Genomic DNA, 576,716 nt, shown 5'->3' on the forward strand with positions numbered 1-576,716 from the left:
AGTTAACACATCACCTATTTCAGCCTCTACAAAACCTGAAGAATCTAACCTTTCAAAAGGAGTTTTCTTGCCTCATCAACAGCTGCCACTTCTGCAGCAGCATCAGTGAGGTGCAGGTTCTGGTCTCAGAACAGTACTTAGGAAGATGATCTCCACATTCCAAGATGCCTGCTTGCATCTGGTGTGACTCATGCACACAGCAGGAGGTCCTTAAAGGACCAAGGACGATATGAAGCAAGCCTATCTGGGGAGGAGGACCTTTTGGGTAGACACAGAAGTTTATTAATAGAATTGCATTGTATGTTTTCTCACAGATATATCAGTGCTGGAGCTGCTAAGGAGATTAATAAAGGATAGCAGCCTCTCAGGTTCCAACCTGCCTCTCATAATTATTAAATCTACCTAGGAAGCAAGTGAAAAAAATGTTGAAAATCCTACTCAAGCCAACTATATATGTCATCTGGAGCTAGGGAAATTTTCTGTGTTGCCTTGACCTTGCTGGCCCTCTTTGAAATAAAAACAAACCCCAGTGAAATTTCATAAAGATTTTTATGAAAAGCTATAAACATAAGTGCCCGTGTACCATACAAACTGAAAAAAAAAGTGGTACCTCTGGCCTTGCAGGATTTTGAGAATGTATTTAGACTTAAGTATGATGATATTTGTCTCAACGGATTTCTACAGAGCTATCCTGAACATTAGGAACAGAAGTATGAATGGCTCAGTTGTGGACAGATCCAAAGAGAGTACATCCTCACCCCCAATTTTCTTTCAGGTCCAATCACAGTTTCAATATCTCCACCCTGAACACCAAATCTTGTGTATCCTCCCCATAAAGGGCTGGAGGCAGGGCTTCTTTCCCTGTTTAGGTGGGTGCACCCAGCAAGGACCCAGCACTGCAAGGGTTAAAAAGTGGACTTTTCCACCCAGAAGGCTGAACTGAGTCCTTTGAAGCCATTAGTCCATTGTATAAATCCCTCCTAGTTTTGAGGATTACAGAATAAATACATTGTAATGGCTCCATAGGAACCTGGCCCATGGGGTCACCCTGACTTTAGTTTGTGCATTATGTCCCAAGTGACAAAAATCGAAGCACATTAAATGCTTCATGAATGTGAAATGTCCAGAGTTTTAATCTCAGGAGCTTTGCAGCCTTGCAGTTTGTCTTGGATGCACCTAAATCCACACTGCAGACTGATTAGAGAGGAGCCGGCTTCAGCTGACACACTCACACCAGGCAAATTCAGATAGTTTCAGATTTAGAGCAATAATTGCTTGGTGTGTGTTGGGGTGAGACTTATCTAGTTTTATGCATTACAGCAGAGTGCATCCAATAAAGACATACACAATTTATGCAGAAAAAATTTTCTTCTATTAAAAGATACTCTTTAAAAAAGTAGGTTGGCCTAAAAAAATACTTAGAGACACTTCATAGCTGAATGACACCAAATAACTACACAATTTTACTCCACTTGCCTCCAGATGAGAAAGATATTAATTTACAAGCAAGAAGAATAACTTATAAACTAATCTGACTCTTGTCAAGACCCTCACTGACAAATCATCTTAAAACAATTCTCCATTATTGGGTAAAAAAAAAAAAAAAAAAAAAAAGAGAAAGGATATCCTTTCACTTTCCACCCATTAATATAGGCAGTGGAATTCAGTACAATTTCTGTAGCCTCTCTTACCCTCAGCTCTGCCTTGTTCTATCTTTTTCCTTTTTTTTTTTCTTTTTTTCTTGTCTTTTTTTTTTTTTTTTTTTTTTTTTTTTTTTTGTAAGCTAACACAGGTTTGTGTCAACTTCAAATTGCCTTTGATAGGTAAATTCTGGCTGATTTATCTACTGCTCAGCATACTCTGTCTTATTGTACGTTTCACTAAATATTTTGGTCAAGTTGTTTTTGGTTATTTCATTTATTTTTTTATCAAGAAAATTTCCATTCCTGGCAGAGCCAGGAGCACTTACTGAAGAATGAAGGAGAAAAGGAATATAAGAAAATTGAAATTATGCCATTTAACATTTAAAATAGTTAATAGCAACTGAAAAATACTGACACTTTCACAGACACACAAACATATGCTACAGTATTTGGCTGTTTGCTTTAGGGGTTGTGTTGCATTTACTTATCTTTTTAATAGAAGTATTCACAAAATTACTGTGATTTTAAAATTATTTTTCTTTTGTTTTATTTATCCTCTTGAGAATTATATGCTGCACTCTGTCTCATAAATATAAGCCTTTGACATTTTGGAAGAAACAAGCATATATTCTGTTAAATTACATTTGAAAAAAACACTTTAAAAGTTAAATTTCCCTTTTCATTGTGATATCAGGGCTCTTCTTTTCTCCTCCTGAACTCACTTTTACTTTAGTAAAAGTCTGTAGTTGTAAAGGCACTTTCTGAATTTATTCTCTGTGGATTTCCTGAAAAAACCCCATGTTTCTTCCCAAAGCTTTGCAAAATCAGATGGAAGTGGATATGTTCAGCCAGTAGCGCAGCCTTATCCCAGTGGAGATGGGAATGTGCTGAAGCCTCTCTCATCACCAGAAGGATTCCCCTCCTTGCCCTGATGGGTTTCAGTCCATCTAATTTCTTTCAAAGATCCCATGAAATAGCAACCCTGCTCAAAAATAGGAGAGAATCTTGTCGGGGTCCCCATTGCTTGCACGCTTGGTGGCACTGACACGATGCCCGTGGGGCTGGGGCTGTACGAACAGGCAATGGCAGCACCTCTTGCAGGGGCTGGGGAGAGGCTCTGCAGGCTGTTACCAGGTCTCAGGGTAACAGGTAAGGTCTCTCCTCTTGTGAAGCAATGGAGAAAAACCCAAGCAAGAGCCCAGGGCTGGAAGCAGTGCAGCCACATTAGTGAGTCGCCCACCTGAGCGCTTGGGCTTGGCTGTGCTGCTTTCTGGACCTCTGCTAGCACCTGCACATGGCAGCTCTCTGAGTTAAGTGCCACGTACTGCCACAGCTGTCCTGCAACTCAGCTGTGCTTTGTCACCTGGAGCATTTCTCTTCAGCTGCTCCTGAAGCTGGTGCAAGGACCTGGGCTCCCAGAGGCACTTTGAGCTTTGTGTAAGCATGGGTAGGTGCAGAGGGCTGCTCCTGTGCTGAGCAATGAGTACCCACCACAGAGCTCCTGAGCTCCTATGGCTGTGGGAATGAGTCAAGCAAAGGCCTCTCACACTGCAGGGATTTAATTTCAATCCAGCTCTCTGTTTCCCCTCTCCTTGCTATGGACAAGTCCATGTTTATTGAGGGACTCCATTAGTCTTCCCCTATGACTCCACCTTGCTGCAAAATGATTTTTTTTTTCCTCCAGGGCTATAGCAGCAGCTGGCACACAATTTCCTTCTGAGGTGTAGCCAAATAAGGGCCTTTTGGAGGGGAAACTGTTTCATCTCTCTTCTCCATATGTTCCTTTCAATTGAGGGGCTTAATACACTCATTTTCACAGTAGCTATCTAAGTGTTTTTCCTTTTTTGTGTCTATTACTGAAATGAATAAATGCACACAAGGCAATGAGGCACATGTGTCAGGTCAGTGTACTAGGGCTTTCTTTCAGGAATAATTTTCCAGGAGACCTGGAGAGAGATGGGGCTCACCAGGGTTGGCCAGAAGTTGATCTGTTTTTCTGGGGCACAGGGACATTAGTCACATTTACATGAAACACGACAACAGTCTTCCTCCCACAATGTATGAGTACTTTTCCCAAATGGATGCAACATCCCTGGTCAAGAGGACAGCACTTGCTGTAGTAAAACTACTTCTTTTGGGCTATGATTTTTTACCAAGATGGCCCTACAGCAAAGCAGAGATAGATAGCATGGCAATCACTAAACTTGCAAACAGATACATAACTGGATAATGCTGTAAATTTCAGGGCAGGAACAAACAATAATAAGTGAAGCCTGAAAATGGGTACAGCTGTGCTCTCAAAGCCCTCCTGTTGTAGCCTGGCCTAGGAGACCTATTACAGCTGAACATGTTTCATTCAGTATAACTGGATGCACACAAAGGGACATAATCTGTTTAAAATATACATCACTGCATTCAAATTGCTATGTACCCGTACATAAAGCACAAAAACACAGAAGCAAGTTGAGGAAATAAGAAATCTGAAAGAAGAGGTGGAGAAGCTGACAGAGGATATCAAAATGTCACCTGCCAACAGTACAGCACCCCAATAACAGTGAACAGTTTGGGGGAATGTGGAGTCAATCAACCCAGGAAAGCCATCTTCTACTAAGGAATGTGACAAAATGGAACACTGAGACTCTTTGCCTGGGAATTTGGGAAGGCAAGATGCCAGGGAGCATCAGACCTCAGAAAAAGAAAAAGCTGACAACCAAGCACCAGAGCTAAGGAAGCCTGGGGTGCAAGAGTTGTCATATGAGAGATTCCCTGGTGAACAGCTCATTCCCTTTTCCCTCTGTAACATCAGTAACACAGTCTCTCTCCTTCAGTTGAACACCTATTTACACAACACCTGTAGAAGCACCTGATCTTGGAGACACCCACTGTTTTGTCAAATTTGGCTGCAATCATTAAGTGGGTTCAAAATTTAGACAGATGGATAGCAGTGACATTATTTTCTAAGAAATTAGGACAGATAAGTGTAATGAATTAAGAAAGGGCAGTGAAATAAAGAACAAGTAGCAAGGACACTTGAGTTTTATGTGAAGTACATAAATTATTGAAGGAACTTGACATGGAAACAAGAACAGATTTCAGAAGGTAAATCTTTGCAGTGATACAGTGATATTTCACCTGGAGGGAATGTAGAAGCTGAGGGGGCCAAAGAGAAGAATTAAGCTATCTATATGAAGAATTGCACGACTCAGACTGCCACTGCCCCTGGTGATGTGATCAAAATTAGCAGAGTTAGTTTTTACTTCAGGGAAGCAGGAAGGAAGTGCTCACTAATCTGGCCAAAACTGCTGCAGCCTGTTCTGGCAAGACATGAAGGTGCTCAATGCCAAATGCCAGGTGTCCTGCTTTTCCTCTGCAGAACAGGGAATCACTAGATCTTTATTTATGGGCAGTACAAACAGATCAGTCAAAACAGCCCAAACAGGGGAAAAGCCCCAATTCAAGCCCTGCAGAATTTATCGCCTAGAGAGGGTACACATGAACGCACTTGAAAATATCTGAGGCATGCCAAGATGCATTTCTTACACCATTCAGAACTGACTTCACTGCTCAATTTGCACTCCCTGCAGCATGACTTGTGAAGAGAAAACAAATGGCATACCAGACCACACAGAGAAGCAATATGGTTACCAGCAAAACATTTATTAGCTTAGGGAAAGAAACACAAAGGCTTCTTTTCAGAATTTCACCCTCTCCTTGCTATCCTCTCCTCTCATACATCATTTTCCTTGCCTGGACTGTTATTTTACAGCTATCTGCTGCATAAAGTTGTAGTTTATTTAAAACAGCATTTCCTAGTTAAATTCCACTCCCATTTTTTAAAAGCAACTATCCTAATTCTCAAAAGCAGGACAATAAATGCATCTCCAGAACAGGCTCTAACAATACCACAGGTTTTGAATTTATCTTCATCAGCAGAGGTCACCTCATCACTCAGAAGAACTGCATCCAAGCAAAGACAAGAGGATGGTAAATAGAGCCACCCACACTAAGGAACAACAAATTCAGCTTTCTTTGCAGTGTTATTACATATTTACCCCTCATAGTTCATTTATAGTCCTGCTGGCTGGACTTTTAATATTTCTCACTCTGAAGGTTCTCCAGACTTTCTTTTTGCTTTCTATTCAAACCTACCTGTTCCCTCTGTACCCTGTGTTGTCTTGTTTCATCCCATCCACCTCAGTCTCTCTCTCTCTTCCCCCCTCTCTCCAGCTTCAGCAGTTCTTTCTGTTTTTCTGGCACAACATCACAGGGTGGAAGCTGAATAATAAACATGCGTAACACACTAAACCACTACTTAATCAGCATACATGCTGTCAGTACATACACTGACTTCCCAGCTATTTCCAGAGATCCCTAAAGAGCTAAGGAGGTTTGTGCTATTAATATACTCTGGAAAGAGGGAAAATTCCCACCAGAGGCCTTAAACAACTCTGCAGTGCTGCAGCTGACCATCAGCCCTTTCCAGCTTCCACAGCAGGGCTTGTGTAGTTTTGCAGCTTGTCCAGGTGTTACATCCAAGAGGAAGGTGTCAACCTCCGCTCTCTTTGCATGAGAGCAGACTGGAAGGAGCCTTCAGAAACAGCAAGAGGAATGCCAAGGAGAGAGAAGAATAACCAAGGAGACAACGTGCTGCATTGGCTCCTCCGTTTCTCTGGCAGGACTCCCTGGCTTTGCTCAGAATATGACTGACTTTGTTGCTTTCAACATTTTCTTCCATTTCGAAATATTTTACTCATTAGCAATCCGCCTTATGCTCAGAACAGGAGACAGCAATCAAGTTCTCCTTTTCCTAGCTGCTAAATGCCTCAGTGCCGGCTCTTGAAATGCTGCCCTTTCCACCATATTTATCTTCCCAGGATTTTTGCTCATCTTGTTTCATCCTCCCTGTCTGGTGAATCTCACCTGCCCTCAGATGTTTGCATACTGTTTTCTAGGCTGATGATTCATACATGTAGTCTTTTGCTGCTTTTGTACATTCCCATTCCCAGCCCTGCCTCTGTATCACCCATCTTCCCATCAGTTTCCATTTTCCTTCTTCACTCAACCCTTCCTGCTCCAGCTTCCTCCAAATAAACCTTTGACTCACTCCTCTCTTTTTCTCCTCAAAGTCTGCCCCTATTCCAAATCCTGATGCTTCTTCAGTCTCAACATCATCTAAAAGCCATCCTTTGAGTTTCATACTCACAAATATGTCTCTCGTTTAGGCTTTCATTTTTTTCTAACTTGCTCCTGAAGCACCATTGTGGCTCTTTCACTGGTACCACCATATTTCAATCCTGATTAGAGACAGCTTCCACAACTGTTTGATTTGATCCTGTTAAAATTCCCTTCACCTCACTGCTCACTCGTGTAACTAACATAACATAACATAACATAACATAACATAACATAACATAACATAACATAACATAACATAACATAACATAACATAATATAACATAACATAATATAACATAACATAACCATCTAATTTTGAAATCCACAGCCTTCTGGTTCAGATTCTTGTTGGTCATACCTCCTGCACACCCCTTCTCCACCAGCTACTTGAAAGGCAATCACTGCAGTGCACTCTGTAAGGCCTCCTAAAATGAGAACTCTCTATGCATAAGTTTTTCCTGAGACTCTGTCTCTGTTGTGCTGCAGCAATTGATTTGGCCTGTGTGAGCTGTCCCTAGCAAGCCCTTCCTTAGCTCCCTCCTGGCATCTCCCATCTCATTGTCTTGGTCCAGCTTGTGGCTGCACCTAGTGTTGTAATGACCATGAACACATTAACACCACCAGCACCTCTAGACAGACACTGCAGTAAGGATGCACTGCCTGCCAAAACAAAGCCCACAGAAGTCAGGGGCACCTTCCCAAACCTACCACAGGCCAAACAGAAAAGTAATTTCTTACCACATTGAAGATCTCCAAGAAAAACTACTCTATGGACATGACTAAAGACAGGAGAATCCCTTTAGATGAGGACTAGCTGCCAGCCCAAGGGAGACAATCACTGTGCAGCAAGAGCATCACACTGTGCCAGCTGTCATGCTAAAAAGCCAGCCTTCCTTTTCCTCTTCCAGGCAGTCTGATGGAAGACACAGAAAAGATGTGGAAGAGGTGCACCTTAGAAGTGATGTTGGCTGGATGTAACTGTGGCAACTGAACTGCATGGCAATCCAAGGACACACAACAAAAAGTCAGGATCTGCCAATCATTTATTGAGTTTTCCAGTAAAAAAAGGCAAAGGCCCCCCCCCTTCCTCCCTGCACCACTATCTCATGTGAGTGCTCTTGTAAAACAAATCACACAGAAAAACAGGATTTGTAGGATCAGGCTGGCTTTTTTCCAAAACACATACTCAGTGCAGAAAGCTGCATGAAAAAGAATAGGTACTGAGAGGAACGTGATAGATTACCACCCTGAAAACTCAACAACAGTGCTATTTAATGGGGAAAACCCCTTATTGAGCTACTTAGGGTAATTTATTATTATTATTATTTTATAGGGATAATAAATATATAAATGTATCCCACTACAACTCAAATAAAACCAGGAGCTCCAACCCAAGTGAAGCTATCAACAAAAAAACATCACAGTATCTCATATAGCGACATCTCGTTACAAGTATCAGAAAAATCCCACATTATTGACTAATCATTTCTGAAATGCAGTTTCAAAACAGAAAACAGCATTTTTGCTCTACTGGAATACAAAATAAATCTGCTTGAACTTCTCTTTTGACATATTTTTAAAAATAGGTAACAGAAAAAAATTAAGGGGCCTTCACATTTCATTAAAGAAAACACTTAGGCTGAGAGTTTGCCTTTTAACAGCCAGGTTTCAGTGGAGCAGTAGTTTTTATAGACAGTATCAAACCCACTATAAACACAATGCTATCAAAGGAAGCAATAATAGATGTTGTCTTACAGTTGTGTGAACACTATCATTTTGGGGGTGGCACTAAAGCCCCGAGACCCAGACAAAGACCTGAAAAGCATTTTAATCAGTGAACTGCTGATGGATAAGCCCTCTCTTCTCTCTTGGCACAGCAATCAACACATTGCCTCTCATCTCCACTCTGAGTTTGATTCTCTGTGTGGGAGCAGGATGGCATCCAAGCTCTCTCCGACAGCAGCACTGTGCCTCCAGGACTTGCCTCCCCACTAGCTCAGTGTCTTTACCCATCTCCACAGCCTGGCTTTTTTCCAGTGCCCCACAGAGCCACCCCACTCCACACTGCTGCTCTGATGGCTCTCACAGATATGCCAGTAAGTTGGTTGTTTAATTCTCACCCTCTCTCTCTCACAAGGAGGGCAATTAGATTAGTTTACTGCAGGCAAAATCAATAGCAAGCATCTGGGGGGCACACTGGCCATTGCTAATTAGAGCTTTTAGACATTATTTGAATAAAATGTATGAGGTTGATCAACCAAGGTGGAAAAAAATCCATAATATTCCAAGTCTGCCCTTGGTTTCTCAACCCCACTCACTTTGGAATTAGAAATGGTATTAAATTCCTGAGGTAAGGTAAGGTTTTCTAGACTGGGATAGATGCAGGAAGGGGTGGTGTTATTTATTCACAGGGAGATGGTTTTTTCTGGTTGTATCAGGGATACAACACTGGCTTCTAGACATTTAACTCAGCTTACAAAATATTCATAAGTTTTTTTGCATTAATCTGATAAAAACCAGAGCCATGTATTTTGAGTCTACTTAGTCTTAATGAATTATTTTAGTTACAGGCATCTATTTTTAAAAGACATAGTTAAAAATTGCAGAATTATATATTCAATGAAGCTGCTATAATTCCATGAAAACATCTTACCAAATTAGCCATTTATTATATCCATTTAAATAGTTGCTTTTTAAAAAAAATCTGCTACTACATTTAGCATGCAAATGCCTGTTATGATGCCTACTCCATGCAGTAATGAATTACTTTCATATCTTCAGATTAGGTTGCAATTAGATAATGTGTTCAAATGTGAACAATACATTTTCAGGGTAGCTTTCTTTGAGTACTCATCCACAGAATATTGTGCTTGATAGGAGTTTCCTCTGTAGACTACAGGAATTCTCATTTCAGGAAAGGATTATTTCTCCATGCAATGAAATATCGTTTTCTCAATATAGTGTTCCTAAGTACAGTAGGAAGATGAGCATAACATCTTAAATATGAACAGGAGATGAGCATGTCATCTATAATACACTTGAAAAATGTCTTGCTGAATCTCAGAATAATCAGAAACTTATAAAGACAGAAGATTGGTCTTATTTTAGATGTCTAAATAAATAAATGTTAAAAATAAATGCAATTATATCTTCTAAGTAGAATTATAGGAAGAGCAAGCATGCAAACACACACAAAAAATGAAGGTTTTTACTGTAGAGGTAGAAGAAGGATTTATGTATTCGTTTTATCTTGGTGGGGGAAATATAAAACAACAAAACAACACCCTTTGCTGGACCCAGCTACTCCATTCAGAGATTGTGCAGTTCAGCACAATCAGTCTAAATTAGCCAAACACCTCAATTTTTTTTTTCTTAAACTATCTGGATCCAAGCACATCCATACAATATTTGATCTGTAGTTTAGTTAATTTTTAAGTACAATTTCCAATTCTTGAGTTAATCACCCATGAGGAAAGAGTAGAGGGAGAGGAGAGAGACTGGAGTCCCACCTGAGTCTCCTTGCCCAGTGGATTGAGTTCCAAGCCCAGGGACTGTTCCCCCCGTTTGGATTAGGATTCAGCAGCAACACATTTGTGAATGTACCTTAAATTTTGCTGTAAAACAGCAGAGACTAAACCCTGTCACGTTGTCACCTTTGTGAATATTGGAGAAGAAAAGATTTGAGTGATATGAAGAAACCTTAAAGGACCCCAAGCTAACACTACTATTTATAGCTTGAGTGTGAAAAAGCAATCAGGCAGGCAACAAATCCCCCAATTCACAACAATTCTTTGCAGTTTTGGGTAGGCAGAAGCGGATGCCTGCTAGTGTGTGGGATGCCTGTCACTGTTAGCTTAAAAAATATACTGAAAACAGGTTTTGTTTGAACTGAAGGTGGTTTTCCAGATCAGCCTCTGAGATTATATTGGAGGCATGGAGCAGTCCTCTCTCTCTCACAGGTACCACATTGTGCTGGCCAGGGGGATGCACTAACACCTCTGCACTGACAACAACTGTGTAGGGGCCTTTCACAGGCCAAGGGATGGATTAGGAATTTGGTACCAGCTACAGGAAAGCTCGTGACAGAAAAGAGTAAGGCCATTAGCATTACACCACTACTAATGGCATCAGAAACATAATTTTATTTTTAAAATACATTTCCATAAGAAAGCAATAACTCTAGCAATGTGCTGTCTGCATATTCCATTTTTGTTTCATATTAGCTCCCTGAAATGGTACAGTAGAGTAGTATGATTATTACTATATTTATGCCCTTTTCTTTGGCTGCATTATACCTAACAGCAGAGCTCTTGGAGAAATTTATTTCCAAAAAACTGAAGTACTCGACTGTGTGCCAGTGAAAGGGGTGGAGACAACCAAATCTTAAAAATCAGAAAACATTACATGTCTATAATAGTCACATAGGGTTTACTCCCTACTGTAGCATCTTCAGGATTTACCACTATATACATAATAAAAATCACTTTATGAGAGGACCTTCCTTGTCTTTTGGTAGCTGGACGCACACAATTAAGAGCAAAGACTCTGTATGTAATAACCAAATGAAGCTTTCCATCTTCTATCTAAACCGTTCACTTGTAGGAGGCCACAGTGTCAGGAGCTTCTATATAACACTTGGGATCTTGCTTGAAATTTGGAAAATCTGAACTCCAGGGAATTAAATCTTTTACCTTCAACTCAGTGGAACTCTCTTCATGAAATTCAGTCATCTCTCAAAACACGGGGACAGCAATACACAGAAAAACTCACTCATTTTGTAATCACTGACAATTCAACAGCTAGGTTTGAATAAAACTACATAGAATTTTTCTAATTCAGTACAGGTATTAAATGCATTTATCTGACAACATTAGGATATGTATGATAACATAAATCAAAACCCAGAGAAATTGCAATAACTTCTTCCTTTTTCTTATAAGTCATAGCAAATATTTTAAAGGACAGCAAACAAAAAAAACCCCATTTCAGAGTTTCACTTTGGTGGAAAATATCCAGAAACAGCTTCCCCATCCTGTAAGATTTTTCACATTGTCAAAACATTTTCTGAGATAGGACATTCTGAGCTCTGTTTGATTCAGACAAGAATGGAAATTGGGCTAATTTAGAAGGGTTGCAGTAGTAGCTGTTACACAATTCACATCCAATTGCAAAACTACAGTGATACCAGTTCAAAAATTACAACCACACTGTTCTTCCTTAAAAAACCCAAAGCACTCTATTGTCTCTTTCATCCAAAACACTTCAGATGACAAACAGGCACTTTCTGATGAAAAGCAATGTGCTAAATATTGTTAGTTATGTTCTCCATAGGTTTACTATCCATCTTTCCTGAGGTTTTGCAGAGATAGAGCACTACCTCTGAAATAAAACTACTGAAAAATCAAACCCAGACACATTTACCATCCTCTTTTTGTCCTTCCTTCTCGTCTCTGGTGACCTTAGCTTCTCATTTTAGACAGAGATATGCCATGAAAGTCATGTGTAAGCTGAGAGCAGGTGTCTATCCCTGGCAGCAGGTCTGAAGGTGTTTCCCTAAAGATGACCCATATTTGTCTGTGGCAGGTGAAGCCTCTCAGGATATAATGTGCACTAGATGAAGTGTAATATTTTCAAACGAGCACCCTGCAATGGGGCTTAAATGTCTACCAAATATTAACAAGAGCAGACTCAATAGAAACACTGAGTTTTATAAGGTTATAATTTTTCTCTTCTCACTAACCTCTGCCACAGGCTATAAATTACTTCTTCCCTCTGGTTTTCCCTTAGGAAACAGCCACCTCTTTTTTCACCACTGCTTTCTTTACTGGCATCCCCTCTGCTCCACAGGTGCCAACCACATTTTCTCTCAGACATTTTAGATGATTAACATTTCCAGTTAATCTCAAAGCGACTGCTCTCAACCTGGATTTCTGTTTGATGTCTGCTGCTTCTCTGATTTAGACCTGATTAAGAGTTTCCATGTGCCAGAGAGCTGCTGCTTTCTCCTGAGAGGACCGAGCTGCCCTGAGGAAAGGTCCCAGACTTGCTCCCGTGCTAAACATCCAGCATCAGCCCAAGATGGAGCTCAGGTGCAAAGGATTAACGTGTCCCCTAAACCCTGCCACGTGAAACGGCCTTTCACAAGATCTTAGGTAGCACAGAGGCTTTGCTGTGGCTTAATTGCTTGCTGGCTAACTGCAAGCAGCTCGCTGGCCGGCCACCACACCGCTGCTGAAGGGAGCAGAAAGAGCGCGCTCCTCGGCATGGCTCAGATCGCGCACTTCAGTCAGTTCCCACCAGCCCTTTGTGCCTCATATGTCTGACATGTGGATGAAGCCTTCCCTATTGTGCCTTCTCTTTTCTGGGAGAACAAAGGGGAGCTGACAATGAAGTGGCTGCCAGCCCATTGCCACAGTCCATATATCCACGCAGCTGTCATTACATAGTCAAAGCAGACGTGCTAGCAGGAGAGAACAAGCGGCCTACGTGAGGCACAAGTGGGTTTAGCTAAAAAAGATACACTATCATCTACAATGCACATACTGCTATTAATATGCTATTAAAGGGAAGGAGGAAAAATCCCAACATGTGTCTCCATGACCTTGGAAAACTTTGGTAGAAAAGTGCAGTTAAAGAGCAGGCTTGGAGGGATTCTCCTTCGTGTGCTCTGCCTCCAGCTATCCTGAGTGGGCACCTAGCCCCTGCCCTAAAAATAAGTGAAAGCAATTGTGTCATTACTTAGGTATGCCTAACACCAGTTTTCCATTGAGGAATGCATCAGTTTGCTAAGGTAGCCAGGACTCCTCCTGTTGAGCGCTGACATGTCACATCAGTGGATTTCTTGTTTACAGAACTGGCAGATTGTTAATGTGAAGGCAATTTCCTGCATTACAACAAAATCCCATGATATATTTCAGTTGTTGAAAACCTGGAATGAAGCAACAGTTCTGTGATATGGAAATGCCACTGAGAGCTAAGTGGTAACTGGAACTAAATTTTGTGAAGTAACTAAGCAAAAAAAGAAGGGGGGGCGGGGGGGGGAAAGCAGCTCTCTGTGTGAAATAAGGTCCCCTCTTGAACTACTCCTCACTTCCATCCCAGATGGTGAAGAGTATACAAGCCATGGGTTTGTTGTTCCTGGTTAAAGTAGAGAATGGAAATTCACAGGACAGCTGTTCAGAGTCTACCAGGTTAGGGTGAAACCTCAGAGAAACCTCTTGAGAAATTGCTTATATGGCCTTTCAATGCACATAGTTTGTACTGTATATAGATGCCGAAAAAATAGGGAGGAATGTGGATTCTAAGTGGTGCTGAGGTCACCTGGCACTTCTGATGGTGCTGTACAGCCACTTTCCCACCTTGGGGAAGTCATCTCAGCACTGAGTGCCAGCTTCCATTTGTAAGATGAGAATAGTGATATTTCTCTTTAGATTGGATATCATCTCTTTGGAATGCCTTAACATTTACACAGAGGCTCTAACACCCTAGGCCCCCAGGGAACTGCCTGGAGCCTGGCCAAAACTAACCCAATCACTCTCCAGCCTCACAGACATTGCACTGGAGGCCAGGGGGTGGCTGGAATTGTGCATGCTGGACTGCCTGGTCAGTGCTGTTCTCTGACCCACACAGCCACCTTGCAACCCTGGTTGGTTCAAGCAAGCCAAGCTGCTTGGCAGCACCAGGTCCCCATCCCTCCAGGTGCTTTCCAAATGCTTCACTGCCAGAAACAACAAAAGTTGTTTTGCAAGCTCAGAAAGGGAAACAAATACACTTCATTAAAATAGTGCTCAAACTGATCCTGAAAATTTCTGTATCTGGATGGGCCTTGGCACTGACATAGAAAGAAGTAGAGCAGGACACTAGGATCCTTCTAGAGTTCATGCTGCCTGGTGTGAGCCACTGAGTCTGACTTTGCATCATGCTCCCACTCGAGAACACAGGATCAAAAAAGATAAAGATACTCATGAACTGGACACTCACCTTGTCCAGCCCATTGCTCTGGTCATGCCTCCTTTTCCCCACAAAGCTTACTGTGCCCTCTGTGTCTGAGTGGCTTCACAGAGGTAACTCAGAGTCTCTTCCCAATAGTGCCTCAAGGCATCTTAGCTCCTTCCTCCCCATCCATGCTATCCTATCTGTAACAAAGCTAAGGGCCTGGGTTTATCACAGCACAGGGACGTTTACCTGTAACTGCTTCATCAGCTTCCCTGTGTGTGCTTCCTTGTTCAAGCATCTGCTCAGGGCAGTGGTAACAATGCCAGGCAACTCCACTATCCCTCTGCTGATCTCAGGGGCCTTCAATTGCCATGACCTTCCCTGCCATTTCAAAGTTAATGCCCCATGATCCCTTTGATATTTTGGGTTGCTTCATCCCCATTCCCTGTGCCTCCAAGTATGAGCCTACTGTTGCACCCTCACCTAGTCAGGGTGAAAGAACTTCCTGCTTAAGCCTCCTGCATTTCAGGCAGCTCCTCTGCAACAGAGCTGTCTTACTTCTGCTTCTGCCACAGCAAAAAACATGTGCTTTCCTGCTTGTTTCTATCAATTCTTGATATGATTTTATTCTATTTCATTTTTCCCCTAATTACTCTTTGCTTATAATACTTCACCTGAAAATTGGTAAGTCAACGTGCATTGTGAGAAAGAATATAATCTTGCAAATAATCAAGCTACTTCTTTGACAATGGAAAGCCCCCTTTAGGTGCTTTTTAGAAAGGGTTTTTCCAAGTTCTCAAAGCAGGTATGAAGTCACTCCCACATCCCTAGGAGGAGGATTTTAAATTGTCCTGAGGAGATTAGCATCTCAGCTCATGTTTCAGACTTCTTACCAGGTTAAGTCCATCCTCAAATGTGAGCTTCATTTTCCACACTAAACCCCTTTCTTCGCCCTTCCTCCCCAAGCCCCTGCCACCCAATTTTTTTGTTCAGGATGATCCCCAATGATATAATATCTTTGTGGTTTCAGTAAACCCAAGAAAAAGCTTTCTTTTCTTATTCCCATCTACTTAAGATACACTGAAATAGAAAATGCTTTGTGCAAGAATGTCACACTGCCCTCCTCCAACCTCAGCAAAACACACCAACACTGAGGTGATTTTCTTACAATTCTCATCTCTTTCTACAGAGATTTGCTAGCAAAACAAGGGCTGCTTCAGCAGCCTGGAATGGGGGACTTCGTAGGTTTTGTTTGAAGTATGAATACCAAAGTGTGATTTTTTTTTCCTAACAGTTGCTCAGTAATGTGAATTGAGGATACAAGTACCTATTTGAGGATGAAGCATGGTGAGAGTGAGTCATTTAGCAGATTGGACTTCCACAGGGGTCAGCACACCAAGACAAAACCCTGAAAAACCCAGACCAGTTTTCAAGAACGTTTCACAGTCTACTGAAAAAGGACACATTGGTTGGAGCCATGCAAATCTATACCAGTGTCAGGAATGCTCCTGAGAAGTCTCTCTGGGAGACAGACAGAGCCATTACTGGTGCTGGCAATCACACGTGTACAATAATGTTGTAACACAGCACCCATCTGTGTTTCCACACCCATCCGAGCCAGGCTGGGGATTTACCACCCCAGGACAGAGATGCCACTCCTCTGTGCCCCAGCTCCTCTCATCAGCTCTAGCCCCAGCAGACCTGTGTGTGTGGAGCTCGCTGGCCCTGCTGTGGATCACCTTGTTCAGGTGGATCAGCTCACAGAGGTGCCTCTGCAAGGTCAGAGAGGGGCCGTGCTGCCAGGATGTGCAAGTGGAGGGGTGCTGGTATTTTATTTACCTATTTCCAGCATCCAGCCTCTGGGCATTACATTTGAGGGCTTCACTCTCTCTCTTACACTGGAAGAGAGGCAAATTTTCAGCCATGTGCTGTGGGAGACAGGGTTTGGCTTTACCTGTAGTTTTTCCCAGAGATGGAGCAAAGGGAGAAGGAATGGAGGGATGCATTAATAAAGAAGAAAACTTTTGAAAGCTTTTTACAATCTCTGGGAAGAGGCCTTGCCTCTACCTAGATTTATTGGTTTTGAATTTGGGGTTGTTGCTGCTGTCATGTTTGGTTTTATTTGCTAGAGCAACACTTTAAAAGCCCTGAGTCGTACAGATTCAGCAGAGGTCAAACAAATTGTTTGCATTTTTGCTATAAAAGGGGCGTGAGGGAGAGTGAGACAGATGGTAAATTGGCTGCTAGGAAGCAGAGCTTGAACTTTTTCAATCATGTCTCCCTCTTAACTCACAGCTGGCAAAACTCTCAGTTCTATGGCAGGTCTTTCACTGGGCAGATCAAATCCAGCAGCACAGAAAACAAAACTCACCAGGAGCCACATAGGGTGAGAAATTATTTCCTAATAAAACTACAAAGCCCAGAACAATAACTGGGCAACACTGACATGTATTGTTGGCCTTTATCACAATCTCTTTATAAGCCTGGGTTAAGAACAGAGATGCAGTTGTCCTTTGATGTCCTCGTTCAAAGGACTTTACACCCCCTTCCACCAGTGATAAGCCGGGGAAGGGGGAGAGGAGAGGCTGAAACACAACAGAAAAGGCTTGGCAAATAAATAATTTGTTATACTTCTGTATTTCTGGAGACACTGCCATAAAAGATACAGTCACAGAAATCGGATGCCACTCAAGCAGAGCTGCTTATGCCTGCAGTAGCTGCTTCAGAGCCAAGAGCTTCTTGAAACTCACTTGCAGTTCAACAAGGAAAATGGAGAGATAAACTTAGCATTGCTTGTGGGCATCAGGGTTAGCTCCACTCAGAGCCTCCCTAGAACTGACTTTTCTCTTGTGTTGCACCAGCACACAGCTGGGGCTCCCCAAATCCTTGCTGGTGATTCCTTGGCTCCTGATGCCCAGCCTTTTCACAGTGAGCTGTGGGAGAGCTCACCTGTCCACAAACACAGCACCAGCACTCTCACACCACTAAACACTTGCCAGACATGGAGCAGAAGCAGCTTAGGGACAGCTCCTGAGATAATCTCTAGTTTTTCTCCACAGTGACTCCAAACTTCTGGGGGTTGTATGAACAGGAAGAGCACAGAAAACTGTCCCCACCAGGTTCACCGTGGGACACTGCTTATCATCATGCTTTCTTCTTGCTCTGCACCCCTGTTATGAGGCAGCAACTTCTGGCAGAGATGCTAGATGAGAAAATGTTCTAAACAGTTAAATCTACCAAAGATACTCAGTCAGAGCCCTAAATTCCATTTTCAGAAGCAATGTAAACACTTAGCAGCCAAGAACCATATTTTCTTGAAAATTCTGCTTCACATCATCACTGCAAAAACCTAGCAATTGCAATATTACACACCCAAAGTAACTCCTAATTTGGAGTTTGCTGCTGCTACTGCAGAATTGAGAGAAATTTCAGCTTGGCTCCTGCTCTTGTTCACACCACACTAACTCCATACAATAGGGCATTCAGCTGCATTTATATCATAGGGACTTTTTTAGGTAACAAATTAGCTGCCACACTCTGAAGAATCAAATAATCAGTCTGATCCCAGGTATTACCACTGTCATTTTATTCCAGACACAAAGAGAGCATACAACTTGGCAAAGGTCAGACGTGAAGTATGTGCCAGACCTAAAAATTGAATCCATATGTCCCAAGCTCTAACCCTTCAGAGCGAGCCCACCTCTCCTCAGGGAGGATGTTGGCCACAAAGATGTGGTCACAGTGTGTGAAGATGCTTCACATTTATTATCACGTCATGGTTGAAACCTGGTTTTGAAAACTGTTCGTAAATAAGGTCAAGTTTCCCAACAACACAGGCCAACCAAACAGATGTCACAGTTGCTTAAGTGTTTTCAGCATGTCTAGACACCACGTGGTGATTAACACCAGCGGACCATGCTTCCATATGTGCTAGGAAGAGCAGAGCCCAAGATGTGATAGATGCACAGTGGAAGAATTCTGGAAAATGCACATGAAGTTAGAGAGAGAACCAAGGGCTTTCTCATATCCTGCAAATAACTGTCTGAGCCTCAGCAGCACCCAATTAAGAAAACAATTAAGACTGAGATAGTCACCAACCACAACTCCTTTGTCAGAGTCATTGTGAGGTGCTGCCAAAGCATTAGCCTCCCTTGATTTCAAGCACAGCCTGGCAAATGGCAAAAAGACGATTCCCAAGAGTGGCCACAGCAAGCGCTCCAGCTTCTGCAGGCTTTGGAGCACAATAGTTTGGAAATTGCGTTAAAGCCAAGAATGAGGGCTGTGAGCTAAAGCAGTAAAATGTTATACTTCCTAAACAACAGGCAGGAAGGGGAAACTGGATCCTGGAGGAGCTGTCAGAGGCAAAGAACGCGCTATCTAGTACTCGTGCTGCAGCAAGCCCTTCTGAGACCCTGCTGGGAGCAGCGTGGTTCCCCTGAACGCCTGGTACTTCATGCCAGCACTGACAGATATGGCATCAGTGCTGCTTATCCCACGCTCTCCTGCTCCAAGCAGCATCCTGCTCTTGGAAGTCAGTCTCCCTCTTCAGTCAGCCATGAGTCTCACATGGTCAGACATGCACTGCAGATAGTGTTAGCTTTATGATTAGAGCTGTCTGCTGCGAGACACATTTTAAAATTCATGACCTTTCCCATCAGGGTTCAAAACCGAACTGGCCTGAAGATGAAAGACTGGCTTAGACTCCTGCTGTAAGCCGCTTCCCTTCTTTCCTCCCCCCAGTATTTCTCCTTCAGCATTTACTTCCAATTATTTTACAGACTGTCTTCCACTAACTGTGGGTTTAAAAATTGCTAATGAACTGAGATAAATTAAAGTTCATCAGTATCTGAACCAAGCATGTGTTTCAACTTTACAGTCATGCCTGACTATCAAAGGTATCTTCTTTTGTCAGGTAGAAGATGCTCTAGGAAGGCTGCAGCTGGCCAAAAGAGATAGAGCCGAGTTTTGAAGGGAGAAAAAACAAGGAGGAGAATGCTTATGTTGCCTGTGAAAGAGGTATTTGCAGAGGGATTGGCCATAATACCAGCAAGATGAAGAAGCGGGTGGAGGAGGGGAAGAAGAGAGGAGGAAATGCAAAACCAACCACAGCACACGCATTGGCACTTGCAGAGTCCTGGAGACTTTGCCAATGGAAATTAGAGAGGAATGTGTTTGCTCCTTACCACAATTAGAAGCAACTAAACTGAAAAAAAAATACTCCTCTCAGTGGGATTGTTGTCATGAATTGTATTTTACCACTCTAACACACTCCCACTGCTGGCTTTTTCTCAAGGAAAATCCATGAGAATAAGAATGCATTTTCATAATTTACACTCTGAAAACCAGGATGTTTCTGCCAGTTCCCAGCAACTGCATGAATCGTGTTTCCTAGTCAGGCTGGCCAGAAAGCAACAATTCATTTCGCGAGGCACTTGGGGACTGAAAACAAGGCCTTCCGAACACAAGGAGGGGATTCTCACTAAATCTAAACCACGTGGGACCACTCATCGCCAAGCACCCAGCAGGGACATGGCTGCACACGCCTGCCAGCCTTTGCAGAGCCCGCCAGGGCACAGGGTTCAGCAGAGAGGACACCCTGAGCTGTGGGAAGCTGCACACCCCCTGGGCAGCCCTGCTGTTTGCATATTGCTCCTCTCCTTCATGGTCACCTCAGCCCTGGAAAAAGTCCCCAGCCACTGCTGGGATGCCACTTGCCAGCTACCAGCATGTGCCTTCCCAGTGTCGCTGCTCCTCTCCCTTCCCCTCTCAGCATTTGCAGGCAGTGCCACACAATAGTCTGGACCCACCCAGGCACAGCTCCTCCAGCTGACCCCTTCCTGGCCAAAGAACATGTCCATGCCTGTCACCTCTTCCTGGGACTACAGTCACTGCAGCAGGGCAGGGGCAGTCACAGACGTGGTGCCCCCAGGGCCCCTGAAGTAGCCACCATTGAGATGATACAGTGTAGAGCCATGCACAGCCCACACTACCAGCAGACGAAGGGTGAAACTGCAGCAATTAGCATTTCCATTGGATTTACCCATTGCATGAAAGCCACTACTCATGGACTTATCATCAACTTCACCCTCTCCTTTATTGAGGATGAAACAAGTCTGTACAGGCAGCCTCCATTATCCTTCTTAAAGGTAGCAGTGGCAAACAACCCATGGGTGTGTCTACACAGCCAGCAAGATGTTGGCCACCTGAGCTCTCCATCAGTGCTGTGTGGGGGAGAGCAGAGAAATGCCTCCACACTGGCACTGGACCCATGGACATTAGAAAAGCCATTGAGCTGCTAAGTAACGTGGTGGGAAACCATCCCCATGAGAGCCCAGGGAGCCAAAAAGTGCCTGGTGCCTGACTTGCATGCTGCTCAGTTGCTCTGGATGCAACAAAGCCTCACATGTGTCTCTTGGCCTTGGTCACTGGTATTTGCAGATCCTGACAGCCTTGGAGGATAACCAATATTTTTCAGCCCTGGGACTAATAGTTCTTCTTCCCTCTCATCCTTTAAAGCCCAGCCTTCATAATTTGTACTGGTTTCCAGCCCTCCAGAGTTGCCAACAGGACGTGGCTGGAGGATGAGAAGTGCAGGGCTTTTGTACAACACTGAGGAGAGCAAGTCTTTAAGCACAGCTCATCTAGTGAAAGTGAACAGACATCACTAGTCCCTTTTCCCCCCAGGAAAGGGCAAGTTCTGCTAGTGGGTGCCAAAGGTGGCACTACTAACACATAACCTCAAAAAAGACACAACTCAAAAAAGCAGAGGCTATTTGCAAAGACCTGTCTCTCTTCACTCCAGAACAACAAGGAAAGGCTGGCAGCATTGAAAATCATTGTGCAGATGCTGCACAACGAGAGATTGATTCATGTCAAGCCAGGCCATGTGGAAGCCACTTCTTTATCTCAGCTGAGCAAGAGTCCCCTTGCCATTCCTTTGCATAATGCAGAATGAACACATGGACAGGGGCAGTGACTGATGCCACAACATGCAAGAAGCTTACTCTCCTGGGAAACATGGAAGGTAAGGGGTGTAGATTCACTTTGCTGAGTAGAAGTTCAAATTTATCACTCTTCATGTCTTGCCAGGGGTCTATGTTTGATTGATGAACACCCATCCCCAGGGATGGGCAGAGGATGGAGATTAAGGTCTCCCTTTGTGTGCACTTCTGTGTGCCTTTTTCTTTCAATGAACAATGATTGGAGTTAATAACAGTGCCTGGTTTTGCTGTCTCAAGCTTCCCACAAGGTAGTTAGAGGTGGTATAGAGAAAGACCTAAACTTCCCAGGGTAAGGAGGATCAGGATGGATCACAGACTGAGGGAACAGTGCACAGAGCTGTGTATCAAGAGAAGAAAAGTAGAAACTGTGATATAAGCCACTGCCAGCCTATTTGACCCTGGGATCCACACATCTGCAAAAGCCAGGGCAAAGCTGAGACATGACAAATGACAGATTAAGGGGCACACTGTGTCTGGTTGCTTGTGCTCCTTAAAACTGGCAATAAAGCCTCTCAATCCCCAAATAAGATGCAACTGAAATAGTCAGGGATAGCTTGCATTGATATATGACCCTGACCCTTCAATGTGTGATGGGTAGCAAAGAAACACCCACAAACCAGGCTCTTTCAGTTCCCAAGGCTTCTTTTCAAGTGTCTGTTAAAAGGAGGCAAAAAGAGTCTGGATCCCAGGAACAGTGGGAATTCTCCTCTGTTCCTCAGAGCCTCTTGCAGTCCTTGAAGGTTGTTATAAAAGAAAAAAAAAAAAAAAAGAAGAAAAAAGGAAAAAAAATCAGCCCTTAGAAGAAGGGAATATCCAATTTCTGTTTTGTAAGACACATCCTCTAAAACAGCACAATGTTCCCATTTTGAGAAACATCCAGTTTCTGGCACTGCTGCAGCCCAGCATTGTCCATTATTATTTTTGGCTTTCCTACTGGTCTACCACAGGGTATGTGTCACTACAGACACCTGTTTTTTCTATGCAGTGCTGTCTGGCAGAGGACAACCTGCTTGGTTTTCCAGCCAGTGCTATTTTAAAAGTACTCCTCACCTGAGTAAGCACAGGATCTATTCAAATGATGCTGCTGCAAACAATACCTAGAAAAAGATGTTTTCCTGTGCTCTTCAAGAATGGCTTTGAATTGAAACTTTATCATTTCCCTAGTTTGGCCTGGGATAATTGAGTTGTTTGTATCAACATAGCTGACATCAAAAAAATGAAGTTCTTGAGAGAGTGACTTCTCAGAAAGGGGATTTTCCTTCAGGATCCAACTAAAGAGATGATAAATATAGGCAGAGCCCAACCTGAACTAGAAAAGTCCAAGCCCAGAAGACTTCTAAGAGAATGGCAAATGTCATCATCTCACATCTACTGATGAGGAAGGATGCAAACATCTGACATCCATGAACTTGGAGCACAAAACTCAGAAAAGCAACAAGAAAGGATCAAAAATACAAGGGTTGGACTATGTGAAATTCAACAAGGCATGCCAATCAGCCAGTGGGGAATACAATACCAAAACTCTATTGTGACTACAACTGATATTCAGCTACCCTCAGAACACTTTTAAAACAAATTTGACACGATATCACCAAGATACCTGACTCATATTGCTGAAGTGTTTCTAGTGTGACCCTAGGTATCTTACTAGGGGTTTTATCCTAGCAGGAAATGTACATGTTATTCTCCTGATTAGGATTCTGGCTTTTGATATTGGATACACAGGCTTGCAATCCTGTCTTGAATTGAATAGAGGGCATACCCTCATACATGATGACATACCCTCATTCAGTATTGATTTAGAAGTGAGATACTAGAAATACACTAGTTAAAAAATAAAAGTAAAAAAAAAAAACTAAAATTGTTCAAACACTAACTTGGACAGGCAAAATGACTGGCTTGTATTAGTGAACACAAAAAGTTTACACCAAAATCACTATTTGCATCCATTTCCATCTAGGTTGGGAGCGGTTATACGAATCTGAAGATTTTTCCAATGCAAATAAAAAACTTTCTATGAGTTAATCTCCCATGTCCTTAACCCACTTGCTTTCATGCTGTTATACTAGCAGATAATTCTCTTTTAAAAGGGAAAAAAAATCAAGTCACTAAATGGAGAACAAAGATGACACTGTATAGAGCTTTGAAAATAACCTAAAGAAATTCTGGAAGAGAATTCTATTGTCTGTTAAACTCCAAAGGGCAGTTTGAAAGTTCAACAAAGAAATTCATATCACTCTCTCACAGAATTTAGAGCAATTTTTGTAGCCGCTATCTAATTACCATACATCCCCACTGGTTTCTTCTTCATTATATTCAATAAACAATTTTCAGATGGGTTACCAGTATTTCATTGCCCTTTCATAAAATGACAAATTGATTGTAAATTACATCTGGTTCCCCATCATGGATATTTGATTTACTAGCATTCACAGTACAGAGGAAACATTACCAAGGAAACTGTTGAATTTGGTCTGAAAGATATCAAATGAGGCACAAAATATGGAAGCTCTGAGAAGAAAAACCTGTGATAGCTCTGTGCATGCCAAAACACACTGACCTGACAGCCACAGGACAAATTCCTTCTTCTCCCATGAAGATGGGATGCACCAGGTGCCTTGTGTGTCTTGTTCCCTGTCACTTGAAACAACTACTGCAGGTGCAGCTCTCTGATGCTCTTTGGTTAGGAGTCTTTGACCTAAACCCAATCTTATTTGCTGGTGAGGCAAATCAAGGTGAGCATTTACATCAAATAGCAAAACCCACTATTTCACCCACTTCTTGTACAAAACAAGGATTTGGACATAAATTTACTCGAAAAGGTAGGAAAAAACATTAAACATTTGTTGCATCAGACACATAACCTCTGCACACATGCATTTTTCAGGTCTGTGTTTCTTCTTTTAATGGAAACCTTTAAATTTTCTTTACAAACACACTGCTCATCTGTCTCCTCACCAGAGACAGAATTTGGGGAAATCTCAAACACCAGCAGCATTCTCTTTCCAGACAGAATATCACTGGTGGCCTTTCCTGTGTTTGTAAGATTTCTCCCAGCATGTGCATTGATCACTCACAAGGACTCATTTCGGCTCCTCTGTAACCAAGAGCCAGATGCACTCTGTGCTAAGTAAGAAAAAATGAGTGGCAGAGAAGAGATTGTCTTTAGTGTAATCTGCTGTGTTTGCCATCACTCAAGCTTGTCAGGTCTTTTTTCTGCTCTGCCCTTGCCTCCTCTTCCACCTTTGAGTCTATTAACACCTCTAAGGGGAAGAAAAATGTCCAACTGTTCTCTCAAATTGGAAGACACTTGACAAATACCTTCTACCAGCAATATTATGCCACATTCACGACCTTCTCAGAAACCAAATGTGTCAAATTCTGCTTGTTTAAAAAATCCTGCCCTCTCCTAATTTTATTAGCTAAATGTTGGCTCCCAAAGGACTTAATGAAGACCAGGCTATCAGGGTTCCTGAGAGTGGCAATCAGGATTGGGGCACAGGAGCACTTGTTTAAAATTGTACAGGATCAGCCTTGTTCATACTTAAGAGTTTTACAATTACAGCAAAGTGAAAATGCAGTGTGCATTAGCAAAAAGGTGCTCCAGTTGCTGCAAGTTTCCTGCACAGAATAAACTACCCTAGCTAGAGGCAATCTGTACCACTACAACCATTTCCATTTTAGAGCCTTTCACATTTGTCATTGAGGCAGGGATGCTGCTCTCTGCTCTGCACTGCTACCCAGTAAGTGGCTGGGAGCATATGATGAGTGTGGAGCAAGTCCAAGGCAGGCAGAGAGAGCTGGGATGGCCAGGGATATGGGGTGATGCCCAGTGCCATTGAGCCAGCCTGCTGATGCCAGAGAGAGCAGAGCCCAGAATTCCTGAGCATCAGTTTGGAGGCACAGTTGGGAAATTTTTGCTCTCAGGACCAGATGGAGAGCCTGCAGTGCATCAATAGGATAGCAAAGGGAAAGGACTGGGAGAACAGGAAGGAAGAAACCTCATTCCTCAATACACATGGCCAAAGCATGCATGGCACCCTGTCTCTGGGCCCTGCATGGCTGGTACAGGTGGGTGTGGTGCCTCACACCCAGCTGTGCTCACCAGGGAGCCTGTGGTGCATGGGGGCAGCTGGGCACAAGCTCTGCTCAAACCAGCACTGTGCTTCTCCCTGCTGAACACAACTGCTCTGCCCAAGCTGCATATTTCTGCTCCATTTCCTAAGTTTTAGCTTATGCCTGGCAGATGAAACAGCATCCATCAATCAAACCCAGCAAGGCTGTTATCTGCGAGAGCAATAAGTCTCTCTCCATAGTCTCTCCTCCAACTGCCTTCTCAGCCAAACCAGCTAAGCCAAACCATCCTGGAGCTCTCAGGAGAGGCCCATATGCCCAGCATCTGGAGAAGGCATGCAGAGAGCACAGCCTGTGCCTTGCCAGGGCCATGGTAGCTGCTGGAGGTTTTCTTCTCCAGCACAGTCTGATCTGGATCCTAATGCAAGCCATCAAAACAAGCAGACGGCAGACACCTCTGGGCTCCTGCAGGAGCTCCCAGAAATCCTAGGACAACGTGACAAATGCTGTCTGGAGAAGCGTCTCGTCTCACTCTTTCCATACAAAGGATCCCCAAGTGATGCATATCCTGAGATGACAGATAACATTGACTGTTGGAAACTCTCCTGAATGTTGCACTACTGGGATCTTAATATTATCCATACCGTCTTGTATAATATACTTAACTGCATCCAAGAAAAAAAAGGAATACTTAGGGAATCTTGCTACTAAAACCTGTCAGAAAAATCATTAAGAGCAGTAAATTATGATAATGAGAGATAATTTTAAAAATGAAGGCCTGAAAATGTCTGCATTTTCATGTTATGTTGGAAAAAGTAACTGAAAATGAAAAATAAAATGTTCATAAACTTAACTTGCAGAAATGAAAGGCCAAACAGAGATTAAATAATAACAATAATATACAGGGAAAAAAACATATATGGACACAACAATTTTAGGAGTCACACCTCCTATGGATAGAGTTAGCAAGATGCTTAGGTGAAGCAAGCAATTGCCTGCAAAATGACTCCTAGTGTTGCCCATCCTTCCTGGCCTGTGTCAGCACCCCAGAGCCAGGGAGGCACGGCAGCCCCCAGCCCGTGCAGCTGCCTCACAGCCCCCTGCCCACGGCAGAGAGTCCAGGGAGCCCCCACTGCAGGCTCCATCCCTGTCCTGGCTGTGCCACCTTCCCCTGACTCCTCCAGGAGCTCCCTAGCCAGGCCCCACTCCAGCTCCCATACCTCACTCTACATGGAAATATTCAATGTTGTCTTCACAGCTGAGGAGTTTCAGCAATTAACCATTGCTATTTCAGAAATAACATTTGCAGTGTCGGCAGGCCAAAGTAAACCATACCTTCCAAACTGATTTACTGTCTTTAATTTTTTCTGGAGGAAAAGGGCAAAGCCGTGCCAATAGTGCATTACTCAGTGCTGAAACTGCTGGTCTGGTCACCATGAGTCTTGTGCTCTTCCATGGATTTGTTACCTTCTAACTTTGACCCCCTGGAAGCCTATTTAATTTCTACAGTTTAACAAACTAAATTTCTACAGTTTAACAAACTCACCTTTAAAACAGAAACTAGACTATTCAATAAAAGGGCTTTCCTTTGTGGAGATGAAGGCACGGATTAAGTTACTACAATTATATAAAATTAATTTTTCACTTCAAAATGAAGGGGGCACTAACTTAGACAGCTTACACAAAGGACTATGAATAAATACACGCACTTAAAAACTCCCTGTAAGAGGCAATTCAGACTTGAGTTGGAAAGAAAACGACAGTAAGATCAACATAAAAGGGATTAGGAGAAGTTTCAAGAAGAGGTTTGAAAAAGAAGTGTGATTGGCATGCTGAAGGTGGGCAGATTTTCCAGGCACAGAAAACAGCATGGGGAAGACTTCCAGCGCCAAAGGAAACAAGATGAACGGTCTACCAAGCAAAGAAAAGTAAAAATGGGAGCTATGTTTCCAGCAAGATTGATGTCACTGTTGCTCCCACAAAATATGTGCAAGTATTTTGCAACATCTGTTCTCAGAATGTCACATTTCAGCAAGAATGGGCACTGCCCGCATGTGTAAGAACCTAAGTGTGCATATTTATATTTTGCATGGATTCCTTGTGTTGGTGCAACTAGAAACTGATGTTTGAAAATTTGGCCCCAAATAGCTTCACTGGAAGCAGAATGCAGACAGATTTCTATGAATCTCAATGTGTTTTATTTTTATGGCACTATCTTTGCTGAATCCAGCAGAAATACCATTACCATGATAAGGTCTGTCAAGTGGCATGCCTAACCAACCAACATAAAAAGCAGGGAATCTTTATTTTATATTGCAGCTAATCCCTATATTAGCAGACTGTAATACCTATGGTGTTGAATGTCAGTATCTTAATCAGATGTGGTAGCAGGACTACCTTTTCTTGAAGTTGCCATTGCACCAAATGGGAGTGCTGGCTGGTCAGAAGGGTGGGACAAGAAACCACACAGGGAAAGGAGAAAAGAAGTAGGTAAACAGTGTAAACAACAAGGAGCTCATGGGTCATAGAGAAGCCTGAACAGTATCAGAAAAAATGGACTGAACTGGGATTTTGTCGGGCAGAGTGAGAGATCCTTATTTGCACGAACAGCTACTGTGCTCTCTCCATAGGATTTCTGCCTCAGCTGGCTGGGAGGCACTGAGCATGAATTAAAGATCCTCGCATTGCTCCTGTCTTGCCCATTGCAAAAGGTGGTGCTGAGACTGAAGAATACAGTAGGAGAAAGTAGAGCAGACAAGTACTGACCTGGGGAGATACATCTGGCTGTTGTGGGACTGAGTGAGTCTCTTTAGACCAAAGAGCTTGTAGGACTTAACCAGTGCAGAGCTCACACAGTACTACCTCTGAACTTGGCAGAGCCATTCACTGGGCAGCAGCAGCCAAAATGGAATTCAGTGGGCTGTATAAAATGCAGACATAGAAGTAAGGTGATAAACAGAATGTCATCTGGAAAAAAAATTATTAGGTGTCTAAACCCTGCATTCTCTTTGACCTTGATCCTTCACTCTTTGCTGTTGCTCACAACTACAGTGTGAAAGCAATGTTCTTCCATCTTATGGTTCTACTATGAAAATAAACCCATTAATGTTTTTTAAGCATTCAGGATACTGTCAGGCTGAATGACAGCAAAAAACCCTCCGAGGAAATTAATAACTCTGTCTTCAGTGCAGTATCTGAATAGGATGTTGGAATTAAGGGATCAGCTACTCCCTCCCCTGCTAAAAATGATGACCAAAAACTACTGAATAGCTGCTTAGTGAATGAGCACTGTCAATCCCACAGCCTGGAGGAAGCACTGTCCTGTGAAGTTCATCTGTAATTGTGTCCTTTAAGCCTGTACCTTAATGCACCTCCACAGGGCAGCCAAGTTGCACTGGCAGCTCCTCTCTGACTGAGGTCCCAGCAGGGACTGGCAGGGAGTGGGGTGAAGGTCCATGTGCCCCCAGCAGTGGGTGACCACCTAAGAAAAAAAATGTTCCCATCTCCAACTCTTTCATTCTCTAGGCTGACTTCCTACGTAAAGTATCCTTACATGTTTACAGCCTTACATTTACAAAGCAAGACAGCAGTGACACAAAACACAAGGAACAAGATACAGCAATGGAGAGGGAAGGGGCTGAGTGGCAACAGGTAACTCACCTGGCCAGTGGGGAACCCCCCAGGCAGTAAAGCCAAGGGCAGGAAGCCCAAGGCACAGATGGGGAATCTCAGAGGGGCACGGGGAAGGGGATCTGAAGCAAAGGCCAGGACAGGCTGGGTGGGCCAGTGCTGGGGGAAGGAGATGGCAGAAGGGGTAGCCAACAGCAGCCAAAGGAAGCTGCATACCATGGGAACAAGGTATGCAATTCAATCACATCTGAAAAAAAAAAAAAAAAATCTCTCAAAAGCCTAAAAGCTGTGATAGGCAGTGAGAGCAAGACCTCTCCTGGACAGATTTTTAAAATTACTTCCATTAATGTCTGAACCATAAAACGCTACTGATTGATGCAAAAACCCTGCAAGGGAAGTCTGTGAGGACAAATCCAGGTGAGAAGAAGCTAGCAATCTGGCAGAGGTTGTCACAAAGCTAAATCTTTTCCTGGCTTTCCTGGGAGCCTCGAGCTTCTCTCCAAAGCAACACATATTTCCCCTGCCTTGTCCTGCAGGCGACAGTGCAGGGAGCCCCACCTTGCACTTGGGGCAGGATGCCCAGACAAGGCTGTCCACAGAAGAGGTCAAACATCAGAAATTAACACCAGTCATAAATAAACCACCACAAGCTGAACTGAAGGAAGCAGCGACCCTGAGCCCAAAAGCAGAAAGCCATTGTTGTTTCAAGGGCTGGGTTTTTTTTCCTATTGTGAGCATGGTAAATTTTTATAAACAGATCTCCCTTTCAAAAATGCCAGCCCTCTCCTAGCCCTGCACTTTGAGGTGATTGTTGCTATTTGTGAATGACTTGGGAATTAATTAATGTAAAGCCAACTGGCTTATAAATGGTTGGCATTGTGAACAGCCCCAGAATCATGGGGAGTGCAGTTTATGTGGTCAGAGCCACATTCAGTGCTGTATGTCAAGGGAGAAGATTTATTATCACAGTAGGTCCATTTTCCAAAAGTTTGCAAGGGCTGTTTCATAATGAAGGGGCACTGTTCACAGCAGAGTCAGCACCTATTTTTTTCTGGGGTGTATTATAAATCCCAGCTAGGAAAAGAAGGTGGGGGAGGGTTATTTAGCACGGAGGGCATGAAATCCTAGCATAGATAATATATTTACTATAAAAAGAAAGATAGAAAAGAAAAATGGAGAAAAAACATCCTTTTAAAAATTCAAAAGAATACAATGTAGTAAATTTATTTCCAATCTGATGACAAGAGTTAAACTCCCACATGATAGCTAATTAAACTAAATGAGTCTACCAAGCTAAATTAAAGTGTATAAATATTTTTTGCCACTTGCCTCCCTCAGAAACTGCCTTGGATTTAAAAATATCACAGAAAAATAACAAACAGTTCATAATAATTTATTAATTAGAATAATTAGTAAATAACTTAACAATTAGAAGCAGAAGGAAAGAAAGGCATATAGAAAGCCAACTGAGTACTTTTAACTAAAAAGCAACCCTGAATAGACCAAGGTTGAATGAACAGTGACAGTACCCCCAGAAACCTCCAAGTGAAGGAGTGAGGTTGTGCCCAGGCCATATCCTGGGTGGTGGGCAGGGGCTGGAAGGGGCCAGAGGGGCTGTGGCCAGGCACGAGGCTGATGATGTGTGTTTGCTCTGGTGGAGAGGGAGAGCAGCAGGGTGAGCAGCGCTCTGGGAGGAGCCATTTGGCCCCTCTGTGTGTGTGCCAACGCTGCTGGAGCAGGCATGGCAGCAGGGATGGGAGTGCCCTTGCTGTGCCCATCTCCGACACTGATGGCAATGCAGCCTTGGGCACATTCCCCTCTCTGTGCCCAGGACAGAACCCTTCCTCCACCCTTCCCTGATGTCTTGAGTGATACACGGATCAAACAGCTCTTGATGAGCGTGTGTGCACAAGGGTATTTCTAATAAACATTCTGTGATTTGCCTGGCAAATATTACACCAAGAAAATATCTATAATTAATTATCCCAGCTAAACTGCATGTGCTATGATCTTCCCCACTTCACTATTGTTTTGCTTTCTTGAAAAGACAATAAGAAACTATGATGACAGCAATAAAAAAATTATGATGCTGCGTGTTCTCTTGCCTCTTACAGCAAAATTCCTAAAGCTTCCTAATAATCATCCTGTATTTCTACATAGCTGGGAAGAAAATGAAAGGTGAAGTGAAAGAAGCCAGAGAAGTCCCATGAGGGAAACTTGAAAATTCATGCTTTTACCAAACCACAAGTGAGGAACCAGATAGCGTAATGTATATAAATGAGAGCAGCAGCTCTATTTCATGCTAGTTAGACCATCAGATGTAGAGACCATCATTGCCAAGAACTCCCATGTAGTTAGTTTTAGAAAGAAATCTTATATGTGATGAAGTAATTTTCTGAAAAGATGTTTTTTGAATCACTTGTCTAGTGGGTTTCCATAGAAGCCATCCTGTTCTCAGAGCAGCTTAAAAGTCATGTTAAGATCCTGACACCATTCATGATTGCCAGAAAATTCAGAAATTGAAGATACTGCTCGCTCCCTTGGTCACACCATGTGCTCATACTTGTTTACATTCAAATACTATCTCTTTTTAAAAGGAGAATTCTGACAAAAGCTTTCCACCTCTCTCTGATAATGATAAGGAAATAGAGGGGAAAAGGAATAAACACTGTAGAGCTGAACAGCATGAAGGGCTTATCTCCTTCTTCAGACACTTTGAATTTTGTGAAATTTCCCTAACATTTCTAATGGGATTAAGTGCAGTACTTTAAAAAACAAACAAACAACCAACAGCAACAACAACCAAACAAACAAAAAACCCAAAAAATCCCACCAAGAAACCACACAAAGACTGCCCCCCCCCAAAATCAAAACTAACAAAATGCCGAAAGTCCCTGCCATACATATTTGCTTTCTTTGAGCTTTGTGTCCAGCTATAAAAGTGCACATACCATGTAGATTATTTTTACCAGTGAAGACCATGGGTGACCCTTCTCCCCATCAGTGCAGAAGAGAAATAAAGGAGACTGCAATGACAGCCTTCAAAAAACATCAGATCCTCTCCCACAACATCACCTCTCACTAGAGAGAGAAACAGAAATTTCAGTCAGCTTCAGTCTGCTCCTAAGGAGCAAGTTAGGAAGTTCAACCAGCTGCTCTTTTATTTTAAAAAAAAAAAAAAAAAAAAAAAAAAAAAAAAAAAAAAAAAGCAAGAAAGAGAGGTTTAACTGGAGTATTATCAGAGATTTAAAGTATTAAGAGCCTGTTCAGCTGTGCCTTTCCTAACAGGTGTCTCCAGCAGTGAAATGCAATTAATATGGAGAGGATTTCTGGGAACATGGGGATGTATAGGTCAGCCAAATAATCCCACATTAAAATTAGTGGGTTGTTTATAGCAAGTAGCACGAAAAATCATGATTAAAAAAAAAAACAACACTCAGGTAGCACTGGGCTTGCTGAAAGGTTTTATTAAAAAATTATTAAGCTTTTCACACCATAGTGGCACTGACACTTCTATAAAACCCTGGAAAGGTTCCAACAAAGCAAAAAATGCCCTGCGCCACAGCATTACATGCTAAAACCACTCTTTTCCTGCCTTATCCCTGCTCTCCATCACTTTCCTGAGCATCCTGGTCTTTACCCTCTCTCATTTTCTTTGATGTAGTTCTCAAGAGAAGAACATCTGATCCCAGTAATCTCAAAAGAGCAACAACAGTGGGAGGCCTATTAAATCTCATTTTCAGCTTGTTCTGAGAAATTGAGAGGAGGGAGAGGACAAACAAGAGAATCCCAAGCATGGCAGTTGCTGTAAATAAGAGAAAACAGAGGGCACATCAAAAAGAGAAGAGGTTGTTGAAGGATCAGTGGTCCCAAACTAGGGATTATTAAAGGGGGAAGAGAAAGAGACACCCCAGCTGGCTTTCCACAAGCAGCAAATGTTTGTGGTGAAGGAAGCATGAAATAAAACACCGGGCAAAGTCTGCACTAATACGACATGAGGATTGCAAGTGTGAATGCAAAGAGGCCTTTGAGGGCCATCATTACACATCCTGTGTGTTAACACTGAAGTTGGACTAAAGCAGGAATTGGAAACCTGAGCCCTTTCAATTATATTCGGCTCTGGAGGCTCAGAGACACACCTCCATCCCAAGGGCTTGGATCCCTTAGTTCTTAACAGAGAAGCTGCAGATTAAACACATTTCCACTTTGGATTCAAACACGGACAGAAACAAGGGAGTACCTTTGGCAAACTAGTTCTTTTTTAGAACATTTTTTGGGAAATAACCTTGCTGAGCTAACTAGGTACATGGGAGACAATGTATAAAATTCCTGGGGGTTGGAGAGGAGGCAGAAGTAAATCTATCCCTTTATAGTGCAGTACCAAATACCTATTTACTAAATATCACAAAACCAAGGCACTGCTACTGAATTCAGTAAATTCTGCTCTTGAAGTGATGATTCAGTGAAAAGGTTTTGTAGGTTAGAAGAGACAACACAGATTATTTCTGACCTTCAGAGTAAGTTTGGGGCTCTGATGACCTACACATTTGTGGATGAACAATCCCGGGAAGAACGTGACTCCATGGGCAGTCTTGGCTCGAGCTTGAAAAGCCACAAGCCTGGGATCCCATTAGCACTTCCTCTCCTCCCAGGCTGGGGAGGCAGCTGATGAGGCTCAGCAGCTTCTAGTAATTAAAGAAACAGGTGGAATAACATCACACTATCACCCAGGAACTTAGCACGCTTCTTTTTCTGTTGCCCTCATGCTTAGATGCTTTTCTTTTATTTCTCTCCTGTCCTCCCCCTGGCATCCATCATGAAAAATTAATTTCTCTTTACTGCAGTTCACAGGCAGGAGGCAAAGTTAAAAATAAACAACTTACATGCATTCATTTGTACCAGGGGAAAAAAAATCCAATAATTTCAGGCCTTAGTGCATCTGAAATTATGTAATCATGTCCACTAGTGGTGTGGAAACATTTTAGCTGACAAACAGGGGTGCAGAACAGGCATACCACTGGAAGCTAGAAATAGCAAGTGGCAGATACTCAAATAAAATAACCATAGTGAAATGTGCAAGATTAGAAGGGAAAAGGACACAAACCAGCTATGACTTGACCTTGGTTTCAGTTTACTCCAGATGAAATGACTGAGATACTTATAGCCCAAAGCCTCATCATTTAGTCAGGAATTGCCTGTGATGAAAGCAGTTGGAGGGAAACAGTTTTACACGCATTTGTCTGCTTTAATTTTTCTCCAGCTGCTGCCTTTCCAAATTTGATCTCCAGACAAAGAGCATTAAGACAGGTGATTTAATTGAAGCTAAACTGAAGATATTCTGGCAGCTAGCACACAAAAATTATATCCAGCTATTTTGAGTAGACTGCTCTGTGTCTGAGAACCAGGAAGGGAAGTGGTCCTTTGCTTAGGGGACACCTTGGATACTCTATATCAGCCAGAAACACCATGAGGACAACCCTACCTTGCCTGCTACTCACCACAAAACCCTGTCCCATGCCCACCTTGCAGATGTGGGGCCCCCAGGAAGTTCCCAAATGGCAGGATGCAGTGTCACAATCTGTCACGATCTGTTATGTCTGTCTCAAGTAGAGATGCTGGAAACAAGACGGTCCTGCACCCCCTTCTCCCTATTCTCTTCACCTGGTTTGCTTCTCTCCCCATCACCTTCTCCTCATCACAGCTCTGTAGCAACACCCTGCAGACACTGTGTCAGGGAGCCCAGGGCATGGAAAACTGACCCTACAAGGACAGAATAAGTGACTTGGCCAACACAGCCCCCTAAACAAAGGGCACAGCAGGAGGGGTGCATAGTGATGGGGGTGGGAGGGGACAGAATCCCCCTCAGATTAAGGTATCTGCACTGTTAACTGGAGCCCTTAGCTTTCCATAGGAAATGTCCTATGTTCAAAATGCAGTCATCGTGGTTAGTGCAGAGGCCAGAGCAGGAATATGAACACTTCTTTCATCTGTAAGTGTTTTCACCTTCATCTTTTTTGTATAAATAAGCACTGAAACTGATCCAGAGAGCAGACAGCTCCCTGATCTGAGAGCAAAGCCTAGTCAGACTGAGAGCTGCCAGGCTGGTGATTCCCACTCAAGCGAACCAACACTGTTAAATACCCACACCATGGCACAAACAGCCACAGAGGCACTGGGCAGGAGGCAAGGGTCAGCCTCCATCACTGTCATAAACCCAGCATAAGCTCACTTTTCTCTCCCTATTCTTCCTGCCCCTCTGTACCATCCCCTACTCTGCAGCAAAAGTGCTTCCACACTTCAGGGCATTTGGATATAAGCAAAGCCATGCTCGCTGGCAAGCAAACTTTTCCTGTAGAGAGTCCCTTGGCTCTAGCAACAGCACATTTCTGTTTTGCTGAAAGGTACAAGCCTTGCTGTTTATCCCACACTTGGTGGGAGCATGTTTGCATTCTTAAGAGCAGTGGTGCAAGTCACTTTTCCTGGGTATTACCATAAAAAGCTAGGTTCCCCCCAATTGCTTTTCTGTGCTTCACAAGATTGCCACTTTGGGTTTTGTACTGGGGCAGCAGGGGTGAGATTAGCTTCCCAAAGAGAATTAAATCCATAAAAGAGGTAGAGGAGAGCCTGCTGATGCTATTCAGGGGCAGTGGGAAGATACACTCTTCTGCAGATGGAGCTTCAGAGCACGGCCCCCCTAACCTTTATTATTATTCTTTGACTGCCAGGGAATTTAATTGATCAAAGCAACCCAATTCTTGGCACAAGTGCTTGAAGCTGCAAATCTGTTCAGGCCTTGAGCTTACAGCCAGAAACCCCCTAAAGTCACTAGCTGGTTTTGCACTCAGCTTCTACAGGGAGCATGTCCCAGCACTGCAGTAAAGAGGTAGTGATGGAAAACACTGAGAAAGAAGGAGGGGAAAGGGCTGATCAGAGAAGCTCATAAGGATTTGATCTCAAGTGGGCCTGCTAGGCTCAGAAAGACTGGACAATTGGGATTTTCTCGGCCCTGCAAAGCTGGAAGCCAGAGGTGGCATGGAGCACTACTGTTTCCTCAGCAGCACCTCCAGCCTGGCACCATCATTTTGTCACATTTGTTCTAAGCACACAGTGGGATGAGTCCACATCTGGAATCCAAGGTCAGAACCACAAACACAGAGAGGATGGCTCCTTCAGCCCTTCATCTGCTTTGAAGACACTTCTCACAAACAACTCAAAACCTTGGGAACAGGCACAAAACAAATAAATTGTGAGGAAAAAAATTCCCATCTGGAGGGACACCCAGGACACAGGTCTGTGCAGCAGCATTGCCAGGCAGGAAAGCAGATCCCAGGCAGTGCAGCCACTGCAAGGGTTTGATGTGGAGCACAAAACAGCTCTTGTTGCCAGTGAGGGCAGACGGCAGCAGCAGCCACTGGTGGCTGGGGCGCTGCCACCAACCCGCGCTTGTTTCTGTTTCTGTGTCCCCAGCGCCCACAGCCCTGCCAGGATATCCTGACTGGGCTGCTTTGATTGCTGCTTGGCTGTTGCTGGTATCTATAAAAACCACCCAAATTACAGCTCCCTTTAAAACACCAAGCTAGTTACTAAAACAGCCTGAGATCAAGAGCATGGACCTGGCACTGACCTAGAAGTGACTGGCAGGGGCAGGCCTTTAAAATTATCTACCTAAATATGGATTTCTAAGAGAGAAACCAGAAATTAAAAGAGTATAAACTGTTGTCATAAATATTTGAGTGAGAAGCAGCCTGGAGCATGTCTTTTGGTCTGTTAGCTGTAAAGATGCCTTTTACATTACCAAAACATCCTCTGTCACTCTTTCCCTGCCCGTTCCTGTGGCTTTTTCCAGCCTGACCCTATCTAGAGTCGATGGCATCAGAAAGGACGCTGCCTGTGTTTTATGCACTTCCTAACCTGCAAGAAAAACAAATGTAAATCACACCTCACATTTGCAGACTGCGAAGAAAATGTTAGATTTAAGGCTCTGGTATGTACAACAGCAGAATCAGAAAGTATAGTCAGAGTGATTGGATACCAGACAAATTATTTCATATTTCTTTTAAGGTCTGCTAGGGAAAGAGAAAGGCTTGAATATGAAATAGCATTTCCCCTTGCCTCACTTAGTATTGTTTTGCATTAAAAAGGGAAAAGCTGCATGGTACAAAGCATGCAGCAAGCTGTGAGAGTGGAGCGTGCGTGTTACAGCAACGCACTCAGCATCAGCGCTTGTTTATTAAAATTCTGATACGAGGTGAAACTCAATTTAGTTGATGTCAGCAAGCCTCCTAATGAGGCCTCTTTTTATTTTTTTAATACTTTTATTATGAAAGGGCAGCTTTGTGCCTCCTCTAATCAGCTTGACAAAGGACATATAAAAATGCAAAGAGACATAAATATTACTGTAATTACCAGTGAGAAACACCACGGAAAAATGCAGGAAGTAGCTGCAGATCTATCTGCAGATGTAATGGGTGAATATTGTGGGTTACTTGTTCTGCTCTGGAAAAAAAAAGGCATTTTGTAAACCGTAAGCCACTTTGATCAAAATCTAAAACCAGCCCCAAATCTACAGCTTTTTCCCCAGACTCAGACGTATTCAGAAAGTACCTCTGACTAAGCATGATCTACTTTCCTGTTCACTAGTTTTGCAAACACTGATGTGTCTCAGTTTACGAGCTTTCTGCTGGGCCCACATAGGGGCTTTCTCCTGATGTAGCAGATGAGTAAAACTGCCCTTTGGTCCCAAGCCCAGAGCTCAAACTGTCAACTCTACAAAGAGCTTAGAGGTGGCAGCAGCAACATCAAAGGTAGATGCAAGGGAAGGTATAGCCACAAACCTAGGGGTTGTTATGCAAATTAAATGATGCAATGTAAGGGTATGTTAATGCCTGCATTAAGCCTCTGAACATGCCCAGTGTGAACTGTTTCCAGAAGCCTAAGCAGATTCATTCTCAGCTGGAGGCTTGTATAATTAATAAAGGCACCGTGCCTTCTCTCCTGACCCAAGTGGCTAGGTACCAAACCATTTATAGCTTTATATGTTAACACCAACATCCAAAAACGTATTGGCAGCTTGTGCAGATCCTGGCACATTAGTGTGATGTGTTCCCAGCGTGAAACACTACTTAATAAGCGGGTCACTGCATTCTGCATTAGCTTCAGTTTCTGAGTGGGCTCAACGTATAGCCCCATGTAGAGTGTATTATGGCAACGACATCTCAAAGGGACAAAGGCATGGATAACTGCAGCAAAGTCCATTTGAAAAAGGAAAAGTAACCCTCTTCTCGCTGGGGATACAGGCATTTTGAAAATGGCACTGTTGCTGTTCAGGCATTCTGGAGCATTCTTCAATCTGAAGAATTTCACACATGTTAGAGGGAAAGGTGGCTGGTCTTTCAGGTACCAGAACCCATATGGATTCAACCCACTGCTGCCATGGCCCCACCAGCAACAGTCCCAGTTTTACCCACACAAACCAGCAGCCCTGCTCATCCTTGGTGCCAGCCCCAAAATAAGCTAGCCCACGGGCTGCTCCTGCACTGGGATAGAGGATTTGTAAGAGGAGAGAAGTGATTTACAACCCTACTAGCCCTTCTTCCAACTAGAGATTGCTTGCTCGACAAGCAAAACTTTGTCTTGGATGAGTGTCCACAGTTGAGTGCAGAGTCAGCCCAGTTTTTTGTGAAGATGATCCAGCAGGAGCCAAGCTGACTTTGCAGTATGATGCATCAGAAAGCTCAAAGAATTAATTACTCAGCTGATTCTGTGCAGAAACCACTGCAGAATGTGTACAATGTCAAATGCTCGTATTTATGCAGTAACACATGGGCAAATGGAAATGGTACCTACCAGCACAGCCCAGTGTGCTTGAGCTCCCTGGGACAGATAAAGTCATAAAGTAAAGAAATGATCTATTGCACATGTAGTGCATTAGAGCTCTTCATTAACAGAGGGACTAATCAATTTATGGAACTCATGAATCAGTAAAGCTATTACTTATAATGATTATTGGCAAATTAACATATCACAGTGTACTGACCCCGATTCATCTCCAGTGTACATCTACCCATCCAGAGGCAGTGAAGGGCCCAGTGCTGGTCTCTGCCTTCCCACTGTGCTCAGCCTGACTGGGTCCACTCAGCTCAGGGGATAAAATACCACTGCAGAGTCAGCCAAGGTTTCCACTGTGGTGCTGTACTGATGACAGCAAAGTTAAAAAAAAAAAAAAGTTAAACATATGGAAGAGTACAAGCCTTAGCCTCTGGGCACGAGTTCAAAATCCGCTCAAGGGTTACATACTAGAAGACCCAGTGGTGGGGTTCAACTCATGACAGAGAAAGAGGTCCCCTGCCAAATTCTGAGGCTGATCTCATTGCCCACTTAATGCTTGCTCCTGTTTTGGAGGTAATATAATCCAACATGTTATTTTGAATTCAGATTTTGCCCAACAGGGTTCCTAGTGAGGAAGATTTGTTTACAAAAAAATTGCAGGGCCAGGCTGCCTGAACCCCAATAGTCCAGCAGCCCTATAGAGAAAATCAACCAGAGTGGGACACATGGAAAACCTCAATGCAAGATGAAAGAAAAGGAGACAGGGAAAAGGGGAAAAATGGCATTATTCAACCTACACTCAGCCACAGAGCTCAGTAGGCTACACGTATGAAATGAACCTTTATTAGCAATCCTGTGGCTTTAAACCAGAGGAGACATGGGCTTTGAAATCCTACAGACAGACGATCACTCCCTATTTAATTCTACTAGGGTTTTTCACAGAAGCTTTTTACAGTCTAAACTGACATTCTTCTCTCTATTCATTACTGCATTCCTGGCCTAAAAACTGTATGACAAGGGAAAGGAAGTGGAAAATTAGGTTACAGTGCAAACAAACATACTGAAAACATTGCACATTTGAAAATAAATTAAGTTTAACTATACTTCCCAAAGGTTAACTTCATAGGTTTTATTATTAGAAAATATCAAAACACTGTTCATTTACTGCAGGGCTCTTCTGCCTGCTGCTTTGTTTCTGGGTCATGCAAGTGTCACAAAGGGTCAGCTCCACATTACTTACAAGCCACGCTTGCTTAACAAAGTAATCCACAATCTTTCCAACACTCATCCACTATTAAGCGCTCGTGCACAGGGTATCGTGGACATCAACAAAGCACTCACAGGTTCACCAAGAGAAGGAAGCTCCTACCAGCTGAATCATTGGCTTCCTGAACATACCCACAAAGGGCAGGACAATAGCCCTCTTTAAATCAGCATTTCTGTGCTGAAGTCAAAGGAAGCATGCTGCTCTAGGCCAGTGAAAAGCCCATCCTTGACATCAGTCATATTGCTGTTTGCTGAATTAAGGTTTAATCTGAGATTATGGTTGTCTTTGTTAATTCATTGGAGTCTATTTTTATTCTCAGAACTATAACCTCACCAATACAAAGAATGACCAAAAGGACATGATATTAGTTCAGGGCTCTGTACGCTTTTCTGATCTACAGAGGTAAGTTTGGGGTTTTGGCTATGCCCAGTGCACCCTCAAGCTCTGCTCTGATGCCACAGCACTGTGCAGTTGTAGCCATTCCCCCTTGCTCTGCTTCAGTTTTCATGGGAAGGGAGTGCAGGAGCCAGCAACACTTGCATGATCCAGCCAGATCCCCACTTGGGAAGGTCAGGAGATGACAAACGTATCTCCACAGGTCATTTTAGAGTCTTTGTGTCTCTACTTCCTACACATTAAAATTGCACATAAATACTTGAGACTCTGTGTGCCTTAATGTGATGGGGGAAAGCCCATGTTAGCAGTCTGGTTTGAGGCAATGCATCAGACAAGATGACATAATTGGGAAAAAAAGACCAGTGTTTAGAGCTATGCTGAGTCTTAATGGGTTTCATCTTTGTGTGTGAGTTAATTGTCAGTCCCCTGTCCTGCTGCCATCACTCCACAGCTTCCTCCTGCTGAAAGCTGTCCAGTCCCTTGACTAGCATGACAAACATGCACATCTTAATCATCACCATTTTAAATGGACTCTCCAGAGTAAAGGACAGCAGCACAGCTGCAATATTCATTTTTCTACAATGAAAGTGCCCTAAGGAAAAACAGAGGTGGGGATGGGGAAGGGACACTTTCCTTCTTCTGAGCACTCAGTTTAATTACATTTGTAATGGTGAATTTGTGATATCTTGTGCAGAATTAATACTCTATGTGAGTCATCACATTTGATATGACACTAAAAAGAAAGAGTGGCTTACAGTTCAGCAGAGCTGGAGAACTGGATGACCAAGTTTTTGTTCTGTCAAGCAGTAACTTTTCATCACCTTGAGGGAATTATTAAACTTGCCAACCCTTTTGCTCCTCTTATTGGTAAGACTTTCCTGGAGAACAGGAAAGGAGGAGGGGAAGAGGCACTAAAACATACTTTCTAAAGACTTGAAGACATTTGTCCATTTTATGACTCCTATTTGTTCTTGCTCTCTCTGTTCTTCCCATTGTGCTTCTCCCCATTTAGATCCTGTTAACATCACTCCTTTGTTATCATCCTAAATTAGCTGTAATGAAGTCCTTTGAGTTACATGTACACGCCTTATTTCTTCAGTTTTTGCTTCTCTGAACTGTCCCTATTCACTTCACACTAGAGCCTCCCTTGTCCCAGTCCACAGCATGCTTTCTAATCTGCTTTTCATTTGCTTCTTTTCACCTTTAGTTACCCACTGGCCACTGACTCTTGCTGAAAACTGATAGGCATGTACATGGATAAAGCTGAGCAGTTAGAGCAGGAGCCATCTGAAATTTCAGTGCCCTAAAACACAAGGACAAAGAGAGGAATCAAAAGGAGATAGCACAAAAAAGCCCTGAAGGGGCACTTGTAATTTCTGGCACGTGCAAACAAGTCTAAGGGATGTTTGTAGCCAAAAAATCACTGGACTGCAGATGATGTAGCTGTACCACAGCAGCCTGTCTGGCCACCTGACCATCACCCTACTAGACTGGAAGCTGTCTTTATGTAGCATCATTCATAATCGTGGTATTTCACAGCACTTTACAGAATAATGAGTTGGCATACTACAGCTATTATGCACTTAGCAGTAGTGCACAGACAACCTTGCACATCTAGAATCAATTTTATTGAAAAGCTGATGGGCAGGGCAGGCAGGTTATTCTCTGCCTTTTTGTTATGAGAAGTGCCACGGATCTTGAGCTTGCCTCTTGCAAGGCACTATAAAAACTGGCTTTTTATATATATGTTGAGGGGTTTTTTCAAAGGAAAAAAGAAAAGGTGCATTTTTACTGAGTGACAGATCCTTAAAGTGGGTTACAAGGACTCTATATCCTAAGAACTGCCTCCTAGTCCCTATTAGGATGATAGGAATATTTTCATGATTAGCTACTCTGTCAAACAACATGATTTTCATCATCCTGAATCTACTTGAGAATTTTCTTCAAAAAGACACAAAGACAAAAAGTTAAATGATTCAAGTGGAAGATGAAGATGGCACTGCCCCAGAATGGCAAGTCCCAGAGGCAATAGCAGTTCCCTACACAGTCTATGATTTGTCTCACCCTGTTAGCCACCTTGATGAATATTTACATATTCTTTTATGCTTGAATGCACAATTGCACCCACAGGTAATGGCACTCTGTGTGGCAAATACTATGAGCTTGTGACACTGGACTCATGCCCCCTTCTCCACACTATGCTCAGTGTAGGAGCAAATCATACTACACCATTCAAGATCCCTTTGGAAAGTGGATTAGCAGTAAATCTCTCTCTTTTTCCCTTCCTCTCCCAAGTACCTGACACACTGTCTTTGAGGATGGGCACAAATTCTTCTCCTGGAATTGGTCTCAGCATCACACAGTTCCACTGTCTAAGAAATTAGATGAATCACGAGCAACTACACCTTCCTGGTCACTGCCTTGTCCTGGTAAATCGGTGCAGGACCCAAGCAGCTGAAACATTTGTTCTGCAAATGAAAACAGAAAACAAATGAAAACAGAAAACACAACTTTCAGCATAGGCTCATATTAGGACTCAAAACATTTCTTTTTTTTTTCTTTTTTTTTTAACTGAAGTTCTTAAATGTGTTTTTTCTTGCTTAAATGCAAAAAGAGATCAGTACTAGCAGCATGCTACTTTTGAATTTCTTTTTTTTCCCCCCAAAATGTAGGCTGCATTCAGAATTTTTCTTATCACACTGTTCCACAGTGGCTTTGTAATTCTCCTTGGTGTTTCCCAGGAGAGCCATAAATACCTTGCAAGACCCCAGCAATGTTTGTAACAGTGATTACTGGGAGGGGACCACAACTGCTAACATTAGATATCCTTTAATTTAAAAACAATAGACACAAGAAAGGCGACATGGCCCAGCAAAGGGGAGTTTGAGGGACTTACTCCTGTGTCTGTCCCTCTTCCTCTTGCACTTTGTTTAGCTCATCCATTTAAATGTTGACCTCAGCAGAGCAGTTGTCCTCTCTCTGTCTGTGGAGAACACGTGGGGGCCCTTCTACAGAACATCAGAAGCCTTTAGCCTGGTACAGTTGTACAGCCAGATTAATGACAAATTTCCAGCCACACCAACAACATCCACTTTTAAAGGATGCATATTTCTTCCTATCTATCTTGGATTTCATGTAACAAAGGTAACTCTCCAGCTTACATGTTTGCAATGAAACTTTCCAAACCAATAAAGCCAAGGAAGATGTTGTGACAAGTTACCTGCAAACCTGGAAGATAATAGTTCTCAGAGGTCAAACTACTCCATTTACCCAAAAGATGCATTAACTCTTACATCTGCTGAGAATATCAATGTCACTATTCAATATGTGACACATTCTCTTTGCAGAAATACAAAGACAATCCGTTTATCCATTAGTGCAAGGTGTCACATCAATTACTGGGATAGATGCATCAGGGAAACTCAATTGCTCTCATAGATTTTTCCAAGTGTTAGAGTTGCATTTCCCTTAACCCCAAAGGAAGGAAGAGCATCCTTTTCTCATTATTTTAAAATCTCCTATGCTGCACAAATCACAGTCAACTTCCACAACTCCATGTGTGCAAAATCCCTCAGTATACCATGTCCTTAAGGTAGCTGCAATCCTCAATGCCCAGTTTCAACACTACAGGTGTGAAGTCTTTCCACCAGCCACCATGGACAGACATTTTCATGGAGGTGACAGCAGCACTCTCCAAATCTGTGCTGTTCCCACAGGTCTGCAGTCATTGCAAAAGCTGATCTCTGTTCAGGTCAGGTATTTTCCCAGTTCATGCACAGAACTACCAGCCCAAGTGAGAAGTGGATACACAGAACAGTCAAATGGTTTGGAGGGACACTGCAGCTGTATTAGGTGTTTCTAACCCTGTCAGACCTGCTTTATGGTTTGGGAGTCATACTGAAACACCCCCAAGGGCCGAGGACTTTAACCAAACTTGCACTCCCTTACTGCTTCTTATGCAGTATCCTGGATCCATTAAAAACCATTCTTTATTAGCCTTTGGAGTCACAGATGATGGAATGCTGCAAACAAGGCTAACGTTGCTTTTCCAGGATTGGCAGGTGTCAGAAACACTTGAAATCTGGTGAGAAACTTCCATCTCATGACATTTCTTCAAACTTGGGAGCTCTACATAACTTGTTCAACTTCTTCTAGCACAGCTCAGCTTTCAGGCCCTGACCTCGTCTAGAAAAAGGTACCACAAAGGCAAATATGAGACATAAAATTTGAGAAGCAGCCAAAATTTTTCAGAGTACGGAAATACTTTGCTCCTTCTGAGTTTGCAGCTCAGGCCTGTGCTTTGCTCTATTTAATGCAGTTCACTAAATAAGGGAGGTTATATTTTACAGAAATACTGCAAAAGGACAGAAGGCAAGCTGGACTTGCCAATCCTTTCCATCTCATGTCCTCACAGGAGGACTACTCTCTGGAGAGCTTATTCCTGTTTCAAAGGACAAGCTGTGATTCCTGAGCTGATTTCAATCTGTATCATTTCGGTCCCAAGAGTGTTGGCACAGTTAACAAAAACACTCCCAGCAGAAAGCAGCTCTGTTGCTAGCACAGCACCGTGTGCATGTGAGGCATGCACATGCACATTAGTCACAGTGCCACACTGCACCCCGGGCCCTTGCGTGCTTTGCTGGTACCAGGCACTCTCCTTTAAATTTTTGATGCCACTAAAGTGATCTGAGTGATGCTGTTTCAGCTCACTTGTGAGCTCCTCTGCTCGAGGAACAGCTCCTGCAAGGTTCCCCACCCCATACACCCCCAGCCTTCTTTTTGAGCATTAGGAGGGGTGGAAAACACATCAGAGACACTGGGATGATGTCGTGCCTCTCATCCCACGGTCCAGTGACTCAAGCAATCTCCCAGGAGGCAGGAAACCCACTCACCTCCAGTTCCCTCCTCTGCCTCAGAGCCTGGACCACCTTAGATGATCCCATCCCAGAGTACGCAGTGGGTATTTGAGGATGCAGATCTGGTGTGAACCACTCAAATCAGTCCCTGTGTTTGGCAAGGCAGCTGAACAAGGAGCTGCCATACAAGGTTCTGCAGAGCCCTGGTGTTTGTACGTCACCTCGTCAAACACATTCTCCTAACTCTGAACTTAATTTTACCACCCGTTTATTAATTACTGACTTCCTAATCAAGCACCAGCAAACAAGGCATTAAATAAACTGAGCAGCAGTAGCAAGGCATTTGATAAACTAGAAATAACACATCAAAGGCTGCAGTCTCATGGTAATACAAGTTCTAGTTAAAGGCCTCCCCATGCATATATGCCTTGATCTGTTAAGGTTATTAAAACGGCAAGCACAGCTGTATTTTTATTAAAATAATTAGCTCCTTCAGTCTGTTTTGAGTGATGTTCCTCATTTTAGATTCAATTTAAGCTCCATCCTATCCAAAGCAGCATATGATTGCAAATTATCTCTATCACAAATGAAAGTTACAGTGGTATTTAAAACCTAATTATTAACTCAATATTGTAATGGCTTGAGCCTGTAAAGCGCAGAGTTCTTAAAGGCCCCTGTAATTCACAGGCATCAAGGTGTCACACAGCCTCCTACAGAAATCCACAGCCATGTCCCATTGCAGAAATTTCCCAGAAAGACCCCGTTTGAAAGCATTTGACACTTCCTACAGACAGCAGGCAGCCATCTAGCTCAAGTTTGTGAACTTCTCTGCAGCAGGGTTAGTTTAAGTAATAATAATATTTATATTCTAAAGAACACTGTTTAAATACACCTCCCACACAATGAGATTTACTATTTTTAGATGGAAGATGCCTGCACATCAGAAAAATAGGAAAGATCAGAGCAGGGAGTTTGAAGACAAACCTCCAGTTTTATGATTTTACTGGGGCTCCAGAATGGAATGTTTGACTACTATTATTTTTTAGCCACATCTATTTCCTAGTCATCTTTTACACAGAAGTCAGTAGAAATACTGAAACTCCAAGGGAACTTCATGAGGTCTGCCACAAGCACTCACTGCTGTTGGGCCTGGACTAAACTCCCTAAATGCCACATACTGAAAATTACCCCATCTGTAATATACATAAAACTCTACCTGGGGGAAAGGGACCAAACTTAAGTTCCTCCCTGCCATGGAGCCTGAAGGGCAATGCTGCATCCTGCTCCAGCAGCATGAGTGTGTTGCTTCACCCTTGGCTCATCACTCAGCCCCATGCAGGGCTAGCAGGGCCTGGAGCATCACTATTTGGGAGCAGCCCTGGGCCTTTTCCAGCTCTGCCATCCCATCTTTGGGGCAGACATTCCCTCTTCTCCAGGTAACTACTGAAGCCATGGCCTTGCACAGCAGTGGGAGGCCGTGGTGCCTCAGGTCAGATGGAGGAGCAGACCTGTGAGTGTTTTGTGCAGGAGGGCTTGTGGTGCTGCCCTGCACAGGCACTGGCCACAGGTACCTTCCCATGCCAGACCCATCCTCCCTGTGCTGGGAAATGCCATTTCTCACTGGCAGCACTGTGCTTTGCTTCAGGGACTGGGCTTCATGCTGGGAGGGAGAGAGAGAGCACTTTGGAAGTCCTACTAAGCCTACTTTCTGAATCTGGGACAAGCCATTAATTATTTTACAATAATAATGCCTGAGAGTCAAAGATGACCAAAAAACCTGCTGAAATCAGAGGGTTTTATCACAGCAGCAAAATGGAGGGGCATTTAGGATATAATTGCAGTTAGATGCTCTTTGCTGCTCTTTTCCTTAATAGAGTTTTTTCCTGGCTTGTAGGTCACTGACCTTCCCTCATTCTTTGCAGGGACATATGGCCATCACTCTTATGCCTGTAATAAAACTCTGCACACAGGGCCTTAGACAAAAACAAACTTTCCACCTTGAGCACAGCAAGTAATTACTGCTGTTTGAGCACTTTTCACAATTGGCAATTTTTGCACTTTGGCAATTTTACTCTCCAAGTCCAGAAGAAACTCATATCTTGGCCTGGATAATATATTGAGAAAGGCAAGGTGATTATAAAAATTGCTAAAACTGAAAAAGTGGCAGATAATGGCATCAAAATGAAGGCACAAATTTCCTGCTGGTAGGACTTACAGAAAAGAAAATAGGCTTTGCAATGAATGCAAGCAATGAGAGAGACAAAGGCACAAGGAAAGTGTTCTTAAAAAATCCAAACTGGACTTCCAGAATTTCTGAGATACTGTTTATATTTACATGCTCATCTAAATTCACCTCCAAAGTGCTCTATACTGTAAGCAGCCTGCCAAGAAATAATAAAAGAATATGTATATTTTTCTCTATTTACTTTTTTCTGCCAATATTTCACATAAACAGACCATAGAAGGGGGGACAGGGGGAAACACACACATGCACAAATAAAGTACTTGAATACTGAGCAATCCTTTAAGGTTTTTGGCTTCGAGATTTTTTGTAGCTGCCAAAAAAAAAAAAAAAAAAGGCAAAATGTTTTCACTCAAGCAACCAAGCAGCACTTAAATCCTATTTAAACTCCAGTGATGGACTGCCAATAAATGCTCTGTGCAATACCAAAAGATAGAAGACACACATAGACCCTTTTTTTTATCCCACTAATTGGTGGCTTTACCCTACTAGTTAGTGTTTTCTCTTACCTGCTTATTTCCAAGAGTTTCCTATGCACCAAGAGAGGTTATATTGTTCCTTCACATGCTAACTGTGCTCAACTTTTACAGTTGAAACCATGAAAACATGAACTAGCATTCAACTGCTTCCCTATAAGTAATCCCAAGTGAGGCTGCAATGGAACTGATTTATTCCAGTCCCTTTTATGCCATTTCCCTGCAGACAGGCTGCACACAGCCGTGCTGAGAACTCCCATTTTCCTTTGCACAACAGGTCATCAAAACAGCTTCTCTGTTTGTCAGTGGGCACCACACATGTATCATTTGCAATGGACTGGACTGTCAAATAAGGGAAAATGCTGAAAAGATCAGTTTTCCCTCTATAATACAGCCCTGTCATACAAAACGATTGCTGTGATTATCCTAGAGGCTTGGGACCACAACACATAGGTTCTCCTCTGTATTTTACCACTTGGATCTTCTTGTGGTTATTATTTCCATATCTCAACAAATGTAAATCCCCAGGAATGAAAAACACTAAGGGACTCATCCCTCTTGAGTTCATGAATGTTTCAGAAATAAAAAGACAACCCTGGTGTACAACTTCATCAGAAAAAAAACATCTTTCCTTTTGAAGGTTTCTGCATATAACATGTTGGCAGAAGTACGTTGAGGTAGGCAGGAAACATCACTTCTGTGATGTGAAACTTCAAAACAGAGAAATATATTCTATTTTTTGAAGTCCTGCTTTGTGTGTGTGTGTATTTCCTCCCTCCTCCCCACTAAGTTGTTGCAGTTCAGTGCTGTCAGCTTTGTTTCATTCATGGGTCCTGGCCCAGCTCTAGAGAACAGGGCTCTTTCTGATAATGCTGGATACTTTTTAAGGAGACATTAAAGAGCTCCATCAGAAACATAGTGGTCTAAAAGCTTGCCAAAAATCTGACTTTATAAGCTCTATTAGTGGTCAGCCTCACCAGCAGAGTCCGTAAGCATTGCCAAACTGCTCTGGCTGCAGTTTGACATGCTGTGCTGGCTGCAGCTGATGCAGGCTAAAAAGTGAGTCGTGATTACCCCCCTCCCCCCAGGTTCTCCCTGAGCTTGTCACTGTCTTCCTATCAGAATTTATCCTGACTCATATCTGCCAGAACAGCTTCACAGGCAATCACCCTCTCAGCCAGCTGTGTTGGGAAATACCATGGTTAGAAATGCTCCAGCTGACCAAGGTCATAGGCCAGGAGTGGGGCAAGGGCAGCTATGAAGCTGGCAGGCTGATGAGGCTGCAATCTGGGGGATCAGGTGGGATTTGGGGACAGCAAGAAGCTCACCAGTGTCCTGTTTCAGGAAGACCTTAAAGAAGAGGGCTCTCCCCTTGGAGCTTTCCAGCAGCTCCATCCAACTGAACAAGTCTTCGACCTCTGCAAGGGACCCTGCTCTGCTATTTCCAGCACAATGGCCAAAAATACACAGCCAAAAAGCTTCCATCACAAAGGCAAAACCTCATGTTATGTCCAGGCAATTCTGGACATCAGGAAGCTTACATAAGTTTCTATTAATAGCAGTAACAGATAATCTAAAAGGAATGAAAGGCAGCTAATACTAAACTTGGTGCATGGGTCAGTCTGTAGACAAAACATGTTGTTTGCTTTGTGGTAACTGTTCTAGCATAAACACAAGATATTTAAAGAACAAACCTTAACTATCAGTGCATTTGGATGGGATTTTTTTCCCTTTACCCCTCTAAACATGTAGAGCTTCTTCATAAATTTCAGTTCTGTTGCTTCCCAAGAAATACAGTATGAGAGGAGAGGCTGTATATCACCCCACTAGCATGGCCCCAGGCCCTGAGGCACACAGTGCAGACCCCACACCTCTATTTTAACTACAGGATGCACTAAGAGTGACCAAATCTGTCCAAAGGCCCCAAGGATATGTATCTACCACTGAGAGATGCCTTCCATTCCCTTCTCCCTGTATGGATAGTTTTACAGAATTGGGTCTCAGTCTTAATGGTGACAGTGTTTTAATGGAAAAATATTGCCTGGACTGGCCATTTATCTCAACTACTAGATCCTTATCAAGTAAAAAAAAAAAAAAATAAAAAAAAAAAAAAGCCAACAAATAAAAATCCCCCAGCCTACCACAAAACACAAGGAAAACCCTACATCTAGAGCAAGTTTCCCCCAGGACATCTTCTGCTGCCTTCCTCAACACTGAAAAACTGAAACAGATTAAAAATCCAGCAATCTTTTGCCACTATGGCAAGGGGGCTGATGCCTGTCATTGCAGAAAAAGGCAAAGAGATTATATAGCAAATAAAGATGACTGCTGCAAGAAGAAACTCTTCCCCTGAAACTCTTCCTCTCTGGGACCTCACCTGGCAGTGAGGCATAACCTGTTTCCATAGGAGTTGTCACTGCAGAGCAACAACAGGAGGTATCACTGGGACTGTACCCAGGGGTACAGCACCCTACCAGCCAACTTACTCTTCCAGGACCAGCAGCCTCCCTGCTGCCCAGTTTTGAATGGACCACCTCTCCCCAGGAGGGAGATCAGCCAGCTATTAGCCATCCCAGTTCTTCCCCACCAGAACAAGGATAACACTTTCCTGGCACACAGGAGAAAGGAGGAAGCCATGAGATTTAAGGAGGTTAAACCATGGCAGTGCTGAGCCTTGTGGTGCCAGAAATCCCACAGGTTTGTGGTTCTGGTGCTAGTGATGGTATGGCATGTATCAGCACATCCAGCTGCATCTGGGACTCAGTCAAAAACCAAACCTCCGTGAGCTGTGAACTGCTGTCCTCATCTTAAGATGATTCACTCAGATTCTAGAACTTTAAATGTCACTATTGTTAACTCACAGCTCAGCAGAAAACGCAAGAAAGGCTGGGAAGGGATGGATTAAGAATGTCTGCATGATTAGCATGAGTCACAGCTCATTTTAGCACCACCAGCAAACAGGCCACTCAGCCAGCACTTCATTGCCTTCAAGAATCTGAACCCCAAGGCAGACAGTCTAAACTCATCCACAAAGGGCCTAGGCTTCAAAGCAAAGCCAAACCAAAGGAGACAAGCAGAGCTCATGGGTGTATTCCAAGCCCACAGAAGGAGAGCTCAAAGTGCCTGAAAACACTTGCACAAGACAATTTATCGTAAGAGAAACATATGCAGCCATCTTCATGGAGGTTTAAGGAGCCCTTGCTCACAAAAGGCTTCATTTCTGCTCCCCTCCAAGTCAGATACTTTTTACAGTCCTGTTTTTGCTGAGCTGATTTCTGACTGGGTCATTGCCAGGGTAGTTACTGCAGTGTATGCCCAACCCCAGTCGTCCTTGAATCGAATTTGCATTTTACATCAAAAAGAAGGTACAAGCTCAACACTCTCAATACTGAATGGAAGCTGAGTTTGCTAAGCTGAGAGGGTGCCAAGCATGCATGGTTTTGCTGGGGAGCAGGCAACACAATGCCTGTTACTTTCTGTTGAGTGTGGGTGAAAATGCAGGGTGGAATCTCTGTCAAGTACAATAGAAACTGAGATTTTGTGGCAATGAACAAGGAAGTTATTGCTGTAGGCCAAAGAGCAAAAATTCATACCAGGCAATGGATGCAGAACAGAGCAAAGTGCATGGTCTGGAGAATATGAACAGAAGAAAATAATTTATGTTAACTGCTGGGCATGTCTTAGAGACAGGAGCACGTGGACAGGAAAAGCCCTTCATTCTTTTTCAATTCTAGGACTGCTGCAACAACAATACAATTTTGCTTAACACTGTAGATATATCACCAGAGGGGCCAAGAACTTGGAAATCTTAGAAGCATCACAGTCATTCTCACATTTTGAAAGTCTTACTATGACCATAGGAGACTGTCAGTAAATAAATTTGGGACTAGGCATGTCAAGGATGGAAGAAAATGGGGCAAGATACAAATTAATGCATTTACCTCTGATTTTGCATCCAAGTTATCAAGGCTTCCAAAGTGAAAGGAACCAGATTTTCAACATCCTCACTGTCTCTTTGTTCAGAAAATGTCACAGCACTGTTGTTGGAAGCACAGTGCTCATGAAGGCATTGTATTTATAGACTATTTTCACAGGTCCAGAGGCAAATCAGTCTCATGTCCTTCCCAATGCTTCATTATCATTTGCTTTGTTTGTCTTTTATTCCAACTCCAGCTTCACAGCTAGAACATCTAGATAGACCATTCCACCTGCCCTGCAATGGTGTGCAGCATTCCTGAAATGCAACACAACAACGGGACTGAGTCTGCAGGTCCATGGAGACCTGGATCAGTCCAAGACAAGCTTGTGCCATGCTGGTGCTCATCCCACTCCTGCATTCCCCCATTCTCCTTCACCAGAGCTGAGGTTATCCACTTCAGTACCAACCTCGCCACCCACAGCAGCAAACTCTGCTCCCTCTGCAACTACAAAGCAACAGAGTGGATGTTAAGGTAGAAGTTAGCTGGTCAATACTTCAGTTATGGTCCCAGAAGGAGGTGGTTCTGGAGTAGAGTCAACAATATGAGTAACTCCAGAAAGATACTTCCTAATGAAAAATAAATCTCATGCAATAAATTAATAAATAAATCAAAGCATCCACTCAGAAATAGATTCCTCCAAAGCCTTTATCCCTCACTGAAGAATATTTCCCTCTGCTTTTTGATATGCTGGGAAGAAGGAAAATGGAGAAAAACATTTCAAATATGTTTCCTGTACAAAGTAATGTAAGCAAGGTTGATATCTCTTGCAGATGTGCAAGTTATGTTTGGATACAGATTCCAGTGCCTCACAGCTTTCGGTCATACACACATTGACAAAGCCAGAGTCAAAATAGCTCATTTCTGTTTCCCACAGCTCCCATGTCATTCACCCTAACACAGATGATCAGCATTTCTCTGATTCCCAGCCATCAGCAACACTCACAGAGCTGAATACTCAGTGTAAACAACACAACTTGAGAACAGAGGATTGCCCAAAATCCTGCATGAAGTTTGGGAGCTGTGCAGTCTCCATGTATACCTGTCATCAATTTCTTTATCTTTAGGACAGCATAAACAATCACCAAAAAGTTGCAGTTACCACTCTCTGCAAAGAGCTGTCTTTTTTTCTGCTATGCAGAGCATCAACATGAGAGAGCAAGCTCTTGAGCAGGTGCAGACCAATGTCTCTTGGAAAGAAGATACCACCATCCCCCAGCATGTGTAAAGTTTGTGCACACAATAAGGAGCTGCTGTGCATTGGTAGGGGGTGGGGAAAGGCAGGAGGACATTTATTCCACGTTGTTAAGTCCTATAAAGGCATTGGGTAGGTTTACCAGCAATGGATGGATTTGGGGTAAGGAGCATCAGGATAGGAGGATTTAGAGTCCCTTATTTTCAGTGTCCTTCCCCCTTTTTATGGTGCCCTTTTCTTTTTTTCTACAAGTAAATTAAAAATGTTGCTGCAGTATTGCTGACCTCTTTCACACAGGGCATCAAATCTCCAAAGAATCCCTTGAAGCCCAGTCCTTTCCCAGTGCTGTATCCTATTAGTGCACTGACCCTTTGTGCATCCAGCAGAGCTGCTAACCAAAAATGCCTTTGGAATCTGAAAGCTGTGGCACAAAGGCAGTCCTTAGGTTTGAATAGGGCAGAGTGGGGGATTTATTCCTCCTTGGAGTGAGCTCTTCATGGTATGGGGGTTACAGCAGAGCAGGCAAGGAGAGAGTGAGGGCTCTTCATCAGACATAATTCTCTTATTTAAAAGGGAACAAATTGGAGTCCATAGCAAGGATTTCCTAAAACAGAGCTCTTACCAGCCAATTTTAGTTGCATAAGCAACCTCAGTTGTAGCCAACTCCCCAGCCTAAGTCACCATGGGGAAAAAACTTACGAAAGAAAAAAAATCTGGGTTTGAATATGGATCAGAAGAACAGCAGTCCAGTTGTGTGCCACAGAAGGGCATCCCATTCAGAATTCTATAAAGGAGTACTTGGGAAACAAAGCGTCTTTCAGGTACCAGAGCTATGAAAGCTTTTCTGAAACATTCCTTGAACTTAAAAGATGGAAGCAAAGTGCCTAGGAGCTCTATCAAGCTAACTTTTAAATAACTTGGTGTGAATTGGTATAAAAATCAGCTCTTTCCTTCATGTCTCTAAAAGTTTTGAAATGAAGGAGGTATCTACATGCAGAGTGCAAATAGATGTGCTAGATTATCTGGTACAATCTCAAAACATAGTAACTTCTCTCATGAGCATAGCTGACTCTCAGGAAGAAAAGTCCAGGATGAAACAGCATCCCTCAGTAATGAATTTGCCCTTACACCCCATCACAAGTCAAAGGCCCTAAGTGGAATTATTTCCACTGTTACAGGGGGAGACTGATAAGACAGAGGCACTGAACACACTCCCACATCCCGAATGCTTGTTTTTCTTTCCCTTCACCCATCCAACCAATGAATTCTTTATGCTACAGCTTTTTTCCTCGCAAGGAAATTTGGGATTGCCATACTGTCACAAAAAAGGGATCACAAGAACATAGCTGTATTTAGCATTTCACTTGAAAGTTTTTGTATCTATAGTTTTGCCACAATTATGTTTCCCCTTTGATCTCCACCAACAATACTTTGGTCACAGATCATTTGAGACTTTTAATTTCTCTCATCCTTCAATTCAGATATTTAAAGTAGGAAATAAAGACTTAAAGATTGGATGAATACACAGATTGCAATACTTTCCATGATCTGCCTTTTCAATTGTTCTGACATTACTTCAACAGGTAAGTTGGGAAACTCTGCCAAATCTTCAGCCATATTACCAGGAGGCTTACAATGATACATCTGGAGTCAGAATAGAAGCCTGGTTTTCTTCCTTTCTCCACCCAAACACTTATTTATGTACTTGACTAACCTACCCAGTTGATTGACTGTTCATGATTAAGAAAACAGAGATTTCAGTGTCTGCTCCCTTCCCTTGGTGAAGTTCAGAGGAACCCTGGCTCACTAAATTCCTGGATCACTTTAGGATAAATATGAAGCACTTCAGGTACAGAGGCTTTGAATTTTCTCTCAAATATTTTTAAATACTGAAAAAAAAAAGGGGGAAAAAGGGATTCTTTAATATTTAATCAATTTCATCTTCAAAATAAAAGTTAAATATGAATGTTTGTGGATATTTGCAGCTATTTGCTCCAATGAGTGCAGGGAAAATGAAACAAAAATATAGTCTGTTGTACCTATGTGATCTAAAAAATTTACTTGTCATTGGAAAGTTAACTGCTTTAAGTGGAGACAAGAAAGATATAGATAAAATAATAAAGTGAAAATAATTGATACTTTCCCTCCCAAGTATTCCTAGTATCACCAGAAAGAGTAAACTTTAAAAAACTGACAGAAGGAGAATTAGACATGCCACTACTATTGCAAGCTTAATATCTTCACAGATCAATGCAAAAATCTTTCCTCACTGCTTACTTGTCTTTCTCAGCAGCAGAAATTCTGCCTTTACAGGAAAGGCCTGTCTTATCCACAGCTCTGTGCTCATGTAAACCTTCTCTTACACAGAAGGGCTGTGCTCCCTTAACTACTCTGGAGTGTTTCAAAAAACAAAGCGCTTGGACAGCAATTGGAATTGATGCATTTTCAGTCTCCCTTTCTTTTGGGCTTCTATTGCCTACATTAGTCAGCCATGCACATGCAGCATGCAACATTCATATCATTAATAAAATAGCTTGCCCGCATCCTTGGAGGCAGGAAAACAAACCTGGAGCATTGATTTCAAGCTTCAGCAGGAACAGGTACCCAACATCGACTGCACAAAATGAAAGATGAAAGTCAAGGCCTTTGGCAACATGCACAAACAGCAGTGTCTCTAGCAGACAGCTCCCACCTGGTTATGCTGTTATCCCAGAACATCACATCTCTGCTCCAGAGTGACAGCTCTAGTTCAATAAACTCAGTTCCATATCCACAGCTGACTTTGCCTACAAGCACCAGCACTGGCCCATCCCTCCCTTCCAGCCTCCCCTACTGCTAGCATACCTTCAGCAGACAGCACAACTTCACAGCCACTCTGAGGGACCTAAAAAGCTGTAATCATATTTAGCTTGGAGCACAAAGTTAAGAACTACAGCTAACAAAATTGTCATGGAGATGTTTCACTCAGGGCCGATACAAGTGGAATGTAACAGTCAAAAGTAGTTTTTCTTCCATTCTGTCTTATTAGGCATTTAAATAGTTGATGACCTAAACAAAGCAGAGAGCAAGCCCATCTCAAACTTACCTGCTCCCTCTCTATAGCAGCTCCTCTACTGCAGTTAGGTACTTCCTTCATTGCAAGAAAACAGGGCATTTGTGCTATCTCAAGGTAAGCAGTGCACTCATAGTTAACCTGATCTGAACATGGAAAGCAAGGCTTTCACCAACATCCACACTGGCCCTAGCAGAGGACTCCCACTGACAGTATTTGTTACCCCAGAACCATAGGACACTCTTTGCTTTGTTTTTGTTTTCAGTGCAGTCACTTCATTTAGGTCAAATGCACTGACCTCAGGGTAAAACTAGAGAGTGTTGTTGTCCCCAGATCACAGGACAGGTCATATGTACCATTTACCTTGGGATTTAAAAAAAAAAAAAAAAAAAATATATATATATATATAAATATGTATATTTGTGTGTATATATATATATGTCCTATGTGTCTTGATAGGAGCAAAGAGCCTACCTCAGAGCACCCTCTCCTTTCTAGGCTATAGAAAAGTAAAGGAAGGGAAAAGGCACAAGCAGAAGCCATAAAAAGACTGCCAGTGGAGCACCTCAGTGATCAATGAAAATGAAAAGGATGAGGCAGTTTTCATCACTTTATGGCAGAGCTGGCTGCTGCAATCAGCAGAGCACTCTTTGGCCAGTGACTGTGAGAGACCTCATCTTTGAACCCCTTCCTGATAATTATCCCCTCAAACAGCTCACATCAAATGAGACTTACCAGGTGCTCCAGCTGCACTCAGTCACCATCTTGGTGTACACATCTTATGAGTCCTTCTGAGGACAAGCAGGCAGAAACCAAAAATAGCTTCCTCATCTTATTTACACAACAATCATGAACACTGTAATAAACAAATAAGCTCTGATGGAGCTGCTTTATAAAATTACTTCAAATTTAAATAAGTTATCTTCCACCAAGAAGGATAAGCAGAAGTGCTAGCACTATCTTGAAAACAACAACCAAAAGAAAATCATAACTGCTCAATTGTTTATTTCTAACATGTGTGTGAATACTGACGATAATCAGAAGCATGGAAAAATAATTTTTTCAAGCTTTCCCCCCCTTCAGTTCTTACTGAAAGTCTCAATCCAACATGTTTCCTTCTTTCCTTAGCTGGCAAAACACGTTATGTAGAACGTAAGTTCTATGGATATTAATAAAGCCTAGGCAAGCACTTGCTTTATCGTTTGATTGAAGTGTTACCCTCAAAGCAGAGTGCATAACCAAAACCAAAATTAAAAGTGCAAAGAAGGCAAACTGTAACAGAAGTGTGATCCTGAGAGTGAAGAAGTCACAGGAGCTAAGATCTGTGAGAGAGGCAGTGCATGCTGGAAAGCTTCAATTTGGTTCTTATGCTTGATGCAACTTTATCAAGTTTCCACTTCAAGAAATTGACAGGCTTTGTGACCAAGATCTTGGAAACAAGGGATAGAAGTTATGAGCCACCTGTCTGTTCTCATGGGCACCTTGAATTCAGATGACTGACTAGGCATGGCATAGATGACTGGCCTTACTTCGTTGGCTAAATCTCTTCTGATGTTGATGTGTTTGGTACCACGACTGTGGTGAGCAAGTTTCTGTAAAAGACAAGGACATTCTTGCAGCTGGGGAAACATCATGCTGCACAGACACAGTGGAAATATTCCACCAGCTTGGAAGGAGTATCAATACTTGATTGTTTGCCAAAACAATCATTAAAAGTCATTAAAGCCATATAACATCTGAAAGTAGCAGACAAACTTGTGGGAAGATACTAATTTCAATTGTAGGTGGCACTATGAATGCCCTGATAAGCCCAGATTTGAAGGACATCAACCTGTTTCCCCTCCATTATGTACTCTAAAAATGCAAGTGGAGTGGCAGGAGATTGTGGAGACTGTGTTTACAGCAGATTTGAGCTTTATGCCAGGGAGCAGACAAGGAGGACTTCTTTTGGTGCAGCTTGCATGGAAATCTTCTACAAGAATCAGGCCCTAACAGAGGACTCAGGTTCACAAATCACAGAACCATTCATTTCCACTTCAAGTATTTCCTAAAATCTGAAAGACTCAGAAACTGAGCATTGCATTTGCACATTTCTGTGCCAGCACAACACAACATATGCTTGACACATCTAGAAACATTATGGTGCTGCTTCCATTTCCTGCCAACCACTACAACCCTTTCTTTTCTTCACTGATTTTAGGTTTTGTGAATTGTTTCAGTGAAGGAAGAGGAGGAGTAGAAGAGCATTGCAGTACCTGGAAAAAGGAAGTGTTTAGAGGAAAGAGGCAAAGCACGTGTTCTCAGGATCAGTCAGAGGCAGAAAATACCAGAGAGCGTGACACAAACTGAGAAAAGATTTTGTACTTGCTTTTCATTTGTTCCCACAACAGATGGGTGCTGGCCTGACTCAAATTCTCCATGAAGTAGCAGTCACTGCATATGCTTCCAGCTCCGTGTCAGCCAGGCTGAAAGCAAACGCGCCACTAGCCAAGCACGAGCTGAAGAATCGGTGAGGTGGCTACAGCCACGGTGGTTGCTTATCCTCAGAGTCCCAAAAGGTCCTCTTCCACACTCTCAAAGGCTGAAATTGCTTTGGTTGTCTCTCCTACAAGAAGCACTGGGGTTTAGGTACGTAAAAGTGTTGATAAACACTTGGTATGCAGTTTTAGGAAGACCACAAATGAAGGATCCACCCTTCAGACGTGTTCAGATTTGGGAGACAGTCAAACATCTGAGATTTGATCCTTATCTAGACAATTTGAACCATCTGAGCACCACCCAAGTCTGCACAAATGGACTGAAACCTCTAGGGAAAGCTCTTTCTCATGAAATTTTGAGTATTTCCAAGCCTGGCTTGGCAAGAAATTAACATGAGAGCAGACTCCCCTGTGGTATTTTGGTATTTCTGATTTCAAACAGACAAAAAAGCAGAGGAAGAAAATTAATTTCGATTTATTTTCTGATGTTTTAGATATATAATTTAACTTTTTTTTTTTTTTCTGATGACAAACTCTCTAATACTTTTGAGCACAGACCACTGAATCTTGACCTGTGTGATGGCTCAGCTTTACTATCTGCATTAAAGCCTAACTTGAGGCATTGAGTTCTGGCTTGTTTTAAAAATAAGGGCATCACATCACAAAAAAAAATCTCTTCCCTTCTTACAGAGTTATCCCAGAACACTGGCAGACCACTGCTCAAGGGGAGGCAACACTAAAACTCTGCTATATTTTTACACCAAAAATATCCTTTTCCTTTTACCATATTGGCAAAACAGATCTAGCAAGGGTTGTTGGAAACCTGCATGTTCTCAAAGGCCAAAGAGGGACTGTCATACATAAATTGCTGAGCCAGATTAAGCAAAATAATAAAGAGCATATGAGGGAGTTAAAAAGCGTGCTATTTCTCCCCAAAATATAAAAAAGGTGCAAGCAACACCAGAGATTACCACACTCCTCTTGACTGGCTGTAAGAGCAAAGCCACATTTTGGAAAAGAATGAGGGAGGGTGTGTATTTATATCCAGCAGCTACAGGAACAGAAAAAGGGTATTTTACCCAAGTCTGATCCCTGAAGAGGCCCACAGTGGCAAAAATAGGATAATTGTAAAATAATAGCTCACGGTGTTCTCACACTTCTTTTTTCCAGGCTGCTAAAAGCAATTCACTCAATCAGCAGTTGGCTATCATCAAAATTCCCTCCTTCATCTCTGTATTCCACTTAGGGAGTAGCAAATATAGGGCATTCGGCTCATAACTTTTGTTTTTTTCAAGCAAGGAAATTCTTATAAAAATGAAATAAGCCTCTGGTTTAATGGCCATCAACTGAGCACAATAGCTATGCTGGGAACAAGAGATCTTGAAGAAATTCCCTCCATGACTATAGGGCTGATTCTCTCATATTAAATGATCATGGCATGATTCCAGATGCAGAAAAGGCAACTCCTTCAGGATGGTTTGTTCTTGATTTTAGCTGATCTTCCAAGACTACAGAGTATTCTGTGAGAAACCAAGCAGCAAAGGGGCTCCCAGGGTGCAAAGCCCCACTTCTCAGAACTTGGATCTGTACCCAGTCACGCAAACTAGTCGAATCCTAGACGAAGGCACATGGCAGTGCACCCACTGGTAATTTCCAGAAAGCCTTTACCAAGGATGTCCTGGGAAAGCAGTTATCTTCCATCTGCAGTTTCTTTTTTCAGCTGGTCTTCATAATTAGTTGGCTTTCCTGTACCCCTGTTGGTCACAGTCAGTATTCCTGCACAATCTATATGACTTCTTTAACCTGGCATGAGTCTGGACATTTTCTAATTTACCACAGACTCCTTGACAAAAGGTCATTCTTCCCAAAATATACTAGGGTGACCCAGCCTCAAAATAATTCAGGACCTAACCATCTCATTAAAAACAAACAACACTAGTTAAAAATAGAATGAAAAAGTAATTTTTTAAACACACCCAGAATGCACATCTGCTAAATTGAGGTTAGAGAGATTCAGTTTGGGCCTATAGAGCAAAAAAATTACAACGACCAGATCTAGTAGAGAAGTTGTCATCTCTTCAGACACCCTATCAATAGGCAGTTTCTCCTTTCTGAAGCTTTATTCTGTCTCACTGATATAACTGTATTGCTACTATGTTCTCCTGCAGTTTCCATGGATCAGATATTCCCCCCCTCCTCTCAAACCATTCCGTGACATTATTATGCACAATCAGTGTGTTTTGCTCCATCTCAAAGTCAGCTGAGGTCTTTGAGGATTAAGAAAAGGTGCAAGGTAAATGTTAGATATGTTATTATTACTTTAATTACATGTCCATCTGCTAACAGCTCCTCACTGAAAACATGAATTTAAAACAGGATCCTACCAACTTCCTGCTCCAAGCTGCTCATCACCTTCCCCATGTACGAGGAAATTAACTGAAGCCTGGGGAAATGGAAACAGAGGAGGAATCTTTGACCATGCAGCAAAAATTAATGCAGAGAAGAAAGGATTCTTTCCAGAAGTAGCACCCTGGTTTTCTGGATCCCACATATTTTATCTCTAAATGTACTCTCTCATTCTTCAAAAGCCCCAACAGCTGAAATGTGTCTGAAACAAAGAATTCCTAGAGCCAAGTCATTCTCCCCCCAACAGCTCCAAATACTGCCAGCACAACACACCAGAGCTGTCAACATTTTACCTTTCCTTCCTTCTTCACTTCATGACAGTCCACCAAAATAGAACTGTTTCTGAAAAGCCACTGGAAAAGACCATGCCAATGGAGCAAAAGCCCTGACTTGAGCACCAGCCAGCAGACTCAGAATTACCACCTGACCAAGCTGACGTGAATTTAATTTCAGCTAGTTAAGTTTACCCATAATTTGCAAACATTCTCAATTCATAAATCAGTAATGATTCAGAAGTGATTATTGCAACATTACATCATTTTCTAAGAACAGCATCACAATGCAGCTGCTTGCTACATCTGTGAGTATTTTACAGATACTATCCACAAGTCAAGGAAAATCTTTTCTGCCAGGACCCACCAATTATTAACATGCTGAGAGAATAAAGGTAAGCTAAACTGAGGACTGCTTTACCCTTTACCTCTTATGAGTTACATTTCTCTCTTTTACAGCCCTGAGTGAAAGGAGCCTGGCACACCCTTTGAAATAGTTCATTTGAATTTCCATCCCCAAATCTTTCCTTTCCAATTTGGCACTGTGGGAAGATTATCTGTAGAAGTGCAATGCAAGTTGCTGCAAATCAGGACTCAGGTGCTTGGCAGGTATCTGCATCCAAAGTTCAGATAACACCTGGCTGTATGGTCCTGCCTGTAGATAGAATGATGATTCCCTATCTATCATAGGTTTAAGAGGAGAAAAAATGCAGATGTCTAGATAAGAAGCAAACAGCAGATTTACAGATGCCACTGGGTCTTGAAACCTTGCAGGAGGCAGAGAAGCAGGCAAGTCTTGTAGTGTAGTGAGGAGGCAAACAGCTAATGTTGCTTGCAATATGTGCATTTCCTTGCTTTTGGAAAATTTGGTTTTCCTATCAAATTTCTTAGTAGCCTTTGCTGAATGAAACATACAAGGTTTTAAGGATCTTGCTCTAAACCATCATGTGATTTGTATGTCTTTTTGAGGTTTATCTATGTAATTCCCTTTGGCAATTTTTCTTTCAGAGGTTCTAATACTTCTGGAGACAGTATCAAAATTATGCCTGTACTTACAATTACGTACCAAGCTGGCATTACACAGCTGCAAGCATGTAGCCAAGAGTAGAATGGAAACTCCCTAAACCAAAGATGATTTTTTAAAAAGTAATTCCATTCAACCATACAAGATCTGGGACATTTCAGGTTGCCATTTTTCCACCTGGTCCTTCTGCTTTACATCTATTCCCTGTGGACTAACACTCATTGTCCACTGCTTGGTCCTTGTACCTCTGCCTCTTTATTTAAGCTGCCATTAACATCACAAAAGAGACTAGCTGGAAGTGACACACTGAGGAAAGCAAAGCCAGGACATGCCCCTTCTCTGCAGCCAAGTGCACCATGCTGCCAGTACATCTGGTCCCCACCAAGCCAATGAGTGTCAAGGTTATTTTGGGACCTGCACCTACATGAGATGGTGGCACAGAGTACCAGGAGTCTGAAATACAGGGAGGACCACGTAGCTGAAGTCTGGAACTCAGGGGCCAGCTACCAGCAGGACAGTGGAGAAAGAGAAGGCAGAAATGTAGTCAAGGACATGAGCCCCCATGAGGTTTTAGTCCCAGATACACTGAGGTTGGAAAAAGCAGGCACAAAAAAAACACCATAAGAACAATGGGAGGGGCGACACTATAAGGTCCTTCTGTCAATTTTGGCTGTGACTTAATTGAAGCAAAGCTTCCAACAAGAAAACATGATGTGCAGGACTTCAGGCTGTCAAGGACCAGCCATAGAGTGAGCCAGGGCTGCCAGGCTTTGTCCCTCTCCCCAGCAGAGAAATTGCAGGCACCTTGAAAGTTGCCCTTCCCTTGGGAGAACAAACAAAGCCTGCCACCAGGAGCTCATTTGACCCTCCATGAAGGGCCTGGAAAGGGGGAGAGGAGCATGTGATGCTGGGGATCAGCCAAGAGGCTTTGCATGAGGGGGGTACAAGGAGAGCTGGGTATGGAGCAGCCATCCCCCAGGCATGGAAGGACACCTAGGCTGAGCAGTAGATGGCTGCTGCCTTCTGGCAGGCAGAAGGCCTGCTTTAAAACACCCACACCTTTTCTTTGTCATTAATTTGCCATGGGAGTAGGGAAGGCTGTTGTCAGGTGCAGCTTTCAGGGATGAGCCCATCCCTGGTGGGCACTCAGGCTCTGACTGCACAGGGAATGACTCACACACTGCGGTGAGGAGGGGCTGCTGCCTGTGTCCCTGTGGCAGCAAGCACTGCTGGGTCCCAGGCACACACACCCTTCTGCAACACTCCCAATTCTCCACCTGAGCACAGAGGTGTTTAGCTACTCCCAAACTCATCCCCAGCCTCACAATACCTGCTATGTACAGTTTGAGATGTCTGCCAGCAGGGTCACCACCTAGCAAAACAAAATGGAACATGGCTTTGGAGGTGGGAAGGGAATTGCAGGGAGACGTGTCAGAATACCATATCTGACAAACAATACTTAACCAAACAGAAAAATAGGAATTCCAGGGGAAGTTTAGAGAGCCTATTAGGAATGATTTCTTCACCAACAGGGTTATCCAGCACTGAAACAGGTTGCCCAGAGTCCCTGGAGGTATTTAAAAGGTGTGTAAATGTGGTGGTTAGGGACATGGTTTAGTGGTGGACAGTGCTGGGTTAACATTAGGATTCAATGATCTTTGAGGTCTTTTCCAGTCAAATTGATTCTATGAGTTGCTGTAGCTAAAGCTGCAGGGGGATTTGCCCTCTTCCTCCTAGAAGTTTGCTCTGTCTCTTCCATGCCCAGAGAAGTGCCCATGGGCTCCAGAGTGCACTTGGATATCTGCACAGTGACATAACCTCCACCTGCAAGAACACAGCCCTCCTTTGATAGAAACCTTGCTCATTTATGGTCTAACATCCATCCCAGCAACAATGTTACAACTGGTATTATTTAATTCATGGTGAAATCAGTAGAGACTATGCTCAGGGAAACAAAGTAATGCAAATCCTGAAACATGAGTACCTTAAACTTTACTAAAGTTCAAGTCTCAGGCCCTTCTGTAAAACTTCACCAGCACATCAAGACACATGACTACCAAAAAAAGTAAAAAGAGAAGATACCTAAGGAATAAAAATTCTCCTTTAGGATCCATCATCAACAGCTTTTCACATCCCTCAAATTTCCCTTAGGGCTACAACCCCAGCCAAGACCCTCTCTGCTGTGGGTGGCTGGAGTGAACAGTGGAGGCAGCACCTGGCCAGGACCCAACCCTTGCACAAGACTTGGGGATGCTGGTCTCCAGCCACAGCCTGACTTCTCCAGGGAAAGCTCTTATTTTCCAGCAGGTGATATTTTAACAGCACATTGGAACTGTATGAAGAAAGCACATGTTCTGCATTGTTACTTACCCAGACACTGAAAGCACAGGTTCTCCCACACCTCCCAAAAATATGTCAATGACAAAATAGTCCTGTGAAACCAACAAAAACTAGCACTCTCCATGAAAAGATGAACTACTTTGAAAACTGTTTAAAACTTTAGTTTATATAATTACATTTTGTTATTGGAGCCATTCTATCTGTCAAGGGCTGATCAGATCATAGTACCCATCTGCTGCTGGATAGTCAGCAATTTATAGGTTACTGTTCACGGGCACATAAAAATAAATACTAATCAATTACTCAAATAAGCTCTGGATTCTATGTTTTTATAATTTAGATGCCAACCTAAATAAAACTTTGATCTAGTGTGAATTTACACCCAGTCTATTGTCTGAATGTTCTTTCCGTTCATCATCTGAGCAGAAGTATGGCTTTCTTTTTTTCTTTTTTTTTTTTTTTGAAGCATAGTCCAAAAACAAGTCACAGTTCTACCACCACATAAGAGTATATAAAAAAAATTAGTTTCCATTTGTTTTCACTGGAGAAAGCATCCTTTCTTATTTTTTGCCAGTCTTCACACTCAGATATCAAATGGCTTATATAAGCATTACAGCTGTTGATTGACTAAGAACTATGCACTAGTTTCCTAATATATCCTGGATTTTTTGACACTTCTCATTTTCACTCAGTTGTCTATCACTGACTTACTTTTGGGGCATGGAACACCTTTTAATATCCATTTAGAACCAAGACAAACAGAGGCTCAAGGGGGATGGATCCACAAGGCTCTACTGCAGTATGAACAGCTAACAGCATAAACCTCTCCCAGCTGGCATGTACAAAAAGTAGGTATGCCACACTAACAAGTATCAACTGGGGGTCTTCATCCAGAGAAGCATACCAACTATTTACTTATTTATTAAAAAAAATAAAAATTAAAAAAAAAGTGTTTTATCAAAAAGAGCTATTTATTAAAGAAACTCCAAATCTATGTTATCCAAGAAGTGTCTGAAGGAGAAACTTTGAGGAATGCTGCTTAATTCTCACAGAATAAGCCTGTAACAGAAGACCAGTTAAACCCTGGAAAGTCTCCTAATAAGGACAGGGGTACAGCAAAACCACTGCACTTGACATGACAGGAAACAAGCAGACAAAATTACTAAGACTGCTCCTGCACTCAGCCCTGATGAACTGTCACAGGGGAGGTCAGGTCACCCTGTAGCCAACAGCGTGCCAATAATTTCAATTCAATTCCGGTGGAAAAACTTAACATCCGGGCAAAAAAACCCAGTTTCCTTTAGCTATTGTTTCCTTTCCAAAGATCACTCCTTCAGCTAAAAGCACAGGGAAGAGGAAAGAAAGAAAGGGACTGTGTGAATAATGCTCCATGACTAATAGCCGTGGTCTGACCAGTCTGAAACAGCTTCAAGCACCCATGACCTTCCGGAGAGCCACAAGTTGGATGCCAACAAAAACGCACAACACAAACCCTCACACCCCCTTCCTTTTATCAAACGGGCGTCGGGGTGAATAAGCTGACAAAAACAACATGGAAGTAATCTGCTGAGTAATTCCTCTAATATTCCACCGTGGGCTGGCTCAGAGCTTGAGGCACACAGCTAGGAAGGCGCTGTGCTGACTGCATTTCAGATGACAAATTCTCATCAATCACACACAAATACTACGCATTGTTCCATGGCTTACACAAATGTTCTCCTGAAGCAGCACTCGAGTCATTAACAAATCGCTGAGCCCTCCCATGTATCTCATTACACAATTGCTCCAAGAGGATGTGAAAGCTCTCACCAAACTACTCCACGCATCCCACTCCCCGTTGTGATCCCATGGGACTTCACTCAGTGCACATTTGAAGGTCTTCAGGATAATTCTGCTTTCAGCTAAGTGTTGAGGAGCTGGTTTGTGTCTCCTCTGTTGAGCAACACAAATCCTCCCCTAGCTGCAGCATCATTAGATGAAGCTTGGCAAAAGCAGGTAATTGCAATAACAACATCCTACCCTTAACATAGTATTTTAGCACTTTTCATCAGCAGACTTTAAAGAAGGTCACCCAAACTATACAGAGGGGTGCAATATCTTCTGTGGCTCTTCCCTTGAGATTACCAGCCACATGGGAAGTCCTTCACATCTTTCATATTGCTGTTCCAGGGAGACATATTCCACTAAAGTGATACATTCCAGTCCTGTGTAAATGGAAATGTAGTCATTCCAGTAAATATGATTTTTCAGTGAACAATAGACAGAAATCCATCATAAAATTATAACTGAAAGGGAAAGACTTGAGTATTTTTCAACTTACAGAATATATAGCAGTCCTAGTTATTACTCCAAGACTTAGTTTATAATTTAAAGTTTCATCTGTTTTTATTCCAAAATCACTTTTAAGACATTGAGCTTGATCTATTAATACCTACATTAAATGATCAGAATTGCATAAAACACTGTCTTAATTCTTGAGTAGACAAGTACACAATTCTTGTACAAATACCGAATTTCACAGAGACATTTCTTGAAACAATAAATGTCAGAAAGCAATATGATGCATTGTATAACAATTGCATTTTAAACACACACTGCCAAATTCTCAAATAACTGCATGATTAGGAAAATAATGCACACCATTAACTGCAGCTAGTTATCAAATATAACTCAGTAAAGTTTCATAGAAAGTGCTCAAAACTCCCAAGTATATAATTTGCTAGCTGTAACAACCCATATTTGAATAGATTCCTAAGTATTATTTAACCAGCACTCAAGTTGAGGACATTATCTCTCTTAGGGGAAAAGCAGCTTGGGCTAAGGCAAGAACTGTGATGTGATATGATTGCCACTCAAACCTTTGGGGAAAGCCTGGCAGTGCATCCAAAGTTCACGCCTAGCACATGCTTACGTGAGTCAGAATCCTAAAATCTGGATGTAGCAACTGAAACGTAAGGGAAATTCAGATTTTGGGCCATCTCTATCTAGAGAGAAACTTGTTTATAATTGTGAGCATAACTCTTTACCCTAAAACCATGAGAAGGCACTATGTGAAATTCATGCAGCTACAGAACTGATTATAGAGCAGCAAAGCAGATCTTGGAGGTACAGCCTGAGCAGTGAATACCAGAAGCCAAGACCACTCCAGTCCTAGGGAAAGCTTGAGCAACAAGCATTCCCAAAATGACAGGATGGCAGCACAAACTGCAGGGACCCTCTCAATTGCAAACTCATGGACAGAAATAAGAAGCCATGGATGAGAACAAAAGAGGGGCAATGAAATGAATGTCTTAGGCACTGACAATTCTGAAGATGAGAGGTGACAGGGAAGATTTTGAAGAGAGAAGTAAACAGAGTGGAAGTCACAAACAGGAGAGCTGACAGCCAGAAACTGTTTGGATTTTAAATGAGCTCAGTGGACAGAGAAGGGGAAAGATCATTGAACTGTTACCCATGAATGACAAGGATGGAAGTGGAGCACTGTGAGAAAGAAGACATCCAGCATATTTGGCAGCAATAGCTTTAGGAGGGTCTTGAACGGGGATGCACTAGCAACTGATCCTGCTTAGTCTCTGACATGTATCAAAGAAGAGGAAGATGGGGATAAGTGGAAAATTGTCCATCCTAGCAGGAGAGATGGAGAAGAAAGAAGCACCAGAAAATTCAGCAAAGAAAAGAGAGGAAAGACCCTTGGGCATGTGCAGAATTGCTGATTAAGTGTTTACTGATGAGTGGTGAAAGAATCTCATCATGTCAGCTCAGCGAGCTGGGAAAAGCACCTCAAGACTGAAAAGGGGCAGAAGCAGTCCCTAGCACAAAGGCAGCAAAAATTTAAAAGGAGCTCAATGCATTCTTCAGACAGCAATTTTAGTACAGTATGGGGAAACTCACTGAGGGGGGATATTGCAGAGTCCATAGGGGATACATAACCAATTCCTTTTCTCCTGATCTGCAAAATATATGTTTACTTTCCCACCCAGCCCAAAGCACCTTTTAAACTAAGATTAGGCCTCTAAATGTTTTGGTAGGACATCAGGGATCTAAAGCATAAAAGAACCTAAGAATATTTGTGCAGTGTAGCTAAAAGGCTTTTTAACTCCACAGGAAATGTCTTGGCAAACATCAGCTAACAAAGGCTAGCAATGGCCAGAAGCACACACAGTGCTCCAGCTCACCCATTATGCAGTGTTTGCTGAAGTAAATTTTTACACACATATTTCTCAGATAACATTTGCCAACAGGTTTCACACTCCCTCTTTGTCCCCTTAGAGTAATTTCAAGGTGACCCCCAGGAGACAGATCTCAAACAGGAGTTTTGAGACTACTAGTCACAGTTTTCACTGTAGGTAGTCTAACACATTTTGCAGAGGAAGATCCAAGAGTCATCTCCTTCAGCTGCTACTAGGTCATTAGCTGCAACATGACCACATCAACCCTTTGGGGTTTTTGAAGTGCATAAAGACTGCCCTATTCTGGTGCTGCTGGGCCTGTTCTCATTCAGGAGAGGATGCTACTGCTACTGGGATTTGGTAATTCTGAACCTTGCTCACCTAGGGCAGGACAGGAGGTTTTAAGGACTCAGTGAGACAGGGCTGAAAGGAAGAAAAGAGCTCTGGTTTCTCTAACAAGAGTGCCTAGGTGTTAGCTGCTACCTATAAAACTTGGCTCATGTCAGTTCACTGGGAAGGTCCAATGGCATCAAACAAGATAAGGCATCTGTAACCACAGCCATACTAAAAGGTCTGTGCTGAGGCACCTGAACATGCCACAAGCTGCACTGACCTGCTGCAGGTAAGTTTTCTTCTGCTCTGACCGAGTCTGCCAACCTCTCATGGCATCCTGTGCTCACCACTGGGCAGGAGCCACCTCCACCACAAGCCAGCAGACCCCATTCCTGAGCACCCCAGAGGGCTGGACAGATACCAGCACAAGGTGCTCCATCCTCCTCCCCATCACAGGGGGGTCATGCTTTGCTGAGCTAGGGAGAGCAGACACCTTTTCCATATATAATGGAGCCTCTCAGCCTTATATGCTTTAGGGACCCTGTAAGAGGAGCACTGGAAAATGCAAGGTGGTATTGCATTGTATTAATGTCACTTAATGGTAACTGTCAATGAGCGTGATGGAATAAATATGGAAAAGGAAATTACTGTAATTGATTGACAGTCTGGAAGCTTCCACATATGATCTAATGAGAGAGTCCTGTGAGAAGCTGCTGCAGTAGAGGCTATTAATGCAAATCATATGCACCATGCCTGCTCTCTGAATTATGCAATGCCATGTGAATGTCTAATCCGTTTCACCAGGCTTGTCTCTATCCAGAAAGAATATTCTACTGACATGCTGATCAGTATATTAGGGAAGGTTAAGAAGTTCAGTGCCAGAGTGGGGCCATCACAGTGCTATTAATTTAGTTCAGAACAAAACAAACAGGTCTGTAAAGCCATCAAAATCACTGCATAGGTCTACAAGATAAGTTTGTCACGGCTGATGGGAATTTGCAGGAATTCCTTGTGATACATGGTAGGAATTAACAAATAGATAAGGAGAGTATCACTTTTCTAGGATAGAAAACTACTGTTGAGAACTCAAACTATTGTTGAGAGCTCAAGAATTGAAAACAAGGCAAAAGACTTAATATAACTTCATGATATTTTGCATTTGGATTTCCAGAAAGAACATTGTGGCAACAGAAACAGGTGGGAAATTTGGAAGAGGTAGTTGGCATATTCGTATTGCAGTAGAGCTATAGACACACAAGTTGGCATGCAAATGTGTTGGAAGATGGAGTCTGTCCCCAGGTTTCTGGGCTAATGCCATTGTATTTTCCCTCTAAAAAGTATACTTGGATCAAATGCCATTTAGATCAATTCTGGAAATTATTTTGATGGAGTAATCTTGGTCCCTGGGAACCACTTGTCCTTCGTGCAAAGCAATAACACAATTAGCACTACAGTGTCTATTAGAGGGAAGCGCAGGTCTGGACCACAAGAGACCTCACACAGTTTCAGATTAAACTCAGGAATGTGAAGAAAGATTGTATACAGCCTCCTATGCCTGTGCTGGCTGTCTTTCCTGCATTTCCACCAAAGTAAAAATCATTCAACTTTAACAACAAATTGAGAGAAGGCACTGTGATCTGTACAGATTCCTCACTACTTTCTAAAAATAGCCATTTTATAAGACTGCAATCTAAATAATAAAGCCAAAAAAATTAGCCCTGAGTCATTCACTCTAGCTAAAATGAACACTTAGAGCAACCGTTTTGCAACAATATTCTTTGCATCAAAAGTTCTAAAAAAGAGGTGGCGAACCCATGAATCCCATGACAAAAGTTAAAATAAAATAAAATAAAATAAAATAAAATAAATTAAGAACAGCTTTGTCTCAAGACAACCGCTGTTCTCTTATTATGCCGACAATATCTTGACCCTATGAGACTCCTTGACTATAATACCCACCTAACACTGACCAGGAGACAGGAGGGATTCATTTGGGACAACTGCAAGGACAAGGAGGGCCCAGGACAAAGCCAGGCTTTCCAGGTAAACCCGTGTTGGAAGCACTTGCCTCAACTCATGTAAGATTAAGAAGAGCCTGGTCACGAGAGGCCCCAAGTCACCTCTGAAGCTCTGACATGGAAAACAGGACAGACACCATGCAAGGGATCCTCAGGATCCTCTACACCTCTCCAGAGGTCCGTGCTGGATCACTGTTTTCCACCAGTCTGTCTGCAAAGCACAATAACAATAAACCTCCCTTTTTGTGTGAGTGCTAGGATTTCATAGAGTTATTACTTGTGCAGGGACATTACAAAACAGCCTCATTACTGTCTAGGTTTTATAGCATCTGGATATGCCTAGGGACAGATGCTGACAGCAGAGCCAAAGAGATCTTGAAAACAAGCACAAGGAGCAAGGCAGGGTTTCATATTTGGCAAGTCAGCAGCAGGGATCCTGCGTCACTGTAACATTCCATACTCTTGTAGGGGAAAGCTGCCCATGGCCCTCCTGGATCCAGGCATTGCTACTTTATTAGGGTTTGTGCAGTGCCACATGACAGCAAAGCCTCAGCCACATAAACTGTGCAAGGACAGCACAAGGAAAGAGAAATCTTGACCCCAAAGACCCAAATACCCCAATAACCCCACACTAGAGGACACTCCTTCTCTGAGCTGGGTGCAGAGATCAGCTCTGAGGATTTGCATTTGGGCACTGCTGTAGCAAGGAGATGAAAAGCTGCCTTCACCCCCACAGGGAGCCCATGGGCAAGGAATGTTTGGAGCCAAACACAGGCTCAGGGAGGCCCTGAGTGCCGGGATCCCTACCTGTGGCCTGGGACTCAGCAGCATCATGGGTGGCTTCGCACCCAGCCCTAATGACTGCAAGACCTGCCTTTGCAGGGGAATCTCAAATCTTCTCCCTTGGGATAAATGCATTTGGCAGCCAGTGGTTTAAAATCCCTTCACAGTGATTTCAGAGAAGAGATAAACTAAGTTTCTAGGCTCTCAAGAAATCACTGCAGTTTCCTGGCAGCTACACAACTCCCCAGGAGGATGCAGGCACTCTGGGACCTGCAGACCCCCAGCTGGGACAGGAGCATCTACACTGGCACAAAGCATTTCCCTGTTTTTCCCCTTTCCCTTACTGCCTCACCTCAGAGATTGCTTTGGTAAGGCAAAGATTAAGGACGTTTTGATCAGACTTGCCTTACTAACAGAAAGGATTAACTCTCCATGATATTTTGATGCTTTGAATTCACACCACAGAAATTTATTAATTTTTCCTGGGAGGTAGAATTTGTCTGGGAGGGATGCATGAGACAAGAGTGGGGAGAGGTTTTGCAGGAAACAGAAGGCTTCTCTAGTCTTGGAGGAGTTTTTTTTCCCACCCAGGGGCCAACACTCAGATTTTTGCAGAGATTGATGTTTTCAACCTGTAGAAACACTCTGGGGGAGAAATTGTACATGCGCATTTTCAGCATTCATGATTTCACTATTTTACTTGCAGAACAGTCTGATTCTCTCTGAGCTCATTCAATGCAAAAACTTTGCTTTCGGGCAGGATAGGCCAGAAAGGCAAAACCCGTGTCCAGATTTCAATTGCTCCCAAAAGTGCAAGCACACGAGGTCTCAGAGTGCTGTGCAGCAAGTAGCCAGCTGTGAATTAACACTTCTGACATTGCAGCATGCTAAGCTTCCACGGGAAAGCCAATCCTCTACCTTAAACCCCGTGGCACACCACTCCACAGAGCCTGGTAATGAAGGAGGACGGTATTAACATTCCAATCAAAACATCCAGGAGGAGGAAAAGGAGAACTGGTACTTCCAGTGTCAACTCCAATTAGGAGGAAATAGAAGCCACAGATGAGAAATAGGAAGCATCTGTATGTGAAAGCATATTTAGCTTTGAAGCTGGTGTGGGAATATTGGCTTAGTCCTTACTTTCCCCAAGTGTTATGTCATCTCATGTGTAATGTTGACACTTACAAGGATTACTTATTAAATAATTCCTTTACAAACAACAGGGAATAATTCTGGCCTTTGATATAGACAGATTATGATCTCAGATGCTACTATAAAGATCTTATATTCATTTTAACAGGCTAAGCACATTAGGAATCTGGGAAGAAAATACATGAATGTAAAATATGGAAAGCAAACCAAAGAACAGGAAAATCAGAAAAGCCATGCTGAGCCACAGGCTTTAGTACCTGAGAAAGGGAAATTATTAAGAGATTAAATCAGTCCACACCAGTCTTCAATTAAGTAAAAGTAGTGTTCTATGCCAATCTGGGAAAAAGATTTTTTTTTTTTTCTTTTATATTAAACAGTTCTCCATTTTGGGACTGCAAAGGAAAAGGCTTTAACAACAGCCTGCAGATGTCTAATTAACCTGACACTGCCCTTTGGTCAGGCACAGCCAGCTCCCAATTACCTGCAGGTGCTCTGCCCAGGTTGTGGATGAAGTCTGGCAGGATGCAGCCACTCCCAGCCCAGCTCTGCATGGGTGCAGTGCTCCACATAAACTGCTATCCTGCTCCTCCGAGTCCTGGAGCACTTCAGGCTGTTTCAAACAGCACAGAGCCAGAGTTAATAAGCTTTTTCGGGCCTGAGCTGGCTCTCTGAGGGGCTGGCCTGGATACTGCATAACCAGGAGCAGCAGAGGAGCCCAGCACATGGGCACCCATCACCTCCTCAGGCTCCCAAGCGCTGTGAGCATATCAGGGCTCCAGACCAGGGACTTCCCCGGGGCTATTTGTCCCAGGAGGGCTCATTAGGCAGGCAGAGGGATGGAGGAGCACAAGCCCACCAAGTCCTCACACCCCATTCAGGTTGCTGTGTCCATCCCTGGAAAATAAAGAGCTGGCCATTGTCTGTGCCCTGAGTGCTGCAGTCTGTGCTACGATCAACTGAGTGCCACAAGTCAGGTTGCCACTGAAAGAAAGTCTGAATTCTGTGCTCAAATCAGACCTGAAATGGAGCTGCATTTGCTGTGTCAGGAGAATTTGGACTCAGTATCACGGTCTTTCTCTGGAAATCTTTCTGCCTGGAGTCCCTAATCGGCAGAATCAAGGGATCAAACAATCCTCCCTGTTAGCAACACACCTTGGCTTCAGGGAAATTGTACACAGGGTCACCTTGGCACCAATCTTTTATTTTTTTCAAAAAAACAATAAACAAACAAAAACCACCCAAAAAAATAACCTAACCTTTCACTAGGACATTTTTTCAACCTGTCCTCATTTGAGGATCTGCTGTAACATGCGTGGAGGGGGAATGAACCCTTTAGAAAAAAGGTGAGATAAAAAGAAACAGCGCTAATTTAATTTGTTTTCTCAAACTGCAAATCCTTGTACGTGCTTGAAGCAAATGAGCCATTAAAGCTGTGAAAATGCATTCAGGCCCTTCAGTAGCACTTCCCTCGCAGGAATGAGAATAGGAAAGGCCCTTTTCAAACTGTCCCATTGTCCCAGCCAGCCCTAGGTGTTCAGCCCTGGAGCTCCAACTAGCAGCACAGTATGGGGTTACCCAGGGCAATGAACGACAAACAATTTAAAACTCTTCCATATATCTGAAAAACAAAGAGGCTTTTTATCTATGCTCTGAAAGGAGTAAAGGAGCAGAGCCTCCATCCCCAGAGCCCACTGCACTGGTGTGATCAGAGCAATCAGGCTGATGGCCTGACAGCAGACCTGCAGCAGGCAGCCCTGTTCTTACAGCAAGGAGTAATCACTCAAGAAATCCTTCCCAGTTGCCTGCTGCAAAAGGGAAGAACTTTCCCTCCAAGCCCCAGTATCCTTCCTGCTGGAAAAAGCAAGAGACATCAAGAGGCACAGGTCCCCCAAACCCTAAAGGTGACAGCAACATGACAAAGGCAGAACAGGGCCCGCTGTCGGCCTTTTCCTGGGCATTAAGGAGCAGCTCTTGCTCTATAATAAAAGAAATTAAGCCAGAAACACTTTTAAAAGCAGTGAGTAGAATAGCAAAGCAAGAAGAACTTTTTTCGAACCTAGAGAGTGGCACAGAGGAGAGAATAGAGACTGAAGTGACTGAAAGCCTGCAGAACATTTTATAAAACAGTTATTTTTCCCCCCAACAATGGTACTCTGTCCCTGACATGAATCAAAAATGTCACAAGGCAGTTTGGTGAGGCTGCATGTGAATGCTGGGTATTGAGCTGCAGCAGCTGCAGGCAGACTTTGTGGTTAACCCTGTGAGACTTTCACTGCTGCAGCTGGCTTCGATTCTGTGCCGCATCCAAGCGGCCGCTCCTTCCCGCCGCGCCGCTGCTGTTAAAAATAATCACAGCCTTATCAGTGCCTGCTTCATTCCACCACAGGCATCACAGGACCAGCTCAGTGGTGAAGATGTCAAATTAGGAGATAAATCTGTATATACATACTACACTGAGGCTTCTGTCTTTTAAAATCTTACATTCGGGCTGTTGGGTTTCTAAAAGATACAAAGCGTAAAGTGACCTGAACTCAGATCTGTGCTTCCTCAGGAAGCATCACAGTTCCAACTACAAAATCTTCAAGAGGAGAATAAATCATCTCTGCCTAAGGAACACCTCTTCTATGCCACTGGGAAGCCTTCTCTCTGACACCAGTAGTAAGAGATCTGTTGCCATTCCTTCACAATCCAAAGCGCTATCCACTTGCATTTTTATCCCCATGATATCCAGCTCTACAACAGGACTTTTCCTAAAACTTTGAGCATAAGTGATGAAAGCTCTCTGCTCCTGCAATGCCAACAGTAGAGACCGACAAGGCAAGGCACTAAAGACTGATAAGTGAAAAACAATTTTACTTCTCAAGTGTCATGAAAATTTCTGCAGTGTTTCAAGCTATTGTTAAAAGCCTAGATTTTTTTCAGCTCACCTTATATAAATTTCTCTTCCTTACAACATGCCTTCCCTGCAGACAAACAGTAAGGAAAACAGGGCTGATAGGAGAGGTGCCATATCCAAGAAACAGAAGCCTAATTTGCATTAAAAGTTTTAGTTCAAAAATAAATATTCTTTTAAAAAGTTACTGGTTAGCAATCTCTAACCAGCTTCAATCACCATATCTTTGCCAAGAAATCAGTTTGAATAGAGGTCTTGACTAGTATTTTGAAATACATTCAGAATTGCTCTAGTGACTCTGAAATAAGCCCCTCGTGGAAAAAAAACAAAATATAGTTTTAATTTGTTTTAAAGTGTAATCAAAACAACTCATCTGAGTGCAATAAGTTGCATGCACTTCTATGCACCAGTACAAGTCTTTGCATAGTGATTAGTTTCATTATAGTCATAGGCTATTGCAAAGGCAGTGTATTGGACCAGAAGACTCCTTCATTAAATTGCTGTGGGGAAAAAAAAAAAGAAAAAAACAAAAAACCAACAACCTGAAAATCTTGCATTTCATCATGGGTTTACATGTGCACAGAGATTTACTTACTGGGTCAACCTTTATGTGTCAGCATAAGCCCACAGCCAGGTTAACAAAGTGGAATATGTGCTCACCACCACACAAGTGTTTGAAAACAAAGGCTTTAAAATCCCCAACCTGGGATATTTACAGCAAGTTCTGCTGGGGTCCTACTTTCTGATTGTGTGAATTTTTCCTTACAGAGCAGGCTTGGCCTTTCATAGAAGAAAGGCTGCAGTCCTAATAAATACTTGTGGCTTTTTACCACTGTATGCTCCATAATCCTCTCCCAGCTCTACCAACCTGCTGACACCTCCACTCCCACTAAAACCCCTAAAGCCCCTGTTCCCTGCAATCCAGCCCTGCAGCAAGAGCTCTTTCCAGTACAATTATGCAACAGATATCTTTAAGAGCAAGGCACTAGAAGAGACAGATTAACTTAAAGCAGAAGGCCTCACAGACACAGCCTCCCAAAAAACAACAAGGCATGTGAACACGCATTAGTAACAGCAGTCATCCCCACTTTCTTCTCAGTTTCTAACAACAGAGGCAAGAAAAACAAAAAAGACAAATTCCAGTGCAATCAAGTTGCTTGTAAGCACACCCTGTGTGTGCAGGATGGCAAGGCAGGCAGGAGAGATCCTGCTTCCCTCCATCACCCACTGCTCCACCTGACAGTGTCTTAGCCTGGAGCATACCTAAGGGCTACAGCACAAACTGCTCACAAGGAAAACAGCAACATGAAACACTTCATTGCATCATTAGGTCACAATTTGTGCTAATCCCCCAAATTCTGTGGGCAAATGTAAGCACCTAGAAAATAACCTGCCTTTGAAGAGGAGAAGTTATGGCTGGATATATATCACCTGTCATTCTTTTCCTTTACTTCATCCTTACCCCATCTCTCAGCCCAATTTTCTTTACACTAGGAAAGAAAATTACAGCTCTCCTTCCCTAATGCTAATGCAAGGCCCCTGATAGCAAGCAGCATTGTTTTAATAAGCCATATCCATTTTTAATCACACCGTTGGAATATCAATTAAAAAAAAAAAAAAAGAGAGACAGAGAGAAGAAGAACAGGAGAAAAGGGGACTCAGGACTGCACAAAAGCAATCATAAGTGGAATGCAGTGCCATTGTAAACTGGGGGGATCTGCCCATGCCAAAAACAACCTGTGGTGTCCACCAGGAGGTCCCAGCCTGGAGTCAACAAATTTAATCAAGAAGAGAGGGATGGGAAAGAAGTTGCAGTGGCAGGATGAAGCTCCCCAGGAGCTCACTGTCTCCCCTAAACCCTCATCCCTCCATCTCCTGCCAGGCACTGGACTGTGCTGTCAGTTCAAGTTGTGAGCACTACCAGAGGATTTGTGGTGGATATAAGTAACTCCTTATTTTTCCCTTCCTGATTTTGGCTTGGTGAACAATGTTTCACCATCCAGCAGTGGGGTTTTGTGCTGCAGAGGCTCCTGCCTTTCACAGGAAAGGCAGAGTAGAGAGCCTGACCTTCTGCAGCCTGGAAACCTCCCACAGCATGGGCTGAAGAGGAGAAAGGGTGTTTGCCTTTTTACCCTGGCCAAAATCTGCTTTGATTAATAATTTCCAGCAGAATAAGCACTCCTCCATGACTCCACTGCCTGTCCCAGGGAACAGAGGTGACCAGCATCACCTCCCCAGCACGCTGGGTGCACTGCAGAAGCTAAGAAAACATCCTGAATTGCCCAATGGTTTTGTGGCTATTCTTGAAATTATCAGTGCACCCAGAAGTTATCAGGAAGCAAGGGAAGGATCCCAGGAGCTAAAAAGCAGTCGGGTAACACCTAAGCAGTATTGTTAAAATAAATTACCAGCATTCCCCTCAGTCTCTCCTTTCCATAGGCACTGACTTGGAGGCTTCTCCTTATATCTAAATTTTTTACTCTGATTTACCCTGTGAATCCAATGACTCATACAAGTCAAGGTTAAGAACTCACATGTCCACAAAAGTCAGCTGTGCAGCATCACTGGAGGAATTCAAGACAAGCATTATCTTTGCAGAAGTATGTGTGCTCTAGGTTCACACCCTCCTCAAGGACAAAAGGTGCATATCACATTAATAGACCATTAAATTACCTTAGTAGATGCAGAGAGACTTATATGTTCTGTACAAAATTCTACAATTTTGTTCTCACCATGACACTCACATTAGGGATATTTCAAAAATACTATTAAACAGAAACTTACAAATATTTAATGTAGGTACAACTATTTATCAAATTGCACAGTCTCTTTTTCTAAAATCAATTTTCTGCTGTAACATATCATTTTACTAGAGCCTAAGCCTCATAAAGCTCCTCACAAAAACTATCCAGGGTCAACTGGACGCTGCCCAAAATGAAAGCTACATATCAGTGAAGAGAGGGTTATCATGTGACAGAGATGTCCCAAATCTCTGAAGAGTTAAGATTCTGCGTTTTGAAAAATTGTTTTGACACACAAGATTTTAGTCACTGCAACATTTTAACCCTGTTTGACACTGTAGACGATGAACAATTCAGGTTTTTTTCAAATCTGGTCTGAAACTTCCCATATTTAGCACGCTCCGCACAAAAACAAGTTATTGGGCTCGGAAACAGTCTAGACCAATTACGTTCCAAAGGTTTCCTGCTACAAGCTACAGGAAAAATACATTAGCCAATCACATGTAAAGACTGTGTCTGAGAAGCCAGAAGTTCATCAACTTCAAGCTGGAAAATGGAAAAAAAAAAAGAAGAAAAAGTAAGTTGTTTAAACTCACATCATTTCGAAGTTCTGCTTAAGTTTCTTTATGGTAGGAGGAATTTCCCAAATCCATTGATGCAGCTCAGCAATATCTGCAGAGATACCAGTATGAGTAAAGATGCACCCTTGGACCTACTTCAGTTTTTTCCACACACTTTTCAAGGAAAAGTAGCACACATTCAGAGCTCAGCTAATAAGCAATGCTTCTCCTTGGCTATTAGTAAAACCACCAGACTGGGAAGTCTAAATGTGAATATCCATCAATGTATGCTCATTTTTTTGCCCTGAAGGTTCCAAGTGCCTGTCATCATAAAGTTATGGTTGGTAGCCAGGCCTCCTGGATGTCACTGCAAGATGGGTGAGGAGCAATTAAGAAAGGCCAGAAACCCATTGAAATAAAGTTTTGCTACTGAATCAAAGCAACAAAAGAAAAATTAACAAATCTCCATTTCAGTGGATTTGAGATTCCACCGGAAATATTTTCTTGAGACTTGCTGTATTATTTTTCTTTCACTTAAGTTTACCACATTCCAGAGAGAGTATGACCGAGAAAAATGCCTGCATACAATGAAAATCGACAAGGAAAACCTTCATTGCTTAAACGATGGCAAAAGGCACCCTTTGAAAGGCAGGACCTTGAGCACCAGAAAGGTCTTCTCCCATTCTCAGCTTCTTACAGCCCAGGGGTCTGGGTGCTCCTAAAGGACCATAGGTAGTCCTGGACACTCCCCCAGCTGAGAGACCTTAATCACAATATTTTTTAATTGGAATTACCTAGCAACTGAATGAGCAAGAAAGCCAGAGTGAAATCTCAGATCTCTTGCCACATCCTTCCTACCTCCTGCCCACTGCTGAGTGTTTGTTTCTCATTAGAACAATCATGTCCTGCCATCCATCCTCCAGCCTGCCCTGCCCTGACTGAAAGGCAGATGTGGGCAATGCCCAGCCTGAAATCCCACTGCTGCTCAGCCACAACCTTTCCCCAAAGACCACCGGGTTTATGGTGGTGCCCCAACCACCCAGTATCCCTCTCTAACAGCCACCACACATCCCACTCATTGTCCCACTGCCATTGTCCCGGTTCTCCTTCTGCAGAAAGCCACAACAGCACTTTTCATCCCTGAAATGCACCACACAAATGGGGAGCACAAGTCAAACAAAAGCTACAGCCGCTCTGTTTACTAGGGAGAAAGATCAATGGGCTTCAATGAAAGGACAGGAAGCTGATGTTCTCACTGTAACTTGTTGGTAAAACAGTGAATAGTGCTATCCAGGCTGACAAAGGCTCTTTTCTTCCTTCTCTTACTGTTTTTTTTTAAATGAAGAATCCAATGGAGAGTGTTATCATGTAGTTATCAACAGGCCATGAAATGGGGAACATCAGCAAGTGTATTCAACTCCTTTGTTTGCTCTTTGAGAGCGTTAAACAGAAGCCTCAAAGTGCACAGGGGGAAAAAAAATTAACGCACGATAGAAAAACACAAGAAAAATCCCACAAGCAAAAAAGACAAACTGCTAAGATTTTTGTAAATCCCACCAAACCACACCACAAATGGGAACACAGATCTGAGGCATTTGCAACCATATTTGCTCAGTATCTTTCCCGTGCTCAGGGTATATAGAGCATGCCAGTGGATTAGCAAGGAAGAGCACAGCTGACCTAAGGAAACAGCCAGCCTTTCCTTATACTCCTGCAAGGCCACTGCTGTGCCAAGCCAGCCCTTGGCGTCTATAGAAGCTCTACACCCGGTGCTCACATGATTAGGCTCTTCTTTCAGGTACATCTCCAGCACTCCTGAATGCTTGAAGCTTAGTCACCACCCACAACTCAGCATTTACTGGATACCACTAGATCCAAGGCTGTTCATAAGCAAGGAGTGTGTTGTCCTACTGCTAAGACTCCTCTCTTATCAAGGTTACTCCAGCACAGTGTAACAACATTCTGCAAGTATTCTTAAACCTCTGAAAGAAGGCCAAATATGTATGCAAATATAATTTCTCAGCACCTGAACTATGGGAATCTGTCATACAGCCTAGATGCATGCTGCCTGCTTGTGCATTAGAAACAATACACCTGAACACTTAGGTGCATCCCACACATTGTGTCCATGGCATGCTTCACATATGGGCATAAATCTGCAACGCTGGTGAACAGTTAAAATGCTATCCGTACAACTAAAGCCAAGTGTTTTGAGAGTATTTTTTGGTCTCCCAGGACTCCCTCACATTATCCTAAATATAAAATTTCAGACTCTAAATTCAAAGCGAAGCTTTGCACAGGGGAAATTGTGATTTTCCTTGAAGGCTCAAAGGAAAATTTAGGAGTATATGAAAGACATGAGGTTAGTTATTAGCAATGTTGTTCTTCAAAGGACTATAGAAACAGAGAGGACTGATGTCATGGGAAAGCCAAGTAATTTGAGAAAATGTTTTCAAAGGTTAACCTTTTCTTTTACTCCTTCTGAAGAACTGTAAAGAGACTATAAGATTTTCTTCCCACTTTTGTGCCAGAAGTATGATCCCTTAGACCTGATGCTTGCAGTGAACATGTTTCCCTACCTAAAGGTTCTTACTCCTATTTTATACATTGATAAAAGCTGTCCATCCAGCACCCTGAACACAGCAGCACAACAGCCAGAGCAGTCCTCCTCTGTCTATTGCAAAGCCCTCAAGAGCCTTCCCATTCACACTAGCCCTAAGGGGTCCTCAATAGTCAGGGCTGCTGGCAGACTCAGGACATGGTCACTCTCATTCACACATGGGAGCACTACTGGCTGTCCTGAAGTTGGATTGAACCAGAAGCATGTGGATCATGCCCTGTATGAAACATGAAAACCAGGTGGGACAAGCACTGGCCTGGCAAGCTCCCTCCACCAGGCTACCCTCTGATGCTGCTTGCAGCCCACTTGTCTTGCAGTAGACATGCACAGAGGAAGGGATGCAAAGGGAGGCTCCCATATTCATCTTTGTCCAGCTCTGCTTCCTGTGTCAGAACGAAATGGAGCCAAAAGGAAAGGGAAAACATGCTGCTCCCTCAGAATTTGCAGCATGTGTCCATGTAAATAGGTAGCCAGAACTTGGGCCTCATTCTATTCCTCCTTTTAATGAAAATTGACAGACAATTGGCTGTATTATAGTGATTTGCATCAGGGATAATGTGTAGCAGAAACTCACTCTAAATAAAATACAATTTTTTTTTTTTTTTTACATGATAAAGCATTGCTTCTGCTTGTCTTAAATTTGAAATTCTCTACATTCCTTAGTACCATCCCAGTTACACATCACTTCAATTTTTTTAACTACATAATGACACAAATCAAAATATTATCTTCCACATATCATTAAGATGCATTGTGTATCCATACAGAGATAGCATCAAAACCAGCTATCCCTTAGCATCTCTGAGCGTGAATGCTCCTTCCAGCATAGGAGTTTATTTGACAAGGTTTTCAGTAACAGTTATTACACTTTAAATGTATATCCTGCCTTAATCCAACAGAACTTTCAGCTTTCTATTGGAGGCATAATAGTTGAATTGATCTTTTATACAAGGGGACAAATTTAATTTTCCGGCTCCAATTTGGAAAAGAATGCCTATTCAAGACAGCACTTAAGCCTCACTGAAGTCAATAGGACCTAAACACATGTTTACAATTAACCATATGCTTAAGTGGTGGTCCGAACTGAGTGAATAAATGTGAAGTCAGTAGGTCTGCTTGCATAAGAAAGAATTACCAGTCTGCAAAAGAATTACAGAATTTGGCCATAAGAGGCTGGAGGATTAGTAACAAACGTGTCATTCCTGTAAGTAATTTACTTAAACCAAAGCCACGGCAGAGTATGCACTCAGATTAATTTGAGGGACAGACTTAAACATAATTATCAACCAGTGACAACTGTAAATTTGTAATAATATATGAGAATCACCAACTGATTTTCAAATGAAATCTACAAAACTGAACATCCTGCTTAGATTTAATGAGTTCCAGCCCATTCCAGAGCTAGGTTGTGACTTCACACAGAAAGTAAGTAGCAGTGCAGGCCAAAGTAGCAATTATGGCTCCAAAAAATGGAACCAAAAAGCATGTGTAAGAGCCTCCAAGCCCTTCCAAAATTATTTTTGCAGTAGCAGTTTATGAGAAAAATATGAGAATCCATCAAGATATCTTAAGGAGTTTAAGTTCCCAAGTCTCATTTACTGATAAGGGTCCTGTAGACTGTGAGTCATTTCTCTGGGTACTCTTAAGATACTTAACAGTAAGGATAAATCCCTTTATTGATCATATTTAAAGAAACATATTATGATTATTAGAAAAGCTTATCATGTACTTCACTTACTCTCTTTCTTCCCAGGCTTTCTCAGTATTTCTGACACATGAATAACTAGTGCATCCACATTCAATGAAGCTGGCACACTCCTACATAGGAGAGGAAAGGGAATCATCCCCAATGTCACTCCAGTCCTGTAAAATCAATCAGATTTTTAATAATTAAGAACACCTGGATCAAATAACCCTTATTGACAGGGGTTTTGTTTGTTTGTTTTTAAATCAGGGGTCCTATTGCACTTCTAATGCATTACAGTCATAACTGGCTACGGAATACAACCCTCCAAACTAGACTGCTACCCATTTTGCAGTACCAGCAGCTAAAACCCACAACAAGAACTCGAAGAGCACACAAATGAATGTAGCTCTCTGTGGCAGTGCAATGCTTCAGCAGCTCCAGCTCAGCTCATTCCAGGGCAGCTGCACCCCACTGCCCCCATGCCAGAAGCCCACAAGTCCCCACAGGACCCCAGGGCAGTGGTGACAGCCATTGTATCAGGGTATTTCCCTCCTTTTCATCCTCAGGAGCTGCAGAAACAACAGGCCAGGCATCTGTGCCAGCTTTCCCCTTTGTAACAGAGGACACTGGTCTGCTTGTGCTCACAGAGTTGTGTGTGATTACTCTAATGCTTTGCAGGTAATAACCCAGCCCTGGAAGTTACCAATTCATTCACTGCAGCTGCTCTACCCCCTTCTCTTGCCAGCTAAGTCTGGTAAATGGGTGGGTTCTTGGGCTAAGGAGTGCAGGACTCTGAGGTTTAGGAGGGATATATTATTTCCTCAATTTTTCCTCTACTCAGCTCAAGGTACAACTCTCCAGAGAGTCAACACATAAAAAATAAATATTCCTTCAGAAGCATTCCAAGTACCTATATGTATAAAGAACAGCATGCATGTGAGCAGGGATGACATTACTGCCACTGAAGTGATTCGCATGTTCCAGAGCTCTGGTTGGGCTGCTGCTGGTGCATTCAGCTTGTCCATGTGTCTCTGGCTTCCCTGGACAGCCTCCAGCATGGAGTCATTTCTCAGACCCTCTGGATCACACTGCTCTCTGCCTGCAGACCCTATCATGGAAAGGGGCCTGCCCAGCTGTCCTGGGCTCACAGGACAAGACCTCCAGTTACTAAAAAAGTTTTTTACTTCCAGAATTTCAGTCTTACATAGAGGAGGGATTACAGCTAGTCTCAGAAATACAAGAAAACTGAAGCAATTAATAGCCATGGCTTTCAGCAGATCAAGAAATTCACCTTCCTAACCTGCAACAATATACCATAACCTGTTTATGTGCTGCCATTCCTTCATGACACTGAGATACTTCTGAGGCATTGAAGACCTTTCTTCCACTACATAGGTCCAATTCTTCTGTTAAATCACTCAGCATTATGCCCACCTCTGCAAACACTACATTCCCTTTCTTGAAACAGCTCCTAAGGAGCCTTTTTAAAAAATTTCAGCTTCTGTTCCAGCTGACCCACATGAGCATCATTAATGGGTGATCAAAGTCTGAGGCACATCATCTGTTGTTTAATTACCAGCAGTCCAGTCTAGGAAAACAGGTCAGGACATCCCTTTGCCCCAGCATGCACTGCCCAATGTATGATCATGGAAATGTCATGACCTTCACTGTGGGCTTTGGGAAAGGTGCAGGAATTTCTGTGGCTGTTTGCTACAGAATTTAGATCAGCCCAGAGTCAAAAAGCAGAGAGAGGGCAAAGAAGGCATGTGCTTAACCCTGGCTTTGTAATCTGACATGGATATACCCAGTTCAGTATCAGGCTTCCCAGATAATTCTCCAATTTGCCCCACTGCATTCAGAATAAACCAGAAGTCTGCAAAGAAGGCTCTACACATACCCTCCCATTTTAGGGGCTCTTTGCTGTGATAGTAGTGCAGAGAGCAGTGTAAACCCCTCAGTTGGAGGGCTGATCCCCACAGTCTGCTGTGGTCAGTCTGCTCCCTGGGCATGGAGCAGGATATTTGCATGGAGCAAGGCTCTGCCCTCCCCAGCCCAACGTGCATGCTGCAGCAAGCGACAGGCAGCCACCACACAGGAGCACACACTCCAAAGCCTCTGGCTGGCTTTGGATACACCAGATGTAGCTGGTCAGCAGGCTGATCAGCAGCACTTGGCACATGGTCTCCCAAAGCTGGAGAGAAACCACAGAGCAATGCTGGGAATATATGAGTTGTCAGCACCGCAGCAGGAGAGACAGGGATGAATGGAGGCCTCCGAGCTGGTTAAGTCCATGTCTGCAAGCACTCCTGCCAGAGAACAGACCAATGTGGGCAAGGAGAATGGGGCATGAGGGGTTGGGCAGCTCAGCCAAGCACATGCAGTGAGTCAGTGGCACAGCTGGCCCAGGAATAACATGATGGAAGGCATATAAGTATCCTGGGTTCAAGGCCCCTTTCCTTGTCCCCACAAAAGACAGCCCCTGTGGCCATAGCATGCCTTTCCTCAGTTTGCTTTCTCTGATCCTCATTGTAATACAGGGCCTGGCTACCAAAATGCAATATCTCTGCTCAGCAGATCCCATGCCCTCGCTGCCTGCTGCCTCACAAAACTCCATGTGCCAGAACACCTTGATCCACATGTCCTGCTGCTGCAGAAGTTGCTGCTGTCAGTGCTGTCTGTCACTCAGCACAAGCAGCAAGTTCTGGTAGGCTTGTGGCAAGCAAGGGAAGGGAAAACAAAGCAGGCTGAAACATCAGAGCAAGCCCCTCTGGGAAGAAGACTCCTTTCATTGGGATGTGACATTTGGCACTGGCTGCAGCATGGTTAGGAAGTAGCAAAGACTGTGCCAGCATCAGAGGGACACTCATCACCCCAGAGTGGATCCTTGCAACTAATATTCTCATTATTCTTTCCTTTTTTTCCCCTTTTTCTTTTTTTTTGGCAGGGGAAGCAGATTTCATGACAGAAGGCAAAAAGTGAGCCAAGTCACTCCTGACATGACCTGACACCTCCTAGACCTCCCCTAAGACACCATCACATCTTCTGAACAGAAATGTAGCCCATGGACTGTCCCACTTTCTGCTCTTGTGTTATGTAACTTTTCTGGACCCAGAATCCATCTGTAGGTTCTCCTGCAGGTGCACTGTACCAAGCTGTTTTGTTTGGCATCAGTGAGGAGGGGCAGGCTTGGGAGCCAGGTTGTCTCCTTTGCCTCCCCTGCAGCATCATTCTGGATTAGTGAGTCCCTCTTCAGAAGATGGATGAAGCACTAACACACACTGGACAATATGGGAGATGCAGACCATCCATTAATGCTGGAACAGGGAAACTCCTTGTCAGGGGATGCTGTGGGCACCAGGAGTTGGTAGGGGTTCAAGAGGCAGCCTGGGAAATCCATAGCCAAGACATGCATGGCAAGCTAAGAGTTACAATTATGTTGGTCCTTGGTCAGGCAGTCCTTGAGTGACAAATTTCTGGCCACTGAACTAAAGCTGTGCACAAGTGACAGATCTGCTGGCCAAGTCCTCCAGCTGCATCCGTGTGAGCCGCGCAGAGACCGGACACTGAGCTAGGTGGACTGCCTCTCTCAGAGAGGAAGAAGGGACTGTGGCCAGCATTTTTCCAGCTTCTTCTTGTTCCAGACAGGTGTCTTATTCCCTGGGGGCCCTGGGAAGCAGGGGAACTTTGTAGTGCTGCCAGGGGCCCAGTCCTGCCAGCAGGAGACAGGGGAGAGCATGCCCTGCACACGTGCTCCTGCTGCTCTGTGCCCTGTCTCCCTGGGGCAGCCAGGGATGCAGCTCCTGGAGCCCCTGCCTGCTGGCAGCAGGATAATGGGGATGTGTGACACTAATGACTGGCTGGGGCCATTTATCAGAGCTCTTTTGAGGCAGCTCATGTCCTGCAAAGACAAAAGAGAGACTCAAGGCATTAGATCACCAAATTTAGGCCCTGGCCCAAATTTTGAAATAAAGTTTCATCCAAGTGAGAAAAGTAAGGGAATGACACAACTCTGTGCATGCACACATGTGTGTGATCCAGGCAACCCCCCTTTGCTTCAAACCACCACCTCTGCCCAGCAGGGTTAGGCACATTTGGGGTCTTCAAGATTTGCATCAGCCATTGGAGTGTTTTATGAAGCAATATCAGTCAAATTTAAGATGCAGCCATGAGCTAATGGCATGGTCCTTCACCTGTTGACTCAAGGGGCTGGCAGGCTGAGCAGAGAGGCCGGGAATGGAAAGGACCATGGAGAATTTACCTGCCAGGCAGCTTTCTTTACAGTCACTGCTGAGCACATTTAACACTGCAGCATTTGGCAAGAGCCCATGTGGCACATACAGGTTGTTAGAGACTATAGAGCAGTTTTCTGACCTGGTAGCAGGCACAGTGCCAATGCTTTTATTCAAATTTAGTTAGTTAGTTAGTTAGGTTACTTATTTACTTATGGCCTCAGCATAACCAGCAAAGGCTCCTGCTTTCCCTCCTGCCCCCAAGGGAAAAGACACAGAGGCAGTGAATTTCATTTATCAGTCAACTTGTGCTGAATAATCCCATATCCTCCCTGGTGGGGGAGCACGGGCAAAGACAGCACGAGATGAGTCAGGAAAGAGGTATATGGGTGGTGGAAATAGCCTGGAGAGCCTTTCACAGGTCAGGTTATTGTTCTGAGCCTGGACCTTATCAAGCATAGTCACCACACAGCACCTATTTCATGGTCGTGAGTTGGTTGTCAGGCTTTTTAGGTAATAGCTGTTTACACTATTAAAAATACCACTGCAACCCAGGCCATTTTAGCAGAAACACCAAGGATTTAATTGGAAAGGACATCATAAATTTTCTCCTTTTGTCAGCGTGGATGATCTGCCTCGACCAGGCCTAAGGCATATTGATGGAAAAGCTGCTGCCACCCTAGCCCACATCCAGCAAGTTGAGTCAGAGTGATGAAAGCAATGCATCAGTGATTAGTCTAAGGGAAGTATTTGCTTAAATGGTAAAGTATTCCTCAGAAAATTATTAGCTAACATCTGCTGAACTGCTGGCAGCTTGATTTATCTCCCTGTTTAGAAAACTGTATATTTAGAGGAAAAAATTAAATTAGAGCTGCTATGACAAAATACTGGAACTGAAGGCTTTGACCAGCAAATTCTTGCTAGTGTTTTTTTATAACTATGCTGGCCATTTTTTTGTGCAGCTCCTTTCCTACCAAACCTGGAAGACTACTCCTCAAAGGAGCCTTGCTCTGGTAACAGTGAGATTTAGAATGTTTTTTCACTACAGATTCAAGTGAAGTAAACTTCAGACTCACATCACCTCATCTTTTGCAGTGTCTTCTACTCAGATGTCTGTCTGGTCTTCCAGCTCTGGGGCAAGCCTTCACCTTTGGAAAAAAACCTGAAAACAGAGATTTGGAGAGTTAGTTTCAGAAGTTTTTCTAAAGTTTTTCTATAGTTTTTGTGTCCCCTTCTTTCTCATGTACCAGACAGGAACTTGCATGGCAAAATGCCTGTGATCAAGTCTCTGTACTAAGGAAGTGGCTAGGGTTTAATTTCAGATAGTAAAGTTTTCAATTAATAAATTTTTCATACTTTATTGCCATAACAAGGGAATCAGTGCTTGCTACAGTTTGACTTCAGCAGTTAAAATACAATCATAAATATCACATCTATAACAGACATTTTGCTCTACTAGAAGCTGTTCATCTTTACCCAGAATTTTAGAGAAAGTCATCCTGCAGTTTTGTTCCACTTAGCTATACTTTCAGTACTTTTTCCAATATAAATATATTACAATCACATATATATATTATAATGAAGCACATGTATCTAATCTGTCTATATCAGACCATGTATATATTTAGTACCTATATCCACATACTGTACATAAATATTGGTTTGTTTAGAAGTATAACATATAAATACACTACATTGTGTTGCTGTTTCAGTCATGAGTACACAGAACTGCAGCTGGAGAAATAAGGGCAAAAAAAGTCAATATTATGATGTGTCATCACTTTTTTTTTTTCCTGTTTATCCAATAACTCACAGTGTCTGAAAGGTTACAAGGCATCCTCAGCTGTTAGTGTGAATTCACAAAGTTCCTGCTGTACACATAGACTTCACTTACACTTGTTCTTGCCTTGAATTCTCAGAAATGTAGTGGTCAAGGATCTGAGCAAGATGGCTGGGAGTTTTCTCTCTACAGAAGTAGCCCATAGCACCCAGGACACTGCCTGGACACAGAGCTTGCCTTAGAAATCAGCAGAATCAATGCAAGACCAACATATCCTCACCTGGCACCCCACATCTTCTGCCAAGGCTTCACCAGCCACCTCAGCCCACAGCCCTGGCCACTTACCTCTTCCACCAGCACCCATCACCTCAGGACACTCCTGCTGCAAAGCACCTCCTGGGGCACCAGCCCTACCACAATCCCTCCTTTTCAAGCCAAAACTTGGGCAAGTACAGGGCATTTTTACCAGACATGGCATGAGCAAGGGTCACTCTGGGCATCAGGTACAGATCAGAGCCAGGGTAGAAATCTTCTCCCTCTGGTAAATTTGCACCCTTAGCCTAAAGGCACAGCCTGCATCCCATGTTTGTAATTGCTCTGCACACTGATGGTGGAAAAGAATGTCTGTGGATATTGCTTCTGACTTAGACAGATCACTCCAGCTACAGAGGCTGTTTCTGGGCTGCATTTGCCTGCGTGTGATGTGGAGAAGCTGAGCCTGGGTACGTGCTCTGTGTTCCCATGCTACAGGGACAAGCCCCAAAGTAATGCTTAGAGAGCATCTGTCCCCAACACTGGCTGGTTATTAACTCTCAGTTCAGTCTTAGTGGTATGTTCTACCTTGGGGCAATTAATGGGCACAACACACCCTAAGGGAAGAAAACAGCAAAGAACAGGCCTCAATCTTACTGCAAATTAAACCAAAGCCAAATGTTCCTGTGAAGGAGGAACATGTCCTTGTGGATGATACAACCATTGAGACAAGCACTCTTAGGAAGATGACAGCTTTGTGCCAATTCTATTTTTCTGGGTTCTTTTGGGTTTTTTTCCTTCAGTCATGTCTTGCCTTTCCAAATGCCGAGGAATGAGCAGAGCAGAACCCAGCAGCAATTAACACACAGCATGGAGCTCTGCTTTTGAGATGAAGGTGAGGATACGGGCTGGCTGTTATGCAGAGAGCACAGAGACAAAGCAAGAGTCACACTAATGAAGACAGGAAGGATGACGAACTCAGACTCAGGAAAGTGAATAAAAAGCATCAGGCTGAAACTCAGCAGCAATTTTATTCTTGTTTATTCTGAAACTGAAATTGGGATTATAAACATGTTTACAATGAATGACACCCGCCTTGCAGCCCAGCAGTGCTCATGGGGAGAACAGATAGCAGGGCAGGATTAGTCACCAGCAAAACAAAAAGCTGCAATGGATGGTAGAGCCCTCACAGACCCTGCTCAAAGCAAACCCCCTCGAGAAAGGGCAGAGACATCACCTCCCAGATTGAGAGCTCTCTCTGAGGCTTACCATCAATAAAATGTAAGAACAATAAAAATCAGGACATCAATCTGTGTGTTCAGCTTTTCATTCTGGCCAGCAATACCACAGGGCAGTGACCAGCAATCCCAGCCATAAAATATGAGCCGAGAGGGAACTTTTATCCTTTCTACTTTTTTCTCAGCTGAGACACCTACACGGAGAAATCACTTATCTCCCAAGCTCCCTCTGCTCCAGCAAGCAAGAGCTGGCAATTCTTCTGTAGGCACTAAGGTCCTGATCTTGCTCCCAGCAAAGTCAAAGGCAAAATTCTCATTGTATAAAGGATCACGATTAATTTCCTGCAAGCTCAGTGAAGTTGTTCGAGTCAGTTCCCAAAACAAGCCAATGAATTTTTAAAACCACGGTTGGGGGGGTCTACTGTATTACAACGTGACCCCAGAGAGGGTAGAAATTGCTGCGAGGTGAGTGCTCACAGCTATTGTTTTAGGCTGCTGACTCAGGCAGACAAGGCTGCTTTGTTTCGCATCTGAAAAGACTTTTTTATTTGTTTCAGGACCACACAGGCTAGAAATGGCTCGGAGTTGTTGGTTTGTGGGTGGAAGGAGGAGTGGGAGGTTTCCTCCATCAACACAAATTGTGAGGAAAATCAGAGTACATGAGAAGTAGCTTTCCAGAGCCTCAGTACTGTGGAAAGCCATCGGGGCTCTTGCCTGGGCTCCCCACAGGCACCAAGGCTGGAAACCAGGGCTCCAGGGTGGCAGGTGCAGCTGGCAAACTGTCCCTAGGGCCACTGGGCAGAAGGTGGGAACCAGATCAGAGGGCACTGCACGGGAAAATCCTGAGGACAGTCCAGCTTGAGAGGAAGCCGGGGCTGCAGTAGGCGTCGTGCAATTCCTCTGAGCCACTAATAAATGCCAAAGAGGAAGGGAGTTGAGCCAGGATGCTGATTAAGGGCCCCCCTGCTCCCTGGAGGGTGGAGGAGGGAGTCTAATGATGCACCCTTGGTCTGTGAAGTTCTAGAAAGCTGGCAGCTGGTGAGGTCAATGCCACAGTGTGCCACTCTGGAAAAAAACCCACTCCATGCTTTCTCCAGGTCCCTGTGGCACATGGACCACCAGCAATTCCTATCGAAGCAGGGGGTGGTCAGTTTACTGCAGGCACAACTGCAAATGCTGAGAGAACTGTTATCTGAGTCTGTTTGACCAGCCCTGAATTAGCCCCCTCTTAAAAACATGCAAAAATAAAATAAGCCTATCACTTTCCTATCAGCAATTTATGGAACATTAGAGTCTGCATTGGCAAAAGTCCCACTTTCCTGAGAGCAAGATCGGGCGCTCGCACAGCACTTTGTGTACAATCACTTTTAATTCGGCTCAGTTACCAGTGAACTATAATATCTGTGAGAATTTTTAAATTGATCATTTTGTCAGTTTTTCTCCTTACACTTGGTCTGCCTTAGACACTTGTCACCGATTTTATTTAATTAGCACCACAATTGTATTAACACTACTTTTTTTTTTTTTAAATTTAATTATGCTCCTGCAGTACCCCAGCTTGTTTTGTGCAATTAGCGCTCTACTTTCATACAAATTAATCTCCCTGGAGAACAGCATCGAAAATAGAGAAAAGAAGAGACCTCATTTAATGAAAATAACAACATCAACTGACTATATATGTATATAGCCCTCCTATGTTGCCAAACACACAATTTGAGATTTGTGCCTCCCATGCACATGAAATGATTCAAGCAGTTTCCACTGCAGTGAAGTGAGTAATTTAATTTTGTCAAGAGCTTTCTGTCCTGGTCCTAGCACAGAGAGTTAACTCTGTCTTCTGCTCTATCAGGCAATTTAATCTAAAGAGGACAAGAGGAAGACTAGTTCCTGTGTCTGGTAAACATTTGCTTTATCAGGGAATGTAAGAGTACCTCTAACAGCCCTTTCTCACTTTAACTGCAGCCACAGAGAATTTGAGCCGAATTCAGGATACTTAAAGCCACTGGCTGTTCAGTCTCTGTGATGGTCTTTCCATGCTGAGGTGTATTTAGTATTTTGACTGCCCTCCACATAAATAGACATGAACCCGAAACACTAATTTGTATTTCATCTTGCTTATACAGGGAACAGTGAAAGAGCTAATTCCTGAGAGTGAAAGAAGCCAAATAGACCAACTTCACTCATTATCCATCTTTGTGCCATGGAAGTGAGCAATAAAAGTGGCCCAGGAGGCAGTGTTTTGCCCAGCTATTTGCTTCAAGCCTTTTTACTGACTTTTATATTAATTTCCTATTCCCTGCACTTGAAAATGTTTCCTCAAACAGAAAAGCCCATGTGACAGAAGAGTACAGGGCCAAAGAGGTGTTCACGTACATATTAAGCCAAGTGGATGCGATGGGATGATTCAGCTGGAGTACCACAGATGAGGGACCAGCAGAGTATGTGGGGACAGTCTGCAACCCCAGTGTAAAAAAACAAATGGTAAGCATGATGGCATGGGGACCAGCACCCATTAGGAACAACTCAAAAGTTATTTCTTGAGACTATCAAAATCATGAGTAAAACCAAGACATGATGCATTTTTGCATGTTTTCACCAGCTGGGTTTCATAGGAGCTGATGATGCTTTTGCCACTGCCTTCAATGATGGAGAAGTGCAGCAAAACATTCCAGCCCCCTCAAACCTGGCAGAGTGGCAGAGTCGTGTCATCTTCAAGCATCCCTCTCAGAGGTACCTATTCCTGGAACTCCAGCTTATTGCACGATTAACTGAGGGCCCACAGAGCAATCCAAGCAGACTTGGCTGAAAGCTTTGAGGTGAAAAAGAGACGGAGGAATTTGTGCCTGAAGCATGTTCCCTCACACTCCTTTCAGCCCTGAAGCCATGGTGCTTTTCAGCCAGCCTTTCAGCAGGATGTGTTTGAGGAATCCCATATTGAGTAGTGGTAAGAGGCTTCTCCTCCAAATGTTATCTGAAGTCACAGAGGAGCTGGAAATAACTGCATAGAAGGGAGTTTGGGCAGCTCAGATATTATCCCAAATCCTTTTTGTCCTGTGGAATGGTACTACAAATTTTGCACAAAGATGTGTACACCATTTGATCAGAAAAACTACAAAAATACCCTTGCTATTATGTTTTTTTTTTTGCTTGCTCAAACTGTGATGGAGAACAGATACACTCAGGAAAAAAAAGGCACAAATGAAAAGCTGGTAAAAAAAAACGTGGGGATGAGTCAATCAGCTACACAGAACTGAGAAGAGATCAAAGACTGTATCAATGATTAACAGGAGTATATCAGGGGTTTTGGGTTTTCAAAGCTTACTCTCAGCCAACTTAAAGTGAAATGTGATGTGCTACAACCTTCTGTTGTGTTTTAGAGCAAAAGAAAGTCCTGCTTAACATACATCAGCAAACTACAGGCTCAGTATTTCTTTTCACATCTGCCCTCTTAAAACTCTACACTTTACTGGGTCAAACAGGCCATTTTGAGCATCTGATAAGCCTGCCCTAGCCAAATCAAATTAGCCATCAAAGAAATGAAAGCCTGGGACTTGCCTGGACATCTTCTGTGTTGTGAGATAGCTGGACATTAAAACAGTGCCAGAGTGACACTTGGCTTCATTCCATTGCCACTAGCCTGTTTTTCGTTGGTTTGACATTTTTCGGTTTTAGGTATGTAAGACAGAAGGAAATAGTTTACTTGGTGACAGAAGAGCTTAAAAAGGCCGGGAGACTTAGAGTCTTGACAAAAGCAACCAGAAATTCAGCAAGTGTCCCTCACCATCCCATGGTTCTCGCTGGAGGAGACAGAAGCTGTGAAGAGCTTAGAAAGAGCAAGCTTTGAGATGTACCAGCAGCACTGTTTATGTGTGGATGAGCTGTGGGCTCTCCAGCACAGTCCTTACATGGGAGTTGCCTTGTGCCTGTGGCAGAGACAGAGGAGCTGCTGGCTGCCCACCTTGGGCAGAGACCTGCACTTCTGAGCTGTTCCAATGGGCTGCAAAGCAGGACATGTCCTCACTGGGAAATCAGGAATGCTTGAAATCCACTTTTTCCTTAGTGTTCCTTACAGGCTGTGCTGCAATTTGAACTTAAATCAGTCTCCAGTCCTTCTGTCTCTGTGATGTCCATGATGTCTGACATTGGCAGCTTCTCCACCTGTTTTACAGCGCTCTCCCAGCCTGCAGCAGGTCTGCCAACACGTGTGTGTTAAAAAGGCTTGTGCAGGGTTCTTCTGCTCCTTGCCGAGGTACAAACAGAGACCCCATTTTGTGGGGTGAGTGTGAAACGATTGCCGTGTTTGCTGCCGCAGCAGTGCTGTCTTTCTAAACCTTGTTACCTGCTAGCTTTGAGTGGTCCGGCGAAGGGCAGAATGCCTGCGTGACACTGGCAGAGCCAGCATTCCCAGAAAAACCTGGCACCCTCCGAGGTTCCCTGGGGAATGACTCCCCACCTTCCCTACTTACACCCTCAGGGCAGAACTCGCAAGGATGACTGTGCCAGCGCTGCCCTCCCTCGGGATGCTTGGAGGAGAGGTGGGATTTCATCCCTTTCCTCCGCTTGCCAAACTGAGGAGGAGCACATTACCCCTGCATTCCAGGCAGCTTCCCACCCCTTCCTGAGGGCTCCACGAGCACAAAGGGCTCTGGCTAAGCGCCGCAGTTAAGCTGTAATTATTCCCAGGGGGCAATCCCTAAGGGTCTCATCTGTCCCGGCCATCTGCTTTGGTCACAGCCAGCAGTTGCTCTCAGCAGCAGAGGACTTCCAGCGCAGACACAGCCGTGCCCGGCACCATCCGCCCCTCGATGGCCCGTCCGGCCGGGACACGCTGTCGGGTTTGGAATGCCGGGCCGGGGATCCCGGGGTTTGGCAGGCGATGTCGCAGCCCCGGCTGGTGTCTGTGCTTCTCTTCACTCCTTCGGATCAGAGCTCTGTGGCCAGGAGGCTGCTGCCATCCTCGCAGGGATGCATTCCGCAGCTCGGGCACACGCCGGGCTGACACCTGCATTGACAGCGCTCAGCTCAGCGCATCAAAGCCCCGCCGCCCAAAAACCCCTCGGCAGCGCTGGATCGCTGCGGCAGCAGAACAAGCTACTTCGGAAATTAATGACACGCTCCTTCAGCTTTGTCCTTTCTATTTGTTAACCAGTTCCTTCTGCAAATAATAAATACGGAGGGGAAAAAAACCAAACCAAACCAAAACAAAACAAAAACAACAAACCAGCCCTATTCTCCAGAACACCACTGTGAGGAGACAGGATTAGAATGACATCAAGTGGCTTTCAGCGTGACTTTGTGGAGTGTCAGGGTAGACACTCACACTGCAACGCAATTATTCAGTCAATCCCACTCCCTGTGAAGTCAATGGATACAGTGCCAGGGACTTCAAAGGAGGAAGGATCATGCCCTCCTGTGCATTTTAGGGCTTTAACAGAGGTTGCTAAAAGCAGTTTTTAAACAAAGTAATCCCATTTACTTTTCAGAGAAGCATGTGGAAACACTAGACTTGCTAGCTGCTAAGGGAATTCAAGTTTTTTCCGCTTAATTGTGCTCCTAAGCAAAACGAGAAAGAAAACGAAGTTTTGTTTTTTTTTCTTTTAATCTTCTGCAAAATGAAAATTCAAAAAACCGCAAAGCTCATTTTGGATCAATGAAAACCTTGTTTTCCAGTAACATCAAAACATGCTTTTTTGGTTTGGATATCTGCTTCATGAGACATTATGCTTTGTCACAGAGCATGAAAAAAGGGAATTTCAGTGATATTTGAGTTAAATGGGACACCATAACAGTCCAGTCTGACAAGGTCTATAAGGGATGTCTGGACCACATTGAAAACTTTTCATTCTGACGTGATTTATTTGTAACTGAAATCCAGAATTAATTGCTTTTTCATTCCATGATAGAGAAAAACGTTAATCTTTTGAGTAATTCTAACCATCATCTACAAACTCACAACTTGCCTTAAGGGAATGTTTATAAAGAATTAATAAATTACCAACAGATACCACAGGCTTGCTACAGACATGAATATTAGATAATATAAGTGCTCATATGCACACAGGTGTTACAGAAATTGAGAGATTGACCTCCTGTCCTCTACAGTAATTGATTAACCATATACCAACCCATCTGTTTATCCTGTACTGACCATGGGTCCAGCTCACTCCATTGATATAACCTACCCCTCACATAAAGAATGGCCATTTATGTGAGAATTACTCTGCACTCAGCATGACATTTCAGATGTGAGGGCCAGCCTCCACAAAGGCTTTCCCAGGATCACGGAAAGGTTTGGACTGGAAGAGAGCTTAAAATTCATCTATTTCCAACACCCCATGGCCATGGGGAAATGCAGAGTGAAGTGCCCTGTGTGAGATGCTAAATACAGTACCAGGAGGTGTTTATACCCCTGCTCACATAGAGCTGGGCACGGTGCTGGAGGAGATGACAAACGCAAGAAGGATGGGAGCAGTGGAGAGATTTATGCACCATCAGGTCAGGAGGCTGGTAGTTCTCACATTGTCCAACTTAATGTACTGTTTAAAGGCCACTGCTTGAGCTTCATCTGTGAGATGCAAAGCTCTGATGAGAACCTGGGACACAGAAATTTATGTACTTCCAATACAAAGAGCCAGCTCCTCTCAATCCTCCTTTCAGATACTTCTCTCACAAAAATGGAAACAAAAGATGATTGCAAAGCATGGGAAGCTGTCAGGGCTCTGCTGTTCAGAACTGCCATTTCCTACCCAGCAAGAAAAAGAGCCAGAGGGGAGGGCGGCAGAGATAACACACAGCACAATTTACTGCCCCAAAACAACCTCCCGACTAAAGGCACGACTGTAATCATTGGTGTGAAAATACACTCCCTGCTAACACGTGAGTGTGATTTACAGCTGGTTTCATTCCCAGCAAAAGGGCTTTCGGCAGTCAGGACGGCTGAGCACACAGCTCTGGGCTGCAGAGCGTGGGGCTGTGTGCAGGGTAGAGGGGCATCTCACAGGGAGAGGGATGCTTTCTCCTGACACTGCCCAGCCACAGCATTTCAGCATGCATCCCATTAAAACACAAATACAATTGTTATAATGGCAATGATGGGCAGTGCACTGAAATAGTTTTAATTTTTGAGATATCCCAATGAGTGCTTCTGATTTACAGAAATCTGAAGAAGCTTCTTGTATTAGTTCTGTTTCTTCAGTTAAGCAAAATCAGCTTTAAATTACTCTTCCCCAAGAGAGGAAAATGGAAAGTATAGGTGGTATATATTAGAGAAGCTCAGATTTTACCAAAATCAGTTTAAATTAACACTTAAATTTTGCCACAATTATCTGCTAGCCGGTATTAAATGGGGCATATATCCATTTAAATTGAGTTCTCAGAGAGGCTTCCTTCAGTTATCACAGAACAAACCAGTCAAATAGACTGCCATCTGTTCTAACAATTGCTAATATTATTGTTACTTCCCAACAGAACAAGACATGCCAGGCTCAGAGTTCGATCTGCTGCTGAAGATGTGAGATGTCTAATGTCATCTTTCAAATTTAAATACCAAAGGCGTAAAGATTGGTGTCTTGAGAAGGGATTGTAACACATACAAAGCTTAAAAAAGAGTCCCTGGCCAGATCTAATTTTAGCTTTTCTAACCCAGTCTCTGGCTGCTTTGACAATTTCTCTGGAATTCCTTTGTGCTGATTTTCAGGCGCTCTTCTGCTCACCTGTGATCCCTCTCCAGGCTCTGTGCATCCATTGCTGGCACTAACATCAAACTGATAGAGATGGGATGGATTGAGGTTCCCCTGCCCCAAGAACTTTAAAGTCCTCCTCACAAGCTGTGGCCAAAGTGTGTGTGGCCCTTCCCTATCTGTCTGATAGGGACAGATGGCCCTATCAGCCCCCAGTAGCCCCATGGCCTAAGAGGCAAATTCCTGGCATGTTCCTGTAGCATTTGTTGATTCACCAGATTCAACTGGTCCTTTCAAACTCTTTCCCTTTGACTGGGAGGACCAATGAAAAAACTATCCATGCTTCAGAGTCCTTCATGTACTTCATGTACTTCAGAGTTCTTCATAGCATTTCATAGGCAGATATGCATGCATTATTGCAAAAGCAACATGGCTCAGGTCAGTAAAAATAAAGCCACTACTCATAGCTTCATCTAACAGAGTGAGGAAAATTTTGCACAAAATAAAACAGGAATTAAAGGGGGCAAGGTGGAGTTCCATATCTTAATTCTCAGTAGTCCGTACATAAGTCTCCATCCATTCCCTTACAAAGATCTGTTGTATCCAAGTCAGCCCCTACTCTATCTACTTGTCTAACTCTTATTTTCCTGCAGAATCATTTTCATTTTTTTACAAAAGGGGAAACTGAAATTGGCAAAGACAAAGAAAGGGGAAATTTGCCCTTTGCCTGCCCAAATTCCAAGGTTGCACTTCAAAGAACAGATGGCTTGCTTCCAGTCCTAGTGGACACAAACCTTATAAAAATTATCCACACAAGCTATTTCAGAATTTTAATGAGTGGCTACTACTGTTATCACTAGTATGGAAACTGTTTTACTGCCACAGGTAAGTAACAGCATTGGCCCTGAAGTGCAACATTAAGAAGCATCAAGCCAAATTTGCTAAGAGTGTGCAAAGAGCAGAGCCACAGCTCCATACCATACCAGATTCTGGTCTAGTGATCTCCATTCAGCTCGTTGCCTTTCTCTAGCTGTTTCCTGCACAAATATAGTCATGTGTCATTTACCCTGAAAGTACTTCTCTTCTATTGATCCATTTATCATTTGCTTTTCTTCATGAAAATATAAGATGATTGGGTAATTCACAAATACTATTAGAAGCAGGTAATCATATCGAATGAGTGAATTAATGGTTTATTTTATATTAATAAATAATCTACTTCTTCCTCATATATGTCACATGAAAAGCTTCAGAGATGCCCAGAGGGTCAAATTCCCTCACCAGTGGCAAAGATCACAAAGGAAACTACTTACATTTGAAGGTCTGGGACGTAGAGGAGGAAATGGTAAGGTTGGGTCACCATTCAGAGTCAGCTGTACTTAAAATGTGGGAGAGCTCAGGCAGATGAATGCCATGTTAGTTCTCCAGGCAGCTGGCAGGTGAGGGAGGAGTAGGACACCTGTATGGCATGACTGGGCTCCAGGAAGATGCTGGCACTTTCCTGTATCATTGGGAAACACCACAGAAATCAAAGACCCAAATACCAAAGTGAGCACATGCTGACTAGAGGTAAACTGTGGCCATCAGAGATGAATAGTTACATGGACATGCCTGTTTCAAATTAATGAGGGATCATTTAGCTTCTATAGTTTTTTAAAGAAAAGATTGCAGAAAATGATGGAATTGCCAAAAAAAAACCCCAAAAAAACAAAAAAAATCAAAGCAGTGTTTTGTCTTCTGAATGAGACCATGTACATCAGGCAGGAATAGACAGATTGCTGCTCATGAACAAGAAATGTCACTGGAGGTCTCAATGGACTCAAGAAAAAAGTGCTGACAAGAGCCCACTAGCATTTAAAATATGTGCTATTCAAGACACCCAGACTGTTCTTCTTTTGCAGAACATTTAGCTGTCCTAAGGAGCCTTCAAAGAAGAAAAAAGGGAAAAAATGGACAAAACCCCCCTGCTGCCATGGTTCCTTAAAAAACATCCCTTTCATGATGCCATGGTGGGCATGGCAGCTGTTGGACACCATCTTAACCACACTGATGTCCCAAGCAGCCAGGAAAACCAAATCCTCCTGGTGCTGCTCACAGGAGGAACAGGGCCTCTTCTTCCTGCTCACCAGCAAATTGATGCCTGCTGTTGGGAAGGCACTGGATGCTTACTAGAGGGTGAACCAGTCGTTTACTCAATCCCACTGTGGTGCACAGGAGAGCAGTGCTGGTGTGTTTATACAAAGGAAAGCTGCACTGCCTTGGATTGCTGCCGAAAATGAGGAAGATATTTCCACTCAAACTTTTAGACTAGCTTCCTTTTAATGTTTTAATTCTGTTTGATGACTTAGTCCAGCCTGCAATTTCATGTTCCTGGAGGTACTGTAAAAGTATAAAATAAAAAGACAGGCCCTATCTCAAGGAGTTTACAGTCTAAACACAAGTCAAAACGAGAACAGATGAACAGACTAAGTAGGGAGCACGGCTGAGATTAACCAGGGATAAGATACAATAGAGGAAGAAGTGGGGATAAAAGACTCAGCCCGATGAAACCCATACATAAGTTGGAGGAAGATAAGAAGGTCCTCCAAAGGACGTGCTGAAGGAGATTAAAGAGGTAGGAGGAGAGGCAGGAAATGATAGCACCATGGAAGCCAAAGTAGAAGAAGTTTTCCAGAGGGGCAGCACTGACTGTCTCGACTGGGGCACATTTTTCGGTGAAAGTTCAGGGGTATCTTTTGCTGCAAGCCATCAACTGGAAAGGGATTGTTGGTTTTGGAGTTTGGTTTTATTTTACTTTAACAGGGATAGTGCTTGAGAGATTCCCTAGAGCATACTCTCTTTATAATCCTTTTGGGATTAAATAACTCCAGACACATTTCCCTGAGGGCTGGATCCCCTTTCAGTTTGGCAGGCTGGATAGGCAGCTGCAACCTCTCCCTGCAGAGGGAGAGGATGTTAACTATCTCCCTGCCACAAGATTCCATGACATGCCTGACTTCCCTTAGCCTGGGATCAACCTGAATTTTACTTCTAGGCCAACTTTGTCATGCAGAACAGCAGAGGGGTGTGCCATCATCTGTGAGGACATAAGGATCCAGAGGACTTTGGAATATCCAAATAGGAAGCAGAAGAGAAAATGGCCAATGGAACCTGATTTTCAAATGCCAAGATGAATGCTGCAACCATGGCTGCTCCACAGAGAGTCAGGAAGGGAAAAAGAGGAAGCAAAATATGTGTGTAGATGAACATTTCTTTCTCTAATACATGTATATTCCGGACATTTAGACTGTACTAAACCTCTGGAAAAATGAGGCCTGTTTTCCTGGGATATGGAAGAAAAGAGAGAAGTCTTATTTCCTGCCCTGACAAGACAAAGCAATCATGAGAATTTGTATGGTAGAGTCATACCATCTAATCAGATATGGAAGTTTATTAATCTATCCCAAATTGAAGTGCTCTGTTTGGGATGCTCTGCTGCATGGCATGAGTACAGTCCATTCCCATGGATTTCACAATATATCTCATGATGAGTCAGTATGGAGGAAGTCCATTGAAAGCTGAACTTCCTCAGTTCAGAGATTATCAGATTTATTTCTGCATTAAAAAGGAAAGCTTTTACTTGCTTCAGTGAGAAGAAATGCAGTCTAACCCAAGTTAAAATCTCCTCTGTATTATTTTAATCTTTCTGTTAGCAGTCTCCTTTCAAGAATCTCCATTCTTACAACATGTCCACTTAGCCAGTTTCACTATAAAGTGTGTAGCTAACAATGAAGCTGTCCAATACCTGCTAGAAGGGAAACATGACAAACCAGCAGTGGTGATACATTTCATTTTGCAGGGATGCAATGGGTAGTGGAGCAAGAATCACCTACCAAGACAGCAAGGGAAAATTGGAAAATGAGCCTTGTGTTCCCTCAACATAGTACCTTGAGGGGGATAATTTATGCAAGTTACAGAACTCCCTTAGCAAGAATAAGTAAGCATTGGTAGGATCTGACCAGAGCCTGCTCTTTGTTGGTTTCATTTGGAGAGCTCTGTACTGGAAAATAGCAGAGCAGGAGGCATGTTTTTCTGGTTGAACTGGAATGTCCCCACATGGGGACTCACGTCTTTCTCCACGCTCAAGCCAAGCTCCCATGCAGGGCGTGTGGGAACTCAGCAGTCACTGCTTCCCCTTTACTGCCAAGATGGGGGGAACCATCTGCAAATTTACAAAAAGCTTAAATTAAGGAAACGAATGTTTCAGCAATACCAGCTTGAGGTGTCATGTGTGCATGGCCCAGCACATCAGTCATTTAACTGATGTTCCCCCTATGGAATTCATGGAAAGTCAGCATGAGCCTCACACATCTGAAGCCATTGGACTGTAGCTCCCTCCTGGTCCAGCCATGCTGCCCAAAAAGGCTAGGATTCCTCTCCAGGGGGTGGTTTTCACCAGCCCAGCTGATTCTGTCTGATGTGCATTTTGGGAGTCAGCACACTGAGCCAAGAGGGGGAGAAAGCACAGGCTGCCCAGGGTGGTGCAGGTGGGCAGTGCAGCCTCTGTGGGAACCCAAAGAGGACAGATGCCCACAGCTCAAGACATCTGGTTGGATGTGTCACAATGTGAGTGCTCACAGTGCAGCCTTACTGCAACAGGGTATGCTCAGCCCTGCTCCATGTTACTGAATCCCTGCAAATAGCATAGTCTTGATGGAAATGGCAGATATATCTGTTTATCCTCTGTGGGCACAGAGTAAATCTAATTAAACCTGGAGGCTTCCAAAGTGCCATTAGGGCAAATTGGTGAAACTTATTAAATTACACTCCCCCCATTTTCCTGTGGTTTTGGCCTCCCCATCTGAGGGACAGGATTTTAGAGCACACAAACTGATGGAAAGTTCCTCAATCTCCAAGGAAAGATGGGAGAACGAGTGGTCTGTTCACATTTTCCCATAAGTATCACAGTAGCAGTCTGTGAGGAAAGAGTTTATTTTAGGAAGAGCTATTTTGAAAACCAAAGTGTCACATCCTGGCTGGCTCTTCTCATGGTGTTACTATAATCATCCAGTTATGACAAGCTTAATGCAGAAAAAGCAATCTTTTTTTTTTTCTTTCTTTCTTTTTTTAGAGAGTAGAAACAATGTAGCTAGCATATTTTTGGACAAAGGCTGTCATTTTATTTCTTTTTTGGTACTCTACTTTTCCCTGTCATTTAAACCTATTTATAAAGCACCAGACACTAGATCTAGGAACTGTCTGTCCCTTTTGATGCAGAAGTCCATGCTGGCAGCTCTGCCTAGCCTTGCACACTTGAGAGGATTTTCTGAGTCTAACACAGCAAGCACTTTTCCGGCTGGCACGTGCTCTCCTGAATTCCTCTGCTTTCTCCCAGCTGTGGCTGGGGGTAGGAAACCACAGCTGATGAGAGGTCAACATCTCCACTCTACGAGTTAGCACTTTTCAATTTAGAATGGGTGCATCCAAAGACCAAAATCGCCCCACAGGTACCTGTCTCCCTCCCCAGGGCAGTGCATTAGGTGGGCAGATGTCTTGCTGTGGAGTCTGAGCTGGAGGAGCCGAGTTTCAGCTTGGCAGGACTTGGAGCTGGGATGTGACCAGGCTGGCCGGTCCTGCCAGTGCCACACACAGCAGCAGCCAGATCTTACACCTCCCTCCTCTGCTCTGCTCTAGCTGAAGGCCAGAGTAGCTCAGAGCAGGACTAAAAGACTGGGTGCTTTCATGAAATAAAATTATTTTTGCAGCTGGAGTTGAAGCACAGTGGCTCATTCTGACTTAAAACTGCATTTTCTATGGAGCAGACAGACAAACAAGGCAAAGTCAGACTGTGTCTCTTCTTGCACTTAAGTAGCCCCTGCTTTGAATTCAAAGGGCATAAGTAGGAAATTGATATAGTTTCTAATTTATTGGAGAGAAGATAACTCTCGGAAAACCAAGGAGACTGCTCTCAATTTATGGGAAGCGAGTGCTTTTAAACACTGAATGAGAGAATGTTGAAAGAGTCCTGCCTATAGAGCTTCATGCATTTAATATTCAGAAGACTCACAGGAGATGCTAAAGTGCCCTCAGCTCAGAAAATTAATAAAATATTATCTCATGAGTGAACTTCAAAAGCTTTGGCAGTTCCATTCATTCCACTTCAGATAAGCAGCCAAAATATTGCAATATCCTGCTAACCTGATGTGAAACATCCAGCTTTCCTTGGCCAGTAACATTAAGTTGGAAATGTGTGAACAATCTTTATTATTGAATATTTAGCCATTTCATCTGCTCTGTCATGTCTCCCTTTGCATGGATCCAGTAATTCCTATTTCTAAAGGTGGATCTAGGCCCAGATACTCAGCAGGGCTTTGATGAAACAGCAAGGGTCTGAAGACACAGGATTTAAAGATTGCTTTTGGCAAAACTTGCAGCTCAGTATTTAAGGGGTGGCTTATCCCAAGATCTCTCTCTCTCTTGGGTTAGAAGACCACATTTGGCTGGTGGACAAAATTACCAATTCTACAAAAGATGTGACAAGAGGAACACCATCTGAGCAGAGGACATTTTGGAGAGAGGCTACACTTTGGTGGCTTTGTGTTCTCGGGATCAGCTTGGACAGCCTTGAAGCTGGGCTCTCAAGTTATTTTATTCTCCCTTCACAGTTTTGGGTTGTTTTTTTCTTTTGCTTCCCTCAGACTCCTCTTGCCATAATAAATGATGAGTGATGCTAGAATGTAAGCTGTTGGTATAGGCTGAACCTTTTGGTTTTGAGTCATCAGGTGGCCTTGCCCTCAGGCCAATACATGCCAACAATACGGGTTCATGTCCCACAGCACTGAGGCCTGGTGCTTGCTGAAGATGCAGGTGGGGGGACTAACACTGAGATTCCAAATTCACCTGATGCCTGTGACAGTCAAACTAAAGTGTCTCCCAAGCAGCAGTGGGATGGCACATCTCAGCCCACATGAAGGATGTGCATCGAGAACAGTGTGGCCAGCAGGACCAGGGCAGTGATTGTCCCCCTGTACTCAGCCCTGGTGAGGCCACATCTGGAATCCTGTGTTCTGTTCGTGCCACTCACTGAGGTGCTGGAGTGTGGAGTTGGTGAAGGGTCAGGAGGACAAGACTGATGAAGAATGACTGAGGGAGCTGGAGGTGTTTAGCCTGGAGAAAAGGAAGCTCAGGGATGACTTTATCACTCTCTACACCTGCTTGAAAGGAGGGTGGGGGTCAGTCTTTTCTCCCAGGCAACCACTGACAGGAAAAGAGGACATGGCCTCTCACTGTGCCAGGGGAGGTTCAGGCTGGACATCAGGAGGACTTTCTTCATGGAAAGGGCTGCTAAACACTGGAAGGGACTGCCCAAGTAGGTGATGGTGTCACCATCTCTGGAGGTGTTCAAGAAACAACTGAAACTTAGTGCCATGGTCTTGTTGGCAAGGTGATGATCAAAGCTTGGTCTTGATGACCTCAGAGGTCTTTTCCAACATAAATGATTCTGCAGTCCTGTGATCACCACTGAATGACAGTGTTACAGCATACTTGCAGGCAGAGACAACCTGTGTTCCTCACCTCCTCTACACCCCAGATTCCACTTGCCAGCAAACATAAGGGATGGCTACCTCTCCCCAGTTTCTGCTGGAAAAGAATACAGTCTCTAGCACTGGTGAACACATTTACAGAAATTCCCCTGCTCATGACTGGATGCTGTTGGAAACAGAGAGAAATACATTTCTACACCCCCAGCTCAACAAGAGACAATAGCAGCTGAGGGCCAGCATAATCACAGGGCTGTTTGGTTATCCACATGGCATCAGTTGTCTCTGTCAGCCCAGATATTCACTTCACCCCAGCCCAGACTGACACTCTCATCAGTGTAGTCTACAGACAGAACAAAAATTAAATCCCTCCAGGATCTGACTCTCCTCTCATCTCTGCTGCCGGTCCCTCCACATGAGGAAGGGAGCCCAGGGGAAGCTTTATTAGTCTGTCGATGAACTAAAAATGATAGTGCTTGCAGGACTGTCAATCCAGCACAAGTAATGAGTTAAATATATATATATATATGTTTATATTTAATTGCCAATTCATCAGTAATTCCTGACAGATGGAATCCTTGCATTTCAGGTCAACTTGACATCACCAGCACTCAAAGGTCCAAGTGAGCATTGCCAAATTTAATGAGCTGCTGTAACAATGTCTCCACATTATTGGACTAATTACTAGCTTCTGAAAAGAAAAGAAAAGAGAAGAGGGGGAGGATGAAGAAGAAAATCCTCTAAACAGATGAAACTTTAATTAACAGCATTTTGAGACATTACTTATTATGGAGCAAATGGCACTTCAAAGTGAAAATAGCCTCTAGGTGGATGATAGATCTAATGAAAGGTACAGTAGTCAATTTAGTACTAACTTGCTTCATATATATGGCTTTAAGTCTTCAGAATAACCAGACTTCATGGCAGCAGCCAGTGCACACCACTCCTCATGATGCAAAGACTCCAAGTCTCTGTTTTCACCAACCATGGACCATCCAGACAGGTTTGGCATGAGGACAGCCTGCTGCAGGTAGATCCCATCTATCAAATCCAGCTGGAGCCACTTCAGCTGGTGGCCAGTGAGGTGCAGGGCTGGCAACTTGTGAGGCATGTCTTGAATTTCCACTGCAAGATTCTTACATAAAAAAAAAATATTGTTTAATTAAAAGTAGTGGCTACAGCCTTGGGCTTCCAGGTTGAATGTATATGTTTCATTGAAGCCAGTGCAAAAGTTTTATGTTAAATTTGGGAAATTAATAATAGAATTCAGCCTCAAATGAAGCAAATGCAAAACTAATTTCTTCAAATCAACTTTCAGCTCTCGCTCTCTCTCTCTTTCTCTCTCTCTCTCTCTCTGTCACACACACACACACACACACACACACATTCACTTATCTAAACAGACATGGAAAAAAACCTAAAAATCCCAGCCTTCAAACCAGTCAAAATATTTTTCCTGTGAACTGAGCAGGAAGAAAAGGAAGAGGTTTGTTGCTCTTTCTATTTTCAAATGCTGAGCATGGCTCAGATCTGCCGTGATGAGGGGCCATGTCAAATTGGCCAGATCAGGTAACAGCAGGCTGGAAAAACCTTCCCTTATTCCATAGAGACTTTCATGAATCTATTCATATCTTGCCCACTTCACTTGCCACAGTAACCACCTTTATAAACCCCGCTGATGGGAACTGCAACCACAGCAGCTCAGAGCGGGCTGTCACCTCCCTGCAATAAATCCCGACGATCCGGGAAGTGTAAATCACACCGTGTTGTGCTGGGAGAGCTCAGCTGATCCAACAAGATTTGCCTGCTTTTAGGTGCATTTCCCAGACAGGGACCTACAGAGTGGAATTCAGCGCTCGCTGCCATCCTGTGCGATCTTGCAGGATTCAGCCAGCCAACCGCAGGGGATGATAAAACTTGGCATTGTCTGGTTGTGCAGAATGCACGCCTGCTGCAAATTGAGCTTGAGTATTGCTGGGAGGCGGGGAAGGGGAAAAGGGGGGGAGGAGAGGCATCAGATTTGTTTAGGCATAAGGACATATCTCAATTTACTCCTTGGTTTTCTTCCCACTCTTACCCTGGTAGGGCCATTATTTCCCACTTCAGAATTAGCACGTTTGCCAGCAGAACATAAAGCAATGACTAAGGAGAGCTGCAGTCTCTGCCCTTGGAGCATTTTCTGCCCTTAGGAAGGGACCTTAGTTGAAGCCATTTGGAAATAAAACTGCCAGTGCTCTGCTGACAGCATGTGGAAACACGGGGGGCTCTGTGAACCCACATTTCCCAGGATGCTGCCAAGGCACAGGCTGGCAGGGTGAGTGAATTCCACATCCCCATTCCCAGACCCTGCTCTGCCGTGCTCTCCTGCTCACTTTCACTGTTGCTTCTGGTAGCACTGCTCTTATTGCCTTAGGGTAGCTCTAGTCATGCATCACAGCTTCTTACCTTGTTTTTTTTCCTTGCACAGAACTCTGTCCTTCCAAAACAGCATGTGTTATGTCCCAGCAAGCACCAAATCAGCAAAATTTCTTTGGTAAAGACCCAAGACCACACCTACAAACAGGCTAGTCAGAATCCAGAAATTTAATAGCCTAATGGAGAGCTCACTTTCACCTCTCCCACCTCCTCCCTCCAGCCAAAACCTTTTAGAAAAAGAAGCAACAGCTAAGAAAGAGGCTGGTGGCTAGGTTTAGCTGGAACAAGATTTGAGATTTTTGAGGGAAAACCCCTGGCTGTGAAGCACTTGGCTGATGCAATCAGAGGAAGAAATAGGTTTCTACCTATCAGAAGAGGGATCCTGACAGCAGTGGGTATGCAGCAGCTCAGCTACTGAGAGGAGGAGGATCACAGGACCCACACAGACAAGGTGTACAGTAGAGAATACACCACAGAGCCTGCCTTTGTTGCAGGGGGTGCCTTGTTGGTGGCTTCCATGCTGCTGAGCTGCACTTGACTCAGGGCACTGTGTCCCTCATGGTCATCCTCTGCCTCGGCTCCAGAATAGTTCTTGAGTAGGTCCTAGCCCTTAAGCTACGATTTTCCATGTAACAACATAATGATGACAGCCACCATTTAGCAATGTGAGACTTGACCCCAAGCTCACCCAAGCCTCTCACCCATGCCATGCCAGCCCCGATTTGGCATATGAGCCCACAGCTGGACTGGTGGCTTTTTTGGGTGTCCGTGACAGTACTCTTGTATACATGAGAGCTGGCTCCTCTTCCAGCCATGACAGTCTCTTCCAACACCCTCTACTCAATTTTGCCCATGACATTTAGGACATCCTGACTACCAGAATGGAAGCCAGTGGGGTCCAGGCAGCTGGCAGGTTTCCAGGCTTGTGGTTGCCATCCTTTGTTACTGGAAACACCCTAATTATTTGGTAATGCACTGCACCAATCTGACAACCATCTAACTTCAGATCTGGCTTTTTCAAGATGAAAAAAAAAAAAAACAAAACAAACCACGAATTGCAGACTGCAAACCCCTTTCCCAATACATCACTCCTTGCTGTGCTCACAGCAGAAGTCAGTGCATGAAGATTCTGCACAATCAGAGGGTTTGAGTGGAGAGCAGGGCATGGGGTATCTCCTACATCTGTTCAACCAGGCCAAGCAGTTGTATCTATACTGGTCACTATCTTTCCCTGGCCAAGAGGTGGTGGGAGATAGGTGGCTCTGGATGGGGAGATCTGTGGGGTGTTCTGGCAGTCCCTCAAAATACCCATGCAAAACTTTTACTACTGAGGCACCTTCTCTGCAAAAAGAGGAGGTCAAAACTCACCTGGGAGGAGCACTGAGCCAAGCAGGCAAATTATGTGTCTTAGCAGGTATGAGCAGAGGCACTGCCAAATAGCCAGGCAGACTTTAAGCTTTGGGATAATTAAAAGTCCTGTACTCTTACCCTAACTTTCAGCTTTCTTATACTTTTTTCTCCCCTGGCTACACTCAGATCCAACTTTTCATAGTGCAGAAAAACAGTATGTGAACAGCCTTCTCTTATTCTCACTCTTGATCCTTTAAAGCAAAAATAAAATTCAAATTACTCTCCCTCACCAAAGAGTGAATGAGAGGGATCTCCTATACAGAGTGCTTCTCCCAGTCCTCTGATATCTGAGGCACAGTCGTGCCACCAGGGTATGAGGTTTAGCAGCTGTTTGCAAAGTTTTTTCCCTGGACCATGGTTCATATTTCAAGCACCTCTCAGAGACCATGGGTCTGAAACATGGTTTTGAGTCTTGTCTAGTTAGCTTTTAAGTCTGACTTGCTATGAAGAAGGGTGACAGAAAAGATGGATCAAACAGATGACCTTGACAAAGGAGGTGCCTGCTCCTTGGTTTACTTCAAATCCTTGAAAGCCTGTTACTGAATGTAAAAAAATTTACTAAAACCCCCTAAAAACCCAGTAATAAAAAGCAGCTAATGTATCCAATTTTTCTGGCCAAAAATTAAGGCACTGGAAGGCAGGCTTTTTAATGGCTATCATTCCTCCTGTGTTATTTGAAGATCCCCTTGTAAACGGGAATCCTGGGTCTGTTTTGCCATCTGTTCCCTCCACTCCTGCCTAGGAATCCTGAAAGGGTATTTATTGTATATGCAGGTTCAGTGAGGCCCACTTACTATAAACAAATACTGCATGAAATATGGTGGGGCCAGCTTTTCTACAGTGCCTGTATTTATGAGGAAACAGTATAAAAACAAATATGTAATCTGGAAATAAACCTGTTAAATGAATAAAAAGTCCTATGGAGCAAAACATAATGATTAGCAGAGCCATTGAGGGAAAGACCCTGTTAAGGGAACACATCTGCTGTCATCCACTTTGCTTTTCCCCCCTGATAAAAATCCATTTAGAAGCAGCCATCAGAAAATCATGGGGGAAGGGACGGCAAGAAGGGGGAGATGATCCAACCTAAAAGCTACAAAGCCAACCATGGCACTTTTGCTGGTTCTTGAAATGCCTCTTGAGTCCTGCACCCTGCTGTCCACCAAATATAATCTATGTTATTTACAGCATGTACTTGGTACAGATTACAGTCACTCAGCTGAAGGGGGAGAAAAAGGGAACTAGAAGTAATAATAAAATGGAAAAAAAAAAAAAAAAAGAGCAGGAAAGCAATTGAAGGCCAGCACGGTGTGTTGAACAAAGATTCAAATAACTTGCAGTGCAACATGTTTGTGCATACATGCATAGAAAATCATATTTTGCTTTTGACCAATTGCACAGAGCAAAAATACAGGTTATGCAGAAGAGCAGCACAAAATAAACCTGCTATGGAAATGTAACTCAGTCATGACCTCTGATGCCAGCCTGTCCATGCAGCAGCGCTGACTCAGAGGCAGGAAGTGCTATTCTAGCTACCTGTTCCTACTCACTCCGTATTTACAGAGCTCAAGTAAAATCACAACCTGCTCCGCACCCACTTCACCCCACCCACGCAGCCAAAGCCAGCCACAGATTGGCACAGAGCTGCACTTGTTGTCACACTCCCTCCCCACGGTTTACATTTGCTCCAAGATGCTCTGGGTATTTCCCACCTCAGCTTCTGCTTTCCACTGTGGGTTGCGTCCCCATGGAACCAGTTGTTAGTACTCCAGTCTCTACCAACAAGGCAAACACAGCAGCACAAGCTGATGCAACTCTGGAAAGAGCTGTACCAAACGCTGATGCAACCCCCCCGAGAGCTGGGATTACTCCCCCGGAGTGCATGGGATGAGGATGCCCTGCTTGCTCTCCTCCTGACTCTGGCTTTCTGCTTTGCCTGCCAGCACAAAACCTGGTGTCACTCTGTAACTCACATCGTCCCATCCTGAGCCTTGGAAGGGCTCTGGCTGTGCCCCCTCTCCGAATGTCCCCAGGTGAAAGCGTTACTGACAATGTGCTTTCCCTTCGTCACGGTCAAACTGAAGTGCATTGCCTTGCTCCTGTTTTAGTATTGGGGTCGTTGTGCCTCTGGCCCATCAATCAAAGTAAAGCAATAAAACCTTCACCCTCGTAGCAAGGAAGACAACGCTCGAGCATTGACTGAAGAGACGAGTAGCAGATGATGGGCCTGTGGCTTCCCTTCCCCTTCCAAAGCACGCAGGAAGGTGTCACAGCATAATTTGAGTACTAATTGGCAAAACAGGCATAATAATTTGCTTGAACGTGCACTATGATGCTGATGTATTGTTTGCAAATTATTAACCAGCATTGACTTGCTGTCTTCAGTGTATGTGAGCTGTGCTAAAAGCTTAATGCATTTATATCACTACAGTTACTACTACTGCTCACTGACACACTTTAGTATTTTTATTGCTTTTTCATAGCTGACATGATTCTGATGGTATGTAATTAAATATTTTACAAAGATAGGGTCTGATCCAACAACCTTTATGCACATGAATAACCTCATTATATTCAGTGCCTCTACACATGTACCCAAAGCAGTCAAGGCTGGGTTCCCACTGCTACAAAAAATAATTTTTTCCCCTCCTGTATTCCTCTTCTAGGATTTTGATGGAATTTATAATGGGGGAAAAAAGAGCCTTAAAACTCCTTCACATTTATTTTGCACATTGAAACCTTCACCTAGGATTTGAAGAAACTACAAGAACATCATTGTGACAGTTATGCTCGCCAGGGATGGAAAGCAGTAAGAGTTTTTGTTTTGTCAGAGAGTGAAAGACATACTGCTTTTTTGCCAGCCTATATCTCAGTGTGGTTTCTTGAGACTGATTAAGAGTTTGAAGGGGAGGTTTTTTTCAAGAATTCATGACTCGCTGTAAAATGTAGTAGATTTCAGGCATGAGGGGGTTTGCCCAAATGGTTTTTTCTTTATATTACCTGGAAACATATCACAGTCATATGCTTCCTTCAAACCGATACACATGTAAAATGCTCATGCACCAGTATCTTACAGGCTGGGAATGTCCTGCTCCCCACTGACATATTTACATGTTCACAGAGACATTTTGCTTGGCTCCAGCAAGAAGCAAATCTGACCCCAAGCTAGACTGGGAGCTGAAGATCTTATTTCATCATAAAACCAGCTTTTCAAGTTTGGATTCAGGTCTTCAGCCCACAGGCAGACTTGTCCCACCTGCATTGTCATTCTGGCACCTGGTGCAACACATTGCTACTCACCAAGAATAGCCAAAAAAGTCAGGCAGGAGGAAAAAGGTGATGGTGGATCTTGAGATTTGAAGGTTTGGATTCATTTAAGAGAGACATAAATAAAATATTGCAACCATAACCAAAGCACAAGCAAAAAGAGAGTGCATCTTGGCCACTGTGAATCCCAGGTAAAACACAACCCTTACAAAATTTGGCACTTTGCAATACCTCTGCAGCTGAATGAAGGTATTTTTCTGGTTTTCCCACAGCAGGGGATGCAGGAAGGCTCTGAACTCAGCCAGCAAGATTCTCTGGTCATTTTATGCACACACCCTTACTTTACTACCTCATGAACCTCTGAAAAAGCCTCTCTCCCATCTTTGGGCAAAAAGGAAACTGAGTATAAGTTTCTGAAAACAAACAGGCCCTTTAAATTAAAGTCTACACCATTATTAGCCCTGTATGAAAGCCAATATCTTACACAGCTACACCTATATGTAACTATGCAATATATTGGCTCGTCACTTAGTCACCTCATCTGTGTCTGGGAATGATTAACCCCAACCACAGCCCAGCCCAGCCAGGACAGGGACAGCCAACCTGGCTTTTGGGGAGCTCTGCTGGATGAGCAACTTTGAGCATCACTGAATTGCAAGCCATGACAGGAGATGAAACCTTTCTGGAACACCAACTGCACGAGGCCTTTGGTGTCTGGACAGGAGAATACAGACCTTCACTGGTCCTGCTCCCACAGCAGGGGTCACACCACAGACGAATCCCATCACCAGCCCAACCTTAACTCCACTCATGACAACAATCACAAACGTGTTTTGAGACTCAGACTGAAAAGAAAAGAACAAAAAGCTGCTTATAAATGATCTGATGCAGCAGTTCCAGCCTGCCAGCTGTACAGTAAGGGAGCATTACCCTGCCCATCAGTTAAGCCCAGGAAGGGGATGCTCCTTGTGAAATTCATCACTCTAGAACAGTTGGGCTCTCTTCCTCCACCATCAGCTGTTTTTCCAGGATCTGTTTAGAAAAGCCAACTGTACCACTCCCAGCTTGCCCATCTCTATATTTTGGTCAGTGTGGGAAAACAAGGCTGTCAGACCTGCACCTCCTCTCCTCCCCTCCTTTCTGGATAGAGTGCAGGTTTGGGTTTCAAGTTTGCTTCTCTTGGACTGACATGCTCTGCCAAGCTGCCATGAGGGACAAAATCAAGGGAACTGAAATGGCAGGGAAAAGCTGATCCCACATGACACTTGGGGGAAAGGCAATACACATCAAGGCCTCTGAAAAACAGACTCCTTCCTGGCTTTCCAGCTACGTGCACATTTATGAGGTTTGAATGAAATTCAGCTGAAGCATGCAGGCCAACAACTGCTTGTCCAAAATGAACTCAATTGCTGGACTCTTGTCCATTTAACAGTCACCTGATCCCTTTCTGTGCTGGCTGCATAGTTTAAGTCCTGTCAGCATCTGAAATGCCTCAAGTAGCATTAACCCTTCTGATGGCATTGCAATGCTGAATGAAGTTTTCACAAAAACTTTTTGAAGAATGATAAAAACACACAGATCAAGACAAACCAGTGACCCCAGCACATGGATGGGTTCACAGCCCTTTGACTAGTCAGGAATGGCACTTAAGAGAAGCGGAAGAGGGCAGTTAATGAGACACAAGGTTTACTTGCCCATGTGCACCTATGAACATGAACATATGGATTTCTTTATGTTTTGACCTCTGAGAGAGGGCATCAGACTTGAAAGTTGCCACCTGGTTTCTGTGATTATTTCTTCATTTAGGGATTAAACAACATCCAAACCCCTGTGTGCATACTTTTCTGTTGCAATTAGGGAGCACAGACAGTTGCAAAGCAAGAAGAGGGGTGTGAGAAAGAGGATTTCTAGTGTGTGACCCAGGGGAAAAGAAATAAAGGGATGAGTTTGGGCCTGCCAAACAGCTGGTTAAACTTCAGAACTCAGTTTAAGACTGTTCTGAGTCTTGTCCACCCACAGCAGAAAAAGCACTTTCTCCTCTGCCTGCCTTTATTTTTGCACAGTTCCCCCAACACCACAGGGAAGCTGCTCCATGCAGCAAGATCAAGCCCTGTCTCCTCACCCGAGTGAGAAAACAACATGTTTATAAACACTGGCTTTGGAGAGAGGTACAGGCGCCTGGTCAGACAAGTGCTCGGACGCTTTTAAAGTGTTGCCACTCCTTTTCCTCAGCTGTGCTGGCTGCTCCCACCCCCGGGCTGTGCCCACTGCTCACCCATTGCGGGGCAGCTGCGGTGGGGCTGCTGAGCCCATCCTGGCCGGGCGCCAGCCACCGCTGCTTCACCTGGGCTGGGATCCTCAGGAGAGGCTGCAACACCCCTTAATCATACACCCTGTGATTCAACCCAGCTAGATACTTCACCCAGCTACAAGCAGGGGCAAGGGCTGTCCTGCAAGCAGCTCTGTCCTGCTGTCCAGCTGCCTGGCCATGTGCACGAAACCAAGGAAAGAACTGGGTCTTCATCTATGTTTAATTTGCTGCTGGTCATGGGATAAAATAGGATGGACCCTGTTCCTGTGCTGCAGACACCCTGCTTCACACCCTGGAAAAAGCGTATATCAAGATCTCAAGCACAAGTCCAGAGCTGTTTAGAAAATGAAAACCAAAGCTCCCTTGAACATCTTTGTTTATTCTTAACCACAATTTCATTTGCATTGATGTTTCCTGACCAATTCTCTCCTCAAAATAATTGATGGGGAAAAGATCAAGAGATGTAATTAAAAGAGAAACAAACAGAAAACAAAGGGAAGAGGGTAAATGGGCATGCGACTTCGGGTCAGGGAAGGAAGAGGAGCAGGTGGTAGAACTGATGAGGGAGATTTAATGAACTGCAATTGACTTCAAATAACAAAGGAGGAGGAACCTAATCCTACTGTTGGATCTGTATACATATGGACTTATAACAAATGGTAATCAATCCATCATCCTTAAATTAAAGATAAGGTGGGCAGGAAGGAAGGGATGGAATTTATTCTCTCCTTCCCATCCCTCCCCCCACCAAACTAAATCTGTTTGCATGTGTCCATGTCTTTGTTGTCAGAATTAGCATCTGTCATCACCTCATTCTCAAATAAAGCAGTCACCTTCCCATGCTCCACTGTGCCACTGTGGACAACCCTTTTAGAAGCTTCCCCAGGAATTCAGGCTCCTGGTGACCCTGATTCTGCAGTGTATTTCACTTGACACTGATCAAGGCTCAGCAGCCTCAGAAATACGCTTGTAGGACTCCGCGTGTAAACGCTCGCTGAGCTTTAATCAAATGCACATCACAGAGAGTCCTATGTGACAGAAAGCAGAACCACCAGCCCTCAGACTTGCCAAGAAGAGCCTCATCTGCAATACAAGCATTTTTCCTCTTTTGTATCATTTTGGGCCTCACTTTCTCATTCTAGGACAAGCTGCAGAAATGTTCTGGGGTTTATATGTTATCTCTTTGTTTCAAGCTAAAGGCAAGTTCACTAGGCTTTCTAAATATATACCCAGGTTTTATGAATCCTCATTAAGTTTTCTAGGATAAAGTTTCTATTTTAAGGTCTGGATGGTCCAAAGAGAGTTGCACAGTTGGACACCCCTTTCCCACACATTCAGGCAAGCATATCTGTACATGTGGGGTGTTTTTTTGCAGGATTTGCCCTGCATTTGGCCTGGTAGGAAGTTTCTCCCAAATAAAATACTTCAAACATGGTGTCTCTATGGTCAGCAACCAATGCTTATTTCTCCTTGAGCCATAGCCAGCAAATGCATGAGCAATTCATGAAGATCACCATTGTTACATGTCTAAAAGAGTGAAGGTTTATTATTTACAGGGTAATATCAGGAGCTAGGAAATATACTTTTCTGTTCTTGCCATAACCTTACTACACAATTTCCCAGCATGTTTCCTACTTCAGTATGTTCTAGTTATTCCAGAAGGACACTGCCAGTTTGGCTGAGAGGTGGCAGGGAGGAGGTGCTCAGACATACAGAGTGGGACCTATATGAAGCTGCAGTGTGGGACAAGGGCTGGATGCCCAGGAGGGTCTGGAGCTGGTAAAAGGAACATGTGAAGCACAAGGCATTTCCATCATCTCTACAATTTGAACAAAGCATTTGTGAACCAAAAAAATTCAATCACATCTCCAAGGAAAGGACAGGGCAGGTACAGATGGACAAGCACTCAATGTTGAGCCATGACACATCAAATCAGTCAAACACTCAGCAGAACAATACAGTTCTATCTGAACAATCTAGCTTTTGTGGGGTTGTCTATCATTGTTTTTGTTCTCTCAGACTTAGGGACAGGGAACACCAGTGACAGAGAGCCCCTGCCATCTTCACAGAATCAGCTGAGCTGGAAAGGACCTACAAGGATCATTGAGCTGAACTCCCAGCCCTGCACTGCACCATTCCCAAGAGTCACACCATGTGCCCAAGAATATTGTCCAAATGCTTCTTTAACTCTATCAGGCATCTTGTCTTTGTGTTGGGAATAACCTGAGCGTGTTTCTGCCAAGCAGCAGGATCATCTGCCATTTTGTTTTCATTTTGGCAGCCACAGGGGACTAAGTTGAACACCTTTTATGAGTAAACCACCTTCTCTTTTTGTGTACTTCTGTTGCTAATACTGTTGCCGTGCATTTCTTATTCTATTGCTGTTTGCTTTCAGTAAATTCTTACCTCAACCCATAGTCTGCCTTTTTCCCTCTCACCTAAGGGAGGTAGGAGGAAAGGGGCAGTAACTTCTTTGGGATTTAATTCCCAGCTGTTTTTTTTAAACCACCACACCTGTCCTAAATGACCCAGCACCTGGAGCATGGATTTGCACTGCAGGGGTGTGTTCACTGCTCTTCAGGAACCATGTGGGCTGATGGAGAGCTGGTATGGCACACCCCATGACTCCCTCCAGCAGAGCAGGGCTGCCATGCTGAGATTGCTGTGTTCTGATCTCATTTTACCTCCACCAAAGGGGATGGATCCCCTCAGCCTGCGGAAATGTGATCACAGAGCATCCCAAGAAATATCACTTACCACTTCCTAATGAAGACAGAGATTTTCCAACAAGAGCACAGCAAAGCATCACTCCCCTGCTTCCCCAGGAGCAAACACCAGGGTTCCTGGAGGATCCATCAGACACATGTCCCCACTTACATTAGTAAGTCACCACCTCACCACCCTCTGCTTTCTTCTGTTGACAACCACAATTTTACTCAGACTTTTTGCTAAAGGGCTTCTTCTCTTGCTTATTGTTCAATGGGAGCCTGAAGCAAAGTGTGTCAATGGCAAAGGAGGAGGGAGGAGGTCGAAGTGAAGCTTGGTTGTGCACAATTCCCCTCTCAGTCTGGCAGTTTTGGGATCTCTCTGGTCTTTTTTTCACCTACGAAAACCTGGCTGCTGGCCACAGCATAATATAGCAACGGGGGAAAGAGAGGAAGAAGGCTTAACTTTTATTTATTTTAGTGCAATCATTAGGATTATGTCAGGGGGAAAAAGCATTAATACATAATCTTTTCCCTGTGCTATACAACACTGGCTGCTTTTAATTTAGAATTAAATTGAAACACTCACTCAGAACAGCTTTGAACAGAAGCCAAGGCCTTCTCTTGCATTGTGTGAGCAGCTGGGTAGCCTTTCCACTCTCTTTTTTGGGTCCACGGTGCCCTTTTTTGAGACCTGTGCTGAGGGTTGGCCACTGAAGGTATTTGTCCCCCTTCCTCAAGTGCCAAAGGTCCCCCTGGCTTGGAGCTGGCACACCAGCCACAGGCAGAGGGGGATGCCCAAAGCTTGTGAGTGAAGCCCCCAGGAGACCAAACTTCAGCAAATAAAGCTGCACAGCTACAAGTATTTCACAAATTAAAGCAAGAAGGGACATATCAAAAAGCACATTTTTAAAAAATGCTAAATAGCAGTGAATTCTGTTTTTTTTTTCTCAACAGTACACATTGTTTGGTATGCTTTGTCACACATGATGGGGCAAGTTCACACAAGGAGGTTTGGAGGTATAAACAGGACAGACAAGGCTGGGTGGGGTAAAGCCAAATTTAGTTAAGTGAACTGGTCATCCTGTTTTGTTCATACAATAAGCCTGCTCCAGAGGGTTCTCACCAAGCTGATGAGAAATGTGCCCTGGTTCATTCCCTGTTCATTTTAATCTATATAAATACTAGGTTTTGTCAGGCTAAAGAATCCAGTGCAGACTCAAGCGCTTTCCTTAATTATTGGTATTCACAGAAAGAAAGAGTAAGTTTAAAGGAGGGGGAGGAAAGAGATTGCCACCCTTTCAGTGCTGCTGTGAAGGGAGCTCTGCTTATCACAACAGGTGCAAAGGCCACTCACAAAAACAGACGCAGTTCAACATTGAAAGGCTAAGAAATTACTTATTCTCTTTGTCAGCTGCTCATACAAGCAGGGTAAAGGCTACTTGGAAGGGAAAAAAAAGAGGGTAAAAAGAAGGGTTAATGTTTGTGAAAGAAAGAGAGAAAGTAAGAAAAAAGAAATGAACTACACGAGCCCACAGGTTTGCAGGGGACTCTGAAAGATATATTATTATTATATGACCTTAAGAAATACAGGTTTAAAAAAAAAAAAAAAAAGCAGAAACAAAACTACATCCCTTGATAGAGCAGGAATGAGCAGCACCAGCAGGCTGGGGACTAGGGGAACTTTTAAGAGTCTACCACTGCAGCTGAATGGGGAGGGGAACAATGCCGGCTGAAAGCACAGCATTCCTGCCTTGCACCCCCGCAGAAAGGGGCTGTGCAGGTCTTTCTGATGGCTCTCTCTAATTACACGTTCTTGTGTATGGCAATTCATGGCCAGTTCTCAGAACGTCCTCACTCCTTGTCAGAAGAGTGATTTGTGTACCACACCTAGAGAGTCAACACATTGGGGAAAAAAGTTATGTTAAAAAAACAGAAAGCTCCTCAGATGAGAAGCCCACAGTTTTCAGGGTTACTGTTATCCCTTGGGTTCTTAACTGGGTTTTATTTCTTCCATCCTTTTCTTTCAAAATAAGGCATCAGACACAAAGGAAACTAGAATTTCATTTTATAACACCCCTCCATTAATCCTTACATCTCCCTCAAGTGCTGCATAAATATCATCCTCCCTTCCCGGAGCTCACAGAGGTTGTTTAACACCTGGTGCATCTTATTTTCCAAGAATGATGGTTGTGTTTATTTTAACCTGGCCTGGGATGATGTGCAAACCAGCCAGGACTGTTAGATGCTGTGTTCCCAAAACCAGATGGTCAAACCTTCCTCTTTTAAGACAGCTGAGTCAAAACCATAAAAGAAAACACCAAAAATGAAAACAATCATCAACGACAACATCAAAAAGCACCCTGTGGTGGAGAATAAAATATTTCAATATTGGCACTGTGAGACAGAAAGACACTCAGAGGAAAGAGAGTGTTTGATTTCCAAACCCTGAAAGTTAAGCATGCAAAAGAGGCAACTCGCTTGTCAGGAAGTTTCCACCAGTGGAAGGTAACAGGAGGAATTCCCTAGCTTAAATATGACAGATGTTCATACCTCTGCTACCCAGAAGCAGTAAAAATCCCCTGTGGCTATTCTGACTGCCCTGCCAAATGAATAGCAAGTTGAGAGTACTAATAAAGCACAGCAATGTGAGCTCCAATGTGAGCTGCACCTGCAGCTTCTCTGGTACCCACTTCTGGCTTCACAGTTTACAGCCAAACACTAAGCACTTAGTTTTAGCACCATGAATAGTCTCTTGCCCTCCTCGTGGTTCTCTGCTCCTTCCCAGGCCTCTTTCATTCACAACTAGTCCTAATTTAGTCGGGCTGATGGCTCTACATCACTGAGGGGACATTGCTGATACACACTGCACCTTTTGCACAACCAACTTACCTATGGCAGGTCTGAGGCAATGCAGGGTTTCTGTTCATAAAGCTGCTCCAGTCTAACTCAGCTGAGAAATTCTACATTGAAGGTTAAATCAGTCCAACACTGGTTCCAAGCAATCTTGTTTATGTACAGCTGACAGGTTTGTTCTGGTTTAATAGGACCAGCTCCTCCCCTCCTTGACTGGGGGAAAAAAAAAAAAAACAACTTACATTTTCACACCACTGTAACTAAAATGAAAAATAGTTTAAAAAAAATCCACATCTGGATATGGGCAGAAAAAAACATGGTGACAAGATGCCACAAAACAGCTTGTGAAATTCACACAAAAAGGTGTAAACATAGAGCACACAGAATCATAGAATGCTAAGGAATTAGAATGGGTCTTAAAGATCATGTAGTCCCACCCCCTCTGCCATGAGCAGGGGCACCTCCCACTAGACCAGGTTACCCAAGGCTTATCCAGCCTGGTGCTGAATGCTGTCAGGATTGGGGCATCCACAATCTCCCTGGGCAACATGTTCTGGGTCTCAAAATCCTCACAGTAAAGAATTTCCTTCTAATGTCTAACCTAAATTTCCCCTCTTTCAATTTGTACCCATCAGTCCTTATCCTGTCACTACAGTTCCTGACAAAGTGTCCCTCTTCAGCTTCCCTGTAGACCCATTTCAAATACTGGAAGGTTGTTATGGAGTCTCCACAAAACCTTCTCCTCTCCAGGCTGCACAGCCCCAACATTCTCAGCATCTCTCTGTAGGGCCATGGCTGGCATGCAGGCTCTCATTGTGGTAGACAAGAGGTAGCTTTTCTTTCTTCCACTGTCTCTCACCTCTCCAGAGGAAAATAGACACACAAACCAATCATTGCTTGTTAACCACCCCAAGAAACAGAGAGCCGTGCAAAAATAAGAAATGCCTGTATGCTTTTCACCAACTACTTTTCCTTAAGTTTACTACTAATATTCTGCAAGAAGTATATGATCCTGACATGAAAAGACTTTGTGAACATTTCAAGAAAGACAGAAAGCCCATTTCAACCATTACAAGGAAAGGAGGGGTTTCAGCCTTTTTCACAGTTTCTCATGCAATTTTCTACAGTTCTTAAAGTCACAGTTAAAGTAAATGTGCTCTGTAAAATGATAGAATAATTTAGATTGGAAAAGACTTCTAAGATCAAATCCAACCATTAACGCAGAACTGCCAAGTCCACCATCAAACCAAGTCCTTAAGAACCACATCAACATGTCTTTTAAATTTCTCCAGGGATGGTGGCTCCATTACATCTCTGGGCATCATGTTGTTCCACTTCTGTATCTGGACTATTGCAAACTTAATCTAAATGTTGGACTGGGTTTAACAGAAATGATCACTTATAAAGTTGTTTGTATGTGAGCTAAAATCAGTTTTTGAACTAAGTTAAACTGCAAAGACTAAATGCACAGCCAAGGCCTCAATGTCTTATGGCACTAGGTTGTAAGAGACAAGTCACATCAAAGAGTTTTGTGTAAGGCTGTTAAGACTCACTGCTGCTCACAGCTATGGGGCACTACAGGCAGAAAACCTGAGTTCTTCACCTCTTTCTGCAAGTAAGCATTCACAGATGGCCACAGCAGAAATAATTTCATACCCTCATGATGTATCTCAAGACGCACTGTCATTTTAAAATAATTCCCCAGTGCACGTAAGGAAAATAACTCAACACAAAAATATTAGTCGACCATGCTGCTGAAGATGTAATGCCTGCTCTGGACTGGGGATGTTCTTGAGGTTAGCAAATTCCCCTGGACAACAGGACTATAAGGTTCTTGCCACCTCTAGACACTGATGCAATGTAGATGTTTGATGCCACGTGCCTGGTGCACACAGCACTCATTCATCAGTGTCCCATATGCTGAAAAATGTTTTCTGTGCTAATTCACAATGATGGCTGTTAATCCACCATCCCCTATAAACCTCAGCAAAATCCACTTAGCTTGGAGCCAGGCATATTTCAGAAAGTATTTGTCCTCTCTGCACTGAGATTGAGAGAGACATACAAGGGAAGGGGTGACAGAAATACTGAAAGTCTAGCAGGGTTTGGGTAAAACCTCAGAAATCCTGTAAGGATGTGAAAGAAGCCAAGCTTCTCAGACGAGCGACTGGTAATTAAAACCTTGATACAGCAAGTCATTTGAGTTTATTTAAATAGGTACTTAAAGATAAACGCAAAGCATTTTGCTCAAACATTTTGAGGAATATGATCCTTAAGGAAGATTAACAAGTCTTTAATAACACTTGTGTTATGAAATGTCATTATAATCAAGCAGTAAATCAATAGTACAGTAGCACATGCTGCAGATCACAAGGGCTGTGTTTTGCAGAACAAAAGAGAGGGCAACCTCTTCATCTTCTGTGACAGTGATACGTGTTATATATACCTACACCTTTCAAACAGTGACATTTTTGGTACCTCTAGTCACCCATGAGCCCATCTGTCTGTATGGGAAAGGGTAGCAATATTTTGCTTTGAATTACACAACCTTCCAAGCAGGTTAAATGCAGGACTCACCTCTGCTAAAGGCTACCTACACCAGTGCACTCTCTTGCTTCACATTTCAGCTCCCCTGGCCTCCTCCCTGTGCAGCAGCAGTGGTCAGACCTGGCTCAAGGCTGCTTGGAGTGCTTAGGGGGCAGATAAGTCACAGATGCTCCCCCAGCTCAGAGCTGCAAAGAGCCAGAGGGAGGATGCCCAGCCTGGGTCAGTGGAGGGGGGTGAGGGTAAGAATACAGGAGCAGAGATTTAGCCTAAACTAGAGCTGTCAGAGCTACATCCTGGTGAGTGAGATAATACATGCACTTCCCCTGGCTGTCCTAGACTGAATTAGCACATCTGGGGCCCACATTTACCGCTGCTTTGGAGCACCTCTGCCATTAACGCTAAAAACACATCCTGGAGGACATCAGGGCTTGAGATGAAGGAGGTGAGAGGGGAAATAAGACACCTTGCCTCCCCCTTCACCTTGTTCCTCCCTCCTCCCACATGGCTCTGAAACACTTTGCAGCTTGAATGCTGTCAATCCCGTATGGAAGAAATGTATTTATAGAAACCCCATTGCTGTGGCTCAATACTTTTATGGGACCAGATGTCGAAGGACATAACGTTGATAAAATAAAGCACAAGACCAAGAAAAAGGGTCAAAATTATCTGCTGCCAGCAGCAAGAATTAGTGCTTCTCCAACTTCCATGGAGCAGTGCCAGTTTACCTCAGTGAGAAGTGGAGTTGGCAAACAGGTACAGACATGAATAATTGGGCTGAGTAAGCTGTCTGACCAAGAACACATCTGCCCTTCACAGGAGAGATTTTCTAGAAAGGGCTAATGTCTTCGCCTTTGAAATACCACGTGGCAGCTGCAGATGACATCAGATTTTTCTGCCATACTATTTTATATCAGCATATACAAAGCATTCAGAGAAGACTAAGCACTGCTTGAGACTGTAATCAGAGCAATGGTCAACATTTACACAATAAATTACATGATTTAGAAATGTCTTGATCTTATGGTTGTGTTGAAAAATAGAGATGTCTTCAAAATATCAGGGCATATGCAGATGGAGCAAAAGCACCAAGGGCTCAGACACCTTTCTGGTAATCAACCCACAAGAAACACAAAGATCTTAGCTACACATGTGAAACCACATGCTTTCAACTAAAGCCAGCAGCTCAGGAAGGTGCCAGGGTATGTAACCAAAGGATCCATAGAGCTGTATTTTGGCACTGTGCAGCAAAGCTGAGGAGAACTAGGTTAATTAAAACCCATGTGTCATTTCCATTTCCTCTGCATGTCTACAAGACTGTTTATTCTCACCATCTGAAAGAGATTCTCACCATCTGAAAGAGATATTAATTGCTGCTCTTGGTTTGTGAGAATAAACACTACAAGAGATCAAGTTCCCTAGTGAAGCCTTCTCAGTTTTGCTTTTAAACCCCAATATAACAGCTTGAAAGGGCTGCTTTTATCTGCACAGCAAATGGTTTAGGATGCAAGCCTAGGGTGAAGTCCATTACCAGTTGTTCATCAAAATTTTGTTGACAAAGACCACATCAGCATTTGCTGCCCATTTTTATTAGTCACAGCTCAATGTACTAAGAAGATTTTGTCCATAGATTAGGTTTAGGATATTTGCTTCAAATAATCCCCTTTCTTCACTGCTTATGCCAGCACTGTAGTAGTTGAAGTGATCAGGAGCAGGTGGAATCCCAAAACAAGATCTTGCACACAACCTGGAGAGACACAGCATGGACAGAATGCATAAGTTAGCTCATCAGTATTTCAACACTGATGCAGCAACAACGCTGACAGGGAGCCTAGCAGACTGCACTGCTGCACAGCTCATGCTGCATTTGGGGATTGCTTATCTCCTGCCAGGATAACACCTTGTAGAAACAGAGCACACAGTTTGTGCTCAATGGCCATTTCTACCCCCATGCAAGAGATCACTGGGTGGTGCAGTCAGTGCCAGCCCAAAGCTGTTGTAGTACCCATGAGTGGTCAGCATCATTTCCATTGTGTCTGTAGGTGTTAATTTTTTAAATCCTGCATGCTTACACTTGTACAGCCTGACAGCATCTGTGTTGTGAATGTTTCCACTTTGCCAACATTGCTTCTTTCTGGGCCTTCAAAGCAACTACGACAAAAAACAATAAAGTGTTTCAAGTGGATGAGCAATGTCAGCCCTGGGAACGTGAGGCCAAATAAACTGGACAAAATACAAAACAAGGTGAAACTTTTCTAGATCAGATCCCCAATACAATGATGCTGAAGCTCATTAGAGTCTGGATGGAAATTGTAGGGCTAGGGTATGGAACAATACACCCACAGATTTTACTGATCCTGGCAGAGGGCTGATCTGCAGCCCTGTGATGTGCTACTGAAAAAAAATACAATAGGAAAAAGTAGTGTCCATGGCAAAGTGAGATGCTGTGGAGTAAAATACAATTATTGCAGGTTTTAACCAGCCCAAGGAAGTATTATGTGTGTGCTAATGAACCATCCAGCTGACAGCAGCAGAGAAACTATATACAACAGGCTAAAAAAGTTAGGTTACACTATTTTTTAGATCATTGTATTTTGCAGAGATTTAACAGGGAACACCCATATTACAGAACATGCAGCAGCAGGTGATGAAGGAGACTAGATAGCTCCTCAGCAGCAGAATGAAGGTTAGACAAAAGAAACTGGACTATGCTGCTCATGCAGGAAGATGAGGCAGCACCAGCAAGTGTGCATCTTCAATGGGTCTTTCAGCTCCTGGAAGAATTTTGGCAGGGCTGTAGATCAGGCTTATGTTATTTTCAAAAATGAAGCATCACTACCAAATAATTGGAAGAAGTACATGAAAAACAAACAAAATACATTTTTAAGATTTCACTGACACTTGCCTATGAATGTAAAAATTCAAAAGTCAGTCATGCAGTACCTGTTAGCCATTTGAGTTACATGTGGTGTGAATGAAATGGATTTCAACTAAGCATAAAGAAGAGGAATTACTCTGGTATACTTTTAGCCAAAATTTGTAGAAAAGTGACAGAGACTGTAAATAATGCATTTCTAAGAAGAGACAGCATGAGAATACTTCTCAGTTAATGGCATTTCTTTTGTCTCTCAATCAGTTATTCACCTGAACACTTTAGTTCTCAAGAGATCTAGAGTGATGCAAAAAACCTACCTCTCTTGCAGCATCTGTTTACAAAAGCTGTGCCTGCTGCAGAGGCATCACAACAAAACAAATTTGGCTTCAGTGTTAATTTGCTCATAATGTCACTTGAGACAAAAGCTAGTTAGACCTGGAGTAATAGATGGCAATCTCCATAAATGTGTCCAAACTAAATACTTCAGCAACACTGAAAGACTGTGAAAACTGATGATCTCCTCCCTTCCCATTTTTTGAGGTGTCTAGACTACATTCATTTTATGCACAGCCCAAATGTTAGACTGCTGCTTCACGAGTCATGCCCATTTTGTTCCATATATTTCCTTTCTCCTACTGCAAAAATACTAGGCTGACTTGATGAGGTGGGCAAACAGTACTTTGTACCCACCTCTGACCCACAAGAAATGAACAAGATTTTTGCCACTGACTTAGAAACAGTGGGAAGACACTCTTAGTGAGAAATAAAGACATACATTATATTTGGGCACCTGTACCTCTGTTACACTGGAAGCATAAATTGTTGCAAGTCTCCTGGGTCTATTTCTATTACAAACATATTATAAGCCAGCACTATGAAGTGCAAACAATGACAATTTAAAATCTCTAATAAATCCTTAGGCTTTTGAGTAAAAAAAGAGCACGTCAGTGATTTGCTAATTAATGCATGGACCCCCTTGTGAAATGCTAGGGTGTCTCCAGAAACTCATGTATACTTAAATTTTCCCAGAAAAGTTTTGTCTATATGACATGTTAAGAATATTTATCTCTACACCTTACAACAGTGCATCTGCCCTTATTGGCAGCACAGTAATCAAATACTAAATCCTGTCCATCACTTTCGAAATGTGACTCTAATACCAGCACGACAGCTCCAATGCACAGCCTTCCCTGGAGATACTCTAGCCCTTGTACAAATAGGTATTTTGAAAACCCACTTCACCTCAAGGCAAACTGGTGTTTATTTATTATTACCTTTAAAGTATTACAGATAGTCGTATTTTTTTCTTTTTTTTTTTTTCCTTTTTTAGCCATGACACCTTTGTCCCCTAGAAATGATCATGCTTAGAATTATCCCAGTCCACAGAGAGGGTAGTGGACACCTGGAATCCAAAAGAGACAGGACATTTCCAGACTCCCTTCCTCTAAAATTCCTTCTTGATGAGCACAGTTACTGCAAGGCATGCTGCAGCAAAACATATTTTCCCCCTTGACCAGTGAAACACCTGGGCTTGCCCCCAGGTGTCTGTAGACACCAGTCCTACACCCATCAGAGCAATATTGTATGCATGGCAAAACTCCAACAAAGAGCACCAGGAGTAAGGCTAAATATCAGTCAGGGAGGTGCAACACCAAATAAAAGGTGAGATCCAGTGGGAGGAGAAAGATTACAGCAGTGCAGGATCCTGGGGTGCTCCTGTTACACACACATCCTGAGAGCTCGTCTGTGCTTTTGGTTTTAATTAGCATTTGTTAACATATGGAGATATTTACCCAGAAGGAAGGTCGGTGGAGCAGTTAGCAGAAACAGCCTCTCTCCCTTTTCCCCATCCCCTTCCCACTGGGGCACAGGGGCCAGCACTCCAGCTGGTCTAAATCTGTGGTACTCTGCTGATTTACACCAGCTGAGCATCTGGCATCAAGACATTTCCGATGGTTTATAAAAAGAAGAGCAATGTGGTGTGCTACTTATAAATCTCTCTCCTGAGCCAAGGTTGTGGTCCTCACCTGTGTCCTGCTTGGCTGTGTTGCCCCATCCTATCACACCAACACAGCCAGGCCCACTGCTGGCCACTGTCACCTGGAAAAAAATTGACACAGGATCCTACCTCACATCAAACCTGTACAAAATGGAGGTGGGAGAGAAGAAGTAAAAAATCCCTGCTCCTTCCCCCAGCCACACGGGGAGGATTAGTTAGCCAGTGTTTATAAATTGCCCTGAAGGGGTCAAGTGCAGGAGTGATTTGTGTCAGCCTCCCAGGACTACATTTTAACAGCCTACCAAAGGTTACTTTTAATTTTTTTTAATAACTGAACAAATGGGACCAGGTGTCCAGCCTTCAGCTTGCAAGGGCAAGGCTTGGCCCGTGCTGCCACCCTGTATGATGCAGGAGGCATCCCTGGTTCTAGACAGGTCCTGGCAAGAGGCAGCACAGCCCCAGCAGAGAACACTCACTTCCAGCTTAGTCCCACTGTACCTCACCTCACCCTGTGCTTGCCCAGCTTCCTGGCCCCTTAACTTAATGCAGGGGGTTGTCTTTCCCCTTGAGCCTGGTGAGACTGGTGTGCACAGGGGAAGAAGTATTTGGGCTTGCCCTGTCCAGTCCTCACCACCTCCCATGGCTCAAGCCATGTTCCCACCACAGCCATTTCTGTTCCATTCATACCTGCAGTTCTTACCAGCATTTTCCCCAGGGGCAAGTGACAGGAAGGTGAGCCATCCTCTTAGCTTTCTTGCAGGCCACATTTGTGCCTTTGCACCAATTGTTGGTCCCAATCTTTGCCTTGTTTTATTGAAGAAAAAGTTATTCCCTTTATAGCAGCTAAGAAATGTTCTTCAAAATTGTTTAGCACTCAAATCTTCAGGCTAATTGGACTTCTAAACTGATTTGAACTCCTTTTCCTGTCTGTCCTTTATAAGGAAAATCTGAAATTTATACTATATATATTTCATTTATATTTAAAACTGCATTATTTCCAATATAGTTTCTGTGAGAAGGAAATTAAAAATAAAACATATATTTTTGCATTGTGGAAATATTTTGCTGATCTGTCTGTGCTCTTGTGACAAAAATGACTAAGCCAGGATAACATGAGATCACCCATCTGGCAGCAACTGATGCCTCTGGAGACAGAAGAAGAGGAATCATCTTAGGTGAGAGCAATGAAAGAACAACAATTTACTTGGCCACAGCAGAAATGGTCAATCTGGATGGTGCCACAACCAACCACGGGGCCAGGAGATAGCCCCTGTCAAAGTGGATGGCAGATCTTGCTGTGGGTAAGTCTGGGAAAGAACAAGAACCTAACCTGCAGCCAGCCCATTTTTCCAAGGCTGCAACTTTGTGCAGCTCTCCTGTGGACACAGAAAGCCAAGGTATCACCTTCCCTCTGGATCCCACGATACTGGGGCAGCTACGCTGCCGAAGGTGGCATCACAATGCTCACCCCATCACTTTATCAGACTTGCTTCCTCAGAGAGGCAGCAAGGTATTTGGCTTTAAAGCACATGGGGGTGCAGCCACTGCCCTGTTTTCTGATGTCCTTGGGGGTTTTGCTGCTGGCTTTAACAGCCAGGCAGTCGGGGGGGTCACTGTGTGGTGTGTAAGCAGCCCCTCCGGAATCACTGCCCTAGACTGCAATTAGTGCTGATTTATTCTGGGTGACTACAGTTCAACACAGACCAGTACTGGTCTGGCTGCCACAATTCATCCTTGAGATTTGCCAGTAAAGGCAGCAATTCTTTTGATCTTCCTAATAGAGAAAATTGGAGAGCATACAATCAGCCTCTCTTTCTTCCCCACTGCCATTTGGATATGACTGCAAGTAGTCTGAGGGGAAGTTCTGCTTGGAGCAGACTGCTCCTCCAGTCCTGTTGGCCACAAAAAGTAAGAGGATTTAAATGCTCCCAGCTCCACCCCTGAACATGTCAGACATGTAGGGAAAAATATCTTGAAATAAGAGCGAAGGAATTGCCTGAGGCAGAAAGAATGGAGTGATAGAGGAGCTCGTAGTATCATTTGACTGTAAAGCAACTTGTTTTACATAGATAGCACAGTTCAGTCTAGCAGGAATCAAGGCGTGACTGAAATTATTGTCTATGATCAAGCACAGAGCATGGTGAGCTAAGAGCCCAAATCTGTCTTTCCAGCTCCTTTCACTTGGAGCTGCTTGTTTGCTGCTCCTCGGGTGCAGATCAAGGGGGACATGGCTGGGCTGTACTGCACCAGCTCTGGACAAACACAGCAGCAAGTGCTCAGCAGGACACAAAGAATATTGTCTGCAGGAAAGGAAGGGCATCCAGGACATGTATCCTGTACAAAGAATCCACTGAGACAGTGGTCATTTGTTCAGGCTCTCCATTGTCCTTGTCCTTTGAGGTGTTTTCTGTGTGCCCCTAGGCTCTCATTCAATCTGCAGACAAGATGTGACCACACGACAATAGTCACTGTAATGACAGCTCTTCTGGACCAAGGGTGAGGGATCACAAGGTCCTCCTGAAGAGGGACAGGTGGAAAGAGAAGCCACCGTCCCAAGCAGGGGGCTGGGCAGCGAGGCTTGAACAGAAGCACAGCCACAGGAGCAGGGTGTGAGCTCCTGCAGCAAACTCGCAGCAAATCGGTTCTGTCCTCCCGCCCCCCAATATGGTCGTGATTATTGAAAAGCAGGGGAATAGCAGCCATGACATCTGTACAAACACACCACAGGAAACCAAATTGCAAAGACACCAGCAATCAAGACCAGACTCTTGGTTTGTTTGTTCAGATACCAACATCCACTAAGGACAGCCCCAGTCACGGCTGTAACTGGCACAGCAGCAAAGGCTCCCGGGGCACAGAGGGGAAGGTGAATAGGCCAAGGTGGGCAAAGAGCAAACCTGCTCTCTCTGGGGTTCTCTACCATTTCAAGAACAACTTGTGAACTGTTGTGGAGCAGGGCATAACTAAATTAGTCTGGGGAAGTGTCAGACAAACATGTCCTGGTCAGTGTCATCCACTGGCATTTTCACTTGACATTCATCCTGAAGTTCAAGCCAGGGAACTGCCAGAGAAACCATTCAGCTACAAGCTCTTCTTTCTCCTCCTGAAAACATCAGATAACCAAAAAAATCACTTGCAACCAGAGCTGGGTCAGCTGTTCCTTGTGAGTAATTCGAAGTCTAAGGCACATTTTTCCTACCAACAATGATAAAAAGTTGTTTTATTTGTTTGTCCATTTGCCTCGATGTTTAAACATTTATCCTATAGGGGATTTCTTCTCTGGAGGTTAAAATAATGAAAGAGACCAGAATTTTTTGAACAATTCACCTAATGTGGATCAAATGCTCTGCTCTTGAATCTTGGATGCCAGTTAAACATCATACCTACTATAAGACACCCAGTTATAATGCAAGCATTAGCATCTAGCACACATTTACTCAGGAAAAACAAGCCCATGCAAACTACAAATATCCTAACTTCAAAAAATCCAGGAGAGAGAGAGGGTCTCTTTTAAAAACCTCCAGGAGGAGACCTCCTTTAATGCTCTGAGTGCCTTGAAGTTGTTCACAAATTAACAAGCACAGAGTATGAATAAACTGAGTATCTTAAGAGATGCATGTAGTCTCACCCTCAGGGGAGAAGGGGGGAAGAACTCCGACTTTTGGCATTAGAGGAACATGCAAAAAAAAACCCAAAACAAATCCAAACAACAAGGCTGCAACACACTTTCCTTCAGGGGTCTTCCACTTTACCAGACATCCTAAAAATAAGGGGGAAATTCAGTTTTTTCTTTTTTCATCCACACAGAAGAAAATCCATCTCTTCTGTATATTGTATGTCTCTGTAATGCATAAAGCATTGGCACATACATGCATGAAATACATGATAAGATTAATAATAACAATAAGTATTTGTTGTTAGAATTTTGCATCAGGACCTCAAGTAAGTTAATCACTTCAGCAAATATTTAAGAACATCCTGGAAACAATGGGACTTGGGTACTTTGCCTTGCTGGGCCTTCAAGATGTAAATATGAGCTTTTATTTTATTAGCTTCCAAAACCAAAATAATGAGCAAACGCAAAATTCACCAGCTTTCACCAGAATCCACTATGCTAGAAACAGGGACACTCATTGAAATCAGCAACAGCTTAAAAGAAAGAAGAAAAGGTAGGCTTTTTACACAGCAGGTAATGAATTTTTGGAGTATGTCCCTGCTTTGTCTCCTTTCCTGCCTCTCACTGGGTAGAAGCAAGGCTGCTTATCTGTTAATCTTTCCCAAACTTCAGCTATCATTATTCCTTAAAGTAAAGAAACTTGCACAGCCAAGGAAGGAAATCTACCTTCTGCAGAGAGAAATGTGGAAAGCTGAGTCACTTCAAGAATTAAATAAAATAATGAAAATTAGATACAATAATATTTTTCTCCTGTTTTGGATGCAGGGGAAGGAACCTAAAAATAACAACAACAACAAACCCTAAAACCAGTTTGCTCTAGTTATGATAATCCAGGCATAACATTTATATGAGAACATAAAATACAGCACACAGCTGTAAGTAAAACAATATGTGTGTGCCTGAATAATGGGAAAATAGCTTGCCAATAAGGATATATTTTGAGCAAATGAAAGATGACCTGGAATTGACTCTAGAGTAACAACTTGATTACTTATAAAAATAGGAGGTAGGGGAAGAGAAAAAAGTAGAGGAAGCAGTGGTTGAGAAGAGCTTATGTTATGTGGTATTTGATGTATTTACTTTGAAAAGTTTCCTTTTGATGAATAATAAAAACAATGCTGTAACAGCCATCTTCATGCCAAAAAATAAGATTGGCTTGGGATTTTACAGCTAATGTGGCTCTACTCACCCAGATTCTTTATGTCAGAAGGCCACATTTAAGCTCAAATGGTGAAACTGAAGCAAAAGAGATTGAATAAGGAATCACTCTGGAGGTGAAGGGAGAGAAGAGCATGTGGCACAGCTCCTTCAGAGAGAGCTTACTAACTCTCCAGCCTGCAAATTGTTTCCATGCTGGTGTGCACAGCAACTCACTAGTGTGCTTTGGAAGAAACCCAACACACTTCCCAGCTAATGCATTTCCTTCTTTCAATATCCAAGGTGAGCTTAGTGTTCATAAAAGCAGAAGATTGCCCAGCTTGTTGGCTGAAGCAATCCATCACCACCCATGAGGCATTTACCCTCCAGGCTCTAGGTCCTGGCAGAGCTGACAAGTGTGTGGAAGGGGAAGAGTGGGGACAACACAACCCCACGCCAGGGTATTGCTGGGAAAGCTTGGTCTGTACACTTACAAAACGTGGGAGGAGTGTTGTGATGCAGGGCCCTGGAAAAAGCCATAGGTGAATGGTAGCACATTCCTCTGTATCTACCCAAGTGACAAGTGGCAAGACTCCCCCTACCTTGTGTGAGCTCCTCAGCCCTCATCCATAAGAGACTTCAGGGCTAAGGTTGTCTCTGTGTCTCCCTGGCTTCTTGTCTTTCTGTTGGTGCCAAATGCAATGGTAATTTCTGTAACAGAACTGGTATAAAGCAAGAGAAAGAAGTAGAATCATTGCACTTTACACTGGTTTTGAGCTTTTTTAGGGTCAAAAAACCCTCTTTGTTGGCTTCTTTCAACCTGTTCTTGCACATGATTTTACCCCTGTGAAATTAACACCAGTCTTATCCTTGTCCCTCTTCTCCTTTCCCATATGCGTGACCTTTTTCCTTTGCTGGTTCTCTCCACTTCTGGGTCTTTGCCCATCTTTTTTTTTTTCTCTCTCTCTGTCTTTCTGGGACATTTCCTAAAATTTAAATATCAGCCTAAAAGTCTTCCTCTTGAGTTGCTGAAGAAGACAGTATTGAGGTCAAATGTAACGTATTTCTCCCTAGCTCAAAAGCTGAGGGACTCTCTTGAAAAATGTCACTCACAATTGCTTTCATAGCAATGAGGGAGAAAACTACAGACCTTGTCCTCATTTCCAGCTAATCCATCTTACATGAAAGCTGCCTGTGACGCACAAATAAATATTTACTATATGAATTTGAGCAATGTTTCCTGCTTTGCAAAAACAAAGTTAGTGTTTGAGCTGGGCTTTCTGTCTGGTACAGCATCCTGATGGGTTTCTTCCTCACTTTCTCAGCAGCACCTGCTCACAGGAAACAGGAGGACCCAGATTTACACACTTAAAGCAGAATTTTGTTGCTTTACGTGAGTAATTCAACAAGGGTCAGGCGGTGAGAAGCAAAGAATAGAAAAGCAAGTATAGTGGCAACACAAAGAAGTGAACCAGATTAATTTTTCCCTTGGAAATACTAGAGAGAGGATTGCTTTCCTTAGAGAACATGTATTTGTTAACAGAGATGTTGCCATCCTTACTGGGATGACTAAAATGTGGAGTGCAACTACTTCATCTTTTATACAGCTCTGTATCCACAGAGGGGAAAGCTTTTAAAAAGCAATAAGCCAGCAGAAAGTCATAGTTATTAATCTGAGGTATTTTATCTCTTTTCTCAGGCTACATCTATTAGCTGTGTACCTGAGTCTTTAAACAAAAACCTTTATTGTGTCCTCTTCTTACTCACCCTTCCTTTATTCTTTTATTGGTTTAAGCTGTAACTTACCAGGTCAAGACAATCATTCCCATTTTTACTACAAGTCTCTATAAATAATAAGTCGTGCATATGTTAGGAATAAGAACAAGAAGTAATTTTTTGCCAAGGTCTATCTTTCCAAGCAAAGAGAAAGCAACCATCAGCTGTGTAGGTGTTTTTAATAAAGTGGGTATCATCTTGTGCACTGAGGAGAGAAAGGCCTCATCATAAAGGGAACAAATGGGAAGGAACCTGTTGGTACCTTGGCTTCAGAAAAGCCATATTTCAGGGTTTTTTTCAACAGAAATTACTGTGATGTGGGGAAAGGGCTCCAAGTTCCACTTGTTCTCAAATCACCAAAGATCCCTTATCATTCCCCTTGACACTAGGCTTTTTTTTGTTTTATAGGAGGATATGGGATTTTCTTTATAATTCATTCCAGAGATTTAACAGCACTCCAGGATAGTTGATGAGGAAAAAAACATGTAAAAGAAATACAGCTCACACTAAAACACAGATTTTCTTTCCAGTCCCTGCATGCACAGAGAAGAGCTGGGTACCCAGTAGCATTCACACAACCACTGTCCCTGGGGGCAGCGTGCATCAGTCTCCTTGGTGCAACCCACTCTCTTTGCTGCTGTCTTCTTCCCTTTTCCCACCAACAAGGTTGAAGAGGAACCGCCCAGTTTCATGCACTGCTCCAATCTTCAGGATCCCAGGGAGCACTCTTCCTTTCCTGGGTCAGAAACTGTTTAAGCCATCTACTCTAATGTGGTTTGCCATTGAGGCTGTGAGCTTTTCTCTTTATTCTGCCCATTAACCACCTTGCAGGGGATGAGAACCAATGGGAACTGCAAAGTTATGTCAAAGTAGATCTTTATCCCTCCAAATGTAAGTTTCTTTGGTCTCCTATCAGCTGCCATGGAATACACAGGTCAGAGAGTTTCTGTACAGAAACACCCAGCATGCCTCTCCAGCATTCCACCATTGTCTTTTTATTTTTAGTTTCTTTTTTTTGTTAAATTTTGCATCATTTTACAACACCTACATTGCTGCTACACTGTGGTAAGCTTTCAACTAGTAAGGAAGAAGCTTTTACAACTGCGTTTCTGAAAAGGCTCCAATTTATTTCTTATAAAGATCCTTGGGATAAAAAGCAGATTAACATTCAGAAATAAGTTAAATGAAAAATCAAGGCTGCTCAGAGGGAGATATTAAAGGCTGTTAGCACAAAAGGGTACTTTCTGGCAAACTTCTTGAAGCACAAAAAGAAAAGGGTCAAGAGTCATCTGCTTAAGTAATGATCTCCAAGGAAAAAATATTGGCTGGCCCATCCCATAACTACAATGGACTATTATATGTATGTTCTATAGGCTGAATGCATCAATTATATACATCATGTGGCTACTTGAACATGCTTAACTTGCTATTTCCTTTTTTCCAATGTGATAGAACATAAATTGATATAAAGGCATACATGAGAGTATATTCTACCTTCTCTGTTTTAAATTTTGAGAATCAGTGGTTTCACTATGAATAATTTAGAGAGAAAAACTTTCAGAACTGAGGGGGTGGTAGGACATGTCTGTGTCTCTGTCCACTAACCACACTTATGCAGGATGGGAAACAGCTTTGCCAATCAATAGAGCATCATAATTCGCCTCATAACAGGAAATGAGGACTCTGCAATAATGCAGTTTTAATTTTAATGCAATTTAAAAAAAAACAACACCCAGTACCAGATGCTCATCAGAAGACCATTAAATGTTATTACTATATGCTATTTCCCTTAGGAACTCTCATGGTTAAAAATCAACAATAAGAAGCAGCCTATATCCTTTTACAGTGAATGTCTTCAGCTGCAGTTCAGCTGAGACCTTTGACAGGTCACAAGGTTCATCAAAAGTTTTATATTTCTCAAAAGGTAAGATGAGATGAGGGTAATGGCTGTTTTTACAGACCTTCTCACCACAAAGCCACTTATGGTTCCCTTCCTTCAGCCTGATGAGAAGTGGCTCAAACACAGCTTTGTGTCCTCTCTGCTTTTTTCCCTGTTCCTTCCTAGGTACATGTGCTGCTTCATTTCTCACCAAGGACAAGCACTGGCCCATCCACATACAGGTGTCTTCCTACAGGAGAGCAACAGAGGAAAACTTCAGAGGATGGATGGATGGATGGATGGATGGATGGATGGATGGATGGATGGATGGATGGATGGATGGATGGATGGATGGATGGATGGATGGATGGATCTCCAAGCAGAGCTCCTGCACCAGCAACCTTACTTGGTTGACACCGCTCTCCTCCTTCCCCATTGGATGACAGCAGGAGCATTCCCTTCCACCACTCTACTCTCCTGGCATGGAGTCAGTGCTGGAAAACTGATTGAGTCAGTGCTCAAAAAATTTAATGCAACATATACTCCTAGAGTTTCACCCACTGGTAGTTTAATAGTTTTCTGGAGAAGGAACCAAGTAGATAATTTTGCCTGAGAAGCTGTTGCTGACTAAACCAATAGGAAAACTCATTGCTGGTTTCTCAGAGAGTGAAGTCAATGGTTTACAAAGAGTTAGGAACTTGAGAAATAAGGAAGGGTGGTCAGGCATAGAGCAGCCAAATCCTCAGAAAGTTCAGGTGACTTTTCCTGCTCTTCTGCAGCTGGACAGGACCCATCACTCAACTGCAGCAATCCCAGGGACTAACAGTGTTACATGAAAAAAGGACATAGGTACCTTTCCATGTCACAGGGATGTAAGGATGGATACACTAATGTTTGTGTGGAGTTCAAAACATAGTGATCCCCCCCCAAAAAAAAAGCCTTATACTGACATGAAATTATCAGCACATTTTTAGCTTCGCATACTCAACAAAAAGGCAATATGAAGGGCCAATACCTCAACTCTGAGTTTAGAGAGATCCTTAGTTCACAAATACGGATCTTCTCAAGCTTCTATAAGGTACTGGGGACTTAGACAGCAATCATGAAAGAAAAAAATCAAAACCAACCAACCAACCAAAAAAACCTCACAATTTCTCTTGCTCAGCATTCAAATAAACATGAAACTCATAGACCCAACAGTCAGCAGTAACTCTACTCCCATAATTCCTGATAAATGGAAGGGTAGTATACTGCAGGAAAAGGGAATGTTGAAACCTCTCAATATGCAGGGGGAAAAAAAAAGAGCCAGGATTCTTAGCAGAAAAGCACAGATACACAGACAAAGACTCTCTTCTTAGGAACTGGCAGCAACACAGTACAGCCAGCTCACAAACTGGACAGCTGAAATTGGTTTGTAGTGCTGAAGAAGCATCTGGCATTGCTTTTTATGAGGAGGCTGATGTTCAAGTAGTACCAGCTTCATTTTCACAGCAGACATCTTTAAGTAGTCAGGTAAGTAACCCCAGTGCTGCAGTGAGAATGCTGAGAATCTTCTAGGAAATTAGGCCAAATAGCTACAGCACCTCTGCACTAAGGAGTAATTGAACACTTTGATATGATAATTGATTATAGTGGATTGATTAAAGATGACAAGAAAGCATACACTCTCCAGATGACTTTCAAATTACAAAGCCACAAACTTCAAAGCTTATTTGGACTCACACAACAAAATAGATTTTGTTATTTACAATGTAAAAAAAAGTACCCTCTTAAATGAGGCAAGAATTTTAAATGAGTAAATGGTAAAATGGCACAACCTGAAATAAGGAAGTAATCAATGCTATCAAATGGCTTCAATCTGTCCTGAGGACTCTAATCATATCCAGATGATAGCATGGGACTGATTGGGTGTCTCTGGCAGCAATTCTTATCAAGGCCTGATTATAACAACGACAATAGGAAAAAGAAAAATTGGTTGTTAGAGGGTGGTTAAGAAGGCCTGAGGAAATGTGCAAACAGTTGCTTAGTTTGCTGTAAATCTATGTGGTCTGGTGGATGTAAGTAAAGGCAGCAACTACTGTTGGTCATTTCCAGCCATGCTGAGATGCTTTTCATAAATTCAGCTAAACACACACTGGAGAATAGTTTTACTTCACGGTAAAAGCAAACCAATTTGCAGCCACTTGCAATTTCTACAAACTAGCAAATCATCAGCAAAGCATCTTGACTCGCTTCCTGGATTTAAAAGCTTTTTCAAGCTCTCCTTAATTGCACATTATTTTAATTGCCATATTCTACCTCTAGAGCTGTAAGGGAATCGTGCAGTTGTTGCTATTGATTTATATTATTATTCCAGACAGGAATCAGAACCATGTTTTCCTTGTCATAATAAAAAACTTTACAAAGACATGACCCTGTACAGAGAGTTTTATTTAAATCTATATGACCAGAGGCAACAGGTGGCTACAAGAGAGCAACAGCAGAAAAATGTTACAGTGCTCAAAGGAAAGCAGTGGGCTCAGTTCAAAGTTAAGGCTTCAGTCCCACCACTGATGCACCACTACATTTCTGGGCTGAAACCTGATACCAGAGCGTGCAGCTCCAAAATTTGGAGACTACCCAGCATCTTCTGAAATTTCTTTAATGTTAATCAAATTTCCCTAGGCGGACCCTGCTTTGCTCAGTAGTTTCACATTGTGTCTGAATAAGCAATCCCTGCAACACGGCTTTGGTGCAACCAGGTGAAAACAGGTGTCTAGAGAGAAGCTGAGATTAATTTGTATTGAAAAATCAAAACAAAGCTCAAGATACACAAAGACATTCAATGCAAGTACAACTGAGAACCTGGAGTTATGCCAGTACCAAAACTGCACTTTTAATTTTTAAGGAAAAGTCACTTTCAGGGTGAAAGCAGAGGAGACCAGTCACAAACCATGGGATGCTGCTTAGCAAAGGTGCAAAACGACCACATAAGAACTGTGGGAGCAGATGACTGGATCCAACTCACCAAGCTGTCCTGTGGGAACCCAAGCACTCCTCTTTCCTCGGGGGAGAAAGTACAGATATTTTGCAACATGTTTACACCAACCGTGTGAGCTTTAATTTCTTCACTATGCATTCTGCTGCTTCTAAACCAGGTGATAGGTTAAAGGTTTGATTAGGGACAAAAGGTAAGACAAGAAGACAAAGAAAAAGGTGTTTAGGAAAGGGAAGGGTCACTCATCCCACTGATAACAAACAATATCTTGTCTCATGGGAGTGCACTACTGCTGGTCTATCACGTCCCCAGCTGGTTATATCTTTCTTTCAGAGGTTTGACCTGTGGAGTGCCATTCCTCAGACAAGGACACAGCGACCTTCACAATGTCTGATGAGTCAGAGGTGTGTGGCTGTGAGGAGAAGCTTGCTCAAGATTAAAGGAAAAACTGAAGCTCATAATCAAAAAAGACAATACAATTTTTAAATGCTTCCCACCATACGTGTGAGAAAAACACCAGGACTTTATATCTAAATTCACATTTCTGGCTTGATGGCTACAACTGCTGGAACTTACTTTATAAAATTACCTTGTGTGAATGTTATTGAAGAGAAGGAGAGTCAGTGTTGTCACTGCATCAGCACAGAGGCAGCCCTGGCAGCTGAAATAGCAGGCAATGGAACAGCCATGGGATGACAGAAGCTAACCACAGCAAGTGGCATTCTGCACAGGCCTCAGCTATCCACTGGCGTGCAGCAACAGGAGGGTGAATCCATACTGGAACAACATGCCCTCTTCAACCACAGAAGGAACACCACTTTGTGATGAAAAGCTACTTCTAGCTAATCCTTTCTCTCTTTATTCTTGTTTCAATCATACCTTGTGCAACCCAGACTGGAATATTAAGTCAGGAAAGATCTGCACAACAACAAAATACCTGTGAGGCAGCCAGGCTGCCCATCAGTCACTGCCATTTCCCAGTCACAAGAAAAGCATTGGTCTCATCCCTGACACAAGTACAGGATTTATATGGCATGGCTGTTGGCAGCTTTCAGGCTTATTGTAGCAATGAAAGGCATGAATCATGGAAAGGTTCCTACTTTGCTCACCAAGACCATAAAAGTCACATTGTAGGGAGGGAATCTCTCCCAGTGCCTTGGGACAGATTTCTAGTCCAGGTTAGTTACAAATATACCAGTGGCATCACCCAGGCTCACACTCCTCTCTGCCTCCCCATGTAAACTGACTGCCAGGTTCCCACTGATGCTGCTGTGCATCCTCCTCCCTAGGAGTCCTATCAGGACTGCAAAGGAATCTGCTTCCCCCTCTCAATCCTGCTTTTACAACCCCATCCCACTGTGGGAGGACCTATGAAGAAATAAATTAATGACCTGCCCACCCCATCCCCAGGTCCTGGTGAGCCAGTTTTGTTTTTGGGAGGAGAGGCAGAACTGCCTCCTCCTGTCCTGTGCTTCCCTGTGCTGAAAACCCACTTTGGTTATGAGGCTGTAAGGCTGTACTGATTTGCAGGCTGAAGGGGAATTAGTGCAGCTGGATTTGGAAGGACAAAGAAAACCAGAGTTGTACTATGATCGATGGACATTGATCTGATGCTAATTAGTAAAAAAAAAAAAAAAAAAATCTTTTAAAATATTGGAATTACAGATAATCACTTGATTATTCATTCTAGCTGGTTTCTTGATGCATTTGACTCTGACTACTAGCAAATATTTTTTTACCAAGCACAGTGAAAGGTAAGCAACTGAATCAAAATTGCCACCTCCTCCTACCTTTGTTCAGCTTAGCACTGCACTTTGCATGAGGAGATGCTTTGCATGAGAAGCTTTGCATGAGCTTTGGGATTTAGATCCCTAATGTCATCTCGTCTAATGTAAACATATAAAACCCTCTAATCTTTTCTTTAATAAAGCTTCTTACAGACGTCTCAGAACTCATTGTGTCTTGTGAAAGTGAGTCAGTTTCCTGTGTGAAACTAAATTTTAACAGGTCGCAGTGCCCTGTTTTCTATTCTCTGAAAGTTTTTGTATGAATGAGTCTTTAAAACACCTTCTTAACCTGGCCTCTGGTGTCCATTCTTAGGGCTCTTTCTCATCCATTTCCTTTGTACCAGCCCCAACCTTTACAATTCTCCATGGAAATGGACACTTCTTGGAAATTACATACCTCAGGGCAGTGTGACCAGTGGCATTCACAACCCTTTCAGGAGGTTGATGATTACTGTCTCAGTCACTGTCTCAGACAGGTATCAGGACCTGAATGATCTTGGTGTTTCTGTCTTCACAAAATCTTTTTTTTTTCCCCAGCTCTCTTAGCTCCCCACTGCCACACTCAAAGCCTCAGAATTCCAAGATGAAAAAATGAGATAAGGAAAAGGGGTGAAAGCAGCAACAAGGGTGCTACAGTAATTTGATCTCCCCCATTTTCCACACCCAACTCGGGTAAAAGAAGCTTTGCAAGCTCTGCACAATGTGTCTGCTCCAACTCTCAAAGGTCTGTAGGTTTTGAGCCCCTGAAGGAAAACAAGCTCTTATGATGGGCATTAATTGATTAGCTAGGTTTCACAAATTTCACTGAAAATTCTAAGTAGGAAGGGACCCACAAGGATCACAGAGTCCAACTCCTGTGTGAATGGTTCATAGAGAGGTGACAATGGTCACAGCACTGCAGCTGTAACAACCATCTGAATCAGACAAAGCAAATAGACTAAACTCCTCACAGGGTATAGAGTAGTTGGAAGGGGGTGTTCTGTGAAGTTGTAAACTCCAGAAAAAAGTGAAAGACAAAACTGAAAACAAACCTCAAAAATCTTTCCTTTGAGCCGGAGTTGAACCAGCGACCTAAGGATTACTTTTCAGAGACAGCCTACAGTCCTCCGCTCTACCAGCTGAGCTATCAAAGGAAGGTGCAGGAGTGCCAAGAATGAGTCAAGACTCCATCAACAATAGCCTTAGGCTTAATGGGCCTCCATATGTATCGCTTTTCACAACAGCAAAACATATCCAAAAAAAGGCACAAAGCTAATTCTCCTGCAAAATTGGATTTTGGTTACAAACCTGCCAGTTTTCTTTGCCAAATAGTTCACAGCTCTTATAAGACTGTTGGTGGTGGTAGCATTAAGGTTGGAGTTCTTCTCATGACCCATATGAAATCTGTCTATGGCTTGACAAAGAAATTTGCCCACTCTTTGGTGATCTTGCCACATTTCCTAAGTTGAACTAGGAATAGAGGGAGACCTCCCCTCCACACAATTCTCCACAACAGTTCTCCAGCCAAATCCAGTAATAAAACAGCGAACAAAACAGTTAACCCCTCCCCAGCAGCTTCCATAGTGAATGCAGAGGAACAGAAAAGAAGGAAAGAAAGGAATAACCACTGTGGTTTCAATTCAAATCCCACCAGCTCCCTCAGTGCATGTAAGACCCCTCAAACACAGATGAGGTTGCAATGTCTGGCATTGTAACCAGTGGCCTCCCCAGCCCCTGGGCCTGGAAGGCTGAACCCTTTGTGAATCATCTGAGTGCTGCAGCTCACAGCTGTGGCAACTGAAAGCAAACTACACTCTTCTTGAATTATAGTGATTCACCAGCATTTGTCTGTCTGAGCAGCAGGGTAGGGCCCAAAGCTGTGAGCAGGCACCCTGTTTGCCGAAACCATCCATCCGACTTGTGATGGGAGTGTGTGCAGCATGTTACCTCAGTGCCCTACAGCATATCCATCCTTAACCCATGCTCACCTCCTCCTCTTGTGACTCAACCCCAAACACGGGGCTGTTGCAGAAAGCATCTAGCTAGCAGGTTGGGGGAAGTGATTATTCCTGCATATTCAGTGCTCATGAGCTTGAATTGGGAATGCTGTGGCCCACCTTGGCTCAAGGCAAGCATGGACATCATGGAGCAAGGCCAGTGGAGGGCACTGAGATGGTGAGGGGGCTGAGCACAGGGTGAGGAGGGAAGGCAGAGCTGGGCCTGTTCAGCCTGCAGAAGAGATGGAGGAAGAGAGATCATCCTGCAGTCTGCAACCCCCAAGAGTTTGGGGAAGGCAAGGCCAGGCTCTGCTTGAGGTGCACAGGGAGAGGTGACAGGTACAACCTGCCAGAAAAATATCAGAGAAATCTTGTTGGAATATAAGGGAAGAAAAATACCGTGAAAGTAAAAAATTTTCACCATTGCAAAATGTGCCCAGAGGATGGAATTTTGCAAAGCTTGACTGACATAGCCTTGAGTAATGTGACCTAATTTTAAAGTCTACTCTGTCTGGAGCAAGAGGTTGGACCAGCAAATGAGAACACAACAGTGATGTCCATGTCAGAAGGGTGACTCCACAGAGCAGATGGACTCACAGCAAAACTATCACTGTGTACACCTCTGTTTGGAAAATACAGCTCTTTGTCTTAACAACCAAACTCGCACACACACTGTTTATTTTCATACTACCAGACATCTTAATGCTCCTTCACTAAAACCAACACATATCTCGAAATAAACTCAATAAGATGTCTTCCTGGTTTTGTTCCTGGGAATATAGGAATGTCAGGAAATATTTGACTTATCTACAAGGTACTGTTGCAGTTTCTCAGAGGCCTGATCCTGGGACCTGTGATGTGTCATGACAGTCACTTACCCACCAGCAACACATCAGCTGATGCTGTAAAGAAAAGCATATGGTTGAGAGAAAAAGAGATCTACTGTATGCCAGAAGGGGCAATATCTGCACTCTCTGGTCAGACGGCCTAGGCGGAAAGAGGACCTCTATGCAAGAACGTGGGGTTAATCTTGCACTGGAGAAAGAGTGGCACAACAGATAATAAGGACCCAAGTTCCTAAATCAGAGCAGATTGCTTAGCCCCAGGGATCTAATATTTTCCAGTTTGCATTTTCAAGGGGCACTTCAGGATCCTTTCAAGACAATTTAAGCCCATTGTCATGAGTCTGCCTTATCTGAGTTACCTCTCACAGACCCCTTAAGAATAATCCACTGGTTCTCACCTACACATTCAAGGACCTCAAAACTGAAATTAATGCTTTACCCAGTGTAAGTCTTAGGCACTGTCATCTAATCCAAGGTAACAAATACAGACATTTTAGGACTAGTATCGCCATCTCTTTGCTGCCAGAAGTTGTTAGTGAAGATAACCCTAAACAATTTGTAGTCTCCTGTAAGAAATCAGTAGTGGTTAAAGTCAAGATAAAAATTCAAATGGATCAGATAAAAAGTGGATGCTGTTACTATCTATGTATGAACAAATGGGATGCAGAAACCACAGTGTTGCCTTGACAATAAAAAGCACTGGAGATGTCTTTTCATGCAACTTGCTAGCAGTGATATATGGGTGATTTGTGAAAGATATTCTAAACTACAAATGTACCCTCCAGGGCAGCTTTTCAAAGTAGATATTCCTAGGAAAAATTAATTAATTTTTTCTTGATTTTTTTTAACTTGGTAAGCTTTGAATGCTTAACAGAATTAAAATTTGGCATGGAGTTCATGAAAGATCTCTGATTATTTCGATTCTTTTAGCTGATTAAATGAAGATACCAAGCTTTGAGAGCCATGTGACTGGAGCCCTGAGCTATATAAAGGGAACAGCTCACCTGTTTCATGTGGTGTAGAATAAGATGAAAGGAAAGGATGTAGCTTGAAAGCAGGATGGAGAACAGCCAGAGGTAAAGCTACTAATAGCTGGACTGTATAATTACACTTGCTAATGCTATGTGTTTTGTTAAAATCAGATTAGCATATGATGGTCTCCAGTGTTTTGTATACTTACAGACTGACTTTCTAAGGTGGCCTTAAATGGTTTAAAGGTTTTTGGGTTGGTTTTTTTCCCAGAGAAAAGATTTTTAAAATCTGATTTATTCTGAGGGACTTGCAGGAATTGTTTTGTCTTCTTTTGAGGTGGAAATACACACATGTCTGAATACGAGCATTAGACTGGACTCACAATAAATTTCTGAAATCTCCATGTTCCCTTTAGTTCTGTCTGGTGTGTGTAGCACCACCAGTTAGGGATGATATCAGGGATCTCAGTTTGGTAGCTTTGTGCTGTTACTCCTACAAGAAGGGAGGAGACTAAAGATGGCTACTCACAGCAACTTGAATTTAGAGTCTGAAGTATCAGGAAAACAACCATCTCCCTCTGCTAAAATTCAAGATAGAAATCTCTTTGGGCCAGGGACTACCTTGGTATTGAAAGGCTGAATAGCAGCTGGTACAACAGACCCCCAGCCCTGTCTGATGACCCCAGGCGCTGTTGTGATGTAAATAATATGTAGGACTGCTTGGGCCAGCTTCAGAGACAGCTCTAATAATGTCAGTGTGAATGAATGCCAAGGGGCAGGAAGGTGGGAATGAAGAAAGAAAAGAATTGGGAGAGTACATGAAGGTTTCATAAAAAGGAAGTTTGATTGCATCAACACAGTGTGGGCTTCAGAAACATGGAGTTTATAGAACATTACTTATAGCTACCAGTGTTTGTTGTGCTCAGAGAATCCTTTTAATACTTCTGACGCTGCTCTGTTATCAGTAAGACATCCAGAGGGAAGTATCCTTTGGGTATTAAACACCTGAGCTGCATATGCCGAATTTTGCTATGGAACAACCTTATAAGTCTGGGGTGTTTTTTAATAAAAATAAAATATTATCTTTACAGACAAACTTCTAATTCTGTTTTCTTCCTAGGTGCAAGACCAGACTAATGATGTGTAAGCTTTTCATTGATGATGATCATCCCAGAAAGTTTTGATACTTGGGTGGCAATAACCACAGCTGGGACACAACATTACACAGATTCAATGTCCTAGCTCCCAGGTGCTGCAAAGTGTAAGCCATCAGAGAGCCTGACCCCTATGCAGGTTAGCTAGATTCAGTACAACAAGTACCACCATGCACTTGTTTGTTTGTTTAAGCAGTTTTCCCCTCTGTGTGTCCTTACTGCTTTGCCATAACAGCTCTAAAGGCTGTGGCCTCGCTGGAAGCTTCAGTGGCAGCAAAATCCTGCATCACCTGAGGGAGGGCAGTAGTGCAGAGTACAAAAGTGGCACTATTTGGGGAGACCCCCCCACCTGCTGTGACTGCTTCCCTTCAGGTGGCAGTGCTTCCATCCAGCCACTTCCCTTGCCCTGCTCATCAGGCCTCTCAAAGTAGAAAAGCCCTAATGAAAATGAAACATGCCTGTCATATATAACGAGGAAAGGCTCAACTGCTGGCAAAAAAAAATTGTGTGAAATTACAGTATCAGTGTGAGAGGGAAAGATATGAGCCCTCAGTCCCCAGGAGAGAATTTGAAAGTGCATAATTTTCTCCATTCATAAGTGGCATTTAAGGGGCAGCTTTTGGAAGCTGAGAGGAAAACCCAGAAGAAAAAGAGCACTTACAAATGGAGTGAATATTTCTGTCCTAAATATTTGGGACCCTTTTTTGATACATAGTCTTGGTTTAGCACTGCGAGATGTGCATGCACAGCCCTAAGGAATTGGTGTAGCTCCTAAAGTTTTTCTACCCACACCTAATGTTTTATCTAGCCTTTCTGAAGACTCAATACCAAATACTTTAGGGGTTACTACGACAACAACAAACAAATAACAACAAAAAAAAGTACTAGGATATAACTCTCTGGCTGTTTTTTTTCTCCATGGAAGAATTCAGCAGTTCTGGGTAAGGAGACTTGCTTGTGTCAGGTCTAGCTGTGGTAGGGAATACTTGTCTCTCATACTCATAAGAATATAATTTATTTTTAAAGAGCACTTTAATATAGTATAACAATATTACTACACATCTTGCTTAAGCAAGGAATTTTTTGAATCTATATTCAGTGCCAGATAGAGTGACTATAAAATGAGTTACTGTACCTTACATTTCTGGCTTGGCTATAATGATAGGAAGTTAATTAGACAAGCTCTGACCATGTCTTCTTGATCCAAATCTACATTACTTGGACATATAAGAATTATATAAGAATTACCAGCTGCATGAGAGCTCATGTTTCTGGAGGGAGATGGAGTTAAAGGATGAAATAGCAGGTAAAGGAGTGGAGAATGATGGTCACTGTGGGGCCCAAACCAGTGAAGTAGCAGCATTTAAGTTCTCTTCCAGCTAGATTTTAACACCTCAAAGTGCAGCCAGAATATGTTAGATGCATGTCTGAGACATGAATGCTGGCTTAGACCACGTGTAAAACTAAGCTCTAAACACAGTTTGACTTTTCCAGGTTATTCTTCATTTCAGAGAACAGTGAATTGGAGCCAATTGCACACACTAATCCAGATAGAGCAGGCCATACATTTCATAACCCACGAGGTTACTGGCCTCATTGACCTGTCAAATTCTGCTGGGCCATAATAGACCCAGATTAATAGACCTACCAGGATTCAGCAGGCCAGGCAACAGCAATTTTAAACCTAGGCTTATCTCAGCCATTACAAGAAAAACCTTTGTCAGTGTTTTCTGGTGCCTCTTTTGCAAGCATCAGAGTTTAGGGGAAATTATTCTTGAGAACTACTGTAATCTTATTAAAAAAAAAAAAAGTCTGTTGTGTTCCCACTTCTTTGTTAAGAGTTGGGCTACAGACTATGCCCAGATAATATATGGTCCTCTTTTCCAGTATTCCTACCTTTACATAGTCAGAGCCAAGCATTTCAGATATCACTAGTATCAAAGAAGGAGTAGGGCAGTGTTAATATCAAATTTAGTTTCAGGTCAAATCATCCTTTCTGAAAGGGACGAGCAAATACCAAAAAGTAAGAACACCCAAAGTAATGGCTACATCCCTACAAGCTGTATAATCCTTCAATTTTCTTAGGTTAGGCTTGGATACAGCACTGAGAAAGGCACTGGGCCAAGGGATCTTATTGCCACTACTTGGTGTGTGTTATTTGTATTGCTCAGAAGTCTGGGACCCCAAATGGAGATTAGGGTCCCATTGCACTAGGGACATCATACACACAGTTCTCTGCCCCTGGGAGCTAATCTTTGACCATTTCTCTGCAGCATCTGGGGATGAAGCAGGACATAAAGGAGCATATTAGGGTGTACTGCATGGACTGTAGATAATCTTATTCCTGTCACCTGTGTCCTTTCTTACCCTACTGCCTCTCTTCTGTTTGTTAATCTATCTTACCATCTCAGTTTAAATTTAATTTGTGAGCTTCTTAGGCAAAACTCATTGTGTCTTTTCATTTGTTATGTTTATTGGGGGTTTTTCCCTTTTGCATGGTTTTGAGCCACAAAAAATAATATGCATTATTGAAAATCTGAAAGAAAAGTTCCTTCTCTCCCTACAAAAATAAATGGATATGATCTATTTAAATGTGCCTCTCTGAAGTGTTATGATTTTGTACCTCTACAGAGCCTAATGTACACCTGTGGATCAGTGAGCAACACAACCAGTATGGCAATATGGCAATACAAATAAAGAAATTTGGTCTACATATATATACACACACCAAGTACTTGTCCAGAGGATATGCAGACAAAGGAGCTATATCTGCAAAATAATCACTACTGGTTAAATACAAAAAAAAAAAAAAACCCTGTTGGTATACTACATTGTGATTGATAAATTTGATTTGCAGGGCCCCATAAAGATAAAGCAATGTGACAGAGTCAAGAGAATACAATCTCCAGAACCTGGAATGAAATGTGGACATTTTCCCACCTCTATGGTCATTCCTTCCAGTCCAGCCTCACACCTCTTCCCCTGCCTACAGTCACAGCAGCTTCAGCTGTACCAAGGGACTATTCCTTGGGAAAGGGAGGTGTTGGGGCATGGGCAGTTTCCAGCCTTTCCTGGGGAAGACACTGCCTGGACTAAGGCAATAGCTAGAGCAGCCAGTAGGTCCAACAGCCCTGCCACCATCCCTCTCTCCAGAATCTTACACAACTTATGCATGCCCTAGAAGAGGAAAAGTGAGAGGCATTTGCTGAAAACCTGTTTAAAAGGCTGTGCTGAAGAACTATAAACAACACAGTGTGATAGTTTACAGGGACAGAGTAAGGAAGAGGGTACAGAGAGTTTAATGGTGCAATTCACTCTTGCTTCCCCTCGGGGCCATGCGTATCCCACCCACCATCTCTCAATACACCAACTCTCTCCACAGTTCCATTGTCAAGGCTGAGAACTTTTTGGATTAGATGAGGAATTTCTAGTGGAAACCCTCTGGATGTGTGTGAGCCTGTGCAAAGCTGAACTGTGTTTAAAGAAAACAAATGGCTTCTCAGAGTACCTATGCAAGGTCCTGTTCTAAAAGGGGGCACAGGTAAACCTCATTTCTCCTGCCCCTGCAAACTTAAATGGGATCTTGGGTGGGGGAAGGTCCTGAAAGCAGAGAATCAGGGAAAACACATGACAGCTACAGTATGAATAAATTGGCAAGATATGCTGTAAATAGCTCTGATGCTGAACAAAAATAAAACAAACAAAAAAAAGGTATTGCAGCCATTTTAAGATTTCTGCTTCCTTCTTCACCCTTGCCACTAAGCAGGCTTCTTCAACATGTGACAAGAAGAATTCAGAGGGATGCTTGCCAAGTGTTTTCTGACCCAAATCCTAGAGGTATCCTCCATCTGCAGCAACAGACAGCTTGCTGTGGTCTGTCATTACCTTCTGTTTGGTTTTCAACACCAGCTACCCTAGTTAATGAAAGAAGATACAACCACCAAAGAAATTGAACAGACAAACTTCAGCAGCATTTCTGGGAAGCTTAGAGGAAGACTTCTCTAATCTTGAATAGGCCAGAATGCTGGGCAATAATGACTGAGGCAGGCATATGTATGCCCACTGCTAATAGCAAACTCATATATTAGGAAAACAGGCTATATAAACCGGGTGACCAGGATTTCAGGACAAGAAATGAAAGGCAGAGCTAACCATTCAGTTTCTGTCACAACATCACACCTACCTACTCGGCCTCTATCTGCAGGCAATAAATGTCATAGCTTGAAAGAGTCAGGCTGTCAGAAATATTTTTTTTCTGCAAGACTGAGACCCAGCTACACATCCATAAAGTTCTATGTAAATGTTTGCATGTGGCCCTTCACATCTAAGGTCTCTAGCAATGCATGGTATTTAGCAAAATGCCATTCCCCTAAAGGGCAGCATATTTTTATTCTTATAATTTTGCATGGAAATTAAAATGAACATATTTTAACATGGGAAAAGAAAACACTTTTACCTCCCAGCTAGGCACTGCTGCATCACTGTGCCGCTGCTGATGGTGGCCTGATATTTTTCTCTGCATATTCAGAAACAATTCAAATGTAACAAATGCCCATTTACCTACCACATAAATGGAGGTACTTAAAATGCTTGTCTTTGACAAACCATTCTCCCCTTCGAGGATCCATTAGGCCCAACATGAATGAAGCCTAAAAAGCTACTTACAGCTTTTGGAGAATTCTCTAGATTTCCAGCTTCACATTTCAGTTACAGCGATGTTTGCATTAAGATGCTTGTCTGAGTTCTGCCCTGCAGGATTCAGAAAAAGAAAAATGTTCCTTTTGTATTGAACACAACCAGTAGGTATTTAGCTATTTTTTGTGTATTATGACAGTACCATCTGGCATTCATCTGCCGGGTACCTCAGGAGAATGTCCCCTTCCTACTTGCCTGTATGATGCTGGCCAAAATGACAGAGTACACCAAAGGTTAACTTCCTGTAATGCGGTCTCTTGGCTTATCTTGAGTAAGACAGTAGCTCCTTTATATTCCTAACTTTGCATTTCACATTTCTCCTGCCCGCCTGGAAAACGGGGTCGTAGGAGATTCCTCTGGGTCAGACACCTCCTAATGTGAAGCCAGGGGTAATCCTGACAAACTTATAGCAACAATCTGTAAGGCCAGTTAGTACTGCACATGCAGAAGGAAATGTGAAATTGAAATGGAAAACAGCCCAGTTAGGTTTGCTCTGTTCCACTGAAAAGCTTTGTACAGTGGAAGCATAAACAAACCACTGCTCTTAGAAGTCATGGTTCACCTGCTGACTCAAACACTCATGTCTGTCAAGCAGCATGAGAGAGGCCAAGGGGACTATCTGTTTGGGTTTCTCTTTTGGTCTCAGCCTAATTTATCTTGTCAGTTCCAAGATCTCCATTCCTTTCTTGAAAGGACTATAAAGGAAGTTTGGCTTAGCTGTGCCCTCCAATTATTTGATTATTTTTAAGCAAACAAACAAGAACTTATCTTGGACCAGTTCAGATTGCCTAGTTCAACTCCTGAGTAACTCTTAAAGCTGTTTTCATCCTATCCCCTTCCTCAAACGGCAGTTCCTTCATCCCTTTGAGGATATATACTTTAATACTCCTAACCTGCTTTTTGCAAACAGCCTTTTCAAGAGAAACAAGCCAGTCTTGAGCAATTAAGACCTATAGATCTCCCTTCACTTCCTTCAAAGCCATTGTGGAGGTGCAGCTGAAACCCATTAAATTCAATTGAGCCCAAATGGCCCATAAGTCATATGGAAACTTCCTCTGGGCTTTTAACAAAGAGCCTTGCTTTAAATTCCAAATTACAAACAAATTCAGTGTGTTCAGCTTTCACATAAAACATAAAAATTAAAGAAAACATACAGAGGAAAAGTTGCATCAAATCAGGGAGCATTATAAGAAAGCACAAGCAGCTACTCTTGTTCTGAAGTTACATTCTTCAGTAAGAAATGTCATATTAATTCATGGCAGTATTTTCTTTAGTCTGGACTTAGAGCATGCTTTATTCAGTGTGTGACTAAGAAAAACTGGTGGAATTCCTGACCCTATTCTCCCCTCTGACTTTTCCTAACAATGGCTAATAATTATATATATTCAGATATATGCACATAATTTGATGCATATATATATATATATATGTATAATTATACTTTATTGCATATAGCTACCAGATTAATCTCAGGTTCCTCTATAATAAGTAGACAATAAACATTTATAGACTATATATACTAAACATTAAATATTGCTTTATTGCAGGTCAGTTTTTTATCAAGTTGACAAATTTATTAATGTGGCTTTATAATAGAACTCTCAATCTGTCTAAGATTAGGGATCAATATATGTACTGCAGGATCATAAGTCAGCTAAACACTGAAAAGATACAGGCAGATGCTGAACTTGAAAATTATACAGCAAAATTGTTCCATAATACATCTTTATTCAGACCCCCCATGGGACTGGCACACTGTAAAAGCCTTAAAAGAGCCTCTACTTGAGGGTTAATTTCACCCTAAGGGCTCTAGGAATAACTGGAGGCCCAGATCTTTATGACTTGGTATCAATTAATGGTTTTTACATTCTTTTTAACAAGAACTTGATGAAAAATATCCTGCTCTACCTATTCTATTTGGCACCCAAGTTGCAAGTCATTAGAAGTATCTGAATCAGTTTTAAAAGTGCTGTGGAGTGATATTTTCTGAAGGTAATGGCTCTGAGAACACAGACAGCACATGTGCTCCCGAGGCACAAGAGACTGAAATTGAAACAAAGGGCAGCAGTGGCTTTTGCTTTCACTAATAGGCAAGCACTGCTCCGAAATGTAAGGGCTGGGTGGTCCATCCCATACAGATGCAATGCCCTTGTCGTGGTGGGCAGTGCTGCCCACAGAGGGGCCCAGGGCAGCAGGGCAGTGCTGACTGACCATGGCAGGGGGCAGGGCACTGGCACATGGACTTTGCCTCCTCCCCATATCCTTGTGGCAAATCCTTTCAGACAGCTTTGCACAGACTCGCTGGCAAGGGCTCTTAAGACTATTACAATTAAACAGCCAGCTCTGTTTCTGCCATCCCTCCTGCCACCCCTCTCCTTCCCCCAGCCCCTTCTCCCTGCCTCCTCATGCTGCTCCCTCTCTGACAGCCAGCACTGCTTCAACTCACTGAATTTAGCAAAAGCAAACACTTCAACAGAGCCTCACACAATGAGCAAGAGGGGTGACAGTGCAAGGAAGATAGGACTGTGAAGCCAGGAGCAGAGAACGGAGGTGCAGGAATGAATTGTGGCAACAATCTGCTTCATGGACCCACATCTGAGAGGCATCAAGTTTGTTAAATTAACAAGAGAAAAGGATAGCTGAAATGTGTTAGCCTGCATCTAAGAAAAAAAAAAAAAAAAGAAAATAGGTCAGCATAGTATATTTTTAAATGCATAATGTACTATGTATAGTGTATTATATATATTTTATATATGTAGCAGCTTGATTCTTAACCCACTCCTTTCTCAACATCTCCCAAAATTTATTGGCACTTAAATCTCATGCCTGACACAGTGATAACAGCAACAGAAACTACAGAACTTCCAAGATGGCTACTGAGGTCTGGGAATATTAAACAGACAACTCATTTCACAACAATGAATTAAGAAACACTTATTAGGAAAGTTTTAGGGGTGGCAGAGAGCGGGAAGGAGAGGAATGACTGCAAACCTAGAAAGGAGAAATTATGCTGAAAAATGATACCTGTTTGAAAGAAGTATGTTCTCTGGTTTGTGGTTTTTTTCCCAATTGTCCTGAGCTGCATATTCCATAGGAACACTGTAATTCTGAGGAATTGTGGACAGAACATGTTGAATTTTGAGTAAGAGGGAGAAGGAGAGGGTATTCATTCTCTCTCTGCCGAGTCCCCACTGCCAAGCAATAGTAAATTAAGACTGCCTGAGAAACCAAGCGTGCTGAAATCTCTTCTGGTGGATAAAAATTATCTGAGGGCAAATTCATCCCCATAGCAATAATGGGCTTACCCTAAGCTTCACAACCCAGAAAATGGCAAGAATTTAAGTAATAATAAAATCCCCACCAAAAACACAAGCCAATATTCCAGCCATGTGGAAGGAAATAGTTCAGTATGATTCAACTGATGTTTGAGGGAAAAGATGGGAAATCTCAGGATGAGTCTGCGGCATTAAACACACCAACAACACCAAATGCAGAGATGCCTACAGATCCAACACATCCCCATCTCAAGCCCAGCTCTGACCCAATTTGTCTTGGGCTGGCCCAAATACAGAATAACACTGGCACCTGTCAGTCACCGTTAGGATACTTTTGTTTACAAGCTAACTCATTTTTCAAAACACTAATTGATTTTTTTCCCCTGAACAAAATGCACGACTTCTAATTTGAAAGGGGATTTTTGAATGGTTATGATTCACAGAGATTTATGGATGTTTCCCAGGGAGTTTCAAAAGCCTGGACTTTCTTCCCACAACTCCCAGGAAATGCAGTTAAAAGTCTCCCATAGGTTGTTAGTTCAGCGTGTTTGGACTGGTAGTGCAGGACAATCACCTGGCAGCCTCTATGCCAAGGAGCAATCACCTGGCAGCCTCCATCCCAACACCTGTGTGGGGCAGAACCCTTAGAGATGCTATCCAAGGTTGTGCTCAAAACTATCCCCCAGTGTGGCTGGGACCAGCATGAACTTGGACAACAGTCTCAGATGTCATCTCCATTTCTGCACGTTGCTAATTTATAGAGAAACAGGATAGGCCTGGAGGCCAGCAGAACAAACTGGGAAAGGGCACCGGGAATGCTTACTTAGGGAAATGAACCTTAGGAAATTTCTTAAGCCAAAAGCACTTTCAGGACACTATTCTTTTAAACCTAAGAACTATTTTGCATTAATCCTGATTCAGCCACCGAGATTTTCAGCTCCAACTGGTTCCAGTAAATAATGCACTGGAAAGCCCTGGGTGAGGCTTTCTCACCCATCTGCCTCACACAGGACTCACTTCCAAGAGATCTTTAAATGTCAGTCCTTAAGCAATGGGTTTCATACACCAGAGCCTGTTGCCTTGCACAATTTGAAGGGAGACTTTCCGTGTTTTGCTTTCCAGCTTTTCTACTCACCCTGAACATTGCCTTCAGTGATAAAGCTAAAAAACCCCACCCTCGCTTGTTATCCTGACAATATTTAATTCTGACAGCACATTCAGTATGCTTCATGAAATATGCAACCCTGTGACTAATGAGGTATTTGCACGTAAGGGCCATATACAGTAAATTGCAGGGCAATAAAAGTAAAGGCAAACCATGAACTGATCAGCCAGCTGTTAAAATGATGCAAAGTGTGCCTTATTAAATGTCTTATGCTATACTCAGATGCTGACTAGAACTCAGCCCTGGCTCCCTCAGTAAAGCTTCACCTTAAAAAAAACTATAGGTCTCCATTTCTGTTACCACACATTAGCTTTCTGCTTTTCAAATACTGATGGAAGTTCACCTCTCTGCTGACTCCTTCCTTTCGACTCATCACATAAAGGGAGCACTATTTTGATTTTATGTGTGAGATTGAGTCTGCTCCAGTGCTAAGCACCCTATCAGCATATGACCAACTAGCAAAGCTGACATTTTTGCCATGATTATCCACGAAAAGTGTTTCCTACCTCTGATTTACAAGAGCCCTATTCATGAGAAATGATTAATAGCTCACTAGTGCTGCCAAAAAGCACATAAATCTAGACATCCTCTCTGCTCCTGACATGCCACTCATCTTGTAGATATGTTCAGATCTCTCTCTTCCTCTCTCCCGCTTATCTATGTCTGATCCCCAATGGGCACACGCTCATGCTGATTAGGCAATACAGTTGCTGACTGGGACAATTTTAGGTTTATATTACTGATGGCACCCAATTAGAGGCTGCAGAAAGCAGTGTCCTTCCTGGCTTGTACTAGACAACCATGATTAAGTGTTAAATGCCTTCTAAATTAACAGGCACTATCACCCATGTGTCTGTTACAACTTATCAGGGTAAGAAACCAGCTCTACTGCCAAGTTTTCTCCATTTGCAGTTAAGTCTCTCAGGCTGTAGAGTAATAGAGCTGAGGAGAGGGCAAGCTGCACACAAGCATACACCTGACTCAGCTGATGCTTAACTTACTCAACAAGGTTTCACACACTTGGCATTAAACACACTTCTAAGTGCCCTATCAGATGTGATAGATTTAAACAAGCACTGTCTGAACCAGGGTCCATGGTATCATTCTCCATCCCCTCACCACCCCAACCCCAGCCTAATAAAAGCTATTTCACTGTTCTTGATTATCCTTCTTCTGAAGATCCTAGAGTGCTTTGCAATTACCAAAAAACTGATCCATTTATTCCATAATTTCAGCGAGGCTGCTAGCACAACAAGACACATACACACAACACACACAAAAAGTAGTTCATTGTGCCTAGTGTGTGAGGAGACTATCGAGGTTGCAGTGCTTTCCCTACATGTATCCACTATGACACAGGCCTTTAATTGTTCAATCATGTTCTCATTTATAAATAATACAGAATACAGCATGCCTTTTCCTCACTGACTTTGGTGCAGACAGGTTACAGCTTGCCACTGGGTTTTATTTCCATATTCACAATGTTAACTCTTGTTGCAATCCAGTGCATTTTTAATTTAAGATATTAGCATCACACTCAGAATCATGCACAGCTCCCACTGACATCTCTGGAAACCCCAGCTATTATCCCAGCTGTAATAATAATAAGAATAAAAATCAATGTTATGATTAATAAAATAATTATAAAAGAGCACTATTTTTCTAGGTGTGTTTGAATAAGATTACTGGCACCCATGCTCTGCTCAGTTTTTTCCTTTTTAACTTCCTCATGAGTAATTACTGGTCCAAGCTTACAAGCAGCTATTCTCTTTTGGGTGCACCCACCCTGAATTTTGCTGGATCACACATTTTCAAGATCGTGTTTGCAGTCATTGGGCTTTAGTACTGCACAAACTACTTATCAAGTAAATACCTGGAAAGAATTGCAGCAATGCAAAAGGGTGCCTTGTCTAGTTGGACAGTCTTTACAACTATAATTGCTGCTCCATTCTCCATATACCTGACCTCCATGATATCTGGTCCTTTTCCTAAGTTACAAATGCACTTTCATCAAAGCCTCTCAACTGCTTCTTTAAAGAGAGAAGAGAAGCCTCTGAAATTTTCATTCCTGTGCCAAGGATAATAAAATTATTTGTGTTGCTTCTCAGGCCATTGAATCTCAAATCTTTCAGAAGCAGAACATTTTGTCATTCAAAATTATTTGCCACGACCTGGTGACAGACCTGTATCCTGCCAGGCTGTTTGTTCAGCTCTAGCCATGGGCTACATCCCTGAGAAGGAAGCAGATGATGACATGAACAGGTGTTCATTGCAGCTGTATTTTGTGCAATTATGTTTGCAAAGTATATAACCACACAAAGTAAACAAAAAGAAAACAAACAACAGCAGCATTTTTTTGTTGCTCATCCTGCCCAAGCCTCCCTGGCCAGTGAGTCATAAGAGCCAAAGGGCCTTGACTCCTCCCTTGCTCCTAAGCCATGCTCACAGCTTCCTACCTGACTATTTTTCTGCTGGTTATGGAACAGGTCTCTCAGACCGAGTAGCTGAATTCTGCTCAGCTTTTGCTTTGCTTGATTATTGCCTTCCTACAAGTAGCTAAAGACATGTTTAGATATTCCTATCATTTAGCCTGAAGGAAAACTGTTTAGCACATTTAACATCTCTACCCAGAACCCAGACTTTCCATAGATGTAAGAACCATCTGATGGCAGCTACTAACACTTCCCTGTATGAAAAAATAATCTTCTAAAAGAACAGCTACATGCAAAGTAAATAAAGAATTCTTCTATACAACAACAAAACTTGCTGCCCCCAAGTGAAAAAGAAGATGTTTAAAACTGTAAGTTACAAAGAGTGAAGGGTATTTTTCATTCTTATTTCTGTGATGTGTGCAAAGCAGAGCAGTAAGGACAAAGTGTTAATATTATTATCTTCCAAAAAGCACAATTAAGGCAAATGGAAACTGTGATGAAGAGCCCATCTACTGGGTATTTTCCACCTCTCAGCTTTCCAGATAGCACAGAACCTTTGCTCTTTATATCTTTGCTGAAGAACCCAGAATTGAATACACACACAGACAGACTCATCCCAAAAGCTTTCCATGTGTATTTTTACCTTTCCATGTATTTTCTTGGCTATTTCACTGGGAGAACAGCACACCAACTTCTCTGAGGTAACACCCCTTGGTAGTGCACGTAGGAAACATTATCTGTTGGAGTTGGCTGCACTATCTAATTAGAGATCTCTTGACAGCTCATCTTCACTAAGTTTCATAATTATGTGAGCGAGCGTCAGCGATCCTCACTCAGCAGTTCCATGGGAGCTTTCTCAGTAGACACCATTTATCCTATTTCTTTTACTGTCATTCTTATTTCACCATTTGCAGTACTAAGAATAGTTTTCAGATACCCTTTTTCCACCAAAGATGTTGCTTGTTGCTTTGGAGATTCATACTGAAAGCAGAGCAGAGAGGAATAAATGACATTTGGGGTATTTCATTACAGCCCTAGCCTCAAAGGGAGAAGGAAAAAGAGAGAGATGTTTAAAATAACTTTTGTTCCTCTTGTTCACAAAAACATACTGACAAATTACATATTTGTATTCTGGCAGTAGACTACATATTTACAAGAGCTCTTCTGCCTGTCTCCTTTTGTATAATAAAAGGCTCTTACTCAAGATTCAGGTTATTTCAAGGATTGTTCAGTGAAGACTTATTCTATGGTTAACAAATGCACGATTTAACCAAGGAATGCCCAGGAGCAAGTGTAGGAATCAACACCCAACTTGACCTTATCCTCCTTTGGCAGGTGCTGTACTTTCACAGACACAAATACAGCTAGAACAACTTTCAGGAAAAGGGGGGAGAAAAAGGAGAAGGAAATTATTTTCATGGATCATTTACCCTAACTTTTCAAACTCATTTCCTATTTATTTATGAAAATAAGTATAACATAGCATTTAAATTCAAATTAGTGACATAAAGAACCATGACACTGAAGTTTCTTACAGCACTGTACATGTTCTGGATTCTGTTTTGGTGCTTCTTAAGTCAAAAGAGCAATCTGCCTAGCTGAAGTTCATGATATCATTTTGTGAGGAAAGAAATTAATGGATATCAGTACCCAGTAAGACTTGAAGTGTAGGAAGCAACTTTCTCTACTGCTCATTTTTCAAGAGCATGTGTTTAAACCTCAAACACTTAATGGGAGCAGTGAATACTCTCATCTGCTTGGCATAGTGAAATGATACCAAATAAATCGTGACATGTTTTGGGATAATTTTATCACTAAATATTATGCACACACAGTCTTGATCTTTACACAGTTTGATGAAAAAAAGCTCGAATGAGTAACATAAAAGAGGGTTTTTTTCCCTAAGCTAAGAGAATCTTGCATGACCTAAGCTCTATTTTCTTTACTTAAATAAAGAAACTGAAAATCCAAATCTTGATCTTTCTGAATAAATTAATGCTAATTAAATAAGGAAAGTAAAAGTTGGATGGTTCTAGCACCAGCAGAATCAAAGCACATCCCATTATTTAGCTAATACAAGCAATTTTGTTAAACAAACTATACCTTTGTTCTGTAAACATTAGAAGTTAGGCTTTGGACAGATGTTCCCTGCTGTATACAGGCATGCTAGGGAAAGGTTAGAGCCCCAGCTGTTGATCATCACTTCTTTGCAGAGGTTACTGCTCCCTCACATTTGTTGGCAGAGCTTGCTTACAGAAACACTCCCGGAGCCACTTGAAGTTAAAGTGAGTGGCACTGCTGTTTAGACAGTTTAAGCTAACTAGCAGGGCTGCTGAAAGAGTTCGTGCCTGACTGTACCTTTAAACTCCCAGCGTTCACAAGACTGCAAGTTCTCACAACTTCTAGTCGGGGCAGGAGCTTTTCTCACCTTTTTGTGTAGCACCAGAGATCAAATCCCCAGTGCCATGCTTGTATATTTAACCTTAAGTGCCTCCTAATTAAACACTGACAATTGTGTTAAATGTGCTAGCCAGCTACAGCCCTGTTTCTCCTCTATCCTTCTGCTCTGATTAGCTTTCAAATCACTTTTTGCAAGTCTGTGCTCTTCGAAACAACAGTCAGAATCCGTGTTATTTCACTGTGCAAGGGCATCCTGCAGACCTGTTTGACACATGTAAGGATACACCTTCTCAGGATACAGTGATGCAGTGACATTGGGATGCACCAGGCTATGGGCAGAACACGATATGTTAGACGTGCTAAGATGCTCTAGACAAACACCTCACCTTTCTCCACTGTTTTCTCACCTACAAAAGAGTGAAACTTTTGCTGTGTTGTTTGAAATATGAGTGAAAAATGCTATATGTTTGTGCATGATAACTGTTGTTAAGAATATAGATCCACTATTCCTTGGCTAGTTAAAAAAAAGAAAATGCATCATTCAAGAATTTCATCAACAGATAATTAATACTGGTATGCAAATAGTTATGATGTTAGTATAAAGCAAGGTTTATTTTCTCACTCTTTTAAAAGTAATATGTATCCATGAGTAAATCCAATATACCACTAATTAAGTCATGTATTGAATTTACAACTGGTTTTGAGGGATTTTTTCCAGTTTTTATTCCTGGTAGGATATTGATTAAGCTGCAGAAAGTATCATTCACAGCACACTATTTATGTGACGGTGTCCATATTCAAATGAAATTGCTATGTCTAACACCCTTTTCCAAGAAAAAAAATATTTTGCAGGCAAAATAGAAGTCATCCAAGGCTTTTAAAAAATAATTTTCTGATTCTTTCCTTCGATGTAGAATTACTTCATTTTCATGCATTTGTCTACCTCCTTTACTGCTTTAGTCACAGATAATACCAAGTAGCAAGTATGCCAATAACCATATTAAAAGAGCATTACAGATACAAAGTCAATCACTCAAAACTTACAACCTTACAAGATTTCCCAGACAATTGCATTTCAGGCCCCTTGATGTACACACTGCATGCAGGAACATGGATGACATGACTATTATTTCCCAAAACCATTTCCACATTCAGTGAACAGACTAGATGCTAATTATTACATATGGGATTGTTCAGGGTTTGTTCTTTTTTCATTCTTACTTTCTCCATGAAAGACCAGAAATACATATATTTACTGAGCTGAACACAAGGCTTGCTACAAAGGCAGACTTCTGAAAATCTGTTGACTTTTTTTGTCATGTCACTCTTGAGTGACTGGAGTGGTTTGCAAGCAAAAAGTCACTTATATATAATTCTGTGAATGGGATGAGCTCCCCTTCATTTTCACAGGTGAAAAGATCATACCATGACAACTTCAAAAATATATAGTTGTTAAGTAGTTTCCCTTAAATCTCTACAACTGAATAACTTTCCACCAGATCCCTTCTGTGTTTTAACAGTTCTCAAATTCTTCTAGGTGTGCTAGGACATTTGGAAAGCCAGGACCCTGACAACATTGGGACATATTGCTTCCACCTCCCAAATACTGAATTCTTTCTCCAAACCATTGGTTATCTTTTATTTTTAAGACAAGCAAAAAACCAACACATTTCTCTTACACTTGTTCTCAGGGAAAACAAACAAACAAACAAATAACAACAATACTTTTTTTTTAAGCTTTAGATGGTCCTCCAGATGCAGTCTCCAGTCTGTACATTTTCAGTCCAAATAATATACATTTGATAAATCTATAAGCAACTGAAAACAGGGTCTTGTGATGAAAAGTGTCAAGCAAGCTGAACTATATGTGGCATTCACAGCCTCACCTGTAATTGCTATCTCCTAAAATGAGCCTTTTGGTAATCCAGATCTGTGCATACCTACATAAAAGACTGAGGCTGTGCTAACAGGTCTCATTCATTCCTCTGATGATCTGAAACAAACAGGAATCAAATTATTTTTATCATGCAATCACTGTGCACAGCCTCAGCAGAGTACCTGAATACAGCACAGAGGCACAAAAGAGCATCTAAAGCACAAATGAGTATCTAAACTCCCTCCTTGACATTCCTGCATAGGAACCAGTAAGCTGTTGGTGAATTTATTACCACATAAGGAAGCCAGAAAGGAAAACTCCACTTGCAAATAAACCACTTCTAGCTAGCTTGGAAGAAATTAGTGACTTGACCCAGCCAGTTCTTACCCTAATGAGTCATGGCTGCATCTGTCCTGAGAGGGTCAGCAGTCATCACCCAACCTGTGTTCTCGTGGTCAACACTATTCCAGAAAGGAAAGACAAGAATTGAAAAGGCCTTGTCCCTAGTAAACTTGGCTCTGTGTCCTTGTAAAGAGCACCCTAAAATGGGACTGACATCTGCATTCCCCTTTGTCTTACTGTGCTAGTGTTTCTAGAGCCAGCTTTTCTCAAGCTCGGTTTTTATGTGTGTCTATGGACTACATGAGTAAATCATTGCTCTATCACAGCTCATTTCCTCAACATACTACAACGTATTGTAGTCCCATAAAGGGCTAAGAAATCCTTGATGATTTGAAACTCTGTAGTATTACTCCAGTTAGCAGAATCACTAAATAATAGTAAAATAAAATCTGTCATTAACTGAATAATTGTTTTATTTCCCCCGTGGAAGTCGAAGGAAGCATATAAACAGTTCAAGTCTTTTTATGGAAATGAAAACTAACACATTCAACTAACTAGGGGGTGGTTTCCCCCTTTTTTAAATCAGAAAAATATTTTTCAGCATGTATTTATGTTTTCAAGATTGTCTTGACATCTGTTCTTAAAAAGCACAATGAAAGGCTTTTAACTACAAACACTGATAAAATATGGTAATGCTCTGTTTTTCCCTGCTGCAGAACTGCCAAGTAATAAGGATTTGCATGACTAAGCTTCTATTATGCTGACATATGCAAAACTGAGGAACAATCATTCTTTCTGGTTTGACAACATTTAGAGGGAAACACTCCTTATACTCTCCTTTAGGACATGTTGGGCCCCAGACAAGATGAACAGCATTATTCAACCAAATCAATTTTTAAATGGATGCTTAAATGCTGAGTTCTCTTAAGCAGAGACACTTGGATGGCAACTTTATTATGTGAGCTAAAGGGCACTAGGGTTTGACTGACACTTGCAAACATACAGTATTTCATTTGACATGCCTCCACACATCTCTGCCACATCCAGAATCCAGAATCCAGAATCTGCTTCCTAGACCTTAAATAAATGTTCAGTTAAGCTTCCTGAAACACCTTTGCAAAACTCCTGAATCTGTGATCAATATATTGGAAAACAATATCCAGCTAAATAGGATAAAAATGTTAATAAACATTTCCAAACTTAGGTGCCTAAGGTTATTTTCACACCAGTAACTTCCATTGGCCAGCTTGTCTTTGGAAGCAGCATCTGCAGGTCCAATTGACTTGAAGTGACTGTCAGGTGCTCAGCTGTTCAGAAGAATAGGATTCATTGATCTAATTTGAAAATGTCGCCCTCTTTCAGAATTAAATTTCTCCCTATTTACTCGCTATCCTGAAATCAACTTAGATTTCAATAAATATCACCAAAAAAATGAAAATAAAATGTACTTCTGGGCAAATGTACTCAGGGGTAATGAGGGACCATTTATTTTCTAGACATCTAATCCTTACGGTAACTTTCAGCATACATCTCCTTGAATGGCAACAGACTCAGATGTGTGTATCTCCAACCTATCTAGAGCATCACCACATACAAATGAAGATATATCCTTACCATTTCTACTAAAAAAAAGATTATGTATTTCTGAAGATAAAACTCTCAGCTGCAAGATGTCCAAATGCTGACTAACAGAGTACAACTATTATGCCTTATTCTATTTATTATAATATATTATGCCTTATTATATTTATTATAATATATTTTTACTATAACTATCTCCCAGGCAGGGTGAATAGCCTCTGGAAGTCTGTGAGAAAGAAGCATTTCCATGCCCACATTTGTAAAGATGCAGAAAGAAAGCCAGGATTCAACACACATCAATCTCAGCCTCCTGCAAGGAATTCAATGGACTTTGAATGGTGAGTCAGCATTGGCCAGCAATTACAATTTTTAACAAACCAATGCTGAAAGTTGCTGGAATTGTGATTAAAGCAGGGAAGTGGGAAGAAGAGGTCACTATCAGCTCCTGAATGCAACATTATTGTCACTGCACCTTTGACATCTCATTGCTGCATTCTAGATAAGCTTTCATTAATGCTAACCACCAGCAGTCATCTTCAGCTTAGTTTTGTACATAATGAAGCTTAAATAATTGTGTTATCTGCCTCTTTCCATCTGTTTACCTCTTCCCACTCCCTCCCTCTCCCTCACAGAAAACTTTCTGAGCTGTTGGCCAATCCAAATCAGTGATTGCATTTTGTACTGATAGCACTGATACTGTCAGGGCAGAACAGGTGGAAATGCCCTGATGAAAAGACAGACTGTTTCCTAGTGACCTGTTGTTGGTCACCTGGGACAAAAGAAAGATGGAGATGATACAAGGAGCAGAAAACAAATTTAATAATTTGTAAGGAAGTAGGCCTAAGTGTCTTTCTTATGTAACTATATATGTACATACAAAATTAGGATACTTTTCTGCTTACTGTTTTTTCAGCAACTCAGCAAGTATTATCTTAGTGCCAAGAATAATAATTTCCATTCAAACTTATCAGTAGGCACAAGTGTCCTCAAGAAGATGTACATTTCCTCCCTTTTTCTTTTTTCCCTTCCAGAACCACTCTCCTCAAGCTGGGAGTCATTTTTTTTTTTTTTACTAGGATTTAAGCCGAGAAATGCCACTCTCACAATCACAGGAAAATCAGATAAATAAGTATGGAATTAGCCCCTGATTTAATTATTTGGAAATACTGTCCTCCTGATTAATGCCTCCTTTGGATTATCTGATGAATGCTGCAGTTAACTAACTTTCTTTTGATCCTCCTACTGGGAAATACAGAAAGGATGAGATGGCGGGGGTGGGTAATTATGCTCAAGAAGATGAGAGTATCTGATCCATACTAGGAATGCTAAACTCAAGTAGCTCCTTCTCCAGACTCCCACTACAATCTAGAGATGCCAGTGTGAAGCTGTTCAGCCAGTTTCAAATTGGTAGGTGTTCTCATGTTCTTGCGACACCTGGCATATGGTGAATGCACTGAGACTTGTAAAAAAAAAACAGTGATTCATTGTTAATCATTCAGAAAACAGCCAGAGATTCGTGGTAACCCTGTATTTCTGGAACAGCACAACTACACCCCAATTTTTTTTTCTGTTTTATGAGACAGAAACTGCAGGTGGGGTTGAGAACAGAATCTGAATCCTGATCTGTTTTGCAGAATTTCGGGGAGTGTATCATGTGTGGTGAGATGTGCAGATTCAAGGCGTGAGCTCACAGTTGGGAGATTGGTATGAATTGTGCATTTTCAGTGATGGGCTGAGCCTTGCACAAGCAGCTTCATTCATGGGTTGAGAAGGATCTCTTGTAATGGCTGAATTCTAATCTCCTAGTTTGACACAATTACTTTTCACAAAACATACACACTCCACTTGTGCCTACTCCAGGATAATAATGATTTGTCCTTGCGTAAGGAATATTTTAAGTAACTTTTTTATCAGAAACTTGCCATTTCCCTCTCCTGCTGTGATTTTTCATAGTTAAATCTCAGGGTCTGAATCCTCACTTTGATCTCCAACAGGAAGGCATGTTAATTACTTGTCTTGTTTAAAATCACTGCAGTGCTGCTCCAAGCTTAGCAGCAGAGATGTTCAGATTCAGCAGTGCCTGCTACTTCCTTCCTTCCTGTCTCATCACCTCTGCTTAGCACCAGAAGGGAGCCAAAGTGGAAGAAGTGGACATCACAAAAGGCACAGAAGGGACAGACACAGCACACAGAGGATAGGTGGATTGGTGAGGGGAGGGCAGCTGGCAGAGAACATGTAGAGGCCAGTATGAGGTGAAGAGCAAGGAAGTGAAAGCATGCATAGCTGTCTAGTGGGAGGCCAAACAAGAAAAAGGATGAGCCACAATGTCCATTCTTGGACCTCTGAAGTAGAGAATCTGCCCAGTGCTAAGCTGAGTAACACAGACCAGTCCTCCCGGCCCCAGGCAGCTCCCTCTGTCCTGCAAAAGCAGAACTTTTCAGCATCCAATTATCAGTGCAGCCAAGGAACAGCTGCCAGGCTGCCCTTGGGAGCAAGTGCAACAGCACCTGGGGCTCTCTTCATCAGGTGCTATCCCTGCAATGGGAAAAAAATAACTCCTAAGAGACTGCATGTCCACGTACAGCAGATAGGAAATGTACAGCTAAGCATTATAAAGCCTTGGATCAAGCTGGGTAAACCCTCGTGAATTCTGGGCAAGCTGTGGATTTGAAACCATACCTCACTGGGCCTGGGCTCAGTTCTGCTATAAATCAAAAATGGGGAAGCATCACCAATGGATAAACAACATCATAAATCCTGATGTTTGGCTCCTCTTTTCATTGCAGCACAATGCATGTGGTGTCTCAGTCACAGAATAAAAATTCACCCAAAAAGAAGAGTAATAATTTTTAAAATTGTATTCCTCTCTGTTCATCAGTTACATTAATAACACACTCAATATGCCAGCAGACAGAGCTTTCTTGAAGTAGACGAGCTCTAAGTCTTTTTTCAACAAATTAAAGCATGCCAATAAATTAAGGTGTCCTATTGGGGCCAGCTGTAAACTTCATCCAGGCCAGCAGAAGTTCTAGTAACCAGGAGTAAATTCAGCCTCCGTGTGAGGAGCACTGCCTGTGTCTTTTTGCACTTTGCTAACAATGCAAAGTATTGATGTTTTTATTTAAACATATTTTCCACAGAATATGGGAACCACTGGAAAATCAAGAGATAAATGATGTGATAGGGAAGAAGTTTACACTTAGATGAGTTAGTTACACTGCACCTCCAGATTCCCTGGAAAATGTAAAAAGCAGGCAAGTGAGTTACATGGGACAAGACAGCAAGGAGCACATAAGGCTGGGTTTGTTCAAAAGTGTTTCCACAAAAGAAACAGCTATATAGCTATCCAGTCCAACTTCACATCTGCTTCCAATTTCATAGTCTTCTGTGTCTTTGATGAAAACCCGATTTTTCCCAAAAGGAATCACAGCACAGTTGAGTAAAGAAAGGTCTATTGATAAATCTAATGCATCTTTTACAGAGTGTGATGCTTCAGGGGTTGGGGGGGGGGGGTGGGGGGGGGGGGAGAGAAGGGTTTTATCTCATAATGTTTTGCTGCACCTCTAAAGCTCCCTTTACATGTCACCACCTTCTAACCTAAGAGGATGCCTATTCCAAGTGAGACTGAACTACCTCCTTTTTTATCAGGGTCTCTCCCATCCTAGACACTCGCCTCCATCTAAGCAGACAGTCTGAAGTTTTTTTAGCTCACATTTTTAAGCAATGTGCAGCAGCACAGGTTCAAATCCATTTGATACCCACTCCAAAGAGAGCATAAAAAAAAAAAAAAGAATAGCACAACAATAAATAATGCTTCATTTACTTTGTTTCTTTCACAGAAGCCCAAGAAAATTCCTTATCCTACTAAGAGCAGTGCTCAGATAGTTCTTACAGTAATGCTAGCCCTAGCTATGAGCTAGTTCACATTCCAGCTACTTATACTAAACTCTTGGCCCTTTCAAAGTTAACAGAAATCAACAGGGACAAGACACACTGCTCATGTTTCAAGGCCCACAAAAACTTTGGGACCTTGTCTGTCATCAGCCCACTATTTTCTGCTCTGCAGCCTTGTTGCTAGAAACAGTCCCCAGGCTATGCAGGACACATAGCTTTTCAGGGGGACATGAAAGCTACTATAAATTGCTATCCGACACAATTGAGCCTGAAATCTGACTTGTATAAGGATGCAAAATTCCACTGAAGTCAGGGGGCCTGTGCTTATTAATGTCAAGGCTTCATTTCACCCATTAAAAGTGAACTGTCAACTAAGCTATGCTCTGTGAACCCTTGTGGGATTTCCTGCCTTCTTAAGTTACTCGTTTCCAGTTGCTCGGAGTCCTGTTAAATGTACAAATTTAAAATAAATGCATTTTTAGGGACACAGAATAGTCTCCCTGCATTACATGATGCTTCCAATGGAAGAAAAACCCCAAACACACGCAAACAAAAACCAAGAAAATATAATGTATTTAGTTTAAAAGCACACCTATCCTCCTAAAATGTGTGTGCAGGCAAGGTGGAGAGACATGACACAGAAAGGTCAGGTCAACTACAGGACAAAGGCCTTAGTGCTGATCTGCCTTTTTTGCAGAGTCAGTCTCAGGATTGTATCAGTTAACCTGATGATTAAGACAGACCCCAAAAAGCAACAAACAAACAAACAAACAAACAAACTCAAACAAAACCGCACCTCAACAACAAAAAAAAGCCCCAGAACTTTTTCCTTTCCTACAGCCCAGCCAAAGCCCTGAACGATGCAATAGGAGTGCTAATTTACTTAACATAGTTTCTTATTTCAGCACCTGTTTGGGGGCCTGTGAAGCTTTGGGACTGGCTAATCCAAAGAATGATCTTTAATCAGGCAGCAATATTAGGTGCTAATAGCTCTGATAAAGGGGCTGTTTAACCCAACTGTTAACACAAAGGCGTGCCTGCCACAACAACTATTTCAACAATGCATTTGCCAGTCATATTAATTAAAACTAATTCCTTGCAGGCCACAGAATGCATGGAGTAAACCCACAAAGAAAATGTCTAGATTCTACCATGACAAATAACATTAAAGAAAAAAAAAACAAAACAAAACAAAACAAAACAAAACAAAAAAAAAAAAAAGAAAAAAAGAAAATTATCTTAAGGCAATTAAATTTGTCTCAGAAAATATACTCTCTTGGAAATTCTCAAATTGTAAATTCGTAGCAAAGCTGAAAAGGCCTTCAATAGAGACTTCTGAATGTATAACTGTACATCTTTGGCTCTGTCCTGTGACTTCACAGAAGTCATTAAAAGCTTCTTGGAACTCAAATACAAAGCATTGAGCCTTGCTAAAGGTCCTGAGGAGACAGGCATTTAAGTGTCATTTAGACGACTGTCCAAGACTAGAGTGCTTTAAGTGAAGCAACAGAGTTATGTCTCCTAGAGAGGTTGGCAATATTTTATCATTTTCTATTTCTAGGGAGCTTAAATAAATTTTAAAAATACGTTTATCAGGCTATAAAAGGGTAAATTCTTAACCCTCTGCATACAAATTTCACACATAAAACTTGTAACTAGTTCATCTGGAAAATCTTAGTATTATATAAATGATGGCTTTTTCTTTAGAAGTGTTTAGTCTGCAGAAAAGTGTTTATCTCTCCAAAAGTCACAGAATACTAACAGGAATACGCAACTTAAGGGCTTCAGTATTCAAATTAATCCCCAAGGATATTTTTCTTAAGAGGCAAAATGCATCCAAATTAACTCCCCAACTCGTTTTCTTCTGCCCTCTGTGAATGGAGAGACAATCAGTAAGCAAAACGAGAAGCTGTTATCAATGTGATTGTACAGCCCCAAAGCTGCACTCAGCTGTGATAACATCTGCCAGGACCTGTAGGAGCCATAACCTGGGAGGACAGAAGAGTGTTACGAAAAACCAGGCTCCAGAAATCTGGGCAATGCTCAGGCACTCTTCTATTAAAATGGGAGTGGTGGACATAAGCATCCAATATTGATGTGTTAAAGTTTTCTTGATAGCAGAACAGTGACAAGTTTTGTGTACCTATCTCCGGGGCAAAGAAGATTAAAAACCATCTGGACATAATCCTGAGCAATCTGCTCTAGGTGACCCTGCTGGAACAGGTAGTTTAGACAAGATGATTATCAGAGACCACTTCCAGCATCAATCTTCCAATCATGGGGAAAAAAAAAAAAAAAAAAAAAAAAAAAAAGTCTATTAACACCTACTCAGCTTCCTCACTGAGAAGTCAACAGAGTGCATAGCTTTCTTTTTGAAGATGATGCTGCAGTGTTTCTGGAGCTCCATTCACTTTCAGCATTCAGTGAGGAATGTGAGAAAGCTTTCCTTTACAGGATTTTTGCAAACCTTTAGCATTATCTTCATGCAGTTTTGTTAAGTGAATTATTTATTAACTTGATACTCTCATTGATTCACATAAGGAACTCCCACAAAAGCAATCAATTGGGCTTCTCAATGCAAATCAATGGCAAGCATTTAAAGGGATATTCCTCCTTTGATGCACATAGGAAACTCCCATGAAACAATAATAGGAACTGTACAAAGGTTTCTCTCGCTAAAAATTGTGCGAGATAAAGACAACTTTTTACTATGTTTTGGTGTTGTTTTGAGATTTTGTTTTTAACCTGATTTACATTATGCATTACTGAAAGTTAGCCTGTACTCCATTCCATCTTTCTCACAGAATATAATCTGTTCTCTGACTGGCATTACCATGCTCTTCTACAGTTTCTTTGAAAGTACATTTATTCTGGAATAACCACTCACTTCATAAAACAGAGTATCTGTTACAGGATTTAAACATAATCTTTATTCTGAAATAAAACACCCATACAAGACTCTGTTTTTTAAAACAGTTTCTCCCATAATAGCTGTGTCAATTAGTTTCACCATTTAGATACGTTCTAAGCTTAGCTGGACAGAATTTTAAATTTGCATTAACAGAAAGCCAAGCTTTATTGTTTTATTAAGGTTTACAAGCCAATCACTTCCTGGTTCTTAGGAAATTTACAGCCCAATATTCAACGGACTGTAAATTGCTAAATAGACTTATGTCAGCCAGGTTGAGCTATTTTATTGTTTGTGAGGCAAATTCATTTTGTCCTGGAGTAGATTTTTCCCCAAGGAAAATGCATTAAAACTATTGGAACTGAGAATTAAACGAATCCTTGTATCTGTCAATAACGCTGTGCAAATGTTGATGCCTTATGGAATTACCTTGTGTTAGAAATGCCCTTGTCATACATTGAAAATAAATGGTATCTTAGAAACTTAAAAATATCCCAATTTTCCAGAGTATTTGATTCAAGAGATGCCAAATTACTTTGCACTTTTTCTTGATACCAACACAATGCTGGTGAATCATGGCTATAATCATCATGCGACCACAAACAATTATCTGTCCTTGATACAACATTTGAAATAGCAAAGGACAGACAGCTGCTAATCACCATGACAGAAGGTTTTAGACAAAGGACATTTCCTCGACAATTATTTGAACTATGGCACTTAAACTGGTGCCCATTTTCTTTGTCAGTTTATCTCGACTTGATCAACATTCCACATCCTGCCCAGATTCCGCATGGAGCCCAGCAATAGCTAGATTGAAAATCATTAAATGAAAATCCACTTAATTTAAGGCAACAAGAGTGGATTTGTGCGCAGGCTTTGCACCCAGTCATTTATTTTCTCCCTGCCTGTAAGGCTCTGCTGCTTAGGACAAGAATCTCTCAGGTATCTCCTCATTTTCCTCAACTGTTGTTAATGAATGAACTGCCATCCTCACACTGACACCGGCATCAATAAATCTGATCACAGATAATCTTTTTCAATAAATGTTTCCATTCCACCGCCCCCGCCAAAAAAGTGGTGCAACACTGAGGAGGGCCAAAGAGATGATGAGAGGGTTGGAACACTTCCTATGAGGAAAGGCTGAGAGAGTTGAGATTGTTCAGGCAGCAGAAGAAAAGGCTCCAGGAAGGCATTATTGTGGTCTTTCAGCATCTAAGGGAGCCCTATAGAAAAGAATGGGAAAAAAAATTTTACCACAGCCTGCTATAACATGTCAAGCTCAGGGTGATGTTCTTAAACAGAAAGATTTAAATTAGAAATAAGAAAGATTTTTTTTTTTGTTTTTAAACAATGTGCGTAGTAAAAACTACAAGGGGACAAGTTGCCCAGAGAAGGTGGTGGATGCCCCATCTCTGGAATATGGGAAGCCAGGCTGGATGGGGCACTGAGCAACCCGATCCAGTTGAAGAAGTCACTGCTTATTGCAGAGGGATTGGACTATATGACCCTCGAAGGCCCCTTGTAATCCAAATTATTTTGGCCAATGAAAATGCAGACACACACACATAGAATTGCTTAAGACAGCATTCATATTCTCTTGGGATCACCAGGGAATTGGCCCTCGCTTTAGACTGGCACAACCCCTTGCTGCTTCCCCTGTGGCACAGAACACTCTGCTGTCTAAGGCCACCTGGACAATTTTGCTGAACTTTTCCTAGTGAAGAAACTTATTCACCATGCTGACTTTCCTTGTTGATTTATGCTTATGCTATGTACTATTGATCCTAAGCTTTCTAAAGGATTCTCAGAAATTACTTTTGCCCACATAAAGTGTCAGAAGGCAGATTTTTTCTGTACCCTTCTGGAATAAACAGTGTACTTAAAATCGGCAACAGTTTGCAGAGACCAAACTGAAAGACTGACTCCGACTTTTTCTGTCAATATAAATATTTTCAGGGGATACCAACCATATCTCTCTGTTTTAATAGCATCTTAAAACATTGTGGTAGAGATAGAAATACTCCTCTTTAGCAACTGGAAATTACTTTATTTAGAAAGATCCGTATTTGCTGTTGTTTTACAGAGAAAAGTCAGTATTTCATGGCAGTGAGTGCTCATTTTAATGGATGTTCTCTTTCAGGAATTATTGACCTTTTAGAAGTTTCTATATGATGGCGAAGAAGACAGACTCAATGTGGGAAGATAGAAACACATTGGAGATTTCCTGCTTGTAACATGAGCCTCTGTACCACGATTTTTTTTTCAGATTACAAACTGAAAAAGCTATTAAGGGAAAAAAGAGCTTCTTTGGAAGTGAAAAAAAGTGATGTGAATTTCTCTTACTAAGATTCTCCACATGCTTGTGCGTACCACATTATGGCATTACACTCCAGAAACTAATTAGAGGCAAGGAAAAAAGTACACAAATTCCTACAAGCAGGTATATCCATGGAAGGAAGGAAAAGGAAGAAAACTTGACTGGTTAACTTAAAGTCTTGTTTCTGGATTCTGCAAGCAGGAGCACTGACAGAAATTTTCTAATAGAATGATTTCCCATGAAGACATTCTGGACAGAGACTAAGGGTGACAGGCTTCCTGGTTCTTCTGGCTTTACATTATCTTGCCAACTGGGAGACTGCAGGCTGCATTTCATGTATTAAAATTATGAGGCGTGCCAGGTGTGTAGATGGTTGCATCTTTAGCAGTTGCTGCGTTACATAATGTTACAATAAAGTTATTCCTGAGTGTGCTCTTCTCCAGCTCAAAGTGAAAACCTTTCCCAAAGTCAAGTTTTGTTTTTTTTCAGTCATTCCAGCATATGCTGATGCACAGTCTTCTCAAAAGAAAAGTTCCCTTGACTGCAACATTTGGAAATTCACACCAGTAATTTCACGCTGTGAAAGGAAACATTCCATTGTCTTTGTGACTTCCTGGGCTTTTATCTCTTTAGCTAAGGGAGTCCCAAAGGTTCAGGGGGAGACAAAGGCAAGGTGCTCATGGTCAAGCACTGCCATTGTGCTAACAACTCTAAGGTAACAAATGAACGCCTTATCTTAAGTCTTTGTTTCCTTGGCAGGACCGGCTGTATGGGTGGCTACTCTTCCAAGGAGGCCTCAATCAAGTTAAATCAACATATTCTTAGAATCAACATGCAAAATCTAGGGAAACACGAGGTGTTCTTAGATTATTCCCACACCTCAGTAGATGATTCTGCCTTTTGTAGTAAAAATCCCAGACTCCTACAGTGTAATTGGCAGAGGTGGTGCACTCATGATCTAAGCATTCCATGTACCTGGAACCCATCAGTGAAATAGCAAAGAAAAAACACAGCCTAAGACTGCTGAGGCAAACAAACTGGTTTGCAGTTTACTGCATGCCTTGGCTATAATTTCAATACTTTTGATTCCATCTGCCCCTTTGATTTCCAAGATGTGATTTTCTTATCTCTGTATACAAATGTGTGTGCAAATAGGTATTACAAATACATACAGGTTGTGGTGAAAGCTGTCATACTGCTTTTATAAGAGTATATTATGAAAGTCATTGTTTCATTTTTCACATCCTAGCAAAGAAAAAAAATATACATACATATATGGGTCAACATCTTAGCACAATTCTGCTGCTCTCTACCACTCCTTTGTTACTTGTTTCAATGAAAGATAAATGATTATATCCTTGTATGTATTTTGAAAAAAAAAAAATATAAATATTTAACAGAAAATTATACCTATAGTGATACTGCGTGGTAACTGGAAATTTTGATTCTGAAGTTCTCCAGTTATTTCATACTGCAAGATATCTCTGCCAAATGTGTACCCCAACTGTGGCAGTAATTCTGAAATTTTTGGTAAACTGTTGATGAGAGTCTATTTGCAGCCTAATTTTGTATTCCTGCTGATGACAGTATATTTTCCAAAATACACTGATAAATATTACAGCATTGTTTATTTTATCAGAATGTAAGTGCAACCGCAACATGCGGATAGTTCAGGGATAAATTGAGTAATCCCTAAAGAAGGCTGATTTCTGTTTTAGCACTTTGCTGAGATCTCGGTTTGTAAGTCTCTACAAGATCAGGGTCTTTGCCCTGCCTCTCCCTTTTCTTTTACGGTGTGACTGCCTTATACAAAGTGATATCCCTATGCCAGAAGGTAGCATGTTTACGTAGCAGATACCCAGACCTGACAAGTACTGTAGTGTATTTCTTCTGAAAATTGCCCAGGGTGGGGTTATTTCGCCTGCTTTGACAAATTCTAGGCGCACTAGCCGCATTATGCTGTCACATCTACCTTAGGTTCATCAGCATCTTATTACCGATGCTGTTGTTTTCAACTCTAAATACATTATGGAGAAAGCAAGGAAGCACACAAACAAACCTATCTTAGCAATCACTTTAAAAACAAAGCCTTAAACAATGACACTGCAATAGCCTAGAGTGGCTTTTTTTTTTTTTTTTTTTTTTTTTTTTTTTAATAGCTGCGTTCTAATTCTTCAGAGTACAGAAAGGGGAGCTTTGAAAAGGTGCTAATAGACCATGAATTTGCAGCAGTGTAGTTCACAGCTAACTAAGCACACTCCCACTTCAAGCTCCGGCTTGAGAAAAAATGAGGGCAGCACAGAAGTGAATTAAAAATCATGCTAGCAGTCCCAGCAACAACCAGGGCAGTAGCAGCTTATAAGATCAGCCTCGTTTGGCAGGGTGCCCGTCATACCATGACCTAAGAGGGCCAGGGCAGGAGGATATCTCATGCCTTGCAAAAAGAGGATGGGGTGGGCTGCCAGCGAGAGGGATGGGAGCAAAACAAACATCTTTTAAGCCTATGTTGAATTAACTTGTTTTACAGAACACTGACAGCAAACTCCTTGGTCCTTTCACTGTGTTTGGAGAGTTCTTCTATAATTTATTTTATACTGTAGACAAATATTCTCTCTGGATCAGCTGTCCTACTGGGAGAGATTACTACCGCACTGCCCCTCCTCCTGCCTGGGGGTGCTGTCCCCTCAAATCACCCAGAGATGCTCATGTGCCTCCTCCCAATGTAGCCGCGGCTCCATGGCAGTCTAATCCGATGTAAGCTGCGGCTGCCGCAGTCCCTCCTTCCCCAGCTGCTGCCCTTCCCTGTGCCAGCCAGGATGCTTGTCTGCTCTCACACTGAACCGGTTCAGAGAAGACAGAACTAACTTTAAAAAAACTTTAACACTGCCCTGTTAGCTCAGCTCCCTGTGGAGCCAAACGAGCACCAGCTCTGGTGCAAGACATGGCGTGGGGATACAGATGATTCCAAGCCGGGCAGCAGCTGCTCTCGTTTGGAGCAGCTTAGCCCATCTTGGAACCTCACTCCAGGAGGAGCCACCCAATGCCGGCTCTTTAAAGTGCTTGTGATGATCTTGTTCTTTCTGCCTAGCCCAAGCGTGTGAGTGGTCCTAAAATGAACTTCCTCATCAGATCAGAAGGGGTGGGCAGCCTCCCCTTGCTATTAGCAGCCCTTTCCTCAGACACACCTGCACATTGGGTTTTGTGGGATCCATGAAGCCCACAGGGAGTTCTTGCATTCCTGTGGCAGGTCAGGCCCTGATGAGCAGTCTGTGTTAAGCCAGGAGAAGCTCATGACAGGGTCAAAGCCAACCTCCCGAGATCCCTCCAGCCTGGGCAGCTGCAATGAACCACCAGGATCCACGCCTAATGTGACAGATGATTTCAACACAGACATGCCAAGGAAATATGGTAGAGACACATCAAAGTCTCTCTGGATTGGAAATTTATATAATTCCTTCCCTTTCTGCAGTTTACCCCTTTTTTATCAGATCCTGAGTAATAAGGCAGTAAGCAAAGTGGTTTCAAACTCCTGACTTTTTGCACACATAGTTACATCTGATGTGTGCATACTGGAAGGGGAGGAAGGTTCCTGTGGAGGAACATGCAATAGCAAACAACAAACACATAATTAAGACAGTTTTACTATCTCCAAAGGTCACTTGCTTCTTTACAGTAGTAGCTGTACAACAGTTTAGAGCCAAAAGCCTGGAGGGCAAAATCAAGGATACAAAAATTAGCCACTAGAGAGGGAGAATATCCCACAAGATATATTGTGTCTTTACTTGAAAGGTGAGTTTAATTGCCAACTCTTTCATGGTCTTCCCTTACCACGTTAGCTGGATGAATATTTAATTCTGCTGCACCCACATACATCTGTGAAGAATACATTCGGTAAAGTATCGTGGCGATAGACAGTAGGAACTGTAGATGCTCAGACAGCAGATGAGGACTATTCGAAGTCATCAAGTGAGAAAAAACCGCCTAAGTTCTAGAAATGAGAGAGGATGGACTAGGAAAGGACCATGAGCTTCTGAGGAAACAAAGGGAGGCACCAGTTAAGCTAGAAGAAAGCCCTGAAGCCACCTTTTGGGTGCCAGACTTGTTAGTGGGAAGCAGGTCTATACCTACAACTTCCCAGCCTGTGACATTTTACTTACAGGAGGGCATCTGAATGGCTGAGTGATGTAGCTTGGGAAAGGAGTAGGAGTAACATTGCTCAGATTTCAAATTGCATGATGTAGGAAAATATCTTAATGGTCTGAAACTACTGCAACACTCGAGGTGGGGGGGGGGGGGGTGGGAAGGGGACTGTAGTGAATAGAAAACATGCAAGGAAGGGAAAGAAGGTAAGTTCATAAGTTCAGTAAGACAAGAATTCTAACCTATACGGTTGCAGAACGGTTTACTGGTCTGAAGACACTAGATATAAAATCTACTTACTTTTTAGTAAGTAAAACTGTTCAGCTTATTGTCAAACACCCACTTGTTTATTGCCAATTGCTTGATTGTCAGATGCCAATTTACACCCTACATGTCTTTGGGCTGAGATCACTGCCCTGTTCCAGAGACAATCCTGTGGCCAGCAGAGAACTGTCCCTTAGGTGTTGTTAATTTGTAACACAATGGAGTTTTGCATGCTCTGTCTTAAGAGAAGGACTCCAAACTGTAGCAACACTCAGCCAAGAATGTTATCTGTGCCATCCCCCCCCCACCAAAAAAACCCCCATGGATGGAGTTCTGCTTTTTCACTGGTTCTCAGGAGCAATACAAAGATTTTCTCTGCCAGTTGCAGATGTGTTCTATTTTTTCTCCTACATCAAATTATGAATCACTCTAAACAATAAGGAAAGCCTGTTCATCCCAAGTGGGGAAGATCTCACTCACTATGTGATGATAAAGCATTTCACCCATTTGAGGAAAAAACAGAGAAAACACTACCCACAGAACTGCAACATCACATCATCTGCACTTTACTGAATGTTCACAAAACAGCACTGGAAGTCACTGAAGTGTCAGATAGTGATTTCATCATGTGTCAGGCCTCCCACTAATAAACGATTCATCTCTCTCCGTACTGACACCTCAAAGAATGGAGAAGAAAGAAATTAACAAACTTTTAACTGAGAAGAACTCTACTGATATCATACTTGCCAAGTAAACAGAGCCTTATGCACATACAAAGAATGTGTGCATCAATAGAGTTTAACCTCCCATTTATCTGAAGTGTACTTTTAAGTTTTAAAAGTGAATCTCTTACAGGAAAAAAAAAAAGATATCATGGAATTCCATGGGTATTATAACACATTATTGTTCAATTTACAAATATGAGATTTCACAGAGTACAATACCCAGCTTTGTGTACTGAAGCTGGATTTGGGAAGAAATATTTTCTGGTTTACATATAAGTGGTTAATGGTACACTGGTGACAATAAAACTGCCCCAACCTCTGAATTCTTTTACAGCTGTAAAAGAAGTAAAATTCCTCTTGAAGGTGATAAGGAACTTACATTTGACTCTAATAAAAATGGGACTGGAAGAAAATCTGTCATTTTAATAGGAATTTGCATAATAATTATTTGATGCTTCATAAAGCCAGAACATCTTCCATTGATGACATCAATGACAGTAGCTTTACTGGATGAGCAGGACTAACTGGAAAGCCAAACTTATGTCTCCCAGAAGATATGAACTTAAATACAGACCCAAAATGGGCAATGTATTTATCAAGATACTACCATTATTGCTTGGCTTGCTATGACACTGAAGTTTGGAAAGTCACACACTGAGTTCCCAGGCTTTTTTTTTTTTTCCATTTTAACAAAATGAAATAGATACACTCAAATTTCCACATTCTTTGTAAAAAATAAATAGTTTGGGGAAGAAAGCAATTCTAAAATATCATAGCTTGAAAAAAAATAAAAGCTGTAACATGAATTTAAACCTTAAGAAGCATTAAAGAATCCACATGGGAGAGAGACCTAACAAATGACCCCTCTGTAGGAAAAAAGAGACAATTGTAATTCACTATGAAACCATGAGGCATCAACATACAGAAAACCAGGCTTTGCTGGTTCTGCCACTAATGGAGCTCCTTTGACTGTAGGAGACTTTTTTTTCCTCATCAAAACAGCATCTATTATAAACAAAACACTTCAATCAGTAGACTCAAAGCTGAATAGCATACAGATACAGAATTTATCCCACTTGATTCCTCTCTCCTGGAGCGGGGAAAAGAATTAGACGAAGATGATAAAGTTTGGAATTGGACTTGGAGACCCATTCTCAGCAGAAATAATTAGGCTGGCAGGAAAACTGCTGGCGACAGAAAAAAGCCACAGAACACTAAGGTCTCACATCCTACCTAAGCAGGTATTTATTTCTTTGTCTCACTCTGAATGTATACACCAGAGTTAGCAATATGATGAATAGAGTTCTTAAAAGCAGTAATACATAAAAGCAAATTATTCTTTGCTGTTACCCCACCTCTGTTCTGGTAGAATTAATCTGGGCATTCAGGGTACAGATGATGTCCAGTTTCTCCATCAGTTTGATTTAGCATGACCTCTTCACTGTCAGCAGAGGAATGTAAAAGATGGAAATGAACATCTGTATGTAAGAAAATTTACATGGCTGTGGGGCAGGATGGCTGGATGATCAAAAAGCAAAGAAAATACTAAATACTTAAAACACTTCACCATGAAATCGTTTTCTTCCCTTTCCCCCACCCTCCCCCCATGTTAAATCAGGTAGAAAAGTGTGATAATATTAAGGCTTAATCCAATTTAAATAAATTATTTTCTTGTAAATGTTAAAACAATCATTACATGCATCATTTACCCCCTCTTCTGCCCATAGTCTTAAATTATGCTCCATTATATCCAGATGGAAAAAATATGCAGAAAATGTTTCTTAAATATCAGAAATTTTGTTGTTGATTATACTCTCAGAGGTAAAAGTCATTAAGGAGTTCTAGAAAAAAAAAAAAAAGTCTTAAAAAGCATGATGGGATTTTGTGTAGCAAACTTAATTAAGAAATTTCTTTGCTAGGTAACCAACAATATTTTATTACAAGCTTAAGGTATAAGATCATTATAGCTCTCTGTCGTGCTTGGCAGCAAAGAAAGAACACATGCAAAGAACAATCTTGTTCCTACAATTAATTACAAATGTACAAATGAGTGATATATCAGGCCCTGTCTACACTGCACAGTCGTGCATTTATAACCATTTCACCATACACAGTTATTAAATTCATGCTTTGCATCTACAGTAGCTAGATACCACATCACAGCCACGGGTAATTATGTTTATTCATGCACAGCTACCACCAGCCAGAACTGTATGTATGTGTCAGTCCATTTTAGCAAAATCTACATCAAATAACCAGTAGTGCAGGTCTCTTCAACTAGCATTTTTTCCTTTTGAAGCAGGCAGACTGGAAGCAAGATGGGAGAAGGCAAGGCAGAAAAGAATGGGTGGCAAAGAGCAGGTGGTGACATCCAGTAGGCTTCAGCCACGGACATTCTGGGTCACTTGGTGTGGTGACAATCAGCCAACTCAGAATCCCACAGCAACCCATCCTGTTTATCTCACAAATCCTTCCTGGCCCAAAAAAAGGCTCTGCCACGGAAGAGGTGAGAAATTCTCTCCCCACCGGCAACACAAAGGAGGAGACACCTGGGCACTGGGGAGCCCCTGGCTGCTGGTGGGGATCTCCAGCTGTGCCTGAGGATTGCCAGTGGAAGAGCCCTGCAGGAACAGGGCTCCTTCAGCACATTAACCTGCAGCACACAGCACAATGAGCAACGGGGCACTGATGAATTCTTCTCACTAGAGAAGTCCATCCTACATCCTCCCCTCTTAAAATTTCAGTTTATCCAGCTGAGCTACTGGATCACAGTGGGGTGCCAAGTCTGGGTGTCCAACAAGAGCAGAGTACAGACAGCTACAGAAGAAAGCAGTTCAGAGGGTGTCCATTTAAGGACTGAGCCAAGTCAAAACCAAGCAGAAATCCCTGCTGTGACTACGAGGACACAGCACCTACACACTGTAGACACTGACCTAACCACATTGCTCAAGGCTTTTAACACTGATCTCACAGGCAGGATTTAAAATTCACCACTCTTGCTATTCTCTTCCAAGGCCAGCAAAGGATATTTTGTTTTAACCTCGAACCTTCAGTTCCTGCTTCTCCCTAGGAACATTTGTTTCACTCGGGTGTCTAAAGTCAGTCCCAGCCAGAAAACTGAATAACACCAGTGTCACTGAGAAGTGTGTCAACAAACCCAAACCACTGCAGCTCTGAGCATGTTAACTCACCAGACAGATTACTAGTTTATAGAGAGAATTCCAGTCTTTGACTCACTGGTCCATAAGAGTGTTCCCACGCCATTCCTTCATCCAGACAATTCCCTCATCCTGAATGGTTTGCTAAGAAAGCTGAGATTATTTGTGCTATATTCCATACAATATACAAAGATACAATCATACAGTGATGAGATGCTCTAGTTCCAAAAGCCATAAATTCTAAGCAAGATTATCTTGGGTTTAAAATTAATCTTTCTGGGTTCAGAAGATGAGCCATCTCATGGCCCAGATGGGCAAGTTGACATATTACAGTTTATGTAACCATATGTAAGGCACACACTTACTAGAAAGGGCTGTTTCCCACACTTTTTGTGACAGCTGCAGGTGTCATATTCTCCTGTCAGCTGATGAGAGAATGGTATAGGAACTCAATATGACAAACATATTTTTAATTTACTGGCAGTTTCAAAACTTTTAATTAATGAATGCAACTGACTGGGTACATGCATGGTGCAAAGCTGGTAAACTGTGTTGGTACTAGAGGCAGACTTGGCTTTCTGCATGAATTCGCCTTCTCAGATAAATTTACCTTCCAAGGGTAAACAATCATAAATGAACATATCCAGACCCCTCTGCCTCATCAGAGAGACTGCCAGAGGCACTTGGACTGGCTTGTCCAAAGCTAGCTTTGGTACCCCTTCAATCTGCAGTACAGATCTAACCTCTGTTTATCAGAAATGCCACAGGTGGAGCAACTTCCACATCCCTGTCCCCCCTGTGGAGATGCAGGGAGTGATGACTACAGCAGATCCATCAGAGTTCAAGTGGAAGAGGGAAGAAAGAAGGTGCCAGAATGCTCCCCACAAAGGTCTGCAGAGCTGCCTGTGTGCTTCTGATCCTGGGGAAGCAATAACCTGATTGTGCTCTCTCCTGCTCTCTTGGCAATACACAGGCTTCAAAAAACATGTTTCTATTGTGACCAGATATTCACTTTAATAAACAAACTTTAATAAAACAAACAATTTAAAAGAAAGGCCAAATCCTCTCAGACAGCATTCCTCACAAGCCAATTATGGAGAACCACTCTCCTGGGCCAATGAGCAATCTCTTCCCAGGCCAGGCACTGAGCAGGAACAGAGCTGCTGCAGCTGCTAGGCAGGAAGGGCTGGGCCCACTGGGGCTTTGAAATAAAACAAACAGCTTGTTTGGCAGATAGCTATTTCTTCATGCACTGGTCAGCAGGAGGGATCGTGGAAACTGGCTGGCTGCTGGTGTGTTGCATCCACGTCAGTGAAGATGGCAAATCTTCAACTGTACCCAAATTTCTTAAAAATTAGTGATGTGACCGACACTTGGTTGGGCTATCCACTCTCTATTGTTGTTGTTGTTGTTGCTGGTATTTTAAACCTAAGTCAGCTTTTACCACGACTCACTTGTACACAATATCCTTAATCTACAAACACTCAAGGATGATAATTCAGCTTTATTACCCATATTCCCTGAGCCCACATTTCATAAAGTGTAAGCACACTCAAGAAAGAATGATTCCTAAAATAGCCAGGCATGTACATTTCTACCTTCCCCTCATGAAAGCAGTTCAAAAACATAGGTCCTTGTAACACTTAAAATTGCTAACCTGAGCCTCTTGATAACAGCAGGCGATATCTTAAGAAACAGCTGGGGTTTTATCTTAGCCTCTCACACCAAGTTACTACATACCATCAACCCTGCTTATTCAGGCACTGAACTGACAGAAGACATGGCATGAACCAAACAGAGCACAAATTCCATCTCACATCAGCAGAAGACTGAATCTGCACATCCAAGCCAGCACATATTACAAATTCAATAAAAACAGAGACCACCACTGGAGTTATTACTTTAACTGTCTATCACAAACAAGAAGTAAATATACCCCAGTTTTTGGGCAATAAAAGCTATTTCTAAGAACAAGTAAGCTGTTCTCATACTTTTTTTCCTACACTCTGCTCTTTGCTTAACGATTTCATGGTGTTGACTCTGTGCATTGCGGGGGTACCTCAAAAACTGGTCAAAAATCAAAAGCAATTGAGAGCACCCAGAACTTCATAGGATCAGGACTTTTCTGTACTGTTACTAAACACTGAATGGTCTGATATGGTCTGAATGGTCTGATAACCTTCCTTATGACTACAACAACTTGCTGCTTCTGCCTTTTCGGTAGGAGCCATCCCTGTGTGTGTTATTTGATTAGTTATAAACATGGCCTTTTATTAAAACCACAGCTTCCACCAGGCACAAAATAAATTCTACTTGGCTGTAATACAAATGATGTTTCAAACATCCAAAATTTACAGTCAGTTACAAGATGCAAAATGATGGCTAATTTTTGGCTAGTAAATTGGACGCCAGCAGCACAGACCTGGCCAGCACTGGAGCCATACTCAACTGGAGCCTGATTCACCACTTTTCCATGCAATTCATCAGCTGGAATCAGCTCTGGACAGCTGAGCTAGATGTTTTTCCCAATAGAAAAACTGAGTGTGTCCTGTGCTTGGGAGGACCATCAATACTGCCTATGAAAATGGGTTTCAGCATGCAACATCTCATCTCAGAGCCCTATGTATTCTCTCTCTCTTTGCAAATTAAGCCCTGGAAGACAGGCTCTGCCCAGGCAGCTGATGAGCAGACAGGAAAAGAAGCCATGCAAATAACAGATTTATGGAATGGTGCTGGCTGAACATGGAGTCGCTAGAGCCTCTGGTCCACCCTGGAGCACCAAAACCTGCGCTGCCTCTTCCCTTCCTCCCACAAAATCACCAGACTCCACAGCAAAACCAGCCTTTGCCCCTTTCCATCTTGTATTCCCTGCCCAGTTCCCCAGTCCTTCTCCCTTCTCACAGCCTAATTGCTTCTGCACTCATTCCAGTCCCACCCTCCACTTTCTTCTCTCCATCTTCCCCCATTCCCATGCCACTTCTCACCAGTGAAATACTGGCAAGGCAGTAATCTTTTCCTTCCCTGGTCCAGCACTGTCCCATATGTCTTTTGGCCACAGAGAGGATCTCCCCTTGCCTATCAACATTGTCCTCTGATCACAACTTTGAGACTTCTAGTCCCACAAGACTGATCTTCCCCATGGCTCAAAGTAAGCATCATACTCTTCACATGGCAGACTTTCAAATGAGCACAGAGAAGTAAGAAGAAAAGGAGGAAGAAGGATGGAGTGCTTCTCTCCATCCTCTTTTCCTTTCACTAAGACATTCCTGTTACCCTTCTTCCTTGTAAAACTCTTATCTCCATGTAAAAGCCTTATACTTCAATTTAATGAAATGGTTTAAATTACTAACTCAACCAGAACAGTTCACATTCATACAAGATTAGAGTTTATGCAGCAACTTATACTGCAACAAAATCAGAAGTTCATATCAATTTGACAATTTTTGTTCAAGTTTGAGTACTTTTGAGGATTTTGTTCAAACTTCTATGCCTCAGGGGTTACTGTCCCACAATCCTACATCTCAACAGATGCAGGGCAACTGAGCACACTGCAGTAAATGCTGAACAATGTGGCAAGGACAAGCAACCTTACATTGCTAGCTGTAAAAAGGAGTGAAATAAAATTCAAAGAAAAGAAAAGCTGACAAAGTACTAAAGTACTAAATTCAATAGAGAAAAGGCAGACAAAGAGCCAAACAAAGAGATTTGTGGTGCTTTTTCTGTGGTGTTTGCACTGCAAACATCATGACAGTCCACAAGTGATATGTTTCCATCAGTTCTATGCTCTAAAGGAATGTATTAATTCTATTTTACAGTCTGTAAGCTGAGGCAGTCAGAAATTAAGATCTGAAGAGTCTCAAAATACCTAAAATCCAGGTCTTGCTAGTATCAAGCACTGCATATTCTGTGTTCAAAGGATACAGCTTCCAGCAGCCTTTGGTGCAGATGCACATGTGTAGTCCTAAGAGAACCCATAAAATGAGGAACAATGCAAGAGCTACAATAGGAACACTTTACCAACCACAGACGTATTTATTTCCCCATCTCCTCTTCTACGTTTTCAAGTGGAAGAACAAAGTATCCTGCACACTGGGAGATTTGGATCAAAGAGCTATGACAGTCACAAGTCACAACTCATCACCCACCTGACAACTGTAGCTATTTATGTACAAATTGGTAGTGCTGACCTGGCCACTATTAAAAGATTGATGTAAATGGCTTACCCAGCATCACAATCCTTGGCAGAGGATCAACTTCTCCAAAGCAACATTCAGCTGCCTTAACAATGAGATTATGTCTTCCCTTCTTACACTCCCAGGAACACAGGAGGGTAAGAGTTCAACAGACAACACTCTCTCTCCTTCAGCTTGTATTCTAATTCATTCCCAGAGCAGACTCGCTTAATGTACCAAATAAAACCCAATCATCCTATGGAGGTGGGGGAAAGGTATGTAATCCATTCTGAGATTATTACAAAGCAGTATATGGATGTATGGATGGAATGAATACTGCCTAAGCATTTTCCCAATTCTGGCATTTTGTAACTTCTGAGTGCTTAACTTAGCCACTTTAATATCCTTTCACTCTGACCATCTGTGTAGTGTCTGCCTGCACGTGCATGTATGGCTGCTCTAAGGATCCTGGAAATGCCAGGCACCATGTCTCAATTACCCAGAGGACTTTAAATCACATGCATAAATCCACAGTGCACGAATCCACCCTCTGTGCATGTGATACAGAATCCACTACACATGTAGAGCTGAAGTGCATGCTGGAATCTGCCTGCTGGGAAACTCTTAGACCCAGATGCAGAGGCAACACTTGCATGTTCACCAGCTTTCTGTGTTGCATGGTCATTATGTTTGCATTTTATGCAAATATATAACAAACATGTACATTTATACATATACAATTAACAAGTAAAAAAGGTTGGGGGGAAGTGGCCAAACTGATTACCAGTAACTGCCTGCTCATATCTCTATTTCCCCATGGGAACAAATAAAAGGAAGTTCCACTTCCCTCTTCCCCAAGGGATTCATTCACAGCAGTAGCTGGTTTTCTCTTAAATAAGTATTGCAATACTATTTTTAATATTCTACTCCAATATTACTGTAATGTGTCACGGAATTTCAAAGACCGAAGCGAAACAATAAGGCAGAATGTGAATACAGGACAGATAGCATGTAAAGCAGGACAGAAAGGGGAGAGGAACCCCAAGTAGGGAATGTGGAAACCAAAACGTTGGGTCTAGGCATCAGCTCAAGTCAGTGGAAAGGGATCTATAGACAGATGCCTCTCTCTGATGGTCTCCACATCCTTTTTAGTAGCTAGAAGAAAGAGCTGTCTGCCTGTAGTAAAGTTCCACCTTCTCAAACACAAAACAAAATATGCTATACATAAATGCTGTCATTGCTTGCTGCACAAAAAGCTACTCTGTAGGAATGTGTATTGATTTGACCAAGCTGGGGGTTCACTTCTAAAGTCCCTTTACCTACTCCATGAGGTTTCCAAGAAGAGATTCAAACCTCAAGAAAACCCCCTGAGAATTCCCCACACACCTCTGCAGATGGCCAACCAGATTCTAGGGCTAGAAGGAAGTTCTATATCTAGCAGCACAAAACTACCATCCTTCTCAATGTACAAAACATTTTGCTTTTATCCACACAAGATATAAGGTCTCAGAATTCAAAGCTGCATCACTTTCAATTGTAGAAAACCTGTTCAAGACCAGAAAATTTAATATTGTGTTTTCTGAGGCCTAATTCAGGTAAATATAAGGCAGTTTGAAGAAAAGGTATCCAGAAGTTATTTTAATGAACTGGTAACCAGCCATCTGTCTACAAACAACCACAGCCTGCCCCCAATACAAGGCTTGTTTATGGCTGACCTTGTCTGGCATCATGCCCTTTGTTTGCCAACTGGTGAATTGCAGCTCACAAATTCACCCCATGTTCCTTCTGCCTTCCCTATGCTGCTTGTGCCTATTGTTTTATCTGTTTGACCAATGAGAAGAAAAAACAACCAAAAAACCTTTAAAATTAAATAACCTTTCTTTTTTTGTTTTGATCTGTTTTGGCCAGAACCCATAGTAGGACCTTCCACATTAGCTTACAAAAACTCTTGCCCCAGAATCCTGAGGACATCACAAACCAATCAGCACAAATATCTGCCTTCCTAGTCTGAAAGTGCCAAAAGCAGCAGCTCCTAATTAAAAAAAAAAAAAAAAGAAGTGCAGCCATAGGCAAGTCAGCTGTGATGAATGTTCTTTTCCTATAACTCAAAGGGATTTTATCTTCACTGAGATGTGAACTAGGTAAATATTATGAAAACTCCAGTGGCTGGAGAGGTATCACCAAGGTTCCTTCTGGATGAAGCTTCTTCTCACTTTTCACTGAATTGTGTGTTGGAAGGTTATGTTATATGCTAGAAAATGACCATGTTTCACCTCTTGCTCAGAGATAACTGCACATAGAATGCTTAGTATGTGCAAGTCCAAATGAACAGTGCACAAAATGTGCTATACTCATGCAAAAAAATAATCCACAGTATCCTCACCCCTCCAAAAAAGAAAAAAAAAATCCCAAGAAACCCATGCAAACCAAGAAATCCCCCTTTCCACCCAAATTAAAAAAATCCCAACAAACCCAAAGGAACAAAAAATCCCCAAAGTTTTTTTGCACTAAGAGTATTATAGTTAGACCACCGAGGTTATTGGAAAGGTTGACACTGGACAGTGACTAAAAACTAGTTGTAGAACACATAAATCCAGTTTGAGGGGCTCCTTTATAAATGTGTGCAATTCCTGTAAAAGGATTATTTACAATGAAGAAATGAATGAGAAGGAAACAAGAAAAAAAGGAAAAAGGTATTTCTATCATGATAACAGGAGTAATTTCTCAAACACCTTCAAGGAGAGTTGGAGTTGGAAGTGACTGTGATGAAAGCTGCAACTAGAAAAAAAAGCGTCATCAAATGTACTTGCAAACACTGACTTCAGTAGCAGTTAACCTATGATACTAAGTGCTATTGTACCAGCATTTAATTAATTTTGCAAACCAGCCCAGCTTCAGTATTTAAAAGGTCGGTCTCCAAAATGTACACAAGCTAGAACTGAAAGGCAAGACCCACGGCGGATACATGATACCCAGCATGTGCACAATACAATGCTCTGTGTAACAGAACACAAATGTAAATAGAGCCACGGATCTATGGGAAAGGTTTCTGCCACCCAGCCTCCAGAAGAAAATTCATTAGTTTGCACTGACAGTAAGCTCTTGTTCAACACATGGCACAAAAGCCAGTAGCAAACATAGCAACACCGAGACTTTTAAGACTGCTCAGGAAGCAATCTCTAAAGTAAGGGGCAGGGGAATAGGTGGGTTTGCTACCTTATGTCATTTGAGAAAAGCCAGGTAGGTTTTCTGTGAAAACCTTTTGCTCAGTTGTTGACTCAGAAATATATGAATGGCTATCTTTATCTCTTCTGGCTTTCCAAAACGTCTCCTGGAGAAGCACAGACTCATTGTTAGTAATTGAAGAAAAGTCACGACAAAAGCATTTTCTTCCAAGGATGTCCTAGACCTTCATGCTACATAAATAACTCAATAAAAACAAGTGATGGCAGAAAGTTAAAACAGTCCTATGAGAAATGTGCATATGTCCAATTTCAAGGAATGAAAATCTCACTTTAGACTTACTCTTAAGGAGTAATCTACACTTTTCTATGAAAGACCTACAGAAAAGGCTTCAAAAGACTAACCTGATCACAAGTAGTATTATCGTAAAAGATTTTATACTGGATGAGGCCAAGCACAGACCATATTGTACCCCAATTTTTATTAAACAAGATTAGGAAAAGAGTCCTGAAATAATTAACAATAAACATGAAGAAGTTAAGGGAAACATAGAAATTATGACATAACTTTATTTTTTCCATTCAGCATTTTAAACATGTTTTGCATTCTATTTCTAAGGTAAGGGGAAAACATGTTGGTCACTTATTTACATAAATGAGGAAGGATGGTCTGTCTCATGGTGAAGACTCAAGGCTAGGTACTAGTGAGTGAAGTTCTGTCAAGTTCTGTCCCCTGCTCTCCTGATTTTGAACACTGCAACTCAAGAGTCTTGCAAAAAAAACCCTTCATCCCTATGGGGCAGATGTAATACACTCCAGAAAGGAACTGCATGTGGAGTAAAGCCTGTGGTGTAACGCCTCTAAAGCATCACCCAAGTGTGGTCATTAGTGTAGAAGTGCATCAGCTCCTAGTTCCTGGTGAGTCCTACTGAAAAGCACAAACACACACTGGGTACGGTGATGCCTCACACCAAGGGAGATCACTAATGACACTCTTTCCTCCCTGTCCCTAGAGGAGATGTAATTATAGAATGTTAGGGGCTGGAAGAAACCTTAAAGATCACCTAGTTACAGCTCCCTGTATCCTGGGAAAGGACAACTCTCACGAGATCAGGATGCTCAAGGGCCTTATCCAACCTGTCTCTGAACAATATGGAGCCTCCACAGAATCCTTTCTTTTCCAGGCTGAACAGCCCCAAACGTTCCCAGCCTGTCTTTGTATGGAAGTGCTTTAGTCCCCTTATCGACTTTGTTCCAACACCTCAATCCACCATTATGGAACTCTTGGGCTTTGGCGCAAGACCGACTTTCCACTTCCGAAACAGTTTATTTATTTTTTTAATTACAGAAGAAATTTGGAATTATTCGAGCATTGGAACGCAATTTCGCACCGACGCCGGGTTTCCAGGAGCCGTGGCGGGGACGGGGCAGCAGGCGCTGGCCAGCCCCGGCACCAGCCCCGGGCGAGGACGGGCCGTAGCTCCCGGGAAGCCGCCGGGCTCCCGGCGGGATTGAAAAGCGCACACCCATCCGCACGGAGAGGTTATTCCCGGCAGCGGGACAGCCCCGGCGCGACCTCGGGACACCCTGGAGACACCGAGCGGGCCCAGCCCAGCCCGCAGCGTGTCCCGGGCTGACACCGCCTGCCTGCCCGCCCGCCCGCCCGGCAGTCTGTCCGTCCGTCTGTCTGTCCGTCCGGCAGACCCAGACCGCCGCCTCCCCGGCGGGCGCAGCCCACAGACACCAAGTTTTCCTGCCGCCACTTCCCAGCCCAGCCCAGACACATTAATCCCCGCGCTCTCCCTGCAGCCTCCTGCGGCGCCTGCCTGCCTCCCCGCTCCCCGCCAGCGATTCCCAATAAACTTCCCCCTCGCCCTTCTCCTCCTTCTCCTCCTCCCTCTCCGGCCGTACCTCTGCCCCCCCCCAGCCTCTACCACCGAGCGCCGCGCAGGGGGGGAAGCTGGGGGAGACAAGCGGGAGGGGGAAACCAACGTAGAGGGGGGTGGGTAGGTGGGGTGTTGGGGAAGGACGAGCGTGGCGAAGGGGGTTCCTTGCCCAGTAGCCAATCGGGGCCGGGCGCGCGGCGCACGCCGGGAGGTGTAGTTCTCCGCCCTTCGCCATTTTGTGGCGAGGGAACTACAACTTTTCTCACGAGCGAGGACAATTTTTGGGCCCTACGCGGCCAAACGTGACTTTCAGGTGCTGCCAGCGTGGCGGGCTCCCCGTGCGTGCCGAAGCCGGGGGAGGCGCGGCGGGCGCAAGGACGGAGCGGAAGGACAGCCCTTGGCCGGCGGGAGGAGAGAGGAGGCAGCAGCGGGGCGGGGAGGGGGGCAGGGCACGGCGACAGAGCGTGCTGCGCTCTTGAGGGACCGTCGTCAAACTCTCCGCTCGGGTTTCGGTGTAGGGCTCGTGGCGACCTTGGCTGCCGGGTGACCACGCATAAATGCCAAAAGAAGGGAGGTGGGAAGAGGGGTGGCGGGTGGGAGAGGGAAACGCGTGAAGCTGGACTCACATGGAGTGTTTAGCGAGGCCTGTTGCATGCGCTGAGCGCGGCGAGGGGCCGGACGCTGCGGCTGCCGCCGCGGTTGGGAATTAAAGGCGAGCCCTAGGCGGTGTATGCATGTATGTGTGTGTGCCGTGTGTCCGTGTGTGTATATATATACACACGCATACATATATACACGCATATATATATACATACACACGCGCGCGCGCGCACACACGCACGCAGACATATATATTAACAACAGAGGAGGAAAAGAAGGAAGGGGGGGATAAAAAAAAAAGAGCCAGGTCCATTTAAAGTTGCTGTCGGAGAGCTGTTCTCATTGGTTAGGGGGGAGCTGGAGGAGCGGAGACACACACGGTGCGTGCAGCCCTCGCTGCCGCCGCCGCCGCCGCTGCTGCCGCCGGAGCCGCCGCCGCTGCTGGAGTTGTCCCTGCCGCTTTCCCTGCTGCAGCGGCACAAACGTGACTTCCAACGTCCCGATTATTTATCTTCTCCTCCCGGCCCCTTTCCTCCTCCAAGATGTAACTACAGCTCTGACACTAAGGACCTGCAGATCGCTTAGGCGGCTCGAGAAAGAGAAAAGGGGATATCAAGGGCGTCGTTTTTTGTGTTTAGGGGGAAATTTTCCATTATAATGCTTCACTAAAGTGATTTTTTTTTTTTGCTTCCTTCGCATTCGTCTTTTTTTTTTTTTTTTTTTTTTTTTTTCTTCCGTCCCCCATTTCTCGGATTTATTGCTAGGAGAATCACATTGTGAGGAAAGAAACTCGGATTACAAGATACCACTACAAACAACCCCCTCCCCCTTGGATTTTTTCGGTATTTTTTTAATTTTTTTTTTAATTGTCTCGGCTTTAATTCATGAAGCAATTGTCCCCTTTTGCAATCAGAATTTGGATACCAGAATGAGCAAAGAAAGACCCAAGAGGAATATAATTCAAAAGAAATACGTAAGTGGTCATAACATATATCGTTTGACTTCCAGTTTTAGGAAATGGCAGTGAATGTCAAGTTTATAGCTAATCTTGCAGCTCTGAGGCTTTGGGAACAAATGTGATGCTGAATTTGATTTTTCTGTGGTGTGGTGGGGGAGTTTCAGAGGCCCCTTTTACCGGGGAAGCCTGCTATCCAGTTCGGTTATAAAACCAGATTTGTGTAGCGATTCCTCCAGTGAATAAATGTATTGACCTCAAATGACACAATCATAATCTAGTTTTAGATGAAACGCGAGGAGCTCGGGGGGCTGCCGCGATAATGTCAGCGAACTGCATTTTCAAGCGGTTTTCTTAATTCTGTGCTTTTGCATGCTAAAAGAGGTTTGTTGTTGTTTTTTTGGGTCGGTGTTTTTTAGTGGGGTTGGTTTTGTTTTTTACCTTTTTTTTTTTTTTTTAATGATCTACGTGTGTCTATCCCCGTCTGGTGAAGCGGCGGCGGTTGTTGGAAGCCCTTTAAGTTGCAGGCGAGTGTCTGGTTATGGCGAGCTGGTTTCTCGCAGTACCACATCCCCTCTCCTGTGTGCGATCCTCGGCTGCTCTGCCTTGCCGTAGACACCGGAGCAGCCGGGGATCGCCTTACGGCCAGCGCGTTCCTCGGGATTCACTGGAATAATGAGGAAAATGGCTCGGCGCTGTTTTAAAAATAATTCATTATGATGGCTCGAAAATTTGGGCTAATCCAGCGCAGCCTGGGCTGTATTTCTGCCTCGCTTTATTCAGCCGCTTAACCAATCCCTTGTAATTGTCTAATCCTTTAAACATATAAATGTGGATGGGTAGTTGGATTTTTGTTCGTGCTCCAGTTACGTTTTGATTGGCACAGGGCAGTTTTTCCTTACGTTTGGAAAAGCGGATGGGATTATCCATATATGCAGCAGAGCGAATAATGATTTTTATCTCCATGTTTAAAAAATATTTTGGGGGGCGGGTGTGGGGGGAGATATATAGAAATCCTCGCTTTTGGGGCGTGTTTGATGCGAGGCTTCAAAAGTTGTAGTTTATATCGCGTCTAGTCGTCTGCGCCGATCTCTTTCAGCGGAGGGGTGTCCCTTGGCAGGGAGGGTGACCTTCGGGACACTTCGCTTCGCTGTTCTATAGATTTGGTAAAAACTGCAGTTGACTCCAGCTGACTGCCGCTATCGATTGCCCGCCCCGCTGCAAGGCTGCCCGGGGGAGGTGGTGGAACGATATGTGTGGGGATTTGGGGATCTGGGGGGGTGATGGCCTCCGCGTTATTTCGGAGTTGTCCCCTTCCTCCTTTCCACCCCCTCCGCACCCCCCTAAATTTCCGAATTAAAATACATCCGCATTGCAGAGGCGAGGGGAGCCCGGGGCCGGCGAGTTTAAAGTATGGCATCGAAACGGGAACGGCGGGTGGAAAGTCTGGCGAAACACGCGAGGCGTCCACGTTTCCCAGGCAGTCAGACAAAAGCGGGGCGGGGGGGGAAGGAAACCGCGGTGTTAATAATTAAAAGGGAGGGGGGGGTGGCGAGAGGAAAAGGGGGAGAGATCACCCCAAAGCTCGGCTCCCCCCGGGCTCGCCGGGGTGAACAATGCGGCGCCGCTCCCGCACCGCCGGGCAGGGGCCGAGAGCGCGGCTCCCGGGGGAGGGAGGCAGGGACGAGGGCGGACAACGTGCACGGGTGCTTCCCCCGCTCACAACTTCGCGGCGGCGCTTTTATTAAACCCTTCTCCCTCCTCCCCACGCCCTCCCCGTTTTGGTTTTTTTTTTTAGTTTTTTTTTTTTTTGTTTTTTTTTGGTTTTTTTTTGTTTTTTCAGGGGGCGGCGGTGCCGGCGGGGCGCGCTGGCGGCGGCAGCGGCGGCAGCAACAGGTTGCCGGGGCTGTGACGGAGCCCGCGGGCCGCCGGCCACGCCGCCGCCCGGCCAGGTTCGCCCCGCTCCCCGTGACGTCACAAAGGGACGGGCCTGCGCGCCGCGGAACCTTGGGCGCCCCCCAGCACCGCGCCCCCCCGCCCCTCCGTGACGTCAGCGCTGAGGCGGGGCGGGGGCGGGAGGAGCCCCCGGGGCAGCGCTCGGCGGCGCCGCGGGGGAGGGCGGCGGGGACCGAGGGGGAGAGGGAGGGGGCGGCCCGAGCCAGGTGAGCAGGTGTGGGGCCGCCCCGCCGCCTTCGGACTGGGAGGAGAGCAGCGCTCACGTCGTGCTGTGGCGACACGCGTGGTGGCACGTCTCCTGCCCGTGACCTTCGGGCGCTACGGCAGCCCGGCGGAGCGCGCCGCCTCCTCCTCCTTCTCCTCCTTCTCCGCGCCCGCACCTGGAGCGCCGGTGCCGGTGTCGGGCCCCGCGGCCCGCGCCGGGTCCCTGGTGCCCCCGGGCCGGAGGTGATGCTGCGTTTGAGGGCGAGGGCAGAGCCGCCGCACGGGCACCAAGGGGGGCTGCTGGCCCCGCTCCTCTCGTGTCGCTGCGAGTTGTGGCAGAATGAGAATCACAGAACGTGTTGGGTTGGAAGGGGACCATGAAGATCACCTAGTTCCAACCCCCCTACTGTGGGCAGGGACACCCTCCGCTAGATCAGGTTGCTCAGTGCCCCATCCAAGCTCCGCTTAAACTGGCCTTGTATCAGGAGTGGAGCCTGTTCAGGCTGCTGCTGCTGCTTTTTCATTCTAGCATTTGAGAAATGAATTCTGAAAACAAGAGGTGGTGAGAACAATGGAGTAAAGCCTCCGTGTTGTGGGCTACTGTCACAGGGCCTGGCTCCCTGTTCCGTAAGTGCTCACAATTGAAAGTTCTCTTAAACTTAGGGAGCGTTATCTATTTCCATTGGTAACGCAGGAATGAGGAAATCCGTGTATGTATCTTTTTTTCCTGCAGTTTAAGAACGCTATCACTTAATTTTTAAAAGATCCATGGCTGACTCATGCAACTCTTTCTTCTCACTTTACCCTCCTCCTTCTCAAACATCTTTACATATCAAATATTGCCTTTTGGCTCCAGCCTCACAAAGCTGACAGCTTTGTAAAGCATCCACCAAGAAGCCAGACTGCATTCAGTATGCGCTTGGAATTAATAGTTCTTGACTCAAAAGCTTTGATGTCTTGAACGTAATTTCATAGGTGCATTTTTTTGGACTGTTTTTGTGACGCTCGAATAGCAAATCTGTTCTTGCTGGCTTAGGTCTCAAAGTATCAGACCTGGATTACCGCCTTAGAATACCTGCATGGTTCTGCCACAGTAGCAGATGGTGAAGTATAATTAAGGGGTAATGTCACTACTGTCACCTCGTGTGATTTGTTTCCTTGTCCTTGCAGAAGTAAAAGTGCTGTAGTCTGCCATGAGGTGACACGCTTCACCTACGGATGGCCTGGTAAGCCCCTCAGACAGAGGGCCAGCAAAGCCTGGCCAGGATTAGCATGCTGCAGGCATCAGCCTGCTGCAGCCTTTGAAGCAAAACTCTCTGGGTGTGCTTGGTGTGGGCTCAGGGAGTTTTGGGGGGATTGGTAACTGCACAGCACCACCACCTTCTTCTGCATCAGGGGCATTTGTGCAGGAGCCTGGCCCTGGGCACTCCAGGGCTTCAGTTGGAGCCTTTTGCCCTGCTTCCTCTCCTGTTGCAATTGCCATTTCTCTCCCCCACCCCCACAACTGATGACAGGCTCTAAGTTAGACCACTTCCTACAAGAAATTATGTAAATAGGCTACTGGCAATAGAAGTGGTAAATTGCATCTTATTTCACATCACCTTTTGGGGCTTTTTTTCTGTTTAGTCTCTTTCATATTTGCAGTTACAATTCCAGCAGCATATCTGCTCAAGTCTTTCTTTTCCCTGTATAAAAGCTTAAGGATTGTAGGTGCACTCGAGTGCTACTTTGGGGCTCCTCTTAACCTCCTTCTGGTCACTTGAGACTATAACATTATGTTGTAAGTGGCTATAGGATAGTACATAAGTAGAAACTAGTAATTAAAGTACTTTTTTTTTTTTTTTTCTTTAAATGAATATTTTGCTATCAACAGATGCTTTCCCCTGAGATACTAATGGACTCCTGCTTATTCTGCTGGTCTACAAGCCAGGAGCAGTAAGAAGCTGCCCAGAGTGAATTAGAATGAATCAAGGCCCTGTGAAGAGTTTCTAATGTTCATTAAGCACTTTCACCTTCTCTTGCTAGGCCTACTAAGCCAGCATTAAAAACATATTACCCCTTCCTTTTCTGTAGTAATAGCTAATGTTATGCATATGCTAAAGTGTGGTATAAACGTCAGCTGATTCTGTAAGGCAGTGGCATTCCCTCCATTTTATTGTTTGATAAAAGAGAAAGAAGTCTAAATTACTTGCCTGAAGCTACATGCTGTAACAGCGGCAGAGTTGGAACTAATCTGTATTTCTGCTGCCTTCTCCAATATTCTATCCTGTAGCTTACAGGCTATTGCTACAAGGCATAGCATCTGCATTATAAGGAACTGCTTCTATATGGTTCCAACTTTCTTCAGAATTTTCCCCCTCCCTAGTTATGGTTGGACTGTTAGATTAACGTTATATTTTCAACATAATGAAAGAGGCATTTCAGTAGGAATACTTTTTTTTTCTTTTTATGAAATGATCATACCCTGCAGCTGATAGAGACCAGTTGATACTGTGATGACTCAGCTGTGGGAGTATTGCATAAAAGTAGGTCAGTTTTTAAAACTCAACAGTCTGAAGCTAAAGAGAATCCACGTTAAAATTTATGTTTTGTTTATGCACATTACTATTATTTCCTGGTTTGAACGTAAGTGAAAGCTCTTGAGGAGGCGGGAAATGATTTTGGGGGTTGATTTGGGGTTTGGTTTTGTCCATTTTTATTGTATAGTGACTGAATTCAGTCAACTTGATGGAGGGGAAAGACCAGCTGCTTTCATTTCTAAAGTTTCCAGTTTGCAGCAGTCAAGTGAAAGGAAGGCTTTAAAGGCAATTTTAAAGTAGGGAAAGGAAAAGCAGAGACACGTTTATTATTTTTTATTGCAAGCACCCAGCTTTTGTGTGATCTAGCAGATGTGGAATTTGCAGAGGAATACAGGCTTCTTCGAAATCCAAATTTGCATTTAAAACATTCTGGTTTCTCCCCTTAGTCCTTTGCATGGCTTGCTTCCCAACTATAAATGTAAACCAAGTGTAAATGATGCATCGTTTGCCTTAGTGGGCAGACAGTCTGAAAACAATAGTGCTGATAGATTTGACTGCCTCTGTGTAAGATTAACGGGACATTAAAATTCAAGTCTATCAATGCAGATTTCAGTGTTCCCAAACTTGAACTTCCCCTAAGTGTTTCCTGGTGCCGATGGCCCTAAATATCCCTGCCACACAGGCCAAAACTTCAGCTGACAGTTTTTTAACCTGTTTGTTAGGACTTTAGAGAAAAGGGTAGAATGTACCTGGAGTTTAATGTCCAATTGAATGATGGGACATGGTGCACATAGACTTTTTATACTTAACCATCATATTTTACTTAAAGCATTTTTAAGTCATGTGAAGCCACCAGGAAACTTAAAATCTGCAAATCACTTGTAAAATTCGGGTCTAGTATGTGACGATTACTTGGCACTGAAATTCAGAATACAGGAAATAATATGATTGCCAAAATATATTTGGTATTCTCTTAGATCTATGATGGGTTGGTTGTTTTGCTGGCTTATTACTTCTGGGATTATTGGATGCAATCCTTCTTGCTTTTTAACAGGCGGGTTTTATTTGGGAGCTCATGATTTTCATTTGAAGGGGTGAGCTTATTTCAGTCAGTCACAGAAACGTTTCCTCAATGAAGCAGTAGGTAGAAGGTTTAAAACCATTTGCTGTTTCACTTGCTCAAGTTTCACACTTTCCCTTGTGTAATGACATCCTGTTCTGAAGTTGTTCCTTCAGTAATCTGACAGAGGCCTGGTATTTCCAGTGTGGGCTGTGGGAAAGGGATAAACCCTTTAATTATAGCAGTGAGGTCTCGTTTGCTAGCTCTCCTCCCCTCTGCATGTCCTGTCTTTTTGTCTGACTCTTCCCTGTGCAGATAAGGGATGTGAAGCTGTAAAGTGCTGCTGTTCAAGCTGCTCTGCAAGGGTGGCCATGGTGAGTGGCAGAGCTGAGCAGTGGCTGGGACCACTGCCATTCCGAACACCGTGTCTCCAAGGCTTGGGATCACGGCTCCTTGGTCTGTGAGCAGACGGATGCTGGGAGTGCACCCCATCTGCTCCCGTGCCAAGTGTATTGGCTTAATTTATGCTTCTGCAGGAAGCTGTTTGGAGTGACCAGCCTGGCTGAGCACGGAAGCAGGGGAGGAGGCCCAGGTGGAAATCATCGTTCCGCTGGTACACATCGGGAAGATGTAAAGCTGCTTCAGCATTTCTGCGGCAGATGTCTCATCCTGGACTGATGCGTCACAAACAATATCCCCTATTTTTATCTGAAGGACAAAAACCTCCTCTTACTGGGCATAAAAATGGGATTGGGTAATTAAAAATAGACACTGAAAACAAAATGAAAAAGCTAAACTAAGCTCTCTGTACTTTCTGCATCTAGGTCAGGCCTGTGGAGCTGGAGTGAATTCTGGTCAGGTTCACTTTAGTGCCTGTAGAGTCGCTACAGGCAGAATCGGACATTTTTGACACTGCTAAAATCATTTCAGCAGAAATGTGATGATGCCCCCAGAAGAGTTCATAATTGCATCACTTGAGGGGCATGATTTAATCCTTTCTAGATGTCTCTCCTGTAATCTGCTCTGTCTTTTCTGCCTGGCTTCTTGCCATCTTTTCTGCCAGGTTCTTACTTGATTTGCTCTGCAAAAAAGTCAGCCTTGGATCTGTGACTGAGAAGAAATGCAAATAATAGGAAGTTGAGAATCTGTGGCCTGCTGCTGTACTCCAGGAGGATTTGTGGTATTTGAGTCCCTTGTGCTCTGCTTTCAGTTCTTTAAGCTTGCCTTGCTGGTCTGACATCTTTTGAGTGACGTGATAGTTGCAGGAGATTAGCATATTTTGGCACACACATGTTATGATGACTGGCTAACGATATTTACAGCATTCAAAAATAAACCATGGGAGCTCATTCTGACATAATCTACTAATCTTAGTTTTGCACTTTGATACTGTGTTGTCTGAGCCAAGTTAGGATAAGTATATATATTGCAAGCAATTCATTTTTAGCTTTGCTTGCAGATGAGTGTTGAGGCATTGCATACTTTTCAATTAAAAATGATGGGAGTGAATTTGGAGAAATTATCAGTTCTTTCAACTATATGCTTATTCCATGCCTATTTTTGAAACAGTTTTTTGTGAGTGGGTAGAGATACATGCTCCACAATATTTCTGGGTTTGTTGTGTACTGGAATTTTGATGAGGTTATTTTTTTCCTACTCTGCCCTTTCCCACATTTGTATGTTATGGGAAGGACTTTTCTCTTTGAGGACTGTACATTATTCTTTTTCTGTATTAAAAAAAAAAATCTATTAATGCTTTGGGTGAACTTTAATCTTGAGTCTACCCTTGAGAGTAAGCTTCTGAGGTTCCAAGGTGGCAGGAATTCTGTTTACCCCAGACCTTGACAACTCAATTTAAGCAGCTAAATAACCATTTTCTAGACACATTTTTGAATGGCGTGCATGTTTAAGAATTGCAATGAGGAACTTGGTGATGTAAAGCCTGCGAACCAAATCAATGGCAATATACAAATATTTTTTCAGGTTCCTACTATTGAAGTGGACAGAAACCATGAGTCTTGGACAAGAGTCTGTTCAGTCTCTCACTCTTTGAGATGCTTATCGTTATTTTTATTACTTGTTATATTTAGCATATAGTTTCCTGTGCTGTTCTAAAACTGAAAGTCTTTATGTTCACAAAGTACATAGCCTAGAAACTGCATTTAGATTTTTAAGGTGCTGCAGGCTACCACCTGATGTTTATAGTTCTTTTTGATAAGGTACCCACTAGACAGACTGAGGGTGATTTAGAGGAGGGATATGTTTCCTTCTTTCTCACACTTTTTATTTTATGGGTATTATTGTCAGCCTCTTTGTCCTACAACACTGATGTACCAAAAAGAACTGTAAGCCAAATCTCTCAGCTGCAGCATGCATGTTAAAACCCCCAAAACACGAATTTGCCACCCTGCACATATGCCAGATGAATTAGCTTCTTAACTCGACTTGAACTGAAGAAACCCTGAAAATCCAAGCTACTTTTGTTTTGATTTGAGCACTAGAAAACTTGGTTCAGGCTTTTGAGTTCATAAAACTCAAAGCCAAGTGAAAAGAAGGCTTTCTGTTACTGTTTTTTAAGTTGACTGGTAGCTAAACTGGTGGTGTTTGTGATTCCTTTTTGGGCGGTGTTCCAGGTAACCAGCCTTAATGTGAGTGTATTTCACATATGGATGACCTAGATGGACACCTGAGATGTGGTTTTCTGATTGATAGTCACATTTTTTACCCCCTCTTGAAGTGTAGTGATAATGATGGTAATTCTCACGGCCTGTTGCCACCTTGCAGACTGGTAAAAGCTTTTCAAATTTAAGATTAAGGCACCAGTAGCAGAAAGACTGCCTTCTTGTTACAGTCTTGTTTGGGCATAGTAGAGCTTTTAGTAAATTATTGGAAGCAGTACTACTCCAACTAACTTGTGATTTACAGCCACAACTGAAAGGGACATTCTCTGGTCTCAGAAAGCCAATGTTAATTTATTTTGTTCTAGTTATCCAGCTTATAATGGGGACATAGTAATATCACTTGGTAAGACAATCAACTTCATGTTACTTAAAAGCTGGACTTAGAGCATGTTATAGTAACTGTAACTTGTGAATTATTTATAATTTGGAAGAAATAATTGTTATTCTAATGGCAAATAATTTTGAAGCAGTTTTTTTTCGCTCAAATCTGTAATTCCCTGAACCAGTAAAAACAACAAAATAAGAAGTAGCTGTCGAGCTGTTGTGTTCTACTTTCTTTTTCCTAATTTGTGGTTGAATGTCCTATGTATAGTTTATGCTTTTTGCCTTGAGTAACAGTGTTTTGAATGTGGAGATGAGTGAGGTGCCTAGTTAGTTCTGTGATTATTCTGAGCCTGCACTGCACTGGAAGAAGTGGTTCAGCCTTCCCTCCCTCTGGTTGCTTGTTCTCCTTCTCTTCTGAGGGCTGACGTGTGACAGGTGATGGGTAACTCCCACCTCAGATTGGGGACTTTGCAGGCAAAAATCAAACGGACAAAATGTGGTTGATTTTTAATGTGGATTCATTTAATATTGCAGTTTGTGATGTAGCTGGAAAAATACTTGGCTTGGGAAAGTGTTACAGGGACACCCAGTGCAGTGGCAAGGGAGGGGTAGGATTGCGTCTGTTAGCAATAGAGTTTAAATGGGCTGTGAAATTATGACTAAATAGGAGTCAAGATACATGTTTTATTTCATAGCAAGCAAAATTAGCTGTCCTTGGCTGTTTTAAGGGTTGTTCAGATTTAGATTCTGCTGTACTGCCTTAATGCTGGAAGCACTGTGAATATTAAATAACGTTGAAACGAAGTTAGGCCTCACAGGTGAAAATGAAGCTGAAGGTGTTTGTGCCCGTGGTGATGGCAGTGCCGTAATCATTTCCAAAGTGCTAAAATCGGTTCAAATAGAATTTAAAATGTACTACTGATACATGTTATGCTTGCTTAGGTAGGGTTTGAATAATTTTATACTTCAGCAAGAGAAATAAAAAGAGGAAGAAAAGAAACTTAAGATAGCTGTGCTACTGGAGGCTAAGTTCCACTGCTAAATGTGGTAGAAGAACTGCTACTCTTTTTTAGTTCAACAGCCACACATGCCCATCCCATATGCAAGAGCTCCACTGTGGAAGTGAAGTGAAGCCAGTGTACTGTTCTATTTTCTGCATCTTAGGGTAAGGACCTGCTTACATAAGGGAATTCATCCAGAAATTTCCCATGGCTTTATTTGTTTTATTTTGTACCACTGAACAATAAGTTGAGATAGCTTCTCATGTTAAAACTACTCATGTCTATTGAATGTGCATACTAACTGAAGTGCTGATGTATTTTTGCCCTGGGTTCCCAAGTAGTGTGAGAAGGCCAAACCATGTCAAATCAAAAAGCTACAAAAACCAAGGCTTCCTTTAATTATAGGAACAGCAGGATGTGGCATCACATGCTTTTTTCTCACCACTGAAGCCAGCAGTGGTGACCCTATGAATCATTCCTTCATGGTATGGTGCTTTGGCCATATCAATACAGCCGAAGAGCTGCATGTGAAATAGGGTCACTGAAATTACAAGACTTAAAGAGTAGTTATGCCCAGGCTCTTTTTTCTTCCACCTTCTCATCTTTAAATGGTCTGGTTTAATTGCAAGTCTGCAGGACTTTTTAGTGGCACAGTTGAGGGAGCAGTGAGGCACAAGGACCTCTTTGGCTTTGCTGAGGATTAAAAAGATGTGGAATTGGCACCCTCAGTTTGGATCCAGCAAGGCACTGAAGCACGTGCCTGTCTCATGTATGAATACTCTTACTGACGTCAGTTGAAGTACTTGGGAGCTTATGAGTTAAGCACATGCCCAAGTGCTTCTCAGGGCTTGAGATTTTGCCGTTCCTGTGTAAGAGTGTGTGCAAGTATTAGTAGGCAGGAATGTTAGTTTTCTAAAAGGGTGATAGCCATTTAATGGTTTTAAGGGCTTTACTAAATCTAATATTGCCTGCTTTTTTTTTTTTTTTCTGAAATGTTTCAGTTTTTTTTTTTTCTTTTAGCCTCTTATTATTTTATTTAAGGGTAATAACTTATTTTTCTTTTTTATTCTTTATTATGGTTTGTATGTGTGCATAGCACATTTTTACAGTTCATTCTCTCCTCTGTTCTTGTCTTCCATTGCTGTGCTTTTCTCTCTCATTTCTATGTATTTCTGACTGGTCTCTATCCTCTTTGTCCCTGTCTAAGGAAATTAGCTCTTACAAAGTTACTGCCATCTCTTTGCAAGAAAGCAAAATGAACTATTGTTGCAGTATTACTTTCTTTTCCTGAGGGCCAGAGAGGGAGATGAGGCAAGGTTCATGCAGCTCGTTTTGGGGGCCAGCTCCATAGTAAACACTTTGGAAAGGGAGGTGGGAATTGTACTGTTGATATTTGTCTCTCAAGCCTGTGTGTAAAATTTGAGTGTTGTTTATAGAAAATACTGGCTGTGTGTTTGTTTTGCAAGGCTCAACAAACTGTTAATGCACAAATACTGTGGAGCAAAGTAGAATGTGGCCCTGCTCATTTCTTTTTACAGTCCTCTTATGAACTTAGGAAATCAAATCCTGCTGATGTGGGCATTCAGGAAAAGCTAATTTCATATTTCATGTACATAAAAGGTTTTTATTTATAAGCCATTAATATTCATGCTCTTTCAGTCAAGGGCAGCATTTTGTGACACGACTGACCAATCATAAAAACTACCACATAGCTTCCATTATTAAAAGGGGCTTCATTTGAGTATGAACTTCCAAAATAGCTAATGATGGCTAGATTTTTTCCAGTCTGGGTGACAGACCAGATATAATTATTTCTGAGCCCTGTTGCTTTGGAGAGGGGGAATACAGTTTTCAGCAGAAATATGCTATGAAAAGTATGATCTCTTAAACCTTCTGGGTAATATAATTTCTTGATCTCATGCTTAGTATTTCACTATCATACTACTTGAGCTGGCTTCTGTGAAAGCTAGTTATCTATTGTGCAAAAGGAAAATGTGTTTATCATGTACGTAATTATGTATGTCCCCATACCCCCATCCTCCAAGCATATTTTTTTATATACTTGTTGATTCCTTTTGCTTTCTTGATGTAATTTTATGCCAGTTATCTTGCAGTCAAAGATGCAGTGATACTAATTCCCTGTAGGCATTTTGGAAATTACTGATTCTCTAATTTGGATGGAGGAAAGCAAAGGGGGAAACTTATTTCATTTTCTTTATGCTGTCTTTGCTCAGATTCTGCCAGTGGTGAGTCTGTCGTTTTTTCCCTCTGCAGACTGTGCATCTCCTAAGGTATTATAACCACTGCTGTCCTCATGCCTGATGACTCAGGCCGTTCCTGCAAGGCTCTGCCTCCTGGCCCAAGTGGGACCAGAAACAGCATTCCTGCACGCATGCCCATCTGTACGTGTCCTGCTTTCCTCTCTGCAGTAGCATAGATTTGACCACAGGGATTACTTGGCAAAGTGGTCAGAGATACTTTTTGCATTTTGGAACATTTTTTTCTGGGTATGCCTGTGTCTCTTACTTTTTCTCTCCTTTTTGTGTCGCTGTTCACCTTGCATAACCACAAGTAGATGGTACTGTCTGACTGAAGGACTGCTTGGTTATCAGCAGTATCAGAATTTGTCTCCTTCACTTGAGGCCATTTCAGAGGTGTTTCGAATCTTTGTCAGTTTATTGCTTGCACTCTACAAGCATGACTGCAGCTTCATCTGGGGCTTTGTTTGGAGCAGGAGTGTGTTCAGCTCTGGAGAGCTAACCTGCCCTCCAGCACAGTTTGTGAAACCAAGGTTAGCATAATGTGAGAAAAACGGCCAGGATATTTATCCGTGGTTGGAGTCCTGTTCATGTGGAAGATGGTTTGTCCTGAGTTCCTTGTTAGGTCCTGTCACTGTCTCTGTCTTTAATCATCTTGGTGGTATTTTTGCTGTTTTTACTTGTGTTCTCCCTCAGCATTGTTTAGTGGTCTTGTCTTCAGAAGGTCAGCTACAGCTGGTGTGATGGACTTGGTAGCGTAGGAGGGAAATGCTCTTCATCTTTTACTGTGGAAAAATATATATGAGCACACTCTGCAGTTGCCTTTGAAATAAGAGTTTGAAGGTGTTCTGAAATTGCTCCCAACCATCCTCTGTATAGGTGATTTATCACCATTCTTCTGTTCTCATGGAGCAGTAATTCGCATCTTGGCTGAAATGCTGTCTTTTCTACTTAAAAGACTTTTCATGGTGGTGTCTGCTTCCTCCGTAATTTTATGCTCTCCAAATGTCCAGGTATTTTTCCCAGTGAGAGAAGACCTAGTGTTTTAATCAAGAATCCATGTGTTAAAGATCTGAAACAACACAGTGTAGCACTTCAGCTTTAAAAGATCATTTCTCTGTGGAAGAATGCCATTAAGAGAGTTTCAGCTGGTTTCCAATTTTCCAATCTATTGACTTTCTCAAGTGATTAGATCATCTTCAATAAAAGCAAGGATCTGCAGGTGATCTGGGGGATTTAATACATAGTTTAATTTCAACATATGTGAATAATGTTAAGACTGTGCATAAACTAGTCTAGTTAAGGAGAACAAAATAATGTGATCTCTTGAGGCAATCCTTTGAAACAAGAAGTAATATCTTATAAATTTTTAAGTATGTAAGAAGGAAGATTGAATAGCCGTCATTATTTGAGACAAAGGCTGTATGAACAGCGCTAATACTAGCTGACTGATATACCAATCGGCTTAGAAAGTAGGACAACATCTAGTAAGGGAAATCTCGGTTATAGTGGACTTCTTATCATGGCTCCTAATCCTGTCATAGATAAGAGAATATAAAACTGTCAAAAATAGGGTTTTAAATTGCATCTCCCTAGTTGCTGTAACTTGCATGACATTTTTCCCCCTTTTTGTAAACTGGTTTAATTGTTTTCATGCAGGAAGTCCCTAGAGAGAAACCAAGAGAATGTTCACAATGACATGGCTTTAGGTTCTTTTAGGTGTTTGCTCAGGGTTACCCATCTCAAAACTTTGTCTTCTTACATTAATGTATTTCATATTTGGTTCATGCTACAGCATGAGAAAGTTCTCTGGAGCAAAGTTTAATGCTATAGAGCCTCATTTCATACATTTTTCCAGTGCCTGGCATGTCTAATGCCTGTTGAAGTAAACTTGCACAGTTATATTATTGGCACAGTTGGTAATCTCACAGCTCTTTCTGTAGAAGATTCATATGCCTGGCTCTTCTTGGACTAGGTTGTAGAGCTGGTTTATTGTCACTTCTGAAAAGTGGTTCTGCCCATGTTTTTTCAGTATAGTGAGTCTCCTTGTTATTGTCAGTTTTTGACTTTGTGGTGTGGAAGACCAATGCAAATATTACCAGGACTTAATAACAGCCTACCTTTGGATGAGTATTATTGTTGTGATGAAAATGATAGGAGGTTGGTTGCTCATTGATTTGTGCTTTTTGGCCATCTTCCAGGATGAAACTAACTTCATTACGCAAGAGTTTCAGAACACTGCAGAGTTGTTCATTTATTTCCTTTGACTGTTATCGAGCTGACAGCTTGCCTTTGGAGGGTCGTATGTTCAAAAGCTGCCAATTGGATCTTGCTTCATTTTGGCCAAATGTGTCACAGAGTCTGAAGTGCATTTCATCCCCAATATTCGGCCCCTCCCTCCCTTTCTTTTTAACCTACATAACTTTTCTACCTTTTGCTCTCTCTTCCTTTTTCCTTAGTTCCTCCTGCTGAAATAAAAAAGATCTGGAAACAGAGGCAATGCCACAAATAAAAGGAATTAGGTTTTTTGTTGTTGCTGCCTGTAATTTTGGTTTCTCTTAATAAGACTTTAGTTCCTCTGGTTAGATAGTTCTGCATTGTGGAGAAATGCATGCGTTTCAAAAATGGTAAATGGAAGATATTTTTCATCTTGCTATTTTTGCTAACCATACTCTTACCTCTAAGTTGGCTGCTTATTTCCAAATTGTTCCCTGTGACTTTGTTTTCCTCCTCCTGCTTCATCAGTGCACTCTTCTCTTTGCATAGCTTTCCTTGGTAAGCCTGTATGAAGTTGGCACTGGGGAGTCTATGCGCTCAGCTGAGTAATCCTCTAGGTGAAAGAGAAATGGGGGGTAAGACAAACCATGTGTAATATCTGCCTATGTACTACTTGAAATCAGGAAGTGTGTTTCTGTTGTAGGACCCAGAGAAATGGTTTCCACATACTGAGCAGTTGTGAGGACAGGCATAAAATTTTATGATGTCAGTAGGGTAGCACCTTGAATTCAGCATAGCTTTCTTTTTTAATGTCTCTGCACATACCTGAAAAATAAATGCTTTTGTGGTACACTCCTATCTTAATAGCTAAGTAAGATGAGTTGAATAGTCTATTTTATGAAGTAGGCAACTTTTATTTTGATATTTCTGGTCTCTTAAATACAGTGCTAAATGCAATGGAAGAACAGAGTTTCAATTTTGAACAAATATGTTCTGTTTGTGAAAAAAATTTCAGTTAATTGCTTTCAAATTTTTTTTCCTGAGTAATTCTTGGCTCTTTTTTTAAAGTGCATATTTATGTCCTTTTGAAGTGGAAAAATGCTACCTAAGTATTACTATGCAGTGTATTAAGCTGCTTGATTTAGTCCTGAAAAAAACTCTTAAGATTTCTGTTAGATGAAAGCATGCATATGTCCATTTCCTCTAAGATTTTGTCTCAAATTCCTTCTCCTTTCAAGGCTCATAATTTTGATAGTTATTTTAAATTCATACATATGTTTATGCATTTATTTTATAAAAATTTGTAGTATATTTTATAACTTTAATGTGGATTATTTCTTAATTTTGCCTTGTTTCCTGCTTAAGTGGTATTCTGTAATTACCTGATTCACTCTGGTTGTGTGTAAATGAAACTATGAAATTTGTTGTCAATTAGCAATCAATGTGGTATCCATATTTTTAAATGTTATAAATTGCCTATTAAAGCTAATTTTCCAGGGCATCTCTATCTCCGTTCTTTAATGTAATGCAGAATATTTTGCAATAATGCCTAGGTTAACAATGATAGTCTTGCTGTATTGTGCAAAAAAGGCTTCTGTGCAGACCCAGCTGGGTTTCAGGCTTAATTCATTGCTCTATGGTGGGATCACCACAGCTGCTGTGGGGCCTTTACAAATGCAAAAAAGCTGTCAGTGTTTGTTTCATCAGATGCATAAATGATGAGGCCAAGTTGAGGAATCCATTCCAGCGCGCGCGGTGTGCATGCTGGAAGCATTATTGTTTATAGAATTAGTGTCTTAATGCTTTAAAATACATGGTGCGTGTTTTACCTTAGAGCAAAATATTTTAGGAGTAAGGTGGGTTAAGGATCCTCTGCAATTTAGTCCCCACTTCTAACAGCCTTTGCTCTGACTTGTGTAAATGTGCATCTGAATTACTGCACTGTACCTGCTTTGGTCACAAGTAATTCAGTTCTCCTGTCTTGTGCATCTTTTTTGCTAGTACTTTGATTATCCTAAGGAGTCACAACTAAATAACTGCACAGCTTAAATGCAGATTTTTGTCCCCCCCAACCTTAGCTGTCAGCTGCAGGAGCTGTGCTGTCTCCTATGGTCACCAGAAGTCAGAATACTTCTTTTGGCTGTCAAGGCTGGAGCGAGGTTCCTTCCAGCCAATTAGCAAGTAACGATGATTGGTTTCAGAGAGGGCTGCTTAAGAATGCAAAGCATGCCTCTGTGCTGGGGCCGAGCACTCAGTTCCTCTACCAATTCTCCTTTCCTTTGCTTGCGGCTCCAGGAATGTAACATGAAGTAGGGCTTTTACTTACATGACGCCAGACTGGCTTTTGGGAAGCAAGGGTGACGTGGTTCGGGTCTTAAATTGTTTTTCTGTGGGAGCACTCATGTGATCTTTCAGTCTTTGTTGCAGTCTGTTGGCTGTGTGCGTGAGGTTTCATTAGGGCACGCCACCCTTCCCATATCGTGTAACTCCACCGATAATAGGCATTGCAGGAATTTTAACTAACGCGCCATTTAAGCTGTTGTCGCTATGATTTTATTAAATGTGCTTGCAGCGTGGAATTTTGCTAATGCTGTACAGTGATCTGTTATGCAAATTGAATGTAAGAATGGGCTAGTGGGGATTTGCTGTCTGTATGATGTAGACCTGTCTTGTGCATTTGGAAATGAAATGAGCTAAATAGTGTGGGTGCAGACTGCTGCTGAAATGTTCAGGCAGCCTTTGCTTTCCTGGTTGGAGGTGCGATATTGTCACATCACCCCAGAGGCCAGGTTTGGTTTGCAGGGAGGGGTGGTGCTGAAAATATGCTCGCTGCTGGTACGTGCTGGCCACATATGAATTGAACAACATGAGTGCAGGATACCTTAGGCACAGCTACAAATTAGATTATGAGATTTATTCTCGCTGGTCGACATGGCGAGTCAAAGCTGTGTTCTTGCTTAAGCTCTTCTGCCATAATGCAGTCAGATTCCTCTGCTGGAGCAAATGATCTTTAGTTCAGTGCATAACTGTTTGTTGGCTGAATTGTTGGCCTGTGGCTAAAGCAGCACTTCTCCAGGTGTGACGTGTGACAAGGCCACTCTTGAGTCCTGCCAGGTGAAGTGGGAAGGCAGGGAGTTCAGCTTCCTTTCCAGATTTGCTGCTTCACTGAGGCACGAGTTGCTGTAACCACAGCAGACGTGAGAGGAGTCGCCTCCTCCCCACGCTTGTTGCTGCTCTCGTGGCCTCTATTATCTCTCGGCTCAGGCTCAAAAGGCGACCAGCCTTCTCATGCTGTTCCAGGGAGCAGGCTGCTTGCAGCTTTCCCTCTGTCAGCACTTTGTGGCTAGAAAAGCAGCATTGCCGAAAGAAATCCCTACCTGGCAGCCGATGCCCTACGTCCCTCCCTTCCCTGCACCTCATTTACAGTCGCCATAAGCGCTGCCATTTCTTCCCTTGGAGTCTGTGTTTTATAATTTGCAGCTGGTTGAGGGGCTGGCAGCAGTGTGGGGGGTGCTGAGCTGGGGTGTAGCAGCAGGTGCTTAGGCAGGGCCTGGAGGAGCTGTGCCGGCAAGGCTGGCTCCATCCCTGTGCCCACAGATGAAGGGAAGAAAGGCAGTGGGCTTTGACTGCAGCTAAAGCTCCTCAGCGTAGTGCACTCCCTCAACAGTGGTGGAAGTGCACTGAATGTTTTTTAAGGAGGCTGTTTTAGGCAAAAGCAAAACTTCCTCGGAAAGGTCTGTCCTTTGTTTAATGTGTAGGCCCTAAGGCTGTGCTTGGCCGCACGGTGCAGTAGTTTGTCTGTGAAATGTGGATGGGAATACATCATGGGGCATTTGTGTTTTGGGGCATGGTGCATTTATGAGCCACCTTTGGTGATGCCTGCACAGGAAGGGCTGAGCTGGGAAGCTGCTGCTTTTACTGTGGTCACAGTGTGGTGGTTGGGCAGCTACTCTTATCCCCCAGCAGTGGAAGCATGCTTTTGAGAGAGACAGGGAGTCCTCTCAGGCAGAAAAGGGTGTTGCAGCACCAGGGGCTGAGGTTTGTACCTGTGATGTGGCTGCTCCCATGTCCCATCCCTGCACTGGGCAGACCAAAGTCAAGCAGGGTGTGAATTCTGTGCTGTGGGTGACCCTGGTCACAGGCCAGAATCTGTCCTGAGTGCTGCAAGTACTCCATGAGGAAACGGGAGTCCTGCAGATTTGTCTCCTAAGGTCTTTCCTCTGACTCTCTAGTGTTCTATAGGTCATGTGGCAGAAAGAAGGAAATTATTATTAAATTCAAAAGGGGGAAGGAGCAGGAAGGGAATGTGACTTTTTCCCCTTTTGCAGGGCAGGCTTGTTAGCGGCATGCACTGCTTGTTCCAGGAGCAGCTGCTGCTGTATCCCTGTCCACCACAGAATCCTCGTTTCAGCTCTGACTCCTGTTTGACCCTTGAGTTCAAGCTTTGAGATAGAGCTGCTTCATGGGAAAATTTTAAAAGTTAAACCAAATTCTGTACAGTATATATATTTTATTTTATTTTATTTTATTTTATTTTATTTTATTTTATTTTATTTTATTTTATTTTATTTTATTTTATTTTATTTTATTTTATTTTATTTTATTTTATTTTATTTTATTTTATTTTATTTTATTTTATTTTTTAAACAGGCATTGTCGTAGAACCAGGATTTAGGAAAATGCAAATTTTGAGCCAAATCATCTTTGTGGTTTCCTGTTGCACTTTGGGTTGCTGGTAACGTGCCAAGTCATGTTGGTAAAGAAAACACTTTAGTAGTTGCATAAAAACTTGGATACATTTAGCTGTCCTGAAAAACGCAGTAGTAATGTTTTAGGTGTAATAAGCATTTTTATTATTCTTATTAAGTTTGCTACCCCTACTCTTATGTGTTAAGCCACTAATGAGGAAGTAATGGAAACTGGGATTCCAGGTTTTTATTTTGACTCGTAAATGTGTTGGCTTTGGAAATAAGTCTTGCAGTGCTAATGGGAATGTTTGCTCTACCGGTGTCAGGAATGTATTTCATGATAGGAGACTGTGTTAAGCAATTGTCTCCTTGCTGGTGAATTGGCTCTTGATGGAGATTCAGAAGAGCTTATTTTAATTAGGCTTTGTTGGAAAACATGGCTCAATTTACTAACTGAGGTAGGTGCTACTTGCTCGTGGACTTTTCGCATAATGCAAAATTTCAGGATACTTGTTTTTTAGGCATGATTCTTCTACACTATTTGTATGAGAAAAAGACAATTGTTCAGTAAGAGCATCGTATTTTGTATTAGAAAATTAAAAAAAAACCCAAACAAACAAAACCTTAAGGAGCACAAGCAGTATTTCAGAACGTTCTCCTGAGAAGCAGGATTTTGGAGGAGGAATGTGGAGGTGGTGTGCTGTTAGTAACACAGCCCGGAGGCTTTGGAGGCAGCACGTTTGCCCTGGGAAAGCAGTGGTGAGCACCGAAAGCCTGACACGCTCTCTGAGGAGACGCTGCTTCTCTCTCTCTCGATACCCAGCCTTGCTGGCGAGCTGAGCTCTTCCTGTGGCCATCGTAGCGCCGCTTTCGAGCCGCTTTCGTGCTTCGCTTGGCAGAAGGCATGTTAATATGTTAATATGTGGTCGCCCCGTCTGCTTTCCTTTTAAATAGCTCCGCTGTCATTCAAGGCTGAGGGACGTGCAAAGCAAACTCTGAAAATATTTCAGATGCTTTAATTAAAAGTGGTGGAAGTGGAGAATTAGAGCTGCTTCTGTGTTAGGACGGCTTATTCAAACATGCAGCTTAACCAGTTAGACTGCAAGGTGGAAAATGCTAGAGATTGTGTATCTGAATTAAGCAATTTTAATTTGGTCTTTCATCTCTGTCATTACCGAGGGATATCCTGCAGGCTGGTTTAATGAACTCAATCTAGAGGTGTGTAGAGGCACATCTCTTTGCTTGACAGCAGCAAGATGGCATGCTATGACTGGCAGACATATCTTCAGCTTGTGTAATTGTCTGCTCTTGTCATACGATGACAAATGGAGCGATGATCATATTAAACAACAAAAAAGTTCAAAGTAACACGAAGGCTCTGAATAAACTCTTGGAATCAAAGAGATTCTCACATGACAGCATGTCAGCATGGGTATTTTTAGCCTGAATTAATGCAGCTATAGGAAACTCCCCTCCCCCAGAGAAGTATTACGATGTGAAGTTAAATGTCAGTCAGAATTTTAGGTTAAATTCTCGACTTCCTACAGGTGTGGGTGCTTGTCTTGTTAGCTCACTGTGTTGCACACACAGGCAAGGAGAAAAGTGTCTCAGGTCAGGAGTTTAAAAAAATAAATAAAGTAGTAACTAGAGTTTGTCTGTAGACTGACAAAGCTGAGGTTTTTTTGAATGAGCGTCTTCCAAATCCAGATGCTATAAGGATGAGATCATGCAGAAAAAATTCATCAGGAACTGAGCATACTTAGGAGTTCTGGCAATTATGTAGAGGCTAAAATAAATTCCCTTCTTTCCCTAGTATTTATCCAGTTTTTCATCCCATCGTGGGTGAAAGCTGATGCACTTCTGTGCATTATGTTATGAGGTTTTAGGTTTTGCAGAAGAAACTGTCTTCTTGATAAAATCTGAATTCAAGTATATTTTTTTTTCTTTTGTGAGAAAGAGGATTCTGCAGAAGGGAAGTACCACACTGGAAAACCAGGAAGGTGATTTAAAACAAAATTCAATATTAGAGCATTAGGAAACAGGACCTAACAGGACGGAAGCTTCTCTCTGTGGCCCCTTCCCCCCCATCTCCCCATTAGAACTGGGACTGAATGTAGTTATCCGCAGTGGAAAATGAGTGATACAGATTTTCAATTTTATTCAATTCTTGGGTGCTTATAGTTTTTCACTTTGGTTGGTATCTCTGTCGCAGTTTTAATTAAGATTTCCTCTTTCTTTTCTTTCTTTTTTTTTTTTTTTTTCCCCTTCCCCTTAATCTTTTTTTTCTTCTGATAGGGAAAAAACATTTTCCAGCATTTAAAAAAACACATATGCTCCCACACATGGCCAGATTAAAACTTTATCCTCTGAATGCTTTATTCATAAACATCATAGAAAATTGCTTTACTTCTGGATTGCCATTCTTGTGTGGTATTTCAGCCCTATAAGCACATTTTAAACTCTGTTTTCCAAAAAGGCTTTTTTAGCAGCTGCCCTGGAGCTGGATTTTATTGCCAGGGTGGATGTGGGAAAGTGCAAAGTGCTCAGCCCAGAATTAGTACTCATGTCAGAATGCGTCTGAAATACATCCTTTTTCCTTATGTGTAAAAGCCTTTTTCACTTGTCACTTGCATTAGTAAAGTATCAGGCAAATGCTTTGTCTTTGTGAAATCTGAAATATACCTTAAGTTTACTTTAGTATTTGAAAATTTTTACTATGGTGGTCCTGTTGTGGTTTAATTGTAATGAGAATAGAGCTTTGCACACTTAGGCCTCAATTCTCAATTTCATCAAGAAAGTAATCTTAGTCAAAAGAGTGCCTATGTGAAAATAGTCTTATAGAACTCAACAGTTAAACCTTGGGTGGAATATGTCATTTAATGAAATCTCTGTGTGTCAGGAGTATTAACTGCATTGACAGAGCTAATTTTATTAGCAGTTTTATTCTTAACATCATGCAACTTCCACCTCCTGCAGAAACTACATGTAGCTACTGCTTTGGTACATGTATGAGTAAGGGCATATCTATATCAAGAAAATGAGCAACGTTAGAAAGCTCAGGTATGATTCTCTTCCTTATTTTGGATATATTTCCTTTTCCATTTTATTAAATTGTGGCAGTATTTTCCCATACAGATGAGACAGGAAGGAGTAGTATTCTTTCTTAACTGGTACTCATTTAAGCATCAAATGAGCATGAATCTTAGAGTTACTGCAGGAAAACCAGTTGTATTTGCAGTCTGCAGACCTGTAAAAAAATCATTGTACTGTTTCTGCACTGGTATGTTTAGATATAAGGAGCCATGGAGAGCTATCAAACACGGACTCTGCCTTGCTGCCAAATCTTCCCTCTGAGTATAAACATACCTTAAGAAGATGTACTGCATTAACCCTCTTCTCCTTCTAGTAGAGATTAAAATTCAGGAGTAGAGTTGATGTAGCTTAAAAAAGGAATAAAGCAAATTGGGACTATTTGCTTGTTTTATGGCTTGAAAAATAGGCAGTAGATTAATCAGAGGTGTGATTCAACATCTGGACTGTTCATGCAAAGATGACAGGGAAGATGGAGATAGATTGTAGAGGGCTTTAAAGTGTGAAACAGCAGAGAAAAGGGAATTAGTTGAGAAATGCAAAGATAGAAGTGACCGAGCCAGCACAGCAGTTATAAAAATGATTTCTGTGAAATATTCTGATGGGATTCATCACTGCGGAGTAAAAGACTATTGCAGTAATGGGGAAAGAAAAGAGTGAGAGTCTTTCACAAAGCATTTTGGCACTGAGGAAGATTTGTGTCTCTGTGACATTTTGCAGGAAGAATTGGCAAGATTTGTCCCTGATATGAGCACTAGTGCCTGCAGAGGGGTGTGAAACACTTGATAGCCATATTGTATTTTGAGTGACGGTTAGTCAGGCAGCAAGTTGCAGCCTTTTACAAAACTATTCATGCAGTTGTGTGCAGAAAGGTGGGGGCTGGTTCTGTTATGAGTCTCTCCAACAGTAAGGGGATGAGATTGTCGACTCTTGAAACATCTGTCTTCATTTTGACTGCAAAAAGTAAATGTTTGGAAGTGATACAGGCAGCATTTTTAGGAACACTAGAAAATAGCATGCTTATTGTGGTAAACAGACTCACATCACAGTGACCATTTCCATGTTGGGTTTAATCTGAGATTCCTTTATATGCAAACTGGTGGCTTACATGTGGTGGATGTGATTGTTGACTGGCTTGCCAGCACACAGTATAATGCTTGTTTAGCACCAGTCATCAGCAACTTCTGTAATTGCCATGGGTGAAGTAGGATGATTACTTAGCATCTTTAGGTTGAGTAGAATAAATTAGGGTTTAGCTGTGCTGGAAAGGATGTATCTTCTCTGATCAGCCTCTCCTTTTCCCTATTTCTGTAACTAAGAGAGTGTGTGAGTGGATCTCGCTGATCCTGAAACCATCTATGTGGACCAAGGTGATGTCAGTATTTGGAGAATCCATTCTGTAGGCAGCTTTGTTTAATCAGAATCTCAGTAGCTGGTATGAAGTGGCAGGATTAGTCCTTGCTGTAGCCTACAGTGGAGGGGCTGAGTGTCTGGAGGATGTAAGCAGTACAGCCCAAATGCCTCTGCTACCTACGTCAGTGTCATTTATAGAATTTTGAACTGTATGCTGAGGAAGAATAAAGTGAATGTAAATGTATTATTGCTCCTATTATAACACTTCAGTAGGATAAAAAGAGAGAGAAAAACTTCAATAGCTATGATGATAGCCTGCCAGAATAAATGTTGGCTCAGAAGCAACTGTGGTAATGTAGCTTTTTTCTCAATCCATTTGAGTTAAATGAGAGTGGGGCCAAGCTGAGAAATTAGTTTCTAAGTAGTACTGGCTCTGCTGCTTCCAGGGTGCTCCAGATCTGCCATTTCCCTGTCCTTTCCTTTCCTCCTGTGGTCTTGGCAGAGCTGAGTGGGTCAGGTCAGGGCTCATCAGCAACAACAGGGTTTATGCTGTGCATGACACTGAAGGGAATAAGTGGTATTTGAGCAGGTGTGATTTTGCATTTAAATGTGAAGCTTACTAGTAGCTTGGTAAAATAATTTTAAATTTAAAAATATATGGTGTGAAGAATGCAGATTGGCATGAGTGTCTGATACTTTGGTATCTCACTCTGGCTTTCCTTCTGAGTTCATGAGTTCAGCTTACATCTGGTCTTACAGCTAAGACACTCATCTGCTTTTAGGCTTATATGAATAGAGGAGTTGTTTATAAGCAGATTCTGAAATACATGGGGAAAGCAGCATTTTTAGAATTCTAAATTTGAAACACATATAGATAGGACTTAAAATCCTAGCTATTTAGTCTCTTTTGGGATTGGAGGGCAAGAAATGTCTGTAATAAAGGCAAAGGGCTGACTTCAGACTGTGGAAAGATATTCTCACTGCTTGTGGCTGTGGTGATGGCTTTACCCTCATTGGACTGGAAGTTTGCTGTTGTTTTTCAGTTCATTTTAGCTGGTGGCCAAGGAATTCTGGGCTAGTCTTAGAAAATGCTTAGTGCCAGTTTTCCTATGTCATAGGTATTTAGTAGGGAAGGGTGTGGTTGGATGGAGGAACTTTTCCTCAAGAGGCTGTCAGATATGAAGGTAAATGTGAGACTGGTTTTGGGTTAAATATTGTGATTGCTGTAGCAAATACTCTGGTTGCCTTTATTTATTTGTACGTAGCAACCAAAAGACGCCTTGGAAATCAACCAGTTACAAACCCAAGCATCTGGTTAGAAACAAACAAAAATTGTAGAAGGCCTTTTAGGGGTAGACCCATAGATGTTGCATTGGGCTTGACCCGATCCTGGTTAGAAATAAAATGCCAACAGAAATTCCAAAGATGCTCTTGATTTTGCATCTATGTTTGAAAATGATGGCTGTGATTTCCTAATGTGTAAGCATAGGAAGGCTGCAAGAACCACAGGTGTTGTATTCCTGTTCCATTGTAGTTTTGGTGCACCTTTCTGTCTTAATCTCACTCAAACCAGTTAATTGGCAGGTGAGATCTTCATTGATAGAAGCTGGCAGTTGAATTTTAATGGATCACTGCTGAGTACATTCCTCCTCATTGGATTCTTTGCTTTTATTTGCTTGTTACCACCTTATATACCCAATTCTGCAACAAAAAATTGGAGGGGAAGGAGGAGAAGAATAAGAACCAGGGGACAGCTGAGAGATGCATGTGCATTAAGGAATGCCTCTTCTATTGTGGGATGTTTAACTTGAAGGATACTAAGTAAATGTAGAAAATTAGATCATTTTACCTTAGCATCATAGAATGTTGCTGTTTAAGATTTAGTTGTAGCAGAGAGGATTTGTTGGGGCTGTGCTGTTATGGTATTGTTTAATTTACATATGCTCCTTCCTAATAAAATGTGTCAGTACCATTGTATGTTGGTTTGGTTTCCTGCCTCTCTCTTTCTCTTTACAGTGTTCTAGTTGGAGACAGGATTGCAGTCTTGGGAACCTCTGTTTTGCACATGTCTGTGCACTGCTCACGAAGAAGCAATCACTGTAACTCATAAATATGTGCACTCATCCTCCAAAGACATATAAAACATATTTGAGCTATAAGGCTATACAAACACGGAGCAATGCTGATGACGACATGCAAACCACAAGGGGGAAGCTTGACTGGCTCGATCTTTTTAGAACCTGGAAATGTTTGCATAGCCTTGTTGCTCTGCTGCGTTTTTTCTTCATAGATAGATGGATAGGTGGGTATCAAAGACTTGAGTGAAAGGCTTTCTTCAGCTGTGTGATATTTTAAATCTTACCCTGTTGTCCAGCTTTTTAGCCTCAAGCCTGGTTTTCTAGTTTCCTTCCCTTTGCTTCTTACAGCTGCAAAAAACTCCCGGACGTAATGACCCGAGGACCAGAACTCAGAATGTGATTCTTGGTCTGCAGCAGTTCTCTTGTTGGACAGTGTGTCAGAGGAGTTGTGTAGCCTGGAAGAGATGCCTCTGTATTATGTGGTGCAGGTCACATGCAGCTTTATAATCAGTGCATTCCTGCACCAGAAGCAGTTTCAGGGAATGTTGGATCATGTGTGGAGTGAAGCTGGACTTGATTATGGCCAGAAAATTACTGCTGTGCTGTAAGGAAGACACTGAAGGAGTTGCTTAAAAAAATAAATTAAAATGTGTTTTCTTTCTGTTTATGTAATTTACTTTTTCAGATTTGCTTTCTCAAGACAGAAGAGGAGAGAAGTTCTAGTGTCTTTTATACTTTATATTTTGCATGCTAAAACAATTCAGTAATATTTCACCTGCAAACAGTTTTGTTGGTTTTTTTTTCCATTTCTGTCTTTTCTTTCTCCTCCTACTCTTTCCCATTATTCATTTCTTTCTTTCTTTCTCCCCTACCCTCTCCACCTTCTAAAATTAGAAATTGTACTTTGAAAAGTGTTACTTTCCCTCGGTGGTGATTCTGGTCTTCTGGTTGGGATGGAAAAATTGGTTTTTCATAGCCGTGGCTTCACACAAGTCCAATACAGCAGGAAATATCACTTTAAAATTTTATAAAAATTTTATGAAATTGAGATTGTGCATTTTGAGGCTGAAAGGTGTGGTGGGGCTGAGGATAAGCCTGTTTTTTGGACAAAATATGGGTCGTTGAGGCACAATGTGATTTGACTGTGTTTTTTGTATGACCTGTCAGAAATAACATATATGTAGGTGCTGGTATGTTATCAATTAATGTATGATTATATAGAGGTTTTGAGAGCATATGTTCTATTATGTGTGATTTCCTGTGGTAAGGATGCCAAAATTCATGTTGCTTTACAATAGCCAGATGGAGTTAAGGTTTGTCCTGACTGTGTCTAAGGTGTAAGCCTTTGTCTCAGAAAAATAACAACCGTGGATTTTTCCAAACAGCTACTGGTGCCTGGCTCTGCAATGGGTAGAAAGAGAGGTTTTAAAATGAATTGCACCATGTGCTGAAAATGAGGCATGACAAGTGTCATGGGTTGGCGAAAATTGTTTACTTTGGTTTTGTGACATGTAAAGGCAGGATGATTTTCTGTGAGTTTGGAGCAGCATTTGATCTGTTTGTCCTTTCTGAGTCTCACAGGGAAGTGTGACTGCACCTTTAATTTCCCCTGAGTGGCTGCCAGAAATTACTTGTGTAGCACTCCAGCACTGGAGCTGCCCCTCTAACCCACTTCCTTGCTCTGCCAGGCTATAGTGAGTGTTGTCTGTTTTGGCTTTCCAAAGGACATGCAGTGGCAGCGATGCCTGAACCACAGTTATCTTCACCTCTTTTCTCAGTGACCACAAGGCTTCTTGGGTGATGGCTAGACCTAACTGGACTGGGCTGTCAGCTGTGGTGTTTCTCTTGTAATGATATTTCATAGAGTATTTATGAAGTTGTTCTGTCCCACCTGTATTTATGAATGGAGATGAAGCATTCCTTACATGCTTCACTTGACAGACCTGTTGAACATCTTAAAATTGATTGCAGATTCCTTTGGAAGTGGTTTTGCTTTTGACCATGTGCATCATGAGCTGGTATAGGGTAAAGACAGCTCATTAGTTTTTTTCTGAGTTTGTTACATGACTTTTTATTTCTGTAAGTGTTGAAAGGGAGAGCAGAGACAAAATAGCACAAAAAATGCCAGAAAGTTATATTGACATTTGCTGTGTTCATTTAACTGTTTTGGTTGACTTTCTATGGATGAAAATTGAGCATTATTTGGGATGTTTCTTTCTGTGCCATCTACCCCTTAACAAAACTTTTCCTGTTGGCACCTAGCACTGCTGAGAACCTGCTCCTTAATGACAGGACACTGGGTTCTATTCCTGCCGGGCTTGTACCTAAAGACCTCAGAGCATGGCAGTTCACCTATGCTGCATTTGTAAAATCAGGCTTTGCTAACACCTTTGATTACTTTGATTATAAAACCAAAAATGTTTAAAAGGAAAATATACTTTATTGTAACAGCTGGATTTGAAAAAAAAAAAAAATTGACATAGTTCATTTACATTTTGTTTCTCCCTATACTGTGAAGTGTGAACTAAGATTGGGTGCAAGCCTATGTTGGGGAAAATTTTGCATGGTGTCACATCCTGTAAATTCAGTCCTAGAGAGTTTCTTAAGCAAATAATGGGTAGATTGAAGTGACTAAAACTCTATGTGCTTTTGAACTGAGGCTTGTTGGTCTTAAAATACAAAGAATTAATTCCGCAGTCTCTAAAAAGAAGTACAACATTTGCTCTTCTTTCCAACTTGGCAGCTAAATGAAGGTGGTGCAGTCAAAAGGAAGTGGCTACAAATAGATGAAGCATATTGGTTGTGAGTCTGCCAAAGGTGGCCAGCTGTATTGCTATTTTCAGCTAATTCTATGTACTTAATCAGAGTTTTTGCTTAAATTAAAGACTAAAGGTATATTTAGTGATCATTAGGCCCTCCTCTGTAGAAGAGCTTGTTCCATGGTTTAATAATGGAGATGACAGTGAAACAGAAGGTAGCCAACTAACCATTACTGTCTCTTTTTCTATGCTAAAATATATAAGACCTCTGTGATCCTTAGAGGTTTAAATTTGTATTTTGACATAAATGCCCCTTTTGGTAGAGCCACATCATTCAGATTCTTGATTTTTTCACTTTGGTGGAGTGATTTCAGAAAGAGTGAGCCATGAAGAGCACTGTACAAAAGCTTCTGTGAAAACTGCTACCACATGAGCTAAATTGAGCTAAATACCCTGTAAGTAAACCTTTCAGTCTGGGTTTTTCATCTCTGTCTGGCATGAAGGGTGTCTCAGGTCAAAAGGCTGCTGGTCATGCTCCTAGTTTCTCAAGTTTTTGGGAATACACTTTGAAAAACTTGTTATTGAGGGAAAAAATAAAATAGAGACCAAATATACAGGTTTCTCATCTATATATGCAATATTTTAGTTTCTCATAGAGTTGGAGGAATTAAAAAGGCAAGCAAAAAGTAGTGGATTTGGGTTTATAAAGGCTACTATGATAGCGTACATTTATATATTAAAAATGTTAATTTATTTAAAAAATAATTAGAATTAGTCAATAGGCATTCCTGCAGTAATTCTTTTCTGTTTTGATTTTTTTTCTCTTGTTTCATGCCTTTATCTTTTGTCTTGAATTCCCTGAGGGGATACTTCTTCACAGTCCTGAGTCTGGAACCTACCTTGTAGGTTTTGAGCCCTACAAACTTTTGGGCGTTGTCAGGCACAGCGGGGTGCCTTGAAATGCTCTGAAAAAGATTAGCTTTATGTCACAAGCTAGCAAATTCTTTGTAAGTGTGGGGAAGGCAGAACCACAGCATCAGTGGGGGTGAGTGGTGACACCCTAACCTGGCAGAATGAGCTGGCACCTTTTTGGCAGTGCCTTTGCATCATTCCTAGTGCTTTCCAGTGGATGGGATATCCTTAGCATTGGGGTCTGCTTTTGACTTCGTTCCTGCAAGGGCACATGAAAAAAGGAAATTACCTCCCCCACGCAGCAGCACAATAAATATCCTGGAAGGTCTCAGTCCATAAACCCTGTTATAATACTGCAATTTACGATTATGTTATTTGTCAAGAAAAGCATGAACAAATCTTTTGTAAAGGAATGCAAGGCACTAAATAGGGAAACTCAAAAGCACCTATTCATTGCAGAAGGAATTTTTTAGGAGGTTCGTGTTGATCGCCTTGCACCCGAATTGCAGTGGGTGATCTGTGGTGTGCTGGAAGCGTGACTGAGAGCGTTTGTGCTCCGCTGATTTATTCTGCAGAGGTGCAGGGTTGGTTAGCATGGCATTAGGGCTGATACAAGCTGTTGTGGTGTGCAACCTTCTTAGTAAGGGGTCTGTAGTCATCAGGATTGCTCCTTGGACATGGTGGGGCTGGAGAGTTGTTGTGTTGTGGGACAGGAGTGTGGGAATTGTTTGACCTGTGAGTGTTTGTGCATTGATGCCCAGTGAGGCTGGCATTTGCTGAACAAACACACATCTCTCATCCACATTTTCGATTATGGATAGCATCCCTTGAGGAAATATATGCTTTTGACAGCACTGCCAGGAGAATGAATGTTGTTGGAGTGGTATTGGGTAAACCTTTGCAGAACAGATGTGCTGAACTACTTAAAAAATCAGTGAATAAAATGCATGTATAGTTGTTTTAACTTATGATGTTATTGTATCATACTAGAATTGAGTGTTGGACAGTTTGGCATTCTCTAATAGTTGATTAGCAAAGTCTTTTCCTCCCATCAAAAATATTTTTCCAGTTGGATCACCGTCTGTTTATTTGTTTACTTGTGTTTTGATCTTGAAAGACAAAAAAGCTGTTTGCACACAGCAAAATAACTGAATATGGTTTCTTGAAATGTGTGCTTAGAGGGTGGTGTGTCTGTCTCTCTGAAGTATTTCCTGAGGTTAAAGCCTACGATAACAAAACTACTTTTGACCTAGGCAAGGCAGAGTCTGTGGACAAACTCGTGAGGAGCCGAGGTGGCTCAGGGGTGAACATCCTTCTGCGAGGCAGCACTTGAAGCAAATGGCTGAATAGAAGATGGGTTTTCTTCCCTTGCTGCAGCAACTGGAACTGAAATTAATTTTAAACAGCTCCCTTGCCTTTCAAATCTGTGATGTGTCTGCCTTTACTTGGAAGATCTGAGAAAGCAGGCTTTTGAAAACAAAAAGCATTGTTCCCTGTAACGAACCGTCAATTGGTCCGTCATGGTTTTCAGTTGTATTCGTGATTACGCTTGTGAAAGAGATTAAAATACTTCTCTTTTATTATCAGCAAAGTGAATTCCCCTGCTGCCCGTTGCTAACAAAGCGTGCCTGGCCCGGCTCTGCTCTGCCTTGGGCTTCCCTTCTGTTCCCCACGTGCTAATTCCTGTTCGGACTGGTGTATATGTGGCAAAATCTGCTCAAATTCAGTATCTTCGTGGTGGGTTTAAATTTGCAGATTTCTCACTTATTCTAGACTCGCTATAATTGTACACTTCTGTATTTATGAATATTTTCTGAGCATTCTTCACGTTAGTTAAAGCCACAGAGCATATCAGTGAAACTAAGTTTTGAAATGCAATTTACAGGGTTGGATTTTTTGTCTCTTTTACTTGTTTGCATTGTTGTTCTTCCTGTTAATGCATTTCTTCTATCTACTCTATGAACACAACTCTGGTCAGGAATACTTATTGCTTCATATTTGGGTTTGTGTTTTGGTTGTCTGAAGAAGCTCTTTGTTGTTGTGGGACAGTACGTTGACTGGATTTTATCACATACTTATCTCTCATCTACCACCTCTTTTTTATACATGCAAGGCAATTTGAAGACAAAATATAGACCTGCTTTCACTTCTAAAATTATTTTGACATACTCAGTGGCTATGGTGTAAGTTTATTCCCAAACTGCAGAGCTGATGTGCATAGCTTATTGCAAACAGGGAGTGTGCATATTTTGCATCACTGATTAATTTGTGATTGATCCAGGAATCCTGCATTTGAACAACCCATTTTGAAGAGGAGCCGGCTCAATTTCTCCTGCATACTCTCCCAATCAGGAGACCCAGCATGATGCTCTCCTTAACTGTGTGCAGTCAGAAAAATTATACAGCATTTAAAATACAGATAGCTTGGTTTGATGCCTTCCTCTTTCAAACCAGGGCCACAATTTATGAACCATATACAGAATGGAGGAGCCTGTCCCTGTCCCTACTGGGGCTCAGAGGGATGGTGTTGGGGATGCAAGGTTCTCCTAGCTCTTGGTGGAGGTGCTACCCTAGCATGATGTCAGCACCTGGGAGTCTGGCAGTGCCTCCTGTAATTAACAGCATAAGGGCCACATTCTCCACTTGGGACAGTTCTGAGGAAAGGTTAATGCTGCCCAGGCCTGTAAACTTATTGCTAATGAACTGTTTGCAGTAACTCAGCAAGCAGTTAAAGTGTGTGGGTTCAGCAAACAAAGTGCAGTGGAAAGTTTATGTAATTAGTGTTAATGTTTGGTACAAAACACCTCATTGATAGTATCAACTGACTTATCTCATTATGAGCTATAGCTGTTTCATGAATCTAATAAAACATGAATTTTTAAGACAGGGTAGTGAGAGTAAGAGGAAGGCATGAAATTAGATTAGAGCCTATAAACATAAACTCTGGCTTCTCTGTCCCTGTCCAAAGCAGCATTTTGGCTTGTCTTTTACAGCAAGCATTGGCTTTACATTTGAGCAGTAAGGGCCAAGATACTGTCATTCTGGGAAAGTCCTTCTATCAGTCCCTTAAAGAGAAGAGTGTTTTTTCAATTTCCTTTACTGAGATCTGGAGTTTCTGTCTCAACTGTAGTGAAAGGTTTAAGCGAGCTATTACTTAGGGTTATGAAACACTGTGAATCCTGCTCTGGAAGGATAAGCATTGTTCCCATCTCCTCTGCTTCCGTAGCACGTTTCCATGATATACTCTATGGCTGTGTGGTGGCTGTCTCCGTTTTCTTCCTCTTGTGTTGGAAGGCAAAAGGTCATCTGTGGAAAGGAGAGGGGAAATGATAAGTGCTGACTACTGCAGCGGTAAGAACCAAACCTTGGTTTGCAGAAGGATGGGGAAAGTCCAGCAGTCCTGAATTGGGTTGCTCCTGGCTCTGGCAGGGTGAGGGATGGGCTGCAGCGTGAACCTGAGCTGCAGGATGTCATTCAAGCTGGTGGTGAAAGAGGTGACTTCACTGTGGTGGCAGCCAGGCAGAACTGAGTTGTGGGGAGCACTTGTTAATTTCCTGACTCCAGTGAAATTTAAAATCCCTTGGAAACAACACTAAAAAAAAAGGGTATTGTTTGTTTATTTAGAATGCGAATAAAACTTCAGGAAGATTAAGCATATTTCTTGAAGAAATTGAGTAATTTCTGAAATCTGGAACATGAAATCAAGTTGATGTTAGGACACAGGGTTGGTAAGCAGTAAGAAAGGCTGGGGCTGGTTTCTGCACTCATCAGAGCCTTTAAACAAGGCAAGAATGAACATGCTGTAGAGTTAAAGGATGTCTGAGGTTACCTGCTGTGAAAGAGCAGATTAGCATGCTGTGGTATTTTGTTTGAGGTTTCAAGAAATTATCATATCTGGATAGCAAATCCTTGTATAGAAATATACTGCTGCTGCTTCTTGAGATAGTTTCCTTTATCCTGAGGCATTTTATCCTCCCCAAGATGGAGTTTACTAAAACTGTCTTAATTTAGAAAGTAAAGAAATCTATGGTATGATTTTTTTTTTTAAGCAGTAAATAGTCTGTAAATATGTGATGTTTTCACAAGAAAAGGATTGACAGATGAAAAACTGGTTTTTCCTTTTGGTTTTTTGCAACATTTCATAAATGCTGAATAATTTTCCATTGGATGAGTTGTTTTCATTCTGCTGAGTAATTCAAGTAGAAAAATGCCAGGTATCAGTAACCTACCTGGTATGCACAGTGCGTCAAAGTATCTTCAGTTATGTTTAATACAAATATTGTGGGCCAGTCATAATCTTGGCGGTCCTGGCTGTCACTTCTGCTGTGCAAATACCAGCACCAGCTGGGGCATTGTAGTGCTCTGTGGAGAACATGGCAGAGAAACTTTCATTTTCTCCTCTGGCAGTACTTGGCTAGGGGAGGATAACAGAATTTGTTTGCCACATTTGGCTAGTAGTTGCTGGTTAATTTTTGTGCTCAGTGCTTTTCTCCTGTGGGTGTAGGTAATCTTGGGAGATGCTGACAGTCAAAAAAATGCTCCTAGGGCAGGATACCCATAGTAACTTAAGGTGGAAATACAAACATAGGGCAATTGTAGCTGGTCAAGCATCATCCCTGCAGTGTTTTGGAAAGGTAAGGGAAGGAATGTACGTGCACATCTATTTGTTTGTTTTTCAGCACTTGGGTTTTCTAAATGTGTTGCGAAGAGAAGATTAAATATGTTGAGTTTGGGGTTTTTTAAAAATTTTAATTCCAAAGGTTTATGTTACTGAGTGAAAGTGTTAAGTAAGTCACTATGTTTTGGAATATTTGGTAAGCATCATATGTACTGTAGAGCCTCCAGGGTTTTAGGAATAAGCTACTTTCCAGGACCTCTGATGACATCCAGATAATACATGATATTGGCCAGAGGTAAAGCTGCTTCTTTTTAATAAACTGTTGCAAATTTCCACTACTTGCCTTGGAGAAAACCTGTCTTTTGGGAAATGGAAATTTATTTGGGACTTATTCCAAGATAAGGTTATGTTCAAACCTTTTCTTGAGTCTGGAAAAAAACACAGACAAGAAGAATATAATTTTAATGAGTACAAGATGCCTGCAAAGTGCTGCTCTGAGTTCATCAGTAGATGAACTATCCTGACCCCAAGAGCAGTACTTGGTGGTTTTGGCTCCATTGAAGGTCTGTGTGGGACCAGCAGGTTTTCTGGTGGATGAATGTGCTGAAGTGGCTGAGGGCAGGAGCCAGGGAGGGTGCACAGGTGAAAGGGAGAGTTTGGCTGCACTTGGGAAAGATGTGATGATTTGATGTCTTTTGCTGCTATGAAAATGGGTGATGTAGGTCAGGTTAATCCATTGCTTTGGTCCACAGAGATGCCTGGTGAGACTGTAGCCAGCAGAGAGGGAGAGGTGGGATGTGTGGCATGACTCTGAGGCTCAGTGGAAGGGGGAAGCAAAGAGAGGAGAAGGCTAGAGCAAGCAGAGAGAGTAGTCAGCCTCCCCATTTGGCAGCAGGGTGTTATGGCCTCGAGGAGCTTCATCTTAGAGCTTTTTCCAAGTCTGACATTTGTTTGCTTATCAGGTCCTTCAGTTTGAGGGACCACTGGATCCACCACTGGATTTGGTGGACAGCCCATGGTTGTGTCCTTGTATGCCAGCTCTTCTTGAAATCCCTGCTACATCCTGCAGCCTGGGGGGCAGTAGGGGAAAGAATGCCATGGGAGCACTAGCCATTTCCAGCTGTTGGTAAGAAAGGATAAGCAGATTGAGGACAGGGGGAGAAAGTAAAGCAAATCTTTTGTTGTTGCCTGCTCGCATTAATGAGAGGGGTTGTGAGGTGCCTGTGTAGGAGTTTAGATTTTGCTAAGCCAACTGATCTGTAAAAGCAGAGAGTAAATCCATTTTCCCCCCACTACTTTAGTAATTGGCAGAAGGCAGAAAGTCATTGTTGACTGAGAATAAACAGATTTCAGGCATTCCTAGACTGAGAAACCTGCTTAGCTTTCTAAAATCGGTCTCCCTGGTGCTCTGCTAAAAGCTTAATTGGCTGACATTTTGTATGTGAGAGATTTGCTCTGCTGGCCTAAATTGAGTTATTTTGTGTAAATGTTTTTGTGGGGTTTATAAAATATTCTCCTCAGAACATACGTGTGTGTAAACTCTGGACTGTTTCTTTTGAAAGAGTAATAACGAGTACTAGATGTTGTGGCTTTGGCATACAGGGGATAATTTAACATGGAGTTCAGTTTACACTCCTAGTTAACCTTGTGAGGGATAAATATCTGCTTTTTTCCCCTTGCAAATCCAGCTGCTAAGATACAGTCTTCCTGTAATTATAAAAAACGATGGCTGTGCTGGTCATGCCAAATATTGGGGATGGATAGCCAGTCTTTTTAAGCATTCCTTTCTTAACTGTTTTAGTGCTGCAGCTTTGTCAACAGGTACAACACAAAGCTTTGCAAGCACTTGAATCCTTGAATCCGAGTTGCCAGGTCTCATTAGGAAGGAGTTAATGTTGTTGCAGGGCCACTCTTGCTGCCTGTCAGTGGCTTCAGCAGTGACCAAACTGTCTCCTCCTCTCTTCCTTACAGTGCTCGAAAGTCATCTCGCACACTTCCTCACTCTGTTTTTAGTACATTGTAATTAGTATTTTCATTCAAGCTTTAAAATTCCTTGGAGATTTGCCTAGGAGAGGGCTGTGCACTTTTAACCCAACTGCAGAAAAGGGATCTGCATCGTATTAACCGTGAAATTTGCAGGTCAGCTTTGGAATTTCAATATTTGGTGTTTATAACTTGCTGCCTGCTTTGGTCTTTTTTATTTCGCATTAATTTCCACCTCTTGTGCGCCCAAATGTGACTGTGTTTCTTTCCTTTTTTAATATTTTTTTCCCATTGGAATCAAGTGCTTACTCCATCCAAATATTTGATGAACTTTCTTGGCAGAGATCAGCAGAGCAGAGTTGCTACTTGGGGCTTTCTTTGTCAGAGATCTGGAATGAGTTTAAACATTAAAGTTTGTTTAGTTTTGGATATAACAAAGGCTCCCCTTGAACATTTTTTTTTGCATGCTGTTAGTACAGTATACATGTGTAGTACAATAAACACCTCCACCCCCAATTTAGGTGTCCAGCAGTCCATGCTGAGGATGGATAAGCCTAATTTCTTAGGGAAACAGGGCATGTACAGTAGCTTTGTTTGTTATTCTGCTCTGGAAACTCGTCTTTCAGCTCCTAACCAGAAGAGGATTAGGACTATTTTGAGTAATTTGCTGATTCTATTTTTTTTAACATTGAGTGAGCTAGAGTGATCCCGAACTGGTGGCCCTGTGAGCAGAGAGGCAGGCAAAGCTCAGCAGTTGTGTCTGTGTTGCAATGTGTCCATGCCTCAGGCCCAGAGGCTGGGAGAGCTGGCAGGGATGGAGGAAAAATGTCATTGCTGCAGCCAGAGGAGCAGAAGATCTTTGGGAGCAAAGGCCATGCAGCCAGGGAAGAACCCCACTCCTCCCATCCAGGTCCAGCAACCCCAGCTCAGTTCTCCCTTTCTGTTCCACTGCTATTAAACCTGTCTGGACTGCATTCAGATGTAGTGGTCAGAGGGATTGAAAACAAAAGGCATGGTTGAAATGCCAAAGATTGAGACTATTTTAGGAAAATGCTAATGTGTCGGAAATGGCTGAAGGTGCCAGCTGTGTGAAAGAGGGCTAGTTGAGTCAGGGAGCTGGGCTGCAGCCCCAGGGGAAGGAGGGTGGAGAGAGGAAAGGCTCTGGTGCATCTTACCTGGGCGACAGGAAGAGCTTCAGCCAAAGGCTGTTTCACTGCAGGTTGTAGTTGTGTGTGTATTAAAAAGGTGGCTGCAATAGGCACTTTTAATAAACATTAATGGGGAGTATCCACCCTCTCTGTGTGTTGGTCTGTACCCTAGGAAGGTGTGCTGGTCTCCCATGCCTTCAACTACATCTCAGCCTTGGAGTGATCCAGCCTGTCCCTGTGGCTCAGTTCTGTCAGAAAATACTTCAGTGTTGCAATGTGCAGGGAAAAAGGAATCCTGAACAGTCCCTCCTTGTCTGCCAGAGGAGCACCAAGAGAACCTCTGAGAGTTTTTGTGGAGGACTGGTTTTCCTGCCGAGTTGTAGAACAGTCCTGTAGTGCCTAGCCTGCATGGCAGCCACTTCTGCAGTAGGTGCTCATGAATGTTGTGAATTTGTGGATGCTGTCACTTAGATCAGGAAATAACACGTGTGCCTAAAACAGTTAATTCCTCTGGGGTGCCTGCTCTGTTATTCACTCCAAAAGGTTACTAATTGGAAATACAGTTTTTGAAGTTAGATGATATGGTCTGAGCCAGGCTGGTAGCTTGCTCTTACATAAAGGCGTGAGTCGTGCTCCCTCCTCCTTCCTCATCAGCTTCCAGTTGCTGGCTTCTGCTCTGCTCTTTGTATCACCTCAGCCCTTCATCTGTTTGCAGAGCAAACATGATCAATTTGCTGATTTGTTAGACACCCAATCAAAAAACAAGCAGTGAGGGAGGAGTGGTGATGAAGAGGAGGGTGTTGGACTGGCCGGCAAGGGCAGGAGCTTGCTCAATCACATTGTCCAGCCACACCCTTGGACAAACACAGCTTCTCTGGCTGCCAGAATTCATCCCTTGGCCTTTCCCTGTAAAGGCAGCAGAGTCCTGAGAAACAGTTGGCACATGGACTGACTGGAAGCAGGGGATGCCAAAATGAAACTCTGTCTTGCTTTGGCACTGATGCACGGCTGTGTGCACAAATGTGATTTTACCCAGTTTTTCTTTCCTGGCTCTTAACGATGAGCTGTAGTTGTGTTGCAGCTTCAGGGACTGGGCATCAAAGCCAACAACCTGGATGAGCTAGAGATGTGAAGGTAAAATCTGTCCCAAATTTGCCATTGCTCTGTAGGTGTTACAAAGGTGAGAAGTATATAGTAAAGACTATAACCTGATGTAGTAGAGGATGTAATTTATTCTAGAATTGATAGTTAGGTGTTTCCCATCAAAACTGGAGTGTTTTATATTATGGAAGTAATGCCAAAGTCTGTAAACTATGTTCACCCTGTAAAAAATTCAACATTTCGTGTTGTTTCCTAGAGGATATTTTGACAAGGGTTATGTTCATTGACAGCAAATAGGAGTAGACAGGGTCATCCACTGACCTGATCAGTCATGAGCCTGAGAAAGTGCTGCTGAATCTTCTGACAGCTCTCCATGTCAGGAATTGGTTGACCTTAGTGCAGGCTAGGGAAGAGTCTAAGGGAAGGCTTCAGGACTGACCTAACCGGTTGCAAATGTGGTGTTAGTGTAGTTGTTATGAGGGCTTCCTTTGTATCCAGAAAGTACAGCTTGTGTCCCTACATTTTGATAACATGCTACTTAAGAAAATGAGTGAGCTGGGATTTTGCCAATGTGAGCGGGCTTATTTTCTTGATAAGCTCCTAGAAGTAGTAACTGCATAAAAAAAGAGAAAAACAGGAAAAGTTTATAGCAGAATACAGTTTTTACTCCAGGTGATGTTGAGGAACTTCTGAAAACTTTATTCTGTAATTTTGGGGTCTTTTTGTTACTCTATGTACAAAGCTTGCGTTGCATTGTGTCGCCTTTGAGAGCAGTGTAAACCCACTGTAAGTGCTCTGGTGCCCATTTTATGGGAGGCAGACCCATCAGCTGGGCAGCCTTAGGTTGGTATTTGCAGCAGGGACATTGCTTATCAGGGAGGAATGGCAGCAGTAGATGGAAACTGCAGAATAATTCAAGTGAGCCTAAGTGTGTGGGTCGAGGTGCCTGTTCTTTGTTGCTGAGGGCCCAACAGGAGTGGACTTTTCCAGGTGAGTTGTATAGGGCCAGCAGTTTACTTGTTACCAACTGTCTTGGAGGGCTTTTTGGTTTGGTGAGGATGGTTTGTGGGAGTGGTGGGTGCCAGGAACAGGCTCCCACCACCAGAGCAAATTACCGGGCTTGCAGCCTGCTCCTAGCCTTTTACAAGAGATACCCTAGGGCAAGGGAGCGGCCAAAAAAGTGGGAGATTGAGTTATTTTGGCAGCATGACATTATCTTGGCTGGCTGGTACCCTAAGAGATCTGTAGGTGGGTGGGAATTTGTTCTGGTAACTGTGGTTTATGTGCCACCTAAGTCTGATGCTTCCAGCACATCCACGTGTGTAGGTTTGGTGGGGTGGGTAGGCATGGCAAGCTGGGTGGCTCCCCATCACCAAAGTAAGGTTTCATAGCCTGCCAGAGGGAGAATGCAGTAGGGATAAGGATTTGCTGAGGAGTTCCTTTTTGGTTTAGCATTTTAAGCTGAATGGTTTCTCCCAGCTCCTCTCTTCAAAGTGTTCAAAACTTTGTACTTCTGCAGTGTATATCATGAAAAGATCTTAAAGGGTTTTGCAGACATTTAAGTTCTTCTCTGACAAATGTTGGCAGGCAGGAAGGAGTGTGACCATTTCTCTGGAAATAAGGAGTCCAGTGTGCACAGCAACTTGCTGGAAGTTGCAGGCAAACAAGGCAAGAACTTTTCCTGGACCTGCTTCTTGTTTCTGGGTTTTTCATGCAGGACCTTTTCCTCCAGCAGTCCCTTTTGGCTGCCCCACTTACACCAGTAGTTCTCTTCTGGGCAGAGCCAGCTGGCTGCCTCTGCTGGCTTTTGAAATACAAGGTATTTTCCTTCCTTGCACGGTTGACAAGCCGTGTTGCAAGTAGCAGACCTATCATGGCAGTCTTGCCATGTTCAGCATGCACTGAGATGGAGGATGCTTGGAGGAAATACTTTCTGTTCACTCAATGCCGTGTATTAATCATAAGTGGCAATGTCACAGTAGCTAACAAATTAGATGCATCCTCCTTCTACTTCCTCCATGGTTCCTGGAATAGCCTGTGAATGGTGTCTTGTCTCAAACTGCGGTAAATCAGCCCAGAACAAAGGCGTTATGAACAGGACTACCCACAGATGTCATGGGAAGAAACGAAAAATTGCAAGGCTTTACTTTTGTGCTATTGTCGCAGAACTTCTTCTTTTTCTCTTTTCTTCGTAAATGATTCAAAGCTCTAAGAAGGGTAACATCCTCTTTTTAAAACCTGCTGTCAAAACAGAAAGGCAATGTACAATGCAAACAAAAAACCAAATTCTGTTTAGGTAACAATGACCTGTCTAAGTTGTCCACAGTGTGTGGTCCAGAGAGCCAAAGTAGCTTCTGTTTAATTTATAGTATGTACGTGCTCTAAAGAGTGCATCAGGAAAAAGGAAAAGGAAAAAAAAAAAGAAAAAAAAGAAAAAACACCCTTCTGGAAGAGGGGGGATTAGAAGCAAACTGACAGACTGTTTATTACGCAGCGTATAACTTACCAAATGGCTTCATTTTTCTTAGTGGTCCAGACTTGTCACTTCCATTTGGCAAACTCCAACACTGCAAATTCTGAAAGCAGCTATTATTGGCTTCTGCCTGAACTGTGCTCAGCTCATATAAATTTGGTGTCTGATCTTTTATATTGAGATTAATAAATATTTATTTAAGCAGACCAAATATTGCCAGGCCTTTCCTACAAAATGTGAATTTGAATGCAGTGCAAGATTTTCAGGTAGGCATGTGATTGCTTAAATATGTGTAATTTAGCTTCACACATTTATACCTTTTTTTTCCTGCCTCAGTACCTCTCTGTTCTGCAGTGCTATATGTAAAATGTGTAGCCAAACATATAGGCAGGGACTGTTATTAGATAATCGCGTTAAGAATGTGCAGAACTGGGTGGTTAAACGTGGAGGAGAACAAACAAAGTAACTCTTGTTCAGCACAGCATGTGTCTTTTGCTTAGTTACCATTACTCTGGTACTCAATATATCATTTCTCTGGTGTGTTATATGTATTAGGAGTTTATGTTGTATTGTCTGTGTGCAACTTGGACAATCCTGCTGAATTGTCTTCTTTTAAATTCATCCTCTCCTTTTGATTGTTTCTCTACATAGACAAGCCATTACATAGTATGGTGTCATCATTTTACCAAAAAACGTGTAGGAAATACTTTTAGGGTGCTCTTGGGGGGCAGTGTGCTTTTGGGTTCTCTCATGCTCTGTCACTTCCAGTTCTCAGATTTAGGATTGGCTCCCATTATTTTATGTGTGCAGATGTCCCTGGGAAGTAACTGGGGTTCTACCTGGCTGCCGTCTGTGCAGCCAAGCATGGGGCTTTTTTCCCCAAGGGTATTTGGTGTGGCAGTCTGGGAAAATGTCCTGTGAGGAGCCTGCTGCCCTTGTGGCCAGTCAGTCCTGTCTCCTGCAGCCCACCCCAAATAGCCTGTCCAGTCCTTCTCCTCACCATAGATGTTACCACTACTTAGTTTAGAAAAAGGAGTGATAAAAAAAAAGTGTGTGAAAGAAGTGTGTATCTGCAGAGAAACAGTGAAAAATACTCTGGATCTTCAGAGGTCATTGAGTATTGAGCTGCATTTTGCTTACAGTTTTCTTCAGCCTTCCAAGAGGTTGCAGTTAACCCTCTGCCCTTTATCATGAACCTCCTAAGGCCATTCTGCCTCATTCCCAGCCGTGTCTTCTTGGTGCCTGTTCATTGAGCATTGGGCAAATGCAGCATTGGAGATGCTGTTCCTGGAAAGACTCTGTGCCTCATTCTCTCTGTAGAGCACCTCAGGTTGGAGTTTGGGAGTGGAGGTTGGGAAGGGAGCACATGCACCATCCTCCCTTTCCAAGGCTGTCATCCAGGACGTATTACACTTTGTCTCCATGGAGGTTTCAGCAGGTGGTGAATCACATCATTGCCTAATACCTTAAAGCTGAAATTTTCTGCTGCCAGTTTTCAGGCATCCATCAGCCTGGTGGATTGATTCATCTGTCCTGCAGAATGGTTGGAGACATGATTGTTCCCCATATTGCTATCAGAATTAGCAGGGAGATGCAGAATGTACCGAGCAAATTAGTAATTTGCCATTCTTTTTTTATTTCTTGCTTTTAAGATACCTGTCCCATTGCCTGATAAGGGAATTTATCTGTAACACCAGTTCTCTCTATATTCATAGTTCTCCTCTGTGGTTATCCCCCGTTGCTTGTGAATTTTCAAAGATTTTCCTTTGAAGTCCAGGAAAGCTTTTATTTTAAAAACGCTCTGAAGAGCTCAGAAAGGCTGAACCTTATGGTCCACATTCATAGGCTATTAAAACTTGTCCCTTATACCTTATGCAGGAAGATTTTATTTTGATCTTCTGCACACCATTCTCCCCTGTACCTGATGATAAGGGAGTCATATTTGGCTTTTTCCTTTAGTTTTTCCTAAGGGAAAAAACAAACTAATGAACGACAACAAAAAAATAGTCCCCAAAACATCAAGGCAAATAGATTTTTCATCAGTTTTGCTTCAGAAAATTGTGGTAGGAACCTAAATGTGTATTGAAACATCTCAAACATTTTACAATAGTGGGAGGGATATACAGCCTTCAGTGAAGGCATTTGTACTCCTACACCTTCATCAGTCACCATTGGAGGGGGAAAAAGAAGCATACAGCTGTAGATTAAACTCCTCTCTCCCAGTTCTGCAGTTTCAGTTCCATGGGATAGGCTGCCATTCTGCACTCTGTAATCACCGGGAGCCTTTTACAGGAGAACCAGACCTCACATTTTGTGTGTACTTAAACACAAATCCACCCTCCAAATTTTCTTGACAAGGTTTCTTTGTGTATTGGAGAGAAACAAAGGGCATAATTTAATTTTTCTGTGGATGCTGCCAATTTTCTTTTTCTGTACATGCTACCTTAAAGGCAGATTTAGAGGGAAGGCATTTTGGCATCAGTCGGTGTGAGTCAGCGAACCTTTCCATCGATTTGCAAGTTCTGACAAAACCTGCTTTTCAGACACTGCTTTTGATGCACACCAGGGCTCTGGTAAAGTGGTTTTCTTTCTGTCTGGCCATCTCTGTCATTAGAAGAACCTATTGGGAGAAAGACGTTTTTCTGTTGCTTCAGGACAAAATGCAAAACTGGTTTCTTTAATTTGTCCCTGTAGATAACGTGGAAGTTCAAACTTCCCAGAACATTCTTCCATTTTTATTTCTTCAGTTGTGGGTGAGCATTGTCTCTTTGCAGGGCAGGATTTACATAATCTGGATATTAGGACAGATGTCAGTTTTTTAGAATGTAACTTTAATGAATAGGAATAACAGAATGTTCTTTCCTCTGTTTCAGAGCTAAAAATATTTATTGCATCTTGGGGGTTCTTTTTTTCCTTTATTAAATAAAATCAGAATATGTAATCTTTTGGTTGGCAGTGCTCCTGGCATTATTGGAGACAATTTGATCAAATGCATGTTCAGTCTAGGTCAGAAAAGAGTTTGGTGTAGCATAACAGCTGTTACCTGCCATTTGTTCACTCACTACAGGAGACTGATGTGCTTTATTGGGCCAGCACAGCTCTCGATTGCAATGTCCTTTAAGTTACTTTCTGCAGAATTTGATTTAAAATATGCATAACTAATGAAAGAGCTCTTGGAACAGGGTATGTATTTAAAACCCTGTAATAATTTATGTTTTTGGTGGAATGAAAGGACCTGGCTTGTTTATTATGACCCATTACCGGCTGCTCCTGCTAAAGACGTTCACCCAGCAGTGGGTAGGATGTGCAAGACCAGGGAAGTGACTATGGGAGGAGTGGAAAAAGTTTTAAATTCTGTCCTCTGAATCCTGATTTCTTTTTCTAATGCTTGTTGCAAAGGGAGGCTGTGTTGATTACAGAGGATTTGATTCTGTACAAGTATCTTTTTGAGTTTCTGTATGATTTTGAATTTCTCTTAACTAATGTGCTACATACTCTTTTTAAAATCCCCTTGCAGTGGAAACATCCGTGTTTTGCAACAATTCAGAAACAAATATCCTTGCTCTTGCCCTTCTGTGTCTTGGCTGTAACTTTAGAGACCAGAACGTGGCCTTTCCACTGCTGTAGCTAGGGGCAGCATTGATGTAGCTAAGCTTGGTACAGAACTCCAGAGTTTTGGAGCAGATGCTTTGATCATTGCTTGGCTGTCTGGCTGCCCAGCCAGCCCACTCTTAATTCTACCACTCAAGCTGGAAAATACTTCTCTTTGGGATAACTACATCTCTGGCATAATAGCAACTTACACCCCTGTCTGTGGCATTTGCTCTCCCTGCAGGTCTGGTGCCTGGGGTGGCAGTAACTGCCCTGGGCAAGGCTGTTCTGCAGTTCTGGTGTCCGTGGAAAGTAGGCAACACACACAGGGTGGATGCAGGGCATGGTGTGCCGTGGCCATGGAAGTGGTGGTGGGCAGAGCAGGAGTGCATATTGTCATGGAGAGCTCTGTGGACCTTTCCACACGGTTTCTTTTCACTGCATTGTGAATTAAGGGGGAAAAAAAAAAGGATAGCAATTCCCATACCAAGATGGTGTCATGATCTTCCCAAGACAGAGCCCTAGGAAGTCTGGGCCATTGCTGGTGCAGTTGGATTTGAAGAGGTGTGTGGGATTGGGAGCTGGATTTGGCTTAGTCTTATTAAAATATTCTCTTAAATTTGCAATACTGACCCTCAATCTGCCTTTTAAGTTTGTTTTCTTGAACAAATGGGAATAAGTTGTTAAAGCAAATTTAAAAGAAGATGAGGACCACGCAGATTAGCCAGACATAGTGCTTCTGTCTCTGCTGACCTTAAAAGCAGTGCTTTCCTTTCCCATGGTAGAGCTGGATTTGTAGCAATTGGCTCCAAGTTTCCATTGTATGCCTTTTAATTTTTAAGCAATTTGTTTTTACCACAAGTCTGTTTCTGGAGCAGCTTGCATGGCAGAGTGGGGGATTTTTTTTTATGGAAAGGTATGAGCTGTCATTCCTTTCTACATGGTGTGAGGTATGGAAATATAATTATTGGTGTTTACACAGGAGGAAGTGGAAGCACAGAGCTGTTCTGTGTGAGGCTGGCCAGGAGAGCCAGGGCAGGCTCAGATGAGGAACACCAGCACCCGGTGCCCCTCTCAGGCCCTTGGGAATGGCTTGGTGTGTCATGCAGGGCTGGCTGCCTTGGTGGGGAAACGGAGGCAGGGGGAATACAAAGGTGACTGGGACAGACAGCACATTTGGTCAGAAATTAGTATTGTTCAGAATCAGTGGCATCATTTATTTAATGCATTATTTCAGTTCAGTCTGGATCCCATTTTCTTTTTGCAAAGACACTATAGAGGAAGTTTGTAGATGTGTGAGATTGAATCTTTGCTGCTTCAAACCAAATTTACCTGAACACAAAAGGCACCACCCCTGTTTTAAAAAATCTGTGTACATAGGGTTTTTCATGTTCAAATAGTTACTAACTTTAATGCTGAGAAACCTCAGCCTGAAAGGAAACCTTTTTATAGTCGCCATGTGAAGGAATATAAATAGATCTGTAGATTGAAGGGCTCTTTCATCCCCTGTCTGGAGCAGCCAGGACAGCGGCTGCTTGTGCTGTGGAGCTGGTGGGTTTTCAGATTCCTTGGGATCTGCAGAAGCCAATTAAGGGAAAAGTAGTTGGCACTTTAAAGTACAATACAGTATATAAGTTTTCGGATGCCTGCTTCCTTCTTCCCCAACACTTTTTTTTCTGGTGTGTTTAATGAACAAGTTCCACACTTTCAACAAATTCATCACCATTGTCCTTTTCTGTTTTGCCTTTTTTTAATTGGAAACTGTGACTCATAAAATATTTTAATCCCTGTTATTGAGCATCATTAAAATGAAGATTGTTCCCCAACAGTGTGTTTTTGATTTAAGAACTCTTCATACTGTGAGTGCTCTCTACATTGAAGAATGACATATAATAAGCTGATGAAATTAGAAGTTTTATAAGACACTGTAATTATAACTTTTTCTTATGTAAAGTAAAATACTTTGTGATTTTTAATTCTCTTTGCTTTTATACACGCAGGCACAACTTACTTGACAATATATGAAACACATTAAACTACTAGTTAAGGTAGAAAAGGGGATGAGAAAAGCAAATTGCACGTTCAAAAAATAAGATTGTCTTTAGAAAAAGTGTCCAATGCTTACAGGCAGATAAGACTTTAGGCACAGGTTTTTGCCCTCAATCTTGGGTTTCCCTGCTCTACTGGGAGAGGATCGTGCTGTGCACATGGCTTGTTAACACCTGCATGCTGTATTTTGGGAAATTTCTTTCACTGTTTCTTCCAGGGGACTACTTAGCATGTGCGTATCCTCCTTCCCTCCTCCCCTTAAGGGTCGCGTCGATTAACAGTGACAGGCATAATAGCAGCCCTAAATTTTTAAATAAAGGTTGTGAAAAAAAGAAAACAAAAAAGAACCACAAAAAAGGGGAGGGGGAAAGAAGGTGCAAATAAAGCAGATGCTTGCAACATCCTGTGCATTTACCCAACACTTAATTTTTAAAGGGTTTTTTTCTTACCCATAAAGGCCTCTTCTCTTAAAGAGAGCTACTTTAGAAGCTGCCCACTCACAAGTACTGGACACATCACTGGGAAATGAAGATAGACCATAAAATGCATAACAGCATAAATCCTTCAAGTTAGCAATTAAAAAATGCCAGGCAATTTTTTTTTTTTAAAACCTTTTCATGCCTTGACCATCTCGTGAGCAGCAAGGTTGAGATGAAGAAATTTTTCTTTAATTTCTTTTAAAACTGTCTGCGTGGGACTTCTTGGCTCACCATGGCTATAAACTCATAAAGGGTAGAGGTTTCATTTAGAAACCATCCAATTTAAAAGGGAACTGGGCGGGAGGTAGGAAACAATGCCGAGTGGGATGCCTAAATTGCTCAGGATGTTGTAAATAGAGCTGCCGCCTTTTGATCTTGTGAAGGGCTGCAGAGATGCCTTTGCTTTGACCAAAGGATGTTGGAAGCAAGTGGCAAGAAATCACCCACCTTCCATCCTGTTTTCCATGGCTGTTACTTGGCTTAGGGCTGGTGTTATTAAGGAGGTGTAAGGAAGCAGCTCAGACAAGGCTTCCCTTTAGGGCCTTGTTGCCGCTGGAGAATTAGAGAGCGTGTTTGTTTCTGGTCTGTTCAGATGTTTTATGGCAGCCCGTTGTTGCTCACTGCCTGCTCAGGCTGGCTACTGGCTCTCATTAGGTGTAACATCAGGCTGCTGCTTAGGAGGGGAAAAAAGAGATGAAAGCTCCTGCATAACTGGAGAGCCTGAATCAAAAGTTAATATTGGGAGATTGTTGCACAGAGAAGAAAGTAACTTGTATGTGAAGACCTTGCATAGCTGAAGGGGAGAACACCTATATGTATATATATTTATGTATATTCATATATATGTGTATATAAATAATAACAAAATATAGTATATGAACAGAATTATTTTTTTAAGAAATACTTTCAATTTCCTTTTTTTTTTTTTTTTAATAAGGATTTAGATGGAGGCAATGTTTCAGAAATGTAAATTGGCTGAGGCTGGAGAGACAGAGGCATCTCTGGCTTTTGGTAAATATAGTGGTGAACAAAGAGCACTCTGTCTCACCATGCTGCTGCCTGCTGTGCACCGGGGAGGCAGAAGTGGCTTTCTGATGTCACCCATGTATACAGCCTTGCCATGTGTAGAAACTGTGGCTTCCCCACTCTCATGGGCCAGTCCTTGCATCTTCAGCCTCCTGTCCCACTGGAGGAGAGCACCATCAATAAACCAAAGGACTTTTGCTGCTGGATGATTACCTTGTCTTATGTCACAGCAGTTTGAAACCACAATCTGTGCCTCCTGAGGAGCAAAGGCAGCCCCAATTTTGCTTGAACCAGCTTCAGGTGGGGACAAGTGACTTCTCAAAATGCAGTGCTGCAATTGTTCAAAGATGCTTTTGATTCTCATAAATTAGAATTGCTGTCTCTTGCCTTATACAGCATGATGTCAGCACTGCTGATTGGACAATTAGTTGTTTAGATATTTTTTATATACAAGACATTTCCTGAATTATTTAGACAACTGAATATGGGGGAATTAGTTTATGAAAAACCATCTCTTCCTGTAGAGATAATACCATGTCTTTACAGCAAACATAGTAAACTGATTTCCTAAACATTCCTGGTTATTTACAGAAGCAATCTTTTCAAGTATCAGAGAGGTTGTAAACTAGAAGACCCGCTGCTAACCTGCACTAAATTCCAGCAAAAACTATTTCAAAGAATTTACTAGAAAGATACATATTGCATGTGGATAATTGCATAATAATAATAATAATATTAATAATAATGTTTTTTGCAGTCTGCTTTATTTTAACTTGTCTGGGGTCCATTATGGTGCGGTTCATAAACAAGAAGAAACTATGTGGCTAATAACATGAAATGTTTCCTACTTTGATCTAATCAGAAGCCTGTCTCGAGCTCGTGGTTTAGATCCTCATCAGAGGAGAGGAGAATGTCGGAAGTAAGTCCTTTGGAGTGTTTCTCTCTTGGCAATTAGCCACAGGAGCTCCATTATTACTTTCTGCCTGGATCAGATGAGGTCAATGGCATGAGCTTCCTGCATGAGATCTTTGTTAGGAGCAGCAGCAGATGGTAATTGTGAACATCTCCATCCTGCAGGTCGGTGTCCCGACAGCAGCCACGGGATGCAGTCTAGAACCTCAGAGGGAGGGGTAGGAAAAGTACACAAAAAATTACCCTAGGGCCCCTGAGGAAAACAGCAGTTTGACTGTATTGCTCTGCCTTAAGATAAATAATAGTATCTTTCAGAAAGTTGTGATTATGGTGGTAAAAGAATGAGAGTTCCATGAGTGGGAGGATTAAGATCACAGTAACAACCACCTGAAATTTGACTTAATTTTCACTGCACCATTTTAAAGAGAAGAAAACTGCTTCAATGTTGATAAAAAATGAATGCATTAAAAGCAGTGCCTCCATGCCTGTATGCAAATATACAAATATAATGCTTTTTTCTTCTACTTCACAATGAATTTCCACAATGTTTATGAATCAAAAATAAATTAGTTAGGTTTGCAATCTTAATGGTAAATTTGTGGGTAGAATATTCCCTTGAAGTGTCTGTAGGAGTTCCTGTAGCCAGAAAATCTCCTGATGAGGGATCCTGATCAGATGAATGAGCCACTGTCATCTTCAGCAAATGTATTTGTTCAGTTTTAGTAGTGTTGTAATCCATTGACTTCCATCTCTCTAGAATAAACAGCAGAAATGAGAAAATTGTATGTTTGATAATGAACTATTGATGGAGCAGCTTTAACCCTGTGACCTATCATGCAGTTTCTGCTATGCAGTATAATTAAGTTGCCTTGTCAAGTGAGGAAATAGTCTTATTTAAAAATAATACTCAAATATGCAAATACTTTATGTGATAGTAAACAGTGAATTTCATGAGTATGTCTACAAATAATTTGATTTGTCGAGGTTTTTTGGGGAGTTTTTTTGGTGTATTTTTGTAGAAGATCCTGATTGAAGATTCTGATTGAACTTGAGTGAGTCCATCGAGTCCTTCCCTCCCAAATCTGAGTGCATTTAATGACAAGAGTGAGTTGAGTGTTTCAACTTTAAAAGCCAGAGTTTTTTTAGTTGTGTAGTTCTTTCTGGAGCTGGGACATACTAATCAGAATTCTCTCCTCACCCCTGTTATTGTCTTCTTTAAATGCATCTGGACACAGGCATTTGGATTTGGATTCCAGCATATCCTCTAAATTGGTACATTCTTGTCCAGTTAGATTGCATGAATGGTTTTATTGGCCTTTATTCCTGCTCTTCCCAAAGAGAAATGTGCCCTGCTGCAGTGGCTCTTAAGTGCCACAGATGTACCCTGGGATGCAGGAGAGGGATAGCAAAGAAGCAGCTAGGGTTTAACTGAGAGAATTCCTCAGACCTGGCACCCACCCTTGCACCTTGGTGTATGCTAACAAGGTTTGTCTGGGCAGAAGCAAAATCGCTTTGTGGGGATACAGTTTCAACTGTTTGCATGGTATTTGTGTGGATTTTTAGAATCTTCTGGATCCCAAAACTGTTCACATGTGTGGGGAAATCAGATTCCATTTTGAAAACAGCATTACCTGATCTTGTGGTTGTAGAGGGAAGTTTGGAAAATGTCAGCTCTGGCTGAACAAAAGGGTGGAGAAAAAAAACACACACAGAGCAGAGCCCAGAATATTTTCTATTTTTTGGTCTTTGTGAAATCTGGAGATACAATATTAGTTTGTGAACCTTGTGCATAGTTAAGGAATCCTTTGAACAGGCGAACTGGTGTAATGAAATAACACTGAAAAAAGAAAGGTGGAGAAATCCAGCAGAGAAGAGCAATGTTCAATAATATCTCAGTGAGGCAATAAAATGACTTCAGTCTTTCAGTACGCTGATGCTGGTGGCTAAAGATAATCTAACACTTGTTGCTGAGGAGTGTGGTTTTCTGATGAGCTGATTTTAAGAAATGAGGATATGAAATACTTAGAGGATATTGTCTTCTGTCTCTGAAAGGAAAGATACCATCTCACTCATATAAGATGGTTGAAATTTTAATTAAACTCTAGCCAAAAAGCATTGCTGAATAGATGAAAGCAAATTCATTTAGAGACTGAAGAGACTGAGGGTGAGGGATTTCTATGCGACAAAGATAAGGAAACATTATTTAATATGTTTATGCCATGTCTGTAGTCAAAATATTTCTATGCCAAAATCTTTCAGTAAAAACTGGGTTTTAGTTGGGATGTCCTTGTCAGGGATGTAGGATGCAAAAGAGTTGGAAGGCAGGAAGGAACACAGTCGCCACAGGAAAGAAAATACTCGTGAAGGGAGAAGAGTAATTGCCTCTCCTCCTGTCATGCCTTGTTTTCCTCCTGCTCCTTCAGCTGAATGAGTTGGCAGACGCGTACAAGCAAATGCTCTTTAATTTTTGTTTTGGTAATCCCTCCTCCCCACGCCCAGCTTTCCGTCATAGATGGCCCGGGCCTGTGATGGAGGCGCAGGGCAGGCTGTGGGCGGGGAGCGCAGCGGCTGGCACTGGCCAGGCTGGGAGCGCAGGATACAGCGTGAGGCTGCGGGAGCAGGGCAGCTGACAGCCTGCCTGCTCCAGCACAAAGAGCAGCGTTCAGGCATGGCTGCGATGATGTGTTGAAGTAAACTCTGGTATGATTATGCAGCTACATTCTTGGCAGGCTTACCGTAAACCATAGTGTGCTTTTTGGTGGGTACGTGGCTTTTTTTTCCCTTTCGTATGGGTAAGCAGATTAGTTAATGCCTGCCTTTCATGAGCCTAGGCTTTTATCCTTAATGCTGGGGTTAAACTGCATTCAAGCTGGCTATAGCCTGTGAAGGTCACGCTACCATTTTGATTTCTTCTCCCCATGTTACAAGCCTCCTGCAGGAGTGGGTGTGGAAGGGTCACACAGCCCCAATGCAAAGGCTGAGCCTGACCCCACTCCTGCTCTGCTCAAGGAATGGCCTAAGTGGTTTTTCAGAATGAGCAGGGATTTTTTTTTTTTTTCCTCAAAACCACCCATGTTCCCTTCATTTTACTTACGTGTATGTCATTAAATACTCAGCTTTAAAGGCAGCAGCTCAGAAGGTAGGGCATGCATTTCTTTCCTCACTTTAAGATCTTGTTGTGGCTTGGCTTTACCAGGCGGCCAGCTCCCACCTGGCACGTCAGAGTGAAATCGATTGCCCTGAAATAGGCTTCTGCTCCAAGGTTTTGTGCTCAACTTCAGCCTATCCATATTTACATATGCCCAGCCTGGACCAGGCTACCTTTCCTCTTCCCTCTCATGTCACAGCATTGCTGCTGTCTCACCCACTGGCTGCCTGAGCATCCACCATCTGGTCCTAGAAACCAAATGAGAGCGGTGTGTTGTTTTAATTATTTTCTACTTGTGTGGTCAGGAGGTTATTTGGTCTGGTGAGCTCTACTTCAGGCCCTTGCTCTCATTAATACCACCTTGCATACATCCTGCATGAGCGCAGGAATCGTTGAGTTATCCACTTGTGTGGCCGGCTCTTGATACGACACAGTGGCCAGTATTTACAATTATAAGAGGAAGCTGTTAGATGTGGATTATCCTGTATTTTTCTCCAGTTATGGTAATTACTTACATAAATTTCAATTTAATCCCAGGACTGAAGTCTTGCTAAAAATTTGCACATAAAAATTCCATTATCCGGAAATAAATTTGGCTCATTTTGATTCTGAAATTGCATTTGTTAAAGAGCCTCCTTCTGATTTGCAGGAATTCTTCTCAAGTCTTTGTAAAACCCAACAGGCTTATGAAAAGGTGTAAAACTAGAAGAAGAGAGCAAAAGCTACAAATTAGAAAAATAATTTTGTCAAGTTCTCGGACAAGAGATTGTTTTTCACTTGAACAGACAAAGCAAACACTTGCAGCTGAACACTGAAACTGGAAATGCCTCTACAAGATGTTTGGTATGACTTTTAAATGCATCCTTGATGGAGTCCTGTGGTAAAGGCAACCTGTCAGATGGTCACTGGCAGGCAAATTCCTGCCTCCTCAAAAATACTTCCATTGTCTAATTACTGATACACACTTCACTGCAGCAGTGTGGTGTGGTGCAGAAACAGGGCTGGACAGGGTTTTGTTTCAGTCTGATTCCCATTGTGTTTCTTGATTTCAGAAAAACAAACCCTAAGGGGATATAGCTGGAGGAAAACAGTGGTAATTAGGGGCACTGCACTGAATTTGGCTGGGACTGTTGAAGCTGGCTGTACTTCCAGCTGCTGCTGGAGCAGAGACAGCTCCTTTCGTTCATGCTGGGGATCATGAAAGGACTTGTTGCACCTTGGTTGTCGCTCAGGTTGTCTCAAGATTAAGCTGACATGCCTCCAAGTCACTGCAGGCTTCTGAGTCACTGTTTGGGTGGTATGTTTAGGGAAGGTCCTTTCAAAAGGAAAAAATTCTCTGCCTGTGTCTGTGAGAGTTCAGTATTGTCAAATTACAATTTGGAGATTTTTTTAATCTCTGGGGAAGCTAAATAGCTCATTCCTGGGGCGGCTTTATTGAAGACATCTTAAATTTTTATATTTACTTTCATTTTTTATTTAATAGCACAGTTCTTCTCAAGTATAGTATTCATATGCCACATACTCAGAAATATGGAAGAGGGAAAAAACAAAGTGAAAAGAATGCAACATCTTTACATGTAAAAAAGAATGTTTCCATACGTCATCAGCATGTTGCAAAGCCCTTGGACATTTTGTGGTTGATGATAGGACACGAAGGAAATTCAGACTTTTGCATCTGGGTTAGGCAGCCCGGGTTGCACAGTGAGCTAATACTCAGCTACTCCTGTGAGAACTGCGTGAATGGCGTAATGCACAAGTGTGCGTTACAAGGAAACTCCAAAACATGTTCTCAGTAAATTAACGACGAGGTTTAGTGTAGGCTTCAGCATGCATGTCAGAAAAAAACCCCACCCATCCAAAAGTGTTTGTGGTTTCTGAGTTCTCTCACACCGCCTCTGCAGATCCCTGTGATGCAAACCAGGTTTTGGTGAATTAATCTTCCTTCTGTCCATGTGTTCGCCACCTCGCTCAGAAACAGGGCACAGCTGGGGGAGAGGGGCTGTGCCTGAGGGGAACTATGAGTAAAGGGGGGGGGGGTGTCATGAATAATTGTTACTTCCCACAGAATAATTCAGGTGTGGCTTTGGATGAAAAGGGAATACCATTTCTTTGGCATTTCTTGAGTAGGTATAAGTCATGTCTGTATCGTTAATTCAAGGGTCCTCATCTGTGTTTTTGTTTGTTGGTTTGTTCTTTTGTTTGGGGTTTGTTTTAGGTGGGTTTTTTGTTTGTTTGTTTGTTTGTTGAATGCATGCTTCCTGTTGTGCAACTTTTCATTGAATTCAGCAGAAAGCTACCTCCTGCCATTCCCCTTTGAAACCGATATAATTGACAAATCTTTCTCCAATTTTCTCCCACCAGCTTAATTTTTAACTTTTCCTCTTTTCTTTGCAAGAGGCTGCAAGATATGTAAGTTATTTTTAAAAGCAGAGACTGATTTTAAAAGGCCTTGGATTGTCTCATTTTTAGAGACCTATTGCAACTTGTTCATGACCTTGTGTATAGGCTTCAGACACCTGACTTCGTGCAAGTGTATATTGATTGAAGGGAGATTTACTTGGAAATAAGTATTTTTTGTATTTCAGAAATGTCCTTATGTATAGTCCTAGATAACTGTTAAATGGGAAAATTTAGTGTGCTTAGTAAATTCCTCTTTTAGAATAAAAATATTTCATACATCTGACAGTATAAATCCATTACTTTTTTTCCAAGCAAAGAAAATATTTCTACTTTTAAGGTATGTTAAAAGAAAGTTATGAAAACAGCAAAGATTATCTCATTATACCAGAGGATATTTAGTATTTCTTGGTATATTCCTCATTTTTTCTCTTGTATCTTTCCAGAGGGACAAAAAATATTGTTTTGCTTTTTCAGCAGTTTGCTACTGGTCAGGTATTGTAGTATCACAACTGAGCTGCAGGTTTAGCCTCTGATGAAAATTGCTACATTTCAAAAGTTAAACACTTTGCTATCCTTAAACCTTAATTTTGAGGTCAAATTTCAGCTCTGAAAATATTGTAGTAATCATAGTTCAGGTTAAATGGTGAAAATTTGGGCATTCAGAAAAGGTAGTAAAGATTATTAATGTTTTTAAAATTGGGAAATATTTATTCTTTGGTAGCCTGAAGCATCATTGCTAGATATTCTGCGGTCTGAAATTATAAATGATGTGCTTGACATGGAACATAGCCCTGAAAATACAAGTTTTATAAGGGGAATATTGGCATGACAACAAACTTTATTAGTACTTCTGGTCAGTCTGCTCTAATGTTTAAAATCCTTGGTTTCCATATTACTTTGTAAATACAGCTTTGCTTAGTTTGTTTGGAGAGTGACCCTTTGTGACTTTTGAATTTGTGCACACTTTTACTTTCATTCAGGTTTTTTTTCTCCTAAGGAAAATTTGGGGACATTGTCTAAGATTTGAGATGAGAAGTGCTGATTTTGCCTTGTCTATGGAGAATTTGGATGTAATAGTAGGACAGCCTTAAAAGAGCTTTTTTTTTTAACCTTTTCAATAAGTAGAGAGAGCATTTTCAAGTCAGTTTTGGCAGGAGACGAGACACTGAAACACCTGACACTTGAATTTATCTCTGTTGAGAAAATATGACGTGTTTTGAAAGGTAAAGCCTGTCAGTAAGGTGCTGTGTTCTGGGGCACAGGCAGGGAGATGGTTTGGCTGTGCTGGTCTCCACTGGAAGTGACTCCTGCACTGCTCCTGGCAGCTCCTGCATCCCAAGGTGCAAAGGCTTGGGCAGCCAACTCACTCAGGTGCAAGAAGATGTAAGGGCTCACATCCAGGGCAGCTGAGGTGATGTCTTCCACTCTTTGCTGCAAATGAGTGAATTAATATGCATGTATTACTCTGTGCTTTAAGTACACAAGGAAAATGAACTCTTGGTGATTCTAATCCCAGTTGATGGCAGAATGTTGGGATACTGTTGTCTTTGCTCTCCCTCAAATATGGTGCTTTGTGCTGCTGGAGTATGCCTTCCATGTAAGGTCAAGCCCACATGTTATCTCTAAGTCCTCCTTCCCTTCAGGGTATCATCAGGCATTCAACTTACAAATCCTCTAAATCTTCTGAGGTGTTTTCCTATGTATGTTTTAAAAAGTTTACGTAATCTCAGTGAGGAGTGGCTTCTACTAAGCTGGCACACCTTGTATTTGATGAAACCTTTGCCTCATGCTTGAAGAACAGCTTGGCTTGTGTCACAAATCCACTGGGTTTCCCTGTTGGAGACAAAACAGTCAACTACAGTGATTTTTTTTTTTTTATTTTTTTTTGCTGCAGTCTGATTTATGGTGTGGGAAAAAAGGAATTGCGATGTATGTGCTGTAGAGGGCAGGTCATGCCCTCTGTCTCCAGCTGATTGCAAAAAGTAATTTTGGCAGAGCATTTGGTAACATCTGCCATTTGACATGTCGTCAGTGTTTCCTATTTTTCACTTTTATTTTGCCTTCTTACTTAGCCAAGCAGTTTATGCCTGGTAATCCTTACTTTAGAAACCCACGTCACTTCTGGTACCGTTTTACATTCTTGAAGCAATCCTTAGATCAGTTCATATCTCAGTATTTACCTGTAGGTACATCCTTCTGGCTGCTGAATGACGTGACTTCTTTCTTCTGTCCCTCTCTCATGGACTCTGCAGGGGGCTGCATCTCCCCAGCATGGTTTTTCTTCCCTGTCTTTCTTGTGACTTGGAGATTTGGCCTTTGTCTCTGGTTGCCAAGCCCTATTCAGGCTGTAGTTTTGCTTTAGAGGTCTGGGCTTTTATGGGCTAATAAGTGGTGGTGTTAACTGCTCTGATCAGGAGGTGGCCATGGGATGGTGTTTCCCTCACTCACTGAAACCCAAGGCAGAAACTGTGGAGCTTCATTCCTTTGAGTGCAGGAAGTCCATACTGAACAGTAAAGGCTTTGGAGTCAGTATCCAATTCACAGAGCTCAATCTCACTTAAATGTGTTTTACTTTACAGAATTCCACTCCATTTCCTTGTCCTTTTCTAAGGAACCATCACAGGAAGTTTGTGTTGCAGGGCCGGTTGTTTTGCCCATCCCTTCTTCCAGTCAGGCAGTGAAAGAGCTCCTGCATCTTGTCGTGGGGTATTACAAAAGTAAAACAACTGTGTTTGGTCCCTGCACTGTCTAGTGAAGCACTGGCCTAGAGGAACTGACATCCAAGACAATCTACAGGGTTTTTTTTTTTTTGTATGTTCTGTTTTAATATAGAGGGTGGTAATAGAAATACCATAAAACCGACATGTTTGCTTCTGTGCATTGACTTGATAATTGATTTTTGCAGTTATATCCTTTGAAATTCATATTAGAAATGACTTTTGGCCTCATCCATAAAATTACCTTTTGGAAACGAAAGTTTGACATGCAGTTAGAAGGAATTTATTCACCAGTGAGTAATTTTAAAATTGCAAGTTACATTTTTGATACTCATGGCAAGTTTTGTCTGTCCAGAGTTGGAGAAATTCGAGTTTAAAATCTGGATAGGTAAAATATTTTAATTCTTGCCTTGCTGTCAATTGAAAATATTGATAGTAAGCTGTAGTTGTTATTTCCCCCCATAATCTGAAAGAGAGCCTGTTGAGCAGATAACTAATATATATGCATGTATGTATATACAGGAATTTGTAGAGAGATATTTTCACATGTGTGTGTACATGCTTCTTTGTCAGCTTTTTCTCAATTGTCACATGGTTCTGCAACCCATATCCAGCCTCCCAAATTTCTTCCTTTCAACAGGATGTCCCTGCAGGATGGGTCAGCTGGAGGAATGCTGCCTGCCCCACATACTCCAGCTCTGGATTTTTGTGCTGCTTTCCCTGCACAATTGCAGGTTATGAAAGCCAAGGCCTTGAAAAAACACACTGTTGCCTCTTTAGCAGTTTGGTACTGGGGATTGACCTAGAAAACATCTGCCTGCTGCTGGAGATAAAATAAGCAGAGGCAGCATGAAAGTGCTGTATGAGCATTTGTATTTGATTTGTGCATGGATGGGAGAACCAAAGGGAAGAGGTGCAAGGAATGTGGTGTAGGATTTGGAATGCGATACCTTAAATATACTAGCTTGAGATCTGCTTCTCCCCTCCTCACTGGCAGTTTGTCCTTCCTGGGTAACAGTCAGCATTTGGCTAAAGATAAATGTAGGAATATTTCAGTGAAGAGCAGGAGTGCCCCTGTCACCTACTGCCTGCTTTTAGATCAGCTCAAGTGAAGCATGAAACCATAACCATAAGTTTTAGCATCCCTGGAAGCTTTCCTTCCAAAGGTGTTTATGTAAATGAATGAATTAATGGGGAAAAAAAAAATCCCAGCTGCAAGCAACAATTGTAAACAAATGGAGTTTAAGCTTGTTGATTTCTGGAAGGCTGTTTGGTATTTTGTTCTATTCATCAGTGAGGGTGACTAGTTTGAACGGATAGAGAGCTAAGGACACTCATAAAAGAGAGGAGCAAACAATGCATTAATATGCCACATCCTGATGCCTCTTACATTTATTAATGAATATTTGGGAATAGGTATGCACTCAGTGACAAGACCTAAAATGGCTAATATTAATGTGACCCAAAGAACAAAGCTTGTGTGTTGGAGAAGTTGGATTATTTGTATTCACTTTGCAGCCAGGTGAGTGTTTTCTACTGATACACTTCAGTAATGCGAGTTTCATGTTATCTAGAGGTCCAGAATGTAGGAGTAAAGAATGTAGGAGTTATAGGGGGTTTTATATCTGAACTGCAGGATGTTGTAGATCTCATGTTTTTACATTTCACTGATAGCACTGCTGGCAAAGGAAGGACTTTTTTGTATATGTTATATTTCTGGGGTTTCCCCCACCCCCATTTTTATTTTTACTAATCTTGCAAGTGGTGTTTCATCCGGCCCTTTAAATGGTGGCATTTGGGAGTTAAACTTTATGCCTTGTTTTTCATTCGTCTCTCCAATATCGAGCAGATGTTTCTAAGAGTTAATGTCGCTTCTCAGTTATCTCTGACAGAAGTAGAGTCTGCTCTACATCAGAGAGTTTAGACTAATGCACATTGATCTTGGCAGGGAGAACACAGGCTCCTTGAGCTCACTAGGCAGTACAGGCCTGCAAATTGTTGTATTAACAAGCCAATTAATTAATAAGCAGGAAATTGATGTAAACCCCGAGGCAGTATGTACTGATACTATATTCTTAGGTTTTGAAAAATAGATGTTGCTTTAATACATAACATGAAGCACTCTCCGTGCCGTTAAGGTCCAAGTGGGGAAAAGCTTTTAATATTTCTTTTCAAACCAAACTCCCTTTGACAGTTTTCACTGCCAAAAATTGATCTCCCTGTTCTTTTCCTTCTCTCCCAGCTTTGCATGTTTTTCCAAGGAAGCAAGTGGAGGAGATAAGATCGTTTACCTGCTAAGTGGAGTGGTGTAATGGGCTGTTTCTCTGCAGCTTAACTACTTGCTGCACTTCAATAGACTTATATAGGTTTAATTTTGGTATTTTACAGATGCAGCACAGGCAGCTGCATAGAGGTTTCCAGATGTGCTGGGGGTGAGTGCATTTAGATCAGTTGCCCTTCAGGAAGCAGAGTCTATCCCATGCCACAGCTGAGAAAGGCAGAAGTGTTTCTTTTCCAGCATGAGACATAACAATACTTGGGTGAGAGAGACAGAGCAAAATAGCAGATTTGGGGTTGAGTTCATTTATGTTTCTCATCAGTGACTTTGTACACCCCAGGAATGTGCGGGATTGATCTAATCTGGTTTTCATTCAGTAGCTCAAAGCCTCCTCTGTGCTATTCATTGCTTGATGGGCACTGAGCATCTGTAAGAAGTAAAACTCAAGTTGTGCTGCACCTTGAATTAAGGCTTTTTCTCTGTAAACGTCTGATATGCCTCAAGAAAATTTGATCCTCAGCATTAAGGAAGAAAATTTAAATCTTATGAGACTGAGAAATCACCTGAGTTTATAAATGAAGTTCATTTTTACAGTCTTGGTAACTTGGTTGGAAAGAGTTATTTAAAGTTGTAATATTAGCCTTTAGACTGTAGATGTGGTTCTATATGTTTTCCTTTGCTGTCCAAAGGAAATTAACTTTTGTTTGCAGTTGGCTGACTTTTTCAGTGTTTTAACCAGCTACCCCAAGATTTTGTATGCCAAATTTAGTCAATCACTTTTCTAAGGAGTAAGTTATAATTTTTCTCTGAGAAAGAGTGATGTTCAGATGATTACTTTCATATTTTTTTCTCTTTGAAACCGAACCAAAGTGACAGGGTAGGAGGAGAGGAGTAAGAGCAGCAGTGTGTTGCAACTGCAGCTCTTCCATCACCTTGCTATCAACCAGTGTTTGCAAGATGGGTTTGGGGATTTTTTTCTGGAAGGTTTCATGTGTAAAGCCACACTCTTGGCACATGCCTTTCTCCAGGCTGACTGCCTTCAAAGCACTGCAGAAATGCCACATTCAGAAAGACTTTTTTTTTCCCACCCCCCTCCTCCCTCCTCCCCCCCCCCCCCCCCCCCCCCCCCATCAGGATATCACTTTCTGTGCTTCTTCCCTTTCTCCGTGGTTGTGGTGGTAAATCACATACTCTAAATCAAAGGCTGTTTTTGATGCAAGGAAGTGCCCAGTGGCGTGTGAGGGGCTTTGGTGTCTCCCCAAGGTTAGGTGGGTACCATCCATCCATCTGTCTGTCTGTGTCCATCCAGTCCTGTGTCCGCTGCTTCCCACTTGTGCCCAGAAATGACTTCTTGGGTTGCTCTGTGGAACAGAGCATTGCATTGGCCTGGCTTAAAAAGAAGCATTGCAAAGAAAAAAGCCCCTCAGAGCAAGAAGTGTTGGGATGAGGAGGAGGAAATAAACCCCTGACCTGCAGGTGTGCAGACAGCTAGCTCCTCTGGCATTGCAATCTGAAGGTGGGCTGGGCTTTCCCAATCACCTTTCCGAAGCAGTGAAACAGGGAAGAGTCATCCTAAATAACAGATTTGAGGCTGAAAGTCAGCAGTACGTGTTGGACCACAGCAGAAACATCTTAAATACAAGGTGGCTTTAAGAATTAATTTTGGTGCTGGCCTAGATGAAAAAGAAGCCGAATTTCTTATTCTGCTGAAATGATGGGGGAGCCACCTTACAGTTAACACCAGTGATGAATGTCAGACTGGTTTGTATTAAAAATGCTTTAATCTGATTTGGCCCCATTAATTTTTAAACTAGCAAAGGAGGTCATTAAATCACAAGTCCCTTTTTTGTTATAAATGCTCGCACCTCCGTGTTCCCTCTGCTTCCACAGATTCTGCTTCTAATTAAAGTGGCAATGTGGTTCGTGGCTTGTCAAGCAGATTAATGTGCTTTTCAAATCTGAGTTTTTCTTTTTTTTCCCCTTCCCTTATACTGCTTGTTTTCCTGGTGTTTTTTTTGGGAAGGGTGTTGCTACTGCACCTGTATTGAAAGCCTACTAAAAGGTTTTGGCTCTCACTGTGTGGGCTTGGGTGAAGCATCGAAGAGCTGGGGGTGGGGAGGCGAGGAGAGAAATCTGCTCGTCACAGAATGACACGTTCAGTCTCGTTTTCCCCTGCATTTGAGTGACGTGCATTCTTTTTCCGACAGCGCGTTTGGAGGTTTCGAAACCCACAGTCCCCCCTCCTGGTTGTGTCCTCCCCTGGATGGCACCATCCGTGCTTGTGGCTAAACTCCAAAGTGGCAGGTCACATCCCATCAGTGATGAGGAATTTGCTGTACCAGGGGCTGAGCTGAACTGGCACCTCGCCAGCAGCCTGAGGGTTGCACTTAATTTGCATATAAATTTACATAGGAGTTTAATTGGAGATAAATGCACATGTTTTTTATTTATAGAGCTCTGCAAGTGTATACACAGGTTTACTTTTAAAAATTAACCAAAAAAAACCCCAACACACCAAGCTCGCCTGCTTTAAAGCAGAGTAGGATTAAGGTTATAAATGGGGCTTGGACCCCCTGACATCAACAAACCACTGACAGCTTGTTGCCCCTTTGGCCAGGGGCTCTTCATCTGTGAGATCCTGCCAGCCTGCAGCCCCATCTCCACAGTGTGCCTTCCTGCATCCCTGCTTCCACCAGAAGGGCATGGAGGACCGTCTGCCATAAAGCATGCTTGTTTCAGAGCGGCTTTGGAGCGTGCCCCACTCTCCTTATCTGCAGGCAGCCTGTGCTGTTGCTGGATTCTGTGGACATGCAGTTACAAGCTGCAGCCCAGAGACCAAATAAATGTCTTCCTTCCTTTCTTATGTGATATACAGCCCCGGTAGGCTCTGTGGGCAGCTTGCTGGAAGATAAAATTAATTTTTGAGTAATGCACTTTGGAAGGAATAATCTGAACGAGACATGCATGTTACTGGGTTATAAATTAACGGTAACTACTGAGGAAAAAAGACACGGGCATCACCCAGGCCGGCTCTCACAAACCTTTTCATGTTCTGTTACAGCGTGACGATAGTCAGCAGAAATAAAATAAAACAGTGCAGAACAGAATGAAATATAATTATGAAACTTCTCTGTTGTTCTTACAGAATTAGGTGGTCTGATGTCAGCTCTAAAACTGTTTCATTTTGCTCATCTTAGAACACTGACGGAATAAAAAGCTGGCCGGAAATGAATCATGCAATGAATAGAGGGATATAATTTTTTTTTTTTTTAAAGTTTTTGGGGAGGTGGAATTGAAGAGATTGAGATGAAAAGGTAAAATGCTTGCAAAGTGTAGGCAGGTGGATTTAATGAAGGAATGCGTAAGCCATTTACGTATGGGTAGAAATTAAATGGAAGAAATGTGCAACATAATAAGCAGTAGAGAAGTAAATGGAGCACTGCTGTCTTTAACCTTGAAGTGCAATAGGTCGTCCTGCTTTTCTCATGGCTCCAACAAGACTTCTGACATGATCCTTTAACCAGGGCAGGGGCAAATGCCATGCACGGTGGCATTTAATTCAAATGAAAAGACTGTGTTTGAAATGGTTAAAGGGAATTCTGTTTTCACAGTGAATAATTAAACTGGGAACTGATTGCCTTCTGTGCAGGAACATCCGTGTCTCTTTACAAATCAGCCTTCATCCCCTGCAATGCATTGTTCATTAAAACAGACGAACAAAAGCTCATAAGGCATGTTAAGCCATTTTTTCTACATCAGGTTCCCTGTTTTGTTGGGGGTTTGTGGGTTTTTTAAAGCTCTGTTCTTGGATTTTGTGCTGTCTAAAATGGCTGTGATAACTCCGTGATCTTGTGCACTGAGCTGTTAATGGGCAGCAGAAGCTCTCACCAAGAAATTTAGTACAACTGGGAGTGTCCAGAGGAAAAGGAGGAAGATAAAAACATTGAGTCTGAAAATGCAGGTATACTTAAATGCATAGATTAGAATCTAAATAATATGAAGGCTTTGACAGTGAAGTACGTTTTAAAATATTTTTTTTTAGGTTTATGTTTATGGATTTATCAAGTAAATTACCTTAATCTTCATCAGATAACTGAAAAATGTTCACTCTCAGACAATCCACATATGCGTCTGTAGTAAGTACATGCAAATCAGTAACAGGATCGACTCTTAGGCTAAACAGAATTTAATTTGCCAGATCAGAGGTACAAAGAGAGAACAAAGCTGCAGTGCAAAAACTGATTTAGGCTGATCTTGCCAGTCCTTTCAGGTTTCTGACGCAGGGCTGATATTTCTGTGTGGGTTAGAGCAATGTAAAATGTCTGATAGCCCAGTGTAGGGTAGAAGCTGCAGAAATATAATGAGCAAAAACTGGACAAAGCCTTGCCTTCAGGAGAATTTTTAAAAGTACAATAAAAGTTCCAGCAGCAGCTTTATGAAATATTTCTCTTTGTCATCATTGCCAATTTGAGTCATGTTTGGCTGCAGATACTTCCTTCCCTTGCACTCTTACTTTTCATTTAAAATCTGTGAAGTACTTTCCCCAACCCCTTTTTCTGTCAACTTTGGGGTGGGGGAGGGAGCAGTAAAATTTGTTCTTTCTAAAGTCACTGCTCTGTGTAACCTAATTTAGGAGCACAAACATTGTCTCTCTGTAGTGTAGCTGACTGGAGCTTCAAGGAGCTGCACAGTGACCATAGTGAGGGGGACCAGAGTGTCGAGGGGCTGCTCGGGCTCTGCTGAAGCTCACAGGGAGACTGTGCTGCCTGCTTGCTCCTGATGTGTCTCCAGATCTTAGCCTGGAAATTCAGGCTTCCTGGGCAGTGCCCACGTGCTCTGTGTGTGTGATGTGCCACCCATCTCTGCACAGGTGAGGAATGGCAAAGCCCTTGGGAAAAAGGATGATGATCTGTCCTTCTCTGGGAGAAAGAGAACCAAACAATTCCTTTTGGCAAGCAATCTCTCTCTGTGTGTCTCAATAGATGTCTCCTGTAGGCAGTCTGGGATGGCTGCCTGCCATTCGCCTGTTTGAATTACGATAGAACTGATTTCTTTTTTCTCTCTTTAAGATCCCAGATCATCTGAACGCGTCATGCAAGATGCTTTATGGTTTAGATTTTCAAAGGTGTTTCTCCTTTGGCTTGTGCAGTGCTGTGGTTTGCTGGCACTATGAGATGCCCCCGTGCTGTCAGGACTGGTTTTGTTCTGCTCTGTGAAATATTGACATTCCCGGTGCTGGCTTTTGCTGGTGTTAGCACGCATAGAAAAAATGCCTGATTAAAGGTTTGCCACATGTTGCTCATCTGCATGAGTTTTCTTTGTTCTGTGACTTTGGGCAATCCTGTGTATCTGGCAGTATTTCTGCTGTGTGAGAACAGGGTCTGTCTGTCTTTCTTGATTCTCTTGGAAATGTGTGTGGTTTCTTTAATGTAGTAATTTTATTGAACAATTTTAAATGCAGTTCATACGTGTATATTATATATGTATACTTGTTAAAAAGAAAAAAAAAAAAGTAGTAATTCATTCCAGAAGGGGAAAGAAATAGGAAGAACGCATTCAAACTGAAATACTGGTTTCCCAAGGGATTTTCATAGCTGTAGAAGTAATTCTTTCTTTGTGTTTTCCCTCTGTGTAACATACATTGCCTTCTTTCTTTTAACTCCAAAATGTAAATTGCTGCCATTATGTTCTTTATTCTCTAAGTTTCTTGAAACACTTTTCTCAACTTCAATGCTAAGAGCCCCATAGCCCCTAAAGCCTATCAGAAATTGTGACTATTTTCCCCAACATTTTTTGGCATTATTTTCAGATGCAGTAATTTTTTGTCTTTTTTTGATCTAAGTACATTTTAGCAACATTAACCATGTAGTAAATTTTCCATCACAGAACCTTACTGAGAATGGATAAATTTGATAGTAATTTTAAAAATTACCCATAGCTTCTCCCTGTTACTTGGTGACTCTAAAAATTGCTTGATAAAACTCTGCAGTCTTTTAACCTTTTCAGGCAGAAATTTTGGTCTTGAGATTTTGTAAAATTCTACAAAGAGCTATTCATCAATCATCGTTTTGAAGAAAGAGGTAAAGGATCATTCCAGTCTGGTATTTTATGTCTACTGGAAAAAAAATCCCAAGGCCGTATGCTAAAAAATAAATATTTCTAAGCTTTTCCAGACCTGAGCATCATGTGGCAGCTCCGAGGAAAGTACAGCTGGAGTGATAAGAGAAGCAGCTGTGCTGAAAGGAAAATGAAGTGGAAAGGTTTAGCTTCATTAATCAGGGTGAAAGGGTTTTTTTGGACTTGAAAGACACAGTTGACCACTTTCAGGTTGAGTGAAAAGTAGTCATCTACAGAGTATATCTCTTTGGGAATGGAAAAGTAATCTCAAGTATATGTGTGACAGACATGCAATGACATGAATATTTGAAACAAGTTTTTGTAGAAAACAGAAAAAAAATGTGTAAAAAGTATGCATAATCATAAGAGGTTCCTTTCAGCTGGATATATTTTAGAATTCTGTGATCCCCAAGGTTTTTCTAGCAATAAATTGATTATATTTGTCCTGCTTGTTTCATGGGCTGCTAAGTAAAGCTAACCCTGTCAAAGAGGGTACATACTGTGGTGCCCCAAATGAGTCACCTTTCTGGTTGGCTGGATCTGGCTGGGGGCCGTAAGCTGTGAATAATTAGATTGTAATTAAAATCTATTTATCACCTTTTCTCTTTCCAACTGATTTAGGCAGTGATGTTAGGTAGATTATTTTGTTCTGGTGTCAAAAATGTGATGCATCAGTTGCAAATTCTGCAGGCTGTTTTAAATGCTTTCTCTGTGCAATGATAAGAATTCTTTAAGTAAAAAAAGATCTTTTGATGTATTTTCTGTTTCACAGATGAGTTAATGAAGGTATTTGTAAAAATCTAAACTAGCCAGTGTTTTCAGAGGAGATGCATTCTCTTTTCCCCAGTACATGCTGTGATCTGGCTTGGGGGACAGTTACACATCGGTGTAACCTTGGAGTCCCAGCCTCTTGGCTGTAACACAGAGTGGTGCCACTGCTTCCCAACCTGCCTGTTGGGATCTCTGATACTCGTGTCCTGCCCAGTTACTGGCTCCCCCGACTTGCTGACAGAAACATTTTGAGTGGGATTTCCCAGGGACCTTCTTATGGCATTATGCCATTGCACAAAACTCCTGATGGAAGGTAAAGACATTTGAGGATTGATTTTTGCTCTTTTTAATAAAGCAGTGTCTGGAGTTACTGAAGCCTTAGGGGAAATTCAGAATACTTCTGGAAGAACCAGACTGATTCCAGATGTCTTTGCTTTTAACCCGGATCTCTAGCTGACCATGCTTTTCTGGTTAATTCCTCATAATAATGTACCTAATTTGGTGGATTTGTGAAGAAAGGGCTTGAGATGAAATGTATCCTTTTTAGAAATACTTGTCTATTTCCATCAAGTCTGATGGAAAGGCTAGTCTTAAAGAAAAAAGTAAGAACTGTGAAGTTGTTGTAGAAATAAAGTGTGATTCTGGCACCAAGGGGCTTTAAAAGTGTAGTTTTGGACAAAGTTTGTAGGTCTTGGATTGTCAGACCTAAGAGAATCTCCTGTGGAAAAGTGAATGAGAGGCAGGATACCATAAAAGGGAAATTAGTCCTGAGAAGAAAATGCCAACATTATTTTTTTTCCCCCATGCAGACAGTAGTAGTTTTGGATCAGCTGAACAAAGGGAGAAAAATATGCAAGAGACTCAAAAAAGCACTTTTCAACTTCCAGCTCTGGTTTAATCTTGTGCATTCTTCTATGTTTCTGTGCCAACACCTAGAGGCCTCACAAGTGCTAAAGTGCACAGGACTTCCAGTGGCAGTAATCATATGTAACAAAGTTCACTTGATGAAGTCACACTTGCCAAGGCAAAAAAAGCTTTAACAGCTTCTCCTGAGCTGAACTCCTCCCTGCCTCTCTTGCTTCCCATGCAGACCTAGGGAAATGCTGCTCTGGGATGTGAACACTGTACTGATACACGTGAGATTTGTGTATTATATGCTATCATTATGATGATATGTTATATGATATCATTGTATCATCCTCAGGGATCATTAAGGTGCAGTGGGTAGCAATCAGTGTGCTGTCCTGGAGCTGTCCTGGATAGATGTGCAGATTCCTTGGAGCTGCCTGACTGAGGAAAGATCTGGCCAGGCTGTCTTCTGCAACAACTTCTTTTCAATGCAGCATTTGTTACAGGCTGTTTCCTGCCAGTTTGGTTACTGGGCAGATAAAATGCATTTGATATCCTCTTAATTCATTGCTGGTTTTAAAATTCTTTTAAAGTCAGCTTTATTGCTTCCAAGTAGCAAGTGTATAGTAGAGGAGTACAATTTTTTAACTTTCCCTGCTTCTCTTCAGCCTGATTTCCTGCTGAACTACTTAAATATAACCACTGTATTTGCTTCTCCTGACTTTATGGCAATATTATATAACCTACTCAGTAAAATCCCCAACAGATGAAAATCTCTTTGACATCTGCCTTTGAGTTCCAAAGCATCTTATCATTTTATACTGTACATTTTTTGAATGTATATGCCTTCAGTTTTAGAAAAGTGAAAAACATCTCCTCCCACCCTCAGCCATTAAGGTGATCAATGTGTGTGTGGTACTTGGTGTGTCTGTGAGTTTTTAAATTTTACGTCACGTGTAAGGATTTGCAGATAAATTGAAGTGTAACAACACAAAATTCGTTGCACTCAACTGTAAGGACTTCTGTTTTATGTGTCTGTTCTAGCAGTGCCAATGATCATTCAGTAGTAAGATGGTACAGGACTGTCATAACCACACTGCAAAATCCCTAAATCGATTCTCAACTTCCTTGGCTCCTCCTTTGTTCTTAATCACGTTGTTTCCGCAGTAAGAAATCTCTCTGCATTGCTATTCATGGGAGCAGGAACATTAATCAGATTTGCAGATATGTGTCTACCTCCATCATTTTTCTTGCCACTCCTGTGGCTCCAGCTCCTCTCTTGCATACCTTGGTGCATCCTGGGCATCTCTGTAGCCCATCTGGTTTTCACATGCCTGTGAGAAGCTGCCTTTGTGCTGCAGCCATTGTGCCAGGGCTGGAGAGTCCCCAGTCTGCACGGAACCGCAGTTCCAAGCAATCCCTAGATGGGATCATAAAAAATGTTTTCCCAAACAGGTGGATTATAGAGGGGCTGATTTAAAGATCTGTTTACATGGGAGGCTGAGCTGTTGTGTCTGCATTTTCAGACTTGATTACAGTTGTAATGGCCTGTGTCTGTGTAGTAACAGGAAGGTGCGATTTCAACTCAGGTGGGTGTAACCTGCTCTGGCTTCAGCTTAACAGCAGAGCTGTAAATACAAGAAAGAAAACAAAATGTATGAGGATGCAGAAGCATAGGTGGGTGAGAAAATGGAATATGAGCCTTTTGGGTATGCCCAAAACATGTCATGGTGGTTTGGTAGCTAAAGCTGAGGCCCATGCTGTCACATCCTTAATGCCATTTTTACTTAAATTTGTTAAAAACTTTTGTAATACCAGACAGACACAGTGAGGTTCTGTTTCAAAGATTGTTTTAGTTAGACGCATGAGACTCTAGTTGATGGTTGCTTACAGTAAGAGAATTTTTCCATACCTCTGGGTCTGAAGGGAGCTCTTTCTGTATCTAAAAGAGAGGTTGACTCAGCTCTCAGCCCCTGCATGGATGTAAGACTCAGTCCTCAGGTTAGATTGGAATGATGGTCTGCTTTTTCTTACAAGTCACTTACTTTCCGACATGAAAGAAAAAAAAGGTTTGTTATGAGCTTCTCTGAGTTCTGTCAGGAGTATCAGCATGAAATCAGTTTCAGTACTTCCTTATTTAAAAAAACAAAAACAAAACAAAAACCAAATTACAAAGCCCTCGAAGCTGCTGTTAGAGATCAGCTGAGGAAAAGGGTTTGGAACTGGGGACAGAAGGAAAGGAGATCTTGAACAGGTTTTAATTAACTTCTTTCTCTGGCCTTGATAGATGGCCTCATTTCCCCAGATTTTTTACTTCTCTCTCCAGTCACACTAACCAGTTGATTCCTGATCGTGCTATCCAGCTGTTAATATTGCTTAAGGCTGTTAATGCCTAAGCTGTGCTGTTTACCTGTATTCTGAATTTGGGGTCGGGAAAGACATATTTTAGATTATTTGAATAATTTATTCTTCGGAAAAGGAGTAGGAAGAGACTTCTGATTTATAGAAATAAGATCTTAGATTTCAGCTAGATATGGTGGTTCTTGATTTAAATTCTCAAGCAATAATTTTCAATTTTTTTTTGTATATTTAAGGTGTACCTTTGAAAACAGGAAGTTTTTACAGAAGGGAAAAGACTTATTTTTAGGTAGCTGGCTGTTTGCTTGCTTGAGTTTTTAGTAAATAATTCCTGGTGAGTTTGCAGTGTTTGCTGTTGAATGTCAAATTGTGAGTATGACTGCTTGAGATGTGCCTCCCTACATTTCCAGTGTTGCGGAAATGAAATCTGTTTGGACCTGTCATAACTGAAAGATGAATCCTGGTTTTGTTACAAAGCCTTTAGAATTTTCACAGTGCCTATGGGAAGGGAAAATTTATTGAATTGTGGTAGGTGCTGGAAAGCAGGTAATGAGCTCTGCACACCAATTCTGATGTCACTTGTTATTCTTCTAATCAGTGCACTGAAAGCAGCCCCAAGTATCCTCCTTTTTGGACACAACAATTTGATGAAAACCATTTATTTTATATTTCTTTTTAGAAGGCTGTTTTCATTTGTGCTATACACACATTGCTCAGTTTTGTGTTAGTTGACTTTCTTAGATAATCCTGTCCAGAAACTGTCTTGTCACAACAGCTCTGAAACCTTAAATTATGCAAAGTAATATGACTGTGATAGTTGTGACTAACACAGAATGGACATCAGTTCACTTATGTATAATATTTATGAACTCCACCTTGCAGATATCCTAGTATTTTGATTTAATTTTCCACTTCATCCAGATTCAAGAATAACTCTCTATAATTGACCAATTTCTTTGACCTCAGGATTTTAATGCATTTTAAAGTGGGTAACATTGTTGTGGTTGGGAGTTTTTTGTGTGTTCAATTTATTAAGTACTATCTAAGCACGTACCCTCTTAGGTGGACTGAGATGTCTCTTATACTTGCACTTTGTCCATAAAGGTCAGTCAGATGATACAGAATATGCTGGGAACCTTTGAAAAAGGACCACTGGTTTTTAAGTACTTTGTTTGTAGGACTAGGTCACCTTGGTCATAAACTTGCATTAATATGTTAAACATTGTATTAGCCCTTCCTGTTGAGAAGGAAAAGAAAATTTTACCTTACACAAGCTGAAAGTAAAAAAGCAACCACCATAAATTGCATTTAAGACAAATATACACCAAAAAGAAGGTAAAGTTGTTGGTAAATTGTGGCCTTCATTCATAAAATTGTAAGATCACTGACTTAAATTGCAGATATTTGCAGCAGTACACAGTTGCAGGTATTGTTTGCAGTTGTGCTATTGGATTATTTTGGGCTGGACCAAGAGTCTGTTCTGTAGGGGCAAGATAATGCCGAGATCAGATGATCTGATGTAATTTTGTTGATTTTGTGAGCTTTCTAGCAATCACGTGCTTTTCCTCTCTTCCCTTTTTTTGTCCTCCTTCCTGGAGGTGTAATGCTGGTAGATGCCTGCCAAGCCTTTGAAAGAAAATCTGGGAAAATTACGATGAAATATAAGCTGCTTCACAGACATCTTAAATGTTGTTTTCAGTGGAGACTGGAATACATGAGCAGAAATCCAGTGTGCTCTGTTAGCAAGGAGGAAAGCTGGTGAAGGGCCTGGGGAGCCGAGGCCATTGTGATAGTTTGGGCCATGCTGAATGCATGGAGCAGCAAGGCAAGGATACCATGAAGGGAAGAGGGCATCATGCATGGGGAGTTGACTAGTATGCTCCCATCACCCTCCTGCCCTTCACCAGCCAGTTTGTAATCTCCCAGCAGATATCCAGGAAATTGCACAAAGGGATAGGATTTGCAAAGGTAACTCCTGCAAGTGGTGTAGCTGAGCTGGGGAGCTGGAGGAAAGCTGGTGGCCCTTTCTGGCCAGCAGTGAGCACAGTGCTGGGGAAGCTGAGCACAGGAGTCCACACTCAGTCAGATCTCATTAATTCAGCTGCTCACAAAGCAACTTGTGTGAGTAACTCAGATTTATGTCTGTGAACACAGTACGTAAGGTGAATTTTTTACTTGTGTTTCACTTGTTGTGGCAGCTGAGGAAGCTCTTCTGAGGCCATCCTGCCTTTTCCCTGATAGTGAATAGGAGAGTGCCCATGCTTCCAGAGCAGTGCCCAAACCTGATTCTGATAAAAGAGTAATTTAACAGCCCCACCTTTAATTCTTAAATGCAGCATCTGAAACCTTGGCTAAAATGGAGACGTGGTGGTTGCCTTTACTAATTGTTTTTGCTTTTGAACTCCCTTTATTGCCTATGTGTGGCAATAGAGATAAGAGGGAGAGTAGGGAAAACAAAGTAAAAATCAAGTGGAGCCATTTTGTCTCCTCCTTTCTGGGCTCTCCTTGCCCCATGCGACTGGGCTTGGGCACTGGGATTGGTTTCTAGCACTCAGACACAATGGCCTTTCAGGCATGGTGACCACCATGGTGGTGTGGAGGCACACATGTGTTTGAGGGGATGAGCAAGTTTCTGTTCCTGAGAAGTGAAATTTCACTGCTCTGGTCCCAAAGTGGTTTGCTACCTTGAGTTACTGCTCAAGCAGAAACATGTCTTTTTCTCTCTTTCATGTAAGAGAAATTTGAGGGAATTAATCCATTTGAGGTGTTTAAAATGCACTGTAGAGAAAAAATTGTGAAAACATTTTCTACATGGGTCTCCTTCTTAATATCTTTCTCTGTTCAGTGTCTTCCCATGCTGGTCCAGGACCACTGCTGTGGCTACAGCCTCACCATATTCTGTACCCTGTCCTGAGGACAGTTTGGTAGCCTTTCTGTATTCCCATTTCAATGTCTGTCCTTCCTTCCCTGGCCATGGCACTCTACAGTGTGAACAAACATATGCAGTCATGCCAACTACCTCCAGCTGTGCCACTGTCTGTCATGAACTCCTCCCCCTGCCTGGGAGGCCACTGATCCCCCATGAGTTTAGCCCATTTGTCGCCCACCCAGTGTGCAGGGTCCTCTTGTGCAGGTGTCAATGCCTGCAGGCTCAGTGGACCAACCAATCTCTCTCCCTGAGCATCTCCTCCTCACAGTAATTTACATGTCCAGGATCTTGAAACTGTTTCCTAAATTAAAATAAGATTTATTACATAACCAGGTCATGGTGCCATCTGCATCATAGATAGTGATGTGTCCTTGAGTGCTTATCCTGGGCCAGCCATGTTTCTAGTCATGCATGTCTGCAGTGCAGAGGAAGGGACTAATTTCAGCACAAGCAGACAAGTATATGTTACTTCCTGGAAGTTCAATGTAAAGACAATTTATTTGTGGGCGAAATTGAACATGGCATTCAGTGGTTGTGTACTGTGTGCAGATTTGCAGTATTAAATACTTTGAGGTCTGTGTATGCTTCATTTTTTAGGCTTAGTTCTGCACACCCAGATATATGCCAGGGATTTCCCAGCACTGCACTGGCCTTTTACCCAGCCTTGCTTTCCTGCTCTCCTCCTCTCTGTGGGTCTCCATTTACAAGCACACTGTACACCAAAGGCTGGTTATTGTCCAAAGGTAAAAATAGTTCCTCAGGTTGGTGTCTTGCTAACATGAAGACTCTGGTCAGCCTTCTCTCAGTGCCAGTTTTTCTGTCCTATTTCTATTAACTGTAATTTTTAAATTTGCATTTCATGGTTTTTACATGACTGAGGCAAAATGCATTACTTTTTGCATCAGTAACTTGTTTGTTTGTTTGTTTGTTTGTTTGTTTTCCTCCTACTGCCCTTCTCAGTTCTTCTGGAAATTATTTTGAGCTTTTTGTTTTCCCTGTCCATTTTCCAAGTTCCAGTAGTTTTCAGCTCAGAACCTATTCAGCAACAGGAATAAGAGAGTTTATTATTATAGGAAGTAGGGAGTTTTTTGTGAGAATCTTACCAGATTGCCATCCCTGGCAAGTGTTACAGGCCAGAAACAGAAAAAAGGTGCAAATGGAATGATTGCTTTCAAACTTTGTGATTTTTTATCTTTTTTATCCTCCTTTTCATTGCCTTGGTCGTGTATGTCTTTTTGGTCATGAATCCAGATTTTTACCCAGTGAAGTTCACTGCACTAGATTGTTCAACTCTTAGGTAACTTTCACAGCATTTTGATTTGCTGCCTTTTTCATTTACATTTCAAAGCATTTCCAATCTGTAAATCTCTTTTCTACCCATGCTTTTGGCACCATACATTTTTGGTGAGGTAGCTGAACAAAAGGATCTCTAACCTGAGAAATAAATATTTTTTCATTCCACATTTGAAATGTGTCAGCTTTATTCTTGCATGGTTTGTTTTTTCCCCCTGCTACCCAAGACTGGCTGTAGAAGGTAAACACTGGGGGAGCTAAATGAGATTACAGCATCACTTTGGTAACCTTCCTTAGTGAATGGGCAGTTGATCTGTCCATAATGCAAAGCACTTAATGTATTGAAGTGTCTAAGAAAGCAAGCTACTAGTTCGCCACTCAGGGTTCAATTTCCGAATAATAACATTTATTTGTAGGGGAAAAAGAGTTACTTCTGCCATGGCAAAGTAGATATTGTCACTCAAAGCATGGTCTTTTTATTAACCTCAGACTTCTATGGTTAAGTAATTGTTGTATTAGTAGCATTTCTTGACTGGTAAGGTGGAAAAAAAAAAAAAAAAAAGACAGATGTCTGTGTACAGTGTGCTCCTTGTTTATTTATCTGCAGTAGGCTGGGGCAGGAGAACGGGCGCACTGTCAGGGGGCTGTGAGCGACAGAGCTTCAGTTCTGCCGGCTGAGGCTTGAGGCACAGCAGCTCCTGGGCACTGCGTGTCTGTGTGATTCTCTGTGTTTGCGGCTCGCTGTCCTTTCCTGGCACAGCCAAAGGTAGGGTAAAGGCTCCCGCGAAAGCGACAAATGCTGAATTTTGTTTTTATTGAGTAAACGGCTGACAAAAAACTGTTGCTTTCTGCTGTTTGTTTCTATGTGCCTGTGGCTTTCTGGGGAAGTGGAGCATATTTATGCAGAACAGAAATGCACATATATTGACTGAATGCATAGTTTGGCAGTAGCACATACAGAATGCTTAGAGGTACTTGTTTTTTCTTATTATGATACTGTTCAGATTTTGAAACTGAGGAAAATACTTCTAATATATCCTTTTCTACTTTGTTCTTCCAATTTCCATAATGCTTTAGGTTAGAAATGTCAAAAATTTGGTCTGAAGCTAAAAAGCTTTTTACTAAGAAAGACAGTAGGATATTCGTAAAAGGAAAAATATTGAATCTCTCTTTTTCCTGGCCGTTTTCTTAAACCTGAAGTAAACAAGGTGAAATTAAGTGAATTTCTATTAAGCAGACTCCTCTGCTTTCGAGTCACGTAGGGAACAGACAATTGATGGCATATTTCCAGCTGGCAGAGCTGCAGAAAGGTAGCATGCAACTTCAACTCGTTTTTTTTTTTTTTTCCTTTTTAACATATGATTGTGCAAGTCTGACTAAGTTCATCAGAGAGTAAATATTCCTTCTGTATGTAAAATAAGGAATAAATCTGTGAGTTGGATTCTGTGAGTAAACAGATTACTGTCGTGATACAGGGTTTTCTTCAATGCTGTGAGTGCTTTAGATAGATTTTTAAACATGTGATGATCAACTTGTTATCTACTGTTGGAGATTGTATAAAGTCCCATAAGTTTTCTTTTGCTTTTTAGGGTTTTTTATGCTGGAGAAGGAGAGGGACACGATAAGGGGTTTGCACAGTATTTCCTTGTGTGGAAAGCTTGTGTGGAAAGCCAGGCCATTTAAATCTGTCATATTTTTCAGAAATAAAAAATTCACCACATATTGGTGGCTGTTATTTTTTCCACATAAGGTACTTTGGGACTCATCATGGTGTTTGCGTTTGCTGTTGGTTGTGTGGTGATCATGTTTTGCCAAGCATTAACTGCTTGTCTGAGCCTTAGCAGCTTCTCATGGCCTTCCCCTCTTGTAAAATACTGGGAGGTGATAATCTGACCTAAATAAATAAGTGACAAACTCTGCTTGCCTCCATGTGTAACTGGTGGTTGAAATCCTGCTTCTCCAGTCCAGTACCCCTGAGACTATTTTAGTGCCTGAGGACATTGTAGCATCCTGGGAGTGCCTCAGATTGCTAAAGCGACTGCAGCTGTGGATGTAAGGTCAGTGGGCACCAGCAGCTTCCCAGATTTTGAGCAGTGATTGTGTTTGGGAGTGTAGCTCTCAATGTAGACTGTGCTGGTTGCATCATATTTTAAGAGCAAGGTGCATTTGTGCAATGCTTTCCCTGGGAGCATTGTTGCCTAGTGAAAACAGTTCATGTCAACTCAAAACAACCATGTGACTGCCTGTGGTTTAGTTTGGTCACACAACAGAGACAGAAAATCTTTGAATTTCTCTTTCCTGACAAGTACTCCTTCAATGGAGTTGGTGTAAATTTAGTCTGTTCACTTTGTTGAGTATCGAGAGCAGTGTGATATGTAAATAAAGCTTTATCAGACGAGATAGATTTAAAATTCCACAGTTGGCAAGGAAGCGTTAGCAGTATAATATAATACAAATATTTACACAGTAACTTCTAAGTCTTCAATAACTGCTTAATATTTGAAATATGTGTTGTGAAAACATTGACTGATTAAGCTGTACCATTGCTGCTACATCTGTATGCAGCGACTTGCAGTGGCTAGGATGCAGGAGTCACAGGGAGGAGTAGGTCACCCAGTGATGCAAAGGCATTTAAACAAGTTACTTTTTTTTTAAATTTAATTAGGATTCAGCACAATCTGGTCTCCCAAGGCACACATAGCTGCATCCTGTTGGAGCCGCTGCTCTCAAAGGGTGCTGCATGCATGTAACATGATTGGATGTGATGATATGCCCAATGCATCTGAGACTGCTCCAGTAGGAAAATCAAACTACCAAATTTGTGCCTGCCCACAACATGGAGCATAATTATCACTAGTGTGTCATGGCCTTTTTGATAAGGAACTGCAGTGGGCTGAAATTACAGATGGTTCATCTTTTGCCTTCTCACAGCATCACAGGAATGGTGCTGGGTTCTAACAGGTCTGCTTGTTTTGTGGGGAGCAGAGGCTGGAAGCTGAGGAGGTTCCCTCTTTGGGTGGATATATCTGCCTTGCCCAGTCAATCATTGCATTCAGCCTCCAATTCCACCATTACTCATGAATGAGCTAACAAAGCAGTAGACTCAATAGATTGCAAATTAAAATAAGCAGAAACACAGCTCTCTGTTGCCACCTCATTTGCCAAGAGACTGCAAGAGCTGATCCACACCTAAAAATGTAGGACTGCTCTAATTCAGTCTTCATTTTATTTCCTTCCCTCTTCTGGGTACCCTGTTTTGCCTTCTGCAAGCCAGCTAAACTGAAAACCAGAGTGGTTTGTTGTGTGTTTAAAGTGTGAAGTTTGGGTTGAGTTTACTGTTGGTGCTGTGGGTATGGTCAAATCACAGACTATCACAAATGGCCTTCATAACCCTCACTGTGGTGTTGCTAGATACGATTGATCCACTGCCTGCAATGTTTTGGCAGAAACCTGCTCTGTCTAGACCCCCATGACAATTTCATTTCGCTGAAACCATCCTTTTCCACAGAGAAGCAACAGACAACTTCCATCAAGCCCAGTCCATTCCCTTGGGAGGGTTGAAATGATGTGGCTGGTCATGCAGGAAATCCAGCCCACATAATGAAGTGCCCCCTCTTTTCCTACAGCAGGCTAATGCAAACAACCAGCACCTGATGCTCACCATGTGTGGGGAGGTGTATAGCAGCCTGTGCTTCTGCCCATTCCCTGGGCAGCTGCAGCGGTGCCTGGCTCAGTCTTTGGGAGAACTGGAGGTAGGCATTGCTACCTGGGGTCCCACAGAGTTGTCCCAAAATCTCAGCTTGGCATTTGCACCTGCTGCAGTTGCAGAAGGTTTTCGTGTCTTGATCAGTTTTAGTAGTAACATGCAAAGCTAGGTTTTGCAAGAGAAAGGTGAAGTAGCAGGTGATTTCATTAGAGGCTGATGTTGGGGATGTTGCTGTGGATGGTTTAGCAGGCAGGTGATGTGTTGTGAAAATCACCTGCAAAATCTGAGGTAAGGCTGTAACACTTGCCCATCCCTTAGCTTGATGTAGATGAAGGGTTGGAGAGTTTGCAGAGAAATGATGCAATTCTCATACTGCTTATGATGTTTTTGCAAGGCTAAGAGCAAATAATCTTGAAATGAGCTGGCAGGTTTATGATTGGGTTTTATGAGCTTTTACGATGTTTATAATCTGGCATTGAACTTGGAGTTTAAGAGGTGAAAGGTTTAAAGGAACACAGTAGCAAAGGTGTATTGCTGAATTTCTTCTGGGTGTAATTTTAACATACGTCTTAGATGCTTCTCTGATGTGGCAGGTTTGTTGAAGTATGGCCTGTACAGTTCATAGTGAGTGTGTCACTGAGTAAAATGGACTCCATCCATATCACATGTTCCATAGGGGGAAGAATTGAATGGAAAATGTGATTTTGCCTTCTCTGTGGAAGGACATGGATTGGAGGGAAGTACCTTGTCTGGTGTAGCTGCCTAGTTCTCAAAATGCAGCCTTTGCCATTTCCATTTAAATCCCAGTCTCAGAAATACCATATATTGTCTATGCCTGCTTCTTTCCTTTGTTGTTTTTCTGGTACCAGTAAAAATCTAAAGACTCCTGCACTCTTTAAACTGGAATTCTTAAATTAAAGCCTTCCTCCATGGTACTTTTGAAGAAAATGAATACTTTTTTTCCCTACTCCTCTTCTTGTGATTCTGCATCTGCTTGTTTTGATGGATGTGTGCTTCAGAGGTCCTGCCTGCAGATGTTTGCATACGTACAGCACAAGCCTGTTCTCACTTAACTATCCATTTCTGTTTTCCTGTGTTATCTCCTATTGCTCCGCGGGGCTCGGTGAGCAGCAGGTTTGCTGCTGGCTAGCTTTTTGAGGTTTCTCTTATGCACAGTACTGTATTTGTCTCCTGGTTCTTTGATTTGTAATGTTTTGCCTTTGATTGCTGCAGAAGGTATAAACAAGCCTGTCAAAAGCCTTGTTTAGCACGCAGATTCTGTGGGGGTGGCTGGCAGCCTCAGACCCTAAAATAGATCTAGCAATGAACTGAACGGCTTAAAACCCTGGGAATTTAATTTGATCTTTCTTGTTGCCTTAAATATTGGGACTGAATGAGAATTTCTCTAACAGAACAGAAGGTGAACATGTTGGTATGTGACAGTAATTGAAGAAGGGTCCAGACCTGCTGTCATTGAGATGCTCTTCTGTAATCAGAGGCTGGGCTTGGCCGTGAGTAGTGGCTTATCTGCTCTAAGTCACCATACCTGGGGAGGGGGGTGCTGCATCCTCTGATGTTACAGCATCCATGGGGACGATTGTTCTGAAATGCTTCCATGGATCCTGTTGTGGGATAGTCATTGTGGGAAAATCTAAAGCAGTCCCTAGTGGTTTTAGCATCTGTTTTATGCTGGCTTTGTGAAGGAAGAAAGAAGGAGCTGCAAAATCATGCAGGGGTTCCTTTTTTCCCTTCTCTTTTTCATGTAGCACCATGCAGTTAGTAATATCATAGCTGGGGTTTTCAGTTGTGGTGGTGTGAAGGTAACAATGATTTGGCTTCAATGTGCTGCAACAGCTGCAGAATTCATTGGAGCTTAGAAGCCTGTGAGTTATAGCTGTGATGCCATTTACAGCTTTTATGGAAGAGCTCTTAAATTTGTGAAATGTGTTACTTTTTGAAGTGCATTATATTTGTAATTTGAATTCTTTAAAATCCTGTCTGAGGGAAAAAATAGCTTTGAAAGTCCCCCTCTACCCTCTAAAAACACAGGGAACTCTTACCAGACAGGATATGAAGTTTTTTAAATTGAGTGATAGAACACATAGATGGATTTGTAAGTGCTAAAATGTCAATTAGTGCACTTAAAAGCTTAATGGTTGTCTTTGATGTACTTCTAATATCTCCAGTAAAGTTTGACTGTTGCCATTGATCAGGGAGTGGAGGAGGGATGAGGGGATTGAATGCCAAACCAAACAGGTCTCACGGAGCTTGAGTGGCAAAGCAGCACTTTGGTGTTGCTCAGTCTGAAATTCTTGTTTGCTGGGTATTATTTGGAAGTCAGATGTATTTAACACTGAATAGTGAGCATGTGAAAGCCTTAGAGTTTAGGTGTCCAATGCTTATATAGCTTATCTTTGTGCAGAAAATTTACTGATATAACTACACTGACCTGAAAATACATTTAGAGTAGCTTTAGAGTCTCCTCAAATGTGTCCTTTAATTGGCTTAGAAGCAGAGAATATAGGTTTAGTTTACATCTCCCAGTTTCAATGGATACTTCCCTTCTAGCTTTAACGGATATTCTTCCAGTTGGGAATGTAAACAAGGACAAAATGATTCTGATGGAAATCTCCCTTTTTGGGTAGTACATCAAGCAAAATCAACGTGTCACATTTTTAGTGCAATATCAGTGTGTCCATCCCAGGAGCCTGTGTCAATTAAACTGATTTGGTTCCCCATCAGGCTCAGTAAATTTGATTCAGGCGCCAGTATCCTCACGCTTCCCAGCACTGGGTTCAGCATATTTGACTGTCATTACCCCTCCCTGGGTTAAAAGATTGACCAGGTTTTTTTCCCTTTAAATCTATTTTTAAACCTGATGGTTGCCCAAATCACAGATATCTTGTAGACTGACATGAAAGTAGAAGAAATCAAGTTAAACATTTCCAAGCTAAAACAAGGGATTCCTTGCATCGTCCAGATCTGCTTTGGGTCATATTTATGCAGTCTTGCAAAGTAACAGTGCATGTTACTTTGTGGGTAGAGTTTGCCACACCCCAGCTTTGGCAATACACTCTTCACTGCTGCTGGCCATGGTCCTCTTGCAGGGCTTTGGTGGCAAAGTTACTCATGTAGGCATGAGCTGCTACAGTGCCATCAAAGTGAGTCAGGTCAGCCAAAACTTCCTCTTTGGTTCCTTTAAACCAGTGAAGCCCATTCATACTGGACAGGTTTAGATGGGGGTGGGTATAGGGTCATCCAGCAGGGATATGGTGGCCTTCCATAGGAAGGGATCTCCATCCACAGCCCAAGCCTAGAAGGCAGCCTGTTCCTGGCAGGCACTGCTATATTAAAGTGTAGCTAAACTACGAAGGCTTTGGGCTGGTGTACTCAGGTCAGTGAGGGAGCAGTCTCAGTTCTGTATTCACAGATGCACATTTTTGCTGAGATACATATATGTGTGTATACATACACACACATGTACTACTATACTCCCAGAAAGCAGATAGATGGGCAGATCTTTTCCAGTGTTATAGGCAAGGCTTCAGCACCTGGGTAACACAGTTCTGTGAAAGGAATGGTGTGAGTGCTCACCTCCTGTTGTACATGTGAGGATAGGTGCTGAACACATCAACACAGTTCTTCACCTTCTCTGAAATATGGATAAGACTGATCAGTCCTTCAGACACTGTGAGACACCAAAAAATTAGATTTCTTTAAATTCCCATAGAAATACTGAAGGCAAATTTGTAACACACCGGTTTTATCTTTCTCTCTTCCCTACTACCTATACACTATTTTGGCATGCAAAAGTGGTTAGTAGTTTTCAAGTTGAAGATCAGGCTTTTTGGTTGAGGGTGGAAAAAAGTCTTAATATAATTTGCAATGTGCAGCAGGATTGGATTAGCCATACACATCTGCAGGTCTTATTAGCAGATATTTAAACTGCAGAAAATGCTTTTTATTGGACTGTATTCATGCAACTGCATTCTGGAGCTCAAACACCTTTATAAAATACAAACTGGATCAAAATGAAATTAATTAGAAAGAATATATTTGAATTTAATTATCTTGAGCTCTTGAATACTCTTTGCATACTGGGTTTTATGCGTCTATGTGAAATGTACTTGGTGGAGAGTTTTAATTAGGACTGGAGATAGTAAGAATATTTGGAATGTGAAATTTATAAATGACAGTGTTTGTCAGCTAGGAGTGTAGATATTTTTTGGAGCTTGCTACCTTTTTTGCTTCTCTTTCCCCCCTCTTCTTAAGCTACTTTTATGTTCAAATTAATACCAGCTCGTGAAAAAGAAGAAATCCTGTTGTGGCTCTTGGTCTTCTGCAGCGTGATCAGAGTTGTCAGATGCACAGCTGCAGGAGATTTTTTAACCCTTTTGTGTTTAATGTCACACAGTACTCTGTTATTTGCTGGTGCCATTTAGCTGTAAAAGCACGGGGCTGTGGATGGCACGGGACATGTGGCTGCCTTGACTACTGTCTCAGATGTCGGACATGCCAAGACTCAAAGAGCTGATTTGGCAGCTGCCCAGCAGATTTTTGTAAAGGCTCAGCCGGTGGCCAGAAACCCAGGCTGTCAGAGTTGTTATGCAATAAATTGTTTTTCAGCAGAAGTTTCTAATCCAATTTCAGCTGGGTTGGTTTTCTTTTTTTTTCTTTTTTTTTTTTTTTTTCTATGTAATCAAAGATAAATATACCTTATTTCATGGTGTTTCAGAGAAGTGAAGACGTGCAGTGTAAACACCACCCATCAGGTTGGTTTGTTTCTCTTCTAAGAATGATTTAGACCAGTTCACCAGCACAGGAAATGATGCTTAAATTATTTTGGTGTCTGGGAGGGATGTATTTGTATATAGCACACCTTTTCAAAGATCATTCAGTGTACATTTTAGGAGATGTTCCCTTCATATGAAGAGAGCAGCAGGCAAGAACCTATTTATCAAGTTAGACCTTATGCTTAGGCGTAAATTGTCTACAAATGATGGTCAGACAGAAAATTGTACCTTGTCAGGCTGTCACCTACCTGCATCATTGTAGGCCCTGCCCCTGTAACAGGTGCCCTGCCACCCCTTTAAATTTCCTTTTCATTGCTTTAAAGTACTAATTCATTTTTTAAAAAGTGGGTAAGGTTCATCAGAACACAGTGAGATATTTGGGGCTCACAGTTGTTACGTTGCAGCAAGGTTGCTTTCATTTCCTGAATACCATCTGTGATTCCCACCCTTATCATGGTTGTTATGTTTCAGTGACATGATGGGCTTGCATCCCTCCAAGTGTGACTTAGTGTGCAAAGGGACAATCTGACTTTTTTCTCTGCCCCAGAAATAGTCACCATTTGGTCATGTGGTTAGGAATAAGGAAGGTGATCGGGATGAAGGCAGTAATTTTTCTTGTCTTGGGATGAGATTTTCACTCTTCTGATCAAGCTAGGCACTTAAGGGTAATGAAGTTGTACTGCAAGTTGATAAATAAAGAAACTTTAGGACCTGTCTATACTCTGGATTTGTTTGGACTTTGCTCCCCCCCCACCCTTTTTTTTTTTTTTTTTTATTGTTTATCTTGGCGACCACTATGGGAAACAGTTGACAGCTTGTAACTTTCACTAGTTTCATACTGAGTAATAGTTTTCTAGAGGTGCAGGAACATCATCAAGACCTCTTAAGTCTATATAAAAGAAACAACACGCAAACCAAATGTTTTTAAATATTTCATTATTAGGCCTAGGATAAATTTAGGGAGTATTTTTTATGCCTGACTTTTGGGAATGACTTGTATTTGGAGATTTTGACTGTATCTCTTCTACCATAATGTATTTCTGCAAGAGCAGGTTGAAGCTCACTGGGATTAAAAGTGCCCGAAGCCTTTAGTGACCCAAAAACCAGAGTGTTTCTCTCCCATGCTGCTCTTCAGAATTCATCTGGAAAGAGGAAATGCAGTCTCTGGTGCAGCAGAAGGCAGTGAAAGAGTGCAGACCAATAGGAGATTGCAGGGGATGAAAGCTGTAGGAGAAGTGCTAAAGCTGGAAGAAGAGAGATTTTTGTTTTCTTCCACTGTTTCTTTGCCATGATAACATTGGTTCTTCAAGTCAGGATCTGTAATATGAGTTCTTTGGGGAAGTTTTCTGGAAGTACGAGGGGAAAAAGTAGCTATAATTACCAGATAGACTTAAATGCTAAAACAGAGCCATTAATAAAGGAAATTTCCCCTTTCTTCATGTTAGTTAGCACATTTTTAAAACATGACCTATTTTCCTAAACTAGACAGAACAGATTACATTTTCCAGAAGGCATGAGTCACTCCACTCTAAAGTCTCCAAGCTGTATCAATCTTCATCAAGTTAAGCCATTCATGAGGTTTTATTTTTTCTCACTGAATATAAGCAGTTTGTTTTAAATGAGAAACTGCTACATCCTCTCTGGATAGTTAAACTTGATTAAAAGGTTAAATATTAAATAAGTGTGAACTTTATTCTGAGAGAAGAAAGTGGAGGGACCTTGATAGTAAGCAAAAGACTACAAGGATATTACTGTGGATATTTATATGGGTATAAGTAGTTTTGCTTGGCTGTAAGAAGTCCAAGCAGCGTGATAACTGCCAGAAGGAGCCAAAAATCTTTATTTATGGAGCTTCAGTTGAATATATTACAGTCTGGTATCAAATAGTTACCCTGGAAGTTCAAACTTTTTCTAGGAGTTTGTGCCAAGAAGAGCCTCCTGGGTGCTGCAGGTTGCTCAGAGAGGGAGGTTACACCCCAGGGCCAGCAGTGGGGTTCCCCTCTGCCATGTGCCTTGGGGGTGGTGAGGAGGCTGATGGAACTTTGTGGTACCATGGAGACCTCTGCTAGCACAGCAGGGGAAGTACGTGTGTGGGTACAGCAGTGAGACGCTGCAGTTTCTCATGAGGTTCACTCTGTGCCCTACACGTACCGGGAAATTAGGCTTTGTAAGTGAGTAAGATAATTGCTAATAAGTGCTAATCACATTTAGCAGCAGTAACTCGCCCAAGACTGCACAGAAGGATCTCTCTCGGCCTCTGAAGGTGAAGCTGGGTTTTCCACCAATTCCTCTTTGGTCTGACTTTTAGAGAAAAACAGGTATAACTCTTTTCCATTGATAATATACAGCCAAAAGGCAAAAATCTGTTGCAAGTCTTGAATCTAGTAAACAAACATTTCCATCTCGGTCTTTTAGCTGAAAAGTAATTTGTATGATCTATGAAAATGTGTTGTCTGTTTTTCATGCAAAAGACTTATTTTTTTATGTTGCTATAAACACAGTAAAAGCCAACCTTTGAAATAGTTCTCCTTCAAAAATATCCTTGAGGAAAGGGTAGAAACTTGTGGTTTATTTTTCCCATTGCTTCAAAATGACCTTCTTACATCTGCAGGAAAGACTCTCTGGAGGCTGTTGAGCCATGAAAGCATATTCATTTAGGGTATTGGGTGCCACAGTGATTTTAACTGAGTGTTGGATGCAGTGCTGGAAAAAGAAAAAAGAGGGAGTTTGTTTTGTTGTTTTGCTTTTTGCAACCTGGCATGAAGAATGAGGTCAGAAGATGTGTGCTTGGGAAAGACCCAAAGAGAGAGCTGGAAACATGCCAGCCACACTGAGTCATAGCACACATGCTTATAAGTATCTTTGTACCTTACAAAGTCCTGACTTCTCCAATAATGCCATCACTGCTGTAAAAGTATTTACATAAAAATTAAAGCAAATAGCATGGAGTGCTTCGTGCATTGTCCCTTGTTCCAGCTTTGTTTTACCCTGTGAACTATGACTTCTGTTTGCTTAAGGCAAGGCTGGGCCAGGCTGAAGAATGCTGTGTCTGCAATGAATGAAGGGAGAAGCTTGAGTCATGCTTCTGCTGCTGCCCAAGGAGCTCAGCAGCTCTCATGATTTCCTGCTGTCATTTCACCTGCCCAAGAGGTGGTGTGAAGCCTCGCTTCTGCTTCTTAAAAATTAGTATTTGAGTGTAATTTTGGAAATAGGAGGGCTGTGTGCAGGCCACATGTGCACACCAGGCAGCTGGACTGCAGGGAACAAGCACCTAAGCTGTAGGTGAATGGTGAAAGGTACAGGTGGTGCAAATTCTTGGCAAATATATGCACATTATGTCTAGATGTGTATGATACATTTAATTATTGTTATATATTGAGTGAACATGTATTATGTTGCTGAAGTTCAGACATAAATGTACAGTGTATGGTTCCCTGAAATGGCATAACAAAGAATGTGGCTTTTTTTTGTTTGTTTTCGGGTTTTTTTTGGTTTATTTTTTTGGGGTTTTTTTTTTTTTGTTAAATTTAAAGGAAATTATGCAGCTGTATTTCTGCCCCAGGGTTTCCCTGGCTGTTTGCATCTGTTAGTTTTATTTGGAGTTTATAAGATAATCTTATTGCCATATTGGGAGGCTGAAATCATCTTAGCTAACCTGCACAGTGAAGAGTTTGGGCTTGTGGTGATGAACCTGCAGTTTAAGATATTATTCAGTCCTTTTTTGGGTCTGAGTCAATAATGGACAATCCATTAGTTCCCCATAAGTTGTTTCAATGGCTAATTACTTGCACAGTTGCAGAAATTGTTCTTTAATTCTGTCTTACATTTTTCTGAATCGAGTTCCAGCTGTTGGATGATATTATACCCCTCTCTGCCAGCCTTGAGAGCCATCTATTAACAAATCTCTATTCCCTGTGGAAATATTTAAAGGCAGCGATTGAGTCAGTCCCTTTGAGCTTGGGTTGGGGGGAGGGGTTGGGGGGTGGTGTTGAGAAGTTACATAGATTAAATTCCTCTAGGCTTTCACTTGCCCATATTTATTTCTAAGCGCCTCTGGGTGTGTGTGTGTTTGCTAAAGTGAGTTAACTTGCAGTTGGTGGTGGTGTGAGTGCAGAGCAGGCACAGGAGCACAGCACGGCTCTCTCTCTGCTGGGGTGACGAGGCAGAGGCCATCTGACCCATGTAATTATGGTTAAATGTTTCGGGGGCTGGAGCTGCAGCTCAGCCGGGCTCTTGAGTCAGCAGCTCTCCAGCATTCGGCAGCTTTTGTGCCACAGGCTCCAGGGAAGATGTGCTTGGTGACTGTGAAACCTTTCATTGCTCCTGCAGTGTGGAGCCCTGTGACTGCAGGTGTCGGCAGCAGCTTAGCCCCTTATTTTGCTGACCTTGGATAGCACACGGTGTTGCAGAACTTGAGGACTTTCCCAAGCTGGGTGGAGTGTGCAGGGGAAGGCCAGGGCAGAGCGGTGCAGGCAGGACAGCGACTGCAGCCTGGGCACAGTTTGGTGGGAGCTCTGGGTGGAGAGACTCTCCCTGTGCATTTCTGGAGGCAGCACTGGGACCGAGTCCTGCATAGTGCTGCGGCTTCCAGCTGGCACCAGGGACACACCTTGGCTGGAAATTTGGGTATCAGTTGAACACACGACATTCTTTTGCGTCCAACGTATTTCTGGTGAGAGGGAGATGACTCCAGGTTCTTCACAAGAGGGTGACCTAGATCAGAGGCCACTGGTATGCAGTGGTGACCTCTTTCCCTTCCACAGGAGGGACTGTAGCCAGCTGCTGCCAGGGCCCAGGTCCTGTGGTCAGCACATTTAAAGACCAGTCCTATCAGCAGGTTTCACCCTGTCATTATTGAAGCAGAGAGATGTGACAGAGTGGATTTAATTTTTTTTCGTTTTTTTCCCTCTTTTCTTTTTAATTTTATTAAAAAAAAAAATTCCTGTGTTTTTACTAGGATAAAAGGTCCAGTGAGATCAGGAACTGATGGGTTTTTTTGTGCAGCTTCCAGTACAAATACCAGGGAAGGGAGTGAGTGTTGTCCATAGGGCTGTGTCCATAACATGAGCAGGGGCTGGAGCTGCTTATGAGCCTGACTCCCGTAGGGATTTAAGTAGTTCCGTGAAAACAGAAATGCACAACGTCCCATTGGGCCCTTGTTGGTGGGAATGTAAATGAGGGCATCCTTGGGCAAGTTTTGTTAAAACTGGGCTGCAGCCCTCTTGTGTTTAGTGTTGCTTCTGGTTAGGGCTGAAGCTGTGTTGGCAGCAAAATGGTAAGCCAGAGTTGTTTGTGTAAACCTTTGTTGACAAAATAACTGGATGTACTACTCCTTTTAAAATGCTTGCCGAGAGATTTTTTTGTCTTTTTTTTTGGTTGCTGTGGGTGTTGGGTTACAAAGTTTGATTTCTTGGCCTAGAGCTGCCTGTATTCTAAAACTCTCTGGGCATAGCTCAGCCTTCTTCAAAGTGTGGTAGCTTGTCCCTCGTGCGAAATGCACATCCTGCTGCCAAAATGCTGGCTGCTTTCACTGCACTCATTGTGCTGCTTTTCTTGTTGTTGGGTTTTTTCTGTTTTGTTTCTTAACCCCTGCCAAATAATTTGTTATAGAATTTTTTGAGGGGAGGGTGAGGGATGGAAATGGTTTTGATCACAATTCAGCAGCTGAATGCCAATATGTCACTAGAGCAAAGAAAAAGCTATCGCTGGTCCTCCTAAACGATGCTTATTTTTTTGGAAGTTGGCAGTGTCTGTCTTTTCTTTGGCGCATGGATGGATGGTCTAAGCTCTCCTGCCTCCTGGTGGGGATTGCTGATGGGGTTTGTGGAGTTTCCAGTGTGAGGTGACAGTATGCTGTGGTGCACTTACCACTTTAGGTCTGCCTGGAAATGTTAATCTTTTGCTTTGGCAAGAATGCTCAAATAGTGATTTCCAAAGACCCCAAGACAATTATGTGGCTTATGAAAATATGATGACTTACCTGTGTCAGTTATGTCTTTATATCAATTTGCTGACTTAATTTATTTGAATGCTAAAGGCTTTAGGGGAATACTTTTCCAAAGATTTTAACTAAAGTGAGTACTAAATTTGACATAGACTAGTATTCCTTTTGACAAAATAGCATTTGTCTCCTAAAAATAAAGTAGAAAACATATGCCCCATGAGCCAAATTGCACTTGGCTTTATACTGAGTTAAATTCAGAATTACTTCATTGTTATCAATACACAACTTCATTAATGCAAATCACTAAACTGGAAAGAAAAATAACCTGAACCAAGAGGCACGGACAAAGGTCAAAATGGCAGCAAGAGAAGTTGGTTCACCAAAGGTGTCTCTTCAATTTCTGCAACATTCATTTTAGTGTTTTGTTGGGTTTTTTTCCCCTCCTCTTAATTACCTGGGAGAACACTTCCTGGATGTGATAAATTTCTCCATGAGGGATTCATTATAAAGATTTTAACAATTAAGTTTTACCTCCTGCCTAACACCTGGTACATGCTTACTGCTGTTTGCAGAATAAAGGATTAGAGAGACTAATGCTCTGATTTGATTATACTTATGTTTCTGCTCTCTGTTAGAGCTGATCAGGTTGCATTTTCTTACATAGTATTATTCTTCAGTTTTTGGTTTTTTAATTAAAAACTGTCTGTGTAGCCTTAGGCTTTGGGGGATTGTTTGGGTTTGTTTGCTTTTTTGTTTTGTTTTGTTTCAAGTGCATGCAACTAATGTCTCCTTTCTGTTTCCATCTCCTTTAGGATGACAGTGATGGGATTCCCTGGTCAGAGGAGAGGGTGGTGCGGAAGGTCCTTTATTTATCCCTGAAGGAGTTCAAGAATGCACAGAAGCGGCAGCACAGCGATGGCATTAGCGGGAGCCTCAAGGCAGTGAACGGTGAGACACCTCTGTGCTACTGCTGGAAGGACTCAGTCCTTTCTCCATGCTGTGGCAGGGAGGGAGACCAGTGCACCATCTGGCATACACTGTGCCCTTTTGATCTGCACAGAGGAACTTGTTTCTGGAGCGCTTGAAATGCCCAGGTTGAGGAATCTGTATGTTTTTTGTTCCTGGCTAACTGATTTAGATGGGGATCAGGGTGGAGGGGAGGTGACAGCACAGGGACAGATTACCAGTCTGGAGAAATGGAGCCCTTTGAGTCAGTCTGCTTCCTGATGTGCTGAGCATGTCAGCAGAGAAGGTGACCATTTCAGAGGTGATTGGCTGCAGCTACCTTGGGGAGGTATACTTAGACAGAATTTGCATACTGTCACTTAGATGCAAGAAACTGGCTTACTAGTATCTGTCTCTGGAGTGATCCAAGGCCACAGGTGAAGTAGCACAGGATCTACATTCAGAGTTAAAGGGCTGAGAGAACACAATCACTGTGACATTGGACTCCCACAATTTTTAGTAGTTCACAGAGCAGTTGTTTAAAGGTATTAAAAGGAGATGCAGACAGGCTTAGATCACAGGAGCTTGAAAGGAGTTGAATTTCATTTCTTTAATGCTCTAGTCAGTTATTATCTGTTGCTTCCCTTTCCCTTAAAGCTTGCTTAAAAAAGCTGTGGTGTCCTGAGAGGTGAATATAAAGTGTGTCTTTTTCAGATACACTTAGACCCTTTCTTGAAAAGGCTTTGTCATGCTGGCTTGAGCCTTGAAAGTGATGACTAGCAGGATTCAGATTTCTGGGCAGGCTTACAGTTTTCACTCACAAGAGCTTATTTGTTTCTTCATGGAGGTTTATGGCAGTTCCTTTTAGGCATGTGCATAACTATGCATGTGCTAATTCATTTAAACAGCAGCTGGGTGCTTGCTTGGTAGGTTATTCATATTTATATGTAGCTCATCTTGTTGACTTGGTGAGTCAGATTCCACTGGGTGTTATTGCTGATGAGGCAAAAAACTAGGGGAATGCCTGGATAACTACAGGCAGCATGATAAAGTCACTGTATTGTGTAAGAAATTGCAAACTCCTTAATGTGATTAAAGAAGACCTCAGACTCTTGAGTTCAGTAATAATATCAAATACTGATCTGATGGGAAGGGGCATCTAGCTTTAAAAGCAAGCCATTTATAAGCTTGGAGGTGTACACAAAACAGCATTGGCTTTTTTTCCTCTCCAACACCTCTGCATCATTGATCTTCTGTCAAACACAATTTCTCTTGGAAAGTTTCTTATTCCATTGTGGGGGTTTTGTTTTGTCAAAGGAAAAAAGTCCAAAGGCATGAAGCACAGTAATTGTGTGTTAGGAGGCTTTGATGATGTGCCAGGTTACAGGATGACTGAGGTTTTCATGGTGTCTAGTTTCTCCAAAGGCAGCTTAGATAAAAAGTGAGTTGGCTGGGAATGCTGTGTCAATGCAGGTACCAGACATGGAGTATGCCACTGGCTTCCCCTGGCAGCAGCAGAGCTCACATCTTCAGAACTTTTTTCATTCACAGAAATAGATGACCGGTTACTTGAGGGTTGGGTTTTTTTTCATTTGAGCAAGAATAATATTCCATATTGCTCTTTCTGTTTTCTAAACGAGTTTTTAAAAGTCCTGTCTTGGCATTGCTCTGTTTCAACATCTCTGTTCAAAAGCATTTTTCTTAGCTGGTGGTATTTGGAAGAGTGTTTCATTATGCAGAGAAAAATGAGCAAAAGGGAGGAGAATGGATATTGTGCAGTGACATCAAGAAAATCAATTTGAACATGCAATTTGTTCACTACATTAAAAAAAAAAAAAAAAGGTATCCCTCTATTTTGAAATCCATGGGTCTCTATGGACTGAGAAAAAAAACAGGTCATCCTGAGAAATTACAGAGCTATTTTGAATGCAGGGAAATGTATAGTATTTTAAGGATGAGTCTTAAATCTCAGATTTCATACTGTTGGAAAGAAAAAAAAGTTTTCTTGTATGTATCCTTCGTTCAACTTTCAGGTCACATTTCCTGTTTTTTGCATGTTGCTCCAAAGGGTAGCATGCAGTTAAATATAGTTTTATCTGAGTGACCCATTCTTTATTAATTTATTTACTTAACTGTTGAAAATCCAATAGGTTGCTGTTCAGTACCTGCTAAATGTAACCATTTTCAGAAGTGGAAAGGAAGGGTGTGAGGGATTCAGGCTCTCTGAACTCCCTGCTCTGTGCAGGAGTATGGATTGGCCTTGTGTGTTTCTAGTAGCTGAGGGGACTGCAAACAGCTGGGTAGCAGCATTTCATCTTGGTGCCACCATCTGTAATGCAGGGACACTTTCTCTGGTCTAGTTTTGTAACTGCTATTCCTTAAATTTATTTGTTCATAGACTTGCAAGCTGTAATTTGTTTTAGTATAAAGTATTTGTAGCAGCAGAGGAAGGTAAAAGGTACAACAGCTCCTTGCAACTTGAGTTCCATAAGAAGTTTTTATGCATTTGGAGCAGCTGAAGTTTGATAAACATGCTACAAAAGTTCCTTTGCCAGTGTCCATAAAGCTGCAGCTAAATTTATATGAAAATGATTGTTAATTGTATTTCATCTAGTGAGTTCAGTAGTATCATTAATGATTTGGTAGCTGGAATAATGGTACCTCTTTGATTGATAGTGTGAAAAGCAAATTATTTTAAATGTGGAAGATGAACCCATTAATAGAAGTCTTTTCTGTATTAAAGTCTCTGCAAGCTCTGATGTGCTGGTGGTGGCACAGAGGCAATAAACTTCTGTGCCTCTCTGAATAATAAAAATAAAATTTAAAATAAATAAAAATTGAAATTACTTTTGGCAGTTTTATGTATGATAATACCTTAGCTATCACTATTAAATCTACTTGTTATCCTGAAAATAATCCTGCCATTTCCAGTTTGTGTCTGAAACCCTGTTACTTAAGTGGCTCTGATTAAAGAGAAAGGCGAGTGGGTATGTTTTGGTTGTCGTATTAGTGGTTATATTCCACGTGTGTTTATGTTGACTCTGGATATTTGCAGAGTATAGAACAACACCCTACAGTATGCCTTTGTTTCCTGCATGTTCCTCTTCAGCCCTTGGGAATATAAAATTTGAAGGAAGTGCTTGTGCTGGCTGTCAAGAAACTCTCTGCAGCCCTAAAAGGGATACTGGAACTCTGATTATGGAAACAAGGTCGTGTGGTGGAAAAACCCAGTGGGACCTCTTTAGTGGTTTTGATTACTGCTGCTTGTCATTTGCATTAAGATTGTAAGAATAGGGATTGGTTTTCAGAATAGTGATACCAATTTTCAGAGATCCTCATCCAAAAGGAGAACTAAACCCTTTGGGAAATTGTTTTCTTTTTGTGTAGCTTAAAATGTGAGATAGGGCTATAAAAAAGGCAATGAAAGATGTAATAATGGCTTGCATTCTGTTGATGAGAGTAAATCCAGTACTCTCAAAAGACTATATCATAAAGCAAACTTTTATGACTTAAGAATTTAAGTTCTGTTTTTCAAAACTCACAGTAAAGAAATTTGTGATACAGAAGTGTGTTTCTTGAATGGAAAAAGTGACAAAGTTTCCTTATTTGTTTAAGATGCTTAGTTACTCTACAGAGATGACAAACCACACGTTAGAATTATTCAAGCAGATAGTTTGTTTTCACCAGTTATACTTTGTTCTAGAAAGGTGTCATGGCAGTTTCCAAACATGTCATCTAGGTTAAGCTCACAGCAGGTATAATCTAGGAAATCAAATGTATGTGAGGGAATGCTTTGATTCAAGGCAGAAGTTGAAGTCATGTTCATTAAGTAAATAAAGAGATGGGTAAAAAAATGCAATTTTGCTATTCTGAGAAATTTCACCTTTAAGGTTGTTAAAGAAACTTATTTCGTGTATGTTCTTTAAATGGAGCGGGAACCATGTCATCACATGGATGGAGGTGGTGGTTGGACCATAAAGTCTCTGGTGCCCCTTTCTCTGGTAAAGAGAATCCTTTTGGTTGGAAAGGACCTTGTTAAGTAGACCACAGCAGTGAGTACTATGTCCAGTTGTTTCTTGAACACCTCCAGGCATGGGAACTGCACCACTTTGTACTGGTGTGCTTCCCCCACACAAAAGTTCACGTGACTTTTGTTGGAGAATTGTTTTTTCCACAAATGATACATCTCCACACTGAGAGGCAGGAGGCTCTGAGACAGTTCTTAGTGGGGCTGTGGTGTCAGACCCAGCGTCAGCACCAGCCTCTGATTCCTTGGTGTGCCCATCCCTTGGCTTCCACAGTGGCTTTGCAAGCCAGCTGGGGCAGGCAGCAGTGCAGTCTGAAAATAGCTCTCTTTGTCATTGATGCATGCATTTTCCAATGTTTTATGCTAACTGCATGGGAGTTTCTGTCCATGCTCCCCAGTGAGCCTTGTTGAAAGGAAGGTGCCCAGTGACAGGGAAGCATGGGACTGTCTTCATTTGACTTCAGCTGGTTGGTGAAACCTCTTTTCCTGGCGGTGTAGATGGTACTCCAGGAGTGGCATGAAAGTTGCAACAGATGTGGTAGAAATGCCTAAACCCTGCTAAGCCTGGTGCTTCAGCTCAGTGCTGTGTATGATCTGCCAAAAGCTAGCTAAGAGGGGATGGCAGCAGCTTCCAGCTGGGCAACCATGTCTTCCCTTAGACCACTCTCTTTTCCTCTGACTCCTGTGGATGAAAACACAGCAGCCCTTGGGCAAGTGCTGTTGTTACAGCTGCAGCTCTGTATGCCCAGAGCAGTGTGAGTCTCCTTCCCTAGCTGGGTTGCTACTCAGCCTTCAATTTTCAACGAGAAAGCAGCCCTCTTCATTCACTGTGATGGTTCAGATATACTGATAACTTCATCTCTCTTATTTCTGAAGGCTGCAATTAAGTACTGCAAGGAGGTTTTATGCTAACGTTTGTCTAGGGAGCTTTTCACTCCATCAGTGATGTGAGATTGCATTTGTTGACAGTGGGTAATGTCTGTCTGTCTCCTAAGCTTTAGTAGAAGATTGTAACTGTGCCAAGGACCCTTGTCTGTAAGTGGATTTTAAAAATGCATTTGCAGAAACAGAAATACCTCTTTCAGCTTTGCAGTATTTTCCCTTTACATTCAGAGTAAACAGCCTTTTTTTGGCTAGTTTTAAACACTGATTAAATATAGATGTTTTTCAACTAAAAATTCAGAAAATAAGCATTTGAGCAAATCTGTCATGGCACTCAACATCACTTTCACTTTGGTGCTTGCTGTCAAGTGAATTTAAAGATTAACAAATAGATAACAGCATGTTTGAATTGGCCTTCATTGAAAATCTCCAAATCTCTTTTCCTTTCTTTGTTTTCCAGGATAGAATTAATTTTGAGCCTGCCAGGGACTTGCTTGTTTGTTCATTGGCTGACACAGGCTCTTCTTTCCTTTCTCTATCATCATCATTTATAAAAAATTTTTCAGGCCAAATTATGCCCTCAGTGATGTCAACCGAATTTGATTATGTCCATCTAAATTGTGCTCCTGTCTTAATAACATTTCAGTGTTTGGCAAGACTGATAGAAAATTTTCTTTCACAGGACACTCATATTCCTTTTGCTCTCAAATGTAATAGGGATGGATATTTCTTTAACCTGTGCAACAGAGAAATTGTGTAATTAATTTTCTTAAACCTTACTTCATGACCATCTAAAAAGAGCTTCTGTTGCTCCTGAGTGCATTTCTAGGCAAATTCTAAAAAAGAATCTTGCCTCCTTGCATATATTGCTTATCGTAGGTAATAGAAAATGAAAATGGCAATGAAGAGTCTGCAGAACCGTGTGCATTATCTGTAGCAGACTGAGTTATTGTAGGCCTAAAATAAATAAGGTGAGGAAAGGTGGGAAAGAGTTCAGCACTAGCTGATGGGTCTGGCCCCCCTCCTTTCACCTTGTGCCTTGTGCTGGCTCTGCCATTTGTCTGCCTCTGCAATTCAGCCTGTCCAGAGTTCTAACAAGGCAGAAAACTAGCCCAGGAAAATAAAATATTTTAAAAAAACTAGTAATGTTTTCCTAGTTTCATCAACTACACAGGTTCATTAAGAGGTCAGGTGAGCACCATGTGCTCATTTGCTGAAAATAGGGAAACAGGCTACCTTACTGAAAGTTGGAGGAAGAGGGTGTCAGACTCCTCATCCCTTTTCACATCAGCAAGCTGCTTGACTTGGCACATTCATCCTGTCTCACCACAGCCTTAGGATTGGCGCAGTAATCTCGTCTAACCACAACCTCAGATGCTAGAAGGGACAACAGTTGCCAGGAATTTGAGCAAAAAAAGATTCAGCTTAAAAGTTTATTGAAAAGTGCTTCACAAGTTTAGGCGTTAGGTTTATGTTTCTTTTAAAAACGAACAAAACAAGAATGAACCCATTGCCAGCTGGTCTTGGAAAGTGATTGTCCCACTCTGCACTGCAGCAGCCTCAGCTGGAGTCCTGTACAGCTTTGGATACCACAATATAAGAAGTATATGAAGTTGTTAGAGTCCAAAGGAAGACTATGAGGATTGAGAAGGGCCTTAAGACCAGCTGAGGTACCTTGGTTTGTTCAGCCTGGAAAAAGAGGAGACTGAGGGGGGTCAGTCTCTGACTCTGTTGTAAGGGGAAGAGCAGGAGCAGGCACTGATCCGTTTGCTGTGGTGCTCAGTGTCAGGATTCAAGGGAATGTCCTGAAGTTGTGTGAGGGAGAGTTTAGGCTAAATATTTGAAAAAGGTTTTTAACCCTGAGGATGGTCGGGCACTGGAACAGGCTCCCCAGGGAAATGATCACAGCACCAAGCTTGACTGATTTTGAGAAGCATTTGGACAATGCTCCCAGGAATGGTGTGACTTTTGGGGATGGTACTGTGCAGGGCTGAGAGTTGGACTCAATGCTTTTTGTGGGTCCCTTTTAACTCGGGATATTCTATGTTTCTATCAGCCACATCCAGCACCCCCAAAACCCCACAAACAAACACACCAAGAAAACCTCACCCAAAACAAAAAAAAACCCAAACTCACCCCTTACATAGGGGTGAGATTTGTTGCATTGATTCTCCATGATACAAAACTTGGCTTTAACACCAGCAGAGACAGCAATTTTGTTTTCCTTGACTCAGGGTAATTCTGCATAGCTGCTGTCTCAAGTTTATTTTCTGTATCAGCAATCTAGAGCACCCTTGAGTGTGGACAGGCAAACTGTTTCATTCTCTCTTTATCAATGGTAAAATCTCCAGCCTAAATTTGGGCCACGTGTCTCTTTGGCTGGCATTTACAACCAAAAGAGTGCTGGTGGTTTTACATCATAGGATTGCCAGCTCTGTCAAAAATTGTACCTTTAGTCAATTCTAGTTTACCTATTTTAGAAATGAGAGTAAGATATGCCACTAAATCAATCATTAAAATAACATACTCTATTTTATTAAGAAACTAGGAATGTAATGGGAAATGAAATGATTATTACAAGTAAGTGCAGAGAGAAGTTTCACTCATACACAGATTGTGTAATGCAGTGTACTGTAGTCAGACCTAGGGAACTTTATTTTCTGAAACTGTCTCTGCTTGACTTTGAATAAGGCCTTTGCTAATTCTTTGAGATTTTACTGCAATATTGTGTTTGTGGAGTGCTTTCAGAGTATTAGAAAGAATATGTTTTCAGCCTTCAGGGGACTGTCTTGTGTCCTAGAATTTCCACAGCAGTTTTTATTTGACGTGGGGGCATTTTTAGAAATGACTTTCTGTTTGAAAGAGTTTGAGAACTATTTTCTCCAGCAGGACATTTCTAGGGCCATTAGGCTGTGTTTAATTGGAGCAGGTGTCATGTGTGCTGTAAGCCTTATTGTGTCAACCCTGACAGTAAAGTGGTTTTAGAAGAAAAAACAGAGATTCTGTAACTGCTGATGGGCACAGTAGCCAATTCAGCAAGTTGCCTGACACAGCTGCCAGTGTGCCATACTCTTCACCTCAAATGCCCTGTGTTCAGAGGCCTTGACTTGTTAGGAAAGAATGTGGGATGCCAATCAAAATGAGTTTGGCAATCCTTGTGGTGATGTGGAGTAAACTGAAAGCTCTGAAAGACTGGTGTCACGTATTTTAAGTGTCATTGATTCACATCTGAATGTAGAATTTCTGATGTGAAAAGCAAGAAAATCAGTCACCTTTTTTAGAACAGTGAAACTCTTCAGGAATTAGTCACATTCATTTCATGGCTCATAACAGCCTGGGAGATTGGTCTATGCTCTGAGTGCATTTGCCTCCACATTTTGGTTTGGTTTCATTTGGATCTTGCTGATTTAAAATATGCAAGAAACCATTCTGAAATAACTGCTCACTTTAAGTAACTGATGATGATGAGAGGTTCATCACATAGCAGATACGTTCCAGAGCTTGTGGGTGAATGTCTTCCAAAAAATAAATATAGCCTAGTACATATACTGTTAAGTCATAGCAGATTGCTTTCCATAGTAATAAATGTTGCCTGCATTTTTAAAAATCTTTGTGTGTGTGTGTCTGGCTAGCACATATTTATTACAAGCAGTTAAGGTGATGTTGTAATCAGAATTAGTTGAATACATGTTTTCAAAAACCTGCATTCGATGCCCTTTATTTCCCAATTTAAATGAAATAAATACAGGAGGCATTGTTGGTGGAGTCAAAGGTATGCTTTGGGCTTCAGGCAGCAAGGGATAACAGTGACAAGCTTAACTCATAAGTGTTTTTTCTGGTGCATCTGAAGGAATTTCCATCTCTGAGAGCTAAAGACAGCTGAATTTCCACCCTTATCCATCCTGTTTTCTCCCCTTATGAGACTGTTAGTGAGCATTGCAATCACAGTCAAGACCGTGTGATGTTTCAGATCTGTCCACTAAGAGGCTAACTCATTCCAGATAAGCCCTGAGCAGACAACATTCATTTTTTACTTTGCTCAGAATTTCCTGTGCTTTGTTCTGCATCTGTTTGTGAAAGGCTGCGTTATCTTTGAAAGCCTTCATCTTGTTTTCTTTATTCAAGCTATACGCTAAAATGGAAAAAAGGGAAGAGCTGGAAGGAGCCCAGCTGGAGCAATCTGCCAAAGATCCCACAGAGGGATGGAGCTGGCAAACTCCTGAAACCTCATCAACTGACCTCTGGTACAATTTGGGAAGCCAGGAGATAAGCCACTTTTCCTGCTAAAGGTTTGGCAGCCTCAGCTAGCCATTCCGAGTGATGCCTAAAGACCGCACCAGCATTTAATTGCATTTTTCTCCTCCCTCATTCACCCCTCACTCAGCTTCAGACCTTAAAAATATTTCAGTTCAGTCTCTTCTTAGTCTTTGTGTTTGTGCATGTGTGTAAATAGACATGTTAGAGCTAGATCACATCTTCACGTGCTCTCTTCCAGCCAGGTTGTCTCAAAAGCAGGTTCTCCCTAAAATATCTCCCTCAGATGGTGGTTCTTGTCTCTGGTGCTGTGAAAGGTGAAGGTGTTCCATGTCCAAATGTTTTTAAAGATGCTCTGCAAGCACCCCAGTGTTTTTTAAGTTACACCTCCTGTGTATGTGGATGGATTGAAAGAAGCTTAAAAGTGATGAAAATGGCACAGAAGGAGTACAGTTTTTTGTTTCTTCACAACGTGGGAAAATTCTTTCTCTTCAGGGTGGAAATGCTGTCAATGGTAGAAGAGGGTGCAATGACAGAAGTGTGTCCTTTCATATTTATTTATTTTCTCATTGAGAAAAGGCATCTGGATTGTGCTGCCACATGCACACACAGGTGTATCAGATGGAGGGGGCTGAAGAGGAATTTCATCCCCTTTTGTTTTTTCCTGACCCCTGCTCCCTTACTGGCATTCTGAGATCTTGTTTCAGAGCCTCAGGCTTTCTCTCAGTCTGTGGCTCCATATGGCAGAAGGAAGTGATAAGATTGCATGGAGCCACAAACCTGAGGCTTGGTAAAGGAGTGGGCTGGGGCTGGGGAGAGGCATATTCCTGTTACACAGTCTCCATGCAGGACTTATTTTCTTTTTCCTCCTCTTGGTTCCTGTGGTCTATCTGTCTAGAAATATGCTGTTTATCTTCCAAAGAGAAGACTCCTAACTTTTCTCTTTAATGTGACAATATTTGACGGGGCAGTAAGCAAATAACTGTTTTGGGAAGATAATAAAATCTGGTGCTTTCTAGAGTAGTTGTTCTCCCTCTTTGCATCTCGGGAGGTCAGCAGCAATTACCTTCAGGTGGAAGTCATGAATAAGGGATAGAAGTTACAGGAATGTGGCTTGAATTCCAAATCTTCTTGAAACATGGGTTTTAACATGGGTTTTTACTGCTCTTCTCCCCCTCCCCAAAATCAATTGAAGATGGCCTTTTGTGCAGCAATGAGGTCTGTGGTTAGGGACTAGTTGTCAAGTTTTATTTCGATGGAAACCTGTCCCAGAAGTGTTACCTCATCTTACTGTCCTGCAGGGATGAACTTCAAATGACAGTTTACATTTGCCTGGAACTGACCTTCTCTAATTGAAGTGAACAAGGCTGTCTTATCTAAGTAGATAAACACACATTTGCAATTGTAGATTTAAATGCACTCTTTCATAGATTACTTTGGAACAGTATGGCTGTCCTTGAATATTTAAAGTCTCATTAACAAGAGACCAGAATTGAAGAGCAAATGTTCTTTGTGAAAAAGGGGTTTTTGAGCTGCAAGCTGATGCTGATCTCTGCTAGGCTGGAGTAAGAATGTTTGGTACAAAGTCCCCTTTATGCCAGCATGGAAGGCGCTCCAATAAAACTGGCATGCAAAGTCGTGAAGGCTGATTAACATCCACAGCATTACACAGGGTTATATACAAGTACTCTGCTCATAAAGTAGAATAAATGGGCCATTAGTTAAGGCATTGCTTAGCACAGAGAACCACCTTTCTTTCTGTTGTGGATCCAGGCTTCTGCCATTAACAGCCTGGAAAGCAGACTTTTTAGGAACAGTTGACTGATTAGGAAAATGGGTTTAAAATACTTCATGCAAACTTATAAATTGGGGTTTATGGGCAAAGTTTTGCAGACTTTCAATTTCTCTGGCATCACAGGATATCGAGATGGTGCTGGATTGCCATCTGGCTGGATCAAAATTAAAACTGCTCAGTAATTTTCTGTTTCAAGCCTCTCAAATAATTTTGGACTCACTGGGGATAGTCTTGTGAAAACTAGATTTGCGGGGAAACTTAGAAAGGGACAGACTCTCGTGAGAAAGAGTCTGCTCTTCAGTCTGTGCTTTCCTACTTCCAGGAGAGATTCTTCCAGGAGAGACAAAGGGCTCAGAAACTTCACCAAGGTTTTTAGGAAAATGACTTTAGGGTTTTTTTCATGGCTGATGTCCCTCCTGACCTTTGTTGGTTAGGGAGTTCTTCAGGCAGCAGGAATGAGGAGGAGATGGTGTTTTTCCATGCTGTCTGTTTCCTTTTACTGAGGTTAAAAGCAGTGGAAAAGTACTGCTTTGGTGTCATCTTGTCACAAGAAGTCTTCAGTTCCCTAAAGTGCTAAGGAGAATAGGAGGGATCTCATTGAACTTTTGGTTGATGTGTCTTGTTTGCTCTAAACTTGAATACTGTTCTGAAGCCCAAAGAAGGAAGTTCTCAGCCCTCAGGTTTGGGAGCAGGTGATAGTGACAATTTCATCAGAATTTGGGGAATTCTTGCAGAATGAGGAGGGGGCATGTCCTCTATAGGGGGCAGATTTTGTCCTTATGTGGCCTTTTAAATGCAGAAGATTATTTGGAGTTAGCACTACTTACACAGGTCCTGCTCTAAAAGCAGGTGGGGACATGCCAAATAAAAATATGACTTCAGCAGAATTCATTTGCTAAGGTGTAAGAAACTTCTGTTTCAAAAGTGCACACGTTTCTCTCTGTCCCCCCTACCCAGCCCAAAGCTTGCAGCTTGACTGATTGTTGATACTGTTTTGAGGAAAAACTGGAGTATGGCCCTTGCTCTCTGTGAAGTGTAGGTCAGGATTTTTAACTTATGATTGCTCATAGGATAAATAATTTTCAGGTGCATCCATGTTAATACTGGACAATTAGGAGTACTCCCTCTTCGTTTATCTGAGCTCTTCATCTTTTTGACAGCCTTTTTCCTCTTTTTTAATTGGAAGGAGGAAAAGGTGTTTTGCTATTTCTCAGTGTACTTTTCCTCTGCAGCCACTTGTGTTTTTTATTCTGTCTTTGTCCTCTTCTATTCTGGGCTCCCTTTGAAGTGTGAGGTTCTGTTTTCTGTTCCTGTGCCACGCAGTGCCGTGCCATGCCGGCAACTCCAGGCTGCTTGCTGCAAGCTCAGTGTTACAGCCATGGAAATTTCTTTTTTTCCTTTCCCCCACTCCAACTCCTGGGCCATCCAGCCTAATGTGAGAACAGATTGGGCCTTAGTATTTGGAGAAAAGATCTATAATAAGCGCTGGGGACATGCTGGTAAAAAGCATCAGCATGGTATACCAGCTCTGTTGGAGTACTGACTGTACATTAATTCTCTAACTTATAATTAGCTATATTAAATTCCAATTTTCTGAAAGGAACCATTATCAAATAACACTCTGAAATCTCAAAGAAACATAAGGAATGAAAGCTTAGTCCTCTTATGCTTTCATCTTTCAGAAGCAATTCTTATCTCAACATCTTGACCTACATTTTCTTTTTACCCTCTCCAAGAAACATTGTGTGGATTTAATGTCTCAGAAGGGAGGTAAGGTTTTTTTTTTTTTAAAGCGTGTGTATGTGTTGACATATAAAGTTTTGGGGAAAACAATGAGGCCTTCATGTCCCTGATGATTTTTTCTTTATTTTTTTTTTAAGACTTTAAAGTGTTTTCTATAGTATCTCTGAGGCAGATTTTAGGTTCAGAAAGCAATTAAATATAAAAAGTCCAACTTACTCTTTTATGGTCCACTTGTATAGATCTTGCTTCTGCCAAAGCCTTTCCTGATTTTACAGAGCAGTAGAAAAAAACTTGGACTTTCATTCCTTCTTGCATACTAATCTCCATTTGCATCTAGTCGTAAATTTTCTTTTTATGATTACATGGGATGTTTTTATGTTTGTTTGTTTGTTTTGGAGGGGTGGTATGTTTAAAATGCTGGGTTTGTCCCCGTTGGTTCTCACCCTTACTGTGTATCTGCTTGGTGTTAATAATAAACAGTTCTGCCTGGGGGTTAGGCTTTAACCTGGGTGGCCTGAGCATGCACAGGAGCAAAGGCTGTCAGTGCTGCTTTCCCATGAGATTGGTCCATCTTTCCCCGTTCAAAACCTCTTTCCAATACTCTCAGTGTGCTTGACCATCCTCTCTGCTTCATCCCACCACATGGGGTTATATCCTGTCTTCTCCAACTGCTATAGCCTTGCCCCATCTGTGAACAGGGAAAATTCTTCCTTTTGTTCAGTGGAGTTTTTCTTATTTTTTGGGGGAGGAGACTGGTGTGTGTGTGTGTGTGTGCACACTCACACCTGTTATCACTCTGAACACATAAAGTGCTAAATGCTTGCTAAACATTAACACTGTTTAATAGTCTTTGCAGCTTGAGAAACATTGTAGGGTGGGAGTGTTCTAACTCCAGGAAGAGTTTGTTTGAACTGTTTCCATTTAATATGTCTCTCTAGCTTTTTATTCACAGGCTACTGTGAATGTACAGAGGGGTTCTATTTGTCTATTATTTTCCTCCTCCAGTATTGTCACATCATATTGAAATGGAGTTAGGCAGTGTTTTGACTATCAATAATGCACTTTTGGCCCTAGATCAGGGAATTTTTTTTTTAATTGTAGTGATACAATGGTGAACCTCAGCATACTCACAGCCTCTTGGGTATATTTTGAAAGCTCATCTACCTCTTTATCATATATTTCTATGCTGTTCCATTGCATGTACCTCCCACCCCCTCACTCCCATTTCTCTGATGCTATACTTAAAACAAGAAATATGCTAATGGATGCTAGCCTTCAATTACGTGTGCATGAAAGAAACATTCTGTGTAATGAGTTCTTGGTTGGGGGGGAGGAAATGCTATTCTTAAAAAATTGCAAGATAGTATTTTATCTTCTTGCTTATTTGGAGAGATAAAATCATTAAATGCACATCAGTGTATAGTCTTGGCTGTATAAGTGTGTGTTGATGGTTGTCCCAAGGTTTCTATTAAGTCAGGAAGCAGCTAATGCTGTTTCACTTCCCCTTCTGATGCCCTGAAACATGAGCAAAAAAAGCTGTTTAATAGCAGCAGAGTGTTTCATGGTGGTGGAATTTAACTCCTCTGGGGGCTGGTGTGTCGGGAAGTCTCCTTAACATTTCAGAAGCCTTCTCTCCAGCATCAGGTTTTCAAGTGGCTGCCCCCCTACCCCAGCTCTCATCTCTTCCCCGCTGTGGTTTGCCTGTAGAGCTCACAAAAGGGAGGTGAAAGTAAGGTTAAGCTGCTGGTCTCAAGAGCTGGAAATAGAGATGGAAATTGCTTGGCTTGTGAGAGGAGCCTTTCCTTAAAGGCTGTTACAGCACTGACATTTCCTGTGCCGATGCTTCAGAGCTGTGCATTAATGCTGGCAAGAGTCAGTTGTCCCTGCAGTGAAAATGGGAGGGATCTCCACGTGCAGTCTGTGGGGTGGCCCGAGCTGGCATTATCCGGCACCTTTAGCGTTGCTTTGGCCTGTGCGCCATTCCTGCAGCGAGATCCTTGGAGCTCAGCTGAGGGCTGAGCGTAGGATCCTCCTGCGTTACCCCCTCGCCTGCTCTCCAGCCACTGCCGTGCTGGATCTGGTCTAGGAGGGGAGGGATTTCTCCTAAGTGTCTTCCAGCTACAGATTTATTTCCTGGCATGTCCTTTTCCATTGCACATTCCCAGCAGGTAGGCGGCTGCGGTGCATCAGAGAGATGTCTGCCAGCCTCTGCCACTGCTGTCAGCGCTGCATAGGAATGGGCTGGAATCCCTACCCTGGGCAAGGGCTCAGTGCTCAAATAGAGGTGAAGTGTCATCACTGCTGTGCATGCCTGTGGCAGCAGAGTTTGTTCATTTGTGTCAGGCTTTTGTTTTGCGCTTGTGCTTTCAGTTTGCTGCAGTAGGTCTCAATGTTTTACTGTCACGAGCCTGCTCTCTTCTGACAGAAACTCTGCAAACAGAGTGCAGGGGACTGAGTGCAACAGCAGAGCAGTTCTTCATCCTGAGCATGGAGTGTACTCCTCTGACCTTTCATTTTAAAAAGTGAGGAAATGATATTACTCACTTGCCTGTCCCTACAAGAAAAAAAATGGAAAAAAAAAAACCCAAACAACTCCCTTCCACTGGAAAGGGAAAAAATATTGATATGCATCAGATTTCACATCCTGGTTTTGCAAATATGGTTGAAATAGGTTTACTTACTGTATGGTAAAAAAAGCCAACTTTCTATGACCACATTGCTGTTTCATGTGTTAGAACCATGTCAAGTGCTTTAAAGAATATATTTTTATAATCAATTTAGCAAGCTAGATGAGAATCCAGTGACAAGGAGGAAGGCATCCTAAAAGATCCAAAGCTGAGTTTTGGGGGCTTTCCAGGTGGTTGAATTTCCATGTCGCTTTACTATACCTTGGAGATACTTTCTGTGAAGGAAAGGAGATAAATGCTGGGTAGATGGTGCCAAGGGGAAGAGTTCTCCCCCAGGAAAAACATCTCTGGTTTTCCCCTGAAGAAAGTTCATTTCCCTCTTAGCAGCGACGTGGTGAGCATCATGGATGACGTTTAGGGTTACAGACAAAAGCCTTTGAAACCAAAAGCTTAAAAAAAGGTGTTTGAGAATTGCTCAGGCAGCTTTTGCCCCTCGCTCTTTCTGGGGTGTCACAGGACCTTATGCTGGTCTGGTTGTCAGGTCTGTGTTAAGGCTGTGAACAGACATGTGAGCACTCAGGCTGGCAGGGAATTTGAGATCTGGCTGTAGGCAGTGCCGATGCATCCCTGGCATTGCGGGAGGCAGCCCGCCTGCCTCCCTGCCTGCAGTGCAGCCAGACTGCCCTGGCCTCCTGCACCAGGGGAGGGCTGTCTGGCATGCTGCTCAAGAGGCTAGGGTGTTATGTTAGAAGTGTCTCTGACCTATGTTTTTTTTAGTCAGTGGATATTTAATTGCTGTAAAGTCAGAGATCATAATTCAAGTGCTCAGTAGAATGAGGTGACATGCCAGAGGGGGTAAAAAAAAAAATCTTTGTCAGCAAAAGAGATTGACAGCTTGACTACTGGAGCTGACTTGATGGATGGTCTCAGAGTTAGTGAGGGCAGATTCACTAAAAAGTTATTGAAAATGTGGAGCAAGAGTAATTAAAGTGGTTTAATTCAAGTATCTGTCATAAGTAACTTGAGTTCATGTAGAACACCTAGCATTTAACTCAATTAATTTTCCCAGAACAGGATGAGGACTTTTTCTCTCCTTATCTTTGACTGAAAGTTCAGAGCACCTTCAGTGAGCAGCTCCATGCTCGTGTCTGCTGGCTGCATGGGACAATCACTGTCACTGCATCGACAGGCTGTGCATTCTTGCAGCAAACAGGATCCTCATTGCTCGTGTCACATCGGGGGAAAAAAAAATGCTATCTGTCTGGAGGGCTGCCCATGCTCCTGGCAAAAGTCATGAAAGGCAAATCCTCGATGACATGCATTAAAATATCAAATGGGACTCTATGCAATTAGAAGTATGTCATTCAACCTTTGCTTTTCACAGCTTTTGTCACAGAGGTGCAGAATTAGAGACAATTAAGCAGAGGATAACACCTCCAAAAGGGCTTTCTGGCAGTTCTCTTGTGTTTTCTCTGTCCTTTTCCTTAGAGTACACTGCTATGCTGGAGACCTCCTACTGTTTCAGAATCTGCTGTTCAATTTACTTTTGAGGTGTGTGTAGTAGTCAAACCATACATTTATGTCTCTGATAATTATATTTGGTTTGGTGCTCTGTTCTTGCTGCTTCCCATTTGCAAATGGAGGGGGGCTGTCCCAGTCCTTCAGAGAGTATGGTTGTTACATAAGAGTCATGCTGCATTTTTAGTTCCTGCTGCCAGCTCTCCAGGCTTCTCCAAAGAGAGCAGCAGAGCGCTGGCCTGGCCCCTGCCTCCTGCTGTTGTCTCAGGGGGAAGGTGCTGGCTGTCCAGGACACCCAGAAATGAGCTTTTCTTCATCTCCATCAACCCATAAGCTCATCCTGTTTGTGTGATCCCCCACACAGATCACTGGGAACTGTGCTTCATTACAGGAAAAGCATGTAGCAAGTGTTCATCAAGACACTGTTTTGCTCTTGTTCCCAGTTTCATGCAGATACACAGTTTTTAAATTACACAATCTGTAAGAGTTTTCCTAGAAATCCTTACAAATATAGCCAAGCCTTGCTAAGCCTCTGGGTTTTAGCAGCACATTTCTTCCTTTTCAGGCTCACAAGAATTCATTGTTACTAAGACATTGCATGCCTTTTTATTTCCCTTGTTGTTTTATTTGCACATTCATACATTGTATTTTCTTCCAATTAGCAGGCTCTTCCTTGCTTCACTGTGTTTGCCTTCACCTTCTTTCTTCCTCCTTCTGTAATACTCTGTGGAGATACAGTTGCTAATTTTTACTTTCTAGTGTAGAATAGATGTTGTCTAGAGACATGCTCTTGGCATAGCTTTCATTCTCATGTTACTTAAAATACCAGAATGTCTTTTTTTAATTTTCATTTTCATCTTTACTAATCTTTACCTAGTCCCTAGGTGCCGAGTTATGGATACTTTTGAAGTGTGGATTTATAGTTTCTTTGTCCATCTATACCTAGTGGAAGCTTAACTCTGAAACAGGATGGGTCTAAAGGCATAGCCTTGTGATGCTGAAGTAGGGGGAATAACTTGACTGAAAAATAAGACTGCTGTGGTATATCACACTTAAGCTAGCTCTGTGAAAGTGCTTCAGGAGGGGAAGTAATTGCCCTCATCCTATTGACATAAGTGTGGCAAAGACCTGAAATAGTGTTTAGCTTGCTTTACTTAATTCTTACTTAGCAGTGTAAGCCATGCTCTTTCCCTCTCATGGGGGATATTTGTGAAGGACAAGTAAAAATACTTTGGAAACAGAGTCAGTAACTTTTCTCCAAATAGCTCTCAAATAGATAAAACAAAACAAAATGGTGGAAAGAACAAAAGGAAGAACAAAACATTTAAAAATAGAATTATTTCTTTCATAGGTATATTTATGGCAGGTTTTCTTTACTCTCTCCCATGGGGCGTTACTCCACTGGTTTTCCCTTCAGCTGGAATGAAAATTCCAGTGAAATTCCCCAGGAAAGGCAGGATAAACAAGACATCATGGTTTTGACATCAAAACCAAAGAAGAATTTATTTGTATCTCACTGATAATTTCATTAATACCTGAGAACGTGGACTTCTCTCTCTCTCTCGGTGGTTATGCTGATATTTCAGTTGCTGATACACTTGAACTAAATGGAGATAAATTATATTTTTTTGTGGACTGGCTGTGTCTGTAATTTCTAATAAAATGCATGTTTAATTCTGTTTCCAGGTTGCATATGAGAGAAGGTATCTTATAGGACAGTTTCAAGTCTAAAGGCACTTTACTCCAGAAATAAAGCCACTCTGTCCAACACCAAAATCTATAGAAAAACACCACTGAGAGATGTTAATAACACCAACCCTGTGTCTCATGTCATGGTTACTGTCTGTACCCTTCCTTGTGTTTCACTGTGGGAGCTGAACTCTTTGCCTTAATATTAGAGTCTAGGTGAGCTGAGGTGCCTGGAGAGGAGGTGGCCTCTGCAGGGGCACCTGCTTGGCAGTGGTTGCATCTGGACAGAGTCAAGCTCCCTCCATTCTAACCAAGCTCTCTTCCCAGCATTGGTGTTCCTGTTTTTCTGCTGAAGGCTTCATGCCTTCTACAACCATATATCTGAACATCAAAGGTCTGTAACTTGCATTTGGAGTCCTCTTGTTCCTCTGAAGCTTTCTGACTGCAGTCAGAAGCTTTCTAACTGTGGGACTGAGGTAGTTTGCGTTGTGTGCATTAAATGGCATGATTCCTTGACAAAGTACAGGAAGAGTACATGGTGCTCATTTCCCTGGTGCTAAAAGGAAGTGTTTATGGTACCATAAAATTGACTGTGTTTGTTTATCAAAACTTAATGGTCTTTACACAGCCTGGTCCCAACTTACCAGAAATGTTACTGCTCTCCCCTTATCAGCTTCAGGGGCAATTGGTAGGAGCTTGATATCACAATGGTACAATATGACACACAGTGAGCAGCTGGTGGGTGGTGCTCATCAGTTCTCTTTCCTCCTCTCGTTCTGCTTCATTCAGGATAGCTCTGGCTTTTAGGTTTGGGGACAATCATTCCTTAGGTTTCCTTTACCCCAGCCTCCCTTCTGTAAAATTAAGAAAAATACTGGAAAAAATCTAAGGGTAGCCATTTGTGTTTTTAAGGTATGACTTAAATGTCTTCATTTGTAAGAAGGGGATTTAAGAGAGATGAATTTGTTCCCTCAGGTTTTTTTGGGTCAGCATTACTGCTGCTATGTCCTTCACCTGTCAGTGAACACCTACCTCACTGCTCAGCCTGTTTCATACTCCATTTCCCTCCCTCATCCAGGTCACACCATCATGGAGCCCAGGCTATGGCCTCCATTCTGCCTTTTGAAGTATAAAGTGCCAGAATATGTCATGTGTTTACTTGGAGGAATGAGCGGTTCAGAATTTTCATTGTATCCTTAAAAGTGGAGAAATTTCTTTAATCAGAGATGTGAGTCTCTCTGAATACTTTTAACCCCCCAAACCTAAAATAACAGAAGTATGGACAAAAGTCAGGTGAAGTTTTTCTCTTATTTTTACAGTGCAGGCATTGCAGACAGTTTTTGGGTGCTTTATTGGTTTCTTTTGTTCTAAATTTCTTTCAGATGCATATTTCATAAATCAAACTGGGGCTTGAAGTATGTCATATGGCCTGGGGTAGTTTCCTGTCAGAATTAAATTAGGTTCATTTTTGACTGTTATATTCGTGTTTCTGTGAGTTTAATACAACCCCAACCTCAATCCAAACTCCCCCAGATTAAAACAATATGCCCTATAAAGTGTTGTGTTGAAACAACAGAATAGTTAATTTCAATTAATACTGCTAATGGGTAATGGACTAATATGCAGGACACAAAGTCACAAAATGTCTTTGGTTGCTTAACAGTAAATTTGGATGGAGTTGTAATGGGAGCAAGGAGCTTTTTTCAACCTGTATTATTTAATCAGTTCCCTTTGGTGATGTGGTCTTCTGACAGCCTGACAAACACATCTTGTGCTGTAATGTCATTCATGCTTGGCTTCCATAGTAATGATGTATATCTACATATAAAAGCACTCTTCTAGTCAGTTATGAAGACTGTACAAGCTATTTGCTAACAGTCTTTGGCATAATGGTACTGCTTTATGCATATGCTCTGCTGTGTACCACAATCAACCTAATGTCCAGTGGCTTGTCATCTGAAAAGCCCACTTGCTGTTAATTACCTTCATGGTGGCAGCACAGAGCATCGTGTGGCATAAACGATGATGGTTTCATGCTGTGGCTTTTTTATTTAGAGGCAGAAAATTGGTGTGGTTTTGCATTACCAAATTAGATGAAAATAGCCTTTATGACAACTATCCTTAAAAAAGTGGACAGGGAATTCATATCTCTTATCCCAGAGAAAAATGTGGTTTGTTTTGTTTTTAAATTGTCACTATCATGAAAACCCCATTCTTTTTGGTCTCTGAGAGAACCAGAGCATGAAAATAGGCCTTATTTTTGAAGCATGTTGTCTGTTTAATATGTAATGTGATACCTTGTCATGCTGTGACAATGTGACAGATGGCATTTGCACTATAAAACTAAATTATCTTTTGTGCATAGCTATACAAGAGCTAAATACAGTAACTCAGTACAGTGTGCTGATTAATGCAGACTGCAGATGTTTTAGAGATACCGGTGTGTTTAAACTTAGCATCAAATGATTAATGTATTTATTTAACATGCCTACCAAGATTCTAGTAGTGTTTCAGCACATGGTCTAGTATGTTAAGGGTAGTTTTGGTAGAATTCAAATTTAGGACTACAGATAGTGCAATGTAGATTTGTATTTCACTGCAGCTGGTTGTCTGTTACTTATGAAAAATGGTGAAAACTGTTAAGTAATGATACTATACAAATAAATTTATATATAAAATACAGCTTATAAGAAACTGTAGCACCCTGGAGTTCTGCATAATTGTTTGGGTTGAAAATGACCTCTAAGATAATCAACTTGAACTGCTAACCCAGCACTGCCCAAGACCACGATGTTCCAAAGTGTTACATATACACATCTTTTAAATACCTTCAGGGATGCTCCCTCAACCACTTCCCTGGGCAGCCTGTTCCAATGCTTGACTCCCTCTTCCATAAAAAAGATGTTCCAAATGCCCGTGTAAACATCCCCTGGCACAGCTTTGAGGCTATTTAGTTTTGTCATATTGTTTGTTGACTGGGAGAAGACACCAACTCCCACCTGGCTACAGCATCCTTTCAGGCAGCTGTAGGGAGCTCTAAGGTCTTGTTCAGCCAGGTGTCAACCAGCACCCCCAGGTTTCTGTTCAGGTGGTGCTAAACTTCCAGACCATGGTTAAACTTCAGACTTTATGACACTTCCCTTAAACCCTTTGCTTTCTAACTTTTGTGTCAGCTCTCCTAAATGGGATGTTGCAGAAAGGAAAAAAAAAAATCCAAAACCTAATATTTTAAAACAAAGCTTCCCTGTACCACTGCCAAGACTGCACAGTTGAAGTTTAGACAGGCATGTTACTCTGCAAGGGAACAGAGCTTTAGCTCCATGCCTATGTAACTACAATCCCTGCTATTTATTAAATGCTCTCATAAGGAACATTGTCATCTTAGCATGGTGAGAATGCTGGTTTGAGTAAATCCCTTTTTTGACTTACTGTAATTTGTGTTTGTTTTGCTCCTTACCCTGGAAACTGGACTTTTCTACCAGCCCAGAGCACTTCAGCTTGCAGGGATCAGGGAGGAATGCAGGGACAAGGCTGCCAGGGGGGGAAACCAACCCAGAATCTCTTGGCAGTGGGAAAGAGAATATCCCTGTGTAGTCAAGAAACACCCAGGAGCAGAGTTATATATTTCACGTATTGTTGAGATCTGCAGGATGGCTCCTCTGGACTGTGGACCCTCTGATGTTATCCCATATAGAAAGCTGTGAATATGGTCATGTTGAAATTGCTTTTGTTTAGGTCATTTAATGGTTTTGATATCTTTGGCTTGTGTTTGTAGGGTGTTGACTGCTGATTTTCCTAACATAATGGCTTTGCGGGTTGCCTCTGACTGTGGGAACTGACTGGAAATACAATTGAATGTATTTTTTTTTTTCCTAAGCTGCCTTAGGACTGGGAAACAGCAAGCTAAAATAGGTGTTGCTCTATTGTAAGAACATGGAGATGTTCATGCTGAGATGCCTTGTTGGCATTAGAGTAAGTGATGTGGAAATAGTGTTTTGGAAACATTGTGAAAGTCTCTTCACCCAACCACTTAGTTAACTAACCACATGATGCTGAAATTTGCCCTGATGCTCTCCTTTGGTTTCCTGATTATTCAGTAACTTTAATAATGAAGAACATGCCAGTAATTGCAATCTCATCTATTTTGAAAACCAGTTAACTCCAAACCCTGCCGTACATTTTTGCAGTCTTCTCTTATGTTGCTGCTTTCTGTTCCTCTCTTCCCCCATGATTTTCCTTCTGTGTATTTATAGTTCACGTCATGTTTTATTGAATGGTGCTTTCCCAGATATTGGGATTTTGCATCACATCTTCAGATGCTCCCAAGACCTGTCCTGTGTGTGCCTGTCAGGCATCTCTCCAGATGACCAGAGATTAGTTAGGTCATGACTTGAGAAGAATTGTAGGTTGCTGCTAAAAGTGTGTGTGTATCACCAAAACCAGTAAGATCAGCAAATGTGTACCAATGTAAAGTAAGCCCTGCCTGTGCTGGAATAGTTAAGTCTTGCTTGTTAGGCTCTTATGAGAAGCAATCCACTTGAGTCAGCACAAGGCCCATTTAATAAGCTAATTTAAGCAGATTTAACTGTTCTTTCCACACTGTTTCTGGTGAGCAGGACATTGCAGTTGCTGGAGTAGGCTTAGCAAGCCCCCTGCTCAGCTAACAAGTACAGCCAAGCAGTAAAGGGGGTGGTGAGCTGCAGTGGGGACAGGAGGGAGCACGCTGTGTGCAGGTTGTAAAGCCATAATATCCGTGTTCTGTGTGGATCACCCCAGAGGGTATGGCTCAGCTCTCATAGCAGAGCCCTTCCTGTGTGTGAAAAAGCAAACAAACTTGAAGCCACAGACAGATTGCAATACATTCAGTGTGGAAGGCAAATAAATAGGAGGTGATAGAAGCCTCTGTAATAATGACTAGTATGCAGAAAGGGCTTTTGTGCTTTCTCTGGCTTGTAACAGAGTGGATGAAAAAGTGACATTTGCTGCTTTTTCTCAATATTGATAAGCGGAAAATTATTTTTTTGTTTTTCTTTTTTTAAAAATCTTTTTAAGCACTGTGTATCTAAAACTGTGATTTGGTATTGTAGCATTTGTGGAAGTTTAAAAATGAATTCAGCAAAACTGTGAAGTTGACATTTATGTGACTAAGATACATTTTAGAGAGGATGTTAAGATCTCCATGGTTTGGTTTTAAGCTACCCTTTTTAATTACTAGGAATTAGTAATTGGCCTTTCTCTGAAGGTGTCTAGTCTTGATCGGTTAGAGCCAGAACAGTGTATTTAAGGAATCATAGATGTCATTTGATACTTTAGTTCCTGTATTGTGACTTAATTAAATAATTCATTATTACTTAATTAAGGCAGTGTTTATTCAGTGACTTTGAACTGTTCAGTGTTTCAGTTCTTTTAAAACTTTGGCAGCAAATATGCACTGGTTCTCTGTGTATATAAATTATTATTTCATGTAAGTCATTTTAATATATGAAATTCTACACTGATGTATAATGCAAGTTGCTGTACTTTCAAATTTAATAAGGTTTAGTTTTTTTTTTAAAAATCTAATTTGACTTTTAAAACAAACACTTTCTATTAAAGGAATAAAGTCTCATTTTTATCAACCCTGATTTATTCTGCCTAGTTATTCAGGTCTGGTGGTTGGTCATGAGTCCAGCTGCCAGGGGAGAAGGCAGTGAGAGCTGGGGCTGAGATGAGCCTAGTGGGCAAGGGGTAGAGCCTGTGCCAGCTCTTCAGCAGCTGAGATTGTTGTGGGCTTTGACAGGAGCCAGGGCTTTGCTGGCATCGTGGCTTAGAAGTTGAAAGCCGTAGAAAAGCGGTAGAGGAACTATTTGTCCCTGTGATTTGATTTGATTTGGCTCTTGAGGGGCTTGATGATTCCTTGACTGTTGCTGGGTCCTCTCAAGTCGCCACTTCTTGGAGTGGTTCAGCTTCCCAGGCTGTGCAAAAGAGTATTTTTCTCACTCAGCTGCTTTTCTCTCTTTATACTGCACAACTGCACAGCTGCAGTACTCAGCTTTTAAGAAATATGAATGCCTGTTGCTTCCTGTAGTGTGGTTGGTCTTAGAGAGTCAAACCCACATGGGTTGATGTTCCTTAAGTGCACCAGCAGACCTGTGTGTCCTGTCCACTGGCACCAGCTCATTAATGGTGACAGGAGTGCCTGAGTATCACTTGGAAAAACTGTGGGGTCCCCATCGTGTCCTGGGGCCTCCAGACCTTTCATAGCTCCCAACTGATGCACAGCAGTAAAGAGTGTGGCTTATTGCAGTTAGAGATAACAGGAATGGCATTTGAAGGAAAAGGTGTCTAGGGGCAAGCTGAATGCATTTGATATAAAAAAGATTGAGTGGCAATAAACTTTATAACAGCCTGCTTCAGCATGTGCTTTCTCTCCAGTGCTTGGAAGGAGGCTTTGGGTTGTGCCTTTCATCAGTTCGGAGCGGATTTTGCAATTATGCTGGCCCTGAAAACCTGTAGAACATGACACCCATTCCCAGTATTTATCAGTATCTCTCATTTGTAGTTTTATGCCTCTCTTTTAGGGCTCTTGTTTTAGTTGGTTCCAGTGGACGATAGCTAACATCAGTTATCTGCAATATTGCTGTGTCTTGGAATGGTGCTGCTTATGATGAATAATGGTGGGCAAACTGATACTTTTTTCCTTGAGGAACACAAATCATGCTTGTCTCCCAAGTGAGCTGATGGTTTGGCAGGGTGAAAGGATGAATAAAAATTGCCTTCCAAGTGCATGCAAGTTGACAGCCTGAAAGGTGATTTTCTTGACTCATATACTTCAGGTTCCTGGGTTTTACATATGGCAAGCCTCCAGAACAAATATTGCTTTTGGAAAACCTAATCAAATTCTGCCATAAGAGTTAAGTTACTGAGTGTCAGGCCTCAAATAATATGCTTGATTTAGGCTTCTCTGGAGTTCAAAAATTGTAAATTTTATCAGCAGTGGTTTCATGGAAAAATGCAAAGCAAAAGTTGAAACTTTTATAAGAATAAACTTAGGCACTAGGGCTTTTAGAGAGGGTGAGTTCAGCACTGAAATATAATCTATTCAGTGTTTTTTCAAAGTTTGCCTTCATTTCCTTGGGAATGCTTTGAAGGGATGCTGTCACCCCACGTCATATTGTGTTTTTACGCCACGAACCCTTTTGTAGTATCTATGCTTATACTCAAATTTGTTTTATTTGTTGGGTCACAGTTTGAGATCCCTTTAATGAAAGGAAATATCAAAAATAATTCAACAAACGGGGAGAGAAAATGTAAATTGGGTCATTGTACTTCTCCCTGATAGTGTTATGCTGGCTAGAAGAGACAATTTAATGCAAAAATTGGTGTGTAGTTTCAACTTGTGCTCGGTGGGCTGTGTATTAGGAAAAAAAAATTAACTACCAGTTCACTGACTCTTCCCCAGGAAAAAAAAAAAAAAAGAAATATGTTTTTGTAGGTGGAGTTTTTAAAACTGTAGCATGTGGCCACCACATAGCCCAAGTCAAGAGAAATTTAGTGTGCTTCAGAATGAATATGAGCAAATGTTGATTGGGAAAAAACAGAGAGAGAGATGATGCAGACTTTGGATTAGGCTGTTTAAAAATGGACAGTCAGAGTGATTAGATTGGAATTGTGGATTTTCAGAGCCCACTGGCAGTCATAGTGCCCAAGCAAGCAGTGAATCAATGGCTTTGTGGGGAAGGAACATTTGGCTTCAGCTGTGGCCAAGCTTCCAGTACTTAGAGACAGCAGCTCACTGCAGGGAGGTGTCTTTGCTCTTGCTCTGGTTATGCTTTGGTATCTCTTTGGAGCTGAGCTTGGTTGAATGCTTGGTTATGCAATGAGTGAGTGCATTGGTGGTGTAATTAAGGTGGAGTAAGGTGGTGCTGGATGAGGATTTTCCTGGAAACAGAGGTCTGAAATGGTGTGACACTAATACAGTGCTGGTGGAAATTCTTGAACTACAGTTCTTAGTAAGTGTTTCCAGAGCAGTACTCTGACCAGCCTCACTGCCAGGCTCATTTTGGAAGGGGTAGCACAGTCCCCCCCACCCTGCCTTCCCCACCACATTTTCTAAGGTTATAGAGAGGCTGAAAACGGCTAAGGGAGGGAAGTTCTATCAGCATTTCTCTGAGGAAGTACAGCTGTGAAACACAGCTTTGTTACGCCGTTTTAAAACTATTTGGGTGGAAAGATGAGAAGGCATTCTCCTGGATAAAATTGCAGCTCCTCTTGTGATAAACTCTTATAATACCAAGTAAATGATGAGCTAACAAAATTGTTTCCTCACTTTCATCCCAGAACCTGCTGAAGAATATGTTACTATTTTAATTCTTCTTTAAGTATGAGTGGTTTCTCTGCCTATCTGCTGTTGTTTGTAAGTCTTATTATATTGTAGTTACTTGGTGGCATAGGGTGCACAAAATTTGTTAAACATTATACTTGCAAAGGTCCAAGGCTGTCTTCCATCTGTGTGGCTGTGTGACTCTGCTTGCTATATTATTGCTCTGCTGCCCTGTGTACTTCTTCTGGTAGTGTGGGTGACGCTTGGCCAGAAGACTCAAAGTCAGGTAATGGACGTTTGATGTTCACTTTGGGATTTAGGATTTTATTCAAAGGATCGTAAATTGCAGTAGTTGGAAGCACCAGAATGAAGAGGAGATGATGTCAAATTGAACCAAATGGCAGCTTAATTTTATATCAATTCACAGACAATGCAAAATACTGTCATCTCTGCTAGAGAAATTCTGTAAAACAAGAATGAATTTTACTAAGCTGTGTTCCTTTTTTGAATATGACAAAATTATCAACACTATTGCAAACGCTCATATTGTAGTTATTTGAGACTGGAGTCTTAGAGTTAACCAAATCAGAAACAGGCAGGCTGGCAAATTTTTATTGAAGTACCTCTATGCAAAATCAATGTTATCAGTCTTTGCATAACTTTCTTTGCAAAACACTTGCTTTGGGCATCAGCTCTCTATTGTAAGTGTCACATGTGAATTTTTATAAAATCACTGCAGGTTTTAAATATTGTGTACTCCTTTGTCTTGTTTGCAGGACTTCTCACTAATGGCCAATCTAAAGGATTAGGACCAGGCTCAGAACAGCTGGAGAATGAGAAGGATGATGCATCGCAAGTGTCCTCAACGAGCAACGATGTTAGTTCTTCAGATTTTGAAGAAGGGCCCTCAAGGAAAAGGTCAGTAGTGAATTATGACTAAAGCAGAGCCTTTCTTCCCTTCTCTTTTAGACTGTTTTTTATGTTATCAGTTATGTTATGGTTGCACTCACTGCTCTATCATAAATGGACTTTTCAACATGGATTCTTTCTATGAACAGCAAAGTTACAGCAAGCTTTGCTTCACCCATTGGTATAGATGGTTCTTGTTGGTGTTATGGAAAGCATGGAAAAGCAGTTGGTATTTTGCAGTGCATGAATGCTAATTTAAATGCCTTAAGACTCTCTCTTCTCCTGGCTTTTACCTCTCAGGCCATGTCAATATGTATGTGTGTGCAATTTCAAGGAAAGCATCACTAAAGTAGTTACTGTCACTGTTGTTAATTTTAGTATTTAGTGAATGAAACCATGCAAAGTTAGAAAGATAGAAAAGGACAAAACAGATGCTTCTGAGAAGAGGAACAGCTTTGTAATGTGGTGCAGTGGCTATTGGTTGCAAAGGACTACTTTGAGATACTGCTGCCTTCTCTTTCCTAGAAGTCACTGAATGTGCAGAATGTGGGTTAAAATCATAGACCTCAAGCCAATCAATTACAGAAAATATGCTGAGAATTCAGGCAGATGGCTGAGAGTTGTCCTCTCTGTGAAGTAAGAACGAAAACAGGCTGTCTAAAAAATGCCACTTAAAAGAGAGAATCAGAAATGCTTCCTCAAAGTTTTCTTTTCTCTGTACTTCTCACATCCTATGTCCAAACCAAAATGAGCTATATAATTATAATAATAATAGTATTAATAATAATAACAACAGCTCCCTTTCAAACAAAAGTATCTCTGTTTTCTGTATGACCTTGTAATTCCACTGAGAAGCCTTATAAGGTGAGGAGGATACCCTCCTGTTCCAGTGTTTCCCATCCCTGGTTCCCACAACCTTTTCTGGAAGAGGTTTAGACTCTAACTAATATGCCCACTTGGGACATCAGGCATATCAGAGTAAAATTTATGTTGTCTTCCCTACTGGTAGAAATTTTGCAAGGTTCATTATATCCTGCTGCTAGTCAGGGCAAAGATATTTGTGTTCTGATTTTGGGCTTTGTGAGATAGAACAGAGGATTGAAAATTTAGCTGTTTAGGTGACACCTACTGTTGGTGTGATCCTGGGAGAACCGTGGTGATTATTTCATGGCCAACCTGTTGCTTGCACATTGTCTTAAAGATTTTCTGCTTCACTCTAAACTTAGTTTTTCCCCTTATTCCTCAGTTATGCTGCCATAATGGCTTGCACACACCATGAGTACCCTCAAGCAGCTGGTTTGGATTAAAAATAATAGCAAGAGAAAGATGAATTGAGACTTTTTGCCAGGCATCTTCATTTTTAACCTGCATGAGACTGTTATCTCTTGTTTGGAGTATGGTTGTAGGAGCAGCTGCCAGTGCAACCAGGGGGACATCCTCTTCCTCTCTTGGGGCTAGCAAAGGGCAGGAGGTCTTGTCCCTTACTCTGTACCTGCTCCTGATGCCCTGCACAGTCCAGCTTTCCATATGAGTGGGATTTCTACATTATCAGTCTCCACAAACTGCACTTGAATACTCTGGGCAAAATATTTTTGGAAAAATATTTGGCAGGCTTGAGCTGAGGGAATTCAGACCCTGAGAGGCAGCTAGGTGGTTCAGGTATAATAACAGGGAACTCTCAGTGCCTTTGGTACTTTTCAGATTAAAACCAACAAAAAATCCCAGACCCAAGATGAAAACGTTTTCTGGCTTTCATGGAAGGCAAGGCATCATTTCAGTACTTCTTCTTCAAGCATCACAAACTGTTGAACTATTATTACAGTTGGTACTTATGTTGCTGTGACGGATACTGTTCTTGTTTTTGTTTCCATTTACACCCCACACAGACTTTTACCTATTTTTTCTTCCTGCCTGAGCTTCCTCTTTGCAGACAGACCTTTTCTGACTGAGTTCCTTCTCTTAAGGTGTTAGTGGTGCATATTGAGTGTTTTTATCTTGTCTTCTTTTTTCCTTTTAGGCTTTTTGTTTTATTTGGCTGAATATGCAATGTTTTTTTCAATCTAGGTTATTTTGCAATCCCAGAAAGTGTTGTGTCAGGAATATTGGGTAAAGAAAGGACATGCAGGAAGATGATGAGGGGGCAAACAGGTCTGAAATGGAACGTGGGTTGACTGCCTCAGCTTAGCAAGTTTTCATAAGTTATGACCTCCTTGTCTTCCCCCTCTTCTTTTTATTTCTCAAAATCAAACTTTACAGTTGTCTGTTCACTGGTGTGTGTAACTAATGACACTCTTGTAATAAAATACACCTTTAAAGACTGTAGATTTAACAATGTACTCTGAACCAATCTTTATATGTAAGTTACTGCCAACCATCCCTGTTGTAGATTTTCCTCAGGTCAAAACTAGGTAGTGGATGCTCCCAGTGAGTTACTGGGCTTAGCTATAGATAGTTAGGGACTGGCAGGCATCTGTGGGGGAGGTAAATCCCTATCAGCCTGGCTGCCAATCACTGACAAGTATTTCTTATTTTACATGGATATTCCAAACAGAATAGCACAACAGTAGAACCCCCAGCCAAGGGGATGAAGGTTTATCACATCTATTTATTTTCCAGTTTCAACCCCTTTTCTAGTAACATAGCTTGATTGAAGAGCCATAGAGAGAGCACTGTGGTGGAAGGAAGGAGATTGCTGTTATGGTGAAAATGTGCAGATGTAATACACTACTGCACATTTTGTTTGGAAACCTACTTAGATACTTGGTTTGATGGAGCAGGATTTTTGAATGCAGTGTCCTGACAGTGTTAGGCTTCAAATGGTTCCAACTAGAGGAAACTTCTTGTACAACCACGTTTACTCTTACACTAAAATTCTCATATCCCTTTCTTTTTACATGTATCATTTTATATTGCAACACTATTCTGGAACAGTTCTAAAAGTCTGCAGCCTGCCTTTTGTGATCCTGCAGATTTCAGCTGGCAGTGGTGGTGGTAAAGAGGAAAAGGAGTATATGTACAGCTTTGCCCCTTCACAGCCTACAAATAAGTCCAGAAAACTGTAAGCCATTCTTACAGAGTAAGTGGAGTTTGGGGGAGGATTGGCAGTGGCAGTAGTGGCAAGCTCAGTATTTCAAAATACTTAGATTTGTTTGAGTTTACTCTCAAAAGGATAGAAAACATCTGAGCTGTGTGTATTACTGTGACCAGGTCTGAGGGGAAGCAGCGGGGTAATCCCAAGTAGTAAATACTACTTTCAGCCAGTAAAGATGAAAACTGTAAATTATTTTAACAAGTGGCAAAAGCCAAGCATTCAAATGTTGCACTGAATGTCTTGTGCAATGGGTTGCTGTCTAGGTGCCATGTAAATGAGAGAACTTACTGGTTTGGTCAATGCTGTGGATATAGATGAACAAAACTTGGTGTATGGGCTTGATAAACTACCAGATCAGGTGGTCTTCACTGTGTAAAGATGGCACATTTTTCAAAACCTATGAACAAAAGTTACTGCTGAAGGAGAAGTGTAGCTTCCATGTAGCTGCATGTTTTTGTTGTGAATCTCCAGTTTCCAGCTTTGATTCTCAGTTGAGAAAATCAATAGTAACTGGCCAAAGGTGTTTGGTCTCTGTGCTGGATGCTCATACATTTTTATGGGCAACTCTAAAGACTACAACCACTGGCAATTAATAATAGTGTGCAGTGACAGCTGTATGTTTTCTAGCAACAAGTTGCCTACCTTACCCAGCAAAAGACATGCAGAGCAGGCTTGATGTGGCAGTATGGTAATAGGCTATTGCTTGCTTCCTGTTACTAATCAGATGGCTACTCATTTATATGGCCCCCTTCCCAGAAATCCACATGGGGAATTGCCAAATGTACAAATGCATTTATCCTTTATTGTAAAGTTGTGTTAGTAGAGGGTATGCCAGGTGGGAAGAGGTTGACTAATTTTGATAATTGTTAAACTTCAAAGTGGGGACTTTTTTTAACTTAATGTTAGAATATTCTCTGTGTTAAGGAGAAAAAAGATACTGGCTTATTTAATAAAAAAAAATAGGATTAGAGAAATTTCCTCTCTTGTAGTAGCAACAGAGTGGATGAACATTGCCCACTGGGCCAAGGGTGTGCAGAGCTCCTGGGAGAAGGCACTTTGTCCAGTTCTTTTGCAGGGAAGGCTGTTGGCTGCAGGAGAAAGGAACAACCCACTGGGGAGCAGTAGTGTTTTAAGCTGTCACAGCTAGATTGGCCAGAAATTGCTTATTAGGAACCTTCTGAGGCCTTTAATTAATACAGCAGCTTTCTGCTAACGGTCTCAAGCATGTGACAGTCAGAAGTGTGATTGTGCACTACAGCAAGGCCAGCCCATGGGATGTGCTCCTGCTCTTTGCCTTGTGCTGGCTCCCTGCTGCCTCCTCCTTTTCCCTGTTTGTCTTTTTTAAATTTTATTTTTAGATGCCAGTTTAACTCCCTGAACTGGCTCATTGTGGAGCAACAGGAGGGCTAAGGTTTGTCAAATGAAAAGGTGGGAGTATGTGTGCAAGGAGGGGGAGACAAGCATGCTGATTTCCCTTGGCTGGTGGCTGCACAGCTGCTAGGCTGGCAGAGCTATTTTGCACCCTCAGCACAAAAAAAAAAAGCCAGTCAAGGGTAGGCAAGCTTTTGCATATTAGGCAAGCTGCTAATTTAAGTGTTTTCTTTTAGTGATACATCCTTTTCAACGTGATTTGCAAAGGACTTTCTTGCAGTAGAGCTGTCAAAAGGTTGAGGGGACTTAGGGATGGGGGGGGTTTCCCTTTTTTTTCCTTCTTTTTTACTCCCCTCTTTTTTTCTCAAATTGTTTTTATAGTTAATAATGAGCAGTCTCTTTAGCACTAGACTTAGCACCTTTCATGCAAGATGTAAAACAAGGTCAATCCTGTTCCCACATTTGTAAGTTTGTGAGGGATTTCTCTTGGTGTATTGTAGGTGATGGAGAGAGCAGTGTATTATGACTTGGGTCTGAAAGCAGGAGACTGCTCGTAATATCAAAGTGTTTTTCCAGGACCTTTTTAGTGAATAGTCTTTTCACTAATTGGAACACTATATAATGTATTTGTGTTCAGCTGTTGCCTGCTACAACACAATGCAAGCCCACTTATCAACCAGGTGCTTCTGTGATTTTTTTCTAATTTCAGCAGGCAGTGCAAATCTGTACTAGTTGTTTGCGTATGAAGAACTACATTAATCCACAATAAAACCAAAATGGCAATGAGATTTATGTATAATAATTTTTTAACACCTCCCCTGCCCCCCTTCTGGGAATGCTGATATGATTGGAATATATTTTTAGTGCAGCACATTTATATTTAAATAACAAGCCTTATAAACAAAGCAATAATAGTCCATTGGAGTGGATTTGCAGAGGAATAGTAAAAAGACAGATTACCTGCTTTATAATGCAAGTCAAGAAGATCATTGTATGTCATTTGAAAAGGAAGAAATCAGGTGATTAATGTTCTTTCAGTGTTTTCATAAGGAATAAACAGAAGTTGTGACATCAATTCTTCTATCCGACATGCAAAAATACAAAAAAGTACAATCATCTGGGAACACTTGAACTTTGTGGGTAGGCAGCTATGTAAACAACTTGTTTGAGTAGTGATTTAGTAATTATGAAGGTATGATTTATAGCAAGCTGAGAAGTGCATCATGTCCAATTCCAACTTGCTTGTTCTCACCTGCCACCTTTTCAGAAGTTGCAGGGGAGGTCTCCATGACCTTGAGTTTGGACTCATTCACTGAGGGATCAAGGAAGCTTCCAAACCAGTTGGGATAGGTACAGTTGTTTTCTGTTGTTCTGTCTTTGGCAAACAATCCTTCAGCTGCCTGAAAACCCTAAGTGTGATTCACATAATTCATGTCTCACCCCTGGGTATGACAGGCCAGACGGTGATTGCTGTAAGTTCAGGGAGAGGTTGCTCTAAACTGATGTAGGAAATAGTTGAAAAACACACTTCTTTAAAGCAAATTTGTTTGCCAGTGTGAAAGAAAATTTTTGAATGTAAATATGCCATTATTGGTATAAGACTCTAGCCTGATGTTTGGGCTAACATAACTCTTTGCTGCATCTGATGTGGTCCTATGTGCTGTGCAAAGATAATGATACTAAAAAAGAGAGTGCCATTCAAATATTTCAAAGTAGAAGTGTGTCCTCATATGCCAAGTTCTAAGAATATTGGTAGTGGGGTTGTTTTGTTTTGTTATGTTGTTGTTTTGGTTGGGGTTTTGGATTTGTTGGTTTGGTTGGGGTTTTTTTAATAAGTATTTGAAGATTGTACTGTATACTGGTTTGGAGAAAATCCTATTCTGTCTTTATTCCGGTGGCTGATATGTTGAATGTATAAGTGATAGTAGGAGTATATTCTCAACATGTTCTTTGCAAATGACAGTGGAAATATGGGCTACTGCTGATTGACCCAAACTGACAGCAGTGTGGGTATTAGTGTTTTTATGGGTCAGACCGAGATTGCAGTGTGGGTCTTGAGACTCCCAGATGGATGACAGAGGCTTGGAGTTGTTTGAATACTGCTCAGAAATCAGTCAGTCCATGTCACCAGCATCTCAGTTTGGGATTGCAGGAGTTTTCTAGGTCTGAACTTAATTTCAGAAGTATAAATCTCCATATTGTAAAATATCCTCTAGAATCTAATCAGGTCTCTTGTATTGGATAGAAAAAAATCACAGGAATTTTATATATATATTACCTTGCTTATGCTGGTATAGTGCTTTTTCTTTCTCTTCTTCCATTGTTGAGTCCAGTAGCACAGAATTTCTTGGGGGAAACTAATTGTTTTTTTTCTTCATAACCCCAACATTTGTATATTTAGGCTTTTTAGCAGTGTGTTTATTGTTAAATAATTTGTTCAGTAATGGTCATGTTATCATGATGTTTTGATTTTATGCCTTTTATTTTATTTTTTTTTTTGCTTTTCTCTCTTGGTATTTGTTCTTGGCTCTGATTAAATAAACTAAAGCTTAAGGGTTCTTTGACCATGTGGAAAATTATTTGGAAGTTTCTTATTTTTTCTAGTTATATTACAGTCTGTTTCCTCTGGTAGCATCCTTCTTTCAGCTTTCAGACAAGTTCTCCCCTGTGTTTCATAGTCGTAGTTACTATGGAGATATCTGTCCATTCTTCCTCTTTTCCTTCCTTGCCCTTCTCCTTTCCTGGGAGTTCCTGCAGCTGTTACTTATCTTTTCAATAAAGTAAGTACACTTTGTACAGACTTTGTTTCTGATATCTCTTCTGTTGCAACATATCATTTGCCTGTAATGCTTTAATTTTCATGAAATCCTGTAGGTATTTGTTTATATGGACAAAAAATTTGGGATATGAGTAGAGAGTGAGGCGGTCTCTAGTTAAAAGGGTCACTTCTGGAGCTATTATCTGATTTGATCTTTCTTCACAGTTGAAGAGCTGTTCATTGAAGTCGTAATTCTGTAAAATGAATTAACTGGTAACATTTGTGTGTGTGTGTATGCTGAGTGTCAAGGACAGCTTTTAGAATTTATTTATTTTAAACGGCAGCTTTTGGAATTTAATATAAACATATTCTGGTGCAAGTTAAAATTTCTCGGGTGAAGAAATGAAAACTTGAGACAACACATCGTTAGCCTTTTAAGTCAGAGAGACTTTTCTTTACACCTCATCATAATTTGATAGCTCTTTATATACAGCTTTATATATTCCAGTTTAACAGAGAAACAGGATGTTTGGGTAGTCAGCTATTTTGCAATAGATATTTTCCTTTGCATGTGTCCTGTTGTATTTCTAAACCCCTTCTCTTGGGGAAGCATTGTTTCACTTGGTGTCTTGTGGTTTGATATTAATGCTTTGCTGAATGATTTGGATTTGAAATGTGCTCTCCAACAAAGAAGTTCCACCACAACTGCCTGTCCGAGCAGACATCCCACCTGGAAAGACAGTGCAGCTGCACTACACTTTTGATGGGTGTGTTTCTTCTGCATCTTCAGAGGCTTTTCCCCTCTTTCTTTGGAGCCATCTTGCACTAGGTGATTAGTACAGAGTTATGCTGTTTTCCTTTGGCCTTCTGAGCACTGTGCACAATCAGGAGCCCACTGAGAAAGACCCTCTATTTTGTGCATAAATAACCCACCTTGGTCTGTTGGTCAGATAATGCAAATCTCTTTGCCTCTCCTTGAGACTGTTGGGTTGAAATTGCAGCCTGAAAGCCCATGAGTGATACATAATAAGGAGTCATGTCCTTCCCTTGACCCCACTTGTGGGGGGTCTGGCATGGTTTGTCACCTGGCAAAGCAAAGGTAGGTGGTTTCTGGGGGTCAGTGGAGCTGGTATTGGACAGATGCCCTGGGCACCACAGGGACCACAGCAGAGGTGGCTTTGGGGAAAAAAATTAACAGGAGCAACATCAGTCTCTCTGGGGGTGGCTCATTACTCTGATCAACTCAGACGTTCAGAATAACATTGCTCTGAGTTTTATTCTAAGCAAGCAATGTCATCTCCTTTGGCAATTCCTAGTCCTGGTGAGGCAAGAGACTCTCAAACCTTTTACTTTTTGTCTCCTGTGCTTTTTGATTATGCTTTAGATTATTCCTGGCCTGCTGACAATTTGTTCTGCAAGTTGTCAAGCAAAATGTGCATTTTAAAATAAATTACTCTAAAATTTTAATCAACTCTTTTTTTAGAAGGGAGTCTCGTGTTTGTCTTTTGCATACGTCTAGTTCGCTGTTAAGCAGCTGGGACTTTCTTGATTACTTCTATTTTTAGTGACATCTTCTTTACACCTGCACATTAAAAATCATGAGGTTTTCTAACAGAGATTGAGAAGTCTTTCGGTCTCCCTGATTCTTAGGTCAGAAGCCTGAAATCAAGCTGGCCCTCTAATTTCAGTATCTTGGTGTGCATGGGCTTCTTATGTTTGTCTTACACTAAAAAAATTGACCACTATTGATTTTCCTTGAAAGTTAGTTCATCCCACCTGGTTAATTTGTAACAGAACAAGAAGACAAACTAGGTGTGGTACAATTTATGAGACTCTCACTTTTAGGTCTCTAGGCCTGTGAAATCCTCTCATTACCTGAAAATTAAGAGTGTTAAATAATACCTAGGCAAATGGTACCATGCAATCAAGGTTTAATTTTTACCCATTTTATTTAATTTCTGTTATATAGAAATCCTGCTGTTCAATTCAGTTGTTGATACATGTGCTGTATGCCATCCCAGATAAAGAGTATTTAATTGCTCTCAGTTTCCAGATGGACTGCAAAATAAACTGGAAAAGTGAATCAGATGAGAAATGCAAAAACTGGGGAAATAACATTTGAGTAAAGATCATGCTCTTTTTATCAGGAAAATCAGTTAAAGTAATTCAGAAAAAACAACCTACATGAAAAAACAGTTTGATTTCTCCTTGAAGCTTTTGGTTGCTGAACCCTTATAAAACATAAATTCAGACATTTATTCTTCTTTGGGCTGTACAACCCACAGTATCCCTAAGTAACCTAGGTGCCAGGTAGCCTTTGTTCACATTCTTATGTGACCTTGCACAGCACTTAATCACCCTATGCCTCTTCTATCTTCAAGTTTAACTGGCAGAGTTTTGAGCAGTTAATGATTGGAGTAATAGTTGTTTATTGTTTTCAAGGGCAAAGTATAAGTAAATTATATTATTTTTATCTGTTTTGAATATGTGTCCATTTTGGGCTTTATTTATTGCTCTTCCTTTTTCTGATATTAAATTAACACAATATTCATAAATAAACAAAAAATAAATTCTCTCCCTGAAGGAGGATTTTGAGAGTGCTTTATCAGCACAACTGCATTCAAATCTATTTTTAAATAACAAGAGTCAAATCCTGCATCCACTGAAAGTGCTTATTTATTATTGATTTCAGTGGATAGGACATTTTCCTAAGATGTCTGCAGGCTGAAGAAAGCTGTAAATTAAGTGCCTGTGGTTTTGACTGCACTTGGAGTAGCCCTTCAGAGAGTCTTGTTTATTTTCCTTTTCAATGGTCATGCTCTGTGTTTGCCTGCTGGAGTTTCACACCACAGAACGAGCCATCGGAGAGTGATGCCGTGTACTCTGTGCCGTGTATTTCCCCAGGCTCTTCCTGGCTTGTGCCATCCTGTTGCCTCTGCTCAAGGTGGTCAGTGTGAAGTCTGAGAAGTTGTTCATTGACTGGATGGGCTGACTGCCAGCCTGGGTTTCATACTTGTTGGATGTTTGATTATTTCAGTGGCAGAGAAAGGCGTTCTCTTCACCCACAGGATTATTTGTTCGAAGCCTCTGTGCAGTCTGCGTTGGAGGAGCTGTGTTGCATTGTTTGCCCCAAAGCTGTAGTTGTGCAGGGTTACTAATTCAGTGGGACTACAAAGAGAATATGCCATTCATTGTAAAAATGGAGTAAACTCTCCTTTACACTTTCTTCTAGTGTTATGTGGTAATTCACTGAAACTACTCAATATTTTATACCGAAATTTCCCCATTGTATCCTAAGCCATCCTGTGTTCCTCTTATTTCAACTCACAGAAACTTCTCAGTATGAAACTTTATTCCAAATTGCAGTCATTATTTTCAGCTTCTTAGTTGCATCTTCTAGAGCACTGGTTTCCAGCCCGTTACTTTGAAACTTCTCAGTTTCAGGAAACTTAAATTCTTTAGCTGTTTGGTGTGTGTAGGTGTGTGATTCCATGGTGTTACCTGCTGTCTGCAGTTCAAGGCTTCAGATTGATTTGCTTCTCTATCAGGTTTTGACGTGCCATTCAAAACCCTCTGCCAGCCTGGGGATGCAGCTGTATGCTAATTTCCCAGTTTGAACAAAACACTCATAAGTCACTACCAAAATACTTGGTTTTCTTGATACAGAGGGAGGAAGTTTCTGGGCTGGGATGGGTGAGAAAGGCAGGGTCTGGGTCTGTAGCTGTTTCTTGTTTCTTCTCAGCTCTGCGAGATGAAGTTTCTTTTCCTGAGATGGAGCTCTGATGTTAGAAATGCAGCTCTCTCACATCATCATTTCTAATTCTTAACATGAAAAAAGCAAGTTGAAAGAGAATTTGTTACAACTTCTTGTTATTCTGTCTTCTAAAAGGAAGTGTGAATGTAATCTTCACATACCATATCTTCATATAACGATTTTTAAAGGCCCTTTGGTCTGAAGTAGTGTTTGACATGAGGACAGGCAACAGTATTTCAGTATCTGGGCAGATTTCCAGACCCTGATACTGTATGCTTGTTCTGACCTATCTTTTTCTCTGGGTGTTCTTTTTCCCCAAGACTTCTTGCTGCTCAGGGGACAAGTCTTTTAGAGCTTGGTATTCCCAGCTTAAAAAGCAACCTGACAAAAACTCCTTCAAGTTGAAGCTTGAGACACACATATTCAGGAATATTTTTTTTACATTTCAAATAGACTAACCTGTTGAGTTAGACACCTTTCTTGTGGGGGGAAGAGGAGAGGGCAAAATTATGGACAGCATTCTAGCAAGATGCTTTGAGGAAATAGATCAAGAAGGCAGGTGTTGAAGATGTAGGGCAGTGTTATTCATTATTTCAAATAAAATATAGGAAGAAGAAAGTCTTCTCTTGCCTTCCTGGACATTCCCCCCCCCCCCCCCCCCCCCCCCTCCCAGGTACTAATAAGGGTAGCAGAATTCCTCTTCGCTTTTCTCGCTAAGGTTCATTTTTTTTAACATAGTGTGAAGAGTGTTTTGCTCTTCTGAGGTAACCTTTTTCTGACTATTTGCTGTTTTATGTATGAAAAGTACAGAACTCCTTAGTCCTTGAAACAGAAATCTGGTTGTGCTGCTTTCTGTACTTCTTTAGTGATCATTAGTCAATCCAGGATGTGTGAATTAGTTGTTGACTTTTCTTGCTTTGTTTTCTTCCTTATTTGTTCCTTACTCTGCTGTTTCTTTGGACCATCCCAGCCTTTTCTATTGAAGTGTTTTTCTTCTAGGTTTTATTCAATAGAATCCACGTGGTTTCCCAATATGAGCCTTAATGAAAACAAATGTTTATGGTGTTTCCTGAGCATTAGGTGAGCCGCTATCTTTAATTATGAAGGGCTTGGAGATGGAGGAGGAAACCCACTTATTGGCAACAAAGGGCCCTAGGACTGTTTGTGCTTGGCTCATTCATCTGTCTCTGCTTTGCAGACAAGTGAGACTTTCTGAGCATTTGAATACAGTTTATTCTATCAATTAGAAAAGAACAAAACAAAACCTGTCTCTTACATTGCTTAAATACCTATTAAGCCCATGAACGGAATACTAATTTCAGTGGTTCTCTATAATGAGCTCTAAATTTCTGAGTCATGTCAGCCATGGAGCCTCTTAACAAGGATGTGGGAAGCCCCACCAAAAAACCCTAATGTCAATCTCAATTCCTTAATAATTTTGATGACTGTAGAAATAAAAAGCTCCAAAACATTGCATAGTGGTTATTTTCCAGATTGAATGTAACAGGGAGGATTTATGAAGATTTTTCAGCTCTGTTACTGGGGTGGATGAAACACAGAGCAAGAAGGTCTGAGCACTGGCAATACTCAATGCCAGCAGCAGCACACCTCATCAGCTGACAAGCCCTTGAAAGTTCTTAAGTGGGATGAGATATGAGATTAGATGGAGTTTTGTGTTTCTTTTCTTTTTGCCCTCCCCTCCCTTCATATGAATGCCAGCACATATAAATCATGGTGCTTTGCTGGTGCAAAGAGCTGGTGTTGCACTGCAGAGCAGAGCTCTACCAGCTCCACAGGAAGGCAGAAATGATAACTGAGGTGCATGTGTGAGAGTCCTTTACCTCTGGATGGGTGTTGCTTTGAGCTCCTGTGGATTTTAATTAGGCAGTGCAGTTATGCTGGGCACTACTTGCATTTCAAAGCATAGATGTTGCTTGAATGTCATTTATTCTTCCTTTTAATTCACCTACAAGTAACTTGGTCCAGCTGCACAGTCCCTGTAGAAGAGACTGCTGAGTGCACTGTGACAGCTTGTATGCTCCCTGTGCACCACAGAAAGTGCTCTGCTCATTCCTCTGGAAAATTCTGTTATATAATGCAGCACAGTGCTCTGCTGTGTCTGCTGGGGGATCACCCCTCTGTTAGGAGGGTTGCATTGTCAAGTTGGATGTTTTAAGGATAAAATTCAGCATTACTTAATGATATGTGAAATGTAACTTAATGCATTTATCACTGCTTTAAATTTTCTGTCCTGGCACAATGAACATGCCACAGTGTGAGCTTCATTTTCTCCTTAGACTGTATTATTTGTATTATTGGCAAATGTGCTCATTTGTACTAGGGAGAGAAAAATAAAGGCAGGGAACCTTGAGAAATGCCAGCTAATAAAAAATAAGACAGTTGTGTTTTCTAATAAACAATGAACATAGTAAAACTGGTGATGCTACAGGCATCTTGTGTTATTGATGAAAACAAACTGCTTACTGACATCTGCAGCAACCAGCCCTTGAGTGGTGGCATCCCAGAGTCCCCCCGTGCCATGTGCTAGGCAGAATTGCTGGAATTCACAGTATGAGACTTTCAGGTTTTGAAGGGGTTTCATTTGTTTGGTTTCCCCCCCTCAGGCTTTATTTTTTCTTGTAGATTTACATTTCTTATACAATAGGAAATATAAATAAGATAAATACAATAAATCCTATAAATAAGAATAAGGGAATAGCTGCTGATTTCTTGGAGATGGTGTGAAAAGCCGTAGGTATTTCTTTCAGACAGCTGATTACTTCAGCCTTCTGAAATCCCCGTTATTAACAGTTACAATCCATCAGCACTGCTCTGGAATAGCTTTTCACATGCTGTAGACTCTTCCCTGCTTCTCCTGAAGAATTCCTTCTCTCTGCTGCATCCCACCACCTGACACAGAAACTACACATTTCTGCAGGTTGTGAACATCCTCTGCTTCATGAGTAAATTCACTTAAGTACCAAACCTTCTGCATCAAGTTGCACTTAGCATGAGGAAACTTGGGTTCAGCATATGTAGCTGCTGTAACCTTGCTGTATTAGGAAGCTGATTACTTAAGTTTTCCTATTTATACTGCTATTTGTAAAGTACTTGTAGATCAATAGGGTTTCCCCCCCACCCCCTAGGAGCTGTTTGTGAGATTCTGTAAATTGAGATATCATCGTTTTTTATTCATATTTCTTGTCTAGAAGCATGTAAGTTGATGGAGGAGAGAGTACTACATTGTTCTCTAGTAGAATTCAAATGATTCACTTAAATAATGATAAACCCTAACTTTTGATATATCTCACTTTTTACAGCATCTGTCTAGATGGGGGAGGTTGATATTCTGGATCAGCTGTTCCAAAGACAGTGCCTTGAGCATGATTTTCCTCTGTTGAGTGGAATGCAGAACATTAAAACCTTGCCCAGAAATACTTTCAGAAAATTCCCTCTTATTTGCCTAGAGAGGGGTGTGGAGAAAGAGCTGCCCTGAGTTGTTGCTTATTCACTATAACCCAGGAAACCTCACGGCCACTGTGGAGGGCATTGACACCACGGATCATCTCTGCTGCATTGGGCTTGTAGAATATGATAGATGATAAAGCTTTCTTTCCCCCCTCCTTCCCCCCCCCTCTTCTGGTTTCCCTCCTAAAACCTCCTTTCTTCAGGGAAATGATTGTATTTAATAATTGGCTGCTAAATTCTTCTAAAGGAACTGCTCAGTAAAACCAAGTAGTCATTTGTTTGACGCTCCAGTGCTGAGCGAATGTGTGAGCTACAACAGCTGCTTTGCTTTGCATCTGCACTTTGAGGGTGTTGGCATTCCTCTGGATTCTTTTGGATTTAGAAAACCTTCCTTAAAGGGCTAAAGCCTGAAATGGTCTGAAACTCTTGAGTTCACTCACAACCATGTTTTGTAGGTATTATGGTATTTGGCCACCAACTGTGGTAGCATGAGTTCCTAAATCTGGAGGAGTGTTTTAGTTTGGATTTTGCATTGCTTTTAAAGCTTTTCTTTCCCCTTGGGGAAGGGCAAAGGTATGTAAAATGCAGTTAATTATGACAGTTTATTATCTCATTAAATTATTAAATACCTTCTGCTAAGCATATTATAGCAATCTAAAAATCAGCTACTCGTATTTCTGATGTTTGTCTCCAATTATGGCTTTTCACTGCAGATAACTTACATATGTATATGTGCATGTGTGTGTGCATGTATATGCATGTATAAAACATTGAATATGTAGTTAAATTTTATGTAGCTGAAAGCATTGTTAACCACATCAGTCATGTCAGGCTGTCTAAGGTCAGTCAGTGGCTATGAAGAGAGACACTGTTAGTGACCCAGTTATTTCTAGTGTAGCTTTTGCAGATTTATGTAACAGTGATGCATGTAAGTGCTGGAACACTTTTGAAGCTGCCTGGCTGTGAGGAATCCCTGGAGGGTAGGGAGAGAGCCCTGGTAAATGCACAAAAATAAAGATATAGCATGTTTAGTAAAATTCTTACTTAGATTTTAACCCTGTATTATGAGACCAGGGATGTCTCTGTTTGATGTGGTTTTAATACTGCCCGTATAAATTCAAAATGTGAAGTTAGAGTTGTTATCATTTCCAAAGTAAAGTATTTGATTATTTGGAGATAGAATTGCAGCTTAATTTTCTTCTAAAGGCAAAATCTCCCTTTTTCTGCAGTAGGAAACCACCACAGAAAATAGCAGGTTGTGGGGTAGGTGGGCTGGAATCTGGTATAGTTTTAAAAGGGATTTTGGATTTCCTGATCCAACATCATTCAAGTCATAGTGGTGGTGCTTTGTTGAGATTTTTAGATGGCTTATGTTAAGATAAATTAAGATGCAGCTTTTAAATTAATGAAGTTAAACTGGCACAAGAGGTTGTATGGGCAGGCTGTCTTTTTGATTTATCTGTCAACAAGGCACTGGTTTAACCTACTCTTAACCCATAACAGTCCACGTGGATTTGAACTGATTTAACAAAAATTAAATTGGGGCAGTCTTGTGTTGCCAGTAAGGCCTCAGGAGAAGCTTCTCTAGTTCTGCCTTTTGGCATTGTCTTCCCTTGGTAATGGTGTGATAAAAGATGCATTTATTTTATTTGTTGACTTAATTCTCACCTTCAAGCTATTAAGATTTCCTTAGTGCTAAGGGCAGTCACTCACACAACCCGTTGTGGTTACATTTGTTTGTTATTTTGAACAGTTTCCCAAGCTACTGAACCCATATTTAATACAATTTTAAACCAAGAAAATACTCGAGGGGATTGTGAAATCCTTCACTATTTGTTTACCTGTGGCTCAGTGGTTGGCTGGGTATGAAAAGGATTGTGTGTTTTGTCAGATTTCTGCAGTTTTTCTAATCAGGCATGTTGTGGCTGCATTGCCATTCTCTCCTTAGTCATCTGGTCCTCACAGGATTTCCAGTTCAGTTTTTTGGTTGACTTCCACTTTTCCTGAACATACCAACAGCTCTTTGCATTCCTCACAGTGTTTAGCTTCCTCTATTGCTCCTGGCCTTACTGCCTTGCTTTCTCTTGCTGCCCAAGCATTCTTTCCAATTTCCCTTCTTTCGTTCTTGGTGGAGTTTTGCATGGTATTCTCACCAATTCCTGTCAGGTGCCGAGCCTTTGAGAGCTATGTGAATTGGTGTCAAGTTCATCAAATGTTCACTGGCAGTCCCAGCTGAAGTAATTGCCAATTTCTTACTATTCCTGTGTGGGAGCCCTCTTGGCCTAACCTTTTGTATGGCCATGTGGCAAATTGACCCCAGGCCCTCCTCTGATTCAAGCAGGCGTGGGTGTGCACATACTGTTTTTTATAGGATTTTATTCCTTCTGCCCACCCTCTTTTAGTAGTCAATGTCTGTTTTCAGCCTGGAAAAGGGATAGAAAAGAGATTTGCCTGATGACTGACGGTAAATCAGTGACCAAATATTGGCTCAGTGCAGTTGAGGAGGACAGAAGGTGCCAGGAAGCATCCCAGGATTATGGGTGTTTTCAGACAGATTTACTGTGCTTAATTGTTGCACCAATGATTTCTCACGGTCAGCAACCACACCTCAGGGACACTTCCAAAGGAGCACAGTGCCAGCCAGTGGACTTTGCCCATGGGGCACCTAGGAAGTGCTCACTGCACTTTCATGCAGTGTCACTGTCAGTGTAGACAGCATCTGGAATGCCACCCTCTCCTTTCTATTCTAAATGTTTGTAAGCAGGGGCTTTGCCTTGTAATGATACAGGGAAAAGTAGTGGGTGATCTGTTCATGGGAACAGAAATGATAGAAATCAGACCTTTTCATTACTTGAAGAAACTTTTTAAAGGCCCCAAAGCTTTTAAATTAAAAAAAAAAAAAAATCCAAATTTGTCTTAATTTCTTGTCTTGGAAACTGGGCTCCTTGTTGCAAAAGGGTTGACAGTGAAAGGCACCACACTGGCATTGCTGCCAGCACATCTTCTGTTAAAATTTTATAGTCCAATAACTGATGTGTTTGTCAGTCAGCTTAGGGTGATCTTAATGCGAGCTGCTAGTGGAAAAGGGAGTCCTGTTCTTCTCTCTAGTGTGTTTGTGCCACCTCTTGTGCCAGCACAAGCACTTCTGTCTTTATGAAACCCAACCTGAAAAAGTAAAAAACCCAACCTATAAATTAATTTTCAGCTAGACTGACTTCCTCAGCCAGCTGATAATAGGGTCTCAGGAGCTCTGGTGCTGGCATGAGCAGGGATGTGTGGCTGGAGATGAAGGGAAAAACATACCACACCTTTTTTCTGAAGGAGCCTCTCTGAGAACAGTTTAAACCAAGCTGAACTTGCTCATTCAGGGTGGGAGGATGCAGGTGAGGCAATGCAGCAGTTGCTGCTCCAGGAAGGTGTAATCCCACTCCCTTTGTCCTTTCCCTTGCTTGGACTGTGCCCTCCCATTGCTTCCTGGTCAGAGTGCACAATGGGGTGCAGAAAGAGCATGACTTTCCCCTTCCACTGTCAGCAAGCTCAGTTTATCTGAGTTATATCATCAAATATAAGGTGTCCTGCTGCTCACGTACCACTGTGTGTCCTAAAAGTAAAATTAAGGAGGGTGTTAGGGAAGAAGCACTGACAAATCTCACAGTCTTCTCAGAGGGACTGTATTTTTTCACTTCCTGAACAGATGTGTGGTGTGTACGCACAATTAGTGTTTGTCTGTGAGGGTTTTTTACTATGATTACCTGGTACTGAAATGAGCTTGATATGCACCATATCTTTTTACTGGAGTCTCCAGGGGCAGGGGAATGAGACACATGTGACAAGAAGCAAGAGAGTATTGAGTACTTACTACTGCAGGTAAAGAAAGAGAGTCTGCAGGGAAGGCTGTAGATTGTGGTGCACAGGAATTGTTACCATAGTTTCCATTCATATTATTAGTTCCCAACTACTTTTTCTGGCATTCAGGAGGAAGAGAAAGACAGCATGTTCTGGCAGTCCAGCCAGCCTCCTCTCATAGGATTTAGCATCTATGTATAGAAGAGGTTTGAGGTGAATGGCCCCTTTCCTTTTCAGGCCAGTTTGACTGGTAGCAGGATGTGGCATGGCTTGAAAGAAGGCATGAACAGAGTTACTGGGACAATTGACTGGGTCTGCCTGATTGACTTGCAAGAATGGGCTGTTTGACTCCTGGGGAGGAAGCCTGGAGAGGTCGTGGTTTGCTTCCAAGAGAAACTCAATGCAAAAGATTGCAATGATGAAAGAAAAGAGACCAAAAAGTAGAGACAGCACCTGCTAAAGTTTGTATTTTATCTTCAGAGTTATATAATAATAGCATAGGTTTAACATAATGGAATTCAGTATTATATAAGAATAGCATAGGATTAACATAATGGAATATACTCATTTTTATTTTATTTTCTTCCCCTGAAAGCTCACTTGCATGTTTCTGTTTAGTAATCCTTTTTGGCAAGACAGTGAATGTGACTGATGGGTGCTCTATGCAAAAGTGATCACTTTGCTGCTTATCAGAATAAAGTCTGTACAGCAGATATAGGAAGTCTTGTGTCTCCTTTTTTTTTCTTGCTATGTGTCTAAAGGTTGTAGTTTTTACAAGAGAAATGTTGACTTCCTGGTAATTGCCAAATGGTAGAGGAGCCTTCTAAAGGCTATCCCTGTGCAAAATGCAGATATGTGGTTTCAGGTGTGGTTAAATTGCCATCTGCAACCTCTGCAAGAGGTTAAAATGCCCACAACCTACTAGCTTTTATCACTTCCTGCCAGTAGGTGGAAAATTTTATTCAAATGTTAGGGATTAATGCAGGGCTTAATTGGACAGGAAGCTTCTCAGCCATTCAGATGATGGCTAGAATGATCCATACACTGTTATTTCTGACATTTCTGCCAGAAGTAATCTGTGGCTTACTGGCTAGTGCAAGTTGCTTTTAGGGCGAAGGTGAACGATTGCTGGAGTTGAGGTACATGTGTTTTTCTGAGATTGGAAAACAAGAATGAAATGGTCTGTAAAACAGATTTTTTTAAAAGCACAATTGCAGAGAAGAGGCTGCTCAAAGTGAAAAGAGAATTTTCCTTCAGTCTCATAGCTTTGATCTTGGATCCTCTTGAGTTTTAGCAGCTGGTCGATTTGCTAGGGAGGGAGCTGCTGATATGTTTGGTATATCATAGGGAACAAAAGCAACTCTGAATTGATCAGAGACCAGGGGTTTGGGTAGTGCCCAGGTGTTGCATGACTAAGGAAGTGGGAAGCTCTGTCATCTGAGCCATGCTGATTTTATTTAATTCCTCCTGCTTGGGAACTGGGAAGTGAACAGGTTTTGCAGATGTCTCTCAGATGTCTGAGAACACTGAAAATAATACTAGAAGAATATTGAAGATGCATGGTATGTTGTGCTAGAAGTAGTTTTGACCTCTCTGTAATTAAATATGGGGCAGTGCTCAAGTTTTCTCAAAATGGGCAGGTTTTTACATTCTACAGTCTGTCTTCCAGAGAGTGGAAAATATTTTTGTAGGGGTTAAAAACACTTTTGAAAATAATCTAAGCCTGCGTTAGATAGCAAAGTTAACAGAGTTGCCTGCAGTTCCATGCAGGTGTTGGAAAGAAGTGAAGTGGAAGGGAAGACCATTTTGTGCCCCTAAACTTTCCCATGCAGGCTTTACCTGAATAACAGAAAACTTGTGAGAGTTGATGCATTTTTCTGCCTTCAGTGAGTGCTGGCAGCACAACCTTGACAGGTTCCTTGCCAGTAGGTGGAGATCATGCAAGTGACTGGAAATTGCATGCTCCTTCCAGTGAGGAAGGTGTCTATTAGCATGGAGTTCAACCTTGTTTACTTCCAGCACAAGGGACAGGGTTTAATGTGAAAAAATAACTTTGTTCTTGTGGTTTTCTTCTTGAAAAGAAGTTCATAGACATAGTACACACTCAGACATCTGGTAGTGATTATTAAAAACCAAGCAAATGTAAATGAGTTCCTTAATTCTTTTTTTTGCTGCTGTGGTTTTGCATTTTAACTTTCTAGCATGTGGTGATGCTCTTCTCTGTGCAGCAGCACAGCGTAAAATGGCAGACCTGGCCTAAAGTTATTCCTTGGTGATGTTGTTGCTTTCTGGCATGGCATGGTGGTTTTGGCTCAAGATGAAAAGTAAGGATCTTGGGTCAAGCCTCATTTCTGGATGCAGGAACCAGAAACCCTATCTCTGTTTGCCAGGTGCTTTTGCAGGTAGCTGTGCTCAGTTGTGCTTGGTAGGCAGGATGCAGAGAGCTCAGATGAAGAGAACCAAGTAGCAGCCTGAACTGAGGAATGCTGCAGAAGAGGAATGCCTCCAGAACATGGGTGCAGGAGTAGAAGTAATCTGTGCACAGGTCGGAGCATGGGGAAGAGTCAGAAGGTGTTGTGGCTTTTATGGTGCTGCTGAAGTCAGCTGGTGCTTGGTACTGCTTTACACCAGAGCAGTGACTCCCATGATGGCGTGGTCCCAAAAGTCAGGTATCGTAAGCTAGGGTGCAATCTCTGTAGCATGCACAGCCCAAAGAACAGCAGGGAAAGAGGTGTATCCAGGATACAGCCCCCTCCAAAATGGACTTCTGGAATACATTCCTGATTCTTGTTCCTTCTGAATGATGCTGATTTTGCACTACTATGCACCTTTGTAGCTTCTGTGGACATATGAGCTGGCTCAGCTGAAGGCTGTTGGCTGTGGTTTGAGGGTGTCAGCAATAACCAGGACTTTGGGAGGAGCATTTGTAGGACTCAGTCTGCAGCATTGTTGTTAGATCTATATCCATGTAGACTGATGAATTTGAAGGCTTTATGCAATGTGCAGTATAGTACAGTGTAGACACAGCTGGAGTACAAGTTGGAGCAGTCAGAGGTTGAAGAACCAGTGCTTATGTTCTTAGACTAGAAATGAAACTACTCCACAATGGGAATTTTTAAGAACTGTTGCAGGACAAAGGAAGGGTGGCACCACCTGTCTCCAGTATTCAGAAGGATCTCTTCTGCCATCTATTGCCATGTACAGCTCACCACATGTCTGTATGGAGAGGAAAAATTTTTATCCCATCTCAGGTGTTACAGCCCTGGAAAAAGTAGATTTAAAAGTCTTCCTGATTGTCCAGATCCCACACTTATAGAGGAATAAGGCTTTGGTCCTGGGTTTATGGACAAGTCTGTAGGACAGTTGCTATAGTATGATCTGATGACAAAGGCTGTAAGAAAACTGCTTCTTGGGAGCTTCATCCAGCTGCCATATCCTCATTTGATCACACTCACACTGCTGCTTCTCTCTGGATGGCACCTAATAAACCCTCCTGTACTTGCCACAGCCACTGGCACATGGGACAGGTGGAAGGGTTTGAGTATTTGATGGTCATTCATGTATTTAAATCTAAATCAGCCTTTCTCCAGCTGCTAGAGTCTGAGCTGGAAGCATGCCATTGTTGAGATATTTGAAGGTGGATGTGGGGTTTTGTAATTGTATTGCGCTGGACTTGCACTGTGCTAACTCAGAGTTAAGTTTTGGTTTAAGCACGATGAGAGGTTGTGACCCTGCCTACCTGTGCTGCAGGTTGTGTGCAATAAGCATGGACTGTTCTTGCATCAAGTCAACTTAAAACCAGTTGCAGCAGTAAGGTGAGAGGAGACCCATTCTTCTGGAGAAGGGCTGCAGCTTTGACTAATTACACTTTTGGATTTTTGGATCATTTCTTGTTTCTCTTTGCTTCCCTGTATCCTGAAATTCATGTAAGGTACTCAAGTTCATACTAGGAAATCCTACTGCTGCAGAACAGTAGTGTGAAAATTTCCTGACCATTGTGGATGTTTCAGGGCAAAACCTCAGGGCATTTAGTATCCAGGTGATTCAGCCCTCTCAAGGTTGTCTAGACCACTGAAACACCTGCACTTACTGCATCCACAGGTAAAACCTGAATACAGTGTTAGTTTTCTACAACTTTTCTAAACTGTCTAGTATGGGCCTCAGTCTAGCAGGCAAGCTCTCATGACACATACCTGTGTCATTGTGACTGCTTGTGTAGACAATGTATGTACAAGGCCCATTTATGGTGGCTGCAGTTGTCCAGTTTCTCCTAGCACAGTGGTGGGATGGTAACAATGCCCAGCAACTTTTCAAGACTCCCACTTTGCCCAACACTGTCTCGTGTGTTGTTCGAACAGTCAGCTTCACTGAACAGTTTCACTCAGGTGTCTCTGCTAAACTGCATGACTTGAGGTGGGTTTGGAGTCTGCAAGTACCTTCTTGTAATCAGTGAGCAGTGCCAGGAAAAGCAGGCGGTTCCAGAATTAGTAATAATTGGAGCAGATTTTAGCAAAAAAATTTGTGTCTAGCTGTACTTTGAACTAGTTGTGAAGCATATGGGTTAGTTTAATTATTTTGCATAAAATGCCATTTCCAAACACCTTTCTGTTGTTAACAGGAGAGAAAAACAACTGTTTCCCATTTTAAAAAAGCGCACACACACAAATCTCAAAGGAAAGTGTGCATCATTCATTGTAGCTAAAATTTCAGAGCAAGAAGTGTTTTTAAAAGAAATGTTAGGCTCAGCAATCAGGACTGAATGGGCTTAATACTGTGCTTTCATTGAATCACTTCAATATTTAAATCTGGTTTAAAATTGTGTTGTTAATTTAGGCCCAAGTTTGATTTACTGGCCCACAGAAAGTAAAAAAGATTGAGTGAATAAAGGTCTTAGTAAAAACAGTTTCTGAAAATTGTTGCATTCAACCTTTCTGGAATGCTTAATTTACTGAAAAGTAGCCCAGATTCTTTTAATCATATGACAGGATTAAGAATTACACTCATACCTGGTAGTAAAGGTAAGGTTGTATCTCAGATTACATTATCTTGCAAATTATTTTGAAGGAGCCTTATCTGAGAGTGACCCTGGCCCCATGCTTTGCACTTGATATCTGCATGGATTGCAGCAACCAGGTCTCTTAACTTCTAGTCCCCTCCTGGTACAAATGGGTGTGGGGGCACAGATATGCTGATGGAATCTCTATTTCCACTACTGCATACTTGCTGGCTGTAGCAACAGACCCACGTGTTATCAAATGGGCAGCAGGTACCACTGATATAGGCAGAAAATACTATCCCAGTAGCTCTGGGGCACGTGGGAGGGGAAATGGAGGTCAAAGGAGTCCTTTGCACACCTGCTTTTTTGCTCTTGGTGTCGTGCCAGTATTGACCTGACAGCACAGCTTGGGACATAGTGGTGGTAGAGGTGTGTGGGTACAGACAGAAACACTGCCTAGTGCCACCAGAGCCAACACACACACTCAGGTGTGCTCCAGGGACAGCTAAGATCTTGTGTTCTGAGGGGAATTCTTTTCCCCACCCCATTTTTTTGATTATCCAAACGTTAACCCTCACAGTTTGGGGAAAAAGAGAATGTGTTTCATATAAGTTTTGGCATTATTGATGCAGACAATTTGTTGAAGTTTGGAGCCCTGTTCCAAACTGGTGGTCTTCTAGAACGTCACTGTTGGGAAGGAATGTCTTGGATTTACTCTGAGAATTGGAAGGGTAAAATGTAGCTTAGCCATGCTTCCTGCTGGCACATGTGATAAAGATTTCTTCTTGTCCTGTGAAGAATGATACCTCCAGCAACAAGTTTTGCATGCTCATCTTGGGCTTGCCTAGAAGTGCCTGTAACATGGTCGACTTTGAGGTGGAAATTACACACTTGATAATCATCTGATCTTCAGCAGACACCTGGCTATTAAAGCCTAAATTACTCTTTAATGTTCTTTTTAAATGAGAGTAGAACATTTCTGCATCCTGTCACGTTCAGGTAGGTTGACCTTACTGAACAAAGCTGCACACACAAGTGAATTTTTCTGTGCAGAAGTGCTGAGTGCCAAATCAGGTGCCACATTGTTACACAATTTAAGTACTTGGTTTATCACCTCCAGTGAGACCAAAAGATGTGCACTTGAGATCTCATCGAGATTAGGGGTGCAGAGCCAAGCAGACCTCACAGATAAGTATTTCACCATGACAGCAAAATGTCATAACAAGGAAGTAAATAACCCAGGTATTCAACAGAGGGGAAGCTATAATGATGTTATCATGGAGTGGTCAGAACAAAATCTGTCAGGTAGAGTGCCCAGCTGTGCCAGAGCCTTCCCTTAATTAAGAGAATAGCACATTGCAGTGAGCAGGAAAGTGGGAATTAGTCACAAAACTGGACTGCTCAAGCAGCTGCTTCAGCTGTGGTTCCTTTAGTGTTTGGGAACCTAACTCCTTGTCCTGCTGTTGTCAAGAAAATGGATAAATCAGGCTGCAGAAAAACAGGAAAAGACAAAAGCACAAGTGGAGTTCAAGGAGTAAGTGAAAGGTAATGAGACCAAACAGCAAGGACATATGGTAGCATATACTAAGCAGGAAGTTTGGTGGAAACCTGCAGATTACTGAAGATTAGATTGTTTTGCAAATCTCTTCCCAGTTGAAATGGTTAGGCATGAGAATAGCCTCTCAAAACCACAGTTTTCTATAAATAGATTAGTATGCATGCATATATATTACAAATCTGATTGTGCATATTTGTTTTGTGTATGTTTTATAGTACTTATGTTTTATTTTTGCTTGGGAGTTACAGAGTAATAAACTGAAAAGAGTCAGATTTCTGTACTGATGTACAAAATCTCACATCTGATAGTTTAATACTTGATTTGTGACTAGCACAACATGCACTGTTATCTAGAATATTAATGTTTACTAAATTTAACACTGCTACTACTAGCCTGAACTTTGCAAAGAAAAGACTGCCTTTGTGTATTAAGTATTTTTTCCTAAATGTGAACTCTTTTACAAGCTAAAGGAATAGTGCTAGGATATGCTATTTTAAAAGACATTCTGAAGCACTTTTAATTAACACAAACTGTAGTGTTTTAATTACAAAGAATGCAATTTGCTTAAAATATTCAACTAAAAATAAATTATACTCTAAAAAAGCTTCCAAAAGTATATTTTGTGTCAGGAGAGAAATGTTTTATAGCCTAGTCTGACTTTTTGCAGTCAGGATATTTTTGTTGTGGAGTTTTAGTCTCTGGCTGAAATTTACTTTTTTAGATCTAAACAGTCAGATCAGTAGAAGCTTACCCAGAGGAGGTGAGACTTCCTCAGGCTGAGGCTTTTTTGAACTTTGTGTCATAGGTATGTGTTTAAAGTCTCTCAAAAGAAGTAGAAGGAAAATAACATTCTGTTGAGAAAAGGTGGTTTACTGTTTATTTTTAAATAGTCTAGGTATTTCTGGCTGCGTGTTGGGTGTTTGCATGACGTTTAGATGTGGGATTATTTTAAGTTCTTTCCTCATCCTTTTCCGTCTTGCAAAGTTTTTTCTGTTTGCGTATTTATGAGCCTTACATAGTGTGTACCCTTTCAATGAGGACAAAGTGAGCAATTTATTTTGAGGACGGAAGCAGGATTTTTTTTGTTCTTTCTGCTGCTTATGCCAATCTGTCTGTTGTTGCCAAATGCACGCTAAATAGGTCATTCCAGCAGAAATCCTTGCATTAAGAACCAAGGAGCAAAGCCACGTTGGTGGTGTTATGCATTTAAACAATCATGGGTTCATTTCGGTTGGAAAAGACCTTTAAGATCGTTGGCTCCAATCATTAACCCAGCACTGCCAAGTCCACCGTGTCCTTAAGTGCCACATCTATGTGTCTTTTTAAATGCCTCCAGGGACGGTGACTCAATCACTGCTCTGGGCAGACTATTCCAAGGCTTTGCAACCCTTTCTGTGAAGAAACTTTTCCTAATACGAAATCAAAACATCCCCTTGAGACCTTTACCTCTGGTCCTGTCAGTGGTTATTTGGGAGAAGAGACTGACTCCCACCTGGCTGCACCTTCCTTTCAGGCAGTTGTGGAGAGCAAGGAGATTCCCCCTGAGTCTGCTTTTCTCCAGGATAAACACCCTCAGCTCTCTCACTCATGCTCCTGGCAGAAGCTCTGTTTTCCATCTCCACCACCTCAATGACTTTCTTGTGGTGAGGGGCCCAAAACTGAACACAGCACTCGAGGTGTGGCTCACCAGTGCTGAGTACAGGGGGACAAACACGGCCCTGGTCCTGCTGGCTACACTATTTCTCTCTAAATTTTAGGTAGTCACCATCATACACACAGTGTATCTTTCTGAGCACTTTTATCACTTCTGTTTTCCTTGTCCAGAAGTGGTGTGTAAGTACAACTTGCTATGCTTCATCTAATGTAACTGTAGTGAAGGAGGGTACAATCTTTTCTTTGGCAGCAGCTTCACACTTAGATTGGATTAAGTGTAATATGAAACCATACCTGAAGTCATGGGTTTTATGCTGCTAGAAGCTTTCATGGGGACATACAAGTTTATTAAGATGCATATATGCCTTCACAGGGAAACAGTTTTAGTTGTTGCCAATGTTTTGAGGTATGTGTGTTTTTTCTTTGCTGGCCCTCCTTTGAAACTGATCATGTTTACATAAACCTGAAGCAAGGGTTACTTAAGAATATGTCTTTTGCTTCCTAATCTCAATGTCTCATCCTTGTATGCTGTAGCTGCAGAATAGTTTATTTCTTGCTCACAGCTGACTCTGTATGCACTCTCAGACACTGAAGTAGAAGCCTGTGGAGCACATACATATCCATGCAAGAAACAGTAGTTCTTGCAGAAACCCAAAAGATGCTGCAGTCATAAAAGGGTGCCTTCATTTGCTAGTGTTCATAAATTGAATAAGTGATAATTACACCCTGTAACTGCTCGTGGTTTTAATAAAATATGGATAATTCATAAGGGGGCCTGGTTTTGTGGCACTGGTGAGGCCAAACTGAGCAGATGGACGTACAGCAATCTTCAGCTCTGGTTTGAGAGGAGAAGCATTTTGGACACATCTGACCATATAGCAGCAAGTCTCCACTGCCTCCCTGGGGAAGCAGCAAAAGTTCATGTCACGGTTGTAAAGTGGAGGGAAGACCTGGAATTTTCTTTGTCCTTGCTGAAAGCAAGGGCCCCAGTGGGTAGAGAAGAGCCTGTGATGCTGCCAGGCCAAGCTCTATGCTCCACGGGGATTTTGTGGTCCCAAAAAATAACACTAGCAGGCAGTGTACTTTCAAAGACAGACAGAACCAAAAGTACTTTAGGTTCCCTAATTAATTTCACATCTATGCCAAACTTGCAAGTCATTGTCTAATCCTGTTTCAGTGCTCTGGGGACTGATAATAGGGATACTGCAAACCAGCATGGATGATTCTTGCTGTAAAGGGTTAACTTTGAACCATAAAACAGGCTTAACCTTTACTTTGTGGGATGCTTATCACTGATCACATGAGATTTGAGCAGGTACAGAGATGCAGAGATTGGGTGGGCTAATGTTTTTAACAGCCTGGCTGATGAAGCACATCAATGGGAAAAAATTGCTGTGCAGAGCTGGGATGCTCACTAACCTTTATAGTGTGTTTTTTGCCGAGAGAGCATATGTTTTGTGCAGAACAGAAGCCAACGCAAAGCGTTTTTCTCTGGCTGCATGTATGGTTTTGGTGATAGAAATGTAGTTGCTTGAAATTAAAATCCCATTCATCCTGCACGAGAATCCTCAGGCTGCTTGAAGACATGAGGCTTTGCAAAGCAATCTGAGTAATTTTTTGGAGATACAGGCAGATCTATAAAAGACCTTCATTCTGGAAGGATAATTGTTCATAGATATGAGGAAATATGTGTGTTAAATAGTCTTTTAGTTCCAGTTCACAAATTACAAGCGCTGTGATAAAAAAATTGTAAACAGCAGGTTATTTTTGCCATGGAGGAGATTAAAAAAAACCAGTGGAATGGCTGGCGTGTTTTGTTGTTTGGGGCAGTGGGGGTTGGATAGGAAGGACAAGGACAATTTTATGCATAGTTTAGGGAGAAAACTGCTGAATGTTGCTTTCACCCTCTGTTTTCATTAGGGAATGTGTATATTCATACAAACACTGCTGGGATTTTCAATGTATATTTTTTTTTGCTATCTTAGCATCAAGATTGCAGAAGTTTAAAATACAGTGACAAACCTCTTGCTACCCAAGTATTTAAGGTTAATACCCATGAAAAATAGGAAGTTTGCCTATTATGTGTTTCATCCCTACTGAACTATAACTGTGCTTTCCTTAAGTCACAACAGTCAAGGCTGCCAAGGAGTGACAAGACCTGGGCTTCCCTTCAGTGTTATTTAATATGTTTCACTTTGACATTATGTAGATACTCTGCTATTAGGGAATAAAATGACACAAAATTGCATCCTTTCTCAATAAGGTTTTAAGTTCTTTCTGTAGCTTCTCTCCTTTTTGAAGCTGTAATAAAGATCATAATTAGAATCCCAGTTGCTTAAGTGAGAAATTAGCATGTTCTTATATGCTGAGCTGAGCCAGGTTTCCAGCAAGACCCCCTCCAGGTATCTGTCCTGCCCCGAAATGCTTTCCCTAATACCAATTTATGTTGTAGACATATTAAAGAAAATCATATTCATTGCTGCCTAGCAGTTAATCAGAGCCTTCAGATAGGCTTGAAATAATTTGCAGCCAACTGCCAAAACCGACTGCAGCCGTTCATTTCCTGCAGCTGTACCCGGGCATGCTTGAAACTAATCAGAGTGTCAGTCCACTGCCCAGTACCAGAAAGAACAAATTCATTCCATGCATGTCCTTCAGTCTTACAAATTTATCCCAAATCTGCTTAACCCCACCGCTGACCTCTTTGCTTGCTGTCTTTTTGGGCTGTGGCCAAGCAAACAAAAACCTAAAGGTTTTGACCTGATGTTTTCCCTGTCAAAAATATCTTTTCCTAAAGATTTTATTTTTTTATAAGTGGGCACAAATATATATACATTATCTATTAATACATATTTTACTATGAAAATAAGATTATAGCAGATTGGAATAAATTAAAACCTTAATGGGGCTAAAACAAACCTAATTTGTAATTTAATTAAAAACAGAAAGCAATGAGCACTAACACTTAGCAAAAAAAAAAAAAAAAGACATTTTCATGGTGCAAAATACAGATTTAATTTCCAAATAAGTGAATGGTAAACTGTAATTGTATCATGTGCAAGAAGACACTCAGAACATATGAAACAGTAGTCACAGATTTTGCAGTCAAGATGTTCCCTTTCTGGTTTTCCAAATTGTAGCAGAAGATACCAACGGGTAAAACAAATAAAATACTGTCTTCATTATTGACCCAGCAAGGGATTTGGTATTGGTGGGAGATGGATTCAGAGCTCTGTCTCTCTCTCCTAAATTTCTGTGTTTTCACACATCCAGCAAGTTCTGCCTAACATGTTTCTGATGTGCTCTTGTTTCCACAGGCCAAGACTGCAAGCACAAAGGAAGTTTGCTCAGTCCCAGCCAAACAGTCCCAGCACAACTCCAATAAAGATAGTGGAGCCGTTGTTACCCCCTCCTGCCACTCAGATTTCTGACCTCTCCAAAAGGAAGCCCAAGACAGAAGATTTTCTCACTTTCCTCTGTCTTCGAGGTAGGTGTCTGGCAGCAGTGCTGGGGCACAGTCTCATTCACAGAAGGAGCTGTAGCACTGCACAGCAAGCAGCAGCCAGACAAATGTACTGGAGCTGCACTCGAAGGTATTGTGTGCATTTCAGCTCTCAGCAATTTGACTGTATCTGCAGCAGGAGCATTCGAGTTCATGGTTCTGAAGATCATAAAATGAGGCTGGTAATAGTGCAAAAAGAAATTTCTTTTATGCTTGGCTCTCTGTTACCCTGAATGGGTATTTGTCTAGCTCTCTTAAGTCCTCCCCATCCTCCTTTGTTTTGTCTGACTATAAACTGAAGAAGTGCTTAACTTGCCTGAGTACTTGTTCCTGCAAGAGGAGAAAATCTGCTTGGAAATTCCCCTTCTCTACCTACTCACTGTCCTTTATTGTTCCATCTGAGTGAGGCTTTTCATCTGACAGTGGGTGGAGGATTTTCCATTGTTCTTGTCTGCCTCAGGAGCTGGATTGTTCCTGTGGTGATAATTAAAACAGGTGAGCTCCTCCTCTCAGCAGTCCAAGTACAAAGGAGGCATCTGAAATTGTGGAGTGAAATACTTGAATTACCTCACAGTAACAGGTGCTTGAGCCTGGCTGGAGCTGTGTGGTGTGTCAGGGATCCATGGGCTGTGTGTCTGCAAGCCTACACGTCAGACTTGGGGGGCTGAGCGTGAGGTACAGCTCACTGCCTAGATTAAGCTAGAGAAGGAGATGTTACTCCAGTGGTCATTTTTCTTAAGACTTTCTATGGCCCTGTGTCCCAAGTCATGTACTGAAGATAGCATCTCTGAATTTAATCCTCCAATTGTCACGTTATCTCTTGCTGTATGTTTCTCTGTAGAGATTTTCTCTATTTCTTGTCTCACTTAGCAGTAAGTGCATCCTCGTGCTGGAATGATTCCTCTTGCTGTTGTTTTGTCCCATTACCTGCTGAAAGGGTGTGCATTTGTTACAGATAGAGCTTGTCTGCAAAAGTCTTACCTAGTGGGTTGCATCTTTCAGAGCTTGCATTTGGGTTCCCCTTTCTTAGGTCTCTGTTGCATCTGTGGACAGCAGTGATCAACACCACCCACAGCTTCCTGCTGAGGCTTTCTCACATTAGTGCAGTGTGGTTTGATTTCTTTTTTCTTTGCTTCTGGAAGATTTTAGGCTAGTGGTACCTTCAGACTGGTTGCTAATTTATCTATCTTATTTCACTTCTAATATGGAACCTCCGTTCTGTTGGGACCGCTGGTAAAGTGGGTGGGTGGAGAGGATAGAGGAGGGTGATTTGCTAGCTTTTGTGTTTGTTTAAAGGATGGAGAGGAGCAGAATCTAATAGAGTTTACAGTGGCATCATGAAATTTCCTCTGAAATTTAATCAGTGGAAATGTATTTCTAATTTAGTGTGCTGTGAGGTTGATCAGTCTGTTGGCAGCGTGTCACTGCTGTGATCTGGGCCAACTGCCACAGTTGTTGGTGGGAAGAGTCAGATGGGGGTTGTGTGTGTGTGTCTGTGTGTGAGCACACATGGCTGCATTCACACACTTGTTTCCACTGCTTGCTAACTAAGCATGTGTTATTTATAGCTTTGAAGGCGCTTGCACTTACAGAAAGGCAACCTGTGGGGGGGGGGTGACACTTATCTGCACTTTTATTTCCTACTCTCTCAGTGTTCTGGTTTAACAATGCAAATGGGAAGCACGGGTACTTCATGTTGTTGGGGTTTTTTTATTTTTTTTAATTTAAATCAAGAGCTGTTTAGCTCGTGCACCTGTAATTTTCTCCTTTGTTATTCATCTCTGGCATAATTGATGTTTTGTACTGTCAATTAAGAACTTGCAATTCATTCCTAATTTCTTCAGTATGCAGGAGTACTCGAACATTTCTGACAACACATGCGTTCAGACGGCAAGATCACAATTACAATTACGTTAAAAACCACGAGGGAAAGTCTGCTCGGAGTGCCACACATGGCATGTTCTTGGTCTGCTTAAACAGTCTGAAGAAAAGCAGAAAGGGAAAGCTGTCAGCTATGTGTTTCAGCACTCCTGCAAGCTTATTACTCCATCACCGCTGTATAAAACATGAAAAGAGCCAGTTAAAAAAAGAGACAGGAAAATCTTCCTGGACACTTGCTACCTGGATGCTCCTCTGTGGAGAGGCAGGAAAGTGCTGTGGCTGGGAGGGAAAGGTGGATTGTTCAGATTTGCATTAGCATGGTTCTGGCTTCTGTGCCTGAACTGCTGTGTCCTTCAAGAGGTCGTGGCTGCCTGAGGTTGTGTCCCATTTGGCCTCTGGGAATGTTTAGCTCCACGTGGCTATCTCTTTTGATGTGTCCATTTAAAAACAAAGAGATGGAAGCTGGTTGTTAATATGCAGGTAGGGAGTTCATGTGGCACCATGCTGGTACAGCCATCTTCAGAAAGATTCCACAAGTGACTTTCCAGGGCATTGGTAAGCTATGTTTGGTGCTAGTCTTCTGGTGGTGCCTTGTCAGCTTGGAAAGGGAAGAGCCAGCAGCTTACTAAGATCCTGCATAGTGAAGATTTGGCATTTTTTTGAAGAGGTTATTTTGATTTGGATCTTCCATGCTGTTATTTATTGAAGTGTTGAGGGTTTCAGAACTGTTTGCATGGTGGGACAGGTGGTTGTTCTAACTTCTGTCCAGCTATATGTGTCCAGCCTTGGCTCTTCATGCTTTCACCATGAAATGCATCATTCAACTGCATGGAAGTAAGAGCACACTCACAGGGTTGAAGTTCAGCACTTCAAAAATCTTAAGTGTCATAGTGATAAAATCCAGGACAGTAAATCCCCATGTTTGTTTAATTTAGCACTATCTTAGGTCCTAGTCATTCAAAATGATCTGGTGATATAATCTCTGGATTCACAATCAAAGCCTTTTTTGGGCAAAGGAGTATTTTTCAGGATTGGTGGGAATGCAGCTCAGTGATCTTCTCTGCCCTTGACCCACCATACCCAGCAGTGGTGTCAAAAGCACAGTGTAAATCTGTCACACCATAGAACCATAAATCACTAAGGGTGGATGGAGATCACCAAGTCCTACCTTTGACCGAGTTCCACCATGAATTCACACGTGAGTGTGTGCTTTCATTTTCTGTTTTTAAACAGAGAAATTTAAGCATCATGTCACCACTACAGATTGGCTCTTCATTGTTCTTGCGGGGTTTATTTTGAGTGGGAGCAGCTGAATTCTGTCAGTGAAGGAGCAATGCTGTCATGCTACAGTGTGGAAGAAAGGCCCTTGACATGCATAGGATTCCATATTAGGAGAAGAAGTCCCATTTACCTGTCCTGCTGTGTGTAAGAGAATCTAATGATTCAAATGATTTTAACTCCCCCCCACTCCATTAGCACCCTGTAATTTCAAAGGGAAATAATTTAACCAAGATGACCTGCTTGGTTTCATTATCCAGAACACTAAGGCTTTAGACATATTTTAATTAGTTTGTTTTTCAAACTCTTGATTTGATAATACACTGTACTAATGACTTCGTAAAAGGTAAGTGGAGCACAATGAAAAAGCTGTAACAGTTGATGAATATCTGAGCAACCTGGAATACATTTCTAGACTGACCAAACTTGGCAATGCTCCTCTGCTTTCTATTATTTTAAAATCCTCCTTTTAAAAAGGTTGGTGGGTTTTAAAAAATTTTATTAAATTGTGACCTAGAATTTTCAACACAAGGAAGGGAATAGTACAGATATCTCTGAAGTGTTTGTCTGCAGTGTTCTTATCTTTAAATAGCTTCTTTGAAGGAGCCTGTGTGCCCTTTGCCAGAGGCATAATTAGTATCTTTCAGCAGCATGTAGATACGAGTGTGTCATCTCCGTGTGCTTGTACAACAGCTCTCACTTTTACTGTGTTTTCTGCCTCTGATCATATTTTTCTTAATAGCTTTTGTTACAGTGCATTTAAGTTGCCTCTTCTCTCTGTAATTATTTACAAGTTAAAATATTGTGAGTCAAATATCAGGCTAAAGGAAGAAGGAGAAAGAACTCCCTGTGAGCAATAGATCTTTGGCAAAAGGTGATAACAGGAAGGCTATGATTAGAAGAGTACATTTTAAGAAGTTTTCCCATGATCAATTTTCTAATTAAGCTGAGCCTCTGGGAGCTACATGCTAGAGAATTTCAGGGATTCCTAAATAAAAATGGTTTAATTGAGATCTCACAAATTGAGTTTTCAGGCTCTTCTGTTCTGCAGAACATGTGATTGTTCTTTTTCTTTGAGCGCTGTGCTGACTTAATAATCTGATGATTTATTACAACTGAGTAAAACCAAAATAGAAAAAATTCACTATAGCATGTTTCTGAACTTCTAACTTTTAGTGCAGTGTGCTCTTAAACAAGCTTTTTATTCTTTTTAACACCTGTATTTGGGTGGTTAAAAGGGTCAGGGGCCTTTGATCTGAGTCTTCTTTTTTGAGTCCTGATAGGAGAGGCTGACTGTGTCAGTGCATAGCTGCAGAGATTTCCAATTATGATGGGAGAGCCCTCAGAATGAAAACTTAAATTTGGGCATGTTAGGCAAAATAACAGTTGTTTTCTATCTTTCAGCAAGGCAGAAGGTGTATTTGCCTGTTAGTTTGGTGTCAGTAGGTTCTGTAGTCAATGTGCTGTACTTGGAGAGCTGCTGGCTTGCATTGGTCACATTCAGCCATTGGCACCGGGGAGATTTACTCACCACTTCAGAGAAAGCAGATTGAATAGCACAGCAACTTGATCAGGCTGGAAGCAAAGCAATGAAATACTGACACTGTCCAAAAGTATGAGCTTCTTTGCAGTTTTGGTTAGTTTGTATAATTCCAAAACAATATTAAAACATGCAAGAAAAAATTTTGATTTTCTTAGTGTATCATTTAGTAGGTAAAACTAAAATTTTAGGTTGGATTGAAAATTTAATAATAAACTTAAGGGTGCTGAATTTTAATGGCACAAACCATTTAATAAAAATAAGTTTGCATTTAGTAATTGTAACCTCAAAATTTGTAAACTCTTTTTTAAAGTTAGGAGTAACTTTGAAGTCTAGAATATAAGCTTTTTCTCATATATGCAACCATTCAGGCCACCTATGGAATATGAGCTACTAAGCAACTCTTGTGGTGGTTTAGGGCAAGAGTAATTTAATCAGTGTTGGCAGGAAGAAGTGGTTACACAGGCTCAGAGTGAAAAACACTTGTGTGAAGTACAGAGAGAGAAGAGAGCCTGGCGACCACCACCGTGGCATTATTCCTTCCCAGGGGAATGCTGTGCTGCTGGAGTGCCAAAACTCCAGGCATCCAGTGGGAGATGCAATTTCATGCCAGTGTGTGCCTACTGGGAGATTTAAGAGAGGAGAAGAGATTCTGAAGAAAGATGGAGTATCTTGTGTGTAGTACTACATCTGAATGAAAGTTTTTTCTTGCTCTTCCAGTTTTTGGGCGGTTTCTGATGTTAACGATTCCAATATCTACCCCTGCAAAAAGCCACAGGATGCAGTTAACTGATGGAAATAGGAGACTAATCTCGAGGTTTAGCTCTTGTATTTGCCACAGTCTCACTCTGAGTCCCTCAGTGAGTTGTTTAGTTTTTTGTAAAATGAGGATAAATATTTAATTCTGTATATAGGCATTGACATAGCTGGATGTTGATTATGGATGAGCTACTGGCCTAAAATCTGAGTGCTGCAATGGCAGCAGCAATTCAAAGCTTTGCTGCCAGGTGGGCAATATAAAGTATTCTGGCAAAGGCAATTCCTGCCTTTCATCTCAGCCAAAAACCTCAGAGCCTGCTTCTCTTACCTGTGAATATACCATAGCTTTAGTGTTACCCAAATGACTGATTTTGTGCTAGGGATGGGACCCAGGGTATCTTGGGTATGAAACACAGTCTGGTATCTTCTTGGGGATGTCATCATGTTGCTTTGACACTTCCATACTTTTTTTGTTCTTGGTGGGAGGGAACATAAAGTTAGGGTTTGAAGTGCACGTGGAAAGGGTTGGTTTTGAGGTTCGCTGTAAAATCCAGTCAAGCTGGTGGAGTTAAAATGCTTTGAGATGGTCAGACACAAATTGTAGATGTGGAAAGCACTCCTTTGGTATTTTAAAATTTTGACTACTCTGTTTGTCTGCAGTGTTTTGCTAAGTTGGAAAGTAGATATTTTATTTTTTTCCTGCAGACTTACGCTTTTCACCCTCCTTACTCTATTTCCCCAGTAAAGGAAAAATTTTCTTCAGCCTTTTGGTTTTAGCTGTATTACTTCAAAGAACAGACTGAGAAGAAAATGGGGTTTATGTTGCTACATTAGTTGATAAATTAGCTTTAACACCCAGCACCATGTGATTTATACAAGGCAGCAGAGGGAGGAGTTGGAGCTCAGTTTTATTTCTGTATTTGGGATAGGCTTTTCCTCCTCCTTCCTCAGGCACCAGGGAGCTCCCTCTGGGACTGTTCCTGCAGGTGGAGTCAGACAAGTGAAGTACAAGTGCTCTTTCCTATGGAGTGTATGCAGTTTGTGCTCCCTTAGCTTGGCTTGGTAAAACAACCATAAGGTGCAGGCATAAATTACATATATTTGCACTTCAGGGATTTGGCGCTGTCCTGCCAAAACATAGTAAGTGGGACATATAATAAATGAGAAGCAGGCCCTAAATGTTAAGCACTGAGATGCCAGCACATCAGGAGCATTTGAGAGGCAAGGTTTTTCCACCTGCATGCAGCCACAAAATGGGGCTGTGTGTCAGAGGACAAGCCAAACCTCTAAACGTGGCTCACTGTAGGGCTTGGCAAGCCATGTGCTTTTTTGGGGCACATACCTTGACCTGCCCTGTGCTTAAATCATTCTAATGTCTTAAATTGTTTTAAGATTTTTCCAAAGCACATCTGGGTTGTGTTTAATTGTTAGAAGGGAAAAAACCAGAGGAGCTAGAGGGGGAGCTGGTGTAAATAATTCATGGAGAAGAATCCTCCAATTTTGCAGAAACCACAGCCGAAATTACAGAGAAGGCTTTTGGACTGAGATTATTTTTGTTGTGGTTGTAACATACCAGGGTTTGAATCCCGTCCAGATGAAAACATTTGGTTTGTACTTCAGTAAATACTGCAGAAGCACTGCCAGCTAATTCTGAAGAGTAATGAAATAGTATTTTTGGCAAAGCACATGCACTTTCCATACTTCTGATTCCACTCTTCAGATCCAAATTCAGAGGGTTTTTTAAACATGTTTAGCTAGTCCAAGACGAAAGTTAATGTAATTTAATGAGAAACAAAACATAACCGTAATTTAGGAGAGAAAACTACACATTTGTCAAAAAAAAAGTAGGCAATAACCTCATTAGTCAAATAAAATGGCTGAAAAGAGTATAGTTTATTCTATTAATCAGGCACTTGCTGCTGAGGTCAACACATCTGTATGTACAGGCTGCAAAAGCATCAATTCTGCCTACTGTTAGTAGCAAGCCTGAATTTTGCACATGCAAAATCTTTCCTAGAAAATTGCTAAAAGCAGCACCATGACTTAAACCCCCCATATTTTACTTTGTATTTATTGTTGTATAAGCACCAAATTATTGCAACAGAGGACGTGAAATACATTTGTCATTCTTTCACATGTATTAGGCCACACTTAGTGTGTAGTTGTGGTAATCATTTTTCCTATGTAGTTAGGCTTTCTTTTGTGTTGCTCTCACAATAGGAGGGAAGACAAAATACTCAAGAGAGAATTTCAATAATGGAACTGAAGATACTGATGGAAGCAGTTGCCAAACATACTTCAAATCTAATTTTTTAAAACAGCTGACTGTCCTCCCTTTTTGTAATAATTCATAACTCATTGTAACCTTCATGAGTGATATTTTAAAAAAACAACTCATCATTAATGATTTTCTCAAAATTTGCCACATTCAGTAGTATCTGATCCTAATAGCTCTTGTACTGGTGAGGAGAGGGTACCTGGGGTTATGTTGGCTGTCCAAACTCTCTGTGTGGTTTGCAATCCCTTAGTCAGACATAGAAATATTTTAGGCTTTCAAAATCCCACTATGAGATCCAGCTTTGGTGACTTGGCCTTTCCCTAGTGTTTTGGAGGGGAGGGAGAGGGCTGGGAAGTTCCCTCCAGGTTGCTGCCTGATCTTGGCTGCTCTCAACTGTGAGACTTGTTAAGCAATAAGAGGTGAGTAGCACGTGTCTGGATCAGGGTTGACTGCACTATCAGATGGATGCCTTGTATTGAGCCTGCCTTTACAGCAGTGTCCTTTCCACTTTACAGTATTTGTTTCTATTTCATGTCAGTAATCCCTTCTGTATCTCCCTTCTCCTGTTGCTCCCGCAGCTTGTGTCCTTCTGCTTGCGTCCATACCTCTCACCCCTCATCCTTCTTCAGCCCCAGCACATCTGGGTTCCTCCCTTCTGCTCTGCTGCACTTTATAGCCTTTCTTACAGCTTACTTCTTCTGCCATGGCTTCTCCTTACTTCCCAATATGTTGCAATTGCCCCATCCAGCTCTTTGGTGACACCAAATGCTTTTATGCAAATATTGCTGCAAAACAAATCAGCTGTTTTAGGGGGGTGGGCAGGGAAGAAAAGCATCGTGTGCCTAGACATCATCAGGACACAATGTGGAATGAGCAACTCCTGCACAAGATTGGAAGCATACTGCATTTAGTGTTTTGTTTAATAACATAAAGTGTTATATTATGCTACACATTCAGTAAGAAAAAGTGTGCATAGAAGTTTTCCAAATCTTTTCTTGAGAGCTTGTAACATTACATTACAGTTACAGCATTTATAAATGGACTTTAATTTCCTTAGTCTGGGATTTTAATCTGAATCAGTTCCCTGACCTGATTCAGCAAAAAAAATTACACTGCCACAGTTGAGGTGGCGGCACAGGTATAATAAGAAGAGGCCAGACAGAGGTAGATGTTCTGTAGGCCATTTTTGATGCCAAGAAAAATGTCCACACAGCCACCAGCAGTCTAGATGGTTCCTTGCATGAAATGTCTTCTAAATGAGTGGTGAGAAGTCAAATTTAATTTCTAGGCTGCCATCAGATTTGCAGAGAGAGCAGGCTTTTCAGGCACCTGCTGATGGGCTGGGTGGCAGGGTGGGTTTCTCAGGGTGGAGGGGCTGCTCCCTGTGCTTTCCTCAGGCTCTGGAGGGCTGCTCCTTGTTCTCCTCCTCCATCTGCTCCCATGCCCATGGTAGCAGCTGCCTGCTTGATGTGAGGGGCTCCCAGCACAAAAGGAGACTTATAAAATTCAATACAGCCACGGGCTCTCGTAACTCTCTCTCTCAGATTTTTTTTCTGTTTTCTTGGGGATGGAAAGTGAGGAAGTGGGGAATGGTATACCTAGAGTGCTGAGACCTGGCAAGAACCACCTTTCAGGCACAGATGTTGCCCTTTATTCGCAGCATTCCTGCTCTTCTTTTTGCTGTTGGTTATTCATTCCAATGTCACTCTTTATATTATCCATTGGTAGGCTTCAAAAATCACACTTTGGTGCTGAAGAGGGCAAGAACGAAGAGGAGGGATGATTGCTCATCTTTATTTACTTTTGCTGCCTGGTTGGCAAATATGTGCAAGAAGGAACCCCATGTGTTTCTGTTGCTGAGTGTCCAGGAAGAAACAAACGTTGCAGAATAGTGATCTCTGAATTTTACATATCAAGGAAGCCCCTACAACACAATGTTCTGTGCATGTGTGTATGGATGTGTCTGATTCTCTTGCCATTTTGGAGGACTGTTATCATCTTGCTGTCATACATAATTTTTGTGGTAAATATCTGTTACACGTGAAATAACCTGAGAGCAACAACTATCAACAAAGTCTGTCTGTAAGGAACGCCACCATGGTCTTAACTTGCATTTTTGAGGAAGGATGATATATTTTATTTGACCAACTGACACAGCTGGAAAAAACCAATCAGCTCTTGAGCATGCATTCTTCTTCACATTTCCAGTGGTCTTGGATGATTATAGCTACAGGAATGCTTCTTAGTATTGTTTTTATAAATCAGTAGCACAGTAACAAAAGGAGTCCCCTGTAGAGATAGGCTGTGGCATCACATCCCTATCTGGTCTCAGAGAGAATGAGGGATATTTAGGACAGGAATCATTATTACAGAATATTAAAAAAGATGAATGATGACATAGCTTCCACTCTTCACAATGCAGGTTCATTCATATGGGTTTCATTATTCCATCAGTCATAATGTCTTGAGTATTATTTCCATAAGAAAAATTTTAGAGGGGGTTGCTTAGCTCTTTGCTTGGTGTAAACCAGCAATGCATATAAACTACTTACATGTTAGGTGTAAACATAATTGTCATTCTTTCAGCTTGAATGAAATCACAGTGTACTTTTAGGCATGTCTTCCCTTCAGTATGCTCATAAAGGGAATTTGCCGTGTCTTTAGCTTGGCCAGCCTGTTTCAATATTTTAAACCATTGTTTTCTCAGCCTTTTGGACATGTTTAGCTACATAGGCTTAAAGTGAAAGTGGTTTTAACCAGTTCAACACGTTTGTGAACAAATTATTTGAGGCTATTCCAGAACTGAAGTAGTAGTATAAAATATGAGGATAAAAATAGTTCTAATACAAAAATTAAGCGAGAAAACTCAGAGCTTCCAAATTTCTTTCAAAGTCTTCCATCCATAACAATGCTTGAATAGAATAAAAATGTGCAAGTCCAGATTTTCTTTTTAATTTCTGTTTGGCAAGTCAAGTTTAATAAATATGTAGGAAAAGGTGGTGGGAAGGAGGGGAGGAGACCCAGACTGAATGCTAGCTTTTCTTCAAGTCTCATATTGCAGAGCACTTAGATCAATAAAGTGAGGGTTAGCAGGACTCTCCTGTGTTATTGGATGTTGCTAGTCTAATTTCTCTGGAAATGTACTTCCCAAATAGTCCCAGCTGTCCCAGGAATGCAGTTTAACCATTGTTGTTCTTAGTTCTGGATTGAAAAGAATTAAAAACTGTCATTCTGACAGGAGATTTATGCACTGAGATTACAGCAATTGAATACCAGGAGTTAGGTGAAGTTTGTGCCTGTTCTCGAACTTGGCCAAGACTCTCCCTCCTTTCTAAACAGACTGGCACAGTACTGTACTTTATTCTCTCCTTTAAGAAGAAGGAGGAAAAAAAACAAAAAAAGATTGCTATTGTAATAACAACATTTGCATTGCAGATGATACATTTTTGTTGGGTGCTGTTTAAAGCAGCTGCCAAAAAAGCTCAGAGATGTGGAATTCTAAGGAAGATGAAGCTGAGAGAACAGATACTGTATCTAGACTCCTATTTTAATGTCTCAGAAGGATACATTTTCTGACTGTTTCTCTAAGTATAATAGGGGGGATTTCAGTCTGTGTTTGAATCTAATTTTGAGGGTTCCAGACAGTAAGGTTCTTTTACGCCATCATTTGTTAATGCACAGTGGTGTCAGATGGTGTCAGACTTCAGATTCTGATAAGAAGTGATGCACTTGTATCCAGTTTCTGAATCCATACTACTCATTTGGATATCTAGATGGAATGAAAAAAAACCACTTTTCAGGCAGCACGTTCTAGGAGTAACTATTTTAGAGTCTTCTTGTTAGTTGCCTTTGAGACTTAAAACTCCCCTAAAAGTAGAATAATTTATGTGCCTGTCAGCACCTCTTACCTGCTATGTTTGATTGCTTAGGTTGTGCCAGAAAGTTCTGGGCTTGGATAAAAATTATCAAAGTTTTTTGTTTCTGTAAGTTGCTCCAGCTTCCATGCCATGAAATATGTCAGCAGTCTTAATTTGATCATCAGTCTATATAAACATGAAAACTGTGGCATGCAAAAGCCTTCTCTCCTAGGATAACCATATGTGTCCATACGTTTCTGTCTAGGTTGGATGGAATAATACACAATTCCAGGGGGGAAGAATCATCATGCCCTCAATGCTGCTGTAGTTTTTCTCCTGGCAGCCCCAGGGCTACCACTCACACATAGCACAGGATGCTGGTGAGGAGTTTCTTCCTGAGGCAGCCACTGTTCCAAAGGACCTGTTACAGAGGCCAAAAGCAAACATTTTTACAGGTGGGGGCTAAGCCTTCAGTGGGATGGATAAGAGAATTGGAAGGGTCAGTTTTAAGTAAGAAAACCCATGAATTGAGATAAAGACAGTTTAATAGGAAAAACAAAGCTGCAAGCAAAGCAAAACAAGGAATTCATTTGCTACTCACTGTTGGCAGGCAGGTGGTCAGCCAGGATGAAGGGCTCAGTCACATAAAATGGTTACATGGGAATACAAATGGTGTAACACTGATTGTCCCTGCCTTCCTTCTTCTCCATCCAGCTCTTTTGGCTGAGTACACTCCTACAGTCTGGAATATCCCTTTGACCAGTTGTCCTGTGTCCCCTCCAGTCCTTATTCACCCCAGCCTGCTTGGTGGTAGAGCAGGGCCAAAAATGTCTTGACACTGTGCAAGCACTGCTCAGCACTGGCTAAAGCAGCCAAGTGTTATGCAGCCTGCTTCCAGCATAAATCCAAAGCATAGCATTGTTCCAGCTACTATGAAGAAAATTAACTCCATCCCAGTCAAACCCAGTATTAGGAATGGATGATTCATTGCAGAAACAGCCTATTCCAGCTTTTTTGCTGTATTTAGGTAATTGATTCATTAAGAAGTAAATTTTATAGTTATATTTTGTACAAGCCTGGTTGAAGCAGAAAATAAGCTATCAAAAAATAAACTTTAGTTAGTTGTTGGCAGTGGCAACACCAACTGCTCAAAACCAAACCAAACACATAATTGCAGTTCTGAAGAGCTTGAAGCCAGAAGTGCTTCCAAATAGCCACTACCTTGTGTTGGTCTCTAGCCCAGTTCTCTTTGTCCTTTTGTTTTATTTAGCTGCAGGAAAATAATTGAAGTTGCTGTTATCCAAATGTGTTGATGATACTTTTTTCACTTTCTTTGAAAGAAATTTTTCTTTGGGAATAACTAGAAGGCTCCTAGGGCACCTGTGCCTCCAGGGGATAGACAGTAGACTCATTTTGAAGTAGAAAGTGTTATTAAGCATGTGGGAAAGTGCCCATTAGTTGTCAGCAGTATTTGTACATTTAAAAATTATGGGAGCGTCATGGGAAGTAATCAAGAGATGAGAAGCAACATCCTCAAAAGGAGCACACAGGGAATCAGAAGGCCTTTCCTCTTTTTTTTTTTCTCCTTTGCCAGGAATCCTCTAGGCAAATAAGCTTCTCAATGTCTTGACTTTTCTTTTTATTTTTTACTGCACAATACCACAGAACTTTGTGTACAATGTTGTAGAGGTTTGCAAAGTATTGTGAACTTTAAATGCTTTATTCTAATGATAACTTAAAAAAATCACTGCAGTGCAGACTGGTTTTTTGCTCTTTTTTCTTCTGTTTGGAAAAGCTGTAAGCTTCTAGTTGTATGTTAAGATTTCAGCAAGGCACTTGAGCACGCATTTGAAATTAAGCATGTGCATTAGTCCTTTTCTGAATACACAGAGCTATTAATTAGGGCTTGTAGCAAGACTGATTGTCTGAAGTATGAATAGAATGTGCTTGAGGGGGGGAGAACCATGCTTTTCAAGCACAAGCGTATCCTGTTGGTAAAAACTGATAAATAAAAACCCCCTAGTTAGTCATGCACTAGTCTGACCTCCCAGCTCTGAGTCCCACTCTGCCCTTGCTGTGCATGATGCTGAAATAGGTTATGATCGATATGGTCAGGGCAGTAAGTGAATGTAATGATGCTAATCAGCCATTTCTTTATAATGATCAGGTTCTCCAGCCCTGCCCAGCAACATGGTATATTTTGGAAGCTCTCAGGATGATGAGGATGAAGAAGAGGAGGAGGAGGAGGCAGAGGACACAAAAACAGCCACAAACAATGCTTCATCATCATGCCAGTCAACCCCCAGGAAAGGAAAAATGCATAAACATGTACCAAATGGGCAAGGTAGGTCCTAAGTAGTGCTGTTCTCCTGAACCCCCTAGTAAAGAAATTTATGAGCTTTATGTGCTCAATCCTTGCCTGTTTTCTGTATCTCATTGAAAAAGTGGTGGAGTAAGATGCAGTTTTAACCTTGTGCATTAACCTGTTTCTTCTGGCAATCTGAGCTCTATGGCAGAACTACTGCAGGACTGGAATTATATACACTCTTATATACATATATATAGTGACATGGAGGTCAGTCTCTTCTCCCTGTAACAAGCAATAGGACCATAGGAAATGCCCTCAAGTTATACCAGGAAAGGTTTAGATTGGGTATTAGGAAGAATTTCTTCACTGAAAGGGTTGTCAAGGCCACCCAGGGAAGTGGTTGAGTCACTATCTCTGAAGGTGTTTAAAAGTTATGTAGATGTGGCACTTAGGGACATGTTTTAGTGGTGGACTTGGCTCTGTTAGGTTTATGGTTGGATTCAGTGATCCTAAAGGTCTTTTCCAACCTAAAAAATCCTGTGATTCTATGAGATATATTTATATATGTACACACACAAATGTATAGACACAGTCATGCTCTCTGGCATTTTTGACACTGATGTTTAATTTAGAATGACTTTATTTTATCTAAGTTAAACATAGGCATTCATGAGTGTTATCAAACTCCATGCCAGGGGCAACATTTAATTAATATGTGGTATTGAGACCACACTTCCGGTAGGTTGATCCCACATTCATGTTGTTGATTGAAAAATTTTATGGAAGAAGCTTTTTCAAGTCAGTTATTTCTGTGCAAATGAGCAAAAGCTGCATTATTCACACAGTAATTGTGTCGCAATGTCCTTGTGCTGTATCTTGAAAAATGGATCCGTGCATATTGCAACATTACCTAGCATATAAGGGGAGATTTAAAGCCATGCTGAAAATTTCTTGAGCCTGCTGTAATGCTCTCCTGCCAGTGTCCTGTGTGATGTGCTTCTTGCTCCAGCAGGAGCTCTTATTTCATAACTCTGTGCCATCTCTGCCTGACATAATTTCAAAATGTAGCCTATGCTCTCTGTTCTCTTCCTTACTATTAGTTTTCCATGAGCATCTTTCTTTCTGATTCCCTTCAGCTCTCCTCCTTTTAGTAGGAGGACTGAGAGGAAGGTCTCCTCACAGTGCAATTTTTGAGAGGTGACCTGTGCCTGCTCTGTTTGTTCTTTTGTGCTGCCTTGCCCCAAAGAAGAGATTAGTAGATCCCAATTACTTCACTGTGCTGATCCTCATCTCTGCCTTTCAAAAGGGAGTTTTCTATAAAAGGTGCCTTTGTTACATATGCCAAAAGTTTTTTCATGACTGCATCTGAATCTGCTTTTATTGCATGCTCAAGCTCAAAAACTCACTTTTTGTGAATGATTTGTGGATAATTGCAAGGGAATGTTATGCTTAATAGCATTTCAACTGTCAGCTGTGACCAGGAGCCTTAGTGCTTTACTAGCTGTAGATCAAAACTTGGCACTTAGGATTGATTTCTAAATAACCCCCCCAAAATAAGAGGCACAAAACCTCTGCATGTGGAAAATAAGGCTGCATGTAACAGAACTGCTCCCTTAGAGTTTTAAATGTGATATATCACTGCAAAAGGAGCTGATCCTGTTCCTTGAGAATGTCCCAGATGGCAGTCACTTTCAAATTAGCTCAAAACCAGAGACACCTGAAATCTTAATTGGGGGTAAGTAAAGGCAAACATAATGAGTCCTATAATGGCTTAATAATCTTTATCAATATAGATCAGAGAGAGTGTAAATGAAGCTGCTGCTCTAATAGAGCTGCAAAAGACCTTTATAAAATACATAGGAGACAATGTGAGATGTTTTGACAAAGGTGAAGAAACAGGAATTCCCAGAGAAGGCAGCTGCTGTTTCTTCGTCATTGTAATTTCTTTTTTTCTTCTCCTCTTATTTTTTTTTTAATTAAAATTTCCTTACCCAGGGGTATTCCCATTCTTCAGTGTCTGTTATGTTGGTTGACAGCCAATAGTATTTTTGTTTCATGTGAATAAAGTAGATTCTGGTTCATGTGTGTCTGTTTTAAATGAGACCACACACAAAGGCAGACCAGGGACGGGTGCAGCAAATGAACTTAATCTAGCGTGAGAGTCTATTTTTAATGAATTAAAGTCTTTTGTTTTTAATATACAAGGTCTAGTCAAGCACTTTGGACCTGAAAATGCTAAGCATTTGCTATGACATACAACAACAAAGGTTCAGAGCTTGATTAATGTCATTAGACAGTGTCAAATGATTGCTTTCTGCTCAGTGGGGGCCAGAACAATTTTTCTGGGCAAAGTCATTTGTCAATATCCTCTTCTGATGCCAATATGGGACATTATTAAGGTTGCACACCAAACTATTTGTTATAACTGAGCCTGTTGAGCTACCTTTTGGAGAGCTAACTCAATCAAGAACACGAGTGTGAATGGGAAGCACATATAGCATGTGGCACAGCTTACTGCACAAGATGAAGTAATGAGCTCAACTGACTTCTTGCCTTCCAACCCTACTGCTTACACAGATACATATAAAGCATCAAACTGTTACCTGTGCCTTTTCACCCTCTTTTCATAGTGCTGCTGGTGTGTTGCATGCATATCCAGCTGTAAAAGAGCAAAGTGATATGTTTGGCAGGAGAAGTGCATTCATGGGAATGTGTAAAAGGAAGTGTGCAAGTCTTTCCAGGGAGATACTGGGTCTAAATTGCATCTCCCCACTGCTCAGAGGAAATTCCAAGTTGTAGGTAAGAGGGTAGACTTAGGTCTTTTTTTCCCTTAAACCTAATTCTTTGAATTCCTCACAACTAAATAAATCCTAGTTTGATTTCATTCTGTGGCACAATGGAAGGTTTTCTCTGCAGGCTCCTGAAGAAAAATGTTTGCAGGTGCCAAGTGTTTTGCTAGGCAGGCTGTGATAGAGAGCTGGAAGGTGGAGCTGGGGAGTTGTTGGGTTATCAGTCCCATCTCAGGAGCAAAGGAGGATAGGCATTACTCTACTTGAAAGGACTTGTGGGGCTGGAAAAGTACCTCAGGAGGAGCAGCATACACAGATAGGGTTGTGTAGACAGCTCTGGCATTGCATGCAGCAGGCTACAGTTCCTCTAATAATGGTTGGCTAATTTTCTCAGGAAGAATGATTGGGGAATTAGGTATTTCTCATGCCAGCAGAACACTCCAAGGCAGAGAGGAGTGCACATCTGGGCCAGCATACCTGGGAATGTGCTGTTGTCTCTGGATGCCAGAGACAGACAGTTAAGTTCTAATTTACTTTCAGGAAAACAGAATTAACCATCATTATTTGTAACCAAACTTCTTTATGAATGATGAGTTTGGTGTCCTTAGCTGGAGTAAACCAGCTTCAGTGTGCCAGCAAATCTTCAGGGTCAGAAATGGTTGCTGGTTCCTGCGGTGTTTTGTTTACGTAACAAGATAAAAACTGCTCTGCGTGCCTTTTGCCTGAAATGAGCAGGGGAGAAAACTGTATAGATGCTTCTTTTTTTCCTTTTGGAACTCGAATTTCAAAACAGACCTGGCAGTAGTGTATAGTAAGCAAGCATTGCAAGAAACATCCTCTGCTTCAGTGCTGTTTTACTCGCTTATCAGAAACACCAAAGTACATTTCACTTCTCAATTTGCAACGGAAAATTTAGCAGAGTAATTTCCTTATATGTATAGTAGTACAAAGATGATGCTGGAAAAGATCATAGATAGATTTTTTTTATTTTTTTCCTTATTTCAGGGTATACTCCAATGCAGCATCTTGGCTTGAATGGCACATCTTTTACGTATGTTACTGTTCGAGTGCGCTGTGAGAAAATTCTGATTTCTTGTTGCAGTTCTTTAATTAGTTTTGGTTTTAACTAGATTTGTTATTTGTGCATGGGTTCATGAGACAGAGCCTTAGGGTTGTACATCATTTTTAGTGAAACTAATTCTGAAGAGGTAAACATTTAGAAGAAAAATATATTTTGAAGAATGAGAAAATTTCAGGCAGAGTGCTGCAATGGTTAATGGGTAGGCAATTATTTTGATGATTTACAGCCTTTTGTTGAAAGACCATGGAACCAGTAATTGTTGCAATAAACATTTTTGCACATTTAATTTTTCTGCAAAAATATGTAACACGAAAATTACCCGGTTTGCAGTAATTTGCATATTTAAATATGCAAATCAGGCACAACACATTTGGGGATTTGCGGATTTTCAGTAGCGAGATGTATGACCTGTGGAGAAGAATAGGGGAGCTGGAAGTTGCTCAAAAAAAAAAAAAAAAAAAAAAAAAGAAAAATTGAATTGTTATCCTGGTGCGAGACTCGTGATAACAGGCAGACACTTCTTGTATGGACTTGCTGCTTAGTGAGTGACCCTTTTGCTGTTGTTTGTGTTGTAATGGTTAGGTGAGAGTAATGAATTTGTGCCGAGACGAGACACTCGGTATTGAATTTTTGCAAGCGCTGGCGCGGTGTCTCATACCAATAATGCCTCTCCCGGTGGCCCAATGTATTCCTGTGCGTGCAGGGCTTGAGCTGTGCTACTGATGGTGTCAAAAATTAATTCACTGTTACCCTCTGCCATGGCTCTCCTTTTGACTCCTGCTAGCATGCAGCTATGGAAATTTTCCTGCGGTGTTGTCCACTGAGAAATTGAGTGGTGTTGCATTAGGGCTTGGGTAGTGTGGAAACAGCAATACCACATTTTCATACGATATGGTATCATCCTTTTCTTCTGAGATATGCCTTTGCTCCAGACTCTGAGTAGGCAGAGCATGTTGGGGGTTCCAGAAGACAGCTTCTATCCCTGGAAATGATTTATGGAAGTCAGAACATACCCAACATTTAAGGATAACAATTGGCAGTATTAAAATACTGTGTTTTATGGAAGTAGAAGGTTGTTTTAGTTCCTCTGGGAGGGGAAAAGAATTATTGCCTGGGTCCTTCAACGCAGTTTGAGAGCCACATAAATGTTTTCACAGTGACTTAGAACTGAATTAAAGCCAGAGCAAGAATGTTTTTGTACAGTAACAGATACTCTATGCCAGAAAGTTGATTAATACTACATCTCTTCCCAAACATGATATATGTAACAACATGAGGTTTGCACTGGAATAGCTGGCTCGAGTTCACAATATTGGCAAGGTTCCCTTTTCTCCTTCTAAAAACAAAACTTCTCCCTTTCACTTCTATCTCTCCTCTTTTTTCTGGATGGTTTTATGAATGTGCAGTCACTTGCCTTATGCAGTGCAAACTCTGCAACATGCAGCAGATGTGTATGTGTATGGTTCATGCCTTCATCTCCTTCATTCTCTCACTGGCACACAGCAAAAGGGTTCAGTACTCTGCAGTCCATATTAAAGCTCCCTGGTTATCTCAAGTATCAGCAAGAATAACCTCCAGGACGGCTTGGGAAACGTAGCTTTGCCCATGGAGTCAATAGCTGACTGAACTCAGTCCAGTAATTCTGCTGCCTCCACAGTGAAAGCCTGATTATTGTACATATTATAAATTAGCTCCTGAATGGCTGGCTGGCTGTATCCTGTGAAGTGTTTGTGTGCAAATTAATTTGTAGGAATACTTCTGAAAATTGCTGAAAACACATTATGTTTATCGCCCACTACAGTGTCAATTCCTGTAGTAAATGCTTAGTTAATCTGTAGTAATTGAGCACATCTGTGGCTTTACTTGACCAAAAATTTTTTGTTAACATTATTATAGCTGCATGTAATACAGGCACAATTTGCACAGTTTGCATTGCTTTGTGTAGGGATTCTTTATCACAGTTTCAAATGAGATACCCCAAAGTCCCAGGATAGGATCCTGAGTGACTATTGATGCCTGGGGTCTAGTTCCCCTGGTGCAGGGAGCACTGATGCATCCGTGGGGATCACGCCTGCCATAAGGTTTTGCTCTGCTGCCATGAATTATATCAGTGGTTTAAAAACCCCCAGTGCTTGTGAGTTTTGAATGTCGTGGTTCAGTTTCTTTGTATTTGATCATCACTGCTAACCAAAAGACCCACAAGTATTTCACTGTGGGACTCTTATTGTTTCAGTTTAATAATAATAATAGCTTTGGAGGGGACAGCATTTTGAGAATAAGCATTCAGATTATATGAGTATAATGATACCCATTTATTCTATCTGGAGTGTCTGAACACTAATAATTTACTTACACTTTTAATTATTTGTTAGTAGCTCTTCTTACCTTTAATTAAAAGCTGTTCTGGAAATACAGAGTTGGTTAAGATAGCATGAAATAATCATAATTCAAAACTATGTATCATTTCTGCTTCAAGAATGCAAGTTTCACCACTAGTGTAGGTTGGACTTGGTTTTTGGTCTTTCTATCTTTTAATGGAATTATTGCTTCAAGGGTGAAACCTTTATTGACTACTCTAGCAAGGAACTAAAGTGACTGGGAACAGAACATTGGATAGTGGCATGTCAGACTTATTTCCAATGTGGGAGATTGTCCTGGAGCACATCTGTCTGGGGTTCCCAAAGCACAATGTACACCTTTCCTCATTTTCTCAGTGCATCAGAAATACTTAAGAGCTGGCAGACATGAAGGAGAATGCAATTTGCTGCATAAGAATACACAAAATAATAAATAATAATTTCATTGTTTATTCAGATTTGGTCTCAGTAATATTTAATAAAGAGTTTTGGAGGGTTATTATTTTCTTTCCTTTGAGAAGTGGGTTTTGCTGGCTTGTTATCAGTTACTCTTCCAACAAGATTTTTTTGGGGGGTTATTTGGTCTTTTTTTGGTGACACTTTTTTTTTTTCCTTTGAACTATTGTACTAGCTCTTGGGGCCAGAGTTTAATCCTGTATTGTACTAAATAAATTTATTGTCTAAATAACTTGCTTCAACGTTTTTAGTGAGAAGGGAGGAAAATCATAGTCTTGGGGAATCTTTCCCCCCCTAAATGCTTGGCTTGCAATAGTATTTTGTAATTTATCAAGTTAACATTTTGATAGTTGTTCCCATAGTATGTTTGTGAATTTTTCAGAACTTGCTATTGCAGAAAGGTTTTATGGCTGGATATAAAGTAGCTGCATATAACAGTAATCTAGGTGTTGGAAGGAACAAATACTGATTTTTATAGAAACTGATACCATCTACTGTTTAACTAGAAGACAGCATGGCAAAAGCTGTTTTGTATCTACATCTCTCTTTGTTGTGTTTTCAGACTTAAGCTTTTCCTGTGAGACTGAACATTTTTTTCCTCCTGTTTCTGTCTTCATCCTTTCAAGAATCTTACAAATTAAGACAAAAGATAATTACTCAGAGGGTAAAACTGGCAGGATTCCCACGACACTTAAATTTAATGAGCTGTTGCATATAAAATATACCTTGTCTCATGTTCACTTTTTTTTTTTTTTTTTTTTTTTTTTTTTTTTTTTTTTTTTTTTTTTTTTTTTTTGTGAATCAGGGAAGTGCACAATTTGGCTTTTTGGCTGTGTTTTCTGTTTTAGTATTCTTCTGTTTTTAAAGTGGCAACTGATTACAGAGAATTAATCTCTCTGCCTTGAATGCTTCCATAGGAGCAGATCAGTATATACAATTTGCTCCCTTCAAAGGAAGATATCACTCTAAATGATAAAATACATATTATCAAAGTTGCCATTGGTTGTTTGTGCTGTGTCTTATTAAAAATAAATAGCTGTGCTTTGTGCATCTGTAGTGCTTTCCATCTGATGTGAGAATTTCTTACAAAGGAGGATGAATGTATTGCCATGAACCTCCTGAGAGGGGTTGGCAGTTATTATCAGTTCCATCACTGGAAATGAGACACAAAGGGTTCCATGATTTCACAGAAATCACTGAGAAATCCTTGGCTGGCTGGGGCAGCACCAGTTGCTCCTGAGCTCAGGAGTGACAGAACCTTGGGGAAATATGTGGTGACTCCACTGCCAACAGCTTTTCTCTCATTCTTACTCTACTTATGCAGGTGGGAAGGAGGAGAGGAGGAAAAACAATTGCAGTAATTTCTTTTTTAAGTAATCTGCTTCAACACAACTGACTGAATATGACAAGTGACCTGAAAATCAAATTTGTCAGTAGTTTGCTGGGATTCCAGACAGGGGAAGCTGAATAGCTGCTTGGTAAGGTTTGGAAGTAGGGTCTGCTCAAAAGCAGCTTAGCTGTCCCTCTTCTGTCTCCTGCAGGATTGTTGGGTTTTTATTATTACTCTTACTGCTGCTCCTACTGTTAATACTCTACATATGTAGAGACAGCTAAGCTTCACAACTTAGAGAAGAAGGTATTTGTTATTAGGAATATCACCTTTAGTGAAGGCTTTCGTTTCACAAGAAAACAGTAACTTCATGCATTTAGTTACTGTTCCCAAACAGATGGTGTATGTTGTGTGTAATAAATCAGATTTTATGTAGTTGTGCTATTAAGTGTTTATGAAGTTTCTTGTTTGCATCCTTTTCTAAACCATGTCAAAAAAAGATGGGTAGAAATCCAGAGTAAAAGGGAGGAGGGCATTTGCCATTGTGGATGTTGGATCACAAGCTGTGTGGGTCTCTGTCAAGTGCTGCACTGAAGAGGGGGCATCACTGACATGAAATCAACACATTTTTGATGACTAAATAGAGAAATTGATGATGTGATTTTTTTGTTGGTTTATTTTAACCTCAGCTTTTCATGTTCCCTGACAACAGAAGAGCAGTGACTGTTCTTAAATAAATACAGCAGAGAGACAGGAACAAAATTTGTTTGTATAAATTCACATAATATTTAATGTACAAAAAATGAAGGTGTCTGTTCCACGGTTTCTTATCCTCATTTAAAGGTTAAGTGCTCAGTATAGGTCCCAGTGTTACTTCATGTCACATGTTCCAAAGTGGTTTTAATATTTTCCTTTCTTTGCAGCAGTACCTTTTTCTATTTGCAGCTTGTCTGCTATAGGCAAACTGCTGTCAGTTTGATTCAGCAGTTTGGGTATTGATGAAAACAAAACATGATTTTTCATGGAACGTTTCCTTTCTTCTACGTTGGTATAAAAATAAATCTTTTTTTTCTGTTTAGGTTATGTTTAGAATTCCCTCACTGCAAGAGCAAAAATAGATAATTAAAACTGTCACAAGTAAAAATCAAACTCATAATTCTAAATCTAGGTCAGTCAAAACAGTAATATACCTTGTATGTTTTAATTTGGATATTGAAGATAGTGTGTGCTAACAAGCAGAGGAGGTATTTTAGTAAATCTGTTCATCTAAAGAAATATGCAAAATAGTGCTATTTCTATATTGATTTAACTTCAGTTGTAAGAAGGCATTCACTAAATATCCAGTGCTGAGAGCAGAGAAAATAGTGATGTTTTGAATGAAGTGTTTGGTCTTGCATACTTTTTCTTTTTCTCCCTTAATAACCTGATTTTCTCTTTTCTCAGTTTTCAATGGGTCCAGCAAATCATCGAAGGAGAAAGAACCTGCTCAGAAACACAAAAGCAAAGAGGCCACCCCAGGGAAGGAGAGGAACAGCGAACACAAGGCTGAGAGTCGGAAAGACCAGGCTGCTGCTAATCACCACGCTACTACAAACACTGGCTCCTCTGCGAAAGGGCTCACGGCTAACAACCACCACACTCTTCACAGATCGGCTCAGGACTTAAGGAAACAGGTAATAAGCTGTGCTCTGCTGTGGACACACGAAAAACAAAAGCTTTTAAGGTGCTAAGCTCCTTTTTCCACTGCTTGATGTAGATTGAATGTGGCAGTCCTTAAAAGCGCGCTCTGGAGCAGCAGGGAGTTAATTTTTAGTGATTAAAAAAAAAGGAGAAAAGTATATTCATGGGAAGTCACTATGATAAAGTGTGCTTTACAACCCTGTCTTTTTATTATCTGGTGTATTCATATAAAAGAGTAAAGTTCACATTGCTGTTTATGAAAACTTTGTGCTGACAGTGCCAAGGCCAGCAGCACATGGAGGAAGGAGCTGGTCTCTGTGGCTTATCTTGGGAGCTCACTGGTGCTCTGGAGAGCCTGACATTGCACTCACGTGCCTTGCTGTGCTCATGGGCAGCACTAACCTCAGAGTCTGAGAAAATGTTTCACCTGATGCATAAAGAAGATGCTCCAAAATATTGCTTCCTTCACACTGGAAGTACCTGGTGGGAGACATTTTTAGAGTTCCATGTTATGTGGTTGAAAGCAAGCAAAACAATTCAGCAAGAGATTTGTTTCAACCTAACTTGAATTCAGGTGTGAAAGTTTAGCAGGCCAGTCTTTCAGTGCTTGTGACTGTCCTTATTCAGGCTGGGGCTGGGTTAGCAGAGTACCTGCACCAGGGCAGTGCAGTACAGAAAGTCTGCTGCACTTAAGCCTTTTGGGGGTTTAGGGTTCTCTTTTGGGGGGGGATGATGTTGATTTGGTTGTTTATTTCATTGGTATTTAGTATTTCTTTGTTGTTGGTTTAGTTTGGGTTTTTTGTTGTTTTTGTTGTTGTTGATTTGGTTTGGTTGTGGTTTTTTTTCAATATGAATTTTTTTTTTTTTGTTGGTTGGTTGGTTGTTTCTCAGTGATGAATTCTCAGTAGGCTGATTGGAGATAGTCTTTACTTGCTGACACCTAAAGATTTTTCTTCTAAGTAGGCCGACCTGTTCTTCAGTGGAGCTGGAATTTCCACCTTTAGAGGGCTGTCAAGGCTTTTAAATGGCACCTTAGAGTCACAGGCTTGGAAATTAAGAATGGCAAAAAGAAAAGCAGTGATGCTCTTGCTGAGAAAGACTTTAATGCTGTGTGTTTCAGTGGTGGCTTAAGTTTTCCTGAAATGCCTCAATCGAATTTGTATTAACTTCTAAATCAGATTTGGGATCCTAAAGGCTATTTACAGTGTGTCTGTACCTCTGTAAAACTTCAGTTCTTTATTCTACCTTGGCAGTTTGCCTTTATCTAGGCATCAGTGTGAATGTCTGCCTTCTTCTGCATCCTTGTGGATTTCTATTTTGTGATTACCTTATGGTCCTTGCTGTGACATGCTCTGTCATGAGCTCATGGTTTTGAACAATTTTCCCAAAACATAAGAATGCAGTTCTTAATTCTTTTAACCTACTGAAACACTTGTGTGAAATTCTTTAAATTTGTGTCATCAGAGTTTGGTTGGTTAAAACTTCTATGAAAGTCAACTGCTGGCACTTCTGAAGGTAGTTCTGAAAGGAAAAAGACAAGTATAGAACAGTTTTGTCCACAATCCAAGTGACTTTGCTTTGTATTAAATGTTTTTGATTGTGTGACACACAATGGAGAAAAATTTAAATTGATGCAGTAGAACCAGCAGTCACACCACATGGACACATCAGCAAGGGTTTTAGAAAATAAAGGGAGGTTAAGGGAAGATGATGTGGGTTTTCTTTCTTTTTTTTTTTCCTTCCTAAAAAACAGTTAGGTACCTGCATTTTCTTCTGCAGTCCACAGTAGCATTAGTACTTTCTTACAAATCTTAATTTGTAAGAAATTTTAATCAGTGCTTTCTTACAAATTACAAATATGACTCGAACTAATTACAGGATTCTATGGTTTCCCTTACAGAAAGTCTTAGTTTTGTACAAAACCCTAGACTTATCAGTTATGGGACATTGCTAAATTTCTTGCTGTTGTCCTGAGTCTTTGACTTTTTCAGTATTTACCAAAAGGAGATTTTTTTTCCCAGATTGCCAGCCACATGTTCTTTTTTCTTCCACTATATTTTTGCTCCTTGATCACTGCAATTGCATGGTTCATTTGTGAGTGTTAAGTCTTACAAAAAAATAAAGGCAGAACATTAGAAATTACGAGAGATTTTCTAGTTTTCCTCTCTGTTTCTGTTTTTTTGTCTTTCTTCTTCTGGTGTGCCCTTGCACTTGTCACAGGTTCCTTATCTCTTTTGCTTACTCCTTTGCCATCTTCCAAAGTCTTTCTGCTTTAAAGGATTGTGAGCAAAGGAAATGTAGTCCAATGGGGCCCTCTCTTGGCCTAATATGGTAATTTACCTCTGCACAACTCCTATAAGCACAGAACTATTTTTTTGAATGAATTCAGGATCAGTTACATACATTGGATTTGTTTGGGACCAAAACTGTTGTCAGTGTTGTTGATGTTGCTCTGATCACTGTGGTTGCTATCTAGCAGGTTGTTTATTTTTTGTGTATGTTTTTGGTGGCTGAATCCTATGTGCTATGCAGAGCTGTATATATAGACCAGTTCAAATCTCACAAACCAATTCCTGCAGGACTGTGCTGTTCCCAGGTTTGTTTTGCACTGGGAAAGGTCTGATTAGAAGTGTCAGCAGGAGCTGGGCATGTTGAACTTGGAAACAAGGAGGCTCAGGGAGCACCTTATCACTCTCTACAGCTGCCTGAACAGGGGGTGTAGCCAGGTGGGGTCAGCCTCTTCCTCTGGGTGACAAGAAACAGGACCAGAGAAAATGGCCTCAAGTTTCATCATAGGATAGGTTTAGACTGGGTATTAGGAAAAATTTCTTTGCTGAAAATGAGGGGACAGGTATTAGAACAGCTTGCCCAGGGAAGTGATTGAGTCACCATCCCTGGAGGTATTTAAGAGACCTGTTGGTGTGGCACTTATGGGCATGATTTAGTGATGGCCTTGGCACTGCTGGGTTAATGGTTGGACTCCCATGATAAGTTTGAATAAAAATTCAAAATATTGCGCTTACCATCTGGAGGTTCTGTCTTAAAGGTGTTGGTGTTCATGACATGTTTTGCATTGAATAGAAGCTGTGGGGATATTGCCTTTTTCCATGAATGCTTTACTGTGTTCTGTTCTCAGCCCCTGTTTCACAAACCCTTGCTTCAGGAGTGCCCCACGTGGCCCTTTAGACTTCTGGTCACAACTTCCTCAGAAGAAAATCATCAGCAGGCTGGAGTGACAAGATGCCTCCATGCAGCCTGACTGCTCACACTGAGATTGTCTTGATCATACCTGACAGCACAGTAATACAGCTACATCCTCCTGAAACCTTCTGAAAACCTCCTGTAGATGAGACTCCATAATGTCCATTGACAGCTTCTTCCAGTGTTCTCCTTTTCTACTAATGAGCAAGTTTTCTTAGTTGTGCCTCAGATCATTGTAGATATTTAAAGGGATTTTTTTCCTCCTGCTTTTCCCAGTGAACATGGGAAGAGCATTTACTGTCTCTTTTCAGAGGAGCTCCTTTTGCATCAGAGGACTGTTAGAGTTGTCCCATGGTGATCTCTTTCAGAGAAGGACCAGCTCCTGTGGCGTTTTTAGCAACAGTCTTATTTTCCAAATACCCGAGCCCTTTGTGTTCTTCTAGACTTGCTTCTCTATCTAAATTTTTCCCACAGTGTAGTCCCAGTGCTGGGTCCAGCTCTCTTTAGGAAAGCCTGTGCTCCTACCCTTTGCTTTCAACATCCTTAATAATAGGTCTCAGAAAGTGATTTGTGCACTTTGCATTGCCATTGCATTTTGCAGCTTGCTGCACTCCCCAGATGTTATTCTTCCCTTACATGTGTATGATTTGTGCCTCCTAAATGTAGCACTTCCTCTTACTGTAGAAATGTTCTGAAGTAGGTTCTTCAAGAGTTCCTTTGATTTTGATTTTGATCTTGTCCTGTGAGTGATTACAGCTTCTTCCTTCCAGGTGTGTTTCACTGTCAAATTTAACAACAATGAAAATACGTGGTAGAACCAAGGCAAAGCCAAGTCCCTGCAGAAAGACACATGAAATGCCCTCCCAGGACAACAATGAACTATAACAATGACAACTTTTCTTGAGCATGACTTGTTTAGTCCCTTGTGAAGCCACTTTAGAGTAATTATGTCTGGGATGTGTCTCAGGAGTTTGATGGAATGTCCCAGGGGACAGTGACTGGAATGCTGCTGAAGCAGAGGTGCTGCTTTACCTGCTCAGCCAGGTGTCTGTTGGAAGATAATTTAAATTAATTATTATTTAATTATTAATTTAATTTAATTATTTGATTTGCTATTTTGGCAAAACCCTGGGTAGATTGTTTTGTTTTGTTTTTAACCTTTTTTTGATAATCATTTGTCAGTTTGGCCAGTTAACTGGTTGATGACTTGTTCCAGAATTATTTTAGGATTTGAAATTAGATAGACTCACTGTCTGCCCCCAGCTTATTTCCAGTAGTCATGCCCTAAGTCATTCAGGTACCTTCTATCTTACTGGGGTTGCTGTCCTAGCATTTTTGCTGAAATGGATTATGTTTTGTACCTGATAAATATTCAGTCAGTGACACTTCTGGTGAAGGTTAATGCAAAAGAAGCAGGAACACTTTAGTCAGGCTATTTGTTTTCCTTCCTTGTGTGGTGCTTTATCTCTTCCATTGTTATCTTGTGTTTTTAAGGTATTTATATTTTTTTTTTTCCGTTTTAGTCTCTTGCTAACCCAAGTTTCTTTAGCTCCTTGGCCTTTCTGATTTTAATATGTGCTTTTTCTTTTTCTATGTAGTTACCCTTGGTCACATAATTGTGTTACCACTTCTTACTGTGATCATTTTCTATTTTTCCAGTCGTTAGAGAACTTTGTGAACAGCCATAATGGCCTGTGCTTTATGCTTTTCCTCTGAGAGGAAATTGCTTCAGTTTGGATTTTTTCAAGTGGATTTTTCTTTTGTTTTGTTTCTGGAGGTTTTTTGTTTTGTTGGTTTGTTTTTGTTTATTTTGAAGTCTGTCCTTTCTGTACTGTTGTCACATCTTAGAAATGAAAATCCATTTCATGATCACTGTCACCCAGATTACCTTCCCCTTCCAATTCTCAATCAATTCTTCTCTGTTAGTCTAGGTGAGATCTGTAATCAATGTTCCTAGCTATTTATAAATCCAGGGATGTTCAACGCTTGTTGTGACTGCTGCAGGCAAGAGACAATGTCTCAGCAGCTCTCTACCTATGTCTATTCTGTAGAATGAAAAAGTGCTGTATAAGTTGAATTCAGGCCTGCATTTCACATATGGAGTACTGCTTAAATTTCAAGGGAAATGGGTAAATACATTTCTGTTTGCAAGTGTCTGCTTTCCAGATGATACCTCATACATCTTTGAAAAGCTCAAGGTAAAAGCTCATGTCATCAGTTAACTGGATTTTCCTTAAGTGTTTCTACCTTGCAAGCACAGGAAGGACAAGAATATGGATGGTTTTTAAAAGATCATTACTTCTGCTCCAGTTTCTGGAGTACAGAGGAGAAAATGTGCATAAGCACACTCACTAACACACACTTGTATGTGTGTGTATGCAGAATATTCAGGTTCCAATTCCCCTTCCACAAGTCACTGCATGCAAGACCATAGCACAGTATTTCCTAATTGATACCTATTTTATATCATCCTTATTATATAAGTGACTGCAGTTCTTGCATTTATTTGAGAGAAGCTGCCATGCTTTTAGTGATTTGGCAAGGATTTCAAAATCCCACAGGAGAAACTATTACAACTCTGCAGGAAATGGTGTTACTCACCTGAGTGCTGATAAGGGGTGATTGTACTGTATGCTTTCACTTTGAGTACTTTTATCAATGTTTCTGTCTTTTGGATGTGTTTTCCTATGCTCACAGTCATTTAAGGAGGCAAAAAGTCAATGTTTAAAATTCTGTAAATGCTGAAATTTCTTTGAGTTTTGAACTTCAACTTCGGGTTTTTTTTAGTTGTGAGGTTTAGCTTCAGAAGTGCTGAGCTGTCTCAATTCCCTTTGTAGATGGGGGTTGCTTTTGGTCTTTAACACATCTTGTAGTTAAAATGTAAATTCTAGTTTCATAACTGGGTCTAAATGTCTTACAGAAAGCAGCAGAGTCCAGCAATTCTGAGCTGCATTGACAATATGATCTAATAGAATATGTGTCAGCAAAATTGCCCAGCTACCAAACTTTAAAAAAAATAAAAATGCATTGGACTACTGTATACATTTTTTTTAAAAAATTTCAAATTACTGATCTCAGCAACAATACACTGCCCAACATTTAATATGTATGACAGACTTTATCCTTCATGGCCATGCTGATCTGTTGGGTGCATAATGCGTTCCACATCTCTTTTTGTATGTGTGCATGGATAGAAGGTAAATTGATTTGAATCTCAGTGTGTTTTTTGCAAATGTGCAGATTCCAGTTAGAGTAGATAATATATGCTGCCTATTTTGTCTGCTAAGAAGTAGTGAAATGTGTGTGAATATATGGGAAGCTGAGTGGTGAGAGCCAGAAAAAGAGGTAATGCAGGTATTAGTTTGTAAATCTGACCATCTGTGTTTTGTAATTCCATAACAGCTTTCTGGTAGATAAGAAAGGGGGTAGTGCAAGCAAGGGACCTCACCCTCCCTAATGCCAGAGGCTTTGTACCCTCTGAAAGCAGGACTGGGGGCTTTCTGGTAAATAAAAAAAAAAACAACCAAATTTTTGTTTTATTTGATCATTATAAATGCCTAGTCCCCTCTCTTGCCTGTGTGCAAACCATTCTATGAAGATTGTATGACAGGGCCAGGAGTCAGGACTGCAGAATATGACTGTCCAGCAAGTGGGAAATTTGGGCTGAGCGGTCACATTATTAATTTACTTTTCTGTTTTGTGTTTCCTTCCTTCTGCTCCTCCTACAACACTTCTGGCATTCCAGGTTTCTAAAGTCAACGGGGTCACTCGAATGTCATCTCCGAGTGCAAATGCAGCCAGTGCCAAAAAGATGAGAGAAGTCAGACCTTCACCGTCCAAAACTGTGAAGTACACTGCAACAGTGACAAAGGGAACTGTCACATACACCAAAGCCAAGAAAGAACTGGTCAAGGAAACCAAACTAAATCACCACAAACCCAGTTCACCTGTCAACCACACAATCTCAGGGAAAATAGAAAGTAGCAATGCAAAAACCCGCAAACAGGTGCTATCCCTTGGAGCATCCAAGTCTAACAATACCGCTGTTAATGGTGTAAAAGTCAATGGCAAGTTGAACCAAAAGACATGCACTAAGGAGGTGGGGAGACAGTTGAGGGAGGGGCTGCGCAATTCCAAGAGGAGGCTGGAAGAGACGAATCACATAGACAAAATACAGTCGCCCACCAAGAGGATGAAAGGGGCCGTCAACTTGGCAGAAGCTGCCAGCAAAAAGGCAGCAGTAGAAAAGCCTTTGCTGAATGGACACCTTAGAAAGGAAGTGCCAGAGAAGAGTTTGGAAAGAAATAGGCCGAAAAGAGCCACTGCTGGAAAGAGTACGCCAGGGAAACAAGCACATGGCAAAACTGAAAATGCCTCCTGTGAAAATCGTTCTACCTCTCAAGCGGAGTCCTTGCACAAGCCACAAGACTCAATGGGAAAGCACGAAAAGGGCAGTAGTAAGTCTGGGTGGGGGATGCTGGGGGAGATTCCCATCCTTAGGCCCTCCACCAAGGAATTTCATGACCCGCTGATATACATTGAGTCAGTCCGAGCTCAGGTAGAGAAGTATGGGATGTGCAGGGTGATTCCTCCTCCAGACTGGAGACCTGAGTGCAAGCTAAACGATGAAATGCGGTTTGTGACCCAGATTCAGCACATACACAAGCTAGGCAGGCGCTGGGGACCCAACGTGCAGCGGCTGGCCTGTATCAAGAAGCACCTCAAATCTCAGGGCATTACCATGGATGAACTCCCACTCATAGGTAAGGGCTGTGCTTCCTTGGCCTTTCCCCCCTGCTTGTCAGTGTCCCTGTACGACTTTATGCTCTGTTTGCCTTTATGCTTAACCAAACCCCTGTTCAGTTAACACTGCAGAGCTCTGAATCTCTGTTTTTTCCACTGACCAGCCACGAATCAGGTAGGTTTTCAGAGAGTGACTTTGTATTGCCATTTTCCTCCCTGTTTGACCCAAGGGACAAAAACCAGCTCCGTGGGACCTTGTCTGCATATTTGAGAAGCTTCTTCTTTCTCTGGTGTTATTTATGTGGGTAGTACCACTGTGTGTATTGATAGCCTTGTTTGAAAGGTTGTATCAGAATATTTTTCAGACCCTTCCAAAGATGTTTTCCTAACAGGTTGCAAAGCTGCCAGGCTTTAATACATTTTTCTCCCCGCCTCTTCCTTTAAAAACATTTAACCAAAGGGGAAAGAAAATATCTCAGAACTGACTTGTGTTTGGGTACTCAGACACTTAAAATCACAAATTTGCAGTGACCTGCTGACATTTAACAACCATTAAGTGTCAAGAATAGGCAGTAAAATGTAGTTGATTGCAAAATGGAGGTTTCATTATTTCTCCCAGCAGGTGTCTGCCAGGGCTAATGCCTGAGTGAGAATCACTTATTTAACAGAATTCTTGGTTTATGGTCTGCTGTCAGATATGACACGTGACAAAAATGTGACAGTAGTTTGTAAAAACATGACAACAGCAGCATACAAATGAACTGTTGAATGAGCTACCTCCATCTCTACTGCCTTTGCAGCCACTGCATAGTAAGAAATCTGTGATTGTAATTTTTGTTAGTTCTTCCCTTTGTTTTTGAGGTGGTTTGAGTCTTGAGCTCACAGAACCTGCATGCTACAGCTCGAGGCTAGAGTTTTGCCTTTGAGGCATTGTCCAACAGCAGCTCTTGGCCCTGGTTGGATTAAAGGACACACTTTTCTGTTTAAACTATTCACAACACTTCCTTCCCCCCACCTCCTCCTTTTTAAACTTTATTTTATATCACATATGGTAAGTGAGGGAAAAATGCATAAAAGCACACAAAATAATTGCAGATTTTATGGCGAACTGATGCAGGCACAGCAGAGAAATAACAAAATTTTAAGAAGGAGGAACAAGGGGTTAGTGCTTTGTTGCAATAGGCGTGCAAAAATGTTCAAGGAAATCTGAAAATTAAAATCACTCAAGCAGCAATAAGTGAACATTTTGTATGCCTAATGTATGCAATGGTTGTATGCTAATAGGAAAGAATAATGAATTACATTTACATTGGCAAGAGAGAGAAGAAAATGTGCAAGACAGCTCGATTAACGCTCCTGGAACAATGTTAACTTTTTAATGAAATACCTTAACTTGGCATTAAGATGGCATTACTGTTAATTATTTGTATTATTTAAGCACCTAAGAGCCTAATGAATAGGCAAGGATTCCATTCTGCTGGGTGCCACATAACCAGAGCAAACAGTGGTCTTTAACAAATTTGCATCCTATATATCCTTTCTGCAGTTGATTTCCTACCTATTCTGTGTTTAAAATTAAAAACAAAATGGAGAGTAGAAGCTGGAGATCATCAGTGCACAAAGAGGAAAAATCTGTTGGTTCTATCAGGAAACATGTAAAATAATCTGTGGTGATGAATGCACACTTGTTTAAGTAGACATGCATACATAGCCCCTTCTCTCTGGGCCAAATCACATTTCCATTGAAGTAAATGGGGTTTTTGCCAATGGCTTTTGTTGCGCCAGCATTTGGTATTTAAGGCATACCTGAAGATTTAAGATTTTCTTTTTCAAAATGAGGCTGCTCACTAAGCAATTTAAAAGTATTCCTAACTTAGGGAAATTAAGGCAGTTAAAAAAAAAGAAAAGTTAAACACTACTTCTGCATAACAAAAGATCTCTCTTTTAAGCCATTTTGCTATAGATGCTTTTAAAGAGCTCCTCTTTGTTGTTGTTGTTGGGTTTATTCTCCTTTTTTTTTCCTTTCCTTCAGTCTTTCAAGGAAAGTTTAAGCAGCAAGCTTAGGTCGATCCTGGAAAACATCAGTCTGAGATATAAATGCTTCCAAAAGTTATGACTGTGAAATGGAATTATAATTGAGAGCATTTTGCAAACCTTAGCTGTAGGCTCTGGTTGAATGAAGTGCTACTGGAGCTCTAATATTGCAGAGTGATTATGAGTGATCATTCCATGATGCAGGAGAAAATTGAATTTTCAACAGTGCTGAAACTAGGACCTTAAACTGGCTGTGTGCTGGAGAAAGCATATAATGGTAAATCTGGGCCACACTTCTTTCCAAGTTAGGAGTGTGTTACCCAGCTTTATGTAGATTGCTGAATCTATTGGCATGGAAATCCATCTTGAGTTACACCTTCAGCTAATTTGTGGCCTGCACATAGAAACCACTAAAAAAGTACTGAAGCCATCTTGAAAGTTATGTTTATATTACGTTCTGTATGAAAGATTAAGAAAGAAAGAAAGAAAGAAAGAAGGAAAACTTTCCAAACTCACTTTTTCTCCCAGTGGTGTTTACTTTTTCTCAGCTTCAAGACCTTTTTAAAATCTCCCCCACCCCATTACCAAACGTACTAAGTAGGATAAATCTGCAGGTCCTACCTGCACCTTTGTCATATTCTACTCAAAGCCTTATGTTTGGTTTTGTCTGCAGCCAAACACCTTTGCCTTGTGCTGTGTGGGCAGTATAAATGTCAGCAGCCTCTGCTGCTGCTCTGCCTCTGCTGCAGCCATTGTCCCAAAATGTTGCACGCAGAGTTACCCTGCTGAGCCTCCCTGGATTGGCCCAAGTGGTGGAAGAGGGGAAAGCAGAGGGAAGACTGGAATCACCAATGAAGCATCTGAGATGCAGCACAGGGCAGTTTGAAAAAAGTAGTACAGCTTGTGCTAGCAGGATAATAGGAGTTAAGATGTGCATCCTACAGAAAATATTTACCATAATGCTGTTTCTTGCCCTCCTCTGTTGCAACAGTGAGTGCTCTGAAATGGCTATGGCATACTGGTTCTTTACTTTTCTCAAAGAAAAAGGCAAAGGGGAGGCTGTGGCAGCAGAGATGTTGATGCTGGTTTTGTATTTATTCTCTTTTTTCCTTGAACAGCGCCCTGTTGAATTGTAGGTGGTCTTTGGGCCATTTCTTCACTCTTTCCACTGATGATTTATTTCTGTGCTTTCAGAGTATTTATGATGTTTCTTTTATTGTTCCTCATCCATTTGGCTGCTTTTTATGCTGCAGTTTGTATAATCCTTTTTTTTTTCTCCTTTCTTTATTTTGTTTTTGACTGGAGTGTGAAATGTGCTAGTCATCTTAAAACATACAAAACCAGAATGGAGTATAAAATATGGATGGCCTCAGTCTGGAAGAATAATGTGTCTGGAACTTTTTATGCAGTTGCAAGCTCCAACCCCAAACAACCCCTTGCCTCCATTTGGTTTTTATACAGATTTTATTACCTGTAGTGAAATTAATAATGTTACTGTGCTCCTCTTAAATACTAACTTCATTCAAGGTGTTGTGCAGATATTAGATAATTGTCAATTCACCTCCAGAAGGAATAGGTATTTGTCTTTCTGATGGCCAGTACCTCAGCCTGTTTTATTCCTGGTATGCACCAGATGTGGGACTGGTGGTGGGCAGGGGTGTGGGGGCTTTTACAAAGCTGGGCAACTCTCATCTGCCCAGCCACTGGGTAGTGACCAGGGCACACATGCATGTCAAGGAGATAGCTTTTGGGATGTCTTCAGTCCCTGGAGAGGAGAAGGGCATGAACTCAAGGAGAGCAAACTGAATTGTAGGGAAGACTGTGGCAAGCAGCAGAATACAGCCTGTAAATGAATTAAGTTGTGAATGAATTAAGGTTGCCTGTCTTTAGAGAGGGACAATTGTGCACTGGTGCCCAGGTGCCTGGTGCTGTCATGTCCCCTTTGTGCCCAGCCTGGTAGCACATTTGACACGAGCTGCCCACAGCTTTCCTAACCTGCTCCTGTGTTTCCCTTTCCCTTCCTCTGCTGCCTGGCACACGTGGACCCCAGGAGGCTGCGAGCTCGACCTGGCCTGCTTCGTCCAGCTGATCAACGAGATGGGGGGGATGCAGCAAGTGACTGACCTCAAGAAATGGAACAAGCTGGCAGACATGCTGCGCATCCCCAAAACTGCACAGGACAGGCTGGCCAAGCTACAAGAAGCCTACTGCCAGTACTTGCTCTCCTATGACTCCCTCTCCCCCGAGGAGCACAAGAAACTGGAGAAGGAGGTCTTGCTGGAAAAGGAAATCCTGGAGAAGAGGAAAGGACCTTTGGAGGGACATTCAGAGAATGCCTACAAGTTCCATTCCTTGCCCCGGTTTGAGCCCAAGAACGGACTCATCAATGGCGTGGTTCACAAGAACGGCTTCCGCAACAAGTTAAAAGAGGTCGATGTCCCGCTCAAGACGGGCAGGCGGCGGCTCTTTGCTCAGGAAAAGGAGACCTCGAAGGAGGACGAGGAGGACGAGGAGGAGGGAGTTCTTAGCGACTTACACAAGTGTATATACAAGGTAACCAGCTGGCCGTTTTGTAGAGCCGTGGTGCTGCTGTGTGGGTGCTGTCTGGGTGCACACCCAGCTGTCTGGGGGGAGCTGATGGGTGGCAGTGGCATCCCAGAGGCTGCAGTTATCATGGCCGGGCAGTCTGGTGCCTGGCTCGAGTGGGATGTCTGGGAGGCATTATTGTCATAACAAGATGCGTTGGGCTCTGCCCCCCTTCATCTCCTTGTGAGAGGTTCCTTGAATATCTCTGCCCAATTATCCTTGCAGACACAGATTTTATTTTCATTTTCTAGTGACATTTAAAGTAATGTTCTGCTTTCTTATTCCTGCTTCTTGCAAATCTCTCGTTGAGTGAAGCAGTGCTGCACATCAGAACGAACATCACTAGAAATCCTGCTACATTTAGAAAGGGCAAATTGAAATGCAAACAATATTTTCATGCACGATGCCAGACTTTGCTCAGCACTAGCAGTCACATGGAGGCTCAGTCCTCCACATATCAAGTACATCCATTTACAAAGGAATGCTGACTATTTCAGTGTATTTTATTTGGCAGCCTCCTGCTCTGGAGCAGGACTTGGCACTGCAACTCACTGTGCAGTTTTGAGTTGTGTTGAATGGCGTAGCTGCACTCTGAGAGAAATACAGCATCGAGTGTCCGTGCCCAGTAAAAGAATACGCTGTTCTTCCCTTCCAATCTCACTTCCATCACCAGGAAATGAAGCCAGATAGCCCAAAATGACATTGTTAAACTATTTAGGGACTGCATGAGCTCACTTTTGGGCTTTAAAAGCTTGCTTCAGTTTTCTTTTGCAGAAAAGAAAACTTTCTTTTTTTTTCTGTTATGATTTGTCAGCCCAAAAATTCCTGTTCTTGGGGACTCTGGCCTCAATCCCACCTTTGAAAAGCGATCTCTTGCCATGCTGCACTTTGAGAAAAGCTTATCTAATGACAGCAACTTTTGTGAATAGTGAAGTAGCATTTCTGTGCTTAATATCCTGTGCTTAATGATGGTTAAATTAAAAACTTGTTATGCCTTACCCTGACTGCTGCATGAACAACCTCAAGCATAGTGGGGGAATGCATGCCTTGGGTTGTCCACTGTGGTACCAGCAGCTTCCCAGACACTGGGACTTGCCTGTTTTGATCCCATCCCATGTTCTCTGTAGTGCAGAAACTGGGAGCAGTTCTCACAGGTGATGGACTGGGGAGAAGTCAGGGGGAAGCAAATCTCTGGTGGATTTCTGGAGAGATCCTTGCTGTAGAGTGCCCTGTGGGACACCAGGGCAGCCTGAGTGCAGAGAGAGTTTTTCACAGCACATTTTCGCATTTTTCCTGTAGGAGGACTGATGCATTAATACTGGTTATGTCACTTAGAGCAAGCCTCAAGACACAGAAATTATGCCTCAAGCTTGATGCACCAGGGCAGCCCACAAGATGTAAAATTGCTGTAGTTCATCACTAGGCTTTAAAAGACTGAGGGAAGGTGATGTGGCATCAGTTGTAAGCAGAGAGTGCTTCACGGCATTTAATGAAACAAGCCTTTTAATCCTGTGTGTGTTTGTGGATGGGGGAGTGTTCTTTACCTAACATGTTCCTGAGAAAATTTGAATTTCATTAACAGAACCTGCCCTCATGTTAGTTTCCACAGATGATGGGATTGTAATGGTTCCTTTTTAAAGCACATTTCTAATTCTAATGAAAAATTAAAAACACACATAAAACAAACAAACTCATGTCTGTGAAAAATGCCCAGTTCAGTATCTTGAGGGCTGGAGGGAGCACATTATAATCATATAGCTGTAGTCTAGCTTAGGCCATAAAGTCTGTTCTTTAGACTGTGAAGAGGCCATACATTGAAGGTTTCTCACAGTAATTTCTGCAGTCAGCACATGCTTGAGCTGTTTTTAGCAAGAGACATCCAGTCTTCCAGGAGCACTTACCACCATATCACATGTCAAGGTTAGAGTAAATCTCCTTTGTGTTAGGCTGACTTTCTGCCAGGACTCCCATATTATTTTCAGTGTCTCTCCTTCTCAGGCTGTGAGGCCTGCTGTGCTTTTAAGTGTGTGCTGCAGGCTGCTGTGCTTGCTTGCTTTACTCCTAAATAAGTGGCTTTTCTACCTGACCATTAAAATGTTGTCGTTTCTAAGTGTGTGAACTAAACTGCTGACATCAAAGCAGAATCTGATGCAAGATTTTCACTCTCCTTTGCCCAGTTTTAGCTCTGAAAATATTTTAAAAACCTTTACTGGTGCTGCCTGAAAGCAACATTTGTTTCCATTGAGAGCAAACTGAAGGCATATTAGCAGACCTATTAGAGGGACACACAGAAGAAATCACAATACGAGTTTTGCCAACTCTCCCGTAAAACTGTCATGGAAATCCTGTGCTGAGCTCTCTTCACCCAAGGAGGAGTCCCTCCTTCCCCATGTGGCTATTGTGAAAACTCTGGTTTCAGCTCATATTGATGTCTGCTTTAATGTCTTTAGCATTCATAGCATTGCAGTGTCCTTCTCTGCCTTCCCTCCAGGCCTGGTGATGGTGGGGATGCTCCCCCTGGGTTGGCTCTCATGGCCCCTGCATCAGGTGTGAGAAGAATCAGGGGAGGAAATAGGAATTTTCTTTTCTTACACCTTCCTCTCTTCATGTCCCAGCAACAGAGCTTGAAGCTCCTAGGACAGTTGTTGAACTGCAGAAATACTTTTCAGGGTGTTGGAAAGGGTATTTTGCTTCTCAGCAATTCATTTTGTGTTCTGGTTAGAATGCTCCATTAAAGCATTTTAAATTATTTTGTGTATTGGTATCAGAAAATGTTACAAGATTCCTCAGATTTAAGAAAACAACCCAACAGCATAAACAGACACCAAAAACCCCTCAGCTATTTAATTTGTTTTTCAGTTTTTAGGAGACTAAAAAGATACCACATTCTTGGCAGAGGAAGAAATGGGCATATGCAAATGTAAAAGCTTAAACTGTTCTCATTTTCCACTTTCTTTTTCTTGCTTGCTATATAATTCTGTTTTCTTTCTTGTCGGTCTGAAAAAGGGTAAGACATGGCTGATCTTGGGAGATGAGGCCTTAGTTTTGTTTTTCTGCATAGGATGAGAGGAAGGGGCAGGTATCTGAAGGGAGGCAGTGCTGCAGTGTTGGTCGCCTGGTGGAGGCTGAGCCCCAGCGCTGGCCCTGCGCTTTACAAGAGGTTTCGTTGTAAAGGCTGCCTCAATAAACCATTCACAAAGGCATTAAAAGATGAAGGAAATTGCTTATTGGATCACAGAGAATCCAGCTCTGAAGTTTATGGGAATCAGAGTGCCCCAGGCCCTGGGCATTTCACAAACTTTTTTTTTGCTAAAGCTAATTATGCAGCATTCAGTTTTAAAAGTGACAACGTTACAAGCGTATGAGCAGAGTGATAGACTCTGCCTCTGGGGGAAAGCTGCTTTTATAGTTCTTTCTAGTTTACTCTTGGACATAGTTATTAAATAAATTAAACACAAGAAAAGGCTGAGGTGGTTTGGCAGATCTGTTTCATAATTGAAAAACTAGGAAGGTAACAGTGCAAATAATAAAACTCATTTACGTGGAGTTTTCCAAGTCTGTGGTTGCTCTGATGAGCAGTCAGGGGGGCACAGTAGGAACGAGCAGTGGATCTGCTGAGGGAGCAAAGATGTTTTGTGCTCCATGTTTGCAGAGCACTGCTGGTCTCTGCCTGCAGCACTGCCTGGAGCAGAGGAGGCAACACAGGTGTTCCTGTCTGGGCACAGCATGATGTCAGGGCTGAAAGGAGCCAGTGGGTTCTCGTGCTCTTGCCTACAAAACCATCAGACATTGTTTCCCAGAGCTTCTGGTGGTGTAGGTGTGCAGGAAAGCAGTTCCCTTTGAGAAACTTTGGGGTAGCTCAAGCAGAAAGCCAAGTCAGAGCTTCTTCTTGTACAGCTCCTGCAGCAGTGCCAAGAAAGAATGCACTTATTCAGCAATTTTACTGTAATTTAGTTTTCCTAACCTTGTAATAAAGGTCTTGGCTCCTTGGCATTTTAACTGCTTTTATTGAATTAAGCGTAAGTAGTTTTTGAAAGCAAATGATTACAGTAATCCTGGCAAACTCTGCTTTTTGTGACCCTCTTCCACCACATGTACAATATTTGATGCTGAGCATTTCTGTGAATTTTCTAAGTCTTTTTCACCTGCTCCTTGTGCATAAAGAGCATGGCCACATGGTCCCTGGATAATGGATTGGGTTGGACTGGCTGCCTGCTGGGTTCTTTGCAGCCTGTCCTAGGGAGCTGGGCCACGTCTATCCTCTGTATTTATCAAACACTGAGTCTTGTGCTCGACAAAGCAGTGTTCCTGTTGGGAGCATTCAGTTGGCCTTTTTACATGGTGGGTTTGTGAAGTTCATTTGATTGACTTTCTGTATCTTCTGAGGTATTCTTTCTCAGCAACAAAATGAGCTTTCTACCCCTACCTCTTCTGCAGATTTTGTCCTCTTTCCCTCTCTTGTCATCTGGGATCAAGCTTGTAAGGAAAAATGGAAGGACATGGGGGAATGTAGGCATGCTTTTTCATTTTCACTTTTAATTTTATTTTATTTTTCCACAGGGTAGGTCTGTTTCTCTAACAACCTTCTACCGAACAGCAAGAAACATCATGAACATGTGCTTCACAAAGGAGCCTACAGTAGCTGAAGTAGAGGTGAGGCCAGCTCAAGGGGTAGTAATGGTTTTTATTTCAGGGCACTGAGTGTGGAGATTCAGGATAGTTTACTTTTAAGCATTTCTGTAATCAGTTTAAGGCTGTCTAGTATGAATTTTAAAAAATTGGTTAAATAGACGTGGTGTTGATTCTTCCTTTTTAAAATTTTTTTTAATATTTTTAATAAAGGTGTTGATGAAGTGAGAAAGAGAAAACGTTCTTAATCTGACATGTGCTGAAATAAAGAAGCCAAGAAAATCTAAATATTGCCTGCATTATTTTGACTTTATTTATATTCTTACTTTTAAGAAATATTTTATGTTGAATTACATTGAGGTCATGAAAGCCTAGTAAATTTCTGGGGTTTATATTTTAAGAGAGATACTTTGTTCAGTGAATTAAAAATGCATTGCTGCTTTCTCTTCCCACAGCAAGAATACTGGCGGATAGTGGAACAGAAAGATTGCCATGTAGCAGTGCATTGTGGAAAAGTAGATACCAACACCCATGGGAGTGGTTTTCCTGTGGGAAAATCGGAACCCTTTTCAAGGTGAGATCCCCAAATTGTCACCTCACTCCTGAGCAGAGCCCAGCAGGGCAGCTTGGTACAGGGAGTGCTGGCACTGGGAATGTGCACTGACTGTGTCTCCCTCTGTGTCACCCCTCAAACAGGCATGGGTGGAACCTCACAGTCCTTCCTAATAATACAGGATCCATCCTGCGACATCTTGGTGCTGTGCCTGGTAAGCAAGTCCCCTGTCTGTGTTTCCTGCCACTGTCAGTGTCCTCTGAACGTGGTGCTGTGGGCACCAAACACTGCTCCCTCTTCCTGGCCCCCCCTGCTCCCAGCTGACTGAGCAGACCTGCAGTTGTGTGGTGCAGGTGGTGTTTTAAGGGGTAAAAGCAGCCATGCAGATAAAGGATTAATGATTGTTGAGACCCTGTTGCTGGGAGGAACCAGTTGTACCTGCAGTATCTCTTGCTGTTCTTGCCAGGCTATCAGTGTTCTTTTGTGTCAGAACAGAGCTGTGCAACTTCCACATTTAAAAAATGTAGTCTGCAGCACTGGGAGAAGCAGCACACACATTTTCTAAATGAATTAACACAAATTCTCCAACTGCATATACACCATTGTAGTTTATTGGTAAGAAACATTGAAAGCACAGTAGAATCTCCTGTTGAGATCAGGTGTGGAGCCTGAACAAACCAGCTGGAAAACAGGAGACCTGTTGAAAACATGTTGACTACATAAAGCAACCTCCTCTGATCAATGGCAGTGAGCTTGAATTATGGGTATTAGTAAATTCTTCTAAGAATGGAAGTTTTATACAGCTGTTAGAAAACAAACGTTTTCAAGGGTACTGCAGTTGGCTGGTAGATATTTTCTTAGTGGAAAATGCTGAATTTGTTAAATTACTCCCTGTGAATTATTCACTCTGATAGGGAGACATAAAACTCCAAGGGTCAGTTTACAGGGAGAGTAAGATTTTTTATTTAAATGCCCTCTCAAACTCTCTTTTACTGAACAAACTGAAGTTACTCAAAACTCATTTTTCATTCTCTTTGTTTTAGGAGTGACAATTCCTTGGCTAAATATTGGCATGGTCTTTTCTACCTCATGCTGGTCTCGAGACCAAAATCACCTTCCATACATTGACTACTTACACACTGGTGCTGATTGCATTTGGTAGGTATTCCCATGGCTTCTCTTCATGTTCCCTGTGGTGGCTGCCTGTAGGCTGGTGTTAGTAACAGATTGTGTAGTACTTTTGCATGAGGGAATCTCACCTTGAGGGCTCTGTGTGTGTGTGTGGTGGTTCCAGTTTAAATGGGAAAATGTGGTATAAACTTCGAAAATGAAAACCTCTTTCCTGGAAGAAAAGTTTCACTTGGTTTTCCGTGGTCTATTCTCATGTCTTGATGTCCCCGTGATGGCAGTGGCTTCATGAACTGCTCTTTATGGACATGCAAATTGTGTTCTCACACATCTCTCTGATGCTGCTGGTGTCAGGGGTGCAGATCCAGCTGTCACTGGGAAAGCACAAGGCCCAACAAAAGGATTTTAAATCTCGAGAAAACCATTAAAAGCAGGATCTCCTGTCTCTCTAGATGTGTTAAGTTGAAGAAATGTTCTGTATATGATCCTTTTAAGGGGAAAAGGATTGATTATGCTGCAGACCTGGAAGTTTGTCAGTGTCTGTCATGGACATTTCATGGCTCTTCTTCCTGTTCAGTGAATCAGGAATCTGTAATCTTTTATAATAGTATAGTGTCAGGACAAATCGCTGAGCAAGCAACACTGTCCTCAACCTTAGGTAGTCTGTTTCTCTCTAAAACATCAATCCAGTCTTTAAATGACAGTAAATTCCAATGAGAAGGTATTCAAGAATCTCCTAATTAAGTTTTGAGGCCACTCTTCATACTCTGTGTCAAAATAGTTGACTCTTGGAGTTGAACAGTCTTGCATGCTCAAAATTTAGGAAAGTGTATTATTCCTGTTTTCTTAATCCAAGAAGAAGAAAATTAAAGAGGCCATTTTCTTTATCCTGTTAGACTTATACAGATGAGTATATAGCTTAAGGCGTGTTGGTGATGATAGCCTTGATGAAACAGGGATATTAGGCAGGAATAACTCATAAGAAAGAAATGAAACTCCTTTGTCTGTTGAAGCTGTTCTTCAGCAAGGCTGCCAGCCTGAAGTGTCAGGCTAGTATTCATTAGCTCATTACAACTTTTAATAGTGCAATAAAGCACCCAACTGTGTTAGGAGAAGATGAATTTAATATCTGCAGTCTGGCTCAGTACCTGGAGTAGCCCTGACAGCACTGCCTTCAGTCACTGCTTCAGGGACAGCAGAGCAGCCACTGGGCTCCAAACCTCTCCTCCATCTTGCCAAGTCCATCCACCACCCAGAAATCTTCTCCAAGGGCAGAGCCCTGTGCTACTCAAACCACTTCATTTAACTGCACATTGCTCAGCTCACTCTCTAATCTCTCAGGTTTTTACCTCATGGAGATTAAACAGAGGAGAACTCAATTTGCATGCAGGGCAGAGGTCAGTGACCTAACCTTTTTATTCTGGAGGGATCTGCAATGCCCATTAAAAGAGAGAAGGAAATCTTGTTCTGCCAAGGTACTCAGAAGTCTATACTGGCTGCTCACTTGCCATTTTTATAGGTACATCAGGAATTGCAGATGAGTGCAACTGCAGCATACACCAGTTGCAAAGGATCTCATTCCTCTCAGCCCTGCCCCAGGTACTCAGCTCCATGCACTTCTGTGCTGGCCCTCCTCTTCCCAGCATTTTCCTGTGCCTGTGTTGTGAGGGACTGGGTGCTGGAATCTTCTGTCTGTTCCAGCCATGTTTTCTGACTCTAAAAGAGAAGAGTGGGTTCTGCCATGATCTGAGTTCAAATTTAAAATATTTTCATCCCTGTTTCAAATCTGTTATTATAGTGTAATTAGAGTGATACATCACACCTGGGGAGCTGTACTGAATCTGTCACTATTAGCAACAAAGTATTTGAGACATGGCATTCATTTAAAATTGCTGTTCGGACTTGATCCTTATTTATCAATATGAAGTTCTTCTACTTCACCTCTATAACCTTGAGAGTTCTTAGCAAGGCCCTGACCATTGTCAGTATATTTGTTAGGAGTTGGTCTTTGTACACCTGGGCAACCAGGTCAGTAAAGCTCTTACTGTGGCTGCAATTAGCTGTATGAGCAGATAATGTCATGTCTTCTGCCTCTTGGCTTGAAGATGGACAAACACAAGTCAAAGTCATCATCAGTACAGTGAACAGTGATGAGGTGTTCACATCATAGGAAGGGCAGCCTTCTACACAGTCAGGATCACTCTGTGTGATGCACACAGACTTAGTGCAGGTTATAAGCAAGTACCCTGACAAGGTGTGTAAGCCTAGCAGAACACTTCATGAAGTTGATGGAGAGGTCAAATGAATGGCAGGAAGACTGTACCAGTTCTCCAAAATCTTTCCAGCTTCATTCTCTTGTTCTAAGTTTGGGAAAATGAATCTCTGTGTGTGTGTGTTTCTGGTGTGGGGGCAAATGGAATCCAAGTTGAGTTATTACCTAAAGAGAAAGGGTAAATAATGATAAAGCTGGAGATGCTTTTTACTGGCCTGAGCATCAGATAGGCTGGCCCTCAGACAGGCTGCAGGTAAGAGCAGTGACCAGCTGTCACCATATCACCTCCCTGCATCTAGAAAAACAGCAGTTCTCTGGAAGTGTGGCTCTAAGACTGGAGACTCCTCTCTTCTTGTCATTCTGCTGAGGGAGCAGTGCTGGCAGAGAGCACAAGAGGACAGCTGCTTCCTTGGCTTCTAAGCAGAGGAGGATGTGCAACTTGGCAGATTCCCAGCAGTTTGAAACCTCTCCTGCCAGTTTGGCTGCTCTTAGTCAGGTCTTTCATTGCAAGGGAGATGGGGGATGTGGGATTTACTCAGTAAGCAAGGCAAGAAGGTCTTAGGCAACTTCATGCACTAACAGTAGAGGAAATATGTGCTGTCTTGACTGTTACAAATAGAAAATGTTATTAGATATGAAGGTCCTTTGGTGGACGCACAGATAATAAATACAGCCTTTTATGGTAAATATAAACAACATTTATTGGTGCTCACAGGATGCAAACTTCTGACCATAATTAGCTGGTTTGGTGCCATTAAAATGAACATCAGTCTGTTGCTGGTTTCTCTGTTGGAAGTTTTTTTTCCTCTGTCTCTACAGAGGACTGAATTTTCACATTTCTGTTTTGGGGATTTTGATACTTGCTGAATATGATCAGACTGAGTCTGAATACTTCCCTTCAATCCTTAGTTTTACCAAAAGAACTGTGTATGAAACCCTGTGTTGAACTTCTTTCTTCTAATCAATGTGCTGGTCTGAGTTGCCTGTTACTGTGCAGCTGTGGACTGTTATTTACTCCACAGTAAATCTTTTTCTTTTCCTCGGACAAAACTACAGGTATTGCATTCCTGCTGCGGAGGAGAACAAACTTGATGATGTGGTACATACCCTGCTGCAAGCCAATGGCACTCCAGGGCTGGAAATGCTTGAAAGTAATGTAATGGTAGGTTAACACTGGGAGAGGTGTTCCCATTTGAGAACCCAAGGCTAATCAGGAGGCTGGTTGGTTGGGGATTTATTTTTGTTTTGTTTTACACTGCAGTGATGCAGAAGGGGCTACTTTCTGTTTGCAGTGTTTACCCACATGGCATTTTTCTAACAAGGCTGTTATTATGTATTAATTATAAAAGTGCAATGGAAGTCCATTTTTAATACTGTCTATAATGTATTTAGCCTCACAAAGGGAGTGGGATTTAATCAATTCATCTGCCATGACTGACATTTTATGATGCCAGCATGGGTAGGAGAAACCTAATGCTTAAGTATTTTTGACTCCTCTGTTTATCTTTTGGATAACAATTTCTTCTTAGTGCATGTAAGTACAAATTGGGGAGTCCATAACAAAAATCCCTGCCTTGGCTACCCATGTTAACATCTCTCAGAAGTGCAGTAGCACAATGGATTCAGTGCCAAGTCAGAAAAGATTGGATGGAAAGCTGAATGGTCTGCATGGCTTTCTGTAGCAGCAGACAGTGTTCTGTCCTTGGGCATGTGACAGTTTAAGATGATGGTTTGAGGAGAGGCACCTCTGCCATTGTCACTCCAAACGCTGAGGTCTGGCACACGGGGAATGGGAAAGCGAGCAGGGAACTTGGCTCCACGTGGCAGCACCCAGCCAGGAAGAAAGTTCTGACTGATTGTTTTTCTCTCTCTTTTTCTTTTGTTTCCTCTGTGTCTTTCCAGATCTCCCCAGAGATCCTGTGTAAGGAGGGGATCAGGGTGCACCGTACTGTACAGCAGAGCGGGCAGTTTGTTGTCTGTTTTCCTGGATCCTTTGTGTCCAAAGTATGTTGTGGCTATAGTGTTTCCGAATCGGTGCACTTTGCTACCACCCAGTGGACAAGTATGGGCTTTAAAACAGCCAAGGTAAGTTGAGAAAAGGAGTTAAAATGGATTCAGGCCCCACCATCTAGAAGGACAGCAGACATTCCAGGATTGGTAGCGTTATGAGAGTAGTGCAACCACGTCTGTTTTTCTGGACTACTCAATAAAAAAAAAAGGAAAAAGTTCTGCAAGGCATAAGATGATCCAGTGTTTTCAGAAAAGTGACTGAGTTGCTAACTGACAGTTAAAGATTTGTGTATATATTAAAAAATCAGAAGATTGTTATGCCTGCAGACCAGTTTGCAAGGAAGCTTTTCAAAAATCCCTTCAGAGTTAATTATACATTGTATTATGCTTACTAATTTTTTTTAAGTGATGTTTTCTAGAACCATTAGAATCTCAGGTGCAAATATCTGAATAACTGTGCTTGTTAGCTCCTATGGTAGGCAGAGTCAGTTAATACTCACAGCTGTATTGCTTGTTTTTCTCTGCCCCTTCATTCAGGAAAAGCTGTTGATCAGGGCAATTTCAATTTTAATCGACTTGAAAATCTTTAGGTTCACGGAGCAGCCCATCCAATACTAGATGTAAATAAATAACCTTGCCATTCCCTTTTCACACCACTGACTGAGGCAGGTTGCCTGCAGAAGCAGGTGATTTGTCCAGTCATCATGGTTCTGGCTACATTTCTGTGTTCTTGGACAAAGAATATATGTCACAAGTTGTGTTCCCAACCTTCTGAAATACACTCTGGGTTACAGATACTATTTTGGTAGTGTTTTATAGCTAAGCCACTAGTAAATTATCCTTTACAGCTTCAAGTTACTAAACAATTAACTGTAAGATGTCCACAGTTAGGGATTACTTCTTTAGGGTAAATGGAATTCTTCCAGCCTGGTTATACTAACTGTATATTAACTTAGTTTGAAATAAAAGGTTATTTTACTATATATTTATTTTGGGGTAAAGTGGGAATTGTGTATATAAGTAAGGCATAAGAATCCTGGGCTAACCTTTCCTGTCTGAACATACATGATTATATTAACTCCATGTGCTGTATTTATTGTGTTTGATATCGTGGAAATGCTACTCCTGTAAGAGACAAAAATCACTATGCAGCAATTAAACAGCTCTTGGTGCCTCACATTTTGAAGAACAGTTTCTTTTGATTAATTTTTAAGAGCTTTGCACTGGGTAAATATAAACTGACTGAAAATCCAGCAGATTACAGTCTTTGATAACCTACTTGGAAACTGGAGTCACAGCTCTCACAAACTTTACAAGAACCACTGATAACATGTTCATATCAAAATAACTTTTGAAACATCTACTGCATTGTTCTTTTATTGCTCTCTCTTTTTTTTTTTTTTTTTTTTTTTTTCTTCCTTTCTGTCCTCAAACTGTCTTATGTTCTTAATTCCCTTTAATTTTGGAAATTATTCTTTGGTTCCTTCACTTTGACAAGGCACTTTGCCATCTTTGCCACAATGCTGGCCAGGATTGTGCTTTCCAGAGATGGTGAGATGTTCTGTGTAATGGGCAAGATTCCCCTTTTGGACTGTTAAATGAACTCTGATAAACAACTGTACCATCTGTCTCTGTTCATTCTCTACAGCAATACTGACAGTTTTTAGCATTTGATAAATTAACTTTGTTTTCATCCTGTGATACTGTGACCTCATTTTTTTATAGCGACCCTCTTTATATTACTAAAATGATGTTGTTTCATTTCTGTATTGAATGACTGCTCAATCTCCTTTAATACATGGAAAAAGTGAAATTCTGCATCTGAAATGGCACTGATTTCAGTCTTACAAGCACTTTGGAAAAATGGTTGGAATAAAAGAGTTTATATAAACAGCTGTGTAAAGGGACAACCAGGTTTAACCTAGACTATACTTGGAACAAGGTTGCTGGTTTATAAAAAGCACCCTAAGAGCTCTTGAAATTTTAAGGTAAGGATGAGAAGAAGATTCAGAATTGTTGTGGAAGAGTGTGTGTTTGGAGTGGCAAAGGGATAAAACTCCACAGCTTCAATAAGGCATTGGGCAAAGTCAGTGGAACATTTAGGAAGCTGAAGTACAGAATGTTGGACTAAATGAAGGCACTCTGGGTTAGAGGTTTGGAAATAAGAGGGAATGTCTGGTTTTAAAGGAAGGCTTTGGTCCTCTAGGGCCCACCAGAAATGGGGTGGGAAGAGACTCAGCTGGTTCTGTAATACAAGAGGAAGAAGTACATAGGAAAGATGGAATTAGTCTTCCAGTTGGACCAGCACTGCTGCACACACAGGAGAGGTTACAGTCCATAAGCCAGGTTTAATTCTTTACCAGTGACAGAATCCCTGTGCACCAATCTCCCAAACAGGAAAAATGTGGTATTAGCACTCCCTGGCCATCCATGGAAGAGGCTGGCAGGGGCTGGACAGGTATTTCCCTGCCTCCAGTTTTAGTTGGGGTGAGGAGCGTGCCTTTAAAATACCACAGGTTTCCCACTCCTTGGCTCCTGTCACAGAGCTGTCCCACACATGTCCTTGCACATGGGGATCCTTCAGATGAAACCAAAGGAAAAGTGGTCCTACAGAAGTGTACCTGATGTCCTCACTAGAAAAGAGCTCTGCTGTGGTGGAGAGCAGAGATTAAGAACCTTGGAAGAGCAGTAAAATGCAAAATAACCACTGCTGTGGAAGAAGTAAATGTACAAAAAAATGAGAACAGGGCAACCACTGTGGTGGCTTTTGCCCCAAAGTCATGGCCTCCAGCCCTTGAAACTTTTGGAAGTAGGTGAGGACAAGAGTCCTGCAGCTGATAGTGTGTGTGAGCATTTTGGGGAGAAAATGCTCTTAAATAAATTCAGAGGTGAAGTTCACGCACCAAAAAAATAACTGATGTAAAGAAAACAGAGGATGGGTCAGTTTTTATCATGAAGGGAGAGGAGGTCTCTTTCTGCATTCCTCAGGAGTTTGGACTAGCAGTTTAGTGTATCCATAAATAGCCTAGGAAGGGAAGTGAATAGCAAAATGAATCCTTTATGCTGAGGATATTCATGGTAATGGCAGCAAAAATTAAAGCTATAGAGTGTTACAGAAAAATTTCATGATAGTGAGTGATCCAAGTGAGAAAATGGTAGATGAAGTTCAGTGTTGATAAATGTTAAATTCAAATTTAAAAACATAATCCTAATGTGACAGATAGAGAGATAGGCTCTGAATGATGGGCTCTTGCTTTGGATTCCTGTGGAGCTGTCAGTCAAGTGCTCTGGAGTGGCATAACAAAAATACATTGAATGTGAAGAATTACAAGGAGAAAATAGATAACAAAGCAGCAACTGCCCTGGTACTGTGTAGTGTTTGTGTTTTGTGCAATTCAGAGCCCCTAATTGCAGAAGGAATATAGAGTAACTAGAAAAAGCACAGCAGAAATCAGTGGTTAAAATTATTAATTAGCCTCTGTATTAAATACAAGAGTACCACTCAGCCTGGAAAATGAATGACCAAGGGATGTATGAGAGTGAGAGAGATCACAAGAGCCAGAACTGATGATAACTATAATGAGAACATTCACCGACTTGCGTGACATTGAAAAATGTGTCACTAAAAGAAATAATTAGGCAGCAGTACAAATCTGTTGTAAAATACTTACCTGTGTGTTTCAGTACCGTATGGAACAGAAAAATGTACATAGGTTCAGAAATTCATATAAATGAAGAGATACAGCAATTTGTGCTAAACCCAGCTCAGGCTCAGGGTGTCCTCAGACTAAGCACACCTAACAAGGAAAAATCTTCCCATACCACTCCTACTAGTGCAACTGACCTCTCACACAGGGTCTAGCAGAGCAAATAGCTTCTGAAGAACACTTTTCTTACCTCTGAACCTCTTTTGAACCCTTTTTGGTCAGCAAAGGCTGCTGTTCCATATTATGTGGTAGTTATCACTTGAATGCACACAATTGGTGCTATTAAAAATTACTAATAATAGGATATATTGGTTGTGAAAAAAGAAATACTCAGAGCATGTAATTAGGGTTACAGAACAGGGTGAAAAAGAAATTAAGGTAAAAAATAAAATCTTTGGGGTGCTGTGTGCTGAGTAGGTATTTGGCAGGGTTAACCACTAACCAGAAATGTCACCCTCACATTGCAGTCCATTGTTGGCTCATTTGAACTCTGACTCTACATAAGCCTAAATAGACCTCTGCAGGTACTGGGAAAATGCTGCACTTTTACCACCTGCACATTAAATCAAGGAAATTGTCTACCTAAAAAATATCAGAAAGGTTTCAGCTACCAAATTAATTGCACTGAGTGAAAAACATAACTTTAAAAGCTTTCACAGAGAGGAACCGGTAACAGGCAGAACTGAACCCCCCTCTTTTGCCTGTTGTCTCTTTTGCCTGGCATCTGCCTGTTCTGCTAGGTTTTATTTATGTTTTAAAAGATGCAAAATAACACCAGTCCTGGGTTTCAAACAGGTTGTATGTATAGATCTTACACTGTTTGTACTCTGAGCCATCCAGTATTACTGAGCTTGAGTGATGGTGTTGCTTCTCTTGGCCTCCACAGGAAATATTAATTTTTAGGGAGAAAATTTTGAGGTGCTTGGAACATAAACACTTTGTTTAACTGGGACTATGGAAAGATTTTACTTGTGGTTATTTCAAAAGTCTATTTTTTGCTTCAGTTTATTAGTATCAGTAATATTAGTTAATTAACTTTGAATTAATTCTTGGTAACATTTAATTTTCACATTTAACATTAAGAACTAATGTGGCAATTTCCTCCTGTCCCAGGAAATGAAGCGGCGCCGTATAGCCAAACCATTCTCAATGGAAAAGTTGCTTTATCAGATTGCAACAGCAGAAGCAAAGAAAGAAAACGGACCGACTCTGAGCACGATATCATCGCTCCTGGGAGAGCTCAGGTAACCAGCTGGGGGCCTGCTTACCTCTTTTGTTTTCATTGGCAGACTCCAGAGGTGGATGGCGTAAGTAACCCCTTCAGACACACCTTGCCCCAAGCAAAAGCCCAGCAGATGGTCCTGAAGAGAGGCACACATGGAAGAAGCAGTTTCCTTGGGTGTAGCTGATGTGACAGTGCCCATGGTTAGGATGTCTTAACTCTTAAGAATTCCCTACTTTAGACACCTTGAAAAAATGGAAACTGCAGTTTGTACTGGGTTTTTGTTTTGTTAATTCTTGGTGCTGAGAGTTGAGATTTCCTGACAAATTATGTGAACTGTGTGGTGCCAACTGGTTAAACACCTTCCTTGAGTTTTTCAACCTCTTGGCATCAGTAGTCACTATCAGTCCCTGTCTGTAGTGGGTTTTGCACCAGCAACCCTGGTCTTCGGTATGAAGACTGCTATACTACAGGTGCAAAAGGTCCTTTGTGTACAGAAGGTCGCCTTGGTTTTAAATAGTGAGATGAGAGAGCAGTTGTGCATGTGTGGTAATGCACCTGGTGCTAGAACTCCACCATTTTAAAGAGTAAACGCTTCACACTCCTTTTTCTCTCCAGTATTAAGGATACATGTTCAGAGTTTCTCTTAAGATAGGTGAGAAAAGAAAAAATAACGTTGCCTGGCTTCCTGTGTAATGATCTTCTCTTTTGTTCCCACCATGTAGTTGCTACCTATCTTTCAAGTTTGTGACAACTGATACTCGAGATGTCAAGAAAGTTTTGATGAATGAAGTCTACAAACTGTATTTAACTAACTAGCATGCATTTGGAAAATTTCCAGTGACATATTGAAGGGGAAAACAGCCCATGTGTTTAGTGTTCAGAAAGAAATGCAAAGAGGTGTACTGACTGCTTTACCTGCAGGTGGCTCTCCTGTGGGAATAACCACTTTCAAGTGCCTTTTATTTCCCCTTGAAGAGGAAGTCTGCAAGTACAAAAGGCAAAACAAATGTTGGTGCTTGCTCTTAGACCATCACATCGACCTTTATCAGAGTGGTTCTCAAACTTGTTCTTATGCATAGGCTGGAATTCATTGGAGGATATGGATCCTTCCTGTGGCTGCTTATAGGATACAAAAGCCCAGACAATAAAATTAAAAAAAAAAAAAAAAAAGCCATCTGAAGTGGAACACTGTACCATATTTTTTTTCCTTTGTTTTGCTTGTTTGTTGTGTCTCTTGCTGCCTCTTCTCCTGATCTGCCTTGGTTGCTCAGTTTGCCCATGCCATTTGCTTAGCTTGGCTCTCCACTCATCTTCAGCTGTGTCTAGTGGTGCACTTTTTTATCCTCCCCTTCCATCTGCTCAGCTCACTCCACACTTGCTGTCTTCCACTCAGCTCCAACCCAACCTGCTCTCCTGAAGCTGTAGAGTTCAGCACAGGAGCTATTGTCCGCCTTAGCCATGCAGCGGGTGAAGGGCGGCCGGAGGGCTTGGTGGTTGTCCTTAATTGACATCTCCTTCTTTTTCCCTGGGTGTACAGCAAGATCTTCGTCTTTTGGCACAATCACTTGCCCTGCTCCCCCTTTCCTGCCTGAAGCACCTTATGGCAGCAGGTCCTTGGTTCATCTCTGCCTTCTGATGAAGGGGCTGTTACTCCTGACAGCAACGGCTCCTCTTCCTCAAGGTGGCTTTTGGCAACTTCAGGAATGACAGTCATGTTAGCCACAGCTCCCGACTCTCCACGTGGCTCGAGCAACCATCGACCTCCAGGAAGTCCTCGGCAGTCCCCCCTTCTCTGTGGAGCAGTTTGAGAACCATTGGCTTGATACAGTGGTCGCTGTTAAAATCCAGAGATAGCTTTCGCAGTTAGGCAGCGTTCCCGGGGCTGGCTGTGCCTGCCGTGCTCAGGGAGTGGCACCAACCTCCCCCACAACACTCAGGGCTTTGCTGTGTGGAGCTCAGGTGTCAGGGAGGAGCGTGGTAAAGGGGTGACTGTGCGTGGCTGTGGTGGCTGGGGCGGTGGCAGTGTGTGACTGTGCCCCTGTTCACAGGGACACGGAGCTGAGGCAGCGGCGGCAGCTGTACGAGGCCGGTCTCCACTCCTCGGCGCGCTACGGCAGCCACGACAGCAGCGCCGGCGCGGATGGCAAGAAAAAGCCTCGAAAGTGGTTGCAGTTAGAGACCTCAGAGAGGAGGTGCCAGATTTGTCAGCACCTGTGCTATCTCTCCATGGTGAGTACAATCCTTTGTCACTTCTGGGGGCCTGTTGCCCTGCTGAACATTCCAGGGATCTATAGGCATTTGAGGCCACGGAGCCATGTCCCGCACCCATGCAAGACACACAGGTGTTGATGGGACATTTACTGCTGGCTTCCCACCCTGCCAGAAGGGATGAAGCAGTGCCCTCAGACACCTGTGAGATGTTTGCCCTGCACTAGGAGCGCTAACAAAGACCCCTGCAGGTTGCCAGCAGCAGTGAGTTGTGGCAGAGCAGGTCTCAGGATGAGCTACAGCTCACACACATGCCATGGGCCTCAGGAATGCAGCCACAGCCCATGCAGAGACAATGTCTCTGCAAGCCAAACAGCAGGGGAGATGTAGCTCATCCATCAAGCTGTTTGCCAGCCTGTCCAAAAACAGCCCATAAACTTTCTCTCTTTTAAGAGGGAATTGCCTACTGGCTTTTGAAGGTGTGCTGTCCACTGCAGGAACACTTCCAGGCTTAGAGTTGTATGCAGAACACCTACAAACACAGCAATGTCATTAAAAATACCAGAAGCCTCTCCCACAACCTTATATACCATTCAATGCCAAGAACAGGTATTCAAATAAACCTAATGCAGTGCATACAAGTCCATATTTAGTCCTTTCAATTTGGGAGTTTTTTGTCATCCTTCTGGGGATTTTTTGGGGGGTATAGATGTTAGGTTTTTAATGGAAATGAAATGTAACTGCATATAGATGTAGCTGTTTCCCTTCCTAGGATAAAATATGCTGAGTTTATATATGTCTTTAAACAACCTTTTAAGTAGCATTAGTTTGAAATAGCTTTAAAATTAGTTTATTTGAAAAAAACCCCAACAAAATACTAACCAGAACTTCTTAATTTTGGTCCATTGGCCCTGGATTGAATTTAATAATGGAAAGGATTTTTCTCTGTCACTCCTTAACAGTAGTTGGGGACAAAAAAAAAAAAAAAACAACTTGGTTGTTAAATTCCAAGCTGAGTGTGTAGGCCTGGCAAGCAGCCAGCTGAGCAAATGTGACCTCTGCTGAACAAGACAGTAGTTGAGGAATCCTGTGGCTAAGCTGATTACATCCTTGTTCAAGACAGCATTTTAAGTAATGAGGAACTACTCCTTTCAGGAGATCCTTAGGACTGCATAGGAGATGCTAATGAATCCATATACTGCTTTCATTTAGCCCTCATTACTATTGGTGGGGATTTTTGCTGGGGGGGGCGGGGGAGGGGGTTTAAAAATTATATGTATTTGCCAACATTACGACTCTAAGAGAGATCAGTTCTTTCTACTTACTACACATCCTGAATGATTTCACAATGTGCTTGACACCTCCTTCAATACACCTTGCAGTAAAATCCAGGTAGTGACTCTGGCCATAATTGAACAAACACTGTGTGAAGAACCCAGCCAGAGTTTGGAGCTTAACTGCACTTCTCCCCTCCCACCCCTGCTCCTTTGTGCAGGTTGTACAGGAGAATGAAAACGTTGTCTTCTGCTTGGAGTGTGCCCTGCGGCACGTGGAGAAGCAGAAGTCGTGCCGGGGGCTGAAGATGATGTACCGCTACGATGAGGTGAGCGTGACTGCCCGGGGCCACAGACCCGACACTGGGGAGGACACCCAACTCTGGCCTCAGGAAAATGGTCTGGGGTTTGGGGTTTGTTTTGGTTTTGATGTGGGAAGAAGGAGCTTTATTACGATTTAAGGAAAAAAATGAACAAAGGGAACGCCATGACACAGACGAAACCTGAAGCGTGAATTGCATGAATATGTGCCACAGAACATAAGAAGCCACTTGATGCTTTGGAATGCAACATGAGACTTAGCTGTCACTGGTTATGTTATGGTAACTTCTGTACTTTGGAATACCTTCCTTCTGTTGGTAACTAGAACTTCAGCAGACTTAATCCAGTCCAGCATGCGCATCCTTTAGGGAAGACATGCAGAGCACGTGCAGATGGGAGGTGCAGTAACAGCTCCAAGCAAATGTGATGATGAATCCCAGAACTGAGGATGAGCATTTAGGACTGAGCCTGGGTTCTGGGCTGAGGCTCCATGTCTTGACCTGGGAGGGGCTTGGCCCCAAAGGTAAATAGCAGAGCAGTGGGAGAAATGACATGTCAGCTCTTGGGGAGCTGCACTGGGTACAAGCAGCTTTTTAAGATGGGCTTCCCAGCATTTCTGAGCACTCTACTGCTGTCCTCTTTAAGTGACTCCAGAGGAAGAGCAGATGCTAATTTGTGTTTTGTTTTTCCTGCATCCTGAACAGGAACAAATAATCAGTCTTGTCAATCAAATCTGTGGAAAAGTATCTGGTAAAAATGGCAGCATTGAGAACTGTATCAGCAAGCCTACACCAAAAAGAGGACCTCGTAAGAGAGCGACAGTGGACGTGCCATCATCTAGGCTTTCATCCTCCAGTTCATCCAAAAGTGCTTCAAGTTAATTCTGAAGATGCCAACACTCTCATTTTGTCAATTTATATATATTTTTTGTAATTATTATACCATAGTTTGGAGTACTTGCTGTAGAATACAAGCTGTCTTTGCACTAGCTCTAAAGAAGATTTTCTTCTGGTTTTAGAGAACTAATTTTGTTTTAGCATTAAACTGTTGAAATTTTTTTTTTTTTGTACTTAGAATAGATAGATACAGCAGTCTGATTTTTTTAAACTGCCGTATGTTCACTGTTTTAAAACCGGCAAGGGGCTGATAAAATATTAATTTGTATTGTCCCTATGGCTGAAAAAAATAAAAAGCCTTTTTGATAACTGTGAAAAAAGGCTTTTAACCCATTTTTTGAATAGGTTAAAGTTTGATGTGTTTTATAATTTGTTCTCCAGTCATGTGAGCAGATTTTTCTAGAGAGAAAAGGGATAGGAGACAAAAACTTGAAAGAAATTGCTTTACTTTGGCTGTCTTTTATTCTGTCACAGCAAGATGAGTTTTGTAATTTTTTAAATTGGAGAATACACACTTTCTTTGGGAGGTTATGGCAGCTGAAGATGGACTTTGTTTCCTAACTGTAGGCAAAAGGAGGAGATTTGGAGTATGTTCTCTTTTACCAGCACATCACTATGCATCTGTTTTGAGGGGGAAAAATAATAAAAAAAAAAATTAAAAAAAAAAAAAATTAAAAAATGAAAAAAAAGGAGGAAAAAAGACTGCCTGCCTTGAGGAGTTATGTGAGGGAAAACTGTGCCTGATTTCATTAGGAAATCCATTCTGTTATTTTTTGGTGCTGTTGGCTACTTTATCAAAAACCCTTCAATAGCATCCTTTAAAAATAAAAAAGATAAAAAAGAAAAAAAAGTGATTGAAGCCATAAGTGCTTCTTTTGTCATAGACGTGCAATCTTTCTAACATTCCATTTCCATTCCACTGCTGTTTTTCACACCTTTACACAGTCAAGCATTAATTTTTGTTTTGAATTTGTTTCATTATATGATCACATTTAGAGCCACTAGCAAGTCTGCATATTTCTTTTGAATGTGAAAATGCATTTGCTTTCATCTTGTCTATTTTTTCTCTTCATGTTGTAACAAAAAAAAAAAAATCACACCTTTTGTACATATGCCTGTAAATTTTTTTAAATACTTGAGCCTTTTCTTGGGGTGGGGGGAGGGATGGCAAAGAGACAAGATGAAGAAAAGCCTTACGTTTCACTTTCTTCATCGGTTGGATTGGATGCTTACAGGGTTTTTCTTGTAACATTTATAAGTGCTGCTTACATCACTGAACAACAACAAAAAATAATAATGGAGTAGCTGTTGCCCTTTTCTGGTTGTGTGTACAGTATGTGTGGAATAAAAAAGGGAAAATGTTTTCACAAACTGTTTTGTTTCGTAATTGAATTCAACAATACCGTAGCTACCCATATTGCACTGAGCTTGCCAGTGGTGACTGTCAGGAAAGTCCTATAATACAATTTGTTGGTTGTTGTTGCAGAAGACTGAACTGTTTTGGAATATTTAACAATAACATAAACAGAGTCAAGTGTTTTCAAATGTGGTTGTCTGGTTTTTATGGCCTTGCTGTGTACTTTTCCCTCTTGACAGTAAACTTCTGACTATGGCTTACAGTTTGACATTTAATTTATTAGCGCTGCTCTGCTCTCTTTCCTTGTAAGGAAAGACTTCATGTTGTTTATTGCCAGTTTTTTGTTTACTTTCCAGGTTTGTACTACGAGGTTTAATAAAAAAAACAAAACTTTTTTTGACATTTTGTCTGTCTTCTGGAAAGCGAGAGAGGAAAGGAAGCTCCTTCAAGATAAATTTCTTACAACAGCTGCCTTGTTGAATGGTAAATTTCTAATTGTAGGCAGGGAGCTTCCAGCCTTCATTTCCCAGAGAGGGATCAGGAAACACTTTGTCAGCTAACAGGAGAATCCTTAAGGAAACTGGCCACTGCCCAGCAGCAAGGAGACCCCTCATTCCCAGCCATCGGCTTTGTCAGGGCAGGGCTTTGGAAGGGATCTACATCACAGCTCATCCTTTTACTTACACTGTTTCTGATTACATTCCTTTCCTCCGTGCAGGAAGAGCAGGAGCCAGGAGCCTTCTCAAAGGAGAGCAGATCCCTGAAAATAGAGCATGAGACTTGACAAGCAACAGGAGTTAGACATGGTCAGACCTCGAGTTCAGAGAGAAAAACAGCTGCAGAAAAAAATGGGAATGAGATGATGCTTATAGGTCCTGAGGTTTCTAAAATACACGCACTTAATAATTAATTCAGGTTTATCTCCCTTGTGTAGTCAAATAGATGTTACCATGGTGCTCCTAATAACCATTTTTTTTTTCCTCAGTTAGGCTCCTCTGTTCACTTGTCATAGAAAAAAATACCTGGGTAATCAATAAAAGACATGGTTGGGATAGAAATTCTTTATTTTTTTTCTCGAAAGAGGAGTAAGTACACAATGCTAAGATACCTGCTCCACAAGGAGTGCAACATTTCCAAACGCATCTCTCCTCATTCCCGGGTTCTTATTTTTCCTTAACACCTATTACTAAGTTGGTCCTGAATAAGAAGTGTGAGAACAGTAGACACTGCTGCATTAGTAGACAAAAGGCAGGAGGCAGACAATAGGTAGTAAAGAGTAGAAAATAGCTTTTCATTTTGGTTTGGATCCTAAATCTTCAGTTGCAGCAGCTGAAAACATGCAAGGAACAATTTGGATTCAGTATTACACATCAACTCTTAAGTACTTCCAATCAGCCATTTAAAGGTTAGTGGTCAAAGTAACTTCTACCTTTCCCCTTAAATTCTCTTATACATAGTATATACAACAGTTTTACTGCTCCCCTGAGCCCCAAGACTACTGTTAAAGTGTGTGTGCTTTAGGCATAATTTTTTTCTTTAAAAACCAACCTCCACATGACTGGCAATTTTGTAAAAAGGCAGTATTACTAAGTAAAAAGATCTGGCTGTTATGCTTGGTTAGCAAACTGTTACACAGGCAAGCTCTTCATTCACTTGTTCATTCATTCAGAAGTCATTCTTAAAGGATATGGTTTTAAGATTCAAATAGTTTGAGAGTCACTTTCATCACTGCCATCTGAAGCACCCTTTCTCTCAGTGACAGCAGCAAGGGCAGTGTCCACTTGAACCTCCTCTTCATCAGACTGCACCACGGGGGACTCTCCCTCGCTGGCGTCCTGGCTGGCGGAGTCGGTGCAGGTGGAGGACAGGGAACAGAGTTTCTGCCGTAACTCCGACTGGCTCGGCACCTGGAGGCTGATCTCGTTCACGTAGCTCTGGGACTCGGGCCCTGAGAGTTGGGAAAACAGCAAAAACAGCAACGACAGTCAAGCTCTGGCTCAGCAAGGGGATTGAGAAGTCAAAACATCAGCGCTGATTAGGGAGTCGCTTCCAAGCTGTTTTCCTTCTTATACAAGGCACCAAGAGGAAAACCCCCCCTAATAAACTCAGTGTAACAAAACTACACCAATTGGAAATTTAAAACCAAACAAACAACTAGGAAGCAGGCAATAACCATCATCACCAGTTTTGACTAAAGGTGAAGATGCAAAAGCAAAACAAATTCAAATCAGCACGAAAGCAATGCTTTGGTAGAGCTATACCACAGCTCAAGGGCACAGGAGTGGAATTTTAAGACTGCTTCTTCCATAAGATTTGTAAGCAAGTTCAGTTTAATAACGTTTGCCTGCAGTTTAAGAGTTCAGGTTCCAAAATTAGATCCTTTTCCCTGGACAATTCCTGACAGTAAAAAAAGTTAAAATGAGGTAACATTTAAACACTATTTATATTCTCTTCCAAACGAAGCCCTTTTCTCCTTCTCTCCTATACCTAACAAGTGTTTCTCCATAGTCAGAGCACTCGGTTTCAGCCGGTGAGAAAATTCTCTTAAAAATTTTGTTTTAAATTTTTTCAGACGGGTTAGGAGGTATGAGCTACACCTTACCTCTGGCTGAGACTGTTTGCAAAGCAGTTTAAACAACATTGTCTATGCCTTCTCCTGAAGTATGTGAGTTACATTTTGACACTAGAGATTTTAAAGAATCTGCCTTATGTGGTGTACACCAGCATGCATTATGTCAATTTAACACAACACACAGAGGAGTTTTCAGGAGTGCTAGAGCCAACTCAATTTTGCAGTTTACCTTACTGCCATGAAATGTTGCAAAGCCAGTGTCCGTAAGCAAGGCAAATTTGAAAACACTGTCTTCAGCTGATTCTTATTTTTACCAGTTGTTTTAATAACTTACCTGTATTTTTTGGTGTTCAGCCCAAATGTCAAACAAACCTTGCTCTGACAACCCAGTTCTCCACTGACAGCACAATGAAAAGTTACCTTTAAGCCATCTCAGTTTTCTGAGAATGAAGACTATTGCATATTTGGTTTGATACTGGTGTACCAGGTTCTTAAAGCAAGCACAAAAATCCCTTAATCAGTGGAAAATAAAATGTCTGGAACCACAAGAGCAAGATTCATGAGACTTACACTGCAGTAAGGCTGCAGTGCTGGATCATTATTACAGCACAGGTACATTATACTGCTGTGTATGTCCATGTATAGACACTGTACATATATGCTGTAATATTTAGATTACAGCATAAAATAAAAAATGTATTTTTAAAAAAGTTGATGAATTTATCTACATAGTTATAAAGGTAGTTCCTGCATTTCCTTAGATAATCCAGCTGAGATTCTCTGGTGTTAAGACACAAAGTTTCTTGGTCAACATCTGTCAAACACCCAGCAAGGGGAAAACCGTCCTAGATTCTGCAATTACTGGCAAGATGAAATGTTGATCAGCTTTAATAATGCACAAAGTGGATGCCTTTCCAAAATCTCAATGCAGTTTTTGCAATGAAACACAAAAGCCTAAACCTTTAGTAGTCAAGTGTGCCTCGACCATTTACCACAAGCTTTTCACGTTCACAGCAGGTGTTAATCACCTTTACCATAGGGAGTACTGTAAGTACTTCCATAAAAATATTTCAAACTCTATTTTCTGAGGAAATCAAAAGGATCTTTAAAGGAGATTCATCATTTCCCACTAGAAAACTCATTTTGGCTCTTTTGAGGAAGGGTGTTTTAGCACTGAAGTTTTTAACTAGGAAAATCATGGTAGATAAAAGATCCAGTATTGAGACACTAATTCTCAGTGTATATGTAAACTGCTGGGTTGAACCCTGTCTTTCAGTATCTCTTGCTGAAGATCTTGCATTATACAACTGGTCCAAGTTTGACAAGCTACATTCTGGACAAAATCAGTATTAAAAATAAAAACCTAATTACTGCAAGCTTTCTGTTGATGCTTATCAAAATTTCCTCTATTAACTCTATATCGGGAAAAATGTCCCTCAAGCCAGTACATAACACATCACCTACCCAGACTGTGATGAATACAAAAAGGAGCTGCAGTAAGAAAAATGAGATTGTCTGGAAATACCACATAGTTTTGCAGCAATTCCCTTGTACAGCAACTAAATGTTAATGTTTGGAGAAGCACTAATGAAGAACAGTCCATCTGCATCAAGTATGAAGCTGAAGAGATAACACCACCCATTACAAATGAGAGCAGTTCTGGTGGTTTATCACTGTCTGTAAGCAGGCTGTCACTACAAGTACCATACCCAGCATGGGAGACAGCACATTATTGTCTTCGCTTCCTGAGTTTAAAAAGACGTCCAGTGCTTCCTGGTCAGACATGTCCATTAGGTCCATCTGCTCCAGCATGTCCACATTCACCTCCATGGAAGACATGCTTCCAATTGGTTCTGCAGGAGAAACAGGGCAGTGAGCAAAATGACAGTCAGCTACAGGAGGTTTTTACCTAGCAAGGCTCCAGAGGCTGCTCTAAGTGTCTCCATCAGCAGTAATTAAACTCAGGAATGCACGGAGCCCACCCACGGGAGATGCTCAGCAGCAACCTCAGCCCAAACCCAAGAGCACTCTGTGCATTCTTTGTTGTGAAACTAACATCCATTACTGCTTTTGTAAACCAAAACATTTTTAGCAGCAAAAACCTTCTCAGAAATAAGATGAGATGGGACTCGGGCACAATGATTGAAACTTTCCATTTTGGAACACTCCTTTTCAATTCTCTCAACCAAAAATCTTTTTAGAGAAAAGCACATTTAAGCACGCAGTCACTAAATGTCAATACACAAGAGACACAGAAATTCAGAAACCAGGATTAATGTTAACAGAGAGCAGCTGTTCTTCTTCTCTCGGTTAATCCAAGAAATTACAGTAGTCTGCAAAACCCAGCTCATGCCCAGTATCTTCTCTCAGCATGGGGGTATTTCACGTTATTAATTACTCAAGCAAATTACTTATTACTGTCAATACAGTACTGACAATTTGCAAAGAAAGTAAATATTTGGATGAGCATCTTCTTTCTTGAACAGCAAAACATGCAAACAGGAAACAAGTAAGTTCAGGGCCACTCAAATTTAAGTCCAGTTGCTGTATAAAATCAAATTATTACAATAAGCAGTTAACTTGTTTATCTAAATTTAACAACTACATTATTGAAAGCCTTCATAGGTGAATTGAGATGAAATTCTGTACTTTGATTGGGGGAATTTTTTTTGAAAATATGCTATAGCTCTGCTGTTTTACATGTACTGCAGGTCCAAATCTTTCATCAAAACAGTTTCTTTGATACACTTGAATTCCACATTATCCTAAAAAGCTTAAATTCCAAATTTTAGGCAGTCTAACACTAACATAGCTGTGCCTTCAGTACCAGCCCATGACAATGTCCACTTTAAAAGGCAACATATCACAGAAAGCAAAAGACTCAAACTCAGTTCCTCCCCTGACTGTGAATTTAGGTTTACACATCCCACCTCTCCTTAGCCACGCATGCAGAGCATCTTGCAGATGAGTATTTATGGCACTCATGCAGAGAAATGGAAACCTTGGACTGCATTCCCTGCTCTGACATTACAAATGATAGCAGAACTGCACTTGGAGCAGGGACAGAATATCTACATTTTTTCCTGCCACATGAATGCATAATTTCCCACTGGGTTCCTTACTGGTCCAGCAATCCCTGCATTTTGGCCTAACAGATGGAAACCTCCTACACAGAATTCCCTGTAATCTCTGGCATTCTTGTACTTTAACCAGCCTAGAGATGCCAGACTTGTGGCATTTCAAAATAAGGCAAGCACTTAATGTGACCTCCTGTGTCCTAATCACACCCAGTGGGAACAGCTGCCACCTGGGAACTGCTTGGAAATGCTACACTGAGCTTTCCTTTGCCCTTTGCAAAGTTTTCTGAGGCATCTCCTTGCAAATCCCAGGCTTTGGAACTCCAGTGGACAAAGCAGCTGCCTCTGTCCATATTTTTACATGGATGCACTGTTCAGCTGCAGAGAAAAGCGCTGTTCCAGATGTAGTTCAGTGCTCTCCTCAAACAAGGAGCAGAGCCTGACTAATCTTCTAAAGTATCCAGTACCCCTGAGACACAAAGCTTGTTTAAAAGGCTTATCTGAAGTTCCAGTTCTACTTAGGAACAATTTGGACATTTTTGCTGTGCTTCCTCTGTAAGCCCTGCTGGCTCTGCCCACTCAACAGTGCTCTCCAAGTTGGGAGTTTGTGCAAAAGGCATTTTACAACTTGCCTCTCCTCTCCGCTATCTGCAAGTATCCTGTGGAAAGGTATTGCTCCATGTCCTGCTGGAAGGCTTCTTCAAAGAACTTCTGGCGCTCCTTCAGCTTCATCTGCTGGGCGTGCTCCATGTCCAAAACCTTCTGTGCATGTTCAGCATCGAGGTCAGCTGAGCAGAAAACAGACAAATTAAATATTGCAGGTGTATCCCCCCACTCTCAGAATTTAAAACCTACAGAACCAGTTCAAGAAATTCTGACAGACTGTTACTACAGGCTGTTAACACAGCCTGCAATAAAAAGGAGGTCTCTGTGCTTTGCAACTGTATTTTAAACCAGGGTAAGAAATATCATATTAGGCAGCATAACCTTCACATTAAAGTGATGTCATAACTATTTATCTTGAGGCAAGATGCAAATTTTCTGAGCTGTATAAACAGGAACACCTGAGAGGACTGTCCATCAACAACTGGGATTTCAGAATTCTGCCAAAAAACCCTCAGGGAATGAGTCACATGCACCTAATGCACACAAAAGCATAAATGTATGCTTTTCAAATGTAACTTTACATTTGAATATTGCTGCATATTTCCACCACAATGCAAGTGGCAAGATACATATATATACTTATATGTACATACATATAAATACACATACATAACATGTGTGTGTGTGTGTGCATGTGTGCCTGAAAGTCTGGCTTTGCCAGCCTCCAGACAGAATGGAAAAATTCCTTGAAGAATCCTACATGTACATGCAGCAAAGGAAATATTAGACAGAATTAGGAAATGTTAGACAGAATATCATTAGAGGAACTTCTTTCCCTCTGTTTTGCTCTACACTGGACAGAGAGTAAAAGAATTGTGCTGTTTATTGTAGAACAACATCATCTAGAATAAAAAGATGTAGTTGCTATTGAATACTGACTGCAGTCAGCCTGTTAGAATATGCTTCAGAAAAATTGTTTTTTATGAGGAATATATAACCAGGAACCCTTTTCCCAGAGTTCTCTGTTCACTTTTCTGCTCTCATGGGCACTCTGCTTACAATAAAAAAGGAATTTTCCAGCTGAGCTACTGATGGAAGGGACGGGGGTGGTGAGAAGAGCTGCTGGTCTGTTCTGTTCTGCCCATTAGGGAAAGCTCCAGCAAATACCACTGAGTGAAAAATGTCCAAGCTTTCACATGCCAGACAGACACAGCTGGAATATGGCATCCACATGGATAAATGCTAAGGGAGTGTAAGGTTTTCTAGGACAAGCATCATGTCAGTCATCCAGGAAAAATGTTATGTTAATGACATTCTACAACAGAGACATTCATTAAAAGCATTTACTATGATGGAGATTATTGCCCAAATGCAGAACATGTTTTATTAAACCAGGCAAAACATCAGAGAGCAGTTAACTCACTCTGTTGCCTGCATCAAGGTCACAGAAGCAACTGAACTGTGGTAGATGCCAAAAGAACCCAGGAAACTGGACTGACACACCAGATATTCATTAAAACACCAGTAAATAAGCAGAAATCTCTTTCTTAAAGGAGATTTGAGAAGTAAAACATCAGTGTATAAAAAGGAAAGCATCTTCCCTGAAGGCAACATGTCTTTATTATCAATTACACTGTGGTGTATGATGACTGTGTCCCCTGGAGCAACTCCTTTACTGCAGTCCTGGATGATGAACAATTATTAATAACATTGTCTATGATGCAGAAATGCTATTCAATTGTAATAATAAAAGCCAGCGGCTCTCAATGACAACGGGAATTTTCTGTCTCTCTCGGAATATATTCTGACAGTTTTGCACTCTAGATTGGTAATTTGGGGTATTTTTAACCCCAAAACAGAGATGGCATCCAACTGACATGAGACTGATACAATCTCTTTCTTGACATTGAGCTCTTTGTTTTTAACTTTTCCTAAAATGTCCTGTAAACTGTTGAAATTGTCACTGGCCAGAGCTGAGTGGCAACAGCTGCCTGCTGTGCTGGCATGTTCCACAGGAAACTGAATATGTGAGCTGAAGAGCTGTCATGGACTTGTTCTCCAAAGTCAGGTGGAAAGTTAACATCTAGAACCTTGCTGCACAATTTCACACCCTGCCAGGTGTAGTAAGAGGTGCCTGGCTAAGCAAAACCAAACTGCTGCATTTGAGGTTTCTGTTTGTTGTCAGAAATGCTAAGAGAGGTGAAGCCAACAGTCAAACATGAAACCAAAGAAAACAGGTGTATTGTTTCTTTCACAGAGCTACTCAGAATTACATTTTCCCTAAGCCATGTGTAGTTTATGAAACACTGAAGAGAGACAGAACCAAAGAAGTTCCAAGAAAGACAAAAGTATCATCCATATGCCATTATACACTGCTCATATGAATTCCTCCCAGGATGCAAACTGAGACTTGGCACAGTTAAAATACTATTATATTTTTCCTTTCACCCTAAAATTGTACTTTTCAATTAGCAATGGCACCTATTTCTCTAGCACACTGCTGTGCACAAAAAAACCCAACAGACTACACAGCAAATGCTAATACACAGTAGGATGCAGACATACAGGAGTTGTCACAATAACCCAAATAAAGGATGAAAAATTCCCCACCAGCTATGACTTTTAAGAGAACAGACACTAAAAGTAGGCTTTTCTTTTTCTAAAAAAGTGAACCCTTGGGTGCTGAGGCACAGCCTCCAGGAACAGCCCCACAGCTCACCCCGCTCGCCTCAGGACACAACCCACATCCTGACTCCCCTGCCCCATACCTTCAGTGCTTGAACCAAACTGCAAAGGAACAAATGACAAGAGCTTGTAATTATACACCTCAAGTGTAGAGGACATCATTTCCTGACATCACTCCTAGGTCTGGCTGACACTTCCTACAAATTAAAATTCTGCCACAGTACCTGAAGTTTCTATCCAACCAACAAAGTGACCAATTTATGCTTTAATCTAAAACATTTTCCAGCTATGCACAATGATTTCTCAAATTAGTAGGAAGAATGACTAAAAAAAATTAAAAAAAAAAAAATCAGCAACTGAAAATACTGGCTGTTTACATGGCTAGCACATCCCTTAGATCCCACATGAAAGATGTCAAGTTGTCATGGATGGCTTTTCAGTGCTTTCATACACAACCAGTTTACTTCCCTTCAATAAATTTATTACATAACTTTATATTCTCATGTGAAGCAGAACCCATAAATGCATCTGGTCTAAAGAGAGAAAGACAAAGAGAGCACAAAAAAAGCTCCTTTTTTCCTCCCTCTACAGTTCATTTGCTTTTTGTAGACTCATCCAGCCAGACCATAAAATTCATGCACACATTCTTTGTGGGCTTTTTTGCTTTTGCTACAGATATCAAAGTCTCAAGCAGCCCTTCACTGAACTCACTGCTGGTTTTTGATGTTCCTCCTGTGCTGGGAGAGCTTGAAATGGGACAAGGCATGAAGACTGGGTAGAGGATAATCCCTTCCCTTGAACTCCTGGCCACGTTCCCGTTCACATGGCCCAGAGTGCTGTGGCTTCCCTGCTGCCAGATGTGCTGCAGGCTGGCACCTGGCTTGCTGCCCACGGGACACCCAGGGCTTTCCCACGGATCCAGGGTCATCCCCAAGCTTGGAGCCAGAGCCCTCCATCTCCTCCTGTGCGACAGAGCTGTGGCTTCTGGTCCCAGCTCCAGGTAGGGAATGACAAAGCACCACCCTCCCACCCAGCCTGTCAAAACCTATCAGTGGGCTGGCCACTCACTGAGCAACCAGAATCCTTCAAAAACCAGAACAATGGAATCATAAAAGCAGACAATGGAAGGCAGGCAGCCAAGCAGCTTTTTGGGTGCATTATGACATAGCAACCCATACTGCAAACTGCCTCGTTACAGACCTTTTCAACTAAAAATATCAAAGCAAGACAAGACACCGGGGAGAGCTTCAAAGGATACCGTTTCTCTCAAAAATGTTTAAATTATTCTTGACAGAATTGAGAACATACAGTTGATGCTATAAGGGGGGATGTGCAGAGCACTTTTGCATTATAGTTTGCTGACAGGTGGGAAGAGTGTGTTGGCAAAACTTGGGGGGGGGAAAAAAAGCAGAATAAGTGATCTAGGCGCACAGTTTTTCTTCTACAGAAGAGTGAAAGGAAAACAAGTGAAAACTACAAGTTCTAAGTATTTTTAAATTCTTATTTAACAGTCTCTTTACAATTTGTTTTTACTAAAGATATATTCAAATAATTACAGTCTAAAAAAATAAGTCCTAATTCACTAGAATGTGAAGACAGGATTTCACTCAATGACAGAAAGATCATCTGTGTTTCAAAAAAATAAACACTCTTCCAAATGAGATTTACTGACTGCCAACTCTCAAAAGCCTACACTTTCATGAAGAAATGGTTTTAAAATTAAGATTATCAAATAATCAATCATTAAAAATGAATGTATGTACTTCCTGAAAATACCTAACTAGGGTTTTTATAGATTTCATCAGAATATGAAAGCTCCAAGTAACCCACAAACAACCTAGTCAAGGAGAAAAGCAAAGGTTTTACCAGTGCAGAGAGATTATTTTTAACATTTCCCAGCAAGCAGTTTCAACTAGTTGGCTTACCTTAAAAATTCTATTTAAACAAAACAAAAAAATGCTTCCTTGAAATCCTTGGAATATAAAGGATAAGCTTAAGCAAATATCAGAGCAAACCACAGAAATAGGTGCCCGTGTATGCCAGGACTCCATTTACTAATGCAGCACCTGGAGGAAGAGGCAGCTTCCAACCAATGTGACAGGAAACAGCTTGGGAAAAAGGTTTCACACAACTCCAAACTTTATCTGGCTACCAGGAAATCATCATAGTTAAGAAACACTAAAAATATGCTCCACCAAAGAGCAAATGCGCAAACTGAGTTCTAAAAATGTAAATATATCTAGGATTAAAAAAAAAAAAATGAAAAATTTAAATCACATTTGTGATTAAAAAAATGCCAGCCTGAGGGCACTGCTCTGCAAGGTGGCCCACAGCATTATAATGTATTCTCATTTTAGAACTAGATTCGCTGTGGTTCAGAAACAGCAGAAATGCTTTTTGCCCAGTTCATTTGTCACCAAAATAATCCCAAAACCGAAGTGCATTTGCCTATATCTCAATCTTTAAAAAAAATTAGAACAGGCCTATTTTTATGCCTGCAAATGTGGTTAAGCAGGAAAAACTTTAGATTTGTTTTAATTGGTTTTAACTACAGTCAAAATCACCATGGATATACTGTTCTACAGCAGGTTAATGGTGGAGTTTTTCCACACTTGCTTCATGTAATGCAAAGCATGGAAATGTTATAGCAAAAGCTTTGGAGGGGGATTCTCTCCTTCAGGCACATGCCTGCCTGCTCCTGGGTTAACAAATCTGCAATCCAGTATCTTCCATTTTTCTGGTTCAATGACCTTTATGGTCATTGGTGTTCAATGATAATATGTGTTTTTCTACAAAACAGAATTTAGCAACGTGACTTCAGTGGGATGTGAGTATCACAAGCTTTTCCCAGCTTACACCAGGACAGGCTCTGTTATCAAGAGGGTCTTCTACCTCCCTGATTTGTCCTTTAGTCAGATTCCTACCCAAGTGAAAGAGAATAAAAAGTGACTTGCAAGGGAAAGAGGGAAGGATTACATTAAGCTGAACCTCCTTATTGCAGAAAGCAACAAAAAAAGCAGAAGCATCTGAGTTCACACACTTGTTTCCTGCTTCTCTATAAACCCACCATCTAAAGTATGTAAGAACAATAATTCAGTTAGTGAGCTGCAAAATATGTATTTCCACTATAAATAAACCTGACAATGTCACATGCACCTTCAGCACATTTAAGGTTTTTTGTGAAGATGATCTGGCTTTAAAATTTAGGCACATACTGTTGAAAAATCTCACTATTACAGAAATTCTACCTGAAAACAGCTGAAATGATTCAGCACAATTCTACTCTCATGAAATGCAGTATTTAATGCATATGCTCTCCAATTACTGTTTTTTCAGCCTTACCTCAGAAATACTAAATTTCAAGTGGAAAAATTAATCAATAGCAAATCTAAACCCAAAGTACTTAAAACACAAACCACAGCACTGCAATACTCTATTAGTGCTTCCAAAGGTCCATGAAACTGTCCCAAATAAGATCAATAACACCCCATCATCCAAGTACAAACTGATCTATAGAACAATTTAATGACTATTTTCCATTCCAAAAAGATAACCACTCTTGCTTTGGAATTAGAAGGATTTCAAAGACAGGCAAGTAGCTTCTGCCACTACAAGAGTAGTGCCAATCTCAACCTTTGCACGGCTGTGAGCTGTTTGCCTCCTAGATCAAATTATGTGCATGTGCAGACATGTAAATTAATGATGAGATACTGTTCTGCTGTCACAACACATTGTGCACAGGTTGAAAACACGGGTTCCACGACATGGCAAATCAGTTGGCAGGTATCAGCTTTAACTTGTCCTTAAGAGCAACACCCAGCTCCAAACTCCTGCTGCAGTGGAACTGCTCTTCACCCAAACTATAACCACTGTAGACACACAGAACACCACCATTCAGAGCTCAACTAAATCTTGCCTCAATAAGTGAAGGCAAAGCAATTTTTGCCTTCTTTTCTAATAACTAAAACAAAGTAAGGGTTTCACTCCATTAACTGCTTTCAGAATAAGCAGTTTTCTGACTGAACATGCAATTTCTGCCTCTCTCTTTGGAGGGAAGGGTAGATCCCATTGAACAGTCCCAGAGGTCTTCAGAGCTAAAAGGAATGAGCTGCAGATTTACAGCCTCAATACAGTTCAGTCTAACTTCCCTTACTTTACATTGACAGTGAAATATTTTAGACCTGAGGAGGGATTTTGGTATTTTGGAAGACATATTTTAATGCAAGTCTTAGGTTAACATGACCAGTAACTGCTAAATCAGAACAAGGAAATAAGAAAAAATAAATAAATAAAAAAAAAAAAAAAAAAAAAAAAAAAAAAAAAAAAAAAAAAAAAGGTAAAATCTACCTTTTACAAAACAATCATGTAACTAGTTGAAAGATAATTTGATTTTTTCACATGCTTAGTAAAGCATTCCATATTTATCATGTAGACTATATTTGGTAACAGATCGTAGAAACATATCACAGAATCATAGAGTGAATTCTAGATAAAATGATTGAACTGGAAGGGACCTCAGACATCATCTAGGTCCACCCCTCTGGCATGACCTTGCACTAGATGAGCTCCATCCAACCCAGCCTTGAACACTTCCAAGAAATGGGCATCTGCAACTTTCCTGGGCAACCTGTTCCAGTAACTCACCACCCTTGCAGTAAAGAATTTTTCTCTAATATCAAACCTAAACTTACTCTGTTCCAGTTTGAATCCATTGCTCCTTGTCCTGTCACATGCACTCATAAAAAGTCACTCCTCATCTTTCTCACCTTGTCCTTCCTGCAGGATCTCTCCAGGTACTGGAAGGTCACAATTAGATCACCCCAAAAGCCTTCTCTTTTCCAGGCTGAACAATCCCAATTCTATCTGCCCTTCCCAGTGAGGGAGGTGCTCTATCCCTCTAATTTTGGTGGCTTCCTCTGGACTTGCAATTTCTTTCTTTCTTTCTTTCTTATTTCAGCTAATTAACAGGTGAGAATCTCTACAAATTAAGTATTCACATAGAACTGCAGGACCATCAGTGAAATAACACTCGCACAGGTAGAAGAAGCCTTATTTGTTTTTGCCAAAATTTCATATGTAGAAATATTTTGAAAATACCATAAGCCAATCATTATATCAGTAGCACACAACATGCTTGAAATATTCATTTTTTTCTTGACAACTCAGTCTATTTCCTATTCAATTTCTGTCAAAGCAATTTCTCCAGTGCAAGCAAAAAAAAATTTGCTATTCATTCATCCAATTAATGCTGAGCTTATTTCTCAGAAAAAGAACCCTTAGATTACAAATCTAGTCCAGTTCAACATTGTTTGGTTAATGTCCCAAATGAATCACACTACAGATCTTTAGAAATCCCAGTGATGAGCAAACACTTTTGTTTGATATCATTAGTGAAACAGTATCTGAAACAGCATTCCCTCTAACAAACCCACATCCAGGAGCATCCAAACACGAGGGGACTGATTTGCTAACAGACACCTATTAGAGATGTGTTACCAGCTGAGGAATTTTAAATTACATGAAGCACTCCATATTCATTGCACACAGAGTATGAGTTATGACAGGCCAGATAATTTTAAAACTCCATATTTATTCTCAAATGCAAAGCAAAGCTGCCATCATTCTTTTTAAAAAAGGGATATGTAGCAGTGCTATTTGCTAGAAAAGCCAATTTGCAATTAGCAATGAATGGCGAGTCTTTTCCATACTTTTTATAACACAATAAGACAGATCTCTTCAAGCTATATTATAATAGTATCTTATAAAAGTATTTTTCAATTAATGGGTTGCTTTTAAATTCAACCAATTAGACTAAGAATTATATAGGCACAATAAAAGGAAGACGACAAAAACAAAAATTGTACCACATTTCACACAGAACAATCTGGCTGTGCATAAAGCCATATTTTCAGAATATATGACTATATTTTCACAGTTAAAATACCTCATTTTTCTGCTATGGAAAGGCATTATATAGCAAAAACAGGGCATCAACACTAAGTGCAGAAATATACACAGTGTGCTTTTTCCACTGAACATTTTTATCTTTAAAATTAAAATGTGAAAAAGAGTTTAGTTAGCACATGGGCTGTGATTCAGAGGTAAGGCAATATTCAGTATGTCAGTTCTAAAGAAAGGACATTGAGTTTTAAATTTTTAATGAAACCTTTCAAGCTTTCTCCCATGCATCTAGTTTTCATATACTCACTTGCTTCTTCATTTTTTTCAGAATATTAAATGGTCTATAGCTCAGAAATAACAGACCACAACATAAAAAGCAGCCCTGGCATAACTTCCAACTAGCAAAATATTAGATGTCATTAAATAGGTCAATTAAAAGAATAAAATTCTTTTGATAAACTTCAAAAATATTTGAGATAAATCTTTTGAAAGGAAAAAAGGAAAAAAAAAAGTCTTGAAAGATAATCTGCTCCCACTGGATTTGCTGACTTATTTCTGTTCCATCTTCCAAACTGTTCAAACTTGCAACATTGAAGATAGACTAAAGGTCATCATTATCTACAGTGTCAAAGCACTTCCATATTTTTACTGCCATTTCAGAACAGTTTCAGCAACTTTGACATGTCTATTTGCTTTCTCAAGGATTTAAGGACAAACCTTGAGTAGCAAATCACACAACATGGGCACATGGGAAGAAAACCAAAACCCTTCCTTCTTCACAGTCTGTAAATTATGACAGGAAAGTGTATGGCTGGGTTGACTTTCTTCTTTTGTTCAACCCTGAGGAATGTCTCATGCTCTCAATCTCCCAGGATTTCAAGTGGCAGCCAACATTTGCTGCTAATAAGAAGGGAAGCTACCAGGTCTTAACATACTAGTAGTTTTCAAATTTTTCCTCTGACATGCAAGTTTTACCATGTCTTGTCTTGAAGGACAAACCAGACTAAACTGGTGCATCAATGCTGCAAAGTCAAGGCACACCACCACTCAACCAAACAATAAACCTGATTTTTTGGTACTAGATCTAATTGGCACTGCCACAGCAAGGAAGGACTGGTGGCTGGGAACAAAAACGATTCTTCTAGATCCAACAGTTCTGAAAAATAAGTCCTTCTGGAGGTGTGTGTTTGTTTGACTATTTTTATGGAGGTTCAGCCATCATCTGTCCTCCTGAAGCTGGCACAGAACTCACATCAGGTGTAAAACCAGCAGCCACCACATTGCCCAGTCCAGTTAAAGCTGCAACAGTAACTGTGTTCACTCAAAACTATTTTTGCTGTTCAGTCATTAATGCATCAATGGCAGCACTAGGCACAGATTAATAGGGTAATTTTGAACTTGTGCTTATTATGGTTTAACTTGCACTAACAGATAAATTGATTATAAAATTTGCTATTCAAATCAAACTGATTTAAACATCATCATTAATATTTCAAGTCCTGGAGTAGGCTGGTTTAAAGGCAGTACAAAAACTAGCAGGTCTTTTCTCATGTGTGCCATATCTAAGATCTTAAAATCATTAGGTTAATAGATTATTTTAAATGAATAATTTGATACATTGAAATTAACAGATTAATAGAAATAATTAGTGTAATTTATTAGCATTAAATACATCCAGACAAGTTCCACTGATTAACATAACTAACCAGGCCACCACTACCCTCAAAAAAAAGAGTACAATTAATAGTTAAGACTTTTGTCTTATCTGATGTTCAGTTTTACACCTGCTTTTCATTGGGAGGAATTGTTACCTTAAACAGGACAAAAAATCCTAGGTCTCTCAGTTGCTTAACCCAACATCTCAATGAATATATGCAGCAAAAGAGAGACACCTATGCAGCAAGGGAGAGGGTGGAGCAGATGGATAATGTTACTGATGCTTCAGTGGAGCATTATACATGAGAAATATGAAAGGAAAGGAGATAAAAAAGAAGAGAAATGAGGATGGGGCAGAGGGAGAGGGGAAGGGGAATTGACAGACCGCCCAAAAGAGAGAACAAATGAGATATGACTCTTCATCCTGGATTTCTTCAGCCTGGTAGAAGTTGAACAAGTTGTGGGGAAAAAAACAATACTAACTGGGAAGAAGAAATTTAAAACAGAGGCTGAGAAGGCTTTGACTTATTGAAACTAAACACCACAAACAAAAAGCCAGTACAATAAAATTGGCCCTGCTGAAGCTACTCTGACAGACAAAATCCCAAGAGGCTTCAAGGAACAATTGCATTTGAGTGGGGAAGCACATCCTGCTTTGTGACCATCAGTGACTAAACCCTCTGCCTACGGTGAAAAAGACCTGACAGATGACACCTAGGATACAGTATCTTATTTGAGCAAACAAAGAAAATCCACCTGAAGGATGCACAGACATCAAAGTGACAGTGAAGACTGAATAAACAGCAGAAAATCAGGAAGCTGATAAAAGCAGTTACAAGGGGGAAGGGAACAACGAAGGGGGCTGACTGAAGAGGGAAGTCAGTGTAATTAGGACTGTGAAACCTGAAAAATACACTTCCTATGAGATGATTCTTTTCAATATACACAGCTGTATGAAATCTCTCTCTCAGCTTCTCCTTCCCCCACCTTCATTTTTCCCCAGCATAGGGATGCCACACAAGTCTTCAACATCTCCTGCCACACCTTGGGACAGCAAGAACTGACTTGTGCCTGTGCTGAAATACAGTATAAAATGAGGAATTGATTTCCATGACATCTGCATCAATCTATTTGTAGACACCTTAAAAACACTCACCTTTAGCCCAGCTAAAAATACGGAACACTTAATTTATAATATTTTCCTTAACTCCTGAATATATATGAGGCCTTGCTAACCTAATTTTTGATTTTGTTCTTCAGAGTAATTTAGCACTAATTAATTACAAGTACTTTGAACGTCACAAAATGCATGCACATTTCCTCCACAGGGCAAACATGCACTGATGTTCTGAAAAAGTCAAATTTCATAACTCTCGCTCTCTTTCTCTAAACAGCACCTCTCTACTAGGTATCATTCCCTATAGCAACAAAAATCACATTTTGTCTCTACAACAGATCATAGCCATCCATACCTGGACCAATTCAAGGAGCCCCTACTGCACAGTGCCTCTAAAATAGGAAGTGGAAATTATAATTTTTGAAGCATTAGGATAAACTATAAGCAGAAGTGTACAAATTCTACTCAGTGTCCAATTTTTCCTCCTTCACATCTAAACTTGAATAATGTGCTGCTTGAAATCTGAACATCAACTAATTTTAGAGAAGGGTATCATTAGAACACAATATGACCTTTATTAAATATGAATTATTTGTTCACAACACATTTGGCATGACAGTGGGAAAACATTGCCTTCAGGCCACCATTATATCTGCCCTGTTTCCTTTTCTTTCTTCCTGTCATCCTACATCTGCTTTGTCAGCCCCAACAGTGTCCAACTTCCATGGCAAAAGAGATTTGTTGCCTCCTTTTAGAGCAACCAAAAGTATTTTTATTCGTTACTAACACAGAAATAAAATTACGAATTTTAAGACCGAAGCTTTCAACTGCTTTAGGCAGAATATTTCTCATCTCTTCACTGCTGCTGTAGATTACAACAGATGACACCACGTTTGATTTCACTGGCTTTATGCAGGGAAAATTTTGTTCACAGTCATGAAGATCAAAATTTATTTTTTAAGTAAATGGTAACATTTAATGGAAGTGGGTTACAAAAAATATCAGAGGGTCTAAACATTAGATGCTGAGAGACTTCTGAATGCCTTTTCAAAACACAAATGAGATGGGCAAGGTGGGATAAGTGAAAGAAAAAACTCCTCACAAGATTAACATCGAATCCATCTAATCTGTACCGGGGTTTGGGTAACAACAAAATCAGTGGAACATGACCAACAAAGACTGCAAAGTCTTCCAAGACCAGGAACAAACACAGCAGGGACAGCATCTGGCAAATCACCTCAACATACATCAGTTCCTAAACATACCTGAAATTCTAAACAAAGCTGGAGATGGGGGTGGGAGTGAACCAAGAACATTCCTGCTCTATTGGCACACATTTTCTCTCTAGGATGGAATGAATGCTATACCAAGGTACATACCAAGCATTGAACTTCAGTCCACTGTTGCTCTCTTATAAACTATTAAATTTGTTTCTAACAGTGACTATCCAAGGCTAATGAGAACTGAAGCATGCATAAGGAATCAAAGTAACATCATCATTATAATTTCATGCTCTATAAAACTGTAGACCTTTGGTTAAAAAGTCTCCTATTTTCAAACACCCTTGCTGATATTATTAATTCTAAATTATTTTTCATCTGTGCCTTATCTATTAAACAAGTTCCCTTGACAATACATGTGTTTCTATATACATCAAACAGTGGCTGCATCAGAGACAGATCTAACCATAACAAGCCTAAAATCTTGGTCAAGAAGAAAGAAAATAAAGCACTGACACTTGATAATACATCAATACTGTATTTTTGAAATAAGACTGGTAAATACAGAATCACAGAATTGTTAAGGTTGGAAAAGACATTTAAGATCCTCACATCCAGTCATCAACCCAGCACCACCACCATGTTCACCACTAAACCAAATCTTCAGTGCCATATCTGTGGTTTTGAGTGCTTCCAGGGATGCATTCACAAATATGTGGAAGATGACTCAACCATTTCCCTGGGCAGTCTCTTCCAATGCTTGACAACCCTTTCCACAGAGAAACTTTTCCTAATATCCAATTTAAACCTCCCCTGGTGCAACTTGAGGCCACTTCCTTTTCCCTTGTCACTTGTTACCTGGCAGTAGGAACTGACTGCCACCTCACCACGACCTCCTTTCAGGCACTTGTGGGGAGCAATAAGGTCCCCTCAACCCTCCTCTTCTCCAGGCTAAATACAAATGCATTGTACCCAATATATTACAAATAACTTCATACATAAAAACATGCAATATTAAAAGGCTAGAATAAATTGCATTTTGATGAAGAAGTTTGCAAGGTAGCAGTTTCCATTTACTATTCAAAATAGGTCAGACATTACATACTTGCATACTGCTATTATAATCCATTTCAAAAAGTGAAAACAGTAATCACATCAGCAGCTATTAAAGTCTGATGGCCTGCTTTTTCTAACACCTGTCTAATGCTTTCTAAATAGCAAACTGAATGAGGATACTCAGTCTAGGAAAAAAAAACATAATAAAAAGACTGGAAGAGATTTCATTCTATAAGAATCTATATAGAAAATAAAAGAAGAAATGGTATTCTTAAACCCACAAGTTAAAATTAAGAACATATATTTACAGTAAGGCAGCCTATAATAATATAAGTCACATCTGATGATTTTCTATTTGGAAAGACCCATTTCAAAGTCTCATTCATATTCCACATTAGCTTCTATTTTAAATATTCTTTAAAAGTTCTAAACAGTCGACCATATTTAACCCTTCACTTTTATTAACCTACAGGAACAGACTTGACAGATTTGAGAGCAAGGCAGCAGCCAACTAGTTAAATCAGCAGTACTGGAAGCATAATGTGCACCCACTGAGTCACCAAGGTTATATAAACTGACACAGCAAATTAATGCCACTGCTCCCTGCCTCCCAATATATAAACCACTCAGCTACTCAGCCATTACTAATGGTATCTGTGTTTCAGTGCTAGGAGAACAACTGTCAGAGCCCAGAAACTGAGCTACCTGCTCATTCAAGAAGAGATCTGGAGGTCAGATCCAAGGTGTGTTCAGAACAAGATGTGCCACTGGCACCTGCACTCCTCCTCTTTCACCCATCTGAGAATGAATACAGAAGTCCAGCCTTCACTCCAGGATAATAGTGGAGTGATGAAAATCCTGCAGGAAATCAATTCTCAGGTGCTTCACAGACTGGATTGCACCTAACCAAGTGGTAACAGGGCAAAAGAACACTATGAAGTAGCTCAACTATAAAATATGGAAGAGCTATGATTAGAAGTACTCTGAAAATTACTTCTCTAGGTACAGACACTTTTTGACTCCCAGAATTTAAGTGTCTATGAAACTGGAACCTACTGAAGTATAAGACTTTTAAGAGAAACAAAATACTTTTTCAATATAACCTTAAAAAAGTCATAGCACAAAGAATTCTTAAAAATAGAAGCTTGCAAAGCGCATTATATTGTCAGAGCAAATCTGTCTCCATCCCGCCAGAGATGCTGGCGCGGTGATCCGCACGTAACTCCACCTATCTTTTAAGGCAAAAACTGTCCTAGTACCACTGCTTGTGGGCTTTAATGCAAAGTTCTGGCAATCATCCAGGACTCCAGAAGGAAGGGAATGCAGCTTTTCAAATCTTCTTTTTAGGTCGTGACATAAGAGATCACACTGATGGCCACTAATGCTCCATTTACAAATGCAACTCGTACTTAAAAGAAAAAAGGAAGGCACTTCCAAAAAAATTGCTACATTGGACAGAAACTTCATGCTTACACAAATTATCTAACACTTTCCACAGAGCTCAGTAAAACAAAAACCAGAAAATATCTTGTGCAATATGGAACTAAAAAACAAGGATAAACCAATGTATTTTTGTCCACGGAAAATAGGCAACCCTAACAAACAGTTTTTAATTGAATTTTTAAAAGAAATGAAGCCCAAACATTTAAGTAAAATTTTATCCTATCTTCTGTGCTTAGAACATGCTAATATATGCATGTCCATCACAGAAATGACCAGACTAAGTTTGAGATCAGCTCACTTTTAACATTAGTAAGTGGTATTTGGAACTTTTAACTTCTGAGAGGAAATCCCAATTGTTTTGTGCTTGAAATGTGGTTAAGTCTTCAGGCAATGACAAAATCAAAAACCTTCCCCACACTTTTCTCAGACTTGCCCTCTTAAGCAAAGTTAATGGTTCCATACAATTTTTTTGCTTTATACAGAACTCTTTACAGAAGCCTTTGCCAGCAAGACAGATGCCATATTGCCTTCTATATCAAAATAGCAACTAAGAAAGATAAGTGAGGACATCATTGGAATATGATCCAATTAGCAGAATATGGCAAAATTGACATTTATATAACAAAGTTTCTGGTTAGTCATCGATGACTAAATTTATACCACAGAGCTATTAATTCTCACCTTCTGTAGACAGAAGAGCAGCAGATTACAAGAATCAGAAAACCAACAGATTTTTTTGCCCAGCAGATTTCAGTAGAATCACAGAATGGTTGGAAGGGACCTCTGGAGATCCTCTGGTCCAGCCCCTTGCCAAGGGAGGGTCCCTGAGAGCAGGTGACACAGGAACATGTCCTGGTGGTTTTGGAATGTTTCCAGAGACGGAGACTCCACAATTTTCCTGGGCAGCCTGTTCCAGTGCTCTGCCACCCTCAATGTAAAGAAGTTCTTCCTCATGCTGAGGATAAACTTCTTGTGTTTCAGCTTATGGCCATTGCTCCTCATCCTGTTGCTGGGCATCACTGAAAGGAGTCTGGCACCATCCTCTTGGAACCTGCCTTTGAGATATTTACATGCGTTAATGAGATCCCCTCTCAGTCTTCTCTTCTCCAGACTAAACAGGCCCAGCTCCCTCAGTCTCTCCTCATAGGAGAGATGCTTCAGACCTCTAATTATCTTTGTGACCATCCACTGAGCCCTCTCCAGGAGCTGCTTGTCTTTTTTGTAGTGAGGAGCCCAGACTGGACACAGCACTCCAGATGTGTTGTTCAAAACTCTTGTGTTCCTCTTCCCCAGTAACTGACTGCTGTGGTAGGGCAGAAAACAACTGATGCCAGACAAAATAAAAAATTGAGCAGTTTCACAACATAGGCAGACAGCATTTTCATGCTTATTGGATTTAAGAAAGCCTCTTTGCTAAATTAATACTCGAAAAGTTTACACAATTAACAATTAGCTGGAGGCATACTAATTACCACAAAACAACCTCCCCAGCTCCCCCCAGTCCAACACACTCTGGCCTTTCAGGGATTTTTCTTTTTCCTGATGCTAACTCCTTTTATATGTTTACATGTAGAAGTCCCCATGTCTCCTGTTCTTTTAAGCAAGCCAAGCTCTCCTAGCATCTTGTAAAATAAGCTCTCTTTTTATATCTCAGTTGTTTCTGTAACATCTCATTTGCAGCTATCCACTGGAAATCTCATGATTGATCCATCCCTGTATCAAATTTACCTTGTTCACAGTTGAATTAATCCTAATAGTTCACTTCCTAAAAGAGACTTCATAACTGAGATGGCTTTCCTCCTAAATCATTCTCACTCAATAGCATGTCGTTTGCTGAACTTTTTGGTTTGCTATTTATTATTTTTATCTGTGCTAGATAAAAATCTTTTCTGTTTTCTCTTCTGTTCTAGAGTTAGTCCACAATTCCTTCACATACCAAGTTAGTTTTCACTCTGTGGATTTTATTAGACTGAATAACCACCTACATGAAGGAGAAAACATCATTGGTACAAAAGCATCCTGAACTCAACACAGGGACAGAGCATGAGAAGGAGAGACAGAAGTACCTTTACCAGACTTCCTCCCACCCTGCAACTAGTGGACATTTTCATATCCATTATGGCTTCCCAAACATGCTGAAAAACAAGGTTTTGGCTTTCTACTCTATTAGCTTTCCTATAGTTTTGCATCAGAAACACTCTCAATTGTAATAAGAACCAGATACTAAATGTCTGACAGCACAAACCTCTAAAGAAGTACCAAGAAGCAAAAAGGGAAAAAATACCTCTGTCATCCAAACCCATAATGTGGATACATTTCTTCCAGTCACACAGTTTTGTGGAGACAGAAGCTGAACCTGCAGGCTCCTCCTGAGGACCCTGCTCTCCAACAAGAGACAGAAACAACCCTGCACCTGAGAGTAATCACATGGGCAATGGTGGTCTTTAAAATAAAGGTAAAACTTTAAAATAAAGGCATAGGACATTGTGTCAGCAAATCTGCAATTCCCACATGGCTGATGACCTGCAAACCCTGAGCCTATCAAGTACCAACCAGTTTCATTTCCCACCCTTGTGAACACACAAGGTAACTGAAAATAAATTGTGAGGAGTTCAGTGTGTCTTCTCCACGAGGCGTGGGCTTCCAGTTTAATGTTCAATAACCATAAAGTATAAATCTATGAGGATTTAAGATTATGATCAAGGGAAAATCCTCCTGAGCCAATGGAAATGCTGGTGTGCAAGTTCTGAAGTGATTGCATAATCATCTAATTAAGACAGAAATTTATTCCTATAAATGGCACCATTCCGAATTGGTTTAAAATGAGACACAGCCAACTACGTTTTGATCAAGTTTCATTTATGCAACATCAAAATAGCACTAGCTGCCTTCTACATAAAAGGAAAAAAAGGGCTGAGTGACATCTCCACAAGATTTATTTCACCCTAATCCACAGAGTAACCCAAGTGATTAAAAATGAAACAATGTGTAAGCCAGAACTGCCTCTTAACTTCTTTTGGCCTTAACTCACACACTCTATTAGAAATATGCCATCTAGAAATATTATGTACATATAAAATGTGTTGCTGATTTTTAAAAATAGCTCACATTTTAAATATCTATTTTTATTACACAATATTTCACCTGCAAAAGCAGATACATCCCAAAAAAGGACACCGCAGAAGCTGCAATACTGAAGACTTATGTTTGTACAGTTTCAGCTCCACTGCCTTGATACAATTTCACATGACATACCTAAGACTCAAATAAAACGGACAGAATAGCTTACCAAAATATCCACATTTTTGTTCCATTTACTGAACAGAGTAGAGAAGCATTCAGAATTCCTACATGCTCACATGCACACCTCAGCCATCCACACACATCATTAGAACCTGAGCAGAACAAGTAGATTAATAACACACTGCTGGGAAAGGCGGGGCTCAGATTTATGTAAGAACATGCTGTAAAGATGGAATAAATTATTTCTACTGCAGCTTTTAAAACAATTCCACTATTTTTGAACACTAAGAACCAGAATAGTATCTTATTTAGAGTACCACTACAGAAAGAAACAGCATCAAATGGAGAAACATAAAAAGTATATAATCTATTGGCATACATTTATTTTGTTACAAATCAAACTGATGAAATGTCTACACTTACATTTCTAACCTAAAATAGATGCAGCATGGCAAAAGAAAGAATACTGTAATTATAAAAATGCTTAAAAAAATATTTGCACCACAATAAAGTCACAGGCAGCGAGACCTTACAGGATTTGGTCTTTCAGCACCCCAAAAAGTCCCACAGCTGGTCTTGTTAAAGATTTTGAAAGTAGGTATATCAGTATACCTTTCCAATATTAATGTTCATACTAAGGCTTCTAGTTTCTGCTACCTCTTCCCAGAAGTACTTGGAGTAATATTGCTAAGGCTTAAATTTCAAACTATTCTCCAATTTCATATTCTAATCCTTATATAATTTCAAGGTTGGCCCTCACCCCACACACAAAACAGCTGTTTTACTGTCCAAGATATGATGGTAAATAAGGAAAAAAATAAATACTTGCATCTGTGTACCTCTTTGCCCATACTTCCACTGCAATTTCAGGAAACAAGAACAAGTAAAGAGGGACTACTGGCAACATGCACAAAGTAGTCAAGAATACAAAATGGATTATACCAGTAGTGTATATATATTGCTTGCAACCCAACACAATTTTGAGAGCACAGTGATCACAACATATTTAGCAGAACAGAGGGTAAATTTTACCATCTTTAAGTAAACAATCAACTGATCTGATTAGACCTATGGAATACAAGTATTTTTACAAATTAAGTATTTCTAATCAACACGAATGATTAAAGTTCTCCCATATCAGATGAATTGCTTAAAACAAAATATTCAACTTCACATAATTATTCAACACAAATATCAACTTTAGTGCTCAAAATTACAACTCATAGGCAGAGCCTTGATAAAGGCATACTCCAACAGGTTATTAAAATAGCAAATAGTTCCATTTACTCCTATCTTTTAGCCTTGGACATCCATTGAAAAAAATCCACGTGAATGGTAACAGAAAAAAAAAACCCCAACTCTTCCACTGGTTATGTAAAAGAATATAAAAAGAGTAGAAATCGACATTTCTACTTCAATTAGCATACAGTTCTCAACACGATTATTTACAAATTAACAAGATAAAAATGTTATTGGTTGCACGATTAAGAACATTGTTTCATGTGATAAAGGAGGCTTACATGGATGTAAATAGCATTAGCTGCTTCATTAAAAATATACCTTTAAAATCTACTTACTATTTTATTTATCTAAAGGAAATCAGTATGACTATATATGCTAACATTCACTGCTCCATTTTTTATTCTTGGTTTTATCTTCAGAAAACAATTCTCTGTCTCCTCTCATCCTCTGGTGTCACCCCACCCTTAAGACACGCCTGCTTGAATTTTAGCTAACAGGATATCTGTGTATTTGAACTCTTTTACTAATTCTGATTAATATTACCTTGACAAAAATGCAAAGCGACAGACAAAAGCAAAGCAATATACAAAAGCCCTGAAAAAATAGACATTAAGTCACCATTTCTTTCAAATTTGCTAAATCAAGTTCATAATTAACCTGTCATTTACAGCACACCCTTTACAAATCAGGCAATGTAGGTAACTGAAGAAATTAATTAAGCTAACTTTAATTTCATTTTGCATTTTACATTAGCTTGGCAAGTTAAGGTGACAAATGACAAAGATGATAATAAAGTTCCACCTACGTGAATTCTTCTGGGTATTCTCAGTGCCTCCCGGAGATGACATGGCAGTAAGAAATAAGCAAGTAAAAAGAAACCCAGCACTGGTCAAGTGAAAGCTCCAGTTACCAAGCAGCCCCAGTGATGTGCATCTTCAGTGATGCAGAACAAAGCCCTTTGCCAGAAGGCTGCTTTTTCAAAGCAGTGCTACCGCGACGGGCAGTTTCCGATGGGTCACTCGCACGCAGATGCAGCTGCACACACATGGATACTTCAACTCAGCGCCTCCCCAGAACCTGAGCACAAGCTCCCAGCAGCTGGGCTCCACCAGAAATGCAGGCATGTATTTGGGAAGATACCACACGCTGCTGAGCCAAGGGGTGCTGCAGAGACTGAAATCTTCCCAGCGGGATATAATCTGATGACATGCAGCTACAGCATGTGTTTACTTGGCAGAGAGCTGGAAGCGCCTGAAAACGATTCAGGAGCAAGGAGAAAGGTACAGAAGGGTTCTGAATTCTATTTTTTATTAGGCACTGCTCACAAGGCTCACCCCTCAAAGTGCCTTTCTTTAACATGGCTTAGCTCAGATACCCCACAAACCAGATTACATACTATTCTTACTTCACACATAAAATATTAAAAACCCTGGATATGATTTTTAAATAAATTAGAACAGTATTCTCTACTGAAAACTGAATTTTCTGTATTACACATCCAGGCTATATTTTCATTAAAAAAAAAGAAAAATACAGCAACAGCATATGACTGAGAATCTGGCTCTGGTGATGCTGCAGTTACACAACAGTGCATTTATGTTCAAAAACTGTAAGGGATTCCTCAGAATTGGGAGCACCGGCACACGGTGCCTCTTCAGTTTAGGAGGGTGCACAGTGCTGCCATAAACCAGGACAGCCATAGCAATTCCTTTCTTGTACTTAAAAAGATCACATTTTGCAAACCTTCTCTATGACAATTATCAATATTGTAGAGTAGGGACAAAAGGCAATTAATTATATAACAAATACTTCACCAAACAACATCACTAAAAGTAAAAATATCCAGAATGTTTGGCCTACAAAACTCTGGTTTATTTAACTGGCGAAAGCAACAACAAAAGTATCGATGTAAAAGATTAAAAGAAGAATAATAATCATGAGATAATCCCAGCTTCAGCCTGGATTTCGGTAATTAAAGGATGAACTCAAGTTTGAGCTGTAGACAGAACCAGCTTCTGTTTTCTTCCACATCAGTCATTTAAGCATTAGAGACAATTAAAATATTACACCTTTAAATATTTTCTTTTCTACATAAACTGAGTATGACAGCACTTATGTTCCCATGAAACTGTTTCCTATTATCTACACAGTTTGCTATTCACCCTGGCAATGGCTGAAGAAAATCCCTATTGTTACCCTGGCCTCCTCCACTCTCCACAAAACCAGGATTCTGCCAGCCTGATTCCAGCATAAACTTCCACCATAGCCAACAGGAGCTGCACCTGCACACCCATGAGGCATCTTATTTTAAGCTGCAGTGATGCCAAATTTGTTGTGATACATCTGACCTCTGAAAGGGCTTTTGACTTAGTGCAATACTAAATGACAAAGAGAGTAGGAATCAAGGAAAAAAAGAGAGAACTACATAAATGCATCACTATTAAAATTTGTTGGGAGGATAAACCAGCCCCCTCAAAATGCAATGCAAAGATGAGAGGGTATATGGGTGTCTCATAAAATAAAAACCACAAGATTCTCTAAAATATATGTAGATGAAGCAGAATTTCATAGAAAGGAGAGTTCCCACTCTTTACTCTTATGCAGTCAGAATTAGCATTTAAAAAAATCCTGATAAACACAAGGTTTCAGAAGTGTCAGTAATGTTAGCACTCTGTGGGCTATGCTAATTCATTGTCTAGAACTTCCAGGTGACACTTCCAGGTGACAGCCATCACCCAAAATCCTGAAATCTAGTTGAGCATGGAGGCTACAAACTGCACTATTGAATCTGCAACATAAAAAGTTACATTCTATCCAAACACATTACAAACAAAAAAATAAAAAAAATTAAATAAATAAGGCATTTAAAGCATTAAACCAGAAGTGGTTTAGGGTAGAAGTGGCAAAACCAAAACTTATGTTTGATCAGCCAAATTACAACAGCACACATTATTTATCCCAAGAAAATCTGACTATCTAGTTTGTCCATAAATAATCTAATCTCTATAGAAGCCTTTTGAGACTTCCTTCAGAAACCCTACTCCCTATTTATAGCTTTGAAAATTCAGGCCTTTTTCCAATACATAACCACCTTAGTGATGAATGCCATTTTATTACTAAGATCCACCCAAGGCTGTATTGACAGCACCAAAAAAAAGCCCTGTTTTCACCTCACCAGCTCAAATTAATAAAAAATGAGCAAAAGGAAAATAATTCCACATCATATTAAATTATTAAGACCTGGGGGTCTTCAGCCTGGAGAAGAAATTACTTCAGAGAGACCTCACTGTGGCCTTAAGGGGCCTTTTAAAAAGGAGTGAGAGGGATTTTTTTTTTTTTTTTTTTAATGGGGAGATAGTGGCAGGACAAGGGGCAATGGAGTTAAAATGAAAGAGTGCAGGTTTAGATTACATGTTAGGAAGAAATTCTTTACCCAGTGGGTGATGAGGTACTGGCACAGGTTGGCCAGAGAGGTTGTGGATGCCTCATCCCTGGAAGTGTTCAAGGTTGGATGGGGCTCTGAGCAACCTGGTGTAGTGAGTGGCATCCCAGCCATGGCAGGGAGGTTGGAACTACATGATCTTTTATGTTCCTTTCAGCCCAAACCATTATATATTGAGTTAGCTGACAATGCAGCCCTCCTTTGGGCAAACCACAGTAGAAATGGGCTTTGCAATGTAGTAATCAAAGGTTGAATTGTAGATAATTATGCTTCTACAGTTGAAATATGCCAAACCTGCCCTTTTTTTCCTCTTCCACTGAAATGTAAATTTTATTTCTTGCATAGAAAATACTGTCTGTCCTGAAGACTTGATGCTTATTATCATATTAGACAGATTTATTTCCAGTCATCTGCAAACAAAATGCATACACAAGATATTATCCATTGTAGTTTGCTTCACTCTCAGTCTTAACACTTAATCCAGCAAATGTTTTGCAGCCTTGGCAAAGGCAACTAATACATTTTCAATTACACTTCATGCTCAATTTGTGTTGCCAATTGAGAACAAAGTCACGTTCAGAGGGTCAGCAAGAGGCAAGCAATTGCTTTTGTGTATGATCCCAGAAAATGGAAAACTTCCACTGTTCCTGGGTATCTATTCATAGACAGGACAAGTTCTCAAAGATGCCATTAAGTTTGATAACTCAGCCAAAAGAATCAGACTTGTGCAACTCAGCACCATCCACCCATTTCAGTGCTGGTTAATATCTGCTCAGATGTATGAGGATTCAATTATTTACAGCAGAGGACTGAAACCAATAAAAGACCAAGAGTGAACATTCCTTAAATTCCTCTGTTTAAAAGGCTTGATTTTAAGGCCATACCATTTCAAGGAAGGCAAAGAAGAAGCAAAAATAAAAGATACAAAAAGCTAGACATAGACCTAGAAACTGTAAACATGTGTCCCCAGAGTTAAATAGAGGCAAGACTCTGCAAATGTGAAAACATAAAAAGCAAAATCAGAAGCAAGGTAGCTATAAGGACACTTCAGAATCTTGTTTCCCCCTCCATCTGTCTCATCCTATTACAGTAAAATGGAAGACTTAAGCAGTTAAACTTAATTGCCTTTCACTCAAGGTTTGACCAGAAGTGCCCAAGCCTCAAATCTTTCTGTTCCCTAGAGAAGGGTTATCATATGTAAGAGTCTTGCTCAATTCTTGCCACAAACAACACAGAGTATCCAAAGTTGCAAGGCTCTCCTTCCATAGCCCAGATGGGAAAGAAATTAGCAAAACAGAATATTAACTAGAAATCTATCAGGATAATTACAGCTCACAGCAAAATAAGGAGGAAAACCCTTGATATCTGAACGTAAACCTGAAATTTTAATTCCATTTTAGCTTTATTACAAAAGAATTAAGCAATTCTTTCCTAAGAAAGAATTTTCTGGTTTCTGGTATGACAGAGTTGTCTGTGCTACAAGGTTTAAATATTGAAGTTTTGGACCACAGAAATGTTAAAGTAATCTAACTCCATGTGGCTGGAATTAATTTCTACCACAATGTCATCTTACTCTTGCTCAGAAGAAACATACAGGATTATGTGCTCAGAATGACAGCTCAACATCAACAGCAGCTCCATCACTGAATGTATGAGCTTTGTCAACCATGAGCTGTAAAGACTTCCACTGCACATTACTCACACATCTGGAAGGCAATATGAAGAATAGGAAAAAGAAGTTTTATTTTGACAGCCATCAGAACTCACCATGATAAAGAGGATCCCTAGACTTGTTAAAAAAAAAAAAAAACAGTTTGACATACTATTTGTTTAAGTGAGTAAATTTCAGAAAATAGAGAATGAAGAGATGGAGTCAACAGACTGTTACAAATATTGTGTGCTCTAAGGAGAGGGAACAGCAAAAGTCAGGAAATTAAAGTTAGGATATAAACAATTTTCAGCTCCTGATAAAAGGACTGAAAAACTGCAATTTTAACAGCAGCATCTTAGATGCATGAATAGGGATGACAGAAAAATCTGCATATCAAATGTGACACAATGACTTCACCTTGAAGGCAAAAGCAAGAAAAAACATCTCTCTACTTCACAGGTCTGTTTCTCAAGGAATATTTTGATAATGCTTTTAAAACATATCAGGCCTTGTTTGGGAGAGACCTCTGATTCAAAAGGCTGAAAACATATTTTGTAAATAGAAGTGCTGAAAATGGTCATACGACCTGTTTCCCTGAGCTTGAATGAAACTAATCCTGTTAAAGCTTAGAAATATGCATGACTCAGTAGCTGAAGCCACGTGCATATTTGCCCTTGCAACGTTGCTGCCACCTTTCATTGTCCAAAAGTGCTGTGTTGCTGATCTCTAAACAGCCTCTAGTGCTTTAGTTTTCTTTCCAGAAATGAACTCAAAACAAACAGTTTAAAAATCTATTATGTGTATAGTTCTTATTTGGATAAATTAGAAGTAAACTCCACTATTGTGCAATTCTACTACTTTTAAAACTTTTTTTTTCCCCTACTCTCTCACTGTTGATTACCTACCCCATTATCTGCTCCACTCTAACATCTTCAAATGAGATCAACAATATTCTGTAACTATTTACTATACAATCCTGGCTGCTCTGGAATTAAAGGAATGTTAACTCAAAAAAGAAAAAAATTAATAAATAAATGGTACTATGTGCCTAGAAGGATGATGGAATGATTTGAAATCTCAGCTTAGTCCTAAATGCACTAGGTTTCAAATATCAGGAGCAAATAACCACATATGTGCTATCAAATTTCCAGTTTCTCAGCTGTAAAATGAAATGATACCTTTCTAAATGATGCAGGAGCACAACCCATCAAATGCTAAAATCAAAACCACATACAAAGATAAACTAAAATAAACTCTACTATTGCAAGATATTGCCAAGATTCAGAACAGACCACTTTTTTTAGCATCTTTATGAGTCTCAGCCAAGACAGGACAGCACAGAGCATAAGCCAGTTCCTACTGCTTGGGACTGCTGAAATTGGTGCATGCTAGGAAGAAACTTGCAGGCTATTCCATATGGCACACTAGTGTTCCCATTCATAAATCCACCATCTTTTACAGCAAAGACCTCTGAAAGATAAAGAAAGATAAAGTACTAAAACAAGATAAGGAACTGGATAACCTTTGAGATGTTCTGTCCTCACACCTGAGGTACACAACTGCCAGCCCTGCAGCAGGGTTGACAAAGACATCACACACTCATTCCCTGCCTACTTCAGAGAGATGTTTAACACAAAAAAGCAGGAAAGCATCTAACCTTCACATTCTCAGCATCACAGATTATTAAATAATAATCAATTTCAATTACTCTGTAATAGAAAAGCCTTGTGGTTAAAAGAAGAGAGGCTGGAAAGGTTTGTCCTGCTCCTGCACACTGTGGGTGCAGCAAACACAAAGAAGAATGTCTGGCCCTGTAAAAATAAGTCTTAAAGCAAAATGAAGAATAGTAAAATCTATTCCTCACAATGAAATAGACTACAATCTGCAATAGCAACATGAAAATGGCAGAAAAAATGTATAAAACGTTGACAAATACAAAAATAATTAATAATTTCTTACACTAGTATTATATTCTTATTTCATGCTCCTTAAATGTATTAACATCATCAAGCAAGACAGTTAATGGAGTCTCAACACTTTTCAATGCTGCAAACTGGCATATATACATTCCTTGTTAGGGTCCCTTCTGGATGACAACTGCTATCTTCAAAGAATATAGCTAAAAGATCAATGAATTACCATTTTGAACCTTAGAACACTCTTCTTAGTGAGAAGTTAGAAATGAAACCAGAAACAATTCAATTTCTTGGCTGCATTGAAGATTTCACTTCAATATTAAAATAAATAAATACTAGGTATATACAAGGGCACTTAAAATGTTTTAAAGGTTACAAATATTTGAAGATTTCCCACATTTACAGACTACACCTGTGTACCTATTTGTACTTACACATCCACGAACTCCAGGGACATAAAGTTTTAAAACAGTTATGAGAAGTCGGTGAAGCTACCCACCAGACTTGTGATTAACACCTGCACTCTCAGGGTCAATGCCAACATAAAATTTGCAATTTTTTTCTATATTCACTATGCAATTGATGTGATGCATCACAGAGTTCAAGTTTCTAGTGCTGGGGTATTTTGAATTTCAGATTAGATCACTCAGTATCTTAATTCCAGTAAAACTTACTATCTATCCTGAGCAAGGCATAAGAACTCATCACTAGACTCATGCATCTGGACACTGAAAAAAGTGCATACGACTCTCTTTTAACCCTTCTAGCAAACATATTGAAGGAAGTTTTTGTGGTACTTTAATTCCTTCATGTTCAGATAGCATGATCTTGTATCTTTATGAGAGATATTTTTATGCAAGACATTTGCCATCCTTATAGCCTGGAAGCTATTCCTTTTTAGCATATGGTATTCAAATTCACAAATAACAAGTTGCTATTATAAAAAATGGCATTTCGTGTTTTTCCATTGGAACAGATTTTAATGTACAATGATTTCAAGTGCAAATGCATTAAAAGGTGCAATTGTATAGGAAGGTATTTTAAACAGTTCTTTCCTAGAGCCTGCACTGGGTATTTCATGAACAGAATGTTGAGGAAGACATTTCACTCTGGAAAGTTATGCAAAGATAAATTAGTTGAGGATGCAATCCATACTTGCAATATTTAAATGCAAAGAACCATCTACTCAACTATCAACATGTTTCAGTTGGAACCAAGTTTTCCTGGGTTCTTCAGATTTTTAGATTACAGTGGTATGTTTTAACTTGGGATACACTGCTTGCCCTTGCTGCTGCCTTTTCCTTCCTCTGTGACAGGATTCCTATGGACACCCTCCGAGTTATCTCAGTGTGCTTCATCAACTGGAACTAAAGCCAACCAAGTGACAGATCATTTTTTCCCAAAATCTAGTGAGCCCTGGAAGCAGGTCAAAACAGAAAACTCAAGCAGGAGCCCCGAGCTAGATTGGGCAAAGCTGCCCTAGAACCAAAACATCTGCCATTATGTAATGAATCCTTCACAAATAGCAATCTCCTACTCTCCCTATTTCCTGCTGATCAAAGATATGCCAGACACTAATGTAAGGTCAAAAAAATCCGAAAAAGACTGACTGAAGCCAATATAATTAATACCTCTACTTCACAATCTGGGTCAACAAAAAATATTCCAAAAGCTAAGAACTTCGTAAGTCAGAAACCCAAGAACATTTCCTCTAAGCATGTATTTTCAATCAACTGTGCACCTGGATTTTTAGTAGTTTAATCCCAGTTTCCTGGGAAATGTCAGGCAAAACAGTGAAAGTTGTTGCCAGAATCAAAGCACTGAATCTGTTGTTTATTTTAAACCTCCTTGTTGTCATCCTCTAGAAAGGAATTAGGCTTGCTTTACAAGACCATTCTTGAATTTTTCTTAGCTATTACTCTCCTTCTCTTCTGTCAGGTACAAGCTTGTCCACCAGTTCACTGTACAAAAACCCACACAAATTAATAAGGCTGACAGATGTTTAATATCCATTTTCCCCGATTCATCCCTCAATGCTCATCCAGCCTTCTCTTGACTACCAAGCCAAGTCTTTCATAACCAGTATTGGAAATCTGTAATGCCTCTGTATCCATTACAGAACCAGTTTCTTAGTTTGGTATAAATTTCAAGGTCAACACACAGCTAGCACATTCCTCTTCCATCAAAATAACTGTCTTTGTAAAATACTTACTGTCAAATAACATTAAAATCTCTATTAAAATAACAAGGGCCTAAAGAGAAATTCCTTTGGAAACCACTCTCCTGGCTTCCAGAAACTCACTTAAAACACCTGATCAATACAACAAAAAAACAGGATTCACTGCTCTCACAAGCACCAGGTACTACAAAGTAACTGCCTGGCTCTGGATCAGAAGGAGCCTGGCATTATCTTCCATTTTGCATTGAGTTGCTCGATGTTGAAAGCTGTCAAATCAATCAACAAAGGGGTTGGTTTGATAAGCTACAGAAAAAGTGACATTTTACATAATCTGTGTTGCTTATCTGTTACAGTAACTGCTATTTTCCTTCTGTAGCATCACAAAGATGAGATAGTAATGAACTGAAAAGGCAAAGGAATGCAGCTGATAGTAGTTTTCAACCCTCCTTTCAATTTCAAGAGACAATTGATTGACATAAGTCAATGCACCTGACTTCATTCTCATAAATACTAGTCACAAACCCACCGTTCCTATCCAAAGGAAAAGATAATAGCAATTCTCAAGCTGCTCAAACAGTAGCATCAGGTAGAGTAAGCCCCAGTTTAGGATTTACTGAAAATGCAACTCTGTTCCATCTATGTACCAGAGATAAAACAATAGTACATGACAGAGTTTCCAGACATTACATCATATATTGGACAAATATTTGTACATATCATCAAGTATCTCCAACAAGTTGAGCTACAAAAATTAAATTTGCATAATATTGTGAAAATTCCCTGGAAACAGCCAGACAAAAATCCTACATGTAAGAGCCTGAAACACATGCCAAAAATATATCCATGCTAGAAAAGACATCAAGTAGTTGGAAGGCAAAGCCCTTAACTACAAAAATTGAACACCAAGGGAAAGGATTGAATCAGATAAGGGAATCTCTCAAACCTAGATCAGGCAACGAAACATCTGTGCTCTCCCTACACCTAAGACTCTCCCAAAGAAAACAGTAGCAAGAACAGGTAAAATGAAAAATACACAGCCTGCTGGGTCAAAATTAACATTGTCAAATGTAGAAGGACAAAAGTCCCTTCCTAGCTTCAGTTAATACACAAATTACTGTAACTCTTACAAACATTTAAGTAGAAAATAAAAATAGAATTTACCTTTGAAGGTCTCCAGTTCCTTCCTGTTGCGAGAAGAGCAGAATTAAAAGATTAATTAGAAATAAATCCTGTAGTTCTAATGTGATATTTTACATGTTTTAACACTCACTAAAAGACAAAAGTCAAAGAATTTTGACTCTCACCATATATAAGGGCACTATGTTTATCTAAATGTTTATCTAAAATATGCTTATCTACATGTTTATCTAAAGCAAACAAAATCAACCTGTTTATAAATTAGGCTACCACCTCTTAATAAAAATGTACAATTATACAAATATTGCACATTTATATCTAGCTACATAATTTCCAGAAACACAGCTTGAAAAATAACCAAGAATTCTTAAGGCTTTAGTTACTAAAGCATCCTTTGCTTCAATTTTAGAGATTTGGCAATTTACAGCACAGTGAATAACAATTTGTGTCCCATTTTCATCAGTGCTATTCAAAAACATTTTGGCAATACCAAAGGAGAAAAATTTGACAACATCACTCACTCAGCTAAAACAGAGAGACAGGCAAAGAGACATGCAGTGACATTCCTCAGAGGAGAGGATTTTCAAGTATGGAATATGACAGACAGCCCATAGTACTCACATACTGGAAAGCTAAGAAATGAAGTAAAAGATAGTAATATCTTTCTTGTCTTCATACCAGACCACTTTCCACTTTTAATAGTTATGCAATTGTGAATGCAAAGGCTACAAAACTAAGATAAATATTTTCTCTGTTTTAAAGAAATTTCAAAACACTTCAATTGTCACTACTACATAGTAGTGATTTATCATGCATTTAAAGGCTAAAGAAGAATCAATGTAATAACTGAGATAAGGCAGAATCCTGGCCTTAATAAACACTCATTTACATCAAAATTTTTTTCAGTCTGTGCCTCGCAGAATGCCTAGTCAAATTCTGAATTTTGAAGCAAAAGTGACTGTCAGAAAAATACATTAAAGACTAAATACACAGTTACCCAGATAAATAATTCTATTCTCTATCCACAGACTAAAGCACGCTTTAGTCCCCTAACAGAGACACTGTTTCACAACACAGATGCTATACCATAATATCTCCTTCTACCCTTTAACAGATGATGCAATTCAGCATTTATTGCTACATCATTAACAGACAAAAGGTGAAACAATTTATTCTCTAAGCAGAACAAAGTATCCTAAAAGAAAAAGAATGCATTTACCTCCACATTTTCAGAGAATATCCCACTTTTGTCACCATATGCTAAATACAGGAAATAAGCTAGAGTGTGATTCACAGTAAAGAATTCTATTAGTTGCAACTTCCTGTGAGTATCTATTTCCTTTCCTGCTTCTCCTCCATCTCTTTCCCAAGCTGGTTTCTCCCTTTTATCCAAGAGAAAAAAGCTACTTTATAATACCTGTGATTTGCACATTCATACCCCAAAAAAGTTTTCCTACCCTGTATACTCTATTTAGAGTTACAAAATTCTTTAAAACTCGCACAAGTTGCCCTCTTTATTTTTTAATAATGGCACAGTAGTTGAAGAAACAACAATCACAGGAAATGCTTATTTTTCATGGACTGAAACAAAACCATACTGGAGGAAACATCTTGTGAAAATAAGAGGGGAAAAACTACGTTACCTGCACCTAAAATCAGGAGATTTTATGACACTTACCAACAAAAGGAAAGACAAAACAATTACTGCTATTGTGTTGAAAGAACTCAGTAAATAAGATGGTAACACAGCAACCAAGTGGCCATCACTCATTTTTACTAAATCCCCAGAATTTTCCTTTTCAAAATCCATAAATATTTCTGGGATTGAGATGCAAAACCTTTAAGAAGTTGCCCCTGTATTCATATACATAATTACCATTCATTAAGAAAGCTGGAAATTAATATTTTACAAAAACTTTTTTCCCCTCTGAAAAATTAGAAGTATCTATGATTAGCATACAGTAAAAGTACAGATTTTAAATTTAAGGATCTGTACTTCCTAGTATCCTCATACCAATTCAGACCCAAAGATTGAAGATTTTCTATTTTACATAGCATGAATTAATCATGTCTTGTGGCTATGCAGAAGACTTTCAATAAAACTTCTATTACAAATACATACTGAAATATATGCTTATTGAAACCACGTTCATCATCAGCAGTATGGAAGATTTTTAAAATTTATTAAGTCAAATTATCCAAATAAAAACTTGAAGGTTGAAAATGTTAATCCTTAATCTCATTTATCAGCAGCTTTGCTAAGAACATGACACTAAACTGAGAAGTGGAAAGGAAACTGACTCTTTATGACATTAAACAAACAGTTGGCTTAAGAGTATTTCAGTAAATTTTCTAGATGAGTAATTAAGACCTGGCACACAGGTCTTAAAACATATAATAAAGTATTACACTTGTCCCCTTTACAAGTAAATAAATGTTTTTGTATTTACTGATAAACTGTCAGAAAGATTCCTCCTATATCTTCTCTAAGAGTCTAGAGACAAAAGGTCATCTGCAGAATACACTGACCTCACATTAAGAACTGAACTTCATATTCAGAACACAATGTAAACAAACAGCAATTTGTGAGAGCAATTAAAATGAAAAGGAATAAATTGAAATTGTTTTGGAGAAGTGCAAGAAAGAGGAAACATAAGCCAATAGAAAGCACTCCATAGGGAAATGTTCCTGGATTTTAAAGAGTTTTCATCCAAAAGAACATTCATGCACTTCACAGACAGATGAGATAACCCTTTCCACTACTATTAGCAAGAAAACACACACCTGCCTTGCCTCTGGCTTCACCACTCATGAAGCTCTTGAAGCCTAGTGTGGGTTGCTCAGCATCTGTCCAGGATTAAAGGAGTTCCCATGCTGAGTCTGACCACTGATCAATACAACTACCTGGCATCTGACTATAGGCTCTTCAGCTACTAAATTTTAGGTTTCTGACAACAAACCTGGCTAGCTACTCATATAAGAATACATTTTACTTTTTCATTGTTAAAAAGAAGCTTTCAGAAGAAAGGACTGAATTAGGAGGCACATTATAATAAAAATAGCTCTTTTCAAAGTTCAGCACCTCTGAGTTGAAAAAAGAAAAAAAGGCTAAAATAACAGGCTAAAGTCTAACATTATCAGAATATAAAGGCATGGAGACAGTTCAAAAGTAATCTCGTTCTGTATGCAGAGCAATTTACAAATCCCAGATTCTTTCCTGAGAGGCAAGAGGCTGTACAGGCTCCATTGACACTGAACTTCTATAAAAAACTATCTGGCCACACATATAGGCAATAGTGTTCATCCCTGTATTTCCAGTTTCTTGTTCTCATAAAATAGATGGTGGGGGGGAGGTGCTTAATTACTCTGTGAAATTCTATAATCATCAATCTCAGTTACCAGTTTTCAAGATACCTAGAATGTTCTAGTGATGATGCTGTAAGTGGTCTCAACTGCTTCACTTATAGAAAAGTTGAGATTCAGGGTTTGTGGTGAGAAAAATATACTTGTGGAGACTACAGGTGAAACAAACTATCTACAATATATGACTAGTCCCACAGGATAACTGACATGACCAGCTAGAGTTACAATCTCCTTAGAAGGCAGATACAAATTCCAAGTGACCTTCCCATTCCCCTTAAGCTTTTCACTGCATTGTTGGATTAACCTCGCTCTAGTCTCTGAGCAGATGAGATGGACACTAGGAAGGCTGTGCTGGTATCACTGAGAAACAAAAATAAATCAGAATATGGGAGGACCAGCAGGATAACTATCCTGCTTTTAGTTACTGAGATCAAAGGGAATTTAATTTGTTCAGCAACAGTAAGAAAAAAATTCTCGGGTTCTACTGTATCTTGCAAAGGGCTGTAACACTCAGATCTATTTCCTAAGTGTAACTAAACATCAAGGAATCCAGTTAAATACCTAGGAGACTACAGAAATACCACACTCCTTATAAAGATGCCACCAGCCAGAACTGACAGTTTCATATTTTATCTTCAAGAAGAGAACAGGCAGATTAAGAAAGCAACAAAGTCCTAAATTCATGTCAGGAACAATTTTATAACACAAGCTCTAAAAGTAACAGTCAGTAAATTCCCACTACTAGACACATATATAAACAAAAAACAATATCAAGACAGCATATGAATGCTAAAAATTGAGGATTAGATTTGAAAGATTTTACAGTTACATGTGTTAATAAATGTTGAGCTGTAAATACTATTTACAAAAAATACATTTGAAGAAAGTATATGTGCTTACCAGCAAATTAATTAAAAAATATTTATGGCACAACACAATCCAACCCAGAAACTGAGAAGTGTTGCATTTCCTTTGCTATGTCTGGTACAGTAAAGTTTTCAAAATTATATATTAAAAATAAAATCCTTCCATATCCTGACTCATGCTTTATTAAGCTAAAAAGCCATGAGATCTCTCCTCTGGGACTTTCCTCTGGACGTCATCAGAGGTAAAAGCCAAAAAACTGAGAACTCAAAACCTATGTCATTTGTATGGTGCACAGAAATAATTCAAGTACTTTTTTTTTTTTTGTACTTAGGATTAGCACTTTTATAAATCCTGACACAAAACTGTTTTCCCCATCACTAAGACTGGTTGAGCACCTCTTAGATACTTAGGAGAGATACTTAGGTCAATTACTACTTTGAAATACACTTGAGACTGCAGCAATGAAAAGCCTTTAAATATTGAAAAATTAGTAGAACCCAACTGTTTCTAAACCACTGTAGGAATTGAACTGCAGGCATGGAATTCTATTTATCTGACAAAACACTGAAGACAGGTCAGGATTCTTAATCATCAAAAGTGACATTTTATCCACTAAAAGAGCAGAGAACTAAGGCATTTCAATTATATTGCAATAGAGATTTTTTTTTGCTTCCATACTCATGCAGATACAGAAGTAGCTTAAGTCTGTTTTCCAGCAAAACTGCTATGTTAACAGCAATCCAGAAGATGGAACTGATCCCAGCAAATTTTTTCAACAGAAATTACAAACATTAACTGGTAATCAAGCTAATAAATACAACCAAAAACAAGTACTACCCTAATATATTCAGCAGTTTCAGGGTTCAGTGAAAGCATGTTTCAAAAAAGCCCCAGTAAATCTTAAGAACATGGGGTGCCAGCTTTCAGTCACTATCATTCAAAAGAACATTAAAAAATAAAGGAGATAGCCTTAAAATCATAAGACAATGGTAGAAGTGAAATCATTAAAGGCAAGTTTTGTCCTCTGCTAAGAGACTGACACAGACCACTTACCATTAGGATCATTCCAAACTGGAATCTGAAATGTGAAAAAAATGCTTAGCTCCCTCTAAAAGTTCATGCCTTCAGATGTAGGATTTTGCACAGGACATAGTTTTTAATGCTTTTGCTTTCATCCTGTTGTTATCCAAAAAATCCAACAGTTTTTACATTTTTTAAACTTTTATCTTAGTATGCAACGTCATTGGGTCACTAAAACATGCATGTACCAACAGTTTGTTTTTAAAATTTTAGGAACTAAAGTTTAAAGCTAAAATTTGAGAATAGAAAATTAAGAAAAGCTGCAATTTGAGAAAATAGAAAGAATGTAAGAGAAGGTGGAGTATAAGAGAAAGTGCAAACAATCCACCATCAAAGGCCACGTCCACCATCAACTCCACCGTTCTTTTCTCAAAAGGAGTTCCTGCAGACCTGTTTTTGGTAAACAGCACACAAGAAACTGAAGACCTTCTTTTAACCTGGCCATCAATTTCCCCATAAGCATTGAAGAGAAGAAAAATGACAGTATTCAAAAATTGGCCAAGCTTTATACAGTAAGTGACATACAGTACAACCCTAATTCACAGAAACAAGTAAGTAAAAAGAGCTTGTAACTCCATGTGCAATCCTCACCTAAAATGCTGAATGTATTATTCCATGCAGCATGGATTCAACTGTGCCAGAGAAATCACAACTTGAATCCCTTGAGGCATCCTCAACATGTCCCTTTGACAGAAGAATGTTAAATCTCCCTCACAGAAGCATTGTCAATGATTGCATTTAGTATATTTTTAAAATTACTTTTAAATGAATTGGTTTTCAATGTAAGTGGGAAGGAGTTATTAAAGATCTCAGGAAATAATCCATAGCAAAGAAACAGAATTTATCAGGAGGCACAACACAAAGAATTAATTTCAGTGCAGTAATGACAAGCACCTAAGCCCTGTTCTTCTGCCACTAGCCACAATGAATTAATTACACATATAAATAATGCATTTTTGAAGAGAAGGAGGGTACAAAATGATGATTAAGGCAGTACTAAACCATCTGTTCCTATTATTGGTACAGTAAGTCTGGACAAAGAATGCCTGGTATTAACAGCTTGACAGGATTTGCAGATTATGCCCACTAACAAGCACCACAAAGGTACAGATAAATTATGCAGGACTGACACAATGTTTTAACATTTTCTAGCTAAGGTTATTAAAAGGTGCTATAGGATACAGAGGATCCAACACAAACATTCAGTCTTTAACCACAGATCACAAAGAAAGTCTTTTATTTGCCTATTTGAAAGAAAACAAGACTATAGGAACAAGGTAAGCAGTAAATCTCTTTGTAACAATGACATTGTCTCTCTGTATCAAGCAAAGACCACAAGAGAAAGGGCAAAATTAAATCAACTTCAAAGTGACAAAGTATACCATACATTCACAATTTGTAAATAAGAAAAAAAGCTGCCAAAACCCTTGCAATCTTCAAATCTGCTGTGTGTTCAGTCTTGCCCAATGTTTCCAAATACTGGGAGAACTGACAGGAGTAAAATTCATTAATAATGAAGCAGCATACTCCTTTGGGCTTGGTGTATGCAGAATACTGTAATGCAAGAGTTCTTGCAAACAAAAGAAAGTTCAGAGCCTTCAAACCACAAAAAAAAAAGGAAGCAAAATTATCCACAAAACTCTTCCAAAGTTTGTGCAAGTCTCTTCAGGATCAACAGGAATTTTCATTCCATGTGTCTGCACAAAGAAGTGCAACAACTGATGGGCATAAAATTAATTCCAGCCAGTTATCACCATGAAAACACTTGCTGCTAATTGTGCTGTATTCAAACTCAAGAAACAGGATAGAAAACATCTCTGCAATGTGCATACAGAAACTTATACAGTGCCTAATGAAAACTCAAAGCCAGTCATCCACTGCACATCTGCCATGAAAACCATCCTAAAGATAAATAAAGTCCTGCATCCAATCTTGCAAAAATGTTTTTTTAGGTACTTAGTTACACAGAGATATAACAGCTCCAAATCCATACCACTAGGAGACTGATGAAAAAGAGTATGGCATGAAAAATTACACTGATGAAAACTTAGATGAGAACAATGGAACATGTAGCTGAGGTCTCAGAAATAATTCACAGTATACCTGATGTTAGAAGAAAAAATATATTTGCTTGAAACATTTGCTACAGAGGGGAATATACAGTTTTTTACATATAAAAAGTAAATTTTATAAATTACATGTAAAGCTTGAAAGGGTTATGAAGGCAAAAATTAAATGTATCACTGCCAGGTGGGAGGGAATCACCACTGTGGATGCTGCACAGTACAGAGTACTGTTCCAGCCTATCACTCAAGGAATGTTATGGGATCTAAACAAGAGCTACAGATATGGAAGCTTTTTTTTTATTTACTTTTCAGATGTTTATGTTGTTCAGGCCTAAGATAAGACACTGTATCTATATCCACCAACCCTTACTGTTCCTTTTATTCTCAAAGCAATTAAAAAGAGGGAAGAAGAAAACAACAGTAACTAAGACATTTTCTCACACACATCTCTAATCTACACAATGCAGCTGCCATAAATTTTATGCACTTCTGAGTGAGAAAGTAAATCAAACATTCTCCCCCTCCCCCAGAAGCACTAAAGTACCATCAAGGCATGGTCATGCACTAAGACAATCTGTCCAACTCCTCACCTACTGCACTAATTATAAAAGTATGGGGTTACACTTTATTTGACAGCAAATAAACCTCTAAAATTCAAAATTAGGAATAAATACAAATTTTGAGAACTTACTTTCTCTTCAAGTAAAGCATTTGTTTAAATAACATTGAAAAAGAAAAACAGCAGTCCCACTTAAGTTTGCATTTTAGATTTTTATATTTATTTTCCTTCTATGTCTGTTCTCAAAGCTGACAAATACTGAAAAACAGTGAGGGTTCTTAAAATATGACATCCTAAAAAAATTATCATTCAGACAATTATGTTCTAAGTCAAATAACATACAGTAAGACTTATTCACTCATTTCCAGTGACAAGGACCTTGCTATTCCCAAGGTGTTCCTACAAAATGCTGTATTTGGGCAGCTCCTTTCAATTGATAAAACATCAGGAGTTGCTATTTTTCAAAATGTGTGATCTCTCTGAAATGGATACAAATGGTACCAAGAGCTTCATAGGAAGTACAGCTTCAGGTCAGAAACACTTATCTTACCACAAGGCTGCTATTCAGGGCACGTAAAAAGATGACAAGGAAGTGAGCTCCTGACAGTGCTGCCTAAAGGACACTGTGCACTTGGGAGAGCAAGGATTGCCACATAAGACTAAAGAGACACAAAGTTCACTGCAATCAGAATATCCTCAGGAGGAGAATGAAGGAAAGGAAAGAATTGTGCTTGATTGAAAAAAGACAGGGAACAAAATGACATGGTTTAATCCTAACATACATCCAAACGGTTGCAAGAAACTAACCAGAGAAAACAAGGATGGAATCTAGACTTCATACAACAGTACTGGTATCCTGATCAATGGATTTAAACACAAAAGAGAGAATATTAAAATTCCAGAGATAAGCTCACCAAAAAAAAAAAAAAACCCTCAAAAAACAACCAATCCCCCAAACTTCAAGCTTTTAAATAACTGTCAAAAGACCCTGGACTGATGAATCTCCTTTGAAATTAGTACTCAAGACAATGGCAAGAGGGAAAAAATTCATCTGTTAGAATGGAAATAAAGTTGTTCTATTTAATAGGGAGACCTATTTCTTAAAATAAGTTCCCATAGCTACCATAAGCTGCATTTCATAGGTTTAATGTTGACCTAAAGCACCTTCTTTTAAGTCTTTCATATAGGATTTTTTCAAAAGATTTGAAATACATTAGCTTCTAACCTAAGCTCTACAGTGACTTTATAACAAAATTACCTTTTGTTACATGCCTAAAATAACCCGAGTTTCAAGAGTTCATATTCCTCTCAGTTCTCATCCCTATATTGTCAAAACACATTATTTTTTTTTCAAACACAAAACCACTTACTCCCTGAAAATAATTTCTGTGCTACAGAGAGAGCATAGACTCCTGACCCCTCCCCACCTTGATTCTTTCAGCTGGTATCACAGTAAAAACCCCAAGCACTAAAGAGAGGAAGACAGGATACGAGTTCCAAACATACACCACAAATTACACTCACGTAAAGTTAACCAGCTGCTCATTCTTCAAGCACCTACACTGGCAATGTCCTTCCTGTAATGAGCTAGCAGTTAATTTCTTTTATAAATAAATAGAGTGGTAATGATCAACCAGAAATTACCTGCATTTTTCCTGTTTTGTCTAGGTCTGACCAAATGTAATCAGCTTATAATTACACTAAGTAGCTTGCTTAGCATTCTATTTATAAAACTGATTAGATGCTGCTAAGCAGAGCAGGCAATGGTTTAACAATTTATTTTGATGTTGAAAGCAGCAGCTAGGAGAAAGGGAGTAACGATGGCAGAGAACAAAAACCATTCAGAAAACTATAGAAAGATTATTATAGGGGGACCAAATCTGAATTGCATTATTTTAAACTTGTGTTACTTGGCTAAATAACACGTATTTAGAATTTTGGAATTATTACTCTTAGATTACTCAAGTAGGTCTGAACAAGTGAATATTCATCCATACTGACTGCTGTTGACTCTTGCTGGAGAGAAAATACGGACTTGCCCTAACCTGGAAAAGAGAATCCAAGCTACAGGAAAATTACAGACCATTGCTGAGGCCCTGGCCTGAGGTTCAGACAACTGAACAGGATGTGAAAAACTAAAGGGACAAGACATGAGAAATTGCCAGATGTGACAGGTAACATAGTAAGATGCTGACAAAAGCCACAGATAGCACCATGAGGGATGATTGGATTTCTCAGTTGTTTAAAGGAGAGTTAGGTGAGAAACAGCAAAATATCACAGAAAACTGAAAGGGGATCTTTAAGGTATTTGAGACCTTTTGGGAGGTAGGACCTGCAATATCAGTACTCCTTCAGTAACTGGATCTGTAACACCATAGAAGCCCTAAGATTCCCTACATAATACTGAGAACCAGTAGGGAAAAAGTAGTCAGGGGTGAAAAGATCTTTTGGAAAGTGACTGGAATATAAAAAAAACCCCATAAAAATAGAAAGAGCTACAAGAATGGCAAAGAGGGTGAACACAGGTAAGCTAAGGAAAATTTGGACAGTGCTGTCTGGCACAGTCCCACTCTTGAATACCTTAACCTCACCAGAGCTGTGAGGGAATTGTTCTGATCTTACCACATGTATCAAACTTGCTTCCAGAATGGAGACAAGGAGGGTACCAGGGTGCTTTCCCTGGCTAACAGCAGGACTCCTGCCTGGACAGATCAAGTAACCTGGTTATCCCTATGTCAGTCAACATCCATATCCACTCACCCCTCCCAAACACAGGATGCCAGATGCTGTCTTTGAAAAACTGCTTCAGTTCAACTCCTCATTTCCTAATTTACATAATGAATGTTTTCTTATCTCCTCAGATTAGGTTATTTTTGGCACTGGCAGTAACAAAAATCAAGAAAGTCAACAGTTTAAGTTATTTAAGTGCTTAATACTTTTTCTTGCTACTTTATCTTTCACGTAAACCTGAAGCTCATGAGTTGAAAGTTGAATTTTCACATATACTGCTGTAAGTTGAACTTTGATTCCAAGAATTATTGCCCTGCTTTTACTAATAAGAGAATGACAGAGATTAATACCTTCCATACAGGGTGAAAGGTACTTATAGGATTGTATACTGACAAAACTGAAAGGAAGATAGAGGAAAATTCAGTTCCTAACCTGGCAGGTACATAGGGAAAAAAAAAAAAAAAAAATCCATAAACCATACCAAGGGATTAAAAAAACCACCAGTTTATCTGTGCTTATTAACAACAGACCTTATTCCAATTCTTTGCAGAGAATAATAAACATGACTTCATCTTAACAACATCATGATAATTTTCCAAACACATGAAGTCTTTGTTTATCACTAAGACATTCAGTGAATCTACTACAGATTTGCAATGTCCTGTCAAAGATTATTGTTTCTTTAGAAGATGAAAATAAAAGGCATTATATTATATATGGGGAGGTTAATTTAGAAAGACTTATATTGTGTGCTAATTTATATTTATAACAATTATTATATTTACCTTTTTGTTTTCTTGTAGTTTTCCAGCTGTAATGTCTGCATACATTTGTATCTTTCCAATTCACACTGCTCACATAATTCCTCAAGACACAATAGCTGATTCTCCATTTCCTCAAAGTTTGCCTCTAGCTGGACTGTAAGAAAGGTTTGTATGAATATCAAACTGCATCAACAGACAAGACAACTCACCTGAACACAAACAGGACTTCATAAAGATAAATAATCAACATGGTGATAATTCCACACATACAAATAGCTCCAAAAGATAAATAAATTTCAGCTCAAATCCACAGTAAAGAGTGGCAGCAGAGCCATGTTAAAGGGAGATCCACCTGAAGTTTCCCTGTAGTAAGATGCTGACCCACTCCATTTGTCCCAGCATCGTGGCCTGTATTTGAGGAGGAGAAGCACTCAGGACTCATACCTTTCTCTCTTGAGCAGACTGTCAGTTTAGCACTTCTACACAGTATCAGCCCAAGAAATAAAGCTGTGCTGGCCAAAGCCAGGTCAAATCTTCATTTATTCAAATGAAGCAAAAATAAAGCATACAGGGAGAATTTTAACTTTGACATGATGTCATGGCAATATAAAAGAACATATATTTATGTCTCTGCAGACAGACTGTTTACTGAGAGCTAAATATAGATTTACCTATTTTACATGCATATGTAAATCTTATGATTAAATCTACCTCTTTTACATACACATCTCTTAATCTTGTCTTTAAACATAATTGCTCAACTTCAAACAGATCTTGTCTATGACACGTCCTGAGATAACTGATTTCGTCTCATAGCTCACATTGCTTTGAGTAGAAATTGGAACTAGACAATTCCTGAGGGCCCTCCTCATCTGAATTAAACCATGTGGACCTTGTATCAAAGGATCACTCTCCCTGACAGTGATTAATGCTAAATTTCATGTATCTCCTCAGGATTCCACAGTGGAAAAACTATTTTCCCAAACCCTAACCAGCTGGTCACTCTGGGATGAAACAGTGTGAATTACAGGAATATTATTCATCTTTTTGCCAGGACTTCTCCTACACCACAGGGAAGGTAAATTGCAGGAACAAGAATAATGCACATTTTTACAAACAAATAGCAGCCAGAGCTGATGTATTTCAGATGCTCAAAAGAAGGAAACAGTAAGCTGAAGGCATCAGTCAAATCCTTCAGTCTGGCTTGGCCATTCCACTTGAAGCCTATGTTGGACAATACATAATTTCAACTTCATTAGCCCTTGCTCCATTATAAACAGCCATCCTTGTGGTTCCCCTAAAAAAGCAAAAGTTAAGACTTCATAAGCAAATTTGCCAGGATGCATATTCATATGACTGGTTTCACTTAACACCATTTTTTTAGTCCCTAACAAGGAAGATCCACAACAGTAGGAAAGGGGAACATTAATCATATAATCAGCAAATATTTCCCTGAATTATTTTTCTGTATATAGATCACTGAGGGGAAGGGGGAGGGATTGGGTAAAAAACAAACAAAAAAAAGGCAATTGGCAAATAATGCAGAAAGAAGTTTGAGGGAAAAGAATTGTTTTCAGTTCTACATATTGTGATGTGAAACATTCATTGTTTACCACATACTTAATTTTCTTTCACAAAATCCAGATGTATTCAAAGTGTAATATCATGATTGCAATTATGATTGGTAGGCCCTTTCTCTTTAAGAAATGGACTACTCTGAGTGCATTAAAATCCAAATACCTGCATTGTGCTAACTTGTTTTTCAGAATAATTGCTCCCTTATTAATCTGCAAAATTCTCAAACACAGCAGGGCTGAAAACAATTTACTAAGGTACTATGAACCACTGTTTTTTCCACTTAAAACCTCCCCACACCACCACCTGCTATGCTGTATTTGCTGCTGAAATAATATTAAAAGAAAACAACAAAGGACAAGAAAATAAAGAGGATGAAGAAAAGTGAATTCTAGAGACCAACTGTTTCTTAGCACTTGCATTTGAGCAGCCTCTAGTGGGAATTGCAGAAAACACTGTGCTCCTGAAGAACAGGAATGGACACTAGAGATATTTCCAGGAGGCAACAATCCTACTTTACTGCAACAGAGGTTTCAGAAGCTTTTTTCCCTTTCTGAAGTGAAAAAAAAAAATGCTTTTCACAAAAAAAGTTGAAGACAAGCTTCACTGCAGCAGCACCAGCTACAGCTGAGAATTAACATCTCTCTTACCCAAAAGAGAATACATGCACTATGCATAAAAAGGCAGTGCCAGACAAAACTACAGATTTAATCAATTTGAAATACAGGTTGTAAAAATCCCCATGTCCTATAAATCTTTTTCAGATTTTAAGAAACATATTTACCATTAGATTAAGAATTTTCATGTATAACAATACGTCACACTTGGTAGAAACAGTATATTTTATTAGATAGATTTAAAAAACCCTGTTCTTTGGGTCACATCACTCCAATTAGAGCAGTTTGGGCTGTATTTCTTACATTACTACAAGTATAACAACATTATTTGAAACTTTATTTCTTATTTTTAGTTCTTTTGAAGTATGTTTAAAGTTTGCATTATCTTCCATTAGCATACACTGTTTTCCTTTTCAGCTATCAGGTATCCAAGTATTTACCTAGAAGTCAACAATCACAGACTTTTTTTTTTTTTATCCAGAAAACACTTTCTTTCTAAAGTGTACCTTATTTAAATTTATCACATAATTTTTCTAACTGAAACCTATGTTATCTGTAGTTCTGTATGAGTACAGCTAAATCACAACTGTATGTCAGAAAATAGATTTCCACTAACTCTAGATGTAGCTTTCATGCACTGCCCCAGCCACTCAAACAACAGAAACCATGCAGAAGTATTAAAGGCATATCTACAAAGCTCCTGTTTTATGACTAAAAGGCAAAAAGGCAAAAAACTCAAAAAGCAGAAAGGATGGAAGCAATTATATCAAAGATGTTCCCTCTACCTCTAGGCCACATAAGGGGAGAGATTTCTAAAAGCTTAAAATGAGCAATGAAAGCCATATATGGACAGGAAGAGTTCAATTCAGCAGCAACAAAAAAAAAAGAAAGAAAAGGAAAAACTTTATATAATTACAGTTCTACTAGTGCTAAATTTTTATCTGTTTTTACAGAAAGGATCTTAAACCCAGCCAGTATTATACCACTTACATGAAGTTAAAGCAGATTCTTTGCTGAAACACATCAATTACACTAGGATCCTTTTCCTTGTGTGCTCAATCCTCAGACACTTCCAAGTTTACAGCACCAAACTGTATGCCTTTTATACACATATCTCTACCTAATACAACAACTCCCTCTGCTGAGGAGTTGTGCCCTGGAGCCTATGGAGAAAAATTCCCTGTTGAACATAGCTGTCTTCACACAATATTATTCAAATTCCCTGGTTTTACATTAATCTTCCCAACATTTTCCTTGATTATCTCAGTAAAAGATAAATGCAAATTCTGAAAAAAAAAAAAATAGACTGAATTTTGCAAAGCTAGAGAATGGCAACTTCCATACTTGATACACAATCCAAAATAAAAAAGACTGACCTTTTACTCAAGATATAAACGTGGATACTTCTCCAAAGCAGTGCAAAAGGTTCTGCTTCCCCAATGAATTTTCACACCCACCTAACCCTCAGTTAAAAAAACCCTGGGGACTAAGAAGTAAAGGCTTTTAATTCTGTGACTAAACCCCCAGTCTTATTTTCTTCCCAGTCCCACCAGTTAAACTGTTGGAACTGTCACCTATATACAAGATCAGTCTTTCTGAAACTAGTATGAAATGAATTCTTAACATTTGATGTTAAAAAAAAAAAAAGAAAAAAGAAAAAGGAACGGAGAAAAACTGGATATGGATCAATGTTTGTGTGTATTGATTTGCTGAAATCAAAACACGTTTGATCAAAATGCCACTCCTCAAACATGAAAACACATTTCATATTAAGTATGCCAGATATCAGCAACCAGATATTTTCTACATCTCAAATAAAAAGTGATGATTCCAATTCTATACTTTGAAAGGGCAGTAACATTCCTTTTCACTTTTACATGAAACTAAGTTTTTCTTCAGAGTTCTCAGTAGCAGCTACAAGACATTGCATAATACAATAAAGTTATCAAATTAAGACACAGACTTTTTACTTCAAGTGAGGGATGACTGATAATGTGAATACCTAAGCTGAAGAACTTTATAAAATTGCAAATGAAAACGTGTCTTTTAATACATAGGAAAAGCTGAAGAATCTGTACATGAATCATACCAATTTTAAATAGGTCACTAAAAAGGTTCATTTCCATTATCTGAAATTTCTTTTACAGAAAGTAGCCAGGGTCCCCACCTACTTTCCAAATGAAAGCATTAATGGATTTATGAGAAGCATACCATGTCAGAAGACACAACTGTTTCATTGAAATTATGAAGGTTAGCCAAAATATATCTTGGGTCCATAACCCAGCACTTTGTGATTCTACTTTCACTTTTTTTTTTTTTTTTTTTTAGTCACAGAATGTTTCACTCATAGAAAATTTACAGTCAGATTAATAGTCTGACTCTTGGAAAACTGAATACATTTTATATTTATATGAAGCAGTTAGTTAAGAGTTATAAAGACTAAAAACAGTGAGCAGAATATTGATCACTTTCTGTTAAATTTCTAAAATTCTGTTTCAATTTCTGTTAAATCACCTCCAGAAGGCTAGATGTTGAATTTGATACAAATTACATCTATCTCTTCAAAGAGACTCCATAAAAAATATTAGAAGAAAAAATAAAACCCCCAAAAAATTTTAAAATCCTCACAGTTGCTAGGAGGAACTAATAAGAAACTTTAGAAAAATTACTTAAAATCTGACACAAAAGGTAAAGCTAGAAGGTTTGCTTCAAATCTCAGAACCTTAGCAGTATACTTCAAAATTCATTAGCTTCCCTGAGCAGGCTGCTGAATGCTTCCTGAAATCCCACTTTTTCAGTATCAAAAATATCTAGAGACATCTCTCTCCAAGAAATTCTACAATTGGAGTAAGATTAATTCTAGTTCATAAAACTGTATTAGGAACCAGAAAAAGTAGCTCAAATTCATCAGGATTTACATAATTTGCAGTTATGAACTATAAAGGCAATTCCATTAGCTTTCTATTATATTGTTTATCTTTGAGCTACCAGTGGACTGCACGATAATATTAAACCTAGTATTTTAATAAATCATTATTTGAACTTCTATTTCCTTAGAAATTTTTTTTTCAAACAGTTAATATTAAATGGTTAGCACAGATGATAAAGCCTTATCAAACAAAAGGGTATAAGAAAATTGTAATAAAATAGAATACATTCCTTGCTTCAGAAATAAATAGCAAAGTTATTTCCAGCCTACCTAGAAACAAAAGCTGATTTGTGCATGTCCACTGACCAAAGCAGAATGAGAAATTAGCCCTTGAAGATAGAACCTTCCTTTTCTTCACATCATGTCAGTACACAAATCCAGCCCACTCCACAAAAAAAAACCCAACAACAGAGCTGCAATCACATAAGGAATTTCTTTCATGCTGCAAGAAAGAGGAGTGCAGGAACACTCCCTGGGGAACTACCTAAAATCCATGGGCAGACCACAGTTTTTCAAAGCTTTAATTTGATCCATCCCATACATATTTTCATGGAAGCATCAAGAGATGTTCTGTGGACACACAGGGCTGCTGCTTGTCAAATGCTGCCTGCCCATTTCAAGGCTCAGCAATAGTAGAGATTTTCAGAGATTAGGAGTCCCCAACATTTTTTTCCTAATTTAATTTTCCACAGTGGATCAACAGTTTTGTATGAGAGGTTCCAGAATTAGTCCACCAAAGCATTCATCTTTTCATCTTTTAAATAAAATGAACAGGTTAACCTTTGGTAAAGTTTTAAAAATTGCAACCCACCTAACAAACATGAGGTGTTTGCTAACCTTAATAGGCAGCATTAATATTCACCTATAGAAAAGCCAGGTATAACTTCAGAATATCTAACCCTGCATATTCATTCAAACTATGGAAGTTACCTTTGGAACCAACAACTGTTCAAAACTAAGGGTTTCTGTCTTCAAAGTGCCCCTAGCCAGGTAAATTTCCCCCTGTACCATCCCAAATTACAAGTTTCAACATTATTCTGTAAAATTACACAGACTCAAAAAGAATCAGCTATATACATGAGAGTTAAGACTATAAAAAATCTTAACAATTTAAGACTTCAAGAACAACATTTTTTACCTCGTCAAGCATTTGTCAATTTTTTTTTATTTATTTTTTAAATAACAACACATACAAAACTTTAACTGCTGGGAGAGCAACCACTGCTACTTGTTGATCTGTTTAAAAAAAATGTTTATGAACTATGGTTTTACCACAGAAAGCAAAATTAAATTCTGTAATTACAACATTCACAGCAGCTGAACTTCAGTCTAGTCCTCTGTACTGACCTGAATGCTTGTTATGTCTGTAAGAACTTACCCAGGCTTGCTGTGAGGCATTCCAGATCTGCTAAAAATCCCGGTATTTGCTGAAGCTGATCCTGCAGTTCCACCAGACTGTTCCTCTTCTTCTCCCAATGTGCAGAAAGCATGACAACTTCACTATCGACCAGCTGCAACAAACAGGTCTTTAACTGCAAATTTATGTACCTGTTTATGAGCATCTTGACTCGTTTTTATAATTAATACATTTGGAAGCATAAGGTCAGCACAGCAACCTCACAGCCCTGCCACTTGTGTACTCCTCAAGTAAATATGCAACATGCTCAAAAAAATACCCTGCACTATGAATATTTATATCAGAATGCACTGAATAAAATATAACAAAAATTTATTTCTCAATATACTAATCAATGCAGGAAGTATTTTATGGATGCTAATATCTGTAAACAAGATGTACCTGAACTTTTGGCAGCAGTGTTGCACTGGTGCACAATAACAACATCGCAGTGCTGTGATTTTAGATCAATAGTTTAATGTTGCCAGTCATACCAGTTTCATCTAAACAATAAAAATGAAAATTCTGCACATGCAAAGTTGTCTAGAAAATAAAGTAAAAGGAATGACATCTCTAAAAAAGTTGCCTTTGTAACTGCTCTTCTGCTTTTATGATAAACTGCAGTAGTGTTTATGAACACATTTCCACATTAGTTCAATTCTTGTTTCATTCTTCCTAACTTTTATTATATAATAAGAAAACGATACACTGCTTCAAAATTTTGTGTATAGTTTTGATGAAAAGCACCAGGATCAAGAGATCTTAAGTAACAAATGTTTCCCTTATATAAAATTGAGATGATTCAATTACTGTTTTCCTGCTCTTAATTCCATTACCTGTTCTTCCTCTTGCACACAAGTAGAGCCTGTGACTGTATCTGCACTCTGAATTCCTAAATTTTTAGTCTTTACATGCAGAAACTGAAAAAGTCTGAGCAATGGGCAAAGAAGCTCTCAAATTTACAATTCTAGCCACTTCAGATGGCTAGATTATTGTAAAAGAAAAACTTCTCTATTTTGCAAATTCTTGTTAAAAAACTTTGAAACCGAAAGTCTGGTGCTGAGTAATGCTGAGCACTTGGTAACACTTACTGGAAGTTTCCTTTCCCTTCATTCCACAAATAAACCACACTTGTCACTTTGTTTCCAGGGCAGGGATAGCAAATTATGAGAAAGCACAAACACTTCCCAAATCTTTTAGGCTGGGCAAGCCAACCTTGCTGTCTCTTGTGCACTAGAGTGGGCAGCAGTGTCAGCTGCACAGCCCTGCCCGGATACAAAACACTAAGGTGCCTCAATTTCAAATATATTCTGTATTTTCCCAGACACCCCCTGTACTTTTAAAGAGCTACAACAGTAACATACATCATATTTGCAACTGTTTATATTGAATCACATTATTTGTTAATTCACATTTGCATTGCACTGTTGTTTACATTCTGGTAAGAGTGAACAAGGCTGTCTGGGTGTTTGCCAGGGGGCCAAGGTTAACCCTGTAGGCTGGTACTAAAAATTTTAGTTTAAAATTCTTTACATGTTTTAAAATATTTAATGCATGGCATTGTTATTTGTTCTTACCTCTCCAGCTTTGGCACAATCTTTGGCTCCTTTATGAAGGGCAGCCCAAGCATCTTCATATCTGATGAGAACAAAAATTACTGTTCTTACTGCACTCTCCTTACAACAAAATTCATGAATGTCACTGTGCTTATATTTACAGGTACCACCAGAAATTACAGCTTAAAGAGCTGTGTAATTCTTTCCAGTACTTACTGTTCTGCCAAGACAAATATGCAGTGAAAAATAATGCCCTTTAAAGAAAAAGTGGTTCATTTTTTTTAACATGCTAACTGACATTAAAAGCTAAATGGACTCAGTAATAATTACAAGACAACTCACCACCTTAAACATCACTGGAACTCAATTAAGGAAATGAAAAAAAATAATACTGTAACCATACATACAACCCTTCCAAATAAAAAAAAAAAAAAATCAACAAAAAATCCCCAAAAAACAACCAAAGGAAAAAAAAAAACAACAAAAAACCAAAAACACTGAAGGAAATTATATCAAATATGTCTAAGTTATGAAACCACAGACTGGGGCTCAGTGCTGGCCTCCTTCACCCTTCTGCATTATGACATGAACTAAAGCCATCTTTCAAATGTGGCTTTTCCTTCAGTTTCATTAACAGGACAGCACTTTAGGACTGGGCAAGCTTTAAACACATTTATCATTTGGTAACCACTCCCACACTACTAACTGCAGAACAACCAAAACCCTATTATGCAACACTTTGATTTTCTTGTCTGGTTTCTTTTTTAAGAAATTAGATATTTTTTTAAAATGTAATACAGGAAGCAAACACTAATAAAGAAAAGGAAGGTCATACCTGCTTAGTAATTCCAGTCCAGCAGAAAAATCTGGCAAACACTGAGCAGTTCTACAAAACAAATTGCAAATGTACAAAATTGTTAAAGAATAGAAGGCTGGTATAAAAAATGTGGGCACACATATCTGCACTTGACAGATATGCTGAGCATAGAAATGTTTCCTCCTGTTCCTACTTTCACAAATATTTTGCCAATTTTGGTTTAAAATTAATTACATGGTATATATTACAATATTATTCCAAAGCCAGGATTCCCTTCTTGCCTTATTGTTTAATGATAGCCTATTCTTACCACTTTTCAACCGTGTCCATTAAAAAAAAGTTTTATTAAATAATTTCTAAGCACCATTAAAAAAGATACAGGATGAACATAATTTTACCTGAAAAAGGGCACAGAATTATTCTGAAAAAAAAAGACTACAACACAAGTTCATGTGCCTCAATACAGATATTGTATAATATAAGATATTTACACTTGAATATATTCTACACTAAAAATAAATACTAAGCTAAAGAACCTTTGCCAGTTTAATGCTCTAATGATCTCCTATTCTATGCATACACTTCCATTATTAACGGCATGAAGTGTAAAGACATCTTATAATAAGTAATAGAAAATTAACAATACAGTACTTCTAAGGATGTGAAGATCTTGGTGTCATTCAAAATTTTTCTCTTGGAAGATCACCCAAGTAGACTGTTCTGCACTTTGAATGAGAAAAAAACCAAAAAAAAGTCTACCATAAATTAATCCTTCTTGTCCTTAAGGCAAGGGAAAAGTGACAGAGTCAGTGAGGTGGAAAGGGACCACAGGAAGTTTCTATTGCAATGCCCTGTTAAAATCAGCTACGAGATCAAAGCAGCTTCCTCGAAGATCTTCTCAGCTTTTCCTGTCTGATCATCTCTTGTTTCAACTGAAGCCTATCACCTTTTGTGTTCCCAGCACACACGAGTTTCCCCAGTAACCACTTCATGTGTAGGGACAGGCTGCTGCTAGCTCTCCCAGAAGTCACTTGTTCTCCAGGATGAACAACGCAGTCTTTCCTCATTCAGAGTTCCTGCCACAACCATTCTGATGGCCTGCACTAAACCTCTCCAGAAGATTAACACCTTTCTCAAACTGGGTACCAAAGTGGACAGGGTAGTTAGTAGTCTAAGGTGTGCTGAATGCAGGGGAGAACCACCTCTCTCAATCCCTCCACCTGGGTATTGTTTGCAGGGCTCACATTCAGCCTGTTGTCTGCCAAGAACTCCAGGGTCTTTTTAGCAGAGCTACATCCCAGATAGTCTGTCATCCCCAGACTGCCTTGTTTCAGGGGGTACTTTCTTCCCAGGGAAACATGGAATTTGTACCTCTTGATTTTCATGAGGTACCTCAAAGCACATACAGTCCTATGGGCTTTTATGGATTGAGTATCTTCAATTTATCTTCATTCACTACTCATCAGTCTCCTTGACCCCTTTCACTAAGCACAAGGCACTGAAGCCACAAAAGCATTAAATAACTCAACAACCTCTATATTTGCTGTAATTCACCCCATTCATCACCAATCCCATATTTTCTTTCAGCCTTTTATTACAAATGCAGGGCTAGCAGCTCTTCTTGTCCTTGACATCTCTTGTAAATACCAATTCCAGATGAGCTCTGGCTTTCCTAAGGCTATTTCCAGCATGCCAAAGAGGTTATTAAGAGGTATCAAGAGGTTATCCTTGACACCATCCCAGGGCACTTCTTGATTGCATACTAATAGGTTGTCTTTTCAGGAGCTGGAAGCTAAAGGCCACCACAAGAATGGGGGTTTAATGATACAGAGGATTCCTCAAGCTGTTTGGAGAAAATATCATTCTCTCCCTGGTCAGAGAACCAGTGACAAACTCCCACTCCAACACCACCCTTACTGGCCTCTCCTTGGCTCCCACCCACATGCCCTCAGCCAATCTTACAGCAAAGCTAAGCTCTGTTCGTCCCTGAACTTTATCAGCAAAGCAGAAGCCACCTCAGCATTCTCCTGCTTCAGATGCTTCAATTGGTTCACCCAGTGCTTTTCACAAAAAGGAATGGATTTCATAACAGTACTCCAGAAGAACCAAAACATTATGGACTAGAAACACACAAAAGGCATCTGCCTAAAATAGTTTTACTCAGACCTTCACCCATTCTTAGTTTAGCCTCCATGCTTTGTCCACACAACTGGTCCTCTGTTAAAAAAAAAATTATATCCAAAATATCAGCATTCAGAAGTTATTTTCAGTTTATTTCAGATGTTTTGTTTTTAGCACTTGGCTTGTTTTAAAACTAATTTGTGTCTAAAAAGTATATTTTAATAAGAACATGCTTTACACTAAAGCATATCTGAGCTCATTTTAAGAAGTAACTCTCAGAGATGACATTTATAGACATCAACTAGTCTTTCCCTGTAGCTTACACAGTCTGAAAAAATAAGCAGAGAACTAAAATGCAGAGGACTAAAAAAAAAACCCCAAAACAATGAAAGAAAAATACCCAAACCAGCACAATTCTCAAAACTTCTTGAAAGAGAAAACTGAACTATCTCATTACACATGAATTTTTCACAATAAAATGTTCCTATTTCTGCTTTTACACTAAAAAACCCAAGTTACAATTACATGAGATTCACAGAGATTGTAAACAATTACATTTCAATGTACTGCAACCTGAATCTTCTATGAGATATTACAATAACACTGCATATTCATTTAATCTAAATAGTAATTTATAAACTGATTGAAAGCCATTAGAAATTATTTAGGCCTATCAATTAAGGCTGTATTAAGCAAAGCATGTGCTTTGGTTAAGCTTCTCTGTTGTCAAAATAGCACTTTGTAAAATTATATTCAAATGTTCTTGCAATTGGCTCATATATATGAACTACTTCCAATTATTCCTTAACAAGAATATCTTATATTAAGGCTATATATTAACACATTCATAAGTACCTTTGCCTGCTTTTCTTTGCATCTCTTGATTTATCGCCCAAAGTCTTCAACCTATGAATCAAAACACAAATCCATCAGACATTTACACACCAAAAATAGAAAACAAATTGTCTGAACACAATTCCAGTCTATTACAGCTAATTTTGTTTCAGCTTTTTTCACAAACAAATAGAATTTCACTTAGTTTTGTGGAGACCCTCACATGAATTTATTTCCACTGACAGTGCTGCTATATCTTGTGATTTTTTTGTAGAAGTGCATCAGGCATTTCAATGAAAATTTTAATGGGAGTTGTGTATACAAGTCATCCATCTCTTGATACAGTTTCCTTACCAGACAGGAATTGAAGACCTACAAAGAAATAACCAATACAGCCCTGAGGAATAACATTTACAGGAAGGCTCCCCTAACAAGGAAAAGCATCACAGTCACACATACACATATACCCACTTGCCATAAGTCTGCCAACACAAAACCATCACAAGCACAACCTTTCTTCTGTCAGCTTTCAGAACCTCCAGCAGCATCACCACAGAGCTACTGAGCATATCTGAGGCTTGTTTCACACTTGGTCCACTTCAAACCAACTGGTGTCTTACTCCTGACCACCCAGGCAATGACTATCCTCAATTCCTTGGCCCTTTGTGGTCACAGCCAGGACAGTAAAAGTCAGGAAGAAATAAATGACAAAGACATGAGCAAGATGAAAATTAACTATGAGAGCCAAAGACAGCCTCCAGACATGAGGGAGAGATCTGAAATCCTGAGTGACCCACGAACTGAGAAACAACTTAATACACAGAAAGATTCTTCAGGCTGCTTTGAGAGGTAGTCAAATCACTCCCCCAGTTTTGACCACTATTTTCCAGGAACTCAAAGAAACATCAAAACTCTACAGCACACCAGGTGGCTGACAATTTGAGAAAAGACATGCCAAGGCAAGTCTCCAATCCCTCTCAGAGAGCTGTTTGTAACATCCAAGCCAAGCAGAAACAAGCACAGCACTGAGCAAGAAGCCCACTGCTGAAGGAAGCTGTACAATTCTTTCTCCATTGCCATATTCCCAACCTAAAACAGCAGAGTTCTTCTGCTCCACTTGGTTGGTTTTTTTCCTCCTGCAAAAGCCTACTAGGTGAATGAGTCAAAATTTAGATCCCTTGCTCACAGGACACACAGAATTAGTAGACACAAGCAAGCAAGGAAGGAAGCCACAGAGATGGCTAATAACTTCAACCTGATCTCTTTAAACCACACAAACAAGATTTAATCTTTTTCAGCAACACATACATGTTCCCATACTCCTTGGGAAGTGATATTATTTTCTTAGAAGCCCTGGAAACCCTTCCCCCTCACAATTTCATTAAATTCAACTTGCTCTACTTTGCAAACATTTATGTGTAGTTAACAAGTTGGCCACAACTTGACACCAGAAATACTTTCTTTGGGTTTTGAGAATTAGACAATTTTAAGCTAAAATTTTGAAATCACCAAATTACTTCTATTACCACTTTGGCAGGGTGCAGAACAGAGTAATCCAGAACACCAAGATATTATGTTTCAAGGAAGGAAGAGGAGGCAAACCAGGTCAACTTGTGTTCTGGCTACATTGGGACACTAAAGGGAAAAAAAAAAAAAAAAAAAAAAGAAAGAAAGACGATGCTTTCCACAGTCTCTGCCACTGTAGTTCTGAGATAGAGATGGCTCCTGATGGCCAAAAAAAAGAAAAATCCCAGATTACACTGCAGATGAAAATACCACTTAAAGACAGGACACCGGAAGAAGGGCACATTAATGAAGCTGCCAAAACATAAAGATGGGCATTATAAAATCAGAGATTGTTTTCAGAACCAAACATTGCAACACCAGGAAGAAAGCAAAATACATGGAAATATACCAACTCCACAGCAACAAATAAGGAAAACACAAAGTTAAATGACCATCAGATCTGGCATGTTATGACCTTTCTGTTGTCCTCTTTCACCATGTGAAAAGCCCCCTTTTCAAAAGGGCCTTACACTCTACTGAGATATCAACTCCTCTGAGAAGCAAAAGAGAAAGTCACACAGAAATAAAGCAATGCTTTTATTTGCATTTTTAAGACAGTTTAATATTCAGTTGCGGTTTGGTAAGATGAGACAGATAACATGTACTTATTTTAAGTTTCTGGGGCACAGAGGCATTCCTCACTATGTATAAAAATTCACCATAAGGGTATGATAAGACAGCCTCAACATTGCCAAAGACCACACAGTTTTTAAAAGTAATTGATTTCAACACGATAGTCCCCTGTGGCTCATCATGAGCCCACAGCCCTGCAGCACAGGCATGACCTTGTTCTCTGGCCCCTCGCTGTCTTCCAGTGACTCTCACTCGGGCCACCTGCTTGTACTAAAAACAGCATCGGCACGGGGCCTACCCAAATAAACCTTCTGAGGCAATGCAGGAAGAATATCCTTCTAATTTTTAGTGCAAGCGTGGGGCTGCTCCTCCCGCTTATCCTGCGCTTCTTTTCCCCAAGTCACAGTAAGTCATCTTCCAAGGAAAAGCAAGTTTATCCACACGCCAAGAGGAGCCCAGAAATGCTCTTTAGGGGATTACGCTGATCCATGAAATCTTGAAGGTCGGTAACTTCATTAAAAATTGAAGCGCGTTAATTGACCCCCTTCACATCTCCTCCCACAACAGCGACCTGTCTGTCCCTCTCTGTCTCCTGTCTCCCCTTCCCCTGACCGCAGCCGCTTCCCGGGCACGGCGGCTCCTCCTCCCGCTCCCCAGAGCGGCCCCGGCAGCGCCATCCCGCCGGCAGCGCCCAGCCCAGGCGGAGCACAGGGGATCGGGACCCCGGGGCCGCGATCCCAGCCCGTCCCCGCACTCAGGAGGGCACCCGGGCTGACAGAGCAGCCCCGACAGCGGCTCCCATCTGCGCAATCTCCTCCTCTTCCTCCCTCCCTGTGCCAGTCTCCGCCTCCCCGGCCCCCGGTCACCTGCTTCCCCCCCTGCCCGGCCGGCTGCGGGACGCGGGCGCTCTGCCGCTCCCCCCGCAGCCCCGCGGTGCCCTAGGCGATACCCACCCGGCGGTGAGGTCCTGCTGGACGCTCAGCAGCCGCTCCCGCAGCGTCTCCAGCATCTTCCCGGCCCTTCCCGGCTGCGAAGGCCGGCGCCGGAGGGCGGGGCGCGGGCGGGGCCCGGCTGAGCTCCCGCCTCCGGTGCCGCCTCCCCTCAGCCCGCCCCGTCCTTTCCGCCCCTCCCGGCTCCCGGGCCGGCCTCAGGGTTGTTTTAAAGACCACGGGAGAGCCCCTTGGCAGGGTGGAACCCTCACCAGAGTGATTTTAACTTCAGCAGTGATAGCGTAGGAGTCACTTCCTTAGCGATACAAAGCTGATCAAGGGCCTGGAGCATCTCTTTTGCGAGGAAGGGCTGAGGGAAGGAGCTGGGCCTGTACAACCTTGAGAAGAGGCACCTGAGGAGGACCATATAAATGTCTGTAAAGTTTGAAGGGAGGCTGCCAAGAGGATGTAACCAAGCTCTTCTTGGAGGTGCCAAGCAATAGGACAAGAGGTAGCAGGCATAAACTGATGCTGAGGAAGTTCCACCAGAATATGAGGAAAAACTTGACTGTGCGGATGGCCAAGCCACTGGAACAGGTTGCCCAGAGGACTTGTGGTTTCCCTATTTGGAGATATTCAAGATCCATCTGGATGCAATCCTGTGCCATGTGCTCTGGGGTGACCCTGCTTGAGCAGGGAGGTTGGACCAGGTCACCCACTGTGGTCCCTTCCAACCTGACCTATCCTGCGAACTCAGGGAATCGGGTCTGTGATAAAATCTTAAAAGTATGGAAGGCAAAACCTCTGGGTGTCCCTGGGGTTACCAGGTTCGTGGAGTAAATGATGGATAATAACCTTTCAAAGTCCTTGCAAAGCAGGTAGTTGAATTGTTTGTCTATAGGACCTGCCACAGTTTACTTTGGAGACAGCTGGACTTCTCTACATACTAGCAATTCTTACAATGACCTGAAAGAAAAGAGGCTGAACTTGTAATTTACAAATAGTAAATAACACAGTGAAAAGTTTAAATTACATTTCTAGGTACTGTCTGCTCACATAAGAGCCACTAGGAATCATTCAGCAAATCTTTAGACAGTTCAAGTGGAATCAAGACCTTTTCAGAACAATTGGCCAATCTTTGTGGATGACCATATTTAGTTACAGTAACAGGAGGACAGTCTCACACCCTGTATGTTTTCAATTAATGTTTGAGTGACCTGGACCTAGGATTTAGGTGGATCTGGGAAATCTTAGACTTCAATTTTATTGAGACTTCAGCTTTTAGAAAAAGCTGAGATTTCAAAGCCAAAACATTTTATTTTCTAAGCAATTCAATTTTGGTTGAAAGTTCCAAAAATACGAGGAAAAGAGCATTGAAATAATTTGTTACAAGGAGGATGTATGCAGAGGACAACTGCTGGATGTGTCATTTGATACTGGAGAAGTATATTCACTTTGAATCAACTGGAAAATTGACACCATAATCCCAACACACCTTCTGTGCTTTTAGAAGAATATATGACCTCTAGATTGTTTCTGATTTGGCATATGGAGAAAAAAGTATTGCTCTGTGGCATAAAGACAAATTAAAAGCTAAATGCCTGCTAAAAGAAAAATGGTTGGGTTGATATTCCAAACACTGAAATTGATGTATCTTGCCTTATCTTGAGGTCAGAAAGACAACTTTCATGGCAGAATGCATATAAAGTTCTGTAAAGAAATGTATGACATTTAGAAGGTATTTTTCTCATTCTTGACCTAACAATATCTGAAAATAGAGACTTCCCACTTGCCTGGGTAGTTAATTCTTCAGACAAGGAGGGGAAGGCCTTGAATCAAGTGTTTTCTGAAGTACTCACAGACACACAGTACAAATGCTGACAAAAGCTGTGCAATCTGGCCTTATGTCATATATGAAGTTACAGGAATTAAAGTATTCAGAAGACAAGGCAGGCGTTTTACCCTTTGATTTTCAGCTTTCCTTTGAGAAATCATATGAATTTCTTCAGTGTTACATATTTTCTTGTGAATGGTGTTTGTCAGTGGTGGCCCTGCTAATTCGCAGTGAATAAGCACTTTTAGATTCCATTGCCTCTTTTACAGTTAGAAAAACTGTTCATAAACTGCTGTACAGTTTTGTTTCTCATGTCTCTGTAGATGTTGGGAGAAGAAATGTGTTAAGATAATATTAACAGTCACTAATTCTAGAAGTACAAGACTGGAAGAAACTTCTAAAAGTACGTGCCCTGCTCAAGGGCTGTGATGAATTATAAATACAGTGTGTAAACTTTTGTCTAACTGGTTGTTAGGAATTCAAAATTAAGGAGACTCTGCAAGCTCCTTATCAGCTCACATGTTTAGCTTGATCTTCTTTTTTGTTTCTGGAATGAACAGGCCTGGTTTCTTTTTTTTTTTTTTTTGCCTGTAGTCACTTTCCAAACTTCTTATGTGTGTTGTTCTGATCTGGACATTCCCCAGTTTGCCCAGACAGTGCAGACCTATAGCATTTCCATTGCTAAAGCTGAATTACATGGCTTCATTTTGAACACAAGTTACATATTTATACTCGTCTATTAATATCTATGTACAATAGCAATTAATTTAACAAGCAGCTCTGAGACAGGAACAGATCCTTCAGGTGTTAATTCATCACAGTGCCACCTAAAATTCTGCCAGGGGCTTTGGATCAAGTTTTCTAGAGATAAAATTAATGCTAAATAACTTTCTTAGTATCAGTGACCTGTTCTGCTCATTTAGTAATTAAGTAGTTCATAGCTGGTTATTTGATATTAATTCTGACCTGAATTTAAGCAAGGGCTTCCTAGTTTATTCTTCTGTTTCTCTGATACAAACACATGTAATAACTTCTGTGAATTCACTGTAAGTGACTATCCTGGTCTGTACAAAAAATGCATAGGCATTCTGTGCTTTACAAATCTGTAAGGAATAGGGATATAAATCAGTGGCAGTAAATCTTTAGAGCAAAATGCACAGAAATTTATTTGACTGTATAACCCTTGTGTCAAATGAAGATTTCTTTTCTTTTCTAGATCAGCCTCCCTTAGAGGCATAAATTAGGCTACATTTCTGTGATAGGCTATGCAGCACAAAGTCATCCCTAGTCATGCTTTTCCATAATTCCACTTTTTCCTAGGCTTTAGTAACCTGCATTTAGATTTACTTTAGATTAATCTAGACTGCTCGGAAAGACTGATAGTGCAGACACCAGGCTCATGCCTGTTAAGCTTTTCAGTGAAAGATGATTTTAAATATTTTCCCATTATGTTGATATGATGTGAAATGTAGTTTGTTTAGGCATCTCTCTGGTTTATGTCTTGATTTCTTCTTTTGAGTGCAGTTAGCTTGATAACCTCCCATATGACATTCTCAAACTGACTAGAAATAGTGAACAAAACTCTCAGCCCTTTCAAAATCTCTCAGGTTTGTGGAAGTAATTTTTGTCCTCTTCTCCTTAAATCTTGCTGATAGTATAGTTTAACAATCTTTATATTCTGGGTGCAAATTTATTTTGGGGTTTAATAATCTGTAGAATATGATTAAAACTCAACTAGTGGATATTATAGCTCTTCAATTCTATTCCTATTTTGTTTAGCTAGCTGGATCTGTACTGATACAAAGCTTAAATATTGTTAGAAACACCTGCGACAAACTTTAAGTCTATAAATCTACTACTACCATTGTAATTGATAAAGACTTTAATGAAAGTGTGTCTGAAGGTCTGATTCAGCATTTCTTGCAGGAATTCCACTGCATGCTGAAAGGAATGGTTGGCACCTATCAAAAAGTTTTATGTGCCCAAAGCTTTAGCAGGGTTATATTATATCAGCAGAAACTAAATTTAAGCATTACATCCTAAGAACTGTCTGTCATAGTCTCAGCTTATCCTGAGGCCTCATTACCATTTCTAGCAGCTTCTAAGAGCTTTCTTTTCCAAATTAACCTATATAGCTTTCTAATAAGAGTTAATTTCTCCTCTTACCTGTACTAACTCCTGGGGGTTTAGCTATGTAATAGGCTCTGCAGGTGACATGAAGTTTTTATGTTATATGTATAGAGATATGTATATTTTTTATCTCTATAAAGGAAGTTGTGAAGGAGGTGGGTTTTTTTTCATTTATGTGGTTGGGATTTTAATTTTTTTACCCCCCCCCCCCTGTAGATAGCAGAAGAAGAAATGGACAGTAATCATCACCAATCCTGAAGAGAACTCGAAGAATAATTTCTACATACCAAATAAAAATATTCTTAATTCAGTTCACACAAGAACAGGTATGGGACTTGATCTCCAGGTTAATATAGGTTCAAAGACCTTGTTTAGATGTTAACTTTTTAATGGACTTCCTTTTTGACTGCATGAAAGTGAATTATAATTCTCAAATAATAATCAAATCATATCTTGCTTCCATTTCACTGTTTCTATGAAATAGACGGTGGTGGGGAAGGCACATTGTAGCAATAGATAAAAGGAATGGTGAAATTCCTTGGTCCTCATCTCCCTCTCTCCTTACATTGTATCTAGTGAATAAAGACATGACGAATTCCTGCCTTTCTGAACTGTAGGGAAAAACTGGGGGTGGAGGGAATCAGTGGCTAAGCAGAGTTATGAAGCTAAACAGGAATTAGGATCCTCCTTCTGCAGGACCTTAATTGCTGTTGGGGAGAGGACAAGAGCACATCCTTTGGGACAGACCGTTCCAAGGGCAGCCTACAGTTATACTTGACTGGATGAGGTGGCAAAACATGTCCTGTTCTGATGGGAGTGACCATCTCAACATGGTTGCTGTATTCAGTGGGAGGACTTTGTATTTTCTTAATCTTCAGTAACAGCTGTGTGCAGTCATGGAGATGTTGGCAAAATTTTCTGTCATCACTGTAGCTGGCAGACCCTGAAAACTATTTAGAAAGCAGGATATGGACTCCTGATATTTTTCCCCTCATCTTTTCTGCCTTCACTTTATTCCTAGTCTTCAATATTTTTACTGCATGAGGTTGTGAGCTCTAGGTGTTTCTCCACCAGTGAGCTTGCAAGTGGAAGTTGGGCCTAAAACTGTAATTTCTACTGTTACTGAAGTTGTCTGTCATTTTCATGTGCTTTTGTTATGAAAGTATTGGAATAGGTCAGCAGTGCTCCCAGATAACTTCAGTTCCTTTTGTCTCTTCCTAAATTAGTTGACTTGACTTTGACATTGTGTACAAGACCACAAAGCAAGATTTTCTTCTATCAAAAGCACAACTAGTAGGAAGACTACGTCAAAAATGTGGACTTTATTAAAAATTTACAATTTGGATTATCTCAGTCTCTTGAATCTTCTGTACAACTAAAATTTTCAAATTTAATAATGCAACAGCTTCCAGAAAGAAAGTGAGGATCATAACTCCAGCTGGTGAATGTAGATCAGAGTGTGCTGATTTTGAGAAAAGGAAAAAAAACTCAGTGAACCAGCCAGTTCCACTAGAGGGCATGGCTGTGTATAGAAAAGCAAAATAGAGATGTGATAGTATTTATTTCTCTGCAAGGGAAAGTATCTCAGATGAGCAAAATTTTAGTGATGATGTATTAAGTACAGTTCATGGCTTATTTAATCTCAGAAGGATGCGTTAAAAACTGCCACTGGTTTGCGTGGCACCAAGCTCAATGGCCAGCTGGTGTTTGACATAGTCACAGGGTTGTTCACATAAGCTCCTTTCTCCTGGTTAAGCTAGGTGGGGAGATCTGTGCTACACTGTTTGACTCGGTGTTTTAAGGACTGTGTAGACAACCCTCATGAGCCAAAGCAGGGGATTTGGTCTTGTGGCCTCTTAGTAGAACACTAGTTTATGCCATTTCCAATGACTTTCACACTGACACTTCTGTGGAAATGATCTGAGGGGCTGCACTTGGTAGCAACAGGCTTAAGAAAACATACTTGTGTAGACTGCATAGCTTGTGTATCTAACCTTGACCTTGATGTCAAGGAAATTAAAAAGATGTATTAAGCATGAATGAACACCATACAATGGTGTTTGGAGCAGTATTAAGAAGTTACATTGTGTCTGCTATTTTTATTGCTAGAGTAGGCATTGTATCCTATGATTAGATGCTCCCCATGGCTATAAAACATAATTGGTTGGTTTGAGGAGAAAGTCGTGTGTCATTGCAGTGCCAGAAAATGCTGGTGTGGCTATAGGAGCATGCTTACAGGGGTGTGAAAGATTCTTAGCAGAACCTGTGTGTTTTGGAGCTGTTCTGGGAGGGACCCTCCCTTCCATTGCTGTATTCCCAGTCTGCACTAAGCTTTGCTGGAGTGTCTTTGCTGGTGTAAGGAAAGCACAGGAATGCTGAGAAGGGACTGCGAACGTGTAGGAAGCTGCTGCAAGTGGGTGGGATGTGTCATGAAGCATGAGGGGCTTTTAATCAAATAAAATATATGTTTCCCCAGTGCTTACTGCTCTGTTTAAGTTCTTCTGTGTTACTTCCAATTTTCTATTAACGTGACCAATTTCTGTTCCCCTGGATGTCAGAAGCATGGTTTGAGGGAAGTGGAATGATAACCACACTGAGATTTTTGAAGGACAAGCATATTATGTGTCAGTTTTATTGATCAGAGGCAATTAGCTCAGCCAAAACCAATTAGGACACAGTTTTAGTTTTAGGCACACAGACATTAATCACTCATTATCCAAGTGAACTCTAAAGGGAATTACAACAGACTAACAGAATAAAATGGCTGTCCCTTTGCTGTTAATGGAGGAGTTTTCTAGATTTGTGTTTGGTAATATACTTCTTTATTTCACTGACTTCCTCTTATATTAAATCTGCTCTTGTTTTTTGCACTTTTTTCCATCAACAAGATCTTAATCATCTGTTATTCTAGCCTTTCTGGTGACAAATATCCTCCTATGAGTGATTTTAATGGATTTTCCCCCCTTTATTTTTTTTCCCCGTTAACTCCTCCCCTTGGTTGCTACTCTTGCTTAAGGCAATTTTTGTTGAAGCCTTCTGGCTGACTGCCTAGCATTTGGCTAATAACTCTGCAATTGTCATCACCATACTGTTTCAGCATTTGAAATCAAATTCTCTTACCTCATTTTATATGGGTCTGCTGTTTACTAGTTCATTATACATAGATTCTAATCCATTTATGCTGTAAGTAGCCTGGAGACAGAGCCAGGGTTTTTTTAAATCATCATGTTGTATTTTATTTATTGAACATAATTCAGTTTGAATGAAATGAAATGAAATAGTCAGAATGGTACTTGTACTTCTGCAGAACTTTCTTATCACAGTACATTTTGTCAGCTTGATTTATTTTATCTGTCTATTTACAGTTGTTGTGACAACCCAGAGTTGCTTTACTAGCTACAGTAAAAGTATCTCATCCTCCTGGAAAGTACTCCATATTTCAAATTACATAGCTTCAGGCTGGACCTGAGAATTGCACAGGCGAGTTTTGATTTAAAGTGTTGTCTGCTGTCTCCCTCCTTCCTTTTTTTTTTTTTTTAGGGATGCTTTTTGCTTGGAAAGTAGCTATCATTGCTGAATATCAAGGTCCATTAGACATAGACAAATATTGTTCATATGAAAAATACTGAGACAAAGATGCCAAATGCTTGTATTTAGGTGCTTGATTTATGACATGGGCTTTTGAGATCATTAAAAGGGGGATATGCCTGATCTGCAACATCTGAAACTCAAAACATTTCAGTGCCAAATTTAAGCCACTTCATTTTGTCATTCTGACCTGTATAACCCAGCACACAAAATGGAAAAACTGGATTGAACCTGTCTGTTGATGCTGTATGACTGTGAGATATTGTATTGGCTTTCTATAGAAAGTCTTCACTGAATGGACTTTCCAGGAATGAGAGAGTGTGAGGTTAATGTTGTTCAGACCAAGGCTCTGAAATAAAATGCATGGGAAGGTTAAAGAGCCTTCAGCAAAATATGTGTACTGAAATGAGAAAGAGGAAGGACATTGCCTTGAGAGATGCATCTGAAACATTGCTTTTTCCCAGTAGCAGAATAAGGGAACTAGGTAACACGTGAGAATACTATTTTTATTCTCAGAAGAATTATAAATGTTATTTGTAATAACCAGAAAGCTTTCTTAGTATATATACTTTTCTGAGATAGTCAGAGGCCTTCAAATGTATCATACGTCCTTTCTATTGGGAAATGACAATAAAAATAAACCTAGAGTATTTCCAGCATGGCCTTGCAACAAGGAATTTTACTTCTTTCAGAAAGCATTTAAGTTCTTTCAGTACAGTGTATCAAACATTGTTTCAGTAATTAATGTGTTCAACTTTTAACTTTTTAATGTTCATATTGCTATATTGTTGTTTACATAGCAATGATATTCGTGTCTAGTAGTCAAATATTTAATTGTTCTCATAGAGCAATTCTCTGTCATTTAGCATGGTTTCATTGTATACATTCATTGCATATTAGCATGACAGAGAGATACAAGAACTCTGAACTGCTCTCAGGTTTTAAATTAAGAACTGGTTTCACTCCAAAGATATGTATAAAGATCTAGCTTAGAGCCCTTTGCTCTTCCATCTCTGAATCTCTGCTAGCTTCATAAAATGCCAAGTTTTTATTCATTCGTTTCCTAGCTATATCCTACATCCCATAGTTTTCACTAGGAAATTGTTTTTACTGAGTAAGAAGATCTAAAAGATCTAAATGCTGCTATTCATATTGGCACTGTCTATACATATTAAAGACTTTGCCTTGATGTTGCAAAATCTCCCTATATGTTTAAACAGTATATTGAAGAGGAAGAAAATACATTTTATGAATATAACTGCATGAGGTGAGTCCTGATCCAATAATGTGTCATTGTGGCAAAGGAGGTTTATGGAATCCTGTACTGCACTAGGAGAATACACTGGGGATAGTCACAGCAGATCAAAGGAGGTGATCTGACTCCTCTTTAGCACTGGCACGGCCACACCTGGAATTCTGTGCTCCCCAGTATACAAGGGAGACATGGCCATAGGGCAGAGAGTCCTGTGAAGGGCCAGAGAGATGATCAGGGAGCTGGGGAATCCTTCCAGTGGAGAAAGGCTGAGAGAGCTGGGGCTGTTTCACCTAGGAAAGATAAGGTTCATGGAAGATGTTATCAAGATTTTATCAGGTATCAAACACCTGAAGGGAGAGTGAGAAGAACCAGGTTCTTTTCACTGGTGCCCAGTGACAGGACCAAAGACAACAGGCACAAACTGCCTGTTTGAGAGGTTCCCTCTGAATGTGAAGAAACACTTTTTCACTGTGAGAGTGGCCAAACACCGGCAAAGGTTGCCCAGAGAGACGTTGGACTCTCCCTCCTTGGAGATACTCAAAGGCCATCTGGACATGGTCCTGGGCAGCTGGCTGTAGGTAATCTGCTTGGGTAGGGGGACTTGGGCCAGATGGACTCCAGAGATCCCTGACAAAACCAGCCCTTCTGTGATTCACTGATCTCTGCAAAATCTTGGCTCCTTGGAATACCACACTAAGTTTTCAGTTTATGACTGTTTTTTGATTCATTGGTTTTTCCTTTATACATACAACTTTTGGAAGTAATCTGTAGACTGAAGACATAGATCTTTGAAAATAGAAGTTTCCGTAGGTTTTATAGGGAAGGATGAGCTAAAATGATGATTCTTTGATTCTCACTGTAATGGCTTTATTTCTTTAATCAGCTGGTGATATGTTTTTTGCTTCCAATTAATCATCAGTGTCTAGGAGTGATTCAGTAATTTGAAATTTGATACTGAGAGTTCTGAAGATGCTTTCTGAATATCCATAAATGAAGATTCAAATATATATAAACATACAAGATTTAAATATTCAGCAGTTGCTTATGGAATTGTTGTATGACTAGAAATCAGGTCTCATCAAGATTCTTAGCATTATAAATTTATGTCAGCCCAGCAACTCATTTCAGCATGAGGTTCCCTGCATTTTTTTTTTACTATGACAAGTCTAAATATGACTAGGAAAAAGAAATGTCATATACATAACATTTTATGTATGTAGGTATACATGTTTGTGCATTTGTGACTTTGTGTAATGGCTGTAATAATTTCATTTTTGCAGTAACAGAGGAAAATATTTGATATCTAGTTTGTACCACACAATCTTATTTTCCTATGAAAATTACTTTATTTTAAATAGACCATTCAGTGTCTTCAAATTATCAGCTAGGCTGAAGAACAGACATTGAAAAATGAAAAGCAATCCAACTTTTTTAAACTAAAATTTAGTGATTCTATTGAGTTCATATGATTTGAGTTTACATGCAGATATTGAGGATTCCATTAGTCCATTGTCATTGCCAGAATAGGAATGCATCACCTTCATTCCCCCGTTAGAAAATCCTTTTCAACAGCTCTCACATTACAATTCCTTCATACTGTAGAAGAGAACAACCTGGCTTTCATGCTATTCACAGATGAAACATAGACTCTCATAAAATGCATCTTATTATAAATATATCATCATTTAAAGAAATACAGACTAAAAGGCAGAATCCATATGTCTTTTGCATAAAAGATTCATACATTCTTTATTTCAAGAAAAAAATCTACAGTTTTAAGATACCAAAGTTAAGTTGTTCTGTGAACAGTGGGACTAATGAAGTTTTTAAAACTATTTTTGTATCCCACATTCCTTAGTCCTTCCCATTCTCAGTGCTCAAGTGCTTCTTCCAGATCCTTCTCATGTCTTTTGCCAGTTTGGCTGAGAATGTGGCAACATATGCTGCTGCTGAAATAAGCGTGTGCCGATTGCCTGTTCATTATATCCATGGTGATTGGCCAACTGGCTGATCTGCAACTGGCTTTTCCTTAGTGGGAGCACTAATTTCAATTCATCTCCAGCCATCAGATTTCACAAAATGTATGGGAATTTTCTGTCTTTGAGAACTGTGTATCTCTCTGAAGTTTGAAATGCTAAGTGGAGTCACAAGTTTAGGAAGGGGTGGCCTTCAGTACAGTGCCTTGTGATCTTCCTTCTTCATTTCTTTGGGAAAACAGGTCCAAAGTTACTGTCCCATAATACTCACATCTCAGAAAAAAAAGGATCTCAAAGTTTGTCAAAGTTAATAAAATATCAGAATTGTTAGATCTAGCTAAAATTACTCAAGACAAAATAATGTCTTTTAATTTTGTAGTGCCGTTAGAGGGAGAACCATTTGCAGGAGGTTACATGAGTGCAACTTCATGAAATATTTTAAAGTTTTTAAAGTTTTTAAATACTATTATGCTGTCTCTTCCAGAAAAAGTGAAAGATGAATCCTAATGCATGAAAGCAAACTGCTCAGCTTATAAAATGGTCTCTATAAGCCATATCTCTGAAAGGACTTTTGCAGTCTCATGAGGTTAAAAACATAGGTGGTGGATGAACAGATCCACTGATACACAGGAACCAGGCAGACTCTCCCAATTTTCTGAGCAGAACTCTTTTCTTTAAGGATGCAATGACCTGAAATGTCAAAGCAGTACACATTTTTGTCTAAGGCCATCTTGCATCTAGAGAGCCTTTATATCTCTAAGGCAGGATTATTATTTTCACAGTACAGCATCTGTGTTAAGTGATTTCAAGGCGCTACATTCCAGACATTGCAGAGGGATTTCTCACTGCCTCAGTGACCTGGAAGTCCAAAGCTTGCAGACTTCAGACATGGAGGTCCTCCTCATCTTCCCTGGAGCATGGAAGCTGTCAGAAATTCATCAGCTTGCAGAGTCTGACAGGTGAACAAGGTTCCTGCTGAGCAATTTCAGTGAATAGATGCATTCTTCCCTCAATTATCTTCTGTCAAATTGGCACTTAGCATTTGAAACCTGTTTTTCAAGAATTTTTCGAGTCAGCTCCTACAAAAAGAAAGAGTGGAGTTGAATATTAATATTCCTTAATTTGCTTGTCATGGTGCCTTCTTTTAAGAAATTAATTTTTCATTTTCTCCTCTTCATACAGCTTGGTTAAATTCATTCCATTTATCAACTGCTATTTGATATAAGAAACAATACTCTCAAATGAACAAATTTGCTTTATTGCCTATAAACTGTAGCAGTGATCTGTGGCATACTGAAATAGGACTCCCTGTTGATAGTGGGAAAATTATGCTTTGTCTTGCCTAAAGACTGCTTTCATCAAAGCACTATTAAGGTGCAGTAACTATTACAAAAGCTTTTCAGAAACACATTGGAGCTGAAGTAAGAGATTCCTGCTGATTTTTGGGATTAAAGAGGTTTAATCACGTGTTTCTGTGGTGGGTTAATTGTAGCTAAGGACCAAATTTCTACCCAGCTTCTCTCTTAACTTTCCACTCCTCAGCAGGACAGAGGAAGAAAATAAGAAGAACAAGAGGCACAGGAAAGTTCATGGGTCAAGTTAAAGACAGGAATATTATTTACATTTACTGTTATAGGCAAAAAACACTTGGTGAAAATTAATTTAATTTATTCCAAATTAAAATATATTTGACTAGTGAGAAAGAAATGTTACAACACCTTTCCTCCCCCTTTTCCCATGCTGAGCTTCACTCCCTGCCAAACTCCTCTGCCCTGTCTTGGAGGGGCACAGGTGAAGATGGGTGTGTGCATTATAACCAGTATACAGTTATTTCTCTTTGCCATTAATCAAACCATAGATTCATGGAGTAGTTTGGGTTAGAAAGGACGTTTAGAGGTCATCTAGTCCAATTCCCATGCAGTGAACAGGGACGTCTTCAAATTGCTTAGAGCCCCATCCAACCTGACCTTGAACATTTCCATTTGCCACCTCTCTGGGCAATCTATTCCAGTGTCTCACCACACAGTAAAGAATTTCTTCTGTGTACTTAATCTAAAGCTCTAGTTTAGTTTAAAATCATTGCCTTTTGTAGTATCCCAACAGGCCTTGTAAAAACTTTTGCATCAAATACAGTTTCTTATTCTCTTCCTTCCCCTGCAAGAAGAGTAACTTTATCAGAACAATCTCAGTGTTATAGAGGGTATTGCCAAGACTCAGTTTTTAACATTGAAGGTTGACACTTACCACTGATGTATGGAGGATTCCGAGTTCCTTCTTTGGAGAAGAACTTAGTGTAAGATTCCTTTTTAAAGATGGAACCCAACCACAAGCTGTGGTCAGTTCCCTGCTCTACTAGTTCATGTCTTTAGCAAGTTTAAAAGCAACTGATTAGTCATTGTGTAAGGGATCCCTTTCCCTCCTACAGACTCAAAGAATTCTTTGAGGAGTTCAGGGAGATTGCACTCTCACAGTCACAGTCATAGCTGTCTTCAAGGACAACTGTAATAGCGAAAACTCATCAGAGCAGTGTCTGCTTCTCAGAGATTTGATAAACCCAACCCATGTTGCTGTTTGACCCTGGTCATAGCCTGGTTTTGTACATGCAGTGGGAGCTTATGTGCTTCCAAACCTCCTAGCTTACTACAGGTTGCAGGAAAAGGCTGTAGGCTTTCTGGGCAGAAATGAGCTGTTCATTGTGCCACTGCAGTAGTGGCTAAAAAGCCACATGCTCTGGCCAACCAGGCCACCCCATGTCATAATTGACATCCTGACTATCCTGCTTAATAAAAAAGAACAGCTGAAAGGGAATGTGAGGCCAGATAGGTAGTGATGAAATAAACCTAAATTTTCTATCTAAATGAAGAAACAATCTCACTGGCATCCAAAACTAAATTATTCCCTCTTCTTTTGAAAAACATGCAATTTGTAATGCCTATTTTTCATGGAATTCATCTTTGCTAATAAGATCTATAATTATAAAGCAGGAAGGCATAACGAGATTGTCTGATTAGAATGCAGGGTGCATAGATGAGTATTTCTAATTCCCCAGAGGATGAATCTCTCTGGTGACAGTGGTAGCATACTTGGAACTGCTAGACTGCTGTTTCTAAACATTTTATTTTGAAGGAATTGTGTTTTGAGAGATCAAATTAGTTGGGAATACTCAACAGCTTTTATTGTTGCTGTCATTTGCTTTCTTTTTGTTTTCTGTCTCTAACAGAAGTATCACAATCTAGTAACAGAGACTCTCGGTGCAATTTCTGTGATACAACTCCACTCCTATGGCTGTAATCGGGACCAAATCCTGCACATATTCGATGCTGGCACTATTTAAATTTGATTCAATATGGTGGTTTATTTAAAGAAGAAGAAAGACATTGCTAATCTCCTGGTCTGGTGGGTGACCTGAAACAAATTTTTCATTTCTCTCTGTCTTAAATTACAGATCTTTACTCTCTTGCTTAGGATTCCCAGGATGTATCCCAGGTGCTTTGAGTTGAAGATTGGGATAAAGAGCAACATCTTGTACAGTGGTTGTTCTCCTCAGCTCTGAGCTGACATCTAGCTGATAGGAAACTGGCAACCTACTTCTCTCACTCTGCTCCTTAAGGTAGATACCCCTTGCAAATTCTCTTCCTTGCCCATCTCCTTAGCAACGTGCTAACATTCAAATGAGAATGTAGTATCTATAGCTTATCTAAGGGTTGCTGTCTTTCCTATTCTAAGCACTGCCTAATTTATTCTCCCTTCCTCCTTATTGCTGCATGGAGGTCTTTGCATTTTAATGTTAAAAAAAGTTGTCCATGAAGTTTTGAAGGGCTGACTGGTATGATGAAGAACTAAAACAGATGGCTGTACTTGCTAGTGGAAGATGCCAAGTACACAGCATCTAAAATTCCACAATCAGTGGACTTCTCAGTAAGTAGAATTTGGAAAGACTGTCAGCCCCAGGAGAGGTTAATGATACCAGATCTCACAGAGGAAGGCTGTGTCTCAGAGTAGCAGATCAAAGAAATCAGAAGTATAATGTATTTCCATGTTTTATCTGTCACCACCTGTTAAAGTTAAGGCTGCTCAGGTAGCTTCAAGAAAGCAGCCTCAAAGCAAGCAAACTCAGGAGCTGCTGCAAAAGGAAAGAGAATATCTGGGACATTGCCTCTCTCCATTCTAAATGCACGGGGTAAAGTGCTTTCCTCTCCCAAGTATGTTATCAATATGTCTGTTGATTCCTGTGGGCTTAGCAGGTAGATACTGTAAGATCAGTTAGTGTGAATAGTTCAGAACAGGGCCACACTATCAGACATTATACAAAGGTGACACAGTAGACTATTTAGCTGATGATCTCACACTCGAAACAGAAAACAAAAAGGATGGATGAGAAGGAAGTAGTACATTTACTACAGGCTAAGGTGTGGCTGAAGATGATGTGGCAGTTTTACAAGACAAAGATAATTTTTCAATTAAACATCCAGGTTAGATTCTCCTAGGAGGATTGTAAAAAGGAAGGTGAGAGTGAAGAGAGAGAACAAGATGAGGAGGTGGGGAAAAAATATAAAATGCGTGAATTAAGGATATTCCGAAGAAAGGATCTTCTTCAAACCATTCATCACCGGTATACAGGAATATCCCTACGGCAACATCTCCTGAGAGTGTTTCCTATTTCCATCTGAGTGGGAACTTGTACAGCTAAGTGTGAGAGCAGATAGGATCAGAAAAGAGAACATGATCATAATCCAGGTATTAATGCCTTCATAAAACAGAACAAAAGGAATGTTTCAGTCCTATAAACAATTAGAGGAATAAGAAGGAAAATAATATAAAACATGCTTTCTGTTTCAGATAAGATTAACAGAGGTTCACAATTTTATTACAGTGGTTTCCTTTTAGTCCCATGCAGATACAAAGGCTGCGGTGTGATTGCATCTCTGACTGGAAACATAGAACTATAAAGTAATAGAATCCCATAGTATTCTGAGTTGGAAGGGTCTCAGAAGGATCATCAAAGGCCAGCTCTGGGATTACAAACTTGGAAATCCACAGACATAGAGTAAATAATAGACACAGACAAAATAAACACTGTTAAACTAGGAGAAGACCAGAAAAAGAACTTCATCTGGGAATTGGAAGAGCATCTACATAAATGCTTAATTTTTCTTTGTGTGATATATAATTTCTGAACTCATGAATAAGCATGATTTAAGGGCAGGTGTAGCAGTGTTTCAAAATCTTGGCCATTATATTGAGAGATTAACCTTCACAGGGAGTTTGACAACTTGAAATTTAGGCAGTACAACAGCATGTCAAGGTTTGGCTAGCACACATTTCTTCACCTGTCTTTGTAAATAGTGCTCTTTATACTCCTGTATTCCATATCAGGTATTTTTTTCCTCCTTGCTTTATTGGAGTTCCAGAGAGAGAGCAACTACCAAGGGTAAATAGAAAATAGCACTCCAAGTTTTGTAAAATTAAGTATCCTGGAAGCTGTGAGCACTTTCATTTTTTATTTTATCCACATTATTGTTTTTAGAAAGTTCAAATTATCTATTTTCACACGAATAAGAAAGGCAATGATTAGCCTTTTAATATGGAGTTTATTCTATCCCATGTTTTAGGTCAATTTTCCCAACTCTCAATAATCAGTAATGTTTTTTCAAGTTTCTGTGGAGGCATGGATACCATCCACTTGTTTAATCTAGACTACTAATGTTTTTCCCTACCCTAGAGCAATTGTAAAGCAAAATTGTTTTAGAAGCCTGTTGTAAATTGGCCACTATCATTTAATAGAAATAGAAAGAAGCAACAAAAATTTAAAATATTTGAAATGAATGTGATTTTAGCAGTTTAAAAATGACACCTGGGTATATTCTAACCTGTAAGCGTGGGAATCAGGTCTCTTTCTCTTGCAAGATTTCACTGTCCCTCAGAGATTTCTTTTGAAAAAGGAGCAGGAGTCAAGTTCATGGAAATACTACAGTGCTTGTGGTGTTTCACTGGATATGAGAGTTGTGAAACAGAATTCCAAGCTGTGTAGCTAGGAATGAGACACCTGAGCCAAGCTGAAAATAATTCCTTGGATCTTTTAGCCTTGCAGCTAAACAACAGAACTTTTACAACCTGCTGAACTCTCTTTGACAAAGAGATTAGAAATACAATGTCCTGCTGAATTCTCTTGCAAAGAGGCTGTGACAGTAACAATTAGGAAGAAGAGCTTTAAACAAAATGCTGAAATAGTAAAACATCTTTCCTGCCCAGCACAGCATGAGTCTGAGGTGCCTGAGCAACTGCTGTGTTCTTTCAGAGTATAGGCAGAGAACAACAATCCCGGAATATTCCTGGAGTGCCTTGGCCTGAGTGGCACTGGGCATTCAGAAGACTCTAATGTGGCTACTTTCACCTCTAAGTTGATTATCTCTCTCTGCCATAACACCACATTGTGTGCACACAAGTCATCAGGAAAGCAGTTTTTCTACACTGTAATTTCTGTTGGGGGAAGTAATAAGAACATGTGCAATCAAGTTGATTTTACTTCAAGTGTTTGCCAAGTCAATGTTTGTGTTTTAATTTAATTGCCATGTTGCATTGCATGAAGCTAAAATCGTGAGGACAAAAGCTTATTCTAGGGGAAAAGAATTGTCTTTTTTTCATTCTACTAAAAACACACATGCTATTAATACTTACAAATTTATTCTCCTCTTTCCAAAGTTCAGAAGTTTCAGGGCTGCTTTATATATTTAATAGTATGTTGAGCTAGGTCGGGTTTTTGCTTTTTTGTGATCCATGCACCAAAGAAATTACTTTTGAGTGGCTTCACACCAGTGGACTATTTGTGAGACAAAATGATGTTATAGCTGCTTTGGAGATGATATTGCTATTGACAGTGTATTAGGGATTCCTTCCTTTTATTTTATCTGCCTCTTCTTACCTACTTCAATCCTCCGGAGTTGTTTTCACATATTGTGTCCTGGTTTTAATTGATTTCTTTCTACAAGGTGCATTCATTTACCCAGATTTTATCACTAAAAGCAGTTGTCAAACCCAATATTGAAGCCTTTAACACCAAAGATTCTGTGTGTTTTCAAAACTGCAAGGTATTTCATATAAAAGGTGGAAGGAATAATAGCACATCTTTTAGAGAGGAGTAAATATGGAGAAGTATGCCCATGGTATAGTCAGTCTGGGAAGTGATTTTGGTATTTCTAGGCCTCCCATTTCACATCTACTTCACCAACCTTTCTGTCAACTGTTAGAGTTGGGGAAAGTATTGGCAAGTTCTTGAAACAAACACAGCATCACTGAAAAAATGATTCAACTCTCCTAAAAGGATTCTTTAGACAACAAAATTTCTGTTGGTGGTAGCTTGTGAATGCACACAGTGATCTTTAAAGAATAGCAGCTCCACTGATTGAGCTAAATCACGTTATGTTAATATCCATGTTACTAGGGATAGAGTACTACATCCAAAGCCTGAAAGTGTTCACTGAGAGCTCATTATTCTCCCTTTTACAAGAGAAACACATTTCTTTTATAATAAGATACAAATCCTGATTTCCATGGGTTTATTCCCTCTTTTATTTTATTGCAGTTTACAAAATTGTCCAGATTTTTGTATAGATTAAGATTCCGTGCATCATTTTCTGCATAAGCTGATTCTACTCAGCTGGCTTTGACTCTGTGTCAAAATTTTCTGACAAAATATTACATGTCAAAGAGCTTTGAAAAGTCAAGAGACTAAAGATATTTTGCAGTCTATTCATGTGTGTAAAATGTATTTGATGAAATCAAATGGAGCTACTTTTAAAAATTCTTTTTAGCCCAAGTAAAAGTTTCACCATCTGTTATAGCTTCAAAAAATTCTCATAAAATATCCATGATGACAAATCACTTTGTATACATAATGGACTTGTGATTTCTTTCACTGAACGTCTTTTTAGAGGTCCTAAAAGAATTTACTAAGCTTGCTACAAAATAAAGTAGTAGTGAAATGTAAATTCGAAAAACTCAGTTAAGTGCACCTTTTCATGAGTGACATTAATCTTTAAAATGCAATACAGTGAGCACTACAATTAAAATTAAAATTACTTCCCCTCTGTAGGGGCTTATTAGCTAATTATATATTAATATTAGCAGGATGATCAAGTTTTATGTAGTTTTCTAACTTCCTGAAGATACATTTGATTGACATAATTGGGTTTTTGGTTACAGAACAGCATCTGCTTTCCATCTTAATTATATCAGTGTAAATCCAGAGAAATGTATGTTTTTTCAGTTTAGACACTTGCCTGTGAAAATGTTCCATAATCTAGAAACACTTTAATGTTTTATTTTAGTCCAGAACAAGTAAGAGCTTTTACTATTACTGTTATTATTATGTGAAAGGTGCTTCTTGTTAAAAGGTAATAGGCAAACAAAAAGAGAAATGGAGAAAAATGTCATTGGCTTTTGAGAGGTGCAAAATCCTGCAGAAAGTATTATATAGGAGTAGAGTGGGAATGAAGGTATGGGGTAAAACACAGCTGTATATTTCTTTTTCAAAGTTCTTTTATCAGAGTGTGTACACTGAAGCAGTGTTTTACTGTAATTCTACCTTCCTTTTCCCTCATTGCAACTCATAATTTTAAGAATGAGATCAGTCTGGCAAGAATGATTATTAGCACCAAGCAAAAAATGGAGATAGAATAAAATGCAATATCAAGATCGGAATTTTGTTGGCTGACTTCCTACATCAGTCCTTAGAGAACACCTTTAGAAAAATTAGTCCCATGTCTGGATGTTGTTGCATTTAAATTCAGTTTAACATGCCAATTCAAATGCCCTTTAACAACACTTTAACAAGTACTGTATTTATAATGCTGTTTGCTCTCTTTGAGGTTTTCCCTACATATAATAATTTGATACATTGGCTCAAAGCTGCATTTATTTCAGAAACTAAAAAATGGCTGCAATCTTCAATTTATTTTTGGAAAAGTACTTGTTTGATGATTTCATAAAAGGCATTTCTCCTGTCTTCTTGCCAGAGGCAGGCAAAGTTTATGCAAATAGTAATTTGAATGCTGGCTGTGATTTAATAACAGGGGGATGGTCTCAACTTATGAAATAACTGGAAGGCATTAGTAATATAACAATCTACAAAAAAAATGCCAGTTATTACTGTGTTCTTGCCTGAAGGAATTAAATGTGGTTAATATTTTATAGATAGAATTACTCTTTATTCTGCCCGTCATAATTAGAAAACACAAACAGATCTCAGTAATTTAACAATTATGGTTTTAAATCGATAACCTGGCTTTGGGTTCTAGAAAATGCTCTCCACCTGGTGTGCAATCATCTTCAGACACTGTAGGTCTGTCTGTCTCTGAGTCTCCAGAAAATGAAGGAAAAGCCAACTGTCAAGATACAAACCCTTACCTAACTGCCTGCTAGGGCAGCTTTTCCCAAGTTTGGCTTTGTGCTGGGGAAGATATGAATGTGTTTTCTCCACAACTGCAGAATTATATTAATGACACAATTCTGAAGTTCTCTTTAGGTGTCAATGGTGAGAGCAAAATTTGCCCTAAAACTAAACAAGATCTTCTGTCAAGCATCAAAAGTTAGATGCTAAAATGCAGCTAGCTGAATTGCCAGAATAACCAGAAATTACTTATCTATGCTGGGAAATTATTTTAAAGTCTGTCTAATTTTTTTTGCACTCTTTCCTTAAAATCAGCACAAAATGAAATTTCTGCAAATACCCACTCTGTTTAACAACAGGATCAAGGCAAGAATTAATTAAGAATAATTAGGCCAACTCAAGGCATAGTAGAGATACATGTTCACAAAGTAGAAAATGCACATTTTAGTCAGGCATTGGGTATCTGCTTGCTGGCAGGAATGGAGAGATCTTATAAATGCATAAGTGATTATCTCTGTAGCATCATAAAGTGTCACAATGTTGCTGTGATCAAATATCACATGGTTGTATGTATTCCTGAAGAATATTAGCTACATACTAAGTGGCTCAATGTAGTATCATGCCTCCTTCCAGAGAGAAAAGTGATGTTAAAGTGGACTGCTTTATTGAGAGGTTATTACTCAGTAGTTGTTTGTGTTTGTTTCTGGTTCTAGTTTGAATACTCCATTTGGCAGGATCGTTTTCTGGACTTATCAACAAAGGAGCAAAACTACAAAACTTTCCCACATTGGCTGGGATTAATGGATATGAAACCCAAACCCTGTCTATGCTTTCCAGGTCAATTTTGAGATTGTGCATTAATTATTCCAGCCACCAGTAAGTGTTGGCCCTTGGAACCAGGTTATAGATAAACCAGATGCACATACTGCAGTGTGTCAAATCTCAGCACTCATCATTTGGCTGTTTAGATCTGTTCCTGCTGCACCTCACTGTTTGCTGATGTGTCATCTTTTAGCCTCTTCATAGCAGATTTGTGAAGAAAAAGGCTTACAGGCAGCAGTGTAGTGGTAAAACTGCAGCCATGTGTTGTAAGGTGGGCAGTGGAATAACAGCTTCCCAGTATTACATTGCCAGTGGAACCGTAGCATAAAAAAATCAGCTGGCTGAAGGGAATGCAAAGCAGGACTGCATTTTTTCCCCAGTTTGCTCCATTTGTTCCTAGATGCTATTTTTTGGCAATTACGACATGGCTTGTTTTGTCCAGATGCAGGTTCTTCTATTATTTTTTGTGAGATCAAGCTGTGAGTTCATTGAACTCTTTTGTCATGGCGACAGATTGTGTTGAGAAGTTCTTTTAGGCTAATATCACAATCATCTTGCCATATGATGCTGTGCTTGCTTGTATCATAAATGCCCACACATAATAGCCTTTTCCTGCTGGCTGTAATAATAAGAAACTCCCTTGTTATGAGATATTGCACTTGGTTTTTTCATGCCATCAGCTTTAGTCCCTTTTCCACACACCCAGCATAAAATACTACATTTACTCTTTTAAAGTATGTATCAGTAGAGTTCTGTTTTATTCCCCAGAGACTAAGGTCTGCAGCAATAAAATTTCCAGGATCTTGTGGGTCTTATCTTCAGTGTAATTTGCTTGCCATGTAACCTAAACAGTGTTCCTGATATGCTTGCAGGAATCTGAGCATGCATTTCTTTGTTCATTTTAGGGGAGCTAAGAGTGTAGCTCCAAGGTTTGAATATAATTTAGATTCAGTTTTTATGTGACTGATTTTTCTTTCTACTGAGGTACTTCTAATTTCACAGAGCAGAGAATCAGGCCTTGAAGCTAGGGACTGCCTCCAAATATGAGTGCTTTATGTTGTAGAAACCATAAAAGGTATATAGTAAATACTGCACCAAAGTGCTGAAGTTTCAGGATAGAGCTGCAATGCAGAATAATTCTATCTATGTGGTTTTTACTTTACTTCTACTTTTTGTTTGTGATAGAACAATTGTTGTATTTCTTGACAAAAATGTGTACTGCTCTTCTTAATTGCATAGACAGTATATCTGTGGCCTCTCTCTTGCCTAAGCAAATTGCATAGTAGTGGGTTATCTTTTATTTATGTCAGCTTACACTGCTCTAACAATGTTGGGGGTCTAAGATAAAGTTTAAAGAAATATTTAAATATTTGAGTACTCAAATTCTGGTCTGTGCAGGTGTAGTAACTCATGCATATAAATTAGCTGTAGTACTACACTTTATTGATTTCATCACCATGGCCTCTTAAATAAGGCCTTACATATCTTCTGATAAAGAACTTGTTTTGTTTTAAAAGAAAGGAACAAAGGAGAGATAACTGCATTCAATTTTCTCTGGTCTATTCTCTAATTGCTGTTCTGATTCCTTGATATCACAGTTTCTCCAAATCAGGTTTTTCATAGTCTAGCACATGAACTTTCTGCTGTTGATAAGAAAACATTGGGAGTACACTGGCCATTTCACAGTCAGGTGATTATTTATCACTGTCAAGAAGTCTGGGAGAAATGGAATCTCGTATGGAAAGGAGTATCCAGTCTCCATTATGTGATATATAGGAATGTCTTTCAGAAATTCTTATGTTTCTGATTAATATGGGATGGTCTTTTAGAATCATGTGCTTGCATGTTGTGACTGTATCATTTTCCATTGGTAAGGTTGCCAGTAGTTACTCATGGCAGATTTTGGCTGACACTTCAGCCACAGCTTGGCCTATGTCCTTTCATACCTCCTCTTTGCAGTGTCCTGCATCTGTCCTGTGAGTGGAGGCTACACCAGGCACCTTCCCCATCCTCCCTGCTCAGAACAGGGATCACCCAGCTTCTCTGGTACTATTATGCCTTGGCCTTTCCCAATATTGTCCCTCATGCCTCACCCTTTATAGGCCAGTTTCCCTATATTTTTTCTCTGACCCTTCTAAATCATGAAACAAACCACATGCACATCCTTGCAGTCAGTGCAGTTTCCTAAGGGTAAGACCTATTTCATCTTAATGACTTCAGCAGTTGTATTTCAAAGTGCTTTCAAAGGAAATTTTTAAGTCTGACTTGAAGTTTGGTCTCATATAATGAGTTATCTCAGGCATCCTCCTATCCTACACACAGTATGTGTGTGTGTATATATGTTGTGGCAGAAACATGCTCCTGAAGTGACTTCCAGGAATTAGTTGTCACACATTAAGTTGTCCAGCACTCAGCAGCTATGTCTGTATCCTGTGTGTCCAAAGATTTAATGGGCAGTTATCAGCAGCCTGTTACTGTCAGTGACAATCTTCTGTTAAACAACAAGAAGTTTGTTATGGTGAAAGCACCTTCTAGGAATTTGTATTTGTCTGGTGACTGGTACTTAGCCAAACCAGTCACATCAGTTATTGTTCATTGCAATGCCTGGTATCTCTTTAAAGCAGCATAATTTAAGATAAACTGTAATAACCTAATGAAACTCCAGCAGTTTCTTGCACATTAGGATTAGAAGCAACGTATCAAAATATGTAAGGTTCTGAAAGAACATTGTAAATTTATTGATAAAGCCAGTGGTTCAAATGTGCTCTGCTCTAATGGCAGTACACATGGAAACGGAAATTATTTAGAAGTTGGGAGTCTTGTATATGGCACTATCATAATAATGAGTCTTCTGGTGAACATCACATGGGGAGACAAAGCTAGTACCAGCCTTTCCTGGTGAGAGATAAATATAGAATCACAAAATGGTTAGATTAGGGAGATCTGGTCCAGCATCCCCACACAAGCAGGGCTACGTAGAGTGACTTGCACAGAGTCATATCCTTGTGGCTTTTGAATATCTCCAAGGAGGGAGAGCCTACAATTTCCCTGGCAGCCTGTGCCACTTCTAGCATGTGGTGGAGAGTGTCACAACAGGAATATTATGCGAGAAAAAAAAAATCCTTAAATACTTACAAAAACCCCCTCAACTCTATGGAAGTAGTTCCAATTGCTTGCTTGAAACACAGGAGAAAATATCTCTTTTTAAAATAATGATTTTTTAAACTTTGACTTGTAACTTTTGGCAGTGTGGAGATGGTACCAAATTAAGCCTCATGAGCCCTATTGCTGCAAAACCATTGCTTGTCATTGATGGAGAAGTATTTTCTTCTAGCTGCAATGTGTTTCCAATTTTTCTACCTGTGCAAATGCCTTTTGTGCCTTTTGAAGATTTTTGCATAACCTCACAAAGAATATTCTTTAGGCAAACCTGTTGAATTTGACAATAATCTGACACATAGGAAAACTGCAACAACTGCTCTGGGACAAAAATAACTGTTTTATAAAGAAAGGAAAATTAATGTTTTTAAGTATAATATGAATCTTTATTCAGCAAGTCATTTGATAATATTTGTGGTTGTTCCCAGTACATCAAAGCCTCCCTTTATTTCCTCTTCCTTAGTAACTGCAGGAAAAGAGACACCTCTATGAAACAGACCAAATGCACATCCCTGTAGTTGGTGTAGTTTCCTAAGGGTAAGACCCATTTTATCCTAATGATTTCAGCAAGTGATTTCTGCTAGAGAACTGGAAAATGTTCTTTCCTCTCAACTAGCAGAACAGAATGACTCTTTCTGATGTCTATAATTCCAGCTGCTCTCATCAACAATCCACTTAGAAAAGGAATCCTGTGTCTGTGATGGTGGATTAAATTCTTTTGTCTGTACCATGACTTTGAGGAGGGCTTTGCTCCCAAATCATCTAAAGAGCAGTTACAAATGCCACACCACTCACACAACTTTGCTGAAAGGCTATTTGCCATTTTGGTTTTGGAGTGCAACACACTAAATCACAGCAGCTGCTATAGAGGGAATACGGATTATTGACAAAATAATTACTGGATATTTGAAAGGTGTGATTTTTTTGTTTGTTTTTTTTTTTTCTTGTTATTGTTTTTTTCTTGTTATTGTTTTTTGTTTGCTTGTTTTGTTTTGTTTTGTTTTGTCTTTTTTCTCCAAGAAGATGTGAAGAACTTGGGGAATTTTTACCTACCACACAGTGTTTCAGCACTGGTTTGACAAAGTGAATCAGGCATACCTGTACATGTGGGCTTCTGCCCCTGGTTTCCTTGTGAAATAAATCATACCATCTTATTTCTGTGTCTCAATTTTTGAGCTCTGTGTGGATCATTTATATAATGCTATGGTGTTTGACATGAATAGCAGTTTTCCGTCTCCTGTTAAATTGAGGTTAACAGTACTGCCATTTATGCTGTAAATTATAGTCCCTTCTGCAGCATTTTTGTGTTCCTAGAACAGATGGGAGCTTGCTTTCAAAACTCTTACAAATTGTTTGTTTACATTAGATTTCCATCCTTTATCTCAGTAATAGTAGTACTTCCAGAGTTTCATTTTTGTGCTGCAGACTGTTTCCACCCCTCCTCTCTCTCTGTTTCTGAGAAACTGTTAGGCTGAGATGGGTGGCCTGAAGGTATGTGCTGAAAAGATGGGATACTGTACCATTTTGGAAGAGTATTAAAGGAGTCTTCAGGATGTTCTCCAGTGTCTAGGAAATTGGGATTGTATAACATGCACAGATACATGCACTTGGTATAACCCACTGCTCCAGGAATAGGATTGTGCTATTCTTATTTCTCCTTACCCTTGTTTCACCACTTTCTTCCCCCGTTCCATTAGGAGTGTGGTTTAATGCACTCATCTGTTCTGCATTCTTTCATTCCCATGACCCAAGTACAAATAGAAATAGTGAAGTAGAAAATTCTAGCCAAAGATCTGAGGAAGTGCAATGACTTTTTGTAAGTACCTTCTGATCTAAATATTATGAGATTGTTCGCATTCTTTATTTTTGGCTTCCTGATTGTGTTGATGGGTGTTTATTTAGAGGACCGAGGGCTGATGTCCTCCAGCATGTTTTGTCTTTCTGTGAGGAAAATTCCTACCATCTTTGTTCATGTGCTTGCTTTACTGTTCTGTCCTGTTTTAGTCCCTGCCATAATGAGGTAGAGAGAAAGCTTGCATTTCACTTGCCATTCACAACATGGAAACCAGATGAAGAGAGTACTTGCAAAAAGTAGTCCATAACTGACAACTTTCCCTAGGCTAAAATATATTTTGAACCATTCTGAAGTGTGGAAGAAATGTGAAAGAAACGTGACTCACCATTTTCCAGCCTCTCTGGCCATTGGATTTTTATAAGTTCCAAAAGCTGGGAAAATCTAAAATCTATAGCTGTCTGCCTGCAGGAAAATTCAACAATCCCTTAATTGTTTTGCCTTTTGAAAAAAAAAGCCATGAAAAACAAGTGCCTTTCTAAAGAGTTACAGCTCTCTCCATGAACATGTATTTCATCCAGATAAATCAAAGTACCCTGAAATGCCTTCTGGCATATGATGTATTGTGTGATAGATATGATATATGATAGATTTGCAAGCAGAAGAAAAACACATGATGGTGTGAATGATAAAAAGTGAGCCTGCTAGGTCTTCCATAGAGATTATCCTGCATAGTGGAATGGCTGTCTCTCTGTTGAGCTCTTCCAGACACCAATCAGTCCACATTTGTCAGTGTCCATAGTGCCATATTGTTCTCTGTGAGCCACAGCTCTCCCAGCAGGGTTGTGGAATTGTGTATCTCTGGGAGCAAGGGTAGGAGCAGATGGGAGAACAGAACTGAAATGGCAAGCAAAAATTATTATTTTGAGTTCATCTATTAAAAAATCGTGTCCCTGGAAATGATAATTGATAACAGTGAATTAAGAGAACTTTAAACTAAAACCAAACATGAGCACTAGAAGCACAGTGTGGGCAATTTGCAAGTGCTAACAGAGACTCCTCATCTAGAAGTCTTGTTCTGAGCTTCATTATGTATGCAAACATGCACAGATCCTTGTTGAACCTTGGTAAATCAGTCTTAGTCTTCTATAAAAGAAAAGGCTTCAGGGTAAAGATACTTCCCGTGAATACACAAAATTTCTATAAAAATAAAAAAAAAATGAAAGTGAAATCACATGATTTAAGTTCTATGTATATTTCTGGTATGGACTCTGTGGTAAGACTGAATAACTTTGCCTAGAAGTTTCTGTGGCATCTCAGAAAACCCTGTTCTACAAATGTGTATTCTCTTTGCTATTCAAATCTGTATTAAACTACAGACTTAATTTTGTATAACTAAGCATTAATTGCACATATTACAACTTCACCTTTATGGATGTAGGCTTCGTATGCCAGGATAAATTTATATGCTCTGCAGATGGCCATCAGTAAGTTTGTTAGGCCTTGAAGATTAATTATTCAAATGAGAGTAGACAAAATATGGGCTATTGCTACAGGGAAAACAGTTTTTAAAGTCTGTATTTTACATGGCCAAGAATCACCATGAAAGAAGTCTTTGAGAAAGGGTCAGGGAGGCTACCTGATTTAAGGGCAGAAAATTTATGATTGAAATGGCCTTTTAGAAGAGAAATTGGATCCTGAGGAATAACTGCTTGGGAAGACAATGGACACACAGAGTATTTGACTTTCTGCAGAACAATTTCCCCACTTTTACTTGCTTACCACTGCTCAGTGATTCATGTCCTTTTTTCTAATGAGCAGAAAAAAGTGGGCTCAAATTTAATAAGGACAGGGCTGTGGTTCCTAACTCAGCTGTTCAGTTGCCTTGCAAGGCACTGACTGAAACAGCTCCTGTTTAGGAACCTTCAAACCTGCCCTGCTCTCCTTCCTCAGGCTCCCAAAGACAGGGAGCTCCTTTATCACACTGTGTGAGCCATACTCCTCTCCCTCCTTTCTCAAATCTTGTTCACTTGCAGATTGTAGAAACATAATTATTCTATGTTTCTATGGCAATAAATATTGTCTTTAGAAGAAAACCAGCAAAACAAGTTAAGACAAGTTTTTGTCAGTTGCCAAATAGATTTTTCCCACAGTCATAGGAACTTTCTGTCAGCCCACAGCTGCAGGTTGTTTTGCTGTATGCATCCTGTGTGTCCTTTGAGCTACATGGTGTGAAACACTGCTAAATGTATAGTTATTTTTACCTGAAAAGAACATAACATGAAAAGACAAACTTTATGTGATGGTAATGTGTGATACATATTTGATAGAAACTCAAACATTGTATGTATTGCTGAGTAACCTCGTCTAGTGGAAATTGTCCCTTCCCAGAGTAGGGGACTTGGAATGAGATGATCTTTAAGGTCCCTTCCAACCCTGCCCATTTTATGACTCTGATACTCTGTTACCAAACTGAAGACAAAACCATTTTTAAGTTCTTCTAAAATTTTTGCGTTATAAGAAAGATATCATTGCCATCCAAAAGAGAGAAAGGAGGTGTGTGGCAATGTATTCATGAAATAGGGCCTCTCAAATTTTCAGGTTATTGACCAAAAGTTAGTAGAGAAGCTATTTTCTGCCACAGACTCACATCATTCATGAGTCAACCACAGAAGTGGGTGATATGATAAATTAAGACTAGAAGAAAAAGAAATGCATTTATCTCTTTTGTCTAAAGCATTTCTAAAAACTTGTCTAAAAGCATTATCTACATCATAGCTATCTCATTTGTCTAAAGCAAGGTGAGTAGGGTTTATTTACTTTATTACTTTACTAATTTTTATTAGTAATAATGAAAATTGCTGATTTTTGTTATTACTATTTTGGTTTATTACTAATTTGGAGAAACATTTACAGTAATCTTCAGCACCTGTTAGGTTTCCTTCTCTTACCTATCATTTCTCCACACTGCACATGCATTGATTTTCCTTTTCCCTGCTTTTTGCTCAGCTGTCTGACCTTATTGTCTCTATTAAGTATGCTGTGGCCTGGTTTCTTTTTTTTCCTGCTTTGATTTTCTTATCTTCCCTCTCCTGCTTTCTTCTCTGAGAATGTATTCCTGAAAGATTACTGCCAGGGAGTATGACCTAGAATAGCAGTACTTAGTTTATCAGTTACTATGCTACAGGCATAATTAAATCCAGTAAAATATAAATGCAGCTATCCAAAATTTTTGTAGTTCTTAAGTTTTCAATGAAAAAATTAAATTGGATTAATTAATTCAGAAACTAGTGAGTAAAATTCTATTTCCATGTAAATTTGAGTGTGGGCAAAAGCAGTGTGTACACTTTTTCTGGAATGGTACTGTTAGAGTCTGTGAATTTACTGACATATTGGGATTGACCATGAATTTGTCAGTGTGCAGCAGGTACCAGTGACTCCCTAAGGGATACAACTGGGTTTTTTTCCATCTTTGGCTTTGGATTGTCATTTGGTTTTTGTCCTTTGATTGTCTGTGCAAAGACACCACTTGTGAGGCTGTGAGGTGTTCAGTAGGAAATGGAGTTGCACCACAGTAAATCTACCAGTAGCTCATGAAATTAAGCAAAGAGCCCTTATAATAACTTCACAACTCTTACTCATTTAACTTGGTAAAAATATCTTCCTTTTACTTGAAATGAGTTCTAACCTTCACATGATTCAAATACTTGGAAAAAGACAAATAATTTGGTATGCTTTAAAGCAGTTGATTCATTAATTCGATTGTACAGTCACGATATGCAGTCTCTCTTTTCAGCTCATAACTTTGTTGTAGGTAAGGCTGATTTATTGTCAGACCACAGGATTGCTATTGTGCTCTGTTTACAGAAAATGTCATAAATAATACAGCCTGAAATGTCCCTTGCAGATACAGAGGACCATAAATTACAGAAAGTCTTTGTGTAAGGGCATTCTACAGTGAGCTAATTAAGGCATTCAGGCATAAAGCTGATAGCACAATGAAAAAAAAAAATAAAAGATACAGTACAGTGAGAAAATCTATGCTTTTGATTGAGATTTGGAAAGAGAGAATGAATTGATGAAGCAGAGAGAAAGAGGCAATCTGTTTCAGATGGCAGGTTACAGATGAGAAGGTGTTTACAGCAAGTGCAGTAAGTGTGAAGGAACAGAAAGAAGCCTGGCTCTAAACTGCAAAAGAAACCGAAGAGGGAAAAGAAGTATGTTGAACTGGAGAAAATCCATGGGTTTGGAAAGTAAGAACAAGAGAAGGAATCTGTCTGGATCATGTACTGCATGGAAAACTGAGCTGAGCCAGACTTGAAGAGTGAATGTAGTGAAGAAAAGAATAGAAGATGGGGTAAGTCTGCAAAGGGGCTATTGCAAAAGAATGTCATTCAAAGGTGAGCTTATGGAGCAATAATATGCAGGTTTGTGCACTGGAAATTGAATGCTGTCACATGTTGTGCTATTGCACATCAGCAGCAAAAGGCTGCCCAGTCTATCCTTTCAAATATCTTTCTAACCATATAGGCAACTGAGTAGAATATTTTCTTATTGCTCAGGAACATCCTGGCTGGGGAGACTGACCAGCACAGAACTTACTGTATGTAAGGTGCAATTGTCAGTAATAACCAGGCTGTAGGTAGAGAGGTAGAGAGCCCTTCTCTGCTATTCTTCTGTTCCTTCCTCACATTGGATGCTGCACTGGTAGCATGCAGTGGAGCACTCCTCCTTCACTGGTGCAGTGAAGTGCCTGCATAAGCATCTAGATGGGTGCAGTGATGTCTTTTCTGTCTCTTGGACTGTCTCCCAAGAAAGGACTAGGGTTAAGAGCTGGGATACCTGTAAGAGGGAGGTAGTAGATTGCAAGAGTCAGGATTTATGCTAAGAGAGTGAAAGTTCTCCCCAGGAGATCAGCAAGGTAGTTGCACACCACACCAAGTCATGCCATGATCACGGAATCATAGAATAGATTGAGTGGGAAGAGACTTCAGCGATCATCTAATTCCAACTCACTTGCCATGGGCAGGGACACTTCCCCACTATATCAGGTTGCTCAAAGCCCAGTTTAGCCTGGCCCTGCACCCTTCCAGCAATGGGGCATTTGAAACTTCTCTGGGCAACCTGTCACAGTGCCTCACCACCCTCACAGTATATAGTTTCTTCCTCATATCTAATATAAACCCACTCTCCTCCAGTTTGAAGCCATGGCACCTGTCTGTACCTGCCCTTGTAAATAATCTCTCTCCATCTTCCTCATAGACTCCCTTCAGGCACTGGAAGGGTGTAATTCTCTTTTCCAGGCTGAGCAATCCCAATTCTCTTAGTCTTTCCCCATAGGAGAGGTGCTCCACTGGCCATGCTGCTTTGGATGCAGCCCAGAATGCAATCAGCTTCTTGGGCTGACTCATGTCCAGCCTCTAATCCAGCACTGTATTTTTAGGCAATATGTTTGCAGAGGTTGATTCCTGCAGGGCAGTAAAGGAATTGACATTGTCTGAAAATATTCTATGTTTATGAAGCTTTAGCAAAGAAAGTTATGATCTTTTTCAAGAAGAGTGACTTAATCTGTGTTAAAAAAAGAAAAAAAACAAAAATGCAAACTGAAAGTTCCTGCTAGCATAGCCACATGGACTGGAACAGATTTCCATAGAAGTGTGTTATTTTTGGATATGAGTACTGTGTCTTTGAATAACATGTTGAAAAACAGTATGAGTATGCTAGTTGTGCACATTTCCAGAAAGACAAAGCTGGTTACAAACAAATTAGCACAAAAAATAAGTAGTTAAAATTTTTAATGTAATAAGAGAGAATCAGTCAGTCAATTACAAATAAATGAAAGTAGACACATAAGAAGTTATTTATGTCAAGTTCTCTCTAGAAGTCAAAACCTCTTCATTCATAATATAATGAGGCTCTACATGAGAACAACTCCTGATCCCAGGAGTCTGTTCCCAGTTTGGTTTTTTTTTCCCCTAAAGATCTCATTTACAGAATTTTTTCCAACATTTTTAAACAATTCTTTAAATTTTAAATTCAGTAAATTTTTATTACAAGATGTCTCAACATTTTTTTCCTAAAATGCTGTGAACACATAAAAAGGGAAAGGTCATTGTAACACAGATTAATTAGAATATTTTTCAGTGGTTCTTGCTTATTCCAATAAAAGAAGATTGCCATGCCAAAGTCAGAAGAAAAATAATGTACCATTGGCACCTTGTTTTTTTCTGAGAACTGCAGGTTTCCCCTACACTAGGGATTCGTGGCAAGAAGGGGGATAGAAATCAACTTCCATTTGCAAATTTTCACAACTCCTAAAAGAAAAAAACCTATAAATCAAATCTGTTCTTATTTCCTGCAACAGCCAGCAGTCTCTCTTTGCCTATAAAGTAGTAAAGGGAGCAGTAGGACAATAGTTCTCTCAACTACTACCACCTTATTAGATGATAAAGCCACTTCGTTGTTCAGGTTCCCATAATAAATATTCAAGCTTTTATGGGTTCCTGTATCTGAAAAACCTGGTGAGATATGCAGTCATACCTCTTTTTTATTTGTTCCATTTTCTTAGGAAAAAATGTTTTGGAGATTGGCAGATGAGTAATCGTGGCCTCTATCAGCCTGACATCTTGTGAAGCTGGTGGCTAAATAATACATCCATAAAGCTATCATCCTGCACATTTGGAGTTTTTTAGTAAAACTGGCTGGCAGATGGCTCATTCACTTAACTTAAACAGAGGTTTTCTTCAAGTACATCTACCATTATGAGTCTTTTTTTGTACATCACAGTTCTGATCCATGAAGTCAGTGGAAGCCTTTGCATTGAAATATTGCATAAGTTTTGGGTGAGGCACAGTCAATTAACATAAATATATATATATATATATATATATATATATATATATATATATATATATATAAAACTTCTAAGACTTATGTGCGATGGATAATATTGATGTAGAAAACAAAGATTATCAGTTTGGATGGAGGCTAGAAACAGTATGCTCCTTAGGAGTGAATGTGCTGTGGGATTTGAACACTTAAGAGTTCTATAACAGGCACAAAATTTAACTGCTCACTGATTATATGCTGCACTTGAAACAGCAAACAAACATTAGAATGGGAAAAATATGCTCTCTAAGTAGGCAATAGTGACTTTCTCACTGAGGCTGCTTCTGTGCAGCAGAAGGAAAGAAAAGCTAAGATTTCATTTTAATAACTATTTGAAAATTTAGTTTAAATGGTTCCATGAAAAAAATGTTGAGGGTCTGAGAAGGTGTACATGATAAGGAACCCATCCTGTCCATGTACTTCCATAAAATCCTTCCTTCCATGGGACCAGGCATGTGAGTCTCTGCATGGATGCACTAACATTTCCAGGAAATCTCTCTAACTTATTCTTTCAGGTAGAAGTGACACATTTTTGGGCAAGATACTACATTGATAGTGCCAGTGGCATCAGCTGTCCTGTGGGAGATTGACAGCACTGCAGGAGATAAAAAGACCTGTGCAGCTCAAAGCACAGCCCAGTTCAGACTGTTCATGCATACAGCTTTGCATGATATATGCTTCTGGGATGAGAAAATATAGAGTCATGGAAGTTACTGTCCTCAGGGACCCCAGGAAGTTGAATCAGCAAGATTTAAGTAGGAAGCCAAACCTGCTGCAGTAGTTTGTCATCTAATCCTTACCTGAGATTTACTCTGTGTACATGCAATCATGGCATCTATTTACACAAATAAAATTTGTTTGCTGGCTCTCCTCTACCTTCCTCTCTTGGCAGGCTGAGTGCTTCCATAGCAATAGCCTGGTGCAGTGATCAGTATATCTTCTCCATTCTCTTCTGCAAGGAGGAAGATTTTTGTGTGTGCTCTCCATGCACATGTTTGGGTGGCTGGCTGTAAAGGGAAAGAACACCCAATTTCTGCATGCTTATAAACAGTGATTCTTTACTTCTCTTGGTTTCCAGCACCCTGAGGTGAGTCCTTTTATGCAATGCTGGCAGGGGTAATTCAGTGACACTTCTTTGTCTAGGGAGGTACCACACCTGGCCCATGCTGGATTGCTAATGGTCATTGAGGCAGCACAGGTGTCTCTGTGTTATGATGGACTGTCTTGCCAATATGCAGATCTTTTGCTCTGGGCTTTTTCTGTTATGTGTGGTATTACCTCACTTCACAGCAGTTTTATGTTTAATAGGGGATGGTTCTCAGAAAAAATGGAGGATGTCAAAGGTACAGCAGCTCTCACAATAGGTAAAGCAATGCAGTGAATGCTCATTAATAAGACACAACTTGCAAAGTCATAGTGATAATAGAAATGGCAGTGACAATGTCCTGGGTCAGTGCTTTATGTGCATATGTTTCAAATTCATGCAATGAATCCTATTAGAGCTTTAAAATCATTTGCTTTGCCTCAGCAAGTTTTTGTGCTCATTTAAACCCCTGGTTTATCATTATGAAGTGTATTAACATTCCCATGTTCAGTGCTTATTTCTATCCTGAGAGAAATAAACAAATAATACTTTGAAAATGGGTTTCTTGGGAAAGGAGGATAAGCGGCGGCAGGGTATCATTTGCACTCAGAGCTGATTGCTTTAAAAAGCTTCTCTAGAGTTCAAAAGGTTAAAAAACAGACTTGGTGAACATGTGCATTTTACTTATATGTTCCTTTTTTTTTTTGCTCAGAATGGATTTACAGAGCAGTCTTTTGACAGGCATGAAGCAGTGCCAGTTACTCAAGTCTTGGATGAAAGAGGAGAAAGCACTAAGTCGTATTTGCACAGTGATTCTGTGAGACTGCTAGCCTCAAGTGTAGGCTGCTCCCTGCTGCTGCTACTATATATACCCCATGAAAGACTGGTTTAAAGCATAATGAAACCACAGTGGGAAAAGATGGGTTCCTTTTCCACAAATGTTTGGAAACAAATAAGAATCTTTTGAAACAGTAATATCTCCCTGGCAAAAGATGGGCATGCAACTGCCCACAGCAAAGGTTCATGTAAGGTCATTTAGAAATGGGTATTACAGGAATGAATGAAGCTCAGAGGGTGTTGTTTGAGTAGAAAGGTACATGGAAGTAATGCAAGAAGAAAGTGGGAATTCCTTGGGACTGTGATCCTGAATCAAGAACATTGTGCTGTGAGGCCTTGGAATGGTGAAAAAAAAGATGTCTCTTGCTGTGCAATGGTGTATTCAGGAAAAAAGAAATTTGTAAATAAGGAGGAATGTACCAGGGATTATTTTGTTCCAGCTCTGATTTATTCCCCTGAAGTAACTAAGATCTAATATGGAAATGCTTTTCATTTTCAATGAACAGTGAGATTCAGAAATTATTTCATTCTTTCATCCTGGACATTTACTTCCCCTGGATACAGTTAGAATTCAGAGTTCATTTCTCCTAATCACCTACTGTCAATTGCAATTCTTTTTGTAAAAGTAAATACTGAGTTTTGTCATGTAGGGGCAGTTTGTTGAGGACTTAGACAAAGACATATTTCATATGTGATGAAATCCGCTTTTCAATTTGAAAGACTAGTATATAATTTGACAGTGTTTCAATACTGAAATTAACTGAATATGCAAATGTTGAAAACAGCTCAGTCAAACCAGATCTTAATATCATTGAGCCTGTTTCTTCGGATTTAAATAGAAGTGGCTTGGCTTTTCAAATAGCTCAGTACTTGCATCACCCCTTGGCTTAATAAGCACATCTTTTGTGACACAATCACAGCACAACTCATTTATAAATCTGTCATGATAAAATCCATGGAATTTACTTGTTATAGAAATGTGTTGTGGCAGCAGGTGATGGAAAGGTTATAAAAAATGTTTTGTAGCTAGAGATTTGAATCATTGTCAGGTTTTATACTAAAATTGCCTTGTAGGAGGTACAGCAATTCTGCACAAAGACTGTGCAATTCATAAATGGAAACTTTTACACTACCGTAATTTCTCCATGCATGATTAGGCTTCTTTGGGAGGGGAGAAAAAAAAAAGACAGAATGGTGCAATATGAGTTATGCATGATTGATGATCTCCTAAAGGCAGTGAGAGAGAAAATTACCTCCTTCTCTCATTTAAGGACACTATTAGAAGACTCAATGAGTTCAAAGCTCAGGAAATTATGTTAAGAGGACTGAATCAGGCTTTAAAAAAGTCAGGATAAATTATTTTCTCAGCAGTTCCAGGCTAGGATTTCTTTTAATGCACTGTAAAAGAAGAATACTTTGACACACTCTTACATAGTTCTCTTAAGAAGTATTTGCCACTTTTGTGATTTACTCTCACTAGTACAATTCTCTTCATTACTAAATATGCTGCAATCTGCAACTACTCAAATAAATACATTTAAAATATTATGTATGTCCCAGTACCTCAGAGCAGGAAGTGGAGGGATCCTTCTTTTGGCTAGGTAGGTAAAATGATTACACTGGGAAAGAGCAGAAGGAGATACCACCATTCAAAACACCAGTGTTTCCTCCTGCAAGGTTTGAGAGTGGGCCTGAGTGTCAGCTAGCAATGTACACTTCTACTGCTAGAGACAGGAGAAAGTAGAATGGTGCTAAAGAGATCTAAGAATACTTTTTCTTTTTTTTTTCATTTCTTGCCTTGCACCTTCTGTAATTACCCATCTCATGGCATTGCTGTAGTGTCAGGAACCAGTGAGAGGTGTGCTGCAGCTGATCACAGGAACATGAAACTATCCTGTCAGAATCCAGACATGGCAGCTCCTTTTTAACTAGTTTCAGAAGATAACAAGACTTACACCCTGTCCCTCTCTGTGTCTATCTGATCTGAGCCTACTGACTTTAGCAGAAATTGTCTGAATGACTAAAAACTTGGAAGACGTAGTTGTCTCAAATACATTATGCTCTACACAGTTTCCAGCAGGCAGAGAAGAGGCAGCTTGAGCAGCCTTGTAAAAGGAATGCCCACTGTAGAAGGAACTCTACCCTTATGAGTCACAAGGGAGTTTATATGAGACAGTCTATACATTGCAGGCACCTCAACTGAGAAGACTATCAGCTGGAACCGACCCTGTGTGAGGTGTTAGCAAATCCAGTCACAAGAGACATCCTTACAAAGTGAGGTTTCATAGTTCTTGTCACTTTTCAATTTTGTATAAACACAATTATCTGTTCCTCAGATGAACAAAATGCAAGATCCTGATTCCAAACATAGCATGTTTGGAATACAGCCTTTAAATTAGAGGGTCAGTTCACAACCTACAAAATGCAAAATACGTTTTGTGTCAGGTTCTAACCAAAGTCCCTCATGGTACTGGCCTCCAAAAATGACATTTATCATTAACTCTAATCAGAATTCATGAATATTATGCTACAAAAACCTGTATGTTTAAAGCATAAATACCTTTTTATTTAAAGTGGATCACAGTGTAACATGCCTCTGTCTTATCACAATATCTTAATGTGGGGTTTTAGATGTATTTTTTTCGGGTATAGAAACAATTTTGTGATTTTGCTATCGAGTAAGAGGGACCTATTTCCAGATAGGAAGGTGAATTGGCAATTTTACTATTGCAGAACCTTTATTTCCTGTAATATAGAAATATAACACTAAAATTCCACATTATCACATTAATACACCAGTTTATTACAAATAAGCACAAATGGTATGTTAACATTTTCTGTCAGGCTAAGAAAGCTGAGGTTGTTCAGCCTGAAGAAAAGAAGGTTCTGGGTAAACCACATTGCAGCCTATCAGTACTTGAGGGGGCCTTATACAAAATAGGGAGAGTGACTTTTTATGCAGGCAGGTAGTGTTAGGAAAAGGGGGAATAGTTTTAAACTAAAAGAGGGGAGATGTAGATTAGATATCTGGAACAAATTCTTTGCTGTGAGGATAGTGAGGCACCATAACAGGGTGCCCAGAGAAGCGGTGGATGGCCCATCCCTGGAAGTGTTCAAGGCCAGACTGGATGGGGCTCTGAGCAATTCAGTCTGGTGAAAGGTGTTCCTGTCCATGGCAGTGGGGCTGGAACTAGATGATCTTTAAGGGCCCTTCCAACCCAAGCCATTCTATGATTCCAGGATTCTCTGATTAATGATAGACCATCTAATTTGCTTCTGTCTGTACCAGCTTTTAGTGGCTAAAAGCAACACATGAGAGGCAAGGGAAGTAATAAAATAATATTATATTTTGGTTGCTTTTTGAGCAACTTGATTGCTGTCCCCTTATTTGGCTTAACATCTTCCCTTTGCGTTCTTGAGATGACTTCACCAGCTCAGACAAATTTTCTGCATTTTAATAGTCACTTAGAAATGACATAGGAATCAATTCTCTGCAGTCTTGGTCAAGACTAATGCTTTCCTAACCCACAGCATTGTAAAATAATATGAATTTCAATGAGTTTCTTGAATCTACCAGACAGGGTTAGCATTCCTGTTTTCCCTTTTCTATATGGAAATAGATGGGTTATTTTAAACACAAAAAGTATCCACTTTTTTTTCAGACTGTCAATATCAAGATCTATAAAAGTGATAAATAAAAAAAGTGTAACAGTAATGTATCTGTTAAGTTGCTCTCTTAACACGTTGCATCAATTGCTCTCATAAAATAGCACTGGCCTCACAGCCACCATCACAGGAGGACAGAAACTACCCTTCATTGCAAGTGCATCAGACAGGAAAATGGCATTGGCTGTGTCTAGATTAACTGAGCCAGAGGCAGTTCTCAGCTTTTGTGTGTTAAGCTGCTAGACATTTTGTGACATGTCCATGAGACACCCAGACACATTTCCTGTCCTCCTTCAGATTTTTGGTGTATTTGAGAAGGAAGCAGATGTGTAGGTGTGAAGGGTCACATTTGCTGCCTGAAAGAAGCCTGCTGGTGGGACAGTCCAAGAGCATGTGTTTGACAAACAATTTAAATTTAACCAGTGTCTACATACCTTCACATAGCTGAACATGCCAGTAAAAGCATTATGCTTCCACATGAAGAGGCTTACTGAAAATTTGGTTTAAAAAGCTTAACACAAACCATTAAAGTGCTGGTTTCATCATAATTAAAAACTAATCAGGCCCATCACTGCTGAAACATCAGCTTCTCTTGTTTGTATACAAAGTACATCATTAATTTATTTAAATGTCAGCGACAGACTTCATCAAGATTCCCTACACTTCATTCTACATCTCTAGTCATGATGTGAATTATTGCTGCCAAGCATCTTAGTTGGTTCAGCACAGTGCAATTCAGACATGGCCTTGGACACATCCTTTAAAGTCTTTGAGGCTCAAGTGTCACAGACTACTCACTATGCTGGTGGCTTAACACTTTTATACCAGGAGTGCGTTTTCAAGACATTTACAGGCTTTTTTTCTTTACTTTGTTCACCCCCATGTGACATAAAAAAGCATCCTGTAAAGGCCAGGATTATTGCTAGGTGTGTATGCATATGGCTGGGAGAGAAAGATATTGTATCCATGTCTAAAGTGAAAAAGCATTTTTTTTCCAAGAGTGAATGCACACAATTCAGCAGGGAGCACTCACGTGCTTAACTTTGCTGCCCACTGGGACTGAGAATAATATCCTCTTCTACTTTGCCACAATTTACTCCCCTTGCTTCCTAGATGATCTGAAATTTCATGTGCCTGATGGCTGTTTTGTTGAAAGGAATTTTTTGGCACAAATTATATTTTAGATAAAAGATGCAGATCATACAATTAGTATGAGAAGAAAAAAAGTCCCTGAAAGCATCAGATCCTTAAAAATGTAGGGAATTGAGTGTATTAATATTAACTTCTGCATAGTGAGATGTGCTTGATGTGTTGAGTTAATGCATTAGCCTTTCACCCTGGAAACCTGTGTTTAAAGCCAGAATCAAGCAGAAATTAATTTGTTAACCTGATACAATTCTCTTTTGAACAATAATTTACCTTATGCAAGTCACAGTACAGTCTAATCTGCCTGGATGCTAAAGAGCAGGCTACTGACACAGCATGGAACACAGCCAGCTCTCTTCTGAGCACCTACAGGGTAGTCAGGTCCTGTTGGTCCAATCCTTTCCCTTCAGTAAAGTTGTTGCTGCTGTAGGTTTTCCCATTGTTCAGCTGACTTCTGTGCTGCCCGTATGTATGAGTTGAAAACATGCTGCTATGATTTTGCAATGTAAAAGTTATAGTCTGTTACTTAGATTTCATTTAATTAATACACAAAGAAAAGTCATCTTAGCTAATTATTTTGATTTTACATGCTCTGAAAGAGAGGGAAAGAGAAGCACACTGCTTCAGAGGCCAAAAATAAATAAGCTGTGAAAAGAGGAGCCTTATTATGGCTGCTGTTTTTCATCACTGTGCTCCATTACATTATGTCAAAATCAAATTGCATTAGGCTAGCAAAGCACCAGCCGACATGCACATTCAATCAGGGCTTTCTAAAGCATGCTCCCATTTTATTATGTGAATTGTAGGCAGTATTTAAACATTAACTGAGCACAAATTCCACTTAGAAGCATTTTAAAAATAACCCTTGATGCATTCTTTTTCACGCTTTTAACAGCCTGAGGCTTTGGGTAAGCAGGGGAGACAGCTACCCAAAGTGCTCACTTTCTCAACTATGCTGAACAAGAAAGAATCAGCAAGGATTCAGTACAAAGTCCTTATTGCTCAAGTCCTTAAAATATAAAGACATTGGGACAGCTAAGTGTTAGCAGCTAATTTAGGTTCAGACCTTAAGACACAAGTATAATTTTTTTTTTAAATCCCAAACACAGACATTTTAGTTTGCATGGTAGCAATGTACATTTATGTTTGTGAGATAAGGATGAACAGCCCTTCTCCTTTTCATATATAATCTCTCTGAAAAGATGTCTGCATACTTGTGCAATTGTACAAGTTGTAAGAGGTATTCCTGGACTTGATTGATGTTTGCCATCCTGACTGTCAGAGCTGCACCTATCTTGGATTTGGTGTAAACTGGAGCCATGGAAGTGTGTGGTCAAAGAGCAATAATTAGTTTATGTCAGTCACTGCCAGACACTGCTAGAAGTTAAAGTCCAGCCTTCCTCTAATGTCAGTTTATTCTGAAGCACACGAACATCTGCAATAAGAAAACATTTTCCCATTAAACAATTCCCTATGAATCCTGGCATTTCACTTCTTTCCACATCAATTATTCTTGACTAAGAAATGCAACAGGAGGATTCCAGAGGCTACCCAGTGGAATAAACAACAGCCTTTATAAATGCAAAGACAATAAATAGGCAGGTTGATAAGAGCTGGGTATCTGTCAATTTAAATGCCATTCAGCAAGTGAACTTTTAATTGAGATGAAACATTGTGGCACAATGTATTCCATTTATTACTTTTCATTAACTTTCATGTGACCTATTTCTCTATCTCTTGACAGGTTCATCCTTCTGAGAACTTCACAGACAAAATGATATTGGCCTTTTCTGTCTGCTCAACTGTAATCTCAGTTTGAAGCATTGCTTAGCATTCACTGCTAAAAGAAATAATGCCAGAGGCATTAAGCAGTGCCTCATACTCCCTCTCCTGTTGTTTAATTTGCTCCCATTTTTTTAACCTTACTTGTCTTATAGTCTGGAAAAAAGTATTTGGTGAGCAATCTTCATGGTTTTCTTTTTTGGCCAATTAAAATGAAACAAATGTTTTGCAGTTGTTAATCTCATGAAAGAACAGGAAACAAGAAATACTAGAAACTATGGTTAACCCCAGACCTTAAAAAAACTGCAGGCATATGTTAACGAAATGTTTAGTAATTATGAGTCATAGTCAACAACTTTTGCATTCATAAGAGTATTTTTATCTACAGTTTCTCTCTGTGTTTACTTGATTACTACTATAAAGGCAGCAAGAATGTAATTTCAGTGGTTTTGAGTGTAAATAGAGATTTCTCATAGATCTTGCTATGTCTTTGCTGAATTTCATTTTCCTGAAGTGAGTGTGGATTCTGATATTCATCTGCCTGATGAAAATCCCTTCCACTTTCAGCTAAATAGTGGTTACTCTGTACCTTCATTTTTTAAATTCTAAATTATTTCAAGTCCTGCTTTAAAAACTAGTGATACAATAACAAAGAGTTTATGAGCACATTAGCTCCTGGGCACACTAGCATCAAGGAAAAATGCGTTGAGACAACTAAAATCCAACTAGGCAGCATCAGGGAAAGGATTTATATATCCATGAGGAAAGGGAGAAAACAAAGGTCTTTCCTTTCTAACATGTGCACCCAAATCCAATGCTGAAGGTGATTTTAAGAGCTAGTTTTGAAGAAGTGGGGTCTAAATATTTTTAGATGTTTATAGTAGTTTACAGAATTTATAGGATAAGTTACATTCACATAAGGTATGTTTCTTGTATGAAGTAAGTATCTGTTAAGAAAAAATGTCACTGGAATGTTAAAAAAAAAAAAAAATTTGAAACATGCAAAATTAAAATGTCATTTATGTGTAGGAATATAGTAATTATTTACTGCTGTAAATGATACCTGGAAAGTATATATGCAGATTTGGCTAAGCATGAAAATAATTTCTAATAGATGATCAATTTGGAAAGTAATCTGATTGTGTTCAACTTGCTTAAATAATCTTATAATTTGCTGAAAACATTTATTTAATTTCATTCAGTAGAACTTATTTAAATCTGTTTCAGTGTCCCATCAAGAAAAGTAGCACACCTATTTTAGACAGCATCCCTTCTACAAGAACCTGAGATTGCTGTAAATTGTTGTCCAGATGCTCATTAAAAGACAAGCAGGCTGTTTACATTGGGTTGGATAGTTCCCAAGAGCTAACATGAGGATTAACACTGCTATGTCAAATACTGGGGAGTGAATTCCCAGCCTCCAACATGCTCCACATGAAAGATTATCTGCATCCTCTGTAACCTTTCAATCTGCAGCCCAGGAAGTCATAAATTTTAATTCCTGTGTTGAAATAAGCCAACAAATACTGGCATTTGCTTGCTATCTGATTTATGCTTATATTTACTTAGCCTTTTGTTTCCTGAAAATCCCCTCTTCTTTCCCCAGTCACATAACATAGCAGCTCTTGAGAGCAAAAAATCACATGCAATTTTCTTACTCGCACAACTTTGCTTGGTTTTGTTGCAGGATTACTTATTTTATCCTGAGTAGTAAAAGGAATAAGGCTGAATGCTAACATTTTGATTTATTGAGAAGAAGGTCAGAGCCTAATGGGTTAGTTCCTGTTCCACACTAGTGCACGTGGTGTAGGCAAGGTATCATCAGAACAAACACAGGACCTTCATTTCTCATAAGAGGTTAGAAATGCTGTGGGAATGGAGCACCTTTGAATGCCCAAAAAGTAAAATGCTTCTTGCCCCTGAGCTGCTGTACAGCAGGGAGCAAATAGGAGCTCGATTTGCTGTACTGTCAATGCTGAGAGACTGGTATTAAGAATGATCCTGTGGGAAGAAGCTGGTAGTCCATTATAAAAGCAAACTATTCATTTTTCAGGAAAACACAGATTCAAGTTAAATGATTTCTCATGGTTATTTTTGTTCCTCTGAGGCCTGTAACCCTTTCCCTGAGAAAGCAACATCTATAACATCCTATCAGATCATACCTAGATCTAAATGTTATTCTGAAAATTAAAGAGGACTTTAGTATGGACTGTGATGTGTGTTTTGGGGCTGCTTGCTTGTCAGATGCTAGAATACATGGGAGAGATAATTGGGGAGGTGGCTAAAGGAAATGGTGGTGGTAGAAAAATTCCTGAAGGTGACTGCATGATACCAACAATTCCTTTTTTTTTGGTTTGCTGCCTAGAGACTTTGCTAAATGCCACTGGTCTCAAACATGAAAGCAGAAGCAATTGCTTTATCAAGGCTGTTGCTTAATCCTTTCTAAATAGCAAAAAATATCACAGACTTTTCTTCTAGAATAAATGTCTGAGCAGGCATTTATGCAAGTTTAGTTATTGAGTTTCTTATTTAATAATTTGTTAACTCCAAGGCAAACAAAACTGAAGTGGGATCATAGAGGTACAGAACCCCAAATGTTACTTCATGGTGATATATACCTGGCATCATTGCATGCATTGATAGGTGTTACACATGAATTGTTTCCCTCTGTTTGGCTTGTGTTGTATGTAGATTAGAATATAATTTCTCAGACAATTGAAGTTCCTAATTATTGTGCTCATTATTCCAATTTAATTAGCTATGCTTAAACCTACTGAAATTGTGAAGTAAAATACGAGACAAATTGAAATTTACCACTAATTCATTTTAAGACAAGAGAACTACCCAACATAATCTCGAAGTAAACCCTTATAGTAAAGCAGTGGCAATCTGATTAAATAATTAGTGAGTTCCCTTTTGCTATCAATAACATATTTGTAATTAAAGAACAAAATTTCATATCCCACCTTCTCCAATTAACTTATAGGGTTGAATACTCCTGGCTTGAAAGCACCTTTGAAAATCAGGTCTTCTTCACAAGGGCCCTACAAATGTTTGTATTTTGCCACTACCTCTCACACATTTCCTACTCCAGGTACCATCTGTAGCTATCACACAATGTCAACAATGCGTGCTTTCTCACCAGGTGTGAAAAGCACTACTATTCATGTTCTTTATTTTCTTAAATGCATCTTTCCCTTCTCATTGCTCTGCCTCAGGTATCTGAAGTATTAATCACTTCACAGTCCCTTGTGCCAAAGTGAGCTTGGCTGTCCACTTACCTCACTATCATCAACAAATAAAAATGCACTGATTACATATTTTAGAGCAGACTGTCTTGCTCGCTTTTCACTATGACACTTTTTTTTCAAATGTCTGCAAACCAATCTCAATCTTCCATTCTTTTCCTCTCCTCAGACATATTTTGCTGTATTAACTTGTTCTGTAGGCATAAAATCAACAATATTATTTATAACCTCACTTGTAGTCTCTCTGGAACAGCTTTTTATTTAATCTCCGGACTCATTTTATCTCATTAAACCTGCATCACATTTTCTTCTTTTGGAAATAGCAGTAATTCCCTCTGTTATTCACTGAATTACTGCTAGAGAGCCTTCAGTTTCTACTCTTTTCCCTTAGCAGAGTGATTCCAAGATGGTCAAATTCAGGAAAAAAGCAGAAAGAGACTTTTGAGCTTCCTAAGCCGTTGCAGTTTAGTGACTGCATCAGAAGTAGGCGGAGGTGACAGGATGACTCATTTCATTATACAGAGTACTGATGCAGCACTGGAGAGATGAGATCTATCTATTAAACTGAATTGGCTGGAGTCTGCTTTTAGGGTGATTTAGGTGTTGGTTTCTTGTCTTTACTGGCCCTGAGAGGCTTGAAATTATTCAGAGCAGGCAGAGTGTTTACCTGGCAGTTCTCACACAAGCATGCCAATCCTTGGCAGAAAAGGACATGGGGGCACAGGTTGACAGCTGGCTGAAGAAGAGCCAGGGTGTGTCCACATGTCCAATAAATCCAAAATCAGCAATGGTGTAGCCAGCAGGACCTGGGCAGTCATTATCCCTCTGTACTCAGCCCTGGTAGGGCCACACCTCCAATCCTGTGTTCAGTTTTGGGCTCCTCACCACAAGAAAAACACTGAGGGGCTGGGGCGTGTCCAGTTCTGGGCAATAGAGCTGGGGAAGGGTCTGGAGCACAAGTACCATGAGGAGCAGGTGAGGGAGCTGGGGTTGTTTAGCCTGGGGAAAAGGAGGCTCAGGGGGACCTTATCACTCTCTACAACCACCTGTAAGGAGGCTCTTGTGGGCTGGGGATCTCTTTTCCCAGGAAACAAGGGACAGAGAAAAAATGCCCTCAAGCTGTGCAAGGGGATGTTTAGATTAGATATCAGGAAAAAATTCATCGTGGAAAGGGTGGTCAAGCATAGGAACAAGATGCCCAGGGAAAGGGTGAAGGCACGGTCCCTGGAGGTATGTAAAGGATGTGTAGATCTGGCACTTGGGGACACTGGACAAGTCCAGTGGTGGATTGAGTTAATGGTTGGACTCAACGATCTTAGAGAGATTTTCCAACCTTAAAAACTTTATCATTCTATACTCCTATTACTGTGTTAACATTAGTAAACAGTACTCTGGGCATTTCTAAGGACTGTCATTCCTCTAGCTTTTCTTTTGCTGCTCAACTTTTAACAGAATGCATTTTATCAGCTTTCTGAAACCCTTCTATACCTAACAGTATGCTACAACATTCCTGCTAGGTCAAGAAGAGAGCATTGCACTTCAATGAAAAATGAACACTTAAAAGCCTATTGGGGGATAACAATGAGAATAAACACAATTCTACAACATATGACCTTCAAAGAAAGACCAAGTGAATTGGTATTGCTGAGAGCAAGAAACAGAACACTGAACACACTTGAATTAACAGTCTTCAAGAGCATAAGAAGCTGCATCAGAAAGAGAAAGGAGGATCTGTTCTCTGTCCATAGTGATTAAGTAAAGGAATATTGAGCTAAAGCTGCAGCAAGAAGATTTGCTCTAAGTCCTGGTATGAACTTGGCATACATAAGAAATCACTTATCACCTGCTCTCTACTGCCTCAGCCATTCCAGTCAAGTTTAGGGTCTGTAGGCTGGTTCTGTATAAGACATCACTATAGCAGTTATTTTTTATTATTTCGATTTTGAAAATTCTTTGACCTTTTAATCCAATTATGGCCTTGTTTTATTAGGTGTCCTATAAACACAAAAATGGTCCCTGCCCTGAAGTGACAAATCAGAGTGGTAAAAACTACTATCTTTGATGTTTTGCTTTGTGGTAGGACTTAAAACACACCAGACATAATTTAAGCTCCTCTGTGCAAGATGGAGTATACAGACCTGACCAGCACAGCTATCCAAGGGTATTACAGCTAAAAGCCTTCTCCCCTGTAATGCTATAGAACAAGGTCTCTTCAGGTTCTCAAGCAACCATTACTCATCATGGGGCAGTGCAGGTGCAGAGTTGGTGATCCTATTTTAGGCTTTGTTTTACCTAAAGTGTGAAATGAAGTCATATTTTACTTTGAAGGGCCCTGTGAAAAATAGATTGGTTACAACATAATCCATGCAGCAAGAATAAGTCCCCCACTCTGTTGCCACTCAGAATGGAAAAGATGTGAAATTTAAAACTGCATAAACCCACTCATAACTTTAGTAGTTTCTTCAGATGCTTCTCACCATTTCTTGTCATCTGCTTGGTTATATTTTAGCAGTGTTGAAGACCCACAGTGAAAATTGTTCATCTTTGTTTAAAGGGAGGAAATTTTATCAGGATAAGTTTTATTTTTGTAAATAAGGAATTTTACTATATAGATGGTAACCAGGGGTTAGGTGGTAACAAGGGTAATAGGGTTGCCAAGTGGTTCAGCTAAGAAATTGAGTGAAGCATTATGTCATCATTGTTGAGATATTAAAATAAAAATTATTGTCATTATGATTTCTACTTATACAGCATCTCTCATTTACTTTTTGTAATGCTGAAAAAAATATTCTAGATGTCCTGCAAAAGTACAGAGACACCAAATACATCTTACACTTGAAGAGAACTTGTAAAGACTAATAAATTCTTGCTCATGTTCTTATTAGTGAGGAACACAAGATCCAGTAAGAAGATTTTTTGCTTTATTCTTAAAATCCCATTTTTCCAGCTTTCCTTTCAGAATGATGGTTGCTGTTCTACTATCTTATGAAACTCCAGATTGGTGGAGAGGATTTGTAATTTGCTAAGTGTAGAGAAATAAACTAATTTATTTACAAAGTGAAGCGTTTTTACCAGGAGGAGAAGAGCTACTTCCTTAAAGTTTAGTATTAGAAAAGATAAAAAAATATTTTGAACTATGGACTAAAATTTCTTCTCCATTGCAGGCTCTTATTGTCTAATATACTCCCAAATGATTCCTGCTCCAGAACAATCTGTGTCTTGAAAGTAAGTTTTAAGGATATTTTTGCAAAATATGGATGCATTTAAATTCTGCAGACCCTGAAAATCATGGGTTATATTTACAATACATATGTTGTATGCAAAAGATTGAGTGAGGAAATAACAGGCTTTCTGCTTCATTTATTCTGAGAAAGCAACTCATTTCTGCTGCAAATCTGTTTTTGTATGACTGATGACTAAATTGATGAGTGCTCAAAGAGAAATACATGTCATTTGCTCCTGATATTAACTCAGTTTGACTTTAGAATGAAGTGAATGCTTCATTTTTAACTGCAACAAACAAGTGCTTAATGAGCAAAAGAATGAAAAAAAAAAATCTGTGTTTCTAGATTTCAAGTTTGAGCTGGTTTGACTGCAGTTGCTAAGAAAGTGGTGACTCATTTCTGAAGATTTTTAGTTCATTTTTGCACTTATAAAATGTTCATATTGATGTAGATGATTTTGTCACAGACCTTTACACTAGGATAGAAACTGCATTTATTCTATTTGCTGATAACACATTGCTAAGAGAGACCACAAAGAACTAAGAGGAGAGTTGAGAATTTGGAGAGGTCATGGCAAAACACTGTCTGAGTGACATGAAAGTGTGAGATGTGTTTGGGTAAGGATGAGTAAAAGTTCTGCTCTTACACAAGAAGAATCAGCTACAACAAGCACAGGATAGATCTTAACATTTGTAACAGCTCTGCAGAAAAGGACCTGGTAGATGTAGCTGAGGCAACAATTGCAAAAAAAGGAAAATGCTCTATAGTGTACAAGGAGCCTGGCTGGGAAGGCACATCAGCTGCTCTTTCAGATCTACTCCATACTCAGGGCCTGGGAGGTGGAATAGGACCTCTATGAGATTGCTTTGGGATCTTTTCTGTGATTTAGGATGTCATCATACATGAATGGTCTTCATTACAGTGGTAGATGTATCTTATGGCCAACATTTTCAAATGTAAGTATTTCATCAGAGGCACGTACATAAAAATGTCCTCATCAGACACGCGGATGGTTTAATTCTCACAACTTGTTTTTAAGTTTTGCACATGCTATAGATAGAGAAGAAGAACAGAAATACCGACATGACTTCATAATTCCATTTCCTGTCTGGCTGCAGCAGATGCTCCAAGACAGATTCCTGAGACCCTAAATTAAGCAATAATAATATAATAACCCTGCTAGTAGCTAAGATTGGCTTAAAATCAGAAGCATGCAGTTTAGTGTTTCTTCCAGCTTATATATTAATAGCAATAATTTAAATTCCAGATGGTATTGTTATCCTTTAAAATGTTCAGTCACTTCTTGTGCCATTTTCTTAACTGTGGTCACATTCTCCACAGTTGAATTGCATGTGGTGTGAAAAAAAATTCTGTATTATCTTTTTAGAAGCATCCAGAAGAACTGGCAAATGCTTTTGCAGTGGTTGTTAACATTGACAATCTTAACAAAACTGTCCAGCTGTCATGAAAATCTCTCAGGTGCAGACTACATTTTCTGGAAACAAGCAGGCCCACCTCAGAGCAGCCAGTAAGCCAGAGGCTAACATGGTTATCTAAATTAACACTGAATGAAAACCTGGGTTTTGTAATTCCCAGGTGTATTTTGTAATTGCTGGCAGTCCATTTAAAAACCAGCAGCAGATGTTCCACAGCACATTGCATATTCATTATGGTATAGATGGTTTCTACATCATGGCATTTGAGGAGATGGGTTGGAGGATGTGAGGTGAAGGCTTAGGTCTTCGCTCCAAGCCACATGCTAAAAATGAATTTTCTGTATGATAGGTGAGCACTTGAGCATTCAAAATCCTGGCATTTCTAGATGGCTTTCTCTGTTCAGTGTTGCTCTCTGTTTCCTGTCAGAGACATTATAAAACATGAAATCATGTAAGAAGTTATTCTTGCCTATCGCAACAAAAAATTGTTTTTGAAAATCAATAAATGAAATTGTTTTGTCTGTCAGTGGTAGGATATGGCACACGACTCCAGATAATGCTGCACTCTTCGTTTTATGTTAAGTTTCTGTACTATTGTTCATTCCCTATTCCCACTTCTCTTCTTTTTTTTTTTCTTTTTTCCTTCTTCTCTAGCCTTTCTTTGTATGGAGACAGGAAGTTACCACCTTCCATGAAACCTGACAGCAAGTCCCATTCTCAAAGGCTTGATATGACTTGTGTCAACAGGGTAAGCAGTTCACCTCTCCCACACTCTCATTTATATTAGTCTGCATTTAGCAGAACTGGAGTCCATTTCCCACCTTGCCATCTACCAGAAGGCCCAGGGCTGGAATATTTTTTCCTTTTGTTTCCATCCTGCGTTGGTACAAGGATGCCACTACAAGCAGTTTTTGAAGAGATGTTGCAGCTTCCCCCCACCCTCAGGTCCCTTCTCACACAAGCACACAAGCAGATTTTCAGAGATAAATGTAATTTGTTTTTGCTCTTGAGAGGTTGGGGAAAGCACTCCTGTGATCTGTTCAGCAGCTGAGATATACAGGTGCTACACAGCTGGAAGGAAATGGTGTGAGCTTTCTCATCACCTGACCTGCATTTTGCAATTCTCAGCACCCAACATATGCCTAGCACATTGAGCTGTGCTGACAGGCTGCCTCCCTTTCAAATGGAAAAATATGACCCCACTCGTGAGAACTGCTCTCTGAAATTCCAACCTTAGAGCAATGAAAGCCCCCTTGTTCTCCTCTAGGTCTTTTCTCAAAGGGTTATTACAACCTTTGTGCTAAAACAGTTTTGGAAAGGTTAGTTCTGCTTTCAGAACGCCCTACCTTTTCTCCTGTGCCTGACTACTTTCATGATAGTGTCAGACAGGTTGGGAAGAGCCACTTGTGCAGTCGGAATGGGGGTAAGTCTCAGCAAAATGGTTTGTTCTGGCTCAAGCTTATGACAGATGCTGTAGCAACACTCATAAATCTGATGTTATTAGCTGTCCCTTGCTAGAATTATGTGGTTCATACCATCATCCCTTGTCACTGGAGAGTTCAGAAGAATGCTTTATCATTTTGTAAAACATTAACATAAGCCTATTAAAATGCAAAAGCATCACATTAATATGGGGTAAATCACCTAGTCTGGAGCCTTTAAGGCAGGCTGTGAATTATTCAATACCATGATAGATTTAGCCAGCACAACACAGCAAGCCTCTGATTAGCCCCAGGATAAATTTTGAGAGGTCATTAAGATCAATATATTCCTTTAAATACACCTTCTGTGTGTGAGTGTATGTGAAAGTGAAAAAAACAAGAGAAAGAAAAGGAAAACTGAAGTCTTGCAAAAGACAATCAAAGAGATCTCAGTCTTACAGGTTGTAATAAAACGTGGCTGATACCAGACCTAGCTGACAGCCTGGAGGCAAAACCACCTCTTGTGTTGTCCTGCTTACAGCAACAATTAGGAGAATGGAGTTCCCAGTAAGAAATATAGGCATGGACCACTGATAGCTGGGTGTCAGAGACAGTTTGTCAAATACCAGGTAAATAAACAAACCTGATTCCAGTGGAGCTGCTTCAAACAGAATGGAAAGCAAACACACTTTCAGCAATATCCAGCCATGAGCATAAATCTCATGCACATAAATCTGTTCAGTGTTTGTAGAGGAAGAAAACCAATACAAATAAAATAAACCTTCATACGGTATTTGTATGCTCATTTGATTGTGGTTTTTTTCTTCTTTAAACACCGATTGTGTTAAGTGCTGTCTTTCAATCTCTAATTAAAAATATCACCAACTAGGGTGAGCCTTTACCCCTGTTAATCTGACCAGGAGGTGCAATATGAATAATTTTGTCTGCATATTTCCTCTCCTGCTTGTTTCTAGCACAGAAAGGAGTGCTGTACCCACAAATGTCTTTGATCAGGTATAGGACCTTCTTGCTTCTGCATGTGTAATCAACCTCTGCTACTAATGTTCCTCTGGGAGCTGGTAAATGAGTAGCATGTGTAATTTCCTCATTAGCATACCTGTTTACTCCCAACTGTGCTTTGAAGTAGATTGGGGCAGGCTTCCCATCCAGCAAATGCTGCTCCTAGACTGGATCCACCACAGTGGTAAGTACCAACCTTATTGAAACTAAGGTAATCTATAGTTGTTTATATATGTTTTGATCTTTGTCCAGCATCAAAGAGGAATATATAGACTCTCTTCAGAGGGTATGTTCCTAGCATTTGTGCATTGGAGGTTATCACATGCAGATCACTGCAGAGTGCTCAAATTCCCTTTAGGATATTAGTGCACTGTTCAGTTCAGTTCTGTGCACAGAGGTGAGATGCTTGCCACAGCTCCTTTCCTGCCCTCCCACAAGTAAAAGTGCAGTATGTTGGTAACTCATATAAATTGATTTTTAAATTGCTGAGTTACTGAATGCATATAATACTTTTACGCAGATTTCCTGAGGCAGCTTTAAAGTCCAAGTATAGTGAAAGGTCATGATGAATAGAGTGTATATGTTCAAGAAAGGCTTTTCTTTGGCTCTGACCCACATCTCTGGAACTTCTTTCCAAAACAATTAGGGAAGACAGTGGACCTGCTAAATTACCAGGCAAATTTTAATACTTACCATTTTGAAATGGGTTTCACATAAACATCTATTTTTTTATGTTTTCTTCTTCTCATTCTGCTCCCTTTCAGAGCTTCATGGCAAAGCACATTTCTCAACAGGGCTCCTCTTCCAAAGCACTTGTATCTATTTTTTTGTGTTGTTGCTCCAAATTTTCCAGTAGTCACAAAACTCTCTGTGATGCTTTTCCTTGAAAAGGCTTTACCTTCACTGACACTGTCTGCATCTGTTACAGTGTCATCAAACTTGCAAGAAGGCAGCCTTGAAAGATTTTCAGATAGTTTCTAACTGTGCTCCTGAGACACTGGAACAACATGACTGTGTTTTTATGGTGTAAATTACAGAGCTGACATGAAAACAGATGAGTTTATTAAAACAGAGTGAATCACTGATGGCATTTAGGTCTAATTAAGTCAAGCTACCCAGCTTAATGATTTTGTTCCCGAGGAGGTAACTGTTTGGGAATTCATAATGTTTAACACAGATCTTCTGAAAGAGGGTATTGTACCTAGGGGTGCCATTATCAGGGTCTATAACAGCAAATAGTTTCACTTTAAATGCTGTGCCAAGGAAAATCACAGTGAAATTTATCCCAGCCATTTGATAATCCTATCCCAAAATGTCATAGTTGAATAAACAGTAGGGGGTGAGAGCAGGGCAAAGGATATTCAAAATGGGGTTAAGATTGTTAAAACAAAAAAGGTGGCTGTCATCCTCACCTACGAGAGTGCCCTATAGTTTTATGTTCAAAAAATGCAGAATTGAATAATTTATATTGGTTTCAATACCAAAAGTACCCCAAATTAAGAAAAAGCTGCTAAATGCTGTCCCCCACAGTGGTGTACTCCACATATTTCAAAATAAAAGTTCCTGTTAAATACTCACGAGTGTCCTAGATGACTTTTCTTAGTTCTCTAGTGGGCTGCAGCATTTCTGTCTCTATGCAGCCAAGACATACTTGTAATTAATTTTGATTTGCAGTCTTTGCCTGCAGCTTAACAGTTCAAGGATATTTTGTTGTGTAAACTAGATACTGCTCTTCTGACATAACTGCTGTTATACAGACAACCTTTCTAGAAATTAAGCCTTAGACTCTCCTTCAGCACTAAGATGACTGGCTGCTTGTTCTTGAAGCACTTGAACAGAGAATCAAGTTTATTTCTTCAGCAGGGTGTGTTTAAACAGCCCTGTTATCACTGATGGCATACACAGCTCAAAGGGGCCACTACAAGCCTGTATGCCATATCTGCACCTTCTGGAACTTACAGAAGTCACATCTTCATCTACATACTGGAGGGGTAGATTGCATAGAGAGCTTTTTTCCCTCTGCTACTCTGCAGTCTGTCATTGACAAAGTCATGACTTGATAACAATGACCGTGACCCAGGTCCTCTGGGGGTAGCTGTTTAATTTGGGGGTTCATTTTCTAATTTTTGAGTGGTTTTACTGATGACACTATATATAGCAGAAATCAGAACTATAGATCTTGGTACTTAAAATGGTTTTTGATAACTGCACAGAGGAAGAACTATGTCTGTAATGTGCCTCTCACCAAAGGGGTCCCCTTGCAAGTCTTTGGCTTACTGAAGTTCTTCATTGAGTCCTCTTGACAAATATATAGCAAGGTGTTATGAGGGCTCTGAAATCCTCTCTGGGATTGCTGTCTTCTAACCACAGATTGCTGTGTAGGGTGATTGATTGAGCATTTTTAGCTTCCTCAGTTCAAATATTTAAAATCTGTCATAAGGACTGCAGAGAGTTACAATTCAGAGTTAAAATTACATGGATGAAACACATATGCATTTTTGCATGCCATTTTATTTGCAAGGTTATCCTCTTTCCTATTTTGATTTGAACAGCATCACTGACCCATTTTACTCCTTATTACTACAGCTGTGTTGCAAGAAGCAATAAGCACTAGACTCCAAAACATCAAGTGATCCACTCAGTACTTAACAAATATTAAGTTCTTATTAGGCAATACTGACCTATGTACAAAAACAAAACCAGAAAAAAACCAACCAGACAAAACAATCTCACATGCAGATAAATAAGTAATTACTAAACCTAGATTCATTTCACTGCATCTGCAGTATGTGAATACAGCTATCACATTTCTTGCTTCGTGGAGAGTTGTCATCTGTTGTGTCCTTGCTTCACTGTAAAGTTGCACTGGAGCTGCCAAAGCATGTATGCAATATTAAACACCACATGCAATGGATTCGTGCACAGCAAATGTTATGTAAACTGTTGAGATAATTTTAAGTCCTAATTCATGTCACTGCACAAATCTTCTCTGTTTGTTTCTCCAGCTAACTTAACCACTCACACAGTTCATTTATTGTTTCAACTGGGAACTCAGGAACTACAGTCTTTTTCTAAAGTCAGCAGGGCTTTCCTAAATGGACCTTGCTCAGAAGAATGGACATTTATTTAATTGCAGAGCATATAATTTCCATATTATATTGCCTGTAAATGCTGTTCCATTGCTAGATTTTGTCCCCCACAGAGAAATATAAAATATAGGGTAATCTTCTGGCTGGATAGACCAGGAGAGAGGTATAGCCATAGTGTCTGATATGGAAATAGCAAGACTTGTTTACACAGAAAGCTATTCTGGCCAACTGCCAGGACTCCAAGCACTACACTTGATTTATATAGATATTTGCACAGCCTTGCATTCTAGAATCAATTTTGCTGATATTACCAAATTTATTGTGAGTGGAAATAAAAGTATGAATACCACTGCAATAAAAAGCTGCATATTCTTTGTTTTCCTTTCCTTGTAGATACAGCAGCTGTTTGCAGTTTCATTGGGAGTGCTTAGTTTCACATTTCCCTTAAATCTAGCAAGCTGGGTGCCTTGGACACCACTTGTCTGTGTGGCTCTGAAGGGTATATAAGATATTATGATCTGCCTTTTTCTTTTCTTTTTCACGCAACTTCTGTTAAAGTGTTCCCATTTTCTCAAAAACCACAATTTTAAGAAAGAAGTTCCAGCAATCTTCAGGATTCATCATGCTGCAGGGGCTAGCCTGGTAGTCATGTTCAGAAAAATCATGGGATAATACAGGATGTATCTGGTCCCACCTCCTGCTCAAAGCAGGGCCAGCTGAGGGATCAGGATAGATTGCTCAGGGATTTAACAAGTTGAATAGTGGAAAACTCCAAGGCTGAAGACTGCAAACCTTTGTGACCAGCATGTTCACATTGCCATTGTTCTGATGGGGAAAATAGCTTCTCCTCATAGCCAGTCTGGAATTCTCATTTCAATTTATATCTGTTTCCTCTTGTAATCCTCATTTTCTGCTGTTAGTTGTTACTCTTGAACCCTTTTTCCTAAACAGTGAAGCCTGGGAAATCTTGTTTGGGGGGACTGAGGCAAAGAAAACATTGATTAATTCAGTCAAATTTGGGCTTGCTGTCACATACCCCATGTAACAAAGGTCCCACAGCTTCACAGTTTGTTTTTTTATACTAAGGGTTCTTTTCACCCTTGATACCCCTGACAGGTGTCAACTTTGAGTAAGCTTTAGCTTTGCTAGTGTTGTCCTTGCATGCCCAGAAAATATTGTTAAATTCATTCCTCATAGCTTTTCCCTGCTTCCACCTCCTATATACTGCCGTTTCACATTGAAGCTTTGTCTCAAGTTTCCTGCTTAGCAAAAGTCTCATGAAGAATCTGCTTGTCTTCCTGAATTTCAGGGGAGATCATTCATGTGTTCAAAGGATGCTGTCTTTGGAGTACTACCAAATTCAGAGAGATCCTTGATCCTTGAGAACTGCCTCCCACCAGAACCCACTTAGTGTCCCCTGAATAAACTGAAGTCTGCTCACCTGAGTACTCTGCTGCTCTCCTCCCTCACATTTGTCAGGTTTTTGAACTTCACTATTCCATGGCTACTACTGCCAAAGCTACTACTGACTACCATCTCTCCAGCTCGTTCCTCCTTGTTAGTGACCAGCAGATCCAGCTCTGTGTCACTGTCACCTCTGCCTAGCCCATGCTACATCAGTATCAAAAAGGTGCCTTTGGTTGCAAAGTCTCATTTTGTTGTGAGATTGCATCAAACTGTTTTGCTGCTTGCAGTCAACTTACAGACACCTGAAGCCCTCAGGTTTACTGGAATGGATTTTTGCCTTTCTTTCTTTGTTTTCTGAGAGACTTTTTAGAGTTACAGTGCTCTGATGTAATTTTGCCATAGTTGGGTAGATGTTTAGTACTCAGATCAATACAGCTGTGCCCTAGTGAATCCTGCCAGACATAAACTACATCTGTAACCAGCTGTACACAGCAGTCTCCTCTATTTGGATGCCTTACTGACCACCTTAATCCCAGGGCACAGATGCAGCCATCATGCTGCCAGTAGTTATGCTGGTTAGATTCCAGGGGTGAAAACTGGAGGCTTGAAGGAACTTTATGAAAGTTTTTCAACTTTGAAAATGGCAGTATGATTGTCCAGAGAGAACATTCTCTGACTATCATTTGTCAAAGATGCCATCCTTTGCTATTGCTTGCAGGATAAGAAAATGCTGTGAGTAGCCCCTGAACTCAAGGACAGTAGAGAACCCTCTGCTTACAAATTCTTGGCATTATCCATGGAAGATGATGGGCATCTTAAACATAGGCAACAGCTTGTAGATCTTTCTACACCCACCAACAGACCTCCCTGACTTTCCAATGGCTTGTGCAGTTTTGCCTACAAGAAATTAAATGTGACATTTTAATTCTCATTAATTGGAAAAAGCAGAAACAACTTACTACAGAGTGTTGCTTGAAAACTGGTTTTTGCTGCATGGGAAAGATAGAATGTATATGTCATCTTTCATATAAAATTAAAAGAAATTCACTTTTACTTCTACAAAAGTAGGGAAAAAAGGTGATACTGTTTGAAATTTTACTTGGAGCAAATTATGTGAATTACATAAATATGACCCCTTTCTTTCCTTTAATGTTCATTCATCTTCTTGATCTTTCCTCTAATTTATTTTCTTTAACCATTCCTTAGTAGCCTTCAGGTCAAACATACAGATTCAGAGGGCTGTCCATGATTAAAGTATATATAATTGTCTTGTACAGTCCAGTGTCCATTGTTAGGCATTTGGAGAATGCACTCATTTTTGTTAAGAGTTTACAGCAAACTGCATATTCTTCAGTGAAGGTTATACACCTGCTTTTAGCTATCTCCTATTGCCCCTATTTTAAGAAGAAAGAACAAAAAGTTTATGCTCAAAACTGATTTAAGTGTGTTATACAAAGTGAGAATACTGTCTGTGGAAAGAAAAAGGGGAAATTGAAAGGCATAATAAAAAGATCTAACTCTTAATATTGAAATGCATATTCATTTTTTCAAGCCACATGACAGCAATTTTTTCTCTCCCTTCCCTAGCTGCTCTGAGGAAAAATGGTATTTATCCTTTTCTGTTCTGTCCAGGGACAAATATAGTGTATTTCTCTTGTGTTGTGAAGGCAATTGCATGCTCTCTTTTCTCACAGTTCAACAACCTAGCAGTTGCACAGATTCAGTAATGGGACACTGAACCCAGGGTATGTCCTGCTGAGAAACTAATGGCTTCTACTTGGCTTGGAGCAAGAAGAGTGAACTTCTATTTGCCATGTAGGATGTCATGTAGAAATTAACAGTCAGATGAATACTGTGTGGTTTATTATGGTCCTCAGACTACTGGTAGGGTTGATCTGAAGTGTATCCTCTGATGTGAAACAATATATCTGCAATATATCTCCCTCTGACCTTCTTTTAAGGCAAACTAATAATTTGAGAATAAAGGGAGTAGTAGAGTAGGAAGTACCATACTTGCTGGTATGATGAATATAAACTTATTCTTTTCTGAAATCAAATCACAGTGTCCTGTCTCAGCTCATTCTCTGTCAGAAATAACCTTGGAGTTGCTGAAGTGAGAGAATTATATAAAGGCAGTTTTGGAAAGAAAAAATATTGCTCATTATTTTGGGGAGTAAAGTATAAATACTTTCTTTATTCTCCACAGTGATAGTCTCACTAAAATTGAGTCACTTGACTACTTGTAAGTGCTTCATGTGGTCTGTTTCTAGAATAATGGTGAGCTCAGATATCCATCTCATTCTTAGGATCTTATATACAGATTAACCTATCTTTTAGCAAATGCTTTCTAAATAGTATGGAGTGCCTCTGGGGGAAGAAGGGAGAGAAACAAAATCTTTCTAAAACTTAAGAAGAGAGGAAGCTATTTCATGCTCTTAATATTAAATATTAATCTTTAATTAAATATAAATATAAAATTAAATATTAAATATTACATTTATGTAATATTTCTCCATGTCAACTGCATGATCTGGAGAGAGAAGGAACTGGAAACTACTGTGTCAGGGACATTCCCTTTTAATTTACAGATTCCTTGAAATTTCTCACAGAAGATACATATCCTGTACAGCAAATCTAAACCTACTGATTCTTGCTTTTACAGACTCCTTAGAAGTAATCCATGTATCCTCTGAGGTCCAGGAACCACAGGTTGAAGTATCTGAGACTATAATTACCACATTCCTCAGTTGCTGGTTTCAGCCAAAGTGGCATCTGCTAGGTACTGCCCTGCAGATTACTTCAAAGGAGCCTTTTACATCATCAAATATGGAGTAAATCTAACAAATGCACAAACTTGTCTTTTGACTGCATCTAATACTGATGCTTATTTCCTTTGAGCAAGTGCTGACTCTTGCTAAAGTCTGCAAAATGGAAAGGAAGAGAGGAACCATGCAGCCTCTCAGCTATGATGCCAAAAAACAATATATTTAGTCTTGGGTAAATACAGCTTTGTAGGCTGCCTTATTTTTGACTACTTTTCCCTTTTTCTGTTTTAAATTCATAGTTGCATGGCATCTTCTTTACCAAGAAGCCAGAACATGTTTGAACATCAGAGATGTCATCCTTTGCCACGAAACTCAGCTGAATATGGGTGCCTAATTGTGTCTTAGCTGACTGTTCATTATCAAAATTTTCAGTGGTCACCAGCCACTGCTCTTTCCGTGCTCCTGGTGTGGTGTGTTCTCCTTCCTTTGTCCATTCAGGTGCACCCCATAAGTTATGGACATGTCTATTGTCCCTGCAGCTCCTGGTCTCCTTATCACTTGCTCCTTCTTTAGCTTTCAAAACTGCTTAATTAATTATTTAGGTTCCACTTTGTAATTTTCTCCTTTGTACTTGAATGAGATACATGCAACCACAGGTCGCATCTTGCTTCTGTTTCTTCCAACACAGAATGTCTTGAAAGGGCATTCAGGAGCCAGAGGGACTGCCTGTACTAAATTATTTCCAAGACCCTTTTCAAATCTTTCTCAAGCAGAAGTCTCATTGCTCCCCTCAAGTCCCTCTTTCAGACTTCCATTTCTTTCCCTAAGCTGACTTGTTGACATTCTTCCTCCAAATGTTGCTGACCTCAAGAATAAGATGGAAAGGCTCTCACAAGCTTTCTCCATCAACTTATCTTATTTTCTTCTAATAGCTTTTGTTCCTGGTCTATCTCTTGTCTTTTTCCTTTTCCAGTGATGTGTGACGTGCATGACTTTACTACTTCCTTCCCCTCCTTCATCCATCTGATGGCTCCTCTTATTCATGTCCTAAATGCATTTTAATGTTCTGTGTCCTTAAACATCTATAAGTAATGTCATTATTATCCTACTCTCTTTCATCTTGAGTGTCATGCATTTGATGATAACCTCTTACCTTTTCCCACCTTCTACACACTCTCATTATTCCCTACTGCTATGCCAGAAATGCAGCTCCTACAGCAACCTTCTGCCTGACAATCAAAACATGTTTTTACTTCATTGTATCTTCTGGCTCTCCCTTCCAAGATGAAATGCTACCTCACCAAGCCAAATGTCTGTCTTTGGTTCCTTTCGTGTAGTTCTCATTGCCAACCCCATTGCTCTGTTCACTTTTCTTCACTCTTGGTGGCTGCTATCTCCCAGCATGTGGGTACCTCTTTTTTCTCATTCAAATTCTTCCTCAAAGAACATTTTATCAGAGTCGTTGTCACTAGTCTGTCCTCACCATTCTGATATTATTTACAGGCCCCTTAATGATAAGAGAAAAAGCGGAAAGCAAAACTAAACCTAACAGGTTTAAGTTGTCACTTTCTCTGCCTCTTCAAAAGAGTCTTGACATCTGTTGTTCTTCAGGATAAAGTAGGACAGTGTTTGTCTTGTAGAGCACCACAAACTCTACTGGTGCCTAACAATGTCATTAATAGCTGTAACTGGTCCTTTCTTCTTAGCAGTCACTTGGAATTGTCTATGTACAGGGGTTGTATAATCAGGTTGCTGTCTCAAGGGGCCTGCTGCCAGTATCTCCATCTCCCTTGTGAGCAGCAGAGCATGACTATGTATTAATAATGAGCTATGAGATGTTTGAGATTTTCTTCTCCTTGCTAACGAGAAAAAGCCAAAGTAAATGTATGTAAGAGATCCTTGTCTGAAGTGAAGACAAGATGACATTTTCATGCAGTTCTAAAATTCTCTTTAGACTCTTTGTTTGTATTGTGTAAGAAGCTGCTGTGACAAAGCAAAGTCATTGTAGATGAGAAACAAAGGGGTCACTTATGTGGGACATGAATACGATTTCCTGAGGTACTCATGCTGTCAGTGGGAACCACAATTCCTCACTCGCTGCCTGAAGAAGTGGGACTCTGCTACAAACTTCAGCAGAAGGGGAGTTTGGCCTGCATTTCTCATTTCAAAGGCTGCTCAAGAAAAATATTAAGACCTTTGAAAAATATGGCTCCACTGCTGAACAAAATAGATTACAGAGAGTGGCCAAAGAACTAAGTGGCTTTCATAAATGTGTGTTCAGCTGCAAGAGAGACCAAATCATTCAGTAGTTTCCCTCTCTCAGCATACACTGGGAATTTAGTGAATAGCTTATATGAAGACTAAGTCCTTGTTTTGTGTCTGAATTCCATGGAAGAAAAATGTTTGCCCATGCTTCAACTCAATGTCGATTTTTAAAAGACTTGCAAATATCTTTCCCCGCTTCAGACTAGTAAGTGCAGCAGTTCCCAGGTGCAGTTCAGAACAGGAGTGTAATAACAATGTAATAATTTATTACAGTGGAATACAGACACAATAGGATCAAATGAACTTCCAGCAAGGAGGGAACACTGACAAAGTGTCTCCGAAAGTCCACTTGAGCTACATTATTGATCTTTGTTCTTTAGTAAGAATACTGTTAAATTACAAAACTCCCTTCATCTTGAACTAGGAGTTCTCTCTCCAGCTGGGTTTTTTGGTTGATTTTTTGGTTTTGTTTTTGGTTGTGGTGTCTTTGGGTTTTTTTTTGTTTTGTTTTTAAAGAGAGGGGAATGAGGGAGAGGACTGCTTGGTTTAAGTTTCTTTTTCCCCTGAGGGCTCTTACCAGCTATTCACACACTTGAGCTTATAAAGAAAGAGCATTTTTCCACAGTCTGCACTCTCTTTTCCCAAAGATTCAAAACAGAGAAGTGCCAGAAACATTAGAAGCCTTCTTTCTGTGAAACGGCACTTTTTGTTTAGGAAAAGAGATTTCTGAACAGATTAGGAGTACATTTACTGGGGTTTTAAAAGCAAAGAATATCTCATCTGAGCATGACTCTACCACGTTACTGTTGTGGTCCCTTGTAGCAAAGGAAAATACTCAGTTTCTGTGGCACTTTATCCATTCCATACAAATCCAAAGCTCTTAGCATTCAGGTTGTTGATGTTGTCTACAGTTCATGTTGGCAGGGTTCCCAAGACACGTTTTATATCTGAAAGGTATCACTGCTTTGATTGTATATGGAATATCTCATTTCAAAGTGAGGGACAATCCCAAATTTCTACATAACTTCTAATGGTTATGTAGAAATGGAGAATAATAATTTGTTTCTTGCAGTGATTTTTTACTTTGTAAAGCAAGTGATACACTGCTACTTAGGTCTGCAAGTGAGTTTTCTTGTCTGTTGCACATGAAACCTCTAGAGACACTGAACATGCGCCTTTGCCAATAGGTATTAGCATGCTTTGCTTCCCTCTCTTAGGCAACTATTTCCATTAGATCTTAATACTTTAGGCAAGACAGAGAAAGCAAGAGAGACAGTGAGAGAGAGCAAATTCCTCTTGAATAACACAGCTTGTTTACAAACCTTCCACGGCCTGAACTAAGCCAACGGGAGGTCTCTAAATTAGCTATTGGAAAAGCATTTCAGGAGGGTTTGTGTGCTGGAATGGAATTGATAATAAAAGTTGCTTGTCTGTACCCTGTGAGCTGATTAGCTCAGGAAGAGTACACACAGTGTTACAATTAGCATTCAAAGCCTATTCATCTGTACACTGGCACAGAGAACAGTCTCTGTGGGAGGCTTAACTGGGAGAATTATTCCTTCTTCTATGCTGTTTATAGTTAGTTGAACTTTAAAGGATCCAAAGCCTTTAAAGAGACTTGGTCTTCAGGAAATCATTGAAGATGCTGAAAGCTGAGGTGCTTAGGAATTGTCAGGTCTCAGAGGGGCTGCTACATTGCTCTCTATCAAGCCTGGCATTTTGCACTACAAAAACATTGCTTAATCAGTAACACATCTAAAATAATGTCAGTAGTCAAGATTCAGTAGCCAAAGCAATCGAACGTGTTGTATGTGACAATTCTTTCTGCAGTGCTGCAGTTGCTAATGCAGATGTGAAAAACCACAAGAAATTGAATAAATTAGTGGTCCTATGGCAGTATAGATGTGCCTGTTTTTTCAGGTATAATAATAAGCTCTTCATTTAAAAAAGACATTAAAATTTAAATAAATGGGGCTGAAATACCATGGAGTACCACAAGTATGTGTTTTCCTAATATGGGGCATCAACAGTGCTCTTGCACGTGGGTTTATCCAAAGTCTGAACTTCCTTCTGACCCTTCTGTAACTGTCAATACCAAAGAAGACTGACAGAAACCCAAAGGATACTTACACTGTTCCCACTCAGCCAAATGCTACATTGGGAATCCCAGACTCCCCTATCCCTTAGTAATGAGCACAAAGCAAGCTGTGGGCAGGCATGGGGGACTGCCAGTCCTACGTGCAACGTTGCATTTTCAACTGTGCATCCTAGAAGCCAAGGTTTTTAAGGACAGCATCTCCATATGATGCTGTGGGCCATGTCAGTACTTTACAAACTTCCCCTTAACAAAAGGAAAGAAAAAAAGCTTTAATGCTCTGGAGTGAAGTTGACCTCAAAACTCTTTTAAGTTCCCCAAGTCAATTTAGATTTTGTTGTCTTTTGACTTCCAAAAGTCATGTCCATTTTGTTACCACTGAGGTTATTTGCTCTCCAGCTACTACTTTACTGTCACATTGCAGGAGCCTGAGTGCTGTAAACAGCTGTCCCAAGGGCTGAGAATTCATTCAGGCCATTCCTGACACCAGACAGATGTGGGAACTAGAAAGGTTGCTTGGGCCTTTCTACACTTTGCAAGGTTGCACTCTGCCTGCATTTCTTCCCACTAATGCCTCACTGAATGCATCTTTGTGTATTAGCAGGATGGTACCCTCTTTGATAGTCTTTCGGGCTCCAGCTGCTTTTAGCATTCAGAAATGTGCTCTGAGCTTAATCTCAGCTCCTTCCTCGTTACCCTGCTTCTGCATCTCAGCATCTGCTGAGATCGAGTAATTCCCTTCCTTCATTTATATTTATATTTTGAAGGTATTTATAGATTCAAGCTATGGCCCCACGAGTTTTCTTTTCTCTAGGTTGTATTTATAGATCTTTGATAAGCATCCCTTAGTATTTTGTTCCTAGTATTATATCTTCCAATGCTTCTGTGGTGATTGCAGGCTGTTGTTTTGCTGCCTTCCCACCCACACACACAATTGTGCTCTGCATTATTCCAAATGTGGTGATACTAGGTCTCATTTTACTGCAACTTTATTAATTGAAAATGGGGCAGCCCCAGTAGATATAATACATTATCCTTTAACAATCCAGCCCTGCAGAATACTCTTAAATGCTTGCTATTTTCTTACCTTTTAGAACCTTGCTGTTGTTTCTCCTGCTGCTTGGGGCAGGGACTGTCTCTAGCTCTCTGCACAGCACTCAGCATAGTGGATTTCCACTTGCCTCAGGATTTCTTTTCTTGTTCTGTAATATGAGATAATTAGAAACAAAGGCAGCAGTGACTGAAGAGTGAAGAATCGTGTGTAAAGCCAGAATCTCACCAGTTCTGCTTTTGTAAAAAACTTAATTTTCACACTGAACATTCCCAAACTGCTGTAACTGTAAGAGAGTTAGAATTGAAGGTGATAATGATATGGACTGGTGCAGATTTCCCAGAACCATATGCAAGATTAGCAATCTAGGCTCATAAATTAAGTTCAATAGCTGTGAAAGTGCCTTGAATTATTTAGCTTACTTGTCCAGTGAGAGCTCAAAATTATTAAACTCTTGCCAACTGCTGTATGTACAATTTTTTTTAACAGCACATTTTTTCCTTGTGTACAGTTGGCATATTTTTAAACAAACAAGGTCCATCATCTTTCTGCCCTCTGACTCATTTTGAGTCTTTTGTACAAATTTTCCTTCCATTTCCCCCAAATAACTTTGCTCTGATTTTGCCTCCAAGTTTCAGGCAGAACCATTCTGATCTTAAAATATCTTAAGAATTTGTCTGTGTGATAACACACGCTAGATTCAGGAAAGAAGAATATGGTTTTCCTCTTAGTTTACTGATTTTCCAACTTCTCATAACAAGCCAAAACTTAACTTGTTCTGAAACAGCTGGGGATTTTTACATCTGCCTGGGCTTTCCTCTGGTGAGAAGGCTTTTTCTTAACAAGTCATATCAAAAGAGAGACACTGCTGTAATTTCAAATAGTGCTAGATAAGGGGAACTTTGTTATGCAGTCTTGCTGTTTTTAAGAATACTCTTCTCTCTTTATCACTTAGTGGCTCCTGATACTCATTGAAAAAGTTGATATTTACATGGACCTTACAGAATCTAGGAGATGTGTGGCATATTAGAAGCATGATGTTTTCTTAAGGACTTTTTCAAAGGTTACCTTAGCCCAGAGTAGCAAAGTTTAATACATGCTTTTTGGCTTTCTTTTCTTTTACCTCAAAAAATTTAACCTTTTACATGAGTAAAAACATAGATATATATTAAATATCTACAAATCTCATGGATTTATCCAGAATATTTCAGGGAACAGAGTAAAAGCACTTGTCACAGCAGAGGGGATGATGGCACAGTGTTGCTATCTATCAGTGTGCTCCTGAGCCTGCATATCCTGTTTTCACTTTTTGTGCTGCTTGTGGATCTAAGTGAGGGCTTGGGTTAGAAAGCCATAAAAGCACAATGGGGTGGAGTAATTTAAAGCTTGGAATCTCAAAACCTTTAATTTCAGGGACTAGTATACCTAGTACTAGTAAGATTAAGTTACACTTACAGTTACCTGTAAGAATAAGTTGCACTTTCTAGAGGAACATTTCTCTGACAGACTCTTGACATGTTTTACATGTATATTTCATAGTAGGGTTAGCAGTTTCCCATTATCTTCTTCTGAGGCTGCATTTTAAAAGGGTCATCTCTTATGTGTGCAAGGACATAATGGCCAGAGAGCCCAATTTGCAAATAGGTCATTGCTGGCAAACCTGGAGGATGTTTGATGCATTTTAATTCTGTTAGTAGGAGCAATAATACAATGATGTTAAATAAGATCATTCCTAGATGAGCAAATGAGGGATTATTTGCCTAGTAAGCCATTTGTATAAGGAAATGCTTATTCAAAGTTCAAAATGTTTCCAAACTTCAGCAAAAATCTTGGAATTAAAGCCTCCAATCTGCCATCACTTTATCTTCACAAATCTAGGATGTGAATTTAAGGAGAAGAGATGCTGTGTGAGCTGCTCTGGAGTACCATATTATCTCCACTTACTTCTGTAGCTAAAAAAACACAAAGGCCCTTTTCCCCCCTATTAGTTGTTGAGAAGTGGTCACCTAAATGTAGTACAAATTAAAGTGTTCTATCACTAAGGGATTTCCAAAAGAGCATTATACTAGTGACTGTAAAAGCTGCATGTGGCAGACTGAAAAAGCACACAAATCCCCTTGTTTTATGCTTATACAGCTTTGGCAGGGGCCTCCTCTTGGGGTGGTTGCTCCTAAGATACATTAATTCTAGCACTTAAGTTCCAATGTTCAGTGGAATAGAGGCATGAACTGACCTTTCCAGAAGGAAAAGGTTAATGCTGAAAAACACTGATTTCAGCAATCTGTCTTCTCAAGGTAACCCCAGAGTTTATGGTTTGCTTAACTAGACAGTGTTGCTGTTCCCTTGAGAAATAACTTTCTTTCTGAAGTGATCTATGTAGCTGAACCAGTGTTCCCACTTATAAACTGAATTTTAATTGCCTGCTATCTCCCTCATATGTCTTTGTCACCTGAGAGCATGGAACAGATGTTTAAATGCATCTGCATCTTAGGTGCTGCTGAGGTGGTGGCCAGAGAGACATTCTCATAAAATCTTTGTGGTAGTTCTTGCCTACAGTCATTCTGGGAGGGGCCTGACAACTGTGCAATGCTTCAGGAGATGACTATAAGTGGGATAATGAGATGTCCTTATCCACTTGTCATCAGTTGTTTAAGTTACTCCAGTTACATAACAGCAATGGTAATCAGACAATTGTGTCACATCAAGAATGTTAATTGGATGTTGAGTAGTAAATCTAAGCAAAGTAGAACTTGGAGTCAGTATTAGGATCAATTCTTTACAGAGAATCTTTGGAGTAGATCATCTGTGGAGAAACCATGGAAACTTCATCACTTCAGTACCTGAAGTGACTAGACAGGGCTCTGGAGCAGCATGGAAATTTATTTTCCATTGACAATTCAGAAGCATCAGATGCATTATCTTGCCTAACAGGTGGTGTCTCTGCTTGATATCCTCTGAATCTGTCTTTCCTAGGAAGCTTGACAGACACCTATGGGGAAAGAGGACTTTGTGACATGTGAAAGAGGCCCCTGGGCCTTGCAGTTACTAGGTGACAAGGAAATACTTCATGTCTGCCAAACCCTTGGAAGTGCCCCTCATGGCTGCTCTGTCATTCTGCATAAAGCAAGATCTGCATTTGCAGGTCCTCCTGCTCTGGCTCCATGTATCCCAGCATATCCCAGCCTCCTCCTTTCCAAATGGGAGTATAATGGACATATGTGGTATGGGTGAAGTACAGACCACTACACCAGTTTCACAAGATCAACTGAAATGCCAATACAAGGGTATTTCATCAAGTGCTTGTGGTGCTCTCTGGCCAGAAAGATCATTGCTCCATTCATTGTCTTGCCCTAAATGAATGAGACTAATGATGCTTCCAGTACCTTCCATCAGGAGGTTATTTTGCAGTTTAATAGAGTGCCAGGACATCCCTCCTGATACTGACTTACATTTTTCATTGCTCAGCTTCATCCACTTAATTTAACTTTAGAAAAAAAAGTATTTTTCAGTTTTGTATTTTTCCGTTTTGTATTTTTACATGCTCTGAATATTTTAGGTTGTTTTCGTAGTCCCCAAGTAGCCATTACTGGGAGATATTTTCTTCTTTATTGGAAACTACATGCTGCCTCTTATTGTGATTACCATGAAGATAATAAAAAGTCATTTAAATTAGAACTGATTGAAAATTATAGTCATGGGGCAGGAAGACAATGGGAACAGTAGGCCAAATCAAGTAAAGATTTTAGGTCATTAGTTTTTAATGAAATAACTGCTGGCATTGGTGTGATGCTGGGACTCTATCAGAGAGCTAAAACCTTACATTAGAAGACAGGATCCCAAATGCTTTGCTGGACACAAGATATACAATACAAATACTTTGTATTTTCATGTATTGAAGGTATTTTAATTTTATGAAAGTATGTCAGAGCAGGAAGCCCTGACTGCAGCATACATGGGGACAGACATTTTTCACTCAGGGCTCTAGGGAATCCCAGCTATGTATCATGGGGTGTAGGCTGGTGCTATACTTATTTTCTCATCTGTAGGTCAATGACCTTATAGAAAGTTTCAAAAAGCTTTGGCAACAAGTTAAGGAGACAGGAGTCAAAAGGGTGCCCTGATCTGCCCAGGTCTACAGGAGTTTAGGGAAGGAGGATTGTCACAGAAGATGGCTTTCAACAACAAGCAGCATTAATTAGCCCTGTGTTTGATTTCTTACATGTGTGTAGTGGCATTGTGACAGTAGATATGTCTATACCATTGCTTCTGTTAAAAGACTTTATTATATGCCTAGGAAATTGAGGACGTGAAAATCTCCTTTTTGAAGCTGCTAAAAGGCAAATTGCCAGCCTGAACAGAAAACAAGTGGCAACCTGGTTTGCAAACCAAAAGGCCTACAGCTTACAAAAAGTGCCAGGAAAGCTTTTCAAAAGGAACAAAGTGGTGTGGCACCACACAATGGCAGGAAGGCTTGGTGGTGTGCAAGAGATTTCCAAACACTATGATAGTGTGAAGTACATCCTAGCACAGATAGACATCCAAACCAAACTGAGCCATTGGTCTAGAAGGCAGAAGGGGTTCTGGAATAACTAGAGCCTTCAAAGCAGTTGGTAAGAGGGGGTTCATGCCTCAAAATTTACAGGCTTTAAAGCACTTTAAAGCAGCCTTTTTATATGCTGTAAAAACAGTATAGTGTTTGCAATTGTGTTATGTGCAATGTCAATTCTCATACCCAACTGTCCAATGCTCCTATATTACCATTCTGTACAGGCAGGATCCATCATCCATTGTACTAAATGCAAAACATCTAGCTATCTAAACAATATGGCAAGACTGCCTCATGTGACTGTTTCTGCATCTGCAGGAACAGTTTATACTGACATCTTATCTACCAGGTCTATTTGGTCTGTTTTGCAGCGGAAATGACACAAAAGGTTTTCTGTATGGCCAGATCCTTCACCCATGCCAATCAACACAGCAGTACACACAGATTTTGCCTTTGGAGTGATCTTCAAATCAGGAGATCCCATGGAAAATCTTCAGCACTGTTTGATATTCCCATCTGTAGACCTCTGGTGTCAAGTAGTCAAACGCCTGCTTGTGCTGCTGTCCAGAAGTTCAGACACTGACCTGGTCAACCTTCAGTCCACACAGTGTTAGCTGGCTGCCCCTCCATGCCAGAGAGACTGGGCAGTTCCTGCCACAGCCTGCCTGACTAGCTGCTCTTTCAGGAGCCAAGGAACTGAGGGATGCTGCTGCCTGGCTGGTGGTGCTGGGACTGATCAGCCCTGCCATACACTGGAAGGTGTAAAGAGAGGCAGCAAGGTTGGCAGCATGGTCACACCACTGGGGCAAAAAGAGTGCTGCCCCATTCCTTCCAGAGCAGAGTGGGTCTAGCCAGAGGGATCCAGGGAGAACCAGGTTCCTCTCACCAGTGCCTGGGCCAGCACAGTCATCACAGTCACATGTGGCTGCTCCAAGTGGAGCGAAGTTAGTGCATGCCTTTGGAAACACAGGAGGAGCAGAGGACCAAGTGTCATGACCTGGGAAAGCAAAGAAGTTGGTGGCCACATCATCCGGGGCAGGTAGTGACGCAAGGGAAGCTGTCAAGGACAAAGTGTCCCAAGTGCAGGGGTGCAGAGTGCCTGCAGAGGTCCCTGAGCTGACCCCAGCTTTGTGCCAAGAGACCTTGCTCCCAAAGCCACCAGTGCGCTGAAGAGCCTGGGCATAGTCCCAGGGAATCCTACAGTGCATGGAGGACCATGTGGTCAGTGCTGACAGAAGCATCTTTTCCCTCTCCCTTTTTGCAAGTTCTTCAGAAATCTGGCCAGACCAGAACTAAAATGACATCAGGACTCTTAAGGTGTTTTGAGTACAATTTCACTGTTTATTTGCATTATTTTTGTTACTCCTGGTGCTCAACCACAGGGAGAGCCTTCTATACAACTGTCCTGTGTAATTCCTTGCAGGCCAAACTGAATTTTAAAAAATGGATGACATTTCAAGGTTTGCTATTTAAAATAGATCTTTCTTCCTGTCTATTTTTTAAGAGATTCCTGCTTTTCCAAACCCTTTTCCATTTGACATTTTCAGAAAAATAAGATTTTCATGAGAAATGTTCATTTCAATGAGCCTGGTCAGATGACACAAGCTTTCCATCAAATGCAGTAATTTTCGGATCAAATTGAGGAATGTAGAAAAAACAACATGTGAAGATTTGAAAAAAATAAATTAGAAAAACACAAAATATTTTGTTCTTAAAACCAGCCAAATATTTTAAAAGAAATTGATACTTGGTTTGTTCCTTTCATTTTAATGAATATGTGACAAATATTTGTCAGGTTCTCTGATAACCAGGATTGGCAGGGTACTAGAAAGGGTATGCCCCTGCTGCTTGGACTTCCTCCTGTCTGGCATTTCATGCCCTGAAACAAATTTAGATACTTGCCTTCCATTGTCACTGCTGCAATGCCTATAATCTTAACCATGGTTTAAAGTGCTTTAATATCTTTCTTGGTTCTATTACAAATTCCTGGAGATGCAAACTTACTAGGAAATTCATCCATAAAGGAAAAGGTGCCTGATTTGACTCTTTCCAATAAGACAACATTCAATTTGAGACCTCAAGAAAATTATGATGTGGCACTTCAGGACATGCAAAAGATACCAAACAATGCCTCTTTTAGGACCCTGCATAGCCCAGGCACTGAGATTCAGGAAATAGCATGCTGCTGCACTGGGGGTTGTGATTTGATCTCTTTGGCTGTCTCTACTTTAACACTTCAATTTCTTGCTGCTGTTACATCAGGAGTTCTTCACCCAAACCAGCATTTCTCACCACGTAAGCTATACAGAAAGAATTTCTGTGCCAAGTGCTGGCAGTATACCAAGGTTTTCTGCTATGTCAGGATACCAGCCCTCTTCTTCTTGAAAATACCTAAAATTAAATGCATTTCCTCTTTATTAACTTAGTTCTGTGAGAGCTGGAAGCACAGACCAGAGTGGTCTTTCTGTATTAGACCTTTCAACATTTTTGTGATCTTTTCATTGGTTGCTGCAAGGTGCATTTTGCTTTGCTCTGATTCTTGTGCTTAAAACCTGTTTCTGTAACTGAGTGTGTATGAAACATTTTTCCTTCTTTCAGTTTCTGTGGTCTGGAAGTAAACAAGCAGATGCTGTGTGTCATTGGATAAACTTAAATATTTTATTGTCAGAAGTTGAATAGGAATGCCCACAATATGAAAGGAAACAAGTATTTTACTTTGTTGAGCAGAATTGGAAATAATATAACACATATGCATCCTTCTGCATTAATGGCATTTAACATAAGTATGATTGGCTTCAGATGGTCAAATGATAATGCAGAATGGAAATCCTGTATAATAGCACAAATTCCTTGGAACAATTTCTTTGCTGGCTCTTTGCATGTTGTTTAGCTGGTTGTTCTGATGGAAAACACTCTCTTTCTAATTACGTAAGTATCTTCCCAGCAGATACTTTCTTGTTTCAATAACGACTTCTTTCTATTCTAGTCTCTGGAACTCTTAAGGGTATTATTCTCCCACAAGATCAGTGAGTTAAATTGCCTGTCATGAAAATTCTTCCATTCCCAAAGAGCAAGAGTGAAGCACTTCTCATAAAAGTAGCAATCCTTTAAGGATACTTGCAGTTGCATCTTTTGGACCACTACATATGGGACAATTGTTCCAGGAATTTTTGCCATTTAATTTTGAGTATTTTCTGCTAGTTTTAATTTCTTTTTGTCTTGCATCTTTGGATAAATTGCTGACATTTCTCCAGGCCTGACCAGTGCTATACTGAAGACAATATGCAACCAGCCTTTTCATTAGAACTTAAAATATGACCATCAGGAGCTCAGACACTGAAGAGCTGTATTTCTCTCAGCTTTTCTAATTAATTACATAATGGACAGATTGAATGAGTAAACTGTCTGAAGTGGCTGTTATGTGTTTTCCTGGGGTTCCTTTTAGGAACGGCAGAGGGAAAAGTTATGTAACTACAAGAAAAAAAAAAGTGGGAAAAAAAACTTGAAGCACTTGATTTGAGATTTTATAAATTGTTTCACCAGAAGTAATAGTGACTCATACTTTCATTTCTTTTACAGGAGATAAATCTGAGGTGTTTTGGCTGAGGCACATCTCTTCCCTGGGGGAAAAAAGGCCAAAAGCCAATTTACAGAAAGACGGGTTGAATACTAAAACTCAAGATGACAATCTGACAGCCACTTGGCATCTGCTCTCAGATGGCAGCCAGCTGGCTTCTCACAACAGTATGTGCACCAGCAACATTGTTAGGAAGAGCTTGCTGAGAAAGTCAAGGCAGTCCCTGCTTCCATGTGACACCTCCTGTGAGGCTGCTCTCGCACGGAGCCGGTGCGTCACAGCGGGGCTGCTCTGGCACTGCTGCCTTTCTCCACAACATGTGCACCTCCAGCATCCAGAAGGAATTAGCAAATTGCTGACAGGGGCTAAGCAGTAACAACCACCTGATTTTCTGGGATTCATGCTGCTAATACACGAGAGTGTATAGCTTTATGCAGGGCAGGGCTGACCATTTGATTCAAAGGGCAACGTGACTGTCGGGTGAAGGTTTCAGAATGTTGGCTCTGTGGACTTGCAATTGCTTTTGTTTGCACAGTGCCTTGCAGAAGATGAACCCACCTATTTTGATTCATAGTGGCAATATGGCTTTGATTAGATATTTTGTTGGGAGACAGCAAAAGTTTCCGTCCTTGTTCTGCTCTAGAACAGGTTGAAAAACCTGTAGGTTGAAAAACAGGTGTCATACAAAGCAGTCATGCTCTGCTCTGTCATGGGGACACCCCACAGCCCCATTATCAGCTCCCACTGATGACAGGGCTGAAAATGTGCTAGTGCTGGTGAAGCATACTTCACTTGTTGTGTAAGCCATTGTTCTCAGTAGGGATAAAAATAAGGGCAGGGAGAAATGCCTGCATCTACAAACAAGGACTATACTGTATCAAGAATGGACCTGGGGAGTCTAAATAACTGCTCAATATGTATCAACTTCAGGTCTTTTTCTCCATCCTGTCTGCATCAGCTTTTTCAAATGCTCTTGGTTTTGCTCTGAGAATTCCTATTCTGTCTCTGGTTTACTGATAGCTGTCACAGACACACAATCCGTCATCTTAAGTATTTGTATGATCAAATTCAAAGCAGAACACTGAGAGCTTTGCACTTTTGGCAATTAACTTGAGATAAATGAAAGTGGTAAGAGGAGGCATTAAGTTACCCACCTGCAGAAAACTTGCTCTGTGCTGAGTGCTCTTAACAGATGAGTGAATCTGAGGAAGTGCTAATTGCAATGTATTCCTTAATGGTTTTTTGTTGATGCACAGAAGATTGAGAAAATGGGAAGAAAAATCAAAAGGCCTCTGTCTTTTGAGTCACAGTGGAAAATATACAGAAACTGGACTCTCAGAAAAAGGATATGCTAAGAACAGGGGAACAAGCAGAGGATTGGTGCCATGAATAGAAATCTCCATCTGTGCTCTGGCCATGGTCCAGACTGTATGACATAGATTACCTGATACAGTGCCCATTTGGATCATTTATATAACATCATAGGTGCTATGAGTAATGCAGGAAGATGCTCTGTGTGAGCTGAGAGTCTCATGCTGACAGTGAGACAGACACAATACAAAGGTTCATTTTTGATGCATACACAGGAAAAAGCAGCACTGGATCTGCTGAGGTACAAAGCTCAGGTAAAGAAGCAAGTGCTTACCTTGGCCATAAAAATGGAATGAGAAAGGACAAAGGATTGCTAGGTGGAGACAAAGTGCTGTGAAGTAATGGAACCAAGGCTGAGGACTGAGAGTGGGACAAAAAAAAAGGTGAGATTAGACAGAGCTAGGTCTCTAGGAAATGAAGTTATAAAGACTGTAAACTTGGAAGAAACCAGGAAACTGGGTTATAGGGGTGGTGGACTATAATGTACATGAACAGTAAGCAGCTGATTAAGCAGAAAATCTGACTTGGTATACAATATTTTCAAAAGCATGGACAAAAGACAGAGGCAGGATAAAGGCAAAAGTGTCTGGAGTAGATTCAACCAGTGCAGTGAATGCTGATGGGATGGGAGCCGTGTGAGCTGGTTGATACTGCTAACCCAGTTTAGGTGACTAGGCTTGGGATGAAGCAGAGTTCATCAGGTAGGAGGGAAGTGCAATGTCATAGCATCCCCATGGCCATATCTAATGGGAATGGTGAGAAATCCATATCCCCACACTTATCCTGCAACCTCTGTCCCCAAAAAGGCCACCAAGTGTACCTCTTGTCCATTAGACCATAAAGTGAGTTCAGCAACACCAGATTGGAAACATATATGAATTTAACTGCAATAGAGCTGCATTTAACCCACTAAACCAAATGATTTCCACAAAGGACAGTATCACAGCCATGCAATCTCCAACTCTTGAAAGGGAAAATGCATGCCATATAATACAGAGGGCACAGCAGGGAAAGTAGATGTGATATGCTGGAGACAAGTGCTGCAAACCTGCATTATACCTTCTCCATGTTATATTGCAGTGATTATTTTTTTCCTCCACAGAGAAATCATAAAAAAATCAAAGAACAACCAGAGATTTTTTGCCAAAGGTAGAGCAGATCCTTTGGCTCTTCAAATGCTGCTCCTTTGGAGAAGGGAGAAATACAGGCAGGAGTGCATGTGGCAGCTCAGGAATATCTGGGGGAACAGCACAAATGACCTGCTGCACAGAATCTGCCCCATGCAGACCAGGAATGATGATTTCAACACAGACCTGGCATCAGCCAAAGAACACAGTGTATTCAAAAATCTCATTTATGGCATTATTTGGGTCAGTAGAAACCAGGAAGGAAATGGTTACGTGAATATTTCTTCACTGTATTGTTTACAGGATACACAGGAAAATTTTTGGCTTCATATTTGGGTAGTTCAAAAGGCAGAGCCAGCATAGTTGAGAAGAAGAATTGGCAGCACTGAATTTGGCCATAGCAAAAGCAGATTTCAGTGCTGACTGCCAGAGATTACGTCTTTGTTCATCCTTTCAGTGGCAGTTCTGACAGGCTCCCACATCAAATCACTCCAGCTCAGGCCAGCAGAGCTTTTCTGGAAGATTTAATCTGCTTACATAAGTAGGGAAATGATGAGATGTGACCTTGGCCAGCATAACCGAGTTGGGAGCAGCCTCCAGTTCCAAAGCAGTTTTCTTGGTAGAGCCATGCAGTTACCTGGATGACCTGGTTTGTATTCAAGGCTTCTATTTTGTGCTGTGGCTGTACTGTGGGCTGCCTGCACAGACCTGCCCACAGCTCTCAAGTCTGGATATAGTGGCCATTTTAGCCTGACTGAAGTTTCCTGGAGTGGGACCACACAAAATATTTTTTTCTCTAATGTATGTATTTGTATGGTGGCAATGGAAAAATTTACAGAGTGTCAGATGGATTAAATTTTCTGTTATAAGGAGCAGAGTTATTCCAGTAACCCACATCACTGTCCTGTTGTTATACAATGTACTCTGACAGAAAGTTCAAAACCTATTTTGGACTAGGATTGATGAAAGAGGGGCCAGCATCATTCAAACAATATTGGATTTAGATTTTCAAAAATCAGGATAAACTATTCCTCCAGTGGGCTAATCCTATTTGCTTCATTAAAGGCCTGCTGCATTGCAGGGAACTGCAATCCAAGGGACAAAATACTTCCAACAGAAGAAAATAGCTTTTAGCCTTCTGTGTGTGAGAATGAAGGCAAAGAAAAGATCATGGAAGACAAACTATGACACATTTGTTTTGAACCATTTAAACAGCTCTAGGCATGGGCTGTATTTTCCAGTATTTTGAAAATTATTTTTATATGTGCTACAATAGAACTGGTAAGCGGCTGTTATAATTCGATGCTTTTATTTCTGTGCAAGGGAGGCTTACTAATTATTTATTCCATCATTTTAACATAAATTCATGGATCAGTAAAATAACAAATTGATCCCAGGCCTGAAGAGTTCTAGGTTATCCTCCTGATTTCTACAACATCCTTTCTTTCCCATCTAATCGGACTTGTAGAAGTAGACAAGTAGAGAAAAAGTGGAGCACCAGCTGGAAAGAACTGTTAATGGCCCCTTGCCGTGGGAACAGTCATTTTTTAAGCTCTCTCCTGGGATGGGCACTGATTAGTCACAGTCCTTGTGAACTGAGCCTGGTCTGTTCTTGAGATGTATCTAAATCAAGATATGTGAATTTAAATCCGAACTTAAAATCCAGGGCAGAGAGTTGGCAATTTGCTTCATCAGTCCAGTTAAACTAACTCTAGGCTATGGTTATCATCCATAGCTAAGAATCCTGAGTTGATTATGAGGAAAATACAGCAATCAATACTACTTAATCTAATGTGCCTGAAGTTAAATCAAGTTCCTTTGATACCTATCAGCAGAAGACCAGAGCACTTCCCAGTATTGCACTTTGACTGTAAGTCCTTGATAATTATTTGTCATACATGGCCAGCATTGAAGACAAACAAGGTCCTTTGTAATCATGAAATTTCAACTCATTCACCACCTCTGTGTATTTCAACCATAGCTTGCCACCATTGGGCTCTGAGATCCAAGCAGTTACAATGACTACAGATGCACTGAAAGTTTCCAGGGAAAGCAGGAGAAGGAATTTTGCCTCAACACAGATATATTTTTAAAATTAGATCCATTAAAGGTGAAAAATTACCTAATATCTTTTTTCTTGACACATTCCTCTCCTTTGAGATGAATAAATAAAACAAAGGTTGTGCAAGAGCTATTGTATTTTCCACTTTGACTTCTATTTTATGTTATTCAGGGAGGCAGATGCATGTAGTCTGACTGGAGGCATTAAGCTCAGTGAACATTTTTCAGTTCAAAACCTTCACCTGCCCCCCTTCAAGCAAAATATTTCAAAAAGAGGAGAGTGAGCAATTGCTTGTTGCAGGAAACTTAGCAAACGTTTTTGGTACTCATGCCACCATTTCTCCTGCACATCAAAGGAAAATATCACTCTTCATTAAATGTATCAATTAACTTATCACAGGATATAATTGATATTTCAATTCCAGCAAATAACACACTTACTTTTTTTGTTCTCCAGCTGCACAATATCTGACAGCTCACTGAGCAGTCAATGTTGTGGAGAAATCATGATCAGTTTTGCAAAGTCTGTCAATCATTCAAACATTCAAGTTCTCTTTAGACAGAAAAGGTCTCTGAATTACAGTAGACATTGTGAGTTTCAGTCTCAGGAAAAGCCAGAAATACATGGAGAAAAAAACACTCGAACAAAAAAACCAAACTAGTTTATACATATTTTGAACACTGAAAAAGGTAATTTAATGGATTGATTCATTCTTAGAAATGGTTATCTTTTTTCTAGCAGGAGCTTCAGGATTTTGATGTGAGCAGAAGCAAGAGCTTGTTCCTGTGTATGTGCTTGAAGTGGGAGTTTAGCCAGGAGTAGTCAAGGCTGAAGGACACAGTTTGTTTTTAAAGGGTGGGAGAGGAAGAAAATGAAACAGATTAGATCTTACTCCAGAAATTTGAGTAAACTTTTGAGTTTACATGTTAATTGCCCTGTGATAAAAAGGGTGACAACTACTGTGGAAAATGGTCTGATATTTGCTTAAGTCCCTGTAATTCAGTTTTATTCCTGTGCAGGCCTGGTGTCTCTGTAAAAGTAAAGCAAAAAATCTCACCTAGATGAAAGGTAACCTTATGACAAAGTATTTGATTGAGTCTCAAAAGACCTGGATTCATTTCCAGGGCTTGCACCTGTGTGGACTTGTACACCTTCCTCCCAAACTCACATTCTTAACTTTGCTAAGGGGAAATGACACAATTAGATGATATGTGATAGAGTCAATGTTTGTGTGGTGACAGGTCTTTAAAAATACAGAACAGCAAAAAAAGCACCACCTCCAGAATCTAAAATTAATCTAACCATGTCATAGAAAGACTGCATAAGTAGCAGGGGCTTTTTCTAGGTTTGCATATTTTCTATTAAATAAAGACTGGTTTTTTTTCCATTCATTTACATCTGAGTTATCCCAGCTTGAACTGTATTGAGAAATGTCTCTGCCACAGGTCAAATTAATGTTTTCCTGGGAACATGGCTGAGTCCCTAACAGAAGGCACAGTGCTGATTCTATAGCGAGAGCCATTGCTCTTGAAATGTGGTGAATGGTGAAGATGAGGCAGGGAAATACATTGGCATTTGAACTTCAGACAACAGCTCACATTTTGCAAGAGAAGTTTTTAGAACGTTGTATTTATTCTATTCTCTCTGGAAAATGTTGTAAGGAAAAATGTAACATATCTCCCCAGGTGATTTCAAGTCTTAATTCTGATATTTTTCTTGATTTTTCTTAAGGTCTGGAAGGATTAATTTAAAGGGTTTCATTTTAGTCTAAAGTCTTTCAAATCAACTTATAAGTCTGTGAAATGACAACAGCTGTTTTTTTTAAATTTTCTTTCCTCTTTGTCAAAGTACATTTTTTCTCATATTCTTCTATTTAGTATATAAACCATTAATGTGGTCAAATCTTCACACTGGCTTTAAAGTTTCCCTCACTGTCTCCATGGTCCTACTAAACTTTAAGAATCATAGGTCCCTGATGAAAAGAGTATCCTCCATTTGTTCTTGTGCCTTCCTTTGTCCTATTTCTGTCCTTTGTTTTCTCCCCAGAAAGCTCCAGGTTTGATTCAATTTTCATTTGCAAAACTGCTAGAATTTCTGAAACATGATAATAAAAATAGTGGGTTGCTAGTACAGAAAAGCTCCTTATGTTTGACATCAAATGACAGTGGAAAGCCCTCACCCACGTTCAGCTTTGCATTCCACCTCCCAAACCACTTATTCTTTGGAGGAGAAGGGCTACATTATTTTGCTCTAGTGCTTTCCACCAAAACTGGGTATCTCATTCTGATGTTGCTCATTCTGTGTCCCCCTCTCCCCCTCCTCACATCTCCTTTGGGCAATGGCCTTCTGCTGCTTCCTGTGTCCTTCAGGCTGAAGGCTGGTGTCCCCCAGATCCAGTGCCTGGGGACCTTCCCCTGCCCCAGCACTCTTCACTCCACATCAGCAAGTAGTAGTGGGCCAGATAGTGGCAGAACTCAGGTTTTTGGAGACCCAAAGCCAGTGATGAAGATGCCATCTATAGTTAAAATGTTGGGTAGCAGCAGGAGCTGGTGAGCAGGCTGGGCTGCATTCAGCCAGTGATGCATGGCTCATGAGAGGCATGGATGTGTAGGCTGGAGTCCCTGATTCCTCCAGGGGAGCAACAAAGACTCTGATGTCCTTGGGGATGGGGACCTTGGAGCAGTCACGAGGTGGCAATGCAATATCTGTGAAGCCAAGGCTGAGGGAAGCCCTAAGCAGTCCTTCAGATCTGCCTTTGTCATCTGGATGTTCATCCCAAGACCTGCTTAATCAGGCTGAGCCAGGAATTGTTTTGACTAAGTGTCTGAGCTGGAATTCTTTGAATAAAATTGTTGTTTTTCTCTGCAGCCTCTTAGAAGCTTGATTATCCCACTAGAGACATTTTGAGACCAATCCCATGAGTATATTTTGATCTTATTAAAAGCCTGTCTTAAAACTGGCGCATACAAGCAGCAATCAATGAAAACTTGGCACTGCTACACTGAACCACATTGTGCTGGCCATAATATTGATGTTTGCTGAATATTTACAGCATTAAAGCAACCGTTCATTTAAAAGAAACAAGTTGGAAAGAGCTTACACTGAAAGCAGTAAGTAAATTATATCAAATACCATATGAGTTTTGATGCAGCATAAGTAAATCATTAAAGCCAGCTAGGGCTGTTTTGATAAAAGATTTGTCTGAGAAGTTCTGCATAGAAGATAGTGGGTTAACATAGATTTTGGTAGCACAGCTTATTTTTTTCCTTCCTAAAAAGGTGGTTTCCAGAAGGCAAAGTGATTCAGAAGTGTGTTGGGCAAATGCACACGAGAGGTTAAACTTGGTTTTGTTGTATGAGCACTACATTTCACCTCATGGATGGATTCATGTCTGTGTCTAGAATGTCATTTGACTGCTGTGTATCATCAAACAGGACACAAGTTGTTTTGGCAGGAAGAATAAATTTGTGCTCAAGAAAATACAATTGGCAAAGGCTCAATCGAGTGCAGAGAAAACCTTGTCCCTAGCTCTGATAACAGTGATAAATTGTGGGATAGTTGAAAAATGCAGATTTTTTTGCTTTGTCAAACAATAAATCTAAAGCATTTCTGCAACATTTTTATTACATTACACATATTTCTAGCTAGGCAATGAAAACAGTTCTTTAAAAGTCTTGTTTTATTGTAGTCTTTAAAGGAAATTCACCTGAAATTGAAAACATTGGAAATGTTACAGTCAGCACTTAAAACTTCTGTTTCAAAATGTTTTTTGTATGCGCATGTCAAGTGCACTACAATTAGCAAGTAACTGAGCTCCATGTATGTACCTAGGATAAAGTACCAGCTTTTGCAGATGGAGAAATTAAGGGCATAGAGCAGATGAACATCTTTCTCAGATTCATAGTCAGGCACTCTGGCTTTCAGAATGTTCAAGCCCTTGTTTCAGCCATTTCACAGACATTCAGTCTAAGGCTAACATCATTTTGTTTAGGAGTCATATTGGACAATACTGTTTCTCCTAAGTTTATTGGATGCCTACCTGCTATGTAAGATGCACAAAAAATATAGTCAGAGGATAATTTAGAAAGAACTTCAAGGCATTAACAGGAAAGCTTCCACTGTTGGCAAGTGCCTTAGTGTGCAGGCTTGTACAGTGGTCTCACTAAAGCAAATCCATCCTCCAGTCTCCAAAAATATCAGATTGAGTTGATCATTTTTCTCTGTCTCGGGAGTTCCATGTAATTTGTACCAAATTTTTACTGGAATACTTAGCCATTTATGTAGTCTGTAGTATGAAACTCTTAATATTGGGCTTTTTTTCTGGACTCCATTTGAGTGACTTGGAGAGATGGGAAGAAAATCCCTGCCTGTGGAACAGTGAGGTTCAGTTCACTCACTCATGGGTGACATATTCCCCTGCTTATGCCTTGGCAGATGGGAAGGACCAGCTTGTGGAATACCAGACTGAGCACGGGGAGCTGAGGTAGAAGAAGCTGTGTTCATTTCACTCACTAATCAAGAATAATTACAGAAGTTCAAAATTACAACATTAGTCAGCACCATGACAGCGTAACAAACATGCATTGTAAAGCCATTAAATAAAATATTTAAGGGAATGCACCTGGCAGTGGCATTTGTTCCCACAAGGATGGGTAAGTTGAAAATGCACAGATAAATGGATTCATCCAGCCTTTGTTCTAGAATTCAGAGTAATAACAGCAATAGCTGACAGTGAGGTTTTTTCACAGCAGGAGATATCCATTTGGTTCTTACAGCTACTGACAATTCTTAGGTGATTTTTCTTGTTATATTTTTTCTAATCCTATTTGAGTACCTGTTTTTTATAAGATTAATGGCTCACAGTCTGTGAGACACTTATTTAAGATGCAGGAAGAAGGATGTGTCTGCTAGACACATCTGTGCTCTGCAGTCTAAAATTGCCTCCTGTTGTGAGAGAGATAGACAGAAAGAAGTGACTAGAGTACACTTGAGCTGCTAACAAACTGCTTTGTAACCTTGTTCCTGGAATTTACTAGTTGCCATTTCAAAAAGCAACTTTTTCTGAGCTGTTGTTGGGGTGTTGTATTTCCTTTTCTAAGTGGGGCTGTCAAGAGCTATATGGTTTAAGAAATCTTGTTTTCTCTTAAATGATATTACAATAAAACAATTTGCTATCGATTGAGGTCTGTTACAGCTGCATTAGAAACCTTTGTAATAGTAAACTCTTTTCCAGGGAAGTTAATTCATATTTTAATTTCTTTCCCCTGGAAGTGAGACACTGACAGCACTGATTAAAAACAAGCATTGTATCAGACAGACATTGTGATGGGCTTGCTCAGTTTCAGTCAGATATTGTGTCTCTATGGAAGGCACAGAGACATGGAGGTGGTTTTCACCTAATACTACACTGTGAGTTGTTGAATGGCTGTGATGTGCATTTTGAACTGCTTCTGACAGCTTACAGGGTCTCCTGGAGCCCCATATTCCCAAAGCAAACTCAGTGTTATGAAAGAACTCTATAGCAGACAAATGTACAGTGAGGTCCAGCTGCACAATGCCTAATTCCTGCTGAAATCTGTAATGGATGAGGAGCTAAATGTTCCTACAGAGCTGGACCCAAATGGCAGAGGATGAATCATAGGATCATTTCATAAGGAAGAGACCTTTAAGATGATGCAGCCCAACTGTTTACCCAGCACTACAGCTGTAACCCCTAAACCACTAAACCACCTCACCCAGCGCCACATCCAGATGCATCTTAAACACCTCTGGGGATGGTGACTCTACCAGCCCCCTGGGCAACATATTCCAATACCTGTTATATATCCTAAGAGTAAATTTCTCTCTTAACATCTAATCTGAATCTCCCGTATCAGTTTAAGGCCATTTCCCCATGTCCTCTCACTGCAGGAACAGTAGATGGACTGGCCTTCACCTTACTACAACCTCCTTTCAGGTGGTTGTAAAGAGCAATGAGATCTCCCCTTAGTCTCCTTTTCTCCAGGCTAAACAAACCCAGCTCCTTAGCCATTCCTCATAAAGCATGTTTTCTAGTCTTTTCACAAACCTTGTTGCCCTCTCTGGACTCACACAGCACCTCAATGTCCTTTGTGAAGTGAGGGATCCAGAACTGAAGCAGTATTGCAATGTGTGGTCTCACCTGTGCCAAGTACAGGGGAATGATCACAGCTCTGGTCCTGCTGGACATGTTATTCCTGGTACAGACCAGGATACCATTGTCCTCCTTGGCCACCTGGGCACACACTGGATCATATTGAGCCAGCTGTCAGCCAGCACCCCAAATCTCTTTCTGCTGAACAGGTCTTCAGCCACTCATCCCCCAACCTGTGTCATTGCATGGGGTTGTGTGTCCCAAGTGCAGGACCTGGCACTTTGTTGAACCTCCTGCAGTTGTCCTCAGTCCATGGACCAAGTCTGTCCAGGTCTCTCTATAGTGCCTTTCTATCCTCGTGCAGATCAACACTAGTATCCAACTTAGTGTTGTCTGCAAAATTACTGAGGGTGCACTCAATCCCCAAATACAAATCATCAATAAAGATGTTAAACAGGACCACCCCAACGCTGAGCCTTGGGGAACAGCACTGGTGACCTGCTGCCAGCTGGATGTAACTCCATTCACCACCACTCTCTTGGCTCAGCCACCCAACCAGTATTTTACCCACTGAAAAAAGAGGAAGCAGGCTGAGTACAGGAAAGCTGCTCTATCTGTGCTTGTTCATTAGCTACCAATCCATGTTTTTCAGACTGCAAGCCATGAAAAATAAAGCAAAATCTTTATCATACCTATTTCACCATATTCTGCATCAAGGGTTGTGAAACAGAAGAATCAAGGGATTTTTGCTTTTTCCAGCTTATTTCAGACTGAAGTCTGAAGTTGTTGCTGTGACTGTAATGCAAGGTAGGGTTTCCTGGCTGTCTCAGAGAGCAGTAGCCTTCCAGTTTCTGTGGTATGGCACCATGTCTGCAGTGGAAGTCTACACAAAATTAGATGTGGCCCTCCTGATGAATGATCATTTTCATCATCTACCAGAACCACTGGCAGCAGATCATCAGGATATCAATCCCATCTGCAGTGATGCACAGGATTTGCAGAGAGCTTTTCCAGCTACCATACTGACTTATAGACTTACTCTTCTGAATTGGTCCATCTGTTCTTTTCCAGAAAGCAGGCACAGATTATTAAGACTGCACCATGCTCACAGTTTTCAGAAGAAAAGGAGGCAACTCTCAAACCTGTGCTACAAGGCCACTGCTTAGAAGATCTGAATAATTTAGAATCAAGGAATGTCCTGAACACCCTGGGATATATATTTTCTCTTCTTACAGTCATAGCTTCACAGCCCTCTGTAAAAAGCAACTTGGTTTATTCCCTGAGATTAGTATAAATGTGACACATCTGATGCTTCATGCTATTCTCAACATGCATCCTTAAATGCATCGGTGCTGCCATCTGATAATGTTTTCTGGGTGTCACAGGGGGACTGCCAAAGTATTTCCAGAGCATACTGGTCAAAGTTCAATAATGCAGCATTGTGGACCTGGATATATGATTGTATTTGAAAGAGAATAGCAAAATAGGTGCAGATGTATTTATTTTTAATGATGTTTAATTTGATCTGGTCACAGGCGTATGCAATCAATACACAAAACTAAAACAGGAACTAAGTTACTGAATACTCCAGATTATTGAAGAAGAGAAGATAAAACTTGTTAACAAGGAAGGATAATGTATAAATATTGTTGAAGAGAGAAACAGAGCTTTACATGGAACTCTACTAGCAGATGGCCTGCCCCATGATGTGCTGAAAAGATGGTTGCAGTGGTTAATTGAGTATCAGCCCAGCAGCAGAGGAGGTAGTTCTCTTGGTCAGGCAGAATATCCCAGCCTGGTGGGAGCAACCTCATGAGCAGAGCCTTAGCCGTCCTTTTCTCACTGCAGTGTTTTCAGAATTCATATGCTGACCAGCTGTTCATATTGCATAACCTCGCAGGCATCTGGGGATATTGGTCAAGTCAGAAGAGTAAGAGCAGCACAGTGATATTCAAACAGTGAAAAACAGATTCTGGGAGCACAGACCCTACCCTCTCTCCCCACTCCTAACACTTTTTAGTTGAATATTCCAAGTAACATTTTTCCCCCAAAGAGACCATATTTTATGGTTGACTTGTACCTGGCAAATGTTTCACCCCTTCCAAGCTGTGTTTTTACCAATTGTTCTTTGGTTGATTGCAAAAGCACCAGCACGGAGTTGTAAATATGGCAGTTTAGTGAGTGGATGAGTACAGCCTGATAAGCTCCAGCATTTTGAATATGTGGATGAAGAAGGGTTTAAGAGGTAGCAGACTAATCAGCAAGGAACAAACCTTCCAAGTTTCCTGAGCACAAAAGCCCTGTTGTAGTCTGAAGGAAACCAAATGCTTCCAGGGTAGGTTCCAAGTGGGGTGGAACGGGAAGAGTGGGAAACTTTCCTTTTTGGGATACATACAATTTCCTCTTTTACATTCGTAATACAATTGGGGCAATTGAACTGGATGGGTGCTCTGTTTTCCTCCATAATGATCCCATTCCTACACTGAGATAAACTACAGGCTTTAGGTCTCATAGTTAGTCCCCTTGGAAACCAGATTATTTCCTTTTAAAATAGAGCACACCAATTATCCTCTAAATAGTTTCGATTATTGTTCTTACCCACATAGCAACAAAAGATGTATTATCCACTTCATCATGTACAGTTGAGCTTCACCCTCTAAGGATACTGGCAGATGTGTGTGAAGGACTCATGCAATGGCCTCCTTCAGCCACATAGTTGAGCAGCACAGAAACCGTGATGAGTGATGTGCTTGGTATATCAGTAGTAGTTACACATAGCTAGATTTTCTCTTTATGAATCCACTCAGAGTTACTGGTGAAAAAACAATTCCTCCTGATACTGATGGCTGATATATTAAGAAATGCTTTATTTGGTGTTAGCTCACATATTGTGGGGCATCTCAGAAGATATTAGAATTTTCTCAGGAGTTACTAATTATTGTGTTTGTGAAGGTAGTCATTGTGCTTGACAGTATAGATACAAACAGAAAATACTACCTTACCCCAGAGACTAACTAATGCCTAAGCATTTCTGTCTTTTGTGCTTTTCAGAGCAATAACCTGAATTCAAGGATCAAAACCATAGAATTTTCTCTTTCATGGGAAGACTTTCAGTCTTCCATATAACATTCACCCATTTTAAAGGTGTTCTGCCTTCCTTTGGAAGACTCTAGAGATCAAGCAACACAGCAGAGATGGAATCAGCTTACAGGAGTGTGACTCTCGTCTGCTCTCATTACCTGCTTCAAGGTGTTAAGTCTGCATTGCAATGGCTAAGGTAACACTGCATTACTAAGAAAAGATCCAGTGGGTCTTTGTTAAGCTGCTCTCTATTACACCTGGGCCACCAGGCAGTGAAATCTGAGCTCCAATTTGGCAGTGCTGTGTCTTCCCTCTTTGTTTAAGCCATGAAATCACAGAAAGGTTTGTGTTGGAAGGGATCATGATTCCAGCCCTGCTGCCATGGGCAGGGGCACCTTCAAGCACTGTGAGCTTCATAAAACACTTGTGAGCTCAATGATGCTGTTGCTGAGCTAATCTTTTGCCACTGAAGTTGTGGTGCAAGTAATTGGTGCTGTGGGGTGGGAAAAAGGAGTCCTGAAAGCTTCCTGCAGAGCTTGTGAGAAAAGGCATTGAATGTTCACCTCCAGGAATAACCATATGTAACAGATTTCTCTCTTTTTGGGGTACTTGTTTCTGGTGAAACATAATTACCCAGTTCTGACTGCTGTCAGCAGTGCAGAAGTGTCTTTGCCCTCGCCCCCCAGTCCTTTATTGTTCACTTTCTGAGGTGGACAAGCTGTATGGAGCTCGATCACTTACTCTCACAAAAAGTCTTTATTTGCACAGAATAGGCTGCTTCCCTGCACTGTCATTTTCATATTCAGCAGATGATTAACTTGTCTGGCTGCTTTTCTGACCCTGCTGACCCTCCTCTCCTGCAGGTGAACTGCCGCAGCTGCCACGTGAAGGCAGCCTGCTAATCTCCATCAAAAGAGCTCCATTAAGGAACTGTGGTTAAAATGGCAAATGCAGAAGTGAGCGAGAACGTGTTTGTGTGTGAATATGACATTGTACATCAGAGGCCTACAAAAGACTGAGGCGATAATTGCCTGTCTAAAAACCTGGTAAATATTTTAATGCAGCCTGTGCCCTCCCGTGGCACTGTCTGCCTCACTCAGTGACAGTATTGCTCGTGGATTGGTTTCACCCGTGTTCCCTTGGCTCGTTTCTTACAGTCAATTGAAACCTACCTAGCATGAGAGTGAAGGGGCAGATCATTACAGCAAGCATTAATTACCTGCAAGGAATACCTGGGTATTCTGTTAACCAAACTTGCTGTGTTCCTTTCAGCCTTGCACACTTCCTAAAAGCACTTAGAATTGTTTTTAAAATGCTAATGACTTTATTCTCCTTGAGAATGTGTTGATTTTTCTTACAGTACCTTCTATGTTTTTCAAGGTACTGCAAATGTCCCCAGGGTAATTGTGAAATGACCAGAAGTGTTTGATATTGAGCTCTTCCCCTTTAATTACTGTCGAAAATCCCAGCCCACATTCTGAAATCGTTTTCCTCTATACACATGTGGCAACCTGCATTTTTGCCCAATAGTCAGAGTCAGAGGAGCATCTCACCTCTTTGGGGCACATCAAACAGCACTCAGACCAAACATGTGTCTTGGGACATAAAAAGCTGTCTGGGTTAAATTAAATTTTCATTTAAAGATGGGGAAGGGAGAATGGTTTTAAGAAGGATGGTGAAAGTACAGTGACTTCTAGGGAGTATACCTATTTTCTAATTAATTAAGCAAACATTCTGCCTTTGAAATCTTCAGTCTTGAAAGCACTGTTTGGGATAGGGTTCTGTAGTATATAAATAATTTTACTCCAGAAAGGATAATTCAGGTGTTTTGTTATAGATTTTTCAGTGACTGCTACTCAGAAGATGCTGCTCTAAGACAGCAATCTTCACTTGTCCTGAACCCCATAGTTGTTTCTTCTTCTTTAGTAAGAACACACACTGTCAGCTTGTGTCACATGGACCATGCATCTCTCCTAGTAGTCATAAGACTTTCCAAGGTCTTGAATTCTTTATCTTTTTCTCTCTCAGAGAGAATGGATGAGCTAGGTATTTCTTAGTGTAAGATGTGAAATACATCCAGTGCAGAGGGAGCTTACATTTTGTCTGCATAGGATGGATGGATGCATTCTTGCATTTAGGTGGATGCATTCTTGCAGTCTAAAATCACTCGTGACATTCCCTGAGCACACTGCAGTGGGAAGAGAACAAGGCTAGGATGTGTCATTTTCTCATGCTTGGTGGTCAGATGTCTGTTAGCAGGGCCACGTGATGGTCAAATTCCATTTGGATGTTAGGATTGCACTATGGTGCAGGTAAGCAGATGCACGTGGTTAACTAAGGGGCTTTCTTAGTTAAATACACTGAAAATGCTGATGGGCACAGAACAAAGTCATATTAACTTAAATGTTAACTACCAAACATTTAGATCTATCTAATTTGTATGCACAAATTATCAACAAAGTCAAATTGGGTTAGCAAGACCCTCCTCTCTTCAAAATTAATTGTTTCAAGACATCTTTTCTTGTTTCAAAATAATGTTTCACTTAGACATGTATAATGGCGAGTAAAAACCACTTAGACAAAAAGCTATAGAAAATACAAAATTAAAACCAACAAGTCTTAAAGTACAAAACATTTTTCTGAGGGTTGAAAAAAAAAAAGGCTTTTCAGATCAACTTAGAATTAAGTTATATTCAACCTTTCCTATTCAACCACAATACAACTTTCTGTGGTGAAAAAGCAGAACTGAGAAACCTTTGCTAGTGCTGTGTGAAAAGGTTTGAGGTAGATTGAAATAGTTTCTCTTAAATACTGGAAGCAGCCTAATCATGTCAGAATGGGAGGATATTCTGGCTAATTTACACTGCTTTCTTTTATCTAGCTTGACTCAAGTTAGTTAGGTGCTCCTCTGTTGGTCAGGTGCAAATTGCTTTAGATCAATTGATTTAAAGATCAAAAAATGTTTGCTCTTACTTCTTTTTTTAGGTAATGAAGCAACTTCTTCCCTTCTCTTGCAAGAATTTGATCCTGCAGTTTCTTTTTTCCTACCAAGACTAATTCTAATTATTTCTCCTTTTTATCTTAGCCTGTCAGTTCAGTAGTCTGAGCACAGAGAGAGATCTTTGTGAAATGTCTAACATATTTAGTATCTTAAATCTGAATATTTCTTGAACTACAAAAAGAAAAGCTTTTCATAGCAAGTATTTTGTTTTACCTCCAGGTGAGCTATTTCACAGATCCCACATACTTAATAGGCCCTTCATATCTTTCACTCCATTTGCTCTCCTGGTGGTCTGATACAGGTACAAGTGGTTAAATAAAACAGGAGCATTTTTTATACTTCAAGTAGAATAATGTGGGAACAGAACAAGACAAGAGATTGATGAATGAGGTAATAAAAGCTGTTCCTGAAATCTCAAATGCAGCTGAAGCCAGGGAAAAGAGCACAATTTTGTACATGATATGCATTACTTTCAGTGTTCTGGGGCATATTTCTAAGATTTACCTGAGCATCTCAATTATGTAGCATGAGAAATGTTGCTTTCTAGAAGAGTAATTTGTATGGAGAAACATTATTATTTATTTTGAGTATTTGTTTTGGTCTGCAACACCCCTTTGACTTCTCTCATGTTCAACTTGGATATATATTTTCAATGTAAATTTCTTCCCTCAGACAAGTTGTGACTCATGTGGTCATGTTTTGCAGCTAAGAAAGTAGTAGACAAACTGCTGAAAAACCTCTCCAATATCATTTACCATCACAGAAATCATGCATGAGAGGAAAAGAAGCACGCTGCAAGGTTTTGAGTGCCATCTCTGTGGTGCAAGTAAAACCTGCTACTGGGCAAGCCTCTCTGCCAGGGTAAACATCACCCCCCTCTGTCTTCTCTGAAGTGCCTCTGGAGTCCTGGAACTCTGGTCGTGGCAGTGTTTTCCTGACCTGTGCAAAAGAAGCAGTGTTGATGGGACTTCAATGAGAAGATTGGTCTCATGTCATCACAAGATAATGTCAGCTATATTTACATATATTTAGGTCTAGGACTTCAATACCCCCAGCAACAAAGAAAGTTACTCCTGTGCTTCACTGTGTTGCTGCTAGAAAGTTCATCTTACTAGTGCCTGACCTGATTCTTCCTTCCATTTAAACACATTGTCTTGTCCCATCTGACAAGTAAATAAAGCAAGGAAGCTGCTTCTTTTGCAGCAGTCTTTCATGCACTTTGAAGTTATGATGTTCGCTTTTCATCTTTTCATGTCAAGGATGAAAAGCCCCAAGATAACCTTTCTTTTTTTGCCCTGAGTACTAAACTGTATTCATTCACTGAAGCTCTCTTCCATTTGCCACATGCTTGTTGAAGTTCTCACATTCGTGGCTGCAAATTTATATAAACGTGACAGAGACTTCAGACAGAATAAGCCTCCCCTGAAAACCACTGTCAGCTGAATGCAGACTTTTGAGAAGCTCCAGTCTGAGACTTCAGTTCTGTTTCTCTCTGGAAGCCATTTATACTTCAAGAGTTTACTGAAGTGCTGATTTCTTCCAGCAGGTACCCCATCTCAGACAACAGTAGCTCAGATATTCAAAAAGAGAGCTCTTGCACTGTGAGGCACTCGAGTGTCCTTCAGTTCCAACAATGTCATCCCTTCTCATCACAGAAATTTCAGGAAAATGTCAGAGATTTTGATTTTTTAATCCCCAAAGGGCACTACAACAAAAAATGTCCTTTGGAGTACAGGGAATAAATTTCATTTTTGAAAGTTTAAGGTGTAAGTGGTTGACCCCTGGGAAATAAGCATACTGCTTCGCTAGCTGCTTTAATGAAGGTTCTCTGCCAGAGAACATGAAGTTCTTTATGGAGTTTGCTTTGTAATATTGACTTACTTACCTGGGCTGGCGAGGAGCTCATATCTCTCTCTCAAAAGTCACATTAACTGCTTCACTGCTACCCAGTGTGGGGTGATGCCAATGCTGCAATTTGCAGCTGTAAAACAGATTAGGGGTTGGCCAGGTTGCTGCCTCTCCTTGCTGCTAGCCAGGAAACTCAAGGACCTGTTACTGTCCTGCCTGCTTGATCCCACCGTCCTGGGCTGCCCTGCTTGTCCTTAGTTACAGATTCTGGCCATCAGATCAATTCCTACAAACGTGTGTTATCCCCAGTACACAGCTACTGCAAATGAAAAATATACAGACCAGATTGAGCACCTATTACACTTCTGCTCAATACTGTAACAAGATTGATGACTCCTTCTGTTCCCAGTCCTGCTCCTGTAAAAGTCAATACATCCATTGCCAGTATGAACAGGAGCAGCTCCCTTTTTCGATAAAACACAACCCCCTCAAAGGTACCTCCCTCTAATTCCCTGCTCCCAAGGAGAGCCTCAATGCCCTTGCAGGCTGACACACTTCCCTAAGTAAGCACCAACTTAATGCCCCCTGCAAGGAGGAAAACACAGGAGTGTAGAAGATGTTGCCAAAGTGTTCAGGCTGGGCAGCAGACTGAAACAGAGCTCTGCTCTGCTGAGCCTGTTTGTGCATGCACTGAGCTCGCCTAACTTATCTGTTAATTGCTTTGACCTGTTTGTTTACTTCCTGCACGGGAATCTCAGAATTTACTGCACTCAGAATGACTTCTGGATTGCAGTGCTGAGCAAACATTGACTTAACCTTTCCGTTACTCTGTGTCAATATTTCCTGTCTATTCATATGCATGTGCCATTGCCCTGGATAAACCAGGACTGTGTTCAAAGCGAAGGCTCTTTTATTTATCTGCAGGTATCGTATTGTGCAGGCACACAAAGCACCCACATGAGCGTCGTTAATAAAAAGCTTAACCCTTATCAAGGAAAGAACACGTACCCGTGGAGCACCGGGCCAGAACAGCTCCAATTCAGAAAGCTTTTCTGGTCATTGTCCTCACTCCACCACCTCTCACAACCAGAGCACCTGGTTCAGGCAGCGTTGATCCCTATTTCCCAGCAGCAGCAAGCCAGAAAACAGGAAGATACTTTCAGTGAGCTCTGTTTGGGACACGACCTTCACCCTTGGGTTGTACCACTGGATGGCAGTTCAAAGGACACCCTAAAACTGACCACTAACTATTCTGGGAGCATTAACACCAGCAGTGAGTGGTGCCACCAGAACTACTAAGATCAATAGAGTGTTCAGGCCCTTCCAGCAGCATTTTGTGTGTGTTTTGTGGTCAGGGAGCAGAATGGAAAATGAGAGTCAGTTAGAAATATTTGATTTTGTACTTGAAATGACAAAACCAATTATTTTGTTGCTGATTCCCAGCATTGCTCTTTATTCTGCTTAACTCTATATACCTAATTTATTACTTAAGAGATATTATATTTCTCAAAGGGCTATTTCATGAAGTCCTTTTGGGACTCTTGCATCTAAAGGGGACTTTGTAAAAACAAACTTTGATCAGACTTGTTTGATCTAAGAGCCAGCTGAGCTTGGTAAAAGATGAAGAGCTGTTTGTGCACTGGCTCCCTTTCTGAATAATTCCTTCCTTAAATAGTGAAAGGTTCAACACACTTCAAACTAATCATAGCATTTCTTTTTCGTGGGTGATAATTAGAAATTTTCGTACTTGTAAGTTACTTGGTCCTCTCCAATGCAAAATTTGTCAGATTAACCTTTACATCAAACCTTAAACTCTGCCATGTTGTAACCATGTGGAGTTTTTTATTTGGATGTGAAGTTTTGTTTTTGCTTTTAACGAGCCAGTACTAATTGTTGCTTTATTTTTCTTAACTTCTACAACCCAGCAGGGGAACTCCACAACCCAGAGCCAGGGGTGGCCATAGGAATGCATGCCTAAGAGATGCAAATATAAAAAAATCACTAAAAATCCCCCTCATTTTCAGACTCTTAAATACACTGGAAGGGCAAGGGCTTGAAGATGATTTTCTACAGAACGAGTTCTTGTTTTAGTAAATACACCTGTTGGACTACATAGAAATGGGGATTTGGAGACAATCCTCACTTTACCTTTTGTTCCTCCACCAAAAAACTGAACTGCCTGGGCACAAAGGCAGAAGCTGAATTTTCTCCTGTGATCAGACAGAATATATCTAGACAGATGACAACAAGCAGTACTTGTGACATGATTTATGTCCACCCACCTGCAAATTAAATAGGCCTAGCAACTAAAATCAGTGAAAATAATTTATTTTATTACTTAGTATAGAATTTCATTATTGTCTTTTCTTGTCAACTCCCAGAAAAGGTGTGCAACTGATCTCTTAAGATTTTTTAAAGTCTTTCTTACAAATAGTGCAAAATATTTTATTCTGCGCACTGGTTCTCAGTACAGAAATGAAATTAGTTTAGATCAGAAAAGAATGCGTTAGGTCCTAGGGCCTGCCTTAAGGGGAGATTTTATTTCAGTTTATGAGTTTGTGGATATAGGATGGACAAACTAAGCAGCATCTCAGAGTATTTTTGCAGTCTCTGTGATTGAACAAGAAGCATATTTCACCAGTCTAAACCTAGTTCTTGTACAGTCTTAGTCAGCCAAAGAAGCATTTGGGACCCTGAAGTAGGACAGCTTTTTGGTAAGACTGTTGCAAGCTGGAAATTGGAAGCTGAAATCAGACACAAAATGCTTGTCTTTGCTCAGACATCCAATTGTGGAAGTTTAAATGCAACTTCCCTTCGTTTAAAAAGTAAAACATGAATCAACCCTTTTACTTAAGTCTTCCAGCTTTCTCTGAGAAACTATATCCCTTTCAATGAGCCTCAGGCATTCCCACTTGACTCAGGTTAATGCGTTTGGTCTCTATAGAAACAGCAGCAGATCCCACATGTAACTTGGAAAGGTCACCTCACTTTTGTACAAAAGCTCACATTGTCTCTTCCTTCTGTTCCATAAAACAGCAGTAAAAGGAAGCAAAAGGCAATGCACTGTACTCATCCAGAGTCTCAGGGCTCTTCTGCTCTTGCAGACGCTGATGAAAGACCAGACCCTTCAGTGCTTGTGCTTGCTGACCATCCTGGGTCAAAAGGAAACACGAGCTTTTAAATACAAACTAAATAATACCACTGAGCTGGCAGGAAATTCAAACTGTCCTGAACTGTCTGGGAGCCAGCAAAGCTAATGAGCTGTACCATTTCCAAATGGGCTGTTGGTAACACCATCTGAGAGCTTGTGTACATACAGAGTTGTGCAGGTTTGTCTCAAAGCATAATTCAAAATGGATTTAATTAAACAAGAGAAAAAATAATATGGAAACTTAAATAGATATCAACCAAGCTTATGTCAATTTGATTAAGGAAGCAATTTAAACTGAAGCACAATAATCCTCTCTTAAATAGAGCAGAGCTGCCTTTTATCAAGGGTTTTCTAGTGCTTTAGCTGCTCTTGGTTTAAAAAGAAATTGAAGTTAAAGGCAATCTGCGAGTCAGTTCCCAACCTCACTATCATGTCTGTTAGTACAAAAAAAAAAAAAAAATTTTGAGACATGGTGATCAGTGAGACACAGAGAAGAATGTTTGTAGGTATAAAGAGAGAGAGGTTTTTAATAGGAAAGTGGACCACTGGGTATATAAAAAAAAAAACAAACCTGGACTGCATACGGTTTGAGAGCACTTTTTTTTGTTCCAATGTTCAGTTGCACGACCTTTAGTGCAAGGAATATTGTTCTTTGGGGGGAGAAGTGTAGGTGAGAGAGGTCTGCTCTATGTGCATAGACATTTCAGAATCAAGTCCTGTGCCAGCAAAGTGATGATTAGTCAGAAGGGTAACTCCAGGCCACGGCCACAACCCGAGAGCCCTGGCCCGTCCCAGCCAGCTCACCACTCCCATTCAGGATTTCTCTCTGAGGCTTGTGGGTTACAGGATTCATTGCAAACACCATCCATCTTCTTTCACTCTGCCTTCCTTATGCAGCTGCTTTCTGCACTGTGGTATTCAGGGCAAAAGTGAAGCTTTGCTGCTTGTGCATGCATTTATTGAGTGCATTGGCCGTGTGGCTGTGAGTGACTATGTTCCCCTTAAAGCAGCCACATGAAATAGGATGTGTACTTTATGTGTAAAAGGCTAACAATGAGATCAGCTCTGTATTTCATAACAACTCAGATCTTTTGTGTGCAAAATTCTGATGACTGTCTACTATCAGCAAGTCACTGTTTTTTATTATCTGCCCAGAGGAACGAGCAGTTCACAGAGACAGAGCCACTCTGGGAACATGGACACACAGCAAGTGACTCTGGCTAATGCACATCTTCAGCTCCTGTTATGTTCCTTACCAGCTTTGTAGGTTGTGCAACACTTTGGGTTTGCATTTCAACCCAATCTTCTTGCAAAAGGATGATGCTGGAGTCTAGCCAGCCAAGTCCCTTCAAAAGAATTTTGCTTAGAAGTCTATAGTTATAATGTAAGTTCATCTTCAATTTATCTCAAACCCATTAATGTCTGAACAAAGTATTGTTTATAAGAAAGCAGAGAATACCACAGGGCATCTTTCAACTTTCTGGCTCCCTCCCTGCTGCTTAGAGAGGCCAACAAATTGAACTAGGACTCCACAGGGACTGCCTGCAGTCACAAATGTGAGTGGTACCTAGCTCAAAAGGCTCCTAAGTGCAGGTGAAACCTTCAGATGCCTCTGTAGCACTTACTGCTGTAAATCAAAGCAACAAGAAGTGCTTCAGAAGCATAGTTCATAAGGTGCTATGCTCTAAAACCAGATTTCACATATTCTTCCCATTACTTTCACAAGAACTGAGAACATACATCTCTGAGGGCCAAATTTGGAACTAAATGGAATTCCCCATATTTTTCAATGCAGATACCACAGCACATGAGATTTGGTAACATCTTGATAAAACTATATTGATACTAGCATGTACCAGTTTAATCTAGTATCTCTCAATTTACAGCTGAGATGTGTCATGTACTCATAAGATTCGTTTATCTAATCCTGGAATCAACTTGATTACTTTCAGTAAGTGCTCTACTAAAAGAAGCATCAGGTATAACTAAGGAGATATGGCACTGCTCCTCAGTTATCTTCACCATCAGAATAAAACTCCTGTCTTTATACTGAGTTATTCCTCATATTCATATTTATAGAACCTCCTTCTTGTTGAACACTCTCTACCATTTTTTCCTAACATAAACAAAAGGGCATGCTTTTTCTGCTACTTCAGCTCAGCCTGTGCCCAGATAAATAAATGCCTTGTGTGCATCTGCAGATGTCTCCAGGTTGTCAGTTCTTTTACCACTCACCTGGAGCTGATGCCCTAGAAGACACATATTCTTTGCCCCAGATATTTCTAAGATGGGAATAATCAAACATTGTGTAACAGGAATCCAACTCTGCTCCAAGTGGTATGTTCCAAGTTAGAAAGATTTTATTTCTCTTCGAGGAGCTCTGCTTTCACAATGTAAAGTAAATAGTTGCTCTCATCTGTGGAAGATTTAGCAGGAGAGGGGAAAGGATCAATGCCAGCTCTGTCTGTAAGACATTACTGCACTTGGAGTGCCTGCAATAAATGTTTAACCTTTTCCAGCTTCCCTGGGGATGGGCAGGTATTCAAAAATATCAGCACCCTCATACTAGCACTTCACTTTGCAAATCAAAATGAATGAGATGTTTAGCAAACCGTTGATAGATAAATCAACGTTCTCTTTTACTGGACAAATAACATCTTTTATTAAACAAACAGTAGAAAGATTACCACTTTCTGTTTGAGTCAGAGTTAAATGTGAAGGACTATCTGATTTTATCAAGGGCTGTAATTTCCCATTAATTCCATTTTTATTTAAAATTAATACCCATGGAAGTCTGTGATGACTGAGGCAGGTTTAATCGAGTGTGTTTTGAACATCAAGTAGCTTTTGAGCACAACAGCAGTACTGCTGCAGAGTTGCCTGTCTGCATTCTGCTAATTTCTTGGAAAGGTCTGTGTTCCTGTCAAGACACGGTACCAGATCAGTTCTGAAGTGAATTGGCACAGTGTCACCTTGGCTGCCGGGTGTTGCTCAGGGACAAACTCCACCACAGAGCACATGGGTGGGAGCAGGGCACGTCCTATAACAGCTGCAAGGTGCTGGGAAGGCTTGGGCATCCTGCAGTGAGCTACAGCTTCTTTAGCACAAAAGGTGCTCTTTCATTTGACTGCAGCAGACAAGGGGATACCACAGGGACGACCTTGGTGAGGTGGGACATGAGAGCTAAAGGGGCAAGAAGAGATTTTGGTAGTAAAAGCTTATAAACAAAGGCAGAAAATGCAGGATGAGAGAGGTCACTGCTGCAGGCTGTGAGCAGTGCCCAAGAAGAAACATTAGAAACTTAGATCAGCTCAAACTAAGACTGACAGTCATAGGTTGGAAGAGGGAAGGACAGAAAAGGTTAGAAATCTGCCTATTTATAACCTAGCCATGGAACCAATGGTTACAAATCCCTCAACCCTGAAAAGGGCCACATAAAACCTAATCTAGGCACCTCTAAGTATTTTTCCAGAAGGAATCCTTCAGTGCTGGTGCCTGAATCCTGACTATTTTTTGCACTAATCTCCATTACATCTTCTTCTATGTGGATTTTAGATGACTTGTAAATAACAAGTTCTTTTGAAAGCTTTCAGTGTGAAAGTAGTATACTACATCTCTCCAAAGCTAAATTGGACATACAGTAGACCTTAGAAACATAATTTAGAAGTTGTATGTATATATACATATCTGTTTATCTATCTATCTATCTGTCTGTCTATCTGTCTCAGGTTCAGTGGGGACCTTATAACTCTCTATAACTACCTGTAAAATTGTTGTAGTTAAGTAGGGGTCACTCTCTTCTCCCAGCTAGTAAGTGACAGGACCAGAAGAAATGGTCTGAAGTTGTGCCAGGGGTTGTGTAGATTAGATATGAGGAAAAAACTCTTCATAGAAAGAATGGTCAGGCATTGGAATAGGCTGCCCAGAGAAGTGATGGAATCACTATTCCTGGAAGGGTTCAGAAGGCATGTGGGTGTGGCACTTGGGAACATGCTTTATTGGTGAGCAGGTGCTGCAGGGTTAATATGTGTCTTTTCCAGCCTTAATGAGTCCATGATAACACATATATGTATATGTATTTATTAGAAATTTCAAAATCTAAATTGCTGTCTAAATTATTGCTACTTTATTAACATACAGTACAAGCAAACCTCAGAGAACTCCAACAGTGTTTTTAAGGCCCTGGTTTATCAAATTAAATCTTTGAGCAAGATCTTTGGATAAACACATGCTTAGCAAGCATGTATCCAGCCGAGTCTGGGCCTGACCTGCCGTGCCACACTAATTATTGCCAAATGGGCACGGTGTGCTGGTGTTTGCCACTGCAAGTCTACAAGAAATATTCCCTCCAAAAGCTGTCACTGCCTCCAGCAAGGGAAAACCAGTCTTTCAGTTCCCTAAACTCAAACTCTACATCTCTGTGTGTCTGTGTTTGCAACCCAGAAGGGATAAACAGGGAGGGAACAGCTGCCTGAGATAAAATAGTAATGCAAGGTACACCTGGCCCAAACTGATCTGCAGAGATCTGGCTTTCAGGAAGTCAGAAGCAGGGAACTGCGGGACAAAATTGGCACTGATGTCACTGGGGTATATTTATAATAAATTATTCTGAAACATATGTGCTATAAAAGTAAGTATGTGTAACTCCACCCTCAGTTTCTGTCTTAACGATGTTTTGTGCTCACTGTCAAGGGAGGCCAGCTGCACTTGCAAATTAGTGTTAATTTTGAAATGCAGCTGTCATATGCAGTGGGTCAGAGTAATGAAAAGGGGTTTAATAAAAATTGAAATTAGTTAAATCAGAGTCTCGCAAGTAATTTTTCCACAAGAGGAACAAATTACTAATACCTCCTTTGTATTTCTCCAGTAATTCAACATTCCAGTATCATGTCAGTCACCTTATTTGCATTTTGTCATATTTTGTGGATTATTCAGTATTCAACTGCAGATCCTTCAGAGCCAGTGCAGTGTATCCTCTGAATGCTTATTACTGATAGCTCCACAATCAGTATTCTGCACTCATAACATGGAAGGAATTAACTGATTTTATGTGCTTATGACATTCAGAGTAAAATATCTGAAAGATATTAGGTAGATAACATCAGTATATGCATGCATAATAACATTTATCCGAACAATAAAAATTATAGGGAAAATACACACTGCTAGATTCAGTGTACTTCCCCACCAGTTACAAACAAACCAAACTTCAATAACATTTGTGGGATTTTTTAATTGAGTCTCATAATGGAATTTTTTTCCTACAGCCTTTTGTGTCTCACTCCCTAGGCAGCAATCCTGCCAATTCTTTGATATATGCTTAACTTTCAGTATCCATGCAATCCCAGAGGAGTCAGTGAGACTAGTCATAGACTTAAACAGAAGGAGATGAAGGATAGGAGACTTAGATTGTCTCTCTGAAAAGAGCTCATCATGACCCTTTGAAATGGCCAAAATCTATGGAGCATAACAGAAATGTGCTCTTGAGAAAGGAAAAGCTATAAAGCTCAATTTGGTCCTGATATGTGCAAGCCCTTTGGAAATGAATGGCAAAATTTGATGTTGATCAAAGAAATGGGGGTGTCTCCCCCTGACTCTGGTGGTTGCCCCAAGGGCTATCATTTTTTTTTGTCTTGGGGGAACATACCTTTTTGTCAGTTATCTCTGAGACTGCAAATCCAGAATACAAGAGTGATAATTTAGTAATTTCAGATCGAATCTGCTGGGTTTCCACACTGTGGAACTCCCTGGATGTTTCTTGGGTTTTCCCCTCTGTAATCAGATTATTATTTGAAGTTCTATTCATCACAATTGATTTGCTCTGTAATGCATTCAATTGGTGTGATATGTAATCTGCTAACATCTTCTGATGCTTCTTTCCACAGTGCTGCCCCAGTCACCAAACAGTGCCTTGATGTGGAGGTGTTTGGCAACGTGATATATTTGCTAGTTGTAGGCAAATAAGGAGAGAATCCTAAAAATAGGAATTGACAAATGCAATGTAGGTTTATCAAGTGCCAGAAGCATTGCCAGAGTCTGTCAAACTTCACATTATTTTTAGACCTTTGAGTCTCTTTCCCCTCTGCCCTCTGCCTCCAGGAATGTGTTATCTGTTCAAAAGGTCCTATCTTTTAGCATTTCAGGGCTTTTAGCATTCACTATTAGCCACTGATTGATTTTTTGATATTAATATTCTACTGCAAAAGATGCAAAACACAAAAAACCCCTAACCCTGCATCATGTGAATCGTGTCAGACAGGAAACCAATTGTTGGACCTGAAATTTTCTGTTTGAATGATAATTTTGTTCCCTATCCTGATGGTAGTCTTGATTGACTGATGGATTGACTGATATAGCCACACAATGAATCATGAAACAACATCAAGCAATAGAGGTGTGAAAGCCTTCACTCAATTGTTTGTCAAGTTTTATGAGTTTCATTCCAGCTGGAGTGGAACAGAGTAGTGAACTTGAGCAGAAATACTTATTAATTTTTACAGCTGGTTTGACTATCACACTATAAACCATATTTTCTCGTGCCCAGTATTGATAAAAAAAGAAATATCCCCTTTCATACTTGTTGAATCAGAAAAGCAGAAGTGAGCTACTTTATTGAGGTAACTGAGGGTTTGCATTGCCTTTTAATGAGATTCATAATACTCATCCACAGAAGCAGGGCTGTGTTGGAGGCTGCAGGATGGAGGGTCTATTTCATTTTAAGGCCTGTATTAAATGAAGTTGAAGGCTTCATATAACACACAGATTTCTCATTTGCAGTAGCAGAGAAGAGATTCTTGCATGATAATTGTTGTAAAAGCAGTAAGTCCTAGGAAATGTTTTTCTGTGGAAAGACACTTGAATTTGTTGACATAAAACAGTGTGGAGGCCAATAATTTAGTAGGATTAAAACTGAACAGAGACAGATACAACCAACCACTGGTGCCATTAATCATGGTAGTGGATCAAGGTTTGATCTTCCATTTTCAGCCTCTGAAGTTGAATTTTAAAGTTGAAATGGAAGAAGGTGAGGTATTTCATCATCCTCTGCAACACCCAGACCTATCTGCAGTGAGGCAGCTACAGATGGAGCTGGACCTGCTGTGAAAAATGGCTCCCAATAATTTTTCATCTTTTATAAATCATGTTGTTTTACTGATCCACTGTTCCATTTATGGCTTAAAAAGAGGCTAAATTAAGAATATTATGAAATGGATATTATAAGATCCCAGCTAAAAATGCAGCTTTTTGTGCAGCAGCCTCTAGGCTCGGCTTTGGAAGCTTCTTGACTTTCCTGTGACAAGATCCAAGATCATCAGGTAATGCTTGGGAACACTTTAAGAAATTTAATGTATTTGCTTCTACCAGGCAAGGGAAAAGTAAGCAAGCTGCTCTAGGAGCTTCAATGAGCATGATCAGCTGCCTTTGTTACAGCTGCTCCCAGCTGAAGAGGGCCAAGCAGTCTTTTAGATGGGGCTCAACTAAGAAATATATGGGAGTGCAGCTCCCAGAGCACAGCTAATAGATAGAGCAGTTTATACAAAAGGGGACAAAGGTCAATTTTTCTGCTGCAAAAGTCTCAGGCATGGTGTTGACACACCATAAAGTGGTTTTCCTGGAGAACTATCCATGCCAAGGTTGAGACTTTGGCACAGAGGAAGTTGCAAATGGTGGATGCAGCCCTACAAGTATCCCAGGCTGCAGGGGATTCTTGGAGACTCTTTCTGAGGCCAAGAGAGAGGCTCTCTGTCCTGCAGGAGCTGTGCTGCCAAGTGGAGGAGTTTCAGGAGAAGAGCATCAGAGAAGAGGAAAGCAAGGAAGAGAGGATCCTCTCTGGAAGGAACAGTTTGAAGAGCTGAATCTCATCTGCAACAGGGGGCAGGTTGTGTTCTCACATGGTATTAAGGTAAGTGCAACCTCTGGAGAAGGTGAATGTTGGAAGTCAGTGACTTCTGATGCCAAGAGAAAGGCTTCTGCCCCACTGAAGAGCTTACAACTGCAAACCAGATTTGCTGCCCCCAAATTTTGAAGAGGGGCACAGGTATGTTTTCTGCAGAGCTGATGATGTGTGGGATGACCTGTGTTACATCTGTTAGAGTATCCAGAAGCACTAACCTTTCAAAAGAGGCAAGTAGCTCTCTCTCTGTCAGAGCCTGCTTTATGCTAGAGCATGAAGCTGGGACAGCTGAATCTCTTGCTGGCTTTTCTCTTGCTCCCTTGTGCCATGAGCTAGAATGGAACAAAGCTGTAAATTATGGAAATCTCAGTTTTCACTCACTTGCTTTGGATGGAATTTCTCTCAGCTCTGCCAGTTACCATTGGAACAACTTAGTATATCCTTAAAAATCAGCATTGCAAAAAAAGCCTTCCTGGAACTACAAAGCATCGTCACTTCAAATGAGAACTATTTGGACAATGTAGCAGTGATATTCTTTGCTTTGTAAAGCAGGGCAAGAATGTTGGTACATGTTTTATTGTTTGAGGTTTATTTACCCCTAAGCTGAGGTTTATCCTGTTTATTTGCTATAAAGGTGCTTTGTGAATTGGCAAAAGATCTTACAAATGTTCTACATATTTTTATTCTTGTTTTAAATGCCTGCAGTTCTCTTTCCATATTCAAGGCAGTATACAGTTCAAATGATTTCGTTCATGCTGAAAAGAATCCCCATTCACTGTTTACAAGAAACATTTACTTAGATGAGCAGCTCGGATTTTTTATTGGTAAACAGGAGTTTAATGGATAAATCTACCTATTCCCCCAGGACAAGTACATGGAGTATGAAGCTAGTGCTACAACATATTTTAAATGTTCAGTGTCAGTCATGAGTACAAAAAAGGTCCTGTGCTTTCTGTCTTTACACAACCTGCATTTTCTTAGGAAGGACTGACATTAGGACATATCCTGTCACCAGTGGCCAGCCTCAACCACCTTGACTGACCTATGTGCTTACACCACTTTGAATCTCTGAGATATATTGAAATATAACTTGAAATCTAATGGCTTAACTGTCCTCAGAAAATGTGATGCGGAGATTCTCCTAGGAGTACAATACATCAAAGGAACATTTCACTGGAGTGTCCTTCAGATAAAGTATCACCAGAAGTTCCTTTAATTGAAGTGTGTTCTGCAGAAAAAGCTAAAAATGTGATGCACTAAAGGGAAAAGCAAAATCTCGAGAAGTGGTATATTTTGGACAATTTGTTTTAGTTTTCTCATCATACACGTGATTTTCCTTTTATATCTTTGATTTGCTGGGAAATTATGTCTCTCTGGTTTTGTGATTTTTATTTTTTTTCCCGGATGATTTGTCATTTCCACTGCTGGCTTTAAATTTCAGTATTACAAATAAGGTAAATACCCTGGATATACCTAACAAAACACTTCCTTACCTGCTGTGCAATATCAAGCACTACATGGCCTCATAGAAGTCACATTTAGACTTTTTTTGTTAGGGATTCTAGTGTGCAATGAATTACAGGACTGTAATCATCTTTGATCTGTAATCAGCTGTGATCCATCTTTAAAACACTTTAAATAGCACTATGAAACTTTCAATTAATAGTATGTAATTAATATTTTTTCTTGGTAAGAATATCTGCTAGACAAATTTCACCACCTTGTTCAAGGATACCATCTGCTTTGGGTAAGACTGTGTAGTGTCAAAACTATAAAAGAAATCTTGTCAAAGCAGTATATTCTTAATATTTGTACACTCTGTTCATGAGCTTTCCAGTTAGTTTTTCAGCAGAAATCCTGTGCTATTATAGTTCAGCTATTATAGTTCAGAATTTCTTTTGTTCAGCTCTGTCACTTAATACACTACTAACAAATCTTGGTTTGGCAAACCAGATGAATCATGCAGAAACCTTTATCCTGCTATGGTTCTTTCAATTCACAGAATCAAGAGTTTTTAAAAGCTCATCTTTTCTTCTCAGCATAAATATTCCCAAACATCACCTCATTTTCTCATAATGGCAACAGTTACCTTTAATTACTGATCAGTTTGTTTATTCTTACCATGATTGTCCAAAACATTGTTTCCAAAAATGAAGAGAATAAGTATTTTAAGAATATGCAGGTTTTATTGTGGTGGAAGTGTAATAACTCTAAGGACCCATAGCATCACTTAAATCAAAGATTAAATTACTGGTTTTATGAAGTTGTAAATTTTGTAAACAACCTGCTTGGGGATGACAAATGTCTGTTCTTCACATATTATTCATATAAGACACTGCTGAGTCTGGGTCATTAAGCTAGAGAAGAAATGAAACGGTCTGATCCTTCATCTGTTGAAGTTGATGGATATAAGTTCAATAAGAGCAGTACCACCCTCTTTAGTTTCTTAGATATTGTTAATCTATATTTAAAACCTGTGTTTTAATTAAACTTAAAAATTAATTTGCTTAAACGTCTGTGTAAAACAGATTAAAATTAATAAAGTCTGACCCCCTTACGGGTTACTGTGAATGAATAATTACTCTTCAGCAGCACAGGACAGATTGTACTGGACTTTCTGGCACAAGTTAACACTAAGAAGTCAGAGGAAGTCTAGGAAATACCAGAAATCTTGAACTGCATTAGAAGTCTTGGTTTTCATTTTTTCTTTATGTAAATTGAAAAGGCATGTGCTAGACTTCGTCAGTGATAATAATTATGGAAAATTACCTGCATAAATTGAATATAGGAATATTATAATTTGGAGCTTGAAACTGACTGCCAAAAATTAGTTCCTAAGGATAGTACTCTTTAATAATAATGCTAATTCAGGTATCACCACCTGGTCTAAATTCAAAGTGAAGAAATGTCTTCCTAAATCCTTTCAGTGCCTTTAGGAAACTACTGTTGTTGGCTACAACTGTTTCTTACTGTTCCAAGTGTATTCAAAGGCTGAAGTCTCATTTAGTCTCAGCTGAAAAAGGAACCACCTACAAAGAGGCACATGGTGGTATTTTAGCTGCAGATACTAGCTGTGTAATTAACTGAAAGCACCTCAAAGGAAAATCCTGTGGTAAAATAGCATTTTTTAGATTGGGGAAATAGAATTCATGAAGACTTATGTAACCCTATAGTTCTTCAAAGAATGGTACTCACATTGATCTTCACTGCTAATGAGTTTCCTTGTACAGATATTTTCCAGCAATTGCACTTCTACCAGGTGAAGGTGAAAGCTTGGTGTTTGAGGCATCCCTGCCTAACCCAGTGCTGCCCTGCATGGAAGGGATCTTACTGTTTCAGGGGAAGGGCATGTGGCAATTCTGAAGCTGACAGCATCCCAACCTGTGTCTCTGGAACAGCATCTGAGTGCTTCCCTGAGCAGGGTCAGCCATCCGCTGCTCCTGCTCCAGGGGCAGGGCATGCAGGGGTGCCAAACCACAGGCAGGGGCCATGGGATGCACCTGGCTGGATTTGAGCAAGGACTAACTATGGACATCCCTGGCAGCACAGCAGGACTGTGAGCACAATGGGGTTTCAATACCCCATCAAAGGAGCTGAAGTGCTGGAGAGCTGAGATCTCTCTGCAGCAGGTGCTGCTACTTGCTCCTTCAGACTTTCTTCTGCCCACACACTGACCCTGACTAAAACTTAGCAGATTGTGTAGTTCAATGAGGCTATAATAAAATGTAGTAGGATTGCAGGTAGGCTGCTTTCTGCTACAGTGGTGTTGTTTAATGGGCTCAGATTTATCATTATGCTTGGTTGGCACATCTCCAACCAGCAAGGCCCATGGCCATTAGCTAAAAGGTGACATGGAGGTGCTTTTGCTTCTTTTTGGCCCTCATTTCTCCAGATGCACTATTTCTTCATGTTTAACCTGTGCAAACAGTCTGTCTCAACACCCTTTGTGTTCTGGGGAGGGGAGCAGAACTGGGAGAGAATGACCCCCTCCAATGCTAGAAGCTGCTGGATAGATTTACCCAGAAAACAGGATTTGTTTAGCATAAGGAAGAGAAGGTATTGTGTACCCCTACCTCACATGAGGGCACAGAGGAGACCAAGTTAGACCCCTTGATCCATGGGGGTCCCTCCCAACTCAGCTTATTCCATGAGTCTCTTGAAGGTGCACAGAGATAGGAGAGGCAGCAGACCCAAGTCAAAGGAAATGGAGTCAGATATGGATAAAAACACTTTCCCCCTGAGGATGAGCCATGCTGGCATGGGTGCCAGAGGAGGTAGAGCCTCTGTTGAATGCACTGGAGGACCCAGTCCTGTGCAACTTGACCTCACCCAGCCTAAATTCCTCTGTGGAGTCTTCAGTCTGATGCTGCTAAATTAATACCTGTCTGTTTCTTGTGTTCAGTAACACACCTTTTGTGTGTACCAGGTACAGCCCTAACTCCCCCTGTTTGTTTCCACTTACAGCAGTGGAGGAATGAAGCACTGTGAACAGGCTTCTCTGAAGTTTCTAGTAATGTAGGATGTCAGTCTATTTATAGCAACATCTGTAGCTGGGGAGACCTTTGATAACTTCATTTCAGAGTGTATATATCTCTTCATCTGATCTGTCTCCCATACTCAGTGTGATGTTGCACTGCATTTATTCAGCATGTAGTGCCTATTTTCCAGAGACAAGCAACAGCATACATTCATTTATCACAACTGGTGTGATTAAAAGAAAAATACAATAACAGATGTTGAAGGTTAGTCCAGGATAACCTGTTTCAAAGGAGAGAGCAGGCAAGTGCTGAGCCTGGCCCCAGTGTGTCAGACTGCACACTAAGACTGAAGAAACCTGACCTGGCAGGATGTGTTTTTCTGGTCAAAGCCAAAGGAGGGGTGTGGAGGGGGGCTCTGTGGCTCAGGTGGGGTGTAACACCCAGCAGCCTCAGCACTGGTCGTGCTGTTACACTGAATTTTGCTGCCTTACACTGAAACTTCTCTCATTTGTATTTTCTCCCATCCTAAAACTATTCAAAGTTTTTTTTCCTGCCAAAACAGATATGTATTATGCATGACACACAGCACAAAGCATTTTCTTTTTAATTTTCAGGGAGTCTGTTAGTGCCAAAACAAAAATTGCTTAAGAAGGAGGAGGAAAGCTGGGGTAAGTGATATTTGGCAAGATCCACATGTTCGATTTGTTTGTGCAACAATCTCTGTGCTGACTTACAGCTTCAGAGGCAGCTGTGTAAATACAGAGCTGTGATGGCTGAGGAAGCCAAGAGACAAGCTGTGGAAAAATAACAGATAAAACCAGATATGTTCTGGATGCCACAGGGTAAGGCAGAGCTGAGCTATGCCACAGACATCTTATTCCAATGCTACAATACCTTCAGTATCCTTTTTAGGAACATCTCTCCTGTTACTGCTGGGGTGTGTGCTCTGTTTTGGTTTTTTTGTTTGCTTTTTTTTGTTTGTTTTTTTAAGGACTTGAAATTAAAGTTTCATTATGAAAGATACTCAAAGCATACCTGAAAACATTAAGGATGTTTTCTGATGCAGTCTGCCAAGCCCTGCTTTGCCAGCTGACCTTTGTGCTCCTGAGCACAAGGGCCAGGAAGCCTTGAAGGTGTCAGCCTGTGGTGCTAGATGACTAAGTTGGATTTATCCATTTGTTTTGTGAAGCAGTCCTAGGAACTAAACTTATGCATTTAGTAAGTGCTGGAGCTGCTGCCACCCAGTCCCAGTGGGAGCTGACCTTCCCCAGATAAGGCCAGCACAAGCACTTTCTTACAAGGCTGATGCTAATGCCTGCAGCCTGCTGAGCAAGTTAAGCCTTGGCAGGCTCTCTAATTTCTTTTTGCTTCTGATAAAGCAGCAAAAAGATCATGGGCATAAAGAGGCAGACTGGATTAGAAAACGTTATCTATTGGATTTTTAAATTGCAAATATTAATCTGTAATGCATATTAATTTCTGTGTAAGATTTCTAGAATTAAGAAATATTATGAAGCAACACTATTCAGAAATGTTGTGAGGCAGTTTACAGGAAAATGATGCATCAAGCAATTCATCTAACTCTCAGTTTTCAAGACACTGTCTTTATCTTTTTTGATCAAGGTGTTAACATTGTTTTTCTTAAAGATATTCTTATGACTTCTTTGAATTGATTTTTATCTTATAATTGAACACAAACCTTTCCCTTGCTCACCGTGTCAGATAATGCCTCCGCTGATTACACTTTTTAATTATTCTATAACAATTTCTATGATATTATTTCATCCTAGAATTCTCAGTTATTCCATGTCTGCTACACTTCATAAAATCCTTCTCCATCCTACCTCTCCCTAAACCAGTGGTCAAAGAGGCAGAGGCAGTGGCATTTACCTTGGTGCTGTAGTTCAAAAGCTGAGCAGGCAAGTCTTAAATAGGCTGCAAACTATGGAAACATTCAGCTTCTCTTTTGATGATTGCAATTTCATCCCTTTTCTCTAATTTTGGAATAAAATTGATCTAAATGTATGTAGAAATCCCTAACTGGAATGTTTTTTGTCTTGTTTTGGGCAGAAGGACACAGTTTTGCTCATTATAGGGAAAAGTCAAGGTAGTTCTCATAATAATTTGAACTGTTTACCATCAAAAATTTGAGGAAACTCACTTCAGGAAAAAGGTGTTGCTACCTTATATAGTAAAGGGCAGTGTGTTTACTCATCTGCCTTTGCAAGGCACATTTAAGTGGTGTTTCCTGCCTTTCAGCAGAACCACTGTCATTTCTGCATTCCTATGTTGCACAAAAAATTTGATTTTTTTTTTTCCATGATTAGTGCAATTTAATTTTTTTTCTCAAATGAGCTGTTATGAAATAAAATACAGTGAGAAAATTTTTTATGTTAATCAACTGATGGAGTTAAACAAATATATATCCTTTGACTTTTCCCCTTCAGGTCAGGATTGTATTTGGATTATAGGAACAGCTCCTCATTGCCTTTCCAGGGATATCTCTGCTCACACTGCAGAGGTGAACCTGTGCTTCAATTGACTCTCCCTGTCAATTGACTCAGGAAAATTTTGAGTCAGAGGCAGAAAATGATTTCTAACTAGAAAGAAATAAAATGAATTATCTTTTCTATTTTTCTTCCAAGGAGAGCAGTATTTTGTAGTGGCATCCCTCTGAAGTTGTGTGAATTGAGATGGTGCAGGAGACGTCTCTGTATTGAATCAAATAACAGTTTGCCTGAGGAAATCAATCCATGAAACACCTCTAAAGCAGTTTACTAGGCCCTGATCCTATACTGTTGATTGATTTCAGTGAATGATGTGAACCTTAAGGACATGCTTCTAAGTGAAGTTACTTTGAGGAAAAAACAAATCTGTTGAATTGTTGGATAACTCCAAGTGCTTACCTACAGGATAAAGCTTGTGATGGTTTGGATCCAAACAGCTAAATAGAAGTGTTGATAGCAGGTTTCCTGGTGGATGCAATAAAAACTATTTACCCAGTCACAAGGTTCTGTTTTGAATCTGGAGAAAGGACAGCTCCAAATACAAGGTAATGACCTGTAAAATGGGCATAGTTTTTCTTTCCACAGAGCCATTGGTAGGTAAACACCCAGTATTTCAAAAATATTTTGCTTTTAGATTTAAAAGTGGTTTTCATATTCATTTTGTAGTTGAGGAAAGTGAGGCATGTTGAATTTTAGTAACTGTTTGATATCAGAAACCTGGAAAAGGGCAGATTCAAAAATAACAGCTGGGTCTGGAGAGCAGTAACCTAATCAGTGAATAATGTTGTCTTAGAGCTAAAAGCCTGGAGGAAAAAGCTGAAATGTCTTTCTTCTCAACTCTGTCTTTACCCATGTCTGCATATCAGAGTCACTGAGCTGGAAAAATATGAATGTTGCAGTACAGCATGAATGAACTAAGCTGTCTCTTGAGCAGTGAGTGCATTTCCCAGCTGAGTAGGACATTGCAAAGCTTTTAGGAGTTTCCAGCACCATTTCACTGAAGCAAGACCCTCTTGAGGACATCCCAGTTGAATGTTGCCTTTATTTTTCTGTCATGTCTGAGAGACATGACAATCTCCTGTTATTAGCACAGCCTCTGCCAGAGCCTATGTCAGGATGCAGAAACAGAAATCTCTGGTGCAACAGGAGTTGTTTCAGAGCTTCAAGAGCTCTGACTGTGAGCAGGAAGGGTATTCAACAACTTACATGGTTATGTCTTTATTAGCTGAACAGGAACTTAGCTGAAACCAACAGGAAGAAAAAAATGCAGCAAAGGGCAGCACAGATATAATCAGTGCCAGTGTGATGAGTCTGCTGCTGTTTGCACATCAGATTGATCTTTGCTTTCCTTTAAAAAATAAAAATACTCTAAAACCAAAACAGAACCACCCATCACACTAAACCCACATCCCCCTGATCCCTCTGCAGACCTGACATTTCAGACTAACTCGACTTTGCAGCAAGTAATCAAAGCTTGCCTCCTGCCCCAAGGCTCCAGAGGAGGATGCTGTGAACCTTGCTCTGCTTTGAGATGGCTCCCAGATTCTTCTGAAGCTGCATTTTGACATGAAATGGAGATGGTCAGATTGTCTTTTGGTGCCTGTCTGGGCCAGTGACCACTGATGGTGGCTTGTTTCTCCAGCAATATTCAGAGGTGATGTGCAAAGGGAAAGGAGTTAACTGTTTGACAAGGGATAGCTTTATTTACAGGCTGCTGCCAGGCTAAAATCAGTTGAACTGCGTGAAATAATGTGCACTGGTTTGTGAAAAGAGTTGGAAAGCCATGACACTGATTGGCAGTGAAAAGCCTATAAAGCAGCACACATCAATGAAGTAATTGACTGCTTTCCTCACATAAATGATTTTTCTCCTTGCCATACTTTTCATGCACTTGAGCAAGCTGTACTTCATATTCATGGAACATAGCAAACTTAAGTAATTTTCTGAAAGTTGTGTAAGACATGAGACAGAGCTTGGGTGATAAGGTCTTTAAAGATATTATTAGTAATACTAATAACAATAATTTAGAGAAAAAGACACTGTCTTTTAAACTATATGAGGAGAAAAATTTCCCTTACAGGAATTCAGTCAAGCAAGAGGGCAGGACAGACAGTGCTGACTTTGCAGATCCAATGCACCCATCTCCTTGTATCCATCTGCTTGCTCCAGCCCCAGAGCTGCTGGGTAGCTTGCTCAGCATCACTTCCTTGAGTGTTTTTCAGTTGTTTCCAGGGATTTGATATTTGAATTTTGGAAAGGTGAAAACTCTTTTGTTGAGCTCCTGCTGGCTTTGGTTGTTAATAATGATTTTTTCCAGCGAGTTGTTGGCTTTGCTCCCTTTATAGGGAGGATCAAATTTTCTTAAAAACCCAGCAGGAGTCTGTGCAACTTTTATATCTGAAGCAAGCATATGTGTAGGGCACCTGCTGTGCAGCTGGGGCACTGCCCTCCAGCCAGGCAGAATTAACCTGCACTGCAAGATTAAAGGATAACTTTGAGTTTGGCAGGGACCTCAGAAAAGTAGAATTCTCTCTGAACAACATTCTCCAATAAGCAGAGATAAGTCTGAGCCACAGCACCAGGTCTGGAGCCAAGTTGTTGTGAAGTTTGACCTGCTCAGAGTTAGGGTTTCTTCCTTAACTTCTCCACAGCAGAAAACTTTGAGGTTTCTTATTCACTGCTCTGGATTCATCATCCCAGGCATTCTATTGATGGGTGTGTTCACCTTATGGTTTTTCCTTGATCTGTTGCAAGATAAGGGGCAGTGTGGGGTTTGGATTTTTCTTTTGTTCAGCATTGCTTTAATCTTCAATGCTGCCTTCATATGCTGTTCTTATGGGCTTACATAGGATTTTGTGAGCTCCTGTCTTCACAAAATTTAGGGAGGCTGGCTATGCCGCTGCACTCTGGGATCAAAATAAAAAAAAAAAGGAGCCTGATCCCTGTGAAATGTGTGGGAATGAAGACTTGTTTAAGCAAAAGTATCTTTAAATGCATTCCTAGATTCTTTCCATAACCACCACTGGATTATGCAAGGCAAGCAGGTGAAGGGTTCTCCCTTTGGAAACTGTTTTCCAGGTAGGGACAGGAGCGTGCACCAAGGAAGAAGGCAAAGAGCAGGCAGTGCAAGTGTCCTGCTGGGAGTCTGCTCCCTGTTTCTTGGTTTCTGCTCTTCAGTGGGACACAGGACTCACAGCTGGCACAGATGCAAAAAAAACCAGCATCAAGAACAGGCTGCCAAAGCTGACTGCTGGTGTCTGATACTTAAGTAATACATGTGATGCTGAAGGTGCCTCTTTTCTGTCCAAAGGGCTGAGAGGATGTAACAGATCCATTTGCTCAGTGTGAGGACTAGAGTTCAATGACATGTCTCAAGGGATCACACTAAATTGATACTGCAGAAGATAATTAAATTGTGAGGCAGTTTGTCACAGGAGATGCCTGGATAATCAGGATTTCAAAGGCCTTTAAATCATGGGTTTGTAGCCTAGCTGTATTTATGAATTGTTAGGAATTTTGTTAGGAATTCCTGTGGATTTTGCTTGGCTGTTAGATTCCATGGAGGAGCAGTCAGTTTCTGTCCAGTTCTGTGACCCCACCCCATTAGAAATGGTGAAGTACTGACCTGGCTGCAGGCAGCAGATTCTCTTGCTTTCAAATCCCCATCTGAAATTTCACAGAGGGTTAAAACCATCAAGTGTTTAAGTGAGTGCCTTGATATGTCTTTTCCATTCATAATTTCTCCTTTTCTTTGTCAATTATTCCCTCTACACTTTCTTCTCCTTAAGCAAATCGGGAAACATTGTTTTCATTTCCTGTGTGATTACATCCCATGTTATGCTGGTTTCTGCTAGAGGAAAAACAGAGCAGCAAAACCTTACTTTCCTGAAAAAGAAAATAACTTCAGAGTGGAGCTCCTGGTTGCAGGAGAAAAGACTAGATTTGCTGGGAAACTTTAAGCAAAAAGTCCTGGGTGATGCTTAGGATGCTTTTCAAACCAACCTTTCTTAGCTAGATCCCAGGGTGAAACAGCATGGGAGCCACCAAATCTCAGAGACACACCTGATTTTATTGCCATTGAATGATGTTGTTTTTCATTCTTTCTGTCAGCAGATTGACTCAAACCCCTCAGCCACAAGTTAAGGCTCAAAAGGATTTTTAATTTATCTGTGTAGTCAATAAAGCACCTCCAATATATTCTAGGTGTTTTACCTGATCCACTTGGATGCTTCCTGCACCAGCATATTACTTCTTCTTTTCTCTGTGTCATCCTCCTGGTATTTTTTTAATTCCTGCCCTAGTCATGCACAGATGCAAATTTCTACCTTAGGCTTGCAGACCTACATTAGCATATGTCAAATTCGTCACAGTGACCTGGACCTTGGGAGCCCAGAGCATGCAGCCTGAGAGATCTGAGACTGTCTGTGTTTGTCTTGAACATTGATCCAGGACCTTAGAAATCTTCTTTCCCCAGGATGACTTTTGTCCCCATTAATGGGTATAGATGATGAGGAGTGCATACACATATATGAAGAGAAGACAAACATAAACATTTGTGCAGTTAGTAGCTGCTTTCATACAAGTGTATTTTGCATGTGTAGCTTTGAGGTCTCCCTCCTGCTTACAGAACTGTCATTCTCACTGGGCTCATATTTTTTTACAGTGGTTGGCTACAGGTATCTTATGTGATTTTCTCTTCAGTCAGTTCTCTCCCAATTCTTGAATTAAGAAATTATATATTTAAAACTATCATGCTTTTCCTGGAAGAACAAGGAATAGTGGAAAAAAATTGCAGAAATAACTTCTTAGCCCTTTTGGTATCCATAAACCAGTCTGTTGAAATGAATAAATCCCTGTCTGTTAATTTCTGTCAAGATGTAAGGCATTAATAGTGTTATTTGAAATCCATAAAATAAGTTCTCAAAATCAGAACCCAGCTGCATCAACATGAAAAAGCTGTTGTACTTCATACATCTTGCTATCAATTTAGGCTTTTCTAAAAGTGGATTCAGTAATTGTTTCCTGCTTTCAAATAATATGGTTGAACTGTGAATTTTAAATAGGCCAGATTTAGCAATTCACTAATAAGACAATGTCAACAACTCTGTATTTCAAACTCTCAGTTGCAGGAATGATGCTGCAGTCAGAAATGCTTTGCACACTTTCATAGTCCTGCAGCTCCCATCTGTGTATGTGTAAAGCTTAGATTTGCAAAACACCTTGTTAAAAGCAGAGTTTCTGAGGTTCAAACATCAAACACACATAAGGGAAGAAATGGCAGAATTAAGGCAGTCTTGTGCAGGTATAATTTGCTATCCACACCTTTCTTGTTAATGTATATATGTTCTTGTACAGTCTTTAAATATGCCACCAGTTCCTTTTTTGCCCAAGCTTTCTCTGGGACTTAATTAGGGTTGTATAGTAATGGAGAATATGAAAAAAAAAAAAAACAAACAGGGGCCTGACTAAAACATTTTGAAGATATGGAAGTCTATAGAAAACTATTTTCACTAACCACAGAACTCATAAAACTGTTTTCTCATGGTTTCCAGCCATCTATTTCTTAAACTCCTTCTCCTACTTCTGTAACATCCCCATTTGCCTAAGCAAATGTCTGCATGTTGTGTCTGAGCCCATTCTAGGTCACCAGCTCTACCCAAGGGTGCCAAATCTGAGCAGTATTAATTGTCTCTGACATCACTGACCTTCTGTGTAACTGGGTTGAAACTGCCCAGCAGGTTCACATGTTGTTAAGGAAAAGAGGCAGGTGAGTGGGTGGATGGATGGATGGATGGATGGATGGATGGATGGATGGATGGATGGATGGATGGATGCAGGCTTTGGCTGACCTCAATTTTATTAATCTTTTCAATTATCTATAAAAGATAAATATTATCCCAAATAAGTCAGTTTTGCTTATACAAATGATTCCTGTGAGGTAAGAAATTTGGGTCAAGTTTTTCACAGGCAGTTGGATATTTGTATTCTTGATGTTTCTGAGTGCCTTGCTTAAGGAAACCGGCACGTGGAAGTGCTGCAGCATTACATTTGCAATCAATGGGGCAGTGTAATGTCAGGCAGTCACGAGACATCCGACCTATAAAATCTTAAATTAGGCCAGAACGTGCTGATGATTCACCAAGATACTGTAGGGATGATTGCCGGGGATAACCCCTGGGAAAATTTATAATGGTCCTTTTACTGGAGCTTGGCTGGTGATGTTGGGACCTTGGAGCTTTATTCTAAGCAAGAATAAAGCAGCCTATTGAATAGCTGCTCACTCATTCACTTCGGTCTGGACATGTTCCAGATGAGGTACGTTCCTATAAGTAAAATAATTTGTCATTGTAGCTGAAGATAGCACTGTTTGGAACACAAGGCAATTATTTCCCACAGGCATGGTATGAATGGAAGAGGGGAGAAGCAAGAGGCTGGACAGTCTTAATTCAATATTCAAAGTATTTAATTTGCAACTGAAACAAAAGTTCTTAACAGATGAACATTATTCTTATATGTTTAAGAACAATCATAAAGTGGGTATTTTTCAAAAGCTTGTTTCTTGTGGCTCCTACTATTAAAGACTTCCAGCAAGGGATCTATATATAACTTCCAAACAGAGCAAATTTTGAAAGGCAACTGTCATAAATCCCCAGAGCTGGGAAGAAAGGAGGGAGCAGGAAGGGAGAACCACGATCTAGTAAGTCACTTTTCATCCTCCAAAGACCAGACATGTACTGATAAAACAAACCAAAACAAAACAGAATAAAATAAGCCCCCACCAAAAACCAAATCAAACCAAACCAAAACAACCTCCCCCCACAAAAAAGAAAAAAACCCAACAAAACAAAAGAAAACAAAACCACCAACAGAACCCCCAAAACAACAAACCCCAAAAGACCTCATCATGTTACAAAAATGGGCTTTTTTTTTCATATCTCATCATCCAGACCATACCAGAAGCATTTGCATCCTTGAAAATTTGCTTTTTGCTCTAGTTAGTCTCTTTTTCACTGTGGAGTGACACTGGTCAGAGCACTGACTTTTTTTTTTATTATTATTAATTGTTATGTGTAGTTTATTCATTGTGAGATACAAGACATGCCAGCAGGTCCCAAGATGACAAAATAGAAAAGGTTTTTCAAGTTATGGTTATGTCCTCCAGAGTTGAAAAACACATTTTAGAGATAAATAGACAAATCTTAGTTGTAAAAAATGAGGACATTTTTTCATGCTGGCAAGCTCGTTAACAAATAAGATATTGTTTGCTGTCTGACTGACCATGGCATCCAATATAAGGAAAAAATTAATGCCAGCTGAAAACTTGAGTCCAGCACATTCAGAAACAGCTAAAAAGAGTATGATGCTTCCTAACTGTTTTAATTCCTGTAGGACTAGTGTTGAGGATTTACACAACAACTGAGTCCCAGTTTCTTCCATGACAGCCTCAAA

At 40.9% G+C, this 576,716-nt stretch overlaps 2 protein-coding genes and 1 long non-coding RNA gene across 5 annotated transcripts; 2 read left to right on the plus strand and 1 right to left on the minus strand.

Moving 5' to 3' along the window:
• The first annotated feature begins 192,346 nt into the window (after window positions 1-192,346).
• JARID2 (jumonji and AT-rich interaction domain containing 2) lies at window positions 192,347-398,059 on the plus strand. Of its 3 annotated transcripts, none has more exons than XM_079301667.1 (18): window positions 192,347-192,469; window positions 282,046-282,181; window positions 309,792-309,933; window positions 339,737-339,906; window positions 353,682-353,858; window positions 363,279-363,508; window positions 370,462-371,479; window positions 375,544-376,046; window positions 380,640-380,732; window positions 381,164-381,282; window positions 381,405-381,475; window positions 382,305-382,419; window positions 385,718-385,823; window positions 386,564-386,746; window positions 391,492-391,622; window positions 393,652-393,832; window positions 395,307-395,414; window positions 396,111-398,059. In XM_079301667.1, the coding sequence occupies exons 5-18, from the start codon at window positions 353,705-353,707 to the stop codon at window positions 396,285-396,287; spliced, it is 3,189 nt and encodes a 1,062-aa protein (XP_079157793.1). In that variant the 5' UTR covers window positions 192,347-192,469; window positions 282,046-282,181; window positions 309,792-309,933; window positions 339,737-339,906; window positions 353,682-353,704; the 3' UTR covers window positions 396,288-398,059. The 3 variants fall into 3 exon arrangements, with proteins under 3 accessions (XP_079157793.1, XP_079157792.1, XP_079157794.1); XM_079301666.1 differs by lacking the exon at window positions 192,347-192,469 and adding an exon at window positions 192,499-193,468; XM_079301668.1 differs by lacking the exon at window positions 192,347-192,469 and adding an exon at window positions 194,826-194,930.
• LOC306799982 lies at window positions 195,937-199,718 on the plus strand. The gene is made up of 3 exons (XR_013773730.1): window positions 195,937-196,237; window positions 196,781-196,836; window positions 197,484-199,718. It is a non-coding gene; the product is annotated as an uncharacterized lncRNA (long non-coding RNA).
• A 646-nt stretch (window positions 398,060-398,705) lies between the features above and the next one.
• On the minus strand, window positions 398,706-460,309 carry DTNBP1 (dystrobrevin binding protein 1). Its single transcript, XM_079301685.1, has 10 exons — window positions 460,169-460,309; window positions 457,098-457,148; window positions 454,140-454,190; window positions 453,326-453,386; window positions 451,731-451,863; window positions 445,253-445,385; window positions 433,827-433,849; window positions 403,941-404,096; window positions 401,941-402,084; window positions 398,706-399,607 (listed from the first exon to the last, which is right to left on the minus strand). Exons 1-10 carry the CDS (start codon window positions 460,222-460,224, stop codon window positions 399,360-399,362), a joined length of 1,056 nt encoding a protein of 351 aa, XP_079157811.1. The 5' UTR covers window positions 460,225-460,309; the 3' UTR covers window positions 398,706-399,359.
• Window positions 460,310-576,716: the final 116,407 nt, after the last annotated feature.

This window comes from Erithacus rubecula (genome assembly GCF_903797595.1).
Source record: "Erithacus rubecula genome assembly, chromosome: 3".
Taxonomy (NCBI): domain Eukaryota; kingdom Metazoa; phylum Chordata; class Aves; order Passeriformes; family Muscicapidae; genus Erithacus; species Erithacus rubecula.

Bases quoted from the DNA above. Each gene is read 5' to 3' on its own strand.
- DTNBP1 (XM_079301685.1), bottom strand. From the start codon at position 460,224: ATGCTGGAGACGCTGCGGGAGCGGCTGCTGAGCGTCCAGCAGGACCTC. The intron at 451,864-453,325 runs GTAAGAACAAAT...TGTTTGTTGCAG, and splicing joins ATTGTGCCAAAGCTGGAGAG to CTGGTCGATAGTGAAGTTGT. The intron at 404,097-433,826 runs GTAAATTCTATT...TTTTCTGCTCAG, and splicing joins GGAACTGGAGACCTTCAAAG to CTGACCTCGATGCTGAACAT.
- JARID2 (XM_079301666.1), top strand. From the start codon at position 193,424: ATGAGCAAAGAAAGACCCAAGAGGAATATAATTCAAAAGAAATAC. The intron at 309,934-339,736 runs GTCAGTAGTGAA...TTGTTTCCACAG, and splicing joins GAAGGGCCCTCAAGGAAAAG to GCCAAGACTGCAAGCACAAA. The intron at 391,623-393,651 runs GTAACCAGCTGG...CCCTGTTCACAG, and splicing joins TCGCTCCTGGGAGAGCTCAG to GGACACGGAGCTGAGGCAGC.